Genomic DNA, 453,579 nt, shown 5'->3' on the forward strand with positions numbered 1-453,579 from the left:
GCAATATTTTGAAAGATTTGAGAATTTCTTGTTGAGACTTGGCAGAAGCTTGGAGGGGCTAGCCAAGCAAATGTCTGGCTGATGAGGTTCCCAGCAGACGGGACAGCTAATGTAAAGACCCTGGGAGTGTGTGACTAGTGTGTCTGGGTCAGCATGAGGCCAAAGTTCGTGGAGAGAAGCTAGAACGGGGCAGAATAGAGATGGGGTCTGAGAAGGGGAGAGGCCTCACACCAGGCCACTGAGGACGAACCCTGATTGAAACCCTCCATGCAGGACTTGGAGCAGAGAGACATAGCTGCAGAGTTGAGTGGGAAGATCTAAAATTCAGAAGGCAGGCTCGGTTGGGGTGGGCTTGTGTGGAGGACAGACTATTCAGTGACGTGACTGCTGCTGGACCCTCAAGCTAGATCCAGGTAGATTGAGGCCAGAACAGATTACTTCCCCAGATCCCCTTACTGACTGCCTTCCCACACCCTCATGCCCCAGGCATGCTGGTTCCTGGAACAGGTGATTGCCCTGCCCCAGGCAAGCATGTAAGCATTTTTCCTCGTATCTGGGGTGGGTCACGCCCAGTACGCCCATCCATCCTGCCCGGTCCTATATAATCCTTCAGCACCTTCCACGTGGCATGGAGGAGATCCTTGTCGTCTGTCCTCCATCTAAGACAAGCCTTGCAGGTAAGTTTCCTTAACAAACTCTGATAATGATGGGACTTGACTTGTCAAGCTTTTTGGTCTCTTGGTTCAGAATTTACGTAACAGCTTGTGGACAGCGTTGGGTCCCATCCTTCCTCCATTTTAGGACTAGGTCTGAATTATGTCCTAAATTCAGGCCCAGGGTCTTGCAGATATATCACTGAGACTCAGATCTTTTATGATCTTAGATGATCACACTGAGGGCTCTGAGCTGGGCACCACTTCCAGCTGAGGGCACTAGTAAAGAGACAAAAACAATTCATAATTTACAGGAGGATTGCCCTAAAACAGAATTGTTTTAAGTGACCCTTTTTCTTAACATAAAAAAAAAAAAACACAAACAAAAAACGAAACCCCACACAATTTACTACTTGGCTGATGATACTTAATAAAGACTATCAGGAATACATCGGTGGTCCAACAAACTTAAATTTATTAACTTGCCGCAGCAGTGGGGACTGTGCAGCAGAGAAATGGGCATCTTGAAAAGGGGAGTGGGGGGGACTTCTTGCAGCACTGAAGCTCATGCTGGGTGATTCTGGGGGAGGAGACCAGCTCTGGGTTGCATGCTGTCATGTGGTGGGGCAGTAAACAGCAATCTGTGGGAGGTAGGAGGGAGTGATGAAGGGGGTCTGGGGAAGTCATTAGTGAAAAAGCTGTCATTACTCAAGAGAAGGGGATTGTTAGTCTTTTCTGCCATGGTGTGGCCTCGGGAGAAACAGTGTTTTCTGCTGGCTTTTCCACTGTCCTTGTTTGTATCTATTGGGTACATTGCGGTCTGATTATCAGTAGAGTGGATTTTCACTTTCTCAAGGGAGGCTATAGAAAAGCAAATCTAAGGGCTTATTAAAATTGCCTGTGGAAGGTCAGGATTTAATATGCAGCATCTGAGTGGACAGTGGGCATTAATGGGCAAGTAGGATTGAAAACTCTTTAATTTTCATAGTTTTTAAAATAACTCTTAGAAGCTGGGATATTTCAGACACCTTTTGTTATTTGTTATCTATCAAGTATTAACTGCCAAGTGAAATGCAATGCTAAGGGATTTACATGGACTCATTTAATTATCTCAACCACCCCTCGGGTAGGTATTGTTATTATTATTTTTAAATTATTTACTTTTTGTTAGACTTATTGTTAGAGTTGAAGAAAGCAGGAGCACTAAGTGGTAAGTTAACTTGCGCAAAAACAAGTATTATCGCTAGGAGTGGGAAAAGCGACTGGAGCCTTTGCTAAGCCACCATGCTAGTCTCAGACTTGGCTATCACAGCTCTGCCTGGAAGAGTCAGGGAAAACATTAAGTGTTCACTGTGCTCCAGGCACTAAGCTCAGTGATCGCCACGCTTATCATATAATCCTCACAGCAACCCTGCGAGGTGGAGCCTGCTGTCATTCCCCTTTGAGAAATGGGGAAACTGAGGCTCAGAAAATGGATATCCAGCCCGAGTTCATACATCACAATCGATAGAGCCAGTAAGTGGGAAAGTTGGAATTCAAAGCCAGACCCCAAATTCCCGCCCCCCAGCCCCGCCACTCTTCTGCCTCAGCCTCTGCTATAAAGTACTCTTCTGGGTACTCTCGCCTTTGGACTTTGGTTCCCTGGATGTGGAGCCTGGGGGCAGCAGTGGGTGGGGCTCACCTGCCGGAGCCCGCCCCCCGCCCCGCCCCTCTCAGGCGGAGCGGTCTCGTCCACCAATCAGGGCGCTAGGGGCGGGCCGCGGGCTCTCCGGCTCAGGCCAGTAGCTCGAGCCGCTAGAGCGCTCGGAGACTCGACGCGGGGCCGAGGGGAGCCAGCGGGCGCTTCGGCCTCCTTCCTCTCCCCTCCCCTCGCCTCGCCGCCTTCTCCTCCCCGCAGCCGGACCGGAACTATGTGATCCGGAAGTTCCGGTGCCATTGCTGTGTGGGATAAACAGTAATGGCGGAGGCTGCAGCTCCCGGAACAACAGCCACACCATCAGGAGCAGGAGCGGCAGCGGCGGCGGTGGCAGCGGCCTCCCCCACCCCTATCCCCACAGTCACCTCCCCGTCCCCGGGGGCGGGGGGAGGGGGAGGCGGCAGCGGCGGCGGCTGGACTAAGCAGGTCACCTGCAGGTGAGACGTTGCGCGGGCCGGCGCCGGCGCGGGGAGGGGGGCCGCGGCTGCGGAGGAAGGGGCGGGCGGGCGGGCGGAGGAGGGAGAGCAGCCGGCGTTTCGCCGCGGTCGCCGTCCCCACGGCCGCCCCGCCCGCGCTGCGTCAACCCCCGCCGGCCGCCGAGGCCCGGGCGCGCGAGCCCTCGCTGCGGAACCGCCGCGCCGCCCGCCGCCCTCCCCGCGCCCGGCCGTGCGGCGCGGCGCGCAGAGGGAGAGGTAGGGTGACTCCTCCCTCCTTTTATTGTCGCCGATCCCCCCCACCCACCCTTGGCCTCCGGCTCCGCAGGTTCGGGAAGGGATGGCGTCACGCTTGGCGCCGGCCTCCCCGCGAGCCTGCTGGGCCCGGGAACGCCGGCGCGAGTCCCGGCGCGGTGGCCTGGCTGCCGAGTCCTGCTCCGTGTCATCCGTTTGTAACGTCTGCTCGCGTCTCCCCGCCCCCCGCCCCAGCCGCACAAGTAGCTTTTGTTATTTCTTTGTAGGTTTATCGCGGTTGGCGGTTCCGAGCTTTGTCTCCGAACCCGGTGCCGGGTCGGGGTCCTATCCGCCGCCTTAGATTTTACGAGCTGCGTTCCCCTCCCCCGGCGAACAGTTTCTCTTTTGAAAGCCACGTATCTCCTGAAGGGAGTCAAAAACCTCGCTCCGGGAGGGGAGACGTTTAGTGTTGGTTTGGTGTGTCGGATGAAAACGGTTTTTTTTTAAAAAAAGTAATTTGTGGATGGCGCTTACACGAACGTGTATATACGCATGTAGAAAATTATCGAGCAGCACACAGAAGGTTAGGGCATTTAATTGGATGTCATACTTGGATTTTAAAAAAGGGATCAGTGGGACTAGAAGCTTTACTCATTTCGGTTGTAAAAAAATCCAACCGAAATGCCAGTTTTCGTGGGGTAATTTCTATGGAGATACATAAAATATTCCTAATATACAGAACTCGCTGTTCTAGTATTAAGAGCGAGATCGAAACGTTCTCGGTCTTTAATATGATGCATTCAAGGCGTGAATGATAAGCTTAATTATGTTTATTTTCAGTAACGGGATGGAGAAAACATAAAAGCTATTTTAGGTAGCTTCTCTTACCAGTCGTCTGTAGATCCCAAGAATTGAATCAAATGCGGTATCCCTAAAATGAGAATTTTAAAATTCCTATTCATGGAGCCAATTATTTGAGTCAGTTTCTCTTTCTCTCTACAGTGCTGTAGTTGATTTATTTTATGTGTGCTGGTTGAATCCTAAAAGAACTATTGTAACCTTTATATTCCTGAACTTTCTACCCTGCGTCCCAGTCTACATTCATACATTGACAATAATCTTCTGTGAATATTTGAGTTCTTTAAGGACTCCATAGGGTGCCTACATTTGTCCCACCATCTCTAATCTAAATATAGTCTAGCCTTGAAAACCCATCACCAACCTGATCTACTTATCTCATTATTAACCTGTTGTGTTTGAAACTTGAGCCCAGCTTTACATCTCTTCACAGTAATTCATTGTCACTTCCCACACTTGACTTTCCCTTCTGTTAGGTACTTTTCCCTGTTCTGTTTCCCCTTTTCTAGTTCCTCACCAGTATCATCAGAATTCAAAACAGCTTAACTTACCATGCTAATCATTCCTCTTTGCCTGTCTTTAGATCTTTAATTAATATCCTAATGAAATAGCCTAGATGTGTCCTAGACCAGTGGGAATTCTTTGCCCACGAACTGATAGATTTATGTATTTAAGAAATTTCCATAGCTCAGTAATGCAATATTTTGAAAAAAAGCACTATGTAAAGGACACAGGTGTAGATGTGATTGCTTAGATTTTTTTAAATACAAGCCTGTCTAGCTTTTGCTTTAGGGCTGTAGGGCTTTACTCAGGAGCTAGTAAACTCAGTAAGTGCTTGAATTGATGTCGACAAATCCACACCTAAAATTATCCACTGTAGTGTATACTAGTAAGATTCCTCTGCTTTTCTTTATTTAAAACCACTCATAAATTAGCAAAGACAAAAGACTTAATGGACCATGTATATCTTTCCAGGACCACGTCACTCGGTTATTCAGTAATTCAGCATTCGTGCCTACAGTGAAAGACAGGGCTAGCTGTCAAAGGGAATGCAGAAATGCGTTGTATTATAAATATTTTCAGTGTGTTTGATAGCGAAAGCCCCTTTGAAGAGAATTCAAAATAGTGATGTGTTCCAGTGTTTGTACCTAGTTCCCCTCAGATCTAGGAATTGGACTGAGGCAGGTTTCTTTACTTAGGGTATAATCCTCTTAGAAGTTAGGAGTTTTTTGGATGATGGATATTTGTGTGTTTTTTGTTGTTGTTTGATATTTTTTACTTGCTTAGGGTCATCTGTATTTTCTTGTTAGTTACTATTTCTTTTGAAATTCTCTGGTATTTTATTTCTACTGCTTAAGAAAAACCTATGCATACCTGTCCCAAGGAACTGTGTTATGCTGCCCCCACCAGGCCGTTTGGAGGAATATTATGAAATAGAAGTGCTATTGCTTCTAGCTTCCTTGAGCGTGTGGGGTTCAAACAATTAATACTTAAAAGAAAAGTTATAACTTGCAAATTGTAATTTTTACTTACCACTTACTTAGACACTGCTTTATCAGAGTGCTTCTACAGTGGTAGATGAGTTCTTTAAGTGTAGTTAATATAGCTTAAAAATGACGGAAATTCTTCCAGAAAGTCTGTCCAAGTGCTGTGATATTTATAGTGAAATTCATTACTGGGCAACTATTATATTATAGGGTTTTTTTGAAGGGATGGCATTACAGAATATTTTTTCTTCTCTTGGGCTGGAAACTTACTTGCTACTGGGACTGATTCATCTTGACACTTTAGCTGTCTTCTACAGTTAAACAAGTATGTATTATCTGTATAGGCACAGTAGGAGAGAAAAGGCAGAATAAACCGTGATCCTTGACCAACAGGAATTATTTACAAACTAGTTTGCGAAATGGGACGTGCCCTCATCAAAAATTAAATATCAAAGTAAGAAATGTAACCAGATTATGTGACTAAATGCCACATGAATCTGTACTTTCTGTACATCCCCAGAGAGGTTGTTATGCTGTCTGGAGGTACTGTGGGGGTGTTGTTCGGTTCTCTTGTACCGTCACAAGCTGCTGTTGGTGTTTCTTGTAATGTATCTCCGTGACCATGCTTAGGTTTCCAAGAGGTAGAGCAGTAAGGGTTTTTCTAGTCAGTTTATTTGTTTTTATTACTGGAGAGTGTCTGCTTGGAGCCATCGCGTCTTCAAAGTGGAAGGAAATGGCCCAGCTTGTCACTGAAGACAGGCTCAGCATGGGCAGTGGCATCAGGTGGCTTTGAATGGTGGCTTTTTGGTGGTGGCATTTAAAAACAAAAGAAGTTATTTTGATTGGTTTGGTTTTGGGGAGAAATTCTCGGGAGTGGGTTGCCTTTTCCTTTTCCTGTTACCTGATGCTATCGTGTCAGTAATCTCTCAGACTTCCACAGAGATGGGTTGGCGAGAAGGGATTTCATGGTGAGGACTGTCTGTAATTCTGGGTATACCAACAGTGTTAGAAGTGAAACAAACCAAAAAACCCAGACCATACACATGCAGCAACATGTGAAATAATACTTATTGTTTGGCAGTAACTAATCAGGGCTTGTATCCGAGTGTGTGTCGCTTATGCAGCATCCGGTGATATTGTGTCTGCTTGAATTCCTCCAGTGAGGCTCATTTTGGACCTCAGGAAGTTCTTTCATTGCTGGATAGTTTTGTTTCTCAGTCCTGATGTTGAGCCAGATCTATGATGGAGCTTCCCACATACAGTATTCACTTTGTCAGGAATGGGCTGGAAAAGGTGATTCCTTTGTCTTCTGGCTAAGCTACTCCAGGTACTTAAAATTTTCTTGTGGCAAGATATGATATCTAGATGTCTTTAATGTAGCATTTTAAAATTTGAGTCTGATTCTGACACTTCCTTGTTTCAAGTCCTTCAGTGGTTTTCTTACTGCTCTAAGATCGCATACAAGGCCCTGCAGAGCCTTCCCGAGCTATCCAGCCCCATCTCCAAGTTTGCCCTTGTTCCCTTCACTCTTGGTCATCTGCTATATTATGTGTGCTTGTGGCCAAAAAGTGCTAATAGACCACTCTTCACTGTCTTAGGGCAGTCAATCCATCTGCTGACTTTAATTTTCACTCTGTCATTTTGGATTCTAGAGAACAGTTTTCAGTCATCATGGATGTCAAAAAGTAATAGTGGTGTGTGTGTGTTTGCAGTTCTAAGGAAGCGTGTTGTGCTGAACTATAAAGTGCCAGGATCATGGAGTTGAATTCCTTTTTTTTTCCAGATTTTATTATTATTATTATTATTATTGGGGAAGGGGAACAGGACTTTATTGGGGAACGGTGTGTACTTCCAGGACTTTTTCCAAGTCAAGTTGTTGTCCTTTCAGTCTTAGTTGTGGAGGGTGCAGCTCAGCTTCAGTTGCCATTGTTAGTTGCAGGGGGCACAGCCCACCATCCCTTGCGGGAGTCAAATCGAATTGGCATCCTTGTGGTTGGGAGCCCACTGGTCCATGTGGGAATCAAACTGGCAGCCTTCGGCGTTAGGAGCATGGAGCTCCAACCCGCCTGAGCCACCGGGCCGGCCCGGGAGTTGAATTTCTTGAAGCAACTGATTTAAAAAAACAAAGGTTAAGGTCAGCAGCTATCAGGTAGTGATTAGTAGAAGACATAATTTGACATAAAACCTAAGTGCAACAATTGAATGAATGGAAACATGGCAGAATAGGATTTAAGAACAAACGTAATTCCTAGTATTGTGCCTGAGATTTAGGAGCTATCTGCCCAGCTTGCAATCTCTAGGCGGATATTTTATCAAACCTTAAAATGGACATCTCTGACTTGCAACTGACTCAAGGAAATAAGGAAAGTATGGATACCTTTGTCTTGTGTTTAGAACGTGAGAGTGGACGTGTTCCCACTGGGGATCAGACAGAAAGCAGCTATTCAAACAGTGACACTGTTTCAAATTAATAACCTATTTCAACTGTAGATACTTTTATAGATACTTTTATAGCATGATTACAGACTGTGGTGATGACAATATAATTATTATTGACTTGTTTATTTTGTTTTAAGTGTTAATTTCTTCGTTATCTATTGGTACTAGTGGTTTAGCTCAAATTTGGGTTATGTGACTCTCAAACAGCTTCAAAGCTTGCAGAAAGTCCTGTTGGAAAAGCTTAAACCCATCTTAGATTAAGTTAAACCTAGTAACAGTTGAAATTAGGTTAATTATAGTTATAATTTGACTTCTTACCATGTTCTTTCACATTTCAATTTGGGGCAGCCTTTGTCAAGGCTCTTTAGGTAAACATGACTCTTTTCTAAGTATCATTCAAATCAGTGGGCAGGTAAAATGTATTTATTGCTATTCTATCCATCCCCAGGTGCGTATTTGGGGCGGTGTAGCCTGTCAACAATAAATCTTCATAACCTTCCTCAAGAGAAGACCCTATCCAGGACCAAAGAATAAAAAGAACACCCACAGAAGCCAGCGCTGGGCTGGTGGGGCTGTGTGTGGTAGTGCTCACTTTTCACAATTAGACCCTTTTCACGTCCCTGGTTCAGAATGACTTAGAGAAATGCAGACTGCTGCGTGCGTTAGCTGCCCTCCCACCTTCCAATTACAGATTAGTTGGTCTCAGGTAAGGCCTCAAAATTTGCCGTTCTAGAAAATCCCCAGGTGATGCTGACGCTGCTGGCCCAGGTCTACTTAGGAGCTATTTACTGAGTCACACACTCGGATACTTGCTGTTTGGAAACTGCTAGTTAGGTCCACATGGAAGCGTTTCAGGCAGAGGGACAGCTGCCTGCGAAACGAAGGGCTAAAGTGATTTCCCTTTGCCTTTCCTTTTGAAGCAAATTTTGCTTGTAGATTTTCACGTGGCTTTTAAAGAATTAAAGTGGTTTCTTGAAGAAGTGAAATACTTTAGAGTAGTTGACTCATTCCAGTCTCCGTTGCTTCTTTCTCTTTGATTTTTTTTTTTTTTACAGATAGAGCTGCCATTATGGCTAAAGTTAGTGGAAAACTAGAAGCAACCCCGCTCCTCCAGGACTGTAAAATGAGAACAGTGGTCAGACTTAACCTGCAGAGGCAAAGTGAATGAGGACTGAAAGTTTAAATCCAACTCGGTGCTTGTGTCTGTAGGCAGCCTTCCTGTGGCACCGTGAGGGATGACTTGATGGGCATCCCGTCGAGTTCTGCTTTGTGTGTTGGCTTTCTCATCTTTTTAAATCCAACTTTGTGGTTCTTTGTCTCACAGGTATTTCATGCATGGGGTTTGTAAGGAAGGCGATAACTGTCGCTACTCGCATGACCTCTCTGACAGTCCATACGGCGTAGTGTGCAAGTATTTCCAGCGAGGCTACTGTATTTACGGAGATCGCTGCAGGTAAGAATTTGTTTACAAATTTGGTTCAGGGGCAGATTGGAGGTTGGGGAAAAATGGGTACAATAGATAATCCTGATCGTTTTATAAGTAACAGATTGAAAATAATGCTTTGAGAAGGACTCCTTAGGAATGGTAGTACACTGACAGAAAGAAATCTCTCGCTTGGAGGAAATGTAGTGATACAGTCTTTATTTGATGCCTAAGGAGTAGGTTCTGCAGAGAGAGTGTGGTGAAGGGATGTTTGTACCCGGCATTTCCTTTCTAAGACCAAGGATGAGGTGCATACTAGACCCATTGGGACTGGTTTCAGTTGTTCTTCGTGTGAATTAGGGATCGTAGGCATTTGGAACAGCGTATTTAGGTTACTAGTTAAGATCTGTCATTCAGGGGCCGGCCTGGTGGCTCAGGCGGTTAGAGCTCCATGCTCCTAACTCCGAAGGCTGCCGGTTCGATTCCCACATGGGCCAGTGGGCTCTCAACCACAAGGTTGCCAGTTCGATTCCTCGAGTCCCGCAAGGGATGGTGGGCTCCGCCCCCTGCAACTAGCAACGGCAACTGGACCTGGAGCTGAGCTGCGTCCGACACAACTAAGACTGAAAGGACAACAACTTGAAGCTGAATGGCACCCTCCACAACTAAGATTGAAAGGACAACAACTTGACTTGGAAAACAGGCCTGGAAGTACATACACACTGTTCCCAAATAAAGTCCTGTTAAAGAAAAAAAAAAAAAGTTTGGGGTTGATGAATTTAATAAAAAAAAAAAAAAAAGATCTGTCATTCAACTAAGTTTTCCTGAAAGCCCTTGAGTTCCCAAAACCACTTAAGCTAAAATTTAGGGGCAAAGCTTCAAGAATGTCTCTCGAGTCTCAGAATGTTAGAGAACCAAAAGGGATTAGTTATGAAGTAATCGCTGTCACTCATTGAATTGGTGCCATAATCCTATTAAATTGCAATTCAGCAATAATGGGTTCAGAAAATGTATAGAAAATATATAGGTGTCTTAGTTATCTATTGATGTTACACAAATTATCCCGAAATTTAGCAGCTTGAAAGCCATAAAACATTTATTATCTCATAGTTTCTGAGGGTGTGGGATCTGATAGTGGCTTCACTGGGAGATCCTAGCTCAGACTCCCAGGACGTAGCAGTCAGGAGTTTGGCCAGGGCTACCATCATCTGAAGTCTTGGTGGGGGCTGGAGGGCCACTTTTAAGATGGCTCCCTCATGTCGGCTGGTGGGAGACTTCAGTTCCTCACCACGTGGACTTTTCCGTAGGGCTACTTGAGTGTCCACACCTGGCAGCTAGCTTTCCCCAGAGCAAGTGATTCAAGAGCAACAGCAAGGATGAAGCCACAGCGCCTTTTATGACCTAGTCTCGGAAGTCACACACGGTCACTTCCACTATATTTTGTTTATTACAAGCAAGTCACTAATTCCAGTCCACCTTCAAGACGAGAGAGATTGGGCTTCACCTTTTGAAGGGAGGAGTATCAAAGAATGAATTTGGGACATACTCTAAACCGTCACACTAGGTGAGACATTTTGGCAATGTCACAGCCAGTTTCAGTGTCCTGTTAATCAGAAAAGAATTGTGTCAGCTATTGGGTTCAAATGCTTAGAGTGCAGAAGACTAAGAAATTATTAATGGGTGGGATATTAATGTAAGGCCATCTCACACCTGTTCTAGGAAATCTGGTAAGGGTAGGGAAAAAGAAAAAGTTCTTTTTCATGTGACTGTGGGAGCTCAGAAGTGGAACCTCTGACATCTGAGTTTAGGAGTCATTTATTTTGCTCTCTTCTAATTTCTTCATTGCAATATTGCTGGAAAGGGCACAGTGCCACTCCTCGAAAAAACAAAACCCCCAACTATGTCTTTGCAGTCACGGTATTAATGGGGTGGGGAAAGTTACTGATGAGCAATTCTTTGTAGTAGGATGGTCTTCTTAGGTTTTCCAGAGCAGCTTAATTGTAGAGGAACTGGATTCCCCGACTAGTTGGTCTGTTGAGAATCCTTGTAAACCATGTCTGGGGAGAGAGGAATTGAATGTTGGTAAGAATGGGGACAAGACTAACATGCCCAGAACATACCGGAGAATAGGCTGTGTGACAGAAGAGGAAACGTATGGCTATGTATTAACAGAGTCAGTGTCCTATTTCAGAAGTGGAACTCATCTGATTAGCCCATGTAGGTGGAATGGGAACTAAGGTTAAATTGAAGAAATTTGAGCCCAGGCCTAGACTGTGTGTGTCAGTCAGCTTATTTTTCAGGTGGCTTTGCCAGCCCCTACCGGCATTCCTTGGGGGAGAGGATACAAGGCCCCCCGCAGCCTAGGACGGGGGGTACAAGGAGTGGGCTTCCTTGTGACAGACAGTGGGGGGAGGCCATGGCACTTAGGCCCAGGAGTCACCTAGTGAACGGCGTTTCTTTTCGGTTTTCTTTGTACACCTGCCTCTGGGGAATAATCCTGATTGAGCTGGGTTTAGAGCTCTTAGGATAAAATGAAAGGACTTAGGGAAACCTATATGTACTACTAATAGTCTGCCGGGAAAGGGACGTTAGGTGAAAAGTGTTTAGGACAGGCTGAGACAGGTGATTATCATGAGCTTGGTTACACACTAGTTAAGGAAGGAATCTTATGGAAGGGCTGGTTCCATGACTACTTGTTTTCTTGTTCAAGCTATACCTGGGGACCTACTTTTTTTTTCTATTAAAGCTTTGTGTGTGTGTGTGTGTGTGTGTGTGTATAATTATATATTTTTTATCAGTCATAACATTTTTTATTAGAAAAGTACAAAGCAACATAATTAGACGTTTACACCCCTCACAAAGTGATAACCTCCCTCCCCCAAGAAATCTACTTTTCACTCTTACTATGTAGGGATCTTTTTATACAACTTGGCAACGCCGGAATTTCAAATAATGTAACTCCTCATGGAGGGAATCGTTTATAGCGGATACAGCCAGTGGCCACAATACTGGACAGAGCAGCTTTAGAGTCACTGTAGACCTGGGACACCGCTTATTTGACAGTTACGTCATCTGTGTCACCTAAAATGATGACAGTGCTTCCATCACAGTTTTTTGATGATGGAGTGAGATGATTAAAAACGAAAGCATATTCATGATAGTTCCTTCTCATTCCTCAGCTTGCATTGATTGCAGTCTATGGAATAAAATGCATTGGGTTTTTGTAGCTGATAACAAGATACTCAAATTCCTTGCACTGAAAAGCAAAGTAGTTTACTGAATACTTAAGAGGAGGCATATAAAGGTTTGGGATAATATAATATAAAGATAAACCTGCTCAACAATTGTTCCATAAGCTAAATGACAGTCTTTATGTTTCACTTCTTTTTTAGATGTAGACACCTATAAAACAAATAGTTAGCATTGCCCAATTAATTAATTATAAGAACTGCTAGATACATACTATAAGTTACGACACAGTTTAGATTTACTATGTCCATTGTTAATTTATGGTGTCTGAATGCCTCAACAGAAAGTGCTCAAAGAATTGTGAGGATTTTCTCAGGCAGAAAGTTGCTTTTTGAAGGAAATAGTTTTTCTATATACTTGGAGATGTGGTTTAATGATAAATTTTACAGATGAAAAGGAATGAGAAGAGAAAATGAGGTGTAGGGTAAGAATTTGGGAAAGTGCCGCGGCCCGTGCAGCCAGGAGGGCTCGGCCTGAAGGGAAGGGTGAGGAGGAGATTGAGAAAAGACACAGACAGGAAAGCTGGGAAACGGGAGGTCCACCATCCACAGATGGCGGAGCAGTGGCGCAGTTTTTATTTCACACACACAGTTTTTATACAGTCTTAGAGTAGTTATCTAAACACACAAGTATTAGCAGAACAAGCAGGTATTATTAGAACATTTTATTTTGTGTACTGGCCAGTTGGTATGTCTGTGGCTGCATTAGTGTTATCTGGTACTTTTGGGAAGATTGCTGAGGTGAGGCTTCCCATGGGAATGACCTTGCAGGCTGCAAGGCCCTTGTCAGCGCACGGCCCGCTCCCCACAGGAAAGGAAGGAAGTAGGTGAATGAATGGATGCAGGAAAAGCAAACACACGTATATGTGCTCAGTACTGTGTCTCCCTTTTAATAACGGGGTCACTTTAATTTATGTGTCGGTAGAATGTTCCTCATTTCCACTTGCCAAATTTGAGTGTCAGCCTTGCTTTGATTTATCAATCTTCGCCGCACAGGCTCTTTAGCAGAGTTGCCATGGGAACTGTAGATTGTTAACTATCTGAAACTCCTGACTAGAGTGGCATTTGAAGGGAAATACAGTAGTACCTCGGTTTTCGAACGTCTCTGTTGACGAACATTTTGGTTTATGAATGCCATAAACCGAAAGTACATGCTTCGGTTTTCGAACACGACTCGGAAGTCCAGTATGTCACGCAGCTTCCCCTGAGTGCAAGATCCTGAGGCCTAGCTGTCGGCTGTTTTCGAATGTTTCAGAGCTCGTGGATTACGTTCGAAAACTGAGGTACCACTGATGGTCTAGGTCAGGGGTGGGCAAACGATGGTCTGTAGGCCAAACCTGGCCAAAGGCTCTTTTTGTAAATAAAGTTATATTGGAACACAGCCACACATAGTTATTTAAATAATGCCTTCGAACTGCAGTTGCAGAGTTGAATACCTGTGACAATTGACCAGTATAACCAACAAAGCCTGAAATACTTATTACGTATTTGACCTTTTCAAGTTTTCTGCGCCCTGCTCTGTGGCCCTGCTGCTCAGAATGTGGCCCCTGGACCAGAAGTAGTATGAGCCTCATGTTGGGGGGGGACCTTGTTGGACATGCAGAATCGGGGGCTCCACTCCAGAATTAGAAATTAGGTATCTGCCTTTAACAATTTCCCAGGTGCTTCATGTGCACAGTAGTTTGACAAGAACCCCAGGACAGGATCAGGGCATATACAGAGGATGCCAAAAAAATGTAGACACATTTTAAGAAAGGAAAACTATTAAAATTGTAATACTCAATATATGCTGATAACAAAAGATGAATACAAATCACGTTTGACTTCTGCAATGACAAGAGGTGCTCAAAGTGGTTACCATCAGCGTCCAGACTCTTCTGATTACGGTGAACTGCTGCTTGAGCAACGCTGACCAAAGTGTCTACTTGTACACACTGCCCCCTGCGTATCCCCTTAGAGGGTTCAGGTTAGACAGTGATTGCTGATGCTGACTTCTGGATTTTTCTTTAGGTATGAGCACAGCAAGCCATTGAAACAGGAAGAAACGACTAGTACAGATCTAACTGCAAAGGTGTCCCCTGCTGCTTCCTCAAGTCTCTCATCAGCAGTTGGACCGATTGTGGAAATGAATACGGGCGAGGCCGAGTCAAGAAATTCAAACTTTGCAACTGTAGGAGCAGGTTCAGAAGACTGGGTGAATGCCATTGAGTTTGTTCCTGGCCAGCCCTACTGTGGCCGGAGTGAGTATTTTGAAGAATAAAAACAAGTTAGAGGGCTAGACAGTAGGTCGTCAATTAGCTGAGTTTTCACCACCTTCCTGCTTTCAATCTTCAGTTAGCCTAATCTTAATGGGATTACCTGAGACTTACAGGTGGAGTGAAAAACTTTCTGAATCCCAATAGTAATGAATTTAGAGTCTTTTGAAAAACTGAAGCCAGTTTCACAAGGAATACATAAAACATTGTTTTTCCTTTTTACAAGCCAAATCTCGGAAATACCAGCATTAAGAAAAGTTCATGTCTTTCAAGAGCAAGGAAATTAGTTCAATAGACTGTTTTGGAGTTTAAGTGAAGTTCTTTTCAGTTAGGTCTCAGTTACCATAGCGTTTGTCTGCCGTATCCGTGTTGGACCTTTACCACCCTCTTGAACATTTTCAGCTGCCCCTTCCTGCACTGACGCTCCCCTGCAGGGCTCAGTGACCAAGGAAGACGCCGAGAAGGAGCAAAGCACAGTGGAAACGAAGCAGCAGCTTTGCCCGTACGCCGCCGTGGGAGAGTGCCGATACGGGGAGAACTGTGTGTATCTCCACGGAGACTCCTGTGACATGTGTGGGCTGCAGGTCCTCCACCCAGTGGACGCGGCCCAGAGATCACAGCACATCAAAGTAAGTCTTTAGCGGATTCCGTGCTCAGTGGTGTGAGGACTAGATTTGCCCTCTCCCAGCAGTGCCCGTTCATTGCTGAGAAACCTTTGGTGAACCGAATGGTTATCAGTAAGTAGGGATATTCTCTGTCCTGGGCTTATCAAGAAATCATACTTTCAGAACCTCAGACTTCTTACACTTTTTTCTTTTTGTTTTAAATTAACAGCTTTTCTAAGATGCACATTTCATTTACAGGCTTGTGCCACCGTTACCCCTGTTCTGTCTAATTTTAGGACATTTTCATCATCCTGGAAAGAAACTTCATCGATTTGCTCCATCACTCTCCCTTCAGCCCCTGGCAAAAACTAATCTACTTTCTATCTCCATGATTTGCCTATTCTGGACTTTTCATATGAATGGAATCATAGAGGTGGCCCTTTGTGACTGGCTAAAACATTAGCATAATGTTTTCAAGATTCATTCATGTTGTAGTGTGTTATCAGTCATTCGTTCTTTTTATGGCTGAGTAACCCACTGTATGACTAGACCACAGTTTTTCTATTTGTTAGTCGGACGTGTGGGTTGTTTTACTTTTTGCTCTGAATAATGCCAAACATTCATGTGTAAATTTTTGTGGACATGTGTTTTACTTTGTCTTGGAGTAGAGTTGCTGGGTCATATGGTAACTGGCAGTTGCTCTTCTTCCAGTGTTGCTGCACCATTTTAATTCCCAACAGCAATGGGTAACGGTTACCGGTTATGGCTTTAATAAGCCATTTGTAACATAAATTTTTTTGTTGCGAAGCCATTATATTAATCTTATTGGAGCCAATTTTGATACTAATTATCTCTAATAAAATTAATTGGGTTGTTGAGGGGTGGTGCATGGTGTGAGATAGATGTAATTTGAATCCTATGGAAAAAGATAAAATATATTAAAATGCGGTTATGTGGGATTATGAGTAACTTTTCTATTGCTTTTTTGCATTTCCTATAATTAGCATGTTTCTTACAGATTATAAAATGTGTAATATGCTATGTCAATTACACCTCAATTAAAATAAGTATGTGATGTCCACAAAAATTTGTATATGAACGTTCATAGCAGCATTATTTGTAATAGTCCCAAAGTGGAAACAACTGAAATGTCCGTCACCTGATGAATGGATAAATACATGTGGTCTATCCATGCAATGGAATATTACTCAGCAATAAAAAGAAGTGAAATACCAATATATTCTACTACATAGATAACCTTGAAAATGTGCTAAGTGAACAAAGCCAGTCATAAAAGGTTACATATTTATATGAAGTGTCCTGAATAAGCAAATCTACAGGTTAGTTGCCTAGGACTGGGTGGGGAGTGTGTTCACGGGGAAATACGTGACTACTATGGGGACGGGGTTTCTCGTTGGGGTGACAGAAATGTTCCAGTGTTGACTGTGGTGATGGTTGCACAATTCTCTGCACAGCAAAAACCATTTAATTGTACACTTTGAATGAATTATACGGTATGTGATTTATCTCTCAATAAAGCTGGTTTTTCTCATGTGAAAATTATGTATCTGACACATTCTTGTGTCACCTAATAAATGCCGGTATCCTTCACGCTTATTTTCTGACAGGTTGTATATTAGGGGCTTAATCCAGATTGCATTTTCCATCTAAAAACCAGAAAATCAGCAAACTTAGTATGAAAAATTGTGCTCAATGAGGATAACAGCAGGGGGTGAGCTGCGCCCCTCCGTAGAGAAAATTGGGTATTTTTCAGTTCCTGAAGTTGAGTCCTCACAGTGTGACTTTCTGTGAAGTCCCAAAATGTCAGCACACCTGTAGTCACTTGGGAACAAAGGTGCTTTTACTGTCCGGCTGCGAGTCTTACCTTTTCAGCCGACTGTTTGGGTCTCTGAACGTGAGCTGTTAACTGGCAAGAGGAAGTGTTGTTGTCCAGTGACTTGATTGCCCTTCTTCTCTGCCTTTCCCAGTCTTGCATTGAGGCCCATGAGAAGGACATGGAGCTGTCGTTTGCTGTCCAGCGCAGCCAGGACATGGTGTGTGGCATCTGCATGGAGGTCGTCTACGAGAAAGCCAACCCCAGCGAGCGCCGCTTCGGCATCCTGTCCAACTGCAGCCACACCTACTGTCTCAAGTGTATTCGCAAGTGGAGGAGTGCTAAGCAATTTGAGAGCAAGATCATAAAGTGAGGCTCCTCCCCAACCTTCGTTTGTGCTTTCTATTTTGGGGAAGAATTTAGTATCTTGTGCCAACTTTCAACCAGACGGACCGCATTTAAATGCATGCATTTTATCTTGAAACGGGGGTATTCTTCTAATTGGGATTTCTTTGTATTTCAGCTAGCGTCTAGGTTAGTTGGTATATCTACTTTTATTTGAACGAGGAAACCCTATGTATCAGTTTAGTAGAATCTTCGTGCTTTTTCTGAGGAGATTGTGTTTAATGGATTAGCCAGTTTAGGTCAGTGAACAAACTTATCTAGCTCTGAATGTATGTTTCCTGAAGTTTTACATTTTCCACTTTCCTATTCCATTCATTAAGCTAGCCAATAATCCACCATCCTTGTTCTCATAACTGAACAAAAACGGCATAACCTAAACAGAGCAAAGTTACAAGAAATAAATTTATTTCAACGAAAGAAAAAGGAGTCTGTGTGAAATGTCTTCTTTTGTTTTGTTTTTGGTTTTGTTTTTTCACCTAAGTTATTATTTTTTTAATGAACTGGCTAGCCATTGAGTTGAATTTGTAAAGGAGCTTGTCTTGCCTTCCGAGAAACGGTCAGTTGTGTGAGTGTGTGGCGCCCTTGCAGGAGCTGCCCCCTGCCTGTCGGTTAAGTCTGAACCTGGAGCTGACACACCAGGGTGTGTCCTGAGGCAGCGGGGCCGCTGAAGGGGAATTTGCATTGCAGCCTGTTCATTGTTTCCCAGGTCCTGCCCTGAATGCCGGATCACATCTAACTTTGTCATTCCAAGTGAGTACTGGGTGGAAGAGAAAGAAGAGAAGCAGAAACTCATTCAGAAATACAAGGAGGCCATGAGGTATGAGCGCTGCAGCCTTTCCTCGCTGAGGCCCCAGCGCAGCGTGAGTGGCGTCACGTTGCCAAGGACAGTGCTGCGCTGTGTACTCATTCCTACCTCCTTCCTGCCCTTTCTTAACTTCCCAGTACAGTGTATTCTGTCACCCCGGTAATGCGTGCCCGTTGTGTGTCCTGCTGTGTAACACCGTCCTGGGGCTGCGTGCCGGGGACTGTGTTACCCTGAACCCTGTACTGCTGAGAGCTGACGCCCGTGCCTGGGGCGCTGCCTTACTCTGAGTCCATGTTCTAGTTGTCCTGTATTGTGTGTAGGCTTCTAGAAGGTTTGCTCTGCTGGATCTGCGGTACTCGAGCTGCTAAACAGTGTAGACTCAAACCGAATGTGTTTCTTGTTAGTGTTTCATGCGTTAGCACACACATGTTTAAGAACACACCTTGGGGAGGGCTGTAAACTGACACACTGGTTCTCTCCCTACCTGTTTAAAGAAACCCCGGATGATAGTCAAATACAGACCTGAAATCCACTGTGAATAAGGGCTGCGATATTTTCCTTTCCAGCAACAAGGCGTGCAGGTATTTTGATGAAGGACGTGGGAGCTGCCCATTTGGAGGGAACTGTTTTTACAAGCATGCCTACCCCGATGGCCGTAGAGAGGAGCCACAGAGACAGAAAGTGGGAACATCAAGCAGATACCGGGTAACTCTCACTTTTTTTAAAGGGGGAAGTGACACGCTCTCAGTGGAGCCCTGCACACATTGGGGCCGGGGAAGGAGATTACGGGAGCGAGACTAGTGTTAAAAGAGGAAAGCCACCTCAGAAAACTGGGAGGGATATGAAAAAAAAAATAGGATGCTTAAAGCGCTAGGCTAAACTGTTTGCATCAAGTAACCAGAGGGGAGGAATTGATTGGTAAAGTGGAAACCCTAAATGAGAAGTCTGGTTCGTCATGCCCTCTGGTGTGCTGGACGTTTTGCCTTAGAAACAAGAGAATAGAAGATGCTACTCGCCAGTGCCACCCCTATCATGGCCTTGTTTTTTACAGGCCCAACGAAGGAACCACTTCTGGGAGCTCATTGAGGAAAGAGAGAACAGCAACCCCTTTGACAACGACGAAGAAGAGGTGGTCACCTTTGAGCTGGGGGAGATGTTGCTTATGCTTCTGGCTGCAGGTGGGGAGGACGAGCTGACAGACTCTGAAGACGAGTGGGACTTGTTCCATGATGAGCTGGAAGATTTTTATGACTTGGATCTATAGCAGCGTGGCGTGGCATGGGAACTGGTCGGCTGAGCCTCAGACAGGAGCTGTGCCCTGTGGTGGGGTGGCACTGTCCGTGTTTCCTAGGCAGGCCTGTCAACTCCAGGTGCTGTCGGAATAACTTTTACCCAGGGCCTGTCTTCTCAATAATCCCTCACCTTTCCCCACAGAGTGAGTTGTTTTCTGTTTAAAAAAGTTACAAAAATAAATCTTAAGGTTAGTTTTTTTGTAACATGAACTTAACTGTCAGACAGTTAGTGTAGGTTTGTTGCATCATCTGTTTTCAACCAAGTTCACACAGTTCTAGGATAGTGTTCATGGACTTTTCACACTCATTTTGAGGACCTCAGACTCACAAGTAACAGCATTGGCCCTGCTTTGAGGTCCAAGGAGAGGTGTGACGGGTGAAGGATCTGAACTGTGGCAAGTAGCCTCTGCTACAGAAACTTGGGGTTTCTGGTGAAATCTGCACATCTGTGTTTTTATCTCTGTTCCCTACCCCGTAACCCCCACCCCGTGCTCTTGTTCTGTGGTTTTGGTCCCTTGTTTAATTGCACACTAGTAATCTCCGGGGTAACCAGATGCGAATGTGCTGAGACTTTTACTGTGTTTAGTGTGATAGGAATATTGTGAAAGAACACACATAAAAGATAGAGTGGCATGAAAGAAATGCAGAGTTGGAAGTTGACATACGGCTGATAGACGTGGCTTGTGTGAGTGTGAGTGTGTGATAAGCTCATTTCTGCATCGATGCGGCGTTCTTAGCCTTAGTGGAGAAGCTTGGTTTAGTCATTTCAGCCTAGTGTGGCAAATAGATCATACAGGACAAAGCAGTGTGTCGGTAGCTGTTGTTAGAGCAGTGCTAGCGCTGTCTGTCTGTATAAATAGAGAAATGGGCTTAGCCATAGAGGTTAACACGGTCTGGTTATCCCATCTATTAACACAAACTGGGTCTTGGACACACAGTTGTATTTAATGTTTAATGATCTCGCCTTCCCAGTCCAGGCACTTTCTGATAAACCTTCATCCTTTGAGGGGTTTTATTGTTGGGTTTTTGTGTTTGTTTTTGTGGGTGTTTGTATCATTCCATCCCTGAGCTTTGCAGGTAGACAGATGTGATTCAAAACTATGTTCTAAGGTGTTTCTTGTAGTGGGATCTTTGGTTTGCAGTAATAAATCACACTTTCCCACTGAAGTGCGGGAGGAGTGATGATTCACGAGACAAGTTGTTAGAAGGATTCTTTGATCGGAAATTGTTAGCTCTGCGTTTTGTTGCTCTGTTTCCTGAAAATAACTTGGAGATGCTCCTGAGTTGTCCATCTACTGCTTTGATTCCTTGGATCCCACCCAGTCTTTCACTTTAAGAGAAAACAATTGTTACAGAGGTCTCTGTATTTTGCAGCTGCCCTTTTGTAAGAAGCACTTTTCCCAAATAAAACAATTTAAAAAACCCATAAGTTGTCTTTCTGTTTTGTGTAATGTGTTGTTTGAAATATGCATAACCTTTCTTTCATTGACTCATTGATCAGTTCATCAGTTAGTCAAATTTCTGTGGAGATGGTTTCATTGAGAAAAGTGACACCTTTCCGAAGACATCTAGCCTGCTGAGAAATGTTTGAGAGATAAAGAGGGACCCTTAGCAGCGGGGATCATCAAAACTGTTCTGTGTTAGAATTTGCGAGAGTGACTCTTAGGCCATCCTTGCCAGTCAAAGGCACTGCCAGCTGGCTGCTGCCACACACTTGTACCTGGACCCCTTCATACCCGCAAGCAGCAGGTGGGTTACAACATACTGCAGTTTGAAAAGGTGTTTTTTTTTCCTAATTAGTCAGAATTTTATTAATAAAACAAACCATTTTGCTACTCCTGCGGGAGAACTTCAGTGACCTTTTGCAGTGCTTATTGCATCTCAGTTTTAATATCTGTGAATTTATGCTGTTGAAGATGTTTCCACGTCTAGGAACTGTGCGTATTGTGACTTACTGTAGTCATGGTAACAGCGGTAGATGCACTGAGTAGTCATCTTGTCAGCTCATGTACCAGCTGCTCCCTTCCAGAAACTTCAGCTGCTATGATGAGGCCGTGCTGGGGATCTGAGTTGGGGAGAGACTTAGAAGCCGCCTCCACTCCTTGATGTCTGGAAAACAGGAAGCAGCTCATCAGTAGCTGCCCTGTTGGCATATCTGAGTCACCGGCGGGGAGAATATAACGGTCTAGGCGTGACCAGGGGGCGCTAAGAGCTTCTGGGGTTGACGTAGGTTTGTGTTTGGAGCAGCTCCTCTTGCGTCTTGGGAATGGCAGTGGAAGTCCACGTTAGCCAATCCGGAACGTGTGTTGCTCCCTTGTCACTGTCTGCGTTGAGTGGGCCCTCGGTGTGGCTGCCAATTGCAAAATGGGTCGGGACCAGTGCTGACAGGTTGAGTCTCACTTTCTCGCACAAAACTACAGTCTCAGTCTCTTTCCTGCCACCACACATAAGCGTTTACATCTGTGACTGACTCCTGTGGACACACACTGCATCATTTAAAAAAAGTGGGGGAAATGGTGAAGCAAATACTGGCCAAGATTTGGGGAAGGGAGGAGGTATGATGTTGATAGAAGGTGTTTGTAGTCATCATTTTTGCTCCTCGCCAGATTGCCAGGTCTCTGCTTTCTGGGTGCACAGGAGAGCTGCAAAGCCCATCAAACTTTCTTAGGCTGTCGAGAGGGAGCAGAAGTGACACATCATTTCCAGATGACAGTTTCAGGAAGCAGTCCGGGACTTAACCTCATTCTCCCCTTTTCCATGGCAACTGATGTCTGAGAAGGTGGCTGTTCCACCAGCCTGGGCGCAGAGGTTGAGAACAGGTGGAGCAGGGCACCCCGCTGACCTGAGAGACGTGAACTATAAACCTGTGGGTGCAAAGCCACTGAGATTTTGGATTTTTGTTGTCATAGCATGACAGCCTACCCTGTATTGAAATCATCTGTTGAACTCATAAGGAAAATCAAATAACAAATATGTATCTAAAATAGTGAATTTATAATTTTCAGGCTCTATTCAAGGTAATGAAGTACATTGTATTGAAGATTTTATGGTTTAAAATCACTGCATGGTATACAGATGTTAGTAGGAAAAACATTACCGACTACTTGCTTTTTTGCGTACCCTTTGACAATATTACTTAAGGGAAATACGTATTTTTTTTAATAAGAATGAGATTTTGTGCTATGGTTTTTAAATATGTGAGCAATTATTTAAGCAGTTGTAAATAGGGAAGCTAGAAGATAAGTTTCTAAACAGCCCTCAAACACTAGAAGCAGTTTCTGAGGATTTTTTTTTTTTTAACCTGGCTTGAGCAGCAAAGGGATTTATTTATCCCTTAAGTGGGAAAAGAACTTTAAAAGACAGTAAATCCTTTGTGAGTTATATCTGAAATGATTAACAGTATCACTGTGGCCTACAATGGTTACGTGTTATGACTTTCCCCAGCTTCTAGGACTTCACAAACATTGAAACAGCCTTATATTTTAGATAAAAGAAGTGCTGTATAGCAAATCGTTTTAACAAAGCGCTTACTTCTTTGTATTCAATGACAGGAAGAGATCCTTTGCTGACCATAGAAAATACCCAAGATCTTACTTCAGCAGAACTCACCAGGTCTTTATTGCAGCTCCCTCATCAGTGCATAGAAGAGAACACACCATGTGGTCCCTGAACAAATGAAAGTACTTTCAGGTTCTAGTGAAGCGCTTAGTTTCCTTGTAATCAAAAGCTAATTCCCCTCTGTAAACGCTTAGAAGTTGGCTCCCAGATGGCTGTACGGACTCCTGTCTTTGTCAGCAGTGAACATAATCTGAAATGTGCAACTATGGATTTCTAAGATTTGTTTAAACGAAGACTGCTTTTTGGTGATGAATTTGCCTTGCCCTCTTAACCAGGGCTTGTTTTTACTGATGTAGACAGGTGCCCTCACTCATGTTCTTCCCCTGCCTTTGCCGTCTGTTTAAACTATCGATGGACAGCGTTTTTCATAAGATGAAGGCAACCATTTCTTTTACAGATATTTGAGTGTCTGCCAGGGGTTGTGCCAGCACTGGATGCTGGGAGCACGGATGCGGCAGAAACTGTTCATCTAAACCGTCCCTGCGATCCCCTCCATTTCCCAGACTTCTTTGCACATGAATTGGTGTCATGTGACCCACTCGGACCACCTGCTGCCTTGGAGATGTTGGAGCCCACACACTGAATCTGCAGTTCCAAGATGGAGGGATCTCTACCATAACTTAAAAAGAACTACCATTTATGGAGTGCAGTGTACCAGGCCCTGCACTCACCGGTTTTTAGTTCTCACTGTATCTTTACAGCAATCTGAGGTAAGTGGTATCTGGTTTACCAGGGAAGAGCCTGAAACGTAGCTGAACTCATTTGCCTGGAGTTTTCACAGCTGATAAGCTGTGGAGCTGACTTCAAACGTACGTCCTTCTGATTAGAGGCCAGACGCGAGACGACTGTGCCAAATGCAGTGGGCTTCATTCATCGTCCTCTTTCTACCAAAAGTATGTTGTCGTGGGTCCCCAGTGTCGTGCCTGCCAAAATCCATTATTGCAGGCAACTTTTGTTCATTTCCTTGGCTTCTTACAGCAGTTGGCACAATTGCTCTCTGTTTTCCCCAATCTTGAATGTTAGCTTACACCAGAGTTACTCCAATTGTTCATGGTCAAGGACCAGTTGTCTTATTTTTTATTTCTAATCCATCATGGGCCAGTACTCTTGAGAAAGACTAGAACGACGACATGAAAAACATCCTCCTTAGTACAATCCCGAAGTTGTGATTGGATTTGACAGACATAAAGTTGCGTGTTGCGGCAATGCCAGATCCATAAGGAAGTTTCTAAACGCTCTCAGTTTCTGTGCTGCCTTTGCCACAGACCGGAAGAGTGTGCAGACCGTACCTGGAGCAGCATTGGTTGTCACCACCTTTCTGATTTCTGAAGTGCTGGCTCCTCCTGTTCCCCCTAATTATGGGCATTCCAGCTGGGCTCTTATCTGTTCTCATTCACCTTCCCTAAAAATTCATCCTACCAACAAACTTGAAGGAATTTCCATAGGTAACTGAAGCTAATTACGACACAGCACCTGCCATAAAGGAAGTTACAGTCTAGTGGAGGAGCTCAAGGGATATATACATTGTGGGATGTGATAGTTTGTTACCAAAACAATGACAGTCTTACGGTGTCACTTTTTCCCCTCAGGCCTGGCCTTTTATCAGGTACTAGTCCCAGTTCTAGATATCTCGGATACCCTAACTCCCAGTTCACCCTCAGTTTTCTAAAACTGAAAACCATGCTTTCCTCAGATTTGATCCAACCCCTTGGCTTCATGCATTTCTATCAACAGCATCATATAATTCCCTTTCTCAAGATCCTTAGGGACATTTTGCTGTCTGTAGGAGCAGGATCAAATCCACCAGCCTCTCTTCCGGGTTCTTCAGAGTGACCCACCTGCCCCCATGACATTCTAGCACACACCCTCTTCCTCACCCCTAAGCACTGGGCTTCGTCCTGCCTCCTATGCTTTCTCTTCACATACAACCCCTTTGTCACGCTATCCAATGCTTTGTCGCAGGGCCCGTGGAGGTCCTGAAACCTCCGAGACGTTTTCCCAGATCACCAGCCAGCCCTGGTGCTTTTCTCCCTGTCCTGATACTGTTACTCTGACAGTTATTCTGGCCACTAACTGTGCAATATTATTTCACTTTAAATGTGTAAACTTCGTTCCTGCTAAACATTGAATTCTTTTAGGTCAGGAAACTTTCTGATACTTCTTTTTTTAACCCTACACCCCTTAGGACAAATACAGTGATGCTGAAGCTGAGCAAGGTAAACAGCCTGTGTTTGATTAGCAGAAACTTGCCGAAAGCAGTGGGGCTTCTTTGGCATCTTTGGCATTTCCACGTCTGCTTTAAATCTCTGTGGTCAGTGGCCACTAAGGTTTTAGGTGCCGAGCGTGGAGAGCTGGTAGGAATAACAGATCAGTTCTGTCTGTGATGCCCAAGTGTCAGTCTGTGAATTGGTTTGTGAGAATCACTTTGTGCTCTGAAGTGATTGCACAAAGTACTGGAACTAGTCCAGACCTACTGAAGCATATCTCCGGGGCTAGGGCCTGGGAATCTGCATGTTTGGGAAGCGCTGTGGATGCCAGTGTACAGCCAGGATGCAGACACGTCCTCTTTTTTCAGTGGAGAATACTAACGCCCCCAAAGTGGAAATGACTCGCCAGGTTCATATTGTAAAGGGGCAGGGCAGGGCAGGACTTTAAACATCCTGTGCATGTTACTTTCATTTATTTTTATTTATGTTAGGGCATTGCTGAGTGTTAAAATAACCCATGTGTGGGTTTGGAAATAGACACTAAAATGTAGTCATGTGTAACCCAAACACGTGATGTGATAGGGCGAGCACCTGTATTCTGTACCTTAAGTAACTGGTTTGGTGTTTTTTAAATTGTTATAAATTTTACTTTATTTATTGATTGGTTGATTTTTAAACTGTTATTTACTTTAAGTGTGTTTCTCCAGGACACATCAGCTCCAAGTCAAGTAGTTGTTTCAATCTAGTTGTGGAGGGCGTAGCTCACAGGGTCCATGTGGGGATTGAACCGGCGACCTTGTTGTGAAGAGCACCTGGGCTGCAATGGAGCTAACTGGCCGCACCCGATTAATTTCATTTTTGCAATTGGAACTTTGTTTCTAAATTAGATGAGAAGGTTTCAGGCTGCTATTTGCAAGGAACTTTTAAAAATGTGAACACATTTTGTGTGGCTAATTTATGTTCCCAGTAAGTGAAAAAACTAATTGGATATAATCATCACTCAGTGGTCTCTTTTAAATGGTGGTCTTTCAGGTTCTAGAGACATCTTGACACGCGATAAGAATAAGTAAACGCAAGTAGTAATGGTAAGTAAAATGATCATCAGTAAATGGAATTTCTGTGTCACGCGAAGAGCGATCTCCGGATGATTCTGTAGAATTATCACCTGTTCTGTGCTCTGGACTTGCACTTCAGCTTCCAGTGTTTAGCAGTTATTTGGGGGTATAAATAAACAATGTATGGCCGAGAATCAAACGAGAAACTGCGATGGCTAAACCACCTTAGCAGCGAGCCGTCTTCTGCTGAATGGTAGACCAGCTACATGAATCTCGTGAGCATGTGTACTTGCTCACTCAGTAATTGATCACAGGCTCTTGAACAGCTTGATATTTCTGAAAATGAAGAATGGAAGCAGGCGCTATTAGTGCCTTTCGTGACATGAACCCCCAGAACCTCTCCTCCGTCACCCGGAGGTTTGCACACCACCCGCAGGGCACACCGATGAGAGCTGCTTTGCCGGCCTCTTCCCGTCCTCTCCATCTAACTCACCCCGGTGCTGGAGTGGCTCAGCTCCGGGCTGACAGAAAGCCTGGTTTGCCTTGGGTGAGTGAACCCTAGTTTCCACGTCATCCCCGATCAGAAGGAAGTGGACTCAGGCTGGGCCTGGCGTGTTTCAGGCACAGCTCCCCGATATTCCCCTGCAGTTAGGTAGGACCGGCCTCGTGCACCCCACCAGCTACCCTGTCTCGACCCCTCCCCTTTCCACCCGTCCTCTCCCCTTGGGCTTCTTTTATGCTGTTGACATGTATGTAGAGAGTAGGCCTTGGATTGAGTATGTTTCTCTGTGAGTGTGGAGGACGAGGAGAGGTTACTACAGTGGAGCCCAGATCTGATGCTGGTGGTTGTCTGAGAGGGACCGTAGCGTAACTGCTAAGAGTGGGCTCTGGAACCAGGATGTTTGGGTCTGCTCCCTGACTCTGCCCCGCGCCGGCTGTGTGGCCTGAATCTCGGGGGTGTCATATCCTCATTTTAGAAATAGGAATCGTAAATAGTACCGACTGTAAAGACGGCTGCCAGGATGCACTGAGTTCGTGTAAATAGTGTCTGGTCCAGTGCTGGGCATATAGTAATTGCTGTATGTGTTTGCTGTTATTAATACTATACTACTAGTCCTATTACTACTGTAATAGTACTACTAGTACTAATAGTCCTATTACTACTGATAGATCTTTCCAGAAATAGAGTGGGGAAGAGGTCAGGAGTGATCTATGAACAATGAAATGCTAACTGAAAGATTTTCTCACACATGGAAACGTACTTGACACTAGCAGACATTTAAAATCTGTTTATTCTTCCGAAGTGTCCCTTCTGGAGCTTAATTTCACATAAGCCACTTACTACCAACCGCACCATTTGGGGGAATGAAAGGAGAAATGCCAGAATTCAGTTAATACGCAGTTAGTAGGAAGGCTGTAAAGGCGCCTGCCTGAGCATTTCACAGCGCCCGGGACCACGGTGCACAGCCTCAGAGAATCCTGTGCCTCTTTCTCATGCCGACCTTTGGGGGCGCTAGTCCCCTGAAGCCGCTGCACTGGGGAGGCCCTTCACATCCTTTTCGAGTGTACTTGAGGGTTTCCGTGTTGGTCCTATAATCCCACCAGAAGCCCAGGCTGGTCAGTCACGGCTTACTGGTGTTCAGGTGACCTTGTTCTCACATGTTTGAACTGTTGGTAGGAATGTTTAATTCCAGATAATCCCCAGAGTGCATAATCCTAGAGGCTGATGAGGTTTGCAGAGTATTGGTTGTGCAGAGAAATGATGGACAACTGCTGTGAGCCATGAATCTCACCCTTCTTCTCTGCTCACTCTCTCCCCTGATTTACTCCATTTTCCTTTCCCTACGTAACAACTCTCTCCTTGTCTCCCATGAAACCACGCTGGGTACAGACTTCCTGAGCAGACTGGTGAGTTCCTGCTTCCCGTAACCCTTCAGAACAATAACATTCTTGTGGAAAAGGCTCATCTGCTTTAATGCATTTCTTCTCTCTGGTATATAACTCGATTTCCCTCATATTTTCTGAATGGTCGCTTGTTCATTTTAACAGTGAATGCATATTGAAATGAATTAACATGTCCTTAATTCTCTGTGATCTTGCTCCGGTCCTCACCTAACCTCTGTGTCATCATGGTTCTTAAGTTTAAATGTGGGGAAGAATCACCTGGCAAGTGTGGATTAGGGAAAAGATTCTGATTCAGTCAGTCAGTGTTGGGTCTCAGGAATCTGTAACAAGCATCCCCTGGTCCCTGGCAAATGTATGGTTGGTGAACGACACTGTAAGAACCATCGATCTGTCGTATTGTCCGATGAGAGGTGTGTGGCATCGGTCATTTCAGAATTTATTTACAACGTAAAAACAAAAACAGGTGAAATCTTAATGTATTTTATTTAACCTAGGATATCTAAAATAACATTTCAACATACAATCAATATAAAAATTATCAGGAAGATACTTTTTTTTGGTACTAAGCATTTAGCATCTGGTGTGTATTTTACACTTAGAGCTCACCTCAAATTCGAATTAGCCACATTTCAAGTACTCAACAGCCACACTCCACCTGTGAGTCTCAGAGGCCTGTGCATGGTGATGCTAAAGGCTAGAAATACCTGGGGACACTCACCTGGGCCGAGGAAAGGCCCCCACAGACACTTCCCTGTTTGGAGCCAGTGTTGTGACTAGACCAGCCCTTGTGGTTTTTATTATGACCGCAAGAGACACCTCAGCAACAACCATCCGGGAACTTTGAAGGAAACACAGTGTGTTACCCACATGTTCTGGAGGGTCAGTGGCACATTCAGTGCCACTGTTGGTTTGCTGGTCATCTATAAGCCAATTTAATTTCAATTCAGAAATGACTTCTGATCTACCTCCTAATTTGGTGTTTTAGAAAGAAATTGTAGACACCTCCTCCCACATCCTAGGAGGGCGGTCAAATTGACCCACGCAGGATAAAGTGAAGTCCAATGCTCTCTCCATCACATGGCTCCTGACCCTTTGGCAAGATGGTATTAATGGTCTTTATGTCCAATGGCTTTGCTCCCCAAACTGAAACCCTGAGGTGTGAATGTCAACAGCATTTTTGTTTAGCACTGCAGGCTTTCTCCCCATCCTCCCAGGCCCAAGCCATTTTAAACTCTTCCCGAATGTTCCAAAGATCCTCTCCCCTCTCTTGGTACTCCTTTTTTTTTTTTTTTTAACTTTCACTACCCTTTTCTTCAAGAGAGAAACAAAATTCAGTAGAAACACAGTTGAAGGGTTGGGGAGCCAGAAAAGTTTGAAAAGATGAAATAGAGCAAACCTCCTCTTCGTACCTACGTGCCTTAAGTCCAGGGCAAAATCAAGACGTATTCACTCCAGAGGCCGTAACCCTGTCCTCAGTCACGGCCTCTGGAGTGAACGGAGGCAGATGTGCTTCCCATCCAGGCGAGAAGGATGGAAGAGTAGCGGCCAGTCTACGCTTGGGTCTGAAATGCTACTCAGCGGACACTAGATATCCGGCTACCTTTGGTTTCAGAGATGGACTGTGGTGGGTGCAACTGGCTTCGTGCACATATTCAGCAAGTGCAGTGGGTCTTTTCACTCGGCCTCTGGGCCATAAGAACTGGACTGGAGTCCAGCGAGAGGTTGTTCTGGGCGCTCTCTCCGTACAGGTGGAGGCTGTTGCGGGCAATCAGCTCCCTCGCCATGAGCACGAAGACTTCATCGATGTTCTTAGACTCTTTGGCAGATGTCTCCAAAACCGCAAGGAGGCCGTACTTCTCTGCCAGCGTGCAGGCATCCTCAAAAAGAACGTGCCGTTTTTCCGACAGGTCACATTTGTTCCCTGCGAGCAAGAGGTAACGAAATATTCCATTGAGTAATTCACCCTGGTTTTTTAAAAATGTACTTGCAGGGGCCGGCCCGGTGGCTCAAGTGGTTGGAGTCTGTGCTCCTAATGCCGAAGGCTGTCGGTTCGATTCCCATATGGGCCAGTGGGCTCTCAACCACAAGGTTGCTGGTTTGACTTCTCGACCCCCGCAAGGGATGGTGGGCTCTGCCCCCTGCAACTAAGACTGAACACGGCATCTTGAGCTGAGCTGCCACTGAGCTCCCGGATGGCTCAGTTGGTTGAAGCGCGGGCTCTCAACCACAAGGTTGCTGGTTCGACCCAAGGGATGGTGGGCTGTGTCCCCTGCAACTAACAATGGCAAATGGACCTGGAGCTGAACTGCGCCCTCCACAACTAAGCCTAAAAGGACAACAACTTGACTTGGAAAAAATCCTGGAAATACACACTGTTCCCCAATAAAGTACTGCCAATAAAGTCCTATTCCCCTTCCCCAATAAAATCTTTAAAAAAAAGAAAGAAAACAAAATGAAGTTTTAAATGAACATTTTAGTTCAACAACATGCAAACATGCATTGATTTGCAATATAGTACTTGAGGGCAAAGATACTGAAAATGAAAGCATGGATGAATGGAAACAGAACCACTCTCTTAATTCCCTCTTCGGTAAGACCTTTTAAGAGCTGCAAGGAATGGGCCCGAGGTGTGCATTGTAGTATTGGCTGGGGCAGGTAGAGGCTCTCTATTCTTGGGAGGGACCATCATTCTAAGTCTAACAAGGTGAAGACTGTGCCAGACGGACACTCTCAGTTTTTTTCCTTTTTCCTTCAGACCTTGTTCCTCTTTTCGCTCTTTTTCCCCCAACTACAGTGTTGGACACTGAGATAGGGCCAGTGTAGCTGAGGAGATTGTGATCTGGATTCCTGGGTTGGGGCTGTGGAATGAATAATGAAGGATTTTTTTTTAAGCTATAATTTACAGATAATTAAATGCACACTTTCCATTCAAGGAGTTTGGAAAATGTATATATGCAAGTGGTTCGAGATTACTAGAGTAAGACCATTATGAGACTATGCAGTTTTGCTCCCAGGTATGTACCCAACAGAAATATGTGCCCACGTGCATCAGCAAACATCCCAGCATGTTCAGAGTAGTAATTTTCCCAATTGCGCAAACAACTCAAATGTCCATCTATTGAGAAAGGAGAAGTACTATGCAGTGTAGTCTTACAACGGAATGTTATACAAATTGTGCAAAAGGATGGATTACAGCTACATGCAATAACGTGGATACAACTCATAAACGTAATGTTGAGGCAAAGAAGCTTAGACAAAAAAGACATTTGTAGGATTCCATCGATGTAAAGTTCAGAAACAATAGCGTAACAGAAGTGCAACATTTGGGGTGTGGGGTTAGGTGGTAAAATGATAAAGAAAATGGAGTATTTACCAGTAAGGACATAATGTGTTTACCTTTGGGGGAGAAGGAGAGGAGATAATCGAGAGGGACAGGAAGGGGGCTTGCTGGGAAGATGCTGGTAATATTCTTTCCTGACCAAGGTGGTATTTACACAAGCATTCCCTTTGTGATAAATCAGTGTTTGTGTGCTTTTCTTTGCACATGTTAATATATCCCAATAAAAAAATTGAAAAAAGACTCTCAGCATCAGAGTCACCAACCAGCTCATTGACAAAGCTAGATTTCGATCATAATTCTCCCCAAATAAGGTTAAATCCAAGAATCTTTTCAGGGGAGATTACCCCATGTGGACTGTGATAGGCTGAAAAATGGCCCCAAAGACACCAAGTTGTAATCCCTGAAAACTGTCGATGTTACCTTATTTGGAAAAAAGGTCTTTGCAGATGTGATTAAGTTAAGGATCTTGGTCTGGGAGATAATTCTGGATTAGCTGGGTGGCCCCTAAATATGACCACGTGCAGCCTTATAAGAGGGAGACCTGAGTGCCACACAGAGGAAGTGACGTAAAGACGAATGCTGACAGTCACCGAAGACCTGGAGGAGGCAAGGAGCCGATTGTCCCCCCTGGAGCCTCTAGAGGGAGTCTGGCCCTGCTGACACCTTGATTTCAACCCAGTGATACCGATTGCAGATTTCTGGCCTCCAGAACTGAGAAGAAATTTCTGTTCTGAGGCACTCAGTTTACGGTAATTTGTTACAGCCACCACAGGAGCTAATTCAGTACCTTCAAATAAACCATGTGCATTTTTATAGCTTGTGAGGTTTAAGCCTGGGCATAGTTCTGCTTCCAGAAGAAGGGTGTGAGAGCCCTTGGCGGGGGCAGGGATGTTCCCACTGAGCCAGGAGTCTGGACCCCCTTCTGCCTCCCTCACTCTGATCTGTGGCTTCAGGGCTGAGTCACACTGACTGTGACCTTTCTGACCTGTTGTCCCCTCCTGCCCTGACGCCAAACCAGCATTGACTGTCCACACTGTCCTGCCTCTCAGCGGCCAGTGACTGCACACCTCAGGATGAACCTGGCCACCTGGTGGAGGGAAGGAAACCATGTGCGTGCTCCTGCAGTGTGAGCCCTTCTTTGCTGTGTTCTGTGTGGGCACCCAGATATGATGTGTCCTGCCCCAAAGGAAGAGGGTTCTTCATCTTGTAGGGAGGTGAGAGAGACGCACAGACATGGAAAGAGCTGCACAAGAATTGACCGATCCAACACAGGCCACGAAATAACACATCCTAAGGGTCAGGTGAGTGGTCCAGTTGGTAGTGGCACAGGTGAACCATCACTCACCCACATTTCCCCGATCCCAAAACCTCTGGAACCCCTGCGTTTTTTAGGTAATTCTTCTGATAGTAAAATCTGCGCTAATTGACCATTAGGAATTTTTACTCAACCTGCTTTGTGTGACTGTTCATACATTTCAGTGCATAAACGATCATACGTTTGACCCTAGGGTGTTGGCCCAGACCCTGTCGAGGGGGTTATATAACCCAGAATGTACCCTCTAAGATCCGATGAATTCTGAACTGTGAAATCTTTGGCCTTAAGGGTTTTTTTCACTGAGAGATTGTGGACCCGTAAAAATAACAAGAATTTAAGTGAAACGTTTGCCTAAGGTCCTGAGGGGCAAATACCAGATGCTGAAGCGAATTATAAGAAGACTTCCAGTATAACCTACAGAAGAAAGTTGCCTCCTAAAAACCCTTACTCCGACGGAGCGTATGTAAGAAGTTAGGGACAAAGCAGAGGGGATGAGAAGAAGATAAGACAACCACCTCCAGCAGGAGAGCAGGCACCTGCTAATCCTGTTCAGGAAGTTGTGCATTATCTTGAGTACAACGGGCGACCAAGGAGGATTTCAAACAGGGACTTCCTGCCAGTGGCTGGGGAAGGAGGAACAGTACAAGTCAATGCAGTCGTCTCTGACATTTGTATGATGGTGAAGTGGCAGGGGTGAGGGGCTGAGGGAAACTTGGAGAGAGAAAGAGACTGTGTGAAGGAATGTGGCGGCAGAATGGAAAATACAGTGAGGGGATTGTTGAGAGGATTAAAAGACGGGCGGAGAGCACTCAGTGCCTGGATCCTCCTGGGTGGTTAGTCAGTGTCACCCATCAACAGCCTCTTCCTCGCACCTTGCAGGTGGGGCCCTGCTAGGCAGAAGCAGCTGTTATGAAGGGTGTTGGAAATCTCAGCCAGCTTCCTCCTTGGTGCTTCGCAGAAGTGCTTGCTGGGGAAGAAATACGGCTCTTTTGGGGTCAGTGTTTATTATTATAACTCTGAACTCTGCCGTTAGAAGAAGTGTCCTTTCTATCAGAGGTCACATCACCAAGTTTCCGGTCCCAGAGGGGACCTGTGCGTAAGAAGTGAAAGGAGAGAGGAGGCATCTCTTCCTCCCCCAAGAAGGTAAGTTTCTCTCCATGTGGGAAGCTGCCTCTTGCCTTCACTAATCTCTCTTTTCTGGTCCTGCCAGGTGGGACAAGACACAGCCCCTCTGAACAAATGAGGTGATTAAATTTGAGGGGCATTCGCTTTGGCAGTGGGCTGTGGAATTGGCCTTTGATCTGAGGCAGCAAGAAGGGGGAGCCCAGTCTAGGCTCCGGAATGACTGCTTTTTTACTTAGGAGAAACAGACTGAGTTCCAAACCAGCACGTCTTCAAGTCTGTGTGTAAGATGGAGGCTCAACTACCAATCAAAACAGCAACGACTTAGGGGAAAGAAAATGGTTCTAAAATACCAAGTTCTTTCTGGAGTCCTGATAGTGCTGGGAAGTGGGCTAGGTGTGCAGTGACTTCTTCTACAGCCCATCCTGGCCAGGCTTTGCATCCTGTGACTGCCTCCTCCGTCGTCGGGGCTGTGCTGCTTGGTCCAGTCCAGGGTGGGCAGCTTACCCCCGGCCTGCTGTCCTCAGGTCGGCTTTGTCATGGAGAGAAGGAGCGGGGAATGGGATGTGCGTTCTGAGAAATGTGAGCTAGTGGATACTGAGAGAATGGGGACGTTGTGGAAGGGCAGGCAGTGGGGTGATGCTTTGAGAGATTCAGTGTGGGGGGTGCAGGGGTGAGAAAGTGTGGCAGGCCCACATTATACTGCGTGGGAGAATCATTCTGAGACAGAGGAAATAGATGCACAACGGAGGGCAAGGAGGCTCGGTCACAGAGTCCCACCCTGAGAGGGGGTTCCCCAATTCCTGCTCGTCGGTGGGTGGCCAGGCTCCACTGTGGTTTCTGCTCTGGCTGGGGCTCGATTGCTGGCTTTTCCTAGGTCCCAGGGACGCGCTCCCTTACCATGACCCCCCATTATTTGAGAAACATAAATGAGTTCCTTAAAAATAGCAAACCTTCTAGAAAAAAAAATCTTACGCCTTATTAAGCACTTAGAATGTGTCAGGCACTGCTAAGCGATTTGCATACATTGTCTCATTAAATTCTTACAACCAGCCCAGTATTAATCCCACCTTATAGGTGAGGAAATTAAGGCTCAGAGGGTAACTGGCCACAGAGCTAGGATATGCTTCTCAATGGATGAATAATCCATTAGACACGGTATGTTTAGCTCATTCTCGGTCTGCATATTTGCGTATGATTCTCTCTCGGATCCTGTTAAAATGGAGACTGATTGGGTATTTCCAGGATGGGCCTGAGATCATGCACTTTTAACAAACTCAAAGGCGGTGCTGATGCCGCCGGTCCTCAGACCAGACTTTGAGTAGCCAGGGCCTAAGGCAGCTTGCCAAAATTAAGTGGCCACTTGGTGAGCAGTCGTGTACTCAGAAGGGAGGAAAAGGCAGCCCTGCTCACAAAACTAACACTGTGGAGAAGTGACAGAAAGGTTAACACTTTTCTGAATGTACATTGGACCTCTCACATCTCAAGCTGTGAGCTCACGTTGTGTACTTGCAGTTACTGTTAGTTTTGGTGTTGGTCCTTAAGAGTCACTTAGAATGTTAAGAGGGGTAAGAAGTCATTCAAGGGTGTTGTCGGAGACAGTTATCTAACATGCTCCCTAGGGGACTTGGAGCCATATGACTGTGAACTTCAACCTACACAGTACTTCCTGTGTGGTCTACAGAGAGTGTGCAGTGAATCAGCTGCGGTGTCCCACGCATAGAGGTCTGGGACCCATCTCAGGTCCCCAGAATGAGAAACTCTAGGGTGGGGCCTTGGAATCTGTATTAAGTTCACAACCACACCCCCCCCCCCAATTGTCAAGTGAACCTGATGGGAATTTCTGGGCCAGATGCTTTTTGAGGTCCTGTCCACCATTTGTACTTTTTATCATTTCAGAAACACATGAAAAGCTCACCATCAGCAGAGGCAGCCAGAAATGCAGAGTTTAAACCCTTTGAAAACGACATACCGATCAGCATAATGACCAAGTTCGCCGCTCCATATTTTTCTATCTCATGAATCCAGTGAGGAACGGACTCGAAGGTGGACTTTCGGGTGAGGTCGTAAGCGATGATGGCCGCGTGGGCACTACGGTAATAGCTTTGGGTGATGGTCCGGAAGCGCTCCTGGCCGGCCGTGTCCCATACCTGCATCTGGAGAAGGGTGGGAAAGGGGGTGACCTCAGGAGTTTCCATGTCTGATGGGAACTTGCTCACTTATGTTGTCTGAAAAATACAGCTGCCTGGGTCTCACTCACTTCCAGATATCCAGATTCCATAGGTCTGGGCTGGGGCTCGCAAATCTGATTTTCCAGTTTCTCCCCAGGGCGAATTCGTTGGCTTTCGGGTTTGGGGACCACCACCTCTGGGACACTCGAGAGAGGGGGAATCCACTGTCCTGGGGTCTGGTGTGGTTTTGCCTTTTGACCTCAGTCATCCCTTCGTCCAGATTTTGGGGTTTAATCTTTTGAGACTGCCCACTGATAGTAACACTGGCAAAGGTGATGGCATTGGTGGAACTGTTTTGGTTTTAAAGGACGACTCGGTTAGCTGTTCATGTTTAGGAGTGTCCCATAGTAATACCTTCCAAATTACCATTCCAAGCAGTGGCGTTGATATATACACCCTCCAAATGTGTCTCAGGGTATTTGTTCCTTCATACCCTCACATTATTTCCAAAATTTATTTTTTAAAAAGTTTGCAAACAGGCACAAAGCTAGAGAGAGTGGAACAATGAACACTCATGTACACATCTTCCAGATTTAACAATTACCAAGATTTTGCCGCTCTTGCTTCATCTAGTCCTTTCTGTTGAACTATTTGAGGTATTATTTAAAGCAAACCCCAGACGTCCTGTCACTTCCTCCCTACTTCCATACACATCCATATAAAAATGGATATTTTCTTTCATAACCACAATGCCATTATCACTGCTAATAAGCTTTTCAAAAATCCTTTAGTATCATTTAATACCCAGCCTATATCAAAATTTTCCTGATTGCCTCCAAAATGTCTTTTTACTTTTGTTTTTATTTAATCAGGATCTCAAACAACATCCATTTATTATATATTCAGCATCACTTTTTGATGTTTTCTTTTTTAAGATTTTATTGGGGATGGGGAACTGGACTTTATTGGGGAACAATGTGTACTTCCAGGACTTTTTCCAAGTGAAGTTGTTGTTCTTTCAATCTTAGTTGTGGAGGGTGCAGCTCAGCTCCAGGTCCAGTTGCCATTGTTAATTACAGGGGACACAGCCCACCATCCCTTGTGGGAGTTGAGGAATCGAACTGGTAGACTTTGGCGTTAGGAGCAGAGAGCTCCAACTGCCTGAGCCACTGGGCCGGCCCCAGTATCTCACTTTTTTATTTCTTTAATTATGAGTGAGGATGAGCACCTTTACATCACTCCATAAATTTGTGAGCTAGTTCTTATAAAATTTGTGAAATAGCAGTTTTGTTCACTCTGTGAATCACCTACTTTTTGTATTGGTTGTTGATCTTTTTCTTAGATGTTTATCAGGGCTCTTTTCACATTAAAGAAATTAGCCCTTTTTTACGTCCCATATTTGCAAATCTTTGTTTCCAATTTGTCATTCATCTTTTCACTTTGCGTATAGTATTTTTTATTTTTAAGGAGGGCGCAGCTCACAGTGGCCCATGCAGGGATTGAACCGGCAACCTTTGTGTTATTAACACCACACTGACCAACTGAGCTAACCGGGCATCCTGATATTTTCGACTATGTAGAAATTTGACCTTTACATATAGTCATCTATATGAGATAGTTAGATTGAGCAATTCTTTTCTTTATGGCTTCTAGGTTCCTGACTTACTTAAAAGCTCAATTTCTTCATTCCACAATGATAAAAATAAATACACCTATGTTATTTTCCTGGTACTTTTACGAATTTATGTTTTATACTTAAACCTTTTATTCCTCAGATATGTATTTCGGTGTTAGGAACCCTGGCTAAAAGAGGGGACCCGACCCTGTGCCCCTCTGACCTTTACTTTCTTGCCATCGATCTCGAGAGAGCGTACGGTGAAGTCCACCCCAATTGTGTTCTGCTGTGTCTCTGTGTAGACCCCGGATTTGAAATGCTGCACCACACATGTCTTCCCCACGTTGGAGTCCCCGATGAGGATAATCTTGAACAAATAGTCAAAGTTCTCATCTGCTGCCCTGGCTGAGTTGGAAAATTGCATGGTTCTTGCCACCTCGAATGGAGCTAAGAAAGAAAGAAGGAATTCAGCGTCTCTTTAGTGAGCACCTACCAGGCGCCGGCACTGTTCTGGGCTCTTGGGGTCCAGGGCAGGACAAGGCAGAGGGGGATCATTGCTTTCATAGCACTAACATCCTCGTAGGAAAAGAACACTAATTACTGGTCAGGTACAAAGGAGCTGCCCCCCACAAGCCCACACCTGCCTTAGGGGGGTTGACACTTTACGGTGTCCTCAGAAGGAAGAGGTTCTACCGCCGTTCTCTGCTGGGCCCAGTATGCAGTCTACACTGTCAGATGACAGCATTGATGGAGACCCTTGTCATAGAAAACAGGTGCCCCATGCTCCATTGAGTGTCCAGACAGCAGGAAGATGGCAGAAGAGATGCCCACAGGAGTGTTTTAACTGGCATTCATCAGTTGGAGGACATGCCTCGCTGTCATCCTGTCTCCATTTCACATGGGGAGAAGAGTTCTCAACTACTGAAGGCTGAACAGTCAGGCAACAGGCAACAGGGACTGACAAGATTTGACTGACAAGAAGTCAGTTTAGAGAAGAGTGACGTGGCCTTTTTTTCTGGTTGGCACCTCATTTTGCTTGACCAGGAAATTAAGATTTTGAGAACCTTCAAAATAAAAACTGGCTAGAATATTTATGGCATATTTTAACATAGTTTGGAAAATAAAGTTTCTAATGACGGTGTTTCCCAAACTAACCAATTATATCAGAATCATTTGGGGAGATGATTAAAAATACATATATATTCCTGAAGCTCATCTCAGATCTGCTAAATATATTTTAAAACATGCACACACACACACACGTACACACACACACACACACACACACAGACACACAGAGTCTCCAGGTGATTCTAATGACAAGGTTTGGGGAACACTGACCAACACAGTCACCCACCCGAAACTTCATTCCCACCTTATGCATCGTGCATCAATATCTTTGATCAGGAGGAACCCACTACGTCCTACAAAAATTCATTTTGCGTGCTCAGCTCTAACTCACATGGCTTTGAAATCTCTCTCTCCAGGGTTCCTCATGCTACATGCCAGGTTCCATCAGATTCCTATTCCACATGACAGGCCATCAGATATTTGGAGCAGCAAGCATATCCCCTCCAGGCAAATATCCCCAGGTCCTTCAACTGTTCTTCACGGGATACTGGTTGGGTCTCTTCACCAAGGGTCTCATAAAAACACATGAAACCTACTCCCATTTGATGATGAAATTGGATGTGTGGCAGATTGCTCTTGCTGTGAGACACCCGTCTTCATTTCCCCCAGGTTTACTTTTGGTTTTCTCTAAAGTTATAGAACAGGACAAATCTATGTCGTTGTGCAAGTTGAAATGCACACAAATATCCAATCTGTATGTAAAAGCCCTGAGGTTTAAGTGGAGGAAAAAGGATTCTGTACCTTTCTTGGACACCTCTGAAATCACCCATGGCTACAGGACCTAGCAGATGAGAGACACAATCTAACCACTTTGCTTTCTCTGTCTGTCTTTTCAAATACAGAAAGCCATTCCACTTCCGGTGTCTTATCACTATAACTTGAGCTGAAATCTTCCTTCCATGTTTCCTCCCCCACCACGGAAACCCTCAGGGTTCCCACACAAGCCCTCTTGAACTGAGCCTACACGTCTTTCAAGGAGAAAGCTCGGTGTACACCCGCAGAGGCCCTCCATCCTCCATCCTGCATCCTGCAGCCCTCGCCTTCCAGCTTCACCTGTCGCTTACCTCTGGCTCTCTCGCCTCTGCAAGCAGGTAAGGTTTTCTTTCTCCTTGTTTTCCTTTTCAGCCCTCAGTGCCCCTTCTTCCTGCTGCCTCACTGCGTGGTGGGAACTGTAGTTCTGTCCCCAGGTGTCAGGTTTGGCAGCCTGAGAAAGTGAAAGGAAAGCCAAGCCCTCCCACTGCCCTGGAGCCCGGAGCTACCTTTGAGTACAAAGCACAGGTGAAGTGCTGGCCAGCACTCCTGCGCACTCAGCTCTCCCTCCGAACATTCGTCACTTTGCAAAGCCAAACGAAAAGGACTAGCCAGTTAACTCTGCCAATACCTAGTAAGCCACCCTGTTCCTTCTTTCTACTCACTTTTTTTTATGCGGCCTTCAGCCCCGATTTTTTCTGGTGTTCCTTGTTTGGCTTGAGGTGGGGGCGTGGGGGTTAGTCGAGAGGACATCATTTAACGGATACAGATCTGGGTCTTGAGTAATTTAATTGTTTTTGTATTTGAATAACTCTTTTTGATGAGCCACTGAGAGAAGGGAGGGGATCCAAAGAGGCGATTAAGAAACCAAAAGAGCTTGAATTTGTACAGGAATAAAGAGATGGAAAAAAAGTTTGTTTCTCTCCTTCAAACAATCTACCACAGAACGAAGGTTAATTTCTTGGTCAGAGAAAACAAAGAATTTATTAATCCTTATGCTGGCAGTAGAAGTACAAAGCTGAGGTGAATTTTCCTTACCTTTTTTTCCCCCTCAGAGTCTGGAAGAGTCACTGCTTCTCATAGCATAGGGACTAGATTTTCTCCACTATTTATTAAGAATGTACCATGCAGGCACTTAAGCTATAAGTACAATATGCAAATAAGAAACATCCAGATTGATAAAATATTTACATTGGTATCGTGTTTTCGGACCATGGGCTATTTCAGACCTATTAAGGAGTCATGAAATCAATTTTAGTATGTTGCAATCTGCATTTTTACTGGAGAGGTTAGGAAAAATTTAGAATGTATCCCATGTAGTAAGGTCAGTATTGTTTTGTGAAATGTTGGGTGAGTTGTACACATGCATGTGTATACTGGGGGTGATGTAAACTATATTTCTGGGAGTTGAAGTCTAAAAAGATTGAAGAAGCACTGAAAAAGAAGACAATTTATTCACTATCCAGGAACACTTCTTTCTATGATTCCTTCAGATAACCTTTTAAATATAATTTATCTTACTCCAGATTCCATTCACAGATCAATTTTCAGGAACCTCTCTTTTGGGTAAGATAAAGCCGAGGCTAGCAGGTAGAGCAAGAAAACGAAAGACTCTGCCAAATGCCGCTGCTGCAGACTTCTGTTTTCAGAGCCACAGTCATAGGTCTGCGGCTTGGAAATGAAACGTAGGTTAGAACCCAGCACAGATGTATGGGCAGGGGGCAGGAAATGAAGCCCGTTAGATGTCAGTGTCAATGAGCTAGACGTCAAATGTTTTCTTCTGGTAATAGTTACTGTTAAAGGAAAAAGTCAGCTGCCTCCGACCCAGCACTTGGAGAACGTCTAGAAGTAGGGATCAAATGTTAAAATGTCTAGATGGTAATGGAAGCCAAGGAGAGATTCTGCCTCCCCGTACTCCCACCCTCTCCACCAACTTGACTATAAGTGCAAAGAGCATAGCTTGGGCTTTGGGGAAGAAGTCGTTCTGGGTGGTGGTGACGAGGTTATACACTTATTTTATATACATGCATATACATACATGTACATATACACATATGTTACTATATATATAGTTTGCCATTTTAACCATTTTAAGTATACAGTTCAGTGGCAGATAATACATTCCCAGTGTCGTGCAACCCTCACCACCATCCATCTCCAGAACTTTTTCATTATCCCCAGCTGAAAATCTATATCCATTAAACAGTAACTCCCACTTTCCCTTCCGACCAGTCCCTGGTAACCCCTATTCTACTTTCTGTTGCTATGAATTTGATTACTCTGGGTACCTCATATAAATGGAATATATATATATATATATATATATATATATCTGTGTATATATATTTATATGTATATATAGTGTGTGTGTGTGTGTGTGTCTGGCTTATTTCATTTAGGATGTTTTCAAGGTTCATCTATGTTGTAGCATGTATCGGAATTTTCTTCCTTTTTAAGGCTGAATAATATTCCACAATTTATTTTTTAAAACAACGTGAAACCTTTGTTGCTCACTCTGATACCATATTTTCCCAGCTACCTACACCCTTAGATGACTGGAAACAAAACTACTTCTGCATTGTGTAAGTTCCCGTCCCTCCCTTTTCTTTCAAAATTTCTTTCTGTGTCCTTTTCAAATATACGTATATCGTTATAATGCCTCCATAGGCTGTGACCAGCCTCCTAGATTGGCCAGGACTGGCAGCCATCACTGCAATGCAAACATGCAGGTAGATAGTGTCCCTAACTCCCAGTTCCTGTGGGAGGGTAGCAGCCTAAGGTCCCAGGGTGCCTTGCTGCAATCTGCAAAAATATCTCCTTTCCTAAAGATATGAGAAGTTTGTTTCTCCTCTGGATAAGCTAGCACAGGTCATCTCCCAATTACTGTCATGAAGTTAGGACGAACTATGTGTGACAAATGCCCTGTCAAGTGATTGGAGGCCTGGTGAATATCTTGAGAACATGCTAGTAATTGGTTGCATGGGCCTGGTTGGCTATGTACAGGGGAGATTCCTTTCTGTCTTTGCAGCAGTCTTTTAGCTGGTTTAAAGCTTAGGCAATAATAAAACTGTGTTCTGAGATCCCTTTTGAATTCGTTTCAACTGAACATCACATCCCTCTTTGACTATCTAAAGGACTCTGTCTGAACATCTCTCAAGATACACATTCTATGCTGCATCCATGATCGTTCCTTTTCTATCTCACACCTTCTTTCAGATCTTAAACTTCGTTAGGGCAGGAATTGTTTTATCAATTTCTATTTCCTGCAGCACCACGGGGAAAGAGGGAAAAAGTGCTGAGGAAAATGAGGCTCAAACTGCAATCTGCCCTCGGTCACATAGCTAGTGATTGAAAGAGTCAAATTTGAATGCCAGACCCCCTGACTCAAAGCCCAAGTTCTTTCCACCATACTATTCCATGCTCCTTACCTTACATTCTTTTTTTTTCTTCCTTTTTTTTTTTTAATTTATTTTTAATTTATTGGGGTGACAATTACCTTACATTCTTTATGATAATACGTATTCAGGAAATCTGTAAGACTGAAAAAAAAATCCCTCTGGTTTTCTAATGTACTACCTTTGTGGAGAGGTTTTCTGGGTTGGGAGAGTTTCTGTTTTTTAATTATATTTTCCTCCACAGTTGAAAGCAAGCCCAGAAGGGTAGAGGACCTTTGTTGAGTTGTGTGCTCTAAGGCCTTTAATTTTTGCTTGAGGCTGCCAGGACCTTAACCCTCATTTCTGGGTGGGTGACATGGGATGTAGAATAGTGAACGACACTGGCAGACTAATAGCTCTGCGATATGGACAACTGTAATTAATTAAACAACAACCGAAAGCTTATACTCTCATGGTAGATCGGTAGCAGCACATTACTTTCTGTAAAAACAAAGAGTAGAAAAAAGCTATTTTGTAAAATGATGACCTGTACATCATTTCTCCTCATATTATATCTTCTCTCTCCCTCACTGCTTTTTTCCTAACAATCCTGGCCAATATCCGCCCGGCCCCCGCCCCCCAGCAGCGGGAGCCACAGAGACCTCCCCCACCTTTGGAAGCAGCCCGGGTCCACCTTGTCCCTCCTGCCCTCGCGGTAGGACTACAACTCCCAGCATGCTGCGGGGACAGGCGCGGGTCACGTGGGCGCCCGGAAACCCTGGCGGCGGCGTCGGGATTGAGGTGGCGGTGGAGGCGTCCAGCAGGCAACCGTGGCGGCCCGCGGGCGAGGGTGCCCAGCGGAGTGACCGGAACGGGCAGGAAGAGCGCAGCGATTATTGCGGGTCTCGGGTGTGCAAACCGCGGCCGTGGGGTCCGAGCCGCGAAGGGGCAGAACCCCGGCGTGGGGCGGGCATGGGGCGCCGCGCGGGAGAACCGGTCCTGGGGGCTCCAGGAGACCGGAGGGCGGGGCGCGACGGGCAGGGCCGGCCGGCCCCAGGCTCCGTCCACCCCGGGTCGGGCTCGGGTGCCCTCAGGTGCTGCGGGGCCTTTGGCGGGGCCGGCGAGGACCGCAGCGGGAGGAGTGCGCGGGGGGCGGGGGGCAGAGGCGAGTTGGCGGCCTGGCGGCGCCAGCGCGGCGCCTGGGGCTCGTGCAGGTTTGTAGTTGGACCAGGTGAAGGGTTACTTCTCAGGTGGCGTGGGGAAGCTTTTGGACCTAAGAAGGAGAAGGGTGTTGGTGGGATAACGGGGCTTGGGGTTTTGGTAACTCCCGCGGTCTCAGGCGAGGAATGTGGTCAAATTACTGTTCGTCATTCCCTCAGTATTTGCAGAATGAGGTCTGTTTATTCTCACTGTTGACAGAGGATAATGGGAATGTGTCCGGGGGGCTTTTGGCGTTTCCCGAAAGATAAGATTGTAGATGACGTCGCGCTACCTTTTGCTGAAACGTTAATAGGGAGAAGCGTTTGTTCCTGGGCTGAATAAATGTCATTCTTAATTGCCATCTTATTTCTTCATTGTCTTGGTGCTTGAATTATTCCTTTCCCATTTGTTGCACGTTTAGTGTGTGCCTTGCTCTGTACTAAGAACTCTGTATGTATAGTTATCTTATTCGGTCTTTAAATGAGGAGATTGAGGTTCAATGAAGTTAGGTGGAAGGTCTTGGATCCCAATTTGAACTTTCAGCGCCTTAATGTGGGCCACGTGTGGCTTTAGATCACATCATTCTCCTATTTATCTTTGATTTCCTTCAGAAAATGACCGGGTCAGGTCTGGGTATGAGTGTTCACTTCTCTTAAGAGAGAAAGATATTCCTTTCTAAAAGCTGTTTTGTCGTTTGTAAGCCGTGAAGAACTAAATGCAGTCATACCTGGCAGGTGCGTAGCACAATGCTTGGCCCTTTGCAAGCATTCAGTGTTGACCGTCCGTCAAAGAATTCATCATTCAAAACATCTCGATTGATCATTCTAAATGCCCTGGTAGGTATACCGTGTTCTAGGGGTATACCGTGTTCCCCGAAAATCAGACCGGGTCTTGTATTAATTTTTGCTCCAGAAAACGCAGTAGGGCTTATGTTCAGGGGATGTCATCCTGGAAAATCAGCTAGGGCTGAGGTTGGAAGTTTAAAGAGAGAAGTGTGAAATTGTTGTCTCAGAGGTTGAGCAAGCAAAATGATTAGAGAAGTGGAGGCTTGCCGGACAGTGTTGCATGACCTTTGTGGTTTGTGGTTTTGAATCTAAAAAGTGAGACCAGCCTGTGTGTGTGATTTTTTTTTTTTCTGGTAAAAATCAAGTGCTTGGGCACAGGGAAGGAGGACAGAGGCACGAAGAAAAAACGTCCCATAAGGGAGATAGTTTAGATTCTGAGTTGATGCAGAAGGAAATGAGGACGAGAGGAGGAGGATGGATAACGGAAAAAATGGTGATGTGACCGAATTGGGAGCCTTGCTGAGGCAAAAATGACTGTTGGAGTGGGGAGTTGGAAGTGTGCAGTGTTCTGGAAGGAAAGGATGTTTGAGATTCATTTTGGGGAGGTGATTCAGTTACTGGTCGTAGGGAGTGGGTGTTGTCCCCGGAGTGGGTTTTTCCTGTGGGATGAGGGAAAGCCTGGTGGTGAAGAGGACAGGGAATGGTAGAGTACCTGCGGGGGTGTTGAGGTGAGACAGGCAGTGGTGGGGGGTGGGGAAGGTGGGCCGGAGCTGTCTGCAGCGAGGGGCCAGGGGCGAGGTCAGTAGGTGACAACTGGGAGTGACTTTCAAAGAAGCTGGCGCTCCCTCGGCAAGGAGGAGAAGTGGATGTGAGAGGAGAGATTGGGTCTCCTTGAGAGACCCCAGAGGAAGCGGGCTTGTCTGGGGGGCAGGCAGGAGTCTGCTATGATACAGCGAAGTTTATGAACCGCGTGTCTGGATTTTCAGAGAGCTTGGTAAGAAGGTTGGGGCGGGGTGAAGACTGGGCCAGGTGAGATGTGCGCTGGATGCCTCACGTGTGCTGTCTCTTTTCCTACCAGTCTTTCCTTTCCACTTCACGGTGTGTCTCCCCCGTAGTCTTCCTAATTCAAGACAGCTGTAGATCTTGGTGTATTTGGGTTGGAATGGACTCTAGACATGAATAGTAAGTGAAAATTTTGGACTTTTTTATATTCCAAGGCAGTGTTTATCAGGGCAAAATTGAACATGTTACATGTGAAACCATCTTTTTTTTTTTTTTTTTTTAAAGATTTTATTGGGGAAGGGGAACAGGACTTTATTGGGGAACAGTGTGTACTTCCAGGACTTTTTTCCAAGTCAAGTTGTTGTCGTTTCAATCTTAGTTGTGTCGGGTGCCCTGTTCAGCTTCAAGTTGTCCTTTCAGTCTTAGTTGTGTCGGGCGCAGCTCAGCTCCAGGTCCAGTTGCCGTTGCTAGTTGCAGGGGGCTCAGCCCACCATCCCTTGTGGGACCCAAGGAATTGAACTGGCAACCTTGTGGTTGAGAGCCCACTAGCCCAGGTGGGAATCGAACTGGCAGCTTTCGGAGTTAGGAGCATGGAGCTCTAACCACCAGAGCCACCGGGCCGGCCCCTGAAACCATCTTTTATTCAGCATTGATAGCACAATTTAAAGTGTTCCGTTCTGGAAAATACCTTATATGCGTGACCTTCTAAGACCCAGAACAGGTTGCATTACAAATCAGATAAGTTAGTGGTTATGAACTTGCTTTGAAAAGTAGAACCTGTTTCAACGGTTCTGGATCCTTTTTGATGGCAATGATCTTATTTTTAATAAGTTTTTATTTTTTAAAAGATCATTCTTGTTCCCACATGATAGTTGTATTTTCAGTATCCATTGATTGAGAAAATAGTAAATGACAAGCTACTGTGAATTCAAAAACATGTAAATGAATTTTGGTTTTATCAATTACAATGGCATTTACACACACTTGGAAAACTTCAGACATTTGTTCAGTCTCTGTTTAGAGCAAGAAAGAAAATAGTCTTCAGAAAGTTGGACGCGCTTGATGGGTTCAGACTTGGCAAAAACCCTGTGTGCTTCCCTGGGTCCCAGAGCTCACTGATGATTAGAAATCACTTCTGTGATGTAGGGGATAGAAATGCAAGGTATTATTATTATTAATTATTATAATTACGTAGGATCAGATGTTACGTCAGTGTTCATTTTAAATGCCATTCTGCCAGTAGCAGGTAAATGTTTAAAACTATTTTCCTGGTGTACTTATTAAGCCTTTTCTCCCTTCACTGTAACTAAGGAAAGTGGTTTATTTAGAAATTAAATGCAGATGGTCTCAAACAGCTTGTTAGTCATTTGAAGGTATTAATGTAACTGTAAAGCCCTGAAATACACAACCATTATTGCCGAAGCAATGTAATCCCAATCTGTGGGAGCGTAACTTTTAGGAATTATTCTTTTACCTGATAAATTACTGAATTTCATACCCCAAACCTTTCCTGAAATACTCAGTACAATGTTTTGAGGTATAATGTGTTCAATTCAAAGAGCTATGCTTTATGAAGAATGAATAAAGCTTGCAGTTTTTCCACTTTCATTTCATGTTTAATTTTGGGGATGGGGATAAATTTAGCAGCAACACTAATAGCTCTCAGTTTTGTGACTTCCTGGAATTACACACAGAAAGTTTATTTATTACATTTTGTGAATGGAATTTTATAGTCTTACTCGGCTCATAATTCTGTTAACATTTTCAGAGGGGGTGATTAAATGAAATTAGGTACATTCTGCTGATGTGGAATTAATCTGGGGCAGATCAGTGGCTAATTATTTTAGTACCTTACGTACATTGTTGATTTTAGTCTCAGAACTGTCAGATGAGCGAGGCCATTTTACAGGTGACCATCTGTGATTCTAGAGACTGACTTGTCGGAAGGCTCACAGCCAGTGAGTGAAACAGCTGTAATGTTGATTAAGAATGGCCTTTTGGCTGGGTCTCTCTGCATTTAGGATTTGGGTAAATCTAAGCAAGCTGTGGCTAGTGACAATACTAGGTATGTAATAGCAGTTACGGGGAATACACCTGTGAAGCAGAGCCCAGTGATTCGCTAGTTTTGGTATGGGAGATCTTGAGTTTGTCTCCTACCTTGACTATTATAGTGTATTTTCATACAAGTCATTTTGGTGTATTTTGTTAGTTTAGTTTTATTTTCTAACGTACAGATAAATTATAGGATTTTTCCTGTGCTGTGGATATTTTCCCTTGTGATTACAAAAGTGATATACATGTTTACTGTAGAATTTTAAGGAAAGTATATAGAAAATGAAAATTACCCGTAATCCCACTTCCCAGAGAGAGCTAGTATATTTTCTATTTATTTGTAAATGTTATGTAATCATAGAGTTGAATTGATCATATTTGAAGTCATATCCTAATTTTTTCACTTGATTTTTTTCCATGGTATTAAAAAGTCTTTAATTCACTATGTCAAATGATTATAAAATATTTGGCCAATTTACACTGTAATTGATTTAATTATTGCCCTCTTACTGCATATTTAGGTTGTTTCTGTAGACTCATAAGTACAGACACGAATTTTAGATGCTTACTTTATGCTTAATTATTCTTGGCTATCACAGCGTGGATACAGTTTTCAAAAGAGGACCAAGGAAAGGCGAGAGGACGTAGTGGAGAGAGATGGCATAGGACTGGCCCTGCCTCTTTCCTCTGTTCCCTTATGACTGACACAAAGTTCATGTCTTTAAAATAAAAAAAGCTCCTTTGACACTTTGTAAAAACTACGTTTGTTTATTAGACCTGAATGCATCTTGTATTTCTTCAGGAATAGATCTCTGGAAATTGAATTTTTGGGTCAGAGGCTCTTGAATCTTAAACATAGCCGGATTGTCTTCCTGTAATACTGCACTGATTTCCACTTTGATCAGCATAGTGTGAGAGTTCAGAAATCATTGGACTTTGAGCTGCGTTCACCCCAGTCTGTTTTAACTATGCAAACATTTTCTTGTCTTAATTAACATTTCTTATTAATGAGATTGAAACTTGTATTTGATAAGTTTAATAGCCATTTCATTTCTTCTGAGTTGTCTATTCATTTCCTTTACTCATTTTTCTGTTAGAATTAGTGGTTTTCTTATCAGTTTGTATGAGAATTATTTTTATTGCCATGTAGTCTTTGTCAAGGATTTCTTTTTTTCCTTAAAGAACTGTCTAATAGCTATAAAACATAATTATCAATCTGATTTTCTGGTGTCAGCCAGCCCATGTGATTTTTTTTTCCCTAGGCCTGAGTATATGCTGACTGGTTATAAGTCCAGATAATTCTGTTTTTATGTAACCTGCTTCTTTCGCTAATGTTAATAAATATGTTGTGTCTTTCCAGAGAGAAGAAATGATGTAAATCGTTCACTACCCAAACTTTAAGGCCAGAGGCGAGAGGGAAGGTCAAGAAGAACATGGCCTGGCCAAATATTTTTCAGAGAGGAACACTTCTCTCCCAGTTCAGCCATCATCATGTGGTCGTGTTCTTGCTCACCTTCTTCAGGTAAGTGGATTGCTACAGCTGGTCCCTCGTTGTCTTTTTCCTTTTGAGGGAGATACTTACTGCAGGGCAGGTGCTCATGCAGTGATGGGCATAGGCTTACGACGTAGTCTGGTTGTTCCTCAGCTGTACTTTTTGGTAGCTCGAAGATGGTCATTCTTGGGGGCTGTTTTGCACATATTTGGCAATGTCTGGAGACATTTTTGGTTGCCATGGTAGAGCAAGGAGAGCTGCTGGCATCTAGTGGGTAGAGACCAGGGATGCTGCTAAACATCCCTGCAATGCACTAGACAGCCCCCCACAATAGAGAATTTGGGGGCCCAAAATATCAATAGTGCCATGGTTGAAAAACCCTGATGTAATATAAAGTGTTTTATTTGTTAAACCCAGAAGCATGAAAACAGAGGCTGTGAATATTTAGGGTATGCCCTGTGCCTCCTTGAGCCGTAAAAATGGTGTGAGACAATTGTGAGAAACTCCGGTAATTCGTGTGAGATCCCGAGCAGTCAGCATGACTGAAGAATCGTCCATGTCTGTGATTCTGTGGCCCTCGGTGGCCACTTTATGGTCTATAGATGACATAAATCAGGCCTTTTGGTGTTAGGGGCATGTCATTCATAACCCTGTGCCTTAATTATTTTCATTATTTCTTCTGAATAGACTTTGTTTATTAATCTATATTGAAGGCATGACAAATGATGTTTTTGTTTTGTTTTGTTTTTTTGGCAGAAACTAGGAAAATGGTTCTCTAGTTCCTAAGAGTTGATAGGTAGTTTTGGATGCTTGGTTTGGGGGATATCCATTTGTGGTGGGAGGCATAAGATAGGATGCAAGGAAAAAGCTACTTAATGGCTAGCGCAGTGAATGGCCAATGGCTGCTAAAGACTTAAAATGCTTTACGTAAAGTGAGATGGGATCTGTGGCATCTCCATCTCTTAAGCCCAGGGGTAAGTTGTGAGTGAACATGGGTGCTCATACCGTGTTTCCCCAAAAGTAAGACCTGGCCAGACAACCAGCTCTAATGCGTCTTTTGGAGCAAAAATTAATATACGACCCGGTAGTATAGTATATTATATTATGTTACATTATATTATATTATATCATATCATATCATACCCAGTCTTACAGTAAAATAAGACTGGGCCTTATATTAATTTTTGCTCCAAAAGACGCATTAGAGTGATTGTCTGGCTAGGTCTTATTTTCGGGGAAACACGGTGTTAAAGAAGACTAGTTGTTTTTTCTTTTCCTTAGCAGAGACTGATTCAATTAATAGTCCTTATAAAGCAGTACTTTTTTTTAAAAAGAGAATTCTAAAATTGAAGAAAACAAAATGAGAACATAACTGATTTTACTGAGTGCCGTTTTCTTTGCTCTTCGTTCAGCTGCATTTCCTTTCCTTTGTAGTTATTCGTTGCTCCATGCGTCAAGAAAAACATTTAGCAACGTGAAAGTCAGTATCTCTAAGCAGTGGACTCCAAGTGCTTTTAACAAAACCCTTGAACCTGTAGAGGTAAGCAGAACAAAGTGCCGGGATAGATTTAAGAAGGGAACCGTGTCCGCCCCTAAGTTCTTAAATTCTTCTGTTTTATTTCATTCATCTGCTTAGGGCTCAGCAGTGGCTTACTGTTGCCTAGTGCCGTTCCAGTCAGCTTATTTCCCACTGTTTTGAAATCACACAATTCTGGCCAGGCTACTTTTTCATTGAGTTTCGTTAAGTATGCTGCTCACTTCTGCCTTGAGGTTTCGCTCATACTCTTTCGTATGTCCTTTCACCATTTTTCCCTCTGTCTACATTGTGCTTTTCCCTTTGGTTCAAGATAAAATGCCACTTTTTCTATTGAGTTTTTTTCTCAGATTCTGCTGGCTTTTTTCTTTCTGAACTGTGCACACTGTGTATTATATAGTTTATGTCTCAGTATTTACATACTTTCTAATTGTTTCATTTGTGTCTTGCTTAAGTGGCTTGAAATCAGAGAGTGTGTATCCAGTTCCGGGTATAGGCTCCTTGATCTGAGCTGTGTTATTTACGTAAACTTTGTTCATTGGGCTTATTTCTGGTAACCTATTTTCTGAATCTTTTTGTTAGTCCTACTTTGTTGTTTTAGTTTTGTTCTGTTTATACGTGTTAAATAGGCAATCGGAAGTGTATTTCAGCTGAATTCTGTCAGTGAAGCAGAACAAAGCTGTTGACAGTCGGTCAGTTCGTGGGAAAGCCACATGTGCAGGGAGTTTTGGTGACTTCTCACAAGACTAAGAAAACCCCGAAACTTGCATCAGCTGCTTGAAGCCCCGTTTTTAGGTCCCATTGGTGTGTGCCCAGCAGGGCTTAGTCCTGGGTCCTACTGAGCCTGGCTGGCATCAAGGATCAAATATTGTAGTTCGAGGGAGAATGTGGCAAAACAGCTCACTGGAGCTCTTTAGGGTCCCAGTTGGCACGCTGAAATACTGATCGATCTTAGTTGTTTGAGCTGCTTACTTATTGATTATGAAAGCAGTGTGTGAGGTATTGGTAAAGTAAAAGGCTGATGCCAAAAGCCACACATAAGTGAGTCCCAATAGAGTCATACTTTATATATTGTAATTTGGGAACTTTACTTTTGTTAAAGATACACTTTTTTTTAAACTGCTGATTGTGATTTTTCTCTTTAATATGCTAATATCAAAATTTTTTTCTGTAACAGCCATCTCAAAAATAATTTAATCCAGCAGTTCTCTAACTTTTTGGTCTGGGGACTTCAAAGAGCTTTTGGTTTTGTGGGTTTATATTTGTAAATACTGACTGTTTTAGGGAAAAAAACCTGAGAAATTGAAAAAATACATTGGTTTTAAAGTTATTTTTGGATGAATTCAGTAAACCCATAACATGTTAACATGAATAACATTTTATGAAAAATGACTTTTTCAAACCAAAAAAATCACCGAATGAGGAGAATGGCATTGATTGACATATTTTTTAAAAAAAATTTTTTATTGGGGAATATTGGGGAACTGTGTTTTTCTCCAGGACCTAGCGGCTCCAAGTCATTGGCCTTCAGTCTAGCTGTGGAGGGTGCAGCTCAGCTCCAAGACCAGTCATGGTTTTCAGTCTTAGTTGCAGGGGGCGCAGCCACCATCCCATGTGGGAATTGAACCCCAGCCTTGTTGTTGAGAACTCGGGCTCTAACCAGTTGAGCCATCGGGCCGCCCCTCCGGAAGCTCAGTGGCAGCTCGTTGTCTTCAATCTGGTTGTGGAGGGCGCAGCTCGCTGGCCCATGTGGGAATCAAACCGGCAGCCCTGTTGTTCAGTGCTCGTGCTCTAACAACCTGAGCCATCTGGCCGATCCTTGATTGACATTTTTGCAGATCTCTTCATGTCTGGCTTAATAGAAGACAGTGGATTTTCATGTCTGCTTAATTCAGTCTCTTGCAACATGATCCTTTCAAATCTATGAGGAAAGTTTGACTTTCACAGATACACAGTAGAAAAGGGAGAAGTATTTTAATAGCCTTTTCAGTTAATTGTGGGTATTTATCTTTGATACTACACCAGAATTTGACAAGTGGCAATTTCTTAAAGGGTAGTTGTAAATGTGGAATCTGAAACTGTATTAATTAATTTTTATACCCTTACATTAGGATCCATTTTTCTATCTCGTACTTTCAATGAAGCTTGAAGTGACAGGCTCATTTCATTCTTTTTGGAGGAAATATCTGCCACATACCCAAATTTGAATAGCTATAGTTTGTCAGTCACTTTTTCAAGTAAAAATGACGTTCCAGCTTGCAACTCACACAATTACACAAGTGCTTTTCTTTAGGACAACCATCTTACTTTGGTTTGCAGGGTGCTGTATGCATATTTTCCACTTCATCACACTGAACATTAAAAATAAGGATACTCAGGGGCCAGATTTAATACAATTAATAATTTTTACTGCTTCATCGAGGACATTCTTAAGTGAATTGCCCCCCCCACCCTTTTTGTACTGTGAGTGTGGGAATAGTGAATACAGTGCTTAATAGTAAGTTCGGTGGGAGTGTAGTACAGTACAGCTTTTGCACCATCAATGGAAAAGTTAAAGGGAAAAAGCAAATAACAATTTAGTACAGCAGCCTCCCTGTATCTGCAGGGAATACGTGCTAAGACCCCCAGTGGATGCTTGAAACCTCGGATAGTGGCAAACCCTGTATCTATACTGTGTTTTTCCTATACATCCTTACCTATGTAAGGTTTAATGTGTAAATTAAGCACAATAACAGATTAACAATAATAACTAATTATAAAATGGAACAATTATAACAATATCCTGTAATAAAAGTTATGTGAATGTGGTCTCTCGCTGTCCTCTCACTCTCCCACCCTCCCACAATTTCTCTCTCTCTCTCTCTTTCTCTCAAAAAATACTGTAGTATTTTGGACCTCGGTTGACCACAGGTAACTGAACCCATGGAAGACAAAACCTGAGATAAGTGGGGACTACTGCATCATGCAGACAATTTTGACTGTGTGTGTGTATGTTTCCTGTGTACGAAGTACTGACGGGCTCTTTTCACCACCACTGGTTTCTGTGAGAGTGGGTGGCGGTTGTATGAGAAATACAGGACTCCATCAGGTGCTTCGGGGACTGACGTGCTGTTGCATTCCTGCAGGTCTGGAGCAGCAACCATCTGTTTCCCAGTGCGGAGGAAGCCACTCTTTTCCTCGGGACGCTGGATACTATTTTCCTCTTCTCCTATGCCGTGGTGAGTTTTAGAGTTCCCAGGTTTTGAGTTGAGGAAAGCTGTAAAAGGAAATGGCTCCAAACTTTATGAAGTTTGTAAGAGATTTTGCATTTGCTGCCTAAGGAGAGTTGAGTATTGCTGAAGTTCACATTTCGTGTCCTCGTTCATCCATGCATATGACAAATACTCACTGAGCACCTAGCACGTGCCACAGGTACTTTTGTAGTCAGTGGGAATTCATCACAGGAAAAATCCCTACCTTTATAAAGCTTCTATTCTTGGAGTGGGAGCTAAGAGAGACAAACAGAAACAAAATGCTATAAACAAGCAAGTTATAGAGTATGTTTAAAGGTGGTAAGTGCTGTGGAGGAAAAATCAAGCAGGGAAAGGGGTATAGACAGCTCTGGGTGGGGGTGTCATTTAGGATGGCTGGGGGAGACCTTGCACAGAAGGGGATGTTTGAACAAAGACCTGAAGTGGGTAAGTGAGGTCAGTGTGTAGAGGCTCAGGCTGGAGGTACGACTTTCAGAGTCCTTCACATGTAGATTTGTGAAATTATGAGACTGGATGAAATCATCAAGAGAGTTGGGAGGATAGGAAAGAGGTGAAGACTGAGCCACGGGGCTTCCGGTGTTTAGAGGTGGGGTAGATGAGGCATGGGCAAGGGACGGGGCAGTGGGGCGCAGGAGAAGCAGGAGGTGCCCTGGGAACCCTACCAGGGTGGCAGGGGCCGACTCTGCTTGAGGTGGTCTTCTCGGATTGGGCAGCCAGAGTCTCTGGTTGTAGGGAACGTCTGTGGTGGTGGCTGAGTTAGAGCTGTGGGGCCAGTGGTGGCAAACGCTGGAACTGGGCATGTGGGCGCAGTCTGACCTTTGCTCCCCAGCATCTTATTTCCTGTCTTGAAAATGTGTCTAGTTATTCGAAAGCCTTTTCATTTTGAATGTCCAGGTGATGTGAAATCCTGGACGAAAGTCCCAAAGTGCTCTCTACATTAGTTTATTTGGGTAGCTATTGGAATATCTTTTCTTCGAAGAGGACATTTATGGACACAGGTGCAGCAGGTCTTACATCTTGTGGCCTCGCTCCTTACCTCGGGCATTTTCTGTGCGCAATCCCAGTCTGTGGTCACCGGGCTGTGTCTGGCACACTCCCAATGAGGCTTCTTTTTGAGCCTTTTGTGAAGTATTTTCAGAAGCAGTGTAGTCGGGTGGAAAAACCAGTTCTACCACCATCAATCAGCTGTGTCAAACCTGGTTTCTCAAGGGCATTTAACCTTTTTTTGATATTTAGTTTCCTCATCTGTATGATAATAGCTGTCTACAGGGTTCATAGGGTTAGGAGGTAAAAGATAAACGCCATGAAGAGTCAGTGATCCTACTTCTTAGTATTGAGTTGCATTTCCTTCTTTTACTTCTGGGTGTTGTCCAGGCTTTTGGAGCAACACAGAATAAATTGATTCCCTAATGTGAAACATAACTGAGACATTTTCTTCACCCCGTTTATTGTATGTAGCATAGGACCACGTGAGTGGCAGCTATAGCAACAGAATCTTCTCTAATGTTTACAGGTGCCTCTTTCGACGTCGTGAAAGCTTGTCGATGAGGGAGAAACATTTGTTATGACATTTGCCATCTAAATTTTCTCCAATATAGATAGTCAATTTATTAGAAATACTTGTATCTGAATTGAGGTTTTCAGTCAAGACATTATTCATTTTACGTATTTATGGAAGAAACCTAAAGTGTGTTGCCTTCGCTCTTTCGTCTGCCTTGCTGTCATGATCCTGCCGCTGAGTAGGAGGAGAGCAGAGGGCAGATATTTGTACTTCAGTTTAACTCATCACTGTCTCTGTCTCCCTGCTCTCCTTCCTTGTGATGTCATGACACGCAAGGGTCCGGGTCAGCAGGCGGCAGCTGTGCTGCAGAGCTGTGTTGTGCAGGACCTGCTGTGACACATCTTATGAGAAGGCAAATGGCAAGAGGACTCCTTTTGGGAAAACGGATAAGCCATGTTTAGGAGTTCGAACTTCTGTTCTAGAAAATGAAATGTGTTGGTGTACTTGTTTTCTTGAAACAAGTACTTGCTTTTTTTTTTTCTTGCTTTTTTTTTTCCCCCTCCTTTTTTTCAGTCTCCCTTTTGGCAGTTGGGGATCAAGTAGGACATAAGATGCACTGAATCACAAGGTGTTCACAGTATGGTGTGCAGAAGCCCATGTCATTTCATGAAATGTTTGTGAAACTGACATAGACAGCTAGCCGAGTCATGAGGATGAGATTTAATTTTAAATAACCGCAGTGTATTGTTTGCCTGATGGGCTTTGCAGTGGTTATTCAGAGCTAGAAAATAAAATAAAATAAAATGTTTTGGTTTTAGGGCCTTTTCATCAGCGGAATTGTTGGGGATCGGCTTAATTTACGATGGGTTCTGTCGTTTGGCATGTGCTCTTCTGCATTAGTGGTAAGTTTGAAAGTTTAAAAAAAATTATTATTATTATAAATGTTGTTGTTGTTGTCAGGATTTTAGAATCCAAGGAATCCGCCTACTTCTGTATGCAGAAGAGAATAGTAAAAGTAATCTTCAGTGTTGGAATCCCTCGTCTGCCTCTTCCGTTGGGGGAGTCTTTTTGAAGTACAATTTGGATCACGCCCCTTCCTTAATTCTCAGTCACCAATTCTCAGTTGCTGCAGAAAGCATCAATAGCATGGCATTCAGTGCTCTCTAGAGCCCTGGCCCTGCCACCTTTACAGTCGCATGTGCCACTGTGCTTCACCGCTCTGCTTGGCCAAACAAAACTACTTTCCGTGGCCCTAACATACCCGGTTCCTTTCTACCTCACCACTGTTCCTGCTGTTCTGCCTGCCTCGGATGTCCCCTTTTTTCAGCTCTCCATAGTCTCACTCAATGTCTCCTTCAGGTCCCTGGCTGATGACACTTCCTTCTTAATGCCTTTCTTTACTGACCCCCTCCTGGAAGTCCTCGTTCCCTCTTCTGAGCTCCATGCCTGCATTTCCTTGAAGATACGTATGTTGCCTGCCGCTTAGCCTCTTTATGTCTGTGCCAGTGTTGCTTCCCTAGCAGGCGGGAAGCACAGGGGTTAGGATCACAGACATTGGAGCCTGTGTGTCAGTCCCTGCTCTGCAAGTTCCTAACTGTGATTTCTCTGTGCGTCAGCTTCCTCCTTTGAATCCCTCCACCTGGGGCTGTGTGTGGTGAGGCTGAGTGAGTTGCTGTGTGGCAGGCATTAGGGACAGTGCCGAGGCGCAGTGAGTGCTAGACGGGCAAGAGCCGTAGCTGAGTCTTTATTCGCTGACATGGGTCTAGTGAGGAATGTTTGTTGTTTGAATGCAAGCATGGAGTTTAGACTCTATTTTATTACTTTTTTTCAATGTCTGCCATTTGTGTACAGGGAAAAGTGTTTCTTTTCATTGAAATTTTAGAGATTGAAGCACTTCATTTATTCACCAGCTGCCCACCCACCCATGTATACATACTATTTTTAAACCTGTTTTAAGATATATTTTTAAAAAATATTTTTGGAAAAATTTGAGTCTATACATAAACTCACCCTTTTTAGTTATATGGCTCTGAATTTTGACAAGTGCGTACAGTTGTATAATGACCACCTGTCTTCTCCCAGCCTCTGGCAACCACTGGCCGTTTTTCTGTCCTTACAGCTTTGCTTATTCCAGAATGTCACGTAACTGGAATCATACAGTATTATACATACCCACGCCAGATATCCCCAAAAGAGACTTCAACTACAAATAAAATGTCCACTCGGGCACCAGTCCCAGAAAAAAGCCATCACATGCGTGCTCCTAAGTTACTGAGCCGATCCCCGATTGCTCTGATTCTCTTGGTAGCTGCAGTAACAGTGAGGGCTGGCGCTTCCCGTCCCCACCACGTGCCTGGCACTGTTCCGACTGAAATTACCCGCATGAACTCAGTGCTCACACCGTCCTGCACACACATAGGCCCGAGGAAGAGGAAATGGAAGTAAATACAGGTGGTCCTTGAACAACACGGGGTTGACGTGCGCAGATCCACTTACGCACGGATTTTTTTCAGTAAATACTGTAAATATATTTTCCTTATGACTTTCTTAATAAGGTTTTCTTTTCTCTAACTTACTTCGTTGTAAGAATACAGTATATAATACATATAATGTGCAAAATATGTGTTAATCGACTTTATGTTATTGGTGAGCGTTCCAGTCAACAGTCGGCTATTAGTAGTTAAGTTTTGGGGGAGTCAGAAGTTACACGTGGATTTTTGACTGTGTGGGGGTCAGCATCCCTAGTCCCCCATGTCGTTCAAGGGTCAGCTATAGCTGTGAAATGAGATCAAACAGGGAGGACGGAACCTTTACAGTTGAAGACGCAATTGGAGGGGTGATCATGAATGAGTTTTACGCGGTTGGATGTCTTTGCCTCTTTGGTTGGGGGTGGTTGGGTGGGGTCTCAGTCCCTCAGGGCTGCTCTGAGTAGAGGCATCTGAAGAGTCAGCCATACGTGTCTCAGGTCTAGACACTGAACGTCCCCTCCCTGCCATCTCTTCGCGCAGACGCAGAAGTGTGCGCGGCGGTCACGTGTACTCAGTATCCATGTGGATGTCATATGTCGCCTTTTCTTTCCTTTTCTAAGGTGTTTGTCTTTGGCACGGTCACAGAATGGCTGCATTTCTACAACAAGTGGCTGTACTGCTGCCTCTGGATAGTGAACGGCCTGCTGCAGTCCACTGGTTGGCCCTGTGTGGTCGCTGTCATGGGCAACTGGTTTGGGAAAGCCGGGTATGCTGCTTCCTTCCTCTGACTTCTCTTTTTAAGTAGGTTTAGTGGGTGACCTGTCAGTTAACTTGATCCCTTCAACAGTACCCACACCCTCCCTCTGTTTTAGAAAGTGAGACTAGTTCAGGGAACGGTTTCATGTTCAAGTCCACTGGACATGGTGCACACCTTGGTGATGATCTAGCCCACTCTGGCACGTTCGTGACACTCTCCTGACCATGGTCAGGGTTGAGCGTGGGGAAGGCAGCGCGTCTCCGTTTTTTCTTTGTTCTTCTCTTTAGAGAACGTAAATACCTCATGTTCCATCCCCTCGTGCATCTTCCTGTGGGTTTTGCCTCCCTTGCCCTTTTTTGAGACTCAATGATGTGTTTAACCTTCTTACAGTAAAGATACGGAAACTGAGACCAAAAGGGGTCCATGGGACTTGCCGAAGGCTGCATAACAAAGGCTTTAATGAGATGCAGGTGAAGAATGCCACACTTGGGGCCTTCGTTAAATTGGACATTGTCTCCCCCAGACCTTTCAGTCATCATTAGATTGCGTTTCAGTTTGTGTGTGTGGCGAGGGCCAAGGTGGAGGATGGGCACATGCTAAAGTATCTTTTCGGCCACCAGGAAGAACAGCCATGTTTAATTTACAGGATGGAAAGAACTTGGCTTTGTTGTTTATCATTGTGATACTCCCATTTGAGGAATATTGTTAATTTGGATTTCTATTCTTTTTCGTAAATAAATATTTATGTGTTGTGAGATAAGCATACATTTCATCGACAGCTCTTTTTTGTAGGGGCCAGTGTGTTGTCCACCAGACATTGTCCACTCAGCACGGTGATCAGTGCATGCTCTGACCGACTCCTCTGGGTTTTCCCAGCTTCCCCAGTTTCACAATGGGGAGTAATGATACTTGCTGGCTAATGGTCTGTAACGTTGTGAAAGTTCACCTATAAAACGTCTTGCGGTTAGAATAAGCACCACTTAATGAGAGTACTCTGATTATATTTCAGGGTGCTAGTGATTTCTATTTCATTCTAACTCTAGCATCACTGGTTTAACAGAATTGATTTTAAGAGCCGTTAGTTCTCCTATGATACTTTTTGGGTTTTTTTTGTTTTTTTTTTTTGGTGTAGGTGATGCCATCTCTCGTGTGCTGTTTATTTTACTAAGATTTTTTAAGGTAATTTTTTTCCACTCATGATTTTTAAAAATTATACAAAGGCCACTTGTTTATTGTAGACAAACCTGGTGATATAAATGAGCAAAGAGAAATAAAGGCAAAACCACCTGAAATCCTAGCACTTAAAGATAATTACTTTGACATTTATCATTTTGAGATAATTCTTATCTGAGCTTTTATAAATTGGATGACCTTGGGTATTTGATAGCAGTGACTGGGCAGGCTGACCACTGTTATTTCTGTGGATCAGTTACAAAGAAAAAAAATTCCAGAAGGCCATTATGGTTTCTTTCTGAAAGTAAGACAGTTTGTTTTTAATCAGATAACATTAATAAGTAAAATTAATCATGTACTGCTTGAGACACAGTTACTTTTCTTCTGAAACATAACAATAAACCACGAAGTACCAATAAAACTATGACAATTGAAAATCACAGTTATTTTCAGCCAGTTTATTCTAAAAGCCCATCTCTGGCCGGCAAGTGATATTCAGAGCCTGGCCTTCTGACCTTTTCCTCCAGGACCCTCTAGGTAGATTTTGTGTATTTTAGAGGATTGGGCATTTTAGCACTGGGGAGGGACATTGAAATTACTTCGTTTAAATCATTTGTTTAGCAGGTGAAAAAAGTTGGGGCCCAGGGAAATTAAGTGATCTACTGAGGATCATGACCCCAAAAAGCTGTTACCTTGGATGAGTGATGCCCCTTCTCCTGGTTGTCAGGGTCAGAGTGTGTTGAAACAAAGTGAGGTTAGGTAGCACCAAACACTTGTGTAGCACCAAGCGCTTTCATATATGTCACTGCACTCAGTCCTCCAAGGAGCACAGCTTTTCCCAGTGGAGAACACTGAGCCTTTCTTAGCTGTGACCTGCGTGAGATCACACAGCTGGAAGTAGCAGCCCTCTGTCTTGAGGAGGTTATAAAAATGTTTCAAGAGCTAGAAAATCAAGACCGAACAGTGTGTTATTAATATGTATCAAATAGATAAAATACAAGTTTGAACTTAAAAACAATGATCTTTTTTTAACCCATTTTTCTTCCACCAGCCCTACAGCCATTGCCTGTGTTCAGAACTAGTCATTTTCTCCAGGACTGTTGTAAATGCTAGTTTCCCTTCCATCAGACTTGTTCTCTATCCATCCATTTTTTTCCCTCCCTTCTTCCGCCTCCCACCGCCGCTCCCCACTCCAGTTCAAGCCGTTGTTTCTCAGTTGTGTAGGACACAGCTCCCTGGCCCATGCTGGTATTAGGAGCCTTGCGCTCCTCGCGGCTGAGGTAGTCGGTCGTTGATCGGCCACCCACGATGGCTGCTGGCTGCTCCTGGCAGCACACGGTAGCCCACGGCAGTACTCAGCAGCCCACAGCAGCTCACGCCTATCTCCGGCTGCTCACGGCAGCCCAGCTCCAGGGAGAGCCGTTACTCACAATCTTAGCTTTAGAGGGCGCAGCTCACTGGCCCATGTGGGAATCGAACCGGCGACCTTGGCGTTAGGAGCACAGAGCTCCAACCAGCTGAGCCACCAGGCTGGCCCCTCTACCCCTCCATTTTTTTTTTTTTTTTTTTTTTAGTGGCTGTATTGAGATATACAATAAGCTGCACATGTTCACGATGTGCCATTTGATAGGTTTGGGCATGCATTCACCCATAAAACCATCATCACAGTTAAGATAATGGATATATCCATCACCCCCAGAACTTTCCTGTGCCACTTGGTAATTCCTACCCCCACCCCTCCCAACACCACCCCCCTCCCTCCCACTGCCATCTCCAGGCAACTACTGATCTGCTTTCTGTCACTGTAGATTAATGAGAATTTCCTAAAATTTGACATGAATGGAATCATACAGTATGTGCTCTTTCTTGTTTGTCTTCTTTCACTCAGCATAATTTCAGGTTCATGTTGTGTATTGACAGTTCATTCCTTTTTATAGCTGAATGCTAATCCATTGTACCACAGTTTATTGATCTGTTCACCTGTTGACGAACATTTGGGTTTCCAATGTGGGGGCTATTACAGGTAAAACTAATGTGAACATTTGTGTACAAATCCTTGTATGGACATGTGCTTTCATTTATTTCCCTTGGACAAATACCTTGGAGTAGAATGGCTGGGTCATGTGGTAGGTGTGTGTGTATCTTTTTAAGAAACTGGCCATCTCTTCCAAGTGGTGGTGCCATTTTCCATTCCCACCAGCACAGTGTAAGGTGCTAGTGGCTGTGTGTCTTGGCCAACACTTGGTATGCTCTCGTCCTTTTTGATTTTGTCTATTCTAGTAGCTGTGTCGGGATACCTCGTTGCCGTTTTAATTGCATTTCCCTAATGTCTGATGGTGTTGAGCCTCTTTTCTTGATGTTGAGCCTCGTTTTATTTTGAGATGATTTGTAGATTCACACTTTTTAACATTTAATTGCATTGTCTGTATTCATAGTACTAAGTTTTGAGAGTTCTTTGTATTCTAGATGAAAGTCTTTTTATCAGATAAGTGATACGCAGATATTTTCTCCCAATCTGTGGCTTGTCCTTTTACATTCTCTTAATAGTGTCCTTTTATGAGCCCCAAATGAAACTTTAGTATAATAAAATCTTAGAAAAGAGCTGATGTAATGCCATTTGGGTGTACTTGACGAATCTTAAAATGGAATGTTGATTCTTTGTAATGTGACCCTTCATTGTTTTGGCCATTTTGTATTGAACTGCAAAGGGAACCTTTTCTGATTCGATTGTCTTTTGTTCTCCATCTTAGACGAGGAGTTGTTTTTGGTCTCTGGAGTGCCTGCGCTTCCGTGGGCAATATTTTGGGAGCGTGCCTAGCTTCTTCTGTCCTGCAGTATGGTTATGAGGTAGGTATTTCTTTCTAGCTTTATCTCAAGTATATGAATGAATGAATGAATGAATGAATGAATGAATATAAATAAATATTAAATGAAGTATATATTAAATCAAGTATATAAATGAATGAATAAATAAATTTATATTTATATATTTATATTTAGGAAATAATATATTTAGGAAATAATACTGTGGCCATTTAAAACCAACTTGAGCTGTGTCTGGGTAGGACAAAGCTTCTGTTAAAAGTAAGCAAACTTTTGATAAATTCAAACACATAGAAACATTATTCCTGGAATAACACCCAAGTCTAAAGATAAATCATCAATTGGGAAAAAAATGTTTGCAACTTGTGTTACAGATAAAGAGCTGATCTTCCTAATATATAAAGAGCGCCCACTAATTGATTTCACAATCATTATAGTACCACTCAGTGTGCAGGGGACCGTTATTACCCTCTCAGCCTCATGGAAAAGTTCATGAGAAAACACAACTCAGTACTGGCAGAGACTAAGCACTCGGCACTCATTGTCTTCCTAGTCTCCCAGTCCTCCCACCCCTTCGCTCACCCCAACCCCACATGTGCCTCTAATGAACATCCCAGATGTGTAAGAAGCACCTTCCGTCTCTCCTCCAGTATGCCTTTCTGGTGACGGCGGCTGTACAGTTTGCTGGTGGCGTCGTCATCTTCTTTGGACTCCTGGTGTCACCAGAGGAAATTGGTGAGGACAACCTTTTGCTTCTGTTCAGAACGTCTTACTATTAATGGGCAAAGAGAAATCTGAGGCCAGGATTTTTTTCCTAGGAGAACTGGGAGCTCCTTTCAGTGAATTAAGGAGCAGGATTGCTGTTTATGTTCCGTGTCCGGCCAAGCCTGACACAGCTACACTTGTTTGAGGGGAGTGAGGCTCACCTTTTATAGATTCAGGGAAAACCTAGCATTTGCAAATGAGTTTTATAATAGAGACACTGGTTAGAAATTAGCATGGACGTGTTTCTTTCCTTTTTTTAAATTTTTTATTGGGGAATATTAGGGAACGGTATATTTCTCCAGGACCCATCAGCTCCAAGTTGTTGTCCTTCAATCTAGTTGTGGAGGGCGCAGCTCAGCTCCAAGTACGATCGTTGTTTTCAATCTTTAGTTGCAACGGGCACAGCTCACCATTCCATGTGGGAATTGAACCGGCAACCTTGTTGAGAGCTCCGCTCTAACCAATTGAGCCATCCGGCCGTCCCTAGCATGGATGTGTTTCTAATTTCACTTCTTAAGACTGATTTCCTTTTTCATAAAAGTAATTTAGTATGATACTTATCTGTGGTTACATATAGAATATATACCAGCGAAACCACAGAAGCAAATAGATGTACAATTCTGGCTTTTGAGTATTAAACAGACATGCCCATTTAATACTGTGTGATTATTATTATTTGTATATAGGAGAGAGAGTGTGATTTAGTTGAAAAAGTATTGCTTTGAAGCCAGATAAAGTAGAATTAGAGTCCTGGGTTTGTTATATGACCTTAATAGACCTTAGTTGACCTTGGCCTCTGAACCTTGTTGCTTCTTCTATAAAATGGAAATAAAAATAATACCGACCCCGTAAATACTGGCACATGGCAAAGCAGTGTCAAGCACCTAGAAGGTACTTTATAAATGGTGGCTTTTACTGTCGTTTTAGGTCTCCCGGGTATTGAGGCGGAAGAAAATTTTGAAGAAGACTCGCATAGGCCATTAATTAATGGTGCTGAAAATGAAGATGAATATGAGCCTAATTATTCAGTCCAAGAAGGCAGTGCTATCACCCAAGTCAAGGCAATAAGCTTTCATCAGGCTTGTTGCCTTCCTGGAGTTATACCGGTAAGGAGCTTTCAACTCTCACCACAGCCAGTGAGGTACCGTAGCCCGGAGATGAACTCTGTGTGGGACTCATCTTTAAGTACTTAGCTTCTCTTTGGTATTTTGTTTTAGAAATATATGTTCAGAGGAATATTGGATAGTGCCCCTCAGCTTATTTTAGAATGGCATCACTTGAAATTTTATCTGATATCTAACACAGGAGCCAGCAAACCTTGTCTGTGAAGAGCCAGATAGTAAATGTTTTCAGCTTTGGGGAGGCCGTATAGTCTGCCACTTAACTCTCGAGCAAAGGAAAGTAGACAACATGGATGAATGGGCGTGGCCAGATTTGGCCTTGAGCCCTGGTTTGCTGACCCTGTGATAGTATTCCAGGAAGAAGGCAAAGTTGGTATTTTTAAATATATACTTTTTGGCCTGTTGCAGTATTACAGAGTTATAACCAAGAGGGGTTTTGAATGGGCCATTAAGTCTGCCTTATTTGCTGATATTTTAGTAAGAAACCATGTTTGCCCTTTTATTAAAAGATCCAGAGCAGAATACTCCACAGTATTTCTTGGTAATGCACTCCAGTGTTTCCACAACCTTTACAGTCAGGAGAACTTTCTAACGTCTAAACTAAATCCCTTCTGCTGCAGTTTTTCTGTCTTGGTGTTTCGGGCGCTGTAGCGCGGGAGTGGAAGTTAAGAGGCCTAGGTTATGTTTCCAGCTTACCCACTAACTCTCTGTGAGACCTGGGGTAAGTCACTCAGCCCGTCCTGTGTCTCGGCTCCCCTTCCCATGGAATAGAAAGTATACCATCTTCCCTGGGGTCCGGGTCGTTGGGTTATTGTATCGTGAACATGTACTTATCTTTGTTTCTTGTTCAGTGGTGCTTTCTGAATATAACCCCTGAGCTAGATTCAGAGTCTGCAGATTGTCATATCTGGTACTTTTCAGTTCCTTCTGCCTGTGCTCCCAAGCCAACTAAGAGAGCTGCCATTTGCAAACAGATAGTTAAGTAGGAGTTAAAAATGTAAGTTCCCATGACTCTTCAACCAAACGATGATGTATAATACAAGCGAAATGCAAGTTCCTTTAGGCTTCTTCTTATGCTAATGATTAGTTTTTTTTTTTTTTAAACTAGTTATTAAAATATTCTCCTGGTAACAGTTTAATGTCTGAGACAGAACTTAAATTTGTTGTGACTGAATCTGGAATCTGTTGCTCTTCCTTGGTATTTCACAAGCTATTGTTCACTGACATGGGCAGGGACGTAATGGAAACCTAGTTAATTTAATTCCTTTGTCTTTGTAGCAGGCTGTCTGGACAAAATGCACTCATGATTGGGACTTGGCTCTCTAGGGGGTGGCTGTTGCCCGGCTAGCGAAGCTGTTTTAAAGCAAGTGATACCTAGGGAATAACGGCAGCTCCAGGGAAAAGAACATACTAGCCAGACCCCCTTTGAAGTCAGTCTCTCTGTTCCTCCCCCTTTTTCCTTTGATGCCAAATGTCAGGATGTCCTGGTAATAATGTGTTGAATATAGGAGACTTAGCGCCACTGCTGTCTTAAGGCAGCTGCAACTTTTATTCCTCAAAGTAGAACCACAAGGCCCAGGACAATCACGTTCTTTCATTTCTGAATCACCAAAGATACTCTTTGCTTTTCCACTGGGTGTGGGAATGTGAAGCTTGAAGAAACTATAATGTAAATGTAGTTTTAATGTTGATGCTTTTCTTAGATCTTGAAACTATAGTTGAGTCATGTTGTTCTCCATCGTTCATAAGATTAACTTTGCAGGAAATAGAAGAACCAAAATAGTTTGGCTGCTTACAGTAAACGCTGTGATATTGACGGGATTTATTTGCTTATGGTTAATGCTACCTAGTGGCATGAGCATCTTTCGTCTCTGTCTAAATGAAGAAATAGGAGTATGTGCCCTGCCCTATAGGTTCAAAACACTGGTTTGCTTCTACCAGAGAACTGAAAGGAGAAGAAACTGGGGACACTTAGGAAATGGTCATGTGTGTTTTCTATTCCAAAGGCCTGCTGTACATGCCTTTTTGTAAGCTAATGGGGATGAAGAGAAGAGGGAGACTAGGTAAAGTCTGGCAAATGGAAATTTATAGAAATGTTTAATTTTATAATCAGGTACTGCGTACTGTTCGTCCTAAACTCTTCTATTTTATTTTGCTGTTTAATTACCTTAAAAACTGGGGTCACGCTCTGCTGTTCGTTCGTTCCTTATTAATAGTTGAATGTTTTCCTTGCAGTACTCACTGGCCTATGCCTGCTTGAAGTTAGTCAATTACTCCTTCTTCTTCTGGTTGCCTTTTTATCTGAGTAACAACTTTGGATGGAAGGAGGCTGAAGCTGACAAGCTGTCTATTTGGTACGATGTTGGAGGAATTATAGGTAATACCCGTGATGCATCTTTTTCTATAATAGCCAGTCACTGGTAATGTTTTACTGGGTTATGAAATCTGGTATTATTTAAAGTTTTATTACTTATTCCACAGCCATTTTCCCTAAACTGTCCTGCCAGTAAATAGCCAAACTCTTTGGGGGGAAAAAAAAGTTCCATAGAAAAGACAGCCTATGACAGCCCTGTGACTTATAGGGCTCTTATTTCTCAGTTCTTTGTTGATGTATCAGTTCTTTGTGTTGGACTGTTTCCCTCTGATCTCTTTTAATGTAACCCTTTTGTACTTTTTCAGTAGTGTCTTAGCTCTAAAGCCAACTGTTTGTCAGAGATTGTGAATGTGTTCGTTTTATCTACCTTTTACCCTTCTCATCACCTGCAGCCAAAGAAGAGAAAACATTAGCTTATTGTATAGATTGTCAGGTCATAAGAGGCAGGAATAATAACAAGGATTAATTTTTGGGAGTATTTTGCGATTGCTTCATACGCAGCCGATTTTAATAGCAACTTTTTGTTATAGCTGGAAGTATAAACAGGGAAGTAAGAAACTTTTAAATAAGACAGCATACAGAATGCACTTTAGTGGGTGTGACTTATCTGGCTGTGGCAAAACCTTAATATCCTTTCTGTATTGTTTACATTTAGAATTGTGGTAAGACTAAACTGCCCCAAGCCCATGAAAGCACCCAGCGTATCCTTAAGTAATGGACTGTTATTGTATTTGAACTTGTCTGCCCTTGTGCTTAGATCCAGAGCCACAGGTGAGGTTCCCGGCTTTAGACCTGACCATACTTCTGTGTCCTGCTATCTGATGAGGACAGCATCCCATAGCCACTTAGAACTCAAAATGGGACTAGCTATAAATGGAACTGTGTTGCATGAAGGATTCTTATCACCTGTTTTTAAACAGCCTGACCTCTGAGTTATTTCCAAACCGTAATTGCTGCATTTAATTTTAGTGAATTATTTATTGGTCACGACTTATAGCCTGTAAACCATATCCTTAATCATATTTTTATATAAAAAGCAGAAAAATTAGGAAAAGCCATTAGAGCTGGTTTGAGAAGGGAAAAATAGCAAAGGACAGTGGGTGGTTTTAACGATTTTCCCTTTTCCCTGTTTTGGCGTCTGATTTGTGGTGTCTTGTTCAGTCGGCCATCATAATGATTAACAGTCAGGTAATGTTAAAAGGAAATTACGGAGGAAACTTTGTAGGAGAGTCAGCCATCATTTTGGATAGATCAGTGTTAGGATCCTGATAGCAGGTGGGGGTACATGATGAGTACATTTCAGGTAACCGAGCTAAATTATAAATGATTTGGACTGTGATGCATGTGCCCTTTGTGCTTAAAGGTGGAACTTTGCAAGGCTTCATCTCTGATGTATTACAGAAGAGAGCACCAGTGTTAGCTCTAAGTCTGCTTCTGGCAGTCGCGTCCCTCGTTGGATACAGTCGTGAGTATTCCCTTGCAATTACATTGTTTTCATGGCATTTCAGGACTTTTCCCTTGAGTGAGTGATCAACCCTGGGGAGATCCTTGAGGCCAGCTAAAAGGCATGATATGGGATCTTTGTACTGTCCTGGAGATGCCTGGTAAAAGTGTCATCACATAGTTTTATTTGTGTTGGGAAGGAAACTGGCATCTCTTTGGCTTTGTTGGTTTGTTTAAAAGCTTGCTTGGGAGTGTATATGCTTTGTTTGAAGGTAGGCTCCAGAGGGACAGCATTAGAGCCAATAAAACAATAAAAGGGAAAAGGTTTCAAAAGAGGAAAGATGGTAATTAGTAGGTTTGGTGTATGTCCCTTAAGATGCTGCTGAGATGGGAGTAGAGTTTTTCTGAAACTCTTAGAAGTCTCATTAGCTTGAGCACCAGCAGGAGGCAGACATTACAAATAAAAGTTGGGAGGTGCATCCCTCTGTTGTCCCAGGGTGTGATCAGTGAGGTCACAGAGACCCAGATCTTTGTGTACTGTTCCGTGGAGGCACATGTAATGTCCTTTAAAGTCAGCATGCTGTTTCTGTGTCTTTCCTCACAGGCTCTCCAAACAATAAGTCCGTTAATGCACTTCTGATGGCTGTTACAGGTACGGCATCGGGCTCTATTTCTCTGTACTCTTTCCTCTATACGTGAAAAGGGAAAAAGGAAATTGATTTCTCCCCCAGTGTGAGTTATACTAAAACCTTAATTACGGAGAACTCACATGGTCAAAGGAAAGACGCCTCCTCCAGATTCCATTTCTCTGCCATTCTGTGACCTCCTCAGCCCTGTTGATCCAGGATCAGTCCCTTTTGATAGAGACTTCCTAACATTTTCGATTGCTGTCCCAACTTCTCATATCACTTCTGGAAGTGGCTTAGGAAGATGCCACTTTGGAAACCAGTTCAAAAAGTCCGGTATAGCTAGTTCTTTCTCCGGTGTTGGAATTGGTCAGTGTTTCTTCACTTCAGCTCCAGGTGAAACAATGAGTGAAGTTAGAAAAATTCCTTATTTTTAAACTTTAGATCCTACTCAGCATAGTGAGAGCTGCTCATGCTACATGAGGCTCACGAAGCTGATTCCAACCAACTCCTGTGAACAGATTCACCCGGGCCAACTTCTGCCTGATCCTTGGATAGCGTCCGAAGAGCAGGGGCAGATAGAGCCACCTGCACCGTTTAAATAGCTTTTCTTCTCCTCTCTCTTTTTTCCAATATGTTTTGTTGAATGTGGTGGTTAAATGCTCTGTGATGCACCTCTGCCATAATAGAATCTGACAAGCTAGTACAATTAGTTATTGATCAATGAGTGAGTGCACACGTCACGGATCAGAAGGCTGTGTGTTCACTACATTTTCTATAGCTTTGGTTTCTATAAAATATACTGGAGTATCACGTAATTCAAGAAGGGATTTCAAAGTGCATTGTAACTAGTTTGGACATGATATTATCTGGGAGAGTTTTCATTTTTACTGGTTATTTTTACCCTTTTTCCATTTCTCTCCAACATCCTGATTAAAATCATGGAAGAAGAGTTTGCTTTATTTTATAATTTGTAGTGGTGTTATGAATAGTCTTTTAATAAGAACCTGTTTTGTTTATGGCTTCAGGATTTTTTATTGGTGGACCTTCTAATATGATTAGCTCTGCTATTTCTGCGGACCTGGGTCGCCAAGAGCTGATCCAAGGGAGCAGTGAGGCTTTGGCGACCGTCACTGGAATTGTTGATGGAACTGGGAGCATTGGAGCTGCGGTGGGCCAGGTGAGAGAGTGGGAGAGGGGTTGAAATTGAGTGTTAAGTAGTTGTTCACTGATAGGTGAATGTACATCTGCCCCAGGCCACAGTAGGTGGCACTCTTGGGCTGTTGTATATAGGTACTGAAAGCCGGGGGGTTTTGAGTCTTCTCATGTCCAGCTGACGTGACATCACATGGAAGGTCTCTCTACATTTTTAGTTCCTCCTTTCCACTTTTACTTCCAGATTCTTCCTGTCTGGAAATAAGCTAACACCTCATCAGAGCTCCTTCAGTCCCAGCCTGCCACCCCCTGCTGCCCAGCTCTGGCACTCTGGAGGCCCTGAGACACACGCTTCTCATTATCCCCCACCTGACGCGCAAACAATACCAGACACACGAACACACTTGTCACATGGCTCCCCACCAGAAAGTGCCATGGACTCTGCAGCTGCTCTGAGTCGCTTTCTCGGCTTCCTACAAGTGTGTCTCAAAGGGCAGTTCATAAATGTCTTATATCGGAATCACCTGGGCTGTTCATTAAACTACAGAACATTAAGCTTGCTGCAGACTTGCCGAGTTACAGCCTGGGGGTCTGCATTTCTACAAGCCTTCCCGGTGATTCTTGCGCACTCCGCAGTTTGAGATCTCAGCTACGATTGGCCTGCTGTAGGTAGTTAGAGCATTCAGATCAATCTCCTATGGTTCAGTTCAGCCTTATCATGGAAAAGCATCTGTCGTCTGCGATGGTCATAAGTCGTGCGTCTCCTAGGTCAGTGAGGGCTAATTTTGCAAAAATAAGGAGTTGAGAATCATCCACATGGATAAAATGGTTGAAACTAGGGAAGCGATGAGATGTTTAATGGGGAAAGAGAATATAGGCAAAACCCCAGGGGCTGCCCAGTGGTGAGAGAAACAGGAAGCCAGGATTTGAGGTGCTAGTAAGATCATAGATGTAGGGAGTTCAGGAGAAAGAGCGTGGAAGGCAGAAGGCTTGTAGTTTTGACAGTGAGGTCATTGATGGCCTTGAAGGCTGCTGTTTGCTTGCTTAGCGGGGGTGGAGAATTACTAGTGGTTAATGAGAGAGCAAGCTCTGAGGAAAAGATCCCATCTGAATACTCATCGCTGCCATGTATTATGTATTTGTCTGTTAACGGCTGTCTCCCCCACAGCGGTGTGAGCTTCATGAGGGCAGCATTTTGTTTGTTTCTGCCACTGCTGTCGCCCCCATACCAAGAATGGCGCCTGGCACACAGTCGGCTTCCAGATACTTGCTGAGTGGTTGTAGAACGAATGGTTGATAGGATTGATGTGCTTAGCATGTTTGATTATGAGACGAAAGGGGAAAATAAAAACTTAGCAAAGGTAGGAGAAGTTGCTTACTTGATCATGCTCTGGAGTAGGAACCAAAAATGCTATTGGCCACCCGTTCAGATGTCTTCAAATAAGCGTGGTAAGGAGTGGCCATCAGGCATCCTTTTCTGAACTTACTGTAGTTTAAGTTATTCTTCCTCACTGATGTTTTCTGCATTAATCAAATGGGTGGGTTATATGAACATTTCGGGGAGTTTACTTTTATTTAGAATGTCTCACCTACCAGTGTTCAGATCCCTAACCATGAACTTGGATGAGTATTCGACTGACTTGTGGTTTGGGACGCAGGATCAGGAATCAATCATTATTAACTTTACTCGTTCCCCTTCCGTGTTGATCTTTGAGTGATTTCCCATTGCCTGAGGTCTGAAACCTTAAACTCCATGGCTTAATATGACTTAATATTAAAAACTCTATCAGCCTAGTCCCCAGCCACTCCCCCAACTCACCCTGAATAACTGTGTTCCTCCCACCTTTCTTTGACTTCCCCAAAAAAAAATTGTTCCTGCTGGTTTCTATAGCACTTGGTGCATACCTCTACTAGAAAGAACACTTGTCACAGGGTCTCACATTTACTGGTTTATTTGTCCACTGCACCAGACTCTGCATTCCTCTTCACCTTCTGGCTTAGTATGTTTTTGACAAATAGCAGTGGCTCAATAAGATTCAATTGCAGTATCTACCTAAGAAAAATGAGATCATATGTCCACATAAACACTTGTACACAAATGTTTATAACTGGATTATTCATAACAGCTAAGAAGTAGAAACAGTCCAAATGTCTATCTACTGATGAATGGATAAATAAAATGGATATTCACATAACAGTGTTACTTGGCAATTAAAGAGGAATGAAGGATTGATACACACTACAACCTGGATGAACCTCAAAAATATTACGCTAAGTGAAAGAAGCCAGTCACAAAAGACCACATACTGTATGTGATTTAATTCATATGAGAGATCCAGAAGAGGGACATTTATAGCAAAAGAAATTAGATTAGTGGTTACCTAGGGTTGCATGGGTCTAGGGAGAGACAACTAATGGGTACAAGGTTTCTTTGGTGGTTTAAAATTAGAAGATGGTCTAAAATTAGGTTATGATAGTTGCATAACTCTGTAAGTATACTAAAAATCATTGAGTTGTACACTTTAAGTGGGTGAACTTTATGTTATGTAAATTATAAATACATCAATGAAGCTGTTAAAAAGAAAGAAAATTTTTTATTTTTTTTTTATTTATCACCCCAAGAAAGAAAAATTTTAATCCAATGTTCATTGCATTATTCATAATAGCCAAAAGGTGGAAACAACTCAAGTGTCCATCAGTAGGTGAATGGATAAACAACATGTATATGTATACAATGGCATAATACTTAGCCATGAAAAGGAATGAAGTTTTGATACATACTACAACATGGTTGAAGTGTAAAAACATTATGCTAAATGAAGTAAGCCAGACACAAAAGGACAAATACGTGTGATTCCACTTAACATGAAATATCCAGAATAGACAAATTCAGAAACAGAAAGCAGATTAAAGGTTACCAGAGACTGGGGAGAGGGGGTGAAGAGGAGTTACTGCTTAACAGGTGCAGAGGTTCTGTTTGGGGTGATGCAAAATTTTGGAAATAGATGGTGGCGATGCTTGTGTAACATTAGGAATGTATTTGGTGCTGCTGAGTTGTACACCGAAAAGTGGCAAATTTTATGTTATGTATTTTACCATAATAAAAAAGAAAATGGGTTAAATGCTGTTGCATCCTTTTCAGTATTGAAAGTAAGAGTATATGCTATAGAATGTTAAAGTCATACATAACCCTGTGAGCAAACAGCATAATTGAAAAATGAGTGGTATACTTAAAAGACAAACTATTTTTGAAAGCATCAATTATAGTACTTTTCATTGGAGAAAAGAAGATGAACATACTTGAGTATGTTCATCTTCCTCTTTTAATAAAGTAAATAGAAGTAAATAAACCTTCTGAACTCATATCTTCTGTTACGCAGTTTTTGTACTTGGACTCTGCCTGCTTATAAAATGAAGGCCATTATTAATAAAGCTTAAATAGGAACAGGTATGTGAAAGAGCTTTGTAAACTGCAAAATGTTATACAAATCCTAACTCCCTTCTTATTTTCTGGAAGAGTCACATTTAATCTACTTGTTAGCTACTTCATTTTATTAATTTGTAAAGGATTATATTGTAATGGCTTTTTCTCCCTTTTAGTATTTAGTGTCTTTGATCCAGGACAACCTAGGATGGATGTGGGTTTTCTACTTTTTCATTCTCATGGTAAGTGTGTGCCTCCCCCACACTTTTTAACTAATAGGTTTTCTTATTAATTTAGTTCAAAGCATTGACTTAAATCACTTCTTAAACCAGCAAAATTGCTGATTGCTTTTAAAGACCCTTTTGAGAAAAGTAAAATTTTATTAGTCTAAGACACATTGCTTTTCAAGGCGAGAAAGGGCCTTTAGTTTGCCCTTGACCTGAGTCTAATGAGTATTGTCATTTATAATTCCAGAAAAAATGACAAGAGACTTATTTAACGTATCACCAGCCATTAATCAGAGTACTCTTCCAGGGCAGTCTCTGTCTGTTAAGTGCAATTTGGGATTTCTTAAGGAAGTTACAGTGTATGTCAAGCCATGTAGGGTTAAACCAGAAGCACCGCTGTAATTGACACTGTGGTGTGCCGGTTCCAAACAGAACCTTGAGTCTCTTGAGAAAATAACTGTTGTGCCTTAGGTGTCCTTGGCTGGAATTTTTGTACTTTCCGGGAAATAGCCAGCATGGAATAAGGCCTTGTGCTTTAAAACGTTGCTCTGTTGATTAAGCCTCTGACATACTCTGTCACGTGATCGGTGAGATGGTGTGCAAGACTCTCTACTGGAGAGAGTCCGGGGATAGCTTCACCCACTTGGGGATGCGTCCAATATCCTGTCCCTAAATCGAGGGCACCCTAATTGGAGGCAGGCTCAGTCGTCCCAAGTCCAGACACGACAGTCTTGTCCAAGGAGTCATGGCGCTAGTTGGGCACCTGCAGTTCCCCGGTGCTGCCCTAGGCTTCCGTACTCTGCTACAAAAAGGATGCGTTCTTCTGCTCGACTGCCTTCTAGCTTCTAAGGACGTTCCCTCCTGGGTCATGTAACTCTGTGTTCGACTTCTGTCATCCATGCTAAGTAGAGGGAAATTGCTCCTGACGAACCTGCTGTTATGATCATACTAGAAATTGTAATGGAAAGAAACTGGATCTGTCATAAGAAACTGTTTAATCTGAGCACCAGATCAATTTTCTGTTCCACCTCTAGCGAATTATTTAATTTGTGTTCTTTTTTTTATTTTTTGAGACTGTAATGTAACATTAAGTATTTTGTAATATTAACTAATTTTCAAAACATCTAATTCATTGAAGATAAGCTTTGTACAAAGTTAAAATGAATGTAGTTTTCAAATTCATTATATTATAAACAGTGCTCCAACAGAATTAACAAAATTGTTACTGCACATGTAATGCTTTTTTCTCTTCACAGACAAGTTGTACCATTCTATTTATTTCACCATTAATAGTGAGGGAAATGCACTCTCTTATGCAAAGACGACAAGCTCACATATTGAGTGAGTGACTGGTGCCCACAAAAGAACAAGAATGTTAGGAGACACATCAGGACTATTATTTCTTTTAAGTCATTCTATTTTGGGGTTGTCTTAAGAACTCCAACATAACCTCAGATTGCCGAGCCTCTTTCAACAGTCTCAGCCACCTGAGATGCCGACCGGAGTGGAGGCTGGGCTGATTTGCTACACTACAGGAAGTATCGCCGAAGATTTTTGTTGTTGTTTCATGAATGTACAAATGGCCTATGAATCTGCCAGTGTCTTTGTTTGTCCCTTTCACCTTAAATGCTATATTGTATATTGATTGGACTTGGACCCTTGTTCTCCAGCCTGGAAAGCTGAGTGACCACGAGGCAGCCATGCATGTTTATATCCAGGATGGGCTCCACGAATAGAAAGGCCCATTGCATTTTGCTTTGATAATGAGTTTGCAGAGAGTGGCTCTTCTTTGAAACATCAAATCCTGATAAAGTGCCCAAGCTGAACCCAGCGTAAGCCAGCCTTGGACCAAGAACGCCTTTGTAACCAACGGTGGGAAAAATTCCACAGCGTGTTGATTGGCTCAGTCGCTCTGCATCCGATCTAAAGTGGTTCAGGTCCAGATGCAGAAATATCTTCAAAGTATTGTCAACGTGTTCTCTTCCATCTTCGTTCTAAATTAACTCTGACTCCTGGAAGTATTTAGTCATCCTTTCAAGGACCATAAGGTTTATCAGTTGTCGCGAACATTCCACTGTGTAACCCACAACCAAAGTACCCAACCCCAGATGTGCTGTCTGGGACCTTCAGGATCCACGAGGAAGCTAATCTGCGGCAGCCCTGTTCTCAGAGGCTCTTTCTGTGTCACAGCCGGATTCCCAGAGTCGCCTCAGCAGAAGACAAGAATTAGAGAAAAAGGAAAGACCTTTTGTCCTAGTAAGCATTAGGTGTGTGCTAGTACTGAATCCCGTTAATGGGTTGCTAGGGCCGGAGGGGTGTCTAGGAATCTATTCTTTAGAAGGTTGTAGAGTATACATCTTCATGGCTATGAATTCTATACCAATTGTCAATATGTTAAGGTCATTCTGTGCATATACTTTAAATTATGTAAGCAAACTAGGGGGGACGTGCAATTTTGAGGGCTGCCTAATTTGCATTGGGTTAGGGAATATTTTTCAGGCTCCTGCTTTTTACTCTGAAATGTGCGTTTGTGAATTGTTGATGTTATTTAATCAAGCAGATTTCCAATCAGTTAATTAATTGCTCATGACTGACAGAAAGGGAAACTATGAAACGCAGGAAGGGTAAATAAACTGACTTTTATAATAAAGATCTGTCCATCTGGTTATTTAAATACATACACTGAGCTCCGCGTTTTTGAATGTGATTCACGCCATATGCTTTCCCTAGTGTCACTAGTTCCCTAGTGACCACCCATTGACCACAGCGTTGCCAGACTGTACAGCTCCCCTTCTGGGTGCTGGGATGGCCCCATTTCTATTATGTTCTGTGAAAGCCTTCCCTTCTCCTTGTGTAAGACTCTGCTAAGTTGCGATGAATTGCCTAGTTGTAATTTAAGAATCGTCTGTGGATGAACCCAATTTTGATGATTTAACCTCTTTCTGACATTTGGCTCGGTCTCCTCTCCCGCAACATAGTTGGCAAGGTCACTTCTTTCCAATACTGATCGCTGTTTTCTTACCGAGGTCAACCTGAGCTCTCTGTAGCCCCCAAGCTGTACCTGAAATGAAATTAATAAATTAAATAATTGCTCAGCACTGAAGGAAATTATATGTTGCACGATGGCTATATTTCCTTATTGCTCTAGTTCCGACAATCTGCATAAGAATTAGCTTTAAAGAACTGCTAAGAGTTAACTTCACTTTCTTTACTGATTTTTTTTCCCCTTGATGAGAAGGCGGTAGTGAGGCGCCTTGGGAAATGGAAATGCATTCTTCTCTGACAGCTTGATCTCTGATGCTGCCTAGGTTGAAATAAAATGCTCTGGCCTGCCCTTTCTTGTCATACATTTTCTTTTCTCCTTCCGTACAGTTTCAAAGGAAGAAAGTCCTCTCCCCCTTCCTGCTCGTTCTGATCCTTCCTGCTTCCTGGAGGATGGGAGTCCCACTGTCAACATTCATGCAGGAAATGTCTGAGGGCCCTCTGCGTGCAGCGTGGTGTTCAGGGGAATGGAGGATGCAAGATGCTCTCTTGCACTCTTTCCCTTCTCCTTTAAAACCTCCAGAAGTCCTCGCTGCTTCCCATACAAGTGACTGATAAATGAAGCCTTATCTGTACTACCGTGTTTCCCCGAAAATAAGACCTAGCCAACAATCAGCTCTAATGTGTTTTTTGGAGCAAAAATTAATATAAGACCCAGCGTTTATTATATATTATACCTGGTCTTATATAAGACCCAGTCTTATAGTAAAGTAAGACCGGGTCTTATATTAATTTTTGCTCCAAAAGACTCATTAGAGCTGATTGGCTAGGTCTTATTTTAGGGGAAACACGGTAGTTCTTCTGACTCAACGTTTATCTTTTCATGACCAAATCCTCTGAGTTGATATCTGCTGCCTTCCTGGCTGTACCACGAACTTCCTCCTCAACTAGCTAACTAACTGTAGGTCTGTCTGCCCAGGGCAGTCCTGGTTTATGCCTGATGATCTGACATAATTATCATTAGCACTGCCCTTTGCTCTTCAAGTGTCCCAGTTGGGACACCTTATCCTTAATCTCTGACCTCTTATTTTATCCCCCAACAGAAGGTCATAGAATTGGGAGATCTTTTTTTGACATTTTTTATCTTTCTTAATCCTTCTCTTGCACTAGACACTGGTAACCACTTCATCTTTCCCAAGAGTTTCTTCCTTCTCATTTTCTATGACATTTTAACTTTTTTAATCTTTTTACCTCCTATCCCTTTCACTGGGTTCTCTGCTCACCCTTTGCTAGTTTTATTTCTACAATAGGTGTCACCTTCTTTCCCGGTCGAGCTGCTCTTATAATCTACCAATAGCTCTGTTAAATACTTAGTGAATAAAGAAACCGTAAAGAGGTATGGTGTCAGTTTGTTAAATACTGTCTCGTGAATCTCAAGGGAAATGGACTCAACTTTTGTAACCAAAACCCCCATCTCGTCTCCACACAGACCATTCTGCCAATTGCCTACATGAATGGTTTTCAAGTTTTCTAAGTCATAAACCCTTTTGAGAATCTGAAAGGCATTTACTCTCTCCCTAGATCAAAATACACATAGGAACAAACATTTGAAATTTATTACAGGTTATTCATGGGCCCAAACTTGAGGCCCATCCTTGGACCAGAAAATTAGAACTTTGGTGAGAGAATCAAGTGCTACCTGGTGTGAGGTTTTCCCCAGTCCAGTGTACACCTACTTCTTTACTGAATCTCCCACTGCCTCTGCATGAACCTTCTGCAGTCAGACTGGTCAGCTTACTGTTGCTACAAATGGCAGTGTGTATACATATCTTCTTAAAAAAGGAAAATTAAAAATTTTTTCAAGAAGCACCTGTTTATTGTATTAAATTTAAAAAATATATATAATTGTGATAAAATACACATAACATAAAATTTACCATCTTCACCATTTTAAATGTACAGTTGAGTAGTGTTAAGTATATTCGCGTCATGGTGCATACCTTCTTGTCGATTCACCTTCTCATCTGTAATACCCCCCGTTTTTTATAAATTGGGGAATATTGGGGAACAGTGTGTTTCTCCAGGGCCCATCAGCTCCAAGTTGTTGTCCTTCAATCTAGCTGTGGAGGGTGCAGCTCAGCTCCAAGTCCAGTCGCCATTTTCAGTTTGCAATCTTAGTTGCAGGGGGCACAGCCCACCATCCCATGTGGGAATTGAACCAGCGACCTTGTTGAGAGCTCACACTCTAACCAACCGAGCCATCCGGCTGCCCCTCCGGCAGCTCAGCGGCAGCTCCTTGTCTTCAATCTAGTTGTGGAGGGCGCAGCTCACTGGCCCAGGTGGGAATCGAACCAGCAACCTTGTTATTCAAAGCTCATGCTCTCTAACCAACTGAGCCATCCGGTTGCCCCTTGCCCCTGTAATACCTCTTTTTAACGCTCACCTTTGTGAATCTTAATTTTCCTTCAAGCCTTCCTTACAGCATTACTTATTTGGTGCTTTGCTATTCCGGTCTTACCTATTTTTATGTTTAACTCCCCTGGGGGAGTGTTGCTCTTTTTCTCCAGTGCCTAGTTCCTTGCATGGTTGGTGCTGAGTAAATGTTGATTGTGTTAGAAGGAAAATAAGAGTAGAAAGTGGGCAACGCAGGCTGAGGCTCCCTGACCCTGTGAATGACCCTTCACCTCGCATAACATACGACACTGCTTCCTGCAGTAAAAGTCCAGGTTATCTGGCTGGCTGGCTGGACTGCATTATCCTCTCCTCAGCTCTCCCAGAATGCTAAGCAACAGAGAAAGGTGAGCTTTTTGCTCCATTACAAATCCCATGTTGGTCAAGCTGCTGTCTTTCTCTTTTAAAAAAATTTATTTTTCAGTGACAGTTGACATTCAATATTATATTAGTTTCAGGTGTACAGCATAGTGGTTAGACATTTATATAACTTATGGAGTGATCCCCCCGGCCTGATACCATACATAGTTATCACAATATTATTGCCTATATTCCCTATGCTGTACTTTACATCCCCACGACTATTTTGTAACTCCCAATTTGTGCTTCTTAATCCCCTGACTCCCACCACCCCCAATCTGGCAACCATCAGTTTTTTCTCTGTGAGTTTGTTTCTGTTTTGTTTATTTTGTTTTTTAGATTTCACGTATAAATGAAATCATACGGTATTTGTCTTTGTCTTTCTCTTTTTGACTTATTTCACTTAGCATAATACCCTCTAGGTCCATCCATGTTGTTGCAGATGGTAAGATTTCATTCTTTTTTATAGCCAAGTAATATTCAATTGTATATATGTACCACCTCTTCTTCATCCAACTGTCTATTGATAGGCACTTAGGTTGCTTCCATATCTTGGCTACTGTATATGAAATGTCCTTTTTTGTCTCTTGTTATAGCCTTTGTTTTAAAATCTATTTTGCTTGGTGTAAGTATTGCTACCCCAGATTGTTGGGTTTTTTTAAGGGAGGGCGCAGCTCACAGTGGCCCATGCAGGGATTGAACTGGCAACCTCAATGCTACCAGCACCGAGCTCTAACCAACTGAGCTAACCGGCCATCCCCCCCCCACTCCAGCTTTTTTTTTCATTTACATTTTCATGAAATATCTTTTTCCATCCCATTCAGTCTGTGTGTGTCTTTTGATCTCAAATGGATCTCTTGTAGGCAGCATATGCAACGGTCTTGTTTTCTTCTCCATTCAGGCACCCTTTGCCTTTTGATTGGAGCATTTAATCCATTTACATTGAAAGTAATTATTGATAGGCTTGTAGTTATTGACATTATATTATTCATATTTTGATTTTTTTCTTCTTCTTCTTAAAGAAGCCCTTCTAAGCCTGTCTGGGAAGCTCTTTATCTGTCCTTGAATCTAAATGATAGCTTTGCTAGGTAGAGTCATCTTGGTTGAGTTCCTTGCTTTTCATCACTTGGAATATTTCGTGCCAGTCCCTCTGGTCTGCAAAGTTTTTGTTGAGAAATCAGCTGAGAAATGAGCTCTCTTGTAGGAGCTCCCTTGCAAGTAACTAACTGCTGCTTTTTCTTTGCTACTTTTTTTTTTTTTTTTTTAAAGATTTTATTGGGGAAGGGGAACAGGACTTTACTGGGGAACAGTGTGTACTTCCAGGACTTTTTTCCAAGTCAAGTTGTTGTCCTTTCAATCTTAGTTGTGGAGGGTGCCCCGTTCAGCTTCAAGTTGTCCTTTCAGTCTTAGTTGTGGAGGGTGCAGCTCAGCTCCAGGTCCAGTTGCCATTGCTAGTTGCAGCCGGGGCAGCCCACCATCCCTTGTGGGAGTCGAACCGACAACCTTGTAGTTGAGAGGACATGCTCCAACCAACTGAGCCATCCGGGAGCTCAGTGGCAGCTCAGCTCAAGGTGCCGTGTTCAATCTTAGTTGCAGGGGGCGGAGCCCACCATCCCTTGCGGGACTCGAGGAGTTGAACCGGCAACTTTGTGGTTGAGAGCCCACTGGCCCATGTGGGAATTGAACTGGCAGCCTTCGGAGTTAGGAGCCCAGAGCTCCAACCACCTGAGCCACCGGGCTGGCCCCTTTTCTTGCTACTTTTAAGAGTCTGTTTGTCTTTAACCTCTGGCATTTTAATTATGATGTGTTTCAGGGTGGGCCTCTTTGGGGGACTCTGCGTCAAGCTGCTGTCTTTATTCCCACTGCATGTTTTTTCCTTGACCGTCCCTCTTCCTTCTGCTTCCATTCCAATTCTATTCATGCTTCTCACCCCCTGAGATCCCACCTCCATGGAGCTTTTCCTGATTACCCAAATGTTCTTTCCTTCCCCAGGCTGATTGATTTTACTGCCTTATTTTGTTCTCTGGTTGTTTCTGGATACATTGCCATTTCCTCAGTTAAATTCTGAGCATCAAGGAGTCAGCTCCATGTCCAAGGATGCAGCAGTCATTTAATCAAGACAGCAGATTTAGCTTCCCATGTGGCCTCTTGTATTTTTAGATTCAGGTTCATCGTCCTTTTGCTTTTCCTTAAATGCTCTGATCATTTCTGGTGACTAAATTTATTTCGGTATATATCCAGAATAAATTAGATTAAATAATGAAATACTGATGTTTATATATGTGAACATAGATGATACCAGTCACTTAAATGGTCATCTCTGTGTAAGCATGTTTTTTGTAACTTTCATATGTGACATATGTTATACATAACTAGATGTTATATGTAACTATGTCACATAAGTATCACACACGCACATACATGTATACATACATCTCAAGTCTAATACTTGGAAAGGAATTTTGTACCCAGTGGTGTGGTCTTGCCATCATCACTAATACAATACTTCGTATGTGCACGCCTCTTGAACAAGTGCCATCCTATTTGCTACTCTCTCTGTCCCGTAGATGTGAGAACAGAGGTTAAGTGGTCTGCCCAGGGCCACACCATCTAGTAAGTGACAGAACCAGGACTAAGCTACAACCCAGGCCTTTTGACTTCACTGTTTTCCCCACTAGGCCCTGTGGCCTCTTCTCATTTCACTGAATCTTATCCGAGGCTTCCTTCTGAGCTATACATCGTGCGACTGCTCTCCTCTTTCCGAGGGTCAGAGTCTGGGAGGGTGAACGGGCCTGTCAGACGCCACGAGGCTTTGTGTGAAAACGGCCTCCAGCTCTCACCTGCTGGTTGCGTGAGGCCCCAGAGCCCCTCAGCGCTGCCCTCGCACCCACACCTCAGCCTCTCACTGCAGTGCCTCCTGCTCCGGGTTTTCCCTTCTGAAAAACACCTCTTCCCTCTTTCCTGGTCCTGGCTGAGGCTCAGGAGGATTCTGCCCCCTAAGAAACTCTTACATTGTCTTCTCTTCCCTCCGTCCGGGCACCTGGCTAGTGGAGGTGGGATTATTTTATGCGCCCACCTTAGCCAGGTCTGTCTCTTTCCTCTTTACCAATGTCCCTGCCTCTTCTTTCCTTTTTCCCCTTTCTCTTTTAGTTTCTTTTTAACATTTTTCGTGTTTATTTTTTCCTTGCCTTCCCCTCCCCGCCCCCATGCTTCTTTCTAGTGACTATTGAATTCACTTCGAAATGAGGGTCTTGCTTCTAAAATGTCATTAGTCAGCTTTTTACTGCCCTTTGATTAAAGAAATAATTTGTTTTGCCCTTTTAGAAATTATATAAAAAGTAGCAAAATCCCTTGAAACTATTTTAAATTTCCTTTATCATAAGAAAGTTGTCATCCCATAACTTCATCGAAGCTAACGAAAGGGCCATCCTGTTTGGCGGGAATGTTGTTGTGGATTTTAATGGGATAAATGTATTCAGGTAAAACCTTACACCTGAGAACTTCCAAGGCCTTCACCTTGTTTAATAGTTATTATTATGCCCTAAAGAGTGACATCAGGATACCAGAGTCTGAGATTTTGTGTGGGTGTGTGCATTTGCTTCTTTATTTAGCGTTTTGTTTTCCTAGCCTCACCATAGAAACTTACAGGAACGTCACAGTTTTGCAGTTGATTCCCATTACAAATGGTGCCTAAGGAATAGCACACACACAGCTTGCCTTTGTTTCATGGTATGAAGATGTTATTGGGCTCATAAAGGAAAGAACCACCACTCTGGAGCCAGGCGGGCGGGGCTGGCAGGGGGAAGCAGCAGAGAGATCCTTCCCCAAATAGTCCACAGTCATGAAATAGGTTTTCATTGTTTGCACATCTAGCTGAATTCACGTAGATGACGATTCTGTGAACAAGCTCTTGGAGGAATGTAAGTGCTGCATACCGTGTTTCCCCGAAAATAAAACCTAACCGGAAAATAAGCCCTAGCATGGTTTTTCAGGATGACATCCCCTGAACATAAGTCCTAATGCGTCGTTTGGAGCACAGCTTAATATAAGACCCGGTCTTATTTTTGGGGAAACCTGGTAGTCACCCAGCCATTGAACAGAACTTTTGAGAAACAAGCCTGTGTCATGACTGATGGAAAGGTCCCTCATTAAGTTAAAACGAGCAAAGCCACCCGAATACACCCCCCACCCGTGTTCTCTGCCATCACTTATTTACTGGCTGGTGAAACAGGCTCTGGATCAAGGGATGGGTTGGTTTAGAGTAGAACCTTTTAGAGAAAAGACGAGTGAGAGTGGTCCATAGGAATGACACATTGCTGTTCCCCTGCCCACATCTGTCTACTCTTTGGCTCAGCCTGTGTAACTTCTTACCAGCTCATTTAATGTTGCAGGATTGTGGTGGTTCTAATAGAGAAGAGATTTTTTTATATTTATGTTTTTCTGCTACTCCCTCCTGCCCCCAAGAAACAGCTCACAAGTAAACCCTTTTCCGTATCTCTGGCCGCGTGTATCTCCTGATCAGCAGGGGGAGACAAAGTTCCAAAGACTTTGCCTGCTGTACTTTTCAGCACCAGAAGTGCCTCATGTTCTTTATTTCATTATTACTTTATATCTGTTAGTTTAAAAACCCTCCTGGCTAGTTATTCTCTCTCATATTCTCAGTTCCCTCTGCCCCCAGGCTCCTCTCACCACTGATGACTATGACAACCTGTTTTAACAAAACAGATCAAGATTGTCTGGAATTTCTCTACTTGGACAGTTCTCTGTCTCTCAGAGGAATAAACGTCACTCTAAATCCCACTCCCTTTGATTAGTTTCTCTCCATCTTTTTTTTCTTCAGTTCTTAAACTGTACAGACCTCTCAATTGAGATCTTCAACCATCCCCTCTACGCCTTACTACTACCATCCCTCTACGATGAAAAGTGAACAAGTTCTCCAAATGGATGGCCTACCTACACAAACCTGGATGGTCTACCAGCAAACCCAGATGGTCTGCCCAGCAAACCCGGATGGCCTACCTATACAAACCTGGATGGTCTACCCAGCAAACCCAGAGGTCTACCCAGCAAACCCAGGTGGTCTACCCAGCAAACCCAGATGGTCTACCCAGCAAACCCAGATGGTCTATCCAGCAAACCCAGATGGTCTATCCAGCAAACCCAGATGGTCTGCCCAGCAAACACAGATGGTCTATCCAGAAAACCCAGAGGTCTACCCAGCAAACCCAGGTGATCTACCCATGAAAACTTCTTTATTCTTGTTCACCAACAATTCCTTCCCTAATCTGGACTCCAGCTTTGAATTATGGAGGTCAGAGTCTAAGGGAGCTTGTTCTTCCTCCTCCCTGGTGTATGAATTCCTGTATGTCATCCTAACAGCTAGTCACAACGTGGATCTGTACTTGGAAATGAACTCTTTCAGAGACAGAGCACACTCTCCCTTGTGAGGCCATGCCGTTGTTTAAAAAGCTCTAATTGTTAGAAAATTTGTGCACATACTGAGTGGAAATCTCCTTATAATTACTCCATTGGTCCTAATTCTTCCTTCCAAAGGAATGAAGATGTATATTTTCTCTTGGTATATTTAAAGACCATGTCCGTCTCTCCCTTTCAGCTTTTTAGGCTTCTGATCTTAAATTTTTATTGAGACTATGCCGCCAGCTATTGATTTCTGATCAAGTCTGGGAGTCCTGTTCTTTACTGATGAAGTTGTTGACTACCTTCTGATTGTTTGAACTTGATTTCCCCTTTCCCTTCTAATCCTCAATCCCAAGAAAACACTCTGGACAAAATTGTTTCATCTTCTGTATTCTTGAGACTCTTGTTCTTACTCTATTTTCAGACTTGTCTTCACCCTGTCTACAAAACTCTAGAAAGTCAGGATTACTTTCTAATCATTTTGAGAAATCCCCTTCTAGGGTGCCTGGTAAGTGGAAGGTAGAACTCAGTTAATGCTTAATTTTCTCTATTGTAGTTCCAGTACTTCCTTTAGAAAGTTCACTTTTCTTTTTTCTTTTTTCTTTTTTTTTTAAAGACTTTATTGGACTTTATTGGGGAACAGTGTGTACTTCCAGGACTTTTTTCCAAGTCAAGTTGTTGTCCTTTCAATCTTAGTTATGGAGGGTGCCGTTCAGCTTCAAGTTGTTGTCCTTTCAGTCTTAGTTGTGGAGGGCGCAGCTCAGCTCCAGGTCCAGTTGCCGTTGCTAGTTGCAGGGGGCACAGCCCACCATCCCCTGCCGGATTTGAACCGGCAACCATGTGGTTGAGAGCCCACTGGCCCATGTGAGAATTGAACCGGCAGCCTTCGGAGTTAGGAGCACGGAGCTCCAACCGCCTGAGCCCCCGGGCCGGCCCAGAAAGTTCACTTTTCATATTTACCCCAAACCTACAGACGACTACCAAATATTTATCTCTAGTCTCCATTTGTTACTCATTTTCTAATTTTAAATTGCCTGGAGATCCCTAGGATGTCCTACCTGCAACACAATTTAATATGCCTTATTCTCTCACCCCAGTCCCTGCAAACTCACTACCCAAGCTGCTTGAAATGTCTTCGAGTGACCTTTGGCATCAAGGCATATTTGGATGTTGTTTTTGTTTGTTTGTTTGTTTTAAGGAGGGCACAGTTCACAGTGGCCCATGCGGGGTTCGAACTGGCAAACTAGGTGCTACCAGCACCACGCTCTAACCCACTGAGCTAACCAGCCACCCCCATATTTGGATTCTTATTGGTTAAGTAGCTCTCTCTTATTACTGGACCACGAGTCCTGGACTTTGGCATAATTCTCACATTTTCTGGGTTCTCTTAACTGTCAGTGGCAACACCATCTGTTCCCCCATGCTCACAGCCTTCAGGGTCACTTTTGACACATCTTTTCCCTTCTTTTTGTCGCCAGCCTCCAGGTGTTGCTGATTCGTTCTTTCTTGCTTTTCCCATTCATCTCTCGTTTTGATTTCTAAGCCACTTCCTCTTCACAGCCTCATTTTTGGTGTTTCTCCTTCCAGTCTTGCCCTGCTCCTGTCTGCCCCATGCTCAACTCTTAGAATAATCTTGTTAAACAGTATTTTTATGGTATTCTTCTCCTGGTGAGATATTATGGCTGACTCTTGCTTACTGAGTTAATTTTGAGATCTTGCATCATGAACCGTTATCTCTAGCTATAAAATCTGGGAGACCAGAGATCTCATTGTAAACAGTGGCGACACGTCTCTTCCACTGATGTCTTGTTTTTGATAATATTAAACACCCTCTTCCCTTGTCTCTTTTTTTTAAAATAATAACTTTATTGAGATATAACTTACACATACCATACAAGTCACCCAATTAAAGTGTGTAGTGATTTTGGGGATATTCACAGAGTGGTGCATCTATCACTACTATCTAATTTTAGAACATTTTCATCACCCCCAAAAGACACCCCATACCCATCAGCAGTCACTCTATTCTCCTCTCAACCCAGCTCCTGGTTACTACTGATTTATATCTTGTACCTATGGATTTGGCCTATTCTGGACATTTCATATAAATGGAATCGTATAATATGTGGTCTTTTGTGATTGGCTTCTTTCACTGTAGCGTAATGTTTTCAAGGATGTTCTAACTGGGTTTTCTTAGATTCTGTATTTGTTTATTTGGCATCCATTCATCAGAGGGTCAACCGTATTAACTACATTTTTTTAATTTTCTCATTTTGACGCTCCAGCATTTGTGACCTTGCTGACCAGGACAGAGACTGCCCCACCCAGGGCTATCCAATTATTAGAGAGAGATAGGGACTTACCGTGGAGCACACTTTTCCGATGCAAACGACCCACACCCCAACCAAACATCTTTATCCAACTCTCACACACCAAGCCAATATTTACCGTGGCCTAAATCAACCCAGAGCTAGGTACCAGACAACTCGGGATAGCCCCTTTCCAGAGCCCACCAGTTACTCAGACCAGCCGTCCTGACCCTGTCCTGCCTTGCCTTTCCTGCAGAAAACACAATACAGGCTCTGGCTGCTGCTTCCGCCTCCAGACTCAAACTGGAGCTTCCCTGTGGTCCTGTGTGGTGGTGCTGTGCGCTCCTCTCAGGAACTGTAAGTAACGAAAATCTGCTTTCACTGGCATTGACCTGTCCGTGTCATCACCGTCACCTCCATAAATTAAAATCCTGGAAGCGCAATGGAGAAAAAAAGGCTCATTTGTGTTGTAGCATATATCAGTTCTTCCTTCCTTATTATGACTGAATTGTATGTGTAGACCACATCTTGTTTATTCACTTATTAGTTGATGGACATTTGGGTTATTCCCCCTTTTTGGCTATTATGAATCATGCTGCTATGAACATTTGTGTACAGGTTTTTGTGTGGCTATATATTTTCAGGTCTCTTGGGTATACAGGTATCCCCCGCTTTCCAGAAGTTTGCATTAGACTACTTTGCTTTTACCAAAGACAATGTGGTAATAGCTTCTTTTTTTGTAAAAGCGAAAATTCTGTTCGGATTTTTTTTGGTTACCAGAAACAGGTATTAATGTAGGTCTTTCATAAAAGCAAAGTGGTGTAACATGAACTTTATAGGATATCTTTGCCAAATCCAAGGTCATGAAGATTTACTCCTAAGTTTTCTTCTAAGACTTTTATTGTTTTAGCTCTTACCTTTAGGTGTATGATTTGAGTTAACTTTGTATATCGTATTAGGTAGGAGTGCAAGTTCATTGTTTTGCGTGTGGATATCCAGTTGTCCCAGCATCATTTGTTGAAAAAACAATGAGTTCGCATTGAATTGTCAAAGATCAAGGTCACATAAATGTAAGGTCACATAAATGTAAGGGTTTATTTCTGAACTCTTAATTCTATTTCATTGATCTATATGTCTATATGGATCTATGTGTCTATCCTTATGCCACTACCATACAGTCTTGATTACCCTATGTCTGTAGTAAGTTTTGAAATCAGGAAGTATGAGTCCTCCAACTTTGTTTTTCTTTTTTCAATTTTGATTTGGTGATTCTGGGTCCCTTGCATTTCCACATGAATTTTAGACTCAGTTTGTTAATTTCTGCAAAAAAAAAAAAAAAAGGCAGCTGGAATTTTGAAAGGGATCATGTTGATTCTGTAGATCAATTTGGGGAGTAATGTCATCGTAACAATATTAGACCTTCCAGTCCATAAATATGGGAGGTCTTTCCATTTATCGAGGTCTTTAATTTCTTTCAATGATGTTTCGTAGTTTTCAGTATACAAGTCCTGTACTTCTTTTGTTATATTTATTCCTAATTATCTTTTTGCTACTATTGTAAATGGAATTGTTTCATTTCATTTCATATTGTTCATTGCTAGTATATAGAGATACAATTGATTTTTGTATATTGACCTTATTTCCTTGTAACCTAGCTGAACTTGTTTATTGTTCTAATAATTCCTTTGTGGATTCCTTAGGATTTTTTTTATATTTGTGATCACCTCATCTGGGACTAGAGATAGTTTATGTCTTCCTTTCCTGTCTAGATGCCTTTATTTCTTGCCTCATTTCCCTAGTTAGAACCTCCAGTACACTGTTGAATAGAAGTGATGAGAGTGGTCATTTTTGTTTTTCTCCTGAACGAAGGAAGAAGGCATCCGGTCTTTCACTGTTAAGTATGATGTTAACTGGGTTTTTCATAGATGGCCTTTTGCTTTTTTGTCATCCTACGCTATCTTGTTTCTTTGTCTACTGTCTGACTTTATAGTATAGTGGAAGGAATGTGAACCTCAGAATCAGACTTGCATTTGAATTGATTGTTTTATTAATTCTACCAGGAAATGTTGAGTATCAGACACCAGTATATAAAAGAAAACCCCTGCCCCCAAACTACTGCTAATTCAGTGAGACCGTCATATGGATTAGATATCATAGTGTGATGGGAGTATGGTCAGGGCAGTGAGGGGTACAGAAAATGGGCCCCTGGGAAGATTAGTACAACTTGAAAATACGATCCCTGATTTGCTCTTGAAAAACTGTAGCAGATAGTCTTGAAAGAGAGGGAACATGTGCAGACATGGGAAGGTGGCTGGGTTCTGCGAACCACAGGTGAGTCTGTGAGGCTGGAGCGTGTAGTGCTTACAACTGAGGGGCCAACATCCTACAGAGTTAGTGGAACATCTTATCAAGGGCCTTGCAAGCTTCTGAAGGCTTTGTGAGAACCAAGTTTGTGTTAGAACACTTGGGTGGTAGGGAAGGATGGGTGAGACCATGAATGTGGAGACCTGGAGATAGGAGGTTATTGCGTAAGCAGGGAAGAATTGAAGACCTAAAGTAAGGTGGGAAGAAGAGAATAGAGTCAAAGAAGATTTGAAGGTAGAATTAACAAGTCATGTTGCAATAGACTGAGAGAGGTGAAGGAGATGGACTTGGGGAGAATGACTCTTGGGTTTCAGATGTGGGCATCTGGGTTGTTTGGTGGACTAACATGAGATTCAGTTTTCTCATCTGTAAAGTGGAAGAAATACTTCACAGATAACAATATATGCAAATCTCTGAGCACAAGAATATGGGTGGGACTTGATAAAAACTCATTCTTTTTGCTTTCCCCCATTTTGTTTCTGTTTCTTCCGTTCTTTAAATGTAGGTCTTCATTTTGTTAGTTCCACCTTCAGAATGCTTTTCTTTGCTGTGTTCCACTGTCCCCCATGTGGATAACTCCCAGCTCTCACTCCACCCTGATCTCTCCCGTAAGTATTTTCGTCTGTGTTCTGGGCATTTACAGGGCCTCTCAGCACTCACAAGGGAGAACCACCCACCAAATCTCTTCCTCCTCCTCATAAGCCTGTTAATGGCACTGTCATTTTCTCAGTCTTGCTGGCTTAAAAATCACTTTTTCTAGTTGAAAAAAAACATCTCTGGTGGTTTCTAGTTGTCCAGAGTTGTTTTGATGTCTCTCTCTCCCTCTCTCATTTCCTCACATCCAGTGAAAATTCAGTCTGTTTCATCACATCCGTAACATTGTCCACACCTTTTCTATCTCCATCGTTACCACCTGTGTTCAGACCTTTGTTACTCCCATCTGAAATAAAACACTAGTTTTCCACCTCTGATTTCTTTCCCTTTTGCTCCATTCTACAGGCCATTGCCAGACTGGGCTTGTGGAGACTCTGATGTGATCATGATTCTCACCCAGTCGAGGGGCTTCAGTGAGTCTCCACACCCACTGGGTCAAGCCCAGGCTTGTAAGTTTGTCGTTTACAGGACGGCCTGTCCAAACCCAAGGTGCCTCTCCAGCTTTGCCTCCCCACAGTCTTGTAGAAAAACGAGACAGTTTTCTGTACCTTTCATATCACCTCTGTCTCCCCTTGTGGGAACCGTACTTGCTCTCCAAGGTTCAGTTCATGAATCCTGCCTGATTTTCATCAAACCAGGTAAATCTCCTTCCTCGTATCCTGTAGGATTCTGTGCTTACTTAAACTGATTTGTGTACATATCTTATCTCTTCTGCTAGATTTCATCTCCTGAAGGTGCCTCCTTCATCACTGTAGCCCCCCACATGCCTTCCTCATATTCAGTAAATATTTGTTAATGGAATGTCCTCCACTTCTCATCTTCCTGAGCATGACCTTTGCTTTTCCAAATACCCGTCCTCAAGGGTCTGTGACACCGACAGTGAGAGGATGAGGGATGGCTGAGTTTTCCCTGTGGATCCTCTTGCAATTTAATACAGAGTAGTAAGAAGTTATTACAAAGGCACATTCTTATTTAAATTCCTGCTACCTGAGTCCAGCAGCATTTGGTGGGCTCGACATAGTCTACACAGCACTTACCTCTTTATATGGCCTGCATGGGTGTAGGTCATCACGGACTGTATGGGAGCTGGATAGATGAGAAATTAACTATACACTTAGGCAGAGCTGTGGCTACCAGTGCTTTTCCTTGTAGACTCTAAAACTTAAACTTACGTACTTCTTGGGTGCTTCCAGTCCAAATAAATAGCCAGGTGATTCATTTGGGAAATTCCACAAGGTGTGCCCTGCCCTCCTCTGGAATAGCTTCTTAGCAAGGCCACCTCAACGGGGCTTGGAGGGAGGTAGCTCTCAGTTTCGGGTTCCTATCAGTGACTTCCAGGAACTGAGAAGGGAAGCAGATAGAATAGAAAGAGCTACATAGTTTCTGTCCTGGGCTAAAATAGCTCAAATTTTCCATTCCTACAGCACTTGTCTCCTGACAGGCAGACGAAGAAGGAGAGAAACTGTGAAGGGTTCCAGGGTGCCAACAAGAGCATCCGTGTCCTTGGCAGAGCTCAGAATAGCATTCACGGCTCTCGGTGACTCATTGTGCGCGGGCCTGCCCACCCAGGATCCCAGTGGCTGGGGACAGAGTGGGTGAGTCAGACCTCCTTCAGCTTCCTCCCCAGACTGACAGGCTAGGCCTTTCCGGGGAGGCCCGTGGTGCGGGAGGCGGAGCCAGGGAGGGGAGGCTGCCTGCTCTGGTCCCCTCCTTCTGGAAGGGCTTCCTGCTCCCATGGGCACTAAGCCCTAGGAAAGCTTGGAGAATAAGGGGAGCCTGATCATTGGAAGAGAGTGGTGGTTTTAGGGACCTATCTAAATCTGAGGCCTCTTAGCCCCTTGAACTGAACCAGTGCCCCTACCTACGTCAGTCTGTACAATATCCCTCATTGTTGGATTCTGCCCCTCTTAAATCTGATCAGCATTCTGTTCTCTTCCTTTGTTCCACGCTTTTTATTCTTTTCTCTCTTCCCTTGCTCAGCCAGAATTACCGTGTTTCCCCGAAAATAAGACCTAGCCAGACAATCAGCTCCAATGCGTTTTTGGAGCAAAAGTTAATATAAGATCCAGTCTTATTTTACTATAGTATAAGACTTGGTATAATATAATATAATATATAATATAAGACCAGGTCTTATATTAAATTTTGCTCCAACAGATGCAATAGGCCTGATTGTCCGGCTAGGTCTTATTTTCGGGGAAACAGGGTATGTTTATTTATCAAATCATAGCTGTTGGTTTTTTCCCTCTTAGGATAGTTTTTAACCAGGTGTGGCCACATCTTTTAGTTGGTCTATGCTAATAAAATGTGTGCCTTTTGGAATAAATGCTGAATGATTTTATTCATTCATTCATGCATGCATGCATTCATTCATTCACTGTGCCTCAGTGCCCTTACTTTATGATGGGCCTAAAACACTTTCTTACCCATTTCATGGAATTGCTCTGATGATAAAAATGAAAGCTCCTTCAAAACATTTCACATTTAAGCACCCCAGGTTATTGGTTGGTCCTCGCCTGTCGCTAGCCCAGGAGAGGATGTCCTGTTGTTCTCAACACCAGCTCCCCCTTGTGTGGATCCAGGCCCAGCAGTCAGCACGTTTGTCCCCCTTTGACCTGCTGCAGAATCACTAGTTTGTAAATCATCCTAATGCCATATTATGCTTAGAAATGGATCATTCTTCATCTCGTCAACCTCAACCGAGGTCTCATGGTCTCCTTTAGCTCAGCTTCTCATTCTCTCACCAATGCACAGTTCTTGCTGTGTGGCCCACCTTACTTTTGTAGCAAGTCATTTTTCCTCTTTCACCACTTTCCCAATACTGATTTGCTTGGATCCACTCAAGTGAAAAGTGACATGAACCTGTCCCTTTCTCACAGTGGGAGTGCCTGGCTTTCCAGCTCTGCACGTGTCTGTCACCAGAGTCATTCCAGGTTACTTTACAGAAATCCAGGCACAGCTACGTTCAGTGACTCGTCTAGAGTGACATAGCATGGTCTGGGTGTGAGCGATAAGTCACTGCTTTAGAGGTTTCCAACATTCCCTTCCTTGGGGCTGCACAGCACACATGCTCTGAGGGGACTGCAGCTTCACTAACAAAACATCCAGTGCATTTATATCCAAAAGGAGCTAGACAAGATAAAGCCCTGGGGCTGTGTAAGGTGTATCCCAAGTGAGGATAGAAAACTGGGAGGAGGTTCGCTGTGAAGAATACTTCGCTTTTGCATGGGGGAGGTCAACATTTGTAACAAATACGACCATGTCTCTGGATCACAGCTGATTCTAAGCCCCAGCAGAGGACCTTCTTATTTCAAACATGTTACACAACATTTTAAAGCACAAGACATAGTTATCTAAAATTCATTTCAGTGGGATAACCTGGGGTGCTTGAATGTGAAATGTTTTGAAGGAGCTTTCGTTTTTTATCATCAGAGCCATCCCATGAAATGGGTAAGAAAGATCTTCAAGCCTACTGTAAAGTAAGGACACTGAGGCACCGTGAATGAATGAATGAATGAAGTCATTCAGCATTTATTTCAAAGGGCACAGACGTGGTTCGCTTAGTAGGGATTAGACACCTGACCTGTGTTTGATTTCTCTCACACTGCTCTTTTCAGGAAACCTCTTTCACATAGAGATGAGACCAGTCCACCTCGGAAAGACCTGTGCTCTGAGTTGTTTCTAAAAGCAGGAATGGGTTTCTCTGAGTTACCCACACGCTCTGACGTAGAGCAGTATATATATCGTCTAATTTATCCTAAGTCCTAGGAGCAGGCTCCCTCTGTAGTCCCTCGGGACTCAGCTCCTCTGGCTCTGGCCACACCCACTTCTGCTCGCATCTACGTCACTTTCTCCTGACTGTGCCACTTCCTGTCGCATGGGCTCCTTTGCTTGTCAGCTTCCTGACTTGCTGGGCAGGAGAAGGGGATAGAGTACTCCTTGCTCTCTAGAGATGCTTGCCTTTATTCCACAGCTCCTTACTGAGCACCTGCTATGTGTTGGGTTCTCTGCTAGGTCTATAGATGCAAAGAGAAGGCAGAGGTCCTGCCCTTGAGGACCTAGACTTTAGTCTTGGAAACACGTTGGTCCTGCGTCACCATTGTGCCACAGCCGCTTGTCTTGTAGGTCCCGGATTCTGAGGTGCCACCTTTCATTACCATAACCACCTGCCGACTTCGAGGAAGCACTCCCTCTTTCCATGGTGAGTTTAGGGCTGGACTGATGGTGTCCCACCCTCTTTACTGCTGTCACTGCCAAAGGATTGAGCTTCCATGTCACTGCCCATCTAAACATCCCACCCGTCTAGACCTCCTTAACTGTGGTACCTACATTCGTCTTCTTCAGTCACCGACGAGGGCAGTGAGGCTTATTGGACTTGACAATCATGTGGGACTGATCATGGCTTTCCCTCCTTTCCTTGGCCTGTGACCGACATCACCAGGGCACTTAGTCCAACTGAGCCCGGACACAGGCTTGAAAGTCCTTAGTGTGAACATTGGCGCCACTGCATCTTGTCGTTTTGGCCTAAGGGGTTATAACTATTTTGACAACATTTTGGGACCACAACTTCTGTCTGTCTTTCGTTCCCACCTCCATTCATCCTGACCTCCAGGCCGTCCATCTCTCATTCTCCCCTTCCCTCCAAGGCTGCCTTCTCTTGTTTCTTTGCAAAGCTCAACAAACTCCATGGACGACCATTTCAAAAATGTGCCTTCTGTTGCTCAAGAATGCCTCACTCCTTGGATTGCTGTCACACTTATCCTAAGCATACTGAGAAGGCACGCCCAGGCCGTAAGCTTTTCCACTCTCCCCCCGTGGAGTGCCAGGCATTGACAGCTGGGTCACTGGGTGGGTTTGCTGTGCGTGTGTGCTCTCCAGCCTCATCTGGGCTCCAGTGACACTCAGTATTCATTCAGTCCTTCCTTTGTTGGCTCCCTATGTCACTTCTGCAATAGACGTGTCATTGTTGAGCCATCAGAGTCACTCCTGGCCCCCTCTCTTGAAGCAGATGACTTCAATTCTTATTAAGTGTGAAGCCATCTTCCTTCTTCTCCACTAGAAAATTGTCTCTTTCTCCCACTCTTCTTTCCTTCACTTCTGTCTTCATTACCCGAGCCCTTTGCCGGGTCTCTCCGCTCGGCTCCCTCGTGTACTCGTGTATCTTCTGTCCCATCAGTTCACTCTTCTTTCTCTCTCCAATCTCCAGTCTCCCTCACACCACTGATTCTTTCTTGTCCTTCAGGCTTCCCTAACGTAAAAACAGACAAAAACCACACATCAAAATGACAGCAAAAAAAACCTTTCCCTTCAACATACGACACCCTCTCCATCCTCATTGCTAAATGAATCGAAAATAATCTACCCCCTAAAAAATGTAGCCACCACCCTCTGCCCCATTCTGACACTCCCTCTCCCCTTTGTAGCCATCGGCATCTGTCTACTGCTCCTCAAAGAGCCCCCTTCTTCCCATCATTCCCATCCCATGGCCACTGTTCAGCTCCAGACCTACCTTACCTCTCACCCACGTGTGCAGGAGCCTCTGTCTCCTCTTTTCAATCGTTTTTACACACTGACGCATAGCTCACCAGTGTCAGAGGCAGCTTTGAGAACTTCATGCTTCTGCTTAAAGTTAAGTGGAAAACCCCTGATTCGGCAACATGGCACCTGGTCCCAGTTCCCCCCCCTTTGCAGCTACCTCCCTACTTGAATTCTTCTCTAGCCAAACCGGACTCCATTCCTTTGCTCATGCTCTTTCTTCTCCTGGAGCAGCCTTCCCTTTCTGCCTGTGCTTCAGTGGCAGCTCAAGTTCCGTCACCATCAGGAATGCTTGAGTGAGCCCCCTCACCAGGTATGATCTCCCCCCTGAATCTCTCAAAGCACATGTTGGAACCTCCTGAAATTACTGCTGTCGAATTACTGCTGTTAGGTCTATTTCTAGCCTTTAATGTCCTTGAGGATAAGGACTACGTATTTTTAGTTTCATCTCCCCCCTCAGGCCCCACTCCAGTGTCGAGCACAGAGTTTTGCTTTATTGCCGAGGCCTAGCTCAGTGTACATAGATGTCCAGTGTTAACACCTCGGAGCCCAAGGTCCCAAACTGGTGGCCCACAGTGCACATAGTAACCCCGACATGTTTTGTTTAGCCGCTCTAGAGTTTTTTTGTTGGTAAAATATAAAATCTGTTGTTCTAGCCATTTTTAAGTGTACAATTTCTGTGGCATTAAGTACATTCACGATGTTGTGCAACCATTACCACTATCTATTTCTAAAGTGTTTTCATCACCCTAAACAGAAACTCTGTACCCATTAAGCAATAACTCCTCAACCTCTGGTGATCTCTGATCTATTTTCTGTGTCTGAATTTGCCTCTTTTATACATTTCATGTAAGTGGAATCATGTAACATTTGTGCCGTTGTGTCTGGTTTGTTTCACGTAGCATAATGTTTTTAAGGTTCGTCTGGGTTATAACATGGATCAATGCTTCATTCCTTTTTATAGCTGAACAATAGTCCATTGTATGTATATATTGCATTTTATTTATCTATTTATCTGTTGATGGACATTTGGGTTGTTCCCACCTTTTGGCTATTGTGAATAATGCTGCTATGACTGTTGGCACACAAATAACCTGTTTAAGTCCCTGTTTTCAGTTCTTTGGGGTATATACCTAGGCGTGGAACTGCAGAGTCATTTGCTAACTCTGGGTTTAGCTTTTTGAGGAACCCACTGTAGAGTTTTTAAAACTCCAATAACTTAACTTTATAAAATGAGGGATTACACATACAAATTAGTTTTTTTCAACTTCTCTTGAAACAAAGTTAGAAGTCTGGCACTCCAGGGTCCACCCCGACCTCTCAGTTGGGGTGGGTCTGCTGGGGCTGAATGGGGAGCACTCCCAGGAGTGGGTATCCTTGCCTGGCCAGCGTCAGACGTTGGCGTGCCCTGCCTGGGCCCCGTGCTGTGCCTTGGCCCCCATCTCCTCCCTTCCTGAGATCTGCCAGCCCTCCTGTACGCCGCTCTTTCCTCCTGTGTTTGTGCTCACCCCATGCTATGATTTGTGTCCCTGTGGTTCTTCTCCCAACCAGGCTGGAATCGTCTGGGGCAGCACGGCCTGCCTTTCTTTATTTTTTGTATACACTTAGTTTTATTGTAACAGAGCAGCTTGTACACTTTTAACGTTTAAAACTGAGCATCCTCTTTCCTTTCCAGTGAGACAAAAAGGAAATTTAAAACTAAAGAGGAACAAAATTACAATAGAGAATGTCAATTCTGAATAAGATCCTACAGCCGCTGCTGCTTCTCCCATTGAGTGGCAGGACTCGAGTCATCGTTAGGAGAGAATTTCATTTTGAGGTTTCATCTTAAACTGCAAGGATGTTTGTTAAACATCACAATGAAACGTGCCAAAGGAGAAGCCATGTTGTCAAAATGCCCACTTACCCCACCCAAACATCCCAAACCGACGCTTTGCTGACCTTCTGTAACCCCATTTTTTTCCCTTTTTTTAAACAAGAGAAAGTAGACAGACACATGTCGGTAAATGCTAACTGTCCACATCACATTGAGATACAGTGTAATCCCTGAGCCCAATATACAGAGAAAAGAGGAAAAAAGCTAGAATTCTATGAGTGTGCCTGTCTTTTTATCTCTGATTTACCAGGACCGAATGGCACATTGTTGATACCCAAAGTCTTAGTTTTGCTGAACTTTTGAAGCGAATACCTGCGGTTTAGAGCAGAACTAATTTGTACAGTTATGACTGACTGGGTCAGCCAAGTGCTAGATTGCATTGTGGAATGTTATAAGAAAAGGGAAAAAAGTCGAAAATTGGGGAAATGAATGACAGATTACAGGCAACGAGGGAAGGGCTAACCACTTCCTCATTTAAAATTCCGGGGGTGCCAGGGCAGCTGGTTAGCTTGGGGCGGCGGATGGCTCAGTTGGTTAGAAAACGATGCTTGTAACACCAGGGTTGCTGGTTTGATCCCCACATGGGCCAGCATGAGCTGCGCCCTCCACAACTAGATTGAAACAACAACTTGACTTGGAGCTGATGGGTTCTGGAAAAACACATTTAAATAAAAATTTAAAAAAATGTATGCACATGACTTGTATTCATCTTTTGTTCTCAGTATTATATTGAGTATTACAATTTTAATACAGTTTTTCCTTTCTTAAAATGTGTATATGGTTTTTGGCACCCTCTGTATTTCTTCATTAGGGTTTTCTTTCTTTTTTTTTTTATCTCTGTAGGCTATAGTCTGATAAAAGTCATCTAAAAGGTGAGCTATGGAAAACTGAGCACAACATTATAGTACAAGTTAATAAGAAATAGAATTAAAATGTACTGTGTATCCACATAAAGAATAAATTTGGACCCCTTTTTTCACACCATCTCCATAAAATAACTCAAAGTGGATCATCACTTAACTATAAGAGCTAAAACCATAAAACTCTTAGAAGAAAACATAGGAGTAAATCTTTGTATCGATGAGTCAAGCAGTGGTTGTTTTTAGATACACACTAAAAGCACAGGTAACAAAAGAAAAAATAAATAAATTGGACTTCATTAAATTGAAAACGTTTGGGTTGCAAAGGACACTGAAAAAAAACTTAAAGAGCTCACAGAATGGGAAAAATTATTTGCAAATCATATATCCGATAAGGAACTTACATTTAAAATATATAAGGAGCTCTTACAACTCAACAATAAAGACCAATACCCCAATTAACAAGTAGGCAAAAGATCCGAAGAGATATTTCTCCAAAGAAGTTATATCAATGGCCGATAAGCATATGAAAAAGTTCAACATCATTAGTTATTAGGAAAATGCAAATCAAAACCACAATGCGATACCACTTCATACCCACTAAGATGCCTATAAAATTAAAAAAATGGCAATAACAAGTGTTGGAGAATTTATGGAGAAATTGGAATCCTCATGCATTGCTGGTGGGATTGTAATTGGTGTAGCCACTTTGGAAAATAGTTTTATGGTTCCTCAGAATGTTAAACATAGAGTTACCCAGCAATTCCACTCTTAGGTGTGTGTGTGTGTGTGTGTGTGTGTGTGTATTCTATTCTATATATATATATATATATATATATATATTCACACACACACACACATATATATATGAGAAATAAAAACATAGACAAGCATTCATTAGAGCAATATCATAATAGCCCTAAATTGGAAGCAACCCAAATTTCCATCAACCAAGTGAATGGATAAACAAAATGTAGTCTATCCATGCAGTGGAATATTCTTCAGCCATAAAAACGACTGGCATATTGATACATGCTATAACGTAGATGCATCTTGTAAACATTATGCCAAGTGAAAGAATTCAGACACATAAGCCTACTGATTGCATGATTCCATTTATATGAAATGTTGATAATAGGCAAATCTGTGGAGATAGAAAGTAGATTAGTGGTTGTCGGGGCTTGAGGAAGGAGGGAATGGGCAGTGACTGCTGAGGGGTACAGGGTTTCTTTTTGGGGTGATGAAAATGCTCTAAACTTAGATTGAGTGATAGTTGCACGACTGAATACATGAAAAACCACTGAACTGTAAAAAGAAAAGAAAAGAAACAGAGGACTCAGACATAAAATGCTATTCATTCCTTTTACATAACTAATAAAACACACAATGCTCAAGGACAAAAAAAATGTGTCTGATGTAGTTTAGACTAAAGCATTTACAGATGACCTGGAATGATGTGTTGAGTTTGCTTTAAAACGCTCCAGGCATCCCTCCATGCAAAATAAACTTGGCTAGGGGACGGATGAAATAAAATGGACAAAATGTTGGTAATTGTTAGACCTGGGCGGTGGGCACACAGGAGTTCATTATATTCTCTATATGCTCTATTTTTGTGACTATTAAAAAAATTTGTCCATAATAAAAGTTACAGAAAAAAGACAGCTAAAGCATGTGCTGTTCGATAGATAACACACAAACGTGTCTGTGGTTTTTGGGGAGCTCTGCGTGGAGGTCTGTGACTGTGGACCCCCTGTGGCCATCCCTAGGCACCTGTACCAGTATGGACAAGGAGAAGTGAGGTTTTACCTGAGGAGGGCCAAGCACTTTGGGGGGAGTATTCATTTTCTGGGGGCTGCTGTTCAAAGCACACAAACTGGGGAGCTTAAAACAACAGAAAGGTATTCTCTCACAGTCTGGAGGCTGGAAGTCCCAAATCCAGGTGTCGGCAGGGCTGGGCTCTCTCTGAGGCTCTACAGGAGGATCCTTTCTTGCTTCTTCCAGCTTTTCATGCTGCCTGCAGGGCTTGGTGGTCCTGGCTTGCAGACCATCTCTGTCTGTGTTGATGTATGGGCTTCTCTCTCCACATCGTCTTCCTTCTGTGTGTGTCTGTCTCCAGCTCTGTTTTCTCTACTTATAAGGACACCACTCACATCGTATTAGGGCCCACCCTAATCCAGCGTGACCCCATCTTAACCTGATGACACTTGCAAAGACCCAATTTCCAAATCAGGCCACATTCTCAGGGAACAGGGGTTAGGACGTACACATATCTTTGTGGAGTGGGGGTGGGGGACACAATTCTACCCACAAAAGGGCACAGGCAGAATAAGCAGAAAAATGCAGGTTCTTAGCTGTACACATCTCTACTGCTGCATCTTCAGCTGTCCATAGGCGGGCGATGGTGGATGCAATGTTCGCATTGGCTCGATTTAACCGAAATGCGTCACTCTCTGGTCAACTTCATCTTGTCCAAACTGAGACAAGCCTTTTCTGGAAGCCATTTCCACTCAGCAGCCCTGACTGATGAGTGACACACCTAGACTTGCAGTCTATCAACGCTTTCACTAGAAAGTTCTTGGGGATAGTTCTAACCAGTACTCACTGGAGATATGTTTCAGTCAAGGTCAGTTTCTTCCTCTTTGACTCAGATATGCACATGCCTTTTAGTGGTTATCTTTTGAGCTGGCTGCTGAAGTTATTTTAGACGCTACAGTTAAGTTGACCCAGAAATCACTCCTCCTTGGAAACTTCCTCTGAAGTGTTCTTCCCTCTGACTCTGTAACTCAGGATTACATAGTGCTCTTTCTCGTTCTGTAATCTTCCTCTGGCCTTTGACCAAAAGCAATCGGACCTCTTTGTTAAATGGCACTTAAAATACATATGATTTCATTCCAGATATCGGATAATTGCCGTGTACTTTCAGATAGTCACTTAAAGAGTTGCATGGAGGAAGTGCGTACTTCATGAACTGTGTGGGCTGCCAGCTGTCGGTTACCTTCCTGAGGACCTTGAATGGGGTAGAGGTTGAAGGGGCAGGGGCTGGACGTGGGGCTCATTCACTTCCTCCACGGCTCTCTTTCACCTCCATCTCAGCTCGAGCCGGCTGTTTTCATCTCACTGCTCTTTCCCACTGAGAGTGGGAAAGGCTGAGCAGGAAAGAGCCGATGTTTTGCAGAGGGCAAGGGGGAGGCTGGCCTGACCCAAATGTGGCACCCAAATGAACTTGAGTGCTGGTCTGGGGAGTTTGGCTTTGAACCACTGTGGGTTTCTGGACAGAGATTCAGGAGACTGGGGTGTACTGGATGAAATATTGACCCTTGGCCCCTCCTGGCCCCAGTGAACAGTGGAGGGTAAGCAGTATCCAAACAAGGCTGATGGTGATACTTTCAGAGCACCCCATGTCTTGCCTGCGACCTAAGGGCTAGACACCATGCTCACAGCTCTGCGTGCATTGGGTACCTGCCAGCTGCCCTGAATTTCTGTCCTGTGTATGAGAACAATTCATTCTTTTACCTTGGGTGGGCTCTTCCATCTTGCTTTTCAAAATCCGGATTCACAAAAGAGTCTTAGTTTTACAGTAGAGCTCATTTCTCCCCCCTCCTATAGTACAATTAATATATTGTATACAATTTGTAGAAAGTCTGTTTACAAGGACTCTGTAAGAAGATCCTTTTTCTTGAAAGCACAGAAACATGAATAACGGAAAGGCTCCGAGTCCATTGATGGTTCACTTATCACAAGCAATATTTAATGCAATAGAATGAATTGCCCCTCGAGAAAGGACTGGGTCTGAGGTCCTAGGAGCTTTTTATAACGGCATTAAAAGGAACCATGCAGTTGCCCCTGACATTCAGTCAGAACTGCACCTAAACCACAATAGAGCCAGGCCGATTTTTTTTTTTTTTTTTAAGCTCTCCATTAAAAAAGATCTTTGAGGCAAGCCCATTATTTCCTTTGTTAGTTTGGATCAGAGTCTAATAGCCCTAACAAGTCAAAGTTCTTTTGCGTTCTTGCTATGATTGGAGTCTATTCCTTTTATGTCATGTTCTCCGGGGAGATGGGTAAAAACACTGTCACCTTCCAACATCTGTAGACCTGTTACATTCCTGAGAACTGCTGCTCCCTGGCACATTTATTATTTTCATTTTTATTATTTTTTAGAATTCTTAAACATGGATTTTAATATACTTCGATGAAAAAAATGAGCACTGTTGGAAAGGAGAAACCATGGGTGTTTAAAATAAGAAAAGGGCTAGCAATCACTGTTTTAGGTAATACGTTACTATTATTTACTACCGTCTTGTCTAGGGTGTGTTTTTGACGTCTCGGTTATTTTCTGTTTTCTATCGGAATTTTTGGTTTCGCCCTGTTTCTCTTTAAAAAGTAGCACGTCCGTGTGTTCACATTCTAATCTCTTTGGCTTGTTTTGCATCTCCCTTTCCCAAAAGACAGAGGGAAGAGTGAGTTCTATACGCTGAGCACTCAGTGAAGGCAGAGTGAAAGAAAGTCGTGCCGGTAACTTGTAGGAGGTCAGAAACCCCAGCCTCCTTGAGGCCAAGCCACATCCCGGTGAGGGCTTCTTGCTGATTTCACATCTGTGCGGGCGTCGTAAACCTAAGGGACCGTCAGTTGCTTGTTATTCTATGGTCTTTATCCCACGTTCTTGCCAGTACCCTTAACAAGGAAGCTGGTTCTGGATGATCTGCTGTCGACTGCTGCCTTCCCTGAATGACAGGGATTATATCACACCCTCGGGTCCTGCACTGCAGTTTAAGGCCATGAGAACATAGAATTACGCTTGTACGCCGGGTGCCAGCTCTATGGGACCTCCTGCGTGCTTGGACGACCCTTCCTCTGAGTCCCAGGGTGGCCCCAGGGATCATGCGGAAGGGTTGCCAACAACTTGTAACAAAATGTTAACAGCCATGAGTCTATACTTGTATGTAGAATCTAAAACCACAGAACAAATGAACAAACAAAACCAAACAAAAACAGACTCATAGAAACAGAGGCCAAAGGGATGGTTGCCAGAGGGAAGAGGATGGGGGAACGGGTGAAAAGGGGAAAGGGAAATATAGCCAATAATATTGTGATAAGTTTCATGGGGACAGATGATCCCTAGAATTAGTGGGGTGATCACATTGTAAGGTATGAAAATGTCAAATTACTATCTTGCACCCCCGAAACTAATGTAACCAATATAACATTGTATACCGATACTAACATGAAAAAATAAAAATCCATTTTAAAAATAAAAGCATAGAAAACATGTAATAAACACATAAAACCCAAGATATAAACTTTATTTTCAAAAGTCATTGGAGTTTAAAAGTGAGTCAATTTTTAAAACGATTAAATGTGCCTACGTAGGAGGCAGGATGTGACTGGCGGACTGTGAAGATCCATTCACATACCTGAGGTTTGGGGCCCCCATGGAGAGAGTACAGCGCCCCAGGGCCTTCACCCTGCAGGCCATGCCCCACTGGGCCCCTTCTCTCTGTGCTTTTCCTCGTTTGCCTTCCTTATTACTCTCTCTTTCTCTAAGAGTCTCCTCTTCCAGGCTCGTTCCTCCTCCCCTCCCTCAAAGCGTCTCTGGTGATCCTCTGGGTTTTAAGAGGGAGAAGGAAGGAAGCTTACGTGTACTGATCATTAATTACATGCTGGCAGGTCATAGACATAATACACATGAGGTGCTGGCTGCTCGTGAGGTTTTGGGTCACTTCTTTTTGGGTGCAGCTCACATTTTAATGTGCTTACATATCAGGAATCATCTGGAGATCTGGTTAAAATGCACATTCTGGTTTAGTAGGGCTGGAGCGAGGCTGAGATGTTCACAGTTCTAACACGCTCCCAGGTGATGCTGAATCTCCCCGGTCTGTGGCCCACACTTGGAGTAGAAGGGTTGAAGGTGTGGCTTTGCTTCTTTAGATAAGAACAGAAAAGGGTATTTGTAGGAAGAGGAGGAGTTCTGAACCACTTCTTTCATCTGCTGTGAAACCCATCTAACTATTAAGAACACTGTTTACCAGTCCTGCATGTCTTGTTCCTCGTAAGGAATACAAGGTGTTCCTTTACTGACCAAGGTGGTTTGTAATGAAAACTTTTGGCTCCAGTTGTTGCTAGGATGCTACCAGGGGAACCAGCCACACAGCGGGAGAGTGTAACCCAATATTATTGTGTGTGAAATAACGAGCTCTGACCTTAGAGAGGTAGGAAGGGTTCAGTTTCCCTCTTCTGCTCAGGTGACGGGCTGGCACCCTGTCAGGTGACAGGCTGGCTCAGGTGACAGGCTGGTTAGGCAAACCTGGGTGTGTTTCTCCATGTGGGGCTGCTGCAGACCCCTTTCTCTGGTAGAGAAAATCGGACTGTTGAACTGTCCAGACTATATTGGTATGTTTACATCTATTTGGTTATGAGAACCAGACCTGCCCGCGAGTTCTGAAGGTTATGATAGATACAGCGTTTAAAAAAGAAGCCAGGTAAATACAACATGACCCAGATTGAGGTCACATTAAAACGAAGAGACTCAGTTCAGGGCCATGCTATTTTAAATGAAATGACCAACGCTTGATGTTATCTCACCTGTAGAGATCAGAGAGAGACGCTATTGTGAGGCACTGCAATTTGCACAGTCCTTTCTGTTAGGGCAGAAAAATCTACAGAAGGAAAAAGGCAAGGCCAACGTTTCTTTTTAGATTCAGCTGGAGCCAGACAGTGAGAAAAACCAAGACCTCCTGTTGTTACAAGGAGCCACATGATTGTAGAATAGGAAGTGCACAAAAAAGCATTCTTGGGGGTTACCTTACACAAATGTGTTTAATTTTCGTGTGTCTGGGGGGGTCAATGTACTCTGGACTCCCTTCCCCTCCAGAAAACACACACACACACACACACACACACACACACACGCACACACTTACAATGTTCCATGTAATTTCCAGGGATTAATGGATGCCCTCGTGGATCCAGGGATTCCAGGTTAAAAACTTCTGATGAAAATACTCTTCCTTGTTTTGGCAAATGAGAAAATTGAGGCCCAGAAAGGAGGTGCCCGAACACTGGTCTCATAGCAATGCTTACAGTGAACTAGTTCGACACAAGGATTTAAGGACCACAAATGTCCATGGGGACACCAGTGGTGAGTATCTGCACGCCATTTATTTCTGAAGGCCCTGAGAAGCATAAGCGCCAAGAGTGTTTTGAGTTACTGAGAACTAGTAGCTGGGAGAATCCCAATATTTAACCCACTGACATTTGAAGAAAAGTGGAAATAGTTGAACCAGACACTTACTGGACCTGGATTTTATGATGTGTTCAAAAGACATAAGTGAGAAGCCTGCTGCTACTTGGTGGTGTGTGCTAAGCTGCAGTTTGGGGTGTTTTTTAAGGCAGGTAATAAATTCCTTTCAAAGTCTGCATTCACATACCCCTGTGAATCTCCCACAGACTCCCATACTGAGGCAGGATGGCTCATGGGAGCTGAGGTCTCAATTTGGCAACATATTTTGGGACTAGGTCCCTAACACAATGCCTGGCACAGTCTAGATGCTCAATCATTACTCATTTGACTAAATGGGCTTTATTTAACATTATTACAGTTTTCTGGAGATGGGAGATCTCCAGTACACAATGTGTAAGTACACAGTGGAAAGCTGGGGTTTCTAGTGAGGGATTTGGATGCTTGCAAACATAATGTGGAGCAGAAGAGGTCAGACACAGAAGAATACATACAGTGTGATTCCACTTATATGAAGAACAAATACGGAGCGAACTAACCTATGTTATTAGAAGCTGGAGTTCCGGTTACCTTTGGTGAGATGGAGGGTGTGTGGGAAAAGGCGCTTCTAGGATGCGCCAATGTTTTCTTTCTGCGTCTGGCTGCTGGGTAAACCTGTGCATAAGGATGCAGCAAATGATACCCTTAGGACTGAGCACTTTTCTCTGTGTGTGTGTTATATTTAAATAAGCATATTTATTTGAACAACACACACACAAAATGAAGGATCTAGACCAGTGCAGTCTCAAACTTGAATGAAGTCCCCTGGGCATCTCATTAAAATGCAAAGTTCTGAGTCATTTGGTCTTGGGTGTGGCATGCAGTTCTGTAGAGTGACCTAGAGACGGGTATCTACAGGATCTCTTATTAGAGAGGTTCCAGGAGTCTGAGGAGAGTGTCCTGGACCTATCCTTACGTGTGTGAAGGACTCCGTGTCCAGGAATTTTCACCTGGTAGGTTATCAACCCACAGAGCAGGGGTTTTCAAGACCAGCCCATACCTCCATGGGGGTTTGTGGCGTTCACCTGCTCACAGCACTTTTCACAGATGATTTTTTGACTCCTGGGTGGTGATCAGAGCCTAGAGCTCTGCCACTGCAGTGAAGTGACCAGCCAGTGACCAGAAAAAAACTAGTAAATGCCTTGTTCAGGGAGAGAGACTTAGGTAGTAAAATATAATGAAAAGACAGGAAATGACAGGAAATACATACTACAGGAGGTGGTGATTTCCCGGGAGCCGGAGAGCAAGCTGGTGCAGAGCACCACGGGCCTTCCAAAGTACCCGGAATAGTCTGTGTTTTATGCTAGGTGATGGGTACACAGCTGTGCTTTTATTATTACTCTTTATACTGTATATGTACACATTAGGTGTACTCTCTTGCTTGTATGCGATGTTCACAGTCTGAAAATGAAAATGCAATGTAGTATCTTAAGATACATTTTACAATGGGATTTATCTGTGCTTGACTTTTATTTTTTAAGAACATTCTGTTCTTTAAAAAATGTTTTTGACATATCAGAGTAAATTGGCCATGATAACTTTGGGAAGGACACTTTATTGTGAGATTCTGCTCCCTCTTACGTTTTCAGTGTTAAAATGCCCTTTCCTTTGATGGCATTTTGATGAAATGTTGGTGATAGTAACTGTATGTTTGGGATTTAAAAACAAAGCCTCCCTTGCAGGTTAAAGAACGAATTGACAACTAACTGTAAATTTCCCCACTGCTTCCTCTTTTAAAAAGTTAACTGGTCTGTGGCATGCAAAAGATTGGGACCACAGGTGTAGACAACAGTTTGGAGGGAAAGGAAGACGTTGGTATCCAGCTCAAGGAGTTTGGAAAAAAAAAAAAGAGAAGAAATAAAAAAAAAAGGGGGCCATGGAGGAGGAATAGTTTCTGGAGAAGATGAAAAGGATGGGTAGTATCTTCTGAAGTTTTTTCAAAGCGTTTTCAGATACATTGTGTGTGAGTTTGGTAATCTTCCTTGTGGTCTGAAAAGAAGGAAATGAAGTAAAGGGAAACAGAAGCGCTCTCTGTCATGTTCCACACTAGCAAGTGGAACCTTCTTGCAACTTTATTTTCCCAAAAACTGAAGTTGTAAGTACACTGCCACGGAGTAACAGCGCTCACAGAATCTGAGAGGTGGAAAAGAAATTAGAGGTAATGTCACAACTATTATACTCACCTGTATCTATTAACCTTTTAAATATGTGCCCTGGGTGAGTGCTTTAGAGACCCCAGCTCATTTAATCTCATCAACCGTAAGGGTAGGTGTTTATCCTATTTTATTTTATTTTAGATTATGACTTATTATACACGTATATTCTGGAGGGGGATAACTTTAAATTCACAGGAAAACTTGCAAAGGTAATACAGAAAGGTCCCATGCAGCCTTCACCCAGCTTCCCCTGAAGTTAGCATCTCACATAACCATGGTACATTTGTCAGCACTAAGAAACTAACACTGATAGACAACTATGAACTCAACTACCGGTGTTACTGATTTCACAAATTTTTCCACGAATGTCCTTTTCCTGATCTGAGACCCAGTCAGGCCAGCACATTATATTTAGTTGTGTGTCTTCTTCGTCTCATGTGGTCTGTGCCAGTTTGTTTTTGTCTTCCCTTAAGATGATATATTTAATTATAAAAACTTCAAGCCCAAAGGAAACAATCAACAGGGTGAAGAAAAGGCAACGGGCAGAATGGGGGACAATATTTATAAACCATATATCTGATAAGGGGTTAATATCCAGAATCTGTAAGGAAGTCACCATAAAAACCCCAAGTCACCTGATTAACAGATAGGCAAAGGACTGGAATAGACATTTCTCCAAAGAAGGTATACAAATGGCCAATAAGCACATGAAAAGATGTTCAACATTGTAATCAGCAAGGAAATGCAAATCAAAACCATAGTGAGCTATCACCTTGCACCCACTAGAATGGCGATTATCAACAAAGCAAAACAAAGCAAAACAAAACAAGCGTTGACAAGCATGTGGAGAAATTGGAAGCCTGGTGCACTGTGAGTAGGAATGTAGAATGCTGCAGCTGCTGTGGAAAACAGCGTAGAGGTTCCTCAAAAAATCAGAAATAGAGCTACCATAGGATCTGGAAATCCCACTTTTGGGTATCTATCCAAAAGAACTGAAAATAGGTTTGGTACCGTGTTTACTGCAGTATTATTTATAATAGCCAAGAGTGGAAGCAACCTAAATGTCCATTGACAGATGAATAGATAAAGAAAATGTGATCTATGTACCGTGTTTCCCCGAAAATAAGACCTAGGTGGATAATCAGCTCTAACGCGTCTTTTGGAGCAAAAATTAACATAAGACCCGGTATTGTATTGTATTGTATTGTATTATATTATGTTATATTATATTATATTATATTATATTATATTATATTATAGACCGGGTCTTATAGTAAAGAAGACCTGGTCTTACATTAATTTTTGCTCCAAAAGATGCTTTAGAGCTGATTGTCCGGTTAGGTCTTATTTTCAGGGAAACGTGGTATATAATGGAATATTATACAACCTTAGAAAGGAAGGAAATCTGTCATATTGTCATATGCTACAATATGGACAAAACCTGGGGACATTATGATAAATGAAATAGCCAGTCACAAAACGACAAATACTGTATGACTCCACTTACACGAGATAACTAAAACAGCCAAACTCTTTGAAAGTAGAACAATGGTTGCCAGGGGAGAGGGAAAATGGAATCATTGTTCAGTGGGTAGAAAGCTTCCGTTTTGCAAGGTTAGAAAGTTCTAGAGATCTGTTACACATCAGTGGGCAGATAGTGAACACTAGTGAACTGTACACGTAGACATGGTTAAGGTGGTAAATTTAAGTTCTGTGTTTTTTACCACAATAAAAACAACAAAAACTTCCAGTTTTATAGACAAGCACCAAGGGAAAACCAACTGACCAGCCAGGAAGAGCAGGAGCTAATATTTGCTGAGCTCATCTTCAGAGCAGCTCTGCTCGGGGTTCCTTTTCACCCACTGACCTTCTATCTTGTTTCTTGCAGAGAGACCCGGTTTGGTTTACAATTTTCTCTCCAAGTGGCACGTGCTCAGGGAAGGGCTTTCTTCTTTGGCGAAGGTGTTACTCTAAAGAGTTTTGTAAACAGTGCGTTTTCTGCCTCTGGATGTTGTTCTCGGAAAGTGCCTTTTATTGTAGAAGCCTCTTTTGCTTGGATATGTCGTACTTGCAGGCAACTTATAACACTCCCCTAACTTATAACACTCCCGACCTACAGTGGACAGCTGTAACCTTAGAACTCCACCATGGGGAGAACCTGAAGGACCGTGATGGAGGACAGTCCCCGCCATGGGCAGAACTTTAGCCGTTCACTTGGTTGTTCATTTGGCCTGAAAGGAGAGGGATGGCTTTCCATCAGTTCATGGGCTCTGGCTAATGGTTTGGCTGCCTGGTCAGGGACTGGGAAGAACCATGACTGGAAAATTGATGATAAAGAAGTCTGGGGAGCAGGTACATGGATAGATTTCTCTGAGCGGGAAGGAAAGGGTGATGTCAACAGAAGAGGATTTCACTAATCAGGTGGTTAGAATGATCCATTCTGTGGATGTCAGTCAGCCTCGTTCCCCAGCCACTCGAGCCGTTGCCCCACGTCAGGGATAAAGCTTATGCGTGGGCCCAGCAACATGGACTTGCTCTCTGTCCGAAGTGGGGGCACAGGGGTAATGGCGACTGTAACAAGAAGGTATCTTCAGACTGAAAGGTGATGCAGGCAACTCCATAGAATATAATAGAATTTATTATGGGGTAATTTACTTACAGGGGTGTAGGCTCAGAACAGACAGACGACCTAGCAGTTCTACGCAAATGATTCTCCCCTACAGACGCCTGTTACTGCACTTTTTTAATAGTATAACTCAGGTACGAATGATTGACAGGAGAAAGGGACAAAGAATGCAGTAACACCTGGGGCCATACCTCCTAGTGGTCTTGTGATAGATGATTGTGTGTAATCAATACTATCACCAGTTTGGTATTCATCTCTGTTGTCGTGCCGTTCCGGTCTAACAAAAATATTTATGGCTACATTTATGGAACTCGGATAATCATCAACTAGAAGGCTTTGATATGCTTGCTTAGGACAGTGGCATTGGTCAAAGGTTGTAGCATGAAAGAAATCCGGGACACAGAAATGGGGTTAGTTCTGTTCACATGCACATCTGTACAGCTCACCAAGGCCCATCTGGCTATAGCCACTGCTGAGAGCCCAGTCTACCAGCAGTGGAGACCAACGATATGGCACCATTCCCCAGAGCGATCAGCCTGGTGACAGGTTGGTCACATTGGCCACTTCCCTTCCAGGGAAGGGGCAGCGTTTGGTGCTGATCAGAACAGATACTTACTCTGGCCGTTGATTTGCCTTTCCTGCCCACAGTGCTTCTGCCACAGCTGCCGTCTGTGGAGTGGCTTACCCACCATCCGGGTCCCCACACAGCATCTCATCTCGCTGCAAATGAAGTGAGACGATGGGCCCATGCTCATGGAATTCCTTGCTCTTAGCACGAGCCCCATTATCCAGAAGGAGCTGGGTTGACAGAATTGTGGAAAGGCCTTGCAAAGACTTGGTTGTGGTGCCAGCTAGGTGGCAGTGCCTTTGGGTTGGGGGCAGTGTTCTCCAGGACGCTCTGAGCCAGCCTCTAACACATGGTGCTGTTTTCTCCAGCCAGGATTCACCAGTCCAGGCAGGAAGGGGTGTGTAAGGAGCTGCTCAGAAGAGCTTTGCTTTCTGTCCCTGCAACCGTAGGCTCTGCTGGGTTAGAGGTCTTAGTTCCCAGGGAAGGAATGTTTCTACCAGGGACACAACAGTGATTGCATTGAACGGAAAATCGATACAATCACCTGGCCGCTTTGGGCTCCTCAGGCCAAGGAATCAACAGGCAAAGAAGGGAGTTACTGTACTGCCTGGGGTGATCGATCCTGGCTGTCAAGGGAAACTGGGTTGCAACCACACCATGTGGGTAAGAAGGATATGCCTGGAATACAGGCAGTCCCCTGTGGGATGTCTTAGTATTCCCAGGTCCTGTGATTAAAGTCAGTGGAAAACTACAGCAGCCCAATTCAGGCAAGACTGCTAATGGCCCAGACCTTTTCAAGAATGAAGGTTGGGTCACCCCAGCAGGCAAGGAGCCACCACCTGCTGAGGTGCTTGCTGAGGGCACAGGGCATATGGAATTCGTAGTGGAAGATAATTAAAAAGATCCGCTATGCCCACATGACCAATGGCAGGAAAGAGGACTGTGACGGTTATGGTTGTGATATGAATATGTTTATATATCTCTATCTCTATATCCATTTCCGTACCAAATACTTGTGTTTTCTTTCCTTCTCCTTTCCCTTTAACATCTAACTTAAGACAAGTTGACTGTAATTAATGCTGTACCTCAGTATTTTAGTTACAGGATCACAGAGGGAGAATGAATCAGCTAGACGAAGAAACATCACCCACAGACAAAAAGGGGGCTTGTATCTCTTCAGGGGAAAGGGTTAGTATGTTTTTGGTGGTATGTGGCACAGTTGTATCACGTTAGGTAGAAGCTTTGCTTTGTTATTGTCTTTATCTGGAAGTTAAGTGTGGCTCAAAGAGGTGCCCACTTGGGGTGGGAGGTGGGACTGTGGTGACTTTATAATATGTCAACTTCGCTAGGCTGAACTACATTTCCCAGAATCCCTCCCTGTGTGTTACCGGTTAGGCTGGGCCCCAAGAGAGTGTTGGAAGGTAGAAGTGAAGCAGGAGCTGTTTCATAGCTTACCTGGTGTCACTTTACGTGCTGGCTCACCTCCGCATGGGGCAGCAGCTGGGCCTGCAACTCTGCCACCTTCCCCTGATCCTCCAGTTCCCGGGCCAGAGTGCAGCTGGCTCCGTGACCCAGGGCAATGGCTGCCTCTGCAAAACACCCTCCAGGTCGGGGGCAGGGAGAGCTGACACAGGTTTCAGTTCATTCCAGTTGGTTCCAGCTTGTGCTTGTGGGTTACAGCCTCTCCTTGTTCTCTATTGCATCTGTTTCCCACCTAACTGCCTGTGAACTTCAAGCTCCAACATTGGACTTCATCATGTGAAGACAGTGTACACACATAGTTTCTTAACCAGCTCCCATGATTGCTAAGCTCAAATGTCTGCAAAAAAATCTATTATCTGTCTATCTATCTATCTATCTATCTATCTATCTATCTATCTATCTATCTATCTATCTATCATCTATCTACCGACTTATAGAGTAGACTTACAGACATACAAGGGGAGTCTGAGACCAGCTTAATTTTTTCCCCTCCTTTAAAAGTGATTTTTTATTTTTACCTTCTACCAGTATGTCTGAACAATTCTTTTTTATTCCCCCTTTAAATCTTTGAAGCTCAGAATCTTAGTTAGGATGTGTCGATGTTGGTTATGCTAAAACAACTTTTCTTGGTATATACCCTGTCTTTTCAATCTTTAGATTGAGTGTTTCATTCGAGCCAGAGAAGTCTTTTTATATTATATCTCTGAATAATTTTAAGTTCCTTTTGTTGAGATCTGTGCACCAGAGACCTCAATTATCCTTAATTTGTAGAACATCTTTGACTATCCCCTTCTTTCTAGATGCTTCCATCATGTTGTCATTTTCCTCTACTACCGCTATTGTCTTAAGTCTCTCCTCTGTGATGTGAATCATGGTTATTTTATTAGTTTCTTTCCTAATCTATTTATTAGGTCTGGTATCATAGTATTTTGGTTTTCAATTTATTTCCTTAGCTCTGCAACCTCCCGTTTCATCTCATTCTGTTACTTTATCTCATTTTTTGAGTTTTTATTTTGTTAAATCCATATTACGTTTTCTAAAATGCAAAACACTTGCAGAGAATCTCTCTTATGTGGGTTCTAGCCTCCAGAACTCTGAGATGGTACATTTCTGTTGTCGAAGCCGCTCCGTTGGTGGGACTTTCTTATGGCAGCCCAAGCAACCTGGTACCCCTGGCCACCTTATGTAACATGTCAACCAGTCCTCTTACTCTCTCCCTCTTCTTTATTGTTCTTTTGTGCAACTTATCCTCTTCTAATATACACATCACGTAATTTCCCTATTTATTTTCTTTATTACCCATCTCTCCCCACTAGAATGAAGGCAGGGATTTTAGCTTTTGTTCACTGATTTGTCTGTAGTTCCTAGCACCTGGTAGAAGTTCAACAAATAGTTGTTGACTGAACAGATACAGCCAAATCTGACGCCTAGCCTATGCTTAGAAATGACTCAGTGTTAGGCCTGTGGAGAAATAATGAAATCAGTTTGACTTTGCCTTTGTGATTTTTTGGGAAAATGTCTTTGGATTCATTCATTCAGAGAATGTTAACTGAGAGCCTACTACCTGCCGGGTACTGCTCTCAGTGGTCAGAGTACAGCAGTAAACAAAACCAAGGGAGAAAAAGAGACAGCGAACAGAGAGCTTATGATACAATGTCAGGTGGTGAGAGGGACAGTGAAAATGAATTACGCAGGGTAAATGTTACAGGTAACTATTGCTGTGAAGCAAACCACCAGAGACTGTGGCCTGAAATAACAGTTCCATATTGTCTCCCTTGGTTCTTTGGTGGACTGGGCTTGTCGAGGTGTTTCTTGCTGCGGGTCTCACCTGTGGTACAATCAGTTGTTGGCCGGCCCTCGTGTCACCTGAAGGGTAGGCTGGGTGGGACATTTGGGGTAGCTCACTCACTTGGCTGCCGTTGATGTTGGCTGCCAGCGGGGAGCTCAGGTGGGCTGTCAACCCACCCACTTGTGGCCTCTTTCCATGGCCTGGGCTTCTCAGCATGGAAGGAGCTCTCCAAGAGCAAGTGTCCCAAGGAGCAGGAAGCAGAGGCTACCAGGGCAGTTAACGGCTGTGCCTGGGGCTGGATCAGCATCACTTCTACCACATCCTGTTGGGTAAAGTCATGCCAGGGCCTCCCAGAGTCTAGAGGCTGCAGAAGGAGCACGTGGGATGGGAGAATTGCTACAGCACCTTTGGAAACACAGTCCACACAGTATGGGGATATTGGGTGGTGGGCAAGCAGGAGAGAAAGTGCTCTTTGTAGGGCAGGTCTTTCTGATAACGTGACTTTAGAGCACAGGCCTGCGGGGAGTGAGGAAATGACCATGGGGATATGTGGGGAAGAGTGTTCTAGGTCAAGGGTGGCAAGTCCAAAGGCCTTGAGGCAGGAGCACTGCGGATGGTGCGGAGCAGAGTAGGTGAGCTGTGGGGTGACCGTGGGACCAGCCCTGACATGACTCAAGCAATGTCTCATGCTGAGGACCAAATGGTTCACTGATGCACAAAAGCTTTGGAATGGGCTGGGGGCCTTTGCAGCAGCCCTTGCTGACGGCTGCCCACGCTTGCCCCGTGTTACTTGCCTTTCCTTCACCAGCCTGAGCCCTTGGTGCTGTCGTCTGCAGGTGTCCCTTTGCTCCTTGATCGCCACCAACCCATAAGACCCATTTGTTCTTAAGTCTCCCTCATCAATCCAGAAGCCTGGTGCTAAGCAACGCACTCATGTTGCTGTGTTTGCTGCCATAGACTCTGCATCCTGTGCCCCGGAGCAGGTCCTGGGTACTGTGTCACAGCCTCCCTATTTTCCCACCCTTTGTCAGCCCTAGGTGCCCGTGTCACAGCACTGTTACTGCTCAGATCAGCCCACCTCAGAAGTAGGGCCCAGGGGCCCTGTGCTGGCACTGCAGCCTGCCCTGTCCCCTGCCCAGCTCCAGCCAGGCCCCTTCTGTGGGTCTGGAATCTCAGTCCGTGACCCATCTCACTGGCCAGCTGAGGCCTATTTCGTGCCATCGGATTATCTGAAACCATGACCGACCTCAGCCAGGCTCTGACTTTCTGGTTTCCTCTCCTGATATGTCAGGCATATCTGATACGTCACCTGAAGACCGAGAGCTGGGAGAGTGGATGCATGGTGGGTAAAGGTGCCCATTTGGGAGCCCATTCGTGTGGCTTTAGATCTGGCTGTGCCATACACTCGTGATGTGTCCTTGGACAAGTAATTAACCTCCTGTGCTTGTTTTTTCTTCAATGAGAGCTTTTATTGCATCCTTGAAATATTACAAGTAGGTCTTAAGAATGAGCCATCATCTTATTTCCGTAGCTGGATAACTCTTAGATCTTAATCAGCCTGCTGACCTGTTCCTTTTTCAGAGGCTTAGATCCCATCCAAAAATGTTCTGGTATCCTCAGTTTTAACTGTGGTTGCTTGCGGGATCAAAGTAGCCACCTGAATTTGATACAAGTTTAGTGCCTTTTCTTTCAAGAATTAACACATTTTTCTGGTCTTGAAATATTGCACAAGCAAAGGCTGGCCTCATTCAAACACTAATGATGTATTTCTTGCCCAAGAAATTTCAAGAGGCCCATCTTCCTGAATGACAACTGTGATGAGGAAGTGAGCACGCAGACCTCGTCTTTTAACGGAAGCGAGGGTAGCACCCTCGATCGTGTTAAACATAGCAACAGGTAGTGCAAACCGTAGCCAGTTCCTTCCTAGTTCCACGCCATTTGTCAGCCTGCGGCCTCTTTAAGGAGACTGGGTTTTGCATGGATGTGATTGAAGTCCCTCCACGGGGTGCCTCTGGGCCCCGCCACAACACCTGCACATCCCTTCAGAGCGATGTCTGCATTTTCTGGAATGCCAGCAGCCTGGTTGCTGAGATAGTCCTCATTCTTCCAGTAGAGGAGGCCGAGAGGCACTGACCTCACAGCTGCCCTGTGAGGCCACTGAGAGGGTGCATACAACAGGCTTAGAAGGGAGCCTGGCGCACGGAACGAGTCGTGTTGGCTCTAATTATTTTACTGTGTGAGAGTCTGTGACTCCGTGGACGACGCTCCCGGCCTTTCTGTGTGGCTCTCCAGAAGCAAGCCGGGCAGCTGGACCCCACCTTGAGGCCCCACGTTCACTGGGCTTCTCGGGTTATTTTCCCTTCCGGTTGGCCCCACCATCCTGATAACCCGTCATGCCCCTGACCTGGGCCTACTCAGAGAGCCCAGGTGTGAGGTCCACATGGTGATAAAATGTAGCAAGAGCCCATTTGAACTTCCAGGGGCTGGACCAGTAGGCCCGAAATGGGCATCGCTACCTTTGGAGACAAAGTCTTAGCAATTGGTGAGCTTCAGAGTGGGCGCACAGTAGGAGCTTTGGTTGACTAGCTAGGGAGTGGCAGAATTCCTTTATAAAAGGCACTGGGTGGGAAGGGTACCATGTGATTGGAGGAGGCTAAGAGACCTGGCTTGAGATTTTCTTCAGATTGCTGTCTGCCAGCATGCCGTCATTGGGGGTGCTTCTGGATCAGTGGAGGGAGGCAAAGTCTCGGTGCTTTCGTGCTGATGAGTAGACATTGTAGCTCCGTCCCCTTTTGGGGAACGCTGGTCTAGTGAGTCAGCCTGAGCACACAAGGGTAAAGAATCAGGAACGTTTGAAGGTTGGAAACAGTCTCTGGTTTCCATGTTACTTTTTAAAAATAAATTTTTACTGTGGTAAAAAAAAAAAAAGCATCACAAAGTTTGCCATCTTATCCATTTCTAAGTGTTCAGTAGTGTTAAGTACATTCACATTGTTGCCCAGCCAAACTCCAGAACTTTTGCATCTTGCAAAACTGAAACTCTCTAGCTGTGAAAGAACTGCTTTTCCCTTCCCCCCACCCCTGGCAACCACAGTTCTAGTTTCTGTTTCTGTGAATTTGACGACCCTAGATACCTCATGTAAGTGGAATCGTACAGGATTGGTTTCTGCGTTACTTTTGAAAGCCTGGACTTTTGGAAACCTTTCTGATAGCCGCCGGTGCATCCACCGTCCTCCTGGGGCTGGGTCACCTGTCACCCCCTTGGGATCTCCTACCTGTGCTCAGCACACAGGTGCTGCCGTCCTCCCTCTCAGTCCTTAGCCAGTGAATCCCCGCTTACATTGTTCCTGGCGGGTTCCCCCAGCCATAGCTACTACTTCCCCTTAAGACTTTATCCTTGCTGTGACTCTCCCCCAAAACCCCTGCCCCATTGACCCCGTCCCCTGGCTTACTCCTGCTCAACCTTTAAGGATCAGCATTTTGGACAAACATCAGGGAGATTGTTGCACAGGTGGTCCGGGAACCAGCTTTTTAAGCAACACCACTGCGTTGTAACGGCCTGTTTCCGTGTGGGTCTCCCCCACTATGGTCAGCTCTGTAAAGGCTATTTGTCTCGTTCCTCCTAACAGCTCCACCTTGCAGACGTCGGGAGCTCTGGGAATATTTGGTGAGTGAGTGAATAAAGGAATCCGAAAACAGCTCAGTAGAAAAGTAAGACCAAGAGAAAAGTTTCCGGGTGAAGATGGTGGATTAAATGCATGCATCTTTTCCCTAAGGAAACCCTACTAAAACAACAACAAAGGGATTTCAAAGATAATGTATAAACCCACGAGGAGGGTGACGCGGCAGACCTGAGAGGCTGAGTCCCAAGTGGCCAGTGGGAAAAGCCAAGAACCATTGAATCCTCAGGCAGCACGAGGGACTTCTGGAAGTGGGGTGAAGACGAGGGAGAGATCACGGGGGCCATTTTAGAGGCTCCCTATGATATTGTGTGAGCTTACAAGCACGAAATGTAGCCCTGAGCCAACCAGCTTCTTGCTGACTGCCTAGTATGTTGTCCACACAGCTGCCCAAATCCTGGTGAGCCCTGGGTTTTCCAAGATGCACCCACTGTTCCTCAGAGGGGCTCTGAACGCTATCTGACCCAGACACTATTTTGGAAGAGCTCATCCTGAGAACCGTCACTTCGAAGGGACAATACTGCCCTTCCCTTATTCAGCTAGGTGTGTGCTTACTATCCAGCTTTTCAAAACCCTACAAAATTTGATTAGGTATACATGTATAGGTGGTAAAACTATTTTAATAGTAAGAATATAATTAATGCAAAAATTGGCCAACTTGTTGCTTCTTTCGGGAAGAGAGGCGGATGTGATAGAGAAGGGACACACATCGGGCTGTATAGTGCATTGAATTGTGCTTCCCACACCCCCCCCCCCAAAAAAAAAAGATATGTTCAAGTCCTAACCTGCAGTACCTATGAATGTGACTTTACTTGGAAATGGGGGTCTTTGCAGATCTAATCAAGTTAAGATGGGTCATACCAACTGGATTAGGATGGTCCCTAAATCCAATGACCGGTGTCTTTCTGAGAGAAAGAAGGAGATTTGAATACAGACACAGAGGGAGAACACTATGTGACGATAGAGGCAGAGACTGGAATGATACAACTGCCAGGCCAGAACACCAAGGATACTCCAGAAGCTAGGAAAAGGCAGACTTTCCTCAAGAGCCTTCACAAACCTTGTTTTCAGACTTCTAGCCCCAGAACTGAGAGAATTTCTGTTGTTTTACGCCACCCAGTTTGTGATCATTTGTTACAGCAGTCACGGGAAACTAATACAAGCCCCAAAGTTTTATTAACATTACATTTCTTAGCCTGGGTTCTGAGTACACTGGCTTTGGCTTCATTATTGTTTTTAAACTATACTCATATTGGCCAAAAAGGAACATCTAGCGAGTGTCTGGGCTCTGAACATGCATTTGGGTGGGGCACATGGGCTGTGGGTTTCCTACGTGTGCCAAGATTGCAGCAGGTCTGTGGGGTATTTGCAAGAGGGGACGCTCTGGAGTTGAGCTTGAACATCCTAGATACTGAGATACAGCTCATTTCAGAGGGACTGTGGAAGCTTCCTGTGTTACTATACAAGCAAGCGTTTCATGTGGACCAGACACCATCCCAGCAGGTGCAATGTCAACAAGAAGATGAGAGGCCCTCTTTCCTGGGTGCAGCAGGCGGTGCCTCCTCACGGAAGGTCCTGGACTGGGTAGCTTCAGTGGAGAGGCTGTCTGTGGGGGCAGGGCGTGCAGGGGTCCCTCAGAAAGCTCTGGGGTGGAGGGTGGCTGACCAGCAGCACCTGTGCACAAGGCAGCCAAAGGGCTTCTTTCTATCTGATGCAGGATGTATTGGAAAGAGCTAAGCAAGAGCCCTGCTGCCTCAAACGGACAGGGTCTGAGCAGCTCCACCCTCTCCAAGATGTTTATTCCTACCCTGGGCCACACCTGGCTCTCTGTTGATGACCCTGTGAAGCTCCCAGGAGCAAGGCCTCATCAAGGGCCCCCAAGGAGCTCCCTCGAGAAACTGATGTAGACAGAGCAGCCAGAGGTGGGACAGAAGAGCCCCCACCCACCCCTTGTGTCATGGGACTTCCTCTCGACAGGCCTCCTTCAAAACCCTGTTGGCTTCATAAAAACTGATGTGCAGAGCAACTTCCCTCTTCCCTTTTCTCGGCCACAGGGATCAGTACCTTGTGATTTCTCAGTGATTTTTTTGTTTCTATTTGGTTCCCTGCCTTGTAGTTAGAGGAAATAACAGCCATCCCAGGAATTCTCAATAAATGTGTATTATTTTAGCTGAAAAAAATCTTTTTAAAGGATGGGACAGTGAATATTATGCAATAGAACTATCCTAAACAACTAGACACTGGTGTTGAATGTAGAATAAAAGTGCACTCTGAAAAGTAAGATGGGAGAAAATCACTTTATGCCTCTCTTAAAACTGTTACGTTCTGTTTAACAGATATTCTGGGGAAAGGATATAATTCCCTTAAAAGTTGGGCTGACTTGCAGCTGAAGCCAAGTTGTAAAGCTGTTTGGGATGTAGAAAGGTCAGTAAAGAGACCAATCATATGGTCATTTCTAACGATCTAATGGGAGGGGTATTTGGAATGGTTGACATGCTGGCTGCCGAGGAAACCAATGATGGGAAAAATAACATCACGGGGCTTTTTATATGGCCCACTGGTATCATGATGCAATGTGATTATTTTTCTGGCTTTCCATTTCTGCCACAGGAAAAGGAAGAAGTGAGGGAATCAGAGGAGTACTCAGATGCCTAATTACCAGTGCTGCTCTCAGATAAATTATGAGCGGGCAGTTAAAGAATTCTCTTGCAAAGAAACAAAGCAGCCTTTAAACACTTTGGATGTCAACATGCCCTAATTTCAAAAACACTAGAGCTATATATAACCCCAAAGATAATCTTTTTCTCCAAGGAATGATTAAGCAGAGTAAGAAAAGAAAAAAAAAAGGAAAAAAAAAGTCACCCCATTCCCCATTTCTGAACCTGTGGCAGACATCATTAATCAATCAAGGCAGATTTTTTTCCCCATGGAACCTAGGTTCCATGGAACCTAAATGCTGCCCCAGAATTCTTCTCAATATTATATGCCTGACAGCTACTAGAAATAGATCTGAATTGGTATGTGAACTGAGCAAACTAAAAAGGCACCTAGTCTGGCAGTTAAAAGTGTAGTCTTTGGAGCTAAATCTCAGCTCAGCCATTTAAGCTTTCAGATAAGTTTCTGTACCTTCAAAATGCAGATAATAATAGTATCTATCTCATTGGATTTTTGTAAGGATTAAATTAATTACCACACCTAAAGAGCTTTGAACAGGACAAATAGTAACTACTCAATAAATATTTTTTTATTTTTCCAGAATAAAGAGTTAAAGAGGATCATTTACTATTTAACCCTGGAGGAAGAACTAGATTAAGATTTCGTGGTAATCTATAAGTTGACGATTTATTCAACAAAGATATATTTGGCAACTAGAGGTGCCAGACTATGTATAAATTGTCAGGAAGTAGGGGGCTAGTAAAACAAGGCACCAATTTTATCTAGGTGACATATATATAAATCTTGTTTAAAGTTGGAATCCTTTGAAATGTAACAATATGCTAACAAATTATTGTTTTATATTCAGTTGTTTTACATCAAAATTCTATTTAGTAAACAAATAATAATAGACAAGATAAGTGGTCAATTAAATATGGAAAACTCCTCAACAGGGAAACAAATTAATACAGTGATAAGAATGGGGGTGGGTCAAAAGAAATAAAAAGAAGATCAATCTAGGCAGTTCATGTCCAAATATAAAAATTCCAGGAAGAAAGAAGAGGCAAGTAAGAGGAGAAAATCACCAAAGAAATAATATAAAAATATTTCAAGACCTGAAGGGTGTCTCTAGATGTGAAAGTCCACTGAAGTGCGTGACAGATGAATGCAAAAGACACTCATCAAGACATATTATCATGACATTTCTGAATCCCATGGATAAAGAAAAACAAACAAAAAAACCCAAAGAACAAAAAACCAGAAAGGGTAGGGGAGTGTTGGAAACTAGTCATATGTAAAGAAACAAGAGTCAAAATGGCATTGGATTTTTAACCTATAATTTTATACCCAGCCAGTCTATCTATCAAGTGTGAAGGTAGAACAAAGATATTTTCAGACTTCATGATTTGAAAAATATACTTCTTTTAACAGAATTATGCGGTAAGGCATAATTTTTTTAAAGGTAAAATCATGACTCACACAGATGTAAAATGAACATGTATTAAATATCTTTGTTAACTCGTGAATGACGGAACCAGTAAAATATTACAAAAGAAGTCAAAGAAGCGCACATTTTTATGGAATAAAGGAATTTTGAAATGAATTTATAGACATGAAACTATCTTTTTGTATGGGGTGGGGAGAGGAACATGGATTATTATTTGCATATCAATAGATAATAATTATTTTGCATTGCAAAGTTATCTACAATTTACAGAGTTGTAAAATATAATAGCTGAAAGGCAATGAAAAACACAGAGCCCCCATAGAATCAAAATCAGATAACTGGAAAGAATGTGCTCTAAACATTGCATAGTTTGTCACTAAAGCACACATTTTCCAAGTACACTACCCAGTGACTTTTACTGGGACACTATTAGAGAATATGCTTCATGAAGAGGAGGGAGTAAAGTTTTTGTAAAGAGAGAGAGACACATGGGGTATCCCAAACATGGAATAGTTTATCAAACCTGGAGCTATGAAGAGAAGTCACAGGACCACATCAGGGCATTAGGGGAGAGCCCCGCCAGCTCACAGTGCAGGAGGAAGGGGGCCTCCTGAGAGGCCCTGGGAAGAAAACATGGAACCGATGAGCTTGAGCATATGGAAAATATCACGGAGAGGCCTTTGGCAGAGATGTTAAGGCTTTTAGACACTAACGGTGAGTAATAGAAATAAAGTGAATAAAAAAAAAAAGAGGCCATCATTAACTTGAGGAACACTAGAGGGCTGCACAAGAGTAAAGCTAAGTAATGCTTACTTGGCTCAACAGTGAGTAATCCTTGCGTGGTCATTACAATGTAAAGATTGATTATTTGTTTATCCAAAAAGTGTAATAAAACTATGTTGGGATGATGGGTGTACATGTGGAAGAGTTATACTCACCCACTGAAGTCAGCGAATAAGGTCTAAAAATAGTAAGGTAAGAAATAGCACTACAAGCAGAGTATACATACATATGGAGATAAATACCAGAGAAAATAGCTCAAAGAGTTGCCAGTGGCTGCCTAGGAGAAGTAGATATTGTTGGTGAGAAAGCTTAGGGCAGGCAACTTCTGTTTTTCATTAAAAACTTATGTACATACATACACATATATGTATAAGTATACCTTTATTTACTTAAAATAAATTGGAAAAATGATTATACCTAAGAAAATACATATATTATTAAGTGCTGGTAAGGGGTGGGTAATCTCAAGCACTGCTAGTGAAGTATAAATTAGCACAGTCTTTTTGGAAAGGTCACTTGGCAGAATCTAATGAAATTTTACGTGTACACATCCTGCAACCCAGCAGTAAAACTTCTTCGTCTTTATCCTCAGAGAAACACTTGCATGTGTGCTCAGGGAAGCAGGCGTAAAGATGTTCCTGGAGCATTATTTATAAGGTAAAAAAAAATAAATAATGCTGTAAATGTCCAATAAAAGGAGAATGGGAGTACAGCAATGAAACCGAAATGTCTGGTTTTTATACTGTGTGGCTGACACATGCTCCATGTCCTATGTACTGACTAGGTAATAGCTCCTTGATAGACTGTTTAGTGAAAAACACAGGTTCCAGGACAACAATATTAAGGTTAAAATCATAATCACACCCACACAAAATAAAACCGTGTATTTTTTATATGTTCACATAAGTATGTCTACACATAGAATGTCCTGGAAGCATACATACATAGCCAACTGATGACAGTAATCAAGGAACTTGACTATATCTGTACTGTCTTTTTGGGGAGAGAGAGGAAATGCAAATCTATTTCTTAAAAAGATTTTTTGAATTGTGGTAAAATACACACAACCTAAATTTATTACTGTAACCATGTTTAAGTGTAAAGTACAATAGTGGTAAGCACATTCACACTGTTGTACAACCAATCTCCAGAACCCTTTTCATCTTGCAGATCTGAAACTCTACTACCCATTAAACAACTCCCCATTTCTTCCTCCCTTAGCCCCTGGCAACCACCATTCTACTTTCTGTCTCTAGGACTTGACCACGTTAGGAACCTCTTATCAGTGGGATTGTATAGTATCTGTCTTTCTGTGATTGGCTTATTTCACTTAGCATGATATCCTCAAGGTTCATCCATGTTGTGGCATGTGTCAGAATTTCCTTCCTTTTTAAAGCAGAACTGTCCTCTTTTTTATGAAAATGTATACCTGTATTTTCAGTGAAATTAAAAATAAATACCATTTTCAAAAGAAAAAGCAAAGAAATGCTTAGAAATATCGACTGGAAGGAAATACACAAAAATGTTATTTATTTCTGGGTCAGGCAATTATGGTCACTTAAATTTTCTTTCATATATTCTTTTTTGTTTGGGCCATGTGTTATTTTAACACTAGAAAAAATATGAAAACTAGAAAGCAAGAAAATATGCTATTCTGGTTTTGACACATCACCATGGGAAAGCTGCCATTTGGGAAGAAGCACCGTATCTTGACACCTTGGGATGGGGCTCAGTGGACTCTGGAGAAGGGAAGGGCCCTTGTGCCCAAGGCTTGGCCCCTGAACTTGGGGTCATAGCCCTAAAAAAGCATGTGAAATGATGTTCAACATAACTCAATATACAGACGACAATTTAAAGTACAACAAAGTTTTTTTTTTGGCCTATCAGTTTGGCAAAGTTTGATAACACTTTGTTGGTGTGTTGGTGAAGCTATAGCAAAACAGATTGTCTCAGACATTGTTGTCGGGAGGGCAAAGTGATTCAATCTCTATGGAAAGCAAAATTCATCAAAATTACAAGTGCACATGCCCACTGACTCAGAAATCCCACTTTTATAACAGTAATTTATCCAACAGGTAAGTGCATGGACAAAATCATGTATATAGATGTACACACACAAACCTCTTTGTTGCAGCGTTATTTATAATAGCAAAAGTTTGGAAACAACCAATAGGGGACTGGTTAAAGAAATTTCTGTTGCTTAAGGCACCCAGTCTTAAGATGAAGTAAGACGAAAATGAATATTGGGGGAGGCAACCAGCAGGCTCACCATACCTGCTTTTTAATTACAGGAGGCCTCTCGGTGGCATGGCACAGGGGCAGAGTTAGGAGGCACCAGGATTGGATAGCCTGCGTCCCGTGCACAGCCTGCGGTTGGGGCGAGGTCTGTGACCAGGAGAAACGGGTGGGGGTAGGGCGGTCTCTGGGTATACCATCAACAGTCGTCCTGACGTTTATTATTAAGATTTAGCTACAAAGCTCCCTTCAAGTGAGGCATACCTGTGTTGGCAACCAGAGGGGCATGGGATTACTGCCTATTACCTGAAGCAGCCTGGTCACAAGTGGGCTTTGGGCACAATAAGTGCCCTTAGGAGGTCAGGATACAATCCTGACTCAGTGCAGAAGGAAACAAACTTCCTGACCAACTTTCTAGGGGCATAGAAGGAGCTCCGTTATTCACCTTCCCTGTTTTGTGACCATTTTTCTCATTGTTTTCCTGAACTGTCCAGGCCTGGCCAGGTTGCTTTTGAACTTGATCTGTTCGCGCTTTGTAAGCCATACCCCGCACTGAGGATTGCCCTGCATCTGAGAGCATCAGGGTAAGTTTTGTCCAGATGGGTCTGCATTTTTCTCTGCATTCCAAAAATGAAGGGGGTGGTTTCCCAACTTTCATGAAATGGTATCTAGGAAAGAAATGGGTAAGAATAATGTAGAGGCCAAAGTGGGGGTGTAGAAAGTGGCTTCGCCACATCTCGGGACCTTGTGGGTCCCGAGGCCCGAGTCCTGCTCAAGTGCCTGAAGCTCAGACGGCACAGAGCAAGATAAGAGGGAAGGGGAAAGAGAGGGTTAAGACTGTTCAGGTCTTTCAATGTGATGAAACCAGGGTGGACTGTCTGCCAAGAGCAGGTCAGGTTCAAAACAGGAAACCCCAGGGTAGTGATAAATGAACACTTCTCTATAGATTTTACATGGATCTCTAGGGAAAGTGCTGGAACTGATCTCATTCAACATTTTTTTTACAAATCACATTGAAGAGGAAATACACAATGAGCTCTCCAGGTTTGCCAACCACGCTAATCTCTTCCAGGTGCTGAAACACTAAGGTAATAGGGAATCACTGCAGGAAGCTCCTACAGCTCTTACTGGGAGAGGCAGGAAAATGGCCCAACAAAGGGGCAGGAGCAAAGTGGAGTGGAGAACTGAGCCAGACTCTGCAGCCTGGGTTCTCACCAATGCCTTTCCCAGGGATCCTGCAGTTCCAAGTGTCGGTGTGGGCAGTGGGGAACAGGTGGCCCAGGAGTTCTGGGGTCCCTGCCCCGCCTGGGAGCCCCTTTAACAGCCCACGCCTCCCTGGCCTGCACATAGAAGCTGCAGCTTCCTGGTATCCCACTCATACAGAATTCCTTCAAGAAAGGCCGTATGTTATCCTTATGCAGTACTTAGCTCTGTGGTCATCTCCATGCGTTCTCTCCTCCCTGGTCAGGAATTGCTGACCTTCCATGGCTTCTGACCTTAAGCCTCCTTTCTGCTTGGATGGACGGGGGTGTGAGCTCAACCTGTCCCACACCTGGATACTGCACCCTCTGCATCATGGGGTCTCCCCACCCCTTTCAGTGGACCTGGCCCACAGGACGTCTCCATCTCCACCCTTCTCCCTTCCAACAAGCATGTGCTAGGAGAACAGAGAAGCCCCACCTCAAACAATTTTTCTCTAGAATTAAGGCAGATGCTCACCATTCTGCTAGTTCTCTGATGGGACCTTTTCCATCTCACCTCCCCTGAGTCCCTCATATCTGCTGGGATCTTTACCTCAGCATCAGGTACTTTCTTAATTTCAGATGCATGTAGTTTGCTTGATTTCACCTTGGTACCTCCCATTCCTTCCACCTGTCCCCACCAGTGGTTCTGAATCCTGTTTTCAGGCACCACAACTAATGTTCTCCTAGTATTTAATTTCCAGTCACCTCACCGGAAACCAACCAGCCAGGCCCAATCTGCAATGACTGAGAAGTTAGAGGATTCCTAGGAAAGAGAAAGCCTTCTAAGAGATTTAGCTTCATCCAACTGTATATATTAATTACTGTGCATTAAGCTATTTATGTGCTGTAGCCTTTTGAGGGGTAAACTTTCTTAAATTTAAGTTGTTGGGAGGGCAACTAATGAAATAATTGATTCCGGCAAGGATTGTCAATGAGTACCAAAATCATTAGGTGAAGACTCATTGAGAGACAGGACGTTTGCACGGTGCCAAAATGTCACCCTAGAGTTACTCGCTAATCACAAGGGGGAAAAAACAACTTTATACGATATAAATCTGTGATCAAGTGACCAAATTTAGCATTATTAATAGAGGGACTACAACACATTACAAGGTTCCTGATGTCACATGATGTGAAATGGTCTTGCTCCATATGGTCAACCTTAATCTAATCACCTTAATTGCTCAACTAGGGTTCTGGGAAATAGCCCTAATGACCTAAGGCGTGTGTACTTGAGTTCTCCAGAGAAACAGAACCAATAGGGAATACCTCCACACACACACACTAACACACACTATAAGAAAGATATGCATTCTAAAGAACTGGCTCCTGTGATTATGGAGGCTGAGAAGTCCCAACATCTGCTGTTGGCAAACTGAACACCCAGGAGAACCGATGGTGGACGTTCCAGTCTGAAAGTCGGTTGGCTCGAGACCCAGAAAGAGCCGATGTTTCATGTCAAGTCTGAAGGCAAGGGAAAATAGCAAAAACAAAAACAAAATCGATATTCCAGCTCCAATGCAGTCAGGCAGGAGTTCCCTCTCACTTGCTGGGGGGTCAGGCTGTTTGTTCTCTTCAGGCTTTGCATTAATTGGATGAGCCTCCCCCCTCATATTATGGGGACAGTCTGCTTTACCCAGTCTGCTTTACCCATTCAAATGTAAATCTCATCCAGGGACATCTCACAGACATACCTGGAATAACGTTGGATGGAATGTCTGTGCACCCTGTGGCCCAGTCAAGTTGACAGATAAAATTAGCCATTGCAGCATCCTTTGTATGTAATGAATTAACTTCTTCTCTATGATTCTAAAATGGTTAATATGAATAGTTATTTAATATTTCCGTGTTCTATGGTTCAGATGAGGGACCCCCGTTGAAAAGCCTAGTTCAGAAGAAATAAAGGGACAAGGGAAGTTAAATGACTACAAGGAAACAATCAGAAAAATCCAGAATGTGGGTTATTCTACAAAACAACTAACCTGGTTTCCTTAAAAAGTCAATGTCAAAAAAAAAAAAATAAATGGCAGGGGAAACTATTCTGCAATAAAAGACACAACCAAATATAATTTGTGAAACTTATTTGGATTTTGGTTCTGTAAAAAAGAGCCATAAAATTAATTTGGGGGACCATTGGGGAAATCTAAATATGGACTGTATACTGGATGAGATTAAGAAATCACTGTAAATTCTCTTAGGCATAATAATGGCCTCATGGTTATTTTTAGGAGGTGCATATTGAAGTATTTAGGGGTGAAATATGATTTCTAAAATGTATTTTCAAACTAATTTTGGCAAAAAAAAATACACATATATGGACAAAGCAAATGGCAAAATGTCAACAATTATTAAATCTAGATGGTGGGCATATGGGTGGTTATTGTGCTATTCTTTAAAGTTTTCTATCTGTTTAAACATTTTTGTAATAACAAGTTGCCAGGAGTGAGGGGATACTTGGAGAATCTAAGAATCCTTGAATATATCTCGGGCATGGGAAGGATCTGTAATGCTAGACTTAGAAAAATCTCTACATTCTGTGAGGCTCAAAAAGTAGTGTTTTGGGCTACATTATGCCCACTACCCCAATTATTATGTTGAAATCCCAACTCCCAGTACCTCAGAATGTGACTGTCTTTGGAGAGAGGTAATTACAGGGGTAATTAAGGTTAAATGAAGTCGTTAGGGTAGTGTGTCCTTAAAAGAAGAGGAAATTTGGACACAGATTGGTAGAGAAAAAAGATGTACGATGGACGAAATGCTTGTGTCCTACCAAGGTTTGGAGGTTGCAGCTCTAGTGTCCCCTTGTGATGGTATTTGGAGGTGGAGCCTTTGGGAGATAAGTAGGTTTAAATGAGGTTACGAGCGTCCCTCATGTTGAAACTACATATCTCTCAATGTGATAGTATGAGGAGGTGGGGCTTTTGTGAGGAATTAGCATGAGATGAAATCATAAGGGTGGAGCCCTCACGCATGGGGTTAGTGCCCTGATAAGAGGAGAAGGAGACACCAGCACTCTCTCTGCCACATGAGGAGACAGTGAAGGCAGCTACTTCTGAGCCAGAAGAAAGCACTCACCAGAAACTGACCAGGCTGGCACCCTGATACTGGACTTCCAGCCTTGTTTTTGTGAGAAAACAAATTCCTGTTGTTCAAGCCACCCAGTTTCTGGTTATTTTGTTACGGCAGCGCAAGCAGACTAATACACTACATGAAGACACTAAGGAGAAGACAGCTATTGCAACCCCATCTAACTAGCTTAAACAAATAAAAATAAGTATCGAGACAGTTAACAGAAAAGTCTGGGAATATATGGCACATGAAGAATGGCTTGGCTAAGGAGTTCAGTTTCTCTTTCATTCAGATCTGTCTTTTGCTGCGTTGGCCTCATTCTTAGGCTCCATCGTGTGGCTTCTGGCAACCCCAAGCTCATATCATGGCTTACCTGTAGCAACCCTCACAAAAAGTATCTAGTACCTCTCCCTGACCCGTATCAGCAAACATTTAATGCATCTTGTCGGTTCGGTTTTGATTAGGTTTCATGCCCATCTAAACCAGTCACTAAATCTCTGCAGGCCTGAGTCTATACCTTAGCTTTAGAGCCAGAGATGGATTCCGTTCCATTGAAAGCATAAAGACTAAGGATGGAGGAGAGGTTTTCTCCCCAGAGTGAACTTGGGGTACTATTCCAGGAGAAGTATGAATGGGTGCTAGGTAGTCAACAATGTAGCCATCCTGTAGAATGTTGGTCTTCCTTAGTCACAGGGCTCCTGGAAGGCGGTGACCCAGGTTTTCATGTCTGTATTTGGGAGCCCTGGATAGCAGCAGGCCCTCAAATGAATATTTGCTGAGTTGTTATGAATTTTTAATACAATGTAGTCTGTGAGGGCTTGATCCAGTACAAATCTGAGACCTAGTTCCTGAACCAGGGTGATGCCACCCCATCAAGATGCGGCCCTTTGTGAAGCCTTATGTAGTAGACCAGTTGGCCATCTGTTGTGAAACCATTTTTGAAAGCATCCATGAGAGGGGACTGAGAAAAAAAGCTCATGTTTGGGTCAACATGGCAGGAAAGAAACACAAGTGGTAGGTGAAACTGAGGAACAAAGAAATACATCCCCATCTCCCAGCTTCGTCTCAATACACACATGAATTTCAGTATCTGCGGGGGTGTACTGTAGTCTGCTACTGTCACATACCCTGGAGCCCTGGTGGAGATGAGATTCTGGGTTTAGGCACGTGTCATCCAGTGGTTTAGGCCTGAAGTGTTGTACCTTCAACACTTGCAGAATGGCCTTGTATCCCGAGCACCGGATGAGCCCATGCCCAGAAGGTGAAATCAGACAGCCCTGTAGCTAGATGAAGCTGGACTCAGTAACCACACTGTAGAGTTTGATTTGCTGACCTAGATGTAGTTTTCAGCCCACAAAACCTCATACCACAGTAAAGCTTTTCTTGTGCTGAGACAGCTGGCTGAGCGTGATATTGCAATGACTCAGTTCTTAGTAAAAGGTCTGAAGAAATTAGGGGCATGGCTATAGTCCTAAGACCGCAGTCCCAAGAGACTTCCTGTTTATTCCAGGGTGAGAAAAGGGGAACCTTCTGTTTGTGGGCGCTGGTGTTTCAGCAGAAGGAACAAGGCTGGGGCTTTGGGTTTGAGCCGTGACGGTCAGACAATTATACTCAGTCTGATCATTCAGATTTACCACCGAGGCCAAAAGCATTTCTGGAAAGAGGTCTTCAAACTATGTGACTCAAGTTATACATGTATTTCTCCTGGATTTCCATTTTGTAATTGGGACTAGGTTTACATGAAGAAGCCTACTTCAATAAAATGGGGGTTGAAAATTATGGGTTCTGAGGACTTCCCACTAAACACTACAGATTGAACACGTGCGTAAGGATTGGCACCCTCCCAAAACCCCACTAAAATGTGAGGAAAGAGACTTAAAAAAAAAAAAAAGCATATGTCCATAAGTGAGATAAGAGTGGCAGAGAGAGGGAGCAAAAAATCCTATTGATATTCAGTAGAAATAAATTGACTTTAGATATGCATTTATTTCCCTAGTGTGGAATGTATATCTAATAACAAATTGTTATTGTTAGATTCCACAGTTACTAACATTTCACTACATTTGTTTTTCCTCTCTCTAGCTATAAATATTTTTGCAGAGACATTGGAAAGTAAATTTCAGACATCCTGACATTTCACCCTTGTGGGTTGAATTGTGTTTCCCCAAAAGATAGGTTGAAGTCCTAACCTCTGGTACCAGTGCATGTGACCTTATTTATAAATAGGGATCTTGCAAATGTAATTGAGTTAAGATGAGAGCATCCTGGATTATGGGAGGTGCTACATCCAATAACCGGTGTCCTTATAAGGAGAGAGAGATTTGAAGTCATGGAGAGACACAGAGGGAAGAACCTGTGACTGTGGAGGCAGAGACTCGAGTTAATGCTGTAGACTGCCAGCAGCTAGGAAGAAGCAAGGCAAGACCTTCCTCTAGAGCCTTCAGACAGAGTGTGGCCCTGCTAATACCTTGATTTCAGATTTCTAGCCTCCAGAGCTGAGAGAAGATGCATTTCTTGTAAACTACCCAGTTTGTGGTAATTTATTATGGCAGTTCTAGAAAACTAATACAACTTCTAAATACAGTTGTTACCAAAATGTAGATATTTCATAGGCGTGAGGACGTTTTTCTCACAACCAGCACCATTATCACAGCTAAGAAAATTAATAATAATTCTATAATAGCCAATCCATAATTAAAAGAATCCAGTTGTTCTCCAAATATCATTTGTAGATTTCTTTTTCTTTTTTGGTTAGGATCCAGTCAAGGTCATCTTACCGTCCTTTGATAGTTATGTTTCTCTAATTTCTTTTATTCTAAGGTAATCTACCATTTTTCTGATGTTGACTTTTTGAAGTGTCGAGGTGTTAAAGAAAAAATTAGTCTCGAACAATAAGAAAGACTTTATTCAAGATTATTATAACTGGGAAGAGAGATTGGGCTCGACTCCAAATACAGGATAATTGGGGATTTATAGCCAAAGAACAGGATGAGGGGGTCACTAGATGGAAAAGTACTAAGAGGAGACATCAGTGGAGGGGGATTTTTGCTAACGATAGGTCAAGGGCTTAGACATCAAGGATAGGAGATGAGGAACTTGATCAAATATCAAGGGTAATCAGATATTAAGGGTAGAGGGCTAATTTGGCAGGATTCTTTGCTAAGCCTGGGCTGGGCAGGCCCAAGATAGGGTAGGGACCAAGGTCAAGGCCGAGTCAAAAAAGGGTTCAAGGAGACTAAGGTCTGGTCAAAGAAAGAAACTTTGCCACAGGTCCGTTGTCTTATAGTATGTTCCATGTTGTGCATTTGTCGTTTGGATTCCTCTTGGTATAATTTAATTTGTTCCTCTATCCCCATACTTCCTGTAAACTAGAATGTAGGTGATGAGGCTTAATTAGATTCATGTTAATCATTTTGGGTCCGAATAATTCATAGGTGGTATTGTGTATTTCAGATTATATCACATCAGGAGCATAACTGTTCAGTTTGGTAGCTTGGTTTAGATGATGGCCACCAGATCTCTCCATGGTAAAGGGAAATTTTGCCTTTGGTAATTTGTAAGTCATCTGCCAGTGACACTTTGACCCAATATGAATATCTTACGCTCTGTCAACCTTTCATCAATGGTTCCATTGATAATCTTTGCCTAAATCACTTATTTTATTGGGGGCTGTAACACAGAGATTTCCAATTCTATCATTCCTTCCTTTTTATTAGCTGGTATTTCTCTTCCTTTCCCTCTTGTTTAAAACATCATTATGGACATGGAGATTTTGGGGTTTTTTTTCCCATGGTGTTACCAATGATAGCCATTATTCATTTTGATGCTCAAATTGTCCCAAATTTGGCCAATGAGAATCCCTTCCAGCTAGCTCCTATGTCTTTGAATCCTTCTTTGTCTTCTGGTACAATTTGATCCTTCAGGCTCACTTTCTCTGCCCCAGACTGAGATCAGCCATTTCTCCAAGGGACGAAAAACACAGTCGTCCTCAGTTCCCTATAAGTAAGGTGTCACTTTCCTTACCCATTTTAAACAAGCTTCGTAGTAGCTAACGTTTCTTAGGTACTGTGTGCCAGGTATTGTGTAAGTGTGGCTCACACATCACCTCATTAATTCACCTAATTCTTTATGGTAAATGCTCTTACTTGTCCCCATTTTATGGATAAGGAAATTGGGGGGTGGAGAAGTTAAGTGAACTGCACAGGGCCACTCAGCTAGCAAGTGGAGGAGGTACAACGGAAACTCTAATTTTCTGACTCCAAAATCAAGCGTGGAACCACCATGCTATCTTGCCAATTATGCTACAAAAAAGAAAACTACATAAAGAGAACTGAACTTCATAATATCTACAATTTAGAACACACAAACAAACGAAAACAACAACCATGCCTTAAGATGACACACATTAAGCAATATTTAAAGAAAGAAATCCTTGAGAAATCTGGTACCTTTCTCCTGAATTCTAAATTGCCAATAATTACAGGTTAGGATAACCTGGGCCAGGCTTAGAATGTGATTAGAAAACTTTCTTAAAATTCAACCAGAAGTGTTACCACGGAATAAATTGGAGCAGGGACTTTGGACCAAGTTGGTGCTAAAAGCCTTTCAAGCTTCTCACAGCTACAAGCATTTTTCTCTGCTTCTGGGGTGGTCTATTCAGAGCTTAAGCTATCCAGGTTAATGAAAGGGATAGCCAGGAGAGGGAGGGACAACGGCTGTGATTATATAACTGTGTCCCGGCTGTCATCGTCCTAGGGTGCTGAGGAAGCGAGGGGGTGGGTTGGACACTTGTCAAGTCAAAGGCTGTGACTGCCTGGGGGACAGGGGAGCCCCTTTTTCTAATCTGCACAAAAGTGCCATATGGACTAGCAGAGGCCCAGTCTGAGTAGTAGTTCTTCCAGTACAAAACTGACTGTTTGAGGTTCAAGGGTGAGTGACTTTCTATTATCTTTTAATGAGAGAAAACTTCCTCCTCAAACCAGGAATTTCCAGTTGTCCTTATTATTAGCCTAGGTGTCACCTGACATTGAAATGTAATTGCATTTCTTTTCTTGCTAAGGTCGCCCGAGCAACCTGCCAGTTTCCTGCTTGCCTTCTCAGGAGCAGAGTGTTTTGCCTTTTCCTCTTTTTCTCTTTTCCACTTTGACTTCAGTGTCCAGTTACACCTGGGGCCGCGTTTAGTCAGGACACTTGACTTAGGACATTAAGTTTCCAGCCTGTCGTCTCCGCGCCTCCGCCCTTCCTGGGTCTTTGCCGGGGCAGGAAGGGTACCTGAGTACCCTGAGTGGTGATGAGGGGTGTTCCTGACAGTGATAGGTGGGGGACCCATTAAGATAAGGAGGAAGAATAAACAGAAGCAGATGTGCCTTCAGCCCAGGTCCCCAACCCACTGAAAAACAGGAAACTGGGATGGCAGCTGATAAGAGCCTGTCTCAGGGCTGGGCTGGCCTTGGAGCCAGGGGCAGGTTGGGCTCCTCGGTCCTCTCTGCCACTGAGTCACGTTTCCCTTCCCTGGGGACAGGCCAGGGAAGCTTTCTGTCCATGGGAACACAAATCAAATATATTCACATTCGATTATCAATGCCAATGAGTCCTCTTAATTTTAAAAGATATGTGAGGACAACCATTCTCATGTGAACCACAAAAGTGGAGACTACACACACACACACACACACACACACACACACACACACGCATGCACACACACACGCACCCATCGAGGCAGAGATTACAAAGCCCCGAAGTGACTCTAATCCCCAGGAATGATTGTCCCCCAAAACCCCACGGTTATGGGGTCCCTCCAAAGGATCGATTGCCCAAGCTTTGCTAAAGGGCTCTCAGAGTTCTTTTAGGCAACCTACCCCCCAATCCAGAGGAGATCAAAGCAATAGAAACGCTGAACCTTAGGGGAGTAGAGGACTCGGGCTGGGGCTCGTGATGCCCTGGGGACCCCCCAGCCTATCATTTAACAGCAGTGTTTCCCTTTTAAAAGAACACATTATCATGGGCCCTGAACTGACTTAACATTTAAAAAATGTTAATGTCACCTAAATATGTGGAAATGTAAAGCTACTGGGTATGAATTCCGCGTGCTCATTTTATGGTCTGTGATCCTCAGATTCAAGCAGGAAGGAAGGCAGAAGCCGGGGTTTTACCCACTCACTCCCAACTTCCCAGGGGTCTCTAGTAGGGGTTTCCGTTTCTCCCAGACAGACCTGTTGTGAACCCCAACATGGTGGTTCCAGCTTCCGCTCGGTGGTCCCCGGGCACAGGTAACCCTGCCCTGCCTCAGTCCCTCCAGCCTAGGGGTGGTGCTAGCTTCCTGCTGTTCATCTCTGGGTCGCCTCACTCTCCCCTATTTGAGTTCTTGGTTTTTCTATCCTGGAAAGCTGACGTGGGCAGGGAGCCTTTCACAAAGGTGCAGAATGCAGGTGTCTTAGGTGAGATGCCCCAAAAGCCAATTCTAAGAGGGAGATTTGGGGAGTGTGAAAGAAGCAGGACTGGCAGAGGGAGATGTTGAAATGCATCAGAAGCTCCTGCCCTCAATCCCATGAGGAGCTCTGAAGCAAGATGGCCCATCAGGGTCGTCCCACGTTGAGGCTGGGGGCTGGGTTTTTGTACACAGTCGAGTTGGGTTGGGGCCACCCCCAGGAAGCGGCTGGTGTTGAATGAGGCAGCTCCCTTCAGGCAGGGCCGTCCCTAGGGAGGGAGGAACCTGGGCAGAGGCCACAGCATGCATTTCAGGTTCAGAGCCCAGCTCTGCAGTTTCCTAGTTATATGACCTGGACCAAATTCCTTATCCTTGTTTACCATGTGTTTCAGTTTTCTCATTTGTGAAAAGGAAAATTGTGAGGATTAAGTGAGACTACATTCCCTCTGCTGGCTTGCCTCCAGGGAGCTGCTGTAGTCTGCCTAGTCAGGATCCAGGACCTGGGTCAGCCACATTTATGAGGGGGCGGGGCTCCAGTGCGATAAATGGTCCTGTGCCCAGATGTGGCCTTCTCTCCCACTTCCTGCTCCCTGGGGCTGGGTGGACCTTGCTCTCTCACTGGGTTCTCCAGCTCAAGGACAGAAGGAGGAAGCCTAGTCCCCTTGCCCTGCCAAGTCTTCCTTCCAGGAACACTGGCTGGTTGGGGCTGTGTCCGGGTGGGGAGAGGCAGGGGTGTGAGAGCTCTGGATCCTGGACCCTGTCATCCTGAGCCTTCAGTCCTGCCATCGAGCCTGGAGCCCTGCCCTGAGGCGACATGTCAGGCTCTGTGCTATATGCCTTTATCCTCTGTGCATACCATTCCCCAGGAGATCCACAGGAAGGGTACTCTTGGGTCCCCTCAAATTCAGGCATTCTTGGGTTCCCCAAATCCTGTCTGCACTCTCAACAGTAGAAAAGATGGAAAGAAATAAATAGAATGGACACAGCCCCATGAGTGTGCAGCTTAGCAAACAGATAGTGCCTCTGTGAAAACTAGCAAAAGGCCACAGGTCCTCCCTGGGCACTTGAGGGGCAGTGCATAACCTGCCCAACCTACAGAGTGACCCTGAATGAAGACTCCACCTGATGCCACGGGCTCCTTGCCCTGCCTTGGCCCTGCTGGTTTCCAAATCTAAGGTGTAGCCTTGGGTTCGGCACATTTTGTGTGGTTTATTAATGACAATCTGGTTATATGCCACAGAGCCTATCTTCCCACACATCAAACATCTCTCTCTGCCTTAGAGCCTTAGGTGTTGTTTTCTGTGAAGATATTCATAGATTCATTGAGTCCTGGAACTGCAAGGGACCTGGAGAGATCACTACTCTGCTGAGTGGCAGGGGGACCCAGAGGCACGCCAGCTTGGTGGCTTTGCCCATCAGTATATCGCACCAGCGTCCCCTGCTCTGCTCAGGGCTCATTGCAGTAACCTGTGTCATCCGTGGACATGGGCATCCTGTCCCTAAGATGTGTCTCTGGAGAGGTGGTGGTGTGGGTAGATCGGAAGTCAGGAGCCAGATGACTTCAGGTTGGGTTTAGCTGGATTTGTTCAATGCACCCAGTGTTGACCCTCGTGATTTTTCTTGAAACAATGGATACAGCCACAGTGGGCCTGGATTCCCTCACGGCAACCCCCAGCTAGAGCTGAGCGGTGTCTCCCCCAACGGCACCGTAGCAGTGGCCTTAGCCCCCCTGTAATGGGGAAGAAGTAATCATGTACTCCAGAGTCACTCAATCTGAGTTTGAATCCTGGATCACTTGTTAGCTGGCTTTGAAAGTTATTGCCCTGTGCCTTAGTTTCTCCATCTGTCAATAGGATGATGAAATTACAGTGCCCATCTTACAGGGTTGCTATAAGGATTATTGAGTAAGTGGTTATCACAGCACATAGTACATAATATATGTTAGCTATCATAATGCTAAGTTCCCATTGAGTAGACATCTATGTAATTTCCACAAACCTCATTTTATTGCCTCAGTGACCCACGGATTCCCAGAAATAGATTGTAGTCGGCCTGAGGAAACCCAAGTTGGGACAGTCACTCTTTCGTCTCTGAGGCCCCCTCCCCTGAGCTAGGCAATCATCCAGGCTGCCTAGGGCTGTAGGGGCAGCCTCGGCTCCTGGTCTTACTCGGTCTCTACCAGGGGACACGAAGGGAAGTGCCGTGAACAACCGGTTCTGCTCCCTGTCAGCGGCCTTCAAGAGCACATCGTGACATCCCGAGGCAGCCTCATTCCCCTTCATAAGTCATTACGGTCTGTCAACAGCAAGTCTCCCATAGCATTGCTGGGCATTTTTATTTCCAACCCGACTCCTGCTCCGGGTAATGAGTTCCATGAGCTTACCACCCACTGAGGGAAGTGGGATTTTCTTCGATTATTCCTAAACATCATTCTCTCAAGCTTTAAGCAGAGCCCCCTGGTTCTAGTTGAGGATTTGATGAATGAGTTCATGACCACGCTAACCATAACATTCCTGATCAAACAGATGTTGTCCCTTCTTAGCCTTTCTCTTTCCAGACGGGAGAACCCTCGACATGTTACTCTGTGTTTTTATAGCAGCTTCCCTTTTCCTTGACAACTCGGGCTGGCCTTTCTTCTAGGATCCCACTGTCTTTCTTGAGGTGTAATGAGCACACAAGACAGAAGTCCCTCCCCAACCACAGACTCTCCTTATGCCACATTCTATTACAAGGGCCACGTGAGAATTGCAATGTAATACATGTAAATTGCAGTCATTTTGTTGAAAATAACTGGAAAAAGAGGGGCTTGGGAGTTGGTGAAAGAGAAGAGAGTTAAGCAGTCGGCAGAGCCAAGCAGAGGGTTTTGCATCGAGGTTGTGGGAATAACACACATGTATCTCCATCACCCAGAACAAGAATGTTTTCAGCCCCTACAAGCCACAGATTTAATTTTAAAATTTCTAGTAGCCACATTAAAACAAGTAAAAATAAACAGGTAAAATGAATGCTAATAATAATGTATTTGATTTAACTCAACAGATCCAAAATAGTTTTACCATATAACCAATATTGAAGGTGCTAATGTGCTATTATTATATTTTTTTCCTCACTTAGTCTCTGAAGTCCAGTGTGGAGGTTAAACTGACAGCACCTCTCAATTTGGACCGGCCACATTTCAAGTGCTCAATGCCACATTTCCCATATGGACTGTACAGATCTAGAGAGGAACGCATGATAAATGGAAATGAAGCAAGTGGTGTCTGCTGATCAGAACAGAAATCAGGTAAGATGTGAGCCACTGATCTTGTCTCTACTTAGAGTACCAGCTATACAGTTTTATTTTAGTGAAAATAAGTTCCCCCCCAATCTCGGTTCCCTAGCTCTACATCCTCTACGGTCTTAGGTTACTCAATATGAAATTTTCCTACCACAAGAGGCCGCGTTCCCTTTTGGGCTCTCTTATGAATGGAGTTGTCATGCTTCTGTCACATTCTGAAGCAGCTGGACCTTCTGAATGATGGTGTCGTCACTTGACCAATGCAGACAAGTCCTCGTTTTATTACACTTCTCTTTATTGAGCTTCACAGATGTTACATTTTTCACAAAGGAAGGCAAGACCCTCCAGCTGCAAAAAGATTACAACTCACTTTATTGCCACACTGACTTTATGCCGGTGGCAGATTCTCCGGGATGTATCTATAATTCGCCAACTCCACCCTTGAGTTATCTCAGACTTTTCAGATGGAAGTCATGCTACATCTGGGGGTTCCCAGCTTGGCTGGTCATCTGAATCCCTTCAGAGTGTTTCAAACAAAACAAATGACACACACCCAGGAACTTCTGGATCCTAATCCAGAGCCGTGTTCAGTGATGAGCATTTTTACAAAGCTCGACAGATGCCTGGGTGAGTACTTGGCTCTGGGGGCCACTGAGGATGCTCTGCTCGGCCAAGACTTCAGCTGGCACCGTGACGGAGACACAGCGAGTCCTGGAATGAAAAATCCTCTAGGGGCAAAACTCCTTGTCACTGTGGCCATGGAGTGGTGGGATGTCTTTGTTTCCTCAGGGCCAGGGTGATGGCAGTGGATGACGCGGGAGCTTCAGAGGTCCCTTTAGGTGTCGCCTATTTTAAACAGGCTGCGCCTAGCCCATGGGACAGGAAGTGGCATCTCCCTCCAGTTGGGGACTAATATGAGAGAAGACAGAAGGCCTGGAGTCTGGACTTGGCCTGCAGGGTGTGGGCGAGGAGGAAGTGCACAGCTGGTAACTCCTCCCCATTCCTCCTCTTCTGTTTTTACCTCTGGTACTGCCTTTCCTGGCCGTGAGTCAATACAATCTCTTCTTCGTGCATAGGTGTGTAACAGCAGAGCTAAACTGTGTTTCAGGGGGAAAGTCTGAAAGAGAAATGACTAAGACAAAAAAAAAAAAATTAACCCAGCCCTTCTGGATTTCATTTTAATTGTTGGGTGTGCCCTGGGCACCGGGATCATAAAGCAGGCCTGCTTTCCTTCCTTTGATGTGTTTAAAGAGCCCTGCCGTCTGGGCACCTGAGTTCTAGTCCCAAAGCTATCACTAACAGCTGTGTAGCTTGGGTATAAGATTTAACTTATCTGAGCCTCACTTCTGCCATACCAGTAATCATACCTGTCTTGTAGGTTATAGTGATTACCAGATAAAATCATGCATGTGAAAGCAATTTGGAAACTGTAAAGCACGACACAAATGCAAGACGTTAAAATTTATAGTAGGGAAAAATGACGCAGGACATGGAACAGAGGGAGGAACCCTTCCCTGGGCTTCTAAAAGGCTCAGGTCAGGAAGCACGTTTCCTCCCCTCTGCCCTCCTCCCTTTCTTCCTTTGCCCCCTTACCAGCCAGGGTGTGCGCCTTGCAGCAGCAGGAGCTCTAATCCAAATCAATGGATACATGAACCCGCTCCTAGTATTTTGGTCCTTGATCCACACCTGTCCTGGGCTTCTCCCCGCGAGAGCAGGCTCTTGGCTTGGTCTCCATGTTTCTAGTGGCAATTCCTCTGCAGCCCGGCCGGTTTCCCTCGGTGCAGGGCCCGTGCGACTATCTGTCATTGGCTGACTGCTGCTGGGATCAGGAGAGAGCCCCTCTGCGGTTCACAGCCGAGAATCACTTAAGCTGCTTTCGCCTCTGCTGTCCCCTGTCCCCGTGCAGGCGATGGCAGCGCCCTCCTCCACCACCACGCGCTCCGGCCGTCAGTGCCGCCGCTCTTCTAGTCCTGCCCAATCTTAGGCCGGCACCTACGACCTCCGCTCAAGTCTCCTCCTTTGGGAAACCTTCCACGGCTAAGCCCAGCCATCACCAGTACCTTAATGGACATCTTTCTGATCCCCTTGGTCCCCTGTCAGAGACGGATCACTTCCTGGCCACACGCGCGAGCTATGCCTTTGTCACTTTCTCAGGCTGCTCCCCAGCTGCGTTAAAACGCTCAGGCTCCTTTCAGACTTCCCCCGCCCCTCTCCGCACCGCACAGGTCCAACGATGCAGTGGCTTTCCCCTCCCGTCCGGGAGAGCGCTGCGGGTTAAAGGCACTGGGCCCCAGTCCACCCAACAGTGGATATTTTTTCATCACTTACAAAAAGTATTTTCACTTCGCAGGAACAGATCTACGGCTCCTCTGAGCAAGCTTATTTTAGCACCACCCAGCCAGAGAACGCCGGTGCAGTTACGGGGGCTTTCAGCAGCTGCTCCATCCCCCACCCCCCTCGCCCCCCCACCCGCTTCCCATTAGGTTGTCATTGTTCCCAGGATGCGCCGGGAGGCGAACCCCTGGCCTGGCCTGCGCACCTCGACAGTCCCCACCCCCTGGACCAGCCGCAGCCCCAGCGGCTCGTGACACTCGTTCAGCCAGCCTGGCCTGGGAGCTGGGTGGGGGTGGGGGTGAGGGTGGGGGTGGGGTGGGGGTGGGGGCCGTAGGCCGGTGGGCGCTGCCAATCGCCGTGCAGCTCACGTGCCGCACGTTCCGCATTCAGCCCTCACCGGGTGTCAGCTCCGCACCGGTGCGAGGGTGAAGCCGGTTGGGGGAGAAATGGGGGTGCGCCAGCGCGGGGTGTGCAGGGGGTAGGAGGTGTGACCACACGTGGGGGTTAGCGCTGTGCGCGAGGGTGGTGGGGTCTGAGGTGCCAGCACGTGGGAGCGGGGGAAGTCCACTGGGGGGGGCAAGGTGTGCAAGCGTGGGAGGTGGCGTCAGAGGGGGTGCGCGGGGATGTGAGCATGGGGGGGCGGGAGGTTGCTCGGGTCTGAGAGGTGCGAATGGGCTGCGTGGTGAGCAGAGTGTGGAGAGGGTGTGAATGGGTGGGGGGGTCAAAGGGCATGCTTACGGGTACTGGAGCACGCAGGCTCCCGGAGGGGCAGGGGGGCACAAACGCACCGAGAGAGTCGGCCAGGAGTCCCCCAGGGCCCACTGGAGGGTCTGCCGCCGCTTGGCTGTCTCCCCAGCCAATTAGGGGAGCACCCGGAAACTCCCCAATCCGTCTCAGCCTGTTCCGCTCTCTCACTAACAACTGGGCCACAGACGGGTGGGGACCCACCTGTTATCCTGCCTGTCTGCTGCCAGCTTAGCCGAAGGCCCACGGCTGGAGGGCAGGGAGAGGGGACTCCAAATGCTGGGCCCAGGGCGCCCCGATCAAGAGAACGCACATCGTTTTCGGCCCCTTCTTCACCACCACTCCCTTCACTCCCTGTCGCACCGCCCCCCCCCCAAGAAAAAACGAGTGGTGGTTTATTTCTGGTTGTAATTTTCAGACACAGAACCAGCAAAGTGTAAGCCAAAGGGTGGAAGCCTAGGCATCAGAGCTGTCCAAGTGGACTTGTAGTGGGCAGAAGGGTAGCCTGCAGGGGACCAGTGTTGAAGTCCAGTCTGGATATGGCTTCCTGGCTGCTTGTTGGTTAATGTGGGGGGGGGGGGTGAGGATGGGAGGGGGGTAGTTAGGAAGGCACCCGGGCCAACATTCTCTATACAGAAGGACATCTTCATACTCGGGAGGACTGTTTGGGCCCCAGAAAGTTCCACAAGCCCGCCTGGAAGCCCGTTGCATGTAGCTTTACCCCTTTGTGAGTCCCCTGAGCTGGGCTGCTGTTTATCCCCCTTGAAAGGCTGTAACAACTTCCGGAAGAGGTACTTCCTTTGAAGTGAGGGCAGCATTTTGGTTGTTCTGACTTCACATTGTCTCCTTTGATGTGGGGTGAGGCCAACCTTCACAGAGACTGGCTATCTGGATCAAGAGATCAAACACCACTCCAAGTTCATCTCCACCAGGACTGAACTAGTGAAGGGCAGATTGAAATACTGTAGAAAGAATCTCAAATTTTTCCATTTCCTGCTTTTTTTTTTTTTAAGTGGATACAGTACATATTTTTCAAATGTACCATTCACTTCCCTTTGCCTATGAAATTACAATGGAAAACCTTGGGCTGGAGTGCTCTACCTCATTGAATCCTCACAGTAACTCCATTAGGTGGGTATGATTCCCACTTTATAGATGAGAAATTGAAGGCATATGTGACCCTCATCACACAGCTCCCCGACTGAAAGCCTGCCTTCTTGAGCACGTCCTTCACTAAGAGGTAATTGAGTGAATCAAACCACGTAGTGAAAGGTTAGCTCTTCTTCTAATCACCGTTCTTATTACACATAGGAAATGTAGACGTTCTATTTATTGCAGCTGCAACTTCTACAGTAACCGTGGGCAGCAGACCTTGGTGAATTCTTTTAGAAATATTGAGGGATCTGCTTTCCTCTGGTGAGAGCCATCTCCAAACGGCGTTGGTAGTTGGGTTCCTGAACACACTGCTCCAAGACAAACTATACACCACGTCATGCCCTAGAGATGTGCTCCCGCACTCGGTCTGCTCTCCTTCCCAACAGGAGACGGTTATCCAAACATGCTGTGCAGACCTCAGCTGGGTGCTTAGATGCCTATGTGTTTAGAAGGGAATGGAATGTGTGTGTGTGTGTTTAATGACATAACGTAACTTGACTTTGTCTTAAAATTTCATAAAGCAAATCAACATTGTTTGCTAAATCATTTACGTAAAAAAAAGTTTTAGGAAGTACTACTTTTGGGGTGGGGAGTGTCCTCCTGAACCCCCCACTAAGTGAACAGAGCCACTAGGAACAGTGTGAGTTAGTCTGATGGGGACTGTCCTAGAGACAGATGTGCCGTGGGGGACCCGGCGGGCAGCACTTAGGCTAAGCTGCCTGGTTAGCTGTTAGCAGGACCAGACGGGGGAGGGGCAGCAGCGGCAGAAGCACAGAAACTGAGGTGCACACAGCAAAGCCCCAGCGCGGGCCTCTCTCTCTCTCATCAAAGGCGGCTGGGACATCAAGCACAGCCAGGCTTTGCCCTTAACACAAAAAGATGGGAGAAAGTATACAGGAGTAATGCATGGTGAGAATAAAAATAATAACAAGTGGTGTGTATTGAATACCTCCTATGCTCTGGGCTCTGTACGAGAGGTTTCGTGTGCTTTATATCACTGCACCCGATGGAGGAGGTTCCGGTTATTACTCCCGCTTTACCTGTAGGTAGGGCAGCAGCCGCAGGGGGCTTACGTCGCCCAACCTTACCCCACTAGTAGGTGGAACAGTCAGGACTCCCGCTGATGGGGTGCAGCTTGGCCCTGCGGCAAAGGGAGTGTTGGGCTTTTTTGTGCTGAGATCCAGTTTACAAGTTCTTGTCTTGGCGGAAGTTGGGGACTTCCTGGTCTGAGTCCATTGAGGAGAAGAAACTTTTGAAAAGCTGTAACAGATAAGAATCAGGTGGCAGAGCAGGGATCTATGAGAGGAATTGGGACAAATGACACATTGGGACAATGTGGTGATTGGTATCGTTGTTGGAGGGGGAGCCAGAGAACCATTGAATGGGGTGTGTTCAGGGAGAAATGAAGAGAGGGACCTTTGCTGAGGTGAGTTGGGAACAGAAAGGGACGAGCATGTAAGTCGAAGTGGCATAGGAAGGCGTCCACACTAAGACCCGCACGGCGGCCAGTTTGTTCCAAAGTATGACAGTAAGACCCCACAGTTTCGACACAGTGTTATGGCTTGAATCGTGTCCCCCTCATAATTCATACATTGAGGCCCTAACTCCCAGTACCTCAGAATGTAACCTGATTTGGAAATCGGATCATTTCAGGGTAATTAGTTCAGAACGAGCTTGCACAGGAACAGGGGGACTCTAATCCAATATGAGTGGTGTCCTTCTGAAAAGGAGAAATTTGGACACAGACACACACCCAGGGAGAGCACGATGTGAAGATGGAGATTGGGGTGATGTGTCTGCAAGCCAAGGGACACCAAAGATGGCCAGTAAACTACCAGAAGCTCGGAGAGAGGCCTGGGGTAGGTTCTCCGCAAAGCCCTCAGATGGAACCCACTTGCCAACACCTTGCACCTCAGATTGGCCTTCAGAACTGGGAGACGATAAATGACTATTGGTGAAGCCACTCCGTTTGTAGTACTTTGTTGTGACAGTTCGAACAAACCAATACACGTGGCTGCATATCTGATGGCTCTCTGGCTGTGACAGAGGCTGAAGATTTTTGAAACCTTGCTTTGTAGAAGCTGAGAGGACCTGTCTGTTATAAAAGGATCTCCTTTATCTCTTTCTCACGGAGTGATACATGTACATAGTTTAAAAAGTGAAATGAAATAAATATATAAAAATTGTAATAAAAAGTAACAATCACCCTCATCCTTTAACCCCAAAGCCCTCTCCCCAGAGGAAACTGCTTTCAACTCTGTAACATGTTTCCTGGTTATTAACCTCCATTTTTCTAAATACTATGCTTATTTCTCCTTTTAAGTTTGAATTACATTTCTTGGGGTAACATTGGTTAATAACATTATATGCGTTTCGGGTGTACAACTTTATTATAATACAGCATCTGTGTACTCCGTTGTAGTCTCACCACACATAGCCTATTCTCCTTCCATTCCATCACCACATATTTGACCCCCTTTACCCTCTCTGTCCCCCTGACCCCCCTTCCCTCTGGTAACCACCATTCTGTTGTCTGTATCTATGAGTTTGTTTTGTTTGTTTGTTGTTTTCTGTTTTACATCCTACATACAAGTGAAATCATACAGTTCTTGTCCTTTTCCGTATACGACGATTTCTTGGTTTTTCAGTTTTGGACGGTACCTATTGACTTCCAAACATGCTAGCTGAGGAGTTCCTCTCCAACCCCCATGTCCTTCTATCACAGCATTTGATGAAATGATTAGCAGTCCCATTGTTAGCACTAGACAAATGCTCTAGGACAGGGGTGTCAAAACTTTTTTCAACGGTTTTCACCAAGGACCATATGCGGTAAAATACACAAACAGCAGGGCCACTCACTCGAGGTGAAGTACGTATTGCCTCACCTGGTTTATTTAAGTAAACTAAATATATTTTTGGAATTTGCTGTGGGCCAATTAACAATGGATTGCCGACTGCAGTTGGCCCGCGGGCCGCAGTTTGGACACCCCTGCTCTAGGACCACCCCGTTCTCCCACAACGCTTTGCTCCCTCTGCAGTTACTAGTAACAGCTTTGCTTTTTCTTTTGCCTGATTTCCCCTGAACCTGTATGTTCCCTAGATGCTCCGACATCTCTGCCACACCACTGTCAACGCTGTTCCAGGCCCTCTGTCCTTCGTTTTCCTTGGACCTCCTGCTGCAGTGTGAGCAGGTGACCTAGACCGCAGGACAGCCCAGGTCCTGGGAGGGAGGAGACGCTGTCTTTTAAAATTGACTAGTTTTCTGGTTTTTACCTTTGGGGCAAAGTCTCTTTTTGTTTCACGAAGGCCACCAGGATAGGCAGGTGCACTGTCGTTGTTCCAGAGGAAGCTGGCAAACCAACCGTCCATCTCTCTCAGGGCAGAGGGTGACAGCTCTGGTTTGAGCATGTTCATCGTCCGTCATGCTGAGCCAGGTCTGAATATAGGGAGGGTGTTGTCTGGGGGTGCGAACCCCCAGTGATTCCTGAGTTCTCCCCTGTGGAAATTGGTGTTTTTGTTGGTTGAAGGTTTTGGCAGGTGAAGGGGTGAAGATTTGCTGGTCCCTGGCTTCGGGCTTTAGGACACGTTCCCAGTTACTAGTTTCCCCTTCCCCTTTCTTATGTACAATAGCTACTGCATTCTTGACTCCACAGGGCAGGTCTTTTCCAGAGGTGGTGCACGTGTGCTGTCTCACGTTACCCTGGCCTCGTTTCCCCTGAAAGCAGAGCCTGAGAAGAGGACAAGAGGACTTCCATGCAGGTAATTTATTTTGGAAAGCGATCCCAAGGAAGAGGAGTGAGGATGCAGCAAGTGAAACGGAAGGGAAAGGTCAGTCCAATTGGCTTTGGGTACCAGGGGCTCAATCCTGCTGGGAACCTTCTGAGGAACCACGTAGACCCTGCCTAAGAGTTGTTTGCCCAAGCAAAGGAAGGTGAGACTATCCACTCGTATTTTCCTGATAGTTAGAAGTTGTTGCACATGAATGGGTCCCGGCACGCTACCAATTCCACAGCTGACATCAGAGTGAACCGGGGGCAGAAAGCAAGAGCTACAGTACACAGCTGAAGCAAGATGGCGTAGAGGACACCCCCATGCAGCTCGTTGCCACAGCAACAGCTGGAGCAGACAGAAGACGTGAGGCATGATGCCCCACACCATACCCACCATCACCCCTGGGCACCCCTGCCCTGTCAGCGCTCACAGTGCTGCCAGGTAGCAGAGTTCTCTCGAGCTCGTCCACGAGGGTCCCCAGGAGGGTCCCCAGGATTGCCTCTGTGCACTGCAGGATGCTCTGTGTCCTGCGTGAGGGTGCCCCTCCCCTGCCTGCAGACCACCTCCAACATGGCTAATCTCCACAGGCACGTACCCTCTGTGGCAGCCTTTGTCACTGATGTCACTGAGATGGTTGCACGTGTCATGATTAGTTCACCCTTGGCAGGGTGTCAACGTTTTTTTGCCTCAGTTTCATAAACATGGGGACCAGTGCAGCCCTCCTCCCCTGCCCCCCCAGACAGCGTCCCTGAGAGCTGGGAGAAACGCTAAGAAGCTGCTGTGTGCCTTCTTGCTGATGGGCACAATCCCCCGTGCCCTCTCCACTCCCAGCACTGGGGCTAGGGCGTGAATGACGGCAGCGCTTGAGACACCAAGGGACTGCTTATGGCAGGCCAGGGCTGCGTTTCCTGAGATGCTTCTCATCACTGGGAAGTGCATGGAAATTTCCGATATTCTGGTCTCTTTAAGCAAGACTGAACTTGTTGCTTTCATGGGAAACTCTTATGGAAGTCTCGAGAATCCCATTCTAGCTATTTCTACTCACTGTTGGATTCTAATCTCTTCATGTTTACAAATTTGCTTTGCCTGGCTCACGGCTACTAAGTGTGTCTTAACTGAGTTTCCTTGGACGAGGGTAAGTAGTCTCTTTTCCTGACTTCTTGTGGTTTTCAGTGACTCTTGTTTGGAGTTCATAATCACACAACCTCAGGGGTTTTCTGAGGTTAAGGGGAAAACAGCAGCTTGAAGGCTCAGGAAGTGGTCAGGCTCTGGGAGTGCTGGAATAAGAGCCCAGAACGGAGACCTGCACAACTTTGATGAGGCTGTATTGGTGGCTCGGAGGTCCTGCTCCTCTAAGGACTGAGTTAGTAGTGTTCCCAGGGTCCAGATATTCACTCCAGTGGGGAATTGTCCTTTGGGCTTAGAGAAAACAGTTGAAACGGTCCCTGATTTGCATCAATTAGTTTAGATTCAGCTGTAAAAACAGCAGCTTACATAAGATGTATTCAATTGCTTCTCATGTGCACAGTCCAGTTCTTTTATGTCAGCTTCCCCATCACCAGGGACCCAGGCTTTTCCAGCAATCTCTCTTCCCTGTCTAGACTGTGTGCCTCTTCTTCATGGTCCAAATTGACTGCTGGAGCTCCTGCCATCACATCTGGCTTCTAAGCAGCAGGACAAAGGAAAGGGAGAAGGGTTTATACCTTCTTTTAAAGAAGCTTCTTGGAAGAACCATACTATACTTTTGCTTACAACTCATTGACTAGAACTTAATGGTCAGACCGAGTCAAGGGAAGCTGGGAAAATTAGACTTTCAGCAGGGCAGGGTACAGTTCTCCCCTGAATAGTTTGGGACTCTGTCACTGAGAGGGAGAAGCAGCATTGCTGTCGGGCTGGGTAGGTAGCTAGCCCTCTCTATCAGAGGAAGTTGCATTCAGTAGCTGTGGAATAAACTGGTTTTGGGGTTTGTCGTGTACTGAACTCTCTGTGTGACCCTAGGCAAGTCACTTCTTTGAGCTTCAGTATCTTCATTTAAAAAAAATGGAAAGGAAAAATTGGACTGCATGGCCTATAGCTGTGGCTGTTCAACTGTGTTCCGTGATGTCCTGGGCTTCCCTGAAGGCACCTCAGAAATCACTGGAAACCACTAGAGCTGAGACAGGAGGGGACGTGAGCCAACTTCTCTTGTATCTGTTTTGTTGTATAACTCGATTCCCAGCAGCTCTGTCTCATGCTCTGTGGCCAGAGCAGAAACTTCAGGAGCTATGGTGGAAAGTTTCTAGGTTTCGAGAGAAGCAAATGGACAGGTTCTGTAGGCTCAGGTTTCTGTCATTCAGGAGATAGAGGGACACATTTGTATAATTCTGGAAATTCAGGGAGATGTCAGAATAAAAACCTGGTCAGACTTTTATGATTCCGCAGGTAGTCAGACATAATTTTCTTGACTCAGGAACACTAGAATACATTTCCTAAGAGCTGGAGTGAAGAGAAAATGAACTTCAGGATAAGATCCAGGCTCGTTTCCTTGCTCTGCCATTTGCTGCTTGTTACTCAATCTCTTTGAGCCTCAGTTTGCTTATCCATACAATGGGGTTAAGGCCTACTCTGAGGGCTGCTGTGAGAATTAAATGGATTCAAGTACGTAAAGCTTAGTAAGCTATCAGGACACGTCAATGTAATCTGCTCCACAGAGGGTCCCACACCAACCAGGGGGTTAGTTTCCCGAAGCTCAAGATTAAAATGATGACTCTGGGACCCTGGAGCATTTCCCTGAGTGGTGTCTGGCTGAGCCTGCATCCCATGGGGGTTTGGTGTTCTTTACTGTGTGGGAGGCTCTAGCACCAACCAAATCCCACTGCTGTGGTTTCCTTTCTCCCCTAAATCTTGCATGTTTTTCCTCTTTACTGGTTCTTTCCCCTCACCATCAATTAAATATTCTGAAGTCTTTCCCATCCTAAAACAGAACAAAGAAAATCCTCTCTAGGCAGAAAGGATTAACATTTTGTCATATTTGCTTTATCACTATCTATCTGTCTGTCTTCCTTCCTTCCTGAACCATGAAGAGTACATTGTGGACAGAATTCTCCTTTACTCCCAAATACTCTCACCACCTATATCTTTCTTCCTTTCCAGCCAAGAACCTTGATCTAGTTGTCTATACGGGCCTGTCTCCCTGTCTGTGCTCTCCCTGCTCACTGTGAGTGGGTTTATGCCAAATCTCTCCACTGACTCCGCTCTTGATTCAGTGTCACGAACTTGAATTCAGTGTCGTGATTCAAGGTCGCAAACAACCCCAAGAACCAGTTTCAGTTCTTCTGTGGCCTGAACCTCCCTCGTTCCTTTGGTTTCCTGAGGTCACCCTTTACTTTCACCAAGGAAAATGCAGCGTGTCGGTGTAAGTAATGTGTATACATGTAGTGTGAGCCCCAATATTTCTGGGGCTCGCCCCCACCTCAGAGGGGATATGGGTATGTGTATGTCTTTAAACTCTGGTAATTTTTCTCTCCAAACTGCTCCCATCTCCATTCCTGTGGCTGTCTCAGCCCCACTCCCGGGGGCTGCCTGAGCACTCTCTGATTTGTATCATCCCCAGCTGTGAACACACCCCTTGTCTTCACACCCAAGCACACCACTCACCCCCATGGCACTGGGTGACAGAGACTAATATTATTAAAGTCTCTAGGTGCTTCTGGGGAATTACAGCATGGAAGAGGAAGGGAAGAGCACAGAGCAGCGTCTTCCACGGTCCTGAGGGCGCGAGGCCAGTTGGCCCCATGGAATCTCTTCCCAGCAGCCTCTCTCCTTGGCCACCGTCTCCTGCTTTGTTCCTGGAGTCTCCTAGATCCCCAGCTGGAATTTGCTCCCAGATTTTAACTTCTTTTAGTCCCAAGACCCATCCCAAAGTCCTGTCCCTGAGGTTAGCAGGGGCCTATGAAAATAACTCTCTACTCTGGGCAATTTCAGTTCCCTTTTGACTCAAATTCCCCTTTCAGGCTAGCATGAGTGTGGGTTCTGGGGAGTGAGCCGCCGTGGACTGACGCAGCAGGCCCACAAGATACCTTCCAAACCGCAACGCAGCCCCTGGATCTCTACCTTCAGCCATGCAACACACGGGCAGAAATTCTGAAGCCAACCTTTCTGTCATGGGATCAGTGGTTTCAAAGAGGAGGTGGCTTCCCTACCGACCAGTAGTGCCTATGGACGGAGAGTGGGGGTCTTTTCTAGAGCAGACTCTCCGGTTGTGGTCGAGCTGTCTTGTGTCCCCTTCCGTTTCTGTGATCTTCCTGTTGACTGCTCAGACCCAGACTCCTGCTTGACACTCTTCCTGGGCTGTCATCACATCACAGTGTCCTGATTTTCCTCCTACCGCTGTGCCTATTCTTTCCATCTCCACCTAGGGGTCCTCTTCTGCCTCTTTCTTTAAAAAAAAAAAAAAAAAAAAAAGCCTTTTATTTTGAAATTATTTGCAGAGATTTGTTGTACAACAATGTAAATATACTTAACTACTGACCTTAAAATCATCTATCCATCTATCTGTCTATCTATCTATCTATCTATCTATCTATCTATCTATCTATCTATCTTACTTTTCCCCTGAACTATAAAGAGTAAATTGTAGACATAATTCTCCTTTACTCCTAAATACTTCCTAAATTAGGATTTCCTAATAAGGGCATTTTTTTCTCACACAGTACAATGATCAAAATTAGAAAACACGATGCAGTCCAGGCATTCTTCATTTTATTGCACGTCACTTTATTGTACTTCACAGGTGTTGTGTTTTTGACAAATTGAAGAGAAGACCCTCCACCAGCGAAAGGATCACAATTCACTTTATTGCAATACGTGCTTTATTACAATAGTCTGGAAGTGAACCCACAGTATTTCCAAGGTAGCCCTCTACTATCGTCTAATTTATAAACTTTATTTCAAATTTTGCTAATTGTCACAAAGTAATTGTAGCAAAAGAAACCCCCGCACCCCCATTTTTTTTCCTGGTCCAAGATCTAATCTGGGATAACATAATGAATTCTTCAGTTGTTATGTTTGTTCCTTAGTATCCTTTAATTCAGAATAGTGTTGCAGTCTTTCTTTGTCTTTCATGACCTTGCCGTTTTTAAAGCGCACAGGCCCATTTTATATTGTAGAACGCCCTACAATGTGGTTTGTCTAATATTCCTTATGATTAGACTCAGATTGTGCATTTTTGGCAGGCTGATTACAGACGTGATGCTGTGTCCTTCTCAGTGCACCCTCAGGAGGTACGTGATGTCTGTTGTCCCATTACTGGCAATGTGAGTTTGGATCATTTGGTTAAGGTGGTGACTGCCAGGTTTCTCCATTGTAAACTTACTTGTTATCCTAATTAATAAGGGTCATGTATGGGAGGAGATACTTGAGACTGTGTAAATTTCTGTGTGTCTCTAGATGCTGATGTTCTCTCAGGCTCCGTAGTCAGCCTTCTGGTCTTCTCCTTCAGCAGTGTTCATGGCTTCTGTTTCTCTTCATACACTTGTACCTCTGAGCCCTGTGACTCCTGGAGACCCAGCTCCTCACAGGATGGCCCCTAGCCACCTTAACCTCAGCACGTCCTGTCCAGGACCTTGTCTCTCATTCCCCCACCCGCACAAGCCGGCCCTTCTCCCTCTATCCCCTGACGACGGTTCATGGCACCTCCACACTCCTGGCCTTCATCATCCTAGACTTCCAGACATCATTCTAGGCTCCTCCCTTCCCTCACGCGGCATGCACCATCACCCACTAAGCCGCGTCGAGCTTACGTTCCTTCGGTTCTGGCCGTTATCACTGCAGGCTTGGAATCCTGCCACAGCCACCTCTTCCTGCCCAGGACTTTCCTTCCCTCTAGTTCCTTCTCCATCATGATGGCAGCGTGAAATTTCCAAAGTGTAGATCTGATAGTGAAGAGTGGAGCAGGTAGGGTGGGCGTTACTTAGAATCCCTCAGTGCTGTCCTGCTGCCCTGCTGCCCTCAGGATATACAACTCCATCTCTGTGGTCAGGCCCTGCCCACCTTTCTGGCTGCTCTTCTTAGTTCCCGATTTTGAGTTGCTGTCTCTTAGGGTTTTCACACATGAGATCTGGAGTGCCATCCTCTGCTTAGACCAACTCACCAGCTCTTGCTGCCACTCAGACTTCAGCTTAGGCTCCATGGCACTTGCTGCGGAAAACATTTTCACACCCCTGGGCATGAGTTATGTATGCCCTTCCCAGGTGCTCCCTGGTACCTTGAAGTGGCCCCAACCCTACTGTGACGCAGTTCACACTGGGGAAATAGATTAGATCTCCTTGGACACCGTCTACTGGGCTGTGAGCTCCTCTAGTCCGGGAAACATGTCTTGCCCATCCATCCAGGCTGGGAAACTATCTGGCTGTAAAACACATGCTCTATAAATATTTGTGAATGGGTCAGTGGGTGAGTGAGCGGAGGCAGGATGCTGACGTAGCTGCAGGGTTTTGCTGATCTAGGGAAAATAACCAAGACTCTGGCGACTCAGAGACTGGGGCTCTAGGGGCAGAGTGGCCAGTTCTCAGAGGCCAAGGTGACCCAGGAGGAACACCAGGAATAAGATGAAATATTTCAGTCCCAAGATTTAATGGAGGCAGGGCACTCGTCAGATATCTAAGGTGCCCGTGACCTGGAAGAACTGGGTTTCCAAGTTGCAAATGACTACAGAGGAACAGGTTTCCCAGGCCCAGGTGACTCAGGTAGGGTTGGGCTCCAGCACTCAGGAAGGGAAAGTGCCAGGTAAGAAAACAATGAGCAAAGCTTCTGCCCAGGTGCTGACACCCTTCCTTGACTTGGCAGCCAGTTCAGCCTCCAGTTTCCTGGGGACCCAATGGCCAATCTGTGATGCAGCTCGGAATGGAGCCGGGGACAGTATATGAGGGCCAGAGGGACGCCGGGCCTTGTCAGTGGTGGGAGTGGGCGGCTGAGGGTCTTGGGGGTAGGACTCTGCACTGGGGTACGCAGGGTCTGAGGAAGGCTAGAGACTCACATCTGCCAAGTAGGTAAGGGGCACGGGAACAGATGAGACTGGAAATGCACATCAGGTGAACAGTTAGGAGACACAGGACCGGAGCCTGGCGAGCAGTCCGGAGCCAGGGGCCATTGGTTCTAAAAGTCAAGATAGGAAAGTGAGTTACATAGAGGCTGGGAGTGACCACATGATTGGAATCTGGGTCAAAAATATTATTCACCCCACGAGAGCAGGAATCTTATCTCTTTTTCTCTGCTGTATCTGTACTGCCTAAAACACGACTTGGAACAAAAGAGTCACACAGATCAGACTGAGAGCCAGAACCAGGAGGGCAACTTGAAGGACAGGGTGTTCATGGCTCTTTCATCCCCGGAAGAGAGGGAGTTCTAAGGAGAGAACTGGCCATACATTTAGTTTCTTTACTAGGGTTAATACCTACGTGAAGTGTGGCTAGGAACAAATCGTAAAGAATAAATATGTAAACAGTCATGGTACTAGGCAGAGGGACTCTTTGCTGGATCCCCAGCACCTGAGACACCTAACCCAGGGGAAGCAGGTGAGGCAGCTGGTGGCGATGCCCAGTTGGTAAGCAGACCTGGGAGGTGCCTTCAGTGGGAAGCTGGGGGCCAGGAACAATTTATAGACCCAACTTGTCCTGAGAAGGCAGGAAATGACTAAAACTGAACCTAATCACCAGTCATTTTCTGTCTTGATCTTACTCAGTAGATATGTAGATAAAGGGCTTCAGAGCACGCATGCTGGCAGTCTGAATTAGGCTGAGTTATATAACAGGGAAGGAAACCGATTGTCATATGTGGTTGGAGATGGGCGTGAAGTGCTCCTTTTGTTGGATGTTGTGCCTGATGGCAGCAAGAACTGGGATGGAGGCACATCTGGGCAGTGATTTGAGGGGCTGACAGACAAGGGGAAAGGCCTGGCCTTCTTATACTCAAGAATGTGAGCTAGAAGTACAGGCAGTGAATGTCCGCCACCAGCAACAAGGGACTCTGAGGCTCCTGGGAGCTCTGGGAAGGAAGCCTCTGACATACGACAGATGGTGCAGCTCGGTGCCTACAGGTGGGGACCAGGGAGACAAGTCAGAGAGATGGGCAGACTGAGTAGAAGTAGGTAGGAAGCACGCATGAAAAGGCAGAAGAAACGGCAGGTTCCGCTACCACCCCGGAGCCTGGCCGTGGTTTCTCATTTTCTGTAGTATAATGATTCCTCTTTATGGGTCTCAAGGCTCCCCGTCACCACCACCACCATCATCAAGGCCCATTTATTAATCACTTCCCATTTGTTCAATTTCCTTACTTAATTCTCATAAAACACTGTAAGGCAGGAACTGTTATGAGGAAACTGAGGTTCAGAGAAGTTAAATGACTCGCCAAAGGTCATAGTGACTAGGTCATTACCTAGTAAGTGGCAGAGTCAGACGTCAAATCAAGGTCCAATGGACTCCAAACTCTGTCAGGTAGCCTAGAGGTTAGGAACACGGGCTGTGGAAACAGACTCTCTAGTTGTGTGGCCATGGACAACCCCGTGACTCAGTTTTCTCATCTGTAAAATGGGGATGATGGCAACGATAGAAGTACCTCAGAAAATACTACTGAGGAGCAAGTGAGGAACTATGAAAGAGAACCACCATACTTGAGGAATACGATTGCCTGATTTAGCAAATAAAAATACAAGATGCTCAGTTCAATTTGAATTTCAGATTAGCAAAGGACAATATTTTAGAACAAAAAGTCTCGCAGTATGTGGGCCATATTTATATTAAAAATTACTCTGTTTATCTGAATGCAGATTGAGCAGAGCAATCTGTGTATCTGTGTATCTGGCAGCCCTCCTGAAGAGGCTCCCAGGCCCGCTGGGCTTGGTTTGCAGGCCTCGCTGCTCTGGTGGGGCTTGTTTCCTCCCTGGCCTGACCTTCCTTCATGCCTCCTCCTGGGGGTTGGCGGGTGGGGGGCTTCTGCAGCCTTCCCTGTGCGTTCCTCTGCAGCAGATTGCACTCAAGAGTCCCTGTCACATAACTTAGCCCCACGTTACACAGGCCAGGTTCCTGTGCTGTCCTGTCAGGTGAGTGAATCTCTCTAACGGGGCTCCCGGCACCCAGCAGACAGGGCTCTGTCTTCCCCGTCTGGAGTACGTACAGGTTACAGTAAAGACTCGTTGCGTGAGCAGTTGCAGAATTGGAACCCGCTTTCGGAGGAAGCACTTCTGTTTCCATCGCAAGGCTGGGTTGTGCTTGCTGTCAGAAGAAACCAGAAAGCCTCAGAGTCTCCAGAGTCGCCCGTCAGCCCTCCTTCCTCTGCAGCCCACAGCCCCATTTCACTTCTCCTTCCCACAGAGAGGAGTGGCTCCGGCAGAAGTTTGTTTTTTCTCAGCCAAGGAAGTAGCACCCAGTGCCCCTCCCTTCAACTGCAATGAGGAAACGACAGCCTGCAGGGGGGACCCTTAGAGTAGAATAGAGTCCTGACACTGACAAAGAGCTCTTACACCTTTGTCACACCTCCCCTCAGGTGGCGTCAGGTCTATGCTGAGCCTCAGGGCCTGCCTGGCTTCTTCCTCTGTCCCCTGGGCCAATGTGGATTCCCTGTGTCCTTGGATGGACACACTGACCCTTGACACTTTGTCCTTCCTGCTTATGTCCTTTTCTTCTTCCCTGGCCAGGTGTGGGCGCCTGCAGAGGCACGAGTCACAGCTGTCCCCTTTGCCCCTCACCTCTGAAACTAGTGAGCCTCGTGAGTCACGGGGGAGGGCTTGTCAGAACACACATCGCAGGGCCCTACCCCTGGAGTTTCCATCCAGTAGTTCTGGGCTGGGGCCTGCGATATGGGTTTCTACAGGACGCAGTCTGAGACCCTCTGTACTGACGTTTCTGGGTCACCAAGGGTTGAGGTTCTAAGAGGCACTGCTGAGCCTCAGCTCCTAGGTGTCAGCGCCCCGGGCTCCCAGGCCAGGACCACAGTCCTCGGTGTGCCCGTTTGTAGTGGCTGGCATCCCTGCAGCAGGAAGGACTGCAGGTATGGCCATTGCAGGCCCAATTGGTAACCCTTCAAGAAGCGAGGCATTGTGGGGGACACTGAGGGACAAGTCTGTCTCACAACGTGTTTGTCATCCAGTGTAGAAACGAAATGAGGACCAGTGACTGATGTAATTACACCCCTCAGTCGTGGGTTCCGTGGGTGCTGCTGGGAGTGGGTGGCTGATGGCTCTAAGTTGAGTCCCTTTCCAGGAATTTGCCCTCCTTGCTCAAGGTCACCTCCTTCCCTGCCCCCCTGGGCGACCCACATTCGGTAACTGGTCAGGGCTGAGTTATGAGCCCCTTGGCCCATTCTGAAGGGCAGTGCCAGCTGCAGAGCTCCCCGTGGGGTTGCCTAGGCCTTGCTGTGACCACATCACACTCAGCTCCGCCTCTCCCTCGACCTGAACCTGCCTCCTTCACTTGCCATTAGCAATGGAACCCGGGCATTCCCAGTTAATTTCCCGTGTGCCAGTGTCTGTCTCAGGCTGTTTGCCTGGGAACCTGAGACATCTATTCAAACCTGGGGTAGCTGGTGCAGATGATAAAGGCTTCTAGAAGTCAGAGGAAGGCACTAGCTATCATCAGGGCCTGGTATTCCCATGGAGCAGGAAGCAGAAGGGCAGAGAGGGTCTGACTTCCTCGTCCCTCCCTCTGAGCACTGGCTCCTTGCTCCTGAACACCTGGCCACCAGCTCTGAGGTTTTATAGCTTGCATTCTCCTTTGACTTTGACCCAGCCTGTCTGCTCACCCCTCCTTCCGCCTGGACTCCTGCTCCCCTCACAGCATTCTTTATACTAACTCATCTCTCAGCTGTGACCTTTTGTCATCATAAAAGCCACTCAAGTCGATGCCATCTTCAAGAAAAGATACAAAGAAAAGAATGCCTGAAAGAAAAATGACAGAGATTCTGTGGTGAACTTGGTGGGGGTCCCCTGATAAGGTGTTCTGAGAGTTTATAAAAAGCAAAGCAACTCTTTAAAGTTAAACATGAGGTGCCCCAAGGACTTCTGGATGTAAGGGTCATTGTCCTCGATAAGCATGACTTCTAGGTTCAACTTGAGGGACTCCCTGAAGGAAACAAGGATAACTAACCACCCAGGCACACAGTAGGCACTCAAGAACCACTGTGTGGGTGAGGAAATAGAGGGGCTAAGTGGAGCATCTCTGCTACTTGTTTCTAAATGAATACGCTGCTGATATCAGCTGATTTGGGAACTGTGAATATATTCCCACCATGTTTTCATGAGGCCCTTGCAAGTCATGGACCCTGGCAGACGTCACAGGACCCCAAGCCCTACGAAATATGAAAGAAAGACGTTTATTTGGAAAGTGTATCTGGAAATGAGTGGTCAGATGTGTCCCCAGAAAGCTTCCTAAGTCTGTCACTAGTGGGCAGACTGACGGTGGTTAGCCTCTGCTCCCTTTGGATGGGCACTGTCCCCAAGTGTCCCCCTGTCTAAACGTCAGGCGCAGCTCCTGTAACCTATCAGGAAGAAGTAACTCTTCCTTCTTTACCGGTGTCTCTCCCATCCAGCCTGAGAGTCCTCGGGGACCATGAGGATCTGTACCCCCCCCCCCCCGAGCACAGTGTCTGGCACACTGAAAGGACTTAATGTTTATTGAGTGAACAAACACATTACATATATTTGTTCCAGAAAGAATCTAGCATGGGGAAAGATAGGGCAATTAATTTTAGCTTGGACAAAACTTCATTCTTCCAAAGTCTTTGAAGGTGACAAAAAGGAAACAAAAAAGAAATTTTTGTTGGTAACAGCACACAAAACAAGGCTGATTAGATAGAGCACTGGAAAAAAAGATGTTCTCTGTGAATCCGGGTTTGTTTTATTCTCTGCTGCTTTTCTGGAAACCAGGCCTTTCTGTATCTTTTTGACACAGTGGAGTTCACTGAGTACAGAGAACATAATGACTTGCTTTGTTTTACCAAAAGGCTGACTCTCTCCCCCAGTTCTTAGATTTTGTCTGATTCTCATAAATAGGCAAAAACTGACAACTTAGGTTCCTTCAACATCTTGTAACTCCATTAACAGCAGGCATTCAAAACATACAACGATAAAGTCAACTTTGATAGACTTACTGCTCAGGTAAGCTATGTTCTTACAGTCATTACATAACTGTGAGAACTATGAGAAAGCTACACATAGTACATTTTAATGTCCCCAAACACCAAAGTGATTTCCATTTTTCAAAGGGCGTTTATGTATCTTTCCCATTTAATTTATTTCTCTTTCCCCCAATTTTCCCCGTTCTTTTTTTTCTAGCAAACTTATCGTTTGCTTCATCCTGTCTTCAACTTTTCGTAACAATCTATAACTCCACCCTCATAACTTGTTTAAAATTAAACCAAATAATTAAAGGAGCATGCAAGGAAAAAGTTCTGGAAAATGAAATAATGATAGCTCAGATTTTGTGAGATTTACTAAGTACCAGGGACATTCTACACACTTTACTCCTCACCTCGTTGAATCTTCACGACCACCTCATGAGGCAGGTCCTCTAAACTCAGCCCCACTTTGCCTGCGAGGGTCCTGTCCACTGGTGTTAGGTGGTGGGGCCAGGATGCAAATTCTGGTGTGTAACTCTTTGAACCGGTGCTCTCAGCTGCCATAACATCCTGCCTGCCCTCCATGACTGAGATGAAAAACAAGAGAATGGGGGCACTTGCTTAGCCTGGTCAATGAGAACTGATGAGATATTCTGTGCTTGGCTTCGTGGTCACTGGTGTTTAGCATAGAAAAAAAGGGTCTGGTTCTCTTTCTCTCTCCCCCGCCCCCATATTTTGTTGCTCTATATTTTAAGGCTTTCATTAGATTCTCATCAAAAGAGAATTTCTTCTACTTCTGCTTGGTAGACACTTGAACTTCCACGCCCCCCAACCCCCGCACCTCCACTCCTCCCTGAGAGTCACCAAAAGCAATCAACAGGTCAGAGGTCAATGACAGGAGTCAAAGGACACCAGCCTGGTTCCCTAAACAATGGTTGAGGGTCAGACAATTGAAAACTGAAAGGGTAATAAAAACTTCTGTGCCTGTGAACCAATGAACTGGACTCCTCTCCCTGTAAAATGAGTACAAGTCACCTCAGATCCGGTGTGGGCAGAGCCAATGAAACACTTTGCTAAGGTAAAACCATCACGGAGAGACGAAGCTTTCCAGAAAGAGATTTGGCTTTTCGGAGACCTTCTATTGTCTTATTCATACTTGCATTCACCATTCCAAGCAACACTCGTGGTCTTCCATCCGTGAGCAGGGCACACGGAGGAGCAGGAAGGGCATTTTATCCCTGAAGTCAGGACACTGTGGATGTCCCTTTCTCCACCTCGCCTCAGCAGGGCTGAGTACCTGTGACCTCTCAGGTCTGTTCTCCCATTGGCAGAGGCCCACCAGCCAGTTGGGACTAAACTCACTTAGCATCCAACCAGACACCCTCTGTACCTTCCTTTCCTGGATGGGGAGTAATTTCTGTTCTGGAAAGAGAGGCTTTGGGGCCTGCCAACTTAGGGAAACTCACACCTCAAAAGCTGATCAGGTTTGGGCTGTCTAGTCAGACTCTGGTTGTTCAAACTTTGTAGGTAACCTCCGGAAAAAGGGCCGCCCTTGTCAAGCACCTGCCTCTACCCGCTCAGCGGCCATTTGCTTCCCACGGAGGAGTGAAAGGGGTTCTCTGAGAATTCATGTGTGTGTCCCCGACTTGAGCAGCGAGTCACCGGTCTTCATGCAAAAGTGTTTACCAAGTTAATAATAACAGTACTGCTACTAATAAATATTCATCAAGAGAAGAACATACGTATGCATAAAGAGGGGAAGATTCTACAACCGAAGGTAGGGGGTTATGCATGAACTGGTTTTTCACCCATAGTTAAAACATTTTTTGTGATAAGTTGATTAATTTTAAAACCAGAAAATAAAAATGCTAATTTATAATATTATCGATCATTTGGATGACGAAAGCAGTCTTCCTGGCATGATGTGGAGACACACTACTGCTTTTGGCCGTAATAGAACCACAGGGACCACGATTACCTTCCCAAGTAAAACAATTGAAAAACCAGCAAAATATAGGAAAGCAGAGTCTTCAGACATTGGACAGCAGGCAATGCAAGACAGTGATACGTGAAAGACTAGAAACAAATGAGGGGCACCGTGAAATTCCCCCAGATTACTACCTGGAGAGAGTTTTGAGCTGCGGTGCAAGGAGAGGAACTCAGATGGAGCCACTTCGTGTCTGAGTTGAGGCAGCTGACGTCGTTTTGGAGAGGCGATGATGGTTAATCTCACGTGTCAACGTGGCCAGGCCACAATGCCCAAATATTTTAGAGGTTTCTGTGAAGGTATTTGCTATGGAGTGAATGTTTGTACCCCCCCACATTCATATGTTGGAACCCTAATCGCCAGTGTGGTAGTGTTTGGAGGTGGGCCTCTGAGAGGTCATGAGGTCAGGAGGGTGGAACCCTCATGATGGAATTACTGCCTTATAAGAAGAGACATGAAAAATGATTTCTCTCTCTCTCTGCCTTGTGAGGATACAGCAAGAAGGCATCTATCTGCAAGCCAGAGAGTGGGCCCTCACCAGGAACCAGCTTGGCCAGTACCTTGATCTTGGGCTTCCCAGCCTCCAGAACTGTGAGAAGTAAAAGTCTGTTGTGTAAGACACCCAGCCTGTGGTGTTTGATATAGCTCCACAAGCCGACTAAGGCAGTATGTTTCAGATGGGATTGACACTGAAACGGGTGGACTTTGAGAAAGCAGATTGTCCTCCATTCTGTGGGGGAGCCTGACACAGTCAGTTGAAGGCCTTCCTGACAAAGGCCGACCTCTCTGCAGGAAGAGGGACTGTGCCAGCGGCTGTCTTTGGGCTCAAGCTGCAGCAGCGACTCTTCCCTGAGTCTCCAGCCTGCCGGTCGACCCTGCAGATTTTTGGATTTGTCAACAAAACAAAACATTGTTTTATTCAGGGGAGGATGAGGACCCAGTGAAGTGTCGTGAGCAGGGTGGTAGGATCAGCGAGGAGCCATGGGAAGGTGCCTCAAGCAGAATTGGAGGTGTGAGAGGCTGAAACTTGGGAGACAGTTCGGGGGTGGGACTGCGAGAATCCAGGTGTGTGGTAGGAAGGAGGAGGGGATGGGAGGGATGGGGTCTAGGAGAAAAACTAGTCGTAAACACAGAATTCCCAGGGCCTGGTAGAGACTGTTTCCTATTCGTCGGACTGGGGATGAGGGTGTCGAAGGTGGGGTGACAAGGCCTAAATAAAACTCAAAGAAGACAGAGGGCTGATGATTGCAATAGGAATAAGGAAGCAAGTGGCTAAGGATGGGGGCGAAGACGAACACCTGAGGTTGGCAGGAGGCGCTGGAGGCTGGAGGCAGCGGAGATGGAGCTGGGAGCTGGGGGTTGGGGCATTCACTGTACCAGGTGAGGGGCTTGAAGGCTCCAAAGGGGACTCTTGGGGGGGTGGTCTGCAGTATTTCGAGGGTGGAAAGAAAGAGGAGTCAGCAAAGAAGAGCAGACCAAGGAGAAGGTAATGCAGGGAAGGAGCTGTGCAGACATTCGTTGGTATAATGCCTGCGGAAACCAGGATCGCCACAGCAGGTGAAGAGTCATCTTTAGACAGAGGGTCACCATCGCTGTCGAGTGCTGCAGAGATTGTGCAGAACAAAGATGGGAAAGGACCCCTCACTGGGCATCAGGAGGCCATTGGTGCCATTCCGGGAGCCATTTCAGTAATGTCCTTGTGGTACAGACCAGAATATGAGGGATGGAGAGTGATGGATAATGAGGAAATGGAGGCACTAGAGTTCCTCGTGGAAGAAGGGGACAGCTAAGTTGGTTCCTTTAGGAGTGACAAGCTCAGGAGCCGCTTGTTTAGAATTGCTTGTGGTTTCGTTGTCATTTTCTCTGGATCAGACATTTCTTGAACAGTTATTGCCATCAGACACTCTGCTTGGCCATGCACAGGGAAAACTGGGCTTGTAGGAAGAGAGAGAAGGGGGGAAATGAGGAGCAGGAGAGAAGGATGCACAAGCCAGGAAGGGGGATAGGGCATAGATGGGGCTGGCAAGATGGGGGGGCAGGGGTTATATAATCACGGGGGTGGAGAGGGCTAGGCTGCTGCTTCTGAGTCTAGAAAGACAGAGAAGGTATGGGAGATGAAGAGAACTCAGAGGGGGGATGAGGTGTGGCCTCCTTCTGCCCTGTGGGGCGTGAGGGTCCCTAGGAAGCCTTTCTCGCCCTGGTCCCAGGCTGTTTTTCCTTCACCTGGGGACTGTTTATTGGGTCCTAATCACTGATCCCTGACCTTGTGGCTGTGCCCTGCCAATTTGTTCTCATGGGAAGAGGGCAATTTCTTGCTCTAGGTATTCCAGGGTGTGAAGAAAAGGTACGTTTGGGGCTGTAAAGAACTCATTGCAAAACTTCCCTTAGGACGTGGAGTTTAAACTTTTGTCACTGATGGGACTTTGCTCCTCATTTTCCTGAATGACTCAAATGTTTGCTTCAGACAATGGCAGAGTGTATCTTGCTTGAATCATTGGATTTCTGTTATTTTTGTAAGCTGTGGGTGGGCAGTATGACTCAGTATTATTCCAAAAGATGTGAAAATTATATTGCCTATTTTGGATCATTTCATACTGAGATCTGGAACATTTTTCTTGAATTTCAAATCTTGGAGCTTTGGGAATTTTTTTTTTGTTTTGCCTTTCAGTCATTTCAGATCTTTTCCAGATACAATTTTAAAAGGAAAATTACGTAGCAATAGCTCCAAGTTAGAAAGTATATTTTGAATTATAACTTGCTCTACGTTTTTACAGTAAAAGACTTGTTAAATCTAGCGGTGTGTTTGCCATCATGATTGTGAGAAAATTGGAGACTGTGGAGTTAGCGGAGTCTTGAAAATCATCTAATTCAAAACCTTATCTGGTTTTCCAGATTCTCTGACAACTGAGTTCTGTTTGAATGTCATCAGGTGACGGAGACTCTGGGTACCAGGCAGTACCGCTTCTACACAGCACTTTCACACGAAACAAAAGCCTGCTTCCCTGTAGCCCTCCTTTTGCTCCCTAGTCTCTATGAATCTCTATTGAATAATTACGTAACAGAATGGTAGTTTTTTTAAATACTTAATGCTCTACTTTCCATTTTGATAAATCAGTCCTTTTCTAGTAGTCTTCTTACTATTGATGTTAGGAGAAGAGGCTGAGGCTTAGTTTCTCTAGAAAGGATATTCTCACCTATTGACGTCCTAACTACCAGTCCCTCAGAATGTGGCTGTATTTGGAGATGAGGTCTTTAAAGAGATGATTATGTTAAAACGAGTAAAAAACGAGGTCTTTGGGGTGGGCCCTAATCCAAACTGTCCTTATAAGAAGAGGAAATTTGAACACACAGATTGACACCAGGGGGCGCGTGTACACAGAGGGACAGGAACTGGGAACAAGAGGGTAGCCATCTTTAAGCCAAGAAAAGAGGCCTCAGGAGAAACCAAACGTGCCAACACCTTGATCTTGGACTTCTAGCCTCCAGAAGTGTAAGTAAATGTCTGTTGTTTAAGACTCCCAGTCACGGTATTTTGTTGTGGCAGCTCTAGCAAACGAATACAGATTTGGCAGCTAAGAATAAGAAAGCTATGTGACAAGGCAGTTGCTTTCAGCTCAGAGGATCGGAGAGGAAAGCGCTGTGTTTCAGAAGCCAGAGTAGCACCAGAGCAGAGCATTGGAGAAACATGTCAGATACAAGTGCTCTTACTGTCCCCCAACCCCCTGTCCCTCAGTCATGGTGTCAACTGGAGCCATTGATGGGCAATAAGAATACACAGAAAGTTCTGGAGCAAAGGTGGATTTACCACAAAGCTCGTGAAGCTTAAGTTTCAGGGCCCCTAACTTTCTAGAGCTTCTTCCAATGTGAAGAGGTGCCCTAGCACGGTGTTCATGTAATCTTGTTTTTAAAAAAAATTGCAATGGATGTTTGAACTCTACTTGGTTGAAACTGCTGTCTCTTTTCGCTGTGACTTCCTCTCCGTCAGACTTACCCTCCTGTTGAGTGATGTAGGAGTGGCCACAGGCACTTTTGGCATCCAGCTAAAGGAAATTTAAGTTGAGGTTTCATTTTGTTTGGATTTTGTGGCACCTATTTATGTAGTTTGTCATGAGATCTGTGTATATTTATGCGATGGCTCACTGTCCTGGCTACCAGGACGGGCTACCAGGCAGTGGTGCACTGTAAATGTTTAACAACTGGATCAGCAGTGAGTGCTGATTCCCATGGTGTAAATATTCCCACCGTGGCCTATTTCAGGCTGTCAGTGTGACATCACTGCATGCAGAGTTGGGAACAGTATATACCATTGTATGGTATTTGCATCCTGTAAATACAACAGACGTAAATAACCTCAAGCCCATAGTAATAGTAAAATGTGGTGGAAATAATTGGGAAATGATGAGTTTTGAGTATTTATTATCTTTGCTTTAAGTATTATTTCCTTGTACATTTATATTATTTAATCTTTCATAGTGTCCATGTTTAACAACTGCGTCTTGTGAGCCGGAATGAGCCAGCTCCATCACACCACTGTGGACGAGACACACTCGAGCTGCCCACTTTGTTGATTCACCTGTTTTATTATGTGAAGGTGCAGAGCTAAAGTTAGCTTTATATGAAATATGTGAATGCAGCAGCAGGAACTAGGTTTTTAAATGTATGGAGCCAGAAGCTAGTCTGTGGAAAATTCTTACAATCATCAGGTATGTAAATTTGTACAGGGACGATTTGGTTGTCATCAGCGCTTAAAGTAGAAGTTCTTGCCTGTCAAGAATATGCTTGATAATGTAATATATAGAATTTATAAATGCCCTGTGTATTAATAATGAAATTTGCATGGTGTATTAATTTTCTATTGCTGTGTAACAAATTAGTCCAACATTTAGCGGTTCAAAACACAAACATTTATTATTTCGAAATGTCACAGAATCTCACTGTGGCTCAGCTGGGTTTTCTGGCGCAGGGTCTCTCACAGGCTGCAATTAAGGTGTCTGATAGGGCTGTAATTGGCTTGATAAGGGGGCGTGATTCTTTCCCAAGCTTACTCAAGTGGTTGTTGGCAGGATACAGTTCCTCATAGGTTGTTGGCCTGAGGGTCTCAGCTCTTCACTGGCTGTTGACTGGAGGTCTCGAAATGAGCAACCCCCCTCATTCTTTAGGCATTATATGTCCGGACCAAATAGGTCAAGTCTCTAGTGCTTGGTTTTAAAAGCTTGTCCCCCTCTATCGAAAGCTGTCCATGACGCTTATTTCTGCTGGGGTGAGCGACCCTTGCTACTCCCAGTGTGGTCCTCAGACTAGCAGCATTATATCATCAGGGAGCTTGTACAAGTTGGAGAACCTCAGTGCCCATCTCGGGTCCACTGAGTCAGCATCTGCATCCGCACATGATCCCAGGTGATGCCAGCGCATATCAATTTCAGAAGCATGGTGCTCTATCTACTACATCTCAGGGCTTTCTCTGGCCATCATGCTCAGAATAAAAACCGAAGTCCTTCAAAGAGCCAATAAGACCTGTGTGGTCCGCCCCCAACCCCTTACCTCTCTCATATCATCCCCTGCAACACTCTCTTTTGCTTTCTCCATTCTAGCCATTTTGGCCTCCTTGCTGTTCTTGTACTTACTAGGTACACTTCTGCCCCAGGGCCTTTGCACTGGCTGTTCTGTTTGGCATACTTTCCCTCAGGTATCCAAATGACTGCTGCCTCATCACTTTCATGTCTTTTTGTCATTTAGTTAGTTTCTCAATGAGGCCATCCCTGGCCACCCAATCTAAAACGGCCACACATCAGCCCCCACACCCAGGCATTCCTTGACCTTTCCCTAATTGAGGTTTCTCTAGAACTTATCCCCTGGGATGTTAGCTTCCTACACTAGGATGCAAGTTCCATGAGGACAGTTTTTTGTTTCATTTTACTTTTTAAAGTTCACTGCCATACCCCCAACTCGTGGAAGAGGGTCTGAGACATGGTAGTAATTAGTTAGTTCTCTTGATCTACCAGTCCAGCCACCAGGAAATCAGGAAAAAAAGTCACATTCTTTGAGCTCTGTTGATTCCTACTGATTAATACCTCCCTCTCTCTCTCTCTCATTTCCTTTCTTGCTCAACTCATTCTTAATTATAGAAATAACAAATGCAGGTAGCAAAATTAGAACGATACAGAAAGGTATAAAATAAAAAAATAACCATCACATTCCCCGCCAAACTGCTCCCTTGATCCCACTTCCCAGAAGTCTCCATTGTCAAGATTTTCTGTTTAGAATTTTTATGGTGGTTATCATAACGCCAAACAAGTTGCTTATACCTTTGTTTCTTGATTTATCAATGTAGAAAGTGTCTACTAATTCTCTGCTAGGAAAGTAAAGAGTTTAGTTCATCTGTAATGCCACCTATATCCCCTAGCCAGCTTTTATTAGATATATTATTTCAGTTCCTTTATGGTATAGTTTATAACTTCAAGTAAAACAGTAAAATTTTCATTTCTGGATTTATCAAATTCAGGCAGATCCTGTTGACTCTCTGCTATGATAGATAAGAAAATTGGCCTACTCTCGTTTTCTTTCTTTATTCATCGGCCTCTCATTTCTTCATTAGACTTTTTTTTTACGTTAGCAAAGGTTATGATATTTACATTCTGTTCTGTCACACAATTATAGTTTTCTGTTTCAACTATAGATTGATTCTAAGAATAAAAATCATTTCAAAATCCATTACAATATTATAATTATTTAAATATTATTCACCATTTAACTGACAGTGATTGGCTCTATAGAGAAGGAATGTAATCCAACGTCACTAAATCTTTGAAGGTTAAAGAAAAATCACTTATGCATCAATATCTAATGTATCCCCTAAATTCTTTTTATCTTCCTTTACTTGTAGGTCATTCTCAGCTAACACTATTTCTGGTATTTCAAGCCACTTTATTTCTTGGAGTCCTGGTTCCTTTTTCTGGACACTCTGCTTTTTTTTGAAAGCTACTTAAATACTTTTTTTCACTTAGGGTAGGTGTCAAGTGCATTTTCTAAATTCTTATAAGTTTAAAAACATCTCTGTTTGCCCATCTACTTAATTGCCAGATTGGCTAAGTATAGAATTTTAGGTTCAAAGTGTTTTGCTTTTCAGAACTTGGAAGCAAGGCCATGAGGCCTGTGCACTCCAAGAAAGAAAGTGGCATGAAATACTACACACATTGGTAGCTGGAATGATCTGGAAGTAAAGGAAGTATGAAGCAAATAAAAGGCCCCATGCTTAGAAGGGCCCTGTTTGGCTTAAGGTTCTGCTGTCGCCATCTTGAAAGTCTTAATAATATTTGACCATGAAGTCCCATATTTTCATTTCTACTAAGCCCTGCAAATCATGAAGCTGGCCCTGCTTAGAAGACAGTCAAGCATCTAGCAATGTTGATAAGGCTGAAGTCAGACTGATTTTCATTCCTTCGTAGGTAACATGCTTTGTCATTCTGGAAACTTTTAACTAACATACACGTTTTTATTTGAACTTTATTCCAGATTTTCATCAGGATGCACGTTGCTATGGGTCTTATTACACTGTTCTGGTTTGCCATTCAGTGGGCCCTTTCACTCTGAAATCATTCATTTCATTCTTAAGCTTAGGTGATTTTCCCTTATTGTTTCTCTGATTTTTTTTCCCCTTTGTCTATTTTCTTTCCTTGTAGAACTTCAGTTTGATGGACATTGGACTTCCTTCATCTTCTATGTCTCAATTTTCCTTACCTCTCTTCTGTTTCCTTGTATTTTTGCATTATGTTCTGGAAAATGTCCTTATGTTTATATTCCAGATCACTAATTTGGCCTTTACCTTTGTTCATTAGTCCACTCATTCACTTTTTTTTTTTTCAACTCTGCAGTCATATTTTTCAGGTCCCTCAAATTCTGTGAGGAGCTATGAAGGAGCTATGAAGCCTTCTTTTTCCTAGCAGCTTGCTCTTGTTGCTTGAAATTTTCTCTCAAGTTTCTCTGAGATTACTCTTTAGAATTAAGAAAAAGGTGTCCTTCTCTTATGTTCCTGAATTATGCTTCCTGTATTATTCGTTGTCTGACGAAATGACTAAAGACAACTCACTAGTTGTTTCTTTTTCTTTTTCATTTTTGTCCTTTTCTTTTATTCTGTTCCTCACATTCCTTTTTGTCCCTTCGCACGTATAATCATACATTCTGTTTATTAGTTAGTAGCTGGTTTGGGCCTTTGCTGCTGTTTAGCGACATGGTTCTTCCCCGAATGGGAGCTCTGACTGTGGTTTTAGATAAGGGGGTGAGGAGTGTGTACTGGCTTTCTCAGGGGCAGCTATGTGGGTAGCAGGCCAGCAGGGTGCGGACCCCTCAGTTATCAGAGTAAGAAGGCTTTATCCTGGGAGAGCAGCACCTTAGTGTATTTCTGTCTTTGTCTTTTACTCCTCTTTCTGATCTTCCTTCTTTTTCCTGGCATCTGTGGTGGAGGCCTGAGTTACCTCAAGCTCTGCTGTGTTTCTCTCCCAGCCCTCAGCACCCTTATTAGAAGCCCCCCTTAGGCATGTTGACCATTTTCTTTAAAGAGCAGTTCTCGTGTCAGCCGAGATCCGTGGTTCTCACTGCGGTCCCAGAGCAGCTGCAGCAGCCTCACCTGGAAACTTGATAGAAATTCAGATTCTCTGCCCCAGCCCAGACCCACTGAAGCTCAGGGAGTGGGGCTCAGCAATGTGGGTTTTAACAAGCCCCCAAACAGGCCCAGTAGCTGGACAACTATTGGCGTAGGGAAAAGCCACTGCTGCCAGCAGCTCTGTTTCTAAGGAGGAGAAGGGAGGGTTATACCTGTGCCACGTGGTTCCAGAGTTCTTTCATGAGTTATCCTGGTGACTGTCCCATGGGTCACTTTTCTTTAAATGTCTTTTCCGGAGCTTGAAGCTCCTCTGAATTACTTTTGGTGTGGTTTCCCATTCTCTTTTTCAATCCATCAGACCCCATCTGCTTTGAAAAAACATAGCGATTTTGTCATAATAATACAAGGATATAAGTAATAAATCAAATAGTACGAAGTGACTTGCAGTGAAAAAAAGCAGTTCTCTGCTAACATCGTTATACCTTTGCTACCCACTACTCCTCTCCCAGCCACCCAGAGCCATTCTCTGCTCAGAACTATTAATACTTTGAACTCTTTTTGCCACTTTTCCGTCATTTAACTTGTATTTCTACATACAATGCTTATATGGCAACTTCTCAATGTATCCATTTTGGACCTTACCTATTGACGACCTGTTAATGTTGTGGAGAATTTAACTCTTTCACTCCGTCCACCCCCTCTTCTCCTCTTTCCAGCATTTAAGAGAATCAATAGCCAGAGATTAAACAGGGTTCCCTACACATCTCCATCATATGCTGATGGTTCCCTGTCTCTTACAATTTTAGTTTGTGCTAAAGTTAAAATCAACCATTTTTTTATTTACTTATTTTTCTAAGTGCTTTTTAAATGAACTCTTCCCCAAGTGCTCCAGCGTGTCTGTCACGCTCATCATTTCCACCCCCCTCCAACCCCCAAGGTTCAAAAGACCACTTCAAGCAATCTATGAGTTTCATTCTTTTTTTTAATCCCTGGAGGCCTTTCTCTTGTCCTCCTGTCTTTCTGTCCCCCTCTGCCATCTGACAGGTTGTTCTCCAGACCTCTGCTCAGCTATAGTCCTGAGAATTCCCTTTCCCGTTCTCCCATGTTGCACGAATCTTGGCAGGAAGCACTTCAGCAGCTCGGCATCGAGTCATCCTTCCTTGAATTGTGTTTCAAATTCCTGGCCTCTGTCCTAGTCTCTCTGATTAGGTCATTCTTTGGATATTTCCAAGACAACTTAGGCCAAGTACCTGACTTCGTTCTTGCCAGTTGTTGCCCAGGGAAAGTCACCCTACCCCTAAACTCCAGTCCCATGACTGGGCCCTCATCGCTGCTCACAGAATTCCTTGATGCCAAGGGGCGCCTCTTATTCTGGAGTTCATTACCCCCTGAATGCCACATGATTATACTGTCATCAGTACCTGGAGGAAAGACATGGATTGAAGTCAGACAGAACTGGGGTCAAATCTCACCCGTTCCTCTTGCTAGCGGCATAACCTCAGGCATGTCTTGTTTTCCACATTAGAAAAGTCCAAGGAGCGTAATACTGCTCTTATTAAGGTTATTGAGGGGATTAGATGAGGGATGTATACTAAACATCTAGGATAGTTCCTGCACATAAATACTAGCTCTACGAGTGGTTCCCGTTCTCTACCACCTTGTCTCTGGTCCCAATGCCAACAGCTTTCTTGGCATCGTCATCTGATTTTACTGTTTCCTTTGGGCCAAATGACCTTTCATGCATCTTCGCCTGGGTCTGTCTCTCTAGCACCAGCTGCCCTTCCCTCTCCCATACTTTGATACTAAGCTTTACAAGAAGCATAAATTATATAAATATCTAATCACTAGGCTGTATACCTGAAACTAATATAATATTGAATGTCAACGGTAACTGAAAAAAATAATTAAAAAAACAAAATGAAAAGAAGCTAAGTCTAGTTTCAAATAGAGAACCTTTCTTGTCTTCCCCATCCTGCTACAGATAAGTGGGTCAAATCAATACTGAGTCCCACGCAGAGTATTTGCTAGCTCAATGACATCTTCTGATAACAGAAAACCGAAATAGATGTTGAACAATTTTGCTTTATCATTTGTCAATATTACACCATCTGCCCCAAGCTTCATGCTGATACCTTCCTTGTTCTTTTTCTGACTCTAAATATAGATGAAAGAGTCCTTTTGGTTGTCCTTAACTTATTTTGGCAAGACCCAGCTCATCCTACGCTTTAATCTTCCTCACACCTTTTATGTAAGTCTGTGCTGCAGTTCTGTAGTTGTTCTGGATTGAATGTCCTTTTCTCCAAGTGTTCTGAAAATCTTGGCTTTCCAGGCTTCCCTGTGTACCTCACCCTTAACCCTTTGCTCACTGTTTTTGCTCTTATAAATTATAAGTTTCTTAAAAGCAGGAACCATTTGTACATTTCTTTCATTTTTCTCCATGGCACCCAACATAGTGCTTTACATGAAACAGACCTCAGTAAAATCTTATTAACCCACCTTATTTTTGTTACTACGTGCGAAGGTAATTTTTTTAAAGTGTGTTTGTTAAAAACATCTTTAAAGCTATTCTTTCTCAAACGTACGGGAATACAAACTTCTTTCCCATACCTGGCCTTGAATAGTAAGGCTAACCTGACGTTAATTCCTATTTTTAAGTACTTAAGCAAAAGATGGCTGGGAATTTGGAACTCTGTCTCCTGTACTATGCAGAAAGATATTCAGTGGTATTTTACAGCATTTTTTTGCAAGTAGAAAACAAAACAAAAACTTCAAACCCCCTCTGGTTTTAATGCTAACTTCTTAATTAAGACCTATAAAGGAACAAATCTGTGAGGCAATAAAATTAAGAGGCAGGACTCGCAATTTAATTAAGTCTACAGACTTAATAGGTTGTAAGTTATCTACAGGCAAAAAAGTTTATAAGTTATATATCAGGAATGTAAAGACGATGAACAGTATTTGAACTTATTACAGATATAATTAATGCTGCAATTTTCAGGTCACACAAAAATTACTTGTCATTTGGGTTCAATTTGAAAGAGATTCTTTGTGTTTTACAAACATTTGTTTACTGATCGTTAGGAGTGACTGCTGATTGCTCTTAATCAGAAAGGAGGTTGAATCACCCCTGAAATAAGAATGGAAACAAAAATTCATCAAAAACTTGTCCGTAATTTTCTATTACAGTATTTATCAGTTTTTTCTTTATACCTGCAATATTGTTAAACACACCGCCTTGAGTGCCTAATCAATGTTTGTGATTGTGGGTAACACTAGAGATTTTGGCACGGTCTCTCATTCGATCCCCTTTAAAGATACACACCCCAACCTCATTCACTAGTAATTAAGTACTACCTTGATTATTTGGTTTGTTTCTTATAAGCTGAGAAACCAAAACCCTAATATCTATTATCTATGTCTATGTGTATATTTACACCTGTGCCTGTCTTTCTCTCTCTCTCTCTCTCTCTGTGTCTCTATTATCTATTCCACCTCTCCTGGAGGTGGGAGTAAAAGTTCCTTATACTGCTTGCAAAGTAAAAGTTGTAGCATTTCATAAATGGGGACAGTGAAGGACATAGAATTCCTTTCAACGTTTGTCTGTCCTTGAGGAGTGAACATTTCCTGATCACCCCCAGCCTGGATTAGATGTCCCTGCCACATGCTGCCAAATCTCTTTGTGTTTTTCCCCCACTGCACACTTAGCCTATTGTGTTACAATTTTATATTTACTTGTTTATCTGTTTTACAGTGAGAGCCCACTGAGGACAGGGAATGTCTCTTTTATCTCTGAAGTCTTAGCAACTACCGGATGTGTATAGTAGACACTCAACAATGATGAATGGATGCATGGATAAATGAGTTACTTTACTTTTAAATGTAGCCAACCCCTCAGGTTTATCCCAGGTACACAGACACACAGACCCAGACACGCATCCTTTTCCAGACTTAATCATTAATCATCTACTGCTCACTCCACCAGGAATACTTTCCCAAACTGCATGGAATTACCACAGAACTCGGAATGGGAAACCATGACCTAGAGCCCTGCGTAACTGTTTTTCAGTGACTGGGTTTGTATTTGAAACCCGGGGGTTTTGTAGGGGATGCACACAACAGTATTTTGATAGACCAAAGTGATACACAAATTTAAAATGTCTGTGATTATGCCCTAGCTCTAAGCTTTAGGCCCCTGAAAGAGAAAACTTTTTTGTTTTAATTTTAAATAGACTTTACTTTTTAGAACAGATTTAAATGTACAGAACAGTGGAGAAGATAATACAGAGTCCCCATAGGTATGTACCAAATTCCCCTGTTATTAACATCCTCTATTTGTCTCATACATTTATTACAACTAATGAAGCGATATTGGTACCTTACGATTAACGAAAGCCCGTGGTTTATTCAGATTTCCTTAGTTTTAACCTAATTTCCTTTTTCTGTTTCAGGATCTCATCTAGGATACCACATTACACTGAATTGTCATGTCTCCTTAGGCTCCTCTTGGCTGTGACAATTTCTCAGGCTTTCCTTGTTTGCCATGATCTTCAGGTACTTCGGGGAATGCCCCTCTATTGGAATGTGTCCGATGGTTTTCTCATGGTTAGACTGGGCACAGGTGAAGCCTTTTATAAGGAGACACAGTCTAGCACAGTAGTTATGACTTTTTTCTCCTCCCATATTGCCCACACACACCCAGGAGCAAAATCTCCCATTAGACAAGGGATGGAGGAGTGTGGGCACAGCGCCAGGAACATTTAGGAGACTCTCTGGAGATATATACAGAGCGTACCAGAAAAATGTATGCACATTTTAAGAAAGGAAAAAACTGTATTAAAGTTGTAATACTCAATATATACGGATAACAAAAGATGAATACAAGTCACGTTTGACTTCTGCAATGACAAGAGGTGCTCAAAGTGGTTACCATCAGCGTCCAGACACTTGCGACTACGGTGAACTACTGCTTGAGCAACGCTGACCAAAGTGTCCACTTGTATACATGTTTTTGGCACCCCCAGTATTTTCTAAAAAAGTACCCCTCCCTATTCCTGTTTAGAAGGATTTTTACTTCCCTAGGTCACAACTCATTTGGGTTGTAAAACTTAACAAAATAATAGTCCCATAGCACTTTGATTTCTGGAAGACAGGTGTAACTCTAGAAGATATTATAACAAAATAAAAATAAACTGTAGAGATACTCAGAATAGGAAATCATCAACTACTTCTGAACAGACTCAAGAAAAGGCTATATTTTTAAACTTATAAAAAGTTTGCAAAATACAGAAAAATTGAGACTAGTACAATGAACACTCACAGACATATCATTAGCTGGATTTAACAATTGTTAGTATTACTGTATTTGCTTCATTCATCTCCATCTGTCTTCTTTTTCTTTTTTTGCTGAATCTTTCAAAGCAAGTGCTGACATCATAATGCTTCATCTTTAAAACCTCAGCATGTATCTCGTAAAAGTGACATTCTTCTACAAAGCCACAATAATGTATCCCACTAAAGAAAATTAATGTTTCCTTAATATCATGTAATACCCAGATTATATTAAAACGTTCCCAATTATCCCCTAAATTTCATAGCTGATGTTTTTGGAATCAGGATCAAGGTTCATGAATAGTATTTGGTCATTTTCTTAAGATTTTTTATCTAGAACATTGCTCCTCCCCTCTCCTTCCAAAAAACGTTTTTTATAAAATGACAACTGTTTACAAGAAACTAAGCCAGTCTTCTTGTGGAGTGTTTTACATTTGCCCAAGTCTTAATTCCCTGTGGTATCATACAACGTCTTGCTTTATCTCCTGAACTCCCTATAAACTGGAAGTTAAGTCTGAAGGCTTAATAACATTGAGATTAAACATTTTTAGTGAAAATACCTCGTACATGATACTGTATACTGCATCTCTCAAGGAGGTGTGTCATGTCGGGCTGTGTTTTGGATTCACTTTCCTGACCAGTGTCACTTATCAGCTGTGCCTCCATTTATACTACTTTCTCATCACTTACATGCTTAGGTTTGCACTTTGATTGAATACGTTCAATAGGCTAGCAGTCCTCCTTTAATAACATCTTCACCTTGGGCTGTCAGTTTAGAATTTTCCCCAGCTCCTGGTGCATAAAAAATCAGGCTGACTATTGGCAAAGCTGCTGACTTTTACGTGTTGGGGTCCTGCCTTCTTTCGGGGACTCTGCTGTCCTTCTCCCAGAACCAATGATACATCCCTCTTTCAGATCTATTCTCCCTGGGCAATGTTTCCCATCCAGACATGTCCTCTCCCCTTCAGTGCTGCAAAATTAAAAGTTCTGTCTTCTCCCTGTAACTTCAGGCAGACTGTTCCCTGCTTACGGTGAATCTGATGAACAGGCTGTCATGAGGATCAAGTAGATAAAGTGCTATCCAAGAGCAAATCACTATCATTTAATGCACGTCAGTGGTTCAATGTAGCATTCCCAAACGACCGTTGTTTCCCTGAAAATAAGACCTAGCCGAACAGGACAATTAGCCGCAATGCGTCTTTTGGAGCAAAAATTAATATAAGACCGGGTATTATATTATATTATTATATTATATTATAAGACCTGGTCTTATATTATAGTAAAATAAGACCGGGTCTTATATTAATTTTTGCTCCAAAAGATGCATTAGAGCTGATGGTCTGGCTAGGTCTTATTTTCGGGGAAACACAGTATGTTTGTTCCATGGGGCATTAATGGCTATTAGGAAAAAAGAAATACCCACAACTTAAGAGGTCAAATGACTTTGGGTGATGCTGAGTCAAAATTACACAGGTTCCAGGGTTTGTTTACTTGTTTTTACCTGTAGAAGACACATGATGTAGCCTAATCCAAAGGTACTTGGCTATGGAAACCCCTCAGTCCCCAGAATATTTCGTTGGGTTGGTGTTCCACAGAAACCACAACCAGTGGGAGACCCCCCCACCCCCACAACTGGCATACCTGTACTTGTTCAGAAGCCTTCTGACCATAGAGGACCTTACCTACCTCTGTCTTTGAGGGATGACTCAATAAGTAGGAATTTTATACACCCTGGCAGGCAGATGAGGAAAACCACTGAGGTGGCTAATTTCTTTCAGGATCCCCAAATTGCATTGCATAGGACAAACAGTCTACAACCTTCATCACCAAAGAAGCATCCAGACTACTGCTAAATATTTTACCATTTTCCTGTCTTTTATTAAAATGTATTCTAATTATTCATGTTTTTCATGCAAGTATGTATAGCCTTTTGGAAACAGGCTCCTTTGGTTTCCGACTTTGTAAGAAGGAAAGTAAACACCCCTTAGGGGGAAAATATTATAGGCATTGATGGAAAACCCGAGTAATACACAGGTAATATGCAAATTAAATTTTATGTATATAAAGGAAGGTGGATGGTCTGAGGACTGGAAAGGTGGGGTTTGAACAGAGTTTTGAAGGAAAAGGAAGGAATTCTAAGGAAGAGACTAGCAGACGTGGTCATGGAGACGAAGTATTGGTAGTAGTAGGAAGCAGAGTTTTTAGGTTGGAGGAAACATTCCTTTTCAGAGAAATGGGGTTTATGGACAAGAGGAGTGTTAGAAACGGACAACAGAGCGGCTTAGATTTGATACGAAAATTAGGAAAGGTCTACTGCAGGTACTGGATTAGCTGCAAAGAAGGAAGGCAGAGGGAGTTCCAGAGTTATTATTGCCAACCAACACTGGCATGGAGCTGGGTGTCTTCCAGAAATTTTCTTTCTGAAATTCTCTCCCTTCCTTGTGTTGGGGATAATACTCTTTAAGTCTTCTCTCCTAACTCTCCAGGTGCTCTTCAGGCTTCTGTATTATTATTCATAATAAACAGATAATTATAATGAAAGCTAACATCTATATGGGTTATCAAGAATTGTGGCCAGCACTTTGTAATCTCATTTAATGCATTCGACCCTGTGAGGTAGATGTTCTTATTCAACCCCCATTAAAATGAGAAAACTGAAACTCAACAGTTAGTAAGTTGTCACAGAGATTGATTATGGAATCCAAGCATATGCTCTTAAGTACTATTCATAGAGCTTGTCACTGAAATTATGGCATTATTCAGAGTTCTAGCTTTCATCCCTTTCCTCTCAAATCTTTATTTCTTTAAACTTCCCTTACAGATTTGTGTGCCGTATAGTGTGTCTATTCTTGCTGATTTCTTGACATACCTTTAACACTAGCTGCATTTCCAAAATGGAGACTCAACTCTATAGACCAGGCAGAAATACCTAGAAATGGTGCTAGTATTCTTCTCATTGGAGCCTATCAGGGGGTGTATGATTTTGATTTGTTCCTTTACTGATGGCACTTGATCACTTAAGATGGTGTCTGCTAGCTTTCTCCACTGTAAAACCATTCTAATTCCCTTTGTAAGTAATAAGAATTTCGTGGGGCGATACTTCGAAACTATGCAAATAGTCCAATCCTTTTCAAACTTTCAATTTATGTTTATTTACATAGGTATGATTTCCTATGCTATTAGTGGGTTATATTATTATCGTTTTTTATTTTGAAGCTCAGTTTGTCCCAAATTTGGCCGGCGGGATACAACTTGGCCTGTGTCCTTTTGACCTGCCCCATTATTCTTTGAGCATGTCCTTATTTTCTGGCATAACTAGAGGTTCCAGGCTCATCCTGAACTTTCTCTTCTCCAGTCCTGGAATCAGCCATTTTGCCAAGAGGGAAAACAAAGAGGAGAATGGTATTTAGAAGCCAGGAGTTAGGCTAGACGTACTCATTGTTGTGTTGTGTCACTATTCCTAGACCCTCTCAGTGGACAGAGCATATATGTACTTATACACCTATATATATTTCTATAAATAGAAATAGATTGATACATCCATTAACTGTCCACTCCATATTTGTAACTTCTTGAGCCTCAACAGTGAGAAATCTGGCTCCCATTTTCCTTAATATAGTAGTCCTCCCTTATTTGCGGGGGATATCTTCCAAGACCCCCAGTGGATGCCTGAAACCACCGATAGTACCAAACCCTATACATGCTATGTTTTTTCCTATACACACATACCTCTGATAAAGTTTATGGCTTCTCTTTGGCACATTTAAATTGCCAGCATCATTATTCTTGTGCTTTGGGGCCGTTATTAAGTAAAATAAGGGTGACTTGAACACAAGTACTGTGGCACCAGGACAGTTGATCTGATAACCAAGACGGCGACTAAGTGGCTAATGGGCAGGAAGTGTATACAGCGTGAAGACGCTGGACTAAAGGATGGTTCATGACCTGGGCAGGATGGAGCGGGTGGGTGAGATTTCGTCACACTACTCAAAACAGCATGCAATTTAAAACTTATAAATTGTTTACTTCTGGAATTTTCAATGTAATATTTTCAGACCAAGTTTGACTGCAGGTAAGTGAAACCATGGAAAGTAAAACTGCGGAAAAGGGGGGACTACTGTGTATTTAATTAGATCGATCCTCTTGTACATAACTAATCTCCCATCACCTTCTGTGCTGGGCTACACTGTCCCCCCCCCCATGCTGACATTCCAAGGCCAAGTGGCCCCTCCAGGAAGGTGAGAATACCCCACATCAGGCCGCTGTGGGGAGGCCCTCCTTTTCCCATGTCCAGCAGGACAGATTTGGCTGCCTCACCTTTCCTGACACACTGTTGTTCTGTCCCCTGAACAACACACATCCTCTACAATGTACTTTGAAAAAATATGTTATCTCATTTGCTTGTTATAAAACCTCTGTGAAGTAGTTAAAGAAGGTATTATGCATAATTTTTCTCTGAACACATCTGAACACATCTAGTTCAAGAGAAATGAAGTGACTTGCCCAAGGTCGCACAGCTTATATAAAGCGGCTCTAAACGTAGGGCTCTTTCCACTCCTCCAATCCTTGATGCCTCTAAACATATGCCAAAATGACAGTAACTTTTCTTTGTTCTCCAGTAGAAACATATTTCAGAGTCATTCACTTTGTGATCAACTCTGATTCCCAGGTGTTTCTTTTCCTGCAAAATATGTGCCAAGCAGTGGTGTGGTAGAAAAAAGATTGGATACAGAATCAAGAAACAAACATTAGCTCCAGCTCAGATCTGAGACTTTAGGCAAGTTATTTGCTTTCCTCAATTATAAAAATAGACCAGCGATTCTCTGCCTGGGCCTTGGTGAGATGGGAGCTACAGAGCTTTCCCCAATGATAGAGATACCCATGAAATTCAGCTACAAATATCTGATTCAATAATCGTCAACATCCCTTCCAATTGGTATTTAAGACCCCAGACAGGGAATCGGTCTAGTGTGGGGTATTCTCACCTCCCTGGAAGGGCCCCTTGGCCTTGGAATATCAACATGGGGTAGGGGGGTGAAACAGTGTAGCCCGGCAGAGGAAGGGACAGCAGCAGTGATGGGAGATTAGTTATGTACAAGAGGATTGATCTAATAAGTAAATATACAACAGTCCCCTTTTCCACAGCTTTGCTTTCCATGGTTTGTTACCTGCGGTCAACCTTGGTCTGAAAAGGCAACCTTTCTCTATTTAATATTTGTTAGCTATTGTTATTATCAATCTCATCCTTCATTCAAAAATATTTATTAATGGCCTATTATGTGACAAGTACTACAATATCCGCTTTTTGCAGTATCCCTTTTCCGAGGTGTGACCGTCATTAGAATTCGCATCCAAGGCGAATATGTAATTTATGTATGTATGTAAAATATATGTAATTTATAAACACGCAGTGTTCCTCTCCAGTCCTTTCTCCACCAAGCACATTTCAAAGCTGGTCCCTCTCGGCTCAGACATTAATGAACTCCTCTTGGGAACAACCTCCGTCACCTAACGGAGGCTCATTTCCTAGCTGGTCGGTGAGAATTCGGATGGGCGGTTTTCGAAGTTTGAATGACTCCTCAGCACACTCGTGCACCCAAAGGGGCAGAACCGGCTCCGCGTGCCATTGGCCCTCCACTCGGCCCCACGGAGGGCGCGGGGCGCTGCTAATTGATGTGAGATTCTCTCTCCGTCCGGAGGTGGCTCTGGCGGGGCTCTAACTTCCTCGCTTCCCCTCCTCCGAGCACAGACGCAGCGTGTGCCGCTGTTCACTGCGCAGGAACTTCCCCGGCCTCGCTTTCAATCCGAAAGCCCAAGCCGGCTCCTCGCACACGCCCGCCGCCCTTCGGAGGCCGCGCTCCCCGCGCCACCGCGCGTGTCCTCAGGGAGCCCCGGCCTCCCTCCGCTTCCCCCGCTCCGCGTGCCCTTCAGCCGGTCCCTGCGCTCCACCAACCGGAGGGGAGCGGGGCGCGCGCGCAGGCGGCCGGACGACGTGCGCGAGACGCACGTCCCCGCGCGGAGCGCCGGAAGGAGCCGGGCCGGGGCCTCGCGCGTCGTGCGCGCGCCGCCTCCCACTCCCCCCGTTCCGCGGTCTCGCGCGCGCGCACTTAGGCGCCGCCGCCGCAGCCGCCGCCGCCGCAGCCGCCTGGGCTGCTGCTCCGGCTGCTGCAGGAGGCGGCGCTGGCTGGCGGCTGCGCTCGCTCCAGTCGGCGAGCGGAGTAGCGAGCGAGCGAGCGTGTGTGTGTTTTTTAAAGATGGCCGGAGCGGCGGCGGCGGTGGCCGCGGGAGCAGCAGCGGGAGCCGCCGCGGCAGCCGTGTCTGTGGCGGCTCCGGGCCGGGCCTCGGCGCCCCCGCCGCCCCCGCCGGTGTACTGTGTGTGCCGGCAGCCATACGACGTGAACCGCTTCATGATCGAGTGCGATATCTGCAAGGACTGGTTCCACGGCAGGTAAATAAACCCCCTCGAGCCCCGCCGCCGCCGCCGGCCACCGGCCAACCGCCGCCGCCGCGCCGGCCGCCCGCATCCCCTTCTGCTCGGCCGCCGCGCCGCTCCGAGCGCCCAGCGGCCCGGCCGCCGAGTCCCCGGCCCGGGCAGCCGGACGCACGGGGCCCCGGGCTCGCCGGGCGCCGGGCAGGCTCAGGGGGGCTAGTGGGATCGCCCGGCCCGACGAAGAGTCGCCACAACAAACGGGAACAAAGGGGGCCGGCCGAGAAGTTGGCTGGGGGAGACCCAGGCGAGGGGACACGGTCGGGGCAGGCGGCGGGCGGAGCGCCGGCCCGGCCCGTAGCCTGGCCGCCGCCCCGCCCGCCGGCCGGGCCACCCGCCCGGGGCTCCCGGCTGGGAGTCGCCGCCCGCCCGGCCGCGTTGCCCAGTCGACCGCCGCGCTTTGCTTCCGGCAGGCGACCGGGTCGCCCAGCCCAGGGTCTCCAGATACCGCCCGCGTCCCCTCCCCCGGCAGGTCCCCGTCGCGCCCCCTTCCCGGGTCTTTATCAAACTTCCTCGGCCGGGGACGCTGGGACGGAGGCGTCGGCAGCGTCAGCCCGGCGGGGCTCCGCGGAGTAAACAGAGCAACAGATGAGGCACTCTCGGGGACTTAAAAGATGCCAGTCGGAAGTTTGGGGCTGGGGGTCCGGGGCGGGGCGGCAGGTCGATCGGGAGGGTGCCCCTATCCACCGCCCCAGCACACCCCGTCCTGGCGGGGGCGGAGCGGATGGAGTGGGCAGCGGGGCCCGAAGGGACAGCCTCCCGTCCGAAACCCCCCGCGTCGCCTCCGCGCCGCAGCTCAAACTTTACAAAGAGTGAAATTTCCCGTCGCCCGAGGGGCCGGCGACACCCGGACGGCGCGGGGCCGGCGCCCGGGGGCCTGGTGCGGGCGAACTTTGACCGGCCGGTGGGTACTTGAGGTCGGGTGGCGGGGGCGGCGAGCGGAGCCCTGTGTCTCAGCCGCCGCCTGCGTTTCGTGTTTGACGTTTGTGAGAGCTCGGGCCGCCTCCGCCGCCAGGCCGCCGACTCGTGTGTTTTGTAATCAAAGTGTGAGGCTAATAAAGGGCGGCGCCACAGCCTCTTGACTCCGGCGTGGGAGGGATTCGCAGGCATTTAAACAAAGAAACTAGTTGGGGTTGGGCTCCCAAAGTCCTTATTTGGGTGTTGTGGCAAAGCCTGCGGTCACCTTTAGGTGAAGCAGGTTTCCCAAGCACCGTTTGGTGGTGTATCTTGGCGTGAGTACGCTCACGGTGTAATAGCAGATATGGTGACTGTGATTGTAGGAAGTGTCCTTTGATTGACAGCAGGACATTTAAATACAGCCTCCGCTCCCCCCTCCCCAATTTTACAGAAACACTACACGACCAGGCCAGATGTCTTAGTCTCCCTCTACTGGCCCTGGGAGAGAAAACCATTTAAATTACCCCGTTCTTTTAGGTGTTTAGTGCTAGGGACAGTTAGTTTTACTTAATTTTCAAGTACAGTTAGTTTTAGTTAATCAATTTTCAGTTTGCACGGTTCTGACAGCGCCAACAGAAAAAAAATACAACATACTGTCTGTGTAAAAGGAGGACAGCGTCCTTATTTTTACATCAGATAATCTTTAGCAGTCTGGAGAATATTTCTATAACCATGCCACATGTAATTAAGAATAAATTATCCAAGGTTCTTTTTCATTACTCCAAACCAACGTTTTTCTATGTTTTGATTATATGTAAAACTGAAATTTGAACACACCAAATCTTGCCAATTCTGTTTCTACATCCTCTGTTCCCATAACATACCCTAGGCAACAGAATAGAGATTATCCAAAAATCTAGGTTACATACAGAATAAAGCCAGAATCCCTAGTGATCATGTAAATACTTATTTTTCTCAAAGAACTATTTTAGCTGCATAAGAAATTTGTTCCATTTTGCAATGTGGAGATTTGATAGGTTAATACATTTTAGGCTACAATTTTATTTATCTTAATTTAGGTAATTTAGCACTGTAACCACTAAAGCTGCAGGTAGTTTATGGAGTATTTTGTAATGCTTTTAAGTATAAATTTGAAAACAGGAAAAGTTGAACGAAAAATAAAGAGGGTATAGGTGAAGGAGGGAGAGTGAGGCCAAAACAAGTATGCTCTGTTTTGTCACATAAATTTGTGTCACTTCATATCTGTGGTAGTGACTCTGAAACATATTTTTTGAACATAGGGTTTTTTTAAGCAGCAGTCCTAGAGAATTTAATGTGGTTCAGATGTCAAAAGTTAGAAAATTTAATGATATTAGCCTGCCATGCAAAAGCAATATCTTATTAGCAAGTTTAATTCCTAATGAAGTATTATTGGTAATTTGGGGTCTATATGTTTTCCCTGTGATCAATATTTACTTTAATGTTTATTGTACCATGAAATGAGTGATTTTTTTGAACACAGCAAAATGTTCCTTATGTATTAATTACTAAAAAAAAAAAATCACTTGTTTATGTGCAAATTGGCCCCTAAAGTACTAAAGTACTTTGTTCAGCTTTCCTTTGGTTTCTAGGGCTGGTTCACCTGTGGAGGAGGAAGAGGTACAAAGGATTGCCTTTACCTGGATAATTTTATTTGTTCAAGTAGAAGAGTTGTGTAAACTCAAGAATCAGTGAATTTTGATATAAATTTGGGTTTATATCAAACCCTGGTGTTTCTGACATCTGGAAATCTGACAAGTTATTGCCCTAATTTATTCTGACAGGAAAGGAGGGCCTGGGGTGCTTTCCTCCCAGGCAGCAGGGTGGATGGAACCAGCCTCCTCCAAGTTTGAGGCTCTTAGAACTTTGGCGGCGCCCTTGGTGTTCAGGAATTCCCATCCATGAGCCGCCTAAGGCTTTTTTGTGAGAGGGGGAAAAGAACACTTGCCAGTGTACCATATATAAGTGATACCCTGGGGGTGGTGAGCTGAGAAATTAATAGGATTTTTCTGGGAAGGTTCCTTCCAACCTAGAGCTGGAATTCTTCCTCTCTGAGTCCTTGGTGGAAGTAAGACAATGGAGAGCTTTCCTGATAATGTCCCACCCCCTAGTGCCTAGGCGAGGTGCCTTTCTGTAGTACACTTAATATCGTCCTATGCAGAACTGCATCTTTGCCCTAATTTAGTTGTATTTCAATGTCTTTGTCTTTCCATTAGATTGCAAACACCTTTGCTTGTTAGTCTTTTTGGTCACATTCTTTCTGACTGACAAAAGTAATATAGAAAAAAAATGGAGTATAGAAAACTATCAAAAATATGAAAAGTACCCATGTCTACCAGAGATTACCACTATTTTAGCATTTATGGTATAGGTATGTATGTGTTAGAAAAACAAACTGGAATTCATTTTTTGCATTCCACTGTTACCTAACTTTTTTTATTAATGCATACTTTTTCCTGTATCTTTAATGTTCTTTGAAAACATTTTTGGTGGTTACATAGTGTTTAATTTCACAGAAGTACAATACGTTTTAAAACGATTCCCCTCTTGTTAGGTTTTTACCTTGTTTACTACTTTTTCTTGTATTTCCGAATGATGTATTAATAGGCTGTTGACATCCTTCTGAACAAATCATTGTGAGCATCTGTAATTATTTCCTTAGAATAAATCAAATGAGTTAATACATGTAAAACACTTAGAAGAAGATCTGGCACGTGTAAGTACTCAATAAGAAATTTCCTTAAAGTAGAATTATTAGTCACAGGGCACGGATATTTTTAGGCTTCTTGTTCTTATGGCCAGATTGTCCTCCAGAAAGGTTATTCCAATTTATACTCTCACCAATAGTGTCCACTTCTAGTTCCCTGCATCCTCACCCATCTAAGGTATTATAAATGCTGTCCCCCCAAACACCAACTACACAAAAACTTTACCAATTTGCAAATAAGTGAATACCTCTACCAAAAGATATACCCAAGATTATTTATGGCAGCATTATTTGTATTAGGTTGGTGCAAAAGTAATTGTGGTTTTTGCAATTTTTTAAAACTTTTTAAACCACAGTTACTTTTGCGCCAACCTAATATTACCCCCAAACTGTAACAACGTAAATGTCATTAACAGTAGATTGGATACATTGTGGTATATTCATAAAATGGAATGCTACTCAGTGATTAAAAAAAAAAAGCACTATTCATGCATACAACAACATGGGTGAATCTTACAGATACAAAGTTGAGTAAAAGATTCCAGACACAAAAGCGTATACTGTTTGTGTTTGATTCTACTTATACGAAGTTCAAGTACAGGCATAATTGAATGAAAGAAGTCAGACTAGTGCTTACCTCTGGGGATGGTGTTGACAGAGTAGGTCCAAGGGAGCTTCTAAAGTTCAGGAAATGTTCTATATCTTGATCTTGGGTGGTGGTTGTATGAGTTGTAAAACTTCAGTGGGCTGTATGGGCACTGAAGACTTTCTAAAACTTTATTTTAATAGTTGAAGTGTATTTCAGACATTTAAAAGTTTGAAAAAATGATAAATTTACCAGTTTGGTAGCTGGCATATAGTATTTTGGAATACATATAACATCTAGTCAAAACACTATTTTATACATATCTTTTTTTGATATGACAGTTTGTCATAGGAGAACATACGAGTAGTCCCTTCATATGTTTCACTTATAAGGCTTTTATACTCAGTTTTATTTTGTTTCTTGTTACTATAATGGAATTGCCTCTGTGCTTTATCATTGAGTATGAGGTTGGCTTTGGCTCGGAGTGTGTGGGCGCTGTTCTTGGTGCTGGGAACATAGCAATGAACAAAACGGAGTTATTGCTCTCGTAACATATTCTAGAGGGGAGAGATAGATAAACACATGTATATGACAGAAGAAAAGAAAAATTGAGTTCGGGGAAGAGAGGGCTGGGGTAGTATAAGGCTCCTTTCATTTGGCGTCATTGTGGAAAGCTTTGAGGACACATTTGAACACAAGAATATTTTGGATTTTATGCAGAGCAATTGGTATATTTTGAGTGGGGGAGTAAACGACTTGATTTAACCTTTAAAAGGGTCACTCTGGCGGCTACATGGGAACAGACTAGAGGAAGCCAAAGGTGACAGACCAGTAAGAAGGCTATTCTAATAATCCAGGTGAGAGATGATTTTAAAAGTTTGAGTCAGTTTGGGTAATTTACAAATGTCACATATTAATTTTTATTCCTGAAACTTGAATGAAGAGCTTAGTTTATGAGAATGGAAGGATTTTACATAGAATCATACTGTTAGGTAGGAGTTTCTTAGGTACTCACTCTAGAGTCCCAGGAACTCAGTCGAACACTTACTGAAAGCTTTATACCAAGTGCTAGACATTGTTCTCATGGCATTCGATGAATTGATTAACTCATCTGATTCTCAGAGTCACTTTGCTGGGTAAGTGCTATTATTATCCCCATTTTACAGATGAGGAATCTGAGGGTTAGAGCTGTCAGTAAGTTTCCTAGGGTCACAAAGCGGACTCCAGAGCTGGCTCTCTCAACCAGTAGGTGATACTGGGTCTCTTTTCCTTCTTCTCTGTCTCTATCCTGGGATGGAGGTGGGGAGGGAGGCATGGGTGGAGCAGATGGAACAGGCCAGAGAGCTGCCTCTGTGAATACCTTATGTTTGTTCTTTATTAAAACTGTTGTTGTTAGCATAAATATGTTAAAAGTGGTCATAACTGCCTTGGGAATAGTATAAAATATTTACTTGAAAAGTTTTATAATTTAACTCTGTTTTCTTCCTTGTTATGATGGATTTCTTACTGAAATCTATTTTAATTTTTTATTTAGGGATGGGAATTATTTTTAAAATGCGCTTTATATGCAGTCTCCCTTGATGATGAAGTCTTTTAGAGTATTACAACATAAACTTAACTAGGTACACATCTATCTCCGCCTGAGAGAACAAAATCCCATTTAATGAATCTCGTAGTGTTTTTTTGATATGACAGTTTGTCATAGGAGAATATATGAGTAGTCTCTTCATGTTTCACTTATAAGACTTTTATTCATACATTCTTAATTTTGCTATTTAAACAAAATATGTTGTGATATGGGAGTCTTATCTCAGGCTGCTTGACCATTGGTTTGGGGCAGATTTCTGCTTGGTGGACTCCCATGGCCTGTGTTCTTAGGTTTGAAATTGAGTTTACTGAACATCCAAGGGGAAGAAAGCGTTAGTTTTGATAATCTGAAGTGAGGGAGCTCAAGAATAACAGTGAAACCGGTGTAGAGGAATTGGATTATAAAGCAAGCTTTGGTGGGTGTGAGCAGTTTAAACTCCAGGATACTTCGCACAGCTTTTCAACAGTTGGCCAGTGCTGATCTTGCAGCTGCTACCAAGTTTCTGATTGTTTTTGGCAGTCATGTTTTATTACTGTAGTGATTGTTCACTTACTTTTCCATTAATGTTAATGTTATACTTTTCCCATTAATTATAGTGTGAATTAATGGTAACTTGTATGATTTTTGTATGTGTTTGTATGAGCTCTGGTTCCTTTTATTGGAGGTGGTTTTTAGAAACCAAGGTCTGGCACTAGGTTGGCTCACCGCTTCTAGGCCTTCTCAGTGGACAAGGCTAGGAACTACACACACACACACACACACACACACACACACACACACACGTAAGTTTTCATAATACCTTTGATTCTAATCCAATACCATAGTGTTCATTTGAGCCTTCCCCTTCCATTCTTGTAACTTTTTTGTCCAGCAGTGAGAAGCCCAGCTCTCATTATCTACAATATTTGTTCAATCCTGGTGTATACATAAAGTAGTTCTGGCATTGCTAACCTTTACCCTCGAAATAAACAAATTTGCTAACTAGACTACAGTATTTGTTTATAATTCTTTTTATCTTTAGCTTTATAATATCTAGTCAAAACACTGTCTTCAAAGTTAACTTAGGTTAGTTCTTCTCTTCTCCACTTTACTGTGTTATGTCATTTATTTGTAGTACAGTTAGGTTTGTTTGTTACTGTTTGTATTGCATTTTGGATTCCTCCCACATCCTGGTTGGTTTTAATTATTGGTTTATATTTTGAGTATCTAAAACTTTACTGTCATTCTAAGAAATCAGAGTTCTATGAAAAGATATATTCAGAAGTGCCATGCCCTCTTCATCCCTCCTCCGCTTTTTCACCCCTTTCTCATCCACCTCCTCTGAGTAATCAGTCTCTTTCATTTCTGGTTCATCCTTTCTGTGGGGTTTTTTTGTTTGTTCTCCCACAAATGAGCAGATGCTTGTATATTTTCTTGTATCTACTTTCTTTACATGAAGGGTCGGTAGCTTATCATAAATCCTCCTTACTTGGCCTTTTCTCACTTCATAGTGTGTACTGAAAATCCCTCCATGTCATTTCATAGAGCTCTTCCTTGTTCTCTTTGACAGCTGTGTGGTACTCCTTCATGTGGACCCACCCTGTTTTATTCATCTCTTCTGTAGGGGTATTTAGGTTATTTACAATATTTTGCAAATACAGACAATACTATAATAAATAATCTTGTTCATATGTATTTTCATATTGTTGGAGGTGTATCTTCAGATTAGATCCTAGAAGTGGGATTGCTTGTTCAAAAGATAAGTGCATATGTTGTTTTGTTAGGATTACCAGATTTCCCTCGAAATGGTGGGACTAGTGTGCATTCCCACCAGCAGTATATGAGTGTGCCTCTTTTCTCACATTCTTGCTGTCAGGATGTGTTGTCATGTTTTTAATTGTTGCCGATCTGATATATGGGAAATGGTACCCATGTTTTAATCTGCATTTCTCTAATTACAGATGAGTTTGAACAACATTATATATGTTTGGGGGTCGTTTTCTTTTTCTTCTTGTTTTGAGAATCACCTGTTTATATCCTTTTCAGATTCTATCAGATTTTTGGTCCTTTGTCGCTAATTTTTAAGAGCTCTCTATGTATTAGGGATCTTAGCCCTGTGTGGCATATATAAATATTCTGCCTCAGTTTGTAGTTTTTCTTTCTTTTTTTTTTTTTGTTGATTTCTTTTTGCCATGCAAATTTCTAAAAAGTATTTCTGTAGTCATATTTATCAATCTTTTATTGGCTCTGAATTTTGAGTCATAATTAGCAAGCCTTTCTCTTCCCCCAAGGTTAAGAGGATTTTACATATGTTTTCTTTTAGTACTTGTATGGTTTTATTTTTCACATTTAGATCCCTAATCCATTTGGAGTTTATTAAGGAGAACTGACATTTTTGAAATTTTGAGTCATTCTATCTAAGAATAGGAATGTTATTTAAGTCTACTTTTGTATTTTTCAGATATGTTTAAATTTTTCTTCATATAGATCTTGCACATTTATAAGTTTATTTCTAAATATTTTATTTTCTTTTTTACTATTTGCTAATTGGTTTTTGGTTGTGTGTATGAAGACTTGATCTTTGAATTTTACTTTTATATCCTGAAAGAATTATTACTGAATTGTTTGAGTTAGTTGTATCGTCAGTTCACTAGAGATTCATATCATATGTAAATATAGTTTCACTACTCTTTGCCTGTTATTATGCCTGTAAATGATTTTTCTTATCTAATTGCACAGGTTTATACCACTATACAATGTTGAATAGTGGTGGAGATAGTGGATATCCTTCTTCCTGATTTTAGTGGAAATGCCTCCAATGTTTCTTCATTAAATAAGATACTAACTTTAGGCCTAACTCTTACCATATTAAGAAAAGTATCCCTCAGTTTTGGGGGTTTCTTTGTTTGTTTTTTTTTAGTGTTTTTATCATGAATGGATGTTGAATTTTGTCAAAGACATCTTCAGCATCTACGGGGAGAACCATATGCTTTTTTCCTGACATATAATGTATTTTTAAGTACATTATCATTCTAAGAAGTTAGCTCTAAGAATAGTATCATGGAAAAATATTCTTCAGTCTGTGGTTCACTGTTGGATATTTAAGTTGTATTCTGATAATGTTTTGTACCTAAATTTAAAAATATTCTGTATCTAAATTAAAAAATACCACTGCCTTTGGTAATTTTAGTATGAAACAAAATTGACAAATGTAAGTGACATGGGGAACAAATAAACACTGAGCAAGTAAATAAATATAATAGAAATCACTAATACATTCATGATCCAGGAAATTCTCTAAAGTACTGTGTTTTCCCGAAAATAAGACCTAGCCAGACAATCAGCTCTAATGCGTCTTTTGGAGCAAAAATTAATATAAGACCCGGTCTATATTATATAAGACCGGGTCTTATAGTAAAATAAGACCAGGTATTATATTATATTATATTATATTATATTATATTATATTATATTATATTATATTATATTATAAGACCCAGTCTTATTTTACTATAAGACTGGGTCTTATGTTAATTTTTGCTCCGAAAGATGCATTAGAGCTGATTGTCTGGCTAGGTCGTATTTTTGGGGAAACACAGTAGCATTTTCTGTCCTGTGTTTTGTGAACCACAAGGGTTTAAGGTATCCTGGGAGTTCACTTTTAATTTGTCCTTTAAAAAGACAGTGATTATTTTCCTTTCAAAATGGATTAGTTTGAGAGCCTCTGAGTGTACATGAGCAAGCAGCCATGAGTGGTTAGTGGAACTCAGCTGAATGTCCTCAAGATGCAGTTACTGGGTTGGTTTGGCATGCAGCTGAGTGCTGCTCCCTGCCAGGAAGATCTTGACTTCAGTTTTTGGTGTTTTCAGAGAAAAGTTTAAACATACGAAAGTAGACAGAATAGTATAATGTGCTCTCAGGTAACCATCACTCCGCTTCAGTGATGACCAATTCCTGACCAGTCGTGTTCGTTTAAGCCCCTCCGCACACTTCCCCTGCACTTAGTGTTATTTTGAAGCAAATTTGTGATGATATCATTATATCTATGACTATTTCAACATGTATATCAATAAGGTCTCTTTAAAAAAACTACAAAACCTTTATTACAACTCAAAATAAATTGACAATTCCTTACTGTCATCAAATATTCAGTGTTCAAATTTCCAGTTGTCTCATAAATGTCAATTTTTTTTTTTTTAATTACTTGTTTGAGTCAAGATCCAGTTAAGGTCTATACATTGTCATTAGTTTATGTCTCATAAGTCTCTTAATCTGCAGCAGTGGTTGTCAACTGCATGGGATTTTTGTACCCCACACCCCATGGGACACTTGGCAATGTCTAGAAACACTTTTTGTTGGGGGGGGCGTGTTGCTGAGGAATCTTGTAGGTAGAGGACAGGGTGCTGCTAACCATTGTGCACCGCACCGTCCCCACGAGAAAAAGAGTTGTCTGGTCCTAAATGGCAGTAGTGCTGCTGACGGGAAACCCTGATCTGTAGGTTACCTCATGTCTCCCTTTTTCTGTTGCCATTTATTTGTTGCAGAAATTGGTGGTTTATCCTGTAAAGTTTTCCACTTTCTGGATTTTGCTTATTACATCCGGGCAACATCTTTTCACCTGTTCTGCTCCTTCCTATGAATTGGCGGTTGAATCCAGAGAAGCTTGATCAGATTCAGGTCCTCCCCCGTCCCCCCAAGGATATTTTATAAGTGGGAGGTGTGGTCTTCCACCAGGAAGCAGAAAACATCTGGTTGCTTCTCCTTTTGTCATGTTTGCTGCCATTGAACAGTGCTGATACCCATTCATGTATTCATTAGTGGTTGCAAAATGATGATAATGTAATTATAAAATTCCTCCTGGAATTAGCTGGACTACTTCTATAAAGAGAACATTTTCCTTCGTCTGCTCCTTTGGTTACTTAGTGGTGCAGTTTGTATAGGAGAGGCAGAATTAAACGTTGGATTCTTTCCCTTTATCTCTAGTTTTGAAAGTAATTGGCTCATTAGCATTTTTTATTGGTTATTATTTGAAGGAAAATTTAAATTTATAGTCAATAATATTGTAATAACTTTGCACGGTGAAAGATGGTTACTAGACTTAGTGTGGTTATCACTTCGTAAGGTAGATAAATAAATGTTGAATCACTACACCTGAAACTAATATTATATTGTATGTCAACTATACTTTTTAATAAAAGAAAAATTTGATGTATAATATTTATTAGCTTTAAACAATAAATAGAAGTAAAAAAGACATGAATACAAAAAAGTGTTCATGTCTCCTTTGACTACATAGCCTGTAATTTTAAAAAACTGTGATGAGAAATTCAAGCAATATAGAAAGATGAAAAAGTGACAGTGTAGTCTCTTTCCTGTAGTCCCCCTTACCCATTGGTAAGATGGCTACCAGTTTTGAGTTTCCATCTAGAAGGAAGGATTCTATACCCTGCTCTTTTTCATTTATTAAAATATCCTGGAGGTCTAGGAGAGCTTTTCATATCATATGCAGACATGTCATTCTTTTCAATGGCTGCATAGAATTCCATTCTGTGGATTTACTCTGATTTATCCGTTTCTCTGTTGATGGATTCTTCAGCTGGTTTGTTTCTCTCTTCTTAGTACTTAAGAGTGCTGCAGTGTATGTATTTTTGTATGTTTATCTTTTTTCTTGATGAGCATTTGGTTACCCGTAAGGTAAATTTCTAGTATTATACACTTTTTATCTGTAGTCATATTTTAAAATTTATTTTCTAAAGGAACTGTTGATCAAAGACAGGAAGCATAAGGAACACTGATGTTGAAACAAGTTTGATGAGCGTAAACATACTAACTATGCAAATTTAAGATACTTTTTTACCCGGACTGTTAATTACATTCACCTGATAATTTTAATACATCAAAAATCAATGTTAGAGAAAATAAAAAGACATATCCAGCATGATTTTATTATAGGGAGGGGGGAATAAAAAATGTTTAGAATGCTTTGTGGAGAAGTGGTGGACTTCTCTTCCTTTGTAATTTAGAAGCGTCGTTTTCCTTGAGCACAAAAGAGGAATTCAAATATCTAATATTGACTCCTGTTTATCAGTTAGTATTCATGACAGTCTGACCTCATGTACTGTAAATTATTAAACTGCAAAAGCTGGGGGAACCTATACCATTATAAATAATTTGCTGTTTTTATGTGTGAAAGCGGTCGTCAGATAATTGGTCACTATTTCACATGGAAATTGGAGTGTGATCCATTGTGGTCCTTTCAATTTATACAGTGTCTTATGGGTACTTTATATTAGTAAATATAAAAAAGAAAATAAAATGGTTCTGGAAATACTCCCACTGCCCAGGAACTCCATAGACTATTGAAAAAATACATGAACAAAAGTCAGAACAGTGTAACAGTTTGGATAGCATCCTAACTGATCCAGTAAGTGATAAAGTATAGGACCCCAGGCGATCGGGAAGCAGAAGCTTTCTGGCCAATTCCCATCAATGACTTCAGAAACTTTCTGTGTGACCACAAGAGAGCTTTCTCCCCCAGAGACTGATTTGTGGGTTCCTGGGTTTTTCCTCTTCTCTGTGAACTCCCACAGTGCCTCACCTGTCACGCTACACTCTGTAGATGTATGGTGACTCCTTTTTACTTGACTACTTTATGAAGGAAACTTGGGGTAAACTGTCTGCAAATTAGAGCAACTTTAGTCTTTTTACTTAATTTAACTTGTCACAGGTCTCACTCATCTTCTTTACACTTTTCTTGTTTCAGTACTTTTTTAAGGCTAATTTTCTGTGTGCCTGGTTCTTTGAGTCACTTTCCTTTTTTTTTTGCTAGCCTGTCTTTATTTTCTGTAACTATTAACATTAACATTTCCTTAGATCCATGGTTACTAGGAGAGCAGAGTCCCTTCTGTTTGATTCAGGGACTTCTTTCCTCAAACCCTCTTTTCCCGCCATCCAAATGCCAAGTAGTCAGCCCTGGACTCTGCTTCCCGAATTTTCCTGTTCTTACCTCTAAATTTGTGGGCATCCAGCCTATGGCGAAGAGAACAGATTGCCTGATCTGAACTTGCTTTCTGTTTTCTTATTTCTCAACCCTTGTTGGAATTGACTGTCCTCTGAAAGGTCTCAAGTCTTTCACACAGCTGTCCCCCAGGGTCACCTCGTTAGGGCTGCCCATCTCTTCAGGAGTGTTCTCCAGGAAATCTCTCCATTTACCTCCTGTCAGTCATGGGGGGTGGAGTGCGGGGGCTTGTTCTCAGCCTCCTTCCTGGCCCCAGACCTGCTGTATGGTTCATTCACCAGCTCCAGTGCTGTGCGGGGTTCTTTCTTTTCTGGGACAGGACACAGGAAGACTGGTACAAGTCGTGTACTTGAAGATGTTAGGGTATGGGAGCCTTTCCTTGCCTTTCCCTCCCTCCCTCTGTACCACGTCATTTTTTATTGCCTCCGTCACATTTCAAGCTTTCATTGACCATCATTCACAGTTTCCGCCATATCTGTGTAGTATTTATATAATGTTTTTCTTCAAAACATCTTTAAATGATTTTGACTTTTTAAATTTAGTTTTGCCCTAAACAGAAATATCTGTTAAGCCATGTGTTTCTGATGCTCACTGCATATTTTAATATTTGTGAGAAAAGATATGTTTATTGAGTTAGAGTCTTTATCATATAAACTGTGTACATGTAAGAGTGTCAGAGGGTGATGGTGGTTGATGAAACGATAATAACAGACATAGGGAAATGATACAGTTTCTCCAATGGCAGGAAAGGATTGAAGACTTGAACCAGATGAGAAAGGCTGTACAAAGCAGGAGGCCCAGCCGAGTGTGTCCCTTTGGCAGGACACGCTGCGCTGGCCTTCAGTTCCCATAAAGTGGCCCTGTTGCCATGCGGCTAGGAACGGGACCCATCGGGCCCGCCGTTCTCAGTGATCTCAGTGCTGTGGCCCTCGGGTTCCTCTTGCTTTAGTGGCCACCTTGCCCGCCCAGCAGGTGTGAATAACTGCTCACAACCTCAGCACATTCCTCGGTGTCTATGGTAAGACTGGCCGCCTTGAAGATCGGCTTCTCAGATGTGCCACCTTCCTGGCAGGCTTCAAGCCTGCTCGGTGTCTGTTCCTCCAGGTATGCGTAACTCCACACGAAGGTAGGCCTGGAGCTATGGCACTGAAAAGTAACTAGAAGGCTTGTACGCACCCACTGGAAAGAAGGGGGGATCCTTAGAGGAGTCAAAGAAGCATATCTGTTTTGTCAAAAGAGCATATTTTCTTGAAATGAATGACATTTTCCCCCTTACAATTTTATTCTAGTCGTTGTTTTTGAAGTGTCAGCACTACACATCTTGCATTCATCCACTGCTATGTGAGCCACAGTTGCCAGTCTGCTTCACTATGGAGAGATCTATTTTCAGATTTAGGAAATTTCTGGAAATGTCACTTCAGAAAGAAAACGAAACTGCTAAGTCATTGGCAGTTGCCTTTGGGTGTATTAGATCCCATCCCCTTTCATCTTTTCATGGACATGGCTTCAATAGTTACCCACCTACCCCCAATATCATTTTGTTTTCTTAATTAGTGTGCCAGTAGTATATAACCTTCATTAAAAGAAAAGCAAAAAAAAAGTTCCTTGACCTGACATTGCCCCTTCAGCTGCAACCCCATTTCTTTGTTTCTTTTATAACAAAATTCATAAAAAGAATTGTCCATATTTGCTGTCTCCAGTTGTTTTGTTTGTTTTTTTCTCTGTCTTTTTTTAATTGTGGTCCCTTTCTCTCTGAACCCAATCCAATCAGGCTTTCATCTTTACGCCTCCGTTGGAATAGCTCTTGTCCAAGTTACCAATGAGCTTCGCCTGACTTGGCTTCTAGGCAATCCCCATGCTGGTTTTCCTCCTCCCTCACCACTTCTCCTTCTCAGTCCTCATGGCAATTGCTTCTTACCTCCTTGACCTTTTAACCCTGGAGTACCCCCGAGTCCAGTCTTCAGTAGTTCCCCTTTTCTAGCATTTATGTGATCCTATGACTTCAGCTTTCACCTGTATGGATGATTGCTGAGTTTTTATCTCCTTCATAGACCTCTGCTCTGAGCTCTACTCTTGAATATATAATTGTCAACTTTTTGTTTCCATTTGACAATGTCATCCCATCTGCCAGTGATCCAAAGTCAAACTTCCAGTCAGCCCTCCTCCTCCTGCAGGCTTCTTCTCCATCCCAGTGAATGGAATCTCCTTCAAGGTGTTTAGGCCACAATGTATGTCTCTGGAACTGATACACAACAATAAGTTGCTAGGAATGGTTTTTCTTTTTCTGGAGAATTGCTGAGGCCCAGTGATGGTTCTTTCCCTGCTAACACAAATCAGTTGTGGATTGCCTCATCAAGTTGGACAATTTTGTCTTTAATCTTTGTTCAGGAATTAAGCATTAGATATTCCTTAATATTAGTATTATTTACTTAATCTATACCTGTTTAGCCATAACAACTTTATTATATAATACATGTAGTATTCTTGTTCAGTATGTCTCCCAGAGAGGGTGGAGGAATAATGGCAAGAAGGGTGAAGAAGGGTGAGTATGACGATGAGCACGTGTGTACAAAGAATGCCCGAGTTAAGTGCGCATGCGTGTCAGTTTGGCTAGACTAGAATTCTACACGGCTTGCAGGCTCTGGGGGAGCCATCCATATCCCCTGGCTTTCTGGGTTTCCAGCTTTACCTCTACCCTATTTCCCTGAAAATAAGACCTAGCCGGACCATCAGCTCTAATGCGTCTTTTGGAGCAAAAATTAATATAAGACCCGGTCTTATTTTACTATAAGACCGGGTTTTATTTAATATAATATAAGACCAGGTCTTATATTAATTTTTGTTCCAAAAGACGCATTAGAGCTGATGGTCCGGCTAGGTCTTATTTTTGGGGAAACACGATGTCTCTATCTTCATCTCTTGAAGACTTTTTTTTTTTTTAAAGATTTTATTGGGGAAGGGGAACAGGACTTTATTGGGGAACAGTGTGTACTTCCAGGACGTTTTTCCAAGTCAAGTTGTTGTCCTTTCAATCTTAGTTATGGAGGGCGCAGCTCAGCTCCAGGTCCAGTGGCCGTTTCTAGTTGCAGGGGGCACAGCCCACCATCCCTTGCGGGAGTCAAACCGGCAACCTTGTGGTTGAGAGGACGTGCTCCAACCAACTGAGACATCCGGGAGCTCAGCGGCAGCTCAGCTCAAGGTGCCGTGTTCAATCTTAGTTGCAGGGGGCGGAGCCCACCATCCCTTGCGGGAGTCAAGGAATCAAACTGGCAACCTTGTGGTTGAGAGCCAACTGGCCCATGTGGGAATTGAACCGGCAGCCTTCAGAGTTAGGAGCACGGAGCTCCAACCGCCTGAGCCACCGGGCCACCGGGCCAGCCCTCTTGAAGACTTCTTGCTGAAAGCACTTGAGACTTGGCCTGAAGGCCTTCTTTGGCTACTGGAGCTCAGTAGCTTGCACTTGAAGCAGGCAGGAGATTCTGGGACCTTAGTGGCTCTATGACAACCATCCAGCATTTACTACTGGGAGACGTAGATAAATACCTAGCTCTCCTCTTCCCTCGGGTGGGACCGTGCTCAAGCGCTTTCTACCAGTCTCCCAGATGGCCACAGAGGGGTAGGTGCTGCTCAGGATAGCCCCGATGGCTTCCTCCCCATCCCGCTTGCGCTGTTCCTCCCCTGCCGGTGCTTCCAGGGTCACCTCCTGTATGAATACCTGCAGTCAGATTCGTTTGTCAGAGTCTGCTCCTGGGAGACTCCCATCGAAACTAGTAGAAAATTATTCATGAGAAGAAAGGTCATGAGCAAGAGGTAATGGATTTAAAGTAGAGTTTGGATTCCATTTATTAAATAGCAGATAACAGGTTTTTTCATGATCGTCATATTTGTGTATTAATGCCTGTATAATCAGCGTGCTTTCATTTCTTGTATTGATAAGCAGATGCATTAGGAGCATGACTCTCAAAGTAGAGTGTGAAAGCTGCTTACCTACCTCCTCGAGTGGTTTTCTAGTCGTTACCTTGAAAAGATGTCTTGCCTTAAAGTTTATGTGTGATACGATTTTAATTTGAAGCTGTTGTTGTTAATTTATCTCTCCCTTCCATTAGTCCTTTCAAATCCCTTCGTTTTCAAAACACTAGAATCATTCCATAGCAGTAAGTAACCTTTAGCATGGGAACAATTGCAATGAAGTGTTAACATTTCATAGATTAATTCGCATATGAAAAACTAGCAACCACTTTGCCATCTTTGGGGAATGGCCTAGCCTACTTAAATAAGATTTTCCTGTAACTGAAGGTTCTGCTTGTGAAATGCAACTGAGTGTCCTCAGAAAAATTACTCAGGAGATAAAATTCTTTATATGTCAACTATTTTTAGACAGATTTTCACAGATACATTATATTCTTCTTAATAGATACCACACTACTTAGTTTTGATGACTAAGCGCCGTGGACCTTAGTTTTCTGTGTTATATGGGCTATTGGCCTGTGTTAGACTGTGCATGAAATTGCTCCAGACTACTGGGAATTTATTGATAGTGTTTCACCTTTTTCCTTGCTGTAACTTTCTTGCTGTCTCTGATCTACTTTGGCCAAGTCCCACGGCTGCTTCAAATCTTCTTTGTTTTCCAAACTAGAGTAAAACTTAAGATTTCTCTGGAGCATCAGACCACAGTCTTCTTCAGTTGCCCATCTACTCTGCCATGCTGGTACATGGGTGACATCAGAGGGGGCCCAGCCAAGATTGGAGGTGATGCTTGCTAACGGGAGTTCACGAGGATTACTTACATCTGTCTGGCAAGCAAGGTTTGAATCTTTGAAGTCAGAATGTTTGTGGTGCTGGCTAGTAGCCTTGAATTCTCATCCTAGGACAGGAGTTCCGCCTGGTGAATAAGGGTAGCTCTGGCTCATAAGTAATTTTACCCAGACGACAATATTCAGCTGGCTGGCATAGAGGTACGGTGTACTTGGCTTCCTATGGATAAGGCTTGAGCCTGAACAGCGCCCTATAAGTACGTGTTAATTATATTGTGATCAAGGAAATCTGAGACAAACATCTTTGGTAAATTTCTCTTAAGGTTAAAAAAATAGTTGAAAAAGTTTCAGTGTGTTATCAGGTATTGAATTTTGGCTTATATGCATTCCAGTAACGTGTGCAGTAAATGCTGGTAATGCTGTCACTAACTCGGTAGCCTATGTTGTTAAGGAAATCGTTTTACAACACGCTTGACTGACTGGTACTTTGTCACGCTTGACTGACTGGTACTTTGTATCAGTTATAAAATTGCAAAACATTACTTTCTTTAAATTTTGTAAATTTAAGTTGTAACAATTATAAAAACATTAAATTTGTAATTAACTTTCCACAGTTGGTGAGTCTGAAAATTAGCTTGTAGAACATGTTTTCAAGGTGGAAAACAATAACTCCGTGGAGTGTTTCCTGAAAACAGAAAGACCTGAGGTCCTATTGACCACTAATGCTAGATCGCCAGCGTGGAGATGCAGAGTGCACATTCGTTTGTTGGATTCTCTGAAGGTCCAGCTGGTAAATAAAGCGATTTGCTCTCAGCCCAGCATCTCCCAGTTTCTTGACTGCGGACTTTTTGTGAGGAAGCTTAACTCCTGTGGGACAGTTTAGTTTAAGAAATGCTCTTTTAGGGATGTGATACGGCAGTCCTCACTTAGCATGGCTCTGAGATGCACCAATTTCAGTTTCCTTGTAAGGAAAACTGTTTCCTGCCTAACCACATTTCTGACACCAAATTTCTGGGTTTTCCACACCAAGCAGTTCCCCAGTTCAAGTAGACACCAACTGGGTGTCCTATAATTTTAATTCATTTCTGACACCACCTGGAGTTAGTGCAGACCCCACAGGGTAAGAGCACAGGTTAAGACTGCCCCCGACTTTGGACACCAATCGCAAATAGTGGGTTCCTAGGTTACCTATGTATGTCTGGCGGACTTGGCCACAAATTGGGGATTCCCCTGATCCCCTCTTGAGGTTTGATAATTTGCTGTATAATGAATGGCTCACAGATCCTAAGGAAACACTTTACCTACTATTACCACTTTATTATAGAGGGTATTATAAAGGTTATAAATCCACAGCCAGATGAAGAGATACATAGGGCAAGGTCCAGAAGGGTGTCACATTCAGGAGCGGAGGTGCCACCTCCGGGCATGTGGATGCATTCACCAACCTTGAAGCGCCCTGAACCCCTTCATTTAGGGTTTTTCTGGAGGTTTTATTACTAAGCACGATTGATTAAATCATTGGCTATTGGTGATTAAGCCAGTCCCCAGCCCCTGTCCCCGCCTCACCTCCGAGGTTAGGAAGGTGGGGCTGAAAGTTCTGACCCTCTAATCATCTGGTTGGTTCCTCTGGCAGTCAGCCCCCATCCTGAAGCTCTCTAGGAGCCCGCCAGTTAGCTCATTAGCATAAACTCAGGTGTGGTTGAGAGGGGCTTGTTACGAATAACAAAATATGTTCCTTTCAGAAGGGTTTTAGGCACTCTTGTTCGCAGGGACTCTGTTTCTTATTAAGTCACAATGTCACATGGTTTAGTTAAGTAACACTAGTCCCTCGCGAACACGATTCAGGTTTTAGTCACCATGATATGTTATTAACTGTTGCATTTGTACTGCAGTGAAGTACAGAGTTTGCTACGAGCTCTTCAGGGTGCAGATCAGCGAGTCGCTGTGTCAGTGACAGGGCACATCTGTTCTGCAGGTCACACACACAGGAAAGGCTGCCTCCTTGTCTCTGTGTGAGAACCCATGTGACGTATTACACAGCTGGGTCATCGAAAGACGGAAGTGGCCAATAAAGATGAAAGTGTAGCGAAGAAACAAAAAGTGCTGATTGTGGAAGTGAAATTTAAATTGAGCATAAATGGAAGAGTAACTGAAGGTGGGAGGGAATGTTGGCACTGCCACCATTTGGGGGACTCTAGATGTGCAGCCAGAAGCTCTCAGGGAATGCACACGAGCGGCGTGTTGTGAACTCCAGCGTACTACGTTAATATTACTTTTACTATTTTCTTCAGTTCTCTGCACATTATAACCAACAGTAAAAGGGCCTTTAATGTTTTGACAGACATTTTTAAAGGTCAGGAAACAATTGTAGTTTTCCCTATCGATTACTAAGATAGCTTTGCATGGTCATTTTTATGGTCTTGCACTACTATGCAAAGCGAGGACTGCCTGTATTTTTCTTACATTTATTTGTCAAACATCTATTATCTGACCTCTAGTGGAAATTAAGAAGAATTACAAAATGTACTTTGAGGAACCTGTAATAAATTATATTTTTGAGCACACACACACAGGTTTTTAACGTATATGTTAAAAAAGGATATATTTTTTAAATTAATTTTTTGATTACAGTTGACATATATTAGTTTCAGATGTACAACATGGTGATTTGTTTTTTTCAATGGATCTAATATATACATAGGTAAACATACACATAGGTAAAAAGTTTTTCTTACATATTATGCACTTTACGTATTGCCCTTACTTGTATGACTTGAAATTGATGGTCTAATGTTGCTGTTGACCTTTCCTGGACAGCTCAGTACTACCCATTCTGCTTTTGATGAATACTTCCAATTTGTAATTGTTTTGAAGTCCTTTGAGATCTTCTGGGTAGTATGTACAATTCCATGTAGGGATATTTATTATGGATTATGTCAAGATTCCGTGGTCCAAACCTCTACTTTAACTCACCTTCATTGAGAATGAAGAAGCCTGCTAAGAAGTTAAGCGGTCCCCTTTAGAATACTACTTTAGTTTCTGTCCCAACAGAAAGTTCTCTAATATGAATCCTTTCTCTTGGCTTAGCTTGGAATGTGGTCTCTCCCTTTAGGTGCTGGCTGGCACTGAAGACTGTTTACAAGAGGAGAAAGGTTATTAGGGAACTAGATCCGCTTGACTTGACTCCTGTCCTTTGTAGCTGACTCATTACTAAGTGTCCTCAATATAAAAGTTTATGATTTCCTGTTATCTTTTATCCCTGGGGGTGATCTCTTAGCCTGGAATATATTAAATCTTCTGTAGGTGTCATTAAACCCTAGAAAATATAGCTTTCCTTCCCATATTCACAGTGGGAAATAAAACTGTCAGCTGAGTTGAACTGGTCCTGATGGCTGTTGGTTCATCTTTTAAAAATCTAGTTATTTCTATTTGTAATCTACTTAATCTATGTATTCTCTTAATAGATACCCTATTTGGAAAATCAAGGTAGGGACACTTAGGAACTACATGAAAGGAAACAAATGGGCATAATATATAAATCTGTACAAATAGGACCCTTTCTGTGCAATAGGATTACACCTGTGACTGAACCTAAATAGTCAAGAATACTGCATTCTTTTTTGTTGACAAAATAAATATATGGATATTTCAAAATAAGATCTCAAAAGAAAAATTCATCAGCTGTTTATTTTCCCCCCTTAAATCCGTTTTCTATCCTTTGATATTTGCGAAATTCATATTTAAATAGGCTCCAGGATAATAGTCCGAACTAATGCCTCCCCACTGTGCTTGGAATTCCTGCTTTGTGTCAATCAGGAAATATTTTGTGAGCATCTATTCTGTAATCAGCTTTAGGTAGATGTGTGGGGAATAGGGAATTCTGAATTATTAAATATCAGTGATGTCTTTAAGGAGCTTAAAGTCTAATTGGAGTGACAAAGTTTTCATAGAAGCAACCGTGAACGAGGTATTGTGCCAGCCTCTGTGCTAGGGTTTGAGATCAGTAGTTCCCCAAATGTCATTTCTCTTCCAAGCTGGCTGCGAAAGAATCACCTGGGGAACTTGTTAAAAATAAACATTATTGGGACCCACCCATTACCTTTTCCCTGTAGATCTAAGGTGGGGCTCGCAATGTGTTTTCCTTTTTCTTTTTTTAAAATAAGCACCACACAGTACAAAAAATATACTAGAAGGTTATATGGTAAAAAGCCATTCTTCCTCTCCTCCATTCTGTATCCACTCAGTTTTCTTTCCCAGAGGCAACTACTTTAACCATTTTTTTTTTTCGCATATTGTTCCAGACATATACTCTGCACTTACAAACAGGTATGTGTGGCTGGTTGGGGGTGGAGTAGGCATATTATACAAACTGCTCTGTACCTGGCTTTTGTTGCTTTGCAGCATATCTTGGAGATCTTGCTATATCTCTTCCCACAGAGCTGCTGGTTTCTTTTGAAAGGCTGGCTCATAGCAGCTTGTAAAAGCTCTACAGGAGATTCTAATGCGCAGCCAAGTTTGGGAGCCACAGATAGTGTTAAAAGAGCTTAGAAAATTTTCTTGAAATGTTAATTCCTTAAGTCTTGCATTTCATGTACTTCTAGATTCAGATTGCTTTAGAACAAATTTTTGCATGTTTCTTCTTCCTGCTGCAGTCATTAAGTAGAATTTATCAGTCAAAGTACATGAAGGCAGTAGTGTACACATTGATGTACATACTGATAACAGACTTTTAAATTTCTTCCTTTATTAAGAACATTGCCAGGCAAACCTTTATGAAATTGCTACTGCTTATCCTTTATCATCGTGACAAGTGTTTTCTCCCCCAAGATGATTTACAAAGTTCTTTTGGGCTGGCATTTATTTGCTGTTTCACTGGTTATAAATAGAAGTATAGTCTGTCTCCATGCAATAGCAGATCCACTAGGCCTTGTTTGCATTATAGCTTCCCTTAGTCTCTATAGACCTATCCCATACATGGCTGGACCGGCAGAAAGTAGATTGCTAAAGAAGAGAAGAGAGTGTTAGCTTGAGAGGTTGAATGGCTAGTGAAATGATCACAGGATGGTGAAAAGCACGTATATTTAGCATTTGTATATTTCAGAAATTTCAAACATCTTTCTTTCTTTAGAACATTCTAATAGAAATTATTACCTTCACGAGAGAATGGTTTATTTGTGCTTAACTGTAAAGCTCTGTTTAATCCATTTATATCACCTACTCTGTATACTTTGAGGGCCAGATAAAGTGACCAGCAGAACAAGCATGTTTTCTGCACTCAAGAAGCAAGCAGTGTACTGTATCATTCATCATGTAAATTATATTTGATGCCTATATTTCACAGATTCATCTTGGAACAAATTTAATTAGAAGCTTGTCAGCAGGGTTTTCGGCGTTTTAAGGGGTACATTTTGTACCAGTGAGCGCGTCTGTCGGATCTTCAACTCCTTCCCCCCTTATTTTCCTCTCGTGTTCTTTGTTCAGTTCCTTGTTATATTGTCTTCCTCCCTCATCCTTATTAACGTAGCTGTTCGTAGTCAGCTGGTTGGAAATAACTCAGGAAGCACGGGGACAGTCGGAAGGATGAGCCAGCTGTTGGAGGTAGGAACAGTGGTTCACAGTGTACCTGTCATTCCAAACCCTTGTTAAATATAGTTAAGCACATAATACGTATGCCAATAAATAGCTTTAATGTGTCAAAATAAAATCTTCAGAGAAGCTGAATTATGCCATGTTCAACTTATAAAGAAAAGCACTTAATTTTATGACAGCGGTTTTATATGTCGGCAAGAAAAGTTGGGTTTTTCTGAACCACAGTTTTAATTATAAATTACCAGTTTGATTTTCACTGAAAATATTTCATATGTGTAAATTGTAAATTTTTACTTTAAGTGATATCTGATAATAAATTATCTCATGGTTGAAACACTGCATAAAACAATTTAAAAGTGCAAAAGGGGCCGGCCCAGTGGCTCAGGTGGTTGGAGCGCCGTGCTCCTAACGCCGAGGTCGCCGGTCCACACGGGCCAGTGAGCTGCGCCCTCTACAGCTAAGATTATGAACGACAGCTCTCCCTGGAGCTGGGCTGCCGTGAGCAGCCGAGGTTGGCGTGAGCTGCAGTGGGCTGCTGTGTGCTGCCACGAGACTGGCCACCGGACTGCCTCACCGGGGGGAGGACAAGGCTCCTAATCCCAGCATGGGCCAGGGAGCTGTGTCCTACACAACTAGACTGAGAAACAACGGCTCTAACCGGAGTAGGGGGGAGGCGGCAGAAAGGGGAGGGGAAAAAAAGTGAAAATGCCTACTTGTATTCTAGTACTTTTAGTAGGAATGTGAACCTATTAAGCCAATACTGGTTAGCAAAATAAGGTGTTTGAACCAGCAAAACCATTGTTTTCCAGTATCATTCTAAGCATTTTATGTATATTAATTTAATTTTCCTAATAACTCTTTGAGGGAAATACTGTCATTATCTCTATTTTTACAGATGAGACAAAAACCAGACAGGCCAAGTAAGTTACCCAAAGTCACCCAGCTACTAAGTGGGGTAGCCGGTATTCTAACATAGGCAGATAACTCTAGAGAACTCAACCATCAAAAATTAATTAAACATTGAAAGCAAATTCTCCTTTTTTTCCCTTAAAGAATGGTCATTTGAGTATCTAATTGAGTGTTCTCTGAAGAAACATATTTGAAGAAAAAAATATATTAAGCTTAATCTTTAAAGCAAAGTTTCCTGCTTAGTCTCAAACATCATAGATAATAAACCCAGAGCTATATGAGCTGTGACTGGTGCCTAATAGAAACATAATAATATTAATGGCTGCCATTCATTACTTAATATATTTACTGTGCCATTGCTTACTATATGCCAAGCCCTCTGCTCTACGTGTTTACATACATTGTCCTATTTAATCCTGGAGAAGAGATTAAGAAATTTGTTCAAAGTCAAAATAGCAGAGCTAGAAATCAAACCAAGCCATTCTAATTCCAAAATCTACACATCCCACTGAAGCCAGTTGACACTTGTTTGTCTGGTGGCATGGCACTAGGCTGGGTAGTCCTTGCCTGGCAAATAGCTGTCAGATGACCTCAGCTGACCCAGAGTTAAACAATATGAAAGGAAATCTGAAGAGCAGGTTGTCAACTCTCGTCTATATTCCTGAGTTAACTCACCTCAAAGGCCACTCCCTACCCCCTTTGATGACGTTACTGTGGTGCTCTGGGCAAGAAGGTGAGTTGTAATACACAGGTGAAAACTTGTACTGAAGCAGAATTTTAAATGAATGAATTCCATTACCACAGCCTTCTACCATTTAAGGAAAGAGGGAAAAAAAATCTAATTTATATGTTGGAAGATCTTTCCCTTTTTACCAACTGTTGCCTTTGTTCCTGAACCGAATTCTTAAAAAATTCAAGCTGAACAGATTTCTTTTTAAGTTGCTTGTAACTTTCCTACAGCATACCTGTTTTCAAATAAGTTTTCAGCAGTTAATAATCAACATAAGTTTCCTGGGGTCATCGTATTGAGGGCGTACCATACTTGGTACTGAGAAAAGTCTTGAGCTCATTTCAGGAAGTAGAGGATATATAAATAGCTCAATATTAGACATAAATGAGTGGAAACGCGTATCAATAAAATGTTGAAGGACTTTCTGTGGGGTGATTCAGTGCAATTTCACCAACAAGGAGGAATTTGAGTCGGACTTTGAAGCCAGGTAGTGTAAGACGAGGTAATGTGACTGGTGAGGATGGGAGAGCATTGGAAGCCAGGGGACTAGCCAAGGAAGTCTCCTGACAGGACGGTCGTAAAGAATTTGGCCACCCACGCTTTTAACACCAAGAGTAGAATATAAATGGGAGCATTATCCGAGAAGAAAAAAAAAGAATGTTTAGCAGATCCTAGGGAATTCTGGTTAGTCATTAATTCAATTCTGTTCTCATCAAGTGTCAAAAAAATGCCAGCTAAGCAACAATTTCAGAAGATAAAAACAATAGAAAGTGCTAAAGTTGTCACGGTCCCACTCACCAAATGGCATTGCGGCTGTTCTTCTATAGATGGAAGCTATTCAGCAAAGGTCAGATTGGCACCCCTGTAGGAAAGCACTGCCCCCTACACACACACACACACACACACACACACACACACACACACACAGGTCTAATAAACATTGAACATTTTGCTGTTAGGAAAAAGGGCGATTTGTATATGAAAGAAAGTTTCATAAGAGAAACAAATGGAGTAAAAGAGACTAAAGAAAGATTGAAAATGATTTTTACAAAATTTGCTTTCAGAATTCTGCATTTTTATGCCCTACTTCATTTGCTCTTCTGTTAAAGCTCTAGTGATTGTAAAATTCTTTTAATGGAGGTTGAAGGGTGGGAGGAGTTTCCGACCCTCTGAGAGAGAAAACAAAATGTATGTAGTAGTTCCTTTTAGTGCCCTTCAAAGATCTGAAATAACCTTGGTGTAGGAACATTTAATTTTTATGTTTAATTTGATTTTTTAATTGTATTTTATATGATTAAAGAATTTTTTTCAGATTTACTAATGTATCAAATTTACTGTTTTTACTAATTTACCAAGTTTACTATTAAGATCTGCAATTTTTTAATAAATGTAAGCTGTAAATGTTTTGCCAGTTGGTTAGAATTAGTCAAAACTTGAAGATAGCTCTGACATTGTAATAGAAGAGAGTATGTAGGGTGAGTGTGGGGGTGAAGAGTTTAGAAGCTGGAGAGAGGAGCCATGGATCTCTGAGGATTATTAGCTAAGTTTCGCCCACAGGGTCCGTAATTAATTGGAACGTCCCTATCTTTTCTTTCTTTCCAAAGCCTTGGGCGAGTCATCCTTAATCATGTATCTTCAGTATTCCTGGGTAAGTTTACGATATGTGCTGGGTTAGGTTTTCCAGGAGACATCTAACAATTTTTTCTCACTTAATTCTTTTGATGTAGCCATCTCTTTTTAAGAATAAGGAATGTGGCCATAGTCAAGGTATGACAAGACAAACCATGGGTTATTAGAAGTGTCAAGTTGGCTTCTGTGGCCTTGAGTTTCTGTTCCGGTCAGAGTGTAGCACCTCCTACTGATAGCTAATGAACCTCACTTTCAGGATCAGGGAAGTTTGGTTTTGAGCTCTGTTTCATGGAATGTAGAGATACCTCTCACATCTTCTCACTTATCTCCAGTGAAGTTCTTCTTTATTCCATGTTAGCCACCTACTGTTATTTACACTTGTACCTTATCACTGTTATAGACTCTACTTCCCCAGAAATTTCAGATTCTGAACATGCTGCCCTTTGGGCATAATCTTCGCTCCTTGCACATCACTTGCTCAAGGCCTCCCTCTGTTTCAGGGCGAGGAACACAGTGAGACCCCTCAGACCACCTCACCATCTCCTCACTACCTTCTTCTGTCTTCAGGCCCCTTTTGTCCAGCTTAGATTTCACGGTTTGTCATTATACTAACTCCCTTGTAAATACCCTCAACTCCTTTTCTAGCCCTTCCCTACAAAACCCCAACTGTGAATGGACCCAGCTTCTTCATCTGGGCGTGCACCACATGGTTGACCATTGCTGAAAACAAAACAAAACAAAATACAGGCAGAAAAACAATCACACAACTGTGCAGAAATCGTTTCACTTAGAACTCATTGTCACAGACCTCAGGTGAACTCTCAACACTGCCTTAGCGATACTGTTGTGTTTCTTGGTCTTTCCTTTCATCAGATCAACTATTTTATAGTTTCTTTCTTCACACCATTCTGCCACTTTTGAAACTCAGCTGATTATCTCACACCACAGTAAGCTGAGAAAACAGAAGCCTTGGGACTGCAGTGTGATGTCCAGTTTAGCTGGTTTTTTCTCCTTTTGTCCCTTCTGCTTTGGTGTAGGATTTAAGAAACCATTTTCTGATTCAAGAACATGAAGATTGCTCCTATACTTTATTTGAGGAGGTTTATAGTTTCGCCCTTACATTTAGGTATATATGATCCATTTGAGTTAATTTTTTTTTAATCTCTGTGTTTTTTTGTTGTTGTTTTAAAGTTTTTTTGGAATTAAAAAAAAAAAATTATTGGGGAATATTGGGGAACAGTGTTTCTCCAGGGCCCATCAGCTGCAAGTCATTGTCCTTCAGTCTGGTTGTGGAGGGTGCAGCTCAGCTCCAAGTCCAGTTGCCGTTTTCAATCTTTAGTTGCAGGGGGCGCAGCCTACCATCTCATGTGGGAGTTGAACTGGCGACCTTGTTGAGAGCTCGTGCTCTAACCAACTGAGCCATGAGGCCACCCTGTGGACGCTCAGCTGCAGCTCCTTGTCTTCAATCTAGTCGTGGAGGGCACAGCTCACTGGCCCATGTGGGAATCGAACCAGCAGCCCTGTTAGAGCTCGCGCTGTAACCAACTGAGCCATCTGGCTGCCCCATTTTGAGTTAATTTTTGTATATAGTGTGTGGCGGGAGTCCAGTTGCATTCTTTTGCATGTGTGTTTGTCTCAGTGTCATTTCTTGAAAAGATTGTTCCTTTCCCCATTGGATGGTCTTGGCACCTTTGTTGAAAATCATTTGATCCTAAATGTAAGAGTTTATTTTTTGACTCTCAATTCTATTCCGTTGATCAGAATGTTTCTCCTTTTTGTCTTGATTACTGTACCATACTGTCTTGGTTACTGTGCCTTTGTAAGTTAGTTTTAAAATCAAGAAGTGTGAATCCTCTATCCAATGATTCTTACTTTGGGTTACGTATCTTATAAAAAACTATGGCCCCAGGACATTGTACCGAAATATATAGAAATTTTTTGTTTTATTGGTTTGGAAATTAATAGTCTTTGAGTTAAAAAAAAAAAAAACTTTTTAAATGATTATTTAAAGCTCTACATTCCTGTCTACAAGTTTGGTTATGGCCCAGTGTATAATCACTTGTCCATGTGTGCTTGAAAAGAATGTGTAATCTATAGGTGTAATATTCTATAAATGTCCCTTAGGCCATGTTTCTTAATCCTGTAGTTCAAATCTTGTATATTTCATAGATTTTTTTGTTTTGCCTGCTTATTCTATCAGATACTGAGAGAGCTGTCAAAATATCCCCTTACAGTCAGTTGTTCCTGTTACATTCTCCCAATGGTGAAATTTTTTATCAATATGAACATATTTATCATATTTTTTGCTTTAGAGTCTGTGTTGCTTGATATTAATATAGATGTACTTTCTTTTGATTACTATTTTCATGGTATGTATTTGCCCATCTCTTTACTTTCAGTCTTTCTGTATCCTTGTTTTATGTGTCTCTCTTATAACCAGTGAATTATATTGTTTAAGCCCAGCTGGATAATTTGTCTTTTAACTGGAGTTTTTAGTTGTCTCCCCAGAAATTATAATAGGCATCCTCAACTTATTATATTATTGAAGTCTAATGTCTAATGTTAATCATTACCTTCCCTCTCCTTGCAGTGTAAGTACCTTAGGACCCTGGAACTCCTTTGTTCCCTCCTGACTCAAATGCTGCGGTTGTCATGTGTTTTAGTTCTTTATATGTTTTTAAATCTCACATGGCATTATTTTGTTTTATGTAGTCAGTGTTTATATGAATTTACCCACATATGTATTACTTTTCTTAGCTTTTGATTTTTTTAATTTCATCCCAGACCTCTTTGTGGCTATTTTCCTTTGCAAGAAGTACATCGTTTGGTATTTCCTTTACTGTGGGTTAGCTGGAGGTGAACTCTGTTTTTGGTTGTCTACAAATACTTTTCCCCTCTTTCTTGAAACATTTTAACTGAATATTGAACTCGAGATTAGCAGATATTTTCTTTAAGCACATTTAAGATAGTCTAATGTGTTCCATCTACCATTATTGCTTTGAGAAGGTACTCATCTTTGTAAGTAATTGGTGTTTTCTTGTACCTTTGAAATTTTCTGGCTTTTGTTTTCTGCAGAGAGACTTAGACTTACTTTTATTTGTCTTGCTTGGGAATTGTTGAGTTTCTTGAATCTGGATCAGGGTCTTTCATTATTTCTGGAATTTCTTAGCTGTTATCTCCTCATTATATTGCTTCTGCCCTTATTCTTTCTTCACCTTCTGAGGTGAAGATTAAATGTTATACTTTCTCATTTTATCCTTTATGGTTCTTACCGTCTTTATTTGTATTTCCCATCATCTAATTTCTCTCTGCTACATTCTAGATATTGTGACCATCTCATCCAGTTCACTAATTTTCTCTTCCATTGTTACACCTGTCAATTGAGTTATTGTCATAGTCTTTTGTCCTCCTTTCTCAACTCTGTGTTAGTTCTGCTTTGGTTCTTTTTCACATACAAGTTGTGGTTGTGTTTTCGTTTTATACTTTTTTGGGGGTACAAACACTTAAAAAATTTTACCCCTTGCTACTTGGGATGTAGCATAGCTGCTGGGTCATTCTTTAATAAATTACTCCTGTCTTCAAGATGTCACTAATGTAGTTTTTTTCGGTTCCTAGTTGGTTCCCTTCAACATTTTTACTTAAGTGCCACTGCCATATAGATGGAGTGTTCTAAGCACAGTGCCTCAAACTAATTGAACTGATTAATCAGGGCTATCAGACCTAATGTAGAACTGTTAGGACTCAGTGCTCTTGCCATGTCAGTGGTGTTACCCAAACTTACTAACCACCTTTAGCTGATAACAGCCATATTTTAAAGTTAGTTCGTGTCTTAGTTGGCTTGGGCTGCCATAACAAAATGCCGTGAGACTAGGAGTCCTAAACAACAGAAATATTTTTTTCTCACAGTCTGGATGCTGGTTGTCCCACATCCAGGTCCACCAGGGTTGGTTTCTGGGGAGGGCTCTCTTCCTGGCTTACAGATGGTTACCTTCTTGCTTTGTACGCATATGGCCTTTCCTTAGTGTGTGCATGCAGACAGAGAGAGCAAGCGAGCTCTTTGGTGTCTCTTCTTATAAGGACACTAATCCTGTGGGACCAAGGCCCCACTCTATGACCTCATTTAACCTAACTCCTTCCTTAGAGGTCCTGTCTACAAATACGGCCACACTGGGGGTTACAGCTTCAGCATGTGAATTTTGGGGTACACAAATATTGAGTCCATAATAGGTGGCATTTATATAATGGTTGAGGGTCTTATGGCTTATAATTGAGTTACTTTCAATATTTCTACTACTGCTAATAGTGAATCACTTCCCGTGTTTTGGGTGTATACTTCCCCACAATTACTAGCAAGTGTGAGGGAAAATATTTGTTAGTGAGATCCTTATACATTTCTCAGCTAAATTCCAACCCATGTATTATAGTTCGGTAAAGATTTTCAGCTTACTTCCATGTTGCCTTTCTTTCCCTGATCTCAGCTGTGTGGGCGTGGAAGAGCATCACGCTGTCGACATTGACCTGTATCACTGTCCCAACTGTGCACTTCTCCATGGTTCCTCTTTGAGTAAGTACCAGATGCGCAAGTCAAAATTCAAGTTTAGAACTTAACATGTACATGATAATACTTTAAATGATACTCTGAGTAGTTATATTACACCCACCAAGGACTATAGGGAAGATTTTTCTGAAGGTATCGAGAATGCAGTTTTTGTCTGACTTATTAAGTAACTTATTAAATAAGTCAAAATATTAAGGGAAACAAATACTATCATTCTTAATTGCTAGTGCAAAGCCCCCAAACTCAGGTACGTATTTTCAAAGCTTTCAGTTTGGGAAGTATGGTAAATTTTTTTATGATTTTGGAAACTGATTTCAATTGTTCTTATCTCTATAAATAATATTTTAAATGATCTTTCAGTAGTATTTTGGGACAGTGTACAGAGTAAGACTACTTGCATGCACACACATGCATTATATTTTCAGGAGAAACTTAGGGCATCGATATGCTAAAATATTACTTCCGTTTTCCGAATTTGATCATCATGTTGAGTATGGCCTGGAGTCCTGCCAGCCATCCTCTCTGCTTGAAACCTGTCCGCCATTGTCCCCATCCCGAGGGAGACAAAGGCCAGACCAAGTCTCTGCCAATACTCTTCTTTCCTGAGCCGGCAACACAGGCAGGGAAGCTCCCATCCTCCGGGGAGAACCAGCATCACATAGAAAATGATATCTATTGTTAGCCTTTCACAAGTGCCTCAGAAAAATCGATTGAAATAATTATTGTTGTACAAATGTGAAAGGAAAGATTTTAAAGGCTTTGGATTATAACTACTGTTTTTCCTTTAAAATGTAGACTGCAAACTAGAGTTTTTGTGTCCATTAAACTAAAGGGAGAAACTGTAGACTTAGTCATTTTAGAACTGGAAGGAACCTTTTCCCGAATATGCCTTGATAACAAGGCGTAGTCAGATGAAGGTAATAACCTATACAACTTCTTTATTTTGATTGTAGCCTTTTTGCTAGTACTTTTGTTTTTAAACAGAAATTTTGTTTTGAGGTTATGGGCAAGTAATTTTTAAAAAGAGACTACTAGGAACTGACTGCTCATATGTTTTGTTAGAAATGTTAAAATTTACCACATTTCTTTGTAAGGGATTTATAAATTTAAGCTATATGAATGCATTAAAGTATTTCCTTGTAAAATACAGAATACCTATTTTTTTGTTACTACACAGTACAAAATTTGAGGTCAGCAGGTTGGTTAGAATTGTTACATGTGTATTTGGCTAATTTCTTGTCATAAATGTTTTTAAAGGTTTTTATTTTGTGTGGCGCTGAAGTATGTAGATGTAACCTGAAATAATTATTGACTGAGTATAATTCTTGGAGGAAGTGAATAATACTAGGTTGTTAATCTAAAGAAGAAAAACAGAACTAAAATTGATAATAGGTTTAGTTCAGAATTTAAGTATATAATCCCAAAGTGAAATAATTTAAATTTCGTTCAGTGAAAGATTAAGTGGGTTACTACAAGGCAGAATAGTGTTTAAGATATTACTACATGTGATGCACTCTATTTAATTTTTTTAAAAAGCTTGTCCTGCTCACTAAATTGATTTCACAATCCATACTGGATCATGACCTGTACTTGGAATAACAATGCTTCAGAGACTAGTATTAGCTGGCCCTCCGTGTGCTGCTTGTCCTTGAATAACATAAGACCAGGCATTGCCTCTCTTCTGGGCAGAAGTCCAACGTTAAGTACCCATAGGGAAAAATGCCCAAGAGCCAGTAATCTCTTTATCATGATTTAAGGCTCACCTTCCCCACACCTTACCCTCCACCCCCAACTTGGGTAATCCCTTTGGCCCCTTTCCCTCTGCTCTTAAGCCTTTCTTGCTTGCCACCCAGGGATTCCTGTTCCTTTCAGAGTTCCCCAGGAATCCTTATAATAGATACCATTTGGATGGTATAATACCCACTTAATAGGGTGAATTTAGAGTTTACCCTTTTAATGGGAATTAAGAACTCTGTTTGAGGGCAGGTATCAAAAAACAACCTAACACTTAAACATACATTCTCAGTGTTTTTCAGGCATGTGTAATCCATTCAAGTTGTTTTCTCATTTTCCTACGGCCACTACTAAAATATTCACTGGCCCCCGTCCTTTAAGAAATTCAGTTAGCTCTTGCCGTGGCTGATTTTATGTGTCAAGTATGTTGGCCCAACGGGACATTTGTAGCCTTCAGTTAACATCCAGCACATTTATAAGCAGTTGGCAGTTTACTGGGTACCCGGCACTATGCTAAGTTAGTACTCTACCTGTGTATCTCCTTTGGTATTTATAACAGCATGATGTGAGAAAAATGATCTAACTAGCTCTTGCATGTAGCTGTTTGGCAGAGCTGGAGTTTGAACCCTTAGTTGTCTAAACCAATCTAATCTAATTAGAATCTAATCTGTTCTCCAAAAATGAACATTAAAACAATGTAATAACATAATTATCATATGCTCTGGTAAGAACGTGAGTTACCTACCACTTTTCTGGAGGCAGTTTTGCAATATATACAAGTATCTTTATAATACTGAGTCTTCTAGCATCTGTAGGAATTTATCCCAAAGAATTAATGAGGGAAACAGATTTTTGTGTATGAATATTAATCACAACTTTGTTCAAATCAAGATTTAGAAAGAATCAAAAAAATAATTATAATATGATGCATCTATATCTTAAAATAATTCTAGGCTGCCTTTAAATTGCTTTTAAATATTTAATAAGGAGAAAATACTCATGATATAATAAGAAAGGTGAGCAGAATAAACATAATGATCCCAGTTGAAAATAAAATGGGGGTGTGTATCTATATATATGTAAGGAAAAAAGCCTGGAATTAAACATTCTTGAATTATAGAGGGGATTTTAAATGAGGGGGGAAAAAACAAAACTGCGCACGCGCGCACGATGCCTTAAAGAAATTTTTCTAGGAAGGTTGCTTTATGATTCTGAGTTTTTCTCATGAGATTTTTTAAAAATGGGATTTTCTCTCTTCCATACTGAGAGTCTGACTCCCATAAATTACTTGGGAATCTTTTTTTAGACTTTTAGATATGAATAAATCTGATTTCCACCCCCATTGATTATTCAGTGTGGCTTCTTACCCACATGAGGATCCAGGATTATTATATTATTACTATCTTTGTAAGGTGAAGGTTTGAAGTAACTAAGACTCATAGAGTTGTGTCCCCCACGCAACATTTTATTATGAAAATATTCAAACATACAGGAAAAGTTAAAAGAAATTTACAGTGAGTACCTTGAAACCCCCGTCTTCTGGCCATTAACTATCCCACTATCTGTCCAATCTGGGTTTTTTGATGCATTCTAAATAAGTTGCAGACATCAGTACATTACCCAGAATCTGGAGGTTTTAGGTTAAGAGTCATTTTCAAACAAACGAACAAGAAAAAGCACTTGAAATCTTACATTAATACCAAACAAAGGATATGTAGCTGGTGCCACCCTGGTAGAAAGAGGAATGAGATCCAGAGTCCCCCCTCAGCCTCTTCTCCCTCTGTCCCTTTATTAAGGGTCCCGCAGTACAGTTGGGAAAACAGCAGTCATTCCCTTCATTTGCACATTGAGGAAGCTGGGCCCAGATGTGTTAAGTGACTTGCCCAAGATGGCAGAGTAAGTTATGGCTGAACTAGGAGTCAAATCCAAGTCTCCTGATTTTGTTGCTGTGACTCTTCAAGGTTGTAGCCTCCTGGAGCTGTGGAATCACAGAATCTTGGTGTTAAAAGTAGCCATAAAGTTATTTATTCTGTGAACCCACTTGTTTTCCTTTAATTATGATGCAGTCACCTGCTCTTCTTTGTGTCAGCATAACCATACTTATTTGGGGAATAAATCTTGACATAAAAGAGAAGGGAACTGAACTATGCTGTTGAAATTGATTTCCAATATGGGATCAAAGGCCCTATCCTGAGAGGATGATTTGGATGGTCCATAAAAATCATATTATGACCTAATGTCCTAGTGAAAAATCAAGATTTTAAATAATTGTGAGATTTTATAGTATGTGTAATGTGGATATTATAAAAAGCTCCAGCTACTAATTTAAATTCCTTGATTTAGTTTTTAAATCATTGTGAAATAAAGAGTAGACTTTTAAAAAAAAACAGTTAATCGCCTGTAATTGCAACATTATATAAAGTAAAATTTACTTCAGCCTAGAAGTGCATTAAAAATGTGTTTTTATTGTACTTAACATTTGTTATTTCCGATTATATAGAATATAATGATTAGAAAGTACGTAGTATCACCAGTTACCAAACTTTTTTTTTCCCTAAAAATCTAGTGAAAAAGAGGAGGAACTGGCACAGGCATGACTACACAGAAATTGATGATGGTTCCAAACCAGTACAAGCTGGAACTAGAACTTTTGTGAAGGAATTACGTTCTCGAGTCTTCCCAAGGTATGGAAACCTGTTCTGACCAAAGAAAATACAAGAATGTTACCTGATAAACTGACATTATGTAAAGTAATGTTTTCTTTTTTCTTTTTTTTTTTTATTTATTGGGGTGACAGTTGTTAGTAAAATTACATAGATTTCAGGTGTACAATTCTGTGTTACATCATCAAGTAATGTTTTCAAATGTCAGGTTGCAACCTATTATTATTTATTATTATTCTCAACTGAGGTTTTACTAAAAAAATGAAATAGAAAATATTGGCTCATTGCAAGTAATAGGACTAAATCAGCATAGTTTCATGGAACTTTTGTTACATGTATGTGTACTGGGTCACTATGTAAAAATATATTTCTTAACTGTGAATGTCAGTCCAAAAAAGTTTGATATACACTAACCTAAGGGAATTGTTCCCAGAACTTTGTTCCTTATGATATGCAGCTATTGCTTTCCTTATACCCCACCTACTCCTATTTTCAAATTATTTTTTTCTTACGAGAGTTGTTTCCGTATCTGTCTCCACCTCAGGTCTACCTGAAGTACCCACACCATTGCTCAGCCTCTCTGGTGGCAGCAGAACTGAGTTTTTGATTTTTTAAAGATCATGGAAAGTATTTGAGTTATCTGTGGCTCAAAGAGAGTCACAAGCATTACACAGCATTTAATCATGCTAATTTAGATCATTCCCTACTCACGGCCTGATGTCTATTTAAAGTGATAATGCTTAATAGGCTTTTACACAAGATCATTTCCAGGCTTGTTAAAGAGGGGAAGCACAATTTAAATTACAATAGCACATGCAGCCTATTATGGAATTATTTCAGCTCCTGTAACTATAAAATCCTTGCTATCTCTTCAGTCTTTAGGATTCCTGTCTAACTCCCTCCGCCTTAACCCTTAAACAGAAACATAAAAGTGTAAGTAGCTACTGCTGGCTCCCTCAGGTCTGCGAGAGAAAGAACAAACACATTGTTAACACAGTGGTTTCACATGATTTTTGTGATATTAAAGGTCCTAGTCTCAAATATTCTCCTTTATCAGTTTCAAAGTCATTAGAAAAATGTGTTTGTTTTCCTTGATTGGTTTGGAGCCTAGGGCCAGTGTTTTCAGCCTGGGGTCTATGTGCTGGCTTCAGAGAGGCTCATGAGTCCTCTGAAACTATATTAACAATTTAGCGTCAATGTGGGAATGTGCATTTTTCAGGGAGAAGAGCCATGGCTTTCATTTTTTTCAAGTAGGTTTGCGATCCAAAAGAGTAGTGTTAAAAATCCTGGCCTAGCAATTCCTATGGCTTCTCTGCCCAAGTAGCCACGATGGTCAAAGATGTCCAGACTCTAATTACCATTAAAGATCTTTGGTTGTATTTTGTTTAACTCCACAGACTTTCACATCATTAAAACCATAGTAGGGTGACAATAATTAACTAATTTACACATACTTGATGTGATGAACAGAGAAGTGTATAAAATAAAGTGAAAACGTTATCTTCCTCCTCCCCTATTTTGAGACTTTAGTGTAAGTCTTTTGAGACCCTTTTCAACATAATAACATTTAAAGCATAGATCTATGGGTGTACATATTCATCTAAGTTTTTAAAATAAAAGGTGTTATATTATGCATATGTGGTGCAGCTTGATTTTACTCTATATCATAGATACCTTTCCACATGTATACAAAAATTTACCTCACTCCTTAACTGCTGTGTAGTATGCAATAGTGTATATGTACGGCATAATTTACTTAACCATCACTCTATGTTTGTTTAGTTTGTCTCCAATTTTTTTCCTTTACAAGCATTGAGTGGCTTCTGATCTTGTTACTTCTCTTAACTCCTACCACTCATTACAACTAATTGTAAACATCCTGTTATTCTGTTATCGCTTCTAGTGTAGTTTACCTGAATATTTACATACTGAAATATATATTTTGCTATGAACTAATTTGTTTTTTTCTCTTGTTATAGTTAAGGCATTTTATATAATATATAATATTCAATTATATGTATTGAAGTAATTACCTATCAATTTTACTTTTGGATAGTAAAACGGGCTTTATAAAAAATTCGTTATAAGAAAGAGAATTAGGTATGACTGATTGAGAACCACTGATTTAGATAATAACCTTGTATAGAATTAACCCACTACCAGAGGGTTAAAACTGCACTTACCAACAAAGATGATATTTTACTCTTATGTTTTCTTTAGTGCCGATGAAATCATTATAAAGATGCATGGCAGCCAGCTGACACAAAGATATCTGGAGAAACATGGATTTGAAGTCCCTATTATGGTCTCCAAATTAGATGATCTAGGACTCAGGCTCCCTGCACCTAGTTTTTCTGTTGTGGATGTGGAACGTTATGTAGGTACGAACTTGATTCCATTAAGTACTTGGGAAAACACGGTAAAAGCAAAAAAGATACTGTCCTAACAGTATTAAGAGTATTAAGAGTTGAATGAAAAGGTGTTAATTTAGTTCGGTTCCCTGGGTCACAAAAAGTGAAAATCAGTGTCACCTATGTTGAAAACTGTTTGTTCTCAGCAAACCTACAATTACAGAAAAACAAAACGAAACATTTTGCCTATTCTTATTTTCTCGTCCTCATTCTGCTGCTTTTTTTGTTGCCATCGCACTTTCTTGCTAGAGTTTCTTGAAAAACTATTACTGAGGGGCAGCTACAGATACTGGGAAGACGCCATTGGGAAATTGGATCGGTTCTAGGCCTCTGTAGCATTCAGGTGCAGGATTCCTGGATCCTGCTTTAATGGCCTCCTGTTCCTTGGAGAAAAGCCGTGAAAAAAAGGAGATATTTTCATATCTGTGTTTATATTAATGATTTGGTGACATTGCCATTTAATGATGTCTGAATTACGTTGTTGAGGTCCAGAAAGGCATAAGAAACAAGGGGGAAATCCTTCATCTATTTCAATATTATTGACATTTTCAGTCATTTAATTCATTCTCATCATGGTATTTACATAAGGTTGGTGCAAAAGTAATTGTGTTTTAAAAGGTTAAAAATAATTTGCAAAAACCGCAACTACTTTTGTACCAACCTAATAGATAAAGCTGACTACATGTAGATCTCATTCCTTGTCAGCAGTAGACAGATTATTTGAGGATTAGATCTCAAATTTACCTTGACTCAAAACTGTACATCTACTACAATATGTTATCTCCTGTGCATGAAATATCTGAGAACTTGCTCCTTTATTGAGCCATTGGGTAACAGTTCTCATTGATAACTGCTTCACTGAGGAAATCCAATTAAATGTCATGACTTCACATTCAGCTAATTTTGAATATTTGATAAACTAAGGGGTGAGGCTAAGGCTTAACCTAAACTTGTTGGCCTAGACAGCACTATAAAATAAATGGCAAATGTTATATAAGTATAGGAAAAAATGATCAAACTCCTTGACAGCTAACTTTTAGTACTGCAAAGCCCTTTAGTTAAAAGAATTGTCTTGACTCCTAAGTGTAAAATAAAGTCTACTAGGCAATACTTCCTTAACTTTTATTAAGTTACATAAAAGTAAGAAAATGGCATTTATTTGTTTCCTGTTTCAGGTTGGTTAAATGTTGCTGTATTTTGAATTCTACCTTATCCTATAGGACATTGTAAAACCGATTATGCTTCCTGGGGTGATGGTGCAATGGTGTGTAAGCGACACCTCAGACGGTTTTGTAGGAAAATTACAAATTAATCCCAGTTCAGAACTCATTCCACAGACACTAACATGAACTGATTTTTGCTTCCTAACCACTAATTTTTTTTCTTGACGCAGAATATTAGAAGAGAAGACACTACCAGGCAAGCAAACATTGTTTGCCCTGGTTAACTTGTTCCCCAATGACTGACTGTTTTCACAATGGTAGGATCTTAGGTGTTATAGAAGTGAAAGGGAAAAATCAGTCCCCTGGTATTATGCATGAGGAAATGGAAACCCAGAGCATACAGCAGTTTCCACATTCCAATCCTAATGCATTTTGTCATGAGCTGCACCCAAGAAATCATTGGTATGTAGAAAGCTTTGTAAACTAAGTTTTTATGCTCAGTGTTAATTATGCAGCTCTGTTTTAATTGCGTTATTTTTTCCTTCAAAAACCATCCCTTTTTTCAAAAGTTCCAGTTGGACTTAAAAATTAAGGCTACAGGGAGACTCGTTGTGTAGGCTGTGTAGTTTTTATAGTAAATACGATCTTTAAAATATTTTAGGGCATCTGTTCATGTAACTCTTAAACCCAATAATAAGACTATAATTTTTCTCTGCAGGTGGTGACAAAGTGATAGATGTCATTGATGTGGCAAGGCAGGCAGACAGCAAAATGACACTTCACAATTATGTTAAATACTTCATGAATCCTAACAGACCAAAAGTGTTAAATGTGATCAGCCTTGAATTTTCAGATACAAAGTGAGTAGTCCTGGACATTTTGGTTTAGCCTTCTGAGTGTTAGCTAAATGTAGTTAAATGATAAATTTATTTTACTAAGAAACATAATTGTGACTTCTAAAGTAGTACGGTGATAGCTACGTTGTAAGTTTTGCTTTGGATGCTCAGAGACTGTTTAGAAATACCACGCATTTTAAACTTTTAAATTATTGTTAACCTTGAGTTCCAGTTAATTTCTTAGTTTGGGTTGAAATGGGAGGTGCAATTTTAAGAAGTTTTAATTTGCTTGACGTGGGCGTATGTGTGTGTGTGTGTGTGTGTGTTTGTTTTCTTAAAGGATGTCTGAATTGGTGGAGGTCCCTGACATAGCCAGAAAACTTTCCTGGGTGGAAAATTATTGGCCAGATGACTCAGTCTTTCCCAAGCCATTTGTTCAGAAATACTGCTTAATGGGAGTTCAAGACAGCTACACAGATTTCCACATTGACTTTGGTGGAACTTCAGTTTGGTACCATGTCCTCTGGGTAAGATTGGGGTATTTCTTTGGTCTCTTATTGACAAAAACATAACAGTCCTATTTTTCCATGGGTGCATTCATTTGCTGTAAATGACATTTGTAAAGAGGGAAGTTTTTGTACTATTTAAGTAGGATCCATTACCTTTAAGCATTATAATTTTTTTTTAATCCCAAGTAATAGAGGAGCCATGAGTTCTAAGTTTATATTTAGATTCCTTTTTTGCCCCCATTTTATCAGTTGGCCTCTTTGAGTCTTTTGTCTCTTTTTGTTTCCTCTTTCCCTTAGCCAAATATCACTTAATCACTGAATCAAATACTTGAGGAACAAAATTACAGTAATAATAATTGCCTCTGACTTTAAGGTTAGTCTAGGACAGCAAGTTGGATAAGTCAGGAATGCCCATAAAGATACCAGTTCTTCTTGGCAGCTTATATTCACCTTGCTTTATCTGTGGTATTCAATGCCACATGTGGCTAAATTTAACTAATGACAATTAAATATAATTTGAATTTCAGTTCCTCATTTATACGAGCCACATTTCAAGTGCTCAGTAGCCAGCTATGGCTTACGACTGCTGTGTTGGATAGCACACATATAACCCGTTTCCATCATCATAGGACATTCTGGTGGACAGTGCAGATCTAGAACCAAATCTTCGTCTTATATTAAATGTCTATGCATCAGCAGTGCTCTGTCTGGACTATATATGATGCTATGTCCTTAAGTGCCTGTTCCTTTTCCCCATGAGAAAGCAAAGGGTTCGTTCATTCAAGGAAGTTTATTTGCAGATCTTTAAAAATAATCACTATATTATAGATCTTAGTAGAAAGGAAGTTTGCAGAGATGACTTTCTCTAACCTGGGGCCTACTAACATTTATTTACTTCTATACCTTGAAAATGAGATCAGTAGGATGTTTATAATTTTTGTTTTAAACCCCCTTTCCTGTAACTATTTCTCCAATGCTCCTTTATTGACTCCTTGTCATATTTGGGAGGGGGAGCTTTAGTTCCTATGAAGATGCTTATTACGAGCTCCTGATCAGGTCTGAGAAATGTCTTGTTGAGCCTAAAAAAATCTGATAATTACTTAATTTAGATCATTGGGAAATTGCATCAATGTAGGCCATCCTAAGAATGGCTTTTCCTTTTCAAAAACTGTGATTACTTTCTTTTAGGGTGAGAAGATTTTTTATTTGATAAAGCCAACAGATGAAAATTTGGCACTCTATGAATCTTGGAGTTCATCTGTGACCCAGAGTGAGGTGTTCTTTGGCGATAAGGTGGATAAATGCTACAAGTGTGTGGTAAAGCAGGGACATACCTTATTTGTTCCTACAGGTAAGGTTTTAACCTCACCCCCGCGCCCCATAGTTGATGCTCAGTCACATGGAGTCAGCTTTGGATTAGCACCTCGGGCTTTGACATGTTTGGAAAGTAGCTTTGCACAGCCTCAGAGGTAATTCTGATGTTGGACTTTTCACTTCTTTGTCCCTTAGAGGGCTTCTCTTGTAGTTAAGACTTGTTTTGGCATGGTATTTTATGTCATTTGCCTTCTTTTTAATTTTCATTCAGATAAAGTTCACAGACTATAATATTCTCCTTTTTAAAGTGTACATACAAATCAGTGGTTTTTAGTCGATTAACAAGGTTGTGCAACCTTATCATCTAATTCTAGAACATTTCATTACCTCACAGAGAAGGCCCATACCAACGAGCAGTCACATCTCCATTCCCCCCTCGTTTGAGCTCCTGGCAACCACTAATGTACTTTCAGTCTCTGGATTTGCCTAGTCTGGGCGTTTCATCTGTGTGTGAAATATGCGGCCTGTTGTAGCTCGCTTCTTTTAGTGAGCATGGTGCTTACTGGGCTTATCCACATACATGTATCAGTACTTCATTACCTTTTTATGGCAGAGTAATACTCTGTTGTACACATATACCACATTTGGTTTATCCACTCTCAGTGGATGGACATTTGGGTTATTTCCATCTCTTGACTGTCGTGAATTGTGCTGTTTTTGAACATTTGTGTAAAGTTTGTGTGGAGGTGTTTCATTTCTCTTGGTTATATACCTAGTAGTGCAATTGCAGAGTCATGTGGTTTATTGACATTTAACTTTTTGAGGAACTGCCAAATTGATTTCCAAACGGCTGAACCATTTTACAGTCCTACCAGTAATGTACAGTGTGTTCCGTTTCTCCACATGCCCTCCAGCACCGTAATTGTCGTTTTTTTTTTTTTTTTTTTTTTTTTTGCCATTTTAGTGGGTGTGAAGTAGTGGTGTCTCATTGTGATTTTCATCTGCTTAATGAGTAATGATGCTGAGCATTTTTCTTGTGCTTATTGGTCATTTGAGCATCTCTTTGGAGAAATAGCTACTCAAATCCTTTGCCCATTTTTAAATTGGGTTATTGGTCTTTTTATTGTTGAGTTGTAAGTGTTCTTTATATATTCCGTACACTAGACCCTCATCAGACATACAATTTTCAAATATTTTTCTCCCATTCTGTGGGTTGTCTATTACTTTCTTGATAATGTCCTTTGCACAAAATTTTAAAATTTTGATGACGTTCCCTTCAACTATAACTGGACAGCTCTACATTGCTGTGAAAGGCTGCTGTCCTGGGGCAAGTAGGTATGTCTTGAGGGACCCTAGGAAGGAACTGAGTACAGCCTTAGCTGTAGCCTCAAGTATAGGTATCAGGTGTGTCATTTTGAGAAGTGAAGCAATGCAGGGTATGGGCTCTCCAGGTCAGAGCTTTTGAGAATTGTGTTCTGATTTGGGTGACCTTGTCACAGGATCTGTTACCACAGACCCTGCTTTTTTGCCTTGCCTCTGATGTATATAATAATTAACGAATATGTGTTGAATAAATGGACTAATAAATGCTTGAAACTACCAGAATTTGTGAATCTAGATAAGTATCATTATTTTCATTGTGAATGGGCTAAGCTCTTCCCTTACATCCTCCTCCCAATATAAAGAAGAAAAGATAAGTTATAATAAAATAGCATTTCAAAAAGTGCCTGCTCAGGCACAGCAGCCTTAGAAGACAGAATGAAAGTTCAATGCATAAGCCAGCAAACCCATACAACTGTATGGTTGGCAACTCAAATTCGATAGTGTTTAGAGTAGGTGTAGGTTAATGGTTCCCAAACATCATTGAGCATCAGAGTCACTGAGGGCTTATTAAACACAGATTGCTGGGCGTCATCCATAGATTTGGTGTGGGTCTGAGAGTTTGCATTCTAACGAGTTCCTGACATCTGGAGACTTGGAGAACCACTGCTGTAGGCATTGTGGTTCTTTTCCAAGGTGGTTGGCAACTGATAAACTTCCAAACAAACTAAAGTACAGTTTCCTTCTATTTATAGAGTAGTTGTATTCCTGGAAAGTTATGCCCAAACCATGCAAAAATTACTTCGTTTGCATATATAATGGGGTTATAGCTTCTAGCTCACATAGTTCATGACAGGTTTTTGTACTTAGATGAATGCCCAGCAGAAATTCAAAAGTCCTGAGTAATTGATGCAGGGCAATTTCTTACTATGTGGAACTGTCCTGCATTTTGTACCGCTGGCTCCTGCTCACGAAATGACAATAGTGCTTCCTGGTCATTGTGACAGTCAAAAAAAGCCCCCAAACTTTCCCAAACACCCATTACAGGCAGTATTGCCTCTATTGAGAATCACTGATCTATAGGATTTGTAGCTGACAGACTTCTAATTTGTGATTTCAGGATCAAGCTCATGGCTTTGTGCCTTTGAGCACACAAATGGGCACCACTTGAAAACTCAGTCTTTGAGGAGCATTTTGATATTGTGTCATAGCATGTTGATATTGTCTCACAATGAAGGCTCAAAAAATGAAAAATATAAAGAAAATGGGATCTATTTTAACAGCTAATTTTTATGGGCAAATATATATGTATATAGCATTCATACTTACATAAAGTCCTTATGTTTAGTCTATAGACATTTCTTTCAAAAATTAGGCATCTTCTCTTAGAAATGAATCTCACTTTGAAAACATTTTTATGGGAAAACGACATCATTTTGATTGCCAACATTTATATTTATAGCACCCAAACCCTCCATAATGAAATGTGGGTGATCTACCTTTTCCTCTTTAGAGGCAGGTCTCGGTTTGAGTCCCTCTGATCCTCCTCTGCTTAGTCCCCACGGGTCCTCATTTCTGATACAGGGAAATGAAGTGTTCAGCCAGGCTCAGTGTTCAACTAACGGAAATTTGCTTGCCTCATTCCAGCCAGATTTGACTTGTCTCAGAGTAAAATCTTTAATGCAAAGTTGGGTTGTGTTTTGAAACTAAAACAGCAACAACTACCAAAACTTCACCTCTCCTGAAACAGGATTTTGTCTAATTGGATCAACGCTTTTGTTTCCTCAAACTCAGCACAGAGCCTGGCATATAATAGACCTTCATTAAATATTTGTATGAATGAATATGGGTTTTATAAGACATGAACTTGTCTAGCACTGGAGTATGAAGTAAACTGATGTTGTCATTTTGAGTTTATTTCACAGGTAGATATTACCTTTATTTGGTTTAAATATTGAGAAATCACTGATTTATATACTTTTAACCATTTCAGGGTGGATTCATGCTGTGCTCACTTCTCAGGACTGTATGGCTTTTGGGGGGAACTTTCTGCACAACCTGAACATCGGCATGCAGCTCAGGTTTGTGTCATCAGTATTTAAAGGCTTTCTTGTCCTTTCTTAAATTGGACATTGTTTAAAAGTGTCAAAAAAATACAATTCAGGTCTCGTGGAGATAGGTTCTGAGAAATTACTAGGAATAGGAACTTTTAACAAAAGTATTGTCTTAAAATTTTGTCAGGGGGGACACCTTCATGCATTTCAAATCTAAAGCAAATAATAATAATTTATTCAGTTTGAGACTAAATATATCCCCAAATTTCAAAATTTTATAAAAATGTGTGGGTTCTCCTCTGGCTGTTTTTACAGTGAGGAAAATGAATTAAGTCCAGTCAGACCTAGGGGTGACATACGGTGCTGGGGAAAGGCAGCCCTACGTTAGGATTGCTGTCAAAACACCGACTTGAAGTTTGCTGCGGTAAAGGATTAACAGCTCGTTCGCTTTCTCTATGAGAATTTGACCTTTCGGTAACTGTGCAGGATCCTGGTAGCCTAATGGGAGGAGAACGCTACTAGGCGACATTGCTTATGATAAAAATGATTCTTGATAAGCTGCATCAGGATTGGGAGAACTAGAAGTACCTAGTACGAAGCCGTATATTTGGGCTTTCCTGAATCTGGCGACTCTTATAACTTGGTTTGTCCATGTGGAACCCTGGATGCTATGTGTCTGTGGAGTTATTACAAGAAATACTGGCTCTGTGGGTCATGAAGCTTTAAGCCAGGGCAGCTCTCACGCCTGCCAAGTGGGATTCTTGTTTCTTTGTACCTGAGATGTCCCTGGGGGAAATATGGCTCCTGGCTGGCCTCCCACAGAAGACTAGTACTGTGGCAAGCTGTGGTTCCTGTCTGCTCTCCTTGACGAGTGCCAAGTGTGGTCTTGAGCTCGAATGCTGCGTATATCCTAAAGGAAAGCTGACTGGCTGTTGCAGTGTTGTCCAACACGTGGGGTTGCCTTCTAAGCATATTCTTTTATTTATTATAGTGGAGCCCTTGTAAAATTCCTTCCATTAAGACTAGGATACAAATCCCAAGGCGTGATCTTTTTGAAGGCCAATGTAATTCTTCATTATACTGTCAAAGTTGTTAAAGTCAGACCTGGATCAGATCACTACTCAGTCTTATTCAAATGTGGGGCTAAATAATATACTGTATTTGATTGGTCTTCCATATTGTGGCCTACCTATTTTATTTTCCTTAAGTTGGTTGCCTCCATTTAACTTTGAAATGCTAGTATTAATATTAAATTTCTTCAAATTGTACTTACTCAGGTGTTATGAGATGGAAAAAAGGCTGAAAACACCAGATCTTTTCAAATTCCCTTTCTTTGAAGCCATATGTTGGTTTGTAGCCAAAAACTTGCTGGAAACCCTGAAAGGTAATTAACAATCTGTACATTTTGTTGTATGATTGCTGATGTTTGTAAATTCACTAAAAGCGCTGATAGAAAGAGAGGCCCTTTTTTAGTACGGTTTGGCCTTTGCCATTTTTGTTTTTTAAATGCTTGATTTCCCCTTGCCAAGAACCTCTTTAGCAAATTAGAGTCTAGTCCATAAAGCAACTGTATGAAGAGCTGCATCAGAACAGGTAATGTTTTGAAATGTTCATTTCACCTGGGCCTCTTGTAGCCTGCACACATTGTCAGCAATGTCAAGTGCCTCACTTGTGAAAATGCAGTTTCAGCCCAGAGACCGTTGTGAATTGTGTTCCCAAATATTTGCTTTTAAAAATCAAGGGAATAATCTTCACGTCCTGAGAGGATCAGGTAGCGCTTGTGCCATCATCATTATGACCCATTATGCTGGCTAGCTAGCAGGAGGTACTTATAGCACAAACCAGCTGAAGGTCAGGCTATGAGTCTGTAGTTGAAGAAAAAATGGTTTTTTTTGGGGGGGGAAGAGGAGGGTAGTAATATGCCTTTATTTAAACTTGAAAGCTACCTTCTTTGTGTGGGATTTTCAAATTCTGGTGCTTTATCTTTTGGTTTAATAATCTTTGAGCAGTCATGTTGGAAACTGAATGTACCCTTTTACTTTATCCATTTTTTTTTTTTCACTTTTCATGCACATACGCACATGAGAATATAGTTGTCTTGTTTTTGTGTGGTCCCACTTTTCAAGTCAGTTTGCAAATAGTGCTACTACCGTGTTTCCCCGAACATAAGACCTAGCCAGACAATCAGCTCTAATGCGTCTTTTGGAACCAAAATTAATATAAGACCCGGTATATTTTATATTATGTTATATTATATTACATTTATTATATTATATTTATTATATTATATCATATTATATTATACCCAGTCTTATATTACAGTAAAATAAGACCGGGTCTTATATTAATTTTTGCTCCAAAAGACTCATTAGAGCTGATTGTCCCGCTAGGTCTTATGTTTGGGGAAACACGGTACTATGTTAATTCCTGGAAGAACAGATATAAAAAGATTAAACAGTAAAGTCTATTCTAAACATTTGTTTCTGTTTCCATTGAAAAGTTACCCAAGAAGAAAAGGTAAAATGAAAAGAGACACCACTAACTTACTTAATTCCCAGGACAGCATGCACAGAATTCAATGATAAAATGTCGGTGGTCTCTTTGCTCAAAAAAGGTGGGGGGCGGGGAGGCTCACTCTCTTTGGAAGGAAAGAGTAACAGAACCCCATCCACACCTTACAACTCAGTGTGAACGGTGGTGCAGGTGTCTATACTGGAGGGAGGGTCCCATGGATGAGGAAGAACAGGTGCTTTGTGCATGAGACCATCTCTGCTCCAGAAATGCACCCTTATTCCGACTCCCTGAATTGTTCAGTGTTTCCAGGTATTTTTCTATGGTTACCATGGACCACAGAGTTGCCATATATAGTTTCAAGTAAAAAAATGGAGTTTCAAGTTCATAGTCTTCTGTCCGAGTAGAAGCCTAGAAAAATAGGAACACTTTTAAATCCTTATTAAAATGTTTATAAATATTCTTGTTTTCTGGAAATAATACCCAATTATTGAACCCTCCAGATTAGAGACCTGCAATTCAGTACTCAGGAAATTCAAAGCACTTTTTCCATGTTTTCTCTTCTCAGCAACACACACACACACACACACACACACACACACACACACCCACCCACCCACCCACCCACCCACCCACCCCTGGGGTGATGCTTTTTCCTTCATGTCAAAGAGGGGCTCATCAATCAACTTTCTAGAACAAATTAAGAATTTATCTGAAAGAAAATCTTGCCATTCTTCTTGTAGCCACAAGCAGCAGATTACTTAGTCTTAGAATAACGATTTAGTCTTTGTTTTGGGCAATTGAGAGTTTAGTACTATTGAGGTCTGATCGAAAACATACCTCTGTACATTAAAGAGAGAAAAAAATTACTGTAAAAGGATTATTTGTAGGTCAAGTTTTAAAATGTTTTCATTTCATCAGCCAGATCAGTACAGGATACCTGGCAATACTGTTGTGTCCTTCTGATCCCACTAAGGCTAGAGCCAAATTACTATTACCCCAGTTGCTGTCATCCTAGGCATTCATTCTGGAAACAGGAACGGTGGTCTTGTTACCCCATGTTATGTTGTCTTTTCATCCCTGACCTGTTAACTATCCACTGTGACCTGTGATTTGCCAGCTCTCAGACTGTTGTTACAGGCTTATATGAGAGTTAAATGAGGGTGGGTTATATGAAACTCTTAACTGTGTTTAGTGTCAGTAAGAATAAAACAGTGAACCAATTTTGGGTTTATGTAACTAAATTAGCCACAGGGCAGAAGTGAAATCTTTCACTTTTGCTTCAACTTACCTGAGTTGTAGACCACATCTAACATATTTTATGTGAGTTTTAGATAATCAGTTTGGTTTAAAAATCCAGAGAAGGCATGCGCATGTGTGTATATATTTACCTTTACAATGGTGAAGTGTCATACCCATAGTGGATGTATAGATCGCACACTGCATACACTACACTCTCGTATAGCTTAAAGAATGACAAGACTGGCACTCAGGTCACCTCTGCCCAAGGTGAGCAGAAACGACCTTGCCAGTAATCTGGTCACACCCCTTCTCTTTCCTATTGCACCCTTCTCCTTCTCTTCTAGACGGAACCACTATTCTGACTTGTGTAACAATCCTTTTCTTCTGTTTTGTCACCTGTGTCACAAATTAAAATAATTTAATTTCGTCCATTCTTAGATGTCAGATGAGTAGCTTCCTACTGACATTCTTTTGTGGCCTGTCTCTTACTCATCATTATATTTGTGAGCCTTCTTTTAACTGGAGCATTTAGTACAACTACATTTAATGTAACTCTCTTTTCTTTTTCTTTCTTGCCTTTCTAATCGATTGTTTATTTCATTTCTTTCCTTTCAATTAATTTGGAAGTTATGCGGTTTGATATTGGGTGGTTACTCTAAAGCTAATCCCTTTGTCTTCAGAACAGTTAACGCCTTTCTCTGTTCCTCTTCTATTCCCACAGAACTGCGAGAAGATGGTTTCCAGCCTCAAACTTACCTAGTACAGGGCGTGAAAGCACTGCATACTGCTTTAAAATTATGGATGAAAAAAGAAGTAAGTAGTTGTTTTTGGTGAAATAACTGTTACTTTTTCTATGGCAAGGTCAGGAAAACAGAGTCCTTATGCTGTTGTGGCAGCATTTGTGAGTAGCTGTATTAGGGGGAATGAAAATCATGCTTTAAATACAACTTGCATTTTATTTTACAATATATACAATTGTATTGATTTGTGTTTATATTTATGAGAGTAAAGTACCTCAGTATTTCTCTACGCTGGAAAAGAAAGAAAGTCAAGTATATCTAGGGTATTGACTAAGAAATGAACATGTAGATGTAAAATAATAATAAATAACTTGGAGCTCTCATAGTGTGCTGACCACTGTGCTTAGTCTTTATATCCATAATCTCATGTAATCCTCAAAGCACCTATATGAAGTCTGGGTGCAGTTGTTATCCCCTTTTTACATATGGGGAAGCTGCAATTCAGAGAGTAACTTGCCCAAGGTAACTGGCAGAGCTTGGACTTACACCTGGGTCTCTGTGACTTCAAAGCCTATACCCTTATCCCTCTGCTAGACTTCCGTAAAAACGAAGGAAAAGGAGGTCAAGGTTCAAGCAGGAGCTCTCCGTTTTCACTAAAATGTGGTCTAGTTGTTTGCATTTGAATCCCACCTCCTCCAAGAAGCCATCCCGATCTCCATTTGGAATCAGGGATCTCCGTTTGGAATCAGTACGTCTTTCCATAGCATATGTCTTGTGCCAGGGGGCTAGGATTATTTCAGTGCCTGTGTTCGCCTTTACAGCGCCTTATGTATTGTGAATTAAATGTTAGGCTTCATTAGTTACTTCACTAATTACAGTAGTAGTTAGAATAGTGGACTTTGAGGTATAGAGTACAAGGTTGCTACCCAATAATTCTCTGGGAGACAAGTCTATGCTTAACTCAGTCTAAGAAGATTTTATAAGTTAAGGAGAGTCTCCTTAGAAGGTATCACACCAACTACATGAACTCTGAGACCTGCCTTATTAATATTTAGCTATGTCTTTAAAATCTAGAGAACCTGAAAATTGGTTTAATAAATTAGTTTTTACATATCAAAGTGTAAGTAACTTTGGTTGTGTTTTCTTTGTTAATCCAAATACAGCTTGTATCCGAACATGCCTTTGAAATTCCAGACAATGTTAGACCTGGACATCTTATTAAAGAACTTTCTAAAGTAATTCGAGCAATAGAGGTAAGAGTAGAAACTGTCATCTTAATGCCTGGTACTATCTGCTTTGAGAAGCGAATTGATCTGCCACCACACTACAGACATTTGAGAGCTCTTATGCACTTAAAAAAAATAGAATGAGCTAAGTCTTAGAAACAGTCTCAGGTTTTCAGGCTTCTAAAGCCCTAGAGAGAAATTAGAATATTATATTATAATGAAGTAATAAAGAAACAGTTACCAGGTTACTTCAGGATACTCTAAAAATAAAAACTACAGAAAAAAACAAAATGTTCACATCCAGTTCAGCTATCTGGAGATGAATCCATGTTGAGTAATTAGATAAAGAGAGGAGATGTAGTGAGTCGAGCTAGGTGAAGCTGGGTTGGAAAGGTGGACGTTAGTGGGGTGGGGCCAGGAGATCCACTTGGTTGGAAATATTAAAACAACTTGGTTAGGTACATGCCCTTTGATAAAAGCCCACAAAATCTGAGATGAGGTATTTTAATTTATTAATTAGCAGCTATTCAGAAGAAAGGAAGTCTCAATTAAAGTAATTATTCAGGAATATGGTTCTGTTGGTGTCTAGCTTGAACTGAAAGGAAATTAAGTGGAGAAATGAAGTTGTAATTTAACAGCTTAAATTAGGTCTGTGTTTGGGGAATGGAAAAGGGATACATCTAAGAAATAATAAAATGCTGGGTTTAATATTCTTGAACAGAATAGTTCACGTAATTCTCAATATGTCCAGATATAATAGAAAAATGTTTTGTTTTTTAAAGTAATAGTAATTGCATATAGATTTTTAATTAAGTCACATATAGAATCATAAATATGTATGTTAATGTATAATAAATACATAAATCTCATATGTAACAACCCAACTTAAGAATAAACTCGAGAGGTATGGCTCTATTTGAAAAACTATAAATCTTTACTGAGGGAAGTAAAACAATAGTTGAATAAATGGGGGTGTCACTTCTGAAATACGTCAACCCCAAATTAATACTACAGATTTTAAATGGTGAAATATACCTGGAAGAATATTGGACAAAAATAGCCAACATAGTATTTATTTTTTCATTGAAGGGTAGGGAGTAAATAAGACAGCAAGATGACCAGTAGAAAAATGTGCAAAGAAAACATGTTATTTCACTAAAGAAGAAATAAAAACGGCCAATCCAATAAAAATATGAGAAGTAATCTCAAAATGTGAAAAAGTATTTAAGCACATTTTGCCAAATAATTTATGATTTCATATGATCATTTATCAGATTGGCAAAAATAAAATTCTATATTCGAGCCCTGATGTTAGGAGTATAGATTAGTTTATGCTTTCTGAATATTATATCCCTTGACCTAGCAGTTTCACTTTAATAAGGTAAATATGAAGATTCCAATTAAACTTGGTAGAGTGACCATACTTGCTTACCACTATCACCTCTTGGGACCAAAATGATAGCAAAAGAGTAAAAAAAGACATTCCTGAAAACAAAGAGAATAATAGAGATGAAGATTCTAACAAAGTTTTGGAAACTGGAAAGGAAATGCACAAGTGGTAACTGATTTAGCAGACCAAAGAGCTGACCCCTGTGTGGGCAGTGGGCAAGACCAGGAGCAGGTCTTATTTGTACAGAACCTTCAAAAAGCTCAGGAGTCAGGGACACTGGGACCCTCTGAATATGAGAAGGGAGATGAGACTAAAAACAGGTTTGACTAAAGGTCTATTTCAGACACAAATTGATCTCCAAGTCCCTGCCTTAACACATGCAGAAAACTAGAGCTTTGATTGTTTGAGAGGTTAAATTTGAGACCTCCCAAAGGTTGGGACACCGAGTCCAGCTGAGGGAGATGAGATGGGTGCCATACCGAAAACAAGGGGATTAAGTGACAGTCTACATAGTGAGTGACTCTTCTCCCACTCGACTCCCCAAACGCTGGCAGTCTGGCCTCTACCTCCCCGGCCCAAAAGATGGTCTACTGGTACGGACATCTTGAAACCTTCCCATGGAACAACCCAGACAGATCCCTACAGTGAAACCCACCCCTTGACAAAACTCCACTCACACAGCGTTCCCAATTTGCTTTTTCTTTTTACATGAAGTGAAATGTACAGATCGTAAGAAACAATTTGTGTTTTGACAAATGTATATCCTGCATAGCCAAGATTCCAGTGGAGATATAAATCATTTTTATCACCCCAGAATGTCTTTTCTTGCCCCCTTCTAGTCAGTCTTTGAATACCATAGGCCACCACTGTTCTGACTTCTGTTGCTTCCATCATAGATTAGTTTTGTCTGTTCTTGAATTTCAGATAAAGGCAGTTGTTGAGCATATACTCTTTTGGTGTCTGGCTTCTTTCACTCACATTAAGCTTTTGATCTTCATCCAGGTTGTTGCATGTGTCAGTAGTTTTGTTGCTGAGTGTTACTACTGAGTGAATGTACCACAATTTGTTTTCTTCTGCTGATGGATATTTGGATTATATGCAGATTTGGCCATTATGTTTATATGTCTTTTGTGTTAAGTATATATTTTCATTTTTCTTGGATAAATACATGGGAATAGAGTTGTTGAGTCACAGGGTTAGTGAATTTTAACTTTGTGAGAATCTGCCAAACAGTTTTCCAAAAATGGTTGTACCATTTTACATTTTACAGTAATGTGTAGGCATTGTAGGTAGTCCCTATCCTCACCAATATTTGGTGTTCTCAGTCTTTTAATTTTGCCATTCTAGAGAGTATGAAATATTGTTTCATTGTGGTATTAACTTGCATTTTCCTGAAGATTAATGATGTTGAGCACCTTTTCATGTGCATGGCATTTGTGTGTCTTCTCTTAGGAGGTATCTGTTTGAATTTTTTTTTTAATTAAAGTTTATTGGGGTGACAATTGTTAGTAAAGTTACATAGATTTCAGGTGTACAATTCTGTGTTACATCATCTATAAATCCCATTGTGTGTTCACCACCCAGAGTCAGTTCTCCTTCCATCACCATATATTTGATTCAAATTTTTGACCGTTTAAAAAATTGTGTTGTTTTTTTATTTATTTGTAGGGAGTACATTATACATTCTAGGCACAAATTCTTTGTCATTTGACAAGCGTTTATTCATATATATATATATATGTATACACACACATATATGTATATACACACATATATACACACATATATGTATATATATATATGAATAAACGCTTGTATATATAATACATATAATGGTCAATATTTACCCACAACCTATGGCTTAGCTGTTCATTATCTTAAAGGTATCTTTTGATGAGCAGAAACTTTTAATTTTGAAGTTCAATTTATTATTTTTCTTTTATGTTAGTGTTATTTTATGTCCTCATTAAGAAATCTTTGCCCACCCCAAGGTCTTGGAAATACTTTCTATTTTTTTCTAAAAGCTTTTACATTTAGGTAAATGGCCAATCTTGAATTTTTATGTATAGCGTAAGGTAAATCAAGACATTTCCCCCCCATATGTTTATCGAGTTTTTTTAGCATCATTTGTTGAAAACAATTTGCTGTTTAATGCTTCTCTTTTAAAATGTACAGAGAGCCCAGAAGAGTTTTGAAGACACAGAACAAAAATAAAGGAGAAAAAATATTCAAAGGAAACAATAAATAAGCCTTCAGCCTAAAACCCAAATATAATTGATATCCTCAGGAGAAAACAGTAAATATTGCCTCCATGAAAAGAGAACAGGAGGCTATAACAAAGGAATATTCGAAGAAGAAAGAAAAGGGGTTCTTGGAAATTAGAAATATAATAGAAATATAATAGAATGGTTGGAAGATAAAGTTGGGAAAATTTCCCATAAAGTTAAAAAAAGAAATAGGACAGAAAAATTAGGGCATTTTATACAGTCATCATCAAAATAATAGGAGCTCCAGAAAGAGATACCAGAGAAAATAAGATTATCAGAGGAATAATCAAATAAAATGTTTTATAATTCAAGGACACATCTTTCCAGATTGAGAGTCCTACAAAATGCCCAGTATAGTGGGTGAAAAAGATCTATGCCAAAGCACGTCATGGTGAAATTTTAGAAGACATGTAATAAGTATATCCTCAAAAGCATTTGGGAAGATAATGTGGGTCATACACAAAGAATTAGGAATCAGAGTAATATCAAATTTCTCAACAACAACGCTGCAAACTGGAAGACAGTGGTTTTCTCTGAAGAATGGGAATTGGGATGGGGAAGGGTAGACTGCTACTTTTCATGATATGCTTATAGAATTTTAATTTTCAAAACTGCATAGGTGTGTGATTTTGCTTTAAAAAGCAATTACTGATTTATGCAACTGTGTAAGTGAAAGAATGCTCATCATAGCAAAGAACTGGAAGCAGCCTAAGTAGCTACCAGTAAGGATTAGGTCCATCGGTTACGCTGTATCTACTGCACAGCCTTTAAAGTGAGAGGGAAAATCAAAGAGAGATGTTCACGGTATATTACGTGGGGGAGAGAAGGAACAAAGGTCTCAGCGAATCTGTTGGATGATTTGGTCTTTGTGTTTATGTCATAAATGGAGTAGTTTTTGTTTTCTAAAATATTTTCATGGCTGGTTACTCAAGTATGTATATAGCCTTGTCATAAAAATACTCTGAATTTAATTCTTAAAGGAGGAAAACGGCAAACCCGTTAAATCTCAGGGAATTCCTACTGTGTGTCCAGTTTCAAGATCCTCAAATGAAGCAACTTCCCCATACCATTCCCGACGAAAGATGAGGAAACTTCGAGATCATAATGTTCGAACTCCTTCTAACCTAGACATCCTGGAGCTCCACACAAGGGAGGTCCTCCGAAGATTAGAGATGAGTCCATGGGAAGAGGCAAGTATTGTTTCATGATGACAAAGAGAGACTTGGGTGTTCCTTCAAGTTCTTTAAAAGGGTAATAAAAAGAGAACAGTCTCACCATTCTTGTTCTCGCATCTTTGCTTATTTAGCATTGTAGGGATCAATGGTGCTTATGCCCATGACGGGCGGTGCTTCAGTTTTCCAGGCACCACGGTAGGAGTAGGATGACTGGGTCTCATTCATTCGCTGACATGTTCACTAAGTGCCATGCTTTCCTAGGCTCTGGGGGAGATACCAGAGTGAGCAAACTTAAGTTGCTGCCCTTGTGTAGCCTCCATCATAGCTCAGGTTGGAAGGATGGGAGGCAGGGACATATGTTAAAATAATATAATTTCAGGTAGTAAGTGTTATAAAGGGAGCCAAAACAAGAGAGCAATAGAGTAAAGGGGCGTGCGATGGCCGGCTACTGTAGCTGCTCAGGTGGTGACATCTGGACTGATAAATAATGGGAAAAAATCAGATGGATACACAGATTTGAGGCAAAGTGTTGTGAGCAGAGGGACCAGCAACTGCAAAAAGGCTATTCCTGACCCAACAGCATCACATGGGTGACAGGGAGACTGGGAGACTCTTAGAATAAACTCATTAAAGTTTGAGAAATGCTGCGTAATGGACAAAGGGAGAGTGGGGGTGTAGGGGCAGTAACGAGATCAATGTAGGGCCTTTGTAAAACATGGTAATGAGATTTCGATGTGAGCCGTATCCATAATTTTACATCTTAAGTAGAGTATAGGCATAATTTAAAATGAACAAGATAGAGATATAGGAATTAAAGTACTTTTAAAAGATATATAGAAAGTATAACTTTCTTAAATATTTAAAAGTGTACATAATTGTATTTATACTGTTTTAAGATTTTGTTGTTATTCTAAATCTCCTCAACGCATAGCCATCTGGGAAAAGAGTTAGCATATTATGAAATGTTCTGTTTATTATTAAAGAAAAAGATTACCCCAAGGAGGAAGTATTCTTCACTTATTAAAAACCAGCTGCTGTGTGCCTCATGTCCCACGGTGGCCTTTGTTCCTAGTGATAGCAGTCTGGTGACCTTTACGTTGCTTGCTGCCTGTGCCTGGTGGGGGCACTAGGCATTAGATCAGGGATAGTGATTGGGAAGGACCCAGCAGCTATGATTTCGTCAGAAAGAAGCAAGGGAAGGAGAATTAAAGTGCATTAAGTCAGTGTTTCTCCAGCTTTCCAGCTTTTCAGCTTTCTGCCAGAGTGAAGTGTCTTTCTTTGAATTTGTTTTATGCAAGTTTTACATTCTGCTTTATAGAATGTGTGTTACTGTTGATGGCTCTAAGGAGAGAAGAACCACATCCTGCTTTGGTTTTAGAAACCATTTAGTTTTAGTGCCACACCACTGTGTGCTTCCTGGTCAAGCAGCCACCGGGGGAGGCGGTACCCTGTATTTCTTTAGTCAAGAGATTAAAGGGTGGAGGTTAAATAAGTTCTCTTTTTATACTTGAAGGACATCTTGAGCTCTAAACTGAATGGAAAATTCAACAAACATCTCCAGCCATCTTCCACGGTACCTGAATGGAGAGCGAAGGACAACGATCTACGATTACTGCTGACAAATGGGAGAATAATTAAGTATGTAAACCAGATCAGAGTATCACACAGATTAGTTTCCAGGGGATTCCCTCTGTTCACTCAATCCCTAGTCCATACTGTTGCACAGCTGACTGAAATATGGGGAAGTGTCTCAATGTCCACACACTCTGCAAATTAAGGGTCCTGCTTGGCTGCACAGTTGCTCTATTTTCTGATGATTATTTTTCCTCCGATATACAGAGATGAAAGACAACCCTTCGCAGATCAGAGTCTTTATACAGCAGATAGTGAAAATGAAGAGGATAAGAGAAGGACAAAAAAGGCAAAAATGAAGATAGAAGAGAGTTCAGGAATAGAGGGAGCGGAGAATGAAGAATCTCAAAAACCACTTAACAGTATGTTTGTTTTAATGGTCATTTTAAAGATCTGTTCATTACTAATGTGATAATATGCGAAGTAACATACTAATTTTAAAGTTCTTAGATTTATAGTAGTAGGATTGAAAATGCTTGTATTTCTAGTAGTCGTTTGAGAAGTCAGAAGTATTTCTGAGTAGTTTAGCCATCAGGGAAGCTCTGAACGTGAATGCCAAGAGGTGTGGAGCACAGGGAAGGTGTTACTAATGATGGGACGTGTGCAGGTCAGTGAATTTTTTCAAGTCACATGAAAGCTCATGCATTTTATGGGCCTCTGCTCCAAATAAGAAAACAATTGCAAGTTTAATGCAATTTCACAGTAATTTAAGCTAACATGTATATGGTTTTCAGAATTAGGAGACATATAATTGGTTGATCTGAAGCTATAAGTAATCCATGTATTGTTTTACGATTGTTAACAAGGAGGCCTGTAATTGGTTATTAATTGGTTATCATCAGTGTGACAAATAGTAACATCTCCTCCTATTGGAGGTCTTTCTTTGAACAAAGTCTTAATTTCTCACCATTTTTTAGGGCCTCTACATACCCTTCTGTTTTAATCCAGATAATTAATATTATTGAATCCATGTCGAATACCTCAATTACTGCTAATTTCAGGTATATTTGGTATTGCTGTAGTTGGTAACAGCATTTGTTCACATGCCAGGGGAAAGGTGGCTAATCAGTGGAATTCGTCCAGCGGTTGTTAAGTGGTAATACCACGTGGAAGAGAAGGGCAGTGTTAGGGCCCAGTGTGTAAGTTTGTTGAATTCACTATTTACTTGAATGCTTTTTAGGTTTAGGAGAGTTATCTTTTTGTTTTTTCTTGAGAGAAATAATACAAAAGGGAAAGTGAAAAACATCTTATAGCTTATATTAATGTTGAAGGTTTTTTTCCTAGAAAGAAATACGAAAATCTTTTCCAAATAAGGAATATATAATTATGTTTTAAAAAATTCCAGAAATGATTTTAGAATACACTTCCATCTGTATCCTGGTCAATTAGGGAGAAAGTCCTTGGGGAAAGAAAGAAATGAAGAAGGTATAAGCAGTGAAAAAGGAGGCCAGAGCAGGAGCGATAGAGACATCATGAAACTGGACAGACTTTAGATATCATCGTGGTCATAGTCTTCTGATGACCATCTCTCTCTTTTTCCCCATCCCAGGGTTTTTTACAAGTGTGAAATCAGAACTCAGGAATCGATCATCAGAATATTCTGATATTTCTGATTCAGAAGACTCTGGACCTGATTGCACTGCACTGGTAAGCCCCAAAGCCTGTGATTTGTGCATTACTTCATGTAAAGATGAACACCCACTTTCTTTCACGTAGGAGGAAAGTGAATGACAGCTTTTCCCAAAGCCTGTGTCTCTCTGACCTTCATAGCACAAGGTCTTTCCCTCTAGTGGTGGTATTACACATGTGTGTGCGCACACACACACACACATCACGTGACTACATTTGATAAACATAGCTTTTGTCTGATTTTGGAAAGGGTGGAGGGAGATACCGTTCTTATGTTTCTCATATTTCTCATAGGTTATATTTCATTTTACCTTAAAACCTGTACTGTGTGTTTTTTACTAAGAAATTATGTTACTATAGTTACTAGAGATTTTCACTTTTTCATATGAAAGAGAAATAATTCCATGATAATTAAGATTCTAATTTTCCCTAGATGGATAAAGTATTTTTTGCTAGTTTGTACAACTTGGTCAGATTTCTTATATAGTTTTGCTTCCATTTAATTATTATCTCAGAAAAATAATTTTACCACTGAAGAGTCTGAAAGTTCAGGTGATGAAAAGAAACAAGAAATAACATCAAACTTTAAGGAGGAGTCTAAGGTGATGAGGAACTTCCTTCAAAAGAGCCAGAAGCCATCTAGAAGTGAAATTCCAATTAAAAGGTAGGCTTGCTGATGGTAGTAGTCTCATGATACTGTGATAGAAAGGATACGAAAACTCGTTTTTAGTTTTAAACTTGACCAAAATATCATTAGAGTAAATAGGCTCTTTCTATTTATCTGCTCTTTAGGGAATGTCCTACCTCGACGAGCACAGAGGAAGAAGCTATTCAGGGCATGCTGTCTATGGCAGGGTTGCACTATTCCACATGTTTACAAAGGCAGGTACAAAGCACAGACTGCAGTGGTGAAAGAAACTCTCTCCAGGACCCCAGCAGCTGCCAGAGCAGTAAGCACGAGGTTAGGCAGCTGTATCGCTATGATAAACCAGTGGAATGTGGTAAGAAACATACGTTATCCGTCTCTAAAAAGTTACCCATGACCCCCAGTTTAATAGCTGTATAATCCCAGTTGAGTTTAGAGATTATGAATAAGAACTGTTCATTGCATGTTTTTAGTTGGAAATGGTACTAAGCATATTGGCCAAAAAATACATAATGTTAACAAATTATGTAAGATGCAAGTATACGAATGCAAAATGTAGATTAACTGGGATTGAGAGTTGTGTTCACCAGCATAATTTTATCATTACTATTGAAAGATTGTATTATTTCCCTTTCATAAGTTCATCAGAGTGGAAAGAGTGTTGGGTGCTTTAAATGGTCTGCTAAGCTTGAACAATTAACCTTTTTTCCTTTTATGGGAGGGTAAACAAGTTTTGAACTGTTTCTGACTGAGGATGTTCTCTTTCCCACTTGTAAAGGAAGTATTAGGAAAGAGAGAAGACTTGATGGCAATATCAGTGATGCCACATGGTTGTTTTCTTCTCTGTGCCTTTAGTGAAAAATTTTGTTTCCCTAACTGTCTGAGGAGGACTAGGGAAAAGATGGTATTTTGTTAAATGTCTATTAAGCAGTGTGTTTGTTCTCACATAGTTAAATGTCAGCTGTGTACCAGGAGTTTGACATCCATTTCACTTAATTCTTGAAACAACATTTTGGTGTAGGTAATATAGATAAGGAAATAAGATTTAGTGAGGTTAATTTAACTTGCCTATACTTATATAGCTAGTGCTCAGTAATGTTGGAATTTGAACACAGGACCATCTGATCTCAAAAATCTTTATATATTGTTTAAGAGGAAACTGAGGTTTAGAGGATTAAATAACTTGACCTAAAGATGCATTGCTAATGGAAGAACTCAACTGCAAATCTAGGTCTGTCTGACTCTTCACTATACCGTTGTGTCTCCCTATCGTCTCTTTTGTCCCTTGAAAGGAAAGCTTTTATGGAAATACTGCAAAATTCAGGCAAACATATGCCTTTATTCTATATGGGAAGATACATCATTTTTAGAGAGAGTGTATTGCGTTTGGTTTTACATCTACAACAGATGGCCATAGAATTTTACTCTAGGTCTTCCAGCATCTGGCACAAAACCTGTCACATAATGACAGCCTTTGAGAGAATTGAAAGAATTAACATGTAAGATGGTGAGCTGGTGACTGTTTGTTTTTGAGAGGGGAAGGAGTGTGCTGAATGTGTATGAATAAATATTTAAAGAGTTAGCATACTCATTTTTTAATAAAATACCAATACAAATTTGCTTTCAATTTTAAGCATTTGGCTAACTTTGTTCTTTTAAAATTAAGCTTGTGTGAAGGTAATTGAATTTAAACTTCTCTTTAGGATACCATGTCAAGACTGAAGATCAGGACTTGAGGAGTTCTTCCTGGATTAAACAATTCGATACAACTTCCAGATTTAATCTTCAGGTATAGTCAAGGTTTGAAACATGAACAGGAGATTTAGAATTGTTATTTGCTTTCTTTTTTTTTTCTTTTTTTCCCAATTGCAGCTAGTTATCAACCACTAGATTTAGGAAGGTAAAAATTACAATTAAATGCACATTTGAACAACTACCCATTTTTAGAGATTCTGATAATAATGAGTATGCAGAGCTCATGGGTAGAACGTGATCTTGAAAAGAATAGTTTATTCAAGGAAGTAGTTAAAACCTACTGTCTGCTAACACCTTTAGGTTATGTCCAGTTAGAATGAAACATGAAAGGAAAGAGAAGTACCAGAGGATCTCTTTTTAATCTCTGACATTGTTTCTCAAACATTTTTTAGATACTAAATTTCTTAGGGAATTAGATGAAAATTATAGATTTCTCTTTCCAGAAAAATGTTCATCATAAATACTGAATTTTCCTTATATTTTCTCATAGTTTGTGTCCCACCCCCACCCCAGACCACCCATTGACTCCAGATTAAGAATCCCTGCTTTAAGAGAAGACACTTTATGTCTCAGGTTCCCAGCATAGTAATGCTTATATTACACCAAACAAAACCCAAAATAGGTTTTTTTAAAAATAAAATTTTTACAATAGCACCAAGCCAAGGAAAGCGATACGAACTTTTGCTGCAAATCTTGGAAAATGACAACCAACGAAAGAGTCAAAATTCTTATGTGGCAGAGGGGTCCCTAAACCTCCTAGACCCCAAGCATACTGTGTAGTGGAATCATGGGTGGTTTTCATTTTCTTCATTTGGCTTATCTATATTTTCTAAATATTTATCAGGTTTACAGTAAGAGCCAAGTTTTTCTTTTTAAGGCAAAATTTTGAGTGTACAAGTTGTTTTAATAGAAGGATATGCTCCAGAGTCTAAGATCAAGTAAGAAATCCCTTAACTGTCACAATTCAATTATTCAGTATATGATTTCTTAGTGCCTCACTATAGCTGGTCATGAAGTTTATAACTTACTAGCGTTATAGGATTCCGTGTGAAAAGTAGCTATTACTGAAATCTAGCTGTTGTTTTTATAGTTGTCTTTGAAAATAAAGAAGTAGAGGATGGATGATTAGCATGGTCACCTGAGAGACAACCAAATATGTTTTTCCTTTAATCAAGGAGAGAGATTATAGAGAGGCTTGTCAAATCATAACAGTTGTTTCTTCAGGCTCAAGCATATTTGTAAGACTAACTTAAAGCAAGTCTGTGTTTAATGCTGTTTTTAAAACTTCCTTGACCATTACAGCATCCGCGATATACAGAAATAGTTTAAAAGAAAAGAATCACAGATATATTTTACATCACACACACACACACACACACACACACACACACACACACACACACAAAACTAGTTTTATGAAACATTGTATCTGCAGTATGCTCTTGTCTTTTCAAGTTTATCTTTTCTTTTCTCATTTCAATTCTGGTCTTGGCCCTCTCCATTGATTTCATGACCCACCCATCAGTAGATTGTTCTTTTCCTGACAGTTGACTCAATAGTCTTAAAAGACTGAAGGAAGAATTGTTAGAGAAAAACCAGACTTGGGGCTCAGGATCTAGGGATTTTTTTCTTTTTTAGCAAGCAACTTAAATACAGATGAACGTTACAGAAGTTAGGTTCTAAAAATGATAGTACATTACGCCATGAGAGATATTTGGGAACTGTGACGGGCTGAGGAAACAGGAAGTCCACATCTTCCATGGCACATGCTCACCGAGTTCAGGGTGGCTTGTTGAAATTACGTTCGTGTTCTCTCTCTCCCCTCTTCTCCCCCACATATAAAGCTTTCTTCTTGACTTAAGTTACACTGTAACTTCAGTACTGTAACTTAAGTACTTGAATCCTTCAGAGCTGTTAGGTTTTGGGATGAGATAGCCATCATGAAGGGTGGTCTTCTCTGGCCACTACATGAGAAGAAAACCAAAGTTCAGTTGTCTGTTTCTTCTCTCCCTTGCTAATGCATAGAGAGGTTAAATACTTCACTTTTCTTAAAGGAACCTTAAAAATTCAGTCTTGTTTTCTCATCTTTCTCCTTTAGGATCTAAGTAGAGGCCAGAAATGCATCAAAAAGGAAGGTTCATCAGAAATGAGTCAGAAAATACAAAGTAGGAATTCTGTGGACAGCAGTGGTTCAAGCCCTCAAAATGGGAAGTATATGCAGAACTCGAGCTCACTGTCGGGGCCGTGCCAGATAAGTAATGACAGTGGAAGCCCAGAAAGGCCGCTTGCTGAAACTTCCTTTTCAGTGCCCCTTCACCCCACCAAGAGACCTGCATCAAATCCCCCGCCTATCAGCAACCAGGCAACAAAAGGTAACGTTACACTCTGCACGGTATGTGTATTTCTGACAGTGGATGTTGGTGAGAGGGGCAGCCTGATGCACTGGACGGTACAGTGATCACAGTGTGTCCGGGTTACTATGGGGACAGTAAAAGGACCCAGAGTGGCTGTCAGGAGGAGGCAGTTCCTGAGAAGGATGATAAGGGTTAGCCAGGCTGAGTAGGGGGAAGTGACAGGACAGACAACACTGAAGGAAAGTGATATTAGTACGACCCACCGTACAAAGATAAGAAACAGTATGTGGGGTGTTTGTGAAACTGCAGTCAGTTTTGCTGCTGAAGCAGTTTGCTGCAGAATATGGTGAGAGCTCATGTTGAGGAGACAGGCAGGGATCAGCCTGTGGGGGGCCACGTTCTCCAAGGAGATGGAAGGGTTTAAACAGTGGGGTTCCAGGAGTGTGACTTTGCCCTCAGAACACCTGAAAGCCTTGCTTACCAGAGCCCTCCCTTTACGTCTTGCAGGTCCTGGATGATTTTCATTATTATTTACACTGCTGTTGGTGTTTTATAGGTAAACGTCCAAAAAAGGGAATGGCAACAGCCAAACAACGTCTTGGGAAGATCCTTAAGTTGAACAGAAATGGCCATGCACGTTTTTTTGTGTGACGGAGCTGCTGTTGGAGCCACTCTTCCCTTTGGAGACCAGTCTCGGGGGTGCGGGAGCCTGGCGCTTCCGCTGTGCATGTAGAGAACACTGCCTGAAGAACAAAATGAACCTGATGCTGCATTTTCACTGTGCCACACCCACTCAGCAATAACCATTTGGACCTGGTGGGGGAGAGGAAGAAGGAGGGTAGAACCTTAAAAGGAGACCTTGAACTGGAAGGGGTCTCTTGTCAGGGCTTGAATCTCATTTTGTTGTTGGTAGTGTGTTGATTTATTTTCAGTGGTAGGGTAAAGAATTATCAATAATTTATTTAACAGATTTTTTTTTAAAGTTAACAGCTTTTAAATTCTTTCTTTTTTAAAGCTATTTATTTGGAAGATTTCTGGAGAAATATCTCACTAATTTAGATTTAAGAATGTGAAGGTTTTTAAATTATTTTTGATAGTGTGTGTGTTCCATGTGGGAAGAGCCACGGTAACCGTAACTAGTCTGGACTCTTTAAATTTGATATTCAGGTTAAAGTCTTAAACAGGGATTTGATGCATTAATTATTTTAAATTAAGATGTATATGAAAATCATTTTATTTTATATATTTCATGTTTTTTATAAGCTATTAGCTTCGCTTTTGCTAACATCCAAGGTGCGTACTGTTATCCAGGTTGACCTAATATCCCACTTCCCCTCTGCACTCCTGATGGTTGTGACCACACAACAAGACTTCTCTTTGCAGGGAGACACTTCCATAGCCAATATGTAAGAGCCACATAAAAGACCCCACATTGCTCATTTCAGTTGACATTGCAAGTTTCTTCTAAATAGAAAAAAAGGCTTCTTGCATTTTCATTTTTGCCGATGATATCTGGGTCCCAAAGAGAACAGCTTTAATATCTTTTTCCTACTCATGGGAAAAGTATTATAAGGTTGGTTAAATTGCCATATTTGTAGTTTTTCAAATACATTTGTAACTACAGAGGGCCTTCTTCATACTGCTGGTGTTGGAGGGCAGGGCCAACACCTGCCATGGAGGTTATATTTTATGACAATTTTACTCTATGTACCTAATTTGTTGGAAAATATGATTTGACTTAGTTTATTCAAATCTACATAATAAGCCGTAATATAATAGGACTATACTATATTAATTGTATAGAAGCAAGCATGTTGGAGTAGATATTTTGTGGTGTGTGTGTGTGTTTAGTTTTTTATTTCTTAACCTTCTGAAGAATTATTTAAGACATGAATTTGGAGTAAAATGGGTGCTTCTTGCAGTTTCTTCCATCTGTCCTAACTTAGCTGGTGCATTTGAGGATGAGTATCTGGTTGAGCTTTAAGGTAATTAATCATTTATCTCCTTAATGCACAATGTTTACTAAATGCCAGTTGCTAATAATAGCTAATATTTTTCTTTGTTCCCCCTATGGCATAAAAATAAATGATTTCTGGGAGTGGGGTGGAGATACGTCCAATTCTGACAATAGAGCATTTTACAAGTTCCTACAAAGAAAACATAGACAAATAAGATCGAATTTATTTTTGTGGAGAAGAAATATGGCCATATTATGGACGTGCTTTTTTTTACTCAGCAAGGACTTTCCCTTCTATATTATTACATGTAGCTTAAGAAAAAAAAATACACCATCATCTTTCATGGTTCCATTCAAATGTGTATTTTCAAAGAGATATTTCTTACCCTGTCTTCATCCAGTATTTCATGGAATAAATATGAAACTGCTTATGAATTAGCCTTTTTGGTCCAAGTGTCTGGACCAAAGTCTGGATCTTTCTGGGTGGCAGGAAAAATTTTTATGGAAATACTAACTGTCTGTAAGTGGCCTACTTAAACTCTGTCTACATTATGCCAAAACTAGTTAAGAGATGAGTACAGTCAGTCATTTGATTGGTTATCGGATCCCAAATATCAAAAATTTGGGTCTCTTTCTCCCACCTTCCCCACATGATATATTACTGTGATGTTTTGGTTTTCTGTAGACACCATTTTAATATTGCAGTACATATGTTTTTGTCTTGGTTTAAGAAATAAGAGTTGTAATTTCTTTTTTTCAGTTACATCATGATCTGGGTTCTTTTTTGTTTTCTTTACATTTTTCACAGCTCTAAGTATTTCTAATTACCTGACTTTTTTCTTTAGCTATAAAAATTAAAATAAAACAATTTATTTTTATGAATTAAAATTGTGGCCAGTATCCACCCTGTGTACTTAGGCTGGTAAATAGTAAATTTAAGTAGCTGGTATGTGGAACTTCTAAGTGAAGGGACTGTGGATTCATTATTGGCGGTTTTAGCCCACTAACTGGCTAACTTAAAAAAACTTTCAGTAAGGTAATAAATACAACCACTAACACAGGATACATGTATCTTTTTCTGAATTGATAAAAATTCAGCCACTGATCCAGTGATTTTCCTAGTCTTGTGAAGTTACTGGCTGTGATGCATCTTGTCTCATGGAAATAACTGAACTTGGAGGTGACTGCAGCCAGTATCTGGACTCAAGTATAACAACCTTTCATCTTCCCTCAGTTTGATTTATAAACAATACTACTGTACAGATACTGCAACTTAGACAGCAGTGGTGGCATTTAGCTAGTTATAAGCAAATACTATTATATAAAACAGAGTTATGATTTAATACATGCAATTTTAATTGTAGTAGGTAATTTTCCTCTATTGATTCAAATAAGTGACTTCTGTTAACCTGGGATCCACTGTGCTGTAATTCATACTGTCATATAATATAATGCTCTCCAGTATTGATTAATGCTGTAAACAGTACAGAGCTGGCATTTATAATAGTTTAATATCCTAGAAATGCATTGAACTTCATAAGCATCAGTTAATTTTTAAAATATACAAAATTGAAAATTCGGACTGAAATTTTATAAATTCAGAGAAAACAAGCCCATCTTTATCAACACTTAAATACTTAGCTTGAATAGTGTTCTATTTTTTAGTAATCCTAATTATTCCCTTTTTAATGAATTCTACTGTATTCATATGAGATCAGCAGGTACTTGTCAAACACCTACTATGTGCCCAGCACTACTTAGTACTGTGGGGAAATACAAAGTTGAAGTGTGGTCTCTGCCCTTGAAGGTATCTTCTCCAGGAAATGAGCAGTATCGTTTTCACTTCTAAGCAAACTTAAGCAAAAGAGGGCCCATTCGTTTAAAAAAAGCATAACTTAGTAGTTTCAACTGAGATAGACTATGCTACTGTAGAAGCGGAAGTAAAAAATATTTTAATTTAAAAAATTTTAAAAAGCATTTCACAAGTTAATAATTTAATGTTGTAGTAATAGAGTCATGGTTTAACATGGAAGAGAGCAGAAGACCTGGATTTTTGTCCAAGTTATGCCATTTGTGTATCACCTGTGTGACCCTGAATAAGTCACTTATTCTTTCTGAGTCTTAGTTTTCTCATTTATAAGTTTGGAGAAAAATGCAGTTAAGAAAAACATAGAAAAGCATTCTTTAACTTATTAACACTTTATACTTGCAGATAATTTATCATTATTTAAATTACAATTGATAATGAATACACATTTATATGCATTTTTAAATGAAAACTGCTATTACTTATAAAATTTGTTTTATGTCCAATATATGCCCATGGCATACTACCTAAAAAATCTGAAGAATCTCTAAAAAGGTGCTGAATTAAAGTCAGAATCAGTGCTTGAAGTGAAAGGAAAAGTGGAATAGTTTATGGATAAGAGTGAGAATGTTTATCTTCAAGTAAGTAATGTTTATCCTCAAGTAATCATTAAGGTGATTTAAAGTAATGGAAATAGTTGTAGATTTTTCTCAAAGAGGAATTAGGATGGTACTGCTCCTGGGGTCTGCGTACTCTTCAGGCACTAGATGGTCATGGAATTAAAATGATGGCAGCAACAACCCATAGAAGTAGGGGGTAAAAGAAGGTGGTTCCAAAGATGGGAATCAACGGGCAGCTCAGTGCTGGCTAAGAACGATTTGCGGGGTTGAAACCACTGTTGTAGTGTAGGAAAGGAGACGGGGTGGGACATCGTCAAAAATGAAGATTCTTTCTGCTTTTTTCAAGAGACGCTCTCTGTAGTGACAAGACTACTTACTCACTACAGAGTTCATGCGTAAGCATACAGCCCAGTAACTACTGCCAGAAGGAACTATTGCAGTGTGTCAGCATTTTACAATTACACATTGAGACGAGAGCTTAATAATGTTACTCTGAAAAGTTATCAGAAATTCAGTTTCTTCATTAAACATTAAGCTAATTGCTCCCTTCAAAAAGAGAAGCTAAAATCACCAGTCATTTTTGGATGCCCCAGACCTTTTTAAGCAATCTTGAGGAGGTTGAGCCTCAGATCTTTAGCTTAGGAAAAAAGTGTCACCGATGAGTAAAGGAGACAAATGAAACCCAGATAGGGCAGTGATTCGCCTGGGGTCACAACGGATCTTAGACCTTGCCCGACCACATGCGTCCTACCACCAGCCCCTGTTCTGTGATGCTATGTAGCTTCTGCTGTCCTGTGGTGGATGGTGTTGATATGCTTACTAGAAGCCAGGCGGAAAGAAACGGGAAGAAGTAATATACTCACTGCATTGCTGTTGGACTAAGGTAATTTTAATACTGTAGCCTTACTAAAATCCCTGCCCTTATTTTCATTTGTTTTTCAGTGAACATCATGCCATAAGTCAGATATCTGCTATCCCTTAAATCCTTTTTTAAAATTAACATTCTTAAAAAGCAAATGCCTATTTCCAAAGCAAGTAGCTTATCATGATTGACTGTGGTTTTATTATTTTATAGTATTTTTTCCCTCTTTAATGGGTAGGGGAAAATAATACTCATTTACCTGCATTCTACCCCTCAGAGTCTCCCTCTTAACTTTGGTGCCCTCTCTAGTGTCCTAAAGCTTTGTCTTAACAAGTACAACATTACATTTTATGTTAAAACCTTTTGGAAACTGTATTCAGTGATTCTTCCAACAAGTTTATCTGCTCTGCACTATTTCACTAATAAACCCTGGCTACCACGTAGCCCTTGACCTCCAAATAGTTTACCTATGCAAGACCTGTGACATTCTGAATTTACTTTTCCTTGTTTCAGAAAGCAGTCCTAAGTGGAACTTAATCATGAAGTTAAACCTTGCCTCCGCCCAGTTTTATTTTGGCCATTTCCTTTTCAAAATGTCAGCTATTTTCCCCCAAGACTTTTCACCAAAACAATGATCATAAGTGCTGGAATATATATAATATTTTGCAGGAATAAACCCAGACATACTCATATTTCTGTGGTGGATTTTGGTTGGTAACAGTTACCAGCATTAAGTGAATTATATAATGAGTTAATTCCTTGCCTAGAATCATTTCTTCCCTCTGATTCATAAGTAACCTTTTATTTTTACAAAGCATACATATAACTTCCACATTATAGTCAGGGACCTGAGGTGTAACTTATTAAGTGAACCCCCAGGTTGTTTTATCTTGCAAAAGAAACCTAAACCAAACTAAGGGCCTTACATTTATGGTTAGACTAAATCAAAAGCTATAACCTCAATTTTTCCCCAAACAGCTTCTGACTGCAAAAGCAAGTCATGCAGTTGTTAGGTATAAAATAGCACTGATCAGGAAATGCATTTGCATCTTTGCAGATGATATTTCTTTCCGAAAACGCTTTTCTACTTTTAATATAAATTAAGCCATAACAGTTTGATGCTGTGGAAAGAGGGTGAAAAGGTTCATTTGAAGAGATTATATATGAATTTTCACATTTACTGTGAAATGTCTAACTTTGCCAGTGCTTCAGCAGGTTTTTTTTTTTGGGGGGGGAAGCGGGGTTAGAGGGAGGTGATGGGGTGGGGTAGTATTGATTTTAGGGGTTTCAAATCTGTGAAATTTGAAAAGGGGACAGTTGTTGGCTATGGTATTTACTAGTTTTGTAGTAAGGTTTTGCTAGCCTGACTGACTTTCCTTAACTGATTTTTATGCCCATGGTCCAAGGTGACTGTTACCCTTTCTTGTTTGGGGTGTCTGCGGAGTAGTGTCTTGTCTGTATAGGCAGTCAGCGTGTGTGCACACGTGTTCTTTGAAGCAGAAGCACACTGTGTGACTATGGAGTGGGGTGTGGCTGGGAAGTGGGGTGCTGAAGCTTTAAGAGCATTTTTTTTTTCCGATTCATAACAGTATTTCCCATCTTTTGCCTGCAGGCAGGGAAAGTGTACAGTATTTATTTTGTTTCTGTTTTAAATTTGTAAGTCTTTAAATAGCTTATGTTGGTTATTAGAGGGGAGGACAAGTGACTTGTTTAAAGTTGTATTTGGTATTCTTACTTTCCAATTTCTGTATTTTGAAATACTGAAATTAAAATTGTATTACTTCTGTTTTGATTTTTTTAGCGCTCAGTGTATTTTTGGCTCATTTTGTTTGAAAGTTTAAATGTTGAAAGTTGTATAAAATGTCTTTGAAAGAAAAATTTGAATTCTATATCCTATTCTGACTTTCTGTTCCCTTTTTCTGCTTATTGAATCATGGGAGAATTATTTTGTGAAAAACTGTATCAAACTTAGGCTCGTTACTATTTCTGAAGATTTAAATATGAAAAGTAATGTGTCATATTGTTTTATTAGATGTATTGCTGGGGAAGCAATTGCTGACAGAGAGGGAAGTACACGAAAGGATAACTGGCAAGATGAGGCTGTGTGGCCATGGCTGTGGGTGCTACTGATGGACATTTACGAACATTTGTTGTCCCCAGCCTGGGCACCCGACTTGTATTGAGCACGTGCAGTATACTGGGTGCTGCTCTAGCACTGAAGCTACAGGAGTGAACATGACACTGCTCCTGTCAGGAGCGGGTGGGTGGTGGATGTGAAAGGCCCAGGAAAACGAGGCTGTCACCTGCCTGCCTAGGGAAGGTGGGAGTGGAAGTGCAAGTCTAGTGAGGAACATGAGTTCTGTTTTGGACATAGTGCTTTTGAGGGGTCTGAGAGCCAGGCCAGGGAGGAACTGAATGTGGAGAGGCCTTGCCTTGAGGGAGGAGCCCAGACCAAGGAGGAAGGAGCACCTTGTGCAGCACCGCAGGCAGAGGAGGAGCCTGGGGAGGGGCAGGAAGTGGGAGGAGGAGAAGGAGCCCAAGTGCAGATTTGTGGAAACCAAAGCGACAGAAGGACCAAAGGCCTCTGCTCTTGCTGTACTAATACCTGACAGAGTAGGTAGTCCAGAGTGCATGCATTTAAATGCACCTCACCTGCTGCAGGTGGTACCCAAAGCATGCTCACACCTCCTCTTTCTTACTGGTGTGCTTTCTTCCAGCTAATTGAAAACTAAATCTAAACAAATCTGTTCTTTTGTAAAAATCCACATACTATCTGTGAACCTGTAGGATGTTAAACCTTTGCTAGGAATTACCAGGACTGCGTTCCTTAGACTTTTAATCTGATTTTCATGTGTCCACCAAGCAATAAGACTGAGATTATCACTGGGATATGGGGTGTTACCCACCCCTCAATTTAGAGTGGGAAGAATCAGGTGCTCTGTTGCAGACAGGCTTTTGAATAGACTCCCTCATTATCTTTGTTTTATTCCAGTGGAGTACATTCTGTGTACAGGGCAGATTTTCAATTCTTCCTCACAATGAGCCAGCGAGGTAGATGGTATTCTTCCCACCCTGCAGATGAAACAGAGGCCAGTAAATAACATGGCCAGGTTCACAGTGCTAATGAGTAGAACTGAGATTTTAATCAAAAGCCTAATTCTGAAGGCCATGTCATTTCTTCTGAATTACTTTTCTCAAATTATTTTGTTACACACTTTCAATTATTAAAAAGAAATAGATGGTCTTTAGAAATGATTTGTATTCTAAAATTTTTTGTAAGCATATTTCCATTTTGGATTGGAAATATATTTTCTTACAGAAGTTTTCTGCCATGCAACTAAACTTTGAGTCTGTCCTTTCCCAGGGGCTGGGCACACATGAAAGAATATTCTTTATTTTCTAGGATCCCACTTTCTAGTGAAGAATGGGTCGTAAAGGAGGGACATGTGATACTGTTACACTACCACATGAATTCCCAGAGTCACAGAGCTAGGCTGTGAGAAGATGCCATGCCTAGTGCACTCCCACTGAACGTGGGTCCTGTGGGACAGCACAGCTGCCGCCCTCTCTGCTCCGCCATTGCCCTTCCCACACTGAAGCCTCTTCTGCCATCATTTTCTGCCCTTCAGCTCTGGTAAATGGATCAGCCCAGATAAGGAAGGAGAAAGAAAAGTCGAGTTTCTCTCTCTCCAGAGATTGGGTAAAAGAGAAAAGCAGAACAATGGGAAAAGAACTCTATCCATTTTGAGAATTCCATTTCTGTCACCTATTAAGATCTGTAGAAACTCATCAGTAGGGTGTTATAAAGGATAGATGTTTGAAGTTTCTTTAAAAAGGTAGTATGGGTTTTTCTTTAATAAGATAAACTGATTATATAGCTCACTTTGAACCTAAAACCTAAAATTTTGTTGTAACTGCTTTGTAAACTTGAGTGTATATAGGTGTGCTTGCTTTGGAAATACAGAACAGTCATTGTTAATGTGTAAAACTACAAAACGGGTGGTATCTAATTATGAAAATACTGTTTTCTACATAAAGGGGAAAAAAAGTGCTTCCTGAGAGCTACTTGATTCCACAGAGTGGTATTTTCAGAGCTTTGAAGCGGGACCCATCACGGGTGCTGTTGCTCTGCTCTAATTCCTGGGCAGTGTGATGTTCAGAGAAGGAATTGCTCAGGGTTTCCGCAGGGCTCACCTTGGAAGACACAGCACACAGCTGGCCTGGGCACGGGCGAGGACGTGAGCCTTTGGGCTGCCAAGGTTCCCAGCCAGGAAGAGGAAGTGGGCCAAGAGCAGGGTGAGCCGAACATGAGCGCCACGCTTGGCTCCTCGGCTCCAGATCAGTGTGTGCTGCTGGCGGACACTGAACACTTCTCTATCAGATCCCAGATGCCCACGTTCTGTCCCAAATGTGCCTCCACAACCTTCAGTGGCCAAGCCGGATTCCTGGGTGCTCTTCTCAAACCATCCCTCTCCCCACCCCAGCCAGTGATTCACAAAGGCCTGTCAATGTGTCCTAACGTGCCTTTAGTCCATCTTTTGATGGCCACCACCCACCACAGTCTCTCTTTAGGAGCTCTTAGGGTCAAGACCAAAATCCTTAACGTGGTGTATCAGTCGGAGGTAGAGTCAACTGTAAGGGAAAGAAAACCCCAAACACTAATGGCTTAAACAAGATAGCAGGCATTCCAGGACTGGCGACTACTTCACAAACTTGTCAGGGGCTCAGATCCATTCTGTCCTGCTGGCCTGCCATCTTTGGCATATGGCTTTCACCTCATGATCCAAGGTGATCCAGCCAGAGAGGGGAGGAAGGGTGAAGCTGTCATCACTTTATAATTTCTTTATTCTTTAAAGTCCTAAAGCCGGGACTTTGGAGGCCACGAAAACTAAGCCCCCTAATGTCTGGGTGACCTTGGACAAGTTACTGAATCCCTCTCAGTTAAGTCTCAGTTTTTTCAGCTCTAAATGGGTGTAATGGCAGCTTCTACTTCATATGCTTGTTACGAAAAATAGATGAGTTGTAAAGCATGTAGCAATGTGCAAAATAAATGTAATAGTAACTTTATATTCTCTCATTTTCAAGTCCATTGCTCTCTTCTTAATTACTTCAGAATAACCCCGAGAACAGAGAACAAAGGAACCATTATTTCTGGACCTTCCACGTCTTTGCAGAGTGCTAAGCACATAGTGGGTACTGCCTGAGGATACGCTACTTTAGATACTTGTCACTGTATGGCCTCCTTCCCTTGGAGCTTCGCTGGGCTGTGGCTGTCCTGGAGTAAACGCACCCGTCTCACATCTGCTAAGTCTTGCCCCGTGGCAGCTACTGCCTGTTGCCTCATGGTTCACGGAACACTTCAGGTCTCGGCTCTGCCGAGACCTCTAGGACACCACTGTGCTCTAGAAATGGTTCTGCCAGCCCACGCTGGCCTCAGCAGAGGGAGGGGCAAGATGGGAAGGGCCACACTGGCCTTAACAGCACTTCCCACACGTAGAGCTAAGCATACTGACAGGAGTTACAAGAGGGTTTGCACAGTAGAAATTAAAACTTGAAATTTGTCCATTAAATATGATTATCTCTCACAGCCCAAGGGAAAAATGAACCATTTTCAGAAACACCCCATTTCCTGTCCTTGTTTCTATTTTAAGACCCTCTTTTCCCACTTTCTTCAGTCTGTTATTTGTTGGGGGTCCTCCAGAAGATGGTAATAATGGTACCCTCAACCTGCATAATTGGGAAGAGCTTAAAGGACTATTAATAAATGAGTGTGCAGGGGGTAGGGAAAGCAACAAGGGATGGCGGCATCCTGGGGCTAGCAACAGAGAAGGAGCCATTCCCACCCCCGCGAGATCAGGGAAGGGAGAAATCACTAGAATGCAGAGGAAGAGCTGTGTGGAGAGGGCTTCCCACAGGAGTGGTGCCCTCGGGCACAAGGAGACAGCCAACCACCCGGGGGGACAGGCAGATGGGTGAGTACCCTGGCCTCACCCTCGATCTCTTGCCAGGCCCTCTCACGGGTGGGTACTGCTGGGAGCTGAACAGCCAGGAATCCCCCTTGACCCCATCCATAGAGGCCAGCCTTTGGGAACACAGAGCAGGGTGGAGGCGGGTGGAGAGTGGACCTGGGGGGGCAAATGGAAACGATCCAGCACAATTCGTCTACTCTTGGAAATTTCAACACCCACCTCTTGAGAAAACCAGCCTCTTCTACCAAGAAAGAGTGATTTCACCCCAGGGCACAGTCTTCAATAGTCTGCAATAACCACCAGCAGTGATTCTCCCAAAGTCTGAGTTAAGAGTAACAGTCAAGAATAAGAATGTCAGTCAATTACAGTATTGGGCGGGGGAGGACAGGAAGGTGGACTTCGGCCAATCTGTGAGGCTGGGGAGGACTTAGTCCCTCCTGAGGGTTTTTTTTTTTTGCCAATGGGAGGTGAAGGCGTGCCTATTCTCTTCGGTTTAAGGGCTAACTACTTGTATTAGTTTGCTAGGGCTGCTGTAACAAGGCACCGCAGACTAGGTGGCTTTCACAACCGATTTCTCATCGTTTTTGAGGCTAAAAGTTGGGGTTAGCAGGGTGGATTCTATCTGAGGGCCATAAAGGAGTGATCCATTCCAGGCCTGTCTCCTGGACTTGCAGGTGGCCAACTTCTCCCCACGTCTTCACATCATTTTCCCTCAGTACATGTCTATGTCCACATTTTCCCTCCTTATAAAGATACCAGTCATACTGAATTCGGGCCCATCCTAATGACTTCATTTTAATTTCTCTCTTAAAAGTCTCTGTCTCCAAATACAGTTAACATTGTGAAGTACTGGGGGTTATGACTTCAACATATGAACTTTGAGGGGAACACAATTCAATCTATAACACTACTGGAGCAAGTCATACATATACAAACAATAACAGACTAAGTTTATAAATCTACGTTTTAAAAAAGAAGAAACATTTTTCTTACTACCACATTGTCTGCTTAGACTCTCCTGACCACCATAGTGGTGACTAAGTGCGTAAGAAATGTGTTCCTTCCAGAGTCGCTGGCCTGCTCAGAACCCTTGAAACGACCCCTTTACCTTCAGTCAGATGAAGTTTGGGGGCAGGGCTTCTAGCCCTACCCATGTCCAGAGCAAATCCCCAGAGATAAATACAGTTTTATTTATGTATTCTGGTGTTGGCATTGTGGTGATATTTGCTTTCTTCCTTCCTCAAATACTGGGTGTGTCAAAAAAATGTATACAAAGGGACACTGTGGTCAGTGTTGCTCAAGCAGTAGTTTGCTGTCATGAGAAGTGTCTGGACGCTGATGGTAACCACTTTGAGCACCTCTTGTCATTGCAGAAGTCAAACGTGACTCGTATTCGTCTTTTGTTATTGGTGTATGTTGAGTATTACAATTTTAACAGTTTTCCTTTCTTAAAATGTATATACATTTTTTTCACACCCTCTGTATTCACTGAGTATCAGGTACTAGCTAGGCTCTGTGGAGGTCAGTGGGAACAAGACAGGGTCCCTTCTGTCAGAGCAGGGGTTATAGCCAAGGAAAAAGCACTGTGCTCGTCATTACGATAGCACCACCGGCTGGTCTGCGGTCACATGGGTCCCATGCCTGGTATCGAGCTGAGTCAGCAGTGCAGACTTTCTCTTCCCTCTGTAGGAATTATCTCTGCCCATCAGTGATGTTCCCATGACCTGAGCCACAGAGCGTGCCGTGGACACTGTCTGCTCTGCCCAGATACCTTCGGATCCCTTTTCCCGTCTCTGCTCCCATCTGCACGTTTTGCTACCCAGGTGCAGGAGCAGAGCACCAGAGGGTCTAGGGCTTTCTTCCTGCCCCTGTGCCTGCTCCCCCACAAGCCTTACCCCATGCTGGATGGATGACTGGATGATGGTACCGGGGTCTGATAGCCCAGGGGAGGGACAAATTCTGAGTATTTACAGTCGATCCTCCTATTCACAGATTCTGTATTTGCAAATTTATCCTTGCACTAAAATTAACCAATCACTATGTGAGGTACTTCCACGGGCACACACAAAGTGAGGCGGCATTCTGCCTTCTGTTTCAGCTCTTATAAACAAGTGTCCTTTCTGTGGTCTATTTAGTGCCATGTTTTTCACATTTTGGTGCTTTTTGTTGGTGATTTCACTGTTTAAAAGGACCCCCAGGCATAAGTGCTGAAGGGCTGTCTAGAATTCTGAAGTGCAAGCAGGCTGTGTCGTGCCTTATGGAGAAAATATGTGTGTTAGGTAAGCTTCGTTCTGGCATGAGTTATAGTGATGTGGGCTGTGAGTTCGATGTTCATGAATCAACAAAATATATTAAAGTGTCTTTAAGCAGAAACACACACAAAACAAAGTTGTGTGCTAATCCAAATTGCCAAAAACGTGACCAGAGGCTCGCAGGCAGTGTACTTCCCCTAGGAGCGATGATTTGGTATTGGCTAATTCAGTGTTCACAGCGACTCATGAGAATCCAGTGTGAGGCATACATGTGGCCTTCTAGATTCCTGGAAATAAGTTGGAGCTTTTCAAAGCCCCAGTGGACATCTCATTCTGCAGCTTTTCCTTTTAAGCTTTTTGGTTGGTTTATTGTTTGTCCCAAATGTTATCCATTGCCTCAGCATGATGTTACAACAACCCATGGGGAGAAGCCATTAGGATTGGGCTAGTTCCTTCCCAGCAATGTGCAATAAATACCAGCCTTTTCAGGAAGTGTTCCAGGGCACCACTGGACCGGTCAGATAATGACTTACTTGGGACTGAGGCTTTGAAAGAGGTCCAGCTCTGTTCTGCTCGGTCTGGGTACAGGTTCGGGGAATGTGGGCTGTTAGTTTTCAAGGCTGCCATGGAGCTGGGAAGAAGATAGGATTAGGGTTAAGTTAGAATGCTACAAAGCTTGATGTGCTTACTTAGATTCAGCTGTTTTTCTTGACTAAATGCTAAATGAATTGCTGCAAGACTTTCGTTAATTTCCAGAATTCTGAAAACATTGATTCTGACTATTTTTGGAGTTTTTTCCATTGCTTGTAGGGAAGGGCAACCTTTCTGAGTTTTTCCAGTATTTACTCCAGTATTTTCACTGACATCACCCTTACTTTCTTTAAAAAATATTATTTTATTGCAAAACAATATTAAAACCATAATTATAATTAAATATTTAATGAAAAATGAATTTTTCCACACAAACTGAAAAAACAAAACACCAATTAAAATCTGAGAGAAAAACTGCCCCGCATTCATTCCCATTTGTCTATCTAGCTTTCATCCACACACTGAGCAGATTTTTATATTTTTGTAGTAATATTATAAATAGAATTTTATGTTCATTTTAATACTGTAAATATTTTTTTCACAATCTTTCCGCCCCTTATCTTCCTTTTTCCACTTTCCTAGTACCTCCTACTGCCTACTCCCTACAACCAGTGTGAATGCAAACAGCACAGTGTGTGGCCTTCCTTAGCCTTCTCCAAGCTCATTCAAAAATATCCTGCCACATTCACACACAAATAGGATTCTCTTTTTGCCATTGACTTCGCCATTTGTACAAGGCTTTTTCACTTAACGGCACATCATGGACATGTCTCTCCGTCGATAACGTAGGTTGTTCAAGCTTAGTCTGGACAACAATCAACCCGTTGTTCCCAGTACCTACCACCCCCACCTAATTTACGTACTGTTCCTTTTACATCTAGAAGATTCCCGAAAGATTCCTGGGTCAAAGGTCACGCACACCGAAATTCTAATAGCTATTCCGTGATGACTGTCCCCCAAGTCTCTAACAATTCACATTTCCATCCACAACTCAAGATCGTGTCCCTAACTTCCAAATGGTCTTTCAATATTCACTCCTTAATTCAGCAGGGGTGCGGGGACACGAATCGGTTTTTTAAACGGACATATTGTATATAGCTCCTCTCTTACGTTTAAAATGAGGGCTTCGCTGCCAGCACTGACGAGAGAGGAGCATTTCAGCCCGTGTCGCAGGTCGGGGTGATACTTTTCACCTGGGGTGCTCCCCAGGGTCGTCGTCCGCGTTTACGTGAGCCGTCTACGAAGCACGGGTTGGCGTCGGCTCCGTTTCGCCGGGACCCAGGGGGCGTCCCAGGGCCAGGGGGCGTCCCAGGGGGCGTCCCAGCCTCCTCCGCAAACGCGCCGCGTGCAAAGGCTCGCGATTTTGCGGGAGCGCCATTGCCAGGCGCTCGGGCCTCAAGTGAGGCAGCTGCGCGAGCTCCCGGGTGTCGCCCCTCCATCTTCGAGGTGAAGCGCTTCGAGAGGCGCAAAGCACTGCCCCAAAGGCAGGGATTTTTCTCCCAAGCGCTTCGAGGGACCCGGTGAAGCCGGCGGAGCCCCTGCAGCCTCCCGACCGAGCCATGTTCTCCGCGGGCTGGCCGGGCGCCTCCGCTGCGGGCCCCGCGGCCGGAAGGCGCCGGGAGCCGCTCAGCTGCGGGGCCGTGGGCGTGGCGAGGCAGCACAGATTCTGTTTCTCCCCGACCAGCGTCAGCTTTCAGTTTCGTTTCCCGCTGCCGTCTCCTTCCCGCGGGAGCCGCCAGGCCAGCCGGCGATCCGACGGGCAGCGCGCTCCCGTCCCCGCCGCCGCGGCCATGGCCCAGGTCTCCGCCGTCCGCGAGGTAACCCAGGTGCTGTGCGCGGCCGGGGGCGCCTTGGAGGTGGAGGAGCTGCGGCGCCGCTTGCGGGAGCCCGTCGGCGCGGACGCCCTGGAGCGCCTGCTGCGGGTGCACCCGCACTTCATGGTGGCGTCGCGGGCGGCCGAGGGCGGCGCGGCGGCGGCCAGACGGGTGGCGCTGGCCGTCTCGGACCTGCGCCTCTGCCGCGACCACCAGGGCACCAAGGCCACCTGCGTGGGGCTCTGCTCGCAGCTGCACCTCTGCAAGTTCATGGTCTACGGCGCCTGCCATTTCGCGAGGGCCGGGTAAGGCGCGGCGCCGGCCCGACGGCGGGCGGCGGTGAGGGAGCGTCGGGCGGGAGGAGGACCGGGGGGCCTCCGCTCCCGGCCCGTGCGCGGCTCTTCTTAGCGATTGAGGAGGCAGTTGAGTGGCCGTCCCCTTTAATTCTCCTCCTGGAACATTTATTGAGCGCCTACTGAATACTTGGTACTGTGTAAGGGACTCGGTGGAACCCTGCCCTCGAGGCATCTGCCGTCTGAGTGTAACTTAGGGTGCGGTACCCGCGGGGACACTCGGGGTGTGGAGGTACGGGGTGGGGGTGGGGTGAGTGGTCTCCTATGAGGCGGGGAGGGGATCGTTCTGCAGGAGAGGGGCTGCGTCTGGCCTCCCAGCGCCCCACGACGCCCGGTGTCCAGAGCTTTGAGGGCCACGCCACCCACGGCTTTCTCGCCGGCAAGGTTCCTGGGGGACTGGTTTCGGCTGCCCTCCAGCCATACCCCTCCTGGGTGCCCTTTGGTTTCTGGAACATTTCCAGCCTTGGCTCATCTGGTGGCCTTTGCTCCTCCTGGAATGGAATGCCTTTCCTGGTTTGCCCCATGAATCCTTCGGGCCTCGCCTTACACACCACTTTCCTTTTGAGCCCTGTCTTCCTCTCCATCACATTGTCCTGTTGAGTCTTTTCACAGCGCCCATCACATTCCCCTCCCCTCAGGAGAAGGGAAGTTGTGCGGGCAGGGCCACCTGTCAGCCCTGGCGGGTGGTCTCCCTCTGCACACAGCAGGTGCCCAGTGAGATTTGTGCAATGGCTGGACTAGGGTTGGGTTCGAGTTTGGACCTCACCCTGAAGGTCATAGGGGGCATTAAATGGCAGGAGAGAGCAGCCGCCAGGTCTGCATTTCTGGAAGCTACAGGTCAGGTCGTGGTGTGGATGCGGGTTTACAGGAGGATGTGATGGGGACCTGTTTGGACATTAGTCCAGTTCTCTAACAACATGAGTTCCTTTTCTTCCCGTTTGTTTGGCTTAACAGTAGACATTTCTCGCTCGTGTCAGGTCCAGTAGTCACGTGTGGGGTAGAGGCTTTGATTCCGGCAGTCGTTCGGAGACCTAGGCCTGCTGAGCTCGACTCTGCCCTCTTCAACCCTCGGCTCTTAAAGCCACTCCGGGGATCTGGTTCCAGGAAGCAGGTGGAGAAGATGCGCAGTTCAGGTTGGACAGTTGTTACGGGGCAGGTCTGGAAGTGGTGGACATTCTTCCACCCGCATTCTCTGCCCCGCAAGGTGTCTGGTGACCCCGCCTACATGGGGGCAGGGGGTGAGGGCTGGGAAATGGAGTCCCTGGGAGGCAGCTGCCCAGAAATACTTACCTTAGAATATTCCAGTGCCCAGATAAGGCTTTAAGAAGAAGGGGTGTATACGTGAGAAATTTGGGAGAAATGGCGAGTGGGCGAGAGTGTGGTGACAGGATATGAGAGAGGTGATGACTCAGTTTACTGTGGCCTGAGAGGTGACTTACTTTTCTCGGATTGTTGCTGAGAGAGCAGGAGAGGATTTTGTTGTGAAGTTTCCCCAGGGGTATGAAGCTTGAGAGGACGGCCAGGGCTCCGATTGACTGGTTTGGAAATTACTGGGCAGCATAAGGCTGGGGCTCCAGGAGTGGGTCAGATCTGAGATGTGGCCTGAAGCTGGAACCCTGGGAAAACTGGGCCTTCAGGGCCCGGGGAAAAGGGGCTCCTCGGGAGAATCAGGAGCAGCAGCTGGAGAGGAAGGCAGGCACAGTAAATGGTGCGTGGATGGCCCTAATGATGCGGATAACGGGTGCGTCTTAATGTCTGTACTTAGTCAAGTAAAGATGGCAGCCCTATTCTTAGGGTAGTTCCCACAATTTGGGGTCAGATTTTCCTTGTCTTGGAAATCTGGACTTCTGGTATTTACTGGCCTGGATGATTCTGAGTTTTATTCATTCCTCACCTTTTTTTTGATGTTCGTTCACACAAGACAGTTTCTTGAACCTTCCTTCTCCAACTGTTTCTGGGTCACGTACAGGGGGAGAGTGTGTGTGATCGGCTGTATTTCGTATGCTTTTCTTGTCTTCCTGAACCTCAGGTCAGCTGTTGCAGAAATAGATCCTCTCTGCTGCTTTTGCTCATTGGTTACATCTGGGGAGGGTCCCCAGTCCCTGACTTCCGTTCTGTGCATAGGGGGCAGTAAGCACCACGGTCAAGAGCACAGCCCCAAAGACAAGCCTGCCTCCTTCCAACCTGCCTCTGCTCCTTGCTAGCTGGGTGGTCTTGGGCAAGTTGCTTTATATAACTCAAGCCTCAGTTCCATCACCTGCAAAATGGAGATAATAATATCACCTACCTCAGAGGCTTGTTGAGGACTGAATGAATTAACTCACAAAATGTTGGGCAATCCTTGTTCGTGATAAATGCTCAACAAGTTTTAGTGGTCATCATCATTATTACCATGATTAGATAGATTTGGCTCTGGCAGTACCGATATTAGCCCCTCTGCCTAACACGTTTGTCCTTCTCTCCTTGCCTGGGTCCTCTTCAACCTTAAGTACTTGGCTCAGGCCCTCTCGTTTGCTTCTCGACTTTCATCAGCCTCAGGTGTCCCTCCTCTGCACTGATACATTCAGAGCACAGCTGACCTTGCACTTCCCACTGCATTCTAGATGAGAGAGAGAGAGAGAGAGAGACAGGAGTCAAGATGACTCCAAGGGTTTAGGCCGGTGATCGGGGAGCCTGTGGAAGGTGCAGGTTTGGGGGAATCGATTAGAGGTTCAGTTTTCTTTTGAGATGCTTATAAGCATGTGTCTGAGTCAAGCAAATGCTATTTGCCCGACTCTTCCAGGTCATGTTGACACAGGTGATCGTTTGTACTCTTTGCGTCACTGAGGCATAGTGCCAGTGCCTGGTGCCAGTGCTTGGCTCACAGTGAGTGTTTAACAGGGGCTTGTTGGTAGAAACAGTGGAGTCAGGGAGCAGGAAAAAAAGGGCTGGGCCTCTGGGTGTGTGTGTTTGTAAACACTTATGACCATAAGGGGTCAGCATTCATTTATTCAGCCAGTGTTGAAGTGTACAGTGATTGGTACATTGTGACTGTTCTTTGGGAAACAGCCCTGCCATTCTCATCAGAAACCTGCCGAGAGGTGCTATCCTGGGCTCCAGAACTCACGTTACTGTCTCTTCCTCTGTAAATAAGCATTATGTTTTATTGTTGCATAGCCATGCAGGTTTTTCTCTGATGCTTTGAAACAACGTCAGGACCTGTTCTTGAAAAATTACGTATTTTCCCCCCTTTCTTCTGCCCCTCCTCACCCCCAGCCGTTGTTTCTCAGTCTAGTTGTGTAGGACACAGCTCCCTGGCCCATGCTGGTATGAGGAGCCTTGCGCTCCCCCCGGCTGAGGAACGGGGTTGCCGGTCACCGGTCGGTGCTCACAGCGGCTCTCGCCGGCTGCCGGCCTCAGCTGCTGGCCACTGGCCGCTCATGGCAGCACAGGGCAGCCCACGGCAGCCCAGCTCCAGGGAGAGCTGTTGTTCACAGTCTTAGCTGTAGAGGGCGCAGCTCACTGGCGCATGTGGGAATCGAACCCTCAGCGTTAGGAGCACCGCGCTCTAACCACCTGAGCCACTGGGCCGGCCCGAAAAATTATCTTACAGACTGATTTTACCAGCTGTATTAGTTTACTCGGGCTGCCATGACAAGTTACCACAGGCTGGGTGGCTTAACCAACCAGAAATTTATGTTCTCAAAATTCTAGAGGCTAGAAGTTAGAGACATCAAGGGTTGGTTTCTTCTGAGGCCTCTCTCCTTGGTTTATAGATGGCCATCTTCTCCCTGTGTTCTCACATTGTCTTCCTTTTGTAGCATCTGTGTCCTAATCCCCTCTTCTTATAAGGACACCAGTCACACTGGGTTGGTGTGACTTCATTGTAACGTAATCACTTTAATAACTCTTGTTTCCAAATACAATCACTTCTAAGGTACTGGGCGTTAGGACTTCAACGTAAGAATTTTGGGGAGACACAGTTCACACGTGACACCAGCTTTGCTCTGCTTTGCAGGAAGAACTGTAAGAACGGTCACACCTTGACAAGTGATCACAACCTGAGTGTGCTTAAAACTCATGGCGTCGACCACCTCAGCTACAGTGAGCTCTCCCAGCTGTTGTTCCAGAACGACCCCTGGCTCTTGCCGGAGGTAAGTGCCAGGAGGCAGTGTGTGCGTGTGCAAGGAATTGGGGAGAGGCCAGAAGGTTGGAAGATAGGAAATATGATGGTAGAAGAGAAGCCAAGGCCCCCATTGTGACCACTGGGGTCTGCCTGAAGGAGACCTAGATTGAATTCCTGGCTCTGTGACCTTGGGCCAACCTTGCCCCTTGAAGCCGCCTTTCCTTCTGTATCAGTTGGGCTGCTACCTCCTTTACAGCACTTCTGTGAGGTCAGGGGAGGCTGTTTGGCCAGTGGCTGCAGCAAGATGTTATTTACACAGAGCCAAGGGGATGAGAAACTCCCGCCAGCCCTCCCTGTCTAGTAGGACTGGAGCCACGCAGGTGTCACTGGACCCAGTTTGGTCTGTGGAGAAGCTTTCCAGGGCTGCTGACAGACAGAGGATGCACTTTCTACTAATGTAGTTGCACCCAGGGAAGTTGGAACTTTAGTTGATATGAATTCTCATATTGCATTTCAGACATTAACCACTTGTTTCAAAACTCACTGCAGTGGTCATAACATGAGTTCGATTCCTTCTAGAAGCAGACACCAACATGGGATTAGAAGTGTGAGAGATTTATTGGGGATGCAGCAGAAGAAGTTGGGGTGAGCTTTCAGGCAGTGATGCAGGTCTGACATCTGTGGCAGGAGAGGGGGAAGGAAGAGGACCGGATAGGAAGAGATCCTGACTACAGTTCCAGGAAAGCTTCTGCGTGGCCAGCTGGCAGTTCTGAGCTAAAGGTTTCCTTGTTGGAGGCAACCTGGACTCCCTAGAATGCTGTGCTCCGTCATTGGCTGGGAGCGTCCCCTGGGAGTGTGGCCTCTGTGAATAAAGTGGTGGCTCCAGAGGGCAGCAGCTGGGCAGAGTTAATTGTGCTCTGCCGCAGGTCTGAGCGGTGCCTTCCTATGGCCAGCACGGGTTACATGAGATGCTCGGACACTGTTCCTCCAATGAGGCAACAAATTAGATGGGTATATTTTAAATATACCAAAGATATTGTGGTATAGTTTAATGAAAATGTTACCGTCTGATTCCATGAAAATCACCCATTTGAGAAAGGTGCTACATAGCATAGTGGCTGGCACATGATAGGTATTGACATTTTTCTTTTGTCTTTTGAAAATTAGTATTGATTTGCTTCAGCTAACCTTTGTTGAATATCCACTATGGGTCAAGCACTGGTGATAAGGAGAGAAAAGAGCCCATTCTGCCCTCCAGGAGGCGTGTCAGCTGGGTCAGACACAAGTGGGCAGATAGTCGTGAGGCACTGTTTCAGATGCTCTAATAGAAATGAGCACGGTGGTCTCGGGGGCGGGAAAGGTGTCCTGGCCTCGATGGTGCCTGCTTAGGAATTGAAGGATGAAGGAAGAGGGAAGCACAGAGAGGAGGGAAGCTGGCACGGTCAGGGGACGACATGTAGGTCAGCACAACCTGGCTGTAGTATTAGAGAGGGGAGAACGAGAAATGGGTGGGCAGAGGCTTATCCAGGCAGCCTTCTGTATCCCAGGAAGGAGTTGGGGGTAGGTTTGCGTTTGGAGAGCGGGCGTTCGCACTTCAGAGAGATCGTCTTGTCAATAGCGTCATAATGAATCAGAAGGTGACCAATTGGGAGTGTGTAGCCTGGGTGTGCAGGTTGGTTCAGAACACAAATGGGAGCTGAGACTATAAACTCGGACCCAGTGCAGCTTTTCTACCAAGACACTTGCTCTCTGGCTCGCCCCCTTATCAGATGACCAGCTGGGGGCTGCCACCGTGAATCGAGAACCCACTGTGTTCCAGGCATTGTATTAGGCACTTCATGTATTTCCCATGTACTCCTCAGAATAACTCAGGAATGTAGGTGGGGTTATTCCCGTTTGGGGGATTAAGAAACTGAATCTCAGAGCGGGGCTTGCTGAAGGTCAGGCAGCTTATAAGTGGCAGAATCAAGGTAAGGGCCCAGCCTTCTCTGGCCTTTCCCGTGGAGCTTCCTTTCTTAGAGTGGGGTCCCTGCTGAAGCTTGCTCAGTATGAATTGAGTGAGTGGGCCCTTGGTAGGCACTGGCCTGGTTCCCATTTACAGGAATTTGGAGTGTAGAGGAGAAGGAGCAGTTGATTCAAGTTCAAGTCCCAGCTTTGCCAACAACCCAATTCAACAGCCGTGATATGTGCTAGATGGCTGTGTGACCTAGGGCAAGCAAGTTAACTTCCCTGAGTCTCAGTTTGCTCCCTTGAGAAATGAAAGGGCTGTATTTGGCCTTCTCTAAGATTCTTTAAACTCTCAGAACCTCTCAGAACCTGGATTGTAGAAAAAAAGAGTTGGGAAAAACGGGGGTCTAGGCAGGGGATAGTTGGTGAATCGGGAAAGGGTGTAGGTAGAGTGTAAGGGAGGTTAGGAGCTGTTACGCGATTTGCATTAAAATGTCTCCTGTAAAGGGAGCAGCTCTGATCAGTTTGAAGTTCTTTGGATTTTTCCAGGGGAGGGGCTTGTTCTGAGCCGTCTGCTGTCCACCCGCTTCCCATTTTGGCCAAGGGCATATGTTAACAACCATCCATCTAGAGTGAGGGACTTTCTCAGCTGTGTGGCCTGTGTGGATAACAGAATCACAGCAGTGGCTAGATTTTTAGAAAAACTTCTAACCAGTGAACTGGTCAGTAGGAGGTGGTGTCTTGTGAGACTTTCTTAAGCTGCCGTCTTTTTTCTTTTCTGTCAACAGATCTGCTTTCACTACAACAAAGGAGATGGACGCTATGGCTCTTGTTCCTTTAAGAAGCAATGTATCAAACTCCATGTCTGCCAGTATTTTTTACAGGGTGAATGCAGGTTTGGCACCAGCTGTAAGAGAGCCCATGATTTCTCTAGTTCTGAGACTCTGGAAAAATTGGAGAAGTTGGGCATGAGCTCAGGCCTGGTGAGCAGGCTGCCTTCCATTTATAGAAATGCTCATGACATCAAGAATAAGGGCTCCACGTCTGCCAGAGGGGCCCTCCCTGCCCCTGGGCCTTCGGGTAAGTCCTTGGGCTTGTGCCCTGGATTCTGGCTGCAGAAGTCTTTGCTTCTTTTGTAAAATGCAGTTAGTGATCCCTTCCTAGTTCGTGGGGGTTGTGAGGATGAGTTGAAATCATGGTCATGAACAAGAGGTACGTTCTAGAAAGATGCCAGGTGGTGTTGATGGTGAATGAATTCCTAGTGAGCCTCCCCTGCGTTGAGATGGGAGACTGCTGCTCCTGTGTGGTCCTCCCTCTGCCCCCTGGAGAGCTTGCCTTTCAGTGAGGCACCCCAAAGTTAGGAATGAGGTGCTGCACAACTCTAGGGGTGTCCTTTGCATTGCGTTCTGTTTCGATTTTTTAAAAATGAGTGAATGAAGCATATTTTAGTTTTGGCTCTCTTCTTGACATGAATAAATGGATTTTTGTTTTGTGTGTGTGTGTGTGTAAGTCGTAAATGTGGTTTGTTACTGCTCATCTGCAGCACTTGGACAGTGCCTGGCACACAGTAGGCACTCACATATTGGTTGAATGAATGAGCCTTCTAGGAGAAGTATTACTGTTTTTTTAAAGGAATGTCCGGCTTAGTGATAGGCACAGGCGGGTTCTGAGCAGAGCCTGTTTCTGTAATAAGCATTTCTTGAGTACCTGTTATGTGGGAAGTGAATAACGTGGTCCCTCGGGGAGGTTATGACACATTAGTGTCCTTTTGCATTTCACAGTATCAGCTGTTGGCTGGCCATTCTGGTTACCCATTCTTTCATTCAACAAATTTGAGTGCTTGCCGTGTGCTAGCCACTGTCCTGGGCCCTGGTTATGCCTTGGTGACTGAGGCATGGCTTCCCGCAGGCATGCACAATCAAACCCATTTGTTAGCTGTAGTGCTATCTGGGATTTTTTTTTTTTTTAATTATTTATTTTTTAATTTATAGGGGTGACAATTGTTAGTAGAATTACATAGATTTCAGTTGTGCAATTCTGTATCACATCATCCATAAATCACACTGTGTGTTCACCACCCAGAGTCAGCTCCCCTTCCATCACCGTACATTTGATCCCCCTCACCCTCATCCCCCACCCCCCAACCCCCTTACGCTCTGGTAACCACCAAATTACGTTCCCCAGATTAATTTTCAAACCCCGTGGCCATCCTGTGGTCACCGACTGCCCTCCAATCCCCTCACCCTCCCCCCCACCCCCCACTCCCCCCGCCCATCTAGCAACCCTCAGTTTTTCCTCATTGTCTCCCAAACAGTTTCTGATTAGTTCATTCACTTATTCTTTTCTTTAGAATCCGCAAATAAGTGAGATCATATGGAACTTATCTTTCTCTGTCTGACTTATTTCACTTAACATAATGTTCTCTAGATCCATCCATGTTGTTGCAAATGGTAAGATTTCTTTCTTCCTTATGGCTGCATAATACTCCATTGTATAAATGTACCACAGTTTCTTAATCCAGTCATCTACCGATGGGCATTTTGGTTGTTTCCATGTCTTAGCTATTGTGTATAGTGCTGCAATAAACATAGGAGTGCATAGAGATTTTTGAATTGAAGTTCTGGATTTCTCCGGATAGATACCTAGGAGTGGAATTACTGGATCATAAGGTAGTTCCATTTTCAGAATTTTGAGATACCTCCATACTGTTTTCCATAGCGGCTGCACCAGTCTGCAATCCCACCAACAATGCACAAGCGTTCCCTTTTCTCCACATCCGCGCCAGCACTTGTTGTTTGTTGATTTATTGATGATAGCCATTCTGACTGGGGTGAGGTGGTATCTCATTGTGGTTTTTATTTGCATTTCTCTGATGGTTAGCGAGGTTGAGCATTTCTTCATATGTCTGTTTGCCATCTGTATGTCCTTTTCAGAAAAATGTCTCTTCAAGTCCTCTGCCCATTTTTTAATTGGATCGTTTGTTTTTTTGGAGTTGGGTTGAGTAAGTTTTCCATAGATTTGTGATATTAATCCCTTATCAGATATATCACTGGCAAATATCTTTTCCCATTCAGTAGGATCCCTTCTTGTTTTATTGATGGTTTCCTTTGCTGTGAAAAAACTTTTTAGTTTGATATAATCCCACATGTTTATTCTTTCTCTTAGTTCCCTCGCGCGAGGGTGTATATCAGTAAAAATCTTACTCCGGGTAATGTCTGAGAAGTTTCTTCCTATATTTTCTTCTAGGTATTTTATGGTTTCAGACCTTACATTTAAGTCTTTAAGCCATTTTGAATTTATTTTTGTATATGGTGTAAGGAGGTGGTCCAACTTCATTTTTTTGCATGTGTCTGTCCAGGTTTCCCAGCACCATTTATTGAATAGACTGTCATTACTCCATCGTACATTCTTGCTTCCATTGTCGTAGATTAAATGGCCATATAGGCGTGGATTTATTTCTGGACTCTCTATTCTGTTCCATTGATCTATGTGTCTGTTTTTATGCCAGTACCATGCTGTTTTGATTACTGTAGCCTTGTAGTATAATTTGAAGTCAGGTATTGTTATACCTCCCACTTTGTTCTTATTTCTCAAGATTGCCTTTGCTATTCGGGGTCTTTTATGGTCCCATATAAATTTTAGGATTATATGTTCTATTTCTGTGAAAAACGACGTTGGCAGTTTGATAGGAATTGCATTGAATATGTATATTGCCTTAGGCAGTATGGACATTTTAACTATATTAATTCTTCCTATCCATGAACATGATATGTGTTTCCATCTATTTATATCTTCCTTCATTCCTTTCTTCAGTGTCTTATAATTTTCTGAGTATAGATCTTTTACTTCTTTGGTTAAATTTATTCCCAGGTATTTTATAGTCTTTGGAGCGATTGTAAATGGGATTGTTTTTTTAATTTCTCCTTCTGATGTTTTATTATTGGTATATACAAATGCAACTGATTTCTGAATATTAATTTTGTATCCTGCCACTTTACTAAATTCATCTATCAGCTCTAATAGCTTCTTGGTGGAGTCTTTAGGGTTCTCTATATATAGTATCATATCATCTGCATACAATGATAACTTTACTTCCTCCTTACCAATCTGGATGCCTTTTATTTCTTTTTCTTGTCTGATTGCTGTGGCAAGAACTTCCAGAACTATGTTGAATAGAAGCGGAGATAATGGGCATCCTTGCCTTGTTCCTGATCTTAGGGGGAATGGTTTTAGCTTTTCCCCATTGAGTATGATGTTAGCTGTGGGTTTGTCATATGTGGCCTTTATTATGTTGAGATAAGATCCCTCTATTCCCACTTTCTTAAGGGTTTTTATCATAAATGGCTGTTGGATTTTATCAAATGCTTTTTCTGCATCTATTGATATGATCATGTGATTTTTATTTTTCATTTTGTTAATGTGGTGTATCACATTAATAGATTTGCGGATGTTGAACCACCCCTGCATACCAGGGATGAATCCCACTTGATCGTGGTGAATGATCTTTTTAATGTATTGCTGAATTCTGTTTGCTAATATTTTGTTGAGGATTTTTGCATCTATGTTCATTAAAGATATCGGCCTGTAGTTTTCTTTTTTTGTGGTGTCTTTGTCTAATTTTGGGATCAGGGTGATAGTGGCTTCGTAAAAAGTGTTTGGGAGTCTTCCCTCCTTCTGGATTTTTTGGAAGAGCTTGAGGAGAATTGGTGATAATTCTTTTTTGAACGCTTTGTAAAATTCACCTGTAAAGCCATCTGGTCCAGGGCTTTTGTTTGTTGGGAGACTGTTGATTACTGATTCAATTTCCGTGGTGGTAATCAGTCTATTCAGGTTTTCTGTTTCTTCTTGAGTTAGCCTTGGAAGGTTGTACGCCTCTAGAAAATTGTCCATTTCTTCCAAATTGTCAAATTTGTTGGCATATAGTTGCTCATAGTAACTTCTTAAAACTCTTTGTATTTCTGCAGTGTCTATCTGGGATTTTTAATAGACCCCTTCCTAAAATACCAGATAAGTGTCTGGACTATCAGCAAACAGACTTATCCCGCTGATCTTATCTGAGTTTTACATTTTAAAATTGTCCTTGCCATATGTGTTTTTTCTTTACGTTTTCTTTAATTAATTTTGGTTAATGTCTTTAGTAGTATGAAGCCTAGAAGTAGACAGGTTTTGCTTTACATAGATCTTGAAGAGTTCATTTGGATTATGGCCTTAATAGAACCGGAGGGAAGGATAACCTACCCTTGGGAAGAGGGAGGTGACCTCCAGGGCTCCACAGGTGTGGGTTTTGAGGCCCAGCCTATGGATGTTTGAGGGGCCCATGAAAAAAAAGGGAAGATGAGTAACAAAATGACAGGTGATACTAAATAGGGAGGGTTTCCTGTATACTTATAAGGTGGTAGGTGTGGTGGGGGAAATATGATTATTAGGTGAGGGCTCATTGGAGCACTCCTAAGTGAAGGTAAACTTTGAAATCACTTACATGCCCTTTTGATATTAAAATTCTGATAATTAACCGAAAATTATTTGAGATTTTTTATTTTGAGAGGTAAGCTTTCCATTTATTGCTTTTCTCTTGGTATTGGTACCCAATTCTAATAGTTCATTAACAGGTATTTGCTGTTAGAATCAAATCCAGTTTATAAAATGCAGCCCTTCACTTGCCCTCTGGTGTCATCACCGCCTTAGATCCAGAAGGAATCTTAAGCTGTCTCAGTGTGTGGGATAGCGGTTCTCCCCAGGTTCCACCCTGGAGGTTATGATTGAGTCAGTCTGGGACAGAGCGGGTCCTTGTATTTTTAAATGGGTCTCCCAGTGAACTGGGTATACAGCCCGAGCTGAGAAAAGACCCCTCAGGGTGTCCTGGGTTTGGCAAGCCCTGAAAAGCAGAGACATACACCCACCTGTGTGTCAGGCGCTTTCCTCCCAAGCACTAGAGGATTTTGTGAAGTAGCCTGCCCACCCTTGTTTTGTGCAGGGAGATGAGTGAGTCCTCTTTTCTCTCCTTTGTATCTTGAACTACTCCAACCTCATAAATAAAGCTTCCATGGAGGCTGATAGGTCTTTGTGGTGTTTCTTTGTAGAAAGAAGAGACAGTTCAGGTTCTGTGTCCCCAACTACTACTAACGAAGAGGAGAATGACGAGATCTGTTTGTACCATATCCGGAAAAGTTGTAGCTTTCAAGGTAAGTTGGCGAAACCCTTCACCCATGTGCAGGTGGGATAACCGTGTCTCATTCCTGGAGCTCTGCTCTGAGGCCATCCTGATGTTCTCTCTCCCATCCAGAGAAGGTCGGGCCTTCTTAATCATGAGCTGCTGTGGCATTTGGCCAAACCAGTTCTGAAGCAGTTTTGTTGGCAAGTTGAGGATGGGAGGAATTAAATTTGAGTTTCTAAAAATCAAATTGTAGATGAGTTTTGGGGAACATAACTGGGTCTTGCAGCAAGTATGTGTCAATTGTTGACCCTTGGTCAGCTTAGCATGAGGTTACAGACGTGCATGAGACATGGGTGCCCAGTGAAGTGAGAACAAAATAAGTGTCCTTCATAAAGAGGGTTTGTAGCCTTAGAGGTGGCTTAGAAACCCGGCAGGCCCTTCCTGAGAAGGAGACACCCGCGTTCGCTCTTGGGGAGATGACTGATTAAGTTGGGCTTTTCTCTCCACAGTCCCTCTTTTACCAGAAGTAACAATTCTTGTGTGTATGTGTCTGTATCTTCACTAAACCTTTGTTTTCTTCTTACTGCTGTCCTGGGCTTTGATTGAAGAAAGATTCCTTCTTAAAATTTGTGACTCCTCCTAAAAAACAACCACAACTTCTTGTTTCATTTTCAGTCTTTAAAAACTACCCAAGCAATTCATGAATATTTTACTTTGTAAGAGAGTCAAATAATAGAGTAAAGTCTGAAGTCCTCCTTCAGCCGTCCGTGAAGGTAAACACATGCCACGTGGTCATGATACTTGTTTTACGTATTTTTCAACAGATTGGAGCATGTGACACATATTTAACCTGCTTCCTTTTCTTTACATTATATCTTGGAGGAATTTTCATGTTAGTGTCTGTAAGTCCATCTTGTTTTTAAAAATAATTGTGCAGTATTCAATTAGAGTGCTGTTGCATTGAGCACATGTATTTCCATAGATACATTCCTGGAAATGGAATGCTAGCTAAAGGAATACGTGCCATATATACACATACGTAGGTTTTTAAAATCAGCGTGGAGGTCTAATTTACACACAATAAAATGCACCCATTTGAAGTGTATACTCCGAGTTTTGGTTAATATGTCGCCCGTGTAACCATCACTGTCATCTCGATAGGGAACGGTTCCCTCATTCCAAAACTTTCCCTCAGGCCCTTGGAGAGTTCATCTTCAGCCCCCAATTTTCTGACCTCAGGCATTCCTTGATCTCCTTTTTATCACTGCAGATTAGATTTGCCTTTACTAGGACTTCATATAAGTGGAATCATACAGTATGTGGTATTTTGTGAATTTTTATGATTTTTCCCATTTTGGGGGGCTTATTTGAGCTCTCATATCGAGTTGCAAGAGTTTTGATGATTCTTTATACAAGTCTTTGTCAGGTATAGGCATTGAAAATACATTCTCCCAGTCTGTCTTTCATGTTCATTTTCTTTAGGGTATCTTTTGAAGAATGTTAAGTTTTAATATTGATATCCATTTTAATATTTTTTGATGGTGTGTGTTTTTTTGTACCTTAAAAATCTTTAGCTATTCCAAGCCCACAAAAATGTTTCACCTGTGGTGTTTTCTAGAAGTTTTGTAGGTTGAGCATTTATGTTTAGGTCTAACTGTAACTTGATCTGTTTTCTCTATTTCCTTAGGTATCGATTCTTCTGTGTGAGTTAGCTACCTGTCTGTGTCATTTTATCTTGTGTTTTGGGTGACTCGTGGTTGTCTGCTCATGTTGGTACTCAGAATCCCGTGGCAGGCTTAGCAGGGAAGAGGCAGTGTGCCTTGGTTGCGGGGTGGGCTGCTGGCATGTATCCTAGGACAGGGCTTTGGTGACTTGCTCGCTCACAGGCTTCTCTCCCTCTCCAGCCCTTCTGTCCACATTCCCATTCCATGGGCAAAACAGCAAAGTTGCTGAGTACAAGCACGGCACGGAGGGGAGCCTGCTCTGGGGAGTCCCTGTCATTCTCAGGGCCTCGTGTCTTCCTGTGCTTGCTACATTGAACTCTGAGTTTGTGAAGCTCCCGGCCCTTACGACTTCTGCATACTTTGTGTGTGTTTTTCTCTCTCCTTTTTCTCTATCAGTTTGATTCTGTCTGCTTCATAGTTTTAGGAATTCTTCAATATATCTGATCTTTTGATAGAACGTTTCATTGTTTTCTAGTGCTTTTGGATTTATTCTTGTCTGTGGCCTGTCGTTTCAAGGGCTGTAGGGAGACAGCGGATGTGGATGTGGCTACTTGGCCAAGTTGATTTGGTTTCTGTGGCTCACCTTCTGGAAAGCCCAGACTCTGGAATGCTGCAGTGGGGTGAGGAACATTAGAAAGAGGGAAGGAAACTGAGAAAGGGGACAGGAGGACCAGGGCAGATGTGGCAAAGGGGCCTCGTGCTTTCATCGCTGAGCTGGGCCTCAGCTCTTGCCAGCCACGGTGGCTGTGATAGCCTGCGTGCACCCTCCTCTTCCTGGCGCCTGCTGGCTTGGGAGTGGCGGGGGCTCCACGCTCAGCTAAGATTGAGAATCGGAAAGCAAGCGCTTGCTGTTTGAGCGCAGTGCCTGCCTTTGGCCCCCATGGCCTTCCCAAGGAAGTGTCAGCCTGGAAGGTGGTGGGTGTTGTGCCTTCGTAAGGGGAGAGCCTTTCTCCAGGCCATCCAGGACGGACCTGTGGCGTGGTGGCTGGAGGCGGTGACTGAACGCTTACCAAGGATCATTTCCCTTAGTGCCCTGAGGAGGGGACAGAAGGTCTTACTTACTGCGTTGTAACCTCTGGACCACAGCTTCGGCCTCATCGATCCAGGCCAAATATGTGTATTTAGTCAGGGTATCTCTAATCTTTTTTTTTTCTATTTCCTTTTTTTTCCCAAAAAGAGGCATTCTGCACCTTGTTGTGTATCTTTCTACCTCATAGCATCAGTCTGGGAGGCAGGTCTGTATCAGAGCGCACGGAGCTTCCCGTGCCTTTCCTTTCCTGTCTCCCTTCGCACTCACAACATTCCTGTGTGTGGATGTACCAGAACCTCAAAGGGTATAGAAGGTTGGGGGAGGGCCCTGTATGAGCCCAGGTGAGGCAGGAGGGAAGAGCTGGGAGCAAGCGAGGCCTCGGGCAGCCCGGGGGATTCATCAGCTGGAACCCGTAGATGTGGGCCAGTGTGTGTACGTCTGCAGGGGCATAGCAGTGTGTTCAGAGACCTTCAGGGTGTGTGTTGTGTGTTGAGGAGAGGTGAGTATGTTGGCAGGCAGAAAGATCAAAGTGCTAGAACCACCCTGCTGACCCCCTGTGCTTGAACGTGTTGGGGTTGGGATGGGTCTAGTAGAGCTAAAGCTGGCTCCGTTTTGATGTGACCACGACACGTCCGCCTGCCACATGAATAGCAGTGAGGCGTAGTCAGACTGCTACCTGCAGGGTGGAGCCTTCCGCCTTCTTACGATCAGTGTCTTCACTGTCATGAGATGAAAGTCATGTATAATGTAACCTGCTGACTTGTCTTTTTAAAAATCAGCGTAATGTCCTGTAAAAAAGGGAGGCATAAAAGTAAAATGTATATAACATGTAGTACTTCCATATCTAAATGCTAAGATAGGACTGTACTAAACAAAGTCTCCCCCACAGATTTCCAAAACGTTCCCCGGTCAGAATCAGAACTGCACCCGTTGAGAACCACAGGACTAGGCCGTGCTGTCTAATGCCAAGGTGTCTTATTTCTTTATGTTTTTATTTTAGATAAGTGCAATAAAGTTCATTTCCATTTACCATATCGATGGCAATTCTTGGATGGAGGCAAATGGAAGGATTTGGACAAAATGGAGCTTATTGAAGAGGCATATTGCAATCCCAAAAAAGAAAGGTCGGCAATACGTCACCTTTTGTCTGCTTTGTATGTGGGCTTTCTGTGTGGTGTGAGGAGTTTCGACACAGCAGTTTAGTTTTGATCACACACCCAGAGACGCTCACTCACTCACTCAGTGAGCAGACTGGTCTGTAGGTGGAAGTTCTGGCCTGGGAATTGGACGCTAATGTTCATACTGGGTGTTTGATGCCTCTATTCTTCCACCTTCCGTCTTTCAGGGAGCATCTGTGGGCAGGGAGGTGGTGGTACCGAGTGAGTTCTGAATTATTTGCTATTGGGATTGATCGTGTGCTTATTTCCTCATTGATGAGTGCAGAAAAATGAGAGGCAATCATTTGTGAAATTTTAGCCTTTGCCTGTGAAGTCATATGGCTGAAACTGCTGTTTATCCAGCCATTCACTTCCTTATTTTTCTAAGTGTGTCCCAGTATTTTAGTCAATTCAGAGTAAATGGGGAAGGCCTGGGTAGCCTGATTTTTAAACACTTAACCATATCTTGGATTGAGTTGACTAAAATACGTTGCCATGAAGAGAATTTGAGCCTACTTTTTGAGTGGATGAAATAAGATTGTGCTTAGAGTGAAATTATGTGCAAATTGCTACTGGCAAAGTATGTGAAACAAATTACTCCCCTTAGGAGGATTAAATGGCTCACAAACCACACCCTTGCTCTCTCTCCCTCTCTTTTATTCTGAGGCAAAATTGACACACAGTGAAGTGCACAGATATTAAGTGTGTAGTTCAGTGAGTTTGACAACGGCATGCGCTCGTGTAGCCCACAGTGATCCAACAGTAGCTCATTTTCATCACCCCAGCAAGTCCCCCCTCCACCCCCCCTCCAGTCAGCGCCAACCCCTGCAGGCCACCGCTATTCTGCTGTCTGTCACCAGAGATTCGTCTTGCCTGTTCTTGAACTTCATCGGAATGGAGCCATACACTGGACTACTGTGTCTGGCATCCTTCTCAGCACTAAATCAAGTTCCCGAGGCTCATCCAAGTTGTCTTGTCTCCCGGGCTTCCATAGGGCAGATGTTCAGGGATGAAACTGCTGGGGATAGGCTGGGTCCGTCCTCAGCTCTGTCAGGTGATGCCACGTTGTTTTCCAAAGTGATCGTGCCACTTTCCACCCCCATTAGCGGTCTGTAGTGTCCCATCTCCCTAATGTTTGGTACTGTCTGCCATCTGAACTTTTCCCAATCGGGGGGTGAAAATTGATATCTTCGTTTTTACATCCTATGAGGTAAAGTGTCTCTCCATATATGTTTGTTGGCCATTTGTGCTTCTGCTGTGAAATGTCTGTCCTACTAGACCGTTTTAGTGGGTCTGGGGGGATTGTGTTGTGTTTTAGTTGTTTAGTTATTTATATTTATGTAGTTTCAGGAATTTAAAAAATTTCTGGATATTAAACGTGTGTTGAAAATAAACTCTTCCTGTCAGATTATGGTATCTTTCAATGAAAGAAGTATTTATCTGTCTTTATTGTTTTATACTTTTTGTGTCATAAGAAATCCTTCCTTGTCCCAAGACCATAAAGAAGTTTTCCTGAATTTGCTTTAAAAAGTCTTAAGGTTTTAAGAACTGTATTTAATTTCTCCCTGTATGTGGTGAAGCATGGGTCCAGTTTCATTCTTAGGCAGGTGAATTACCAGTTTTGCCAAAAATCACTTTTTAAAAATTTATTTAATTTAAAATTTTAAAACTTGTGGTAAAATATACGTAACATAAATATACATAACATAAAATGTACCATTTTAACCATTTTTAAGTGTACCTACAGTTCAGTGGCATTAAGTACATTCACATTGTTGTGCAGCGGTCACCATTAACCATTTCCAGAAGTTTCTAACATTTTTCTCCCTTTTTTTTCTTGATCAGTCTTGCAGAGATTTATTAATTTTACTGATATTTTTCTTTTTTTGGAATAGCCAGCTTTTGTCCTTTTTTAATCTCATGTTAGATGACCCATGGTTTATTTCTAAGTGTATTTTATTTTATTTTTTATTTATTTTAAAAAGTTATTTACCTTTATTGTGATTACTTATACATTTGAATTAATTTTTACTGTCCATCTTGATTTTTGCTATTTGACTTGCTTTTTCTTTCATCTTTTTTTTTTTTTTAACTTTTGTTTATTTAAGTGTGTTTTTCCAGGACCCATCAGCTCCAAGTCAAGTAGCTGTTTCAATCTAGTTGTGGAGGGCGCAGCTCACAGTGGCCCATGCGGGGATCGAACCGTCGACCCTGGTGTTATGAGCATCACGCTCTAACCAACTGAGCTAATGGGCTGCCCCTTGGCATGCTTTTTCTACATTTCTTTTATATCTTTGGTCTTAGATAATTTTTCCTCATTTGATTTTTTTTTTCCTTATCTGCTAGTTTGGAAGTTATGTACCGAATATCTGTTCTTTCAGTGGTTACTCTAGAAATCTAAATAGGCCCTTTAACTTAACAAACTTTAGTGTAACAATTTAAGCTAGTTTATACTTTTAATCATTCTTTTGAACGATCAAATAATCATGAACATTGAATTCTGATTAGTTCCAATCAAACTTATTTACTAGTAGTACTATGAATTTGGGCAAATTACTTAACCTTCCTGTGTCTCAGTTTCCTCATTGTCAAGTAGATAAAATAGTAGTTTCTACATCAAAGGATTATTTTGAGAATTAAAAGTTGATATATGTAAAACACGCAGAACAGTGCAAGGCATGTAAAATGTGCTATATAAGCGTTACTTCTATTCTTTTTCTAATCCCAGGAGTTAGAAATTAGCATTGTTTTACGCAGTCAATATTTGCTTAAACTGACGTATTTGTCATTTTGTTTTGTGCTCACCATTCCTTTGCTATACGTTTCCTTCTGGACCATTTTCCCTATTTAAGTTCATCTAGATGTTGCTTTATTGAGAGTCTAGTGGCAAATGTGTTATTTGTTTGTCTGCAAGTGTCTATTTCATCCTCATTCTTGAAAGATAGTTTTATTGGGTGTTTTCTTGCAATTCTTCAAATATTATACCATTGTTTCCTGGCTTCCATTGCTTCTAGTTAGGAGTTAGCTGTAAGTCTAAATGTAGGTATAATAGTTCTCTAGGGCTTTCATAGCAAACTTGGTGATTTAAAACAACAGAAATTTATTTTCTCACAGTTCTGGAGGCTAGAAATCTGAAATCAAGATGTTTACAGGAACACACTCAATAAACACTCAGCATATGTTGACTGTTGTTATTTTGGTTTCTAAGGATTCCCTTTCTTACCAGCTCAGCAGTGCATTTTTAAAAAGAGTATTTTAACCAGCATTTTCTGTGTAGTGAAAGGAATGTCATAATGATGAGTTTTCCATATTACCTTGATTTCATTATTTTTGCATGGCAAAACGATCTGAAAAGGCAGTCCTCCCCTCCCTGCCTTGGAAACACTTTTTGTAAATGTGCATATCACTTTTATGTTCGTCTACCCGCCGACGGTCTAGAAGACCAGGGGTAGAAGCGGAGGGGCCTGTGTTCATTTGGCTGGTGGAGTTTTCAGTGTGCCTCTCACGTTCTTTTGCAGGATCCTCTGTGCTGAGTCCGCCACCTTTCACTTTGATTCTCTGAACTTTCAGTCAATGACATTTGGTGCTGCCCGGGCTCGCCGCCTCTCCACAGCCTCCTCAGTCACCAAACCTCCACACTTCATCCTTACCACCGAGTGGATTTGGTACTGGAACGATGACTTTGGTTCTTGGCAGGAATATGGAAAACAAGTAAGTGTGATGGAAAGAGGGCGAGTGTTTCCTCCTAAGGATCCATATGGAGGAGCCCTTCTAAGAACAGCCACAGGATTATTCCAGGGGGTCAGTGATAGAGCCAAAGAACTCCTAGGTTCTTTTCTCCCTGAGCTCAAGATGTACCCCCAAATTTCAGGTCCAAATTATTTCCACCCAAATTAACTTCCTAGGGCAGCCATGACAAAGGACCACAAACTAGGTGGCTTAGAACAAAAGTGATTTGTTGTCTCACATTTCTGGAGGCTGGAATTGAAATGAAGGTGTTGTCAGGGCCATGTTCCCTGTGAAACCTGCGGGAAGTCCTTCCTGGTGTCTTCCTAGATTCTGGTGGTGAGCTGGCGAGCTTGGGTGTTCCTTGGCTTGTAGCCATATCACTCCAGTCTCCTCCTTCACATAGCGTCCCCCTGTGTGTGTCTTCACACGGCCTTCCTTCTATAAGGACACCAGTCATGCTGGATTAGAGGCTCATCTTAACTAATTACATCTGCCGTGACCCCGTTTGCAGATAAGGTCATATTTTGAGGTACCAGGGGTTAGGACTTCAACAGATCTTTTGGGGGGACACAATTCAACCCATAATCTAATCTTATATTGAAAAGAATTACTGTTCTTGGCCCACTGAAGTTCCCTGCATTAAACTTGTCATCCGTGAGGTGTTGGGCTCCGGGATGCATTGCCCTGTTTGGATCCCCTTTGGATTATTCTCAGCAGGCTTCTCGTGTCAATTTACCTTTTGCATTTTCCCCCTTTCCTGTGATCACCTTTACCTTGATCTAAAAGCTCCACAGTTACCTTCACCCTTTTGTACCTAAACAATCCATCCATCTGCTCGGAAGGAAAGACCCCCGTTTATTTCCCTGCTCACTATAATCTGACTTCTATTCCCATTACTTGTTCCTCTGGTCACTGTTCATGGAGCATCTGCGGGAGGTGGGATCCAGGCAGACACAGCCCTCATTGTACTGTGGACGCCAGCAAGGGGCTCCGGTGCCAAATCCCATGGCATTTCCAGCCTTTGCCCAGCCTGCCGCCCGCTCCCTTTTCACTCTCCTGGTATTCTTGCTCTTCCCTTTGTGGGCGTCTTTTCCACCTCCTTTTGTGGATTTTGGGGTTTCCCGGAGTCCATCCCACACACCCCTGTTCTCCCCACTTGTGTGTTTGCACTGCGTGATCACCTCAGTTCTTCTGGTAGTGGTGGCCACCTCAAGTGAACTCTGTGTCTGTCTCCAGACCAGATTCCTCTTTGAATGCCAGCCTTGTGTACCCAGGCACCTACCTGATACTTCTGTAGCCCCTTTACTTTTTGTTCTGGGCACCGTGCTAAGTGCTCTGTGTGCCTTGTTTTAATTATTTTCCAAGCCTTCGAGGATGGTATGATAGTACTGTATAATGACATGAATGTGACTTAAGCATTGTTATTAACCCTGTTACAGAATTGAGATAATTGAGGTTCAGAGAAATTAACTTGCCGGGTTATAGAGTAAACAGGTTTGGAGCCAGAATTCACACTCAGTCCATCCCAAAATGTCAGATATCCTGTAGGTCATTGGAAAGATGATGACAGACTGAAATGGATAATTGAAAAAAAAGTAGAAGAGCTCTCCAAGGACCAGAAAAAGAAAACGAGGATGGCCCTCTGATTAAAGGATGGCGGGAACAAGACTCCACAGGGAAGAAACAGCATTGCTCAGGCTGTCCAGTCAGGCAGCATTTGAGAATCCACTGTTGATGTGTCATCTTCGTTTGAATGCCTGTGTCGTCCGTTACGAGTAATTGAATGCCCTCTCTTCTCTTCATTGCTCCCATCGCCGTCCCCCTGGTTGGCGACACCCACATGTACAACCTTCTGTTTTCCCTGGTAGCTTTAGGAGGCAGTCGCGTTGGCTTCTGTTCAGTGCCCCCCTCTCCTGCTACACGCCTGCTCCTTCCTCTGCCTCCTGCATGACACGAATGTCATTGTGAGCATGTGTGCAGCATGGCGAGGAGGGTGACACCCAGTGTGTCCCCATCATCGGGCGGCCTTGCCTCCATGAAGTCCCTGGTTTCTCCCTTCGCAGGGCGTGGAACACCCCATGGCCACTGTCAGCAGCAGCGACCTGGAGAAGGCCTACCTGGAGTACCTTGGATCAGGGTCTGGCACCCAGCCAGCCATTTTGAAGTTCCAGGCTGGAAAGCACAAGTACGAGTTAGACTTCCAAGGTACTGATGACCCGCGGCTCCCCCCACCCCAGCAGGGCCTGGCCATCGGTTTGCTGTGCCTTTTCCACGGGAACCCTGGAGGGTTCTGTGTACACACTGAGGGCCAGGGAAGAAGTGAAAGGGTGGTCTGCTCTCCTGAAGTGCTGCCTGTACCGGGGAGACAGACCTGTAAGCACATGATGCCAGCCCAGGGCCTGAGGAGAAGCTTCCTGAGGGGCTGAGGAAAGAGGACCCTGAGGAGGGGACGGGAGCCCAAAGTGTGGAGGGACAAGTAGGTGTGTATGCAGTGGCGGCTGTCCTGCTGGCCGTGGACGAGTCCCTCTGCACCCGCGGATTAGCAGGTGCCGTGGTGGTTCTGCTCTGAGCTTGGCCTCATACTCCCCGGTGTGGCAGCATCTCTGTCACCTTCTCTGTGGGCGCCTTCGGCACAGATGGCTGTAGGTTGCACACGTGCTAGGCACACACTTTAATTAAAAGTTGCTGGGAAGCAGATTTTTGTGTGCTCGTCGTATCCTGAAACTGGGCCTTAAGTGACTTGTCCCAGTTGTCTTGACAGACAGAAGCAGGCCAAACACTCTGGCCAGTGCTTCCAGTGGCTGATATTTGAAGATTTTTTTTAAGTTTTAGTTTCTCTGTAACTTCTCTTAGTCTATTTCCACATAGATTTATCAACCCAGCCTTGTTCAGTTCAGTTTTACCTTTAAATTCACATCTGAATCCTTTTGGATGTTCAGCAATTTTAAAGGGAGTTAAGTGGGCCTTACTTTAAATACAGTTTACTGTTTTCCCTATTTTTGTGGCCCTTCATTCTCTGGAGGGCAGCAAAGTATCTTCAGTGAATTACCCTAAAACCACTTTAACTGCATGCGTCTAGCCAGTTGTTTTTGTTGGTGGTTTTGTAACACTTGTGGTTTTGCTTCAGGTACAATCGTTTCCGCCTCGATGGGCCCTTTCAGAGATCCTTCTTTGTTTCTTCTACTCTTTAATGAGAACTACTGCTCACCTGCTTTTAGCATCTGCTGGAAAACACCAGCCATATGTGACGTGGTTCGCAATCCAGTCTGATAAACACAAGTGCTGCACTAAAGGGGACAGTGAGAGAGACGTGAAATAATAAAAGTTAGAACTGCCCTGAAAATCAAGTCTACGTAAATAGCACCCACCCGACTGCTGCTGACAACAGTCTGAAATATTTGTTAAAGTATTTGGGGACTAGCCAAACAAATAAGGCCAAAATGTCCGATGCAGCCTTGATCACTGTCACCCTAGGCGGCACCCCGGGGGCAGAGCAGAAAGTCAGGTGAGGGTGGGGACGAGCTCGCATGCAGTTGACTGCACCCTAGGCGGAAGCATGCTCACCGCAGACAGACCCAGGCTCACCTGGCTGGGCACAGTTCTTTCTTGTTGTTGTTGGTAGTTAACAGGAACCATGGCAGTTTGAGCGGAGTTAACTTCTCACAACCTCACTGCTAGGTATAATGAAAGCAAGTCTCAGACCGAAATCTGCCCCTTATATTTATGAATTAAATATTGATTAGGAAGCAAGTACACTTAAGAAACACACACAGCAGGCCAAGTGACTTGTTCTGTAGGATCAGGGAAGACACAGCTCTGTCCTTTTACGGAATCTTGTCTCAAAAGAGTCACTCAAGGCAAATGCAGGATTCCAGAGGCCAGATTCTGACATCTGTTCGTTGGCATGAGTCAGGCAGAGCCCCCAAGGTCAGAGCTTGCTTAGGAACTAAGTCTCGGGATCCTCCTCAAGGGTAAAGGAGGAAAAATGCCTCACCCTGTCCTTGGGAGGGCAGGGATCGGGTCTCGCGTGTATTTAGCCAGTCCACATATCTTGAATAACTTAATTTCACCAGTGAAAGCCCGTTTGAGATTCATCATAACGTCAGTCAGCAGGCCAATAAAAACCCACGTAGTGTGCTAGCAGAGTATTGGATGGGAGTTCGAACGGCGGATAACAGAAAGCGTTGTGGTAGATGGGTCTGAGTTATGGATTCCTGATCAGAATGTGGGGGACCCCTCAGATGTGCCCAATCTTGACAACCACCTGTAGCGTACAAGGCACACACCTCAAATGCAGTGAGATAAGTTACAGACATCTACAAATATTAAAACGTTTTTCAATGAAAAAAATTATTTTTGTACTCTTAAGTGCAGAAAGTAAGACTTGACAGGGTTTTCCTGGTGGGTGGAGACATGTGATCTAACTTGTAGGCATTTGTGGTTTTTCAATTCAAGGGCTGGTAACCCTTCCACCCTCAGGATAAATCTGAGGATCTTGGGGGTGGATGTGGGGCAAGAAATTTGTTTATTAAAGATGACATGGGTTTAAAAAGGTTGAGAAATACTTCTATAGTCAGTTTACTCAAAGTGAAGAAAAGTCTTGAGAGTGAAAGTACTGCATTCTGAATCCCACTGGCTCAAGATGTTGTAATTCAGTCTCAGGCTGGGCTGAAGCTTTTTTATATCCAAACTGGGAAAAATTGCTAAGCAAAATAATAGTTTAAACAAGATTGGAAGGAACAATTTAAAAGCACTCATGTATAATTGATATGTCAATTACTAATCATTCACCTGTTCATTAAAGCCAGTCTCCTAAGGCTTCCTATTTTCTTTATTAATATTTGAAATGTGTAAAAGTGCCTTATTTTTAACAGACTGATTCTGGGCTTCACACATTTGGATTAGCTTTCCAAACCAATTTAATTTGTTTATAAAACATTGCCATCCTGTGTGTGTGTATAAAACGTTATATTTATATATACGTATATAACTTTTTTTTTCAGCCTTCACTCAGAAGAACGTGATCTATGGCACAGTCAGAAAGGTTTATCGGAGACCCAAACACATGTCTCCCGAGGACGTGAAGATGAAGCAAACCTGGTAAGTGGCATTTGAGGAACTTGTTACGCAGCGTGTGACGGGTGGGGGGGGGCAGGCTCTGCTGAGTACAGACTGGTGACAGCATCGAGGAGGTCAGGGGGCTGTGTGACTGAGCGAGCGCCTCAGCGCTGTGTCTGAGTTGTCTGGGACTTGCCTTGGATCCTCTCCATTGTTTGCTGTGATAAATAAAACGCCATGAAGGATGATCTGATGTGCGTGGTGGTTCACAATTGTGGAGATGGGTCATCAGGTTAGAGTGTTCGAAGGTCAGTGCGAGTTCTCTGCCTGGGGTTGGACCAGTGTGCACTCGCCCGGAATGCATGAGGTGCCAGTTTCCTCGGCTCGCCAACACAGTGAATCCAAGCGCTGAGATTTTTGCCATTCTCATAGGTGGGAAAGGGGGTATCAGTATTTTAATTTGCTTTCTCTTATAAGTAAGGCTTACTGTTTTTTCCTAACATGTAAGGACCATTTGCCTTCCTTTTTCTGTGAACTGTTTGTCTTTTTGTCTATTTTTCTATCAAACTCGTATAGTATTTTGATATTTTTCTTAAATAGTAAGAACCTTTTATTTATTAGGGAGACCAGCCCTTGGTTTGTTTTGTATATATGTATATATCAAATATTTTCTTTTGGTGTATTTATCTTTTGGCTTTATGAAGTATTTTACCATGCAGAAATATTTATTTCTTTATTATATTTTATTTTGTTTAAATGTATCAGTCTTTTCTATGTATTACTTCTGGATTTAGAATTTTGGTTAACTATGACTGCTCCTACTTCTGAAGGTCATTTTTGATTCTTTCCTTCTCCAGAGCCTACCTTAGGCACAGTTTGGAAAAATCTTATCCTATTTCTGAGACTAGGTCTCTTTTGTCGTCACTCTGACTGGGTCTTCAGGGGGCCCCAGGAGAAGCCACACATCAGAAATGAAAGTGATGATTTGGGTTAGATTCAGACGAAGGTCTGAGTGATTCAGGATCTCCGTCCTCTGTAATCTGAGAGCCACATCTGTTGATGGAGTGAGGTGCGTGGTTCCCTCCAGCTCTGGTGACAGGAGCTGGTCATAGCTCCAGCAGGCAGGTCTGCTTGGGCCTCCGTGGCCAGCTGGAACTCGTAGAGTGGGTCATTTTCAGAAACAACTCTATTTACCCAGTTAACGGGGTCGCAGAATATGATCTCCGCATTCAGAAGTGCTAACGCAGGAGTTAAATGGAAAGTTCAAACGGCTTTTATATACATCAGTTATCTGTTTTAGTTCCTTACTATCCTTCAATCCTCCATGAAAATGTTTATATATATATATATATATATTTTTTTTTTAAGATTTGATTGGGGAAGGGGAACAGGACTTTATTGGGAAACAGTGTGTACTTCCAGGACTTTTTCCCAAGTCAAGTTGTTGTCCTTTCAATCTTAGTTGTGGAGGGCGCAGCTCAGCTCCAGGTCCAGTTGTCATTGCTAGTTGCAGGGGGCACAACCCACCATCCCTTGCGGGACTCGAGGAATCGAACTGGCAACCTTGTGGTTGAGAGCCCACTGGCCCATGTGGGAATCGAACCGACAGCCTTCGGAGTTAGGAGCATGGAGCTCCAACCGCCTGAGCCACGGGGCTGGCCCGAAAATGTTTTATTCATGTGATTGGGTCTTATTTTTTCTTTCCTTATCTTCTTCTGGATATTTTTTGCCATTTTGTTTTTTCCCTTCCACTAGTTTGGAAGTTACATGCTGTTAGGATTTTTTTTTTGAAGGCCACCCTAGAAATTACAACATGTTTTCTTCACTTATGTGTGTAAGTCAATCAGTATCTTTGCCCTCCTCTCAACTGGTACAAGGACCTTCATATACTTTATTCCATTTACTGTCCTGTAAGTTTTTAACTTAACGAGGCACTGTTGTTTTATACTGTGAATGTTTCATTAAATTTACTCACATTTTTACCAGTTTCTTTGTTCTTTCAAATTTCCTTAGGTGAAGGTCTGTTGGAAAACTGTGTTTTGTTTTAATATATCTTTATTTTGCCCTCAATCTAAAAAATAATTTTTACTGGGTGTAGGATTTTTGTTTATAGTTATTTTCTCTTAGAACATTGGTGATATCAGTCTACTATCGTCTGGTTTCCATCGCTGCTTCTAAGAAATCAGGTGTCATTCTGGATGGCGCTTCTTTCCTTGAATCAGTTGTTTTTCCTCTGGCTACTTTTAAGATTTTCTTTTTGTCTTGGTGTTACGGACTCTCACTATGGCATGTTTGGGTATGTGTTTTTATCCATTCTGTTGGAGATTCTTTGGGCTTAAACCTGTGAATTGGTGAGTCGCATTAATTCTCTTTGAAGTTTGCCTCCACCGTGTTCTCTCTCCTCTTTGGATTTCAGTTCGGTTCTGACCAGATTCAGACCTTCTCACTCTCTTCTTCATGTTTCAGCTTCTTCCCAGATTTTCCGTCTCCTTACTGCTCTGGGCCACGTTCTGGAGAATTTCATTTCCCACGTCTTTCAGCTCACTCATTCTCTCTTCAGGTGGTCTAATCTGCTAGTAGGCCTGTCCATTGAACATTTACTATCAAGGATTGTATTTTTTATTTCTACAAGTTTTGTTTGTTTGTTTTCAGATCTTCCACGTCTTTTTACAGTTTCCTATTCCTTGCATATGTTTTTAGTTTATCTTTTGTTTCTTTAAACATAGAAAAAATAGTTGTTTTATACTGTGCCTGATAATCTCAGCAACTTAAGTCTCCTTGGGTCTGTTTGCTTTTGGGATCTTGCTTAGTTATTTTTAAACTGTGCCATTTTCCTAGAAATGTTATTTGTGGGAATTCTTTGAGTCTTAGGATAAAGGTCTCATGCCAGCAGAAACAGAAGGTCTATCTGTTGTAGGAAGAAGAGAACATTCTGAAACTGAATAGCAGTGATTTATTAGGTTGGTGCAAAAGTAATTGCGGTTTAAAAGGTTAAACATAATTACAAAAATCACAATTACTTTTGCACCAACCTAATAGAACTAGTTTCCCAGTCCTTGTTCCTAAACCCTTTGGGCCACACTTGTCTTTTAGAACTCAGTTTTTATTTATTTTTATTTTTAGAAAGAGCACGTGCTGCTTGTATTGTGTGACCCCTGTAATTAATATTTCTGCAGTCAGAAATCTGCACAGTCACTTTAAGAAGGATATACAGGGGTCCACAAGTAGCCTCTTAGCAAACTCGACTGCTGAGTTGAGTTTTGACATCCATTTTATGTTGTTGTTTTTTTAAAATGTCTTTATATGCCTATGCCAGTTACACCTCATTGAGGCTTTATTAAATAATAATTCAGAGCTCTTAAGTAACAGTTTCAGAGCTCTTGGAATTTCAAAATCATGGATAAGGGTCTGTGCGTGCTGCTTTAATCGTATGCTCTCTCCCTTACATGCAGGAGTTGGGATGCAGGTGAGACGTGATCCCTCGGGCCTGGTTGGTTGAGTTTGGGCCACTTAGGCAAAGAGGGAGGTGTTGTCACAAGGTGAATAGTGTGTGGCTGTGCTTCCTGGTCTCCCTCCTTTTACAAAATGAATGGAGGCCACCTGTGACAGTCTGCTTGTGTCTGAGAACTAAATGTCACAGTGTTTTTGTTTACGTTTTGTAGCGGTGTCAAGCTTCAAGGCCCAAAGAGCATCCCCGACCATTGGGACACCTCGGCCCTGCCGGACATTGGCTTTAAGGTATGGGACTGGCGCTGCCTGGGGCTGGGGAGGGGAGTGTTCTCAGCGATAGGTGAGTGTGAGTGACTGCAGTGTCCTCTGCCACTGACAGTGTCAGGCCAGGGCTCGTGAGGGAGGAGGCGGAGGGAGGTATGTGTGGGTTGTTAATATTATTTTTTCAGGTCTTGGGGATTTCAAGGCTGGAGATCATCCAGGAGATGGCTGTGGCCCTGAGGGGACAGGATGTATTATGGATGGAGGATGAGGAGCTGGACATTTTCTAGAAAGGGCAGCAATAAGGCGCTTAAGGGCTGGGCTCAGCCAATAAATACTCGTTTTACTAAGCAAGGAAAGGAAAAGAAACCAGGGGATGGTTTGAGTATGAGGGGACATATAGAGGGGAAATTGCTGTTGGAAGGTGCTAGATAACTAGAAGACAAGAGAAGGAACAGTCAGTTCAGTAGCTCATTGAGGGCCTGCTAGATGATGGGCACTGCGCTGAGGTCAGTAGCGCGCCCAGACCAATGTCCAGGGCTGCCCGTCTGTGTGGGACGCTTGCACTGGCCTCTGACGGCCGGCCTGCTGCCAGGCAGTGTGCGGCCCCAGGAGGACTCATCCAGTCGGGTTGTGGAATGCTCACACAGACACCAACAGCACAGGCAAGATGTGTGAAGGGTTGGGCGAGTGGACAGCAGCACTCTGATGTCAGCAGACAAGGCCACCATATTGAGGGGCTCGGGAAGGCGTCTCTGGGTCCACATCTGAATGGGCTGGTGCTTGTACAGGCAGAAGTGGGAGAACAACACGGGGTTGATGGGAACTGCAGGGGAGGCAGAGAGGGCAGGGCTGTGCCGTGAGCCCCTTCCTTGGTCATGGGGCCAAGCAGCAGCCATGACAGGTGTGGGAGCCCATGACGATTTCTGGCCTGGGAGGGGCAGGGTTCGTTCCGTACTTGAGGAAGCGGAGTGTAGCAGCTTCCAGTGAGATGGGTGCAGAGAAAACAGAGTCAGGATTTGAGTTGCAGGAGACCCATGGACATTCATGCTAAGCCCTGATCATTTAGGACCTTTTGGGGGATGAGGTGGTTTTTATGAGGCTGCACTTAGAGTGGGGGAGGGGGATGGTGTAGAGGGACTCCCCAGAGATCCCCAAACTGGCTGTCACTGGTCAGACCTGGTGGAGCTGAGAACAGGGAGGCTGATTAGGTCCAGGCTGCAAGTGCAGCGATGTGTGGATTACCACGCTGCAGTCGGCTGCCGTGGGTCAGGGGCCCCTCCTGGCTCATCACAAGTGCTGTTTCCCAGCAGAGGCTAAGGGAGAGGCGGGCTCAGCTGGGAGGGATGCAGTGGCCATGCCCCTGAGTTGCTGTGTGCCCGTCTGCCAGCCTGGCCTTTCTGTCAGCGCTTGCGGTGTGGGGCGCTCGTGCAGCACTGCTACCCATGCAGCATTTGCCCCCCTCCACCGAACGTCTGCACTCCACATTTATTGACACAACTCGGTGGGCTTGTTGACCATGTAGTCTGCCTTGTGTGCGGTCAGAAGAGCAGGGACATCCTGGGGACCCAGGAGGGTGCTGATGTAAGCAGCACATACTGTCCTTCAGACAGGTTTCACAGTGAAGACAAACTGCGCACATCCTGTGCCTGGAGAGAGACGCCTCGGGGCAGAGAGCAGAGGTGACCGCTGTCTGGGCTTCCTTCGGCACTTCGGTCACTGTAGGAGCAGCCTTGGGAAGAGTTTGATCTGTGTTCTACACTTTGATGATACATAATAAAAATATTTGCTCTTTGCAGAGGATATCCCTCGATTCGTCCTCAGAAGAATATAAAAAGGTCTGTGATCTCTTTAATCATACGCTGCCCTTCTACTGTGTCGAGAAGATTGAGCGAATCCAGAACCTGGCTCTCTGGGAGGTCTACCAGTGGTACGTTGGGGGCTCACTCTTGGCAGGCTGGTGACTGTCCCCTCAGACCTGTACACAGGAGGCTAGCTGCTTACCTACCGTGCCCTGGGCTTCAGGGGCAATCCCGGAGAGCAGCCACTGCTTGCCATGCTGCTGGAATCAGGGGCCGTGTCCCTGCTTCCCTAGCCATCTCATCATCTTTGTAGCGTAGTACTGGCATGTCCCCTCAGAGAGATGGGGATTGAGGCTTCCCCAGTGACAAAGCCAGCGTTTGCACTCATACATTCTGTCTCCCCAGAGATCGACGGCATGTTTCAATATAAGCCACCCATACCCTGGGGAACATAAAGCTGTTGTCCTGACAGCGAGAGAGCAGGGGCCTCATTTTTGTGCCTGAGGACCAGCCTGCTCTTGGGCACTTGTCCGTGGGGAGGAGGTCCTCAGCAGGTCACCATGGAGGGCCTGGGGTCCTGCTGTCCTGTCCCCACAAGAGGTTGGAGCAGTCTTATCTGTACTCTGAGCCCAGTGGTGAAATCAGGGTAACTTACACGAGAGGAGATGGGTGTCCCCACTGACCAGTATCCTCAAGCTCCCCTGGCTGAGCTCCACCTGGAAGCAAGGTGGGGGGACGAAGTGTGCCTGCGTCCCAAAGGTTGGTGCCTTGGGAGTTCAAGGAGCTGCTGACCGTCCCAGGCTGTGGAGGGAAAGGCTTCCCTCTGCTTTTCACCCAGCTGCTGCTCTCCACCTTTCCCTTTCCTGGCCATGGCGGGGATCTGATGGGCCTGGACTCGCATCTCCTGGTCTCATGACACTTCTAATAAAATGTGTTGTCTTGGGTCAGGTGGCCTATATTGGGCGGTAAGTGCCCTCTGCCTTCGGCACACATTTCTTTCCTGTTATTCTAGGCAAAAAGGGCAGATGCAGAAGGGAAATGGAGGGAAGACGGTGGATGAAAGGCAGCTGTTCCATGGTACCAGTGCCAGTTTTGTCGATGCCATCTGCCAGCAGAACTTTGATTGGCGGATCTGTGGTCTTCATGGTACTTCCTACGGCAAAGGTAAGAGTGGGGGCGCCCACCACCGGCAGAACCCAGCCTTGCTGTGCTGTTCAGGGCTCCGGAAACCATTGTAAAGCCACTGATGGTGGGGGTCGGTGGGGGACCAGCATAAGTTGATAAGCTGGTTCATACTCAGTGAGGAATGGCCTTGGCCGTCTGTAGGGAGGCCCAGCTGGCGACACCGTTTCTCTCCTTGGTGTGTAGTCAGGAGCTGGGTCTAAGTTTTGAGCAGGGGCAGCCCTGCTTGGTTGGGGTTTTGTTTTCCTGAGATGGGCCTGCGTCCCTGTGGACTGGAGGCCCGGGAGATGATTAGCACAAGCTGGGAGAGGAAAGGGGTGTCGTCCCAACCCTGTACCTGCACTGTTTTGTTAGAGTAGAAATTGGAACACCTCAGATGCACTCATGTAAATATGTCATTCTAGCTACAATGTGAATTATCTGGGTGTTTTCCTATCTCCTGGTTATTTTAAAACTTTATATTTGGAAATAATTTCAAACTCACAGGAAAGTTGCAAGAATAACATTAGAAAAAAAACACTCCTGCCTAAATTCCTGTGTACGTTTACCTAGATTCACGTTGGCTTTATCACCCTCTCATTTTTCTTAACCATTTGTAAGTAGGTGGCATATAGCATGCCCCTTTCATACCTCTTAAGAAAAAGGACATTCTGTCACCACAACATGGTTACTAAATTGAGAACATTTCATGGTGACGTAACTACAGTCAGCGGTCCCTGTTCCAAGTGCAGTCGTCGTCCGTCAATTCACCTTAATCCATGTGATGGCTGTGGGGTCAGGATGGACGGAGCAGTGGGAGGTTGTAAGTCGGAGTGGCCAGGTGGCAGCTTCCATTAGACAGAGTTCCTAATTCTGTACATCGGGCTGCCCGTGTCAGCAGAGTGGTTCCATTTATGGGATCTCGGTCACTTTCCACAGCAACCCTACAAGGTTGGGCCTGACAGTCCTGTTTTATGGCAGAGGAAACTGAGGTTTGGGGTTAAGTATTGTTATGCTCAGAGCGCCTTAGGATTTGGGTGACAGATTCCGAACTTGACAGTTTTCTGTCTCAGAGTTTGGTTTCTTCTCTATGCTCTTCACGGAAGAAGGCTGGAAAAAGGGAGGACAGAGGGAGGGAGGGAGATTCAGTGAGGGAGGAGCAGAGGCCCGTGGCATGGCCCAGGTGACAGGACGCCGGCGCCAGCCCTTCCTGGCCACGCTGGCCCAGTGCCCGTCTGAGCCTGCGCGTGTCCTTGTAGGGAGCTACTTTGCCCGAGATGCCGCGTATTCCCACCACTACAGCAAGTCCGACTCGAAGCTGCACTTGATGTTCCTGGCTCGGGTGCTGGTGGGCAGTTTCGTCCGAGGCAACGCCTCCTTCGTCCGCCCGCCGGCCAAGGAGGGCCAGAGCAATGCCTTCTACGACAGCTGCGTGAACAGCATGTCCGACCCTTCCATCTTCGTGGTCTTCGAGAAGCACCAGGTCTACCCGGAGTACGTCATCCAGTACCGCACCTCTGGCCAGTCTGCGGCCGGGGCCTCCACCCTGTTCAGCTTGGCATCCTTCTTTGGCCTCCGGCAGTGAGCACGAGGATGGTTTTTACGCCTTTTTAGGCTTGTCTTCTTTTGGGAAAGAGTTGTGGTTTTTTTTGTTTTGTTTTTTTGTTTTGTTTTGTTTTAACAAAAAGCTTTTCATAAACTGTTTAACGTTGACTTCTCGATGAAGTTACATTCTTAATCTCTCATTAACAGTACTTTTCGGTTTTAAGTCAATTTAGGCTCGATAGTGGGCTAACCAGTGGTGATTGTAGGTGAGCCCATTACTGCTTTTTACTAAGGTGTTAAGTTTTATTTTATATTCTCTGTTGACTTTGCTGGTGATTGGCACCAGGCACAGTTTCCAGATAGTATTTTATGGATTGGTTTTAATTTTTAAGAATTTCTGTCTCTCCATTGCTTTGGTTTTTTAGGGTCTCGGTGGGATTTTGTTTTATTTTTGTCAGAATGACACAGTAGCCCATGGTCCAGGAAAACCTATCGGGGCCCAGCGAGGCACCGTCATTGGGTCTGTTGCTCTGGCGGTAATCCAGGCAGCTCTTCTGCTGCTTCTCCTGCACTTCTGGCCATGGAATTGGTCCATTTATATCCCATTGTCAGACAAGTGGCTGCTGTGGGCTGTCATTGAGTCCCTGCCTGTTTCCCTTTGTCACGCGCCCGGCCCTGAATGCCTGTCCCTGCATCTCCTAAGCACACTGGACAGCCTCTGAATATGTGTTTTATGTTCCCATGAGATTTGAATACCTGTGCTGCAAATGTCACAATAGAGTATGGAAATAAAAGAATATTTATCTCAAGTGGGTGACAGCTGAAGCCCATTCTTCACTGTCTGTGTATTGAGCACTTTTCTGGGTGTCGGGCTATAACAGAGCTCCCGTTACTGGCCCCGGTGGGGGGCGGGGCTGTGTGTGGATTTATCACGAGCTGAAGGTTCAGGGCCGCTCGCTTGCTGGGGCCCTTTCCACAGCCATAGGAGGGGCCACTGCTAGGTGGCCACATAGTCATATATTTTAGTTAAATCTTCAAAAGTTACATATTTGTATTTTTTTCTTTCCCCCACTCGTAAGTTCCAAGCCCCACAAAGGTAAGAATCATTGTTGAGCAGACTGTCGTGGACCTGCAGGGGATGGTATGTCCTGTGTGCCACACAGCAGGTGATGGAGTCTGCTGGGCACTGGCTCTGGCGCCGGGTAGAGGGCCTGGCAGAGTGCCTCCATGTCGTGAGGCAGCCTGACCCCTCACAGGTGCTGTACCTGTTGGCCTGTGGGGTTCGTCTTCAGTAACAGGCTTCTCTTCTCACCTGCACCCTCCCTCCTGCCCTCCCCGCCCCCATCTTCCTAATACGACACGTTTATGCTTCTGGCAATGCCTCCAGTTCAGTTTGTTTTGTCGTGTGGTTCTCAGATCCAAGCTGTTTTTTCATCTTTGGAACAGGGGTAGAGAGTGATCTGGAACTTTACGTAGGCCCGCTAATCAAGCCAGAAGAGAACTGTTAAATGACCAGAAAAATGAAGAAGCAACGACAATACTACCTTATCCGCCAGCAGGACCTAGTTGTATATGGTGTGATTTTCAGAGCCCCCAAAATATTGCCCCCACATCCTGACTAATCCTGAAATTTCATTCATTGCTTTTCGATTAAGTCGTTGGTCCTACCACAGCGCAGGTGGGGGGCCTGAGGGGTGTCGGAGAACCAGCTAAGTCTTCAATGTAGGTGAACTGATCCCATGCTTGTTAACCATCTGGCCGCTGGGAGCTGAGGAGTGGGAGGCAGGAGCGATTCCATTGGGAGTGTAGGTGGGAAGGGTGACAAGAGGAACCTGGGATGGCAGGAGACCAAATGCTCCGGAAAAGGCAAGTGAGCTGTGTATGACGACCGCACGACCGCACACACCGATGGGTGCACTGACTTTTGTGAAAGCAAGTCAGGGAGAGCCACTACTTCAACCGGAAATTCAAGAGAGGGGCGGGGTCCATGTGGCCAGGTTGTGGGGTGGGGGTAGGGGAGCTGTTCCTGTGGGCACAGGAGGGGGTGGGCATTGTGATAGAAGAAGGCGAAATAATCGTGACCCAGAATCTTAGTGCAAAGAGGTAGAGGGATCTGGGGCAAGTGTATGGTGGGTGCCGAGAAATAGTCCGCAGGCCCAGCTGGGATGCAGCCGGAGGGTTTGTGGAGAGCCATTTCCTCTCCGTGTTTGTTGGTTTGGATGTGAACTGTGGGATGAAGCACAGCTGGGGGCTGTGGGTTGGGCAGCCAGTGATTTTAGCACATGAAGAAGCCTCACTGCTGTATCTCAAGATGGTGACCACCTGGACAGAGAAGGTGAGGGAAGCCAACAACGCTGAAGGGCTGGGGGTGCAAGGCGCAGACCTGCACTCCAAGTAGGGAGCCAGGTGCTCAGGGGCCTTCTGCAGATGGAGGATCTGTAACGGCCGTGGTGGGGTGTGGTCAGGGGAGACAGTGGGTCACCAGGAATGGGAATGGATGGCTTTCCCCAGTGAGCGAGCCCCGGCCGGGCCCCAGAGATGAGCAGGCAGTGGCAGCAAGTATGTGGGAGGGCTGTGGGACCCTCCCCCTAGTTGCTGGGACAGTGCTAGGGAACAGGGCTGCCCTTCCTCTGCGAGGCCAGAGAGGGGGGCTCTCGGGGAGCCCTTTGGGGGAAACATGGAGTGTTGGGGGCTGGGGAGCAGGACCACCCAGCAGAGGCAGCATTCCCAGCCATGAATATGTGGGGACCTGTTCTGCCAGCTCCCCTGAAACAGCCGGAGCTTTCTAAAGGTGGGTAGCATCCATGCTTACAGAGTCCTCTATTACCCTTAACTCTGCTCAGATGTCACATACAGGAAGGGGTCTTTGATCTAGGTCAGTCTCTTGTTTTACAGATGAGGAAACTGAGGCACAGAGAGCTGGAAAGACCAGCAGCCACAACCACACGGCTGCTAGCTTGCAAGTTCTTTGTTGAATTTGAACTCGGCAAAACAATACTTTTACTAAAAATCACCTCTATATTTTGATTCTTTGATCAAAATTAAGAAAAGATGATTTTCTTTAAAGGAAACAGTACACTTGGGCCTCTCGCTTTTCTGTGCGTTGCAGCTTGCTACAGCGTTGGTATTATCCCATCTCAGATAATCAGCATAATAAAGCTTTTCAACCACTTTTGAAGTAGAGCTTCTGATAAATGGCATTCTCTTAAGTCAAACACCACGACGCACCAGAAGCTGAAAAGGCCCGCGAGTTGGTGCCATCAGGACAATTCACCTCAGCCTCCCCTGCCCTGTAGATTCCTTCCTCTACATGTGATTTTACATGTGAAGATTCTACATGTGAAGAATGGAAGAGACCATTCTTCAAAACCCCAAGTTCTCATTTTGTCAGAACTACGTTTTTGCTTGTTTATCAGCAATCCCTTATTGGGAGAGGTGGATCAGTGGTTCAAACACCCGTGGCAAAGTGAAACCTAAGTGCAACAAACATTTATTGAGCATTTAGGAAATGTTACATAAGTGACCTCTTTTACACTTTCATGCCAGGCACCCTTTCAATTGCTTACGTGATGTTTTCCCCCCAATCTGAATTTCCACATGAGGGTTCGCTTTGAATTAGGCGGTGCCCTCATCACTGTGTCGGCGGGAGACAATCTTGATGTAGATGCCATTTTTTGGACCTAGGGCCGATTTGGATTCTAGCTGCAGTGGCACCTAAAATAGAGATTAAAATACTCGTCACTGTTAACCCTATAGACAGGAAAAGTCCTCGGAATCGGGCCTGAACAGGCTTGTGGGAGTTCAGCTGAGGGCTGAGAAGTGAGCAAAGCAGCCTCCAGTGAGACCTTGAGAACCCAGCACAGCTGCCTGTCTGGGATGGGGCCCTGGGGCTCCAGCTGCCCTGGTGCTCACTCCGCTTTCCTGTGTTAATCCTGCAGGCGAGGAGGGCACTTCATCTCGGGAAGCCTGCATAAGAGGTGGCAGTGGCTCACTTTGCAAACGAAGCAGTGGAGGTTCTGAGAGGCCAAGTGACTTGTCCAAGGTCACATGCCTGGAAAGTGGAGAGCAAAGCCTCCAACGCGTCTCTCCTCATGTCCCTCCCTGGTGCCCAGCCAGTAACTGAGCAGCCCCCTCTCTTTCCAAGGGCCTTTGGGGAGAGCGGCCTCACGCTGTTCTCTGTTCACGCATAGTGTGTGCTGGCCTCACGGCCGTTCAGAAAGCTTTCGTTATGTCCAACTTACAAGGCCGATGGATGGTGGACTGCGAACTTGGCAGAAGAGCCAAAGAAATAAGCAGGCTATCCCCTTGAGAAGTGTGTCAAATTATGGTTCAGTGGCTAAGGGGAACCCTTTCGAAGAAAGAAGAATCAACGAGCCTTAGTGCTGGGTCCTTGGCGGGCTTTTCAGATGTCTGGGGGTGAGAGTTCAGACGGGAGACCAGTTTTATGCCCAAGGATCAAGATGGTCTCGACGTGCACTGTCGCCTCTAGCAGCCACTAGCATGTGTGGCTGCTGCGTGCTTGAAATGTGGTTAGTGCAAATGAGGGGGTGAATTTTTATGCGATTTTCATTAAAACTTAAAGTGGCTACTGTATTAGTGCAGGTCTAGACAAACTTGAAACGCTACTGGATTTCAAAAGAAGGAGAGGTCAGTTGGGGCTGGCAGAGTCAGGGCGGGTCCTGGAAGCGATGCCTGGGGTCGGGCGAGGGATGGGAGGAGCCATGTGAGCAGGACTTCTCAGGGGCCACTGGGATTTGAGGCAATAATTCCAAATGATTTGGGAGGATGGGATTAGACTGGGAGCGGGAAGTGGGAGGGATGACATTCTAGGTCAGGGCAGCAGCCAAAGCAGGCAGGGAGGGCCAGGCGGAAACCTCTCAGTGGAAAGTTGGGGCGGGGAACCCAAAGTGGGCTCAGATGACCTCTCCCTGGACCCTGCAGGCTGGGTACTCATGGCGGGTTCTTCAGCTGGGGAGAGCCAGGGTTAAGCAGGGTTTGGGGACATTGGTCTGGCTGCTGTACTGATTGTCACGATCAAGCGCAATTGAGACAAACCGCAGGAGCTCCTGCACCCATCACACCTCAGGCGGTCGGGGCCTGTGTTCTCTCTGCTCCTTCATCTGTCTTGGTTTGGCCCTGTGCTCCCCATCTGCCCTTTTCTCTCCAGCCGTGATGGTCAGACCCTTGTGGACATTTTCAGATTCAGTACCTTAATCTTTTCTACCCCAAACAAACTCATTATTCCTCCTGGACCAGCAGCCCACCCCAGTCTCTGTCGGGGGCAGTACCACTCCCTGGACCTAGAAGCTGTCACCATCCATCACTGTTTCCTTATTACCTGTCCCAGCAGAAGGGTCCCTAAGAGGCATGCTGGAGTTGTGTAGGGAACAGCTACCATTGTGCAGAGGCTGCTGGATGTAGAGGAAAGTGGGAGGACTTGGGAGGGAGCGAGACCTGGGTGAACTCCAGTTTCTTCACACTCTGGCTAGTCAATCATTCGCTCATTAACGTTTGTTGAATGAATGAGTGAGCAACTGCCATGTGCCTGGCATTAAGCTGGGTACTGGCACGTCCAACCATGAATATGACAGACTTTTGGTCCCTGATCTCATGGAGTCTGCAGTCCAACAGTGTGACCTCAGGCAAGTTACTTAACCTCTCTGAGCTGTATTTTAGCTCCTCATCTGAAGAATGGAAATAATAAAACCTACTCAGCAAGATTACTGGGTTCTCTTTTCCCAGAGAAGAGCTACAGCATCATGAGGCCCAGGCCCCTGTCCAGAGAACAGTAAGAATAATGATAGGTCGGCTCCCGTGTAGAGAACTGCGTGAGCACGCCGGGAGCAGCAGCGGGGCTCACCTGAGTTTCCGGGCAGGCTTCAAACCGGAAGTTGCTCAGGACGTGGAGCAGCGTCAGCTTGACCTCCAGCAGCCCCAACCGCACCCCGAGGCAGCTCCGGGGACCCGCCCCAAATGGCAGGTACGTGAAGGGCCGCCGGCGCTGCTGGGCCTCAGCCGTGAACCTGTGGGGCAGCACGGCCAGGGTTGGCCCATGTCATGCAGGGCGTCATGCGGGGTCTCTGGTCCCGCTCCCCACATAAGAACGCAGGACATGGTGAGGCCAAAAAGGAACACCCACGGAGCCATAAGTAGGGGAGTCATACCACTATATTCTCGCTGGCGGCTGGGTTGGAGACACAGGAAGCAGGAGCCACACGATCCGCAACCCTCCGTCCGCTTTTCTGCCAACCAACCCCACTTGCTAACTGCAATCCACACTTGCCAGCTCAGCCACCACCTTCTTGCCAGCCCCCATTTGCTGCTAGCGCAGCCACAGCAGTTATATTAGTGGCCAGTAGCTCACTGGTTACAGCTGACGGCCAACTAGCCACAGCTGACGGCCATCCAATCACAGCTGATGGCCATTTACTACCCGAGTGAGCACCTTTCCACGTGAGGCCGAGAGCCTGGAAACCACTCCGGGCTCCGTCCCCACAGCCCAGGACGCTGCCTTCCTTTTCGGGCCTCCAGCCGCTCTGTAGGGCTGAGGGTCCCCTGCACCTGAGGCCATGCTCCTACCAAGCGGGGCCTAAACCCCAGCAGGGTGAACAGAGTTCTGTTTCCTGTGGACGGGTCCCCAAGGCTCCCCAAGGCTCGGGAGCTGGTGGCTGCTAATCCAGCTTCCTTCACGTCCAACCTCCCTTCCTACAAAGGCACTGCTGAATTAAAAGAATCACCTGGAAACTGTACAAGGCCCTCCCACCGCCTCCGTAGGAATTCATTGTGGTGGTAATGAGCCCGCAGGCTCACTAGGCTCCTGAGGGGTGAGAGGGTCTTAAACCACAGCCCTTACCTGGACCCCTGACCCCAACCTGCCCACCAGACAGGGTGACACCAGCCATTCCCACTTCCTAGGGAAAGTTCGTAGGTGCTAGCCCTGCTCGCCTGCCCTCCCTGGAGGCTAGGTCCTGCCCGTTTGTTTCCCTGGCCCATACTTGCCTTTCTGGTTCAAGCAATGAAATGGAACCACTGGGGGTTGTGGTATCTGAACCCCTGGAAGCCCTTCCTCAGAAGACTTGCCTGTCAGTTACCAAACGGCAGCGTGTGCGATGTGTGTGTTTCTGTCACAGTAAAGCTCGGTGACAACCACTATTTTGTGTAGCCAGCTCATGTCTTCCTTTTACTGGGTCCAAGGAGGCCTGGACTCACGTTATTTTCAACCTAATATTAATGCACTTTGGTTTTCAAAGGTGATGCTCTAAGTTCTGTAGCCACAGTTTATAGTTCTTGATATTTACCGTATTTCCAGGAGCTCCTGTGCAGTGGGATATATGTATCTAGGTTCCACTGCCCATAGTTTCCCAGTGACCTGGCTGGTGGAGCTGGGGCTCGTTCCACAGGAAATTGGAAGTGTTAAAGGGGTTTGGCCAGCCCTCTCCTTGCCAGATCACCCAAGGAAGGGATGTGGCTGGATTCTGACGAGGAGGGGATGTGGGTCCCTGCACAAACATTTTATATCGGGGAGCCCAGAGATGAAATTTGGACAGTAGACCCAATCCCTGTAGGTGACAGGAGAGGGACCCACGTCTACACGTTAGCATAGCTGGATCTCATGAATTCCTGGAGAAATTTGGTTGATGCTCTTGTTTTGGAATAGGCTCCACTTTTTAAAAAAACCGAAAGGGTATTTCGTTGCTTTCCTGTGCACACCTGAGATGTGATCCTCTGTCCTGTTCCTATGCGTGGACAGAGGACGCTTGTCTGAAATTGCCTCGTTCTTCACACGCAGTGCCGCTGAAATGCTAAGTGTATGGATACCGTTTGGGGATTTTTAAAAATGGCACAATGATTTCCTTCAGAAATTATGCCTCACAAACGTCTGACTGCCATGACTGTTGACTGGGGACTTAATCTTCAGTGTCTCCTGCAGCTGCCTCTAATCCCCTTATACTCACGTCCCTCAGGGACCCAGTTGAGAGGGCGGGGCTCACCTCTGGGGGTCGAAGATCTCTGGGCGCGGCCAGTGCTCAGGGTCGTGGTGCAGGGCACCCACGGCTGTCTCGACCACGGTGCCCGCGGGAATGCGCTGCCCCAGCACCTCACAGTCCTGCGCCGCCTCCCGGGTGAACCTGCGGGGACAAACGGGTCACCCCACCTTGATGCAGAGCAGAGGTGAGGAGAGCGCAGGTGGGCACACCCGGGTAAAGGGGTCTGAGTTTGAAGTGCAGAATGAGGCTGAGGGGTCAGGGGGACCGGAGGTCCAGCCTTCTTTCCCAGTGACTCTGATGGTAAGCAAGCCCCCACCCCCACTGCATTAACCCTCTACTGCCGGGGACCCTGCAGTCTCTAGGCTCTTTGGACCCCCCTGGCTCTTGGGGAATATGCCTGCAACTATCCCTTCATCCATCCATCCAGCCTGAAGAGCCCATTTCTGCCTGGAGGGTGGGGGCGGGGGCGCACAGGTGTCTTTGAAGGGCTTATTTCTGGAGGGGACTTGCAGGGTTCCTCCCGGACCATCTTCCCTCTATATTCAAACCTCTTTTAATCTCCCTCATTCACCCCCTCGCTTTACCTAAAGGAAATTTGCATTTGAAAATCTGTTCCCCATTCCAAATGTTTCTGTGGATGAGTTCTACTAAAGAGGAAAACTTCTGGTCAGATTGTTTCTTTTAGCTGTGTGGCCGTGGCATAATCCCATTTTGTTTTGTTTTTAAGGGTTAGACTGTCTATGTTTGCATATGAACGTACACTTTCTGGAAGAATGCCTAAACTTCTACGATGATCTCTAGGGGATGGGACTGGGGTGGAGGGTGGCAGGGGACCAGGGCCCAACTTTTTCTTTGGATCTTTCCGTATTGGTTAGGGTTGCTTTTTTCTTCTTTTTTTTTTTTCAAGTATATGCATATTATTTTGGTAATATAAATAATTATTTAAAAAATAAAAAGTAATCTTTGCTGGCTTTTACTTCAAGTGGTAGGACTGGGCTTCCCTAAGTATCTTAGAGGAGATAAAATTATTACGCTAGTTACCGTTATACCCTATTCCTGCTTATAAAAGAAATTAAGAGCAATCCACACTTCCTTGCCGCATTCATCACTGTGTTATGAGCCTTTAATACAAGAATCAGGAACATGAAACACCAGGGCTGTGGGACCCCCCCATTCAGATCCTGAGTTACTAATGCAGTGAATATGTGCTTGGAGCTGGTAGCAAAACACCAGTGCAGGTGGGTGGCTCTGATGTGTACAACCTTAGTTCTAAGGGATCAAACTAGGCTATGCCCTGGCATCCCTTCTTTTTCATCTTAACCAGAAATAGCTTGGCCCTGGATGTAAGACCCTCTAAGCGCCGGAAAACAGGGACTTCCCTTCTGTACATGGTTGGGCCTTCTGTCTGACTAGGCTGCCTAAAAGGCCAGAAAAATCTGCTAACTTATATATAACTGCATAGAATTCTGGATTCACATTAGTAATAGTTCAACAAGAATTGTTACGTTTTCCAGAAGGGCCATGTACTGTCTCACTGATTCTCACTACAGTCCTGTGGGGCAGGTGGAGCAGGTGTGTGTCCCCACCAGACACGCAGGAAACAGAAGCCCAGAGCAGTACAGAATTTAGCCGAGATCACACAGCAAACTAAGGGCCCGGCCAAGACTGTCTTGACTTTCTGTCTAGAGCCGTTCTGTCATTATGGAGCACTGGCTCTATATGCGACTTTCTGAGGGAATTTTAACAAATTCATCCAGACACTGTGGTTTCTGTCCTGCCCTCAAGTGAGACCACCAGTTTGCTGGGTCCCCAGAGTAGTGCCTTCACCGACTTCCTTTGACTCGGTGCTGTTTATAAAAAGAGTCAGTAGGATAATTGGCTGCAGCATTTCGGTGTTAAAGAGACTGCTCACTTTGTCACTCAACACGTCGTCTATTCAAGGTCTCACTTGATGAATTCGCGATTGTGTTTAGATCCAGGAAATGATGTGTCTCATAAGTTTGTATACTTTCCTCCCACTAGAGAACATGACTGTTCAACTCCCCTGGGTTCCCTCTGTGCCAGAAGCCGCAGCACCCAGCCGGGCCTGACCCCAGTTATTGGCCATCTCTGGGGTCCCGTAAAGGCTTCTTTCCTTTCGACAGCCTTTGTTCTGTTTTATCCCTGAACATCTTACTTTGAATTTCATTTTAATGTGTATAGCAGCTGCCCACAGTTTCCTTGGAAGGAAGCTGGATATAAATCATTAAAAACAAAAGATTGGATCCAGTTTGCTCTGCGGCTCCCCCAAAGTCAGGGAAGGCCCGTAGAATCAGCCTTATAACATTGGTGTCAGGAGAGCAAGACGAGCTGTGGCAGGACCGCTGCTCCCAGAGCAGGAGACGGAAGCGATGTGTGTGCCTGAGGCCCACACCAGGGGTTCTCGCTGTGCTCTGGGTCTGACCATTTTGGACAATATCTACAATCACACTCTCTAGTGATGTTTTCGGTTTGGAATATACTTTTAAGATACCTTCACATAGTCCCTATTTTCTCTCTTAAAATGGCAAACGGTATCTCCGTATGGCTTATACGGTGTATTCATCATAGACATGCCAAAGGAACTTACTGATACACAGCTCAGTGCTTTGTGTTGCTTCTGTCTCTAGAGCCTGAAATCCAGCCACTGTTTCACTCTCTAAGGGTCTGGGGACCCGAGTTAAGACCCCGTGCTCCCTGAGATGCCTCATTTACGGGGAGTTGGAAGAAAAGCGGAAGACCTGATTCCTGCTGTCAAGGCACCTACAGGTTGGTGTGACTGGATGTGCACTGGAGACATGTTGTGGCAGTTAAAACGTGTCCATGAATGGAACATGAAGTATAGTTAAAGCAGGAAGGGCTGGGGGGTGGGGTGGGAGCAGGGAGGGCCTTGTGTGACAGGGCTGAGTTGACCTCCTAGAGGGGAGTCTGGGCTTGCGGCTCTGAGGGCAGGACACGCGTGGGTTGTTGGGGAGCAGGAAGGCACATCCCAGGCCTTGGCGCACCCGCTTGGAATGGCAGCTCCCAGGGCATGGGTTTTATGTGTTCTGTATGTGGCTGATTTCCTAGCCTTGGCACAGAGCAGGTAGATGTTCAATAAATAGTTGCTGAATGAAAGAATGGGCAGGGGGAATGGCAAAAGCCATCTAAAGCTAGGAGGCCCAAGAGACTGGCTTGTGTTGGGGAGGAAAGTCATGATAAGACAGGACCAATGACACTTGGAGCAGGTAGTTTGGATACATGACAATGGGCCAGATGTTTATTGCTATGGTTACTGTGTGGAAGACGGTATGTCTGTGCCCTGGGGGATACAGAGAAGCCCAAGACTCACACCTTACCCCCAGGAGCTTGAGTCCAGCACTGGGGATAATCCAGGTGGTGATGGACTGAGGACTCGCAAAAACCCTGAACAGTGTTGCTGAAAGGGGTTCTGGGGTGCAGGGCGGGGTAGGGGGCTGCGGGCCTACCTGAAAGCCGGTGGGTACATCCGCAAGGTCTCTGCGATCACCATGTCCAGGTAGGGCAGGCTTTCCTGGAGGCTGCAGTACTCGGGGCTCGTCTGACAGAGGGGTCGTGACAACGGAAGAGTGTTGAGTTAGACCGAGCCCCACAGCCTTCTGTCTTTTCCCTTCACTTTAGAGTCCTGCTCCAACTTGAGCAAACACTTAAATGGGAACCCCACTAAATCAAAAGTTGCTTCTACCCAAATTGCATTCGATTAGCACTCCACATATTCTGTTGTGCAGAATATTCTGTTGTTCTTGTTTCATGGTGCTGTATGTTATTGAGGACGCGCAGGCCCCATCTGGGCGCTAGAGGTCTTTGAGTGTCATAGAGAGAAGTTGGGCTATGACACAATGCTGGTGTTTACCGAGAGCTGATGACATGGCAGGCTACACATTGTACAGACGCTGCCGGATCTAATCCTCCCAGCAAACCAGTCAGAAAGCTCTTCTCCCATCTCTTAGATGGGGAAACTGAGGCTCTGAGAGGTACTCACAGAAGTAGTAATTGGCACCTTGTAAAATTGAAAGACAAGTAGTGAAATAGCAAACAAAAAAGAAAAAAGGTTTGCAGCATCTATAAAGGACCGATAGTAACCAAAACCAAAGAACTACAATAAATCAGTAAGAAGGAAAACTCAGTAGAAAAGCAGTCCAAGGCTATGAAGAGGCAAAACACAGAAGAAAGGGGACTCGTCATAATGCCTAATACAAATTAAAACACTGAGAGTCCACTTGTCACCCATCAGATTAGGAAAAGTTGGGAAATACTGATTAGATGCTTGGAGTTGAAGGTGTCAAGACAACAGAACCCCATATTGGGGACCCTGATACCCCCTGGACAATATCCACTGGTGTGACGCTCCCTCTTTGGCCCTCACCCTATGAAACAACAGGAAACGAAATGACGTTACTTGAGGACCTGCTGTACCCAATATATCCTGGCAAGAGGTTTAAAGATCTTTGACGGGTCGCAGCCTGCTGGGGTTTGGGAGGCGGGCCCAGGGGAAGGGGGGATGCCTCGCTCACCTTCCCTAGACTCAGTCCCAGGATGGGCCATGTGCATGGGCCAGGTGGCTGATGGGAGTGAGTCAGGGTCCCTGGCAGCGGTGAAAGCCTGCCACCCGGAGCCCAGCCAGTGTCCTCACACCTGAGGGACTGCCCCCTTGGGAAAGCCTGGCATTTCTTCTCTTCCTCCTTCCAATTCTCAATAGTTTGGTTTGTATTTGTCTTTTCTGGCCTATGAGTCAGAAAATACAAAATATGTAATTTCAGTGATTCTGCATCTGAGTTAAATGCTCTGATACATTTAAAACTGCCATTGTGTGGTATAAAGAATGAATGGTAAAATTCATGCTAATAGTTTCACATGTAGATTTTTCTTTATTTAGAATGACAGTAAATAGGAAACAAAAAGTACTGTGACAACTGCAGAATAAAGGAAGAAACTCTATGTGTACCCTGAATGGCATTTTCCCTGCTTTTTGAATAAGGGGCCCCCTATTTTCATTCCGCCTCGAATCCAACAAATTATATAGTTGGCCCTGTAGGCCACGGTTGATTGGCCCAAAGGTGGGTGTCTGATCCAAGGAGACCAGTCTGGAAATTTGGATTTGGGGCCGAGACAAAGGAACTTTTCTCCAGCAGATGGAAGCTGGACACAGGTGAGCCGTGACCTGCCTGGTGGCCACATCCTGCCTGTGGATGAATGGGCAGGACACACCTGCTGGCGTGAAAAAGAAGACATGAATTAGATTGCAGAGAGAAGCAGAGGCAAAGGACAGAAAGACCATTTCTTGGTGTCCCCTAGAGTTGCATTCTCCATTTGCCATCTGCTCCTGGCAAGGAGCCCTGTGGGTGGCATCTCAGTCCCCTTCCAGCAATTTCTCATTTGGGGCCTAAGTTAACAACAGCTGAATTCTGTTACCTGCAACCAAGGGAGTCTTAACAAATGCAGAAATGTTAAAAAAAAAAAATGAAAGAAAAGAAAAAGAAAAAAAAATTAATAACAAACTGGTACCATGCACCAAAATATAGACCTGTATCTCAAAAGCAAAAAGAAACCAGATCTTGAACCACTGTCTCTGATGGGTAAATGGTGTTGGTTCCCCAAACAAAATTATATGGCTTGGAAGCCTTCAGCATTTGACAGAAAACATTTTAAGATAGGCTGAGGGAAATTTGTTTAATGAATTAGAATTTGTCTTCATTCATTTTTTTCCCCTGGATGAACTTTTTACTGTGCTTCTAAGCTTTTGGTGCAAGATACACATGGAAACATCAGCTTGGTCCAACAGTTCTTGACGTGGCTCCACATTAGATGCAGAAGGATGGCTTTTAACACATAGGGACGTTTGGGTCCTGCCACTCCGGGATTTGATTGTTGGTCTGAGGTGGGGCCCGGGCATCAGTTCTTTCCTTGAAGCCCCCTTCCCTTCCACCTCATCCCTGCAGTTCTAATATACAGCCAGGGGGGTGTAACCACTGTATTAGATTTTCCATCTGTCTCTGACCCACCCCAGCGATCCTTTTTGCGAGAGGCGTGGATGGATGGGGTATTGGGAGGCTCAGGCCTCCATGTTTAACTTAACCCAGGTGAGACAACACAATTGAAGTCCTTGCGTATTTACAGACCAGTCCAGCCCGGGCACCTTGTTTTGCCTGCCTGTAGTTCTTTCAGGAAAATCAATGACAAAGGGATCTTGTGCCAATCCTGCCAGCAGAGGGCAGCAAGTGTATGGCAAATGGGGGCTCCCCAGGAGGCCGGGACCCTACTCAGCATCACAAGTTAAACCCAAAAGGACCTTAGAGCACATGAATCCAAATCCTTCATTATAGAGACAAGAAAAATGAGACCCAGAGAGGAAAGCCTGTGAACCTTAAATCACACAGGTAGAACTTGGAGTAGAAAACTCCAACTGTTAGTCATTCAGCCATCCCTCCATGAACACCTACTGCATATAATGTGCTAGGCTAGGCTCTGGGGATCCAAAAAGGATTACGTCTCTAGTCCATGGGGAAACAGACTTCGAAGCAAATCATTATACTGAATGTGGAACATATTACAGAGTGGGCTCAGGAACAGGAAATATAGTTCGTTTTGGGAATTCATTTACTTATTCATTCAACACACAGGGGGTTGGTAGATAGTATTGACCAGGCACTGTGCTAGGCATGGGGACATCACTCTGAGATGCCCTGCCCCTGCCCGCCCTCTTGGAGCTCACAGCCTGTCTCAGGATGCAAAGCAGTGGTAAAGGTTACAGAGCACGGGAGCTGTGACGGAGAATAGACGAGGGACACAGACCCCGGCTTTTGGGGTCGGGGAAGCTGCCAGGAGGAAGCCATGTCTAAACTGAGATCTTTATATGAATAAGAATAAGGCAGTGAAAGGTGGGTGGGCTTGTTTGGATGCGGGTGCAAACAAACCAATTTGGGGAAAAAAAAAAAAGATGAGTCAATCACGAGACGTGGAACCCTGAGTGGATATTTGATGTGCTTATGAAATTGTGGTTCATTTTTATTTTAGTGTGATGATGGCATGGGCGTCACATTTTAGAAAAGACCCTTTTTCTTTTAGAGCTATCTACTGAAATATTTACGGATGACATGATATGATGTCTGGGATTTTAAAAAATGGAAGTGGGGGAAGGTAGGGAAATCCATGAAACTAGAGTGGCCAATAAGCTGACACTTCTTGAAGCTGGGTGACGGGTACACAGAGGTTCATGCGATTATTCTTCGAATTTGTGTAGGTTAAAGTTTTCCTTTATAAAAAATTAAACTACAAAACTAGAAATGGAAGTAACAATAGTGTGTGAAACAGCCTATGCAAAGACTCTGAGATGTGTTAAAGAATTAAAAATGGTTGTGTTCAGGCTTGAAATGGAGAGGTGCTGCTCTGTGCTGAATGTGGGGGGACAGATAGCAGTTCTCCAGGCACAGAGGGCAGAAAGACCTCCAATGTGTGGGGCAACCATCGGGGCCATGTCAGAAGAAGTCATGAAATGTGGTGGCATGGCACGTAGTGTTGGAGGGCTGTCAAGGAGAAACGAAATAGAAAAGGTAGTTGTGGTATATGGGTACTCCATTATTTTTCTTCGCCATCTAGATAAAAACTAACAAAACCATGTTGTGGAGGTAGAATTTATTGGAAGTGAAAAGGGGAAGGAAGGGAAGTTTAGTCACGAAAGTCCATTCCCTTGGAAGAAGAGGCTGGCTGGCTCACCCCAAAGGTTTAAAATAGAAGCAGCTTCTTGGACGGCAGGAGTCTGGGAGCTCCGGGCTGAGCTTTCTGGTCCAGCCTTCCCCTTGCTGTCGCTTTGGGCACACTCAGGCCCTCTGTCTGGCTGGTAAGAACCCAGGAGGGTCTGCCTCTCCTGGAGTGTCAGGAGAACTTGGGAGTCTGAGCACAATATTCTTCTATTTCAAGCCAGGGCGCAACTTTAAGTGTCTGTGCTTCCAAAAGATAATGTTAAAAAGGGATCCCCAAGGGTTCTCCCTGACTCCTGTCGTCCAGGCCAAATTACTCAGAATTAGAATTTGGACATATGCGGTGGCAGGGAGCTAATTCATCACGAGGCCCTCTGTTGTGTGTATTAGACTACTGGTGTGTCGAAGAAGAAAGCAATTCTAAAATCCAATGAAATTTATTGCAGCTGGGGCTTATTTCATAAAATAAGTAACTGCCCTTAGAAGGTTGAAAATAAGTATTAAATATTTGCTAATATCTAATAATGGGAAATATCAGTTAAATATTTAATTATTAAATTTTGGGAAAAATAGACATTAAAACAAATTGAATCTTTGCCTTTATCTTCTCAATCTGGAGTTCCTTCATTTTCAGGGGAACTTTTTCATATGTGTTTTCAATGGGGAGTAAATTCTAATTTCATTAGTAAGGTTCTTGGTTTCTTAGTCTTTCTATCACATAGTTTAGGAATCTGTAACCAACATTTAAATGCAATAGATAAACCTGATGGTTGAGGGAACTCCATGGAAAACCTATTGGTAAATCCTTTAAATAGGAAGTAATACTGCCCTCTCCTATTAATCTTGCTTTGCTACATATGTATTTTTGTGTACCATTTTCTCTGAAAGCTACACACACACCCACCCACCCCTGAAGCACGCATACCTGCACACACAGCACAGATGTGATGTGCAGTTATAAATGAGAAAAAGAAAAATGCCATCGCTTTCAAAAAGATTTTTTCTGGAGACTCAGAAAAATGAACATTTTCCTATTTTGCTAAAGGAAGTAGAAGTGGGGTGGCTTCGGTGTTGGTCCTCCCAAGGAGGTAGCAACACCAGCATCGAATAGCATTGGTACGTGGGTGCCCATGGGTGCTGGCTGGGCTAGTCTGTAAAGTGGCCTGCGTTAGCCCAGCCCTTGCCCTCCAGAAGCAGGGAACTTGAAAGCCCTTAAGATTTCTAAGCATTCTAGGGGACAGCCACGGGCAGTACAGCCCTACGAAGGGTAAAGATTTCCGTGGGCTCTGATTCTCCAGGGGACATAAGATTAGCATATGAACCCAAACCGTGAAAATATGGAGACTTTGGCTGCTGCCCTTTTGCCCACCAACCCAGAAGGAAAGCCCTTCCCCTTGTGACCAGTCTCCAAGATGAGCACGGAGTCCTGAGGGGGAGGCCTGAGCAGGGACTGGACTCCTCGCTGACCAGCTCTCTAAACCGGGGCTCTGAGGTCCTTTCAGCTCTGACGTTACGGCCTTGAGATTCCATAGATGTGTCTGAGAGGGTTATTTCAGGGTTGGAAGATAAGCGCTGTGGCGCGGGGTTGGGAGAGGGCCGGGGAGCGTTCTGTCATCATCGTTGGCTTGCCGAGCCAAGGCCCAGAAGGCCCTGTGTGCTAGGTTAAAGAATTTGGCAGATTTAGATATAGACACGCATCCATACCTTAGAAAAAGTAAGGAGGAGAGTGTACGTAGTGTTTATTTATATCCACTTTAAAGGGAAAGAGACAGAGCCCATCTCACATAAACACATGGATTATTCCAGGGTGCTCTGTCCTCTGAGGCCCTGTCCATGAAGGGATTAGGTGAGGAGATGTAATGGAAGAACATAAACCAGGCAGTGTGTGTACACACACACACACACACACACACACGCACGCACGCACACACACGCACGCACACGCACACACGCACTCCTGCTCCCACCCCCACGGGTGTCAGCCGTCTCCGCTGATGGCCCCAGGTTGAGCTTTATCTGTAGTGTTGACCCTCCGCAGGAATTCCTGTCTTCCGAGATCTAAGATAATGACAGCACTTGGCCTCCTGCCATACCTTACTGCCCACGAAAGATGTTTACATCCCTTATAGCATTTGGTCCTCACAACTGCGCTGTGAGGTAGGTAGGGCAGTTTGCGTTGCCTGTTTTATAGATGGAAAAAACAGAGGTTCAGAGAGGTCTGTGGCTTATCCAAGGTCACACAGCTAGTAAGTGGCAGAGTCAGAACTAAATCCAGATCTTCAGCGTCCATGGATTTCCCATCCTGCTGTGCTGCCTAGACTTCCCGTCCTCTCTCCTTCCTTTCCTATTGTACATGTCATGGAAGAAGCACATGCATATGGAAAAATAAAACACAGACAAAAGTGTAGCGCTCCATGGATTTTCACAAAGCAGGCACACCCAGTAACCGGCGTCCGGATCGTGACACGAGAGATTTCCAGCTTTCTGAAGTGCCCCCGTGACCCATGGCACACAGCCCCACAGGAGCAACCGTTCTGACTTCCAACACAAGAGGTTATTTTTGCTCTTTCAGAACTGTATGCAAATGGAATATCCAGTATATAGGCTGTTGCATCTGCCTTCCTGTGTTCGACTTTGCGTCTCTGAGCTGTACCCCTGGTGTGCTGTGGGGCTGCAGCGTGTCCATTCTCATTGTCGTATGACCCCCCTGACCTGGTCATCCTTTCAGCTGTGGATGGACATTTGAGCTGTTCCCAGTTTGGGGCTCATTATGAGTAAAGCTGAACATTCTGGTATGTGGCTTTTGGTGAACATATGTACACGTTTCAGTTGGCTACATACACACCTAGCAGCGGAATTGCTGGGTTGCAAGGGATGTTGATATTCAGCTAGTGTAGATATTTCGAACAGTTTTTCCAATCGGTTGTACACGTTGCCTAAAATTTTAATGGTGAATCAGTGGAAAAGCAGCTTATTGACGTCCCCGTCTCTATTTACTCTCACTGTGGGTTTCTCCCCTCTTCCCGCTGCCTGCCCCCCTCCAACGTGCTGAAATCTAACCACTATCTTTACGCCAGGAAAGGGTTGAGAGAAAAAAATAATGTATTATTTTCGGAGCTGAGTTATTTATTCCTATAGTGTGTATGGGGGGAGAAAAAGGGCGGTTAGAAACAGATAAGGTAGATCTAATTACCTGATTTTAAAAATTTGTCCCAATTACCAGACACAAGCACTCCTAAGTGTAAAACCCATTCTGAAATCAGCTAGATTCGAACCTTTGAATTACCTGGTGTTTTGTAATGTTCTGTTCTCTCCGTTAGCTGTGGGTCATTCACAGTTGATTGTATGTGCCGTTCAAAGATATAATCCCCTAAGTTAATGATAGTTAAATCACCCCAGCCCACTTTCTCTGCACCGAGGAAAGAGTCTTGCATTTAATTTGCAGAGAGTTTTTGTTCTTGTTGTTCACTCTCGCCCTAGGTAGACACTGAGTACCCGACGTGTGTTTAACAGTGTGTGTGGGAGAGAGAGGGAAAGAGGAGACAAGATATAGTTCCACACCATACACCTTATTATGTATTTAGGAAACCATTTACTTGTTCATTCAAAGACTTATTATTATGGTAATATGGAGCCATTGAAGGTTTTTGGTAACATACTGAAAATGGTCTTTTGTGATCTGACAATGACATGCAGGATAGATGGTTGAAAGAGTTGGGAAATAGTGCAGTAAGATGGGAGACCTTTGCAATAGTCCAGGTAAAACTGACGGGCTCCCATTACAGTGTCAGCCGTCAGAATGGGAAAAGGGGTTGAAAGCGAGAAGCCACATAAGCAGTGATTCTCCATCTTGGTTGCTGCCTGCCGATGCCAGGGCCTCACCCCGGAATATTCAGTATTAATTGGTCTGGATTGGGGTGCAGGAATTGGTACTGTTTTAAAAGCTCCCTAGGATATGCAGTTGTAACAAGGGAAGACTCACAAGGGAAGGCGCATCTTTAGATAATAAGGGGTCAGGGAGCAAGGAGATAAAAGCCGTTCCCAGGTCTCATTCCTGGGTGACGCAAAGAAGATGGAAATAGGACCAACCCTGGGGGGGCTGCCTCTTACAGGACAAGCTCAGCTTTGTGTTGGGGGCCTCGGGGGAGACGGTGTCCTGTTCGGCCCACAGAGGTGATGAGTGTCTGGGGTGGAGGTAGGAAAGAACTGGAAACACTGCCCAAGGAAAGGTGGCAGAGGGGCTGGGAAGGAAGGGACCCTGGTCAGAGTCTCTGATCTGGACGTGGCCAAGGAGATTAAGGACGAGGGAAGGCCATTGCATCAGTCAACTGGGGACAGAGGTGAGGCCCACGCCAGTTCCACTGGGGTTAAAGGACGCGCAGGGAGAGGGCGTGGAGCAAGACGGAGTGGGGAGCGACCGACACACACCTACCAGCTGGAATGAAAGATTGGGGGAACAGAGCAAACCAAGGGGAGAAGGGCGGGCACTGTCACATGTCTCAGCAGCAGGCAAGTGACAAAGAAAGGACGTGCTGCTCTTGTAGTTACTAAGGACAGAATCAGGCCCAGTGGTAAGTCCCAGAGAGAGAGATGTTGGCTCACGGTAGGAAAGGTTTTCAAATGCCTAGGACATAACAGTGAACCGGGCAGGCCCCGTGCCCACTGGAGATTTCCCAAAGCTGCTCGTGAGCCTCTGAAGAGGCCTCCGTGCGGTATTCACGGATCCCTCTCCATTAGGAGGGGGACCTAGAGACCCCACGGTGTGTGCCACATCCCGACCACCTGCCCGTCCACCCAGGGACAGCCTGCGACGTTCGCAGATGCTGGGTCCCTTGGCCAGCCCGGAGGAAGGTCACAGGAAGGTGGAGAGTGATCAGCTTGCTGTTCCTCCCCCGGCCCAGCTCCCAGCTCCCTTCTTTGTGCCTCTGCAGCTCATTGATAATTCAGTCTAAAAGTCAGAGCCCAGGTCACTTACTGTTTGGGGAAATGGTAAACAAAGATAAGAGCTTTAAGCACTGGAATTTATTTTTTTATCCTCTCGGCCTAAAAGCAACTGCATGTTAAATTTAGAAGGCTGCTTCCAGACCCCTCCCGCCCTCCTGTTTCCTGCCTCCTCTTCGCGTCCATGATCTGCAAAGGGTCTCGCTGACCACTGAATCTGAAATGTGTCTGTAAAGCCCAGGAGTCTTTAGAGGCTGCCTGCCTGGATGTTTATAAAAATGTATCATCTGAGTGCCTGGGAGAAAGGGACCATTTCCTCCGAGAGCCGGCTCTGCTCACTATTTCAGCAGCAGCCATCTCTCCCCAAATATTTACCTAAATATTTACCCAAACTCCCTGCCCGGGCAGGGCTGTGGTGCTTTTGTCTCAGGTCAGGAGGCGAGATGCTCTCCAGGGAAGGAAACACATTTTCAGCAGACCACGTTACAATTTATTTACAAAGGTCTCCCCCACGCTTGGGAATCTGTAATTCAGCAGCTCTCTTTTCTATGTAGGTTAAATCCCTTTGCAACCTACTCCAAGAACCTGTAGAAATCCTTTTGTTGGCCTGGAATGCTGTTGTATTGAATATTGTTGGAAATAAATGAGCCATTGTCTGGGCTGAGAATTTTCTGGTTAGATAGAGATCTCCACTGTGATACGATTTATTGTAGCAGGGCTTGTTTTTTCTTCTGCTTTTTTTTCCTAAGCTTATTTTAAATCCCCTATTGCCTGCTCAGTGCATTTTCACATCTCAGGATGGGCAAGCTGAAAAAAAAAAAAAAAAAAAGGAAAGGAAAGGAAAAAAACCTCCTTTGCCCCAAAACCATGTTCAGAGACCTAAATGGTATGGGGTACCAGATTTTAATGAGTGCTGGGAAGTGGGGTACATCTGTCAGCCAGCTTTCGGGGAAAGGAGAGTTGACCAGTGCTCTCAGCTGGCATGTGATTGGGTGATCGGTCACAGGACGGTAACCAGAAAAGAACAGAGACTCAGAAGTTGCACGAGTTCAACGCTCGCTCCCATATTCGGATGAGGAACCACAGCCCAGAGAGGTCAGGTGATATGCTCTCACTTTTGCCCGGACAGAAATTCTCCCTGATTCCTCTTCAAAAAAAAAATTCCATTAAACTGGCTAAGCTTTCAAATATACCCAACCCTACTTAAGAGGAAGTTTTTGAAGTTAAAAAAAGTTTAAAGAACACTTCACTGCTTTTTCTCTTTTATAATTAACTCCCGAGATGTTGAATATCATGATTGGCAGGCAGAATTGGACATGGCAGGGGAGCTGTGGGGTTCGTCAGATCTAGCTGGAAGACTGTGGGCGAGTTGCCGAGCCTCATCAGTTAGCTCATCTGTAAAATGGGGAGAAAACACACCTCCAAGGGTTGTAGTGAGGAGTCCTCATAAAATGCCATCTAGGGGTTTCCTGAAGAAGCTCCGTTTGTAATTCTGATTCGGGACATGAGACGAGGAGTGTAAAGTACCAAATTTGTTTCTAAAAGTGCTATTTAGAGACCCCGTGAGTCTGTGGGAGCTGCAAGCATGGGGTCACCCCAGGAGAGAGAGAAACAATCATGCTGATGAAAATTACGAATTCAGTTGGGGCTGCCCTGGGGAGATGCCAGTGAGAAGTCCCCAGTCCTGGCATCAGAAAAGAGAAGAGGATTCTAGAAGACAAAGCATGTAGCTGAGCTGTGGCTGGTCCTCAGACCTGCCTCAACTCTGTCCTGCTCCTGGGGCGAGAATAAGGTCAAGGCCACCTGGCTACAGGCAGACACAGGTCCGGCCCAGGACCATGACGTCCACGCCACCAACCCAGCCCAGACACAGCCTTTCCTGGACCCAGGGTCGGGTTCGTCGGTGAGAGGTCTCACTGGGAACCCCCTGTGTTACTCAGTGCACCCCAGTAACTGGGTACCTGCTCACAGGGCTGAGGCTGGGTCTGCAGGTGAGAAAGGAGGGTGCAGGGGGCTTGGGCTGCCGCTGGCACTGAGCCCAGGGACTCAGGAGTCCTTCAGAGAGCAGGGGCTGCAGGGGCCTGCCTGCCAGGGGCCAGCCCTGGGCTGGCAGGAGCGGGGAAGAGCTGGCAGACACCAGGCTTCTCCACTGTGGCCTCAGGACAGACTTGTCCTGCTGACTCTCGTGGCTGTTAACCTTGAGCCCTCAAGAGTGAAGAAAAAGGGTCAAATATATGGTGATGGAAGGAGAACTGACTGTGGGTGGTGAACACACAATGTCACATAGAGATGAGGTATTATAGAAATGTACACTTGAAACCTATGTAATTTTACCAAGCAATGTCACCCCAATACATTTAATTAAAAAACAAGCGAATGACGAACCCCATTCTGCGTAGCCTGTGAGAGGAACCAGATCTGGGGCCATTCCCGGCAGGCACTTCTCACAGTCCATTTCCTTCCGACCCTCAGGGAGAGATGACTTTTCTTTGTCACGCGCCTCCCTCCGTGTGGAAACCTCGGGGCTCGCACACAGCTGATAACTTCCCTTTGCCAAGAACCGAGCAGATTGCCTCCCGGTCATCTTTTCTGATCCTCACAAGACCCCCCCCCCCTTTGCCCAGGAGGATACGGAGGTGTCTGGAGCCCAGGTAGCTTGCCCAAGGTCACCTGGCCAGGCACCTGAAGCTGGGTGTCAAACCGGCCTGTCTCCAGGGCCACCTCTTCTTACCCTCGTGGTACCACCCTCCTACCTCTTCCACCTGACGTGATTTTAGCCCTGTTCCTTTTTCTGCAGCTGGTGGCTTTTAGTGAAAAGGATTCTTTGGCAAGAATGGCTTCTCCAATGGCAAGCTAAGTACAAACAGGCCCAGACTGATGGAGCTTCCTCCCTGTTGTGGGCCCGTGTACACAAAAAAGTGTCTATCCCTTCCTCTTAGAACTGGCGGAGTGGGTTTGCATAAATAAGAATGAGGCTCTTGGGGAGAAAAGATTTTTTTTTTGTTGTTCATTAAATTTGGGGTGTCTAAATCTCAGACAGCACATGCCTCAGAGCCTTGATAGCCGATTTCTGCTCAAAGTATCTGAGACACTGCGTTCCTGCCTCAGCCTCTGCTGGGTGCAGGCTGGGCCACAGGTGCAGGGGAGCTGCTGGGGCCCAGCCGGCAAGGCTCCCGCCAGCTGGCCTGCAGGTGGTCCCCACCCGGCTTGTCAGGAGTGGCCTGGCAGACCTCCCTGCCATACTGCGTTACCAGATATGGAGGGCTCTCCTCCCTCAGGTGGGTGAGAAGGGGAGAGATAACTCCTTGCCATCCTTATTCCCACGTGTGCTCCCAAAACCTGCAGGCCAGGGAGAGAGGGTGACAGCAAGGTTTACTGCAAGGGAGACCCACGCCCTCCATCACTCCTGGCACGGGGTGGCTGATGCTCCCAGCCAAAGCCCTTCTTCTCCCCTCTCCCAATGGACTGGGCAAGCTGGGCCTGTACACCGCCAAGGCATCCAGAAAAGGCTTCAGTTAGGGGTGCCCCTCTTCGGCAGGCAGCCTCTCATGTGGACAGTCCCCCCCCCCCCCCACTCCGCCAGGCCCGATTTATGTTAACCCTTTTTTTTGCTTTTCTTATCCCTGCTATTGGGCTGTTTTTGTAATGTGGGACAAAACCCCCTGAGGGTGACCGTGGCACAGGAGGGCAAGTCACCACCCCACCCCCCCCCCGCCCCGTGAGAAAGGATTCTGTTTATGTGTTCCTATCTTTATGCTTTTATTTGATGTATTTGTTTTAGGGATCTTGCTAACAGATCCTATCTAACAGGAATGTCACCTGTCCTACACGTCTCCGTAGCCACCTCTGGGACCCCCTTGCTGTTTACAAATGGCCTCTTGCATATGCTGAGAGTCGTTTCACTGCGTATCACCTCGTGCGGGCTGCCTACCGGCTCTGTCCTAGGGGTGGGTGGAGTTGGGCAGTGCACGGCCCGGAGGGGGACAAGCCCAGCGGACGCCCGGGTGCTGAGGCTCTGATGGACGAAGCGTGGGTGCTGCGGGAACATGACGGGGCGTCATGGAGGCCACAGAATCTGCCCGGGGTGGGGGTTGCTGGGATCGGAAAGTCTTCCTAGAGAAGGTGACACTTATGCTGGAGCAGTTTTCAAAAAGCGTTTGTGTTCTTTCACACAGAAACAATGAAAGCACTTAAACAAGGTTTTGGAACAAAATTGAAACGCGTTCCATCACAGCCTCACCACTGATTGCTGTTTTCTCGGAATGCTTACTCTCTGCGGTTTGTGCCTCTGCCTCACGCCAGCCACGTCTCGGCCCATATATCGTGGCAGTGGCACGTGTTAATTACGGCAATTTGTTTTGGCCGTGGATCTTAAGGAATCGTTTGTTTCTTTTGTCTTCCGTGTCTGCTGGTCCCCGTGACGTGCGGTGTGCAAAGGCCTCACTCCATTTTCCACCCCTCCCCGCAGAGTAGTAAGGCTTCTGAAAGAGACCTAACCTTAAGGTGGGGGCAGACAGGGAGGGGTCCCTCCAGGTGCCAGAGGTGACAGGGTCACACCAGGAGGCCCTGAGGGCTGGGACTAGCTGGCTGGAGGGATTTTTGCAGGATCGTAAGTGTAGGCAGCCGGGGGTCAAGTCCGCAGGCATGGACCAGGTGGGGGTGGTAGTGGGGGCAGGGAGGGAAGCTTGGGCACCTGGGGGACAGAGAGGCAGCCCTGACGGGGTGGCAACATGCATTGCAGGGCCCTATTTCCAGGTGATGGCAGATGGGCACCCAGCGGCTCCTAGATGACCCTCACAGCCCTGCAGTGTCCAGGACAAGAGGCCCCAGAGGTCAGGCCCAGAGGGGGTGGGATGACCTCCCAGCACTACACAGCACACATGACCCCATTGCCACAACATAGAAAACAGGCCGGCTGCCCAGCCAGCCCCGCCCTCTCCAGGTGGCCACTCCCACCAGGAGGAACAGGCTGCTGGCAGCTTTCCTGCCGGAGCTGGTGCATCCTGCCCATAAAGCCTGCACCCATGTGTGTGTTTATGAAAGAGGAGTGTTGTGCTGGGACAAAACACACCCTTGCGCCCCTGGACGCCAGCTGCTGTCCTTGCAGATGGCTTCCGCAGCTCCCCTGAGGGGCAGGGAAGCAGGCGAGGGGAGATGTGGGTGCAAGCTGGGGACCGGGGAGAGAAAGCCTGGCCTGGGGGAGGGGCAGAGAGCAGAACCAGTGCCGTCTTTAGAAGAAGGGAGAGTGCCACAGCTACACTGAGTATTTATTGACCAAGTCCTGTGGGGACAGGCACAGGGTGGGTTTCACTTGTATCATTGCATTGGGTTTTTATTTTATAGATGAGAAAACGGAGGCTCAGAGGGGTTTGTGCATCAGGTCAGTAGGCAGAGAGAGGGTGCAGCCTGGCAGAAATATGTAGTGTGGACTGAGTGAAAACCCAAGTCTGCCCAATTCCAAAGGCTATGACAACACCAGGCAAAGATGAGTGAGAAAGGAAGTCTTTCTCTTCCTCATTCAAGTGGGACGTGAGAGGATATGCTCCCCACTCTGTCGGAGCGGCCCAGGGACAGTCAGTCAGAGCCAGATGCTTCCTAAGGCAGGACATCAACCCCATGAACGCTGGCGGGAGCATGTAAATGGGTCCAGCGAGATTGCTGGAATCAGCCAACAACCTCTGACATCCTTCTGAGTCCGCAGATCTTGGTAATTTGATCACTTTGTTGGTCCCTGACAGAAAATAGTTTCCTGGGGAAGTGGGATGGCAAAAGAGTGTTTTGTTGGAAGGGAAGGAAGGTAGGGAAAGTTCTGAGCTGAAAGGGAGGGGGACTCAGAGGAGCCATGCAGTGGGGGACCCAAGGGTGGCAAGGAAGGGACCCTGTGTTCCAGGGGAGCAGAATGCACGGCTGAGACCTGGGTGGCATAGTGGCTCGCTGGCAGGGCAAGGAGAGACACGTGGAAAGGACACATGTCCACTAAGATTGCTAAGATGATCTGTAGAATGGCAGTAACAGAAAGATTTGAAACAACAGCAGCAAAATAAAAATGAATGTTTCTGGAAGAATGTTCTCTGTACTGACACACGTCATCCTGTTTCATCAGCCCCACCTTAAGGGAGCAGATACGACAACTTTCCCCTTCTAACAGCTGAGGAAACTGAGGCGTAGAGTTGTGTGGTGCAGGGATTCAGCCTGGCCTTGAGGTGCGGAGTCCAACCCAGAGCCTGCGCTCTTAGCCGGCAGCCTGGCTCCACCCAGGACGGGTGACAATGAGGTTGGTAAAGGGCTGTGCGACCGGCAGATCGCCGTGAGTCTTGCTATGAGCCTCATTCCTCACTCCACCCTGAAGAGGTGGGTTGTGGCCCCTGTGTGCTGAGCCCTGGAGGGTGCAGAGAACCACCTTCTCTGCTGGCAACTCAGGCCGTAGCTGCTGGGCCTAGAGGAACCGACCGGCAAGCTCGTTCCACGGGATGGAGGGAGCCCAGTGGACTTCTCTGTGTAAATTCACTGACTACTGAGCTAATAAAAATGTTGAAAGGAGCCCCTGAATTTGGATTCTGCAAGCCAAATGAACGGTGCTATACAGCAGAGGAGGAAAAGTGGTGCTCTGGGAGACTGTGCATTTCTTTGGAATTCATCTATCCCAACTGGAAAAAAAACACCAAAAAAAAAAACAAAAACCACCACAAAACGTGTCGAGTGGGTGGCCAAGGAGAAGATCTAAAGGATAGTAAACTGAATGATTATAAGATTCCAGAAAGTTCTGTATGTGGTTTGAAAATCTAGACTTAGTATATGATAAAAATATACAAGAGTAGATGGATATCTCTTGGCGTGGTGTCTTTTTCCTGCTAGAGTACTTGTTTGCAGGCCTCTCAGCTCAGCTGCCCCCATGTCCTGATGACAGAGCATAAGAGTTACAGCAAGAAGACTTGAATTCTGTATTTGCTGTGTGACCCTGAGAATGGCACCTAACCTCTCTGAGCCTATGTTTTCTCAACTCTCAAAGGGATTTGTAATAGATACTCGACCAAGTTCATAGGTTAGGGAGAACTAATGGCAACAAATGTTTCTCTTATGTTTCTTTTACATCTCTGACAGTGCCCATCCCTGTGGCGAACATGTGGAAGATGCGCGGTACAGATCTCCTGAGCCACCAAAATAGTGAGACTAGGCTGCGGGTAGGCAGAGAGTGAGATGCTAAAGATGGAAGGGTAAGTACCAAGGTGAAATCGTTTAGATGTTGGTTGAAGTCAAGTGGATGCCATAAGCAATGATAGAATCAGTTTAGATCAGAAATGATATAAATCTTGGAAATTTTAGAAGAATGTGACATGATAACCAAATGGTACAGAGGAGTAATACAATTTTATAAAATGAAACAAAACAATGTGGATCCCAGAATGTGTACTATAACTTGGAGACCAGAAAAATGTATACGAGGAAGAGTGGTAGAATGAAACCAAAAACACGGGCTTGGGAGTTGGGAGACGTAACTGTTATTCCTAGTTCGGCCACAGATTAGTGAAATGGACGTGGAAAGTCTCTTAACTGAGCTGACATGCTTCCTCATTTATAAAATGGATTAAAAAAAAAAATTCATTCACTTTTCTGAGCTATAATGATATGGTCAAGAAAGTTTGAAAAACATAACTCTAACACCCTGGGTGCTGCCAGGAAAGCTTGAGTGTGTGGCCTGCTTCAGTTCCCCCTTTTACACTATAATCTGATTCCTTTGACTCTGCATAGGGGTAGCAAGGTCGCAGCAGTGGATGCCCTTCCCTAGACAATAGCTCCTTTCCTCTTACCAGCAAAGAGCCAGGTGTTTATCCAGTAAGAAGGTCTTAAGGTGTTTTATCAAGTAAGAATAGAGTTGCCAGATCTATCAAATAAAAATGCAAATTTCAGATAAGCAGTGAATCATTTTTGAGTATAAGTATGTCCCAGATATTGCATGAGACATACTTATACTCAAAAACGATTCATTGTTTATCAGAAATTTAAATTTAGACATCTGTATTTTATGTGGCAACCCTAGGTAAGTAATAAATACACAGCAAACTAAAGGGAAACTTTCCAAAGATTAAGACTTTTAAGTGCTCCGAACTACAAAACTTTGTGCTTTAATATGCTCATAAATTAACAGCTGTATTATATTATGCAAATTTATGTTAAGTTATTCACTATCTGTCATCATGCTCCACTAAAAATTGTATATATGACATTTTGAAAAAAATGACATCTTCTGATAAGAGTTTTGTTCTGCATTTTGGTGGCGCTGATTACTTCTGGCTCTCCTGAATGCCACGCGGCCACCATCACACAGAGCTAGGGTCTTACTGAGTGGCTCACTGGATTACTTATGGCCTAGAATCCTGAAGGACAATCCCAGTGAGTGGCCAGTGGTTGCTTTCCCTCCATTTTAATGCCTTTCAGAAAAAACAGCTTGGCGGTGAAATAACGGGAGAGAGCATCCGGACTTTTATCTGAAGTTGGCTGTTTCCCACCAATAAACACTGTGCAACATGAAGGTTAGCTTGACTGGACAAGCCAGAAGGGAGATCACTTGCTTTTTCCATCTCTCTGCCTTCCCATGTCTTGGTCATTATACACAAAGAGGGAAAAAGCAGTTTCTGCTGTTTCCTTGCTGTCGCGTTGCTGTAGAAATGTCCACCAGTTAGCTAATTTAATATTCAGAGCATAATAGAGATGCCTTATCTTCAGGCTGATCTGCTTAATATTTTAACTGCTGACTGTTGGAGGCTCCTGGTATGCCACCAGTTTGGTTTTTTTTTAATTTTAGCTTTTATATCCATATTTATATCTATCTATCTATCTATCTATCTATCTATCTATCTATCTATCTATCTATCTATCTATCTATCTATCTATCTTGTGGAATCCTGTGTGTAGAAGAAATGCCGGTGTCTGTTCTGGGTGGGAGGGGTAAAATCTTGGTAAGGGCACATTACATCCCCAAAGTGGTCCTGACAGCAGAAGTTTAGAGGAGGACAGGTAGCCAGATGGCCGTAAAGAATCTTTGAAGAATGCTGGCCCGGGCTTGGAAGACAGGCCGTTTGCAGCAGACATTACAGGGAGGAAGGCAGGTGAGGCCGATGCAATTTAAAAAGGACGCTTTGTTCATCCAGAAGAGAACATACAGATACTGAGGAAGGAGTCAAAGTGGCATGCTGGGGGTGCACTGCTCCTGCTCCCCCCACTATATAGGGGCAGTTCCTGCTCCGGGGTCGGGGGCCGGAGGGTGGGCAAGGGCTCACTGTCTACACTCGGTCTTCTGAGAGCAGGTGACAGGCTGGCAGAGCACATGGTGAAATGAGCCTGGGCCTGGGAGTCAAGTAACCACACCCAAACAGCGTGACCTTAGCTGGTCTCTGAATGTCCTTTGCCTCAGTTTCCTCATTTGTACAAGAAAGGGATTAGATTGAGTGATCCCTAAGTTTCTTTCACCTTTAACTTTTATTCATTCATTCATTCATTCAACTAACATTGAGCACCTATTATGTGCCTGGATGTGATAACAAAGAGGAGCCTGCACTCGTGGTGCCCACAGCTGAGCTTGTTTAGGGGTCGACAAGCAGAAGGGTGTCATCCCGCCCAAGAGAAGGAGAAGGAGGAGATGGTGACAGAGCTAAGGCTCCTGCTTAGGCTGCTGACTCCAGCTTTCTGAAAATGACTGAGGAAGGCAAATTCTGAGAGAGAAGAGTCTGTTGTTTTCTTGGCCACGGCTTCTCCCAGCTGAGGAGGGAGAGGCCGCTACTGACAAAGGACAAGTAGGAGGTGCTGATTTCTGGAAATTACTATCCAAGATGGAGTATCAGCAGGAACGGATTTAACCCATGGACCACTTGTCGTTCTAGCTGATCCACATGGACGTGAAGGAACTAATTACAAGAAACCTGCCTTGCGTCTCCAAAGGCTGTGAAGTTTGGGACAGGAAACAAGATTGGGAGGCATGGGGGATGTTTTTGTCTCTCCTTCCAGCTGTAGAAAAGCAAGGCAAGGATGGGCATTTAGCAGGATACGGTTTAGATGCCAGCAATGGACAGGATTAGTTTTGCTGGATTATGGCCTGGATCACCAGAAATCTCATGGAGCCTGTGTGTGTCAGGACACCCACAGCAGTGGGCTTTAAGTTAAATTTTGAGGACAGGGAGAAAAATGCTACTAGATACACTGATAAGTGACAGGTTTCCCATATGAATGATTCCCAAGGGACATACGAAACCCAAGGGACAGACAGAATGAATAGAAAAATTCCCGATATGTTGGATTTTACACAGAAAAAAATTTTTTTTATATGGAAATATTGATAGAATTTTTTTTTAAGACACTCAGGAGCAGACAAGGGGAGTGTAAATTTGTCAAATGTTAAGTGAAAAGAAACACTGTATTTCTTGGCTTAGGTTTTTTTTTTTTTTCTTTCTTTCCTTTGCTATGGACTTTTGTGTTGTGTGATCTGTTTATTGGTTGTTGAAGTACATTAATTTAGATATTCTCTTTATGGTAAAGAGTGACCCATCTTGACTTCTAGGATTTCTTAAAGTTTCTCAAAGCCGGAGAGCCAAGTAAAAATGCCATTTATCCTGATAATGTCCTTATGTACTTGGTGGGAGAGGACAGGCAGAGGTCACCCAAGAGAGGAGGAAAAATGACTTTGAGGCCCTCTCAACACATTGACTGAGACCTGGCTGTCACAGTGCTAACAAAACGGTCATAAATGTGTCCAAATGGATGCTAAAGCACTTTGGATAGTGATCTGCTCTCATAGACCAATCCACCACAGACCTAGAGTTCATTCCCAAGAGAGCACCAAGGAATGTTGGAGCTTGTAGACCTGGGTTCAACTCTAGATTCTGCTTTCACCTTGAACTAGTCACTTAATCTCTGAGTTTCAATTTCCTAATCTTTAAAATGGGGGAAAATATCAAATGGGTTGTTAGCCTTGGTTGGCCCAGCACCAGGCACAGAGCATGTGTTCGATGAATAGTAATTCTTCTTATTTCCACGATAATTATTATCAATATTGGCTGACATTGAATTCTTGATCCCCAAGAATCACTACTTGATGAAAACAAGTTGGAAATGGGGTGCTTCTGTAGAGAACATAACATCGCCAACACAGACAGCAAAGTTATAACTGACCATGGCCCACAGACTGAGAACCGGGAAGACGGACAGTACCCCCTGAAAACGGACAGGGGACCCGACCCGCAGGGAATCAAGCCCAGAAACAAAAGCGCCGAATGGTGCATGTGTTACAGAACTTGAGACATTTTCTTTCGACGTTTCTAGGCGATTTCTAATTTACATAATATTCTTGGTTAGTAGGGCCTATTCCTTTATAGAGTTAGGTCAGATTTATTTACCATATAAAAATTATGATGAATAATTACGGGGCTCCATAACTGTTTACTGTTATGATGACCATGGGGCTGGCTGCTATCGTTAGCATCTTTCAGGTCTGTCAGTCTCTAATTTGCAGCCAGGCTGGGGAATCATTAAATGAGCTTTTCAGAGAAAGGAGAGCAAGAGAGCAAGAGAAGAGGAGAGAGAGAGAGAGAGAGAGAGAGAGAGAGAGAGACCTAGACTCCAAGCAGGGCAGCCAGACACGCTCCCTGAATTCTAAGACATGGTCTGTGAGGGAAACTCCCTAGGCTCTTGTCTGTGAGCTGCTTCGAGAGATGGGGCACAGAGCAAATGACCTCTTGGGTTTGGGGCACAGAGCAGATGACCTCTTGGGTTTGGGGCACAGAGCAGATGACCTCTTGGGTTTGGGGCACAGAGCAGATGACCTCTTGGGTTTGGGGCACAGAGCAGATGACCTCTTGGGTTTGGTATCTTTCAGGCCTACAGACCAGAACCCTAAGAGGTGTTTTCTAATGGGATGAACGTTACCAGAGCAATCACTTCGAGGGGCTTGCCAGGCCTTTTTTTCTTGGCTCTGTGAATGGGCTGGGTCTGCACCAAACTTGGCCGTGTCCTTAATCATGCAACCCAAGGTCACAGTTGAAGTGAAGTTTGCATATACCTCATGGGAGTGTGGCGGTGGGTCTTCACCCTGCCTGTCGCTTAGAATGACCTGGGGGCTTTTAAAGAAGTGGGATAGCCAGGCTGCAGACCAACTAAATCAGACTCTTCCCAGAGGGATCCTAAGCAGCTGCCATTTTTAGAAGTTCTGGAAGCCACGAATGTATGAATACAAGGCTGTACTTGGGCCTTGTTTTGCATGTGGGTCCTTGGTCTGAGTGGCCACGGGGATAGAGAGAGAAACTGTTAGAAGGTCTCTAGTTGCCCGAAGTCAGATTCTGCCTAGGGGTGGGCTGGGGTCTGTTCTATGACCGTGGCCCACTGCAGCTGGAGACTCTGGGAATTTGGGAAGGCAGGCGGCCTTGCTCTGTACACCTCACAGGGGAGGAGCTGCATACAGGAGAGGTATCAGGGAGGACCCAGGCAGGAAGAGTGCCCCACGGGGTGGGAGGGCAGGCGGCCCCGTGGACGCAGGGCTGGTTCTCCAGCTCCCGACCACGTCCCAAGGACTTCTCTAACCTGAGATGAAAAAGGTCCAGCAACAGTGAACTGCTGGCCCCAGCTGGGAGAGCCGCAAACCTGGGACTCTAATAGAGACCCAGGGAAGAGAAGACAGTGATCGCTCTGCACGGCGCCACCAGCAGTGAGCAGAGGGAGAGCCAGGCTGGCCATCAGGCTGCAGGACAAATGGTTCAGATGCACGTTTCGTGCTCTCTACCAAAGATCACGATACACATGAACTACACGGAAATAAATGCAACTCGTGAAACATTCCTGGGCCGCGCAACCCAAAGAGAAAGCCTGGTGGAGAAGAACGTTCTACAAAGAACAAGACGAGGTCAGTGTCACAAAAAAGGTGAGGGAAAGCACCAAGCAGGGCGCTACACTGGAAAGCAACCCTCTGCCTCCCTGGGTCTCCATCGGAGGCGAGCTTCGCTGCTCTCCCGGCTGGGGCCAGCCGTTATCTGCTGCTGGACCTTTTTCATCTCAGCTTAGAAAAGTCTTTGGGATGTGGTCGGGAGCTGGAGGCAGAGAGCAGCCCTGGGGCACGGTGTTTCCGTGTGTGGAATGTTGGTGTCAGGGCGGAAGCCGCCCGTGTCTTGCGAAGAGAATTCATAAACGTGGAGAATGGACTGTGACAAAGTCATGCAATGAGGGCAAAAGGCCACAGCAAACCCAGGAATACTTATCCTTAGGGCCAAAGATGGTGCCGGCAGAGGAGACCACACCATGAGGGTGTGTGTCCCCATCCGCCTGGACAGTGGGCATTTTCTCAATGCCATAAAAGTACGGTGCCAACATAGCCTCAGGTCCCCACCCCCGTCACAGCCCCGAAGCCCCCCTCTGTAGAAGTGGTAGCGCTGACCCTGACCCGCCTGTCAGGGAGGACACTACAGTGTTGAGGGTGTTTCAGAGTCACGGGATCACTGAATGTTGAGACGATGCTGAAAAGAACAGGAGATGTGTGCTCCAGTCCATGCCAGGCCCCTTCTTTGTGCATAACCTCCGACAAGTTCTTTATCTTCTCAAAGCCTCTGTGACGGTTGGTCTTTTGCGTCAACTTGGTCAGGCCATCGTACCCAGTTACTGCACCAAGTGCTACTCTCGGTGTTGCTATGAAGGAATCCTGTAGGTGTGTGTGGTTGCGATCTCCGATCAGTGCACTTGAAATGACGGATAATGTGGATAAGCGTCATCTAATCAGTTGAGAGCAAACTCTGAGGCGGGACGGGGAAGGCGACATGCTGCCTCAAGGTTGCAGCCTCGAGTCCTGCCGGAGTGCCCAGCTCCCTGGCCTGCCCTGCAGAATTTGGACTTGGCCAGTGCCCACCATAAACAAGTCAACTCCTTAACATCTGTCTCTCCTGTTGCTTCTCCTCTGGCACCCCTAACTAATGCAGCCTTCTTTCCCCACTGATTAAATGGGGATGGCGATAGTTCCTACCATGTGAAGTTATTGTGAGGATCAAGTTAACACTTATGTGGAAAGCACCTCGCTTAGGACCTTTCACAGAAACACTCAATCGTCATTTTCACTGGCAGCAGAGAAGTCTAGTCTAATACCTCCCTTTCACAGATTAGGAAACTGAGGCACAGAGAGGGGATGACAGTAGCAGGTGTATGCATGTTGGTACTGTGGACAGCATTGTACCTGAATCCCATCACTAATTCTCACGACAGCCTTAGAAGCTGCAAGGTACACTGTTGTTACCCGATTTCACAGACAGGAAAACTGAGGAACAAAGAGATTATGCCAGTCATCCTTGTCACACCACCAGTGAGTGGCAGCCCAGTGCCTCCACGTGCGCTATTGGCAGGGCTGGGACTAGCACCCAGTTCTTGGGCCTCCTCTTTTAGGTGGCAGTTCTCCTTGGTCAGATAGAAGTGTAGGTTTGGTCTGAGTGTGACTGGGGACCCGTCCCTAAGCAAGAGCTTCTTAACTCTGCTACCGGCCAGCTGTCTGTCAGAGCAAGAGGCAGTGCCTGTCCCCAGGGAGGGGTGAGAACTGCCTCCAGGGATTGGGACCTCAAACACAGTGAGTGACGAGGCAAGCATACCTCATTGTGCCATTTTCATGAAAAAGTTTGTCCTTTTTCCAGAACCACCCTCCCTTTTCCTCAGCCACTTGAACTGGTTTCTCATTGAGTTCAAGTTCTTGCGTATAGCTAAGGGGTGAGGAGTTTATCCTCTTCCTTCCAGCCTTAAATTACTAATTAAAATGTCTTGGAGACTAAGCCCATTGCCAGAAGAGCCTGGGTGGCTTTCTAAAGCTTCTTGTTCTTAACCAGAGGGAAGTTGATCCTCTTCTCATCTTTATAATAAGGATTCTTTTTTGCAGGGTATCCGTTTTACGCTTCCTACAGCTCTGGCCCCAGTTTGGTCCCAGCAGGGGGAGGCCAGTAGAGTTTAATTACATTCCTCCTATAGGGAACATTCAAGGAATGAGGCTTTGAAAAACAACTTACGCTACCAAAAAGAAAAATAATCAAATTAAGCGAGTGAGAAACAGGCATTGCCTTTTGTGTCCTAGAGACCAAATCTAAATATTTAAATTTTAAAGACAGAATTCTAAGTGCTTAACTTTATAAACCTTACACATTGCAATTCATAGGGGAGTCAAACATCCTTTCTGATCTGGAATATTCATATGCCTGGACTAACAGGCTCATGCGGTTGATATTTTCACACATACCATATTCAGCTATAAAACATAACGCTTTAAAAAAAACCCCTAAACGCACACAGACACACACACACACTTATACACACATACATCGACACCCCCCAACACAAAACATAATCCTGCCCACAGTCCTGGGGCAAAACAGACTTACCAGAAAACTTAGGGTAAATTAAATGTCTGGACCACAAGTAAACATTTTAGAAAGGTCTCATAGTCTCTACTGATTTCCCAATGTTTCTTCTTCCTTCCGTCTCTGAAATGCCCAGTGACCGGCTGTTAGTGAGCAGGGAAGTAGCTCCCCTCCCCCGACCCTGGGCAGAAGCTGTTAATTTCCTGACGGCTTGTAGACAAATACCATGAACTGTGAGAGGAGTAGACAAAGGCCAGTAGGTGGGCAATTAGCAAGGGCTGATTTCAATTCCATGTAGGAAGACTTATCAAGGAAAATGGCGGGATGATAAGTAGTAAGTGCCCTGTTCCTGGGAGCATCCAAGCAGAGCGGCATGATCTCTCTGATATCTGTCCTGGATGGGATGGCCCCTAAGATCCCCTCGGAGTCTGAGGGTCCAGGTTCCCTCCTTTCCTTGGCATGAGTTTCTGGGCATGAACTGGTGTGTGTGAAGTGCCCTGCGGGAGCCTTGTGGCAGCACAATGGTAGGGCCATAGGGACTGCTGAGTGCTGCCATCACCTGCCTCTAGCAACCTCAGCAGTGGCCTTTGACTCCAGGCTAACCTTTCTTCCAGGATGCAGTAACCATGTATTTTCTCCCGTGCGTCTCCCTCCACTTCACCACCTTCAGTTTGCTTTCCCCTAGTCTCCAGTTGAAAAAGAAGGTGTGAACTTCCCCTCATTCACTCATTCATTCATTCAGCACCTATTCCTCGCAAGCCTCCTACGTGCCAGGCCCTGTTGGAGGCCCTGGGCTTTCCCTGTGTGCCGAGCAGATGAGCGTCCCTGTGGGGACTGGCGTATACCGCCCCTGCCAAGTGTGGTGGCATTTTAATGATGGGTAATGTGCTGAAACAAAGGAAGGACCTCCTAATGGTGAAATTTTAATATGAGTGATGGGATGATGGAAAGTTTTCAGGAAGTAGGAGTCTTTAAATTTGCACCAGCTGATACCATCCTGTTCCACTGATGTAAAAGTGGTTCTGGTCAACTGAGTCCAGTGACTTTTTTTTTTAAGTGTGTGTTTATTCTTTTATTCTAAAAGCTAATTGTTGGGGATAAAACCCATACTTTTGATGTTTTAAGGACCCATCACGTGAACAATAGTTAAATAAATGAACCATTCAGTTGAGAAACTAGCTTCATGCCAAGTGGACCCACAAATGCCAAGCTTCACCTGGGACGTTCACTTTCCCAAGTTTATTTTTAATTCATGCTTTTGTGGATTGACGTGAACCGACCCCACCAGCTTATTTGCTTAGCAAAGCTCGGCCTCTCTGGAGGCCCAGATATTGAGAAGAAAATACTCTGAGTTGCCCTAGGAAAGGCACCAAATATATGCCGATCGGTGTGGCCCACTCCCAAAAGGAACATCTTTTTGCAGGTCACCTCTCCCTCTGCTGTGACAGAACTGCTCTGCAGGGACTCCAGGGGGAGGGGGACTCCGAGCATTGATCGCTATAAATTACAAGTGCTGAAGTGCTACACTTGATTAAGCCCGTGGCCCAGAAACACACCTGCACGTTCTTCCTGCTCTTCAACCCACCTCCCACTTGACCACCTCCACTGCACACGTACAGGGTGTCACTGTGCAAATTCATAGGTTTCTGGGACGGCCAGTGGCCCCAAGTGGGCAGGGGCTCGGGGGGGGGGGAGCAGGGAAGCCTCTGTGTCCCTCTGGATCTCGGGGACAGAGCCAGAACCAGGAGCAAGACGAGGAAATAGTGCTGCAAACATGGAAGAGAAGAGAGAAGAGAGAAATCTAAGAACAGGGGCCAGATGAGAAGGGAGAGGAAAGAGAAGAAGAGGCCTAGGGTTGTGGCTGCCACTGCCGAGGCCCCGGGGAGCAGTTCAAAGTCCAGGAGTTTCAGGTTCCCCAATGGTCACGTGCGCTGGGCTTTGGATGTCCCCTTGTGATGTGGAAGAGTTTGGACCCCTGGGCTGTGGCAGAGGAAGATCAGTACTGAGCAGCACACATTCACGGCACAGATGGCCCCGGAGAGGCACAGTCCACCTGCCTGCAGGTGTCCCCAAGAAAACAATGGGTAGGTGACATGCATCACAAAGACTGTTCTGTGTGTCTAATAATCATATGGGCAATTGGAAATAGGGGCTCCACCACCTGGTCGATCCAGGGTGACTGGTCACTCTGCTTTGGGGAGAGAAATACCTCATATTCTATCTTCCTTCTTCCTTCCTGGAGTTCGTGCTTTGGTAACAGGGCCACCACTCCTAGCTTCCAAGCTTGAGTTCTCAAGGTATACCCAGAGAGGCCCTTCCTTGTGGGCTGTCAAAATGTCTCTGCTCTGGTATTCATTGTTGGGGTGCCAGGGAAGGGTGAGGGAGTCTACTTCTTTGGGTCAGACACTTCCAGAATGAAGGACGGGAAGTGGGCAAGTGTGGGGACAGAGCCCCAAAAAGCAGTTTCCAGGCTCTCGGCCTCACATAGAAAGGTGCTGGCTCAGGTAGTAAATGGCCATCGACTGTGATCAAATGGCCATCAGCTGTGGCTAGTTGGCCGTCAGCTGTAACCAGTGAGCCATTGGGCACTAATATAACTGCCGTGGCTAGGCTAGCAGAAAAGGGGGAGCTAGCAAGGAGATGGTGGCTGAGTCTGCAAGCGGCACAGTGAGGGTTGAGAATTGTGTGGCTCTTGTTTCCTGTGTCTCCAATCCAGCCGCCAGCGAGAGTATAGTGGTATGACTCCCCTATCTGTAGCTCCGTGGGTGTTCCTTTTTGGCCTCACCATGTCCTGCGTTCTTGTGTGGGGAGCGGGAGCAGAGACCCCGCCTGACCCCCGCACAACACATGGCGAAGTCGGCGGGATCCCCTGCACTACAGCAAGTTGGACACATTTCAAGGTTCCCCCACTGCAGCTCCTGCTCGTGCCGTGAGAACAGCACAGAGTTTGCTGTAGGCTCCCAGGAAAACAGCCTCAGGGAGCTCTCTGACCACAGTACTTTGACAGGGCCTCTCAACTGGCGCCTAAAGCTGCCATGCACACGATACAATAGGGCCCCTGTCTGTACGTGCACCCTGAGAGAGGGCTCCGGTGGCCATCTTCATCTGTCTTGAAAATGACCTGAAATGAACTCAAGAGCTCTTCCCTAGCTTCCACCCTGGGGAAAATTGTTTAAGGAAGCTCGATCATTTGAAGGTCACGGGCAATACACTTGTAAAGCCGCACGCAGGACTGCGAAATTCCCCCACCCTTTTATCTCTCACTCAGTAGCATGACAGTGGCTTCGTTATTTTTGGATTAATTTTGCGACTGTTTTACTAACGAAAGGTAAATCATTGCAGCACATCACTACTTGAACTATCCCTAGCACTAATGACTTGCTCCGTACATCACAACGAAGAGAGACGCAGGATTCAGGGTTTAGAACTTGGCTGGTCACGGTGAGGGCCATGGCCCAGCCCAGCCGCCTCCATGTCTCCTAGGAGCTTGCTGGAAAGGCAGACTCTCAGGCCCGGCCCCAGACCCACTGCGTCAGAACCTGCGTTGTAACCAGATACCCACATTGGACTTTGAGCCGGTCTTGCACTCTGTGGCCACTAAGCTCACCCGCCTGAAGTCGCAGTTCTTCTCTTTGTTTTATAGTTCAACGTTAGGGCTGGAAGTTGTTCTTTGTTCCTACCTCTTTCTTTGTTCCTCAGTTCCTTCAATATGACTAATGGGCGTTCCTCGCTGATTTGTGTTCTATTGACCTGTTGTGGGATCTAGAGGAAATGAACCATTACTGTCCTGAGTGGCAGGGGAACACGTGAACTGAGCTCCCCTAAAATGTGGGATAGCACGACCCGAGCAGACTTAGGTCAAGGGGTGCAACCCTTCCCAATGGGGAAAAACTCATTTCCAGTTTTTCCCTTGAATCTTAAAGTCAACTATGTCCTATGCCCCGTATGAACATAACCCAGAAAATTCACCCTGGGTGGGATCCAAACGGGGAGACATGTTTTGTTTTTTTTCCCCATAGTGAGGATACATTTGTGTTAAGCTGTTCGCACTTTTTCAACAAATCCTCCCCCTATGACAAAGGACGTGTATTTATGAAACAGCTAGCTGGAGGCAAATGGCTTCTTTATTTTACATGTAGCCACAGAATATGCTTTTTTCTTTTGAGATCTTCTGGCTGCTTCAAGGAACAAATCCTGAACCTTGCTCACATTAGCAGCATGAGCTAATCAGCTGAAATACCCAGCATGGAATGTGCTTTTATCCTTAAGAGAAAAAGAGTAAGTTCTATTTTAATTAGATATTTATAATGGTTACAAAGCAGCTCTTCCAGAGAAGTTTTAAGAATTTGGCCTTCCTTCTAAGGCATAACTGTGTTCAAATTATCCTAAAGAGAGGCTGTATCAATCTAGTCCAATTTGTGATTTACAACGGCGTTCTGCACAGATTTATAACAATAATTAAGCAGAAGGAAAATGGGTCATAAATTTGGGCTGGCACAGTCCAGCACCAAAGAGAAAAAAAGAGAATGGTTTAGCCAGATCAAAAGTCAATAATTTCAACATAAAGTGCTAAAGCTATAGCAAAAACAATTTATGTGGAAAGAAGTTGTGTTTTTTCCTCTTATCCTTTTCAAAATTAGATATTGGAGAACACAATAAAGCATCCACATTACAAAGATCTTATTAAGTAATTGGTGTGCTCTCTCCATTTTACGAGTGGTACGAGTGGAACAAATCTTACCTTCTCCTCAACTCCTGAATTTAATGAACATACCTCCCCTTCAATATGACTAAGAAAACATGGGGAAAAGAAAGAGCTCTCCAAGAGATTGGGTGACTTGAGAAAGAAGGTTTTTAAGCTGAATTTTGGTGGTAGAACGAGAGGAGGGGAAGCCAGACAAAATTCCAAAGCCAGATGATTTGGAAGAAAACATGTGGCTTATGATGACACAGCCTAGAGGCATGAATTATAAAAATGGATTATAAGCGTGTTATAAGCTAAAACAGAAATCTATACCCCAAAAGGAGAAAAGAAATCAAGGCCATTTGGGTCAAAACAGGCGGTGAGAGAGGGGGTAGTACCAGACAGAATGTGTGAGTTGTAAAATGTGTACAAGATAATACCCAACAGTGAAGGAGGACCTTGGAGTATCCTTATACATGCCAAAAGTTCATTTCTGCTAAAAGTGAGCACCTGAATTACTGCCTTTCCCCTCTGACAATGTCACCTCTTGACTGTGGGGAAGGATGCACGAACGCCACCTGTCAGTCCGGACTTCATGCTAACCAATAAGGAAGCAGTGACTGGCTCTGTGGAAATTACAGGTCACTTGGTATGCAGTGGCCACATCGTTTACAAGAAGGACAGAGCAAGCCACACACATCATTTAGAAGCACACACACAAAAAAAAGAGCAGGCAGTACGAGGCAGACTTACACCTCTGACTTTGGAAACGGTAGTTTTTAAATGTTCAGGGGAAAGGTGAGTGTGATTGTTTAACAAGCAATTTGAAAGTGGGAGCTTTTAATCTGTGGACCACAGATTCTGGGTACATGGTGGACACACTGTTTTCTGGCCACCCAGCAGCCATTCATCCACTCCCAGTAACAGGTTAGGGGATGTAGCAGGGGCAACGCGAAGAGAGAAAGGGGGGTGGAAGAACAGACAGCACCCCTATCTCGGGGTAGCTTCCTCGGTCTGAGCTAAGGGGACGCAAGAGCATTCAGCTGTGTCTGAGACTGAAATTTTAAACTGGACCAGACTGGTCTGGACTTTTTCATGCCTGAAAGGGACCAGAGACTTTTGAGATCTGTCCGAGGTCTCATCAAGGAAAGAGAACAGAGATTTGTCAGAGCACATTTAAAAGAAATCATCGGAGAAAACACAAGATGATTCCATGTGGAAAGCGAACAACCGGGGTCCCAGTGCCAGAGTTTGAACCCCTGCATCAAGCCCTACTGTGTCGACTTTGCTAATATGTGAGCCGTCAACAACCTGAGCCAGTCTGGTTTGAATGTTTTAGCCCTGTCAACAGAAAGAATCCTAACCAATACAGCGCACCTACATGTACACTCTTTTTCTTGAGGAGAGGGACAGAGCTTTCCTCAGATTCTCGTAGGGCGTTGCTGTAAAAGGATGTGACTCGGAAAAGGAAGTCCAGAGCTCAAATCCTGCAATCTCATGACAAAAAAAAAAAAGGAAAGCCACCTGATGAGCTGTGTGGGACTCAACAGGGACATCGTGGAAGACGACTCTTGGGTGTAGTGTCTGGAGCCCAAGTCTGGCATGAACTGGCACACAAGAAATATTTGTCAAATGGAAACCGGCAGGAAATTATAACAAGTCATACTTTACATGCAAATTTTCAGGAAAATATCTAATGTGTGAATATATAATCTGCGCCTCCCTGTCCTGACAGATGGCCTATATTAACAGAACTCTGATTATAGTAAAAAAAAAAAAAAAAAGGAAAAAAAGAGAACCTACGATATTCATTGAGTGCTTACCATATGCAAGGCTATATAACTCTTAACACTATTGTGACTACCCAATTTATTTTCTAGGAAAGATACCCTCCATGTATTCCTGTTTCTCAGAAACAGTCCCAGTTGTTACCTAGAGAAAGAAAACTACCTGGGAGGCTTGCATCCTGGGGCAGGGCTTCCTCTATTCTAAGAAACAAAGGACCCTCAGAGTCAAAAGCTGTATTCTCAAAGTGGACCTGGGGACCACCGGCATCAAAATCCCCGGGGATGGTAATTTTTAAAATACAGGTTCCTCAACCCTGGCCAAACTTATGGAATCAGAATCTTGAAGGGTGGGGCTCTGGGATCTGCATTTTAAATGGTCTTCCCAGATGGTTTTATTTTATGTACACTAAAGTTTGAAAAACTTTACCTACTAAAATCTGGGGGTTTTTTTGCCGTGGGCTCTCAGTGCTTTGCAACATTCTGCATAGCCCGGCAACAGGTGGTCCTTGGGGAAAGAAGCCCCCATCCTAAGTTGGGGTGATTTGAAGGAGGCCAGGGTTTGGTAAGAGGCCATGGTCAGTGAAGGCCCTGTCCTTCACTGAGGGGAGGAAGCCCATGGAAACACTCCCTGTGTCCTCCCGGGAGACGAACACAGCCAGATGTAGTTATGATGTAGCTGGCGGGAAAGACTTCTAGAGCCCCGTGCTGTCTGCAGGTCACCACACGTTCTAGACGTGACTAACTGCTGCTTTCTATTGCCCGCGGGTCTTACTTGGAAAGGAGGTCTTGTTTTAGTAGATGTAAGTTCTCGTTTTTCAATTGGCCATGAAATACCCTGAAGGTGAAATCATGACTGCTACCTGTTAGAACTGTTGTCCCCTCTCTAAGTCGCTGCCACATCTGCCAACGGCTGGGGCGCTCACTCAGTGCGTAAGTCTTGCGTGTGACCAGCCTTGTCTGCCTTCCAGGGACAGCAGCAGGAGCTGCTTCTGGGAGGCGTTCTCCCAAGCTCTCAGTCGTACAACCTGAGCGTGATCGACTCCGGGTGAATTGATGGACTTAACCCCATCCGTGTCGTCATTCCCCTGGCCCACAGTGGTGGCTTCAAGAATGGGCAGTGACCCAAGCGTTCCCATCAGCGTGCACCAGCGTGCACGACTCGCTGAGACGTTGGGGCCACAGACGCTCTTTTCTCCATTGGTTCTGAGCAAGGAAGCCTGTAAACATTCTTGGAAGGCTGCGTGGGGCTTCGAGAGAAAAGCACAGCCCAGAACGAGGCCAGGACTAAGGAAGCATAGGCTGGGACCTGAGCACATCGCTGAGGCCTGGAGAAAGGTTTGCCTGCAGCCACACCTACTCCTGAGCTGCTCAATTATCTGTACTAAAAAGCTCCCCATTTTTCTTAAATCAGTTTTGTTTGGGCTTTTGTTACCCGCCAGCAGATATATCTTAATAGAGATGCCCTTTGGCTCCCGTGATTTCTCTTGTAGTAACATACCTCCATCATCTTCGGTCCCTCCTTCTCCCCCTTTTCAATGATGAAAACCACACAACTACCAATCAGATAGGATATGCTAGGTGGTGGGAGCGGGTAGCAGGGTGATTTGGATTCACGGCTTGTTGAGACTTCGTGCCCAAGGAATATCGATTCATGGATCAATGTCAACCTGGAGCGAAGCCCTGTCCTGTTCAACATTTTAATCAATGACTTGGATGAAATAGGAGACATGCTTAGCAAGTCTCAGATGACACAAAGCTGGAGGAATTGCTAATATGACAGATGGCAGAATCAAGATTCAACATTATTTTGACTGACTTGAGCAATAATAAGGATAAATATAAACTCTTGCATCGAGGCTCAACAAATCAATTGTACAAGTAGGGGATTGGAGAGTCCTGGCTTGGCAGTTGTCATAGCATCATGGAACTTTCGGTTGAGACAATTAGTAGCACAGTTAATGCATTGGCAAAAAAGTCTAATGTCGTATTTATTTTCTTGGTGGGATGAAAAAGTGGAATTTTCTGGGAAGCAGTTTTCAGTTCAATATAATGAAAAAAAAAATTCTAATCGTTCCAATAACAGAACAGGGCTACCTCCCAAAATTGTGAATGTAATAATTATATCAGAATGTAATAGAAAGGATTCTATTATGGTGGTCTTCCTTTTAAAGCACAAATTTAAACCCTGATTTTCTTCAACAACTCGTAAGTCAAAGCACTACACACATACACATCCAGACAAAAATGGTGTGATAAAGTCGCCTAACTCAGCACCCTTGAAAGTTTGCTTCAAATCTGACAAGGAGGGACCTCATTTAGAAGGAATATCCAGAATCTGGATTTGGTACCGACGGGCCCTGTTTCACCTGAGTCCATTGATGGACCTCCTTCTTTGTGTTCACCCAGTCTTCACTCCTGCTTTTGATTGGCCCATCCTTATACCCACTCCTGCCTTCCAATTGGGCTCCATTTTCTGGATCCGATCTGCCCCCCTGAGCATAGTGACATAACAGAGCACTAGGAAACATATCTCCTGCCCCCTCCCTGACATTTGACCCTGACTCACAAGCCAGGCCTGGTTTCATGGACCACTCCAAACAATGTAGACATGTGCACAATTTTACTTTTCTTCCTTTTTTTTTTTCCTCTGTTCTGAACACTCCATTTTATTTGCTAACCCAGAGAGATGAAGGTGGGCAGTGGCCCTCTTTCATTTTATAAAATTAGAATGTGTTTTTAACAAGGCAGTTATTAAAAATAAGTTTCACTTCGATGAACACACAAAATCAGTTGTTGTGTGGGTTTCACACGGACCCCTGGACCCAACTTTACTCACGTATTTCTCGTTGAAACGGTCCACTTCTGTCAGAAGCTTCTCTTGGCAGTCAGGGTTGGTGGCCAGGAGGTAGGTGGCGAAAGAGAGTGTGTTGGTGACGATCTCGTAGCCAGCAATGAGGAAGAGGAAGGCCTGGCCCACAACTTCATCCACAGTCAAAGGCTTGGACAGGAGTCTGGGCTGGGAAGGATTCACTGAGCAGCCGGTGGAGGAGAAGACTTGTCTGACAATGTCAAAGCTCTCCACGCCCACGGAGGGGGCAGAATGTCGGGCATCCAGGACCAGTTGGAGGAAGTCTCTCTGCCTCTAAGGGACAAAAGAAGAAAATGTACATTTTGACCCGAGGGTTGCATAAGTGGGGCTTGGAGCACAACAGAAGACAGGCACATGCAGCTTTTACAGGGTAGCAACAAGGATTCTCGTTGTGGGGTTATCTGAGACGGCGAGCACCTGGAACCTCCCTGAATATCCCTCAGTACACACTGGTTCACAGACGGGTGCAGCGAACGGCAGACTGTCATGCTGCCATTAAAGAGGACACAGCCGTCCTATCTGGGCTGAGTCAGAAAGACGTTAAGCCATTTTGGTAAGTACAAAAAGCAACATGCAGAGCAGTATGCACAATTCTATAAAAACAGTGTACGAGATACATAATTACATATATTTGTCGATGCATACTTGTAGAAAACATTTAGCAACATCCATACTCAGTGGTTCACAGAGAGCAGGAGGAGGTGGGGAAACCCAGGGCCTTTATTTTTCATTTTATCCGTGTTTGTACTGTTGGTTGGTTTGGTTGGTTGGTTGGTTGGTTGATTGATTGGTTTTCCAACAATAAAACAATGAAAACATGACATAGATTTAAGTCAAAGCACAGACAGCATTGTTCACTTATTCATAGTTCAAGGCGTCTGTGGGCGGCCATGTTTTTCTCACAAAGCAGGAAGTTAACAGATCCTGGGGGCGGGAACTAGCTTTGGTGAAGCTTGTCTTCAAAGTCTCCAGTCTGCATTTTGCATCCCTTAGCCTATCCTCCTCGTGTCCCGTGCCTTTTGTTTTCAGGAATCCTCTCCCCCATTTAAGTGGTTAGAGCTATCTTACCATTTCCCCCTGCCTTCTTTATCAGTCATTTGCATATTTTTTATATTTTCACTATTGCTAATTGTAACCATAGAAGCGTTTACATATTGCTTTAGCCCTGACAAAGTATGTCCCTGGCCCATCTCTTCTTAGCAAAGCTCTTTAATGTGATGAGTGACAACCAATGTATTACTCTTTTCTGAAGTTTGTGGAATTAAACAGCAAAAGGTGAGTACCAGAACCATCAACAGAAAATATTATAATCTCAAAGTACATTATTTGTTGCAGCATTTTCTCAATTCACTGGCTTCTGGATTTCTGTTGCGTTAATAACCTGTGCCACACACAGGAGCACTTAATTCCATCCTTTAAAGTTGTTGTTATTTCACATGTGGTTGCTTTTTTTCCTGTATAAGAGTGGAAGCGTCTCCAGGACAGAACCCTGTGCGCCACCCCTACCCCGGGCGTGATATTGTGCTGAGCACATGGTAGGTATTCAGGAAATAATTCCACAAATAATAATGCAATGCAGTAGGTGCATTCTGAGAAAGGCTGTGTTGGATTTGCTTCTAACTGATGCCATTTGGAGCAGGAAACTTGGATCATGAGACCTTTGCAGTTACTCTGCTTCCCAGGTCTGTGGCCTTGGAAGGTATCTGTTGAGATGCCAGCAAGGGTTCAAAGCTAAGCCTGAGCGTCAAGAACCTTGACATTAAAGAGGCAGAGCCTCAGCGTCCTGCAAACCTGCTCGAGTTGTAGTAGCTGAGAGAATGGCCAAAGGTCAGCCAAGTTGGCTGCCTTTTCTGCCCGGGATCTGCTCGTTCTGCTTTCCAAATGGCATCCTCAACGGCTGGCTTTCCCCAGCTTCCTTCCTGCTGCTTGGCCAACATCTGGGTTGTGGCCCCACTGCTAGCGCTGGTCCCGAGGGGCAGAGCCGGTACAGGGCGGGGCACAGTGGCACGCGTGGCAGGTGAGCACCCTCTGCCACCCTTAGCTCTTGGATATCCAGGACCTCAGGGCATCCCCAGGCCTCTTGGTGGGCACGTTTGCCGCTACTAGGGGTACGATCGAGTTGTGGTCCCTGAGGCCTGCCTGTGGCTTTGCTGGAATGAGATGAGTGTGATGATGGGAAGGAAAGCACCGCCACATCCGAACTGTTGGATTTTTCCTGTGGCAGAACTGTAGCTGGCATCCTGTTCTCTCCTCCTGGCCGAGACAGACTGCAACCGGGCCCTCGAATCTCATAGAAATCTGTCGTAACCTCCAGCTACAGAGGCCAGAAAGGGCTGCTCTCTAGGGCTGGTGCCTGGAGAGCAGATTAGTGCAGATGGGTTTCTTTTATTTGCACTGCATCACAGAGGCTATTTGAACACTGCCCATTTAGGACCAAAACAGTGCTGGTTTATGGTCATATCCAAGAAAAATACGCACTCTGATAGATGTAGGTGTCTAATCCACCCATCGGCTAGAGCTTAGAAAAATATTTACCTTTTAACATCTGTGCAGCATTTTCCACTGCGCAAACACACATCTGCTTGATGGAATGTCTGCAGAGTTTAGATGGGTTTAAAGCAAGTTTTCTTAGTAACTGTATAGCTCTGTCTTGACACAGGCAGTCCTGGATTTGTGGTTGGGAGGTTTCTCTCAGATCAACTCGTTGTTTGAAACAAATAGCTCTCCGAGTTTATAAAAGGAAAAGCTTGAGGCAATCCCAGTAATTGGATCTTTAATAACCCCTCACCTCTTAGTAAGCCATTCGGTGCAACAGTTTTAGAATTTTCAGCCTGACTCCATAGCCAGAGGGTTTCAGGCTGGGGTGGGGTGGACGGTGGGAATCTGAGTGACCCAACTCATAAGGAAGCCCTTTATAGCAACAGTGAGGTTTGAAAAATGGAGCTTTCCTCATCCCTCCTTCCCCAGGCTCCAGCCTCACTCTGGAGAAGCAGGAACCTCGATTAGCGTATTCTGTCCTTTTAGGCCACAGAGCCAGGCTGAGGACACAGGTAGCTGGTTCTTCCCACACCTCCAAGGACATCAAGTTGAGTTCATGATGCTGTGTGTGCCGAGGGGCCGTGAGCTTGTGTACACCTTCTCCGGCTTCTGGCCTGGACACCTTTTCTGTGCAGGGGACAAAGCTGTGCAGGGAAGGTTGCTGCCCAGGCTGCTCCGTGCATCCAGCCACGCCTTGAGCCCGATTTCATTCTCTGCCAAGGTTGCAACAATTGGACCTCCCGTCCTTTCCTTGTCAATCCCTCTGAGCCACCCAGCCTTGGAGGAAATGCTTTTAAAGCTTCCTTTTGCCCAAGTCAATTCAGGATAAGACATTTCAGCCTTGTTTTTCCTTTAAAGCAACTTTCTTGAATGCAGCAAGACTCATAAAGCATAGCCTGGCATGTGCAGAGCACGTCCAGTATTGAAATTATTTTCCTTGACAGGGAAAATTCCTATTTCTACCCTCAGCCAAGTCCAGTCAACAAATATTTACTCAGTTCCTACTATGTGCCAAGCATAGTGCAAGCCTGCAGGAGGAAAGAAATCTCTAGGTCTCAGATGAAGCAGGAGAGGACCCCCCAACTACACATTTTGTAGCAACATCCTCCGTGCCGAAAGGGAACGTGGTTTGGTGACAGCTGCCGAAACCCCGCCCCAATATTGATGTCGTTCGTGCTGTAAAACTCCATTCTTGCCGTATTTCAATATAAAGAATATGCTAATGAAAAAAGTCCACGTGGGCAGATTTACCTAGAATATTCTTTTGGGCACTGCTATAACCTGTGCTGGGGGGGTGATGTTTGAAATAGGCCGTGAGTTTGCAGGGAGGGTGGCAGCTTTAATTGTACTCGCCCTGTCAGAGTGTAGACAGACTGCTCCGGGCTTCTCACCGTCCTTCCCACCTGCTCTGACTTTCTCTTTCTCATTTGCCCCTCCTTAACCTTTCTCCTTTCTTTCTACTGCCCCTGGAAAGCTCTCAGTGATGGACCACTATAGGGCAGCATGGGGTGGTGTGCGGGGCTGGGAGGGAAGAGAGAGAGAAGAGACAGTGATGCCAAATTAGGTTCCATTCCATTTGGAAGCCGTGTCCTAGTAAAACACGTTACCTCTTCGGCAGCTTGTTGGTCCCGCAAGGCAATCACATTCCTAATGAGTTTGTTAAAAAAGCCATTCAGTTCATCTCGGTTCTTATTGGGCAAAATCCGGGCCAGTGGGACCATTATGGATGGAAATGATACTTGAAAGAGAAAAACAAAAGTGGCATTGAAAAGGGGGCGATAATCAACCAAGGCTCTTAGAGGCCGGTTGCCAGGAAGCAAAACTGGCCTGGAATTAGAGTCATTTGAAGGCCCGTCTCCCCACCTGAATTGCTGATTCTTCGAGCCGGGGGGGTGTCGTATCCCACCCTGGACTCCACATCGTCCCTTGCACACAGTAAGCTCTCGATAAACGTTTGTGCTCTTGAATCCCCCCTTCCACCTGGCCCTCAAGAAGTCAATCTCACGCTTATCAATTATTAATAATTTTCCATGTCCTAGGTATGAGAGCCCAGGCTCTTTGCATTTCAAGAAAGAGCAGATGGCAGGCCATGTTTCAAGTCTTAGCAAGTGCTGGGAGCTAATCTACTTTCTTAACTTTCTGGTCATTTCCATCTCCCCTCCCCCCCACTGGATAATTGTCCCCAGAGCTACCACCTGAATCGTCCCTACGAGCTGCCGCTGAAGCAGCTGACAAGGATGATGGCTGCATCCCCTGTGGGTACCTCTCTTGCTGGGCCATGTGCGGCCTGAGCCATTGCCACCATGCCCTTGGGTGGGACAGGGCTACCTGGGTCAGGGACACTTATCGCCTCCTGGGCGTTGGCAGGGGAGCTCGATTCAGTTCAGCTTCTCAGCGTTCACAGTGAGTGGGCCTACTATGCACAGGTACTGTGCGGAAGCTGGGCTGGGGAGGGTGGTTCTGAACCCACGGAGGTTTCAGGAAGCTCTGCCCATTTTCAAGAGATGGATCCTGAACCAGTGTGACACAGCAGGTCGGCAGGCTCAGAGTGGCAGAGAGAGGAAGGGCAGCAGCTATGCGATGTCAGAGCCACAAACCACCCGCCCTGTGGTTGCTGGGGAGAGGGCCTGATTGGGCTGGAGCAACAACCCTGGGGTGGAGGGGTGAGGGGTGAAGGAGGAGGCTGCTTTGATCCCTTCGGAACTCCTCCTGCAGTTTCAGTGTGGAGCAGATGGAGGTGGCAGGGGCTTCACGGAAACTGACTCAGAAATGGAAATGAAACTGACCAAGGAATGAATAGACTCCAGCAGCCCAGCAAATGGTTAGAAATTTTGGCAATAATTCATAACAATAAAAACAACACTTCTATAAAAGCAAGAAGATACTGGAATTGGCCAGGGTAAAAACTCACCTCAAAAATTAAAGTGAAATAAATGGACTGGTCTCCATAGGATTATGTAATCTATTGGTCACACATCACATGTGGTTTCTAGTTTACTATGTGTTGGGCCTCTAGCAGAGAAGTCTTTTGCAGAGGATTTTCCTGGCTGGGAGAAATATGCCTGAGAAAATGAAAGGCTTTGGGTTCCAGTGTCGGCATTGCCTTTCTAAGCCTCAGTTTTCCAATCTGTAAAATGGGGATGGAAAAAGCTTTCTGGTAGGGTGATTATAACCACTAACTGAAACAATGCATGCCCAACACTCAGCAAGGGGTTTGGCTGCTGTTCTCACTATGGCAGTGGTGAGAGGCGAGGGCCACCTGTGTTAGTAACAAGCAGCCCCAGGCTGGTGACAAGAAGAGCCTATGTGACTCCAGGAAGACAAGGCCTCTGCAGGGCAGACTCTGCAGGGCGACTCCCAGAGATGCCCCGAGTGCCCTTTCCTAGAGGCAGAGGATGGGTCCTGAGATCTGCCTGGGACCACCCACGTGCCCGGGTCTGCCCACTGGGCAGTAGCCCAGTGTGACCGCCCTCGTCAGGAGTTGTACTTACAGATTAAAACCAGGAGAGGTGTGGGGATGGACAAGGCAAAGAAACGCCTGCAATGCTTGACAAAGGGGTCCTCAGGAGCCTTTTGGGAGTCCACCGGGGTGCCAAAGGCGACACTGGCCACCACATCTGTGCTGTAGCAGCTGTAGCACCTATGGGAGAGGGAAACATTTGAATCTTGAAAGGATTCCACAGTCGGCCCACCTTCATACACACCCCTGAAGAGACAACTCCCTCGTCCCCCTGCAGGTTTGAAGTGAGGTGGTGGGAGACCCCACTGGGCATAGCCCCTCTGAGCAGTGGCAGCATGCCACAGGAGACATAAAACACAACCGGGGATCTGAACTAAACAAAGATGAGGGAGGGGGGTAGAGTGTCACTCAACTTTCAGGCTTTGGACAGCCTTGATCAACCAGACATGGTCAAATACCAAAGAGAGTGCTTTCAATCTTCCTCTCTGCGAAGGAGGGAAAATAGTTGACCCAAAGCCTATGCACGTTACCCCAAAGCTGTGCAGAGCCCACGCAAGGCCAGAATCTAACAGTCGGTTGCTGTAGAGCAAATTGTGATGGATGAATTAACAACCTGATTGTCTGTCTGCATTAGCTCAGTCCCCCAGTTCCTCCTAATGATTTTGCAGTTTTCGTAAGCTCAACAAATAAGAAATCAGGGCCCTTCACACTCAAATAAATACAAGACAAACTTTGGGACCGGCTTTATGAACATATTATTACAGAAAACACACATTTCACTTTAGAAACAAACAGAAGGAAAAGTATCTGGCAGTAGCTCCAGAAAAGCGAATCTCTTAGACTCTAGGAAAACTGCCCCCCACATGGGCAATTTAAATCAGAATGATCCTTTTTTTTTTAATCGAAGTAGTTAGGTTGTTATTTCGAAAAGGGGTAACCACTGGGTATTCCTGTCCTTTTACAATTAAAAGGTGTATTTTCATGGCTTGATGTAGGCACCCACTTAGTTCCTTTTCTTCTTAAATTCTACAGCCAACAACTAATCATAAGGAATAGATGGCATCTCCAGATGACTTCTTTTATCTTGACTGCTTTTTTGGAAAACACTTCTACCATTGATTACACACTTCCCTGCCCTGGCACAAACAATTTGACCACAGAATGGGATTGCATCTGACCCTAATGGTCGAAGATTTGAGGGTGTTAAGAGTTGTTTACTCTGCTTTTCTAGCTCCTGTGCCCACCTTGTCTTTAGTCAATTCATGCATCTCATGACCAGAGAGACTGTGTAAAACAGGATTTTGTAAACAATATGGTAGAGTTTCAGTGCTGGTGATGCTATGTTATTATTTTATTAACAGTGATCATAGGAATACGGCAGTTTCTGGCCGATGGGCCACTCCCACTGTACTCCTAATGAGTGGTAAGCCGTGACCGAGCCCAGGACAACTGGGAGAAAAGCCAGATCACCGGCCATTTAAATCTGAGCGTGCTACTAAGTCATGGCTCCAGCTGGAGATGCGCAAGCATTTTCCTGGGAGCAGAAATGCAGGGACTTCTCCCAGGACTCTGTCCTTTCTACCCAGGCACATGCTGGCCACTCCGAGGTCTGCAGCGGTCAGAGGGCGAGTCTGCCCACAAACCTCTGCCCACGCAAGGCTTCCCTTAAAATGCCCCACCTCCCCTGGGCTTTGTTCACATTTGCTTCATATTTCGTATGGGTTTCATTTCTACTTATTAGTTAGTCCACCCATGCTTTTATGAGCTTCTAGCGTTTCCATAGTTTGCTGATCCCGAGGTAATAGTCCAGCAATTATGTACTGTTACAAGAAGCAGCAGTTGGAAAATGCGATTTCTCATCTGTAATGCAGCCATGTAGCACCCTTACCTCTGGATGTCAAACGCATCCCCAGATTCTGCATAGCGTCTTAAATGAGCCACGAGAAGGTCACAGGCTTGGCTGATTAGGGGAGTCACCTGATAGCAGATAACAAAGGTGTAATTAGGACCCTATGCAGGGAGCGCACCTAAATTAGCTGCAGAGAAAAAGGTTATGTGTGATACTTCCCAGGAAAGTGGACATTGTCTCGAAGGTAACTTCCATGCAGCTAAGATTCAAGAGGAAGGGCTAAAATTCACAGATATTGCAAAATAACAATAGCTGTCAACGTCTATTTTAGCTTAAGCAGTCTGTCTTTTTGGAAGCGAAAAGAAGAAAGGATTTAGAGTAACTACTGTGAAATAATTATGAACATGATCATTAAGTGCTCAGGCGGCAATGAGGGTCTACACTCGGTTTCATGCCGTTGGGTTCACATTGGAGAGTAGATAGACCACGATCCACATGTACTATGTTTGGAAAGAGCCCAAATCCATGTTCTCTCGATTCCAATTATACTTTAGATCTTCCACTGGCATACAGACTCTTAGTAGCCAAAGGAACCTAAGGTTGTCCATTTCAACTTCTTATTTGATACAAAAGTCATTGTGAGAGCATTTCTGATGGACGGTTATTTCTGCTGAAGTTGTTTAAACCTTTAAATACAAGGAAACCCTTGACTTCAAGAGGCCTCCTGTGTCCATGTGGGACAGTTTCTGAATTTCTTCTTTTAATAGTAAAATATTTTATGATGCAAAATTTCGAACATGCGTGTATACACACACACACACACACACACACACACACACACACACAGATAGAATGGTGTCATGGACATTCATGTAACTAATTATTATCCAGCTTCAACAAGTTCCGATCTCATTTTTAGCTGCCCACCGCTTTGACCCCGACACACTGGCTTGAGTGGGTGGAATTCTTGTGGAGCCTGACGGGGCATCCACATGACCTTTCATTCTCTCCTGTACGTGTGCAAAACCAAACCGGAAGTGTCGAGGGGAGTCCTTTTAGCCAGTGCGCATTCAAGAATAACATCATAGCTAAAGCAACACACTGTCATACATTGTTCTGAGCATGTTTATGGAAAACGTATTTGGAAATGTTACCTGTGTTTTGTACCTAGATTTTACCTTTCTGACACTAGAATATAAGTTTCTGAGGACAGGGAAGATTTCTGTCTGTTTCTTCATTTTTGTGTCCTCAGCACCTAGAACAGTGCCTGGCACACAAGAATTTGTTGCATGAATGAATGAATGAATGAATGAATGAATGAATTTTAATGATTACATAAGACCCGCTCTTTGCTTGTAAAGTCGTGAGGCGTTAGGAAAAGTTCTAAAATGCGATCTACTTGTTAGATGGTATTCTGTTGTGTTGAGGCGAAATCTGACTCCTTCTATAATAACCTCTTGCTGGTTTCATTTCTGTCATTTTCCACATGCCAGTTCCCCAAACACTCAGACAGCAGTGCTCATCTTTATCATCTCCTAGAGAAGAACTCCCTGTTCCTTCAACTCCTCTGTCTGTCTGTCTGTCTGTCTCTCTCTCCTGAAAGGCAGCTCCATAAATGGAACACAGCATTTAAGTTGCAATCCCATAAATCTAAATAGACCATTTCCTTGCACATTAGTCCCAATGCCAGGTTATGTTGACTCTTTTAGAAGACACGTAACACAGGCAAATATTGAGGTTCAGGTCAACCAAAGTCCTAATGTCTTTTCCCGTGAATCATCAAGTGCAATTGATTCTTTGACTCTTCAGGGTCCATTCATCAGAAAGATTTTTCATTTACATCACATGTGTTGCTGTAAAACGTTGTCCTGCCACGTGTTCTGAGCAGAGCAATGTCTTAACTGCCCCAAAACATTCAGGTGACTGGAGAAGTCTGGCAGAGTGGGACAGACGGAGTGGCTGTTGGCTGAGGTTGGAGGGACACATGGCTTTGTTGGACCCCTTCTCTCCCATAGCTCCCTCCAAGCCAGCCCCACGTGCTCTGGGGTATAAGGAAAGAACTGTGTCACCAGGGGCCCAGCTGCTTGTTGTAGGAGCCCTCTCTGAAGGAGTAGATCCTGAGAAGCAGAGAGGGCATTCCTGTGGCACGAGAGTGAGTGAGCTGTGGTCTGAACCTGGGGCTGTGTGGGTGCCCAGTGCAGGCACAGTGGCCCGAGCAGCACCTGTGAGCAGCTGAGCAGAACACTCCCACACACACCCAGTGGAGAGATGGTAGAGCATCTGAGACCCTCCCCTGTTGCCAAAACTCTTGGAGGGCGAATCTGGAGAGGAAATCCTGGGAAAAGGGATTTTATGCTCATAAAGCCGTAAGGGCTTACAGCACTGGGGTGTTTATACTCAGTGTGGGTGGGCCAGGGGTGTACGCGTGCCTTCAAATCCCGTCTCTTGCATCATGGCTATTCCTTTTTGAAATTTGGTAAGTGTGTCTTGTAAGCCTTCATTCGGCCTGTCAATACATATCCAGGATCAAACACAGCGCCCGTGGCCTTCCACTAGACTACTACTTCAGGGAGCCGCAGGACTGGTCATTATCATTGTGTCCAGCGCTTCGGCCAGCTGTGCGTGGATCTAACTAAGTGAGTTTTCAGCCAGGCAACATCTTATCCATAAGTGAGTGAGGGTAGACTTTGTCAAATGATTTGCCCAAAACAGAAATTCACTTGACCTCATCTATCTATCCCCAAGTCCACTCAAAAAAGAAGTAAGAATGGCTGTCCTGATTTACTCTTGGTAATTCTGGGTGGACTCTTCATGACTACTGAATTCTTTTCTGAAGTCTCACAAGCCGTCCATTTAATAATCCATCAGGCAGAAGTGTGTGTAACGGGTCACTTATAATGGCTCCTGGGCCATTACTCTCCGGAAATCTCAGACCACCTTAGTGTTTGGAGCACTCCGTACCATCTAAGCCGTGCTGGTAACACGGGCAACAGTCCTTCCATTATTTTAATAAACTAGTGGTACCAGTGAACTCTGCATTAATAAAATCCCATAGACAGAAATGTCTTTTAGATTTATTTCAGAGGGGTAGTAACACGGTAAAAAAGAAAAATGCTGTTTAAAAGGAAGTCTCTTTAGATGTCAAGCTAGCTTCCTTAATGTACCCAAATGGGATACAACATAAAATTTGATTTGCACACAACTCTTCAGAACACATGCCCTGTGTATAAAGAGGGGGTCCACCCATCCTGAATCCAATCATCTGCCGTGGACAGTGCAAAGGGGGGCAGACCAGCTGTCCACCCTCAGTTCCTGTACATGCTTGTGACTAGAATTCTTTGTTGCGGGCTGGCATCGTTGTAATTTTCTACCACACTCCGCCTGCTGTCTTTCGAACTGAATGGATAATGACATTTTTATTTGGGTTAATGTGATATGAGATGGGGCATGGAATATCAAAAATGTTTTAGAAAGCAGTGCAGGGAAAATATTATAAGACAGTAGAGCGTGATCTGTACGTTGGCCAATAGCCATCCTTTCAGGTTTTCTTCCTTGCATTATACACAAGCAGTTATGGAATATTTACTCTTACACGAGTTGCATACAAACAAAAGCTCTGTTTGATGGGCTTGCAATCATCTTTATACAATCCACAAACCCTGCAGTTATTCCTCTAGATTTGCAGACAAGCAGGCATAGGTGGCTCGTACAGCAAACTCACATGCGCAGATGAAGACCTTCACGCAAATCTTAATGAGGGAGTCTCATTTGGATGTTACAGTTCATCTTCGTAGCGTAATGAGTGATTTCTAGGTGTTTTTCCTTCACTTTTTTCATAGTGCGCATATGTTACACTTATAATCAGATAAAATATCATTGCAACCTGTCACCTGGAATATGGCTGTCACCCTGCTTCTTGAGAACAATGACCATATCTTAAGTATCTTTGTAGTATTAGTACCTTGTACAGTACCTGGCACAAAGGTGGACTAATAGTTTAGGCTTTTAAGGAATGTTTTTTCTGGGGGGGGGGTCACAGTCCAGCAGCCAAGCCTGGGGAGAAAATTTCCCATTTCGCTTCTGTCACCTCTAAAATTGGTGTTCTTCATTATAGATCAGGCTGAGTGTACAGCTGTTTCGTAACTAGCAGTAACTATCAAGGTAAATAAAGCACCATCCTCAGCCTGGGAAGGAAATTCCCCAAGGGTGGAAGTCTGCACTCAACTGGACTTTACTGTATAATTAAAGTGCACACAGTTTAAAAAAAAAAAAAGCAATCTTTACCAACTATTGTCTGAGGAATTCTGAGTCAAGGTGTAGACACAGAGGGCAATGGAATTAATCTGAGGAGGTGGAGAGGGCAAAAGAGACAACTTATGGCGCAATGATGCAGAAGGGCTAAGAAAGTCTCCCGCTCTTCTTCTCTACTTTTAGGTGATCCCCAGAATTTCATCACTGGAGTTTTCTTCCTCAAGGCTAAGACTCCGGCCTTGTTCAATACACTTGCCCTTGGGGAGAGCAAACACTTGAATCCACGGCCCGTTATTAGGTTTCCTCTGATTGGCACTTTTTGGTTGTGCCCTCTTACCTCACCGAATCTATTTCTTCATCTGAAAAATGGGAACAACAATAGCCCCCTTGAAGAGTTGTGACAAAGATTAAAAGTAAAATATGCAAAAGGCCCTGGAAGTCAGTGAGCGTGCCAAGCATGGTAGTTGTCCTCTGTAGGACGCCCATGCTTCCAGACTGCTTTGGAGCCTGGCGTCCTTCCCTCTTCTCTTATTCCTCACAGACTACACCCCACTGCATACACCTGTTCTTACCTTACCATGTTGTCATCACTTCCTTTCTTGCATCTGTCTTTTCATCTTTATTTCCCCAGTGACCACTCTAATTCAGGCTTTGCCACTTGTCGCCTGGAATATGGCTGTCATCCTGCTTCTCGAGAACAATGACTATATCTTAAGTATCTTTGTAGTCTTAGTACTTTGTACAGTGCCTGGCACATAGTAGTACTAATTTTTTTTTTTTTTTTTTTTTTGGAAAGAGCCTCCTTATCTCCTGTCTTTTCACTTTTCAACCCATCCTGTACACAGTCACCAGATTGGCCTTCTAAAAATACTTGTTATCTGAGCAATGTTTTGCTGAAACCCTCTGGAGATCCCCATTGACTGAAAGACACAGAACAAGCTTCTTATCCTATTTTCCAAAGCCCATTAAGAACTGAATCCTGCCAAGAACCATGTGAGTAAGTGTAGAGGCCCATCTGCCCCAGTTGAGCCTTCTGGTGAGACCACAGCAGGCTGGCAGCTTGATTGCTATGCAGAGACCCCTAAGACAGAGGCACCCAGCTAAGCCATGCCCAGATTCCTGAGCCACAGAAAGTGGGAGCTAACAAAGGTTTGTTGTTGTAAACTGCTGAGTTGGGGGGGTAATTTTTCCACAGCAATAGAAAAATAATCGCTCTCAGTGTCACTGTCTTGTAGCCTCTTGTGTGTTGTCACGTATTTTTTGAAGTTCTTGGTATTTGTTCTATCAGGAATGAGCACAGTGCAATATTCAGTAGATTCTCTAGAAGTATCTATGGGATGGCTGATGGACTGAATATTTCCTGAAGGCCTTGACATTGAAGGTACCTGAAAAACATCAGCATTGATGTGCTCTATCTTATGAATGCAGTGCAGTTTGCTGGGAGCTGGCCCTGAATGAAGGACCTGAGACCCTTGGTGGTTCTACCTCTTGTTCTGGGCAATTCATTTGAATCTCTCCAAACTTGGGTCCTCACCCGCAAATGAGGGGCTAGTTGTAATGAGCTATAAAGTCCCTTTGTGTAGACTTTCTGGGATTCCAAGGAGATCACTCGGCACCCAGTTGAGACAGTTGCTTGGGGACTGTGGAAAGAGCAGGTAACTTCCTAATTTGGGGCATTAAAGGGTCAGATCAGTGGGTCCGTCTACTTCTTCCAACACATGCCGTCCATAAGAAAGCCTTTTTGCATCACTCTGATGCATTGACTTCAGAATTACAGATAGACCCAAAAGACAGATCTGATTATTTCTGTGATCAAATAATTTAGTAAAAGTGAGAATTAGAACGCCAGATCCTCTGACTCCTGGCTTATTGCTTTTTTTCCTCCAAAATTAAGGATGCACATTCTCTTTGCTCCGCAGTTAATTAACTTTTAGGTTATAATTTCATTCAATGCAGTTCTGATGCCCTGAACTTGAAAAACAAACAAACAAACAAACAAACACCATTAAGCCTTTGGGTCCTCTGGAAGTTTGGAGAACAGAGACAGCCTGAGTGCTGGGGTAGACACATTTCCTGAGCAGGAAGAGGGCCTCTTTTGTGTTACCTTATACTTTTAACCTGAGATGACCCCACACATTGATGCTATGGAGGCTGGGTGACTTATTTGTCTCACACGAAGAGGGATTCAGAAAAGAGCCCAAGTGCAGGCTGCCACTTTGATATCAAACATGGCCCCTGGGAGCCAGCCCCTTGGGGCCACGGCAAAGTGGCGATCCCAGAGGTACAACGTGCAGCTCTGCTCATCTGCCCAGAAGTGTTTGCCCCACAGGTCTGGGGGGGCGTCTGGCATCTTGGAGGCTAAGTGGCTGAAACAGAACCCCCTTTTCTTCACTCCCCCTCTTCCAAGTATTTAATAGCTCCTCGCTCTCCAGTGGGTTCGCACCAAGCTCTCCCCCTGGCACAGAACTGCGAGCTCTCACTTCACTTTTCCAGTTTTCTCTCACGAAGCCCTTGCATGTACTCTGTGTTCCAGCCAATTTGTACTCCTCTCTTCCCTGAACACACCCTGTACTTTTTGTCCAGATGCCTTTGTTCCTTCAGCTCATTCCACCTGCAACATCCCTTCACCCTCTGTCAAAACTCAGCAAAATCTTCAGGGCTGCTTGTTCCAATATTGCTCACCCCCCCTCCCTACCCCAAGTGCTTTTGGATGCTTGAAAGAGGATGTGAGCTGTCACCGTTTTCCACTACTTGGTAATAATGTAGGAATGTATGTACCTTGTTACCCTTCTGCATCAGAAACCCGTCAAAGACAGGAACTAATAAATATTGGTTGAATTTTATGAATTTTATGTTTTGTTCTATTTTGGCACTCTTAGTCCCGTGGGCAATGTTGTTTTGGAACTGATGTCAGAGGGCAGTTTTCTTAATAAAGGTCAGCTAATAGGGATGGGAAATTACTTTCAACCGTATTGTTGGTTTAAAAACTAGAAAAATTAATACCTGAAAATGCTCTATACTGGCGACTAACAAATGTAAAAATTAACACCAGTTAAGAAAACTTATATCCTCCTTCTGCCACCCAGATATTAAAAACATCCATGACTTATTTTTATGCAAAATTTCCTGTTGAAATGTATCAGCTCTAGCCATCTAGGTGAATATCAAGTGTCATTTCTAATAAGTCAGTGGCTCTTGTTGTCAGGAGGTGTGACCAATTAGAACTCACCCCAATGAGGAGGTGGCTGCTGGGGTTGCCAGGCAACAGCCAAGCTGGGAGACACATTGAGATGCTCTTTTAGATTTAACCAGCGGCAAGTCAGAGTGACACGATTCTGGCAAAGGAGAGCCAAATTATAACCCAGGATGGGGTACCCATGATGAAGGGTGTGTTTTCTTTTAAATGCAAATGGACAAGAAACATTTCAACCAGAATTTAAACAGTCCATCATTATACTGATTTTAATTAGGAGATTAGGTGTCAGTAGAATACAACTGTGTCGCAGGATAATGGTCTCTTGCTGCTAGATAAATACCCAGACATACTGGAAAATGGGCAACTGGTCAGGCAGAGACTATGTATTTTTGGACTCCGAAGTATTTATCACCACAGCTACACTTGGTTATAATGACTTTCATTTTTATTGTTTGGAAGGATTAGGAAATAAAAGCAATATTAAAAATAGACTGCTGGAGGCTGATACAGCCCAGAGAGCTGTTTGTTCTAACATTGTTGGAAGACAGGGTTCTGTTTTAGAAGCCCTTGTGCGTGATTATCTCGGAGTTTACAGTGAAAATGGAGAGGCCAAACTGAGATGATGACTGTAATTCTGCAAAGACTTTTGCACTGAAATGGTTGTCGCTATGCATTTACTCATAAACTGGCTACATCAACTTAAATTTTTAAAAATTGTAGTCATTCTCAAGTAATATGTCTTCTCCAAGGCAAGAAAGGTCTAGAGGGAATAATAACCACATCTGCCTCCGCCTTTAAGATTCATACATTATTGACTGTGCCTTCCTGACAGGAAACATCTGGATGAAAGTGAAACATTAGGCATCGAGCTGGATTTTTCAGTGACTGTGAGAGATACCAGCCTGCCTTGTTGGTCTGACTTTTCTTTATCTGAGTCCCCAAGCACAGAGATATAATTGGCTCATTTACTCTTGAGTGACACGCACACATAGCCTTGGGTTCTCAGGTATGAAGCTGCCGGTTCTCTTATATTTGCTCAGTGGGTCACCACCAGCTTAGATATCTGGGTGAATGGGGAAATGTCCATCACTTCTATTGGGCTTTGAGGATTGAGATGATACGAGCCACCATATTGGGTTGGATTCATGCTCCATCCAATGTGGAGCTTGGTCTCTGCTCAAGAGGCACTTGAAAATGGAGTTCCCCATGAAATCTACCTCTAAAGGCATAGCGCCCGCTAGCTGACTGCAATGTTAACTACCCACGTTTTTACCTACTGCAAATTTATTTGAGCCCCGAATAAACAAAGTGAAACAAATTTCTTCACTGCAGATCTCTCCTAAGCCGTTACCATGCTAAGGTACATAGCAAATTTCTAAGAAGATGGTTTGCAATATTTTACCGAATTGTATGACTATGGGCCTTTTCAGTTCTCAGTGATTTCAAATCCTTTTCCTTGGTGGTAATTCGTAGCTTGAAGTTCGTCACCATATAAGTACAGTTTAGATGCTTTTCTCCTCAATGTATTGTTGTATTCTTGCTGAAGTTTCACTGCCGCTTCAGTGCTGAGGTACACATCTTAGAACAGTCTTAGCAGTTATTCCAGTTGATTTAATGTTTTTCAGCTCAGAGGAGCTTAGAGGAATATACAAATGTGCAGATTTTCTGATGTCCTCCCTTTTCAAGATGAGTTATAAAATTTAAAAATGAAATGAGTGCTAACTGGGGTCCCGAGGGAATCCCATTACTTATATATTTCCCTCAGAGAAGAAATTAATTTAGCCCCAGTTTTGTTTTCTCAAGTTAAATCTATTTACTTCCTGACCCATAATAAAGTTTTACACAATCCCGGGTTTACTCATTAATAGTCTTTGGTAAAAAATCCAGCAAAAGACTCTAAAAATCTCAGTAAATTTACTGGTTGCCCTTTAAAAAAAAAATAATCCTTTAGAGATTAATCTCTGGCAGGTTAATCAGGCATAACTTTCCCTAATAATACAATCAGTTGTTTTCCCAGCACTGCCCAGCCATCCTTTAATATAAATCTCAATAACTTATCTGTCACTGGGCTAAGATTTCGATGGTCTCTTCTTCCAAAATCAGGCACGCATCAATCCAATTTTCACTGGTTCCCTATCTCTCTATCTTATCCCAGGTATGACGTAAGCCAAAAACCAATTCTGTTTTACATTACGATATGCATTCATGGTATAATGCTGATTTTAAAGTAACTTTCAAGCATTGTTGACCGAGACAGCTTACTATCCACACACACAAAAAGATGGTGCCTTTTGAATATTCATGACAGACACAGGTGGGGAAGGACGGAGTTTGCCATGTTGCCACAGGAAAAAGCGTCAGACTTGCAAGGGAAAGCAAACCTTGATTTCAAGACTAAACCCTGAAGTTTGATAATAAAAATCCAAAAGCTCGTTACAAATTCAGGGAAGAGCGAAGATGTTAATATTTCAAAGCTATTTCTGGGGAAACTGACGCAGGAAAAGAGTGGAGTGCTGGATCCTCTTGTTTCTCTGCCTCCTGCGCCCCTGGCCTTGGTGTACCTCATTCTCCTCTTAGTGTCTTGGAGACCTGCTTTTCCTATTTCCCTTTGTAGGTACTGGTGACTCTCTAAAGAAAAGGCCAACGATTGGTCGCATTCTCTTATTTAATTTGACCTCGATAAAATTATTCCCCTTTTCTCTTAGTCTTCACATATATCCTTCTGTGGAAAGCTTCCTGCTTCTTTGATTGTTTGCCGTCCATCCTTTCATTCACTGAGCAAATCGTTAGTGAGTGCCCATTATATCCCTAGGGCTGTGCGTTAACAATAAAGAAAAAAGAGGTAAAGTAAATGGAATTCAGCTGATGATCGTGCTTTATCAGGGAATAATAAAGCGGGGAAGGAGGTGGGGGTTCTGGGCCCAGCTCCCATGAGCCTGGAGAAGCCCCAGGTCTGCGATGGTTGAGGACAAGGGACCAAGATGACACAACACCAGTGCTTCCTGCGCTGGCTCTTCTCAGAACCATGCTGGGGAAATTGTAACACACAGAGGTGCAGTCACCCTTAAGAATTCTCAGTCTGCAGGTCCAGGGGTGGTTGGAATTATGTCTTTTTAACAATGGTCCTAGGTGATTCTGGTGCAGTCCTTGGTCACAAGCCCTTGGTTTGAGAACAAGTGACCTAAAGAGCAAAGGCCAATGAGAGGTTAAAAAAGTCCGAGAAGCCTCCAGAAACCAGAGGGGTGGGGAAGGAGGCAGTCGGAATTAACGTCTGGCAGCCTGCTCTCTCCTTTCCCCATCTTCCATAGGACAGAAACCACCCTCCTGTCATATCCTTCATCCTGTCTACACCTTGGTGTGTGGAGTCTGGTGCTCAGAGCCCCAAACCTTGCTCATCATATGCAAAGGGGAGCTACTTTTGGAATTAGGAAAACTCTTTTCTCTCCTACCAAAGCTTGGCTTCCAAGACCATTGTCTCCGTGTGGATCAAGAAAGCCTAAAGTGCAGTTCCAAAGTAAGCAATGACTTGCTTGGTCTAGACAGCACCCACTGCCTCCTTCTAAAGCAGTGAGCGCCATTGATTCAGTGGGGGAGAGAAAATCACAGGGGACATGATTTATGGAGCACAAAACGCATACATTGATTTAACGTTTGAAAAATGTTATCTTTGTCACATACTTTCCAGTTCTCATGTTTCTTTCTATTTAAGCAGCATTTAACACCTCCTTCCTTCCTTGAAATACTTTCCCCTTCCCCATTCTCATGGATTTCTATTTCAGGCTGTTCTTCCTGAGTCTCCTTGTAGGTTTCTCCTCTGCCCCCCCACTTCGATATGGTTCTCCTCAGCACCCTCTTCTCATGCTATACCCACTCCCAGGGTGACCTCACCCATGTATTTGTTTGATGACCATCTTTGCTACCCTTGTCTCCTGAGCTCCAGAACTGCAGTCAACTTCTCCATGATACATCTATTTAGATGTCTCTCAGGAACCCTAAATTCACCAGGTCTAAACTCTCCAGTGGCAGGGAGAAAGGTGATTCCCCCTGCTTCTGGAAAGGTATCCTTTCAAATGGAAACCCAAGAACCTAAATTGAACTATATTGAGTACACAGATGGTTTTCAATGGAGTTTTGAGTTTATTGGCTAGAACTGAAGCAAAACCCAGGGAATCGGGATCTCTGAGATCTTTCCCCCTCCGTTTTCCCCCTCCCCCCTCCTTGTCATTTATGACCACCCCCTTTCCCTACTGCCGGGAACCACTTCGAGGAACTAAACACATTCATCTGTTTTCTGCAACTAATTCAGGCACTAAGAATTCGATTTCTGAATCAGAAGGAGAAAATGCTTTGGATCCCAAGAGATCTGGATTTGTTTGGGAAGTGAAATTGTATCAGTTATTGGAATTCAGCACCCTGTAAGGTGCTAAAGAAATCTAGACCCTAATAAGATTCATTTTTTACCCCCAAAGAAGCATAGCCCAAGACTGCCAAGAAAACTTTTTTCCATTCTTACTTTTTTCCCCCAATAAGATACACGTCACCAATTCCTTTTTAACAAATGATGAGATCCTTTCCGCATCTGTAATGCTGTCGTGCCATTGTTTACTCGTGAATAAAGAGAGGAGACACATGTTTGAATTAGGGACGTCAAATGTTGGTTTACCTACTTCTCCTCCCTTCCCCTTCTTGTGGTTAACTCAATATTTTGGTGACTAGCGGTAATAAAGATGTCCTCCTTTCCACTTGTCCAGGTGGTCAGAACAATGCTTTACAACTTTTGAAAGAAGCAGGCCTTTCCTTCAGACCAATTCTTACATGAAACCGCTGTATGTATCTAACACGGTTAAAGGTGGAGCAGGGGTCACTGCTGCAGCTGAAGCAGGATGTTTTCCTCTTCGTGTTTCCTTGCAGGGAACTAGTGTAGTTCCCAGCTCAGGGTTTACACAGAACCACCTGGGGAGCTGTGAAAACCTTCAAACCCAGGCTGCACTCCAAACCAAACCAATTTCATCGGAACTTGTAGATGTGGGATGCAGAGAGCAATGGTTTTCAAAGCTCCCCAGGTGATTCCATTCTGTACCTGCGGCTGAGGGAGGAGGCTGCATCTGAGCGACAGATGCTTCCAGCCTGTCTCCTGCCCTCCATGCCCTTCCTTGTCTTATTGGGGACCTGGGAAGAAGGCACTGGGCAGGCGCGGTCCAGCCCTAACGGGATTTTGGGTGTGTACTCTCTGCTGCCCTTCTTTCGGGGGAGGCTGCAACCATCACATTCTAGGTGAAGCATTATTAGCAAGCTCGCAGAACCAGATGGCTGAGCTCTATTTCTCAAACAGCTTTACCAGGAAGAAAGGAGAAATTTGTATTCCCTCTGTCTGAAACATGTTTCCGTACCTCAGTTGGTTCCAACTTTAGGCAGAAAACAGAACAGTATTGCTTCTGACTCTCCTGGGTTTCCACAGGGGCCACATTTGCGCCCCTTCCCTTCCCCTATCCTCCAGACAATCGTTGGGACAAGTCCTAGGGGGCTTCAGAAGGCGTTTGCAAACCACGTGTAGGTAAGAGAAGCAGTCACATGCAGAGGTGAAGAGTACTCTAGAGTTGGATCCTAAATCTTGGCTCTGCCACTTAACTAGCTATGTGACATGGAACATGTTAGTTAATCTCTCTGTGTCTCAGTTTCCTCATCTGTAAAATGAGGGTGAGATAATAGTGTTTACCTCACAGGGACGTGGTGAAGACTAAGTGTGTTAATACAAACAGGAAGCCCTTAGCGTGGTGGCTGACACACAAAGCGGTGAGAGGGTTTGCTGGTGCTCTAAGCTGATCTTGCCCTCTACCTGCAAATACCAAAGGCTGCTGTGGAAATGCGAATCAGAACCTCATTGAAGACGGGCGGGATCTCTGGTTTCTAAGTGAGTTTAATTGCATAGGGTTACTCAGGAGGTTTGGGACCCTGTCTTCTGGGGGTCTTCAGAAGGTTTATTTAATTATATTTAATTATATTTAATTATAGGAATTAAATAGGACTGCATGCGTGAGCATCTTGAGGGTAAGCTAAGAGTAGCTTCCATGTATTGAGGCAAAGCCAGGCCCCTCCCAGTGCAGACAGATGCTTCCAGTCTGTCTCCTGCTCTCCATGCCCTTCCTTGTCTTATTGGGGACATTTGGAACAGCTGGATGTGGTGCGTGGCTCTGGAAGGTCACTTGCCCGTGAACCTGGGACTCAAACTGAGGCAGTCGCTTAGCTACTTTCCATGAGGAGGGCTCAAGTGCTCATCCCGAGTTTTTGCAGAATTCGAACAGAAACCAGAGCCAGACCAGCAGTGGTGGGGCCCTCAGTGAGGATCAGGTGTGAAGGAACTTGGCCCGGAGAAAGGACAAACAGCCGGTAGAGAAGGACAGGCCACTGGGTGGGGAAGGAGGGAGCCCGGGGCCTTCAGGGGCGGGCAGCATGTTGATCGTCCCTGTCACTCACTCGGGAAAGGTAACCAGGGCATCCTGCACACCTAGAGTTCTTCCAGGAATATTCTTACTCCTCCCCAATAACCCATGGCCATCTCATCCCTATTTCAGACTCGACTCACCGCTCACCTTTGTTTCAGGCTGTTCTCTGGTTCCTTGCTATGGAAGGGCTGCTTCACTGTCTAGAAGCGTCCTCGTTTCCTTGTTGTTAGAATGCAGACTCTCAGGCCCCACCCCGGACCTTCTGACTCAGAATCTGCACTTTCACAGGATCCCCAGGTGACCCATTATACATGAAAATATGAGGAGCACTGCTCCAGTTTTCTCCTGGGTGCCCCCAAAGTGCCGGGGAGAGAATCTCAGGATGTAGCGGAAGTTCCGTAAGTGCTTGTTGACTCATTGATTCGTGGCACTGGGGATGTGGGAGAATGGAGACATGGAAGACACTCCAATACAGTCTCCTGTGTTTTCTGCAGAATAGGGAAGTCTGAAAACCCCAGCGGGCAAGGCATTGTGTTAGGCCACCTGGACGAGTAACGCACTGTAAACCCGCTCTCCATCACATATTGCGGGGAAGAAAGAAAGCGTCCATTTTCTGTCTTACCTCATTCAGCTTTTCAGGACTGAAAGCAGAAGTTAGGACACTTCTGACTTCTTCCCATCTTTTGTCTCGTAAAAACAGGACGCTGTCCAATACCGGTTTGGACTCCAAACCCGATGCCTGATGGAAAGCAACAAGCAGAGGGTTAGGACACGAGCGCCATAGCCACCTCAGTGGCAATAGAGATCCGTGATAAACACTCTAGTTAAAGTCCACCAGGGAGCGACAAATGAGGAGATTTCTCTTGCAAGGATACAGAGGAAGACTCCAAAGAGTCAGGGATAATGATCTAAAAACTCATGGCCGAGGGCTGGGGAGCAGATGGAGAAGCTCTGCTGGCCCAGTTTCACCCTGTGACCGCGTAGTCATCACGGTATAAATAACTCAGCAGTTCTGCGTGTTCTGCAGCCCTGTGTGGAGGTGGGGCTCCCTGAGGACCAAACAGCAGGCTTCCTGGGATGGGCTAGTCTTTCCTGGGATGGAGTTTCAGATCTGAACTTTGTGGGAAGGGGTTTTCTGAGGCTGGATTGGTCCGGTTGGGCTGGGAGTTGACATACTCATGTGTCTGGGTCCTTGATGTGTGTATGTGTGTGAGTGTGTGTGTGTGTGTGTGTGTGTGTGTATGGCGGGGGAATAAGGTGGGGACTGAGGGGGGACAGGGGAGGGGAAAAAGGAGAGTTCCTCAGAAGCGTGTCCCAACAGGGCTGCTTCCAAGAGAACTCCCCCACGATGTTTTTGGGTTCTTCCATTCATTCATTCATTCATTCATTCAGCAAACATTTGTTGCATATCTAATATGCAAGGAGTTGGCATACAGTGTTGAATAATGAAGAGATTGCTTTGATCCTCAAGGAGTTGATAGTCTAATGGGGGAAGCAAACAATAAGCTCATAAACTAGCAAACAGATATCATTACTGTTCGTGAGAAAGGGAGAAAATAGGGTGAGGTGAGAAAATGATAGGGGACTAAACGGTCAGAAAGGCTTCTTGGAGGAGGAGACATTCACGCTGAGTCTGGAAGCAGGCAAAGGAGGAGGCCTCTTTATTGCTTCTTCCCTGACCTGTTCCTTGTTAAAACCAGGTATTCCCACCCACCAAGTGGTCAAAACTGGGCCCCCCATGATTGGTCAGAGCTCTGGGGCTGCAGGGTGTGAGGGGGTCGGGGGCGTGGAGGACCGAGCACTCTTCAGAACCACGTGTGATACATGGTTTCACTATTTCTTTTCACTGTATTAATTATAGTTGAAACATGAAGCCAGCGATCATAATTCAAAAGCCTTGTAAAAACTCCTATTTGGAGGAAAATTATAATTTTCTGATAAAATATGAACATTCAAAATAAGCTATGAAACATAACTGCAAAGTATCTGGGGAGGATTTAATTATATATTAGAACCGAGTTGCTGGGATAGGTTTCTGCTGAGGAATACCTCTCTATATTTAGAATGAAATTCTTTAGGAGTGCCGTGGTCACCGTACAGGATTGTGGGTTTATGGAGTTTTGGGAACCTAACCCATGCCGTTTAGGTTCCAGAGCCAAAGGAGAAAAATCATACCTTACGTATATTTATATATTGGCCAACACCCAGTCCTGTGTAATGCTACATGTAATAAAGCATTGCACTGCAAAGAAAGAAAGCTAGGTGGCAGTTTACGGGGTTCTGATGAAACACAATAAATTAAAGAGCCCAAGATTGATTGGATTTTGTGTCTATCCTTCAGGCCTAAGGATGGGAGCCAAGATATTTTTTATTTTGCACCTGGGGGGACAAATCTAGCCCGCCATGCGATATGTCAACGTAGCCCTCAGAGCTCTCCCTTACCAACCTGCCATGACAACACTCTCCCCTCAGCCTACAGCTTCCATTGGAAGTCTCCGTGGTTTTTTGTTTTGTTTTGTTTTGATGGAAAACTTTTGGGAGCATTGGTTAGAGTAATGTTTTCATTTCTAGATGTCATACTGTAAGAGGGAAAGCAGTAAATCAGTCGTTTCAGAAGAGTAGTCGGATGGTGAGGGGACATGAACTACCATAAAAAATAGTTGTCAGATATTGGGATGTTTGTCTGGAAAGGGAAAACTTGGGAGATCAGATAGTGGTACTTAGTATGTGCTCAAAAAATATTTATTGAATGCATATTACATGGACGAGGGTATTTAGGTTGTTTTTGTGACCTGAGGGATAGAACTGGGTTCGATAGGGGAAGCTATGGGGAAAGTTCCAGCTTGTCTAAAGGAGAACTCCCCAATCGTCCAGGGTCAGAATTGTCCAAAGATAAAATAACCTCCTATCATGCTGGGTGTCAGGCGGGGTCTCAGCTCCCGCTCCCCACATAAGCACTCAGGATATGGTGAAGCCAAAAAGGAACCATCCATGGAGCCATAGATAGGGGAGTCACACCACTATTGTCTTGCTGGCAGCTGGGTTGGAGACACAGGAAGCAGGAGCCACACGATCTGCAACCTGTCTTCTGCTTTTCTGTCAACCAACACACCCCACTTGCTAGCTGCAATCCACTCTTGCTAGTTCAGCCACCATCCTCTTGCTAGCTCCCATTTGCTGCTAGTGTAGCCACGGCAGTTATGTTAGTGGCCAATGGCTCACTGGTTACAGCTGATGGCCAACTAGCCACAGCTGATGGCCATCCATTCACAGTTGATGGCCGTTTACCACCCGAGTGAGCACCTTTCCACGTGAGGGTGAGAGCCTGGAAACCACTCCTGGCTTTGTCCCCACACCTGCCCTGAGCGATGAGCCCCACCACTGGAGACTGTACCCTCCTCTTGGTAATTCTGCCCAGGAGGCTCGAGTGTCCAGGAGCATTTGGTCTAAATGACCTTGAAGAGCTCTTCCAACTCTGAGGCTTCCTATCCAGAAGACCCCTTCAGATATTTTTTCCATCTGCTTACACACACACACATTTTTACTTGTGGCAAAATACACATAATGTAAAACAGAGTAGAAATGTAGAGGAGTGTTTTACAAAGTAAGGGTATTTTATGGTTAAATTTTTATTCAAGGTAGGTGAGAGAGAGAGAGAGAGAGAGAGAGAGAGAGAGAGAGAGAGAGAGAGAGAGAGAATTCTGTGCCATGATGTGAAATGTGTTTCTTGCTGTAGGCCACAATAAAAAAAAAAAAAAGAAAAAGAAAGCTTGAAAAACCTGTTCTAACCCAAACACCAAACATGGTAGTCGTCCTCTCCCTCAACTAAAATCCTATCCATAGCAGTGTTATCAAGTTGTGAACATTTATTGAGCACCTACTAAGTGCCAGGTGCTATGCTAGCACTGAAACTATTAAGACAAAGAATGGAATTCTTGCCCTCAAGGAGCTTACAGTTGACTTGGAGAGTGGGGAGGGGGTGGTGTATGACCAACATTTGTTGATCTTGTAGTTAACAGAGTGCTTTTCCCATCCTTTCTTTAATTTTGGGGTAATTCACCAGCAATTAGGAGACACCGTCCTGAGAAGCAGCGCTGGTTCAGTAGTGGCTCATGGCCCTCCTGCTAAGCTTCCCTTGGACAGTTAGATGTATTTATCTTTTCAATTAAGATCTCTTAAAATAGAGTCTAACGTCTTATTAGACCAGCTAAGCATAAACTTTAAACTTTGAAGACTTACACAGTTCTGCAGAGAAAAATTATTAAAGAAAACCAACACCTTGGCATTCTGAGCTCACGGGAACAGAGCAGCCAGTAATTGGGTGTTTTCATGGGCCAGACTAGTGATTCTCAAGTGACCTCACAGAGCCACCGACGGGCCACCAATGCCTCTCAGAGCGCTGCAAAACGCATGCAATGCATTTTTGCTATCACTGAGTGTGCCAGTTATTATGAAAACAGGCATAAGAGGCATAATAGAATATGAAGCCATAGCCCAAAAACGTTTTCTTGTCTCCTGGAACCTGCCAGGACGTTGACTCAGGATCTGTGCGATCTCTGGGTTGCTTTGGCATAGCAGTCATCAGTTTTCTTTAGACAGCCACTCAGAGCTGCAGGTAAACAGAGTGAGATGCTATTCTACTTGAGCTGTTATGGTGCGAGTGTTGCCAGCTTGTTTAACGTTGAGTATGTCAAGTAAGCTTCAAAACTATTCATGTCAGAAAGTGTGCTATGATCACAGAAAGGCCAGGTCCACTGTTACAAACTGTCTAATTTTCACACAACCTGGTACAAATGAGGAAGCTTCCAGGGAACCATCTGTCTTTCTCCTCACCTGAGTGTGTGAAGCATCTTGCACTGCCCCTAATTATATTATAATCGGCCCAAACTCTCGAATTCTGCCACTTGGATAACCCCAAATTCTGTACTTGGGAACACACGCTGTTTTCAACATCTGACTACCACTGTACAAAGGTTTCAACCAGGGCTTTATTCTGGTGCTTTGAAATAGCAAAAGTGTTCCGTCCCCACTGGACGATTTTCATCCATTCGATCTTTGCCAGTAGAAGATGGTCGTAAGATCACACAAGCTTCCCTCTTTCTGCTTCACACTGTGACTGGCCTGAGAGCATGGCTTCCAAGTAAGGTTGTGTGGAGTGTCCACAGCTCAAGGGGGCTGGCTCAGGAGGCACATGGGGGCTAAACCAAGCTTGGGCTCCGTCTGCCAACTCGGCATCAGCTGGTGGAAGGGGAGACTCTAATAATTTGGACCAAGGCATGATATGGGCTCCGGTGGCCCTGCCTGATAGAGTTTCTAGCGTTTTAAACACCAAGGAAGAGGAAACCACAGGCGTGGAACTGTACTTCCATTAGCCGCATGCCGGACAGTGTGGGCCTTTCTGACTGGGGAGGGGGATGAGGGGGCTTGTTAAATCTTATCTTCTGAGGAAAATCTCCAACAACTCTCAGCGGAGTTGCTTGCCATAAGCAGTGTTAATGAGGGACGTCACACCGGATATAGCACCTGTCATACCTGGCCAGGAGAAGAAATTCTCCTGAGGGTCCCTAAGAGGGACCTTTGCATCCAAAGCTCAAAATGGCTCTCTGGGACGCTGGTGGGACTCCCTGGTTACCCGTTGGCACTGCCTGCCACCTGAACTGAGAACCAAACAGACCTGGTGATCAGCTGGTCTATCACTCATATTTTACACAAGAGGAAATGTAGGGTCAGAGAAGTTCAAGGACTGGCTCAAGTCACGCAGCTAATGAAAGGTGGCAAATCTGGAACCTGATTTCATGTCTTTAAATTTAAGCCAAGTGCTTTTCACCGTACCGCTGGGCTATGGCTTAGAAGAGGTGTGGGGGGAGGGAATGGGAAAGAAAAGAGAGTTATTAAAAGGAGATTGGGGCAGAGAAGGAAAGAGAAGGTCAGGACTCACTTCCGTGGAACGTTCAGGAAGGCAGCCATTGAGAGACCAGACTTAGCTTATTTACTGTTCTCTCCCCCAAATTCTAGATATATATCATCTCCTGGTTTACACATTTATTTTTACTTTTGCTACCATAAGAGTTAGGAAAACAAGGTATAAGAATAAGATTTTACTTATTTCTTTTTTAAAAAAATGTAAAGAGGGCTTCCCTGCTGAACCAAGGGTCTAGTGAGACACAAAAATACGAAATCATTGTCAACGAGATCGGAAATTCAGAAATGTTTGGCAAGGCATCGGCAAAACATCTGCGCATTCAAACCAGTACCCCTTAGCACTATTCTGACGTTCCTAAAGCTTCACCAGGCACTCAGCGCCTTGAGAGATGTTCGAGTTCACCCTTACCCACCATGTTGAAAACACGAAACTCAGTATGTTCTACAGATCAAATGCAACTCTCTGAATCTGGGTTTTTTCAGGACCAGCCATGGCCAGACATGGGGAAAGCAGGTGAAAGAGGACACCTGTAGGGGGCAGGCCTCCCCTTCTGCCGTCATCACGTAGGACTTCCAGTGGGCAGCCCATCCCAGGATGCCAGGCTTCCTGAGCAGGCTGCAGGATTTCCTGTGCGTAGCCCAATGTTGCACATAAAACAAAGAGACCTGTCTCACAATATCAGGGGGTCGGGCAAATGAGGTTGCACACCTGCGCTTCTGGTTGTCTGCAGTCTGTTTGGGTTTTACGTAAGAGTGTCTGCTGTGGCCCTATCATCACATGAGCTGACCCTTCTCAAGATAACGCAAAGCTAAAAATAGTACTCGAGGTTTGACGGAGGTGACGAGAGCTTTTCCTAAGTCACGCACAAAAACCATTCTCACAACATAAACCTCACTGCTCAGATGGGAAAACCTGAATGTTTTAATTTACTCAATGTTACTTTTAAAGGACAGGAGATCGGCAACTCTAGACGAGCAAGTTTTCAGAAGCTGTCAGTGGAGAGGTTCCAGCTGTAGGCATGGGAGGGCGATTTTATGGCAAGGCTGCCGAGGCCCCCTCTTTCCTCAGTAGCTGTCGGCGGCAGGTCCCTGCCGCTCCAGCACAGGTGGCCTGATCCACCTGGAGCTCTGAGTGGTTTTCCTTGCCGAGGAGCTCTGTAATGAGCCGCCACATTTCTCTGTAATGGGGTGCGGCCGCAGATGCAGACATAATAAGGTTTCCAGGACTTTAGTAATCTTTGCCAGTGCCAAGGGCTTTGGGGTTTCACAGGGCTTTGTCCTGTGATTCGAACGTTTATGTGGTGAGAGGTCGGAAGCAGCACCTGGGGCAGCCAGGCCCCTGGATTTTTATGGTTCTGGATAAAACCACTCACAGATCCATCACGTGGCTTTCGATGTGTCTCTTGTGAGTCAGGGGTATGGCTGGACTGTGCCTGGAGAGGTGACCCTGAGTTGCCTGTGAGGGCCTGCGGGCTGGTACCCCCCCCAACACACAACTGCCACCACCTTCCCTCTCTGCTCCGCATCGCAGGCAGCAGAACCAGGGACGGGCCTGCCTGCAGCCTCCCCCACTCTCTATGCTATCGTTTTGGACTAGAACTCAGAGCTCCCAACAGCAGGTTTAGTGATGGCGCTTATCCCCACTGTACCCCCTTTCAAATAGACCAATGTAACATGGGCCACACACCTCTGTCACCCTTCCCACAGCTTCCCGGACTCCGGGCCCTGAGGAGAAACCAGGAATGGGAAGTTCTAATACCGGTTATGACCATTTCTGCCAAGTCATGTGGACCCGGCTCCAGTTTCCACAGATCTTAAAAAAAGAGCTGCCTTCATGGTCTCATTGAGTACCCAGTAGCAAACAAGAGCTAATTAAAAAATATCTCAATCAAAATAAGCAAGTCTCAGAATGTGGGGACAACTGAGGTTCTATAAATGCTAAGAAGATTGATTTGGGTTTAACGGTAACCTGTGGTTGCACCACCACAAAGCAACTTCAGGAAGTGCTGGGGGCACCGATAGAGAGTCCATTTGGAAAGTGGGCAAGATAGAGCAGAGTCATTACGCAGGACTGAGTGCCTCAAAAAATGTGAATGGGGAAGCGTGTTATAGGAACTGCCACCCAGGGTCTGACCCATGTTCTGTTCGCCCAGTGTTCTGGAGTTTGAAAAAATGATTTCATTCAACAACTTTTGAATTCATGTATTTGCTCAATATGACGTATGTTGGGGAGTTCCCGGTAGTGTCACCCCACCTCCAGCCAGCATGCTCTGTCCATCCCTCATGAGTGCTTACAGCTCACATCTCATTTCAGAGCTAAACCCAGGTTCCCACGTCACCGCCACTCTCCCCTGGCTGGCGGGGCACACGTCCAGACGTCAATCCCGGATTTGTGAGCAGAGGGGCCCTCTCACAGGAGGGAAAATGAAACCATGCGTTTTTAAGTTCCTTTTCACTTAATGTATCAAACTAATATGCTGAGGTATTTTCTGTATCGCAAGGGACCATTTGGTAGAAGCTTGCATGGAATAAGCATTTAATGTTTACTGAATGAATGTATAATAAAGCTGAATCTCTGAACACTTAAGTAAACATAGCTTATTAGAGGGAAGGCAGCATGGTATCTGGTAAGGAAAAATCACGCCTCACTAATCTCCTTGAGTTCTTTGAGCAGATAAATAAGCATATGGATAAGAGGGAACCACAGAACCCAATTTAATTTGACTTTCAAAAACCTGTGAGAAAATCTCACTCTAAAGACAGTTTTTTAAAAATTGAGTCACTAAGGGTTGTTTTATCATCAATATGGAATTGATTTAAAGATTGTAAACAAGGCTAAAGATAAGTGGATACATTCCCAGATGGAAAATTATAAACATTGGGGTTTCCTAGAGATCTAATTTTCAATGGGCCTTTTCCCATGTTTATGAATGATCTAGACGAGGTGGTATATACTGACTCTCTGCGTTTAGGTAATGCCTAGTTTTTCTGGGAAGATGCAGCTGGTAAGTGTTATAAGAGTTCAGAGAAGGGGAAAAGTAGATGTGGATTGAGGTAGAGGAGGCTTCATGGAGAAAGCAGAATTTGAGGAGAGTCTTGAAGAATAGCTAGGGTTTGGATGGGTGCGAAAGAGGTGGAGGTTCTCCTTTTTAATAGCAGCTAATTCACGTTGAGTGCTGGTCGCGCCTGCGTATACGGCAGGGTTTACACGCGTGATCTCATTTAGCCCACAACAGCCCAGGAGTAAGGTAAGTCATTTCCCCATTTTCCAAAGGAGGAATGAGAGGCTTCAAGAAGTGAAGCAGATGCTCAAGCTGACGTTGTCAGTCAGTAGAAGATCCTCTGTTACGCTGCCTCCGAGTCTAGTGGGAGTACCAGCGTGAGCAGGGCTCGCCAGAGCAGGTTACAGGAAGAATGGAGAGGCTGGTGTGACAGCTTGTATTGGGGAGCTGTGAGGGGTGAGGGGGAGCTTATGAAATGTATCTAAAATACAGAGACCCTTAAATCTCACCGGGGAGGCGTGAACTTTCTTCTGAGGAAAGTGTCTTCATGCAAGAAGGAAATGAGAACCGTATTCTGAGTGTGAGGCCTAGAGACCTTTGTGTAGGCCTTGGGAAAAAATAGGGAGGACAGACAAATGGTTTGGAGGAGGACTGGACTGAAGGTGGGGCAACTTTATTGGTGCCTTCTGCTTAAACGTGTGTGTTGAGTGTGTGTCTGCCACTAGTGTATCAATTAAAGGGCTGCCCTCTTCCACGTCAGCTCTTGGGGTCTCATGCCCTGCTGACATCTGTGTGTCATGTGAAGTAATTTGGAGACACGTGGCTGCCATGTCCCATCTCACTGCTAGGAGGCTAAGGGTACTCAAGAACCACGGCGGGCTCTCGGAGTGCCTTTGCTGCCTGCTGGGACACGGCTTGCTGGTCCGAGACCTGTGACTCACTGGCTTCCTCCACCTCTTTAATCAACACTCTCTGCTGAGTCTGGCAGAGCAACAATCTACAGCTGCATTTAACCATCAGACTCGGTCTCTAAGAGCCTGATGCCACAGAAGACCTTCAGGGGACTGTGACCAGGGCAGTGCCGAGGTAGCATTTGGGGAAGAGAATCTAGAGACAGCAGAGAAGTAGCTAAATTTCTGCACCTTCTTCAGCCATCCTTCCAGGTCACCTCCTTCTGGTGGCTGCGTGGTATATGGCATGGGGCATGGTGCTGTGGGGCTCTGGGAAGAGGAACGTGTTTTGGGGGAGCAGCCAACTACTCAGTGAAACCTTGACAATCCAGAAATGTCATTGAGGCAGCTGTTAGAGTAGAGGCAGTAAAAAGAGTCCTGGACTTGAGTTGGGAGATGACATCGGAATCCCTGTCCTTCCTCCTATTAGTCATGTGACCAGGGTTGTCAACCTCTCTGAGTCTTAGTTCCCTTTTCTGTCCAATAGAGATGATAATGGTGCCCATCTCTTAAGTTCTCATGAAATTTAATGAGAAAAGCCCACTCTGGTGGCTCCATTAGTACAGAACCTGCTGGGAAGGGGTGCTGATTCCTTTAAGACTCAGCCCCAGACATCTCCCATCTAATAAGCCTTCTTCTGTCCCCACCCTGGATGGTGCAGTGTTTTCCACTACAGCAGCACTCACCCTACCATGTTGTACTGGTCTCTCTGCCTGTCTGCCTCTGTCACTAGACTGTGAGCTCCTGGAGGACAAAACTGCAAATCATAAAGAGTCTTCTGTCTCTTTATAATCAGTACCTAGACCATGCCTGGTGTATGGCAAGGATACAAAAGTTTGCCAAATAACCAACAAAAGAGTGACTACATTATCTACTATTTCTATAAGAACAAAAGATGAGTTTAATTGGACAAAAAGAAAAAAAAAGCTGGCGCATAATGATTGTCAGAATTCTCACAAGCAACTGTGTATTAATTCACTTTAGACTCTTTTTAAGAATCAACATAAAGGTTCTTGGTCTTCGCTGCTAGAATTCCTATGTCCCCATTTTTGGCAGATGGGGACAATACTGACCTCTGTCATTTTCTGCCACCTCTTTCATTCTTTGGGATTTCTCATCAAAGATAAAAAGTAGGATATTTACTTTCTAAAAATGCTGGAGTATGTATATCCTTTAGTGGATTGGAGACTTGAACTGACATAAAAGGGCCCTCTTACAGACTCCTCCTGCTACTTGAGGACAAATTTCCTTTGTAATGTTGCTTGTCTTCCCTTTCCAGCCTTAAGACTTTTATACTCTCTGGGAAAGATGTAAGCACAAGAGGCTCAAAATTTGGCTTTCCCTCTGATATTTATTAACCTCGCTCCATCTTTTCTCCATCACTTGGCCTGTGCTCTCTAGCTTTGAACACAGCTTTAAAAAACCCTCCTGGTTTTACCATTTTTATTAACCACAACTTCTCCTGAGCTTTAGCTTTTTTGAAGCATGTCTTAAATGTAAATGCTATTCTTTTGTGCCAGGCCTGTACATCTCTTTTGAAAACCTAAATTCACTGGGGAGCTCAGTTTTGAGTAGAACTGCTCTAAAGCCGAGAAGAGGCCCAATCACATCCCTATTAGATGTGAGGTGCAGTCCTTGCATCTGAGAATGATTCCCCATCCATCCATAGGCAGAAAGAGGACTACATACCATTCTGTTGGTAAAATTACTGAAGTTCTCAACCAACACCTGTTTGATCATGTTTGGCTCAGAGATAACGATGAACATTCGACGGCCAAGGTAGTACCTGGGAGGAATCAAAGAATTACTTTAAAATGTGTGGTTTTTACCTACCCCGTTCTGCTTTCCCAAAAAGAATTCACAGTGGCTTAGAAAGAAGGATAACAGATAAAGAGGAGGTACACATGTGGAGAAGACGGGGTGATGCCGGTACAGCACTGTAGCCATGATGCCGTAACATCAAATATCATTCCGCAGACGTTTACAGAATCCTATCTTGTACCATCTCCTGGAGATTCTGGGATGCATACGGCAGAGTCCTCCCCTCCCCACCCCCCAAGGAGCTCATAGCCTGATTAAAAAAAGACAGATCTGTACATTTAGACACAATAATAAGGAATTCATAAGATCCAGTAGTGAGACTAAGAAGGAAAATGGCAGAGGTCAGTGTTGTCCATATTGTCCAAAGATGGAGAGCTAAGCATTCTAGCCAAAAAAGATGAATCACTTTTATATCTTGATTATTGGGAGAAGTCTGAAGTGGATTAGTAAACATTTGTGAGAATTCAGGAAAGATTAAACCAACTTGCTGGGGAAGGGCTGACTATTTGGTTGTCACACCTGTATATGAAGGCGTTCAATAGGTAACTTATGACATTAATGAAGCAATGGAGGAAAGGATGAACCAGTCAGCTGGTACTGGTGAACTCTCGCTGGAGACAGGGCATCAGTACATGTCTTCTTATATTTATTTATGAAAGTGCCGGGGGGAACAAAGCAACCAAGATCCAGGCACAGCCTTCAAGGGTCTCACAATCTGGTGCGAGTAACGTTTAGGCATTCAGCACACAGTATGACATCTGGCAAGCATGGGTCCCATTGGGGACGCACCCAACTCAGCACTTGGAAAACTGAGAAGAAAGGCTTCCCAGCGGTGGTGGTTCTCAAAGTGCATTCTGAAGGATATACAGGAATTAGTCCAGGAAGATGGCAGGTAAAGGGGGTGAGGGTGTATCAGGCAGAAGAGTCAGCTGTGCAGCTGTCTGGGGACGTTCTCCTCAGCTACCAACTGTAAAGCCAACGAGAGTCATGACAAGTGGGCCCGCTGCATAATGCCATGTTTTCAGTCTGTAAAATTATGCTTTTGGGATATAATTTGATCACTGGCATATTCAGCTCAGAGCAGTAAGGAATAGATTTTAAAGGGTAAAGTCATAAGATGTGACAGCAGCAAAATTTACTCTGAATTCTTATTTAGTCAGAACTTGTCATGACCTAAACATGGCTGTAATGTTTTAACTCTTCCATTTCTCACTGACTAGGGGAAAAATGAAAAAAAAAAAAAAAAAAGCACTTTTGGCAAGTATTAGGCACTCAGAAAACATTCACCTGAGTGATGACATTTTCTGAAACTGTTGGGGAAATGTTTGGGACACAGGCGTTCAACAAATGTGGCAGAAGGATACTAACTAGTATTTATTGGTTTTAACCAAAGAGACCAAAAATAACCCAATAAGTCCATAAACCAATCATTTTATAAAATTTATGAGGAGTGTGTTATGGAATCTTTTGAGGATCTAGTGAAAGCTGTGGACATTTTCCTAAGAAAAATGGACATTCACAGCATTTTGTGTACAATTTGAGTTCTTGGACTCCTGAAGCCCATTCTAGAGCAAAGCTTCTCAAATGTAAAATGTGCTCAAAAGCCACCTGGGTTTGAAGAAATAATGGCTGAAAATTTCTTCAATTTGGCAAAAGACATACACTTGCAGAAGAAGCTGAGTAAACCCCCTATTGGAAAAACCCAAAGAAATCCATGCCAACACACATCATAATTAAACTTCTGAAAACCAAAACCAGAAAAAATCTTGAAAGCAGCCATCGAGAAATGATGTACTGTCTATAGAGAACACCCGTTCAAAAGGCAGCAGATTTCTTATCAGAAACCATCGAGGCCAAAAGAAATCGGCATTTTTCAAATGCCGAAAGATGAGAACTGTCAATCACAAGTCCTATATTTGGTGAGAATATACTACCGGACAGAAGATGAAATAACAGCATTGTCAGATGAAGGAAAACAAAGAGAATTTGTCACTACTATTAAGATCTACCCTGAGAGATGCATCATGTTCATGGATTCGAAGACGCCATGCTGTAAAGATGTCAGTTCTCTCAAAACTGATCCATAAGTTTAATGCAATTCATATCAAAATCACAGTAAGAATTTCTGTAGGCGTAGACAAGTTTATTTTAAAATTTATATAGAAAGGCAAAGGACTTAAAATAAAATCAGTTGTGAGAAAGGAGAATGAAGTGGGAGGAATCGGTCTAACAGAATCCAAGACTTGGCTACAGTTGGCAAGACTGTGGTACTGGCACAAAAATAGACACATCAATGAATGGAGCAGAGTAGAGAACCCAGAGAGAGGCACACACAAATATCCTCAACTGATTTTTGACAAAGATACAAAAGCAATTCAATGGAGGAAGGATAGCCTTTTAACAAGTGGTGCTGGGGCATTGGACATATGCTGGCAAAACAAAATGACCTCACACTTTATACAAAAATTAACTCAAAATGGATCACACACTTAAATGTAAACCATAAAAGTTTTAGGAAAAAAGGAGAAAATCTTTAGGAGTTAGGCAAAGAGTTCTTAGACTTGACACCAAATCTATAAAAGACAAAAAAATCAATAAATTACACTTCATCCCCCCAATTTTGTTTTTCTCTGAAAGATCCTGTTAAGATGAAAAGACAGTCTACAGACTGGGGAAAAAATACGTGCAAACCATATAGCTGACAAAGAACTTGCATCTAGAGTATGTGAAGAACTCTCAAAACTCAAAAGTTAAAAAACAAACAATTCGATAAAAAATGGGCACAAGACATGAACAAATATTTCATTAAAGAGGAAATACCAAGTAAGCACTTGGAAAGATGTTCAACATCATTAGCCATTAAGGAAATGCAATATTAACCACACATCTATCAGATGGCTAATATAAAAAATAATATCAAATGCTGATGAACATGTGGAGAAAATGAGTCCTTCATACCTTGGTGGTGTGAATGTAAAAAGGTACAGTCATTTTGGAAAACAGTTTGGCAGTTTCTCATAAAACTAAACACGTACTTACTACTATATGACCTAGCAATGACTAGCACTCTTGCATATTTATTCCAGAGAAATGAGAACTTATGTTCACACAAAAACACGTACATGAATATTCATAGCGGCTTTATTTGTAATAGACAGAAACTGAAAACAACTCAAATGTTTTCAAACAGGTGGATGGTGAAACGAATTGTGGTACATCTGTACAATGGAATACTACGCAACAATAGAAAACCCAAACTATCGATACCTCGAGGAATTTTGCTGGATCTCCAGGGAGTTCTGTGAGTGAAAAAGCCAATCTAGAAAGATTCCATTTTCTTTTAATTTTAAAAGTTTGTTTTCCAAAATCTTCTGCAATCTCTGTCCTTCCTTTTGAGAAAAAGTTTTCGAGTATTGTCTGATTCCATTTATATAGCATTTTTGAAATAACAAAGTTATAGAGATGGAGGAGAGATAAGTAATTGCTAAAGGTTAGGTCCGGGGTGGTAATGGATTGGTGTGTCTATAAGGGTTAGCACGAGAGAGCCTTATAGTGATGAGACACTTCTGTATCTCGTTACAGAAACCTACACATGTGATAAACTTGCATAGAATACTACACACACACACACACACACACACACACACACACACTCACACACACACAGAAACCTTATAAAAATCCAAATAAGCATAGTGAATTGTCCTGATGTCAAATTTCTGGCTTTGCTAATGTACTCTAGTTAAAAGAGACTACCATAGGGAGAGACTGGGTAAAAAGTACGCTGTGCAGTTTTTTCTTTTTTCGCAACTTTCTGTGAATCTATGACTATCTAAAAAAAAAAAAAAATTTTTAACTCACCTGGCAGCTTAATAAACTATATAGTCATAGCTCGGCTCCTCACCAAGTCAGATCTGGTAGGCCTGGGTAGGGCCCAAGAATCTGCATTTTAACAGACTCTCCAGATTCTAATGAAAATTCCTCCGATGCAGAGAAACGCTGCCTAATGGCAGTGGTTTTCAGCCTCAGTGGCTCATCAAAACCATCTGTCCAGCATTCAGAAAATAAGGATGGCTGGCCCCACCCAGACCTAGCTGACCGGAAAGGACTGGGACCCAGTGATTCCTAATTTTGAGAAGCTCACCAGGGGACCCTGATGTGATAACAATAACCAGGTTAGGGACTCACAAACCCCAAATTATAAACCCTGCTCTGTATTTAATTAAAGTTCACTCCCATCTCATTTCCCTAAATTCTTAGATCTAAAAGGAAAATATTTACACTGGGGTACAAACATATTTTGGTAACATATTTGTATTGATTTAGTTATTACCAAAATAATTTTAAACATAATCTGGATTTTCAAAAAAGCAAAATAATACTTCTACATTCAAATGAAAGTTGTCTTCCCATGTGGGCAGCTTGGGAGTCTTTGTTCTTTTTTCTAGTAATATTGCAAATGCTAAAAACAATTTTGTCACAATTCCTTTAGAATTGCTTCAGAGCTGGTTTATGAACCTCATGAGAAAACTGGCCCCATTTTACATGTAAATTGTGTAATCTTGTGAATTTATATTTACACAAATGCTCATCTGTAGTTTGAGGAGCTCCTGGAAAGATCTTGAAAAGAAAAACATGTAAATGAAGCTTGTTTTCCAGGCCTTCCTTTCCAGTTTCTGGGATGGTCCCATTGTTTTGTTCTGCCCAACCCTCCTTGAGGCAGAATCTCCCCCATTCCTTGCAGTTCTGGAGCAGCTGTCAGTGATTGCACCCTGTCCCTCTGGTCATGAGGAAGGACACACCATCCATGTGTGGCCGATCATAGTATCTCATCCCCTTGGCAATAGTGACTGGTCCACAGAGTGGACACATAACCCAGTCAGGGCCAGTCAGAATCCTTCATTGGAATATATACATCGAGGCTGGGCTGAAAACGCTTGTCTTCCTCCCGGAGCTGCTGAACTAGCCATCTTTCTATTAGTAGTACATGGCAAGAACTCTACAGAAGGGGCTGGCAGAGACCAGCAGAGATTTAAGATACACAGAGAGTGTTGAGATAGTACATACAAAGTTCGGTTCAAGGCTTTGCCCCCTGGAAGCCTTTCTTGGATCCTCCAAGCTTGAGTTGATTTGTCTTTAAGTTCATTTGAGGTGGATTTCTATCACTGTAATACAGAAGTCCTAACTAATATGGTGCCCCCCCACTTCTCAACCTTGTGAATACCTGATGTCATTCTGCCTCTTAAAACATACTTCTCCAAGAGGGTCTGGCCTCAGTTGTGTACACTGGTATGAATGTATGTCAACATTTTACTGCTTCCTGAGATGGGTGGTGCCCTGCAAAGCAATCTGCACTAGAGCCCAGGAGGCTGGGTCCGGGGTCCTTCAGCTCAGCTACTCACCCAGAAAACCATCAGAGGCAAACTCCATAAATACCCTGCACTTCAGCTTCCTTATTCTTGAAATATGGGAGTAAAACTGGGCAATCTCTGTCGTTTGCTGTCACTTAAAATCCTATAATTCCTATGAATTAAAAAGGAAATTAAATTATGGTCTTTGAATTTTAAGTCTGTTCTCTATCGGGTGTGAAGGAACTTCCTATATCAGTGAAACCAGTCAGTGGAGTATTTGAATGGGTTGAGGACCCTTCTCAGAACCTTCGAGGTAACCACCATGGTGAGCCTGTATTGAGTTCTCACTTCCTGTCAGGCCTTGTTATAAGTTCTTTGCATATATTATCTCATTTAATCCTCCTGGGAAATGGACGGGGTAGTTATTATACCCACTTTTCAGAATAGGAAACTGAGACTTAGGTTAAGTAATTTGCCCAAGATAGGGACTTGATCCCAGCCTGACAGCTGCCAAAGGCTGGGCGCCTTGCCACTGACCAGACTGCCATCTCCTCCAGCAGATCTCCTCCCAGGCCGGCCTGTCTGCGGAACAGCTCCAGTGCTGAGAAAACAGCCAGGCTCCAACTGTACAGACTGTCTTTTAAAGGTGGGAATTCAAAGCAGCTTCTTGCTTAATGGACCAGAACCACCCTGCAGCCCATTACCAAGGTAAGTTCTTGCTTCCTCTAATCCAAATATATTTATAGTCACCTTTTGGGGCAAAAAATTCTTAGCCAATTATTCATTTATATTTATGTATGCACATAATAAGAATTTGCTTATTCAACCCCAAAGCACCTGGTTGAAGAGAAAATCGAGGCAAATCTGGGAGGTATTGTGGAGACAAAAATAACACTTGTTTGACTTGTTTAATGAGTAGTTTTCTTTAAAAAAAACAAAAACTGACCATTCAGTTCAGCCAAAATAGTTCACATCTGCCTTCTGGGAATTGAGGCAGGCTAGCCTGCTGGTATTAGCCCATCGGCTGCCTGGCCCTATTCCAGAGGACCACCCCTTTCAGGGGTGACCAAGCTATAAAATCTGTTCATCGGAAGACTCCTAGAGGTACCAGCATGAAAGGGTGTCCTGGTTACACAGCTGAATGGAAAAGCATATCATAAAATGGTACATATAGTTCTGCATGTATTTGACTATTAATTAGTTCATTCATCAAGCATTTATTGAGCATATTCTCTGTGTCAGGCCCTATGGTGGGGCCTGTTAATAATATTCCTGGAAAAAATCTGGAGGAAGATATATTAGATAGCTAAAAGGGCATATATCTACAGCAGGAAATGAAGGGGGACTGTTACTTTTCACGTTGTATATCTCTTTCATGTTCTAGTAGTTTATAATGATTGCATGTGACTTTTGTAATAAGCAGAAGAAAAAAGGGGGAAAAAGGGATTTGTCACTGGATTGGCCCCACTGTTTCTGTCAGGCGTCGGGGTGAGGCTGCCAGGACTTGGATTGAAGGCCCTGCCCTGTGATTTAACAGCTGTGTCACCTTGAGGAAACCATAACCTTCTTGTTCCGGTTTCTTGGATAAAAGAGGCTGATAACCTCCTCATCAAAAGTGAGGGGCCCTGCAGTTATCTGTGGTTCCCCAGATTTGCAGTATTTCTCCAACTTTGCACTCCTGTGGGTGGCTCATACCTGCTCGTGCCACTCTATAAGGGAGGAAGAAGCTGGGGAGGGAGTGGCCCCGGGAGACCAGGTGATATGCCGACTCCCTTCCCACGTGGGCAGAAGGACTCTGAGTGCACATCTGTGGACCTGGTTTCCACGTAGAGATGGAAGGATGGATGGGGGTCTCCGGCAGCTCTGACAACTGCTGAACACCAAGCATCTGATAAATCCTTGTCTCGGTGACAGTTTTATCTCCCAGCAGATTGAGATGCTAAAAGGGAAACTGCTGTCCTGGGCTTCCGTCTAACCTCTGGCCTGGACTCTAGATGTGGACATGGCAGGAAGCTTAGTGAGGAGAGGTGGGCATAGCCTCCTGGAGAGCACAGGTGTGTGTCTGAGGCTCAACTTCCCGAAAGTGTACAGAAAAGCAAAGTGGAAGTCCAGTGCTGGGAGTATGTCCTTGGGCGTTTGGCTCTCACAGGGGTGCCCCTGGGCGGGGCGGCCACGCAGTGCTGTGGAGACAGCGTGCTGAGGAATCCTGAGGATCTCTCCCTGCTTGGCTCATTGGGGCCTCATGCTACCTAATCTGTCATTAGAGTAGGGGTGGCTGGAGTTAACTGAGTGGCAGAACAGACGTGAGCCGCTAGGGACATTTTTCTGGAGGAGCCAGTGACACAGTCACAGGCTTGGAATCTGGAGCTGCTTTCTCCCGACTCCCATCTGTTACTTTGAGCAGCGTGTACATTACCTGAGAAGGAAAGCCTCAGCATACTCAGGCCTGGGGCCTGACCCTGAGCGCACAGGCCCTACAGAGCTTGATGGACTGAATCAGCCCTTTTTCATCCCTTTTTCTCCTTGGGGTCCATTTGGCTCCATTCTCCTGCCCTCGTCACACTGGTCTCCCACTTCCTGGCCAGATGTGACCTCCCACTCAGAGACTGATGTCTCCGTCATTCTGGCTTCTGTTCCTGATCTGCTGCTTGTCTACACATGGGCCCCAACTCAGTTTGTCCACTTAGGACTTTGCAACATGCAAAGCCCATTGTATGACTCCTTTATTTAAAACCCTTCAATGGTTTGTCGTCATCAAGCCCTTTGGGAGTCTCCAGCATGGCGTACAGCATCCTTCATGCCCTGCCTTGCTCTCCAGCCTCTCCCCTCCCTACTCCTCATCTCCCCAAGAACCAGGACTGACGGTCAATATGATCTACTGAAAACCCTCCACCATCTCTCACCTCCATACCTTTGCCCATGCTGTTCCCCCTGCCTTCCTGGAACAGCACTCTTCTTCTCCTGCCTGGTTAACTCCTAGAGGTTCTCCGCTAATTGTAATGGTTTGTTTTCTGGGTTGCCTTTCCACTTGACTGTGAGTGCTTTAAACACAGGGCCGTTATCTCATTTATGTTTGATGTGTGGCGTTTATTACGGTGTTGGATGTGCAGGAGAAGTTCCGTGTTGTAAATGGAGCATACTGTGTTCTAGTCCCAATTCTAATGCTGTTGGGGTCAGGCCCACTCTCTCTCACTAGGACCACTGCAGTGGCTCCCCATGGAGGCTCTTTGCCTCCAAAGCAAGTCCCCCCTGAAGGCCAAATCTATCTTTGTAAAACAATTTGTGGGGCATTTGTTTTACTCTCCCAGAAAACCTCTAATGGCTCTCCATTGAAGCAGCGTGTGTAAGTTTCTTGGCCTATAACGAGGGGCCCGCAGGAGCTCGCAACTTCTCTCCCTGCCTCTCTGCTCTTCCACCAAGGTTCCCAAACCTTCTCAATTCGCGGCACTCTTAGTGACTCTAATTGTTCATGGCCCCGCAAGACCAGAAGAAGTCCCTAACAGTCTCATTTTTAAGCACTTAAGTCCAAACAACTTAATAAATATTCTTCTTTTAACAACGTAGTGGACATTTGAAAAAAAGAATACACATAAATTGAAAGTAGTTCTCAGAGTGACCAACAGATGTCGCTGTGTTCTCCATGAATATTTAAAATAATCCAGGAAGCCCCTGTGAGTTCACTGTGGTACCCTGAGGTGCCTTAGCACACAGTTTGGGAACCACAGCCACACACAGTTGCTCCAAAAAAAAGTTCTTTGCAGTTCCCCAGATTTGCAGTATTTCTCCAACTTCGTACACGATTTTCCCTGTGTTCTGTCTTGTTAGTTTGAAAAAGGCTTTCTGACAGCTCACCTGTCCCCTCTTCTGTGGAGTATTCTTGGATCCTTTACTCCTCGCAGTTTCCATAGCACTTTGTCCATTCCTCTATTGATCTGCATCTCACTCTATCTTATTTATTGACAGGCTCCTTACTACTCTGAGTTCTTCAAGAACAAAGCCCTGTCTTATTTTTTTCTTGTGTTCCCAAGAAGCGAGAGAGCGCCTTGTACATACGCATACACGGGAGGATGGTTTTGTGTCTGCCGTATCTGTCCTTTAGGACCGTGCTCAGTTACTGCCTTTTCCTAGAAGCTTTCTCGGCCTCCACTGGCACGTGATCCTACCCAACGTGTGGCTTCCGATTGTTGGTTCAGTCATGAGGTTTTTCAGACACTTACTACCTGGCATTCTTGGGCAACTTGGCCCGTGTCTGTGTTTTGCTTCTAAATGAGATGCCACTTTTCTTCAGGAAAAGAGACATGAATGATACATTTTTGGAAGGGAGGGGTGGTCTCTCGCAGGCTGTCAGCTCACTGCTGTACACGGAGGGGAGGCTGAGCTATCTGTTGAGTGGATGACGTCTAGAGTGGGGGCAGCAGTGAGTTCTTTCCGACATGGGGAAAACTGTCCCCTCTGTCTTTGTGCCGTTGGAAGACACGGACACAGACCTTGAGATGAGTGTGGGAAAGATGATAAGGGGCGGAGGGGTGAGGGTGTTGGCACCAAGATAGAAAGCATTGCATGTGGAGTTAGAGCTGTATGACTTTCAGCCAGTCCCTTGAGCCTTAGGGTCACAATCTTTACCCCTGGGAGATTTCGCAGGTATCAGGTAGAAAAGCAGGTCTCACTACCCTTCTTTAGGGATCTTCTTGGCAACACCTAGGAATATGCTTCGTCAGTCCTGAGGTGGGTTTCTGAGTGTTGTGAATAGGGAGTTAACGAGGATTCGGTTCGATTTCACACAAACCAGCCTGGAAGAGCTTCTTCATCTGTAAAGTACAGTGACCCTTCTAGTCCTGATGAGTTATGTCTGTGTCAAGCTACAGGAAAGCTTTTTCTAGAACAGAGCTATGGCTAAAGGAGGGAATTGGGCGGCCAGGGGGAAAATGATCTGAAACAAACCTGTAACGAAAAACCTTTCTACTTTATTGGATATACTCGCCTATTTAATTTATTCAGTTAATAAAACGTATTCCCTGGAGGGGGATAGGCAGAGGTAAGCTACAAACCAGTCTGCCTGTGTGAGCATGGATATATATGTATATCTCATAACAGTAAAAAAAAAAAAAAAAAAAAAAGTAATTAAGAGATGTATTGAAGTGTACAGAAATCCTGAAGGACACTGAGGATTCCAATTCAAGTTACTGTCCTTGGCGCAAATTGAATTCAATAGGGAATAGATAAATAAAAATAAAGAAAAAACAAATTCAGAACAGATGTTAGGCAAGCAATTTTTTTCACAGTAAGAATCATAAACATGAAGAACAGCCTATAAGGGAAAGTTGTTGATGCAAAAAGCATCAAGCCACTAAATAAATAGTTAGATGGCACCGCGGGGACAAAAACACACTAAAATAGTCATTTGGCTGTCCCTGAATGTTTGTGCCCACACAGTTATGCCCAGGCATGTAGATTCTTGGGAATTGGAGGGAACGGTGTGTATATGTGTGTGTGTGTGTGGGGGGGGGGGGTGTCCTATTGCATAGAATACATGCAGGACATATATTTATGTGACAGTTTATGGCAAAATCTCCTCTCCCCAGATGATATGTGGACTCAGAATCTGAACTGAGTGGCTTGACAAAAGCTAGAATCAGTCTGAAAAAGACAGTGCAGCCAAGGGAGGGACCTCATGCCACGAGAGAAATGTGTTATCCTGGGCTAGGTTTTAGAAAGCCAAGAGGGGTCACTTGGGAGAAAGGACAATTGATGGCGAAAGAATTTTAGACCCATTTGGGGAAGAAACAAGAAGCAGAGAAAAACAAAACAAAACATAAAAGCACAGATCATGGTATTTTAGAGAGAGAAGGAAGCTTCAAGACACTGATTCTAGCTCAACCCCCGCATTTCACAGCTAGGGAAATGGAAGTCCAAAGAGGTGAGGTGACTGGGTGGGCGCCACCAGAACACATGCCATCACCAGATCTGCCACTTAGCCAGGAGGGGGTGTGAAAGGCCAGAGGAACCCTTCCCCAGCTTTTCTGAGGACACAAGTGTGGGACTGGTGAAGGTCGCCCCACAGCTGGCCAGGGTCGGGCTCCTGAAGTAGGCACTCTCTCAGGATGCCAGCTGGGAGCAGAGGAATCAGGATTCAAACCCCTGCTCCTTGGGCGGGCTATGCTGACAGAGCGCTGAGTTCCTTTGATTCTACATCAGACCTGTGAGATGGGCAGGAGCTCGAGTTTTTTAAATGTGAGGATGATGGTGAAGTCACTAGTTCTAGTCCCAGGGCTGGGAACCACTGCGCTAAGACCAGAACTCAGATCTGGCTCTCAATTCAGGGCCCTTGCTGGCATCCTAGACCCACCCCCAAGAATTAGACTGGGGGAGAGGGCGACCGCTTGGAAATGAGATGTGAGATAGTAGCCCAGTAAGCACCCATATGCTTACATGGTGGAAAGTTCACGAACGTAATTGTCTGACCTCGTATGACCTGAGTGACCAGCTCACGCGGCCCACCTAGCAGGTCATCAGAGCAAAACCTTCCCTTATCCCATGGATCCCAACATGGCCTGACATGGTAGTAAACTATCTTTGTACTTTGATGCACTAACTACTGAAACTACGGAGCACAGGTCACCGATGGGGAAACGTCTCAGACCCCTCGACCCAAAGCCATTATTTTAGGATGATCGACCTCCCCCCAATTCCTTTGCTTATGTCCCAGGGAAATAATACTAGTTATCAAAAATCAGCAAAACAAGACCTTCATGTTTGAGATTTCCTTGGGGATAAATTTGTCTTGAACGATTCTTTTTGTCATTCCACAAATATTCCCTGAGGCCCTTTATGTGTCAGACACTGTTCTGGGCACCAGGAATATCAAAGCAGAGACAGAGTTCCTGTCCTTGAAGAGTTTGCATTCTAGCGGGAAACGAGACAATAAATAATGACGCATCCTATTATTGGGGTGCATGTCCTAAAGCAGGAGTATTAGAAGTGTGTGAGGAGCAACCGTCAGGAGCCATAGAATGGAGAAGTCTTCGGATTAATAAGGAGAACCCACACAGCCCTCTGACTAAACTATCATTCTCCTCTTAAAACCATTTATGTTTCCGTACGAATTGAAGGTAATGCGATCTTGACAAATTACTTGAGGTAGGATGCCCTGAAATTAAAGAGCTGGTGCCAGTGAGAGGAAAAAGAGAAGTATAGGCCTAGTGAACAAGAAAGCGGAAGTCAACAAGTCCCAGACCCAGAAGACTAAATTTATATGAGACAAAAAGACCACAGTGACCTGGTGGGAAAGAGGAAACTCAGAGAGGGCTGAAAGCAGACTTGAAAAGCAAACACATAAATTCTAAAGGGTTTGGCAGAGAGGAGATAAGGGAAGAAGGGGCTCTGGAAGGGGGCTACTGGGAATTATTAAAACAAACTGAATTTATGGGGCATTGCAAGCGTTTGTTGATAACAGGGCTAGTCTGGTAAAGAATGTACTCCTTGGCTTACAGTCAACAGGAAGTGGGGGCAAGATTCCCGGGGCCGTGCAGTCCAATCAGAAATGTGTGGTTCGCATGGGGTATTTGGGTTCCAGAGCACAAGAAATTTAAATTTCTTCTGGAGGTCACTGTCAAGGTTTGAAGGCAAGACGTAAAGGCCACTCAATCATGGTTAGAGGGAGCAATAAGGCATTGCTATGAAGTGTTCTCCAAATGTAAAAGGGTGCAGTCACTACAGAAAATGAGAGAGCAGTTCCTCAAAACCAATAAAACAGTAACTGCCATATGATCCAGCAATTCCACTTCTGGATATGTACCCAAAAGAATGGAAAGTGAGGGCTCGGAGAGTGGTGTACACCCGTGTTTATAGCAGCATTATTCACCATAGCCACAAGGTAGAAACAGCCCAAGTGTCCATTCAGAGATGACTCGATAAGCAAAATGTGGCATATATGGACAACAGACTATTTATTATTCAGCCTTAAAAAGGAAGGACATTCTGACACATGCTCCAACATGCATGAATCCTGAGGACATTGTGCTAAAGTGCCATAAGCCAGTCACACAAGGACACATACTGTGTGATTCCACTTATGCGAGGCACCTAGAGCAGTCAGATTCACAGAGACAGGAAGTAGAATGGTGGTTGCCAGGGGCCAGGGGCAAGACGGAACGAGGAATTATTGTTTAATGGCTACTGAGTTTCAGTTTTTCAAGATGAAAAGATTTCTGGAGCTGGAGGAGGATGATGGTTGCACAGCAACTGAATGTACTTAATGCCACTGGGCTGCACACTTAACAACGGTTAGGATGGTAAATTTATGGTGTGCATTTTGTATTTGTTGTGTGTATTTTACCATAATTTCAGAAAAGAAACTGTCCTCCAGCCAAATGTCTTTCCTGCCATCCTCAACACGGGATTTGCCCAGGAAGCAGGGAACCCGTCAGCCCTACCGCCATGGGTCATAGAGTTCATCCTTCCGGTCACGTTGTGGAAGCATGAAGACCCATTCCACCGACTCAGATGAAATCTTTGTCGGTGTCAGTTGGGTTCTTGGGCCCTGAAAAACAATCCTCATTAACAAGTATGGCTGAAGGAGGGTGGAACTCAAGATGCTAAGTGTCTGTGCAGGGTTTGATAAAGCACGGTGGTGGGCTTCTAGGCAAGGAGGTCAAGGAGCTGAGGCTTCTTTCCCAGGGGAGGGTCTGGGAGACCAAACTCTAGCAGAGAAGTCTAAGACTTTGGGAAAGCAGTTACGAGTCTTGAGGCTGGAGCCTTCTGGAACGATCCAGTGGCCATGTCAATCATGAGGCACAACCTTACAGTCTGGCAATGAGCCGGAGAAAGAACGTTAAGAGTTGTACATAACTTTCAAAGGGAAGGGGAAGGTCCATTCAACAATTGCCTCTCTGGTGGTTAATACGCACCAACCAGGCACTGCATTCACGATAGAGAAGGTAGAGAGGGGGATAACCTGGGGGGACCTGGATTTCCTTCCCCGGGGGGCCCTGTTATGGAAGGCAGTGGTCTTGATCCATACCTGGAACCCAACTCCCATACTACTGTAGCCTGAGTAGTAGCCAGCAGTGCTAGTGGGTGTTGCAACGCATAACACCATGTCTACCTAGCATGTGGTGACAGGCCATCCACCAGACACATGCTCAGGGCAAAGGTCAGTAAATTCCTCTTTCAGCCGAGGGAAAAATAGCATGATGTGTCCACAGTGTCCTCGTAGTGGTTAATATGGGGAACCTGGAGACCATGTCAGAGAGCCCGGCCTTTGTAAGGAGGCCAATAAACTCAGAGCCTTCCCCGGAGTAGGAAACGTCATAGAGTAGGCTGCAGAATTCCTGCCGTTTGGGGGCAAGACGGGAGAGAAGTTGTTAGGAGCGTGGTCTTGAGATGTGAAGAGTAATCAAGGAACTTAATCGTAACAGTTACGTTTCTGTGATCTGCCCCAGGCATGTAGGCAACACAACACCTGGCAGCGTCTTACTAGGGAATTAATTGGTGTGCACAGCCATAGAAATGTTACACATAAGACTAACCAGAAATGACTGGAACATGCAGGAAACAACCCAAACTCGAAAAGATTTAAGGGTCCTGAGGAAGAAAGAACACGGTCATTTTAAAGATAAACATTCGTTATTCCAAAGTTAGTAGCCTTTCAAATAATGTGTGTGATGGTCCATGACTTGTTTTAATTTGCACATGTACCTAGGGTTAATTTGGGTTCAACTTGTAGATACCTTTGCCGTTTGCCCTCTGGGAGTAACAAGATTTAAAACTGTATTCGGTTTTTGCAATCATCGAGGGTTCCAAGAATGTGTTTGGAAAAAGTCTCTCTGTTCACAGAATAGTGGTCAAAGAGGAACTTTAAACTCTATGGGAACTAAGCATCAGTTGCTTCTTTACACTGAGTAGTGGTTTTTTAAAAATTATGAAATCAAAGATGGATTGTCATTCTATTTTGGATAGAATAGGAATCTTACACGTGATCTCCATGAATTAGGGTTAAGAGCCCTCAACATTGGGTAAATGTGCACAGTTTCTTAAATTCTCTGTGTAAGAGTTCTTGACAGAAGATATATGTGTAATGCCATGTGCTATCTGGACCTCCTTCCAGATGGGAGAATGCCTTGGCAAATGCCACGGTGATTCATGGCTCTGTTACATAACTCTCTTTTGCATTTGGGTTGAACAACTTGGATTTGTTGCAGGTACAATTCAATTAAATATGGAATTCATTATTCGAAAATATTAGCTAGAAATAGAGCTTTTATGAAATTTTAATTTGAGACGTTCTATTGTTTGGGAACACATCTGTGCAGAGCTGTCATTTGGGGGATAAAAAAGTTCCTCGTGCCATATTTGATCATCACTGATGGAGAATGTGCTCCCTTCCACCCTGAGGCTGATTTACTGGTAGATTTTGGAAACCCACATCCAGGAATGCAGAACGGAAAACCTGTGGCTGACTTCCTAGCCTCCGAGACCCTCCACTCTTCCCAGCCGGGTGCTCACCTCCCAGCCTGTCCCCAGAAGTGGAACAACCCCTAGCGTCCTCAACCTCGGTCTGTTCCAGCCAGGATGGACCCTTTGTCCCCAGTTGATAACAGGGATTGGGTCTGGTTTCTGTTGGGTCTGCTTTCTGAGGCCTGGGCTTCACATCATGCTCAGTCTTAGGACTGGGTGTCTGCACGTGATTTGTCCCCAAGGCTCTTCTTATGCTCCTGCCAGACTCTCTCCTCAGGGCCCAGAACATCCCATAGTTGGGCCCTGATGTCCTCTGGCAGGTCTTCTTGATTCCTGCTCTTCTCAACGGCTGACTCCTGTCCAGCCAACACCTCTGTGGGCAGCTTTCTCCTGGACTGTCCATGATGGCCAGTGTTTACTAGAATAGGGAGTTATCAATGTCTTGCCCTTTAAATGCTGTGCTTTGCTCATCAGCTGGAACCTACTCTGTCAGCATCCATCCCTAGCCCACCCCAATGAATGGGACTACTTCCAGTTTCTAGGCCTTTTCCTCCTGCTGTCCCATCCCCTGGAAATAAGCAATCCACTGGTCTACATCTAGCTGAGATAGGATCTCCACACGAATTACTTAAACCTTTACACTCAATGCAAAAATCTTACAGATGTTTCTGATTGTCAACTAATATATTTTGGTAAGCTTTTTAGCTTGAAAGTTTCTGGGTTAAGGCAGGGAAATCATTTTAATAATGCTTGAACTTGTGGTTTTAAAGAAGATGGACGGTGCTGTTGGCCAACAAGTGCTAGACTGGGTCCATAGTCAGGTACGGAGACCCCGTCTCTGGGGGAACAGTGTTTCAGTTTAGATTAGACGTCATAGTGGGCTTTTTCAGATTTTTGTCAGAGGTTTCTCAGAATATTAAACCACAATGGGACAAAGTGAGGCTTCTAAAATTTTTTGAGGGTAGACTATTGAGGTTGAGTCATTAGTTTGTAGCTGTATGGAACTGGAAAGGACTTCAGATGTCATCTGGTCCTTTGCTTTTCAAATTGCTCATCTTGACTCGCTAGTGGTTATGAAACTAATTTAATGGGTTGTAACCAGCTTGTATTTGTTTTTTTCTTTTCTTTTTTTTTTTAAATGAGATAATAGACTAGAATAGATCACAGTGGATCTTATATAGTAAACAAGATACTGTTTTGTAAAACTTATTTCAGGGGTGTGTGTATGTGTATTGGATCACAAGATAAAATATATTATTTACAGAGGAGTATAATTAAAGTGTCAAAGTCACCGATCTGGTCCAAATCCCCACATTTTACATCTGAGAAAACTGAGGCTCTGAGGTTGGGAAGTGATTGGCCTAAATCCATTGAGCTAACAAGTGGCAGATAGAGAGTTAGAGCTGGAATTTGAAGCCCAGTTTCCTAGGGTAAGTTGGCAGTCTCTATTTGATGTTGTTCTACCCAAACAAGAGGAATTAATACAGGCTCTTGATCTTTAGGAGTGTGGATCACAAAAACTTGGACAGTGGTCGTTATTAAAATATGCAGCAACCACCACTGATAGGTTGTCATAGAATGAGGATGGCGGGGTAGGGTTGAAGTGGTGTGAGACGGAGGAGAAGAGGTCAGAAGTCTAGAAAAATGGGTAAACTTCAGAAGGGTCTTTGCATGAAGACTAGGAAGAAAGGTGGTTTTAAACCATGAGGAAGAACGGAAGCTTTGTGGTAATCCACCGTGTGGTACAGTAAGAGACCTTGGTGAGAGCAGGTAAGGTGAAGAGTGTATTAAAGGTTCATTCAAAAAAAGCAGGACTCTACTAGAATTCTTTTGTCCCTTTTTGGTTGAATTTGCCTATTTGAGGACAGTTGTTCCTTTGATAATTCTAGCTATTGGGCTATGCATTTGAAATGGTGATAATTGTCAGGTATCTTCCTGCTGACAACATTCTTTCTATTCTTAATAAAGGCCACCTAAAAAAATCAGCCTGCTATGTCAGGGTATTCACTTTGATAAAATAATGTGCCCCTAAAATGCAATAACAGTTTAATAAAGTCATTTTAAAATGTGCCTTTATAGGCCATGTGTTAGTGATGGATCTATTTTGGCCAGTGAAAATATTAATATTTAACTCACTGAATGACTCTCAATAATTAGGGCATACAGAGCATCAAGTTTCGTATTAATTTTGGTTCCAGACTCACATTACTTGAAACTGGTGATTCTAAGCTTTGCTTTCAACACGTTGATGAAAGACTCAACTTTTACCAAGTTGGCAGACCCAAATGTTGTCCCCAATCTGGCCTCGTAGAAATGTTAGGATAATTTAGGATTTCTGTGCAGAATTCCATAGTTTCAAGGATACTGTGTTCTCTTCATGATCATAGTATGTTTTCATTTTCATCAATTCCTCTTCAAACTGAGTTGCATTTTTAGGCCAAATACTTAGTAAACGAGCCTCATTCTGAGGCACGCACTCCAAACCAGCAACAGAAACTTCAAGTTCTGTTGCCGTGCATCAGTGTGTGTGAGGCTCTTCTGCCACTGTGGCTTTAATTCCACCTAAGAATCCTGCCATTCTTAGACATCTGTGATTCTGTCGCGCTCCGTCCAGTTTAGAAATGAGAACAATCTCCCCATATCAGCTGTCCAGTGTGAGTCTGAATCCTTGAGTTTTCTTGCACAGATCAGTAATAGTTTTCGTTCCACCCCATCCTCTGCCACCTTTTCAAGTCCAGGTATCTTGTGTCTTCTAAGTCAAAGAACAATCCCATAACATAGGGATACAACAGGCTGAGTCTTTCAGGGCCCTTTAATTCCTGGAGTTTTTGATCTATGGAAGTAGGCCAGCAAATCTCCCACACGTGGATGACGTAGCCCAAGTGGGCTGACTGCATCCAGGTGGACCATCTCTATGCTGCTCTTTAGCCTCATCTAAATAGTACATAAGAATGATGCTGGGGAAGGCTGCTTACAGAAGTTTTCACACTTCAGTCACTTTGAGAGCACACACTTACCTAACGGCTGGCACAGTGGAATCTGCGCTTCAAACAATGTTGAAATGTTGAAACGTCCTTATTGTTTTCATTGCTGATGCCACATGCTTTTCCATATGTATCCCAAAGTGCTCAAATACCTCCTTTATGGTGACAAGTTGCTATTTGTTGATGCATGCTAGCTAATTAAATAAAAACCGGTGCTAAAACCCTCCCAAGTTGGAGGCATGTGGGACCTGTCTACCTCCTGTGGGCATGAGCCTTGCATCTAAGTGCCAGGTCCTTTATACTGAGGGCTTTTTTGTTTGCTAAATTGATTTTTTCAGCGCAGGTTCCCCAGGTTCCCTGGGAGGTAGATTGCTTCAGATTCTGATACTTGCAGAGATATTCTTAGAACAGTCTACTGCTGCTGGGTACAAGATGCTACATGCATGATATTCAGACAGGGTATTCACTGAGGTACTGGCATGTCGTTTGGCAGAGGAACGGAGTAGAGGTGTCAGAAACACATATAGGAACTAATAAATGATAAAAGTGATATTTCATATCAATTGGAAAATGATGAATTCCCAGATTGAATTCCACCACCTGGAAAAAATAAGAGTGGATCTCTACTCCCACCTTTACCCTCAAATAAATTCCTAATTATATCAAATATCTAAAATTTTTAGATGAAATAAAAAATGTCACAAAACTGGAAGTTAAAAAATAAATCCTTAGTGGAGAAAGCCCTTCTGAGTAAGATACAAAATGTAGACACCATTAAAATTAATTAAATTGAACAACACAAAAACATGTTTCCTGACTGGAAAAAGTACAAAAACAAAGTCAAAGGATAAAAAGGAGAAAATATTTGCAACATATATTAAATATAAAGGCAATTTTCTTTAATATATAAAGAACTACAACTCAAGTAGGGAAAGATCAATAGCCCAATGGAAAAGTAACAAAGAATTCTTCAGAAAACAGAAAACAATGGATTTTAAACACATAAAAAGATGCTCAAACTCGCTCATAATTAGAGAAATGCAAATTAAAACTACCATCAAATGGTAAAGATTTAAAATTGTGACCACACATTTAATGGCAATTATGTAAGAGAACCAGATGTTCTCATACACGTATTTATGGAAGTACAAATTGATATAACCCCTAAAGAGAGCAATTTAGTAATAGTTATCAAAATAAAAATGTAGGTAATCCTTGAACTAATAATTTCATTTCTACGAATTTATCCTATATAGTTGCACATGACAGCAATAATGTATATACCATAATATTCACTACAGTATTGTTTATAAAAGTGAAAGGTGTTCATGAGTTGAGAACGTGTTTTAAAAATTAGGATACATCCATACAGTGGAATACTTAAAAAACAGAATAGCATTTGACAAGAATGAATGTCTTGATATGGGACAATTTTCCAATTATCATAAATGAACAAAGCAAGGTAAAGAACAGCATCTATCAGATATGATCCATTTGAGAATTAAGAAATTGAGAACAGAGGTTGTTCTGAGAAGGAATAGTTAAAGGTCCACGGTGGGAGTCAGTTTTCCTTCCTTCTGTATACTCCTTGGTACTTTATGAATTATGTACAATGTGCATATTTACCTACTTATAGCTTAATGTTCTGGCGAGAGTATATGAGATCAGTCAACAAATCTGGCTTGATGAAGGGATACAGGAATCAAGTACCATTAATCAAATGGAGGGGCATATGTGATGGACATCAGGAAGCATGAAAGTCAAATTCAACCAAAGGGAGATGAGTTTATACTAGAAATGAAGACTAAAGTCATGTGAGAGCAAGAAGAAATGGAGATGATGCTAAATAAAAGAGTAACTGCAGAGCTATCACTTAAAAAGACAGATGAGAGAGACGAAAGGCTCTGGATAGAAGCCTTTCGAGGCACAAATGAGCTGAACTTAGGGTGCTGTGTAAGTATTTATAATTAATGAATAGTAATGGCATAATTAAGGCTTGTCATCCCCTGGATTACCAAGTCAGTTACAAATGGAGGGGACATCATCTTGATCCTGTTTATATTCAATCACAACTGTGTGATGATTATGTTGATACTGTTCTTTCAGGGCTTGGGAAGGAATGTAAATCCAGCTTAGGGCTCATTCTCAGACTGAAGGACGTAACCAGTAGTCATTAACTGACTGAAGGTGACCTGAAGTGATGAAGCCTTCCTTTCTTCGTATTACTGCGTTTCCCCGAAAATAAGACCCGGCCGGACCATCAGCTCTAATGCGTCTTTTGGAGCAAAAATTAATATAAGACTCGTTCTTATTTTAATATAATATAGGACCTGATATAATTAATATGATATGATATGATATGATATGATATAATATAATATAACATAATATAATATAATATAATATAATATAATATAATATAATATAATATAATATAATACCGGGTCTTATATTAATTTTTGCTCCAAAAGATGCACTAGAGCTGATGGTCTGGCTAGGTCTTATTTTCTGGGAAACACAGTATGTTGCCGAGGGTACTACTGAGCAATTCAAAAAGAGTTCTAATCAAGTATTACAAATAAAAACTGTATAGGTGTGCATACCAGTCCACCCACTTTACATTCAAGTTCAAAAATGACAGGGACGATGTGTGTAGTTTTATCTGCACACAGCCTGGCAAAGTAGGCTACAGAATTAGACATTTGGTAAAGACATTTTGTCATTGATGGTGGTGGTGGTAGTGGTGGTGATGGTGGTGATAATAAACACTAATGTTGTCACCCCTTCATCGCCGCAGGCTTCTCCAGCAATATCTTCCCCCATAGCAGTGACTGGGAGGGAAAATGGGCAAGGAGCCAATTTCCAGTCTGGGGACCCAAACTCAGACTGAGTTGCTATGATGGCAACTGATAATAAGCATAGCTAATCACCATATTTGGCTTTCAGGTCCATATTTCTCCTAACACACTGTTCTGTCCTGTCATTTAAGACACAATGTACCTCTGTATGGAAGTAACAGTGTGGGGTTTTACTTGTCAAATGGTAAATCAATCTATTTCAGTTTTTAAGAGAAACACTCTGGGATTGATAATACTTTCTAAAAAGTAGTCTAAAAATTAATATAATTTAAACCAAATTATTTCCTAAGGGAAGGGTCTTTCGTTGAATGGGAATTCTTGACATTCCCAGTCAGTGACACCATGTTGCTTAAATTTAAACAGTAACAGAATAATTTTTAAGTCTGGAAAGGACCTTAAATATAGGCTAGTTCAGCCCTTTCATTTTAAAAGGTGAACATACTGAGTGTCATCATGATTACAGAGCTCCAACAGTACATTGAGCTCCCCACCACCATATCCACACGAAATCCAAGGAGTGGACACATTGAAAAAGTCAGCATTTTGTAGCTCATCTTTTTTTCTGGAGCAGAAAAAATTGATAGCTTTGTATGAAGAAATTATGTCATCATCTTTCTTCCTTTTTCCTTTCCTTTTTGTGGGAACAAAAAGTGGAGCGAATACTGCATTTTCTATCTCTACAACCTCATTTAAAATCATTCTCTTTGATTTAAGTTTTCTTGAAATGAAAAGGATAAATTGTGTTAACTTAGTTAAAGTTGGAGAAAAAGTTGATTGGACATCCTGTTGTCAAGGAAACCAATTGTCTCTCCCTCTCTGTCTGTCTCTGTCTCTGTCACACACACACACACACACACACACACACACACACACACACGCGCTCCATGGCCCCACCAGTTAATACAATGCCCTTTAAACTCCTCATCTGAAATTTTAAGATTTTACTTTAAAATATCCAAGGGCTCTACTCTGAAAATCTGTACGAGAAATATTCAAGAGAAGTGATTCCTAGAATTCAAACTTAAGGAGGCCTTTTTCTAATTCTGGGGAAGCTACCATCATTCTGAGTGTTATGTCTCAGAAATGTACGGGACAGTCTCCAAGGTCAGTGTCAAGTGAACTGCAGAATGAGACTATTGGAAAGAGAAAGCTGGAATGAGAACTTTTACAAAACAATAGAACAACACAAGAGAAAGAGAAAGGTAAAGTTCAATTCCTTGAGTTTTTATTGCATACCTGATATGCTTAAAGTAAGAAGCTATGCACTAAAAAGAGAGAGAGGAGGGAGGGAGGAAGGAAGGAAGGAAGGAAGGAAGGAAGGAAGGAAGGAAGGAAGGAAGGAAGGAAGGAAGGGAAGGAAGGGGAAGAAAAGAGAGAGAAAGAAAGAAAAAGGGAAGGAAGGAAGGAAGGAAAAAAGGAAGAAAGGAAGCGAAGGGGAGGGGAGGGGAAGAAAGTGAAGACAGAGCTAAAAGGGATCTTAGAGAGTGAGGTAGTGTTGCTTACTATTGAAAGATATGCACCGTCTCCCTGCCCTTCTAGCAGAAGAATATACCCCCCTGCTCCATCAGTGTCGGGTTTGGCCGCGTGACTTCCTGTCCTGACTTTGGGTTTAGCCATATAACTTGGTTTGGTCAATTGGATGTTAGCAGACATGATGCAGCAGAAACTTGAAATGTTCTTGTGCTGTTTGCCTTCATCATGAGAACAGCCTGCCCCAACCTACCTGCGGTTCCCAGGAGGATGAGAGATACATGGAGTAGAGCCACCCCATCTGAGGCCAGCGTAAATGAGCCACCTCCCCAGCTGACCTCCAGATGCACCAGGAAGCCCAGCTGAGCTTCCCAGCCAAGGGTGGCTTAGATCAGTCAATCGCAGCCAACCCTCAGACACATAATAATTTGTTGTTTAAGTCACTGCATTTTAGAGTAGTTTGTTATACAGCAATAATATGGAGAGCATCTAGTATGACATCTTAATTGATTATTTTTGTAGGGTCACATAGCAAACTTAAAGAGAGGTTAGAAGAATTTGGCCAAAACTGTGGGTCTCCTGGGTAGGGCTATTTCCACAAAGGGTACAAGTCAGTCCCTTTCAACAATCATCACTGGAAAAACAATGCTATGATTGAAGTCACTGGCCCCCATCGGGCTGTACTTTAGGAACACAACAGAACTTGACTGCACCTAAAAATATGTTCACTGACCTAGAGGTCTGGAAAAGAGCTACTAAAAAATCACTCAGTGGCTGAGGAGAAGCCATGTGAAAACAGACTGAAATGATTAGGACATGTTGAGAGTCAATATGATGCAAGTCTGTGAAATCTTGAGTAGGGTGAATCGTCTGGACTTGGGTTTCTTCACCAGATTCTGGAATTTTATTTGTTTTAAAAAGGTGGGCAGAGAGCGTACTCTGAAGCATAAAAGGGAAACATAAAGGGAAAATCTATATTACATGACATGGCTGAGAACTAGGGTGACCGTATATCCCAGTATATCCAGGACAGTCTTAGTTTCCACTTTTGTCCTGGGATAATTATTAATAGCACCCCGTTTCGCTTTGAAAAGTGTACTGGGTTGATGATATTGTCATAGAGCTGACTGTATATTTTGCCCATAGAGTTGGACAGAATAGGTCCAAGTAGGGTTTAGGTAAGTTCCTGGGGAAAGACCTGTCATGGGTCATCAAGGCAAATTAGACCAAGGCTTGGAGGGCCACCGTGTCCCATGCAGCACACCCGTGTGTACCCTTTGTGGTGAGAGATAGTGAGGAAACCCATGGCCTAACCCAGCTGGTCAGGGTCTTAGGGGCTGGGACATGGTGCTATTTTAGGCTAGCACGGTGTCCCCTGCAGTCCTTTCTAGGTGGCCTCATCTGTCTTTCCAGGCACGCTCTTTGTGAATCCTCAGAAGATAGAAACACATGCAACATTCCCATCTTGCCATTACTTCCACATCAATTCAACACACACAATTAAAAATATATGGTAGAAGAACAGAGTTTCTCTCTTACCCACACAGAGGTCCGTATAGTTTTCTGAGTTCCATTTGGCTTTCCCAAAAACCCTGCAGAAAATACAGCACTACAGTAAGAATACAATTAAGCAAAATTTCAAGTATTCAAACTTATTCAGAAGAAAGTCTGGAACAGTGAGAACACAATTACATAAACAATAAAAAAAAAGAATTGAAGCGATATTGCTTTCAAGTACTTTGGAGTATTAGAATAAACGAACAGCTTTAAAAAATATAGATTGCTATGGAAAAGTCTCAGTCAGCTCTGCTTTAATGGACAGGAGAGATTATCTGTACTCCAACTGTGTGTGTATAATTGCTGCTAAAATGTTTGAAAACGGTTTGCTTTCTCAACTATGTTAACATTCCCCTCTGCAATTTGATTTATATTATTATTATTTTTGGCAAAGCCTCTTTTCACAGCCACTATATGTGTAAACGTCTGCTAAGTCTATCCAAATTATCACAAATTCCAAATTATCATGATCCAAGTTAAATTTTAACTAAAATCAACATATTCAGAACCTAAGAACCTTAGAGCAACTTTATATAGGATAAAACACTAGGCACAATTTGTAATGAGAAAGTAGTGTGCCTGAAGATATACATGGAGCAGAGGGGCAGAAAATGCTAGACTCCCTGTGTTGTGGGGATGGAGTCTGTGTGCAGATACATGGAGGGATTGTAGGGGGAAAGGAGTGGAAATTGCTGGATCCATTGTATTGTGAGACTGAAGTGTACATGAAAATGCACCCTGGTTGGGATGGAGGTGTGGGAGTGGAAAGTGCTAGTCTTGTGTTGTGGGAATGGAGTATCCAGGCAGGTATAGAAGGGGTGGATGAGTATAGAGCTGGGGGAGCAGAAGAGATGGATGTCCTTGATGGACATGTATCCCATTCTCATTAAATCTACTTTCACAGCCTCAGCTTGCCATCTATCAAGGCAAACTTATATGACTATAAAAATAGTCACTGAAATGACTATGTTCTGGAAAGAACTTGGCAGGGTTTGTACATACAAGGATGACGAACTGAAAAGGAGCATATGTGGAAACCATCCAGAGGCAGGAGAAGCGCAGTGTTCTCCTCACATCGACAGTTAGACTGTTTTCCTCAAAATGTTAATATATCAAAAATGAATTACTCAATGGAATGCAACTGATCGTTTCTCCCCAGAAATACGTGAAATTTATTTACTTTAATTTTCTCTCTGGTTTGTTGTTCTATTTTGACACTTAGAAATTTCTTCGCACTTGCTTCAAGGGTTTCACAGGAAGCCTGGATGAGATAACGGTGGGTTTAAAGTTGTGAACTCGCCACCCCAGAGACAGAGCTGAGAGAAGAAAGTGTTTCTGAAATGCTAGGAAGAAAGAAACAACAGCAATAAAGAGTGAAAAGGGGGGCTGGACAGAGAAAGGGACAGAAAGGAATAGAGAAGCAACTGAGGAGGTGGAGAAGAAAGGACAGAAATAGCTAACGATTTTCTATCTGGTACCAAGGGCCAGCCTTTCCGGGGCAGGGGTGGGGGAAATCCTAGAGAGATCTTCATGGGACATTATCGGGATTGGCCCCAATTTAGTCCTTCCTGCCTTTGTTTGGCTTAGTGGCTCTAAACATGCTGGATCTGGTGGCTCCTGATGTTGGGTCTGGTGACAGCACCCCATGAGTTAGCAGAATAAATCATCTGACTTCTGAGAAAACCCAATGTGAGAGGGAAAAATAGCCTGAGAAGATAGAGTCCTGGGCTGTATCTACAAATGCCTGCTGGACATTTGCACTTTGCACGTCACTCTCACAAATCAAATGCATCTCCCTGAACCAGCTTCCCTCCGGACCTTTAATTTCTGTCAACTCATGGCCATTCTCCCTGTTACCCAGGCTCCAAAGTTTAGAGGCACGTTCGACTCATCTTGCCTTGAACTCTCTACACCTAATTAATCACGAAAGGTGCTTCTCTTTTGATTCTCCTCACCACCCCGCCAGGTCTTCACCACTTCACACTTAGACTTCAGTAACAGTGGGATTCTACAGACCTAACCCCTAAATTCTCTCCCTCATAGAGTAATCTTCCACTTCGCCGACACTCTCCTTCTCGTAAATGATAGTACACGAATAGTTCTTCACTTGCCTTTCTAGACTGTGAAGCATCTGGTCTCTCTCTCTCTCTCTCTCTCTCTCTCTCTCTCTCTGCCCCCCTCTCCTTTCTCTTTCTCAGCTGCATTCCTTGTGTTCCCCAATCTTTGGCTTCCCGTCACTCCAGGCTGCTTACCAAGCTGTGAGCTGGTTCTCATGTAGGTGCAGTCACACACATTGTCACTTCACCCCTGATTTGTGTATCCTTGTCTTTGTATCTATGGCTCCTACAGGACCCCTTTCTCCAGGAAGTCCTCCAGGGTGATTCTAGCCCTGACAAATCTCCCTCTCCTCTGAAGGACAACCACCCAATCTAGTGCTAGGATATATCCCATCTGGTGTTGTCCACCATTATTTGACGTGTGCCCCTGAGGGCAGGAGTAACTTCTAATTCTTCTGCATTCCAGGGCCTGGCACATTTAGACAACAAATAAATGGGTTTTTTAGGTGAATGGATGATTGAATGGATGACAAGATTCAGTCTGTATTGAGGAGTGATAAGTGCTGGATCATTGTCATCACATAAGAATTCACTGAAGTAGAGGAAAGCTTGTTACATAACGCCTTCACATACAGACCACCCCAGGTATTCCCGAATCACACACATAGAGATGGGAGCAATGCCTCATGGGTAAAACTGCCCTGGGCTCAGCATATCTCATGCCCGAAGGCAATGGAGGACAGACCTTACCTGACGGAAAAAGGTCAAGTTTCCAATAAAAGGAGAAGGCTTGGGATGTCTGATGCCCAACTTCTCCAGTCTTGAAAATGCTGACGTGGAGTACCTGAGGGGAAGAGCAAATTTTCAGAACAGAGAAACTCAAGTTTGCCTTCCCGCTTTTGGCCCTATAAGGAAGCTGAATTATTGAGTTCTCCAGAGGTAAAGATAGAAGACGATTCCGGTTGACAACGTCTCAGGACTGGTGAGGTGGAGGCCGATGGATGAGTGAGTAGCATAGAGCTCAGTAAATTCCCCCTGATGGAGCAACAGGCTAGAGATTAAGGCATGCTAAAATCTCACAGTTAGAAGACACCTTCGAGATGATGTCGTCCAAATGCCCCTTCCCCACCTACAATGTCCACCAACACATTGTTTTTTAGAACACACTTCTGCGCCAGTTCAGCTCCTTTGCTTCAAAGCCTGCCATGAACAATTGTCTCAGAAGGCCAGGGGAAAAAATAACAATGGCAAAAAATAAGCTCCCTGTGCTGATTTGTGTATTTTCTTGGCCAAAATTGACCGCTGCACGTAATTTGTCCCTCATCACATTCCATAGCCTAATAGAAGAAAAAAAAAATAGGGAGGGAACACACCATGGAGACAAGACCTCATCACCAACCGCTTAAAACCTCTTTCTGTCTTTGTTTTCCCGGCCTAAAACCATATGGGAAGCATATTTTCTTAACCAAAAATCAGGAAATGTGGCCCGACAGATTTCGGTGCCACTTTCCAGGAGAAAGCGGCAGTCTGAGAAGTGCAGTGTGGCTGTCAAAACATTGGAATTACTAGGGAATTTCAACAGTTTATGGGAACAGAGGGATAACACAGTGAAAGTCAGAACTGGCTTAGAAAAACCTGGACATATGGCTGTAATCCCTAATCAGCCAGCTAATTAGGTCAAAAGTTCAGTTTGTTCAGAAAAATTAATGAGTCAAACTGGGTGTTTAGCATCATGCAGAGATCAGCCAAATCTTAATTTAGGAGCAAGAAAAAATACAGAGAGTATCAATACAGCCGGGCTTCATAGCAGTACGGGAAGTTTAAAAAAAAAGAACCACTGCTGTAAGAATCACTCACTTATCATTAGAAAGATGAAAGGTTTGCTATAGTCTTTGACCTACCCCTTTTCCACCTGCAGTCCAATAAGGAACAGTTAAAATAAGGACTTTTCATCGCGTGCTCAGCAATGGGTCTGCTTTTAAAGTGGCCACAGAGTGAACCAAGCCAGGGCAGAGAGGGAAGGACCTTTCTCCTCCCAGCTCTCATGACTGAAGTTTCCACCGTATGGCTGCGTAATCAGGTTTGAATGAATCCCCAGGATATCATATTTAAATCCATGTTCAAGTGTAATTACAAACCATACTCAAGAGCCACGTGCGAATTATATGGATTAGTCATGCCCACATTCCTCTTCATTAGTGTGTGTACGACAGGTTGACAGCACAGGGTGTAAAAGTTCCTCTTTCAAGTAGTCTCTGATATTTTAACTAACTCTTCTCACACCTAAGAGGAAAGACCAAAGGACACTTACCAGTGCACTTAACACTTCCCTCAACATCTCAGATCTGGTTTCTAGGTTCATTTCTTCATTCGTTTTTGTGAATTATTTTCTAAATGTAATCTCTAATGGGTAGAAAGAAATATGTCATCTTAGGCCACGTAATTACATCTTAATTTTGTAATTAGATGTCTTGATTGTCTAATTAAAGGACAAGAAGTCTGCACCTAATTACACATGCTAATTGTTATGCAAGTCCATGCCCTAATTATGTAACTCCACTTACAAAAAATACTGCTTGTGTGTCCCTGCACAAAATTCAGACATTTTCAAACATATGGCATCAACAGAGAATGTTCTGGACACAACCATAACTTTCACTTTGCAGCCTAGACTCAAGTATAAAACTTGGGTGTCTTTAGCTAGGAATTGGTCAAATGTTGCCATCAGTAACCACAATCCTTGCACCAAAACCAGCAGGGAGAGATCACTGCCACCAGACTTTGGGGCAAAATTGCAAAGTGGGTTTCGTTTGTCTTGCTCTCACTTCCTTCTCTGCACACTTGTTTCATATACTCTGAGCCCAGGATCCCCACTGTCTCTCTCAACAGGCTCTTAACCGCAAGTCCATGGACCCCAGGAGTTAGGGGTTGAATTATATCACTCCAAAAAAGATAAGTTGAAGTCCTGACCCCCAGTACCTCACAATGTGACCTTATTTGGACATAGGGTGGTTGCAAATGTAAGTAGTTAAGATGAAGTCATGCTGAAGTAGAATGGGCCCCTAATCCGTCTGTTATGACTGGTGTCCTTCTAAGAAAACGGCCACGTGAAGACATGGAGACACAGAAGAATGCCAGATGATGGCAAAGGTAGAGACTGGAGTGATGGAGCTGCAGGCCAGGGACCAAAGATCATCTGCAAACCACTAGAAGCTGGGAAGAGGCAAGGAAGGGTGTCCCCTCCCGGTTACAGAGGCCCTGTAGACACCTTGGTTTCTAGAGACTGGAGCTAGAGACTTCCAGTTTCCAGAACTGTGAGACAACACATTCTGGTGTTTTAAGCCCAGTGTGTGGTACTTTGTTATGGAAGCCCTAGGAAACTGATAGACCCAGGAATACCCAGGAATGAGTTTTAAAGAGTCAATGAAAAAAGTTTGGAAAAAAAAAAATATTTCTTCTGGTACTTCAAAAATTGTCATTGTGAGAGAAATTTGCTATTTTTTAATGTCAGAATGTGCCATCAGGGGCGGCCGGATGGCTCAGTTGGTTAGAGCGCGAGCTCTCAACGACAAGGTTGCCAGTTCGATTCCCGCATGGGACGGTGGGCTGTGCCCCCTGCAACTAAAGATTGAAAAACAGTGACTGGACTTGGAGCTGATGGGTCCTGGAGAAACACACTGTTCCCCAATATTCCCCAATAAAATTTTTTTTAAAAAGTGCCATCAAAAAAGTGCAGGTGGCCGAGGATGCTTCTGTGCAAAGCAGGCAGTATGCAGCCATCGTGCGGCCACCAACCATCTTGTCGTATTTAGAACAGCTTCCCCTTGACGGGAATTAACACAAATGTCTGATGCAATTAAAAATATGGACATCTATTATTGTTTGCATTGAGGATACTTAAGTTGGAAAATGGCAAAAGAAAGTATATGTAGTAGCTTCAGATAGCATTCTTTGGTTTTACTTTGACAACAGACGCAGTCATTTATTGCTACAGGACACAAATCCTTCAGTGCCGGGGGTGTAGCTTACACTGTCCATTCTCAAAATAAATTGCGCCATGTGGATCATTTTCAAAATAAGATTTGATTTTTAAAGCCTAGAAATTCCCCCAACATTTCATTTTCCCCGAGGCAAAGCCCTTGATGCACTCAGCAAGAGTAGCCAGTCCGTTATTCAGCCACTGAAGCCACTTGCGATAAATTGGGAGATAGTTTGATGAATCGTGTATTAAAGAGATGGTCAAGCTGATTGAGGTTTGGAGCAAAAGAAGAAAACAGTGAAATGAGGGCCTGCCTTTCAAGATTTCCCTCGCTGCATATTTTAAGCAGTCATAGAGGAGCTGGTTTTTCTCTAGTGTGCTTCTGGGAACTGGTTCATTCATTGTGTCTTCACCACCACTATCAGAGAATTCCAAGTTGGTGAGATGCTTCAGGAAATTTCAGAGGCTGTTGATGTTTTTGACATGGTGAAAGATTTCTTTGGCAAATAACACTTCTCCTGGGATAAAAAATCACGATGCTCAAAGAACAGGTGAAACCCGGTGGTGTCAGGTAACTCACCTGTCCTGCTATTTGGAAAAGAAATTCCCATTTTCATGGTTACCCGACATGGCAACTCGTAATATGAACAGCCATCAAAGGCTTAGCCAACAATTCCATAAAAAGTAGCCACATTGGAAACTTTATTAGAAAGAAAGCCTTAAATTGTTGCCTTTCTAAAAGGTTTTATGACATGGGAGCCGTCCATAAGGCTTGCTTACTTTCCAGAAGACAGGTCTTGAAACGCTTGACAGAAATTTGGGCAAAAAAAGCTAAAATTATCAGGGAGAAAGCCTACTCTCATTTTATTGTAATTCTTTCTAGTTTTTATACTCTATTTTTTATGTTTGAGATCATAGTTTCTATAATTTTTTTCTATTTGTATTTTCTCTATATTTCTATTTTCTTCATTTAGCATAAAGAGAAACCTCCATGTTATTAATCCTTTATGTGTATTATTTTTATGGCTGTATAATATTCCTCTTGAGGAGATATCATAATTTACTAAACTATTCTGATTGTTAAATATTTAAGGTGTATTCAATTTTTTTTTACTAATTTAAGTTATGCTACTACAATGAACATCTCTGTGCAACAAATTTTTCTAGCACTATAAACTTTTCCAGACCGGAAATCCATGAGTCACTGGTTTTAAATGTTGGTACACATGCCAAATTGCTTTCCAGAAAGTTTGTGTCAGTTAGCCCCACTGTCAGCTATCCATTTCACCAAACACTCTCATAAAATTTTTTCCTAATTTTGTAAACACATCAATGTATCTGGACGTCTACATTTCTTCCTTACTCCAGAGAGAGAGAACTTTTCTTTGCCATCCCTTTTTCTCCAATTTCAAAAATATTTCCCAACTTCGAGATTATTCTTTCTTTTTTTCTCCTCATTTCCACCACAGTTATCTCGGTGGCAGGCAGAATTGTGCGACTCCAATTGGTTCAAGAATTAGTTGGAAAATGAGCAGTCATTGATAGATGACTGCAAGCTGACTCCAAGCATGTTTGGGCAGGAAAAAGAAGGTAAGCAAATGGTTCTGAACTAACTAACTAACTAACTAACAGCCTCGTTGACTTTAGGTTGTATTTCCTTCTTTTTCCTTGCCCTATTTCCACCACCCCCATCCCCAAACCACAACTAGAAAAACTGTAAGCATAGAAATTGCTTCAATTGTGCCTCAAGGCAGGAGTTCCTTGGAAAAAGTTTCTATGCAAGGTCACCTCCGTTCCCCTTGTAGGACCTCATCTCCGTTTTAGCATCCTCATCCTTACGTGCAGCGCCCTCTCCTGTGACCGGTTCCCTCCAGACCTTGCTCTCACTTGCCCTCAAGGCTGGAAATCATCTGGTGTGCATTCACGTATGTGGATTGGTAGTGTTCATGTGTACAAACACCAGTTGTTTTTTATGCCAATCTTGTCATCAGTGATCCTGCTAAACTTTCTTATTAGTTCTACTGGTTTACATGTGGAATCTCTTTGATTTCTTGTGCTGACAATTTTATGCAAATAATATCCGTTTGTTCTCCGAATCTTTTTGTCTCACTTTTTATTTTCTTCTTACATTGGCTGGGACCTCTAGTACAATATTTAAAGGAAGCCGTAAAAGAAAGCATCTTTTTCACGTTCCTGACTGTGGAAATACATCTAATGTTTCAAAATTAAGTGTGAGCTTTTGCTATAGATTTTTGATAGGTATCCTTTATTGGGTTTCGGACCTTGTAGTCATAGTTTGCTTAGAAAAGTTTTTCTTGATTAGTCTTGCTATTGACTTGTCTATTTTATTAATCTTTTCAAAGCATCAACTTTTGCTTTTGTTAATTATTTCTAACTTTTTTGTTTCCTATTTTATGAATTTAAGCCCATTTTTATTATCATCTTCCTTTAATTTTCTTTTAGCTTCTTAACAATTTAGCTCACTTATTTTCAACATTATTGTATTTTTAATGAAAGCATTTAAGGCTAAAATCTCCCTCTAATTACTTCTTTAGCTGCATGTCATACCTTTTAAAATGTAGTGCTTTCAGTGTTCTGTTTTGTTCTAATAGAAAACTTTTGAATATAATATAAAATGTGCTAAAGAGTTGATTCAATAACATCTTATAATGGTGACACATGATATTTTTGTATCATTATGAATTTAAATATTTTATATGTTTTGATCCATTGCAATTATTATTTATCAAACTGTCCCATCTTTGGCTAATTGAATGCATATCAGTTTGTTCCTGAGTACTTTTGACAAAACAGATTCCTTACTTTCTTAAATGATAAGATGTGCCAGGTTCATCTTGTACATTTCTTGCCCCAAACTTGGATCAGTCATTTTTCCAAGGAGGTCTGGTTCCTTTTTGTGGAAAATGGCATCTAGGGTCCATAAAAAGAGGAAGACTTTTTCTGCATTTCTTGGTGATACTTCACACTACCACAGTTTGATTCTTCAACCATGTGAATGCCTATTCAAAAACTTAAATACATTTTCAACCTTGTTAATTGAATCCTTTGTAATTCAAATTATTTTAAATGTGTAGTGGTACCTTAGGTAAAAGATCAATATGGTGAATCCTACCGGAAAGTGAAGGAATTCTTTTAAGTACACTAATCTTTCCCAACGGTATTAGTTTCCTATTGCTGTTATAACCAATCACCACAAACTTAGTGGCTTAAAACAGCACAATTTATTATCGTATGTTTCTGAAGGCCAGAAGTTCAAAATTAGTCTTGTTAGTCTACAGTTGAGGGATCAGTAGCAATGGTTCCTTCTGGAGGACCCAGGGGAGTATCAGTTCTTTGTTCCTTGGCTTATGGCTGCATCACTCCAATCTCTGTTTCCAGTCTATCACATCACCTTTTGTGACCGGCTCCTCCTGAGTCCCTCTTCTAAGGACCCTATGATTACATTTAGGGCCCACCCAGGTAATCCAGGACACTTTATGTATCTCAAAAGCCTTAATTACATCTTTAGAGTCTCTTTCGCCATAGAAAGTGGCATTCAGAGGTTCCAGGGATTGGGATGTGAACATCTTTGGGGGCCACTATTAAGCTACCACACCACTTATATTGGATATAGATCCCGATTTTATTTTGGAGTATGCCTGAAAAGGAGAAGTGTCTACAGTGGGGAGTGTGAGATTGTCAGAGCTTCCTGTGTAGGGAGAACTGGATGGTACAGCTGCGGGAGGGTGGGAAGGAGGCAAGCCCAAACCTCAAAGAATCCTTAGCCTCTGCCTCAGGCACCGCTGGACCAGGCTTTGATGGCCCTACCATCCACATAGCCAGCAGGTAAGTATTTTAAAGAAAATACTACAATTGAAAAATAACAATAAGTCATCCAGTGGATGGTTATTATAGTTCAGAGGGTTAACTGAGTTTTCCATTTTTATCCCAACTTTTTAGGGCAGGGGAGTCAGTTGAGTCAATAAATCTCAAATCGATATCAAGACATTAATCGTCTAAATTCAGTCATTTGTATAGCATCTCTACAATTTTTGCTGTATCTGCAAATCGCTGGTGCTATTTTATTTCCAGTTTCCTTTGAATAACCTTAAATGCATTTATTTTAAAAGCAAACTTCATGTCGCTTCATAAGCGAAAACCACTACCACTTCCATACATTAAAAACTAATGGTAAAATAAACACTTTACAACAGAAAATTTTAAAAGCCCGTGGACCCCCTTAGAATGATGTCCCCTGTCCCAGGTGGTCCCTAGGCCACTGCTGGGAAGAAGTGGCTTTTGAGGATGGTAAAGCAGGTTACATTTTAACACGTGCCCTTCCTGGGTGTCCCTGGCTTGGCTGATAGTTTAACACCATGGCCAGGGGATGAGGGAGGAATCTCAGTCCTCTCTCAGTGGAGAATTAGATCAAATGAATCTTATTGTTTTTATTTCCTAACTCAGAACTAAAGAGAGCTGGTCTGCACTTGACATTGGATTTATTCCAAACTATGATAGTTTCCCCTCACGAAAGGGAGCAGGCCTAGGAGTGAAGTCCTTTATCGAGGTTAGGGCTAATGTTAACCAACAGGGCACAAATGGAGACAGTCACTGGGTTGACACATATTCATTCCACCTCTCCTACATGCCAGGCACGGTGCTGGGTGCCAGGGACGCTGCAGTGACGTGGCAAGTACAGGCCTAGTGGGCCAGACAGACCGTCACCGGCTAATGACAAGCAGTTAGGCATCTCTGTTCTGATCCTTGCAGCAAAGAAGCATCACGTGTCAGGAGCTGTGCCAATTGAAATGTGATGCTTTGTATTTTGATCACTTAAGAGCACTTTTTCTAACTATTGGATGGTATTTGTTGAACCCGAAAAAACAAAAATAGCAAGTGGTCCTTATGCTTTTGATCCCTCCCACCCCCACAAGGCCAGTTTTAAAAAAAAAAAAAGAAAAAAGAAAAATCAGGGCCCTCCAAAGAGGACCCATCTCCAGAAAACATTAAACTGGGGACAGAGGTGTTAAAGCTGGTATGATAAACAAAGCTGTGTCACCCATAGCCCATGAAGGCACTAGAAAAGGCTATTGCCTTGAAAGGGCTGGTGTCCCAGGAGGTCCAAGGAAGAGAGGGGACAACGGGGGGTAGGGAGAGTGTTCACATGGGAGGAAACGCTGTGTACCTGCCTTAAGCAGTGTGCTCTGCTCTCTCGGGTATGCTTTCTAATGCCCGTCCTGCCCCAAGAAAACCAACTAATACCTTGTGGGACTCTGGGCAGCAAAAGGCGTGGAGTTGGAGTTGGTGGTTAAGAAAAGGGCTCAGCGTGAGGCCCAGAGCTAGGGCCTCAGCCTTTGTTCCCCAATTCTCTGACACATCACACAGTTGGTCACAGAAATATTCTGGGAGCGTGCCTCGCCGTTTTGTGCTCGTGAGAATTAAAGGAGAAGAAGGATGAAGGCAGAGAAAAGAGCAGTTTCCCAATACGAGTGTGAATACACAGGCAACTCGTCTTTCTATTTCAAAAATAGAACAAAGCTCAATTGAATGACGTCAGAAAACCGGTTAAGTGGCTGATAGTTACAAAACACTTCTGGGTTTTTTAAAAAAGTATTTGACTGAATTTAACTAGATTGAGCTCCCCCGCACCCCTTCCCCGGAGAAACCAATGACATACATGAATACAGCATAAAACCTTCCCCCAGAACCTCTCTACTGGGATGGAGAGGAGGAAATAAAGACGAACGGCTTAGTGCACTTAAAAATATATTTATAATACATATTTTAAAATAAAATATATTTAAATTTAGTATAGTACATTTAAAATTACAAGTTTAAATACAAAAATATTTCAATAGAGTTGTATATGTTTATGTATTTTTTAATGAAAAGCTGCCTCTTGTATCTGGACCGTGATTCCTTGTGTCAGGGGAGCCCCTGCCTCAGCCTGCTTGTCCCAGGAGCTGGAGAATTTGGCCCTTGCGAGGGAAACAGCAAGCCCCAGAACTTCTTACAAACTCCCTTCAAGTAAGAATCTTGCTTCTGTGGACTTCTGTCTTCCGCATTCTGCGTCTGTGCCCATGAGAATGAGGTTTCCAGCAGAGAGCCACAGGCCACTTCTGGGTTCTAGAGACACAAGTCACCCAAGACGCATTTTTGCAGAGGCAGGAAAAATAACTAGGTTGCCCCAGATCAGCAGGAGCATGTCCACAATCCACGAGACAATGAGAAGGACTCGCGCTCCTCCTAGACAGATAAGGGGCCAGGCCAGAGCGCGAGTTCATTTCTGTCTCTCCATCTGCCAATTAGTAGACTGGGCCTCCCCGATAACTGTGGTCTCCAGGTAACGGCTTGTTTAAGTAATTGATGGTGTTTGTCCTCACTGGGGAATCTTAGCACATCAAAAGATGTTGAGGAAGCCAAAATTCACCTAGAGCCTGAATTAATCACTTTGTCAAGCACAACAAAGGCTGTCTGGCTTTGCTAATAATCCCAAATGAGGTAGCAACCCCTAGTTAGATAAGGAAACGATGGTGCCTTTAATTAATGTTTCAAAGAGCTCAGACTTGCTTTTTTACTCCCTTTATTTGGACGAGAATGTAGGGAAGTGCATGCAAAGCAGATATTTTCCCAACTTGGCAAGTGCAGGAAGGTGAGCCCAAGCTTCACTGAAGTTCCTCGCAAAGGATCGGGGCGTTAGCTGACTACAAGGTCCATGTGTGTGGTTGTCTGGGCCAGAGGATGTCATTCCTAGCATGTGCCCTTTGCCCTTAGCACTTCCCCTGCCCCGGGCGTGGCTATGGGAAGCTACTGACCTCCTCACTGTCTCCCAGCAGAGCCGCCTCAGCCTTTCTGGCTGCCACCCTCCAGCCGGCTCTCTGGCTGACTTTCTGATCCTAAATCAAGTCTCATAAGGCTCTCTTCACCAGGTGGCTCAAGCTTCCCCAGCCTCCCAAGAAGTCCTGACGCCCCTTTACCTCTGCCTCCCGCGCCCCCTTCCCCCCAGAGCCCCAGACCAGCCTGGCCTTGGCCTGGCACTGGTCACACTGCAGGCCCCCCCACCAAGATGATGCGGACCAAGCAGAGCTCTGGGACCCTGGGGGTCCAGAATAAGAGGTTGCACATGTTGGTGTGTTGGTCTGATCCCAGCTGCACAGCCGTCGTTAAAAGGATTTGGACACCCCTAAGGCGACTGGGTCCCCAATGAGCAGGACGAGAGGATGGGGTCTGGAAGCCGCTCAGTTCAGTTCAGCGATATTTACAGAGTGTGGATACATCCAAAGGGTGAGGAAGACGCATCCCGACTCCCAGAGACTATCCTGTGGAAAACAAGGAGGGGAACCTGGGATTTCTCTTGAATGTGGGGAAGCCCTGACAACTGCCTTCCATATACTTCTTACCTAGTACTTCCCGTGGCTTCTAAATTGGTCACTAATTAGAAACGTCAGTGCCACTTTTTTTGTTTTTAATCAATCCTCGTTCTGCAATCAATCCTCGAGTGACGTCAATTCTGCTTTCAAAACACCTTATTCTTTTCCTTCCTTCTCACTGGCACTGCCCTACATCACACCATTATGGTCTCTTCCTTATGCATGGACTCTTCGGTAGCATGCTGACCTGGCCTCCCAGCCTCCAGCTTCTCTCCTCGTCCACCAATCTGTCATTCACACCAGTGCCAGAAGAATCTTGCTAACATGCAATACTGACCATGTTGTGGCCCGGTTCAGAATTCTTCACTGCCTCCATGTTACTTTTAGACCAAACACTAATCTCCTTTATTTAGCCCAGAGAGTCTTTGATGATCTGGTGCAGCCTGACTCCAAGTCCCACAGCTTTAGACTCCAGTAATCCTGCAGGACTTGTTCGGCCAGCTTGTTTCACTCTTCCAGGCTTTTACCCAGGCTCTTGTCTAAGGGGAGGCAAGTGAGGCCTCCAGAGACCATAATTTAAGGAGGTGCTCACTCTCTGGGATGTGCAAGTGCTGACCCTGCTCTTGCATGACCCTGAGCCTGCGTGCCTCCTTAAATCTTATAACCCCAGGTGTTTGCCTACCTCACTCTGGTCCCAGTTTTCTCTTTTCTCTGCCTGGTTTGTCCACCCTGTTTCTCCACCTGGCAAGTCCTGATCATTCTTCAGGCTTCTGCTGGAGGGCTCCCTACTGCAGGAGCCCACCCAGACTGTCCTAGGCACATGAAGACGTTTCCTTGGCCACTGGCTCCCTAATGCAGACGGACTGCAAGCGAAGAGCAGGAGAACTCAGTGTATTGTTTGTAGGAATATAATCCTGCCTAAGTTCCTTATTTACTGTACCTGGTTCTGTTTCCATCCTGTGGGCTTAGTCATCTGTCGTTAATCCTTTTGTTTTTATGAAGTCCTTAAAGAACCCTTAGGATGTTGTTGTGAAAGAGACATCTGCCTTGGGTGAACCCCAGCAACAGTTGAAGCCCTGAGAGGGCACAGTGCCTGGCACAGAGTGGGCACTGACTGTTATTATGCCTCTGTGCCCTGCATAATAATAGCGAACAGTTATGGAATGTTTCCCGGGGGCCAGGAGCTGCTCTAAGGGATTCAGACATGTTAACTCATTTATTCCTCTCCACACTGTGTGCGAGGTGCTGGTAGGATCATCTTCCTTTTGCAGATGGACAGCAGAGGCTCAGAGAGATTAAGTAACTTGCCTAAGATCACACAGAAAGTGTGCAGCAGAGCTGGTATTCAGACCCAGGCTGTCTGGTTCTGGGAGTCTGTCCTGTGACTCATTTTACATTTGCAGAGCAGCGAATTGCCTGGCACCCAACCTGTCTACAAGACAAGAAGGGGGGAAAGCCCTGCTTTGCTCTCTTCTGTGAGTTAAGGACTCTGAGAGCCCTGTGAGAGACAGCTGCCATTCACAGGACCCTGATATCCCCTGGAGCTCAAGCAATTGATCAGACTAGCCACTGAGTCAGCAGGGCCCCACAACTTGAAACAAGGACAGGTAGATTTAAAGTGGATAAAAATAAAAAGTAAAATAAATAAAGTGAAGACCTGGCCTGTGCTAAAAACAGAGGGGCTGTTTTCTTTAGCCAGAGTCACTAGCTCTCTAAGCCACCAAGGTTGGTACTCGGGGCATTGGATTCCTGCAGTGGGTGCACAGGATGATTCTCATTTCTTTCGTATCTAGCCTAGGAGGCATTCAAAAAAGATTTGCCAGTTGGATTTGGGTTATGTCTTCATAAACCCAGCCAATATCTCCCTCTCTACTATACATTGACCTGCCCAATAGCCCAGAACAGGCCCGGGAAACCCAATTCTGTCTCCCAGCTTGGCAGATAACTTAAAGAGCTTAGGCAATCAAAATAACACAAGAATATTGGGAGCCTTTCGAAAATATTTATAATCCCACTGGATCTTGTTTGTTGTTACGCTAATACCCAAATCTTTGCGGTGACCTGATTCGTGGCAAGTTCGCTCATTGGCTTTTGATCACCTCTTAGCTACAGTGATCAACGGTAGGTCCCACTGGAAATTGTATAAAACAAGGTCAAAAGGCAAGAGCTCCAGTCTGAGATACCGAGAGACTCAGTGCCCTTTCCTCATTCATAGTGTGGTTGGTTCTGGCTCGTACCCCTCTGGGCTCCGGACCAGATGTGCAGACCCACTGAGCCTGCCTAGCCTTCCACAGGCCAGCCCAACCCATCCGCGTTTGGCCTCTTGCCTGCCTCCTGCACTTTATAAAATAATCCTTCGTATAATTACTATTCCTTGTTCTAGCCCTGGCTCACCCCAGCCACTCCTACCTCCTCACCTGCATGTGTTAGCTATTGCTGTGTAACAAATTCCGCTAAAACTACAGTGGCTTCAAGCAGCACACATTTGTTACTGCACACAGTTTCCCAGGGTCCGGAATCTGGGAGCGGAATAGCAGGATGGTTTGGGCTCAGGATATCCCATGAGGTTACATTCAAGCTGTCAGCTGGGGCTACAGGGACCTAAGACTTGTTAAGGCCTGAGAATCCGCTACCAAGTCCACCTATGTAGCGGTTGGCAGGTTTTGCTCTGTGGGCGTCTCTGTAGGGCCGCTCAACGGGGGCTGGCTTCCCCTAAACAAACCATCTAAGAGAGACAGCACAAGACGGAAGCCTCAGTCTTTTATAACCTAACTTTTATAACCTAACTGTGACCTACCTATGCTGTATTCTAATGGTCATACGACTGACCCCGGTCCAGTGGAGGAGGGGACTATGCAAGAGTGTGAATACCAGGGGACAGGGGTCATTTAGGGGCCATCCTGGCAGCTGGCTACCACCTCACCTATGACCCAGTGTGAACGAATTCAAGTGCATCTTTCCTCCAGAGTTTCACTTTGGGTTTTTCAAGCTGGTTACTAAACCTTGTAAAGTCTCTAAGCTGTTTCCTCCTGTGTTGAGGTATTGAAACACTGAAAAACCTTCCATTTTTCATCGCATGAAGATGTATTTAGTGCCTCTTTGGTGCCAGGCGCTGTGCCAGATGCTGTCGTATATCACAGGGAGAATAGATAGGATCTAGTTGGCTTTTACGGGAAAAATAAAATCAGGGAAACTTCAAGCTAGGGTGGAAAAAATGGATTTAAAGCCTTCAGGACACCATATGGCTAAGAATAGCTAATATTTGCTAAGCACTCGCTTTGGGCCAGGCATTGTACCAACACTTTATAAACCTTGTGGCCTCTGTTCTCCACCAACATCCTTGTTATGCCCGTTATACAGATGGGGAAACTGAGACCTGGAGACCAGCCCGCTGGTCAGTGGCCAGGCTGCAGCCCAGGCCTGATCTGTCTGACCAGCAGGCCTGGGCCTCTAATCAGGCCTCGTGGGTCTGTTCTGACTCAGCGAGGCTGATGAGGAAAGGAGGCTGCCATCGTCTCCTACGGCTGCAATAACCAGTCACCACCAGCTGGGGAATTACAACAGAAGTTGATTCTCTCACAGTTCTGGAGGTCGGAATAAAGTCAAGGTGTCGGCAGGGCCAGGCTCTCTCTGAGGAGCTAGCGGTGGGTTCTTCCTTACTCTTCTGAGCTTCTGGGGGTTGCCGTCAATCCTTGGAGTTCCTGGCTGGCAGCTACATCTCTCCAATCACTGCCTCCATCGTCACGTGGTGTTCTCCCAGTGTGTCTGTGTCTTCATATCATCTTCACTCTGTGTGTCTCTGAGTCCAAACTTCCCTCTTTTTGTAAGGACGTCAGTCATGGATTAGAGCCCACGCTAATGCAATATGAACTCATCTGAACCTGGTTATATCTGTAAAGTCCCTATGTCCAAATAAGGCCACATTCTGGGGTGCTGAGTGAACATAAATGTGGGGGGCGCACTATTCAACCCAGGACAGATACCATCAGAGCTGTCTCAACAGCTCTGGAAGAGGCCTAAAGAGAATAACCCTCGTGGGTGTATTGCGGGAAGGGGTCTTCCTGACAACCCTGGGGTCAGAGGAGGTAAAATGTAAAGAAAATAACCCTAAGGAAAGAAAACACTCATCCAAACACACTGTTTTTCTGGATCAATCTGAATGTTGTGCTTTGATTTTTATTTTGTCTGTTGGGTTTTGTGGAGTTATTTTGTTGTTGCTATTATGATTATACTAACAAATCTATATTCTAGTTGTTTTAGTCAACACACCCCTTTTCTAGCAAAAAAGAAATGAAATTTCGTGGCTGATTTTGGATTGCCAGAGTACCTTCCTGTTCTGATTCACAAAAGTGTATGACAGGGAGGAGCTTGGAAAGGAGATAAAAGTCACTTTTTCATCTTTGAAAGTTGAATTCCCCCAGTGTCACAGGCCTTGTGATACTGGGTTCCACCCTTTATTCTTTCAGCCAGCACAAAGGGGTAGTTTCTGGAAGGGCAAGACATAATCCTAAAATACTGTTTTTTCTTTAACAACTCAGTAGGGCTCTAACACCCGTGAGAATATTTAAAAGAATTCTGGAGCTATTTATCTTTTCATCCATAGCCATTTCTTGGCATAAGAGCATCCATACATTTACTGCCGAGTGTAGAACAATGAATTTGTCCTAAACAATACAGCTCACAATGTGCACGGATGCCCCCTGGTTGTTGTATTTCAGGATATGGTGAACATACTACACTTTCTGCGTTCAGGCTTCTTCCAGACATGGAATCCAAACATCCATTTCTGGTCTTCTAGGCCTCAGAAATACCTTCCCTCAATCCTGCTTTTCCAGACTAGAGTTGTGTCCTTTATGTGGCAGCTGCTCCCTTGGCCACCCCATCCCCTAAATCAGTGTTTGCTCTTCTCAGAGTATACTCTAGCCCCGTCATCAGTCAGCCCCTGACTGCCATCGCTTATTCAGCGAGAAATTCTGGGTGTATCCCCAGGGCCCCTCCCAGGTCCACACTGAGCCCCTACACTGAGGATACACCCAGTGTCGTAGTTAAGGGATAATGAAGGGCTTGGACATACATGTGCAGGAAACAAAAGGTCTGACCTACGAGAGAGAGTAGAACAAGACGTATCAGGATTTATTTACTGATTTGATACTTATCATTTATACTTCGAGTTCTCAAACCCAAGGGCAAGGCAAGTGTCAACCAATGAAACAAAGACCAAATGGAAAATAGAATTGTGTTTTTACTGTTCAAATCAAAGGATAAATGTAAATCTTCTCATCGGAAAATTTGAAAAATTTCTGGAAAGCAAATTGAGTTTAAAGCTTGATTTATAAAGCACTTTTCAAGAAAACGATTTTCTTTTATTTTTAAACACTTACAACTAAGAGATAAACAATTGCACCAATGGACCAATTGCACCAATAATATAAGTTGATGTAAGATTTACTATTTACAAAGGCTCAGGCTCCCTTTCAAGAATACAGGAAGAGGATGACTGTTCCCACTTTACCATTGCATACTGGTGCTCTGACATGCAGCTGGCATCCCAGACCTTCTTCTTGAAAGAAAAATCCACACTCTTCCTCTCAACTGCCTTCCTTACCAAACACTTCTAAACCTGCTGCATTCTGGCTTCTGTCCCCACCACACCATCAGTGACCTTCCCCAAGTCACTTAAGACTTCTTAGTTGCTAAATCCAATGGGTGTTTTTCTAAACCTCATTTTACTTGTCCAGGGTCAAAAGCTACCCAGTGGTAATAAGCCCAAGATCATTCAAAATGAGGCCACCTGTTTAAAGAGCAGCTCTTTCAACTTCAATGCATTCCTGGAGATCACGTGAGAATTCTGGATGGTGTTTAAAAAAAATTAAATTAAAACCAGAATCTATCTACCTAGTATCTCTGCAGTTATTGTTGAGTGTAAGTCTGCAGTTATTGCATCATAATAATGATTAACATTTATTGAACACAAACCGTGCTCAGCACTTTATGTTTTAAATCATTTATTCCTCCCAACACACTACAAGGTAGGTACTATTATTATCCCTAGTTTACAGATGGGGAAACTGACACAGGGAGACCTTACAAACTTGCTTAAAGTCACAAAGCTAGTCAGGATTTGAATCTGGTTCCAAAGTCCCAGCTTTGGACCATTACACCAAGTGGAAGAAAGGCAGCAAAGAGTGAAATGTTTTTCATGTGTTTTTAAAGGCAACGTTGATGAAGTGAGGTGTGGCTAGAGTGCTTGAGAGTAGTTTATTTTCCTGAATGGGTTCAACAGTCACCTTTGCACTACGATTTTCTTTAGCAATCCTTCCTTCATAAATTGTACAGAGACGAGCTTTAACCCACAGCCCAGTCTAGCCTGAATTATGAAGACCAAATCTTTTATTAAGATCCAGAGTTCAATTCAATGTAATTTTGTTATATAACAAATGAGGGTGGTGGCTGGTTACAGTGGCAACCACCCAGGAGTGAGTGGAGATTCTCTATGATAATATTCATTGCAGCAAAGAACAACGACCTTGTTTTGGGGGTCTATATATGCTAAGCACCTACCACACGAAATCCTGTATGTGATCTCTTTTAATTCAGTTCGCTTCAACAAATAATTGAGTGCCTGTCACCTGATAGAAATGCATTGAGTGCCCTAGTCACGATCCTGGGCAGTTTAGACTAAAGCTGAGTCAAGACCCAGTCCTCCCACCTTCCTAACGGGGGAGCCAGGGAAGTGGTGAGAGAGAGAGAAGGTACCAGGTGTGGTGGGGCCAGAAGCACAGGGATGCCAAAGCTCTCACCGGAATGAAGGAGGGAGGACATCCTAGTAGAGGGAAGGAAATAGGTGTAAACAGATGGTATGTGGAAGGGACTGTGAGCCTCAGAGAGCAGTGTGCCAGTTGAGGCATGATGGGAGATGAACATGCAAAGGTGGACGGGACCAGGCCAGAGAGGGCTTCATGTGCCAGGCCAGGGGATCTTCATTCCCTAAGGCAGGAGGGCCGTGGAATGGTTTTGTGCAGCAGAGTGATTTGCTCCCGGGTTGTTATTCTGGCTGCACAGTTGCGGGACAAATTTTCAGGGCACAAGACAGGAGGCAGGGAAACCATTTGGGAGGCTATTTCTAGCCAAGGATGCTCTTGAAATTCTGAACTACAGTAGAGAAGAGCAGATAGAGAGGAAGGAACAATTAAAGGACCGCTTAGGAGATAAAACTGCCAAGCCTGTGGATTGGTTGACTGTCAGGGGTGAGGGAGAGCTGGCAGGCAGGGAATGTCAGCTCTCTCTTAACAATGACAAAACTAGCAGCAATAGTGACTTGCCCAAGGTCATCCGGTGGAAAAAGTGTATCTGCCCTAAACTGTAAAGGCCTCGCTGAGAGCCACAATGCCACATTTCTCCTGAAACTTTCCCATTTACCTCCCTCTCTCATCGCTTATATCATGAGATGCTGCTACCCATTCTGGCCACTCTCTGTGTACACAGAGTTCAAATCCATCAGTGTATAGCTGACTGTGCTTCACAGTGCTCACAGCGTGGAGTCCCCAGATGTCTATTGATTTGAGAAGGTAGGAAGGGGACACCTGAGATATTGTCAACATTTCCAAGAGCCTAATGTAAATTGTGTGTTTATTGACAATAAGATCGGGCAGGTTAACTGAAATGTCAAGTTTCTTTGCTTTGGAGTGGGATTATAACTTGGTAAACTAAGGCTGGTTATCTCATTGGTCAACTATTTTCATTGGCATCGGCTTGTCTTTGAATAATATAAAAAAATGGGAAAGTAAATCAATCACTACTTCAATATACGCTGTTGTTTAGACAATAGAACATGGGACCTATGGGGAAATGATATAAACAGTGGGTGGTGGTGAAGAGCTTAGACAGCATTGCTTTACACTGTGGGGGTTGGTGTTCCTTGGCACAGGAGAGGAGAAGCTCTTGTCGTTTGCTGCCCCTCTGCTGGGGTGGAATGAGTCCCTTCCCCCCACACTGTAGTCAGGACACCCCACTCCGACCCTCCCGGCTCTGTGCTCCCCCACACACCACATCTTCTAAATGGCTGTGTCCTGCATTCTATCCCATCCACTGCTTTTGCATCAGAGCCTTGCTGTTCGATTCCTAATGTGACAATTACTTGATCTGCATTCGTGGGAATGTTATCCACTGCACATCAATGAGGTGGAACCAGCACACAGCCCAGAAAACCTTCAGCATTCAGTGCGCGTGTGAACGAAGCAGTCATTTATTTCCTCTTTCAATGAGCCATGTGCAAGCCATTCTGCCAGGTGGTGAGAGCGCGGCGCCACCAGTGTGCGAGTCAGAGGGAGGCGGATGCCACCCTCCCCCCGTGCTTGTGTGCACATGCGTACACACACACGTACCACCAATAATCGTTTGGAAGCAGGGCTGCTGTGTCGGTTACCTGAGGCCTGGTTATGATGGCTAACATCCATCGGGCAGCTGCCATGCACAAGGCACGCTCGTTGGCTTAAGATTCAGCCCCTGCCCTCAGGGGCTTATAGTCAGGCTAGGAAGAGAGGACACAGGCATAGACAATAACATAATATAGTAAGTGCCAAGATAGTGATAGGACAGCAAGCGCTGATGGCGTTCAAAGGAGGCAGGGTCCTTGAGGGCTGGCCTGGGTAAGGAGACCGTCAAGACGAGTGACAATTGGAGGAGGTTTGGAAGGATGGGTAGGAGCGTCCCTGGGCCTTCAGGCAGCAGGGACGGTGGTGAGCAAAGGGTACTGAGAGGAAGGGGTGTGCTGTGTGCAGGGAGGAGGGACCGCAGGGAGGATTGGGGGGCATCTTCCAGCTCCGAAGTGGAGGCAGCTGCTGGTTTGGGTGCAGAGTATTGGTCCTCCCCAGGGTGTCTGTGTGGAGTGCTCAGAAAACAGGATTTTGGTTGCAGCTGCTATTTGTAGAGGCTGGCCTTGCTTTCAGACAGTCTCTGACACTGTTTTTCCAGATACCTTTGAGCAAAAAAAAAAAAAAAAGGCCATCCTCCTTCTGGGACCGTGTTCAGAAATTGCTGTCTGCTGAGGCGACACCTAAGATGCATACCTTTGCGAGGACATACGGCGGTTTTAGCTGGCCCTGCCGTGTGGCCCAGGGCCAGACTCGGCAAGGAGCCCTTGATGTAGGGATATCCCCACTCCGCTGCCACCCCTCCCCTATCCCACCCCCAGGAAAGTACGCGATATCACATATTTCTGGCAAACCAGGAACCAGGCGGCTCTTAATAATTGCAGTACGAATCCGCAAAAGTGTGAGCATGCGCCGTCTGCCCCCACACTCCCCAAGCCCTCGTCCCCATGTTCCGATGTACGTTATTTTCAGAATCGGAAACAGGTCCCTGTAACACTGCCGAGGTTCCTGAAAATGGGGTCCTCAACCCTCAGTGGCAAGCGACAGCCTCTTAGTTATGGTATTCAGGGGTAGAGGGAAGGGTACATTCAACAGCTTTATTTCTGGAAGGGCCACTGTCCCCCCAGGCAAAGCGGCACCAAGCGTTTACTCAAGCCGCTCAGTGAGACACCAACATAAATCTGACGATTTGCTGTGTCAATAGAATGAATGTGATTCTTTCATCTCTGCCCAAAGAGTAGGTGCTACCAGAAGCCTGAATTCCTTACCAGATAAGAAAAAGTATGACCATAAGTATTAAGACTATCACTGTTTTCTTTAAAACAAACAGCTAAGAACAACTCACAAGCCCAATGAGTCTGGCCCTTCAACAGAATTCCCAGGCTTCCAGAACCTCTAAGTAAACAACAACCAGTCTTACTGTTTTATAATCACATTTTGTTTTGGATTAAAAAATAATATTGCTCAGTCTAATCACCCATTTGCCCATATTTGGGCTGATTGTAAAAATCAATCCATTCTCAACAAAGATGATGATTTATTGCTTTCAGGGCTGTCAAAAGACTGAATCTAGACACCGAGCATCATTCCCAAAGAAAAGTGCTAAGAATGTCATTTCCAATAGTTGCATGTCTGCAGTAAAGGTTTAGCCTATCAGGAAAATGCCTTTGAAGGTCATAAAATTCATTTGGCTGTATAAGTTCTGGTGTGTATGCTAAAATAATCAGTCACGTTACTTTATAGTCACACCTCGTCCTCTCGTTCTGGAAAATCAATAAAGTGAGGGGAAGGCTAGGGATATTGTGTATAACTACTTAAAAGAGAGAAAACAAAAAAAACAATATTCTGTGAAAGTGGTCCTCGAGGAAGCACAGGCCTAGTTTTCATAAGCAGGCTCAGTTTTATCTCCAAGCTCATCACTGAGTTATTAAACCGAAGTGCCCATCCTATCGTCGACAAAAGTACAAAAAAATAAAAAAGGGAAATAGCATGCATCCTTCGCCAGATGCTTTGGGGCACGGGAAATTATCCACGGCCTTCAAAATGTACTTCTAAACTGTGTGCATTATTCACACTCTTAATGTTTTGTTCCACCAAGTGTTCCAAACCCTAATATTGCCTTTGCCCGTGACGCTTCCCCACCTGAGGTTGACTCCCACCTCTCCTCTGCCAAGTCAATTCTTCCCTGCATTTCAGAACGCAGCCCACGACCCTTTTGCTTTCCAAAGCCACCTCTGACTGGCTGGCGACGCAGAAAAGCCAAAGGACTGGGACAGGGAGGCGAGTGGCAAGAATCGTGCACGAAACTACAACAAGGCCCCGACGCGCTGCTTTGTGGGACTATTTCCAGGCTCCTGGGGCACTCGGTGCTATAGGAACTGCCAGTGAGGATGAGTGAGGTGTCCGGGGGAAGAGGAAGCAGTCACTGGGGGACCACGTGTGTCTCATCCGACTTGCTCTTCACCGGCAGCACCTCACCTAGGTTTATCACAGACCCACCCATCACGAGCATCAATACAGGAAGCAGTCATGCCACCGAGATCTGGAAGGCACGTGGCGGTCATTGGTACCAGCTGCCCACACCACGCAGCAAGTGCTTTGGCAGCATTCGTGATGGACGCTGAGGGGCACTTCCGCCCTCCAAGGCCATTCGAACAGCTGCGGGTATGCGTTTCCTGGGAGGTTGAACTGGAGCCAGCCCCACACACTGGCCCTCCTTTGCCCTCTAGACTCCGTCTCCTCGGTGTCTTGAAGTAAACATCGTCACGCCAGGAGCCTCAGAGCTTGCAAAGGGATAATTGTCATGTTTTATTCCTCTGTTCAGCAGCCCCTCTGCAGCCGCCTGACTATCTGACCGCTCTTTTCAAGGGAATGCTCCAGACGGTCTTGATTGCGCTTCTCACTATGGCCATATGCAGCATTACTTACTTAAATAAGCTTACGAAACACTGAGTTAAATAAAGTGAAATAGATTCCCCTTACCATAGAACCTCAGGGTCTTTGAGGTGCCATGAATTTTCAAGAAGGGCCTTATACTTTACTTCACATTTTTAGAGCAAAACTTGGGAAATGAGGATCAAACTGATCTTTGGTCTGCAAATACCGACGTCAGTGACTGGATATCCCCGTCTCTACCACTGACTATAGCAGTGGTTTCCTTGCTCTGACAAGCTCAAGATTTCCCAGCTGGCTTCCCATGTTCCACCCAGTGGTTTTTTCTCCAGCCTTAATTGATGTCTGATATATATATATTTTTAAAGATTTTATTGGGGAAGGGGAACAGGACTTTATTGGGGAACAGTGTGTACTTCCAGGTCTTTTTTCCAAGTCAAGTTGTCGTCCTTTTAATCTTAGTTGTGGAGGGTGCCGTTCAGCTTCAAGTTGTTGTCCTTTCAGTCTTAGTTGTAGAGGGTGCAGCTCAGCTCCAGGTCCAGTTGCTGTTGCTAGTTGCAAGGGGCACAGCCCACCATCCCTTGCGGGAGTCGAACCGACAACCTTGTAGTTGAGAGGACGTGCTCCAACCAACTGAGCCATCCCGGAGCTCAGCGGCAGCTCAGCTCAAGGTGCTGTGTTCAATCTTAGTTGCAGGGGGTGGAGCCCACCATCCCTTGCGGGACTCAAGGAGTTGAACCAGCAACCTTGTGGTTGAGAGCCCACTGGCCCATGTGGGAATCGAACCGGCAGCCTTCGGAGTTAGGAGCATGGAGCTCCAACCGCCTGAGCCACCGGGCCGCACCAAATTTGATATATTTAAGGTGTATAACTTGGTGTTTTCATATAAGTATACCTGTGTAATGATTATCACAATCAAGCTAATTAACATATCGATCACCATTTGGTACCATTTGTGTGTGTGTGTGTGTGGTAAGAACACTTAAGATTTACAAATCTTAGCAAATTTCAAGTATACCACATTATTATGAGCTATAGTTACCATGCTGTACATTAGCTCTCTAGAACTTATTCATCTTATAACTGAAAATTTGTACCCACCTCCCCATCTCCCCCACCTTCCAGCCCCTGGCAACCACTATTCTACTCTCTGCTTCTATGAGTTTGACTTTTTTAGATTCCACATATAAGTGATGTCATGCAATATATGGCTCATTTCACTTAGCGTAATGTCCTACTAGTTCATCCACGTTGTTGTAAATGGCAGAATTTCCTTCTTTTTGAAGGCAAAAATAATATACTATTGTGTGTGTGTGTGTGTATATCTCCACATCTTCTTTATCCATTCATCCATTAATGAACACTTACGTTGTTTCCATGTCTTGGCTATTGCAAATAATGCTGCAATGAACGTAGGAGTGCATGTATTTTTTTTGAATTAGTGTGTTTGTTTTGTTCAGATAAATGCTTAGAAGTGGAATTGCTGGGTCATAAGGTAGTTCTATTTTTCATTTTTTGAAGAACATACTGTTTTCCACAGAGGCTGCACCAACTTTCATTCCCACCAACAGTGCACAAGGGTTCCCTTTGTTCTACATCCTTGCCAACATTTGCTTTATCTTTTTTATGACAGCCATCCTAACAGGTTTGAGGTGATATCTCGTTGTGCTTTTGATTTGCATTTCCCTGATGATTAGTGGTATCGATCACCTTTTCATGTATGTGTTGGCCACTAATATGGCTTCTTTGGAAAAATGTCTACTGCGGGCCTTTGCCCATTTTTTTTTAATTGGGTTTTTTGGGGTTTTTTGCTATTTAGTTGTATGAGTTCCTTACATAATTTGGGTTTTAACCCCTCATCAGATATGTGGTTTACAAATACTTTCTCCCATTCTGTAGGTTGCCTTTTCATTTTGTTGATTGTTTCTTTTTCTGTGCAGAAGCTCTTTAGGTTGATGTCGTCCCACTTGTTTATTTTATTCTTTTGTTGCGTGTGCTGCTCATGTCATATTCAAAAAATCATTGCCAAGACCAACGTCAAGAGACTTTTTCCCTATGTTTTCTTTTAGGAGGGTTACAGATTCAGGTCTTACATTTGAGTCTTTACTCCATTTCAAGCTAATTTTTGTGTATGGTAAAATACAGGGTTCAATTTCATTCTTTTGCATGTGCTTATCCAGTTTTCCCAGCATCATGTTTTGAAGAGACTAGCCTTTCTCCTTTACCCATTGCGTATTCTTATCTTTTTTGTCAAAAATTAATTGACCGTATATGCATTTGTTTATTCTCAGAAGATTTATTCTGTTCTGTTGATCTATGTATTATTTTTTATGCCCAAATCAAACTGTTTTGACTGCAGAGAAATCAGGAAGTGTGATGTCTCCAGCTTTGTTCTCCTTTCTCAGTATTGCTTTGCTTATTCAGTCTTTTTGTGGTTCCTTACAAAATTTTAGGATTGGTTTTTCTCTTTCTGTGAAAAATGCCTCTGGGTGGTGAGCACACAATGTGATATATAGATGGTGTATTATAGAATTGTATACTTGAAACCTATGTAATTTTACTAACCATTGTCACCCCAATACATCTAATTGTAAAAATGCCATTGGGATTTTGATAGGAATTGCATTGAATCTGTAGATGAACTTGGGTAGTATGGAATTTTAACAATATTAATTCTTCTGATCCCTGAACACAAGATATCTTTCCATTCATTTGTGGCTTCAGTTTCCTTCATCAGTGTCTTATAATTAGTGGTGTACAGATCTTTTACCTCCTTGGTTAAACTTATTCCTAAGTATTTTATCATTTTTGATGCTATTGTAAATGGGGTTTTTCTTAAATTTCATTTTCAGATAGTTTGTTGTAAATATATAGAAATGCAACTGATTTTTGTATGTTGATTTTGTATCCATCGAATTTACTGAATTCACTAATTAGTTTTAACGGTTTTTTGGTGGAGTCTTTAGGATTTTGTATATATATATATGTGTGTGTATATATATATATATATATATATATATATATATATATATATATATGTGCATACACACACACACACACACACACACACACACATGGTCTTATGATCTACAAACAGTGATAGTTTTGCTTCTTCCTTTCTGATTTGGATGCCAGTTGTTTCTTTTTCTTGACTAATTGCTCTGGCTACGACTTCCAGAATAAAAGTGGTAGGAATGGACATCCTTGTCTTATTTCTTATCTTAGAGGAAAAGCTTTCAGCTTCTCACTGTTGGGTATGATGTAAGCTGTGGGCTTGTCAGATATGGACTTAATTATGTGGAGGTACATTCTTTCTATACCTAATTCATTGAGAACTTTTATCATGAAAGGAAGTTGAATTTTGTCAAATGCTTTTTCTGCATCTATTGAGATGATTATGTGATTTTTATCCTTCATTCTCTTAATGTAGTGTATCACATTTATTGATTTGTGTATGTTGAACCATCCTTGCATGCCAGGGAGCAATGGTTTCTTTCAAATATGGTCTAGGACTAGGTATGGGTCTAGAATTAGAATCCAGTTCTCCCACATGTAAAGCAAGCTGTCTGAGAAAGAAACTTTCAGGTACAGTGATAGACTTTTCTGTTATAGTCTTAAGTCTTAATCACCAATCATGTTTTACTTGAACCTGGTCTTAGAATGAGACTGGATCAGAACAACAGCTCACCCTGATACCTATTTTAATGTCCAGTTGATTTGTACCTCTGGGTCTTCAGCTCCTGAGCCTTAAACGCAGCTTGGCACAAAAAGCCTTTCCAGCTTCCCACACATCTCTTCTCAGCATCCACCATAGTCATATATTTACTTGCTACTTAATGGAATGGCCATGGTTTACCTTTCTCACCGCCTCATCAGCCAAGAAGCTCCCCCATGACTCCAAATTCCCCTGTACATTCTACCCTATTGGTAGAAGCAGTGAGATTACAATTCCCAACTTCCACGCCCAAACCATAAAACTGCTTTCCTCTTCACTTGTAGAGAGAACAAATTTCCTACTCTTTTTGATCAAGTTTCTCTTTTTTTTGATTAGTTATTCATACTCATTAAAGAAATATAGAAGATGCAGAAAGACTAAGAGAAGAAATAAAAATCACCCATAATCCCGCCACTGAAAGAAAACCACTGTTAATAGCTGGGCTATTTCCTTAAAGAATAAAGAAATCTTCATCTTACCAACAGGAACCCAGCTGCCCATTCTTAGGTGTGCTTGAGAATTTAAATACACTAGAAGTTAAGGTGGCCTCGAGCAATATTTAACTCGTACATCTTATTTCTTGTATATCAAATCTCTTCCAGAAATAAGAATTTCAAACAATTTTGTACAGAAAAATGAGTTTTTAAAATGTTTTATCACATGTGTTTATCACCTTTGTTGTGCTTCATGTACTTCTTGCTAATATATTCTACATCCCCAGCTCCATCTCCTACCCCAGTGGAGCAGCCCTGACCTTCTTATAGCCCAGTTCACGCTGCTCAGCCACCTAACTGTCAATGTGAATGACCGTCATTGAAAACTCTTATCAAATGCAGTTTTATGAAAATTATAAAAATATACTATGTGGGGGTGGCCAGTTTGCTCAGTTGGTTAGAACGTGGAGCTAATAACACCAAGGTTGCCAGTTCGATCCCCACATGGGCCACTGTGAGAGGCACCCTCCTTAAAAATATATATGTGTGTGTGTGTGTGTGTGTGTGTGTGTGTGTGTACATATATATATATACATATATATATATTTTACAATGCCCTCTTTTTAAATGAAATTAACTCTTTTGTCCTCTTGTTTCACACACACACTTAAAAATTAAGAAGTGTTTATTAAGTACATGCTGGAGTCTCTGCTCTACAAGGTGAGAGGGGTGATAAAAATAGTATATCTGCAACAATTAGCAAAGTGGTCAAACAAGTTGGTACAAACAGAAAACACAATAGGTTTTCAGGAAAGGGGGTGGTAATTCACGTGGGCAAAAGAATTAAGATTTGTATTGAGCAGTGAAGGCTAAGAGAAGAACCAGAAAAACATTAGCAGAGATAAGAGGCTAGAATTATTAGCCTTCAGCCAACATTTGTTAGGCGCCAAGTACATGCAAGTCATTGCGAGGGAAAGAGGGGGGATGAGAGAAAAGCCACACGGACGTGGCGGCGGGGCGGGTGGGGGTGCTTGGAAGTGCCTTGGGCAAGCAAGAAAACTTCCCTGAAGAGATGCCCCCAAGATTAACATGGAAGAAGAGAGAGGAGGGTGAGCATTACCCTGGCAAGGGTAAAGGCACTGACACCTGCAGCAAGGTGACCTTTCACACAACCACCAGCAGCACAGGATGTGGGTGAGAGAGAGGGAAGGTGAGGCCGCTGAAGGAGGCAGGCGCCAAACTCCCAACCCTGGATGCTGGGCTGATAAACGTGTACTTCTTAACGTGAACCCTCATTAAACCAAATGCTAGAAGAGTGTGCCAGGGACAGAAGTTTCCAGAATTGTCGTGAGATAAGTGACCTCTCCTTTGCCATTAAAGAACTCGCAGGCTGGTTGAAGAGGCAAAAAGGAATCCCGGTGTCCCTCACAATTTTACCTTCTCAGAGTTTGGTCTCTCCACTGCAGTCTGACCTGGCCTCATGGCAGGTAGAAGAACTCTTAAAGGAAAGACTAAGGAGTTTAAATGTTCAGGACGTGCCACCCTCCACAATTTCTCCTCAGGGGCAAGAGGGCTGTGAGTGTTTCTTCACTTCCAGCTTTCCCTGAGCACCCCTCTCTCTCCCACATGGACCCTCTCAAGAAAATCAAGAGGGAGGGAGACCCCACTTCATTCAAGCTGATGTCTGTTGCTCAGTGGCAACTTAGAGCTTTGCCTGGAACAGGAGAGTCAACAGGACAACAAGGATGGTTTCCTTGAGCTGAATCAAGGGATAGATGCAAGAGCACCAGACCCATTGGCGCTCCTTCCTGCCACTTCCTTTTCTTCAGCAATATTCTCTCCCGACATTGAGCTTCCCGCAGAACCTCCATGTTTCCCCCTGCCCTGGGCATCTGATCCAGACTTCCTGTTTCCTGATCTTGCCCCAGGCAGGGCCTCACTCCATGCCTGGCACACATTAACAGATCAATAAATAGTTTTGTGATAACCACCTCTGCTTCATGCTTTTATCTAATCTCTGTGTCTTTGACGCAGGTTATATGGCCCTGAGAATGGATTACAAATGCACAGCTGCCTTGCTGAACGGTGCAGTGTTATTGTCCGTGACTCTCTGATCTATGCTGATTATAAACATCCAGTTACAGCAGTTTATCAGTTGGGACACATACCCGTTTCCATGACCAGAGCAGCATTAATTTATGCAGTTCATTCATTCATTCATTCATTTATTCATGGAACATTTATCAAGGGCATACTATATGTCAGGCACTGCGCTAGGCATTAAGAATACACAAATGAAAAAGACAATAAGACAAACATGTAGAAAAGTATATAATATAACCATCGATGCTGTGAGACCACCTTCAGGACTCAGTTGGGACATGCTTTGAGAACCACAGTCAGAACATAGCTACCAATGAGAAATTAATATCAATCAGCACATCGATAAGAAATTTAAAGTATACCTAAAGACCCAAAGGCTTATGTTCCTCTGCGTTTAGATCACATAGATGATAGTACATTATAGCGGCTGGCATCTACTAAGCACCCACTATGTGTCAGGCTCTGTGCTGTGTGCGTCGCTGAGCATAAAACATGTTGAGATAGGTGGGTGCGGTGAGGGAGAGGGCTATCGTTTGCTCCTGGTTTTGCCAGGTGGCTGGTCTCAACACAAGATAAGCTGTACTGCGACAGGAAAGTTCAAAAGATAATTAAACCAGTTAAAAAGCAAAATAGCACTGGGACTGAAGCTGAGTTTCAGAGCCAATTTCCAAGAAGTAATTTCATCATCACAGAACATCAAACGTGAATTCCATTTTCAGCTATGCAAATTCCAAAAGAATAATACCTCACATTTGCATAATGCTTGATGCTTTCCAAAGTGCTTTCCCAGTTATTAATCTAGAGGAGGCTTTATTACCACCCGAAACATAAATTGAAATTCTGTTCAAACTCAAGTTCATTCTTTTTTTCCACTTCCCCCTCAACCACCAGAGCCACCTAAATCCAGGTGTTTATGATTGAGTAACTAATACATTTAACCGACAAGGTGAATGTGCATAAATGTTGCATATTATGGTTCTTCAGTGTTCAGACACAGGCCTTCGATTGAGCCAGACTTCGGATAAACCTCCTGTTGAATTAACAAAAACACAGGGAGCTACTCTCAGTTAAATTTGAGATTCTCTCAGGGTCTCAGACTTTGTGGGCACTGCATGCCCTACGTTCGTAGGAATCTATTCCCTTCTATCAAATATTAGAAAACAAGGAAATTAGTTCCACCACTTTGTCCTCAGACCTCCAGAAATCCCTGTCAGTGACTTCCTGCAAAGGAGTCCACAATTCCAGAGAGTTCCTACATCCTTTTGGATTTTAATGTAACATGAACCAAGAGGCTGAATCTGCTATAAATCCAACGTGGGGAGAGGATCTTAGAAAACCAAGGTGAGAAGATATGACGACGTGCGAGGAAATACTTGTACGCATAGTTTTCCGATGTGTTTCTTTTTCCATCTCTTTCAAACTTAATTATGTGTAACGTTCTCAGTCACTGAATCACCAGCCTTTCCTGACACCTCCATCTCTTGCATTTTAGCAAAAGATTAACCTGGCTGTTTGCTTTTAATTCTGAGGCTGTGTTAATACTCAAGTCCCTCTAGATTAGAAAAGAAGAAAAACACACTCCCCCATACACCACTCCGGCTCCAGCAAGGCTCCGGGGCTGCCGTTTCTGACATCACAGTCGTTGGAACGTGCGAGCTGCACTTACCATTTCAGGAGGGCCAAGAGGACCACTGACAGGGCCACCGTCAGCATGCCGCCGTTCACTTCTAGTCTGAGAAACCCCAAGACTTCCATTATTCCTCAGAGACCCTAGAGGGGTGTCCTCCAGAGAATAGATGGCAGCGGATCGTCCTGCCTTGACAAGAATCACGACCTACGGATGAAAGAAGGAAGAGGCAACCGAGAAAACATCCCATCAAGTGGGTTCTCAGAATGTATTCTTTCTCAGAGTGTCTCCTTCTAAAGAGGAAGGAAGAGGAGTGAGAAACAAAGGGTTTCGGTGGGAGGCAATGAATCAGCAACCTCATTTTCCTGATGACTGTACTGTCAATAAACATTTATGTTCATGTCCCTGGGAAGCTGCAGTTCAACCGGCCCCAGGTTGGCTGAGAAACAAAATGGTTGCAACCATAGATTTGTATTCTGACAAGTAGTCCTTAAAGACGCCTCTCAAACAAACCGACAAAAAATTAATTCATAATTAAACGAAGCTACGGATAAAGAGACTCTAAATGTCCCAGAAAACCGTGGGGCGGATAGCAGCCTGATGAAAAATGCTAACTGCACTGAGGACATCCATCCTGCCAAGTTCACGTGTTCCTGGGGTCTCATGACCTCTCTGGGGTCAGAAGTGACTGGTGGCTGGCTGTGGAAACAGACCCAAAAGAAACTTAGATCAGCACTCTCATCATGAGTTGGAGGGTTTCTTAAATGTCTAAAAGCATATGCATAGGCTCACGTAGGGCTCGTTTGTTCCAGCTCTGACTTTATCTACCAAAGGAGACGGAATCCTTTTTTGCGTATTAGGCATGGTATTACACCTTTAGTAACGGGGAGGGTGTATTGGAGTGCAGTGGACCAGGTGAGGGAAGCGGCTGGAGCTGTCAAATCTGGAGACGACTCCAGAGGCCAGATAGCACAGAGCCGTGGTGAGACGCTTGGGCTTCGTTTTCACGTGCCACGTAGGCTTTTCATATGGTTGTATTTATGTTTACTAAAATCATTCTGGCCGCACGTGAAGAATTCACTGGAAGGGAGCAAGAGGAAAAGCAGGGAGGCCACTTAGGAGATTGCTGCATCCATCCTGAGGTATTGCTGTTCGGACCACAGAAGGCATGGGAGACGGAAAGAAGTAGATGAACTTGAAATCTATTTTGGGGGTAGACTCTGCAGAATTTCCTGGTGGCTGGGATGTGAAGTGGAAGGGGAAGAAGGAAAGACTTCTGACTCCCAGTTTTCTGACTTTATCTACAGGTATATAGGGTGCCCTTTACTGAGATGGGGAAGATGGGGTATTGCTGGGAAAACCAAGGGTTTGGTTTTGGTCCTGTTGCGGTTGATGCCTCGGAAACGTCTGAGTGGAGCTGTCAAATCAGTAATCTCAGCTGAACATAATAATGAATCATGGAAATACCATTTATGGAGTACTTACTATGTCCTAGGTACTATCCTAAGAGCGTTCGTATGTGTGAACCATGTAGTCCTCATAAACAACCTGATGAGGTAAAGCTTATTAACCTCATTTTATAGAAGGAGAAACCAAGGGATGGGATGTAGGGCATCCAAAGTCCATTCTGTTAACAAAAGATTATATTCAAACATGGATGCCATCCATATACAAGTGGTGTTTAAATCCAGAGGAATAGATGAGCTACAGCCGCAAGTAAGAGAGTGGAGCACGCAAGGACCAAGTACTTCCCCTTTCTCTGACAACTTGCTTTGCCGCCCCGCTTTGCATTCCTACTTAGGTGTCCCCCAACAGCTGTACCCTATCTGGACCCAAGTGCCCCATGTTCCAGCCCAGCCCTTGCACACCTCCCCCCGCCCTGCCCCCACCTCATTGCTAAGTTTCTCCTTTGTTCCATCCAAACGGTACCTACTGAGATGTTAATGAATCTGTGTATTCCCCATCACAAAACACAGCTGCATTTCAACAAGGGGCATCTGAAATATGATGCTTTGGCCACAGGAGCTGCCGTGTGGGGTGTGGAGGACAGCAAGCTGGCGTGCGGGGAGTGGGAGGTTGACCATGGCCATGGATTCGGAGTCAGAAGGACCTCTGATATTACTGAGACCCATGTATGTGTCAGAAAGATGCTCGGTGGGGGGGATCTTTTTTTAGGATTTGAAGGGGAAGTAGATATGAGAAGTGCTGGTGTAAGCATCAGGAAGCAAGTTTGTTTGCTGAAAGGTCTCTCGGAGACTTGAACTTGCTACTATGCTCTGTGCTGCTCCAAGAGGGAGACACAGAGAGCCCCATTTCCCAAGTGTATTTGACGGCAGAATCCTTCTTAAGGGACAGTTATTAACACATCCCAGATGCAGTGTTCTTAGGAATGTCGTTTGAGAAATGTCAACCAAGCCCAACTTTATCGACAGAGGAGGAAATGGAAACTCAGAAGGGAAAGTGACTGGTACAAAGTCCCCACAGTTGCCTAGTGACAAAACCCAGGTCTCTCATCTCTTTTCAGGCTCTGCATCTAGAATATGCTCCTGACATTTCCCCGGTATGCCGGGCACAGCTCCTGCCCTGTTCATGGAGCTACCTTTGAATGTTGGTGGCCAGCTCACAACAGATGGCTGATTTTCTTGAGGGGTTGCTAGCTCCCCTACTGGCACTGAGTTCATTCATTCATTCATTCATTCATTCATTCATTCATTCCTCCAACTAGTATGTTTGGAGCTCTTTCGATGTGATTTGTGATTTCTACGCTTGCCTCAGAGCAGAGCTAATACTCAGTGAACTGTGGACAGTAAATTAATGGAGATGGAGCGGAAGGGTCAGATACAAGAGATATTAAGGATTTTTATCAGGAGAGTAATATGATTAAGGATAGATTACAATTTTGACATCTATGACGCAATGCAGGGCATTCTGGCCGAGATCCTTTCAGGCAATGATATTTACCACAAGTAAACATTAGGCCTTTATTCTCTGGATCTTTTCTTTTAAATAATACATCTGTTAAAAACAATCAACTCTACAGACCTGTATAAAAAATATCCTATAATCACAAGTCCCAGAGACAAACTCTGTTAAAACTGTGTATATCGTGTCATATCTATTTCTGTGCACAAACAGACGTAGCCTTTTCATTTTTATGAAAACAGCATCGTCATTTCCGTGCCGTTCTGCAAATGGCCCTTTTCACTCCCTGTGTCACGACTATCTTTCCACACTCATAGTGAGAGACAGTCACTTGCTGCTGAGGGTCCCACTGTGGATGTCTGCTAATTAGCCCACGCTCTGGTGAATGGTTTTTGTCTCCAAGTTTTTGTAACTGCAGAGAAGCTGCACTGAATATCCTTGCACATAACGCTGTGGCCTTGTGTGAGAACATCCCAAGTGACATTCTTCTAAGTGGCATTGCTGGGCCCAAAGACATGCATTTCAAAAATACTGGTAGGCGCTCCCCTCTGTAAAAGCAGTCTCAATGTCCCCTCCCTCGAGCTGTGTGTTGAGGTACCGTCTACCTCCCTTGATGGGACACCCCCCGCCCCCCAGAGCTTTTCGCTTCTGCCTAAACCCACTCTAAGTCTATCTTGTTTCTTTTTTCCTCCTATATCCAGGCAGACACCTCCCCCAGAGTTGGGTCAACTGTTTTGACTTAAGTCTTGTGTTTCTTTTTAAAGCTTTCACTCCATAAATTCTGTGGTATTTCCTCCATGTTGCCTGTGTTTAAAAGCTGCTTGTGCACATGTCTAAGCGGTGCCTTCCCCCTCGGCCGAAGGTTCCCAGCTGGCCACGCTAAGCCTGATGTCTCTGATGAAGTTTGAGGCCCCCGGGCGTGTTCTCTCTGCCATGCAGGACCCCGAGTGAAAGGACAAAGGGGCTTACTCAGCACTGTGCAAGTCCAAAGAATGTTTACATATAACCTCATTTCAGCATCAGAGCAAGCCTGGAAAGTAGGTGAGCAGGGCTGTTCACTCCTGGGTTCTAAGCAGAAGAAACTGGAGCTCAGAGATGTTACAAGACTGTCTGAAATCGTACATTTAGTATATTCTAGAGGCCAGGCTCAAGCCCCAGTCTTCTGGCTTTCAACCCAGTGTGTTTTCCACTAAATCTGAAGTCACATCCAGGTTTAAATAACCATAGTTCACCAAGCCAGCCCCCAGTTGTGATATAGTTTGTTCTTATGTTTACCTCGTGGGGTACAGGAGTACTGCAGTTAAGGAAGAGAGAGGGATGGTGTGTGTCTGTGGGTGGCATTACCTCCTTGCTGAAGATCCTCAGGTCCCTTTTGGAGGCTGAAAACCTCAGCTGGCCCCAAGTCAGCCCAGTCTCTTCAACACCGTCCACGATTTTAGGGACACTGTCCAATTTCTGAGAACATGGAGTCAGAGTAGGAGGGCTCATCCACTCCTTCAGTCAACACACAATTATTGAACAACTACTAGGCACCAGGAATAGAATCCCAATATATTAAGCCCTGGGTCTTACCACCAAGGGAAGTCCCTTCCAGACTAGGGAAGCAGACATGCGAATACCTGAATGCCATCAGTGTTAGAGGTACTGTGACACAAATATGTACAGGGCACAGAATGGGCAAAAGTAGGAGGAAGGAGATTGGTAAAAGGTTTGAACCAATACTACCTGAGCTTAGACTGGGAAGATGACTTCACCAAGTAGGTGAGGGTAGGCAGGTGTACTGGGCAAAGGGAGCACAGTTAATGCTTGCTGAGAGGCGTCAGAAAGTTGGGGTGAGTGGGGAGGACGGCGAGATGCTCAGAGGCCAGGTCATGTGAGGTTTACATTGTATTCTGGGGTCAGTGGGAAGCCAGAGTAGGACGTAGAAGCGAACGGCAACATCGTTCGATTCGCTTTTAGAACTGTCCCTCAGGAGGCATACGATAGGTTATACATGAGATGGGGACACCAGCGAAGGGGCCACTGGTCATCCAGTAAGAGATGATGGCCTGAAGAAAGCAGTAGACCTGGACATGGGGACGAGAGGACGGGGAAGGCATGATCAGCGTTACTGGGTCACGGATTGAGTGTGGGGGTGAAAGAGCGTTGTTGAGGATAACTTGCCAATTTTGGGCTCCATTGATCGAGCCCACGTGGTGCCATATACAACAATAAGGACCTGGAAAAGGAACAATGGAGGGAAATTATTGGGGCTCCAGTGGTGAGCAAGCTGAACTCGAGGCCCCAGGTGGTCACACAGGTAAAGATGCTCAGGAGGCAACCTGGAGAGATCAGGAGAGAAATCTGAAGCAGAGAAGTAGTTTTAGTTTTGAGAGCCATCTGCGTATGGATGGAGCAAAGCCATAAGGATGAAATGGGCCACAGAGAACAGTGAGTGCTGAGAAGTGGGCCATGCAGGGGAGAAGCAAAGAGGACCCTGAAGAAACTGAGGCGGGGTGATGTGAGAGAGAGTGCACAGGAAAACCATCAGAGGGACCCTATTTTAGTGCTTACAGGTGTAACTTTTTGTTTTCAAAAGAACTGGGTTCACATCCAGCCACTGCAACTCTCTAGCTTGGATGGTCTGGTCTTGAGAAGCAGTTTAACTTTTCTGTGCCTCAGTTTCTCATCTGTAAAGTGGGGCTACTTTAACATACTTCGCAGGGTTGTTGTGAGGAAAACAAGGTGCCTGTGTGGCATGCTTAGCAGAACCCTGACATGTAGTAAGCACTGTGGTCTGTGATTGTTTCTCATGAACTCCAGATGAGGACAGTTGGAAGAAGAAGGAAATGGCCAAGGGTGTCGAAATTTACAGAAAGGCCAAGTGAAGTGGTTACTGAAGCATCTTTGGATTTGGCAATTAGGTCATTTCCGCTCTCCCCAGAATAAGGTATGGAGAGTCAGAACTAGAGAAAAGGAAGTTTGGAAAGGACTGATTCAACCTTCTCTGTCCATCTCTTTGGGCCCATGGTAGAGACATGGGAGAAGACAGAGATTGGGACCAGCTGAAATAGAATATCCAGGTGGCACTATTTGTGGGACCCAGGTGAAGCGAGACCGTCTCCTATGTGAGCAGACCTATGGAGACGGCAGCCATCTGGGTGGCCCCCTCCCTCCCCCACCACTGTGATAATGCAGAACTATCTCTTCTCTTCAAAGTTGCTATGGAGACGTGGATGGGTTTATAAACAGTTACAAGGTCTATGTCACATCTTTATTTTGTGTTGGTTGTGAGGGCAGGGACCATATTTTATATATCATTGTACAACCACACCACCTGTCACACTGCAGTCTTATATACTCGCTTGGCTTTCATTATTAATAACATCCACAGGCTGATCACTCCCAAATCTATTCTCTCCAGCCCTGTTTGCATTCTGGAGTTCAGACTAACATGTCCAGCTGCCCTCTGGACTTCTTCTCACCAATAGCCCGCAATGCTGCAAACTCGAAATGTCTAAAACTAGACTCATCGTCGCATCCTCCTTTCCCCGTGAACCTCCTTGATCTCACCCCATATTCCCCTTCTCCGTAAATGGTACCTCCTTCCACTTGGATCCCAAGTCAGAAAGTTGGGCTCCTTCGTGGTTCTTCCTTCTCTCCCAGCCCCCACCTCCACATCCAGTTCATCACCAAGCCCTATTGGTTCTGCCTACTAAGTCTCATTCTGGCCACTTCTCCCTTTATCCACTCATTCTCTCATTCATTCCACTTCATTTCATTGGCTCAATAAATGTATTGGTATCTACTCAATGTTAGATACTATTCTAGGTCATGGGACTATATTGGGGCAGCAAACAAGCTAGATTTCTGATCTCATAGAGATTGTATCTAGAGAGGGGTCCACCCAAATCGCCTCTCTGTGGTAGCTCAGTAGAGTGAAACAGTCCCCTGACTACCTACCTCCCTGTCTCTCGCTCACCGTTAACATGTATTTGTTGAGGTTTGTGCCTGCCCTGTGCTGGCTGTGCCTGAAGAATGCAGAGAAGACCAGCATGGCTGGGAGGCACTGAGCAAGGGGAGGTGTAAGAATGGATAACGCAGGAGGATCAGTAAGGGTCAGAACACCTGAGACCCAGTGGACCATGTGAAAAATGTACCATTTCCTTCCAAAAGGATGGGAAGCCATGGAAGACAGAAAGGGCTTTCAGTAGGGGAGTGACATGATATAGCGAGGCCAACTCTATCACCCCTGGTGTCATTATTACAGTGAGTACGGAGCTCATTAGATGATAGTCTAACATCTGGACATCAGCACTGTCCAGGTGCCCCAGTCGCACAGTGGGGGTGCTGGGCTGCCATTCAGACCTGGCTGGCTGTTTCCTCAGAAGGCGGGAAATGGCTTGTCGACGACAGGCGGCTCTTGATATAGCTAATCAGACATGGCCCGTCCCATTTCCTTCCCATTTCAGCGCCTCTGTCAATTTAAGTCTCCCATGATCTCAGCTTGTCAGACGTTAGCACTTTCAAAATTGTCATGCAATCTCTCCTGGCACACCTCATGGCTGAATGTGGCTACATGTTGGTCATTAGGCGGAGTTCTGCCTGTGAACTGGAGAGTCAGCAGGTGGCTTGACTGCCTTCAGGCACGTCTTGGAGCTTTCAGGCAAGCGCGTGCCTGGAACAGCCCCTTTCCACCCCCAGAGACTGGGGAGACTGACTGCGTGCCCAGAAAGCAGAATTCGGAGTCCACAGAGTTTGGCAGAAGATTGCAGTAGTATTCCAGGCAAGTAAGCACCCCTCAGTCCCGAGACAGAGTAAAGAGGGCCCCGTGACATGTACATGGGGCCCGTAATGAGGAATCCCAAAGCAGAAGACAACCAGAAGTTGCAGCAGCGAGAAATTCATACGTGAGCAGGTTGTAGGATCCGGTCTGTAGCCAGCAATATAGAAATAAGAATTGAGTCCTGGGAGAAGAGCAGATAGAATAAATGTTCTAACAAGGAGCCCCCACATCTCAGGGGCTTGACGCTGTGGAAGTCTGTTTCTTACTCACCTAACAGTCCAAATGTTCCGTGGGCAGCCTGCCACACAGCGCTTTGGGAACACAGGCTCCTTTAGTGTTGTGACCCCGCCATCGGCTAACTCTCAGTTGCCTCTGCTGGATCCCCTGGGCAAATGGGGAAAAGAAAAAACGCGACGGAGGTTTTTACAGGTCAGGCCTGGAAGTGGTATAAACACTCCCGCCTTCATTTCCATGGCCAGAATTCAGACACTGGCTACACCTACCTGAAAGGAGGCTGGGAAATGGAGTGGGCGCAGGAGGAAAAAGAAACAAGTTTCGGAAACACATAGCATTCCTCCCACAGGTAGGTCCCATCCTGGATATGTTCCCAATCTAACGACTCCTGCATAAGCAACAAACCACTAGATCAGGGGCAACTGAAGCCCCCCGTCCCCATAAGCCAAAGACCCAGAGTCAGTTCAGGGATCAGGGATAGAGAGGAGCTAGCGTTTACGATGATGGAGTGCTGACAGCTGACCCAGTCTCCCCAAGAGGCTGAGCCTACTTCCCATAGCCCCAGCTGCTAGCAGGGTTTCTGCTCCAAGGTGACCATAGGACCCTGCCCACAGCTCCATGAAGCCATTGGAGCCATCCACGTATGATGTTCATCTAGACCCAACTGGATGAGACTAGTCCACCCAACCAGATCCTGTCAGATTGTAGTGCTGCTTGAATCAAGCGTCAGTTCTCCACCTCCTAGTGGACAACGGGAATCAGAAATATTTGCTCTGCCTAACGAAATCAGCCTTGCACCTTGAACATTTTGTCAAGCCCCTGTCTTTCGTGGTCCTAGCTCCCTCCTCATCTTCATTGGTCCTGAGGTCTTTGAGTTAAATAGTACCATACCGAGATCCCACAGCGAGTATGTACGGAGGTCCCGGCCTGCCTGTACCTGTGCCCACCTGAGTTGGAGAGACCCTGTGTCAATCTTTAACTTCACCCTCTCCCAACAAGCCAGATTCCTTTCTGTGCATTTTCAGGACTCAGACTAGATGTCACCTCTTCAAGGAAGGCTCCACGACCATCCATGAGATAAATTGTACCTCTGTGTCCTGCCATAGCGCCCCAAGCTTTCTCCATTGTCATTGCCTCATTAATTGGATGTCTGCATCCTAGATGTAAGCTTTTTAAGAACAGAAACTGTATCTGATTCAACAGCATATGGCTGTTTCTCCAGTGGCTAGGAGAAAGTCTGCCTGTCACTCAGTAGGTGTTCATGCAATGTTTGTTGAATGAATGAATGCACTTCTGCCTGTGTTTCAGGTAGCAGCCACCAGATGGCAGTAGTGCTCTTTGGGTTAGGAAGGTAGGTCGCAGCGCGCTTTCTGCAAGAACACTTGAAAGAAACTGCGGTCTGTTCCCATAATCCAAGCATTTGATTAATCTTCCATAAAATATATCAATTTGTTGAAATAGCCACAATATCATTCCTCAAACTAGATCTTCTCAGAAAAGTATAACAAATGAAATTTTGTAAAGAAAGGAAGAGGTATAGAGGAAGCACCGCGGAGTCCGAGTCCTACGTGCCATTTTCCACGTGATCTCAGTAGGGTACCATTTACCTCCAAGACCTGAGAGTATCCATTTGGATTCCCAAGCATTTGCAGTTGCTGAAGCTCTCCCAGCCTGACACCCCTGTAAGTGCCTGTACCCGTTCCGGGTTCACTGGCTCTAATTTTACCTGCCTATCTTATCAGGGTTTTTCCAGTAGACCAGTTTGGCTGGAGTAGAGGGTTCGTAAATAAGGCTAGGGAGAGGTAAGGTAGGAGCAATAAGGGAGGGCCGGCGGGAGGAGGCCTCTGGCCCCCGAGTGTGTGGTCTTCCTCTGACACACAGCAGAGTCCTGGCAAAGATGCTTGTGGCACACACACGTGAACATGCGTGTGCGGGCAGGCACGTGTGTGCGTGAGTGAAAGAGAAGTGGAATGGGGCGGGAGGGACATATACCAAATGGTGCTGAAAAGGAGACCCGCTGGAAGATTTCTACAGCAATGTAGGAGGTAGGGCTGGGACATGAGACAAGTGGAGGACATGGACGGTAGACATCTGGGTGGCTACAGGTGACGCTCCTACAGGTAGGGCAACTGGAGGACCTGAGGACCAAGTGGGAAGACGAGGAAGAGAAGAGAGCCTAGAAAGGAGGTCCACCGCTGGGCTAAATCCTAACGTTGTGCAAATTAGAAAACGGCACCTTGCCCCGGTCATTTTACTTCCACCTGTTGGAAAACTGTCTTGTTTACACAGTTCCTAGGTGATTAGTGCCCCTGGGGTTATTCCATGCCCGCCCTGATCCACAGCAGCCCTGTGAGGAAGACACCAAGGTAGCAAGCCCAGGTGAGGGAGACGGGGAGGGTAATCCTGAGGGGACTGCGGAAGGTGGCAGGAGAAGTGTCGTTGAGAGAAGCAGCATCCCAAGTTTCATATATCTCTAATGCAGTGGTTCTCAGCCATTAGTGGGCATCAGACACACAGGGGAGGGCTTGTTAAAACACAGATTGCTGGGCCCCACTGTCTACATTTCTGAATTGGTCATTGTGGGCTGGGGCCTGAGAGTCTGCATTTCTACCAAATTCCCAATGAAGCTCAAGCTGCTGGTCCAGGACCACTCTTCTCTCTGAGAACGACGGATGCTTCTCAACCCCACCTGTGCATTCCAAGCACCGCAGGAGATTTTTTTAAATGCTAAAGTCACAGCCCTTCCCAAACCATCTGAATCAGAATCCAGGTGAAAGAATCTCTTGGAGGGGTTTCCTTCCACCTACACATTAAATTCAAAGATACCTCAGGTTAGATCTGCTCTGTGTGAGTTGCAGCTTATCAGCAATTTCTCGGGTTTCTGTTCATGAATTTGCCCCCTTTTGTCTCCCACAGTTGCCCCTTTCCCCCGCAAAGAGGCCCCAGCTCCCCCCTCTGTCCCTGAGAGGTGTACCAAACTGGCCAGAAGTGTCCAGTCCTGCCTCAGGGTCCATAGAAATTATTTCATATTTGGTTCCTTCACCGTAAATCCTCATCACGTGGCTTTTTCTAGCTCTGATTCCAGAACTGTCTATTCTGCGTTTCCTGTAGGTGAGACATGCTGCTTTCTGTAGACCTCTCCCCTTCCTCCCTTCTCCAAGGTGACCTCCCGCCACAGCCCTGGCCTCACCCCTACACTCACAGACTGGCAACCCAACTATTTTGAGCCATTGTGTCTTCCTTCCCAATGGGATTATTTGAGCTTCTGCAGGAACGGAGAGAAGCGTGTCCTCTCTCACAATATGGTAGTGAAAAGACGAGGTAACATAAGGTGTGTGGGGGATAGAAGTAAATATGGGCCTGAAATCCCACATAATTACATAATGGAGAGGTGTTGCCAAGGTAAATTAATAAGAAACTGTTGGGTGATGTTTACCAACAGAATCGGTTTGGGGTGTGTGATTCCCTGCTTTTGCTTTCTTGAATGAGCCATGAATTAGAATACAGTAGGTCCCCGCCTCTTATCCACGATTTCGCTCTCCGCATTTTCAGTTACCTGAGGTCAACCGTGGTCCGAAAATAGTAAATGGAAAATTCCAGAAATAAACCATTCATGCGTTTTAAATTGCACACTGTTCTGAGTAGCATGATGAAATCGTAGGCCGCCCTGCTCTGTCCTGCCGGGATGTGAATCATCCCTTTGTCCAGTGTTTCCACGCTGTATAAACTCCCCCCACCCATTAGTCACTTAGCTGTCTCGGTTATCAGATCGATTGTCATAGGACCGCAGTGCTTGCGCTCAAGTCACCCTGATTTTACTTAGTAACAGCCACAAAGTGCAAGAGTAGGGATGCTGGCAACTCGGGTCTGCCAAGGAGACGCCATAACGTGCTTCATTTAAGTGAAAAAGCATGTACTTGCATGTAGAGGAAACATGTAGCATGTGCACACGTACACACATACACACACACACAGGGTGCCAAAAAAATGTATACACATTTTAAGAAAGGAAAAAACTGTATTAAAATTGTAATACTCAATATGTGCCGATAACAAAAGATGAATACAAGTCACGTTTGACTTCTGCAATTACAAGAGGTGCTCAAAGTGGTTACCATCAGCGTAATTTTAATACAGTTTTTTCCTTTCTTAAAATGTGTATACATTTTTTTGGCACCCTCTGTGTGTGTGTGTGTGTGTGTGTGTGTGTGTGTAGTCTGGTACTCTCCATGGTTTCTGACATCCACTGGGGGTCTTGAAAGTGTCCCTCGCGAAGAAGAGGGGAACAACTATACCATGTTTCCCCGAAAATAAGACCTAGCCAGACAATCAACTCTAACGCGTCTTTTGGAGCAAAAATTAATATAAGACCTGCTCTTATTTTACTATAATATAAGACTGGGTCTTATATAATATAATATTATAATATAACATAATATAATATGATATATAAGACCGGGCTTATATTAATTTTTGCTCCAAACGACACATTAGAGCTGATTGTCCGCCTAGGTCTTATTTTCGGGGAAACAGGGTAATACATCTCAAAAGTGGTGACATTGTCATGGAAGTGACCAAATTATTCTGTCGCCTCTGTCAGGCTATCTAGAAACTAGGAAAATTGCCAAGGTAACGCCAGGGAGCTACATGGGGGCTCCTCTGCCCACTGGCTGCTTTGCTGAACATCTCGCTGTCTCTCTGCCTGTCTCTCCCATGTCTGTCTTATCTTTCCATCTGTCCCGCTCCCTATGCTCTTCTTACAGCACTGGAAGAGCAAGGCTAGGGTTCTCACCTCAAACTCACATTCTCAATGTCTGCCTTAAATTTGCATTCTCTTACATCGAAGGCCCTGGATGGCAGAATTGACATCCAAATCACATTCACTGTCAGTACCATGTAGGCGCCTCTCCTCCCAACAGGTCTTGTCGATGGGCCAAGCCAGTTTGGGTTTGCGACAGGACTTGGGCTCATAGCCGGGTTGGAGGAGCCAGCACTCGGTGTCACCCATTTAGGAAGTGCTCTGGAACAGCAGCTAAGTGACAGGCTCAGGGACAGGGGCTAGGAGAGGAGGATGGATAAGTGCCCTGTGCTCAGGGAGCTCTCCACTCAGTGACTCGGGACAGCAGATCCAGTCAAGACGATAGGATGAGAGTCTGGTGAGAACTCAAGGTCTGTGTCAAGAATCGCTGTCTTTGGAAAAGTTTGGAAAATCACAGTCTTTGGAAAACCAAGCAGAGACTCCAAGTCTCTGTCTTTGGAAAAGTCTGGAAAATCACAGTCTTTGGAAAACCAAGCAGAGACCTAAGTCAAAACTGGTCTCTGCTTCAATCCCTCCAATTCTGGGGAGCTCACTTCCTCGTAAAGCAGCCCTTCTCTTGCTGCACAGTTCCAGAACCTGCGTCAGATTTCCCCAAGGCCGCATTTTCCCAGGCCCTCGGCTCCCACATCTGTCCTTTCATCTGATAGTGAAAACCGCCCTGTGATGTAGACAGGGCCGCAGAGTGCCCACTTGGCCAAGCAGAGATACTCCAGCTCAGCCAGGTTCGGTGAACCTTGGCAAAGACGAGACTAGAACTCAGCCTACTCAATGCTTGGCCTGACGGTGTTTTCATCAAACAGCTCTACTGTCATGTTGAGAGCAGTCCAGAGTCCAGCTTTCTGAGTCTGCAATGTACCAACCGGCTAACCTTCCCAGCAAACCTGGGTGAAAAGCTGAGGGTTGGAACCGTGTGCCCCAGACCTCTCACCATCGTGAAGAACAAGACAGCCCAGCCCATGGGCTAAGTTGATGCAGAATTGAGCTGAGGATCAAAGGGAAGGAAGCCTGCCCTTCACAACTCTGGGTGGAGATACGACTTCGGAGGTGATTTCTTTGTAATTTGATGATTTTTCTGTACTGAAGGGATGACACCATGTTTTGCTGCTTCATCCAAGACAGACGGATGCAAAGGCTGGTGAAGCACAAAGTCACACAAATAGTCCAGAAGAAGCACCCATCCAAAGGAGGCTGGGCAGAGAGATGAAAACCAGGTCCAGACCAGTGGATGGGCATCCAAGACTTCACTTATGTAGAATAGAGAGGAGGGAGGACCTGGGAGGGGGCCCATTCCGCTTTCACCTCATTCAGCCTGGCTCGCTTGGAGACTGGGTCCCAAAATGTCGTAAGTCTAATTTAGACCTTCTTTTGGAAGAAAAGAACAGTATGCATTCTTTGTTATCACTGAACCTCATATTTGTTAATATTCAACACAGTTATAAAGAAGATCTGGAAAATGTATCGTCTTGAGTTCTAGGGTTCCTGATACAGGTAAGGTGGCTTCAGTTACGCAATTAGAGGAAAATGGTTATGTGGGATTCAGGGACCCCTGACGACAGTTTGGGTGGCCGTAGTCCGTAAGTCTGTGATCAGTGCTACTGTTCAAAAGAAGTAGGGTATAGAATAACTAAACATTTGGACAAACCTAAGGAATGCTAGACTTATTCTTCCATCTCAAAGACTTTACTGGAAACTATAAACAGGCCAGTGGGCAATAAATTTTCCTCAGGCCCTTCACCAGAGGCATGTTTTCTTGGCCAGTGGGTGTAGCCAGTCCTTCTGTGGTGATATGGAACCATTTACACCTAAAGGGAATGGCACTGCCTTCCAAGGTGGGGGGTCCTGAAACATTTCCCAGAAGGACATCATTGACCGAACGCTGGGAGGTTTCTGGATCACTGAAGATTAGAAGGACTGGATATGAAAGGTCCATGCCTTTCCGGGACGTTCTTCTCCCCTTGTTGTCCTCAAACAAATGGGCACTTCCTCCAAAGATGCACTAAGTGACCTGTCTGATTCTTTGCAGCCATTCAAAGCACTATGGATGGGGCAGAGTTAACTGTCTGTTTTTCATGAGACGTTGATCTGATACCAGCATTAATCAGACAGAAACATTGGGGCTCTCTATCCTTTCCCCCTCAAATGGGGGTGGCATGTGGATAGATGATATATCCTACTTCCCACACTTCTTTGTCCCACCTACTTAATTTGAAACCAGTCTCTAAGAAAGGTGCTGTCTTTATTTAGACCTAATCCACACAATGCAGTACAGGGCAGAAGAGGTGCTTTTGCATGTACACATGGAGAAAGCAAAGGAAATTTACTTCCCGATGTTTGTCTGAACTTCCTAAAATCTAGAGTGACGTGTATTACTATTGTAACAAGGGGGAAAATGTTCTGGAAAAGCTTCTGGTTTGGGCTGCAGGCATCTGATACAAGGATAAATATACATGAAGATGTTTGTTCCCTCCGTCTCAGTCTCCCTGAGACGCTCGCCCCAACGATGTAGGGTCAATATCATGTCCCTGTGCTTGTGCATTTTTGCTCAGTAGGAATTCAGCCTTGGCCACAACCTGTGGAACATTTCAGCCTCATTATCTTTGCTTCAGAAAGAGCTTCCATCTAGCCTTTTATGGCCAGCTGGGGAAAGAGAGCTCTCTTAGCATCAGCTACACTGCTGCTTTTCAAAGATGGCGATAAGAAATAAACGTAAGATATTGAATTTCCACCTGTGGGAGACTGTTTTGTGGCATGAATGCTGGTGGTGCCAAGGCCAGCACTTGAGAGCCTTGACTTTGGATGCTAGAAACCATCGAGCCCCAGATTTATGACTGTTCCCATGTCTCAACCACCTGCTCCAGGCATGTTCCTGAAATTTATGAAATGTAATTGTTCTAAAGGGTACAGGCCAGGAAGTGCAGGGTTGAAATATTCCACCTGGCCAGAGACACTGTCATGTGGACTAATTTAAGGTCCTCTTCATTTTAAGTAGGGTATTTCTCATTCACGACAGAGTACTTTCCCTGTGATCTGAAGTAGTATGCATAAAGCAGTCAGATCCTGCTTGAAATGCTCAGAAAATATCCCTCACCAAAAGTCATTTGCTATTTCCATTTTTAGGGTTAATTACTGCTGTAGCTCTTGTCTGAGTGAAAAAGATCTTTTCCTTTTTTTCTCTTCTTTCCCTTCTATTTTTCTTTTCACAATTAGTGAGCCTGTAGACCATGTCTAGACTTTTTTTTCTTTCTCAGAAGTAACTTCCATAGTGTCCCTTTCAAGAGCCCCAATCAGGCCATGGAATCATTTCTAGTTCAGAATCATCAAGAAGAGACAGAATCAATCCTCCTGAGATGTTGAACTTTTCTCAGACAGGGAAAGAAGAATATGCTCTCACCATTCTGTCCTTCTCCAGTGGGGACAATTTAGCTTTCAGATTAATTGTGAGACACAGTTCTCTTTTGAAACATCTTCTGAGAACAGTTCACCGCTCTTACCCATACCACACCTTTGATTGTGAATCTTAGACCCTTGGGAAACATCTGTTCACCACAGATGTGACCCATCATCCAGTGTGACAAAGAGTGACTGTGTGTGCAGAGTATATAGAGATTTGTCCCCACGCAGGCAAGAAATAATGTTTCCCCTGTAAACAGACATTTTTAAGAAATCTCAATATCTTTCTGGTTGAATCCAGTCAAAAATAAGTTATTTAAAATTCTGCTTACTCAAATTAGGATTAAATTACAGTGACCTCAGTCTTTTGATTTTGCTTTTCAGACCCATATGTGGTGTGTAGAGAGAACCTTAAAGACACCCAACTTTTCTTCAGGGAGAGAGTGAAATTGGCATAGGTTTCAGAATCACATAATTCCCATGAAAAATGGACCCAGGCTAACGGGCATAGTTTGAGTCTATACAATAGTGTTAGCTCTCACTCTGTTATGATTTGCTTTTAAATATTTATTTGTGAAATATAAATCTTGCTAAGATTGAAGCCTATTCCAGAGAGGTGACTACTGAATTTTCTGTAGCTTAATGGAACTGTTGAATCTTCTTGGAAAACAGAAAGATTCAGTTATATAAATATATTATCCTAGTGAAGATAAATATATTCATCCTAGGGAAGCATAACATAACAATTCCAGAGAATTCACTGCTGCCCCTTCTCACTGAGACTGGAGCTACATTCTGCAGATGTGTGGTAAGTTAGGCAACTTGAGATAACATTCTATGTGGTTAATCAGCACCAAAAAATATGAGTGACTCTAAAAATGCTGAGGAATTAGAGTCTATGTCATTAACATGGCAGGCATTCGGTTGAAAAACAAAACATATAAACAGGCAATAGTTTAGTGGTTACCAGAGGGTAAGGGGGGTGGGAGGTGGGAGATGAGGGTAAAAGGGATCAAATATATGGTGATGGAAGGAGAACTGACTCTGGGCGGTGAACACACAATGGGATTTATAGATGATGTAATACAGAATTGTACACCTGAGATCTATGTAACTTTACTAACAATTGTCACCCCAATAAATTAAAAAAAAAACAACATATCATCAGTACCGTCAGTATATTTACGGATTCTTTTCCCGTTGATCCATCCCATGGCTAATACAACACCTGTTATATAAGAGATGCTTAAGCACTATTCTGTTCAGTACAACTGGTAACACTTCCTGGTGGACTGTTTGGATTGCCTGTCAGTCAAAATGATGATTTCGAATACTAGTTTTCATCCAGTAAAAAAGACAGCATAGAGGGCTGAAGGATGTCAAATGTACCACTTCTTTAAATGATCACTTTCCCACAAGGGATGCATTTGCATCCTGTTGGCTATTAGCAGGAGCCATGACAGTCACGGGCAGGGGGATCCCACGTCTGGGGTCTAGTTGGGGAGCACAACCCCTCCTACCTAGAATACATGTGCGTGAACTATTCATACCTGCAAATGCTGTAGTCCACTTGGTCAGTGGCTCCGATCAGCAAGCATTGTTTTCATTGAGACCTGGAACACTGCTCCATCACGCAGCCGTCATCCCTCCCCAGAGTGAATGGGAAGGGAGATGGATGAAGAAAGATCCAAAAGAAAAGGCGTCGTCGATTCTTCAAACCATAATTTACTGAGTGTCTACTATGTACTGGGTTGACAAAGATGAATGAGGCCCAGCCTCTGTCCTCAAGAAGCTCATGGAACAGTAGGGAGACAGGCGCATAAGTAGATCATGGCAACTTGGGAAGAGCAACGATGGAGACATTCCAAGCTGAGCAGAGCAGGCTCTTAAAGGAAGAATAAGCATTGGCCAGATGTTGGTGGAGAGGAAGGACCACTGGGAAAGAGATCAGGGGTGTCCTGGACCTGGCTCAAACGGGCTCACAAACACCAATCCTTAAATGTTCACGAATCTTGCAAGATTGCTGGTAAACATGGTCATTATTAAAAATTTAATGATGTATGTTTGCAATTCAATGAATTATATTAAAACAAAGATAACAAACACTAAAAATGTATCACTCCCTAATCATGATAGTACATTTTACCACTACCGATACCGTTGAGGGTTTTTTAGGTCTATTGTATCCATATGATGGAAATACTGTCTAATTGTGGCTACTGCCCATCTCTTCCCAGCTCCAAGTGCAATGATGTCATGTTTGTTTGAAACTGGCCATGATAGGAATATTTACTCCAGGGGGCAGACAGACAAAACAGAAGTAAACAAACAAAATAATTGCAAATTGTGATACAGGGATTTGGAGGAAATAAACATGGTAATAGGAATAATGGCGGAAAGTGGGAATGCCAGTACTTAGGGAGGTCCAGAAGGTCTTCTCTGAAGATGGCATATTGAAGCCAAGACCCCAGAGGTAAGGAGGAGCCTGCTGTTTAAGAGGTACCAAGGAGGGTGGTCAGTACTTGCCGTGGGCAGAGGACCTGATTGAGGTGGGGGAGGCTGCAGGACGAGTGTGGTAAGATGAAGTGAGGTCTGGGGGAAGGTGGCAGGGAGGAAGTCATGCCGGACCTTGGAGCCGACACAACAAGGATTTTGGATTTTTATCCTAAGATCACTGAGAAGCCACTGGAGGGATGGCATGCCCTGATTTGCATTTTTTAAAGATTACGTCCACGCCACTGTGTGGAGAATGAATTGAGGGTCAAAGCAGAGCAGGGGGGAGAGTGAGAAGGTTGTTGCAGGAACTTCTATAAGAGATGGCACTGGCCCAAACTAAGGTGGTAACTATGGAGATAAAAATTGGGGCGTGGGGGTGGGCAAAGGCGCTGGGTGGGGTGAAATCTACAGGCCTTGCTGATGGATGGTTGAAGGAAGGGGGAGGAGGATGGGATGGTCCACAGGTCCCTGGCTTGGAATGTGGATGTGGGAGCTCCCCGCTGGAGAAGGAGCTGTAGTTAGAGGGTGACAGGAAATTAGACGATGGGTCAGGTGGAGCAGGCTAGGCTGGCTGCCAGGGAAACCGGGAGACCTCCATGCCTCTGAGACTGATCCAAAGGAATAAGAAAGTTGTTCTAGGACGTGTGTGCCAGCTGCACAGAAGGAATGGAGAGGGAGGCCTGTAAATGAGGACGTGGACTTAATTCAGGGCAGTGAGAATGGTGAGGCGCTCAAGATATTTTGCAGAAAAAAAGGGGCAGCCCGTGGAGATAAAGAAGGGAGAATCAAAGGTGAGATGAGAAATGAATAATGCCAGTGTCTGCAAAGAGGACAGGTGGAGGGATGAAGCTATGTCTGATAACGTTTTAAAACAGTGACAGGGCTTCCAGACAATAAACATAGAGTCAGAAGGAAGACCTGAGGTCTAGACTGCTCGCCAGATGACCCACATCCTAGGCCACGGAGAGTGATTCTGTCTTTCACCCATGAATTCCCAGTCTTCCAAAAATCAGCACACAGCAACATACACTTAGCGTTCAAACTGCTTTCCCTAGTCAAACCACACTCAACGTAACTCCTCGCTCTTTGGAAATTCACAACTTTCCTTTAGGTTCTTGTCATGCTTCAGGGTCACCACGAGGAACATAAATTACCATTGGTATAAAACAACCTTATCTGAAACGGAGCTACCATGGTTGGGAGCCTTGATGTGTGAAAGGTACAAAGACTGATCTCGTGGCTGGAAGGTTTCTAGTCGCACACTTCTTGAAATTTACACAGATTTTTTTTTTTTCCCCAGCGGTAGCACAACTCACATCTGCCTTTGCTTTCCCCACGTTATCTTGGAAGCCATATGGTAGGCAGCTAATAATGTGGTTTGCAGAACAATGTACCTGGCTTCCCCTGATCAAAGCACAGTGAACACGTGGCTCCAACCTACTCAGTCTCCCTGTCCTGTCCCTCCTCTGCTTCTCCTGCTGACAGTCTCCTTCTCCCCCATCCATTGGCTTCCATTTCTTGTCTTCTTCCCCTTTAATGCTGTCTTCTCTTCCTGCTTCACCAACTTCTTTCTTTCCCTGCTGGCCTGTCTTCTTTCTCAGTCTGCCCGCTTCATCCCTCTTCTCCCCTCCAGAGCTCATAGATTCGCAACAGCACGTGCTTGAATCTCATTGTCTGAGCAGGGACTGCCCTCCCTGACTTCTGTCTGTTAAAGGCAAGATTCTTGTCATCTAAGCTTCATGGCTGCCTGGATTCCAGATAAACTAAGATTTATTGTGTGTGTGCAATGGTGACCCCCAGGCTACACACTCTGAATGCAGGTCATGAGTGTTCCAAAGAGAAGGGTTGAGGCAAGCAGTCACTTTGTTTTAACCGGAAGACATTATTTTTATAATTATTGAAGGAGGAAATAAATGAAATCCAATGAATACTTCCCACGGCCAGATCAGTGGTCAAGGTCAAAGGAGTCACTCAGAGGGCAGCATAGCACCTTGTAGGAGGTTTAAATACTGTATCCTCACTTGTGAGTGTACACCAGGGTTCCGAGCAACCCACGTGCTGCCTGGGGGCCTTTGGTTGTTGACCCTTTTCTTTTCTTTTCTTTAAAGATTTTATTGGGGAAGGGGAACAGGACTTTATTGAGGAACAGTGTGTACTTCCAGGACTTTTTTCCAAGTCAAGTTGTCCTTTCAATCTTAGTTGTGGAGGGTGCCATTCAGCTTCAAGTTGTTGTCCTTTCAGTTTTAGTTGTGGAGGGCCCAGCTCAGCTCCAGGTCAGCTCCAGGTCCAGTTGCCGTTGCTAGTTGCAGGGGACACAGCACAGCCCACCATCCCTTGCAGGAGTCAAACCAGCAAACTTGTGGCCAGCAATCTTGTGGTTGAGAGGACGCGCTCCAAGCAACTGAGCCATCCGGGAGCTCGGAGGCAGCTCAGCTCAAGGTGCTGTGTTCAATCTTAGTTGCAGGGAGCGCAGCCCACCATCCCTTGCGGGACTTGAGGAGTTGAACCGGCAACCTTGTGGTTGAGAGCCCACTGGCCCATGTGGGAATCGAACCGGCAGCCTTCGGAGTTAGGAGCATGGAGCTCTAACCGCCTCAGCCACCAGGCCGGCCCTGTTGACCCTTTTCTTAACTCTTGTCTTTTTCCCTCCTCCCCCACCCCTAAAGCCAAACAGGAGGGTAAAGAGCTGGTGAGAGTTGGGAGATCTGTTTGGGACAGGAAAGGTTAGCAGAGTAAGGGGAAAGCCTTCACTTTCTACCCAAACAGCTGAATCACTACATGCTTAATTTATTTGTTAAAGTGGACAGAATAATAGGACTTTGGAAAGGCTTCCTCCATCAATTCAGCCTTTTTAATAACCAAACGAGATGATATTATGTAAGGATCAGTGTGGGGCAAAGGGCTAATACAATGGCCCAAGTCCTTGCCTGACCTCAGAATAATCAACCCAGGCATAAATAACCTCAGGGAGAAGTCACCTGGCTCAGTCACTCCTCGCTAGGTTCTTTCAAAGTTGAGAATGAGACACCGACTTTGGCCCCATCACTCCCTGAACTGGTTTTCTGGGGCCCCAAGTATTCATTTTGTTCCAGATAGATGCGGCTTTCCCTCAAAGCCTTTATAAGGATATAAAGACAGACCAAGAAGAAAAAAACTCTTCTAAATGACAATAGCTTCGTGGGCCTTCTTTCCATCTATGTGTTTAAGACTCGCTAATTATCCTTTCATGGATTTTTGTGTGTTGCAATTTGTATGTTGAATGTTGAGTCTTTCAGGAACATTAGGATTGGACTGTCTATATCATGAGAACACATCTTACTCATTCAGTTAGTTCATTTGAAAATCCTGGATGTTACGTCTACATGAGGTCAAGCAGCAAGTTTAACTGAGTTTGACACCAATAGATACAACCTTTGGAAAGCTAAAATACATGCACTGCATTATCCCAATCGTCATTAGAGGCTACAGTCAAACTCTGAAACTCTCCTTTTCTTTTTTTTTTTTTTTAATGAATCGACTTCATTTTTTTTTTTTTTGAGAGTAGTTTTAGGTATACAGAAAAATGAGCAG

At 44.0% G+C, this 453,579-nt stretch overlaps 7 protein-coding genes and 1 long non-coding RNA gene across 11 annotated transcripts; 5 read left to right on the forward strand and 3 right to left on the reverse strand.

Moving 5' to 3' along the window:
• Positions 1 to 2,441: 2,441 nt before the first annotated feature.
• On the forward strand, positions 2,442 to 21,101 carry MKRN1 (makorin ring finger protein 1). The gene is made up of 8 exons (XM_033098928.1): positions 2,442 to 2,786; positions 9,126 to 9,254; positions 14,483 to 14,712; positions 15,130 to 15,356; positions 17,321 to 17,535; positions 18,278 to 18,388; positions 18,943 to 19,081; positions 19,428 to 21,101. The coding sequence occupies exons 1-8, from the start codon at positions 2,611 to 2,613 to the stop codon at positions 19,638 to 19,640; spliced, it is 1,440 nt and encodes a 479-aa protein (XP_032954819.1). The 5' UTR covers positions 2,442 to 2,610; the 3' UTR covers positions 19,641 to 21,101.
• An 8,254-nt stretch (positions 21,102 to 29,355) lies between these two features.
• On the reverse strand, positions 29,356 to 40,407 carry RAB19 (RAB19, member RAS oncogene family). Its single transcript, XM_033099072.1, has 4 exons — positions 40,212 to 40,407; positions 38,240 to 38,463; positions 36,203 to 36,386; positions 29,356 to 30,374 (listed from the first exon to the last, which is right to left on the reverse strand). Exons 2-4 carry the CDS (start codon positions 38,438 to 38,440, stop codon positions 30,106 to 30,108), a joined length of 654 nt encoding a protein of 217 aa, XP_032954963.1. The 5' UTR covers positions 38,441 to 38,463; positions 40,212 to 40,407; the 3' UTR covers positions 29,356 to 30,105.
• Positions 40,408 to 44,047: 3,640 nt separating this feature from the next.
• SLC37A3 (solute carrier family 37 member 3) lies at positions 44,048 to 77,505 on the forward strand. 4 transcript variants are annotated; one of them, XM_033099069.1, is made up of 16 exons: positions 44,048 to 44,180; positions 45,173 to 45,307; positions 49,671 to 49,832; positions 51,237 to 51,342; positions 54,462 to 54,554; positions 56,907 to 56,990; positions 59,177 to 59,322; positions 63,237 to 63,333; positions 63,960 to 64,044; positions 65,002 to 65,180; positions 67,431 to 67,572; positions 68,933 to 69,034; positions 69,617 to 69,664; positions 70,667 to 70,818; positions 74,394 to 74,459; positions 75,701 to 77,505. In XM_033099069.1, the coding sequence occupies exons 3-16, from the start codon at positions 49,744 to 49,746 to the stop codon at positions 75,791 to 75,793; spliced, it is 1,482 nt and encodes a 493-aa protein (XP_032954960.1). In that variant the 5' UTR covers positions 44,048 to 44,180; positions 45,173 to 45,307; positions 49,671 to 49,743; the 3' UTR covers positions 75,794 to 77,505. The 4 variants fall into 4 exon arrangements, with proteins under 4 accessions (XP_032954960.1, XP_032954959.1, XP_032954961.1 ...); XM_033099068.1 differs by lacking the exon at positions 45,173 to 45,307 and adding an exon at positions 46,335 to 46,438; XM_033099067.1 differs by lacking the exons at positions 44,048 to 44,180; positions 45,173 to 45,307 and adding exons at positions 46,132 to 46,250; positions 46,335 to 46,438.
• Positions 77,506 to 126,003: 48,498 nt separating this feature from the next.
• On the forward strand, positions 126,004 to 140,893 carry LOC117018359 (uncharacterized). The gene is made up of 4 exons (XR_004422219.1): positions 126,004 to 126,097; positions 126,444 to 126,533; positions 139,807 to 139,975; positions 140,759 to 140,893. It is a non-coding gene; the product is annotated as an uncharacterized LOC117018359 (long non-coding RNA).
• A 2,208-nt stretch (positions 140,894 to 143,101) lies between these two features.
• Positions 143,102 to 146,300, reverse strand: LOC117018358 (uncharacterized). The gene is made up of 2 exons (XM_033099326.1): positions 145,291 to 146,300; positions 143,102 to 143,931 (listed from the first exon to the last, which is right to left on the reverse strand). Exons 1-2 carry the CDS (start codon positions 145,672 to 145,674, stop codon positions 143,443 to 143,445), a joined length of 873 nt encoding a protein of 290 aa, XP_032955217.1. The 5' UTR covers positions 145,675 to 146,300; the 3' UTR covers positions 143,102 to 143,442.
• A 35,928-nt stretch (positions 146,301 to 182,228) lies between these two features.
• KDM7A (lysine demethylase 7A) lies at positions 182,229 to 249,952 on the forward strand. Its single transcript, XM_033098802.1, has 20 exons — positions 182,229 to 182,422; positions 213,365 to 213,450; positions 217,745 to 217,862; positions 220,062 to 220,222; positions 222,134 to 222,275; positions 222,592 to 222,778; positions 223,949 to 224,111; positions 227,388 to 227,475; positions 228,726 to 228,832; positions 231,923 to 232,014; positions 233,105 to 233,194; positions 237,805 to 238,014; positions 239,513 to 239,637; positions 239,839 to 239,993; positions 241,181 to 241,278; positions 241,776 to 241,924; positions 242,053 to 242,261; positions 243,610 to 243,695; positions 245,760 to 246,033; positions 246,572 to 249,952. The coding sequence occupies exons 1-20, from the start codon at positions 182,229 to 182,231 to the stop codon at positions 246,664 to 246,666; spliced, it is 2,829 nt and encodes a 942-aa protein (XP_032954693.1). The 3' UTR covers positions 246,667 to 249,952.
• An 11,803-nt stretch (positions 249,953 to 261,755) lies between these two features.
• PARP12 (poly(ADP-ribose) polymerase family member 12) lies at positions 261,756 to 296,725 on the forward strand. The gene is made up of 12 exons (XM_033099182.1): positions 261,756 to 262,192; positions 266,238 to 266,373; positions 269,081 to 269,372; positions 274,373 to 274,474; positions 278,201 to 278,324; positions 281,876 to 282,068; positions 284,150 to 284,291; positions 287,090 to 287,186; positions 290,807 to 290,882; positions 292,655 to 292,785; positions 293,670 to 293,821; positions 295,078 to 296,725. Exons 1-12 carry the CDS (start codon positions 261,864 to 261,866, stop codon positions 295,401 to 295,403), a joined length of 2,100 nt encoding a protein of 699 aa, XP_032955073.1. The 5' UTR covers positions 261,756 to 261,863; the 3' UTR covers positions 295,404 to 296,725.
• A 2,058-nt stretch (positions 296,726 to 298,783) lies between these two features.
• On the reverse strand, positions 298,784 to 431,660 carry TBXAS1 (thromboxane A synthase 1). The gene is made up of 13 exons (XM_033098624.1): positions 431,423 to 431,660; positions 401,642 to 401,735; positions 398,817 to 398,869; positions 374,028 to 374,124; positions 363,087 to 363,203; positions 348,614 to 348,702; positions 346,757 to 346,905; positions 344,873 to 345,003; positions 340,695 to 341,000; positions 306,837 to 306,928; positions 303,355 to 303,492; positions 301,224 to 301,386; positions 298,784 to 299,077 (listed from the first exon to the last, which is right to left on the reverse strand). The coding sequence occupies exons 1-13, from the start codon at positions 431,509 to 431,511 to the stop codon at positions 298,979 to 298,981; spliced, it is 1,617 nt and encodes a 538-aa protein (XP_032954515.1). The 5' UTR covers positions 431,512 to 431,660; the 3' UTR covers positions 298,784 to 298,978.
• Between the last annotated feature and the right edge of the window lie 21,919 nt (positions 431,661 to 453,579).

The sequence above is a fragment of the Rhinolophus ferrumequinum genome, chromosome 26 (genome assembly GCF_004115265.2).
Source record: "Rhinolophus ferrumequinum isolate MPI-CBG mRhiFer1 chromosome 26, mRhiFer1_v1.p, whole genome shotgun sequence".
Taxonomy (NCBI): Eukaryota; Metazoa; Chordata; class Mammalia; order Chiroptera; family Rhinolophidae; genus Rhinolophus; species Rhinolophus ferrumequinum.

Excerpts from the sequence above, each read along its gene's own strand:
- MKRN1 (XM_033098928.1), top strand. The coding sequence starts at position 2,611 with ATGGCGGAGGCTGCAGCTCCCGGAACAACAGCCACACCATCAGGAGCA. Across the intron at positions 18,389-18,942 it reads AAATACAAGGAGGCCATGAG|CAACAAGGCGTGCAGGTATT; the intron begins GTATGAGCGCTG and ends TTTCCTTTCCAG. Across the intron at positions 19,082-19,427 it reads GAACATCAAGCAGATACCGG|GCCCAACGAAGGAACCACTT; the intron begins GTAACTCTCACT and ends TGTTTTTTACAG.
- RAB19 (XM_033099072.1), bottom strand. The coding sequence starts at position 38,440 with ATGCAATTTTCCAACTCAGCCAGGGCAGCAGATGAGAACTTTGACTAT. Across the intron at positions 36,387-38,239 it reads TCGATGGCAAGAAAGTAAAG|ATGCAGGTATGGGACACGGC; the intron begins GTCAGAGGGGCA and ends ACCCTTCTCCAG. Across the intron at positions 30,375-36,202 it reads CTTGGTCATTATGCTGATCG|GGAACAAATGTGACCTGTCG; the intron begins GTATGTCGTTTT and ends TCTTGCTCGCAG.
- SLC37A3 (XM_033099070.1), top strand. The coding sequence starts at position 49,744 with ATGGCCTGGCCAAATATTTTTCAGAGAGGAACACTTCTCTCCCAGTTC. Across the intron at positions 56,991-59,176 it reads TGTGCTCTTCTGCATTAGTG|GTGTTTGTCTTTGGCACGGT; the intron begins GTAAGTTTGAAA and ends TCCTTTTCTAAG. Across the intron at positions 67,573-68,932 it reads CGATGTTGGAGGAATTATAG|GTGGAACTTTGCAAGGCTTC; the intron begins GTAATACCCGTG and ends TTGTGCTTAAAG.
- LOC117018358 (XM_033099326.1), bottom strand. The coding sequence starts at position 145,674 with ATGCCACTTCGACTTACATGCTCGTCCCTTTCTGTTCCCAACTCACCT. Across the intron at positions 143,932-145,290 it reads CTGTTCCACCTACTAGTGGG|CCAGTCTCTGTGAAGGTTGG; the intron begins GTAAGGTTGGGC and ends TGATCCAGATAG.
- KDM7A (XM_033098802.1), top strand. The coding sequence starts at position 182,229 with ATGGCCGGAGCGGCGGCGGCGGTGGCCGCGGGAGCAGCAGCGGGAGCC. Across the intron at positions 228,833-231,922 it reads CTTGCTGGAAACCCTGAAAG|AACTGCGAGAAGATGGTTTC; the intron begins GTAATTAACAAT and ends CTATTCCCACAG. Across the intron at positions 246,034-246,571 it reads CAGCAACCAGGCAACAAAAG|GTAAACGTCCAAAAAAGGGA; the intron begins GTAACGTTACAC and ends GGTGTTTTATAG.
- PARP12 (XM_033099182.1), top strand. The coding sequence starts at position 261,864 with ATGGCCCAGGTCTCCGCCGTCCGCGAGGTAACCCAGGTGCTGTGCGCG. Across the intron at positions 262,193-266,237 it reads TGCCATTTCGCGAGGGCCGG|GAAGAACTGTAAGAACGGTC; the intron begins GTAAGGCGCGGC and ends TCTGCTTTGCAG. Across the intron at positions 290,883-292,654 it reads TGCCGGACATTGGCTTTAAG|AGGATATCCCTCGATTCGTC; the intron begins GTATGGGACTGG and ends TGCTCTTTGCAG.
- TBXAS1 (XM_033098624.1), bottom strand. The coding sequence starts at position 431,511 with ATGGAAGTCTTGGGGTTTCTCAGACTAGAAGTGAACGGCGGCATGCTG. Across the intron at positions 374,125-398,816 it reads CTATACGGACCTCTGTGTGG|GTACTACCTTGGCCGTCGAA; the intron begins GTAAGAGAGAAA and ends GATTCCTCCCAG. Across the intron at positions 348,703-363,086 it reads GTCCTGAAAAGCTGAATGAG|GTGACTCCCCTAATCAGCCA; the intron begins GTAAGACAGAAA and ends ATCTGCTATCAG.